The sequence below is a fragment of the Microtus oregoni genome, unplaced genomic scaffold (genome assembly GCF_018167655.1).
Source record: "Microtus oregoni isolate MIOR12 unplaced genomic scaffold, Mior012 000000F_ref0000247, whole genome shotgun sequence".
Classification (NCBI taxonomy): Eukaryota; Metazoa; Chordata; class Mammalia; order Rodentia; family Cricetidae; genus Microtus; species Microtus oregoni.
In genome coordinates, this window is record NW_024543059.1 from 64470278 (window position 1) to 65046993 (window position 576716).

Below are 576716 nucleotides of genomic sequence, written 5' to 3' on the forward strand. Positions count from 1 at the left end.
TGAGTAGGAAGCCAATGGGGAAAATGATTAGATCTAGAGGTGGACTTGAAATACATAAGGATCTGAAGGGCAAGGCATGATGATGACAGTAGGAAGCTTCAGAATGGCGTGAGACTGGCTTTTTCTGTGTGGGAATGAGACCCCTGTTTTTGCCTCAAAAGCACCATCATGGAAGCAGAAAGCCCTCTGCAAAGGGAGAAGCCAATGCTGCTCTTTCATTAAATGTGAGAGGAAGAGAGGGTGGGAGGCTTGTTTCTGAGGGCATCCAATTGAGACTGGAAAGAGAGAGGAAGAGAGATAGGACTGCTTGGGTCGGACAGTAAGAAAGGTTCATGACTTAGTAACCAGGGATCGAGAGGCCTCAGGTTTGTTTGGCATTTTGGTCTACTCCACTTATGCCAAGAGAGTATACCCCAACATTTGGGGTACAGATTAATTTAGTTTTATTCCCTCAATTTTACTTTCATGGTTCTTCAGAAATATGTAATATGTGAGCACTGGTATTTTTACCTGTACCTTGAGATAAAAATATTCCCTGGGGTCTCTTATTAAAAAATAAGGTGAATATATAAAGTACATAGCTGATCATGATTGGGGCATTGTAGCTGGACATCAATCCAGCCTCTTTTCTGACAGTTTTGGTGGATGTACAGCTAACAACAGTTCAGAGCCCAAGGAGGCTTGCTTTTTGGAACCCACCCTTCTGATCCTTAAACTGCTACATGTTGTGTTTCAAGCCAGGCACCTCACAGGACACAAAGGCAAGTATCAAAACTGGGCTGAGTAAAATGGGGTTATTTTTTTGTGGGTTACTTTATATGTGGCAGGTCTGGTTTCTCATCTGAAATGGCAGCAAAGTACAGAAGTCCCCTCATTCAGGAGAACTAACTGGGCTCTGCAATTCCTCCTCAAGCTTCTGATATTTACCCAGTCAGAGGATCTCGGGGGCTGAGAAAGATTCTTTACCTGCTACCTTACATTGACACTGAAGATGGATTCAGAGCCAGGTTAGTCTCAGGACTCTAATGACCTCATAGGCAGGGAATGAGGGCTCACAGGTTTGACTTGATAAACATTTGCATATTCTCCAAACTGTGGTGGCACTATCAGGGCAGCTTCCAGCTACTGAACCTCAAAGGAGGGACAGAGGGTGAACTATATTAAGGGACATGTGTTGTATTTTCCTGTGACTAACTGCTTTTATTTGCTTCTTAATCAAATTTTCATTCTTTTATCCTCAGACATCCCATTGAGTTTGTGCAAGGCCCCTTTATAGGTTTTCATTACTTCTTTATCCCTTGAACAAATACAACAGTTTGTCACCATTGTGTAGCTCCTGGAGGTTAACATTCTCTTCTCTAGCACAGTGGCTTACCTTTATCTGCTGGCCAGGAGAGGAGAAAAGGCCTAGGGGTAGATGGCAGTCAACCTATTGTACATCTCCAAATCAGTCTATCACTGAGGAATGAGCTGACTCTGCTCTTCCTCCTCAGAGGCTTAGCTCTTTTTCACCTCAAACCTGCAAACTTTCTACTTCCTCATTGGAATAACTGGGGTCCTGTGCTATATTCTGGGATTCACGATATCTCAGTGCTGGGCCATGTGGTTTGCCTTTACTTTCCTGTTATTATGATTATTTACAAACTCCACTCTCAAGCGGATCTTTGAGTATAGATCCTGACCATGTTTACAATCTGCTCCAGAAAATATTGATGCAGGTGCTGGAAGATGCTACCTGTATTAACTGCTCGCTGGCATCGGCTGCAAGCTTTCTCACATTCTCTGTTCAAGCTGCACTCAGACCGAGGAAACCAGAGTCTCTAAAGGTGGGTTGGAGGCATTGGCCCAGAGATTGCAATGTGTAATGGTACTGGAGAAGGGTCCTTTCTAGAACTTCACCTTGTCAAGGAGGAAGGTTATGACTCTCATTGAAACAGGAACCAATGTATTTCAACTTACTTAAAAAAATCCATGATAGTTCCCAACACGAAGTATTTCCATGTTACAAAGAATCAGAGCAGGCATTCCCATTGCTTATAAATATAATTTATTACCTGTTTAAAAATTCTTTCTTACATTTTGTACATGTTGGCTGACAGAATAAATGCAGGCAATTTACAAACCAAGGGGACTGCAGGAAAATGGGGTGAGGCAACCGGGGAGAGAAAAGAGGCACACCCAACGCTGGTATCCCTCACCTCCACCACACAGCAAGGCGATGAGCGGAATGCTGCAGAGCACTCCTCTGCCACCAGGGGTCATTAGAAAAGGAATTGCATAGAAGATACAGCAAGACAGAATTCTATAACAAAGAAGTGTTCCATATCTGAGAAGCCAAGGTTGTGTTGTTTTTGCTAAAAAAAAAGAAAAACAGACAAAGCATAAACTTTTAACCTGATACCTATGAAGTTGAGCTGGTTGAAAGAAGACAGTACAAGGGTGAACCAGCCTCTCTCTAGCAGAGAGCTGGGGATTGTTTTCTGATGAATATTGGTTCTCATCTTTAGAACAAAGAGGAAGGTTACTGGTTCCCTCCAGCTCAACATTAAGTTCAATACATACAACACTGTGATACCCAACACACACACAATGCACACACACACAGTGATGATATTCCCTGCAACTTGGCTAAACACATTGACTGGAGGTTGAGGGCATTGCTACCCAAAGTGGGTCTAGGAAAAAGTTAAAGAAGGCATAAAAGTCTTATGTTCAACTGGCTCCTCTTTCTTTTCCAAGATCTGAAGGAAAATATGAAAGTCCATCTGTATACAGTTACAGGTCCTATTAATGACAGCAGAAACACAAAACCGGCAAAGGCATTTTCTACTGGCTGTTGATTTCTTGTTTTGTATGCTGCTTTACAACTGGTTTAACATACAGCTCATCATGATGGTTTGATGTTGGCCGCTTCATAGTGCTGAGTGAAGATCAAAGGCCAAGAGCTCATCACCCTTAGGCTGCCGATCAGTACAACCAGCCCACGGTTCACAGTCACCAGGCTCCTTGGCATTAGCCCTTTGATATGGAAAGATGACACATGGTTTAGGCTAATGTAAAATGGCCCAACAGTACTGTTGCGGGCAATTTATGATTCTGCCATAGCACAAATTCTCAAATCATATATAAAAAGCTGGTGCACCATAGCATATAGCATGGCTGGTGGACAGTTGATTGTATTTCATACACTCCCTGGTTTTCCCTTGAACAACTAGTGGGTTGGGCCATGACTGTCCTGATATATGGCAAGGGTTTCCAGTTGAGGATTCTGGATGGTCTTGGGACAGATCCCTTTAGTATATATAGCTGAATATACTGAAGAATTGCAGGTAGTGTCTCATGGGGTTTGCCTGCTTTTATGTTTATGGTGTGTGTTTGTTTGTCCTGAGGATACTTCCCCAACACACTTTAGGCCTCTGACAGAAAATAATGTTGGCTGAAGGAGCCCATTACTATCCCACCACAGCTCAATAAAGAAAGCAGTCAAGCCCAATGAATGTTCTGAAGACTATGGCAATAAGTTTTCTAAACAAGGGCGATGGCCAATAAAACCAAAGGATCCATAGCTGCATTGTTAGTCTGAAGAGATACTCCACCCAGGCACATGCAGGCCATCTCCACTCTCACAAAGCAAGTGAGCCTCGTTGTCAGCTTTTTGGAAACAGTTATGACTTCATGTGGCTTATTTAGCCTATATCGACATGAACTTAACCAATTAATATTGGTTATGATCTGTATATTCCCCATAGTCCCAATTCCATCAAAAAAAATGCTGGGGAACTGTCAAGGTGATCAGTATAAGCAGAGGTGATACAAACACATCTCTCGGGGACAGAGAAACACCATTTCATTGCACAGAAGGGAAATTAGAAGGTTTTCAGTCAATGTCAGCTCAGTATGCTTTAAAAATATAAAAGCAATACAAAACCAAAGGAATAAGATAGTTGGTCCCACGAGGCACTCGGAAGGCAAAACCAGTTTTATTAATGAGATAATAATAAAAATAGTTTTCCTTTTGGATCTATAAAATAAGATGCTCATTGGCCGTTGTCATCTTTACAAATGACTGGTTTGAACAGTGATGTTCTAGAAGATTTTCCAAGCTTTTTAAAAAAGACGTCTCAAGCCTAATTCCACCCTCATCATGTTTCTGTAGTCCTCCTTTCTGCCACTGGCCTTGGATTTACACCGACATTGCCTTCTAAATGGATTGCTTGTCCAGAGCGATTGCTCAGGTCAAATTTGTGTTCATCTTGAAGACTTGGAACAAGTAAACCTTTTCTATTTTCATCACATACTTTCCAACATCCTTCTTGGGTTCTACATTGATTAGCCCCAGAGCATGGGCTGTGTGGAAGTATGGATTCAGGGACAAGACATTGTCCTTGTAAGTCCCCTTTATCCTGTGGAGGTATGAGTGGCCTGAGAGCACAGCTGCCAGGTCCTCAACAGAGCCATCCCAAGATGTAATACAATAGCCTGCCTGCTTTTCTCCGGAAGTGACGTGTCCAGATCCCATCCTCCAAATGTTCCCTTTTCAATTTATTTTAGAAAAAAAGTCTTTAAAACCATTGAATGTCTAGAATCTGGACTCTAGAAATCTAGCGAACCCTCAATGTGTAGTCATTGTGACTTTCCCTTAAAAAGTCTCTACTCTTTTACAGTGGAATGATTAAAAACTATAGAATCATAGCATATATGAAAATAGCTAATAATACAGTTTGGTTCTGGACCTGTCATCCCCCCCCCCCCCCCAAAGTATCCTTTCCTTAAAGAGATGAATTTGCTCAGGTGATGATGGATTCTTTGGATAGCAGAGGTAATGTGTCTGCTTTGAAGATGTGTGGCTGTGAGTTCCTTGACCCATGCTTGTCATCACCATGTACACGGCTATCAAGCTAATTGGAATTAATGTCATGAGTAGAAAAATATGAGAACATGATGCCTCTGATGTTAAATTCCTGATCTTAGAAGATCAGCATGATCTGAAGATCATTGTTCTTGACCAACAGCCACAATTTCCCTTTCTGTAGATACAACATTCTACAAGTACAAAGATTTTTAAAGCAGGTGCAATGGTAGATGCTTAAAAGAGAACCTATGAAAATAGTATCATGGATTTGAGGCTATCCTGAGATGCCTAGCGAGAATATATCTCAAAATATTAAATCAACAAAACTCCCAAGGAGATGCCATGTGTTTGAGTGTATGTAGTTGTGGGGCAGGGGCATCTCCTCAATGAATACAGTTTTATGCTTCTAAAAGTTACTATTTTGGAATTAAAAGATTTAAATATGCAAAGCTCAATGGGATTCATAAATAAAAAAGATAATGTTCAAAAACATAGATTTTGTATAAAGTTACAGGAAAGTAACTTAAGATGTGTATAAGCAAGTAGATGATGTACTATACTCATAAAATTTTGAAATGGGTAACTTAACTGAATTTGATATTGAATAAAGAAGTTAAACACTTGAAAGGAAAATTTCCCTGTGTCTATTTGTCACGAATCTTTTGCCAAACTCAAGAGGTACTTACTCTCTGTTAACTTTTAGCATGCTGTATATTAAACTGAGTAACTATGTTGTGGGCCACTAGATGGCACCATATACAAAAGATTAGTTTTTCTTCCCACATTCATAGAGCACAGCTTTCCTCAAGGCTGTGTGGAAGCTAGGCATGGCATAGAGGTCGTGATGATGTTCCTTCTGAGATGAACTGTGGCAGGTGAACCTTGTGTGCCGGAGAGCAGTGATCTGACAACCGTTACTTTCCTCCAAAGGAAAATTGTGTACATATTTGATATGGTATTTTCTAGTTTGGAAACTGTCATTCACATGATAGAAAGTAGTTGTATAACAAATGAGTCCCTCATTAAGAGATCACTCGTTCTCCCTATTCCTGTTGGGAGAGATAGAATAAAAAAGCAAGTATCTCCAGATGCTTGAACATGACGACCCTCAAAAGCTTCCACAGTGTCGCTCTGGTTGTATTTAATATTTCTGTTGGTGACTTAGCAGTTTTTAGGATAGATTAACCAGAATAGGAACACATTTTCTCCTATTTCTTACAAAGCTTTGAAGTTATACAAAATATCGAGAACACATCTCTAGGTTTTGATTTTTATAATGATTCCCAAATCCCAATACTGAAGAGGAATCTTCACATTTGTTTCAAGAGGCAGCAGTGCTCAGCTCTTTCTTCTTGCTTTTTAAGAGTATCTGTCTAAATTATTAAAAGTTAGAACCAACTCATTGTTATAGACATAAGTTGGTGAGCTTGTTTAGGAATAGAGTATTCCCCTTGGACCAGTATTTGTACATATGAATATTCTAACGGTTAAAGAATGAGGATAAAAAGCATGAATGAAGAGCCTCCACAACCGGATCCACAGTTCTTTAATGACCAAGACGGAAGAGTCAGAGAATATCAAGAAGTAACAGAAATAGGAGAGGAAATGGGCAAAATGATTTCTAACTGGAATCCATTCTGCATACTAAATACTTCCAGCCCCAAAGTACGCCACAGCCTTGTTTCAAAGGCTCTGTTTAAGGACATGGGTGCTCCCTGTTTGGCTAACTGTGACTGGGGCTGCTAAGTTTTCATTCTCCATCTACCGAATGAAGTTCATGATGGATCCAAGGAAAACTCGTAGTTTGTACAACTAACTTTTTGAGGATAAAAGAGCTAATTAAACTCTGTAAATACAACTGAATATTATTAAAGATTAATGATGGAAGAGAAACTGTACCAATTCCTTCAGCTGCATGGGTGCCTTGTAGAAATGGTCTTGAGATCCAGAGATCAATAAATAAGTGAAGTAGATTCACAACTATTTGGAAGGCTGGGTGTAGCCCTCCTCCCTCCAGAGGACAAGACAATGATAATAAAAGGATGCCATCTCTCAGTGAACAGCAACATGCAACCATGATACAAAGAACCAAATAAATGTATGCAGGTTGATGTAATCCCCTTTCAAGTCACTACTGTCGGAAGGATTCAATATATTTCAGCAAAAGGCTGGGGGGATGAATGGTCCAGTCCAGAGTTTCTAATAATCTTCAAACTGATGAACAAGACTGATGACATCACAATGGGAGTTTAGCATTCTGGAACCTTGAGATGATCAGATCTCACCCCATGGTTTACAGTTAAATAGTGAGCTACAGTGAGTTCTAATGTTTTCCCCAAGGTCACACAGTCGGACCGTGCCCAACTCCAGAATGATAATTGGTTTCCTGATTCCTAGTTCAGAAACTATTGCCCACAAACCACACTGTCTCTCAGATAATAGACAGCCACAAGATTAAATGAGCTTTACATAGAGAACCCTCCTCATGATAAGATTCAGAAGAGAAAGAATGCCTGAACAAGCTGCAAAAGCAGACAGCCAGTGAACATGTCAGTCTCTGTATCAAAGGTCAAGGAAGCAAAGCCTATTGAACTAAACTCGTGACCACGCCCACTTCTTTAAGCAAGAAAGGGAGACAGGTCTAGTCAATACCAAATACTAACAGTACTGCTAACTAAAACAAAAGAAAAACTTTTTACTAGAATATTTGTAATAATCAATAATAATATTTTTAAAAAACACTTGAAATTGCATATTACAAACACATGTGGTACAGATGTTTGTGTGGAGGAACATGATCACTCTCTTTCCTGCAATGCTACAGCTCTGTTCCCTAAGGAAACCAATTTGGTTACCTTATGGCATAAGGAATCTTAGTCATTTCTCCTTTTAGATTCTCCACTTCCCTGATACAAATGCCAACACTGGTCCGACAAGTTTCAGAAACAGAACACTGATGGGAGGGTTATCTGAGACACTTGGTGTACACCATTTGTAGCAAAAGTCTGTGATTTCTCTGTAAATTACTAATCTTAAATAGACTCAACAAACTGTCCACAGCTTCAACTTCAAATGATTGGAACAAAAATAGAACAAGCCATGGACAGTGTCTGCATCCCTGTCCAATTTGATGTAAACAACGTTTGTAGAAACTGGGTTTGTTAAGAAAGTTTATCCATACATCTGGATAGCAATAAAAAGCGTTTCCTAGGAAACTGTAAGATCCTGTACCATACAGCATACAGCCCAACGAAGAGAAAATTAGATTGACTTCGAAATTCAAGGTACAAATATACACAATTTTTCTTAACTCCCGTGGTGGTGCTGTCCGAATGAAGTGGGCGTGTACCTTGGTGGTTGTGTCTGTCCCCCACCTTTCCTGCTGTCATCTTGCCTGAAAAGTGCCTTGGTCCCATCTGGATTTCCTCCTCAGCTGTGGTTCCCCTGGACACAGACTCCCTGTGTGTAATTTTGTCCCTCAGTTCCAGTATGGCCGGTCAATACTGCCCTTCTGCCGCTAAGGACACTACTGTTTCGTGTCTTCCCATTTCTTCCAGGACAGCTGCCAGCATGCTCAGGTTTCCATCTGGGAAGTTTTGTGCTTCCCAAAGATCCAGGATCACACCAGTTGGGCTTGATTTGGTGGCAAAGTAATTCAAGTACCTGCAATGTGGAATGGGAGAATATGCTAAAGGATGTCATTTACAGGGCTGTGTACAGTATGGTTTCTCCTCTGCTTCTGGGCCAAACCTGTCTTTCTTGAAGTAAGTATTTCAGTCCCACTGTGGATTGTAGTGAACTCCACTAAATGATTGCTCTATACTTAATTAGATCAGCCCCAGACAGGGCACGTGCTGTTTAACTTTGTTAACCTCAGCTCTGAATAAGATAATTTAAGAGACAATGTGTCTGTGGGTTTTGTCCTAAACAGAAAATCAAGAGGCTTATGTTTTCCGTCCAGCTCAAGCTTTGATGATCTTTGACAGGTCATGCCACAGCTCTTGTTTGGAGGTGACAGCTACATTCTGCAAAGTAGATGTTCTTAGGGTCACTTCATAGCTTAATACAAGTGTTGTGTGAACATGTAAATTATTCAGCCCACATTATGAATTCTTTAACTGGTGATGAACGATAATTACTGAACAGACATGATACTTAGGAGTACTTAGCACATGAGCTAGACAAATAGATTATGATAAATGTTACATAACCTAGAACTTCTCTTGGAACTGTTGGGAAGCACATGGTTCAAGGTGTAAAGGAACTTAACGCATACTTTAAGAATGAAAATGTAAACAGATATGTAGTGGGGAGAAAAAGAAACGGAATGCTGTTTCCTATCTAACTGTTTTCAGGACTGGAGACCATTGCTAATAAAAGCATCAGGTCCAGAAGCCTGGATACACTCACCTGTCCAGGTTGAGTTTATGGGCCAGCATCCTCCAGTCATGGCCTCTTGTCTGGGGGGCATCCAGGCTGCTGCACAGCTTTTGCCGGATAGGGAGAGGGATGCTGAAAGCACTTGGTCCTGTGACAGTGGTGATGGTGCTTGCAGGGTCCAACAGAGGCAAATCGATGCCAGTAGGTTCCTGTAGGAACAGCACAACTTCACTTTCAGAAGACAAATGCAATCCCCATGGAATCAATCAACGTAATGCCTGACTCTCAGTAAACGGAGATAGAGACAGAGAATGAGTTCTGTTCTTTTCAGGGAGGATAGTTTCTTCCTGGCCTGGAAGTGGTGGGTTACTATTGGCAGTTGGGAAACAGAAATGGGGTAGCATTTGGAGGTAGTTTTGCATAACATGTTGTGTTCAGGGGTTATTGCTCAGGGCTAGGCAGGACAGAAGCTCTGGTGAGATTTCATGGTTTTTCCTCTAATGAGACTCTCCAGGAGAGAAGAAAGGGGGATGTCTGTGTTCCAGGTTTAGATGTTGGAAATGTTCAAAGGGGAAGTTATTTCTAAAAGAATAGATCTGAGATGAGGAAGAACTTCTGGAAACCATCTAACCCTAAAGGTATCTCTGGGTGAACGCTCAGCAAACTCCATCTAGCCCCGTGAAGGTGGCTCCCGTTGGTTCTTGCTTGATAAAATGAGACAAGGCTAAGAGATATCAAATTAAGACAAACTTTTAAAAAAGAAAATGGTAAACCAAGAATATTGCTTTTGGGCAAGCCACTAATGGTGTCCTCTAATTGCTGAACTTGCTTGCTTATTTTTTTTAATCCAATTTTAGTAGCGAAAACCATAAATTGTCTCTTAGGAGGGTTTCAGCTCATAAAACAGCACAAATGCAAAAAATCTTAATTTCATCAGCAAGAGAAACTTTAATCATTTTCTGATCATTTCTGCTGGTCTGAAAGCAAGAGGAAATGCTGCCTGGGAGCCATTAAAGCTGTAACAGGAAATCTCCTAAATCTGCTTTAAATGTCCGTCCCCCTCCTCCCTTTCTCCTCCCCTTCCCCTTTTAGAGCCGGTAACTCCTTGGTGTGCACATCTAGTTGCTGGAGGATACACTAACCCCAGAGGTCTGGCCATCAGGAAGTCTGTGATATCCGGCTAAGTGCTCAGCCTAGGGGTGAACACCACTGCTGTCCGAGCCCCCATGTCCTGCCTTGATTCTGATGTCTCTGTAGACTCGTCAGTGCTGGGGCTTTGAGGGACAGGTGGCATCTCAGCTGGCAGCCTCCTAAGTGTGGGCCACAGTGTGGTCTGCTGTTGGGGGGATCAGCAGCCAGTACTGATTTTTCAACTCCTATAATTCTTCTGGATAGGTCCTGTTAATGAGTTCGGGAACATTTTTTTTTTTAAATCACATAATATACACAATAGTGTTGGCTGTGATCAACATATCGGAGCTCAAAATCCATAGCTTGGCAAACAGATGCCACTGGCTCCTCTGTGTTAGCTTTGGCTCCATGGCTAGACTGTGGGCTGAAGCTCAAAAGCTTCCAGCACGATTAGAAAGTTCTGATGAGACTCACAACCTGCAGCTCTTTCCCCGCAGGCACAGTGCTCTGCCAAGAAGCATGAGTTCATCACTTCCAGGGCCACAGAGCTTCAGAAAGGCAAGCAGAGTGTCACTGGGGGCATGTAGCAATGCTTACTAGTGGATCCATGTTTGAGATGTTAGAATTCAAGCGTCGCAGCCCATATATTGGACACAGCAGTATGCATGGGTAAGTTAGAGGAGTACCACACTATTGTCCCAGCTTAGAGACCTCGCCCAGGTTCAAGTCCACTTACTTTATGGGAAATACAGTCATGACTGCTCTTTAGGCCTGGAAGGGAAATCTACCATCCCCTCAAGTACCTGATTATCCTTGGGTAACACGGAAGGTAAATGTCTGCATAGGGGCAAATTGGCTTATGTAGCACACTGCCTGACTCTTGTCTTCAGAGTCTCCTTATCATTGTTGCACACATTATCTTCCTACTGTTTGCCTGCTTGCCACGATGCACTCCAGTCCTGCTCTCCTCCTACAGTGCTCACTCCTGTGCCCTACTCTCCTCCACCCCTCTTCCTATTCCTTTACTGAGGGAAGTGTTTAATGTCCTTTAGCTCACATGAAGTTCCAATTTTCAAATTTTGCCCCCATGTATATGCATGTGTATGCGTCTTGTAGTTGGAGGTGGTCCTAGCTATCAATTTTTGCCCCATTTCCTGTGATTTTGGCTTCCTATCCAGAAAAATCAGCACCTTTACAAAGGTTTCAAGTTGTTTTCACTGTTTTCTTCCAGTAGTTTCAAGGTTTCAGGTCCAAACCCTTGGGTTTTGTTCCAATTTGGCTTGGTTTTTTGTAGAGGATGAGGAATGAGGAGGATTATGTCTCAGTCTTCCTCATGTGTTGGGTTTACCCAACACCATTTATTGAAGAGGCTGTTGTCAGCCCAGTGTGAATTTTTGGTGCCTCTGTTGAGAGGCATAAATTTACACCGAGATGCAATGAGTTTGACTGGTTTATGTGTCTGTGTGCTGACAGTGCATTGTTTGATCTTCTTTGACGTCACAGCATATAAAATCAGGGGCTGTGATGCCCCCAGTTTTGCTCTCTTCACTTAGCACTGCTTTAAGTACTTTAAATATTTATTTTTTAATCCTTATGAATTTTAGGGTGTGTTGAACCTGAAGGCTACTCTGGGTAGTATAGTCATTTTAAGAATGTTAATTTTTCTGATACATGGACATGGGAGTTTTGTTCATCTTGTATGTGTGTGTGTTGTTCATTATCTTTCATTAGTGTCCTGTGCTTTTCATTGTTGAAGGTTTTACTGCCTTCATTAAGTTTAACCCAATGTATATTTTCCTTCTGTGGCTAACATAAACCAAATTGTAGTCATGATTTCTCTCTGAAGTTCATCATCATCATTAATAAGCAATTGATTTTTGCGAGTTTTGTATCTGACTACTGAAATTAGCAATTATAATACTCTCTGGAGTCTGTTTTTCTGTGGATAAAATTGTACCACAAGTATAAGGGAGACTTTAAGTTTTCCTTTCCTCTTTGTTTGTCTTTTCCTCCTTTCCTCTTGCCAAATTGCTCTGGACAAACTTCTTGTATTATGCTGGTAAGAGATATAAGGGTAGATATCTATATATTTGCTCTGTCTTAGAAGAAATGCCTTCAGCTTTTCCCTAATCAGTATGATACAATTGTGGGTTTACCATACATAATCTTTTATGCTCAGGTATGCTCCTTCCATATATAACCTGTTCAAGGTTTTTTTTTTTCATATGCAGAGTTGTTGAATTGTGTTATGCCTTTCCTACATCAGAGATGTTTATATAATTTACATCCTTCATTCTATCCATATGATAGATGATGTATAGATTACACATACTAAATCATCCTTTCATCTCTGAGATGAAACCTCTTGATCAGAATTTTTGTGTCAGTTTTGTCATAGGTAATGGTCGACAGTTATGTGTATATCTTATTGTCTTAAATGGCAATTCTGGTGTCATAGAATCAGCTTATAAAAGTACCCTCTATTGAAAACTGTGGAATAGTTTGAGAAGTATTGGCATTAGTTTTTCTTTGATGTGGTATTAACTTCTGTATGCTGTGACTATCATTGGTTAATAAAGGAACTGCATTGGGCCTAGAGCAGAGCTATAGAGGACCAGAGCTAGACAGGGAAAACTAAACTGAATGCTGAAAGAGAAAAGGGCAGAGTCAGAAGCCAAGGAGCTGTGGCTGGAGACAGACATGCTGAAACTTGTTTGGTAGGCCACGGCCTTGTGGTGATGCACAGATTAATGGGGATGGGTTAAATTAAGATGTAGGAGTTAGCCAATAAGCTAGAGCTAATGGGCCAAGCAGTGATTTAATTAATACAATTTCCATGTGATTATTTCAGGTCTGAGCTGCCGAGCAGCTGGAAAATAACTAGCAGCCTTTTTTGACACTTCTTTGAAAGTTTACTCACTAGTTCTTATTAAGCAGTAAGGGATATGTACACCCCCTGCCTAGGGCTGCATGGAGCCCCAGAGGTGAAGGTGGAAATTGAACCCTAATTCCTCTTAAAGCAGGGGAACCCTACAATTCTGCTTCCCTCAGTCCATAATCTGATCCCATCCCAGACTGGATGGACTATGACTTCCTTTGGTCTCTTAAATTTCTCAGCAGGCAGAGTATTTTATTTGTTGTTTTGTAAACAGGTTCCCCTATGGTGCTGAACTCACACTGTGACTTGTACATTGAATTTACTCAACTACTGTTTGCTGAAGTAGAACGAAATGCTTTTTCCATGGTAGGGGGACAATGAAGCCCATTTCTGAGCTCTCCTATAGATTGGTGTGTTAATCTTCCTTCAAACTATGAATAAGGTCTTGATTCTTCCCATTGGTAAACCTTGAAGACTATAATGGCCATGGATCTAACGTAGCCATAGATCTCAGGATGCTCTCACATTCAACTCATTGTGTGGAGTAAGGAGCCAGCACTATTTTATGTAGACATTGCCATAACACCTAACCTGACTACTCTGCCTATGGCATTCTGTGTCTATGAAGCATGCTCTTTACTACTCTTATACTGAAAGTATACTTATATCAAACCTTTAAGGGAATCAGAAAAATACATGTACACATTTATGTCTAAATTCCATATAATAATGTCAGTTGCTATGAGTTTTTCCTTTACTTTCCAGGTAAAAGTAAAGATTATTCTCACAGAATGTTTATTACAATAATCTTTTGTGATATTGGTACCATCTGCTTTTGATGTTGTAATTCTCTTAGTTAAACATATGATTTTTCAGCATTAACAAAACATCTGTTCCAGGAAATCACACATATTCCACGCATCACACCTGTGCTTGACTACTGGACTGGATCTCCAGCTACACCCTTAGGTGGATGGCGATTTTCTTCATTTAGATGATGGCAGCCATGAAACCCCTTTACATCTTAAGATTATTTATTTATATTTAATGTAATCAAAGCCTACAGCAAAATCCCACGAGTTTCTTCCTTCTCTGTACCATCATTTCATTTTGGGCAATGTTGTCACCCCATCCGTGTCTAAAGAAACAAAAAGTGAAGTATCTTTCATAATTATTTTCATCTTGACATTCATTCACACCAGTATTTTAGGTTTTTGGGCATTTTCCTTCTTAAACCTTCTCTGCAGTTAGAGGCCTTCAAGGACTATCTGGTAAAGGGGTTATAGGAAGCTTCTGAGAAAACCATGGTGTGTGCTCTATACAGCCTAGTCTCTGTGGTGGGCAAAAAGTTCTGCCCCAGGCTCAAGAGGCCCAAAGTTTTATGCTTTTATAAATGACTGCTGGTGCATGACCTCATTAGTAGGTGGCTAGTGGGGAAAGGCAGCATATTCCTAAGAAGACAGATCTCTCTCGGGGTTATGATATTGGAAATAGGACCCCTTAGAACCTGTTCCCTTGCCTTGTGGTGGAAGGAGCAAGGCTCAGAGGAAGGTAACCACAGATGAAGCCTTTTCTCTATGTGTTACAGTTTGTGAACCATGCTGGACCTTGTCTCAGTTTCTGATGAGGACTTGGGTCACTGGACTCCCCAGAGCCCTTTATTCATCCATATTGCTCTACCATCAGTACCAGATCCCTACTCCCTCCTCCTAAAATCCAACCTGCATTCAAATGCAAACCACAATGGTGGAACTCAGTGACCCAGAAGGACAAGCTGTAGAGTGCCCCTTAATCCCCAACATCTTCTCCAGTCTGGTCTCTTCTTCCATCCTCAGTAACTTTGCTTGTCTGTCACACATGGGCAAATGCCTGGCGCGTGACTACAGGGCTGGCCTCTGAGCTGTCTGCCAAGTTGCAAAACCAATAATCTTTTCTCCGTGTTGGCACCAGAAACAAGTCCTTAAGTTGTGATCACACTTTGCAAAACTGCCCTTTCTGTGTGTGAGGAGCTAGCAGCTTGGTGGGGGAGAACTCGGAGCAGCTCTCATTTCTTTGTGGCTGCATCTGATCCACCTTTTCAGTGCACAGCAAATGTTCATGCTGAACAGAAAGCATGCATCAAAGGGCCAGACTCCTCACCCCCCTCCAAAATTCCACAGCCTTTGTTGTCACAGGAGCTGGGTGGTTATTGAACTTTGCAGACCTGCTGGGCCAGGAAAGTGAAAACACCCTCCGAAGCCAGCAGGGGTGGTGCTGTGTGCCTGGGAGATAGGGCTGTGCATCCAAAGGCCCGGCGGTTGCCATGGCACCCTGACACAGAGATCATTCCTTATGAATGTCACTGAGGTCTGTGACTAAAGTTGTTTATGAGTCAAAAGTCTCATGAAAGTACAGGAGCAGAGGATGACTGCACCTCACAGGCTGTGGGAAAGTAGATTGGAGCTTCAGTGAGCTCACATGCTTCCCCCCACCACCCCCGCCTCATTTGCTAAGGAAGATCATCTTTAAATAGGACATGTGGCGCAAGACAGGCTGAACAGACTGACATTGCAGTCATCACTATGCACAAGACAAAAAAGTATTTTAAATCATACACTGTTGGCTGTAGTTATCCTGGGCTTTGTGGCTCAGGCAGCAGCATGGAGCTGAGCTCCAAGGGGCCACGAGGGGCAGCTTTCTGACCATTTGGCTTATTCTTCATCCTTTGTTCCTCCAACATGAAGGCTTGCCGCTTTTCAAACCCTAGTCTTTGCATCCATGGGGACAGAGAAGGTCATGGGTACCTCCTCTTTCCTTACAGGGAGTTTTGAAATAACAGCAACTATTGTTACTGATGGAATATGAATGTATAAAAATGCCCAGCTGAGTGTGTGAAAATCAAAGCAGAGAAAGGCAAAAGTGACAGCAAGGAAGGATATGGATTTTCTTCAATTCCTGGAGTATCTTCTCCACCCTGAGAGAAAGGGCTTATCCTCTGATATTTGGAGATTGAGGTGAGAAAAAGAAAAGAGACCAAAAGCTCTCTCCTTTCAACATGGAGAAAATTGGGGGAGCATACACTGCTCTTTTCCTTCACCCCACCCAGTAGGACAGGACTAGGACAAAATCAGAAGTCCCTATGAAAGAAAGGAGGAGCAGTTGACAGATGCTTGTGGAAAGTGCCATGTGTATGCCACTAAAACCTTGCATTTGAAATTCAGACCCCATTGTCTCTTAGTGTTTTAAAAGGTGGTCCCACTATGTGACCATGGTTGACTTGCAACCAACTATTTAGGCCAAGCTGGCTTTGAATTGAAAGCAAATCTCAGGAGTGCTGGGGATTACAGGATTTTGCTGCCATGTCTTATTCTTAGACCTCTTTTTGTAAGTTATATGATGACTCTTAAATGGGTAGCATAAAAAAAAAACTTCGTTTTGGAAAGCAATTCCTCTCCCAGTTGCACTAAACACTTGGGAAGTCCTCCACATCACTTCCACAGAGAAAGTCTCCCCAAGCCCCTGCCCATGATTCCGAGAATGTCTTACCTCTGACACAGTGCAGTTGAGCTGGAAGATCTGCCCTTCTCCTTCCACCTGCCTCACACAGAGTTTGCAAACCAGCTCCACTGTGTTCAGGCTGAGTCTTTCCAGGGTAAAGGTGCAGTGGAGGTTTCTTTGTGAGCCACTCCAGATGTGGTAAAATGGAATTTCCTGGAAGATACGGGGGTGGTAACCACAAATAAGACATGCTGGAAGTTTCCATCAAACACTGCTTCTTCTTGGTATTCACCTAATCCGATCTCATGATTACTCCACATACAAATATGGCCTCACCTCTCTTCACATAAGAAAACACAGGTACAGAGAGGTTAAGTAACACCCAGTGTAGGACAGTGAGGAAGTGGATGTGTTGAGTCTGGAACCCATATAAGCAAGTTCTAGAATCAACAACTAACCAGGATGCCTGCCTCTCATTTAGAAAAATAGCCATTGTAGATGAGAGTTTTTAAAAGCCTAGAAAGTTCCTAAATTTTTAAAAAAGCTTAAAAAGTTCCTAAAATAAATCCTTCACACTCCATCTCTCATTAAAAGGAATCCCTGGTGTGACACACTGGAGCACAGCAAAGCTAGCCACAGGGTGCACTGCTGATTCCACATCTTTTCATGCCTCTAGCCTCCCTTTGCCCAGGGCAGGGGCAACTAAAGCTTGCTCCAGTTGGAAATCGGTCACCACAGAGAAGTCCTTGGCCTAAAAAGCACCAAGGCAATATTAGATACTCACTTGTAATCATCTGAACTTGAGCCAATCCTACTATACTCTTGTGACAGACAATTAAGCCAAGGAAGAGACTCATGAAAGAAGCCAGTGTGTAGACTGAGGTGCAAATCCCGAACCTGTGAGTGACAGCATGTCATTTCACTGACCTACTCTCACTCCCCAATCTCTGGCTCCTGCAGTGGGCAGGTGTTCTAGCGAGCAAGGTGGAAGGAAGCCAAATGTTCATTAGATAGGGTAACAGTGTCCCATTTCCTCTTATGTATGCATTTTTGGCTGTTCCTATTAATATAGTGAATGTTTACAACATTGAAAATAAGTGTACTAAAATTAAAATAACAGTAAAATTATTTTAAAAGAATACTTTAGAACCCATTCCTTTAAATGTGCTTATTGGGCATTTCTCAAGAATGCTGGAAACATACTGCTTTGGAGAAAGAAGTGTTGACATGGGAGTAATTCTAAAAAAGGAGATATCTTAAGACTATACATCTCAGCCATCTGCCCTAAATCTGTATCCATGCAGATAGTACCTTTTGGTAGCCTCACCTGATACTTAGCCAGCAATTTGCTCTTCCATAGGGAATGGGCAATATCATGAATCGACAGGCGCAGGTTGTGGATGCTGCCTTTAAAATGAAGAGCCTTGGGTTCTTCTAGGAGCTGTCCTCCCATCTGCCTCTCCAGCTGTAGAACTTCCTACAACACATCCCAAACCAAGGCATGTTATTGGTTGATCTGCCCAATTTCCATCAGACCTCTCAGTAAGTAAATATGTTCCTCCACCATGTCTTTTGGATAGCATACTGTACTTAGGCAAGGCCATGAATACAATCACCTGCAGATCTGAGACTTGCACTATGAAGTCATGGTCATCTTGCATGGGAGCAGGCCCCACTGATATGCAGCCTATGGAATTTGCACCACACTGCATGGGAGAAAACTAAGCAGGTTTTGTTTGTTTCTTTGTTTGTTTGCTGTTGGCAAGAATAAGAGACCGATATTGAAGATGGGAAGGCATGTTATACAAAAAAATAACAGAAATGCAAGTATACAGATAAAGCTTTTCATTGAAATTGAGGGAAAGGGCACACACACGTATATGTGTATACACACATATATATATAGTATATATATATGTTATATATGTCTTCTGTTACAGAAAAAAACATTTGGATACAGATAATAAATATTTTAAGCAACAGAATCTGAGCTAAACAGTTACCCAATTAAAGTTTAAAAGTTTAAAAAAGAGAATACCTCATCTCTCAAAAATTTTAGGGGAAGAAATCTACTCCATCCCTCAGTATAAAGATGTAAGAGGAAGACAAAATTTATACCCATTTCAATCCTTCAAGCTACTTAATGGGACTTAATGAAGCATTTCCAACTACAGCTGAAATTATTAAACAGCAGCACACCATAAGTTATCATTATCAATGCACAAAGCCAACCACTCTTGTGCTTCACTCCACTCATGCTACCAGAGTTTTGATGATTAGAATATCATGTAATTTATGACCTTTAAAAGTGGGGATCCAGGAAAATGAATATTTGTACATAACATAAAATAATGATATTTGTACATAAAGCAAAATATGGCTGTCTTCTTTGGTGATATTTCAGCAAATAAGAGGGATTTCAAGAATACAGGCATTCAGAATGCCATCTGCAAGCACTGGAGAACAACCAAGGTATGAAATACAGAGAACCACAGAGGACAAGTTGGATCCATGTTGCTAGATCCCCAGAGATGCATGTGCTTTGCCTTTGTCAAATGAATGCTGAACCACTGTCTGGCCATCTCATCACTGCTGAGCTCACCAACGTCCCGGGTAAGATGCAAACAATTCGATGAAACTGTGGCTTCCTGAGTTCTTAGCTTGCATCACCAACTCCCAAAAGGTCCTTTGAGGCATAGGAAATACCAGGATAATGGGAAACATGGTCTCAGATTGGGAGTCCTCTAATTAGTGTCTAATGGAAGCCATGAGGCAAGACCCCTCTGGCACAGAGAAGTGTGTGGTCCAGCTGTCTAACAGTATTGACCTACTTTCTTTCATGGCTGGGGATGAGTAGCTATTACTTTTTTTACAGGAGCTGAGCAGTCAGCTAGCCACCCTGACACTAAAGCCATGTTACTGTGCCCTGAGTCTACTGTGCTTACTACAACAGACCCCCGGATCCCCAGTAGGACATCTGGACCCAGTCAGCTCACAATTACACATATCTGCTCTCCCAGTATACCTTCCCTGACACTGTACACCCTATTCTCTGACAAGAATCCTTTGACAGTCTGTGGAATGGGGAAGAGATGTGATGGTTAATTGCAGTTGCTTCTGCTTCAGCAGGAACACATAATGAGCTTATGCTGATCATGTTCAGTGTCTAGTTAGCATAATAGAGAAAGCTGATGTTCCCAGTGAACCTGGCACCTGACAAATTCTAAAGCTAAAATGATGTTTGTTTATAAGCCATTAGAAGAAAAGAAACATAATTAGAAATCTTTGAGATTACAGTCATGCCAATCAATCAGTTCTAGCTTCTTTCCAGTATGCCCTAATTACCTCATCAAGACATCTAAAGAGCAATCGATAGTAATTATCTGATTACTATAGATCTTCATTACATCCAAATTATCTCCCTGGGATGTCTGAAAGAAGATGCATTGTATTCTGGGAGGTAATTGTACCCAACAATGTAGAATGCATACCCCATCCCTACAATCAACATAGAATGCCAGAAGACAGCACCTTATCACTATCAGTTTTCTTTGCAGGGTAGACCACCTAACAGAATCTTAGCCTGTTGGCCATGACCTTGAGTCAAGAAATCCAATGCCACATTTTGAATGCAAAGCCTGGTTGGAGTCAGCCCAAGAAAAAGGTTCAGTATTTTGTTTCTCAGAAGTCATGTAGGGCATTCTCCCTTGTGAGGAGTGGGTCTGTAGTGGCTTGGTGAAACCCTCACAAAGAGACAAAAATGAACAAAGTACCACTTAGTAGCAGTGGAACCAAAGACACATATCTGATATTATTTTGTTTTCCATCTCTCTGTCAACCAGGGGGCCCATAGTAAGCTTCTGTGCAGAGCTAGAATACAACCTCTTGCACAGTCCTATCAGTAAGTTTGTATTATCTACCAATCAAAAACTGTGCATGCTGTATTAATTTCTTTACAAATTATAAACCCATATTTATACATTGATATACCAATGTTATCAGGAAAAAGTTATAAGCTGAGATCACTAAACACAGAAGTACTAATATTATCGTTTGTTGGCCCATGAGGCAATTGGCCTGGGAAGTGTGAATTTGATATATCTACCTTAGAGATAGTTGGTATGAGCAACTGTCCTCACATCAAGATCTGAGTGAGAAATTAGCTCAGGAATAAATATCTCAGTAATAAACAGAATTTATATGTCAAATTTAACATATTTTTCCTCCAAAATAGTGATGAGATAGATCAGTGGTTCATGACCCTTTTGGGAGAGGGGTCAAACTACCCTTTCACAAGGGTCAGCTAAGACAATCAAAAACACAGATCTTTATATTGCAATTCACAACAGTAGCAAAATTACAGTTATGAATAACAATGAAAATAATTTTATGGTGGGGTCACCCCAGCATGAGGGAACAGTATTCAAGGGTATCAGCATTAGGAATGTTACCACTGGACTACTGTTACTATAGTTAGGATATTATGCTCAAAAAAAAAAATCTGGGAGACAAGAATGACAGCAGTGACTGGCATGGTGGCATACACATTTAATCCAAGTACTTTCAGGAGGCAGAAGCAGGCAAATCTCTGTGAGTTCAAGGCTAGCCTGGTAAGTTCCAGGATAGCTAGAACACACATCCAGACCCTGGAGAGATAGACAGACAAACAGAGAGAGAGACAGAGACAGTGACAGAGACAGAGAGAATGAACTAAAGCACTAAAGTACAAATAAAAGATATTTTAATAAGTAGAAGAACTCTTTGGCAACAAAAATCATGTCAATTCACTTATGAGGCAAAATGACTAGTCATGCTCAGTGGCTAGCCCCTGTGAGCTTTTGTGTCACAAGACTCAAGGGGTCAACCTGTAGGGTAGACTAACCAGACTTTGTTTTCATATTGTTAGTCACCAGTGCTCTGAGATACGCGTTCACCATTTCTACTTAAAAATACACTGTGACTTTTGCTTAACAAAGTTGGTTTTCTAGACTTTTTTCTGCATGAACTCATCCTGTTCTGTATATATGTGATGAGGATACCAGGATGAAGTAAAAGTACTAGACACGCTCCTCAATGAAACATGACTTTACAGCTAGACTTCTTAGAGATAGTCACCTAGCATCACGTGTGAGTTTTGTCAGGAAGGGTGTGACTTGGCCCACAGCTTCTGTTCTGTGTGGTATAGAGACAATGTGAACCTTCAACCAGGCTGAAATGAGTTCCATTCTAAAACAATGTCTTGACAGACTTTTTTTGTCATAAAGGGTAGGTTATTTCATACACCTTAATGGTGACTAAGAACCAAATATACTGAAGGTCAAAAGATTTAGGGAGATTTGACAAAATATCGTGACCTTGGAAAGAAATGTCATAATAAACTTTAGGATCATCTAGGATGTTTGTACTTAGAAATATAAAGGTCACTTTTCCTTTGTTGAGGTTGTCTTTCCTATTAGTGAATACTTTCACTTCCATAGCAGGTGAGAGTTCTGGGTGAACTTTCCAGATATCCTGATAAATTATCCCTGCCTCTTACCTTGAAAAGAATCTCAAGAGTGACTCCAGAGTGATTGACAACAGATCTTTATTCCATATTTCCATGAGAACATACATGTCTACACACACACACGAATCCTAGAGTGTGGTCACCAGGAACTGTTCCTGGGATCTGAGCAACTCATTGGTGTAGCAACTGCTTCCAGCAGAGATGTGAATGAGGACCGAATTGATTCTAGTAGCCTATGAAAGGCTGCAGCTAAGGCAGCTACAGGGGATTCCACTGTAGAAACAAGCAGCTTCCACAGTAAACAATTAAACCAGGGCATTATCCATGCCGAGCCATTAGCCTGGGCCACTTTAAAGGCATAATAAATCCAAGCTCTTTTAAAGGTCTATGTAGAAAAATAAAGCAGCTCTGGTCTGTGCTCGCTGCTCTCACAAGCTCCCAGAGAGTAAGAGAAAGAGGGAAGTGGAGGCGTACCTGAGAGTCCATGACTATTATGTTATTTCTCTACCACCAGAAATTCCCACTCTTGAGGATTGTTAAGTCATGCCAGATTTGCCACCCATGTGCTCCCTGCTCTCCTTTCCTCCTCCTGGTCCTTCCAAACATTGGCAAGCCTCCCTCCAGGGAAAGGCTCACAATTAGGCTTCCCGATTAAATTTTAGTTTCTTATAGTTGAGAGAACACTGAAGAGAGGGCAGGAAGGAGATAAAACCACCACTTTGCTTCACTTGTCTGGTTTCATTCTTGGTATTGTTTCTGGACTTAAAATTCTGTGTGTTCTATTCCCAGTAGAAACACAGAGACAGAATGGACTCCTTCTATTTCTGCCAAGGAGCTGGAATCAGTACCAGAGTCAGAAGCAGGCGGAGGGAGCTACTCTGAAGGCCCAAAGGAGTCCCAAAAATACAGAGGCCAAAGCAACCAGCCCTGCCCTCCAGAAGTTTGTGCTTGCCTTAGCTTATGGAACTAGGGGCCTTCATTTTTACTCTGTCCATGGTGCTGAGCCAGCAGGGTCGTGCTAGGGAATCCCCTCAACTCCAATATTGAGACCAACCTGGCAGGTGTTCAGCACGCCATGCACATTAAACCTCAGATCACCCTTCAGTGATTGTACTGTATGTACAAAGAGTCACATCTGCTGTCAGATGTAGTGAGACCAGCCCTGTTTTTATCCAGTCTTTATTCCTATGATGAAACCTGCCCTGGTCATTTGGGAATGGGAAGTTTCTCTCTGTCACTGTGGCTGTCACCGCTGCCCCAGTCACAGCAGTGTGCCTATACTCTACTATAGCAGGGGCCAAAAAGAACAGCCGTCCTCCTCTCCTGTTCCCTGCCAGCTCTCCAGCAGGCGACTCACTGTCCTGTGCCTGCTGTCTCCGCCTCTGGCCTTCAGGCCTTGGGCTGCTGAGCTGGGCAATGGAGAACAGCTGACTCACAGCTAGCCTTTTCCACCTGCTCAGGTCAATGTCACCTCATGCTGTGATTTTCCCTTCCTGTATTCACACTGGGGTGCTCTGCCCTGCCCCCAAGTCTGTCTGCCTGCCTTCATCCTTAATAATAATAAGGCTAAATGCCAGTGACCATGTGCAAATATTCCCCGTCAAGCCCCTTCGTTTCCTGGGCTCTGCCTGCTGTTCCAGCAGCTGCTGCTGCCACAGATGCTTGGGCCAAGCTGCCACTTTCAGCCTGCCTGGTCAAGGAAGTTTGCGATGATTTCAAAGCAGTGTGCCAAAGGGTCCTACTCAACAGAGTGCCCATGCCACTTGTCTTCCCTGGGCGTACTTCTAGTGAAAGTAGGATGTCTCAGATAGTATTATGGAGCAGGGACTTTTAGATCACTCTAGTACTTGTGAGTTCCTCTTGAACTTATGTTTAACCTTCAGCATGTATTATTCAAATTCCATCTGAGTATTCCATAAGCAATTACCATGATTTTAGGACAATACAAACTTACTGTCTTGTGCTGTATAGGCCATCAGCCCAAGACAGCACATACATATCTGCAGTTAAGGTTCATGAGGGCATCCTTTCCTTCTGGAGACTTTCAGAGAGGGGAAATTAAGCTCCTTCTCCTTTCCCAGCCTTTCCAGGCTGCTTACCTTGCTTATCCTCTCATGATTCCCTTCCTCTGTCTTCAAATCCAACAATGGAATATATGTCCTATCTTCCTTTCATGATTATAAGACATACTGACCACAGGTTAGAAACAGTCTTTACTTTACAAAACACTTGTCATTATTTTATTCCCGCTACATCAAGGGGGGGGGGGCTTTACATATCAGATCAAAGTCCCTGTGCTGTGGAAGATATTTTATCCATTGCCATGTTCAGAATAGCAATGTTTAGATATCTTCAAAGAATCTTTATTATACTTAGCAAAAGTTCTTTCCTCCTCTACGTGCCCTACAAAAGTAAATTCATCAAGTAGTCTGTTAGTAGTATAGGATAGGGCTAATACAAGTTTCATGAGAAGATGGTAACGAGAAGATACCATATAAAGATCCCTGTGACAACATCTGACCAGCTGAATTGCCACCCAAAAACTGTTCTGAAACTAGACTAACATTAAATTTAACGTCTTTGGTGATTTATCGCCTTCCAAATGTGGCAATAGTTTCAATGCCCTTGTAGTGATAATAGGATTCAGTCTTTATTTTGTGCCAGATTTAATAACTTTGTCCTTGAATCTTCCAGGGGTCCTGGAGGTAGACACAATCATTGGAACCTTTAGCACATTTTCTTGGTTTTATCTGGCAGATGAGTCATATGCATAGATACATTAGTGTCAGAAAAAAAGGACCCTGAGAGTCTAATACCCAGGTCAGGTTAGTTTTGAGGTCACCTGCTGCTTCCCTATAGGAAGCAGCAGATGGATAATAGTGGGGATGGCAACAGGTGGCAAGATGAAAATAAAGCCACCGATTGTGTGTAACAGGTTGCCTAGCAAGCACAGTGCGGGAGGTGCTACATCCTTAACAACCGAGATTCATCCAAACCATTTCATCATTTCATTTTCTCTACTTTTCAGTGTTTCACTCCTCTCTCTCTCTCTCTCTCTCTCTCTCTCTCTCTCTCTCTCTCTCTCTCTCGTTACCGTACTCTCCTGGAGCCTACATTAGGGTATTTGAGAACTAGATGAATCCAAGGAAGAGTTTTTTCTCTGTGCCCAGGCACCCCATAGGGAAACCAGATTGTGGTAATGTACATTATTTGGCCTGGATCACAAATACATCTGTCAGAAACTCGGTAAACATCACACACTATACAGAGCGAATGCAAACAACCCCTTTGGAGTTTTAGATGTCTGCATGTATTGAGAGACTTTATTATGAGAAGATGTCTCTGATAATGGAGCAGAAATTATGTAGTTCTGCATAGATGTATTTTTCTCTCTGGATGTTTTTTAAACTTACTCCAAACACAGCCTTGTTCTCTGTTAATTTCTTGTCTATTTACACTAGGATTTAAGTCTTTGCAAATAATGAAAAGAAAATATCAGTTTTATTACTTTAATCACCCAAGGAAGAGGAGAGAAAAAGAAACTCACTGATAATCCAAACACCATCTTTTCAATATGCTTGACCTCTCTATTTGAGTTTATTCCACACTATCCTCACAGTTTTCAGCATCTTTATCTCCTTGTGTAAACTCAGCCTCAGCTTTGCTCCCACTGGTCCTTCATGCCTGTGCACAGGGAGAAACCCTTCTGAAAAGCATATAAAAGATTCCTGCTGTCTCCCATCGGCCTTGACTTCTACCCCAGCAGTCACTGCTGGCATGCTGATTCTACATCAGTGCTTTCAAATTACTAAGTGCAGCTTTTAAGTTTAAGGTGACCATTTTTTTCTTCAGGGCTTAACAAAATCCAGGAAGATTGTTACAAAAATTGCCCAACTCAAAGAGGAAGGAGGAAAGATGACGAAATGCACTGGAGTTTCTTGAGCCCGGCTCATAGGGAGGACTCCTTTTCTTAATCTAGCCATACACATAATAATACAATGATATTTAAAAATATAACTTTTTAACATAGTTATAGGTGATAAAAAGCAATAATTAATATTATTTGTATATTCAGGACACCATCTTCCCTAATAACTTACAAGGACTATGTAGTAGTGTCTATTAAAAATGAATACTTCTCTGAATCTCCCCCACAGTCTCATGCTTCTGTTTTCCACAGTTCAGAAAGACTCCCTACATCCAGCTCTAACTTTATGAAAATGTCAAGCCCTTGCAGACACAACACTGAGCTCCCAGTGTTACTGGTAAGGAGTTAACTTAAAGCATAAGCCTCTAAGCAGACCTCCTCCTTCTGGGGCCCTGGTTTAGTGATAAGAGATTGTATCAAAGATATGCATAAAGGCATGGTTAATGGTGTATCCATGGAGAGGAGATCACTGTTAGGCATAAAGATGGCTGTGATGTGATCAGGAGCTTTGGGGAACATAGAAGAACATAGACAGTTCCAAACAATTGTCATGTGAAATACAATGCATCAGGAAGAGACCAATAAGAGGACAAGGGATGCAGGGCAGGCATCGTTTAAATTAGTTATTTAGGGATTGTAATGGGCCTCATTGGAAATGAGCCTGAACAAAAAGAAGAAAATCTGTCAATTTGTGGGCACAGTTCTCCATGGGAATTGGTGCAGCCAAGTACAACTGAATGTGGGACTATGTTTGAGATGATTTCTCTCTGGATATGGATAAATGCAGAAGAGGATTTTTGGATCAGGAAACCAGGGAAGGTTGAGGAAGCTTTTCTAAGAACAAGTGGCAGCTTCATTGTGGATGGAGATGGAAACTCATGAGGCTTTATCCATTACACTGGGAGACAGGTTCAGATTGGAGATCCTGCCAAAAATGAAGATTTGCAGAGAGCGAAGATGTGCACATCTGCATGGACGGATGAGTGAGTGATGGGAGTGGATAGAAAGACTAAAAAAAATATATCCAGAACAATTCTGGGAATAACATTGAGTTTGAGAGAATTTGGAGTAAAATAGGTTGAAAGTAAGATCATAAGACAGGTCCTGCTGGGGTTGGTCTGAACAATGGTCTACACTTAAGGAAATGCAGTGGGTAATAAACAGAATGAGAAAAATCCAGCCCGCAAGTATAGAGATGTCCCAGAGTAGCTATGTGTCCCAGTGTAAGAATGAGTAGAGTTTTGTTTTGTTTTTTCTTCTGTCTTGGGGTGAATTAAAAGAAGGGAGGTTCCCTACAGACATTGGAATGGATGAAGAGCTATCTGGAAGGCTCAGTAGTGGCAGAGATGAGTAGGAAAGCGATGCGAGAAAAGTGGATTTGGGGATGCAAGATGTTTGTTAGTAATGGAATCATTTCCACAAAAAGATGTGTGAATATGTTTAAGATAATAGTCCTTAAAACTGACTGAAAAACATGCAGGCAACATCAAGATATAACTCCAATAGCAGCCAATGTAGATGATAGCCTTTGTAGAAAAACCCTTGAACAAGTCTCCAAAACCCCCATGGATTTTTACATGCACTGTGATAAATGAATTACTAAATGAGGAAGAGATTGAGAAAGAAAAGGCAAGGAAGAGAGAAGGAAGGACTGGGGAGAATAAGTCTAAAGAGTTTGGAAATGCAAAAACTACAGGACTAGCAAAGAAATGGCAGACCAGCAATGAGAAATAGCAGGGGGTATGCCAAGAAGGAGGACCTTTAATACTAGAGGGCCCTTTTGAGCTAATCAGCCTCCAGGTTCCAATTCAAGTATGAGTAAGGCAGTGCAGACATGGCTGAACTAATTGTCTCTTCAGAGTGTTGGATAGACCATTTACTTATTACTAGGATTTTGGTATTCCTGCATTATTAAAAGGCCAAGAGGTGCAAGAATGTCTCATCCATTATTCACACTTCTTTCCAGCTAAGTGCTGGATCCCCAGATGCTGAGAATTTACAAATGTCTGTCTGGAAAGCATTGACCATGATATACACTGCACTTGGGTTGTTTTCACTCCTGAAAGCAATCTGCTGGTCTTTCTTTTCATTGACCGTTTCCATCCCTGTTCTATAATTAGCAAACTCCAATGTAGGTTTTGCAAAGTATTACATTTTTGCATAGATCTTTGTGTGTCTATCAGGAAGACAGTTCAGGAGATCCCGAGCAATGCTATGTCAGAATATAAATTATGTGCATAAAGCATTTCAGGTACCATTAATATCTTTGACTGTGCACTTCTTGCAGTAATATTTCAAGGAACTGTTCAGAAGATCCGCCTTAATCAGACCCCATGACTCTCCAACAAATACAGTTTTTCCTGAGAAGAATTTAAACCCAGCACAATTTGCATTCTGATAGCGCCTTAGAAACATCACACAAATCAGCAAGGAGCATAAAAGAAACAACCTGAAGCCTTACACAAAGCTATATTCACATCACTTAGTTCCACAACCAGAAAATTCAACAAATTGGATCATTAAGAATATATATAATGACCAACAAAGTCCCCCTTCTTCCTGCACACCTTGTTGGTCACATCTACCACAAGGACTGCACAGTTGGGTATGGCTGCTTACTTCTAACCAAGTACCTTACCATCATCTTTTGAGATTGCTTCCCAGAAGCCCTGACCCGTAACCTCCAGTTTTCACAATCATGAATTATTCTCTTGACAGAAATCACAGAGAAAAACACCTTGAAAGGCAGGAAATGTTCTTCCCTTGGCTTCCTTGGCTCTTTGCTTTCTCATTTTCTTCCTCAGCCACTCTGATTGTCTTTGGCTGCCCTTCCTGCTAGCACATCATGGCAGCCTTGATTTCTGTCTGGCTCTTTAGTCATTAGTTCCATAGATCAACTATAGCTAACTTCCCACACTTGAAGCTTGCTTCTCTATACCATTGTTGTGTGACCTAGAGCCACTTAAACTTCACTGAGCTTTGGAGTCCTCATCTGTCAAGTAGAAATAGTGAGACCTTATGGAGTTATTGTAAAGATTGAATGATTTAATAGAATATGTAGAGTTTTGCCTGGTAGATAGAAGTACTCAGTAATACTCATTATTTTTATTTTTCCACTGTTCTCGTTGGATATTTTCCTTTCTAACCTTGGTTGAAAATTATCAATGTGACATCATTGATGCCTGAATCTCTACATTGGGATCTGTTGTCTGTTTAGAAAATAAAACTCTACATAATTTTGGTGTACCATATGTTGTCAAAGAATGAGATAAATACTGAATAATCTGATAAATGTTGACTTTTGAGCATATTTTGAAGTTGATTTTATAGGATGGAATGGAATTCCAATGTAATAATAGATACCAAAAGCTAAGAAGGGTTAAAGGTGAGAGGGGGAGAAAGGTTGAGAGAGATAAAACCACATACATACATACATTTAATTGTTCATTGCATATTTTTTGATGACAGATTTATACCCCGAACTCAGTAGTCCATAAGAAAAAGCATTATTGCCTGCAAATTTTTGCATCATCCAAAATTAGTTGTTGATCATCCTAATCCACATAGTCAGAATTTTAAGAGATCATACCGCTGGAAGGTAACTTGATGATGAGGGCAGGAATCTTCTAAATGAAACAAATGCCATTACAGATGAGAGCTCACAGACCTTTCCAGCCATCATCTACTACATGAAGACAGAGCAAGAGAACAGTTGTCTGAAACCTTGAAGGAGTCCTTATCAAAACACAACCATGCTGACAAACTTACATTCGCCTTCCCACCTCCAGCACGGTGAGGAAAAATGTCTACGTTTAGGTCACCTAATCCATAGTATCCATCATAGTAGCCTGAATTGACAAAAGTAACAAAGTCCCTTACCCTAGGCTTTGCCATTGTCAGAGACAGAAGTTCTATTCTACTACATGAGTGGTAGTCACCATGCAACTTGCTCAGGAATTTGTATCCCTGCTTCCATTCTCTTACTCCTCTGGCACCACCAAAGCTCTGCCACAATTTCCTTAATAACTTGAGTTGTCCACTGAAGTCAGAGTCAAGGGTCTAATGCATATTTCCAATCACGTTCTGTTTAACACCATAGACTCCCTCTGTCAGCTAAGATCTATCTTCTTGGCTTACTGGCAAAATACATCTGCATAAAGGCGTCAATTGCTATTCACTTTTGTGTGCCTGCACCCTGTTCCCTGTATCTAAACATCTTGAATGTTTTTCCCTATCAGTGCTGCTTAAAACCTTACCTTTCATAATGACAGGTCTCAAATGTTAGCTCTTGTTCAGATTTCCTTCAAATACTATGTAGGTTGCCTCCCTGAGCTCTCACAGGATGTATCAGCTGTGACGTACATCAGGTTCTGGCTTATCTCCTCAGCCCTGGCATACTTTTTATCTTCCTCTTTCTAGATCATAACTTCTTCAAAGGCACTTATTATATCCCTTGAAGCTTCAAATGGGATAAAACGAATGGCAATAATCACACCAGGAATTAAGCACATTTATTCTGCAAAGCAGCAGCCTGTTGTCAAATGCTAACCCTCTCCCTCACAGCCCTCGTAAAAAGAATGGGAAAGCATATAAATGAAGTAGCACACAAGAGGAACATACAGCGTGAGCAATTATGCCAATTTCTTTTATAGGAAGAACGCAGCTGAGATAAACATGGAACCAAATTATTTACCATCCACGGCTTTCGTTGCCAAATTCGTCTACATTTTTCATTAAAAGAGCTCAAGTCAGGTAAACAAAAGTAGCCCTTGGGAGGAATCAGCACAGAGAAAACAGCTTATCTATCAGCATGGCCACTGAAATATATCTGTTTGTTGTAACTGCTTCCTCTGGGACCCATTGCTCGTATTCACACACCTGCCCAGAGTCATCTCCAGGTGTGTAAGGTTACTTCAAAACCTTAGCTTCTAGGTGAGGGTGAAGAGGACAGGTGAGGTGGGGAGACACTTACCTTTAGGGCATCCTGTGTGTCATCCAGGCAGTAAACTCTAATGCTGTACTCCAGGGAAGAACAGCAGAGGGGGCCAAAGATGGCCAGTTTCAGGCGCTTGGCTGCTGCTTTGGTGGTGGACTGCCCAACCAGGGCATAGGTGCTGAGGTTCTCTGTGAGGATGTGGCAAGCCTCTGCATCCAGCTGAATGTAACAGGGAGTTGTGAAGTTTTCCTCTCCCACCACCACCACATCCTGGGAATGAGAGGGAAGGGAACATGATTAAGCTCCCATGGACATGTGCAAGCCACTATGGATGGTGGTTGATAAAGCAGGAGTCTGCTCCTGAGTTCTGGTTTGTCTTTCTCAACTCTGTGGTACCTGTTTTCATCCTCCATCACCAGCACTCTTTCATTGTCTAGATACTGATGTGATTATTTGCATAAGTGTCCTGGTATCTACGTGAAAATCCAAAAGACAATAGCAAATTATCCCTTTGAGTTCAGTGTACTCAGGTTTACTAACTGCTTCTGAGATTTTGTTATTTTAATCTTTCAATATCTTATTTAATTGAAAAGTACAAAGTATTGAGGTGCCTCTATAGGATATCAACTTTTTGCAATAATCCAATTAAGACATTATATAACATCATTATACTTTCTCTTTTGAAACTCAGACTACAGTTAATTTTTCAGAATAGTATACTTTTCCCTTAGTAATGTCAGCTCTCAGGTTCTCCACAAGGGTAGCTTTAAGAAGCACTTACTGCCTTCTACATTCTTCTCTGCTGTTTTTCTCATGAAATCATTAAACAGTTCATTACTGTAGACTAAAAAAAAATACTTTACAAGAAATAAGTGGAAGTGGTGATTTTTGTAAAAAATAATTGCCAATTCAACCCTTTTTTTTGATTTATTCAAATGGCTTAAGTTATATACTAACAAAGAGAGAGGGTCAGGTCATTAAGCCAAGGATCAACATTTCACATGCTCCCGTGGCAGTGGGCGGGGTGGAAGGTGATAAGAAGTGCTGGGGACTGGGCAAGTAGAGTATGTGGCTGGGTTAAGAGTGCAGTGGCCTCTGAGCTTAGCCAATGGGATGGCAAGCCCAGGGCCATCTGAGTCATGATTTACCACAGACAAGTACACATTCTGATTTTATATATTCTCCCTACTTTAAAGTAATTCAGACTGAGAAGAAAATTTCATGAGTGGGAAATAAAATACGTGCATGAATGCAATTCAGTTTGGGAATAAGCCCCGCCTCCCGAGCTTTTTACTGTATCCCACTGCATCTGACTTATGGCAAGTGCCAATTACCAAAAAAAGTGAGAGAATAAAACTTAGTCTCTAGGTCTGGATAAAGACATGAATGGAACAGTCACCTCAGGTGACAGCTTCTTGGTTTGAACTTATGACATCATCTGAGATGTTATGAGCTGTATTTTAACAACATCAATGAGTTAATATTTCAAAGTGTATTTACAGGAATCTTACACTGATAAGAAAAGCAGCTCAAGGCCTCTAAGTTTATTCTAGGCTCCAGGACACTGGACAAAGAAGGACTTAGGAGGAATGACTCAGAAAGCCTGAAAGGTATGGCCAGCAGTGGGAACTATGGCCCAAGCCTGCTTTTTAAGGATTTATATGAGAATGTTCTTTGTACTATTCTGGACTCTTGAGTTCATTGCTCTATCATTGTTAGCATCATTCAACCCCAGAAATGGAAAAGGCATTAAGCAGAGTATCGTGCAAGTACCTAAGATAGGATTTTAGATATTTGTTTTGATAGTTTAAAGCTTAAATGAAATTAAAGTGAGGCCCACTTAAGTCTATTTAAAAGATAATCCCAAGCTCAACCCTAGACGCCAGGGGCTCTGATAAGGAATGATTCCCTTATATGGTCAATTGTAGTCAATGTTCATAGAAAGGAAAGATCTAGCTAATCCCAGAATATCGTGCTTCACTGCTAAATCAGTTTCCCTAAAATACTACAGCCTTAAACTTTCATGTGTATCTTTATAACTTTTTTTTGCTAAAAATACCAAAAGTAATTATATTGTAACTTCACATTTTGCATATGTAAATTTTATATAAATATACATTTATACTAACATTTACATATGTATTTGATAAAGATATTCTTGAGAGACAGATGCTAAGTGATCTAAGTTCTGATGATCCCCCACACCCTCCCCATCATGTGGTTCCTGTATTCCTAACAGCAAATTACCTGGGATGTCTGAGTATCCTTTTCCTGTGAGCTGATTTTGAACATCTTCCTTTTGCTCTTCAGTTAGAAGTTTCAGCCTTCTGTCTCTCGTTTTAAGTGTAAACCAAAAGGCTGTCATGCTTTACTTTAGAAATAAAGGTCTCCCAACATGCACCGATGATGGACATGGACAGCATGTGTCTCCCACAGATAATCACTTACCTCCCATTGTCCCTGCACTGCCTGGTTCTTGAGCTGGATCTTCCAGTCTTCAGTATTGGGGTCTGCACAGTGATGCAGAGTGAGGATGACAGGGCGGGTCAAAAGAGCTCCAGCAGGCCCACAGCTCACCACAGGGGTCAGTAGAGTCTGAGAGTCTTCCATGGGGGGCCTGCAGGGAGTGCAGAGAACCATACCTGTGACATTTCCATCGCATTACTGCCCTGTGAAGCCACTGAGATCTACAGTGGATAAACAGTTCAAATCACATCCTTATAACACTTGGGGGGGTGGGTGGGCAAGACAGAAATAAATGGAAGCCATGTTCTCTGTAGATTGGCTTTCATCTTGTAAGACTGGAGGTCTTTCTGACAGCAGGGCATTCGCCAGCATCTCTTTGATCCCAGTTCTCAGACATGAGGCTGCCTTGATAGTTTCCTCTGACTCTGTGCTTTGATACTTTAAGGATGGAATGAGAGAGAACAGGCTCCTTATGAAGTTACATAAGCAGCTTTTCTGATAACGCTCACCACTGGTCTCACAGTGTTTTAAATACTTTAGTGTTTTCAGGGCCTAACTTGAAAAATACTTCAAAAACTCGCTTCAGAATGAGGACACCCTAGAGCTAAACTTAGTCCAAATGACTTTCAGGCATAATTCAGGATAGTATAGCAGATTCATTCTTTCAAATGGGAGCAGAAAGAATATAAGATGGCATTTCTATAGCAAGTTAAAATGAGATCTCATCACTTATGTATTTCATATGCAAAAAATCTGGTCAAAAGGGACTCAAAGATACAAACTGTTTCTCTCTCCCTTCCTCTTTCCCTCCCTCCTTCCTTTTATAAACTCTTTCATTCTGTTTGATTTACATTACTAAACAACAAGCAAATGGACTAATTAGTCCAGGCTGCCAATTAGTGTGTGAGGAAGTCATTTCAATGTTCCTGAGGTTGCTCCTGTATCTCACAACTCGCAGTGACTGTTTTGCGATTAGACTAAAGGCATGTTTCCTAAGACTTCTCAAATTGGCTGGCAGAAGAGCATGGCTACAGGGGCCATGGGGCCCTGAAATTTTAGGAGGGTCTTCAAGCACCCCCTTCCCCAGAACAACGGCCTATGAAAACATGACTGACATGTGGTTCGTGCCTTAGACATATGCAAATTTATAATCCATGGTTACTAGATTATCATTCATTTGTTCTCAACTTACATTATAATCAATTAGAATGAACACAACCTGCCTTCTAGACAATTCTCTCCATATATCCTTGAGCTACTAACTAGCTCACTTTATATCATGTATTTGGACATTATTTTGATATGTTCTTCCTTATAGAACATTCTCAACTTTTCCAATGTTATCTAACAAGGAAAGATTCCACTTCTTTCCTTATGTTTCTTTCTTCAAGTTCATGAAGAAGTTTTCAGAGATTTGGTGTCTCATTATATTGGGCAGCCTGAAACTAACCTAAAACTTAAGTGTAGCTAATTTCTTTAACTGAGATTATATAGATATAGTCACACATCACAAATCATTGCATTGGATTATTCTCAGATTATTATCACATAAATATTAAGCTCTAGTTAAGAGGGGAGGATGGAGATAATATTATTAAAAATATCCTTCTGTAAAGTAGGTGATAAACACCACTATAAGCTAAGTTATTTGTTAAAGCTGAGCCCTCAAAGATTCTTAATGTAAGTGTTCTTAGGCTACATCAAGTCTATATAGTTTTGTGTTTGTTAGATGACTTTTGAACTTGTACATATTTATATTTTTATTTTGCTTTATTAGATTCAATATACAGTTCTTAATGCTATGTCATTTCTCCAAATATTGTTTATATCTCCCACACTCTCCTATCCATCATACAATGGATATGTTTGCTATTTTTGTGTTATTATCACTGGCAACATTGTAGCACAAGAATAAGACAAGGATAAGACCTTTCCAAGGTCACCACTTGAAGCTTTTTCTCTCATCAAACATCAATACCTTCGAGTTATTCAGCCCAACCAAATATAAATCCATTAAAATGTACATCTCAGTGACATCCTTCTGTCTTATTCATGTAGACATTTAAAAAGACATCTCAAATTCTTCCATAATTGCAGTGGCTACCTGAAATTGATTTGTCTCTTGTTGGTACCTCTAATTTATGTATTATTTATCACATCATCTAGAAGTTAGTAAATATCTATATCCTACCCTCACCTAATGCTAAATAAATAAACAGATAAATGAATGATGGCAGCTATTATTATTTTAACATTGTCAGAAGATAACTCTTCATATATTTATTATGATAATCGATGTGCTTAGCTGTTTTCAAGGATGCTTGTCTACAGTTGCCTTGGAAGATAAAGATGTCTAAATCTGCAGGAAATGACAGGTAGGACTGCCTCTCATCAAGAACAACTCATCTTCCCCTGTTTAGCGGTCCTTTACTAAACCTGTGTAGATATCACCTATCCTTCCTTGAAATACTCTGGGAACTTTAGCTCAGAACACTAACACAAAATTGATCATGGTCTAGAACATGCAATTGTGGTGACTGATGAAGTTTCTGACCTAAAAATTTGCGCCTTCTACCAGTACTGACACAACAATGACAGCTAACACTATAGCTCCTAAGCGAAGCCAAACATGAAAGCCTTCACAATTGCCAGTCATCACGATCTATAAAGCCTGCAGTTTGACTCTTCTTCTCAAGAATCTCTGACTCTCACTGCTTCCTCCTTCCCTTGAGGTTTACCAGGATCTCAAAGACTTCTGTCCTTTCCTTCTCTCCTCCCGTTTGAAAGGCTCAAATGAGCTTTTCTTACTTCCAGTGCTTTAATATCCTGCATAGCATGTTTCTGTTATTAAATCTATAGTAATCTATAGTTTTCTAGGCACCTGGGGGATATACTTATATTTAGAATCACAAGGTTTATGGCAGTCGCTTGAGACTTCAATACTATGCCCCCTACCACTTTGGTTTTCATTTTCTCGTAACATAGTTTGTCTCCTCTTTGTCTAATTTCCCCCCTTTACAACGTAGGTGAAACTTTGCTTTCATTTCGTCATGATTAATATTACACTATCTGCCTTTGGCAGTGACTTTATTGCTGCCTAATATCACTTTTCCTATGAGGAGAGGAATAAACCTGCAATGGTGAGGCTTTCCCGAGGCCTACACCTATCTTTTAGTTACAAGTGTACCTTGAAAGGTGAGCAGTAAAATTTACCAGGAGGGACCTCAAGTGGATCCATTTCAAGTGGCCATCATTGAAGAGCCGAGGTTTGAAAAAAATCTGTCAGCCTAGTCTCAGCAGCCTGTGCTTGGAGAAGGTAAGGAGGGGGCTTCCTCTCGCTGACCAGGAACATAAGGGAGAAGAGGAGAGCCCCTGCTGGGTTGAGCAACCGTCGTTTGGACACTGAACACACTGCTGGCATGCTCTATTGACGGGCACTGCTCTTGGGGGAGGGAAACCAAATGTGCAGTGGGGAGAGGAGGGGCTATGCATGTCAAAAGAATTTATTAACTCAGTGAGGTGCAAAAATGTAATGAATAGGAAAGTGATGAAGTCGAATTCATAATGGGATGAACAAAAAAGGAGTTAAGACTCTCATATGCTTCTGAGATGACGGAAGCAGTAGAAACAGAAGGCAGTGGCCAACTTATATGGAAGGGAAAACTTAGGTGAAAGTTAACTATATTAAACTAAAGGTCAGAAGTGTTTACATTTCTATAACCATACTTATATAAAGGGAAGGTATTGAAAAATATATGGAACTAAATAGTAGGAACTACATGTAGACCTCACCTATGACTTTGTAGAGAAGGGCTCCAATCTATTTATATCCTATGAGCCATCTGAGTTACTCAAGCAAACAGCCTGTACATCTTAACCGCAGATGACAGGGACATGCACACTGAACAAAAATGAGGCTCAGAAGCAGCAATTAAGTAGGACACCCAGCAAAATTCAATGATCAGAATTCATAAAGTGTTTCAAAAGCAAGCAAACAAAAATCTAACAAGGATCAAATCACATTAAGAACTGGACAGGTCTCCGTGCCCCTAGGACAAAGTTCATGAAGAGGAGAAGGTAGTTTTCTGGCACAGAAATTTGCTTTCAGCCTCCGTCGGCTGCCTGTCAGTGATAAGACTGCATTTACAGAACAGCATCATGGATAACTTTCACGTGAGCAAAGAATTAGCCGCCTAGGCACATTTGGAAGGTGAGGTGTTCTTGTGACCCTCTCCAGAGGAGGAATCCAGAGCTAACACACTTGCCTGAGGATCCAGGGCTAACGATTAGCACCATGAGATTGCACATGCAAATCATTTTGCTACTTTCACACCAGTGTGTATGGGGTTGCTTCCCACAAGTGTAGGGACTTTTGAAAAAGATCTGCCTCCATCAACCTCTGTGTGGACATAAGGTGCCCTCTGTGAATGCACGCCTTTCTGTTACTTCCTTTAGTGTGACAATCCCACCCGAGGCTCAGCTGCCTTCTAAAGCACACACCATCCCACATAATGGGCAAGTTGAAATATTTGCACTCCATGCTCCTGAGAGGGAATATCCAACTTGCTCTCATTCAAAAGCTCAATTGAGAAAACACACACACACACGTATGCATGTGCGGAAGCCACTCTGAAGGGCATGCCATTTTCCCAGACAGGAAGAGTCTATCTCTAGATTAAGTCAGAATGGCTAAACATTGTGCTCTGAGCTGAATCCTTATGGAATTATTTATCTGAGCATATACTCTGGGCCCTCACAATCTACTTCCCTTGAGGACTATTAAAACAAATAGTCTTTAAGCTCATTACTACTTTTATCTTAAGATCTTTGTGACTTAAAGTATATTCTTTATGAGGAAGCAGAGAGGAAGGAACCAGGCTCCACCTAGGAATATTGTTCATGTGGATCTTAAACCTTGGCGAAGTCTTTCTTTTCTTTTTTTTTTTTTAAATATTTATTTATTTATTATGTATACAATATTCTGTCTGTGTGTATGTCTGCAGGCCAGAAGAGGGCACTAGACCTCATTCCAGATGGTTGTGAGCCACCATGTGGTTGCCGGGAATTGAACTCAGGACCTTTGGAAGAGCAGGCAATGCTCTTAACCACTGAGCCATCTCTCCAGCCCCCGAAGTCTTTCTTTTCTTTTCTCCCCTTTTCTCCCTTCTCTTTTTGAGACAAAATCTTTCTGTAGACAGTGCTGGCCTTGAACTCTGGAATTTCCTGTCTCAGCCTTGCAAATGCTAGAGTTCTAGACATACCACTGCATCTGGCTACCTTTCCCCCTTGAAGCTATGAAATAGCCAATCCATTATCAACTCTCAGGAAGTATGCTTCATTGTGCCACTATTTGACATTCCTACTGCCCACCTGACTTTATACATCACTGTTGTTTCAAGGCCTCATTGCTATCGCACACCTTGGACTAGTTCTATAAGGGATTTTACCAATGGAAGAATGTTAAAGACCACCAATAACCTATAGCTAACAAACCCAATAGTTTTTAAAATGGTTCTCCCTTCTTATTTACATTTCAGCCACTGTCAATTACCTGCTTGATTTGGGAAACCTCTTTATCTATGGTTTTTAAAGTTCCCTTATATCATGGCTTATTTATCCTTACATATATATTCATGCTTTAGTTAAAAAAGTACTCAGTCTCCCCTGTGTCAGACACAAACGGTGTGCTCACCTTATCGCTTCATTACAAAATATCAAGAACTAGAATGTTTTCCACTACCCCCTACACCCCATTTCTTTTTACCTTGAAAATCCATCTCCTGCTAAGACTTCATTTCTGTATGTATGCCTTAGATCATATCCTGTTTACATCAGAGCACATTTCCTTCAGAAACCGAACTTCTCCCCTCTAGCCAGTGGCTGTTTCAGCCCTCCTTTGCTTACAATGCCCAGGCCTTGTGCCTTAAACACACCCTATGTATTTCTCTCCAACACCCTGGCCAGTTAAGAAGCACATTTTGCTCTGCAGTAACTTTCAGTCTTTTCTCCTCTGTCTTCGAGCCTGGCATACCCCATCCTCACCTCTCATCAGCCCAACCCAGACCAGAACCTTCATGAAGATGTACTGTTCCTTCTCTTCCGCACATCACATCACAAGTTACCACATCACTCTTTAAAAAGAAGTGCTAATCCCGTGTCCTTGAGCTGATCATAAACTTCCTGTCGCTCCCTACACTTTACAAATAGAAGCCTGTTCACTTTCACATTCAGGATCTATGAACGAATTGCTCCTTTTGGCTGGCTGATTGAAGGAACCACCAGGCCGGCATTGGATACAGAGAAAGGGGAAAACGTGACTTTCAGATCTCAAACCATTTTGTCCATAAGAATTGATTAATGATGATGCTTTGGTTACAATAAGATTTACTTACTTAAAAAAAAAAATTCCTTGATCGGGGGAGGGGGAGGGAAATGGGAAGCGGTTGCGGGGACAAGGCAGAAATCCTTAATAAATAAATAAATTTAAATAAATAAAAAAAAAAGAAAAAAAATTCCTTCTAGAAACAGGATGCAAGGGGCCACATTTCTATATAAGCCACACACATTGTATTCATGGGGGAATAGAAACTTTGTGTTCTCTCCAGAGCTCTAGGAAGTAGGAGAGGAAGATACCCCGGCCCTCGCAACGCCTCACCTTCTCTGGTCAGATGAGGCTTGTCCCATCCCTGGCCCATTTAGGCCACACATCTGCCAGTCTGTGCTTTGCAGAGGGCACATTCAGTAATGATAAGGCCCCATTTGTCACTTTCAGTCTGCCACATGTAATTAAGTTCACGCCTCCCTCTAGACAACTCACATCAGCAGATGACCAGCTGGGTACCATCCAGCTGGAAACACACCCAGTTCTGGATGCAATGAAAGGAGTCGGAGAAAAAGAAAAAGGGGAGAAAAATAATGCTCACAGTTCTTCCGCAAATGCCTTCAAGTGGCACTCATCTCCTGATTTCTTCACCCTGACTTCTCAGAAAAGTTTCCTCTGGGTTATGTGATGATGGGAAAGGTCTTCACTGAGCAAAGTGGACCCAAAGTGTAAGCTAATGAGAAGGCGGAGGGTGGTCTAAAGTGTACGCAGGAGGGATGTCATCTTGGAAAGCGAAGAGCTCTGGGGTCAGGATAACTTGGGTTGTACTTAGCCCTCCTCAATCACTAAGGAGACTTGACTTCCCAGGCATCAGTCTTCTCACCTTTAAAGTGGGGTTCATCACAATGTACAGGTTTTCTCTAAGACAGGAACATGTATAAATGCCTGAGGAATGACCATCAGAGGTCCTTAGTTTTGCTACACATTGGTTTTCACCATGCTGTTACAGGTCTGTGTCATATTAGAAAATCAGTGATGTGAAGTCTTCCCATTTATCTGACAGATAATCTCCTCGTGTTCTATCTTTGGTGCATGGTCTCTGGTAGGTATTTTCTTTCTGGGGTGTATGTATTCATGTATGGAGGCTAACAGTGGGCTTTTGGTGTCTACCTTGTTGTTCTGGGGCAGAATCTCTTACTGAAACTGAAGCTAGTCAGTCTGCTCAGATTGAATTGCTGGTAAGCCCTTGGGTTTTCCTGTTGCTACTTCACCAGTGCTAGGATTATGGGTGTGTGGCACCATGCCTATATGTGGGTGCTGGGTATCATCCTCTGGCCTTCTTGCTTTTCTTGGCAAACGCCTTACTTACACCCTGAGCCATTTCTCCACCCTACCTACTGTATGTTTTGTTTTGAGATCTTGAACTTTCTCCTCACCCACAACTTTCTTGATGCAAACTCAATTCAATGGAGCAATTCCCCCTTCATTACCTAAAGTCAAAGACAGTGGAATCTTAAAGAACTGGAGTTTAGCATTATCAATATTCTATTCCCTCATCTCCATCCAAAATATATAATCACTACTCTAAGTCGAAAATCCTGAAAGGATGGAATGGAAAAGCAGGGGAGAGTGGAAGAGGGCACACCATACTATGGCAGTAGCCGAATATGATGTGGGCTTTAGCTGCAGATAACAGTTACAGGGTGAATAAAGAAATCCGTGAACACTGCATGCCTTCTTTGTGGCAATAAGTCTAAGTCAGTTCTCAGGACTTTCAGAGGTGCCACCCAGAACATCAAAGGCCATGGGGGACAGCATCTGTCTAATGCTCACCTTGGCTTAGGACAAGAGAAAATAAAATGAAATAAATCTGTCTTAGATTTTGCTAATTGCTTTTCTTGCTCCCAAAGCAGGGAGCCCGAAGGATCTGCAGTAGGAATGAAAAAAAAAAAACATTTGATATAAGTAAATACAAAACTTTTAATGGTGGCTCAAATTTTAGGCAGGAATAATGTGCAATGATTTGAGTTGTTTTTTTTTTTTGTCTTTTGTTTTTTATTTGTTTTTCATTTTCTGGTCTGGCAGTTGTTTGTGGAGGTAGAAGGGCAGAAAGGATACTACCAGAGGGGGGAAATGTTCTGGGTCATACTGCTATAAATAACTGTGTCTCCACCCGGGTGCAGAACAAAGACGCTTTCCGTTACCAAAGCAGGGACTAAAAAGAGCTGGAGGAGGATGAGAGTGGGGAGGAGAGTGCAGGAAGATGATCACCTGGTCTGCATCTGTCACTCAGACTCCACTCAAAGCCACACCTAAGGATGCTTCTTCCTGGGACCAACAGCATCAATCCTTATACAACAAGCATCTCCATTTTCAAAACATCTTTTGTTTTAAGATCTCTATGTGTCTTTGAAAGCATTAATCACCCAGGCTTCTAGTGCACATCCTTCACACACACACGAACACACACACATATGCACACAAAGAATACCCTTTATGTGGGAATTACTCAAGAGAGACCACCTCTGCTAAACTAAAAACTGAATTTAGGACATCTGACCTGTTCGTATTTTTATTACTTAAAATAGCTACATGTTGATCAATATGACACAGTCAAAGTCAAACCTTTGGATTCGGTATGGTTTAAATCAACACTAGGCTCATTTTGAAAGGTCTAATTATAAAAGAAAGATGATGATTCCTAAGCTGGAGGAGAGTTAAGAACAGAAAGGGAAGAATGAGCATAGGGTTGTGCTAGGCTGAGGTGGGAGGGGCATATCAGGGGCTCTGCTAGGCTGAGGTGGGAGGGTCCTATCAGGGGCTGTGCTGAGAATGGGAATGTCAGAAGCTAAGGTGTATCCACTTTTGTGATCTTTATCTCTACTATGGCTAGATTCTTGACCCAGGTCAAAAGATGTCAGTATATCTATCTAAATCCATGCATCTCTTTGGACAATCTGTTAATCAAGTTTTTGTCCATATTTTTCTGCTAAAGAACTATGTGTCCACTTACAGAAAAGAACTCTAGCATTCTATCCACACTTACAATATGCAGTGCCTGAAGCTTCAACAAGAATGAGAAGTAAGATTGAATTTTTTATAGGTGTAGAGTCAAATGTATGTCACCTAAGGCAAAATATATTGAATCTATCATTTCTATTGTACAATTCTTCCCCAAGTGAAACATTGATAAAGTCAAATGCAACAGAAAAAAAATATTTACCTCATATTTTCTTTCCTGTGTACAGTTACATACATTTCGTAGACTCTCCCTTGGGGAATGGCCCCAGCGGGAATCAGCAAGCTTACTCCTGAATAGCAAAGGAAAAAAATATTTTATAAGACCTGTGAACCAAAGGAAACTTCTAGAACTCCTTTGCGATTTTGCATCCGTGTAGCACTAGTCTTTGCATTTTCCCTAAAACCATGCATAGGTCCAAAGCCGCCTTTCTGATCTTGCTTTTTACCATAACTCCCTCTGAACTGTTATGGGATTACTTAGGAGAGTGATGTCATTTTAAAAGTTCTTGTTTTATTTAAGGAATAGACAGATGGTTCCACTGTTATTTTTCTTGTAAATTGTAGAGAAACCAAAAACTGCTATTAAAATTTTAAACAGCTGCAATGATGCATTGTTTTTGATGTAAAAAAAAAAGTTCCCCATGAAATTCAGAGTCAGGGAAATGCTAACCTCAGCCATATCAGAAAACATTTTTTCCCCTGAAATATCTTATGAGCATCAGTGTTATTCCACAGCAGAGAAAGAGATGGGAAGAATTAACTTTATTATTTGCAAGTCTAGAAAATGATCAATGACATTTCACATAGCTGCAGTAAGTCAGAGAACTTCTCATTTGTTGATGATTGGCACCCATGAGAATGGTTATTCACATGAGCGGTGTGAGAACTATACCTTGGATGGTATTGAGACAATTTGAGTTGGTGTCAGGATCTCCTGGAGATCCTGGCTCCAAAAACTAGTGAAAATTTTTTTCTTTATCCAGTCTGAACAAGTTTTCAGATGATGTCTGCATTGGTGATCTGAGGTCTACCGTCTCATAACCCCAGTCCAGTAGTACAGGCCAGCACTACAGAGAGTGACTTGGCTGAAGATACTTGGTTTCATCTTTTCATTCCCATGAAATGCACATTAAGTGCTGTAAAAATGCATAGACTTTCTTTGTGAGGACACTGTCTGGCACCTTTATGATGTCAAGAAAGTGAGTCTCCTTGAGTAACAATGTAATGACTTGACATGAAGTAGAATGTGCCTAATGAGACACGGCAGCAAGAAACCTTGACTAAGAAGTTTTAAATCTCAAGGGTTAGGGGTACAGTTATTCAAATGTCTTGACAAAACCTTATCTGTAAAGGTGTTGAACCAGGGTGTTCTTGAGATGGAGAGGGCAGCTCTGGTGCTAGGGAAGTGGAACATGGTGTTAATGTAAGCATGGCATCTGGAGGGCATGAGACTGGAACGGGAAGGCTGTGTATGAGACAGCATAGACTCAGAATTTATTTTCCAATTAAATGATACAATGCATCTCATTTTTTGTTATGAGGATGAAAAATTATGAATACAAAGGTAAAGAATAGTTTGGAAACTGTACTTGAAAGAAATAATCCAAAGGTTATTTATAACATGCTAGCTTCTCCCCTTCCATTTAAGGAAGACTTTGTTATAATTCACATATTGGAAAGTGGTGGGTGAAGAGACAGGTAGAAAAAACAGAATTTAATGAGCATCATGGGAGAAAGCACTATCTTTTGGATAAATGTAATTTTTAAATAATATTTTTAATATTTAAGTAATATGTTTGACTGGGTATTTAATGGACTATTATAAACATGTTTTTTAAAGAGCATACAAATAGCATGGGAATTAATGAGGTTAAAAATTCTTATATAGCATGATATCAGTTATGTACAAATACAGGAAAAGGGAAAATGATATTCTGTCAAATAATTGTAACTTTATTACAGGGTCTTTTTAACAGGATAGGGTAAAATGTTATCAAGGCACTGAAGTGGGGAATGAAAAGGAAAAACCAAAGAAAGCTTCACATTCAAGCTAAAGAGTCCTGTGGTTTTGCACTTGCTCATATATCTGTATAAATGTATTATATATATTATATATCCCATGTATCTATTTGCTAGCAATACGTATATAACACATATATAAATAGAATAAAAGATATATCACATGTATAATATATATAGTATGCTATATACATATATAACACACATGTAATATATTACACAATTTTATATGAAATTAATACAATAGGTCAGTGAAGTTATTTGTGTTATTTTATTGAACATATTCACAAACTTGTCCAAAAAAGTGAAGCTGTGCTTTTAAAGTAGTCATTTGCTGTCTAACATCCTATAGTGCAAGTCCATCAGTATTACCAACTTTCAACATTGGTAGTCACTGACTTAAGTGCTCTGTGGAAGATGATTGTGTTTTGTATTCTTTAGACATTGCTAAACTATTTAACACATTTGAAATAAATAAAACTACAAAAGTACACTGGTTGAAGCTGAGATTGCCAACAATAAATTGTTGACTGGAATAAATACCTTACAGATATTTTCTGATTGAATGATGGAATGAATAATTAATACAAAGATTTTATGTTGTTATGCAATATTTCCAATCATTTAGAAAGTAATTTTCTCAAATATAGTTTCCTTGAGAAAACTGGCCCAAACCAACTCTTTGCATTTTCTAATAATAGTATGTTTTGAACTACAGGGACTCCAGTGAGTATTCCTGGGTTGATAAAACCTTCAAGGCAGTAGGTGCCAGTTCTTAACTACACCTCAGCAGAAAGTTCTTTCAAGAGGAACTGAATTTAAGAATTGCTTGGATGAAGACACATGGTTTTGTAGATTTTATATGAAGTAATGTTCGAGATCTACTGAATGGAAATTTGACTTAGACTACATCCAACATTTCAGGTTCAGTAAAAACACACAGAGATAAGATTTCAAGCTGCATCTTTGTCTTTTAAAATGTTAAGACTTACCTGAGTTAGGAATGATGAGGTGACCCCCAAGTGAGTTGAAGGTGCCAAACGCTGTGCAGGATGGGTCGGTCTGTCTTGCAAGACTCTGATTCTTCAGGTTAAGAGCCTCATTCTCTAGCAAGGATTGGGTCATCTGGGGCGACAGCTTGGATGTGAACTCAGAGAGGTCATCCTGAGGTGTGACGGCACCTGAGGTGTTATACACTTTGATTTTCAAGTTGGGCAGTGGGTCCAGAATTGGTGAATTCGTCATTGGTATTTTGTCTGAGACATCGTGCAGAGCGTAGACAGGTCCCCTGTACATGGCTGCAGCTGAGGTGAGGTCCGGGGGGACTGCCAGGAGATCTGAGTCAGAAAGAGAAAAGAAGTCCGTTTGCATTCTCTGTTCAGACTAAGCTAGATTGGTGAGAAACCACTTCACACCTTTAAGCCAAAGCAAAGCTGCTCTGCTAACAGTGCAGAAAGAGAAATCAAAGGTGCTGGGAAACAGGGCAAGTACAGCGTCAGTATCCATCTTGTTATTGTCCATTGATAGGTAGCCTTGCTTCTCTGATATGCTCCCTTGATGTTTAATCATGACACTTAGGGCATTTGGTCATTGCAACAGACTAGAAAGAACCATAAGGGCTACCACGTCACTATCTGGTAATGGTTTTGCTTACCTATGCTAACTTTGGATTCACATGTACATCACTGCATTAAAAAAAAGCATTATAAGAAAGGGAAAAGAGACAAGAAAAAAAATCAATGAATCAATGCAATAGTTCTTTCAAATAGAAGTTAAGAAGCAGGATAGAGGTACCTGTCAGACAAGCAAACCAGAAATGATCTCTGCATCTCATCAACTCTGATTTACTGTATCAATTTCATTCTTAAAATGAATAAAGCCAACCAAAATCTCTGCCTTTACTCAACTTACGTTCTACCTCGACGGAATGACAGAGATGCAACTGAATCTGAAACTACGCAGTCACTCTGCTCCCCAGGGGCATAACTCAGAGGGTGGGAAGCTCACTGACCTTGTCTGGCAGCCTTGATGTTCACAGGCTGAAAGCCTCCATTGAGTGCTGAGGAATCAATGATGTCAGACTCAAAGTCACGGTGGTTCTTCCGGTAAACGAACAGGGCCACTACCACAGTGATCGCCAGACAAACGGTGACAGCTATCACGATCCCAACGTACAGTGCCACATCATCTGAGTCAGGAGCAGCTGGAAAGAGAGAGTGAAACATCCGACCAACTGCTTCTAGAGACTTCCCACAGAACACATATGTGTTGCAGTAATTTTTTCAGACATTTATTGCCATTTTTTATGGGTTAATTTCAAGTCTATTTCAAAAGCTATATAAAATGGCTATGGTTTTTCAGTAGAAAATTATCACTGATTTCTTTTTCCTTCTCACTCTGCATCAATCCACGCACTAATCTATCTTGTAACTGGGCAGCATAACAGACTACTTACTGGCAGGCATTTAAAGAACCTGGAGCCCAAGCTATCCCAAACCACAGGAAATAAAATGTTTATTACTTCTTTCAGGTGAAAAAGTTTAGAAGGATTTTTGAATTTGCTTACAGTTTTTTTTTTTTAAAAAACCAACAAAACAAAACAACCAATAAACACTGTTAGAAACATCTGGTATGATTTTAATCTGTATGTCGATTGAACCAAGATGTTTTTCTAACTTCCACACCAGTCATAAAATTACTTCCTATATGTTTTTCTCTCTTCTGCTTAAATCAGTGCAAGAATGGATGGGAACTTTTTTTTTTAATTATTTATTTATTATGTATACAATATTCTGTCTGTGTGTATGCCTGCAGGCCAGAAGAGGGCACCAGACCCCATTACTGATGGTTGTGAGCCACCATGTGGTTGCTGGGAATTGAACTCAGGACCTTTGGAAGAGCAGGCAATGCTCTTAACCTCTGAGCCATCTCTCCAGCCCGGATGGGAACTTTTGAACTGGGCAATACAGCCAAAAAAGTGTAAGGTTAGAAACATGTGTTTTCAGAAGCCCAGATCTGGGGCAGAAGCTAATGTGAGTTCTACCTTATGATGCACAGTATTATCTCCCAAGACCCTGAGCTTCTCAGGGGCTCCTGCTAGAGCTTCCCACCTAAGCTTATTGTTATTGGAATCAACTATAGCTCTGTGAGGTGTTGAAGAGTAAAAGGTCTTGGTCAATGATCTGGCAGGTCAGCATGTGACCAACACAAGGTGCCATCCACAGGGGGCTGTTTCTAGGTAATGCAAAAGAGCGCATTCTTATAAATGCTGTCTATTGTTTTGGTCGCATGAAACATGCTTGGGTAGAACTGGAGGAGGTGACAGAAACTGATTATGAAAACAAAACATAAAAATAAATGAAAGTTTTATTTAATCAGTTTGACATTGTTAAGTCTTTTGTTTTAGATTCAGGAGAAATATTCAGCAAACCAAACAAACCTGCGGTCTCCTCATTGTAAAAGAGGTCATTTGTTGACGCTGTAGGTAGTCAAGAACAACTGAAAACTTCCTGGACATGCACATTTGGGTGTGGGGTGGAGAGGACTTTCAAATCTCTATGTTTTGTGTTCTAAAATTTGGGAAACCATTCCTCTCTCCTAAGACACAGAGCTACATGGTTTATGTGTGGAAATAACTCATCATTTTAATCTGCCAGGGGCTCCCAGCAATTACCAAGTGCTTGCGCCCCAGTGTCTTTACTCACACTGGCAGTTTATATGAATCTACTGTTGGAAAGGGTCCTCTTTCAAAGCTATCACCCTTCCCAGTATTTCAACTTTCCCCTCAATCAAGCCAGTATCAGCAGCACCCCTACAGCACCCCGATACTCTTCATTCTGTGAACACTGCTTTCAAAATGCTGACTCTACTTTGCCGTGGGGTTTTATTGGCGACCCTGCGGAAGAAATTTTAACTTGGACCAGAATAGTATAGCTAATCCTTAATGCTTGACTTTACTTATTCATGATTTATAGCACAACAGATCTGCATTTCCTCAACCTTTCCTTTTTAGTATTTGAACTCTGCCCTTTATGTATGCCAGCCAATTTCACGATATGTTTTCTCAGTGATGGGGACCTGTGCTGTCAATGGTAGACTGATAGCTTTTAAAGCTGGCAGCGACTTGAAATGACCCTTTCTTCTCTTCAGCATTGAAAATCTAATTTGCTTTTCATGTTAGAATACATTAGGCTCCTATTTCCTGTGTGCACATCTGTGAGCCAACGAAAGGCAAACTTGAACAGGGGCAATAATGTTAGAGGACTATTTCCCAGCATAAAACCCAAACATCAAACTTACAAGAAAATCCATATTCATTCTGGGTTCTGTGTTCAGTTGAAATGGGGTAAATGAATCCTTGAAAAGAAAAAAAAAACATACAAACGATGAAACAGAAATGGGAACAAAATCAAATTAATGAAGGAAAACAAAATAGGAAGTATGAAAAAATAGTTTAATTAAAGAAAAAAGGAAAAGAAACCTGTGGTCCTTTAAAATTCTGGTGGAGTATGGAATTATGATTTTGTGCCTCCTGTTTGCTCTGGAGCCTCACTAAGAATCAATAAGTAGGCAGATTGAATTTCAGAGGAAAAACTGGTCTTGACTCACTAAGTTTGGAGTGCTTAAAGTCTTTCTTTTATTGAGCATAAACTCTAATGGATCTAATTTATTTCAGACATCGAGGGTCATTAGCATAAGGAAAATCTTTTTTTCCTTATCCCTGCCATATGCCTTAATTCCCAGGACATGCCCAGACGAGTCTGAACTGTTTTCTTTTTCCTTTTCATTTAATCATAGCAGCTTGCTTTTGGTCTCACAGAACTAAAGCAGGTCTGTCGTCACTGGTCAGAGGCTAAGTACCCATTTCCCCAGCCGAGCAGTGCTCAGCAGAGCTCACCTCGCCATCTTAGATTCACTTTTTGGATTTTGGTCATTGCTTGTCCCTTTCATTTAATAGGAATCCAATCGAGACAGCCTGGGTACTGTATAGAGTGTCAATACAATGACAACTGGGTGTTTTATTTTTTCAAATCATTTGAAAACCAATTGGACTAAGAGATAATAAACTTACTTATTTTAGGTCTTTAGAGGGATGTTTTACATTGGCCAGATAATAACTAGTAACCTCGCCCCACTAAAAATGCAGAAGTAGTATGGTAAGGACCCTTTTTTTTCTTTTGAATGCATTCTGCATAGGGAACCAATGAGAACAGCAACGTCACACTAAAAATGTCAATGCAAAGTGGAGGGAAATAGGCACAAAATGGGTAACAATGAGGACATAAAGCTTTTCAATGAGAAAGCTATGGAAAGAACTGTAAGTCCAACTTATAACCGGCACCCAGTGTTTCCTAAGATTTAATATTCTGCAGCATATGAATTAATCAAATAACATAGCACCATTTGGATTTATCAAATGAAGATGAACATGAGCATGTGAATTAAACATTCCTAGTAATACTCAAGGGCAAAAAAGCTAGAGAGGACCCAGAAGAATCACAATTAATTAGTGCAAAGCAAAGGTCTGGGAGGCTTGAATGGTGAGGGCAACTCTCAATCAGGCTGCAGGTAGCTCTCCTGCAGCCAGCAGAGCGCTCACGTCTCATCCGCTATTTACCTCTTTGGGATTGAATTCCAGGGAAACACACAATGCTACCTTAATGAAAGTGAGGCTGGCCGGAGCACAGATAGGTTTGCTCTGAATTAATATTTAATGCTTTCTTTTAGAGCAATGATTGCAACCTCCTACTTGGTTTTATAAATATTATATTCCTTATTCCAGTTGTCGGAGTCCATGTATTAGCTTGGTTTTCATTTTTAAACATCTCTGTCTGGTAATAGCTGTTTTTCATGTGTAGTCTGTGAACTCAATAAAAGGACAACTGGGACAAATGGAGACTCTAGAAACCCAAGGACTTAGGGCAAACCTGGTTTATTGCTATGGATGCAGAGGTGAGCATGAAGCCCTTCTTTTGGAAGTAAGGATGCTATCCTCCACAGAGGATATGCTTATCAGAATGCTGATAAACTTATTTTTTTTTTTACATGCTACAAGACAAGGACGTGAGTGTAAACAGAAACTTGGAAATGTTCTGATGGCGACCTGAAAAATATCGGTAAACACCTATAGGGTCCTGCTTAGATATGTAGGAACCCCAAAACTCATGAAAAGAAAGCTGCAGCCCAGAGACAAATGACATGCTCTGAAGTATATCCTCCATAAAGCAGGTCCTGGTTTTCCCTGATGGTTTATATTCCCACTTCCCTCAGATTCTTGTTCTTGACAGGCAAAACAAAGATTAATTGAAATTTATAGTTCTTACTTTATTTTCTAATGTCCCATATTGATTTATATCTAGACCATTCAATAACTAAATTGGCATCATAGGCATTGATTATGAGACTTATATATAACTCTAGGCAAATGATTAATAAGTCATTCATTCATTCATTCATTCACTCAACCATTCATTCAGCAGGTACTCTTGAATTCTACTATATTCTGAATTCTAACACACTGGTGGGAGAGACTTTCCTACTGCCCAGAGTTTTCCTTCTGGCATATAAGAAGTAAATAAATGACACCATAAGCAAGATTAATTCACACTTTCAATATTTAAAATAAAAATTAGGCATACAGGCTGATGAAGCAGCCCAGTCATCAAAGGCTTGGTTATGACAGGCATGCCCCTGAGTTTCAGCCCCAGCACTGAACATGTACACAGCATCAGGAGTGGTGATGTACACTAGTAACCTCTGTACTTGGGAGGTAGAAGCAGGAAGATCAGAAGTTCAAAGGTATCATCAGCTACATAGAAAATTCAAGATCAGCCTGGGGTCCACGAGACCCATCTCAAACATTACTATCTTCCTTGTTGTCATCATCATAATCCCCATTTATAATATAGAAAGAAAATGTGGTCTGATTAGAGATATACACAACAGCAGATCATGTAGGATGGCTGGTCCACAAAGAAGTTTTTAATGTTATTACAAAGGAAATGAAAGCTATGCGTTTGAAACGTGAAACAAGTCACTTGGGATTTTCTATGTAGAAGGAACTGCAAAAGGAGCAGAGCCAAAATATTTCAGTTAACACTCAGTTGGGAGATAGCTTTTACTACATCAATATAGTTAGTGAAGTACTTGCATTTGAATTTGCTTATGGTAAAATAAAATAGTAAAAAACTAAATGTCTCACTCTCTATTATTTCTCACAGCTAATTAGGACCAGTCTAGGCAAACTGACAGTTTCCTACATGAAAAACCAAAATCAGACCAATATTAGGTATGCTCAATGCCCCAATAGTACTGTGTTATGGAGACATTGACAAAGAGTTGTTGAAGGCAACTCTAAAACCACTTCCATCTTTTCTAAACACTTTGCTGCAACCTAAGTAAAGTGCCACTTAGGAGGCCGGAATGACTGCTGCACCCTGTAAATGGGAGAACAGAGGAGCCTTTTCCAGAACTTGTTTTTATGCTTTTCCATCTGCCTCATTTCTCCTGAAACAACAGAGAACGTTTTCTTCAGTTAAGGAAGTGGCCCTGCTGAGTGTCGTCCTAGCAATAATGAAAAATAACAAGTCCAGCACAACACAGCACCAAGGGATTGTTTTGTCACTTGTGAACCTCGTTCATATTGGAGGGGTTTCACTTAACTTCTCTGATATATAAAGTGCAGCCAAATGAAAGAACACCAGGGATGCTGGACAACATAGTGAACTTGAGTTCCTGGTTTTGAATTCATCAGCCTGGTTGACTTCTGTTTGTCCAGCTCTCCCATTTCTTAAATGGTGAGATGCTGGACAAATGATATCTTCCCCCAAGTTTCAGTTTTCTGATCCACGTAGGATACTATAGATTGTTTTCATAGCTATGGAAGGGAGAAATTTGGTTTACACAATGCTTATAATCAATCAATAACAGACAAACAGTTACGGTGATATCATTATGAAGCACAGTGTTAAGCTACACTGATGTGCTGGGTTCTAAGGGAACATTGTTTTGTACCATGAGTGTGGCCTAGTTAATGAGTGACCTCAGAGAACTTGCCTACATTTCAGCTCTCTGTTTACTTCAGAGCCCAAGGAGCCCAAATTCCCTGAGACGCTATGGACAGTGTCCTCTTTTAAGTACTATATATTCTTAACTGTCCCTGTTGAAAGGGGTTTGTGCTTGGCCTTTGTGGCTTCTGGCAACCATACAGTGACATGCTTTAGGAGCAAGTTTCCAGAAGAAGAGCGAAAATTGATGCTGGCCTGATTTCTCAAATGAGAGTGCTCCATTTCTCAGTGAGGAATTTGAAAGGGGGCAGAGGCACTGGCTTTTGTTCTTTGGATTCTCACAATGTTTGGGGGCTTCTCTTGGCCTTTAGCAACTGAGGCCCAAGGACACTACATGCCCTGAAATTAGATGAACATTCATGGGAATAAAATGCACTCCATAAACTCAACACATAAGTCTCAGCACTCAGATTGGTATTTTCTCTGTCATAGGCAGGATGCAATAGCCTTAGTATCTGGGCCAGATGGAGCCAATTCTAGCAAAGGCTATAAGGGAGCTACCCTTCAATCTCTTAAAGAAATAGAACTTTGAATATTTAAAGAAATTTTACTTTTCAAAGATGAAGTTTTCCTAACCTGGAGCAGTAGAAAATGAAGGTTTTATTGTGAAGAAAAAAATATTAATACTATATGCATATGTGTGTGTGTAAGAGTTGGTGCTGAGGCACCACAGAACATGTGTGGAGGTTATGATATAATTTTCAGGAGAGAGTTCTTTTCTTCTCCCATATGATCTGGGTATTGGAGTCAGATTGTCAGCTGCTGGGCCATATTGTTGGCTCTCATCATGGAGAAAAGCTTTCTGGGAACTTCAAACAACTTAAAAACAAAGTTTTGAGCAGCTCTCTTGAGTGGTTAATGCAATGCCCCTTTGATTTCAAAAGCATCTTATGAGTGCTCATGACATTATTTCAAGAGATCACATTGTCTAAGCTTTTCCACTCAACGAGACTATGTGGAAAAGGCTAGAAAGGATAATTCCAATAGTATCCAAGTTTAGATTCAACCAAAGGAAATTTGATTTCAGCCATTCTTGTCAATCATGTTGATATTCAAATTTTGCCTTGTCTAACCCCAGGGTGTCCCATTCACATTTGTGTTGACTCTAGACTTGGACTGCTACTATCACTCTACCCATTTCCGGGTTGCTGGCCGAAAAGTGACATGAGACAGAAGTGACTCCTATTTTACTCACGGTCATCTATTAGTCTAGGGATGGGACTACCCGCATTTTCCAACTGATGTCCAACTGTTTTAAAAATCAAAGTCCATGTCCAACTATCTTGAAATGGAAAGAGACATTTCCTTGGTTTCATATCTCAATAGCAACACATCTTTTTGATCATGGCCAGTGCCTGGCATCTGTATGGTTACATGCCTGAATGTAGCCTGTTTGGTGGGGGTTTCATTTGGGCGTTATCAGGAGCAGTGCCAGAATCTCCACTTTCCCCAAACGTAGCAACTATTTTTTTTCTTATTTTTTTAAAAAAGGTTTGCTTTCAGAGAAGTATGAATATAAGCTGATAGAAAAAAATGATCTTAGCTTTATGATTAAAATAATTTAATGTTAACTACTTTTATTCTGTAATTAATATTTTCATACCAAAATTATTATAATAGATAATTCTGATTGCCAACTTGACAGGATTTAGAGTCACCAGGAAATAAACCTAAGGATATATCTGGGAGGGATACTTTAGGTAAAGGAAATTTAGCTAGGAAGACTCACTCTTAATGTGGGTAGCAGCATTCTACTCACACCCCAAAGTTATTGATTCATATACACAGACCAGTCTCCATTTCCCCACCCTGGGACTCTAGGCATGTACTACTGTGTGGGTGTTGAGGATCGGTGCCCAGGTTATCAGGCCGATATAGCACACTCCCAGCACCCCCAAAAAGAACAAATGAAATGATAAAGCAGTAAGAGCAGGCAAAAGAGCTTATGCAGTAAAGGAAGTAAAAAATGAGAAAGATTCGGTTTATATAGTGGCTTCTACATTGATCTGTGAGTCTCAGGTGGGTCAGTAGTTTCTAGTCAATGTTTCAATTTTTTTTACTTTGCATAATAGAACAATTATTAGTGATAGTCAAAAGACCCATCTATGAGGTTATTTTTCTATCTTTTGAGTATTAATTAAATTGAACTCAAGTAATTTTTGACTCCATTTAGCCATATCTGACATTGAGGCATACAGTTGGGAACAATTTAAGCTACAGTCTAACGGTATATCATTAGGTGAAAACAGAATAGAATTAAAATTAAAACTGAAATTTATTTAACTATAAAAAAAGATATGATAATTTTATGCCCTCTAAAATTTGAGAACTCCTGACCCAGACTTAGGAAATATTTAAAAGAAAAGCATGCACATAGATGCTGTGGGAATTACAGCTCTTTAAATTTGGAACCAAGCTAGGCAAAATGGAGACACTATGGTTTTATAAGGATTTTTGCTTGTCTTCATGGTTTACTTACTGTCGTCTTATATCGCAGTGTTCATATGCTCTTAACTTGCATATAAATAGACTTGAGGAAGCTGTAAGACCTTTAGAAAAGAAGACCAATCCTGTTCGGAGATGAAGGTGACACCAGGACTTGACAATTACACATCAAAATTCATCAGTTTACAAGTGTGTTAACTGTGTTCTTTGTAAGTTTGGGGTTCTTTCATTTGTGTTTTGTTTTGTTTTCTGTGTGTGATAGGGCCATTACTGTGCGGTGCATTCTGGTCTGGATAGCGTCAGTTCACGTCTGTTTTCTTGCCTTAACCACCTGTGTGCTGGGATTTTAGGCATGAGCCACCACACCTGGCTCAAACTAATGCTTTCAAATCACCAAATTTTAGTTAATTTCAGTTTTATTTATCTATTTGACATACACTCACCAAAAAAACTTGCTAAGACCTGGTTTTATTCAAGATCTGATCATAAGAAGAATCTGCTCCAGGTAGACCTGCCCCTTTCCTTGACCTGGCTGCCTGGTCTGCTTGCCGAGTGTTTGCAGACCAACCTAACATGCGGGGTATTCACATCTTGATCACATGTCTTCTAATGCAAACATTCTTGCTAAACCTCAAGAGTGACTCAAAAATCAACATGCCCAGGTTCTTTCTTTCCCCTTCCCAAGTCTGAGCTTATTTTATAAACCCATCAGAGCACTAACGATGTCAAAGGTCAACTTTGTTAAAAGCACACAAGGTTGTTTATTACCCTTACTCACTCTTCTGAGGGTTTATTATTGATGGGGTTTACAAAAATCCAAGTAAATGCATATGTAAAATTCAAGACGTTACAGGAAAAATAGGAAAGAGCATTTTCTTAGCATGAAGCCAGCCATCCGAGGTTGCTGTGGCTATCTGTTACTCCATCTTTTGGTGGATACTGACCGCACCAAGATGATTCATGGCCTTGTTTGTAACAGTCACCAAGCATACCTTCTAAAAACTGTTAACAGATGTATAACAACCTCACAGGGAAAGGGACTTATCTCAGGTCTCACAGTGGGTACAGCAGAAATGCTTTCAATTCATCTCAGTTCACAATCCAGCTTAAGCATCAGTTACCCAAGTGCTTTTATGATGGAGAATCCAAAACCATCAAAATTTTCAAAGAAGAATATAACATTATTAAGTTAGGGGTAATACTCATACATAATATCATACAAAGACCTTAGACAGAAAAAAGCAATAATGTGGAATCCTGAAAAGGTGACTTAACACTAAATAGTCGATCTGTTGACTTTTATGATTAAAAAAAAAAATCTACCTAACAGCCTTGCCCTAAACCCATTTTGCTCTGTTTGTTGGGACTGCCTAATAGTGACATCTTTCCTTATCCCCCTAGAGATGTCCCTCGTGGTGAAAGCTTTGTCTCCTCACACTGTCTCTTTGGGTTTGGTAGGTGTTCAGCAGGTTTCTGTGGTCCCACATTTTCAATCACATCCTTGCTTTCAGAAGCAGGAAAAGGTTTTACCAGAAAGGAGAAAGGCAGCCCACACTGATTATGCTGGATAATACCGAGCACTGTGCTGGGCAGGAAGTCCATGGACAGAATATTTATTTGCCATCTGGGACACTGCGCACATGGAGAACTATAGAAAACACAGCTACGGCATCAACTTTTAACTGCGGATAAAAGTGTTCAATGTCTAGCACTCAAAGCCACGCTTTCCTACCAAACTGCTGTGTTGACAAGAATTTTGCTGGATACTGACTGGCACCTTAGCAAGTGCCCACCGCAGGCAATGCTAATCACATTATTCTGAAGCTAGGGGAATGATAATTTGGTAGGTAAATGATTTCCCCCGTGTTATGAGCACCTGGGGTTGCAGGAGCCCTGGTAGGCAGTGTGTCCACACTGAAATTTACACGCAGAGAGTTCTGCAACTTCCTCTGGTGAGAAGTAATGCAAGAGCTGTGTGACAGGCAGATGTTTTAATGAGTAGGAAGTGCTAAATTTGCACAATGCATAATAGTTTCATTTCCCAGAGTCAGGGGGCTTACTGATGCACACACAATTCCAGGCAGTCCTTGTTTGGAAATTGCAACATCTAAGGTCTTCTATAGCATAAACTCTCTTTGGTTAGAAGTAATTCTAAGTTCACATTTGAACTCTATGTGATTGAAAGCTAAAATCCACAGGAATGTTTGCAGGAATGTACCAATTTAATTCATTATGGACCATTTAGTCTTTGAATAACTCTTTTCCAAAGGAAAAGTTACATGGATTAAACTATTATAAAACATTACTTGTTTTTAAAAATACAACATAAAGTCAGTTTATTTACTGGCTTAGCATTATTTAAAGACTTTTTAGGGGCTTTGCTATTCTCTCTCTCTCTCTCTCTCTCTCTCTCTCACTGTGTGTGTGTGTGTGTGTGTGTGTGTGTGTATCCTCTCTTTCTCTCTCTTGCTCTCTGTTATCAGATCATCTCATGCAATCCTATTTCAAAGCTATACTTTAAACACAGGCAGCAAATTCTGTCATATAATATTCGGGATAACAAAGAAACTGAAATATGCCCTACTAACATATCTCAGTTTCTTTGTTATCCTGAAAATAGTACAGTAGGCCCTACAACACTGTCTCCTGAATAGGTATTATTACTTAAAAACATGGAAATTTATTATGTGGCTTATTTTTTTCTCATATCAGAACAACAAGGCAAATGCTTTTCTTATTTTCAGTATTTAAAACAGTGTCTTTGTTATTTTGTTTGTTTTTGTTTGACGTAATCCATGTTGGTCAATGTATCAAAATGCTCCAGTGTTTGAAATGATTGTATTCTTTTAAAAAATTAACAGTGTGGCTACAAAATGTCCAATTTCTTTGGAGGTAATTTAGAGACTCTGATGCCTTCAAGTACCATTGCCAATGTATTTTAGTACACTCACACTAATTTCTCAAAATTTTAATTAGAAGGGAAAATATGTTGTGTATAAAATAGCAACTGATACTTTTGTTTTAGGGAATAAAGTTATGTCCTCTCTGTCTCTATCTCTCTGTCTCTATTTCTTTGTTCCTTTCTGTAAATTCTTTAAAAAACAAAAAAACCTCTTATGTGTGGATAGCCTAAATTTAGAGAAACTTTGGCAATATCTTAAATATTGGGATTCTGCTGTACAAATGTCATTTTACAGCATTGCACAATGAATCTGATACAGCATACATTCTAAAAATAAGGCTGTTTGCAAACTCTGGGTGATATGCGCATGACAGGCAACTAAGAAATAATGGAAAACTATAATTCAGTTCCAAATCCCCATGCCTTCGAAATACTTGATTTACTGGCTTTTAGTATCTCTCATCAACTTGGGTTTTCTACTAGATTTTCTGCTTGTATTTTATTGAATACTGTTATTAATGATCAAATTTGAATCAACATAACCAAGATCTTAAGATAAACCAGCAATATTCCTATATCTCAAATTCAGAGGGCCCACTGTCAGAGCATGCTGGGACACTATCCTCCCCTCTACATTTCATTTTGAACATGTCGTTTATAAATAGAAGCATAATGGAATGCCAAGTACAATGAATGTGCAGAACACGAGTCATATAGAAAAAATCCCTACTTATAATCTCATAAGCCCAGAGACAGAATAATTTTCAACAATAATTTCCTAAGCTTACTTTCATATAGTTATAGAAAAATGCACGTATAAATCCAAAAACGGCTTTTCTGGCTTTGGATCATGGAAATATTTTAGTGTGTGCATCATTATGTATTTTTTCTTTTATTTCTTTTTTCTATTTTGTTTTCAAGACAAGGTTTCTATTTGCATCCTTGGCTGTCCTGGAACTAGTTCTATAGACCATGCTTGCTTCCAGTTCATAAAGATCTGCCTGCCTCTGCCTCGCGAGAGCTGGGATTAAATGTGTGCACCCCATCCACCACCTTGTGATTATACATTTCTTAACCATTGGTTTTTAACAAATGTCATTATGATTATGAGTGCCCAGCCTTGGTGAGACTTGTATTTCAACTGCCTGGCCTCCAAGAAAGAACAAGGTGATAGATAGCCCGAGTGTGGGGAAGAGCATTGTCTTCTAGACTCAGCATGGTTGCTGTGCACATGCACAGCAGCTGTGGTGTTCCCTGAATAAGACCGACACACATTCAAACCAGTTCACACTCCCAGCATGAAGAAGGGTAGGCAGAGGCCCAAATCCTGGTTTAAGAGTTCTTGGCAGTTCATGGCTGCTGGGGAAGTTAAAGATACTTGAGAGATACTTTTCTTTTGTTTGTGGCTACTGGATTTTGCCACTTTGATCACAGTGAATGTTTGCACATACATGTATGAGTAGCATTAATTGGACTTGACAGCTTTATACACACACAGAGTTTGGAGTAAGGTGGTGAGAGAGGAGTTAGAGGAAGAATAAGATCAGGATATTTTGTATAGAGAAGAATTAGCCAAAGAATAAAAAAATGGGCTTTATAATAAAAACAATATAAACAATTAAAAATTTATAGCTACAGTTCACACGTACATATATATATATATGTAGTGCTTATATTAATTAATTGAAATCTATTAATTCAAATAGATTTGGTGGGTTAAAGCATAGTATAATTTTAAATTTTTTTCTAGAAATAATTATGAAGATTTTAATATTTACTAGTAAATCATAACTTTCTACTGCAAATGCATCAATATTTAACATAATTACCTATTCAAAATATTAAATACTTTTATAACTGACTCACAAAACCATGTGGATGTGTTTGTGTGTATATGTGTGTGTGTTACACATGTGTGTTCATGTGTGCTCTCTGTGAGAGCATTTGCAGAGCTCATAAATCAACAATGAACATTTTCCTCTGTTGTCAACTTTAATATCTGGGCCATCATATCTCACCAAGACCTCATTTGAAACCATCAGTAGCTTGGTAAACAATTGCAAATTACTTCAAATGGAAGCTAAACATTTTAGAACTATACAACCCAAGCAAATTAACTCTATAAATTAGAACTATGAATAAAACTATAATATGTACTGAGGCATAATGAGAAATGGAACTAAATAATGGTCAAAATTGATAGTCAAAGATTTTAATCAGCTACTTAAAATAGATATTGTAAGTTTCATGCCATTTTTAACCTTTTTCAGTATGATTTAAGTATTGAACTCATGAAAAGCATAAAACTGAATTTCTTTCTATAGGTTTAAAATTGCCATTGACAAGGTGAATTTAGTTCATTTACATGGCAGTTCTTGAAAAGTGTGTATTTCTTTGACATCTGGCTTATTGTTGGTATTTATCAAGGCCTTTCTTTTTTCCTTCTTTTCTACCTTCATTTTTTTTTACCTTGAGCTTTATATTCAAATTCATACATTTGTAGACAGTCTTACCATTATATCTGGATCACTTGAATCAATAAAATATAATGTGAAAAACATAACTATTTTCTTCCAGAATAATACATGGAATTTAAAAATCCTTCCTTAGTTCATAACTTGTTATGTCCCATGTTAGTATCATTTAGTTCCCCTTAATTTCAGGTTATCGTCTATTATTCTTTATTTGATAGCATCAATTCTCAGTGTCCATTTTGTTGTCACTCAGTGGGTTTTATGAGAAGCAAATGAATCCTTTGTCTTTTACTTGTCTCACAATCTCTTCCAATTTTTGCTTTCTTGATTAATGAATGTCAGACTTCCTTATGTTAATTTCTAATTCGCCTACTACTTTATACATAACATGCTTTTATTTCATCTAACTCTATTTGATCTGCAACCCAGGTTCCTAGTTTTTTTCTTCACCTTTATCTATAGCTGTATGTGTCTAATCTGCTTATTAATCTTGTATGGAATTTTAAATTTCAACCATCATGTTTAAAGTTTTTAACATTTTATTTGATTCCCCCAAATGTTCCCATTCTTGTAACAATATTCTATGCTTTCATTGTAAAATAGTTGTCTTTATACTTTCACTGACAACTGTCCCAAGTCCCTGTGAGTGGAATGCTAATTCTTTTTGTTTTGTTGTAGGCTGTCCTTACACTGGACTGTTCTCTTGGGAGATTTTTAAATTTCATGCAATTTTCAGGGGTGAGCATTTTTAATTTTTTTTTTTTTTTTTACAGATCAATGCACTAAGAAACTAAGATTGCAAAAGGGACCTGCTAGTGGTTTACTTTCTGCTGTGCTTCCTCAGAAGCTGCTCCAAGGATGCGAATTACATGTCTTTCTATCTTTTGCTCCCTGGAGTATATCTGAAGCTCCATACCACAGCTGGGTATAGCATTGTGGTTTTACTACAGATTTTACTTAAATGAATACCTCATTTTCCTTTCCCTGCTATGATTTTCTTGTGGTTTCTTTGGAACAGTTGGAAAAAAAAATCTTCTTGTTTTTCATGGTGGGTAGTAATGAATGAATTGCAGCTTTATTAAGTTCTTGCTCAAAGTCTCAGCCCAATTCTTTCACTAAGCCTCTGACCCTAGTACAAATCCTGACTCTTAAACACTCTAAGACCCAAATCATATCCACTTTGGCTCTGCCTATTCTGGTGTCTGCCACACAGCCAACTCTCCCTTTGCCTTGTAACTACCTTCCTGTTACTTGTAGATTCTATTCTCCTCTCCTGTCCTCTCCTCTCCTGTCCTCTCCTCTCCTGTCCTCTCCTCTCCTCTCCTCATCCTCCTTCTTTCTCTCCCTTCCCCTGCTCTCCCCTCCCCTCCTCATCCTGCTTCTACCCCCCCTTTCCCCCTCCTCTCTGTATAGTGATTTTCAAGTCTGTAACATTTTATCTAAATTGTCTACATATTTTGACACAAAGGTGCTCATATTATTGTTAGGTGGTAAAGCAATAAATTTCTCATAATTTTGTTGTTTTGAGAAAAATAATGAATAAATCTTGACAACAGCATTTTCTATTAATTTCACCTTTCATAGACCTTAAATGCCAATTTAACTTATTGAAAAATAATGAATATACTATGGTTTCTAGGAAACTCTTGAATCCTACTTAGATCTATCAGGAACTCTGAGCTTCTTTTACCCAGCAATATATCAACATTAATAACAGGATTAATTATATATAATTTTTAGTAGAATTATTTTATTTCATACTTGGTCTGATATTGAGTAGGACAGCTTTGTTTTAGGCAATATTATTGTATTGTTAGATAACACATTCAAGATATGAATTACCCCAAAGCAAAGGCATTTTAGAAGCAGATTCCTCATTGGCAATTGCAACTCTATGACTTTGTGTTCTAATCCATTTCTTTTTCTTATCATGGATATTGTCCCTCTTTCAAGCTTTATAGTTTTGTTGTTAAGAAGGCTTTTGTTTTCCAAGCAAAGGTAATATTATTTCTTTGTAAGACTTTGGCAGCAATACTTCTCCAGAAATTCCCAGCTTAGTGGGAAATAGAGACTATAAGCTCTAACTGTAAAACACTGTAATTATACAGCAAAGCAATCTCTCTGCTTTTGTTTTATCACCCAGGAAATCAATAGTGGTATAGGCTACAATTCTCTGCTAGATCTAGGACAGATGAGAAAGTTTATTGACTTAGTAGGAAATACTAGCATAAGAAATCACAGCAGCGGGAAAAGATGGCTTTTTACCTGAACGACTTCAATCCAAACTCCAAATAGTTTTTGTCCAATAAGAGACTTAATTTTTTTAAAAGTAAGGAAATGTGCAAATAAACAAACAAAAATCATCATCCATGTCTAAAACTATCTTAAAATCTAAGTACACTCACTACCAGCCATTACTGTTGGCAAATATTCAATCATGAGGTAATATTTCATTATGGTTGGGTGAGGTGAACAGATATAGAGGAACTGATAGCCATGAGGTCTTAGTTTGAAAGTCTTGTGTTTGACAAATGTCATAGTTTAGAAAGAATTCTGTAGAAGTTCGAGTGTCCTAGCATGTAGCAATACATTCCTTGTAAACTATCTTGCCAAGAATTTAAGTACATGGAGCAGAAACCAGTGATATTGTATCAATCAATGTTGTTATTATACTGAGATAGGGTGAAAGTACTAAAGAAAAACATGCCCCAAACTATCTCAATCATATCAATCAATTTGTTTCATACTAAAGAAAAATATAAAAGAAAAAAAAACATGACATATTCATGTTTTTTTACATTTGGTCCTCAATTAAAACTTGTTCCTGGGGATGAAACCTGTATCTCCAGACAGATGATTAAAAAACAGCTGTCCTCTCTTTATTTTCACATTTCTAGCAGAAACAGTGAGGTATATGGTAACTCTCCCCAGTCATCAGAAGCTTTAGGAATATGGCAACGCTTGACAACGCAATTGAGTGGTGCCTGGATTCTCATTCAATGTGAGAAACATTATTATATATTTGTACTTTAAGTAAGTTTTCTCTTTAAAGGTCCTTGTGTACATAGACTCTGAAGAGTAAGCAAAGTTTCATTTGTGTAGTGAAAACAAAGCACTTGTTCTTAAATGACAAACAAATAGTCCCCTGTGACTATGTCTCATTATATATTCAACATGCATGAGAAATGTCAACATTTGGCCACCATTAGTTTTGATTCACCATGGCACATTGTTTAATCCATTTGCCTGAACAATTCTATGCACTTTTTTTCACTGTCATGAATAGAGATGGTAAATTATGAACATCTAAGAGCTCTTCAGTAAATGGTTAGGAGTTTGCAAGTATTAAACGCAAGTCATCATTTCACTGACAAAATTTCATGCAAAGGGTATGAGAAATATAATATAGGTCATTTCATATACCATAACATCTGAGGCAACTTCTATGCTTATTAAATATTGTTTTATCATTAACACTTTCTTAAAATAGGCTAAATTATACCCATGATGTAATTTCTAATACAAACCTAGCACTTTCAAGAGGTTGGGAACATGTTCTTACAAAAGATTTATTATATATTTATCAAACTACCTGCAGAAATATTTATTGTCCTTGTATATTTTAAATTTCAAGGATGTTGACTCAGTACCAGGTATGAATTACAAATAAACAGCATTCTTGTTGGAAGACATCCTTTGATTCTATGATAAGTTTAAGGTAGTCCCATGTGCAAGGTAATACAACCGAGTTAACAGTTATTCGAGTTGAAAAGAATGACAGCCTGTCCATGGAAATGACTAAATTGTGTTTTTTTTTCTTGAGTTAAAGCAATACTATGTGCAACATTTGTTAACTAGACAATTATTATTCATTCTTGTTCCTGAGAGATTAGCTTTTCCCAATTTTGGAGAAAGCAGGGATAGAGTTGTATCATCACATTTTTCTTATTGTTCAGCATCCTCAATTAACCATATTCCTTCAAGCTATCCCCAAATCTTGGCCTTTTGGCCCCTTGGTACCTGTATTTCTTCAGTTTGACTTACCCTGCATGCACAGCCCATCGGTGCAGTTCTTGGATTGCAGAACCAGGCCATCGCAGTCCTTGCCCCCATTCTTGGGTGCGGGTGCTGTACACTCTCTCCTGCGCCAATGGGTGCATTCAGTCCCACAGGTTGACCATTTGCTCCATGATGTCCACCTGCCGTCCACTGCCATGAGGGAAGCCAGCATGAGATCAGAACAAGCCGTTACTTCATAAAGGGAAAAGAAGCACAACTCAATTCCCACAAAACAATAAGAATGGAAGAAGATAACCTAACGAGAAGCCTGGCACTCAGTTAAGCCTCTGGTGAATGAGTCATGCTATACCTGTGGGAGTTCTGGACATTTCCCCCCTCTAGTCAAGGGTCCAGCAAGACTTTCTGGAACACATCAAGAGCTACATAAGAATATTATCATATTTTCTCTTGATTCATTAAAGGTGAGGCTTTTGGATATTGTATGGAAGATCAGAGGGTTTCCTTTTTAATCAAAGATTCCTTCATTGAGAGTGTCACATAAACAATGAGAGAAAAAATGTATGAGAATTGGAAGCAAAGGAAGAGTAGCGGTCAAGTAACTCATTCATTCTCTTCTCTCTGCCTTCACCCCCTCCCATGTCTCTTGACTTCTATACTATTTATATTTTCTTTTTGTCATCAAGGTCACTTGATTTGGCTGAAACCTTTGCCATACATTTCTGTAAAGACAATACTATTTTTAGCTCATTTTATGATTTCATTCCATTATTTGATAGTGTACAATTCCTATTCATACTGAAATAAAATTTAAGTAAATCCCTCATTTTGGCAAAAATTGACCCAATTTCATACTTATTTTGGTAGATTATTATAAGAAAGTTCAGTGACAATGAGCTGGGATATCTCTGTCTTGAGAATATACTTTTGGTATCAATTTGAAAAACAGAGTAAACTTCCAAAGTTCAAAACAAATCCTCTTAAGCATATTAAAAGAAGGAGGATTAAAATGTTAAAATAAGTTTAAAAAGTGTTTGATTTTTTTACCTGATACATAAATGTTTATGATTACCTAGAATCCTACATAAAACAATGCCAAACATCATTTTTCGAACCTTTAAACTACTCAATTCTGAACAGTGGAAAAACAATATAAATTTTAGTAGCTTACAGTGTTTGGTAATTCTCTTATTACTGAGTAAATATACTACATAATGTGCATTGGGATATAAATATGCATATGTGCAAAATTAAGGAACACATTATTATTTCCATATACAGTTGTCTATACTTCAACTCCCAATTACCCTGAGCAATAAAATTTGATTTGCTGTAGCTCAACAATATGTGCCTATCACTTAAAGCACTAGCATATATGTATGTGTGTGTGTTTGTATATGTGGTGTGCATATGTGTGCTATGCGTGTGTGCAGTCACATTGTTCTTTCAACTCAAATTGAATGAACTCTGAAATATGAGTCATAATGTAGGTGAAATAAGGGACAATGTATGATATCAGATGAATTTCTACACTTACCTATAAGAAAAAATATGTTCGATAAATAAGAGCCCTCAAAGGTTCAGAACAGGGACACATTTTGATACTTGGAATCAATACTTGAAAATGTAATCTGTAGATTACATTTATCTCCCTGCCCACTTGTGAAAAATGTTCTATTAAAGGATGAGCAGTAAAAAACTGGGCAAAGCAAAGGGAATTAAGGCTGTGTATTCAAACACCCAACCAAAATTGATAACAGAATTTCTAATCATGGAGTATACTGAATTTATGGACTATTTCAAAACAGTTTCATCTTAACTTCTGGATATATTATATGAGTAGGCATTTTAGTATATTTGGAATTTATTTGGATTTGGGTAGCTATTAACTGGGATTTACCTGGAGTCAAGAGCTGGTGGAAATATGGATTACTACAAGATGCTGCCAAGTGGCCGAGGGATGCAATCTTGGTATAGGGGCCACTGCAAATAATTTATAAGACAGATGACCAAGAGGTACAGATAATAAAGAGGTGGCTATGCTGTATTTTCCAAATCCATTATCTCATGTGTCACGAACCTTAGCCTTTCTTTTAATTCATTCCAGATGTTTTATTTGCCCCTGCCTAGAAACTGACACTATGTATCAACTATTCCAGGATAAAATATTTTCTAAACTTCTGTTCCAATTAATTTTCATGTTTTGCTGGATGTCAAAGGTTGCTACTTCTAACTTTATGTGGTTTTCGATGTTGTTCAAATCATTTGAATTACAGAATGTACAATCTTGCCTCTAGCAGTATCACTGAGAAACACAGGATTATATTCATGGTTATTTGTTCTCTTAAAGCACTTTGCGTGGTTAGGTGATAAAGTTCCAGACTCTTTTGGAGGAACGTGTGACTTTTCAGCAAGGTAAATGCAGAATGGATTTAAATAATGTTTATCACACATAAGTTAAGATTAGGTCTTTGTCATCTGGTTCTAGTACACACATTTAGAATGGTGTGAATTATTTGGGAAGAGATAATTGCATATTTACCTGGGCACAACGTAGTACATGCTAATTTCTGCACACTCTGCCCCTCACAGAAGGCTCCGCCATTGAGTGGGGCTGGGTTGGTGCAGGTTCTCGTACGTTTCTGATATCCTCGTCCACAACGGCTGTTACACACAGACCATTCTGTCCAGGTAGACCAGCCACCGTTAACTGAATGAGACAAACCACAAAGGGTAGTTAAGCATGTGGGAATGAACAGTACACAAACTACACACAGAATACAGACAGACTGGAGTCATTCCCCATGTATCAATCAAAGGAACACGATTTCAATGCTACAGGAGGCCACAAATATCATTTCAGAGTTTTGTTGTATGGCTGAAGAATCTAAATTGAGATATAGGAAATTATTTTCCATGAGTTGCTTATTTATAAAAATAAATAAGACTATGTTCTCTTTTCCTTGACTAATATCCTTAAGGAAAAAAAATCCCCTTACCTAGTTAAACTCCAAATAATACTTTTGACAGTTTATCTCGCATAATAAATGTTTACATCCAGATGCCAAGGCTGTGAGCCAAAGCATGGAAACTAAATACAATCACTTGGAGTTCTTGAAAAACAAATGATTAATTATTTTTCATCAGCATCTTCAAACTTTATTCGGTTTCACAAACCCACATGTGAACCCAAATACAGAAAATCTTACAGCTTCCTACTTTTAAATAAATTGATAATCTGATTGAGCTAGCAATTGACTGGTGCATTGGAAATGGATACTCATCTTGTGAAGAAAAACTAACTATGATATGTTGTGGAGGGGTCATATATGTGATTACAAAACAAGAATTCCACACTACCCACACTATTTATTTCTGGACATGTGTCTCTTAGAAATATCATGATGTCTAAAAGAATAGTTCAATAATTTGTGTTTATCTAATGTTTTTAACAAATTTAAACATATATTATTTGCTGATAGTTAAATCACTGTGGGAAAAGTTGATTCATTTGCTTGCCGAGGTAAAAATGGTTAGCTACTGAAGCAACACAGACTTTATATATGCAAATGATTTTGCTCCAAATTATATTTTCTAAGAAATCTATTAATTTGAAAATAAACATGACTGTATTTACAGACATGAACAAAAGTATCTCCATAACAGATTTTTAAATTCAGTGATTATTAGAAGTACCTATGATGTTAAATATAGAAAAATGTTAAGTTGTATATTTTCAAGCCAATAAAATGATAACACAGAAGGTTATCTAATAAAAATGGATGTTAGCATTGTACATTAAATAAAAGTAACATGTGTAGCTCTTATCTTAAGGTACTACCTATGCATACAAAATATTAGTGATACCATATTGATTTAGAAAATACAGTCTGTAGATGGATAGGATCAAAGACAGCTTCTTTGGCCTTTTCTGTGTTTTTCAAATTTTCTCTAATGGATACGCATTTATAAGCCAAAAGAGACAGTAATGAAAAAGAGGACATAAAACAGATTCAGAGTAAGAATTGATGATTACATAGGTTTCTGGACTGACGAACCCAACTTATGTGCTTTGCACAACTCAATTTATGAAAGCCACAATGCTTTCATGTATGGTGCTTACTAACATGAGAGGCTGAGACTCTGAGTTACATATACAATTTCCATTCTGTTGACATCCTAATGTCTTGTTAAAAATCAGTAACTTTTAGACATTTTTTTTCAGATATTAGACACATCCTTTATTTTACAGAAAAAGAGAAAAGGACTCAAAAATATAGGTTAAAGAGCTGGATAGTTGCTGATCAAGGCCTAGCTGCTTCATCTTTGGTCCTGTGGCATCTGAGAATGTAAAAAGTTTAGTGGGGAAGTTGATTTGGGAACCCCTACCTGTCAACTGTCTGCACCAGCTTTTCATGGCTTCATAAATTGAGTTGTGCAAAGCACATAAGTTGGGTTCATCAGTCCACAGAAACCTATGTAATCATCAATTCTTATTCTGAATCTGTTTTATGTCCTCTTTTTAATTACTGTCTCTCTTGGCTTATAAATGCGTATCCATTAGAATACGCATTTTCTAAAAGTGTTTGTTTATTATGTGTGACCCTTCTTAATAACAAAGCTCTTTTTACATTTGCTGGTATTGAAATCATGCTATGCCTAGAAAGAGATTTGTATCTATATCAAATACCAATAGAACAGGTCTATTTATAGTATGCCTTCATTGGTTATTTGCAATTGGCACATACTATGATTGGGCCCAAATGCTTCTTTGCATTTTAAATGTTGTTAATCAAGTGTTTTAGGCAGTTTAGATTAAGATGAAAAGTACAAAACAATTTCGTGTGATTTAAAGAATACAATTGCTTACAATTCAACATAGCCATTATCTGGACCAGGAAATTAAACCCCAGAGTAATCAGAGGATTAAAAAACTTGAAATGCTTCTGTTCTGTAATTAAAATGGCAGTTTTAAACTATCTCTGTGTAGCTTCTGGAACATCATGATGATTCTGTTCTTGTGGCTCCTCATCTTGTCAGTAACATGGCCACACAATGGTATTGTTGGAGAGGGAACAAATTAATCTCTGTCTGTCAGACTCTCTCTATATATACATATATAAATATAGAGATATATTTCTTTATATATACATATGTGTAAAAATATATTTATCTATCTATCTATCATCTATCTATCTAAAGCATAGAGGTTTCTTTTTGGTTGATATGAGAAACTGATGTAAGATAGATCAATAGGTAAAAAAAACACATAGATACAACACATGTTTATTCATCATGGGCACATCATAAAGATGTAAAAAGCCACATGTGCCATGAGAATTAAACATATGTATGGAAGTGGATCCAAGAGTGGTAGGTTTTGAAAAGGTTACTAGGAGTTAACTGAGTAAGAGCTATGCAGAACCCTCCTGCTTTCCACTGTAATTCTTCTTAGAACTTCTCTTGGATCTAAGCTAAAGAGGAAATTTGGGGTGATCTCTTTTGATCTGTTCTTATTAAATTGCCTCCAAGTTAAGGAAATGGCCAAAGGCTGGAATGGTATATTCTTTGATTCCATATGTTATCTTAATCTTATCTCCTGTAGGACTCCCTGACATAATTGTCAGGATATGCCCAGTGAATGTACCCCCTTCATAGGCCATCTGAATCCAGGCATATGACTGACCACAGAAGTAGGGAGGGACAGTTACACTATTTTCTGGGCAGGGGTAAAGTTTGGGTTCCTTGTTCAAGAGGAAGCCTCATCTTAAATATTTGGTGTTTAGTTTTCTCTGTGATAATATGTCAATATAACTAACATTTTGAGAATTATGTAACTCTACAGCCTGAACTAATTGGGTACAAACCAGCTGAAAGTTTAGCTGGGGAATAACTCACCTTCTGAAATAGCTGGGGGATAATGGAGTGCCAACAGCATAGGGAGGTAATAGCATTGATGTCACACCAACGTGAAGGGTAGAACTATTTGACACTTAAAGAGAATCAATAGATTTAGAGATGAGCAGGGTGAGAGGGGCCAGAGAATGGCGTCTTCCATGTTGTGGGAATGACAGTCCCTTTATCCCAGTTGTCTTTGTTATGACTCTATAGTCCTTTGATGGAGGCAAGAAAGCAAGTTCAGAGGTGGGGGACAATGAGTCTGTTTGTGGAATATGTTTGTTTCATCTTTCCTGTGTTTTCTGTAATTGTAGACCTGAGTCTAGATTCAACGGAAGTATCATTGGTCTGTCTTGTGCTTTGTTCTGTCCCAAACTTAGTCAGGTCTTGTTGGTACTCGTCCTTTTTTGAGAAACAAAATGTTCAAGAGCAGCAGACTGTTCAGTAGGTTACCAAGGCTTACCACTTCACCACTCTTAATGATCCTTCTGGAAGTTAATAAACCTTACTGACCATGCACAAGGTCAAAAGGAACAGTAGAGGGAGTCTAAAAGAGACTGGTAGCTGGAGATTCTAAAACAAAATAATGTCATTAATGAGACACAGAATGGCTTGACACTGGCTTCACCATACCATGGAAGCTCACTTACCATACACGATGACAGTGGCTGTGGTGCTTTTCCTCTTGGCAACAATATTTTTGGCAACACAGGTATAATTTGCTGTATCTGAGAGCCGGGCCTGCTTGATGATCAGGTTGTGATCGATAGTAATATAAAAATTCCGATCTTCTTCAGGATCAATGATGTCTTCGTTCTTTAGCCACTCCACCTAAAGATACATGAGAAAAATTTGATAAGTCCTCAGTCTGGAGTTCTGCATGGCTGCCAGTCCTGACCTGGGTTCTGTAGTGTGTACAACATTGTTTCATGCTATGAACCACCATCGAGCATAAGAAAGTAACTTTCTGAGGTCATATTAAGTATCACTCACCTGCCAAACATGCTGATTCTGTCTGTACTACATTATTCTCAAATGTCAATGAACCAGTTGGGAAATACAGTGCTCAAATTGTTTTTACTTTGCCCTGCAGGCAGGATAGAGAATGAGCGCTGCCAAGCACAGAACCCAATCAAAAATAACAGGCAAAGCGTTTCAAACCTAACCCAAACCTTTTGCTATTTGATTTGTTTACTCTTGGCAACTTACCTGCTGCTGCCTTACAGGAAAGAATGTGAGGCCATAAAAAAGCTCAGAAGGCTTTTCAGACATCATGGAGCTCTAATAAAGCAACATTCAGATGATTTACCTGTAGCCTCTCTGTAACATATGGATTAAATTCCCCCGAAAATGCACAGACCTTAAAATGTAGTCAAACACATATTTGGAGATGCAGATGAGCCCAAAGATTTGGGTGAAGGGAAAGTTTCCCTACTAACCCCCAACACAATCCAAACAGTTTCTAAATCACCCTCAAATCTCTTTTTGAATAAGTACTTTCAGTATTCAAATCTTGGCTCTTAGTTTTCTTTTGGACAACCTGGTCTAAGATAGTGACCGACTATTCAACACTATCCACTCATTGTTTTGCTATGCAAATAATTCATTTAACAACAGTGGTGCTCTCTTTTCTGAATAAAAGAAGAGAAATATTCTCATGCAAACTGTCCTTCTGGAGGGTAAACTATTTTTTATCCTGGCAAGATTTGTTTCCCTGTGAACCAGTTTTTCCATAAAGGAAAACAACATTGATATTTACCACAGTTAAACTTCCCTCTTGTATTAGAGTGGATGTGGGCACAGGTAACCTTTAGTGGGAGGGAGTCAATACTGTTGCCATTTTCAAAACCTTAAAGAGCTTCTTCAACACTGTGAGAAGTCTAGAAATTAATCTCTAAATCTGTCCGTGAACTCCACACAGCACGGTTGTAAGTTACTTCTGGAAGGCAAGGGGCTATCCGTTATACTTCTCTAATCCACAGGCAAGAAGCCAGCATTAAGAGGGAAAAACAAAAACCAACAATACCCCTGAGAAACAGGAAGTAGATAGGGGTACAGATGAAAGTCACTATTTGTAATCATGTAAATTTGCAAGCAGTTAAACATTCTTGATATTTGCACTAATGGTAGGGAGAAAGGGAAAGGAATCCATTTAAAACTAGATTTTTAAATATGAATTTTGTTTTCAGACACAGACCACACAGGATGCCAGTGACTAGCTGCATTATATTTATATGTGTGTGTATGTAACGTAACAAAACAAACTATTGGAAATCTACTTGACAATACTAATTGTTGGCTTCATTATTTCTTGTTCTAGTTTTGCCCTTGAGTATCTGTCCTATGGTAAAGAAAGCATTCTTGCTCACTGAAGATGGGATTGCTGATTTTTGTACTCAGAATAAGTCTTGCCTCAAGAGTCCATTCTTCTTCTCCTCCTTGAATGATAGCGCTCAGATATAGGGATTCTCTTGTCCTTGGCTGTGTCTGTGAGTTTACATTTTCTCCTCAAACTTCCCTGTCTGTTACAATTCTGTGCATACACAGACCCATAAGTACTAGCTGAGTAAGTTCTGCGGTACAGTTCTCTGAGGTTCCCACATGGGATCATGTGGAATCTTGATTCTGAGATTATATTTGAATTTTCAATCTCCTTGTCTGTTTTTTTTTCCTACTTGCTCATGTTTTTCCTGCTCATTTTTCTTGGAGCACCTCCTTAAAGAATGATTCTATTCAGTCCTTAGGGACACAGCTTGCTTCTGGTTTCTCTATGTAGACTGATATTCTGTGTAACAACAGGGAAACTACCCTAATCACAATTGACATAAAGAGATCCAGGGGATATTACAAACCTTTGTTATTTTAAAAGTTTATTATATGGAAGAAAGAATTCTGTTTACACAGTTGACAGAGGGTTTTGAGAGTCTAATCTGATTGTTTGGTGTATAGGTTTTTTTTTTTTCATGCATTTAGCCACTTTTTATTCCATTGTCTCCACGACTGGTAAGGTATCTACGACCTGAGAAGCCCCTGTGTTGAAGTGAATGCCCCGGGTACTTGAGGTACTTCTCCTTTACTGACTGATTTGATCACAGAAGTTCTGTTTTGAGCAATTGCCCATATTGGCCTATATATCAGCCTTTTAAGGAATGGTGGGTATTGGAAAACAACACAGAAAAGAAGAGGGACACTCTGGTAAAGTCTCACACTGCCCCGCATTTCTGTACCCTTATGTGTTACACCCTCTACTCTAAGATCAGACCATCCTACGTAGACAGGTCACAGTTCTTCTGCTGTGGAACCAGGCATCAAAATCTTCCAGACTGCCATCTTATTGGAATGTTGACTTTTTCTGTTCCCCATCTAAAGTTCATGCCTCTTGTTATCAGTGTTTCCCCTGGAGTCTTAAGTGGAAGGTATTTGGTTTCCTAAGTGGAACGAACGAACCCCTGAACCTGTGTTTGGGTAAGTGCTTCTATTTTACACTGTTGTTCCAGATCAATTTCTCTCATCTATCTTGCTTTTAATATCAGGCCATCAGGTATCACCTGATACCTAAATTATTTTTGTAGTAATCTATAGGTATCCGGGCTATAGTCAGTTTATCCAGCACAATATCCAATTATATTAATTCTGATAAAGAGGTGACATCTGATTTCTTGCCCGCCCCCTCCCATTACTGGATCTACAGTGAACTAGTGTGTAGCCTTATGTCACCAGAAACCACTGGCCTTTCAGAGTTTGACTTTGACTCTTCCCATGGCCTTATATCTCAGAATGTAGGCTCCGATGCAGGGGCTTCCATGAGAACCAGTGCTCTTGGTGGCACTGGTACCACTTCATCTGTGTGAGTCAGCCTTTCCTGAAATGCCCTAATGCTCTATTATCCTCACCCAACTCATCCCCTTTTTCCGATAACACATTTTCAGTATTTCAGCTCTTGGTCAGCCTTTGAACCTTCAGCCACCATTTATTCCGATACCCACAACCTCCCTCCCTCTTTCTTTTATTTTCTTTATCTACTTTACATAAATTTTACTCATTCTGTTTCTCTAGAATATAAGCTGCATGGATTTTTGATCTAGTTTTTGGTTGCTATGTAGCCCAAGCTGGCCTTGAATACATGATCCTCTTGCATGCGTACTTTCAGTGTTATAATTAAAGGCATGGGCTACCATGCCAAGCTCTATTTTTTCTTTGTATCACTGCTGTCTCTTTCTCTTATCCGCTGGAACTGGTCTATTGTCAATACTTAGCCAGGATTTCCTTACATATGAATGAAAACAGGACATATTGTGGAGTGAAATCTGTTATTCGCACTTTTAGGTTCCTGTAAGTGTTTTATAGTCAGAATTAAGACTAAATACTTTTAGTGCGGACCAGACCCTTAAATATGATTTTAATTAAGTAGATTTAGCTATGGCTATTTTTCTGCTGGAGATTGAGAATTCAAATTCCCAGTGCCCTTGAGGATAGTTGTCTTACCTCTATGTGACCTTAGCAGAGGTACATGAAATGGAAGTTGAGATCCAGTTTCTCTGGGAGACTTTCAGTAACCTGTTGCTGTCTGAATCCATGTCTATCTTTCCTACAGTCAGTGAGTCTTTCTTCAAAAGTGGGATGTCTACGTAGTACGTATTAAAGCTGTGTAACTGCTAGAGAATTTTTAATAAAGGAGGGTGGTGATTGAGTAACTTCTATAAGCTTATCTAGGAATAAAATCTGTGGCAAAATAGCTTCCTAAGATGTTAGGCCTGTGGTTTAGTGGTAGAGTGCTTGTCTAGCATGAGTGACAGCCAGGGCTCAGTCTCTACAGTGGTAAAATTAAAAACAACAACAAGCAAGCAAACAAAGAGGGCGAGGTATGTGTTTGAGTTGGTAGTAGTGTGTACATAGCATGCACTAAGCCCTAGTTTTGATTTTCCTGCCAACACTAACTGAGTGTGGTGGCCCATAACTTCAAGAGAAGTCCTTAGATTGTGGAGCAGATGTTCAAAGTCATCTAAGGCTAGATGGGAAGTTCTTAGGCCCTGAGACACACAAAACTGTCTCATAGAGGAAAAGAAGATCAATCTGTGGTTTTAACTCATCTTAAATACCCTGAGTATAGACGGTGTAGGCACTGTATCAAGTTCTGGAAAACAGATAGGCAAGAGCCTGTTGATAGAGTTCTCTATAGAAGGGGAGGTGGTATATGCTCAATTATAATAGGTCTCATTTTAAGATGAAGGGAAGCCAAGGTGAAAAATATGGAGGAAGAACCTTGGTGTGTGGTGTTAACATCTTCACTTGCTTTTGGTGACGGGATTTCAATTACTGAGAGGCAAAGGACATTAGGATAATGGGGGTGGGTGAGGAAGAACACATGCTGGGATACAGGCTGCAGAACCTTAGTTGGTGGCATGTGGAAAGAAAACTATGAAATGAACTCTGCAGTTTCTGGTTTGGGGATCTGTGAGCAGAACAGTGTTATGGAAGATAGAAACAAAGTGAGGGCAAAAAGAGTGAGTTGTGGTTGGTCCAATCTCACGAAGAATTCATGCAGGAGAGCATGGTGCTAGTAACAGTTTAATTACTCAAAATTCCATTGTTTTTTTTTTTTTGTAAACAGTGAGTTTTGAAACACTTAAATCCTGATGGAGTTTTCTTGGGTCAGCTTTATCTTAACATTAAAGTAGAAGATATTGATTTTTAAAAAGATATTTACAGGGCAAGTGGGCTGAAATAATATTTAATTATTATTTTTGGCTTAGACATAATGTTACAGCAATCATAAAATCTTAAATGTACAGAAGAGAAAAATACACGAAAGTAGTTCTATTTATCATTTACAATGACTATCTGAGTCAGCAAGAGAAATCAATATGCAAGAGCTGTAACATCTAATTTTAAAAAGTATGTTTCATGTGCTAGCTCAAGAATCAGCAGTGCCAGAGAAAATGACTCCCCCATTTTGAAGTAATTCCTTGAATATATTATAAATAAAATTATTAAAAAAAACCCAGCAGCGTTCATTGTGCTAGATTTTTACCATATTGAATGGTAATTAATTATATTTTTCCCATGTTATTTATTCATAATGCAATCTTGGTTAGTCAAATATCAATACCTGCTCTGGCCTCTGATTCTTTTCATATTTTGGCTATTCCCACAATTTTTTTCTTTTATATTTCATCTCTTCCACTTGGCCAACTGTTTTATACAACAGGGAGCTCTTTCTGAGTTAGTAGTTATCTTTAACTGTGTATAAAACACTCAAGAAGACAGAAAAATAGGTTTAAGTTCAGAAAGCAATAAAAGGTTTCTGCCATAAACCATGACTTGGCATGGCTGCAATGACGCCCCCCACCCTTCAGGTTTTGTTCTTGGTTTCAGTAAGTGCAGCCTTTGCTGTCATCTAGAGACATATTTGATGTCATTTTCTCAAGGGTTTAAGGAGTGTGGAGTTTTATTAAAGGTGAATCAAATAGCTAGAAAGCAATAACAGAATGTTGTGTTTGCATGTTCTGCTGTTATGTTTGGTTTGCATCATTCACCGTGTAGCTGAGAATCTTATTTTAAAAGGCATTTCCTAAAGTCTCAAACACCAAGACCGAATTGATTGTCGGAGTTCAAAGCTAAACTTGGTCATTTAAGTCATATGTGTCTACTTTGGGTTGGTTTCACCACTATACAACTTTTGCTGCTTATATACAAGATGAGAATAACTTTAGGACACACTAAATTTATAAGGATTTGGGGGTTAAATACTCTATGCCTAACATGCAATGCATAGTTTAAAATTATCATTAGTATATATGTTTAATTAAGAGTACACTAACAGGTGTGAATGAGACAAAAGTAAAGAACTCAAAATATGAAATAAATAATGGGAATTTGAAATGCTCAAAACATGTTAGCTCCTGAGTTCTTTTATCCTTCAGTGAGATTTATCCTCTTTCAAGTCACCTCCATTCATTATATCTTAAATGATAATCTAACACTATGTACGTAAGCATTGACTTGGCAAATAGCTGTTTGGCATATATTAAAATACAGTATTAAATTAACTTGTACAAATGCTTTCTATTCTTCTTAGAAGATGCCATCATTGTATCACTTTCTAAAAGCATATGTAGAATGTATTTTTAATTGCAGATACTTTATCAATATTAAATCTGATGTTTCTTTCTACTTTGGTAATAAACATAGGAAACACAATAAACACTCATACATATACATATATATGCGTTATTCGTCATTGTATGTATTTCAAATTATTCCTCAACACTTGTTCTTTATGACATCACTCTCCTTACCCTATCTCCAATGGATGACACTTATCTCATGATCTCTATCACTTTAACTCAGACTTCAGGGATGAGATTTTCTTCAAGTCACTTCCAAATGAAAGATGGTTAAAAATATTTTCAATGGGTACATTAAAAAAAAGTCAAGCATCATCCCGTTTTGATCTATCCTAAGGAAACTGTCTCTTTGCACACACACACACACACACACACACACACACAGGAACTGAAATTCATAATGTTAGATCTAGACATGCTGTGGTTTGTGATATTCTTGCTCTGCAGCAAGTATGCTGAGTGAGAACGTGATACAGTTCTGCAAAGAAAAATCTTACATTGTGAATCCCGTTTCAACATTCAATCAAAGAACAGCAAACAAAATTACACTCTTACAGTTCTAGCTGAAAGCATCAGCAAATAGGGAAGAGAGAACATTTATCCAGAGAAATAACCTGAAGGTTTATGTACCACTCCAAAAGCCATCTGCAGTTCCAGGTTGCTAAGATTTTACCCCCAGAAACTGTAGCCACCGGTGATTCTTATTATTTTACTGCTTAGACCTTCTGAGCGTCTCCATCACCAGCAAGGCATCAATATCTCTATAGCTCTCCACTTAATCTGATGTGTCTTTCCTGTTCAACAGTCATGCATCAGCCTCTTTAATCTTATAAAAGTTACAATACTGTTGGTCCCCATCTATTCACTTGTTCACACAATCTTTAGATGGCAGCTCTCTGGAGTAATGTCCATCATTCTACTCAGATTTTCCCTTCATAGACAACCAGTGGTCCTAAATTCACTACAGAGGAAACTTATCTTATTCACCTTGCTATGGCAAGTAGCTGCCCTAGGTGTGCCTTGGAAAATACAGCCTCTTAAGTTTTACGTATTGCTAGGCAACCATTTCATGGTCCCATTTTATCCTCTCTCTCATTTACATCAGTGGTTCTGAACTTTGTGCTCCAGTATGGTACAGGAGTGTTTTTTATAGGATCTTTTTGCCTAGAGCCCTTTGAAAAGACTCTGATTTTACTGTTTTGAGGCAGGGCCCAGGTACCAGGACTCTCAAATCTCCACAGACACCCCACTGCAACTGTGCCTGAGACCTGAAGGCTCCTATGTACTGCATGACTATATACTTGCTTCACTGTGGCTGGTGATTTCCAAACCATCAGCAGCAGCCCTAGGTTTTGTTAAGTTATGTCTATATTTCCAATTCTTGATAATTCCATCTAGATGTTCAACAAATATAAAAAGCATAACAAATGCAGGATCAATCATAATCTCTCTTCACATTGATCTCTCTTTCAACTTGATAGCTGTTTATTTTAAAATAATTGACTCCGGAGTAGACTTCTACATTCTTTTTCCTTATTTAGCAAAATATATGCAAGTAGTAGCTATAAGCAGTTACATAAAATCCCTCACTATACTTTAAAAGACCCAGTGAAACAATTCAACACCTTGCAAATAAATTTTTCCAAGAAATTCTTTTGTCTAGATATCTGATTTGCTTAAGGAAATCAGTCAAATAAGGCCACATACAATTTGTACAACTCCAAGCAGCCAAATTTCAAAATGAAATTATTTTCTCATGAGGGGGAAAATGCAAGAATCAAACAGACTTGTCAGTAATCTTTACTTCTATAAAATGAAGGACTACTTAGAGGTTGCAGGAAGATTTATTAATATAGCAGAGTGAATGTATATGGAATCAGGAGCTAGTCAAGAGTCTTAATGGCTTTTGCTCTGGTGCTAAACTCAACTCAGAGGCTACATTCAAAATAGGGTATTTTAAGTGTTTCTGTTAAAAATTATGTATCTTTAGCTGGGTGGTGGTAGTGCATGCCTTTAATCCGAGCACTTGGGAAGCAGAGGCAAGTGGATCTCTCTAAGTTCAAGGCCAGCCTATTTTGCAAGAGCTAGTTTCAGGACAGGCTCTAAACCATTTCTCTAAAAACCAAAATAAATAAGTAAGTAAGTAAGTAAGTAAATAAATAAATAAATAAATAATGTATCTTTAAATTTTTTAATACCCTATCAGGAAAGTAAACATTTGGGAAGTATATGGCTTTTACTTTACCATTGTAAGAAATTCCATGAATACTGGCTTCCAGATCCTTACATTGGAGGTCAGTGAGATGGCTCAGTAGGTAAGGGAGTTTTTCTTCACACCCAGTGAATTAATCTCTGGGACCCACATGTTGGAAAAAGAGGATTGAGGACTGAAAATTGTCCTCAGATCTGCACCCACAGACTGCTCCTCTGCATGCCCCAAACAACATAAATAAATGCAACTTGAAACTCTTCTGTTCGTCATCTGTCCTGGGGATGGACATGTCCATTGTTCACAGCCACGATTTCTTGCAGTATTTGTCCAGAAGAGATGCTGCAGTTCTAGCCTCTGTGCATAAGGTTAAGTTCCCAGATCTTACTGTGGGAGGATCGTATTTTTAAGAATTTTCCTGATACTTTCATCACCCAGTTCAATTGATTGGCCATGGAATTCTCCAAACACTAATATGATTTTAATAATGAAGAAGAGTGATTCTCAACTTGATTATGCAATCCAAGATTAAGGCATAGTATCCCCATCGTGTGTTCCTAGCATAGATGTATAAAAACTGCCAACTTAAGTTGTATGGTCTGATTTGAGAAAAAACCTTTATGGTTTTTAGATGCATGGTTTTATAGTCTCACGGTTACTGGTATTTCATAAAAGTCAGTAGTTCTGGCTGTATTGTTAGAGGAAGCAAGGTTTTGTAGTAAACTACTGCTCAGTGGCCCATGCTTCTGTAAGTTTTAAGAGGGCACTCCACCATTTTATAACTTTCAAATTTTAAACATTGTCTTTTACCATCTCCCTAAATACTTTATACTTAATTATTTTTTCTTTTTTTATATACTTAATTTTTTAAAGTTATGCCATGGACAAAGACAGAAAAATCTATATGGTTCTCAATAACTTATCTTTTTACAGCTCATAATTTCTATAGGATAAATTATGATTGACAACTCCTTTGCCCACTTTCAGTCACCCCCCTCATTTTCCTAACCAAATATCACAATAGTTATAGTATCTAATACTGACCCCAAACTTCTATCTAATAATGTTCTTATAGCTGAGTGGGTTTAAATGGGGAGTTATTTAAGTAAGGTTTTCATTCAAACATTATTTCTAATAATGTTTCATGATTTTACGTTAAAACTTCTGCTACAAATATAACTATGTCATGTTTTACCACTAAATAATCAAACACAAATATTTGTGGGTTTAGCGAAAAAAAAATAGTGAGACAAGTAAAACCTCTTCCTTAGTTTTTTATTCTTCTCAATTCCCTGACCAAAAAGGTAATATGACAGCATGATTCACATAAAATATTATATGCTTTTTTTGATTTAAAGAATCATTGTAAGGAAAAATTAGAAAAGGACATCGCAGTTTTATTTTCTGACCAACTGCTGCTCCGCTCTGCATTTTCCCTGTCTCTGCCTAGGTAGGCAAGAATTATAGGTGGAATTATACCGATACTTGTCATTTTATGTGGGTTCTAGGGAACTGAACTCTGGTCCTCAAGCTTATGTGGCAAGCACTTTAACCACTGGACCATCACAGCATCCTCTTCCTGAAAACCTTAAAAAGGATTATCTAGAGGAATGTGAAGCAGTGCTGCCCCAGGGAAGGGTTTGCAGTGGTAGAACCAGTACTCAGTTCACAATCTGGGTCACTTGCTGGAGCTCACATGAATTCTAGCACCTTAGCATAGGCTGCACAATACAGAAACTGAGATTTTTGTTCTGTTTAATTCTAATGAGTGCATTTAAGTGTGTAGAACTTAAATTTTAAAGTATCAGCAACTGTAGCAATAAAAGTATGCAAAAAGTAAAATAATAATTACAGGAAAAAACCAAGTAGAATACTGTATTGAAGCCTCAATAATACAAACTCTAGGGTTGCACCTGATGAGATTTTTTAGATGATAAATTTACATAGTGTAACACTGTTGAATGCTGAATATATAAATATATAAACCATATTTACTAGGAAATATAAACTTTGAACTGTAAACAAATCCACAAGCTTTATATTAGTACAGTCTGTGACCATGTGAGAAGAAAATAAGTGGATTTCACAAGTCTTTTCTTTATACTTGCAGTGTCAAACCCAAGAATGGAGATATTGCTTATAGTACTAAATAACTTGGATAGAACTTCTTTCTCTACAGTGCTACAAAATGTGGACTGTGATTGCCAATAAAATTTGGAATGAAAATAACATTAATTTTCCACTAACCAGAAGTCTTTGAAGTTTACTCACATAGAAAGAGATAAACAGAGATTTTACCAAACTGGATTATCATGGTATCTTGTGATTATTCAAAATCCTTTCACTCAGATACCAAGGCTGAATTAGTATAATATTTTATTTCAATGAATCTAAATTGTTTTGAGAGTTTAAAATACCTCTATACAAAATGTATTTGTTTTGATATATTGGAGATAAGTAAGTATATAACATAACTACATTTTTACCAATGGGGAATGTAATTATTTGGAATGAAAAGATGACTTAAATTCTTTGTAGAGGCCCTTCTCATTTTTTGAAAGGTATTCAGAACCTCAATGGCCACTGGCACCTTGTATCCTTTTAACACAAAACTTGCTGACCCTGGGATTGATTAATCATATATGTCAATATAAGAAGCCAAGCACCTTATACTTTTCTATTTTCCTGACCTGTGAAAGACAGATGTGTTGTGTCTAATTATTCACTGATTGGTATCGGGAGAAACATTAACATAATTGGCACATTTGTCCTAATTAACCACAGAAACTGCCACATGTCAGCCAAGATGAAAAAGTGACTCCAGCAACCATTATGTAGAAAAATTCACATCTATCAGAAAGGTTATATTGTTAATAGCAAATTGGGGACCACTGTGCCAGAACACTGCACTAGAAAACACAACAGAACTCTGAAGCGTGTGTACATCAGTGAGAGTGGGGATTTGGTAGAGAATAGTATATAGGTACATTAATCAAACAAATGGGAAAAGCAATTATTGGGCAATTATAAAATGCACACTCAGCCAAGCTAAGCTTCTCAAAGGTGCATTTGATAGCCCCTGGGAGTCTGCCAAGTTTCACCGACTGGTTTACAAGTGACAAGTCTGAAGTATTATTATTATTATTATTATTATCGTTAATTTACTTGATAGCTTCACCTTAAAATAGGATAGATTTTAGAAAATATGAACAGATTTAAAAGTTATAGTAATCACAATGTATACGGAACCTGTTAAGTCAGTATTTAAGGATTAGGCATTGCTGACAGCTTTTCCAGATATTTCTCAGGGGAAGGCTTCAGTTTGAGATATACTTGCAGACTGGTCAAAATGCAGATGCCGATGAAGTGGTTGTGGATGGGGTAGGAGAGCCTACAATTCTACCTACGAAATTCTCAGATTGTGTCCACATGGAACCGCTATGCAGCACATGAGGAAGAAGGCCTTAACAATTCTAAAAGACATCTAGAGGGGACTAACATTCTGTATGGACCCCTTACGTTGTGTTGGCTCCACCTGCACACAGGTTGAAAGTTGCAGGATTCTCTTTTTATTTTTTTTTTGCTTGCTGCATTTGCAATATATATCTTCCTGTCCCTTTTGTATATCTCAAATAACCAATAAAGCATTTCAACTATCGTAGGTCACATTAGTTATGCAGTTATATGCTTCTTAGATCTGCAATAAAATAAACATTCATCTGCTTCTTTCTTGATGGCCATTATTCAATATTCTTTATGCCTTTTCATAGGGCTGTGAAAATAAAGGTGTTTTCTGTGTTCTCAGAAGTGTTAGTTTTCAAGCGAGCTGAAATTCTATCTTTAGGCAATTGTAAAAATAAAATGGGCAAAGAATTAAAAAAAAATTCCAATGGAAACTACAGTGACATTTTGCTCAGTTATTGTAACTTGTGCAGTACGAAAGAATTTGCCAAGAAAGGGAATTTGTTTTCCTCCCTTAATTGCACATATGTCTGGCTCATTGCTTTTGAGAGCTGAATGTACACAGACCATATTGTGGAGGCGAGCTAGTCTCCAATTCTGTAAACTTCTAAAGCTGAACTTAAAGCATGGAGAGATAAAAGCAAATGGACAAAAAACTTAAAGTAATAAAGTTTAATTGAGAAATAAAATTAAAAACGAGAAAAATGTCCCAAAGTAAATGACTATATAAGACACCACAACACAAGAGAACAAATAAGTCCTAAATTGCGTTCGAAAGGCTGAATTTTTGACAATAAAAGGGCTATAAATAGACAAACCCATTGATGAACTACTAATCTATTATTACTTTTTCTAAGAGTTTGACTTCTGAATAAGCATTTCCTATCCTTTCTTTTCTTTTCTTTTTTTTTAACCAATGGAAAGTATTCAAGACTGCGCTGTCTGACCATCATCAGGAAATGTAAACCTTCTGTTCTCTAGAGACGTTTTTTCCCCCATCCACACTGAGGTAAGTACAGACAGTAGGCATATGGAGTGTCTTTGAAATCCCAAAGCAAGGGAATGATCAAAGAATAGAAACTAACTTTTCATTTTCAACAAGGAAGGGTCTTTAAAATAAAAGGCCCCTCTGCCCTGTTATTATGAGTCTCTTCAGGGCTTGGCTCTTGACTGAAGCACCGATGGTATTTGATGTAGACAAAGACTTTATTGACAACTTGTTGTAGGTCATCTACAAGTAGCTCCTTTTAGTAGTTTTGCTGAAGGTAGACATGGAAGATTTCACCTTCTCAAGACAGAACAAGTAATTTACATATTTTCTTCATTTCAGAAAGTCATATTTAAATGGCATACTCAGAAAAATATATGTTCTGTGTTTTCCCACTTTTCTTCTTACCTTCTACTTTCACCTTAGGATAAGCAGCTATGCTCTTTTGTTTAGACATTGATGAGAGCCAATCATGGACCCTAGGTAATGTTTTTGCCCCTACTCGTATACTCTGAAAAGCTATTTTCCAAGTAGTAGTAAGACTGACCTTTTAAAGCCACATATCAGGTTGTGAAAATGTCTCATTTAAAATCCTTGGTGATGTCCCACACATGTAAAAGTGGTTTTGAGTGACTTATCATGACCAGAGTCCCTGAACTCTTTCCCTGACACCGAATATCTTCCTTTTGCTGACTCTCAGATGAGAGCCTCCTTCTTTTGAAAACATCAGCTCCTGAGGGGATTTGTGCCACTACCTCTGCTGCCTGGAGCTTTCTGATCCAATTCTTTTAAAGACTGGCTCCTTCCCTTCTCCTATACCTTAGTGCAAATTTATCTCTTCAGAGAAACTTTCCTTGAACCCTCTCAACCCCCTGTAACCACCTCAATCGACCTTGTGTTTTGTTTTCCTCTCTCACACAGCTGTCCTTGCCTTATTACCCATTTCGCTGTCGTTACCTGGAAATGCCTTCTTTCTGCCTTTTGCTTTCCCTCTTCAGAACAATCATGAGAATACTGGGTGCACAGTAAGTCTACAGAAAATAATTTTTGAATCAACAGATTGATGATAGAAGATAGAATATGCATTTTGCATCTATAGCCTCTAAGGAACCACTACGCATGTTCGAAAATTGAACCTGAAATCTGTAACTGGTAAGACAATGTCTTTTATAGTTTACACTTGTTATACAAGTTGATGTGTTGAATGTTAATTTTGTCATTAATTTAAATTTGCACAGACTTTGTGTTGAGCTTAGTGTATTAAGTATTAGACACAGATTAGGAGAAAAATACCATAAAGGTAACAGTAGAAAATGTCCTTGGACAATGCAAGGCTTAACTGACCAGTATGAAGATATAAGACTCTTGAAAACCTATATTCTAACTTTCCATGCTGTAATACACAACAGAGGAAAAAATTCCAACAAACATCAAAGATACTGGAGCAAGGTTCCCTGTCAAATGAGGACAACTCTCTGAGCCTCTCTTACCTGCAAAAAACGTGACACATTTCTTGGTAAACAATGCACGTGGCAGAAAATTCATTGCCATGAATTCTAAGGGGTGGCATGGCTTGTGAGGTATTCCTCAATGGCTGTATTAAGAAGCAATTAGACTGAAAGCCACCTGATGGTGCACATTTGGTAGCTCTTCTAGCTGCCAGTAGGTTTTGGTCTCGTCAGTATCTACTTATAACAACAACAAAAAAAAATCTGCTTCCTATTTATCATGACGAAACTTGGCAAAGCAATGTATTCTTTCACACCTCACCCCGTATTTTCCCACCACTAATTAGAGATGCAAATGTTGATAAATAAGAAGACAATTTTTGAGCTCAACTGGGTCAATAAGTTGAACACTGTGCCCCGTTCCTCCAATTAAACTCCTATGAGAAATAGCTCAATTATAATTAGGGAAGCAATTATCCCCTTGTTAAAGGTGAAACAAATCACAGGTTTTAGTGAAATTTTCTGTTTTGTCCCATCTACCATGCCAAAAAGCCTTGTATCCATTGATGGTTTGAAACAATGATCCCAGAAGGAATAAACTGATGAGATAAAGCATCTCAGGCTTGCTGTGTGATGGTAATATTTTCCAGGCATGAGTTGAAATGAGCAGAGAGGGATTAGTTTCATAGAGAGCTGCTATTATGCCTTGGGAAGAGCCCAGCACCCTGTCTATAGCATATTAATTTTCCTGCTTCTTTAGAGAGAGAAGAGAAAGACTTGTTATTGAAATGGAGTCAAATACCATCAGAAAGGGGAAGAAAGAATCATTTCTGGATTGATCCTAGCAACAGACTATGAAAATATCATGCAATATTACCCAACACTATTTCTGGTATTGGTTTTTCTTTCTTTCAGTTTGTTTATTTCATCATTTCAGTGAGACTATTATGAGTATCCCCTGTGATCTTTTGCTTTAAGTATCCAGATCCTGGTGAGTTCGAATCCTGCTCTGATGTTTCAGATTAAAGGATCACATCATCTCACAAGGAGTTCTGTAAGTGGGGTTATATCTTCATAGGTGAAACATATCATTCTTCTAGAAATTTCTATTTCCTGAAGGGTACCTCATCATTATATTCAATATGCCTTCTTTTTAAAAAAAAATAGGTTGTTTTTAACCTTGAGAATCTATTGTGATCTCTAATTTGCTGTCATTAGAGATAAAATAATTGCCCAAATTTATATTCCTTATCACTTTACAGTATAGTCAGAAGAGTAAATAGATAAATTTCCACACAATTATAAAATCATAGTATATAGGAACTGCCATTTATCCAGCCACACATTTACTCACACCAGGTGTTAAATGCTAAATCAGCTCTGAATATGTTGCCAAATAGCTGAGTGTCCCTTAGCCATTTATTCTCACTGACTTCTTAGCATTCATTGACAGTGAATTAGCACCTGATAATATTATGTCCAAAACAGTCCAAGATTCTTAGGACTCTGTGACTATGTTAAGGAAGCTGTGCAGTTATTACATATTTTTAAAACACCCCTAGTCACACAGGCAGATTGCTGAAAGAAAGAATGTAGAAAGGAGATTAGACGAAGAAATGTTTAGGTCTCGAGTTCTGAAATCCTGGTGTTTTGTTCCTGGGATTGAAACATCTTACTTATTTACCGATTTACGGATTAGTCCCAGAAGACACTCAAAGTCACTGTCCCCCGCCCCTGGTGGGTAAGTGTTGGCTGATCCTTTCTTTACTTGAGACTTACTTTATTTTCTCCTTGGATGGGAGAGAGAGAGAGAGAGAGAGAGAGAGAGAGAGAGAGAGAGAGATCGATCTATGAAAAGTAAGAGTAACCTCTGCTCAAATTTCCTCCTTGGGAGAAAATACAAGGGTTGTTGGATTGTTGGACCAGGAGGACCAGATGAAAGACAGTAACTAATGCTAGAGTGGAGCAAAGACAGCAGAACTCCATGACATTTGCCAGTACTATGGTTTGAATGTGAGATATTCCCTGTAGGCTCATGTGTTTGAGTACTTCCCCCCTCCCCCCGCTGACAGTTCTATTTTGCAATCTCATGGTACTTTTTGGAGGTGGAAGCTTGCTGGAGGAAGTGGGGCAGAAGTGTGGGCATTAGGGTTTGCTATTTGTAGGGGGGTGGATGGGCACTGGGGTTTGTAATACCCACTTGACTTCCTGTCCTTTTTTCTGACTGTAGCTGCAATGCGAATTACTGTCTCCTGCTTCTCCTGATGTGCCTTCGCCATTGTATTTGACTTTATTTCCTTAAATTGTGAGCCTAAAACAAACCCCTTTTCCTTGAAGTTCCTGCTAGTCAGGTATTTGGTTACAATAGTGAGACAAGTAATACAGCAGGTGATTTGATTAGCATTAGCAGAAGGCAAAGTCCTGTTTTAAATTATATTTTTCTGTAGCACTAATGGTCTTCAAGCAAACCAATGACTATAGAAAATAGAAGGTATCATAGAGATTCTCCAGCAAAAGTTCCTCCTCCATGTATCCCAGAGTGCTTAGCGTGAGCAAAGTTTAGTGACTATAATATTGAGTTCAATCTTCCAGGAGTTAATAACACAATATACTAATATAAATAATGGTTGATAGTTCTTTATGGCTTTAAATAGGTTTAAGTAGTTTTCATGCGCTGCTATTAAATATGACAAACACATAGAATATAAATAGTATTATCTTTCTTACAGGACTGAAAGATCTGGGTCAAAAGGGTTTAAATATTGTGCCTGAAGTGAGAGGGTAAACCATGATCATGCGAGGATTCAAACCAGGACTTTTGCAAGGAACTCAGTTGCTGTGCCATAGAACAGACTACAGGATGACCAAATGGAGGAAACCCACTGTTGTCACCTGAGCAACGACTATGACATTATATCCACAAATGCAGTGTGTTCATAAATGAGGCTAGACTCTTTTATAAAGATGGGTGGTTTGGAGAGCTAAAAGAAAATTTCGTCTTCCTAATAACCTGCAAAGAATGTGTCTTCCTTCATGAAGCTATCCACATGCGTGTAAAACAAAGATCACATGACTTGACCAGCCAAGTGATCACTGAACAATCACTGTCTGATTTTTTTTCTCAGAAGCGGTAAAGCACACAGGTCTCTAGGATGACCTCCTTAGGGCTCATCTAATGATCATAAAACACAGACATTTTACCTGCTGGTTTTATATTAAGATCAGCATCTTATTTTATGCCACATTTATGCCTTCCAAATCCTTAAACAAATAAATGAAAATAAAATACTGAATGCATTTTTTATCAGAACTAAAATGATCAAATAATCTTTTAGCTCCCAAGCTATCTTTCATCCCATTATTTTTACATTTTTTCTGTTGCTCTTGAGCACCCAGCTGCTGGAAAGTGTCATCTTAAGACAGCCATTGGCTTTCTGATCTTGGTGATTTTAATGGTGTTAAAAAGAATCTACACAGGAGTTTATTAGCCTGCTTTTAAGCATGTACATTTGATCTCTCTTCTGAATGGAAAAAATAGAAAGAAAAAGTAATATGTATTAAATATAGTTCTCTGAATGTCAAATGGGTATATGATTTTTGAGCTTGCTAAATGTTAATTAGACTCTTCCCCAGTGATGATACACATAACATTCATAGCCAATTAGTTTGAAGTCATGAATCTTCACTCCTTGACAAAGTGAACTACTTTGTTGAGATGTAAAAAAAAGAAAAGCAGGAGTAGCATGATTTCTCTGTAAGACTCTGCAAGAGTCAGTTTCTGAGGATCTTCTGCTTTTAAGTTGTCTTGAGTAGAAGCAAGGCTATGGGTGCCTATGCTGCTCATTGGGTGGTTAGAGGAGACAGCAAATTATGGATGTCCATTCTGATCTAAGGATGTTCAGAACTCACAGTGGCTTTTGGAGGTGGTTTGCCTTAAAACCCCAAGTAAGGCAACAGATGCACTATTGCATAACTAAAATGAAATGTTGGATAGAGAAGAGTGTCCTTCATTTCAGCCACACTAAATCAGCCTGTGTTTCGGGAAGCAGGATGTTGATTCAGTATTGTGTGATAGTGAGTGATAATCATGCAATTTCTGATATGATGCAGATGATTCCTGAGATGTCCATTATAAGGGAAAATAGTTCCCATTTTTTCAGAGTAAAAAGGAAATACATGAAAAGAAAATATGTGGTTTAGCAATTTAGGAACAGAAATATAAATATTATGGCAGGAAAATGGAGTCCTTTTTGTGTGTATTTTCAAATAATTTGTTTCCAGTATTAACTCAGAAGAACCAGATACTGTTTGCTATTGTGAGCCTGAATACCTCAGCTGATTCCTACTTTGTACGAACCTTCAAGACTGAAAAGCCATGAGAAATCCAACAATAAATGAATGATTTTTAATTAGTCTCTAAAAAGTTTCATATTGGTTTTTTATTTCTTGGAGAGGCAGAATTTCAGGATTTTATTGTATGAAAAATGAGTCAATGCATGTCCACTGAATCCATATTTATATCTGAATGGCAACTGGTATATGTCTTTTTTCACATATGCTATATAGAGTAAACTTTCAAATGACTTCATGAAGCTTTGAGGCTAGCAAGGACTCTTAACAAATAAACAAATGTTTTCAAATGAAAGTGTTTTGGATTTGTAGAACTCTACAGCAAATCATGTTACGTACTCTGAGGCAGTCTTCTATTAATCATGTGAAGGGAATTTTTTTTTTAGAGGTTGAAGGTATTTGTTAACATATATTAACTAAGACATAGTATTAGTTTCTTTCAACAGGATGCTATAACATTATGGTGAGTGTCCCCAGGGGAGCATGCATTTTCCTCTGGGTCATGCAAGGCAATTTCTCAAATACAGCCCCTTTCAAAGAGCAACACATTTCTGCTAATGAAAAGTCAAGCCAAATTAAAAAAAAAAACTTCACTATCCATCCATAGGCTTCATTTAAGGAGAACCAAAGGAATTCATAAGCTAATTGAAATAATACTGGATGGATGTGATCATGTCTATTACAGTGGATATGCTCTTCTGATCTCCATGATGACATAAAAACCAAAGAAACTTGCATGTGCAATGCAGGCTCATAAGACAGACGCATATCTTTTTTACACCATCTGAATCATACAAGTGATGGCACATTTAGTCATAGCATCTCTTTCTATACTTGCCAGATAAAGTAAAACACTATTTCTGATTGTTCTGAAAGAGAATGATAAAATTAAACCATGCTGCCTGTAGTTTTGTCCAGTGGGGCATTCTAATTGACTCCCAAGTCATTAATCAATTCCTAATCAATCTGTTTTGCCAGCAGCAGGCAGTTAGGACTCCATTACCAACCATTCATCATGCCATGCCCTAATTCACTGCACCATTAGCCATGGATTAGGCCTCTGTTAGAATAACTAAGTGCCAACTGCTAAATGCAATGCATTTTTGTTACCTCAGCCACTGGGATCCCTTCAGGTGGCCGACACTGGAGTAAGACTTCCTGTTCCAGAGACACTTCCTTTCCCAAGGGTTCCTGCTCAAATGTCTTCCGTAGATCTAGAAAGTTCAGGCAATAAAGTACATGTCAAAACTAAATAACATTAATCTTACCGAAAGTGTCAAAACTTTACCCAATTTATAATTTTACATCTTTATAGTTTATCCATTTGTTGATATTATACCAAAATCTGAGCAGTAATATTCTATGTGGAAGAAATTATGAAAGTTAAAGGCTTTTAACTGTACTGAATTTAAGCAACAATAAAAATATTCTGTAGATCATTTTATTAACTACTTAAATCCATTCATTATGCTTTATTATTTCTTGGTTACCTACTGTGATAGTCACATTTTTAATTTAAAGAACCATAATGTCTTGAATCTTAAAAAGACAGAGTTCCATATATATATATTTTTCTCTTACAATTGATGTTATTAAGGTTATAGTAACTTCAAGATATTTTTATTCATAAATCAAAAGTGAGCTTCTGCTGAAGTTAGAAAATGGGACCCTTTGAGGATCCATAAATATGGCATATGACTTCTGGAAATGTCTTTAAAACACAATGGAAAACAGAGTAGTTACTAAGAATAGCCTAGAAGGAATTTAATTTCTAATCATGTAGCCGTTTTCAATGAGAAGATTAAGTATTCATTTCTTCTCAAACATGCCAAGTACCTAATTATGTGCTTGTATGGTTAGAGCTATTATAGCAAGATGAAACAGCTTTGGAAAATACAGAGATGAAAATGTCAGAAACCATCCTATCATCTTACAGACATCACAGGTACGTACTGTTGGAGACATCTGTAACTAACACATCCTGGAATGAAATAAAATTTTTTTAATAGTTTGGCTTTATACTCTAAATAAATTTTGTCTACTTTTCTCAATATATTCAGGTCATTTCTTAAGAACCTCTCAAATTTTACTTTGTAAAGTACATCTCAATTCTCTACAATACAACAGTATCTTAAGTTTAATCAGTGGGTTTCAATAAAAAAATGAATGCTCTGTCCTTTTATCTATGTCCTTAAAAAATGTATAAGAATCTAGAAGAACCATTGTAGCCTACTAAATTACAGGGTGGAAATCTTAGACTTTAGACATGTGCTCTCGTACATTCCTTCTAGAAACTACTGTCCAGAAAAAGTCACTGAGGGAAAAATTTACTTATATATTTGTTATATTGCTGCATTTCTGGACAGAAGATATTCTTCTAAGATTCTGGTGGTTGTAAGAAAATGATGGCTGGATGTGAACTGAGGTAAGACAAGAGCCTCTCCAAAGGATGAGAGAAATGCTGTCAGAGGGGCATTCGTGAGAGGATTATCATGAAACTGAGTGTATTGTTGCGATGAATATTTAGGATTCAAATGATCATTATTACCTGAAAGATATCTCAACTATATTCTTGTTTTACAAATGAGTAATATGCTCATTAAGTTATCCATAATCTCACAGCAAAATAATGGGTACTGTATTGGGATGTGCTAACCTTTGCTTTTATATATCCTGCCACCACCACACACTTCTCCTAATTCTTTCTCATACATTTGTGCCCCCACAAGAATATAAACATATTCTCTTTGTTACAGTAACTACTTTTTTTTTTAATCTGTACTGAGGTGAGGGTTTTGGTAAGCATGGTTGCCAATGGGAAAAAAATAGTAGCTAATAACTTTTATAGGATAAAACATTCTCTATATGGTGTGTCTTATTTGCATAAAATGACTCTGAAGAGATTCCATCTCACCTGAACTAATAACTGATACTTAAAATTACATGCTTATGGTAAAATTTGAAGTTTAAGGTGAAGATGTGTCAGATACAGAGACAAGATTTAAATGATAAGCTGAGGCATGCTAATTAGTACCCTTTTTGCCCTGTAAGCAATGGCCAAAGCTCCAAGACCAAATATTTGAGATCATCTGCCATATTACCCTTACTATAACAGATGGATTAAAGGAGGAGTGAGGAGTCAGAGTTAAGAACCAGATTGTGTAGAGTGGTGGGGATAAATGGGTCACAGAGTTAGTGGATAGTTGACAACAGAAGAGGAGAGGAGAGAAATTCCTCAATGTATGTAGATTATAACTCCAGGAGATTTGGGTATTTGGAGAGCATTAGCAGGCAAGACTTGTTACATTTGGTGTTACTGCATTATATCAAAATGCAAAGTGTTGAGTTGGGCAAGAAAGTGAGGAAGATAACGTTCCCTTGTTGCATACTGAGTTTAGTCTTTCTACATGATGCTCAAATGGAATTATACAGAATGTCTAGGTTATAATCTACAGCCCTATTAAATTTAGGGACTTTGTCATTTCTTTGTGAAACTGTTCTTTATATAGCACTATGCTTATTGTCATCACATATCTCTACTTACTATATTCTAGGATTACCTTTCTCTGATGATATGTCAAAATAAGTGGATGTAAAAAAATGCCAAATGTTCACTGTGGAGACCATCTCCTTCCCTGAGAAACAATTACCGGGCTTGGCTGTCTCAGCAGTGGCTGACACACTGGAAATCAATGCTTCTGACAGGGGACAGAACACGGCCTAAAGAAAGCAGGGCAGAAATATTAAGCAGAAAGACTCCCAAGAAAAATGACACAGAGAGAATGGAGAGGTGGAAGGAAACCCAAAGAGGAAGGTGACAGAGCGACTACTGGAACTAAAATTTAAGGAGATGGTCGGAGGTCAGCAGCACAATGTGGCACAGTGATGAAGATCAGTCATTAGTTTGGGAGGTATGTGTACCTGGAGAAATGAGCATTCTGAGCCCCTACTGCATTGTTCATGATTATGGGACAGTGCATTTGAATGCAGGATGCTGTAGTTTCTGCTGGGATATAGTACAAAGTTTGACAACGTAGATTTCTGCCACATGAGTGCACATGACTCTGGTCATTGTTTCTTGATTGAAAAAAGCTTAGCGTAGGAAACCTAGTCCATAGATGTGTCTAAACTATCAGTAGATATTAAATAATTACTTTGTCATAATGGTTGGGTTTAGGTTCTTCATAAATCTCTAATTTCTAAGATAACATTACTTTAAGCCCACAAAATCTTCCAAATATTTTAAAATCTTGATATTTTGGTTTGATTAAGGAATATAAGATAATGCTATATTGTGGCTGTGTAAGAGGAGGTGAGCAACATCCTCTGTCATTCAGAGAAATGTGATAGAAGGTAGAGGATGGCTTGCAGACAGAGTGAACACAAGGGTGACAGAAAAATGGATACTTGTCAACAAAGAATTAGATGGAAAACATGGCTCAGAATAATATGGGATTTCATGTCAGGGGAAAAAAAGGTAAATTCTGTCTTTGGACAACCTTTAGTATTATATAAAATAACTAACAGATTATTTTATAAGGTTATCTTGATTTTGTTATCGGTTTTTACACATATAATCAACAAATCACATATATTTACATATATGATTTAGTTACTGAATCTACCAATTATAAGAAAATTTAGGGTTGTAATCATGAATTCAGAGACAAGTTGACTCCTGAACATAAATATTGGCTTATTAAATCAATGAACTGAAAACCAATTATCAGACATTAAATCAGACCTGCAATGACAGGGATATCAATTGATCATTTTCTGCTCAATCAAGGAATATCTTTTTGAACACATACATGTGTGCAAAGACTCATTTGTTATTTGTTCATGGCTTTCAAATAAAACTTTTGCACAATAGTGTGGTTACAAATTATCACAGTGTGGAAAAAAGCAATACTCAGACTTCTGCAAGCATTACTGAGGCTCGTTGAGAATTGTGGTTTTAGGTCTTGACTTTACCACTTGACTACATAACCCTTACCTAAGTTTGTTCAGCTGGAACAAAAGTGAATATTCTAAAACAGAGCTATTTTAGGTCCACAAAAGCTACAGGGACACCTATAAAATCCTCAATGTCACATTAGAATATAGCCAAGTACCCATGTAAACATTAACCCCACACCTCATCTTTTCCAATGACATTAGTAAATTTTATCACAGTATGTCAATGTTTGGCACTGTCACTATTACTCAAATGTGACTGATGCAAGACAAGGCATAGTTACAACTATGGGAGTCATTAATGATTGATGGGAACTTCACAAGGTGAAGTCCAAGGATTTCCAGCTGTGGCAGATAATATATACCTCTTCTATTCAGGGCGGCCCCTGAGAATCTGGTTCTGACAAACATGACAGGTTATAGGCAAACAACGAACATCGGAGAACCACAGATTGATGATCAACTGGTTGGTCTACCATGTATGCCCCAGTGCCGAATACCACAGTCATCATGGGAAGCAGAGGGTAATGAGGGAGTCATGGTCTTGAGTACTGGCTCTAATTAGTTTAAAAATGAGTTCTTGCTGCTGATTCCACAGCATTAGCAGAGCCCCTTTCCCTATTGGCTGGTGACTGACCATGTATAACACAAGCCTTGAATCATCCATGTCTATCAGGACTATAAATGTAACTCAAATAGCAGAAAACTAGGCAAAGATTCTTTTCCTTGAAACTTACCACTCACATGGGCCACTTTTGTCTTTCTCTAAATTTTAACAAATTTGAGTAGGAAAATGAAACAAAAGCACTCCTTTTCTCTTGCTGCCCAACTCTGTTACGTCTAACATAAAGGAATACTGTCTCTGAGGGCCACATCCCTAAATTTAATTGCGGTTAGTGGAACAGTATTTTGAGGGTTAAATCCAATAGTTGATAAACACTATGTGGCCTCTATAGGGCCTTTACAGACCTCTACAGGTTTCTACCGCAATTTAGATCAGTTTTCTACTGCAATTTTAGATCATTGCTATAATTAATTCAATGTTAAAAATTTTGAAAATTAATGTTTCCTATACTCTCCTTCCTGCTTTTCAGAAATCACTGAGACTTCCCCTATAGTTATCCTACTTATGTGTTTCAGAAGCAGAAACAAAAAACAGCCAATATATTTTTGGAGGTAGGTTATTTTGTAAAGATTCAGTTCTTAGTATTTTAATCAGAATCACATCATTTTAAATTTATGTTCTTTTATCTGCTTTTAGAAAGAAAGAATGCTAAGCAATAAATGTATAAGAAGGAAGATATTTTAATTAGATATAGACTATTAACACCAGAGTCAGGGAGATGAGTTTTAGATGGCTGGAAAGACAAGTTGTCATTCCTGTAACTCTTGATGACCACACACAATATAATTATCCCTACATTCTTTGCTGAAATAAAGTCATTCATTGTTCAAATGGCTACACACAGAAGCCTGAAGCTCTTCCACGCACAGCAGGAGACTGTCATGATCAATTATGATCTATACTTGTCCGTAGAGTAGGAATAGCAAATATTTGGTACCACTGCCTTCCCTTACAGCTCAGATTTCCATAACTAATCAATTATTCTTTTCCCTGTAATCACCATGTGTACTCAGTAGCCTTCTCTATCTACATAGGATGCCCACAAGTCAGACATAAATGGTAGTTTTATTCAGGTGATGCTTCTGTATCTCTACCCTGGAGTTTACTGCACAAAACTTCCTGACCTGAGGGGAGGAATAGTACCATTTTCTAAGAGATATAATATCACCAACCTGTTTGGATTCCATATACTTTTTCCTAGAAATGGCAGCTGAGCCTAGAACCTCATACGAACCAAGCAAGCAAAAACTCTCACTAGGCTATATCTCCAATACCCTTAAAATCTTTATATTTTGAGAAAGGGTGTCATTAACTTGCCCAGGTTGTCACTGAATGCCTTCTATCATTCAATTTACTCCACAACTTGGCAATTCTTCTGCTTCAGCCTTCCATCACCTGGGATCACAGATCTGCACCTCCAGACCTAGCTCCATGCTTATCTAACACCTGAAAGTGTTTCAGGTTCAAGTATACCTTCAAGCATGGTGCGTATTACACAGTAGCTCTACAGAAAATCTAGAGTTTAATTAAATGTCCCAAATAATCTGGCAGCTTCCTTTAGTGAAGGACGGGGGTGGGGGGATTTCTCTTTTGCTATAAAACTCCCAACTCTCATAGTCCAGTTGACTGACTTTATGTATTGTGTGTCTGAGATCTTGAGAGGTTAATTCACTTGTTCAAGCTATTCACTTGAGTGGTCTATACCACATATGGATTTGGGGCTGGGGGTGCATGTTGGTGTAGCCCCTCCATGTTGACACAAGCACATTACACATGTCTAGAGGGCAGAGATTTGAGATAGGTTTCATTTAGTCATCAGGAAGGAGCTGGCAGGGTAACAATTCTTCCAGATGTTTTTAATGAGTGGCCACAGTTTTGCCACTGATGCTGGTGGCTGTGAGCATATTTTGACTTGTGGCTACATCTCTTTTTGCTTTAGTGGTTGCATTGCTTCTGAATTTTCATCTAAGACCAACATCTTTTTCCCTTACTCCTTCTATATGATAATCTCTGATCTCTTGGTTCTTCATCATTAAAAATTTTTTCTTAGATGCCGTCTCTTAGATACCCATCTGTCTTGCCCCCTCAAGCTTCAAGTGTTCAGTATGACGGCCATAGCATTAACTCATTTAACTTTCACCAAGAAGTTGAACTTCAGACATTAGCTTACCTTTCTAACTAAGCTTGTTTCAACAAAACAGCTCTAGATTAACATACACCCTGAACTTCGTAGACATTTATATTTCAGTGATGGTCTGCCGACCACTTTCAATCATTTTGACAGACATCTGACCCCACACTAATTAAACACAGTAGCTCTGCTACTGTGTTACTTCTCAACTAATTCCTTTTACAAGTGCTATGGGCAGAGGCACTGAATACACTTTTGATTAAAGAAAATGTTTTACTGTATTTTCAAAGTGCTCCTTTGTCAAATAAAATAATTCCCCAGTCACATGAGACATTAATACTTGTGTTCTTAGAAGGAAAAAAAATGTACCTGTCCTCCATTGATGATGTAAGGGGCTAATCATGTTGTCACAGTAGAGTAGAATTTATGCTTAAACCTCAAAATTTGCCTGCTAACAGGAAATAACTGCTGAGAACCAAGCAACAGCATATTTGGAGAGAGTTTGATTCATCTTCAGAGCTTTGGGTACTCACTAAAAGTGAAAAATGCCTGACTTAATATCTTAGGGCCTGAAAAGTTCACCATGGCTTTCTCTCCCAGAGACAGATTATCAGATTTGTAGTGTTTACAAAAATCATAAAATATTTGTTTGGATGCACACCTTCCTAGACCTGGATGGAGGGGGGAGGTCCTTGGACTTCCCAGAGGGTGGGGAACCCTGATAGCTCTTTGGGCTGACAAAGGAGGGAGACTTTATTGGGGGAGGGGGAGGGAAATGGGAGGAGGTGGAAATTTTTAATTAAAAATAAATAAATAAATAAAAATATTATATTAAACTCGTATTACTTATAATTGAAAATTCAGGAAGACCAAATCAATGGCTCACATTGGCTATCATGGACTGGAAAGTCAATAATTGTTCAACTGACTGTAGCTGTGTGCACTGACATAGACTGCAGCCAGAAAGAAGACTTTGCTTTAGTTTCAGATCCATCAACAAGTAAAAGGGACACTCAGGCTAGTTTCCTAATGTTTCTACTCCTCCAGTTTGTTATCGACAAAATGTGGGTGACCACAGGCTTGTGTAATAGGATTCCTGGGGAATCAGAGTGGCTAGAACACAGACACAGTGTAAGGATTCAGTGATGTTGGTTACCAGCACAGTATTGTAAGAAGAATGAGGGAAGGTAATAGATTTTGACTCTGTTTTTTGTAACCTCATTTTGATGTTTCAGAGCTAAAGTTTTTGGCCCTTCTTAAAAACCGGACTCTCTGAACATGGCGAACAATGAGGGCTGATGAGAAGCCAAGGACAATGGCACGGGGTTCTGATCCTACTTAATGTACTGGCTTTGTGGGAGCCTAGCCAGTTTAGATGTTCACCTTCCTAGATATGGACGGAGGGGGGAGGACCTTGGACTTACCACAGGGCAGGGAACCCTGATTGCTCTTTGGACTGGAGAGGGAGGGGGAAAAGGGTGGGAGGAGGGGGGGAAGGGGGAGGGAAATGGGAGGCTGGGAGGAGGCGGAAACTTGTTTTTTTTCCTTTTCTCAATAAAAAATAAATAAATAAATAAAAAGAACTTCTGGAAGCATCACAATCCCTGACCAAAAAAAAAAAAGAAAAAAAAAAGAATTGAAAGAATTGACCATGAGAACTTCTCCAATATTACAATTCATACCTGAGGAGAGAGGTCAGGGCAGCATCTGAAAGCATATCAGCAAGAGGGCCTGCTGGCAATGCCTTTAATGTACCAGGGCCTGCTCTCCTTCATTGCACTGAGATCATTTAAACTGATGAATCTCAAGTGAATATAGTCCCCGAAGTAAAGTTGTAGCACCCCAGCCATTCTTTCTTATTTCTTGACTTTAGGGCATTTATAGGACAAATACATTTGTATTCAGATAGTCTTGCTGAAGGGTGCTTTAGGAAAAAATACTTTAGAGTTAGAAGTCCAAATGACATCCATTACAAAAAGGGGAAGAGAACAATAGCCATGCAAGCCACACTTTTATATTCATACTGCATCTTTAGTTTCAGAAAAAAATGATTAGATGTCATCTCAATATTTTCAAAGGTATGTCTTAGGGATAAATAATAAGAAATATGCCACCTTTATAGATGAGGAACCTGACATTCTGAAACGTTATGGTTTTCTTTGCTGAGTACAAGAAGAATGCAATGCTTGCAGTTAGTATGTTGGCAATTAAGCATTTAAGCCACAAACTTCTCTTTTCTTATATATAAAACACACTTTAATGTCAAATTTCACACGCTACCTAAAACAGGGATGGATGACTTTCCCCAGAATGTAACTATGAAACAGTTTTTTATCAGTTACTCGTCTACCTCCCATAATAAATGTGGCTTATAAATGCCCACGAGTTTGTGAGGTATCATGAAACTTGAGAGCTTTTGCCCAAAGACAAAAGCACACGTATTTAAGAAAATACATCAGCCGTGGGCACTAGCTTTTTATCTTACCATATAAACCACAGTGAACTGTTTACTGCTACATAACTATTGAATTCTAAATAAAACAAGGGTAAAGTTGTTAAAAAAATATCCCTCCCTTATATAACAATGTCTAAACTATGTAGTTAATCTCTTTGAAATCAAAATATGGACCCTGTCATTTATAACAGGACACTGGGAGCTCAAGGATTGCCTAAAGAACTAGACCCAAAACTAAGAACTGCACATTAGTGAATAAGCTATTTATTTTGGTATTGATAAATCTGCTGTATTCTGCCAAGACATTCAGTAGAAAGGTATTAAGTTCATGGTATGGCCCATGTCATTTAGAATGCCTAGTTAAAGACATACATTATTAGGCTAAATTGTTCAATAATTTTTTATGCTAAGTAGTACAAACAAATAGGATATTGGACTGTAACATGAAAGGGTCTAAGATATGATTTTTATGAACATACAAAGCAACATGACCACTTTAAGTGATATAAAGGTATTGCATGTACCTTTAAGTGAAGATATCTGAACACAGAACAGCTAATATATTCGCTCCTTTGTAACAGTGTTGAGACCTACCCTGTTCCAGCTATATTTTGTTCTAGATATATTTGGTTCATCATTAAACAATAAAACATCTTTATTTACATGGATTTGACTTTCTAAGAGAGTCGTGAGGGATAAAATATAAACTATGGGCATATAACACATGAAGAAATGTGTACTTGAAATCGCTAAGTGCTGGTGAAAATGAAGAGGAGAGGGCTTATGGGAACCTATGGGAAGCGCAGAGGCAATCATTTCCTAGAGATGTCCTTGAGTTCCTCAGAAAACAAACTTGTTTTACTAAGTGCACATAAAAATAATTACAGAATTGCCCCATCAATATGCCCAATATTTTCATTTATTTGTTATCTCCATTTTTTTACCACAGTCATATGCATAAAAGGAATTAGTTTTAGGCATTGGGGTTACAACACCAAAGCAAAAAAAAAATCCTTGATCTTTGGAGGGGGTGCATTCTTCTAGGGGAGATAAGCAGCATAAAAGTAAATAAAAACGAAGAAAATATAAAGACAAGTAAGTGCTTAAATGAATGACAGGGTTGGGCTCTGATGGCAACACAGTGTTGTCATCTCCTCTCTTATTTGTTCTCAGTGTATTGATTAAAGCATAAATTTGGGTCATGTAGAACTTTATACTCTCTGCTTTAAGATTTCTTTACATATAAAGTGTGAATAATAATCTCACTCATCACAGAGTCCTTGCAAGGACTGAACAGCCAATACATGCACAGTGAGTACTTCAGTAGTAACACTTCTATTAATACTATTATGGTCATTCTATAGATTATGTGTCCTGACTAGCCATGTGAAACTTTGGAGCATATGTCCTTAGGGGAATTTTAATTGAGAGGTTCTATAAAGTATGTACAGTACAGAACCCAAAGATTAGTATATTTCATTGATACGTGTTTCTATGCATTATATGGTTGAAAAGCTCTTGTACACATGAGATTAAACAAAATACATTACTAAACTTGATTTAGTTTGCTTATATATTTACTTTTGAGAGCATAGACACTAGTAGAGTTTAGGTGACTGCTATAGCTGACATCACATTTCAATCAGTGACAGGTATCCTAAAACAGTGCGTTAAATTCTACAGAATCACAAACATGAGCAAGGTTGGTGCAAACTTCCAGGAGGGTCAAAAGGCAATTCTGACAATGTGGAAAGGCCCCGTGAGCTGTGGGAAGAAGGCAGAAAGGTCACCTTGGTTCTCCTCTATTCTTTCCAACAACTGCCTGACACTACCCGTCTGTTTTCGGTAGCCCCTGTGGGACGACTGTGACTCAGAGGTTATGGCATGTGGCTGAAGAGGTATCCCAGTAATCTGTCCTGAATTTCTAGGAAGATGGATTCTCCTTGCACATACATCCTACTGTCCCAACATTTGTAGGAGAGCAGTTCGCCCGTGGCTCACGCTTCTATCTTCTGGCATGGGGAGGAATTATGGCCATTCATTGTGTGCATCAGGAGACAGTTTCAGCCTTCTGGATTGACAGTGGAGACAGACATCAAGGGATGAAGGAAGAAGAGAATTTTTCATTCTCAGAATTTGCTTAGCATGTGTAAGTTTTAAAACAAGTGAATAGAATTATTGGAATTGTGGAAGCTGGTAGAATGGGCACCTGCTTTCATTCACGGAGCACTTGATTTGTGTCCTGGCACTCTGCTACAAGCTTGCAAAATTTATTTCCTTTAATCTCAAGGTAATCCTATCATTGTCATGTCATAGTTCATGGTATTAAGGCGCAGAAAGGTTAAATAATGAGACCAATGTTTTACTTGTTGGTGATGGAACAAGGATTTGAACATAATACAGCCTGATCTGGAGGAAAGTGCCCTTAACTGTTGCTCTTTTCATATCGTTCCCTTCTTCCAAAATCACAACACAGAACAGCCACCATCACTACCACTGCTGTAGCATCTATGACAGCAAGAATATTGATCCTAAATCTTCCCTTGACAGCACTGCTCAACAGTTTGCTTGGATTCTCCTTTCCTCACTTATACTTTAAGGTTCTCCATTCTTTGAAATAGAAACATGTGGGAAACAAACACCCTCTCCTTAGGATGGTTGCTGGAGTATGTCCTTGGATGTTTCCTGAGGGCATGTCCCTCTGCAGGGGAAGTTATCCCCACTCGGGAAAACTGACACCTCTAGTATAAATGAAGGAGTTTTATCAGGGAAGGTATGTTTGCAACTAATTTGCTAAATATTTACTTTTAAGTTTCTTATTTTTCCTTTGTTCATATTGTATCAGTAGGTTTTTATTTGGTTGAGTTTAGATATGTGAACTGTTGGCCATAAACATTAATAGTTCATTCATTTCTCTTCGTACATTTCTGAAAACAGATTTTTTAATGAAAGAATGATGGAGGAGGATAGATATATTAAGGGTAGAGCTTACTGGTTACAGTGATTTACCCTTTGCTCTATGATGATGTTCCACTGTGACAAATATAAGCTGGAATTGCTGTTTATGTGATGAATATCCACCCAGTATCACAAATCAGAGGACATTTGAATTCAAAACTCATTTGGTGTGGGGAAGACTCTGAAATCCACAAGCATGCTGCATGAGGAAGGTCGACTTGGTAGGGGGCACCCTTGACAGAGAGAAAGTGAAGTCCTTTCTTTGAGTTTCATCATGTTGAATACTTATGTAAATAAATAGTCATGAATGAGATGGTATACTTTGGCCACATGTGTGAGTTCATTTAATTACAAAATTATTGGCAAACCACTCTTGAGAATTATCAAGAGAAGGAGAAGTTTCCAGAGAAGAGCTTGGCCTCTGATTGTTTTAAAATATTAAACTCTTTGAAAACAAGGAGTTAAAGAGTGAAGTTTAAATATTATAGCAAATAAAGATAGGTTTTACATATACATATCTAATTTTGATATAGAAAATAAAGGTAAGAATTTACGCATTTCTATATAAAATTGAAAACACGATCTTTTAAATAATCTGTGGACCTACAAAAGTTATTAGATGAGAACCCATTGTGTGGAACTCTGCAGCCTTTGGAATAATTTATTAATTAATTTAAACAGCTATCGATTAATTTGGTATCAAGTCTAGGCTGCAATTTTAAATATTTACTGTGCTTAGCACTTATGAGTATGTAGAGAAGTGGGGTAAAGGTTAATGTCCATCACACTTCTCTTTTCAGTGTAATTAATAGCTAATTTTTAATTAATTTAAATCTTATATGGAGATCATGGGGAAGTTCCATTGGAGTGTCTTTCAAGCCTGATCCCATCTGTAGGTGGTACTGGTGATGAAGCCCTCCTTCCTTTTTGTGAACTGGGTGACGAAGCTGTGCCATTCAGAGCCATAAGCTTGTGGGAGTAGGAAGTGAAGAGGGTATCCATATCCTTTGACTAGTCAATGTGGAGAAACAGAGGTCCCTTGTTTCCTTTGTCTCAAGGGCCATCCCAGCTCCAGGCCTTCCTGTGGATTGCCAATAGTGCAATTCTCCCCTCTGCCCAATCTGATTAATTCAATCCTCAACCTAATGTCTGTAAAAACCTTTGTATGTTGTTTCTAAGAGCTGTTGTTAATAGTTATCCTTTAAGAGTGTCTCATAGCAATTTAATGGGGAATACATTTAGGACATAAAACAAATCCCTATACAGAGAGGAATTTTCATCCTCAGGGTTTTCAGGACCTCCACACAGAGTTCTTCATCAGGAGTTCCAGTCAGTCACATCTACTAAACATATAGTATAGCCTAGGCATTGTTCTAAGCCCTGAAGACACAAGGTTATACAATATAGAATTCTTCACTGCAAGGCTCACATTATTGGGAAACAGAATACTGCAGCAAAGAAAGACAAACAAACCAACAAAGACAAAGTGAGCTAGAAAAAGAGAGAGGGCAAGGGTGAGACCTTGTCAAATGTTTCACATTTCGCAAATCAAAGTTTTCCACCTGTCCTTTCACACCCACATCCCGACACGCAACAGAAGCCTTTATTTTCATTTTTGAATTGGTGCAGAATCTCAGCCACTTCCCTGTTACCTTCTGTGCCAGCGCCACACAGCACAAGTAGAGGATGCCTACTTAGATTTGTCCTTCATCATTGCTTCTCTCTAGTGTGCAGTCAGTGATTCTGTGAACCAAGCGAGCTAGCAAGCGAGCGAGAGAGCAAGAGAGAGAGAGACAGAGACAGAGACAGAAACTACTTCTACTGAGATTCTGAATGTGTGTGGACTTCTACTGAGATTCTGAACCATACTAAACCCTCAATGTCCAACACCTACCAAGTCCTAACTTTTCACCTTCTCACTTTCACTGAATCCCAGGCCTTACTTTTCTCTTGTGCTCTGGGACTCTCAGTGTTTGTACTTGTCAGCTGCAGTTCTCTATACATAACTCCTTCCCTCCTGCTGCCAGGATGTGCAGGGAATAAGAGCTCAGTTTTAGAGCAGACATGACCTCCTTCTCCAAGCACATCATCTCTGCTGGCCCTGTTTCGTTTAGTTCACAGCACACATCACCTGTCCCTACCTGCTCATTATTTATTTTATCTTGAGTTTACCTTGTCTCACTAGGTTACTCCTAAAGTATAAAACTGTCCAAGGACAGAAAAAAAATCTTGATTAGATGTTTGCTGAAGAAATTAGCCTTTAAGAATCGTGAAGGTAAATACAGGCTGAAACAAAAAGGCATGAATTACAGTTGAAGGGCAAGGAAACTGAAATAGATCAGACTCAAATAACATTAGAGAGCCTAGTGATCAGAGTTGGCGGCTTTGGCAACAAAGACAGAACACAGCACGTAGTTGGTACACCTAAGGTGTGTCTCCCTGCCCAGTGCATATGCTGGATCACAACTTTCAGCAGCTTAGAATGTGACGGCATTTGGAAAACAAGGCCTTTAAAGAGGTGATTAATTTAAAATGAGGCTTCCTGGGTCACAATCCAAACTGGCTTGTGTCTCTTAAGAAAGAAAATATAGACACATAAAGAGACACTAGGGAAGGATCCCATGAGTCCTTTGAGGACTCATCAAGAAGGCAACTGTGTGAAAGTTATAGAGAGACCTCGAGGAGAAATCAAGCCTGCTGACACCTTGATCTTGAACCTCTAACCTTCAAAAGTAAACCAAAGGAAATTTCTGATTTTTATGCCACCTAGTCTCTGTTGTTTTGCTACAGAATTTCACATTTATCTGACAGTTGGGGAGTGAAGTGAGGCCTGCATTTTAGGAAAGCTGTGCTGATTGCATAAAGGACCGAAGTGGGGACAGAAGGAAGCTAGTTCACTGGGAGGCATCACCAATCTGGATCACGAGGGAGGGAGGCCAGAGGTGAGTGTGTTGACATCAGTCAGTACTGAAGAGGCGTTGTGACACATTAGTGTGACATTGACGTCTGCCACAAAATATAATTTGTAGGGATTAATAAATAAAGCTTGCCTGAAGTTCAGAGAGTAAAACAGCCCCACTTGTCAGCCTTACAGATCAGGCAGTGGTGACACATGTCTTTAATCCCAATAGCCACACTAGTTTTCCAAGAAACCGGACAGTAATGGTGAATGCCTTTAATCCCAGCCCCAGAGAAGAATATAAAATGGGAGGAGGCAGCTCTCAGTCTCAGTCTGAGATTTCTGGAGGCAGGATTGCCATTTCAGACTGAGGTAGAAATAAGTGTCAGTGGCTGGCTGTTTTAATTTTCTGACCTTCAGCTTGAACCCCAATATCTGTCTCTGATTTTTTTTATTAACCAGGCTACAATGATTTTGTAAAATGCAGTTTTACAAGTTCAGCAAATAAAACATGGATTGCAGTGTTTACATCATTCGTTAGAAAGCCCGTCAACATGGCAATGCAATATAGGCTCTATCAGCCTTCCACCCTATTCCAGACGGAAGGCTACATGTTGAGAAGGCCTCTGTGGAGGTAAGGACAAAAATATTCCGTACATTTCATTGATTATCCTTGTTTGAGAGGCATCTTTACCCTCTCTCTGAACTGCAATGTTTCAGAAATTAACATTTTGGGAGTGTGTTCCAATGCACTAGAACAGCTTCAGCATAAGTAGGGAACCCTGGCCTGGAAATTTCTAGTTCCCATAGAAACACTGTTCAATAATTAAACAAACAAGCAAAGAGATGAGAGACAGAATGAAAGACAACACTTGATTCTCCCATAGTCTGATGGCCACCAGATCTAAAACAACCGGAAACCTAATGAGTTCCTCAGTATTTTGAATGAAAAAAATTAAGGTGATTTCAGAGGAACAATGTTTCAAATGCAGAACTCTAGGGACAGTTTTGGAATGGGATGCTGACTAGAGTTCTTTGATGTCAGATCAAGCACTGTCTAAGCTTTAGACCATTCCCATCAATTCGGACCCAAGCATGTCCACATGCAATAACTCACAGGCAATGCGCACATACGCCTTCCGACTCTTCGTAGTGCCTGCTGAACTCCAGGCCACACACTGGCACCAGTAATCTTCCGGCCCAAACAGTTCCTCTACTTGCTGTCGTGAAATCTCAATGCTCACTTCCCTCACAATGAGTCCTGACAAGAGAAACAAAAGTTCAAGTCCATAACATATAAAACTTGTGCCCCGCCCAGGGATCCCACTTGAAGCCATAGATCACCACCCAAATATTGCCTCTCACCCATCATTTTCTAGGTGGGAGGATTCCAGTTACTGTACTTCATATATTTATTCTTTTGTTTGCTATTTCAAGTCTTTCAATATTCACCTGATGATGAAAGTGGAGTGAATCTATAACCCCACAAAATAGCATTTCCTCTTATCTAACCCAATAATATTCATCTCCTCCCCGGCTATATCTCTCTGTTAAAATACTAAAATGGTATCATAGTGCCTTTCATGTTTCCTCATGATTCTACTTTATTTATATAGGTTGTGGCTAAGATGCCCAGATATTGTCAACAGCTTTACACAATGGAGCCTTCCTAGTCTCTCAGTGGTGATCATTTAAAAACCACTTTAACATATGATAGCACATCATTTTTTTAAAAAAAATACATTATACTCTCAGTTAAACGAAAGAATACATGACTTTTAAAAGGTTTTTCTGTATAATGCTTTGGAAGCTCACATGTTTATCTGTAAAGGTAATGTGGTTGAAATCCCAAAGAAGTGTCTTCAGCTACAGTGTTGAAATAATTCCAAGTTTTGTACTTTGAGTAACAAAGATTACCATTTCAATGGTATTTATTTGAGATAGTAAGATGATTTCAGAGATTCATTCTGCAATGTCCTTTTGCACTGACCAGGAGAGATTAACTGAGTGATACATGTGGGCAACTGCCTCTTCACCTGGAGATTGAATGCACACATTTCCAGATAAAGTGTTCATTGAGAGCAATAGCACAACACCCACAGGGAGCAAAAAAAAAATTGCCCTGAGATAAGTATGGACACAGTAAGAATGATAGAATGAATTGCTTTTGTTTATTAACTTTATACCCATCAATTCAGTCATTGTTCAGTGATACTTTATCAAGTATCAATTATATTAAAAGTATTTTATTAGGCCCTTGTGGAATTCTAATTAATAAGTTAGTTGCCAACCTTAATGAACTATAGATATCCAATGATATATATATATACATATATATATATACATACATACATATACATACTTATAGTAAAGCAGGCTTGTGTTAACAATGGAACAATACCATTTTAATATATTTAATAATTATGCATTTATTAATGTACTTATTAATGATGTTGAATTCTGCAAACAAGTTGTAAAGAGATGAAAGTAAATGACAAAATCTCAGACTACTAATGGGATCACAAAGGAGTTACTTTGTTTACATTATGTGGTGAGAGGTACCCAACATTTAGGAAGCATCAATAAAGGTAATTATAAAATTGGCAATCAAAAAGAAGACCAAAGACTGGCCAGAGAGAGCAGATGTATGAAATGGATATAGAGACAAGAAAAGGGTCCAGTTTGGACATTTGTATTCTAATGGTCCTCAAAGTGGGACTCTCAGAATGGCATTCCTGGCATCACTTGAAAACCTGTGGGAAATGCAAATTCTCAGACCTTACTCAAGATTCATTCCTTAGAAATCATTCAAGAAGCTACCAGCCCACCTATGGGCCTTTAACAAGCCTGCCAAGTAATGGCCTTTGCGAAAGTGGGGAATTTTTGTCTTCAATGCTTAAGAATTTGGATTTCTTTCTGAAAGAATGGTATATCATTGAGGTATTTGACGCAGATGACTTAGGCAGAGGAGTATGGAATACATGCGTGGGATAGATAATATCTATACACTTGTATACATGTGTTTAGAGCTTAATAAGCTACAAAGTATCATGATGCTTAAAAATATTTTTATAATGGGTTTCAGAAATGGTATGGCTTCTGGAGACCTTGAAAGGGGGATCCCAAATAGTACCTAAGATGTATTCAAATAATTGCAGTGAAATCAGAGAAATTCATAGGCACCCAAAAGAGATAGGGACCTTACTATAGAGGGATGAAGTTCTATCAAAAACTGATGGAATTTGAGTCATAGGCCCTTATCTCCTCATAACTGAATTATACTAAAGTCGATCAAAGCATATCCAGGGCAGAACAAGGTCCTGACGAGACAACTCCATTGTCAAACATTTATACTGTAACATTATTTTAAAGTTTGAAGATTATTAATCCTCTTATATTTATTTAATAGTCAGTTTAAAAAGGTAATTTCTAGTAAATAACATAGTCCAACCCTTCATCCAGCTGTCAAAAAGACAGAAAGAACTGCACTCAGAAATGTCTAACAAATACAACATTTTTCATAGCAAGAATCTTAAGCAAAAACATTTCTATTTCCTGGATATTCCTTGGGTCCAGTTTTCCACCTTTGTTGCAGTTTTCTCGTTGACATTTAGACATCTTTGCTCTCAAAGAAAGAAAGTCTCCATTCTCGACCCCCACCTGCCTTTACTCCTTACCCTCTAATGTTTGGTGCTTTCAACTGCCTTCTTGCTCAAACTTGCCCCGTTTACGTAGAAGTCCAGTTACTGGAAAGAAAACTCTTCCTTTAAAGTTGCTGCAGGCAATCTACAGTCACCAAAGGACTGATAAACCTGCAGTGTGCATTTACTTTTCAGTAGAATGACTCTTTCTAAAATGCAGAACAGCTACGGATATTGAAACCACATATAAATATGTATTTTTTTTTTGTCCCGAGATAATAACCTCCGGTTTCATTCCCCTTCCATTTACTTGAAGTAATTACTGGCAACCTAATTAAATGATGGTGGAACTTCACTGGGTCCACTATATCCTTGAGACTGAACAGGTTTGTGAATGTTTCTACTAACCACAAATTCAAAGCCTTTAAGAAGCCACAGACCAACTCTCCTGCTACTGGAACTATTCACACTATGAATGTTCTGAATTATGTAGCCCAGGCTCCCTGTGGGCATTGGAATCCAGCACACACAGAGGGCTGTCTTCAGCTTTACAGATGCCCCATTCAGCAGCACATGAACTAATTACAATTGTGTACAGTTGCGTGGTCACATGGCCCACACTGTTTACATTCCGCTATTTGGTCAATGGCAGAATAGGAAAGGAGCGCAGCATGGAGTATTTAAATATTTAGAGCTCAGAATTCCCTGGAATCCTCTGGATTATTAAGGCTCTCAGCTACATAGCTATGCACAGTTTTTTCATTGCTGTAGGTAATTTTATTTTGTGACATTTTGCTCATCAAGCAAGAGCCTAGTGATTTCAGTAAAAAGTAAGTAATCTCTTTTCTCCTTGAAAGACGGATTTCAGATCTTCTTGAAGTCACGGGATGCAAGAAACAAGCCTTCTCGAAATCTGAAATACCATCAGCATTACTTCCAAGGAAGACTAGTTTGAAGAGCCTTGGGAACTTGAAATTGGTTTCAGGTTATTTAGCGGTTAGGGAGTGCTACAGAATTTATACAAATACAAATGAGTGGTTTCCATCACGTCTGATAACATCAAAGATTTCCCATCACTTTCTTTAATAGTGGCATCTCAAAGATGCAGGCTGTTTGAAGTTTGCAGTCATTTGTGTCTATAATAGGTTTCATTGTTCTTTGGGAACCAGAGTGCAAGGAATTTATTAGCTTGTTATACCAAGAACTCTTACAATGAGTATGAATGAGCACTTGATAACAAGGAGGTTAAAATGGATATGAAAATCCAGATAGAAGTTCAACTCTCTGATTGCATCCTTGTGAAACTACATAAATAAAACAATGAATATGTATATTACTATAATTTGATCATACATACATGTATAATTGATTTTTAAACACCCAGATTCCCATGGAGATCTAATATTTAGTCCTGTCAAATGACAATGCTTTAAAAGTTCACTAATGTCAGATATTTTGTTATGTTGTATAATTGAAAACACAGGTCAAACATCACCTAGCCTGAAGCTGTCAATTTATTATATGAAAGGTATTCTTTATAAATCAATTCTTAAAAGCTATATACCAAAGCACTAAATCATCCCAGAGAGCTATGGGTGGATCAATACACAACACAATTTAACAAATGTAACCCAACACAATAATTGACTCAAGGGCAGAAGTCATATCATCTCATTAAATACATATAAGGTCTTCGAAAAAAATTCAACACCCTTTCATGATAAAAGTCATGGACAGTCTAGGGATATATGGGACTTATATAAATATAATAAAAGTAATGTACAAAAATTACATAGCTAACATGATGTTAAATGGAGAAACATTCAAAACATTTCCACTAAAATTGGGACGAATATAAAGAATATTTAAAAAATATTCAATATCCATAACCATCAGAGAAATGAAATGTTTAAAATTTCATACTACCCTGTTGTAGAATTTTATTTTAACCAGGTAAAGATGTGTTTGCTGCAGAATATTACTTTAACAGTGTAAAGCTGTGTGACTTTTGTTTATGCTGCATTTGCTTAATTATGTAAAATGTGTTGTAGTTGTTTGACTTTGCCTGCCTAAGGGACATGATTGGTCTAATAAGAACCTGAATGTCCAATAGATAGTCAAGAGAGGAATATCTGATGCTGGCAGGCAGAGAAAATAAATAGAAGGAGAAATCTTGGAATGAAGGGAAGAATGAGAGAAGGAGAGGAGTCAAGGTACCTGCCGGGAGCAAGAAGTCGGGTAGACACTATCCATTCAGACAGAGAGAAGCAGTGAAAATAAGATGAACAGAAGTAAGAAAGGTAATAAGCCCAGAGGCAACAGGTAGATAGAGAAACAGGTTAAATTAAGTTAATAGAGCTAACAAGAATGTGCCTAAACTAGGCTGAGCATTGAAAACTAATATTAAGTCTCTGTGTCATGATTTTGGGAGCTGAAACATCTGTTACATTACCTTAGCCAGAATGGCAAAGACAAAAAAAAATAAACAAATGTTAGCATGAATGTGGGGAAAAGAGAATTTATTCTATTGTATCAGTGTTGATGCTGGAACAAGGCTGGTGCATCCACTATGCAAACCAGTGTGCAAGTGCCTCAAAAAGCTAGAATAGATTCAACACAATACAATCCAGCTATATCATTTCATTTCATTTTACTTTCCCAATGGACTCTATATCCTAGTAAAGGTATACTTTCTCATCCATTGTCATTGTTGCTCTATTCACAGTAGCCAGGAAACGGAAGCATCCTAGATAATTAGCCTATCAAGTAATAAGTGGATAACAAATGTACTACAAAGGAATATTGTGAGGCTATAAAAAGAAAGTTATAGAATTCATAGGTAAATGGATAGAGCTAAAAGTAATCATTCTGAGCAAGATAAACTGGATCTAGACCGATAAACACTCCTATGTGAATGCCAGACTTGAGTCTTTAGATATATGTGTTTGAACTGTGGTACCCTCAGAGGTTAGGAAATCAGTAATGGTCCATGAGGGAAATTCAAGGGAATGAGAGAATAGAATAAAGGGGGACAGGGAATAATAGAACAGAAAGAATTCAGAGGGGTAGGTAATGAAACGACAGTATAGTCAGAGTATAGGGAGATATAATGAACTCTTGAAATCTGTAAAAATGTTTAAAATGGAGCTACCATATAAAAAGGAGACAGTGTGTATCCCAGATACCATAGATTACCATATACAAAGTCACGTACCAAGTATGGGTTACGTCCTTTTGAGTTGTTGGACAGTGGGGACCCACAGATCTCTCCCCAAAACTATTGCCATTTTTCTTGCCTATCCTCCAGAACTTGATGATGGTACCCTATTACTGAAGACACCAGGTACCCTATTACTAAAGACACTATGTACTTGAGTCATAAAACACAAAGAAATCAAGCTAGTACCAACATGGAAGTGTCATCCTGATTGGCTATAAGACTAGAAGGTTCTATACACAGTACTAGGGAAGAAAGTTAAACAGTAGTCTCACCCACCTATGACCTCCACTGTCAGAGGTCATGGGAGTATACAGCGATAACAACTAGTGTTCAGATGTCAACCCACTAGGGAAAAGATTCCCTGATGGAAGAGAATCCCATTCAAGCAAGGCTTATGGGACCAGCGTCTCTGGAAACTAGTACTCCTGTCTGTATTTTCAGATGTACAAAAATAGCCATCATGTCTTCCTATACTTGCACTGTAGTGTGTAATCTCAGGTGATGTGAATATGTAATCTCATGGTGTCATTTCAACCTTATGTGCACATATATCTCTCTGTGTTCAGGAATATGACTTCTCATTAAACTTATAATTTTGATATATAGAAATATACTAGGATATACTAGATTTATTGTCCCATGAAGACCTGTAAGACACTTAAAAGCCTGCGTTTTTATTTAACTTAACTCAAACTAACATAGAAAACAATATCTTCCCAGTCTAAGACACACAATTAGCTCATTTTTATCTCAGAGTAAGTTCAAACTAGACTGAATATTGAATCAGAAGTTAAAATTTTACAGATATGCACAAAGACAAAGTCACAGACATTTAACCAAGATTAACACAAAGAAATCTAAGAGACTATGTCAATTCTTCACTTCCTAAAATCTGACTCATAAAGATCTGACTCTGCAGAGCTCTCTGTCGCTGGTCTCACCAGGTACTATGGCTCTGCCCTCCATTCACAATCATACACCAGAAATCTTGAAACCTTGCATTGCTATGGTAAATTATTCTGGCCCTAATCATTTACTCAAGTAATGTGTTATGACCTTCAGAGATAGCTTTGTAACTTTTTCTATTATTGCAAAAAGCCTTTTGTGTGTGTGTGTGTGTGTGTGTGTGTGTTTGTGTGTGTGTGTATGTGTGTGTGAGAGAGAGAGAGAGAGAGAGAGAGAGAGAGAGAGAGAGAGAGAGGGGGGGGGGTGTATATACACACACACACACACATATACATGTAAAACAGAGAAAGAATGTAGAAGAGAAGAATTAGAATTTAGAGAGAAATAGAAACTAGTAGGAATTAGAATCTATATATAAATGAAGATGTAGAGGTAGAATTAGAGCTTTAACAGAAAATAGAAGAAATGAAGAACATGATTTGAAGAGCACATGTGTGAATTTATTCCATACCCATCAAAAAGAAAACCTGAGTTCAGTCTCACTTTGTTGTGCACTTTTTGCTCAAACCCTGTGTCTAGCCCTGAGAGCTGGTCCACTCAAGCTACAATACTTTACAAGCTATGAGGAAATGAACACAGTAGTAAACTGTATTCTATTATTATCTTTATAATCATAGATCACTACATCGCTTAACTCTCTCTTTAGTGATGGAGTGATGGTTCATTTTGAAGTATCTGGCTTTTGATATAAAGACTCATAACTGGTCAATGTATAGTGAATAAAAGACTATGGTACATCTATACTACACCTTCTTATATCAATACACTGGGATCACATAGAAGAGCATGTAGAAAGATTGTAAAAGCTACAGGTAGTAGATATCAATAACGAAATGGTATTTGTTAGACGTAGCAGCACCACTTCATATATGAACATGTAGAGATTATGAGTACATATACAAGGCTTGCAGCAGATTTAGTCAATAAATATTCAAGCATTGGTGGGGGAAGAGGTCTCACAAGGCCGCACCATTAGCCGAAGAGCTCTTGACAAGTGATGGGTGCCAGGGGAGGAAGAGAGAGTTTTGTTTTATTTTTAGTGACACAGTTCTTGAGAGTCTAAAAATACTCTACTAGGCTGTCCTATATCCATTCATAAACAGGCAGCACTTAAGTGAAAGTCAGTGAGTTTTTTTTTTTTTTTTTTTTTTTTAAAGAGCACACTAAGTTTTCAGGGAAAGAAGATGTAGGGAGAAATTACAGGGGAATGAAAAGGAGAAAAATTTGATTCAAACACATATACATACATTGAATAATCAAATAAAAGTCACTAATTAAATTTACACACTTTCATAATATATTTTCTTAAATATTTTAGTTGTAATTGTGGTACATTCTGAGTGTTTCACTGAAGTCCATCCTAATCAAACAGTCTTTGGGGCTGTGTGTGCCTGAGCTATAGTTCTCATTTCTCATATATGACTTTATCTTTCCTATGGCAAAAAAAATGAGTTATGGGACATCATATCCCACAGGCTTGCTAATTTAGACTTCTTTACAGTTCCTTTAATGGGGAAAGAACTGTAGATCTCGGCCACATTTCATTCCAGGACATTCACAGGGAGGACATTAGATGGTGGGAAATGCGCATAGTTGCAGGTAGTGGTGCTTTGTATCTCATTAAAACACTTTATTGAATTAGTGCAGTCTCCTTCTTGGGCTCTCATTCAGATCCTAATCCCATTCGTCTTCACTAATTTGATCTGAAATATGAAACATGCCAGCTCTAAATATTTTAATGTAAATTAAATCACAGAACACCTTGTCATTCTTTAAAAGAATGTCATATGTTAAATATTGATATTTGTTCTAACAACCTCTACCTCTCACTATAATAAAGAAAATATGACAACTTGAAAGACAGAAATTTATAGTCAAGATGCCAGTTTATATTAGACAGAGTTACCTGATAATCTTTAAACTATAGCAGGGAAGGAGGATATTATAAACACAATTAACTATTTTGAGACATTTTTGTTAATTTTAATATAACACTCATTTTATAAGTAGGACTAATGTAAATAAAATTATTTTATACAATTGAGAATTGATATATAGTGGTATCAGTTTTAATATGACTGTAATTTTCTTATCTTTGAGATAAAGATGAATTTAAGATATGAACAGCTTAAAAATTGAGTCATGAATAAACAGAAAATCTGAGCATATCAAAGATGAGTGATGAGACTGAATCAGTAATAAACTGTCTCCCACAAAAGAAAACACAGGAAATAGTGGTTTCATTACTAAATTATGCCAAACATTTAAAGAATGAAATACAGTGCTTTTCAAAATCCTTCTAAACTTAAAGAAAAAGTCAATGACCTAGGTAAACAAATTAGGTACACAATTACAAGTCTACTTCGAGTTTACAGTAATAGAAAAAATATAGCCCAGGAAAGAATACAGATACATGAGCCAGAAGAAAAAAAAAAAAAGACAGAAACTAACCACACCTTCACAGCCAAATTGAGTTTCAACAAAATGCCAAAAACAGTGGTCAATGAACAATATTCATGATAGTAAAATTCTTAAGTGAAAAAGTATCAAGAATAGGCATGTATGTCTCATAGTATGTAGAAACCACATGCATATATTATCTCAGCATGAATTAAAGACTTAAAACCGTGGCTCTAACCTGTAGCACTGCAGAAAGTGTACAGCACTGGTTTGGGTGATGGTATTGCTACAAAAAGAGACACTCAAAGAAGAGCAAAAAAAGGAAACAAGTTTTCATCAAATGAAAAGCTTTGTTATCAGAGCTTAACATCCCAAACATAGAAAGAACTCAAATGACTACCAAGAAAAATTAATGTTATGGATTATTTGTTTAACTATGCAAATATGTGTTGCATTTGTTTAACCAAGTAAAGATGTATTTCTGGTTTATTTTGCCTACCTAAGTAAGGTACCCAATTGATCTAATGAAAAAATGAAATGGTAATAGAGAGGGAGACAGAACTTCCAGGCAGAGAGTGTAAGTACAAGGAGGAATATAGGCTTGGGAGGGGGAAAACAAGGCAAGATGGCAGAGAGATTTCAGGGTACAGTCAGTCAGACATGGAGGAAGCAGGAAAGTAGGAAATACACAATGAAAGAAATGTTAAAAGAGAGAAGGCAAAACACAGATGCAGAAAAACAGGATAAACTAAGTTAAGAGAGCTGGAGGTACATGCCTAAGCTAAGACTAAGCATTCATGATTAATAATAATTCTCTGTGTGTTTATTTGGAAGCTTGTTGGCAGCAACGAAAAATGCCAATTACAAAGTAATTTGGTTAAAAAATGAGCAAAGGACATAAACAGACATTTCTCAAATACAGACATAAAAGTACCAAATGTTTCTGTCCCACGTAGTCCCACAGCCATTTATTCCCAAAGAAACACACAGAGGCCTACACTAATTATAAACTGATTGGCATATTAGTTCAGGCTTTCTTATTAACTAATTCTTATACCTGATATTATCCCATATTTTTTCTGTGTTAGCCATGAAGCTTGGAGCCTTTTATTGGTGAGGCATTCTCATCTTGTGCCTTCTGTGTCTGGGTGATGACTGCAGACTGAGCCTTTACTCTTTCCAGAATTCTCCTATTCTGTTCACCCTGTCTATATTTCCTGCTGGGCTACTGGTCAATCAGCATTTTATTAAACAAGTACAAGAGATAAATCTTCACAGGGTACAAGACCATTGTCCCACAGCAACCAAATATATGAAAAGAAACTCAACTGCATATATGATGTTAAATGGAAAGCATATTAAAAATAAGAATTATCACTCATCAGGGTTAGAATTATTATTGTTTACAAAGAACAAAAGTGTTGACAAGTGTGTCCAATAAATAAAGTTCTTGACTTCATTGGTAGGACTCTAAATTATGACAGCCTTTCTGAGAAACAATGTGAATTTTTACCTAAAAATTAATAGCAGAACTAGAATTATCAATGTAATTCTCATGATATAACTATATATAACTACAGGCATTTCTTTGTTTCTCAACCTGTTCATGAATGCCCACACTGAAGGGATTAGTCATAAGCTCTGCCATTTAAAAGTCTGTAGGAGGAAATATGAGGAAAGATAATTAAAATTAAGGGCCATTTGCAGGGCACTTTAAAAACCTAATGCAGTAGAAGCTGCCAAAAATATATACAAATATGAAAGTGATCTAAGTAAAATTAAGAAATAATGGGGGAGTCCAATCAGCCATCTCAAATGAAACCTTTGTCATCAAATGAAACCTTCAGTGTAGATTGGATTATATCTAATTAAGTTGTTAGCCAAAAGGATCCCATGGGAATTGCCAAACAACCCAGGCTGTTGCCATACCATAGATTTCTCTCTACAAACTGACAGCAAGGCCCCGTTGCTGAAAACAACACCTACAAAACTGATTGAATATGGCGAAGTTGAGAAGATGCCTACGTAGAGACTTCATCCTCACCTACTAGTGTCTTTGGTACATGATGTTACTTTGCATGCTACAGAAGAGAAAGGTAAACATTGGCAAAAACTCTTTGATCTACAATGATGTTTTGCCTTCAGAATACGCTAGTGCAATGGTGGCATAAACTTGGGAGAGTAACCAACCAATATCCGATTTGACTTCAGGCCAACTTCATGAGATGGAACTCATACCCAACATACTCCTGGTGACCAAGAACCACAAATTACTATTCTAAAACGAAACAAATGCATCAATAAAATGACTCCTGATGACATTTACTCATAGATGAGTGCCATCATCAGCAAGCTTCCTCCTGTAGTAGATGGGAACAAATGCAGAGACCCACAGCTAGATCTTGTTCAGAGAATGAGAGGTCTTAGAACAGACTAAATAACAGGTCCATATCAAATCCCTCTTCTCAGAGCTCAGGAAACCCTGTGGAAGAGGATACAGAAAGAGTGTAAGAGCTAGAGGGGATAGAGGATTCCAGGAAAGCAAAGCAAGGCCCTCTAAGACAAAGTTCATAGACACTGAGACTGAGGCATCATGGACAGGGCCTGCATGGGTCTGCACCAGGTTTTTTGAATATATATATATTACACTTTCCAGGCTAGTGTTTTTATGGGATTCTTGAGTGTGTTAAGGATTGTGTCTCTGTTTCTTGTATCTTTCCTTGGGCCCCTTTCCTTCTGTTTGCTTTGTCCAATTCTGATGTGTTAGATTTTGTTTTATCTTATTTTATATTATATTATAAATAAAATAAAGTCTGTTTTCTAAAGAGAGACAGAAAGAGAATGGATCTAGATGGTAGGGGAGATGGGAAGAAACTTGAAAGAGTAGAGGAGGGGAAACCATAATCAGAATATATTATGTGACAAAATAATCTTTTTCAATATAAGGAACAAAAGTCTCTCGTGTGGATTTTACTATTCTCCAATTTATTTGAACTATAAAAACCTAATGGTTGCTTAACACAGGCACAGTCTGTCTTCTCATTATTGCTTACAATGTAGTTCTATGCATTACTCTCTATACTGATTTATTTAATAAGAGGGAATCATAGTTTATAAAATTCTGAAGCTCTTTCAAGAAAGTTATGGTAAACTAGATTTGAACAGAAATTGGAAAAAAAGAATTAGACCATATGGGATTATCACCGAAGCATGGTTTGAGTACAAAGAAATAGTGGGGATCAGAGATAATTCAGGAAGAATATCATGAAAGAGAAGAGCACAGATGATTTTAAAAAATGAAAATACACAGACCATTGGAGTAGCAGAGCTCACGGGTCCTGAGGATAGAAGTAACTGCTGACTGAGACAGACAATAGACTGAGTCACAGTGAGCCCTGAGTGGCAGTCTGCAATGTGTGCTGTGTAGAACAGGAAGACTGGAAATTATAAGTAGGTGAAATGATGGGAGATTAATCTATGTTTACTAGTAATTTGACTGGGCAGAGGATTTCAATAATTTTGAGTTTAGTTATAAAATGGTTTTAGATCTATGACCTTACATCAAGTCATTTATAAGAAGTGTTGAGAGCTGTTTTCTTTTTGTGTGTGACCTTGTGAGAACACTGATAAAGGAAAACAGACACAAGCACTAGGCATAATAATTTGCCCTGTTTGCTTTTCACTCTGCACTTCCTCCAAATGCCTTGGAATCAAGCAGTAACAGCAGTCACCCCAGAGTGATGGCACAAACAACAGTCCAGATTCCTTGTACTGTCTTGGGGGTGGCAGTTTTGTTTCTCTTAAAACCAGTATTGTTCCTATTCCTAATAAAATCTTTAAAAATGTAAAGTCTGAGTTTTAAACATTTTGGCCTATTTGGGACTTTTATTGCTGCAATGGAACAACTTTTTATCAACACAGGCTAAATATGGGTAGGAAAATTATTCTTGTTCAGTATTTGCACCTGCCTTTTTGTAAATTTTAAAGTTATTAAGTCTTGATTTCCCAACATAACATGAGATTTTTTTGTTTATTGATTTTAATCATGCTGGGTTGTAAGAAAAAGATGGCAATAGGATTAGAACTGGAGCTTGATATCTGGCATTACTATTAAGATTTCTGCTTTCGGCTAATTCCCCTAGGATTTTACCAATCCCATGGGCCTCACTCTTAAGACAGGCAGTATGTGGAAGTGTGTTCCACAGCATCTTCATTCCTTATGTCTGTATCCAACAACATATGGAAAGCAGGCCACTTAGCTATGGGATTGGAATTTCTAAGTAGGCTAGTTCTGAATAATTATGGACAAAATACACAAACTTCATGTTTAAATTAAGGTATGAATGGGTGAGTTACTCTTGCCTTCTAGAGTCTTTATTCACTTTTCTGCTGGACCGCAGGGAAAATACTCCCAGATTACATGTTCTATCAGGTACAGCATAATGACCAAAACATATTAAATGCTCATAGAAAAAGACAGATTAATGAAAAAAAGTTCTCCAAGGACATTATTACATATTGATATAAGAGATATACCATTATATTTTAGAAGATAGAAATGTTTAGTCATGATAGTAGTTTTATAACTTTAGTCTTCCCAGGAAGATGAAAAAAAAAAGTCCTGTAACTTAAACTTTGAATATAGTAGGCATTTATACCCAAATCAAGGGACAGCTTATTTCTCACACTGTATACAGCCTCCATCCTTTTATATAACAGATGAGAAGATACAGATTTAATATAAGGAAAATATTTTTTATCTTCCTTATAAAAAAAACTAAATAATACAATTATAACTCATCAAGTCCAACAAGGACAAGCTCAATCTGTAACAAGAACTTTCAAATTCCACTTTTTACAGTGAGTAAGAGATCACTGTATGTTCTGATATTTTCAAAATCATACTTTAGTCTGAAAGTCTTTTAATGATTCTGCATGGAAAGCTGATAAAAAACACCACCCCAAGTATAATGTACTACCTTATATTTTCTTTACTAATACCGCAAACATCTCTCTGCTGTTCTCATGACTCCATTGCATTTATTTCTGTCTTTCACACTTAGGTTTTGATAAACAAGTTTTAAGGTCAAAATACAGAAGATAATACTGATGCAGGTTTGTTGATAAAACTTATTATTTTTGAACTCCAACTATTTGCTAATTCTTTGTGGATTTAACACCATGCATTCTGATCCCACTCATCTTCCCGCCCCTCACTTCTGCCCTCTGCCCTTGCAATATCACCTGAAAACAAAATTTAAGAATAAAGTGGAGGGAAGGGTGGAGCCGAAGGAGGGGAGGGAGTGGGAATGGGGTAGCTATGATATAAGATGAAGGAAAGAGATATCTTGATTGAGGGAGCCATTATGGAGTTAGCAAGAAACCTGGCTTTAGAAAAATGCCCAAGAACCTATAGGGATGAACCCAGCTGAGACCCTAAGCAGTAGAGGAGAGGGTGTCTGAACTGACCTTACCCTTTAGTCATGCTGATGATTATCTTAAATATCACCATAGAACCTTCGTCCAACAACAGATGGGAACAGAGGCAATGACCCACATCAGAGCACTGGACTGAGCTCCCAAGATACAGTTGAAGAGTGGAGGGAGTGAGAGTATGAGTACGTCTGTTATTTCTCCTTCTGCAGTTGGTTACAAAAGATGCTTTATGAGATGATGACTGATATAGCATGTTGAAGCTACCCAGGTCATGCCCAACTAGGTAGTATAACATGACCCTCAAGTAGACCTCCTACTGTAGACTGTCATGGAAACAGGTGTTTGTTCTATTTGATTGAGCCATTTCCTATTGCTGAGATGTCTGAATGTCCTTTAAACTTTGTATATTATAAAGTCTTAAATAGTAAAGACAATAGAAATTTAACACATATCCTAATTAGTATATAGGGGTTCTCAATTAATTTCTAGGAGATGAATGAAGAAACAAAAATCACACAATGCTTTTGGAGCATGATTCAAAACTCAGCTCCAGATTATTAAACACTTCAAAAATTATATAATTTTAGGTCTTATCAAATATCTAAATGTTTAATTCCAATATACTTGAAATACTAAACAAATTGAGAACTCACTTGTCATATACACAATGCTATTTTCAAAATACTATGAACTGTATTCAAACTTCCTGTGTGAATACTGAGCTGTGAAACATTTTGTCAGTGTGTCCATTAGCATTCTTTTACAGCAAACCATTTTGATATTTTTGTAAAAGGTAAGTAAACTTATATTTGAAACAATATAAGAGTGATACCTGATATTGGATATTGTTTAAAACTTGTAATATCTTTATAGAAAATGGAAGAAATGGGTGGTTTCCCACTGTGGCTTCAATTCCCAGAGATGTTTGTGTAATTGCATGATATTGACAATGTAACAGAAAGCTTGAGTCATATGTTTGTTTATATCTTCAGGCAAACTTTTCTTCTCTACTCTTATATGTATGTGTATATGTATGTATGCATGCATGTATGTATATATATACATATGTATACAGACATACAAATATTTCTGTCAAATGATGCATTCATACTATAATAGCTAAACAATTTCTAGATGAAGAACATGAATGCAAACTATTTAATACATGTAGTTACAGTTGTAAGGTGTGGAATTATGATTAATGATTCTAACATCAAGAAGGATTATGGTGTTTTAGTAAAGAGAAATTACTGCATGGGAATAATCAGTCTGCAGGATATCGATAAACTGCTGGAAATATAGCTGGGATTCAGCATAAAGGGGACATATTACACAGTCAGTGTATTTGTGCACCTATCATCCCTGTGCACATTTATATGCATATGATTCATCTATTATTTTCTTTTTCTCTGTACGATAACATGTGCATACTTCATATCCTATTATATCCCTATTTAACTGCACTACTGCCAGATTCCACTTACTTATGCACCGTTGAAAAAAACATGGTTAATAAATGTCCTTGGAAATGTGCTTAGATATAAATAATATGCTTCTATCTCTAATTATAAGTGTACATCCAGCATACATGTTCACTCTCAGAATCCTAAAGAAAGACAGCTTCACTTAGTCTATGCATCCAGGGTGAGAAGAGAAGCAATTCCAGAGCAGGCTTGTGAGAGCCTCCTTTCTGACTCTGAAGGGAAATGCAGTACACAGCCAAAAGTTCATGGCCCTTTAACATTCTCTACTGCAAAGAAAATGCCAAACAATGGCAGGGATCAACATTCCTAGGCTGATTGCTCTACCTCTTAAACCCAAGGGCTTGTGTTGTGGGCTCATCCCCAAGGCAGGCAAATCATTGGGACTCTTAGGTTTCTAGCCCTCCCCTGCTGTCCTCTTAATGGCAAATTTGGAGCTTGCTATGGTCCTGCTGTTTGTCTCCAGCAAGGTGACATGAGGGGGAGACAGGGAGGAAAGCAGAGGTGAAAGTGCAGATCATGTACAAAGAAATGTGTGTGCCCATTGGAAAGAACACATAAGACTGCAACAGTGCCCAAGAATGTAGTTGTTGGATGTTATCCCCTTTATAATTTTCATGCTCCCATTACATTCCATAACCTCACAACTAAGATTTATAACCCTTGATCTATCTTAAGTAAATCCATCCTTGTTTGAAGTCTCCTGCTACTCAGCAGAGTTTCAAGTTTGTTGTGGAAATCTATCAGGTAGGTGAATTCTGAGAATTACCTTGAAGTATCATTCCTATTAAGACAGAAGGGACCTGGGCTCCAATAATGTTGGTGGATGCCTATTGCTTCAAATGTTACTGATGGATAATCTACTGCTTATAATGAAAAACACAAGTAAAGCAAAATTTAAAACAAGCAGAAGTAAAGTTGAGAAGGTAAAGGGGGGCTATACAAAGACTTGTCAAAGGTTTGTGTTTTAGATAAAGCTGTAGTTGGGACTTCACTGAGGACATCTCTGTACTTTTTATTTCTGGTTCAGAGGATTTACATGCTCTTTCTAATAATCTGGGCCTTCAGCTCTGGGTAATGTATCCCAGTCCCCAGCTTAGTGCTCATGCAAAATTGAAACGCTTTGGAGGCAGTTTAGTGGCTGCAGATGAATCTCAATGTGCAGGAAGAGACATACTGGCTATTTAGACTTGCTAGGAGAAGCTGAGGAGATCAGGGGGAAAATCTATTGAACTGGAACCATCTGGGAAGTCAACTGAGCAAGGCCACATCACAGTGTGTTTGCATTCCTATTTTGTTGCTAGCCATACACAAGGGTGCGTGTGTGTGTGTGTGTGTGTGTGTGTGTATGTGTGTGTGTGTGTGTGTGTATACAAACCTGGGCATGGTGTGCCTGTGTGTGAGCGCATATGGATGAGGGCAATAGGGAGTGAAGACTGATCTTTAACTGCACTGGAAATTCGATTTGGCTTTGGCAGCTACATGGGGGAAAATGTGATCATGCGAGTCTTCAGGTCTTGGTGAGGCCGAGACTGGAATAGGGCAGGGTTGGCACGGATGCTGTAGGCATGAGGAAAATGAGAGCTAAGTAGGGCCAGAATGAGCAGTTCGTTTCCTGCCTCTGGCTTAGAGTTCAGCACAGAAGATCATAGGAGCTTTGGGAATCTGATACCAAACACTAGAAGACTGTTGCCATCTGTTACAGCTGTACTTAGAAATCGAAAAAAAAAAAAAAAAAAAAAAAAAAAAAACAAAAACCAAAAAAAAACCCAGCGGAATAAGGCAGGCAGGTACTTTTATTTTGATGCTGCACATTTCCACTCACTGGGACCTTTGCTTGATACATACTCGGTAAATATGCTAAATGGTGTGCTCCCTCAAAAAGAAACATCTCTGCTGGGATCCCTAGGATCCCTGAGATCCATAGACTTTGGCATGTGACCTTTGCAAAAGTCATCCATAGGAGACTATTGCGACTATCTTGGGTTATCTTGGTGAACACAAAGTCCACAGCAAGCGTCCTCACACAAGACAGACACAGGGGAGAAGGGAAGGTAAAGATGGAGACAGAGACTGCACTGATGGGACCAGCAGCTCAGGGACGCTGAGCAACTTCTAGAAGCTGGAAGGGACAAGGAACACATGTTCCTCTGGAGTCATTGAGGGAGGAAGTGTGGATCTGCTAAGTTTCATGTTTCTATCCTGTGAGAAAGGAAACTTCAGTTGCTTGAATTCGCCACATATCTGTTAACTTCTGATAGTAGGTCTATTAAGCAAATATGGCATCTAGAGGGATGCCCCCATCTGTTTTCATATAGAAAGTAGCCAAAAAGGAAAAATCTGACATAGCAGAAACCGAGGACAAATTGTCTGCCCAAAAGTGGATCTTTTGGTCTCGCCAGTGCCCTCAGAATGGGTAAGGGGAGGCAATTTTTTAGTCTTTAACGTCATTGCTCACACAGGACACCACTGTGTAGGAACATCCAGACTGTAGCTATGAAAAGAAGCATGACATTCATCCCCTGCCATCCCTAGGCTCGCCCAGCTCAGCACATTGCCCTGGGTTTTTCCACATAGATTTTAATTCACTCCAAGTTGAGAACCTTCTTAAGAAGGCTGCTTGCTGTCCATCAGTCTCAGCATTTAATAAGCAGAGACAAGGGATATGGAATTGAAGAAAGCAGAGGCTGTCTCCCTCATAACTCTATGCAATACTTTTATGCTTTTCAAAAACATATTTTTTCTCACTGCAGGCAAACTCAAGCAAATGCTAGAACCTGTTTTTTTTTTCCTCTCATTTTGATTTTCACCTATTTAGTTCTTCTACACTGGCAAGTCTTTAATAGAATCTCCGCTATTTCTCTGATTTCAGTTCCAACACAAGTTTCCAGGCCATTCATGGTTTATACTATATCCTTGTTCACAGCTTTTGCTTTTACAATATAATGTCTCTTGTTTGCCATTTATTGAGCTAGGTTGTATGTCTGTTTCAATAGAGAATTTGAGACGAATAGGAAGAAACACAGACAGCAGGCATAGAAAAATTTTGATTCTATGTCCAATAGTATAATTAGTATGAAGGTTTGTGCCTAGGCTCAGTGCATCATGTTATACCGTGTTTAGTTGATATCCTTGGGAGGTCTTCTCTTTTCTGAAAGAAAATGGAGGAGCAGTAGATCTCAGAGAGATGGGTGGGGGGAAATGAGAGGGATAGATGGAGGGTAGGTTATGTTCAGAATGTATTGTATGAGAGGAATAAACAAGCAAGCAAGCAGGCAAACAAACAAACAAGTAAATATCATTAGGACATGGGTCAGGACATAGGTGTCTGAACTCATTCTGCCTGGTGACTGTCAAGAGCAGCAAGGGTTAATAGCACTGCCCTATTAGTGTCTTCTTGCCTTCGCTTTTGCTTGCTGGAAAATCTCTTCCAGAACATACTTTTATAATCAGGTTAAACCTTCAGTGAGATCAGGAGCGAACACAAGACTTTTAATATGAATTGTTTTTTCATTGCTCGCTATTATGCTCCCTGCAGACTGTTTGCTTTTTATGCCAACTACGCTGATACTTGGCAAATTGTAGCTCTCCTATTATACATGCTGCCTTTGTATTTGCAAATGTACTTTTCAGAGGATCTGGCACAAGAGGGCATTTGGACAGGCGTGGGGAAACTAGCTGGCTAAAAAATGACTCAGGATTGCTGGCAAGTTGGGGCAAAGATCAGGATATAGACCTAGTCAAGCCTTCCTCCTTCAGTCGTGGCAGTAACCAATGAGGGTGGAATTTTCTAACTAAAGCCATTTTCTATTCCCTCTTTCAAGGTTCCAGGATATCTCAGTATTTTGGAATGTCAGTATTTTGAACAAATTATTGAGAAAATTGTGAGTACTAGGAATTAATGAAATTAATAGAAACTTGGATGAATGAAAGCAATTCATCAAAAATAGCAATAGGTTCAGTCAACAAATACTTTTTCTATGTGTGTCCATACCTGTGATAATGTTTGTATATACCCAGGTAGACATGTATCTGGTTTTATTCTTTAGGTACTGTCCACCTTGTTTTTATAAGTCTGTCACTGACCTGAGCCTTTCCCATTAGGCTGAGGATCCCCAGGGATCAACCTGCTCTACCACTGCAGGGCTGGCATTACAAGCACATACTATCATGTATGGTGTTGCTTTACATGGCTCTTGTGGCTTGAACGCTTGTGTGGTAAGCAACTTATAGATGAAACCTTCTCTCCAGCCCCTAAAAAAAATGAATATTAGATTTGCAGATACGATTCTGTAAGCTTTAGCAAGCTGACTTCTTAAGGTGCAGTTATTTCTTCTGTAAGTGCCTTAAGCAGGATACTTTATCTGTTCTGTGCTCTTTCCCGTGGAAAGAAAGTACAAGAGACCCTCCTTAAAGCCTGATTTCACCTGAAGGTTAGATTGGAAAAAAAAATAAACTACAGCTTCTGACACTAGTATTATTTTCACTTTGAAGTGGGCATTTTTAAACTGGAAGGCACAGTGGATGCACGGTTACTGGGCAAATGGCAACATTGCCATAGCAACACAGTCTCTAATGTTGTTCTCAAAAGCCTTGTTTGGGTCTCAAGTAACCTAGATGAAGGATGTCCTTGGATATCTGTTTCTTATTGTAGCCTCCGGATGGGCATGAGGGGCAGGACTTTCTCTAGATTTAGGGATAACGCACAGACACACACACACACACACACACACACACACACACACGAATATGTATGCAGTTACATATTGACATATGTGCATATTTTATTAAATCACATTAATCAATGCTTTTGACTTAGAGAAAAGAGAAACACTGGATGATAAAAGTCCTTGTTCTTAATTCTAATTTAAGGACAATGTTTTTATTGCTATAGAAACTCTCAATGTATATAATTTTACAAAATTTTTGTTTTTTTTCTAATAAACCACCACTCTTTAAAACTGAACTGAAGCATATCATGGTTTCTTGCATTAACAATCACGTTGTAGCCATATTTGTTTAGCAAGTACATGCTATTATATTTTTCTATGTAACACACAATTTAGACAATAGAAATATTTTAGTTCTGCAAATTCTGCTATTGTTGGGATTTGCCAGTATATACAGAGAGCTTATAATGTTGAAAGCATCAAACTGATATTTTCAAATATTAGAATTACAAAAAGTGAACAAAAATAATCCCAGCGTGAAGCCTAAAAAAAATGACAGGCACCACTTTTGTTTGTAAATTTGGAAAACAATATGTGCAAAGGCCAGGTTTGTACGCAGCATAGGAGCGCAAGTCATCTGCCTAGCAGGGGCCCATCTGTGAGATCAAAGGGAAGTAAAGATCAGCAGCTCCAGTCCTGGAGCTCTGACTAAACTTTATCTTGTAATTGCAGCTGAGGTTATGTCAGCCAAGTTAACTTGTGTTGAAGACTGATTTCAATCAGTGTGAAACAAAGATTAATCAACTGTAAACAGTAACGGGCAAAGAGTAGTCAGAAGCATCTAATTCAGGATAACTGTTTTTTTTTTTCTCATGATTATCGCAATTATTCTCTTGTGAAATTAGCAGATTGACTCTGGGACAACCCTCTTCTACTACATGAATCCTTATCAATTTTCTAGTTTGATTTACCCAGCCCTTGGGCCAGCTTCATATTACAAAGAAAATAAAACCGTGTTAGTTTCTGGTACTGAAATGAGTACCTCTGAGAAGGAAGTCAAATGAATAATTGACTTATATTCCAAAATCATTTATTTTCATTGGCAGGCAACTGTATATATATACATAGATGTCTCTGTGCTTGCATAGGCAATATACCCATGACTCACATTTAAAAAGTCATAGAATGGGGTTGAAATACACTTTCCATTTTTATGCATCATGTACATAAAGTTAAACAAAACCCACATAGATTCATTTTAAAATGTTTGCTCTGCTAACTAGGGCAGAGTTTAAGACAATTATGGAGAATAACAAATAACATGACGTGTGTGCAGGATGTACAAAATAACTCGTAGCAGAAGACCGAGCTGTTTAATGTATTTGCCAAATCACCTATTCATGAAATAATATAGATAAATCCACCATCAGAACATTTGCCAAATTTCAGTGACCTAAATTTATCAGGTTATGTAGCTATACTCTCTCAAAACAGATGCTTATTGACCATTGCTTGTATTTTATGTCTTATGCTTCTAACTTCTAAAGAAAATCCTTTTGCAAATAATGAACCATAAAATCTCATTCTTATGTATCTTAAGAGACAGATTATAGATAGATAGATAGATAGATAGATAGATAGATGAAAGATACTTTTTTACTTTTCGAGACAGTGTTTCTCAGTAGCTATGGAGCCAGTCCTGGAAATTGCTCTGTGGACTAGGATGATCTCAAGCTATGTCTCTACCTCTCTAGTGTTGGGATTAAAGGTGCACACCAATACCACCTGGCAAAAGTATATAATTCTTACATAAATAAGATTTATGATAAATCATGTTTTGTACATCAAAATACTTGAATATTGATGCTCTCTTATAGATTAAGATATATTTCATGCAATTATGATACAGGAGCAAATATAAATGGAATAAGTACATGCAAGAGAAATGATGCATCTATGTAAACTCCCTGAATAACCTTCTTTAAGAAGGAGAAGGATTTTGACAGAGTCAGGAGGCAGGAAGCTGTTCTGAAGAATAAACCATTCACCTATATTTATTACCCTACATATCTAACACCAAGTAACCATAGATCTGAAACCATAAAAATCAAAGCTATTACTCTTGATTTCATGGAGCATCCTCCAGATGAAGAGGAAAGGAAAATTGGAAAAGTGCACAAGACAAGTATTGTCTTTCAAGCATTAAAAATTACTCAGAGGCCAGGCGATGGTGGCACACACCTTTATTCCCAGCACTCGGGAGGCAGAGGCAGGTGGATCTCTGGGAGTTCGAGGCCAGCCTGGTCTACAAGAGCTAGTTCCGGGACAGGCACCAAAAGCTACAGAGAAACCCTGTCTCAAAAAACCAAAAAAATAAAAATTACTCAGAGGATAGAATTTGACCAGACTAACTTTGTGAAGTTCCATGTGACATAGTAAGTCCAAGAAGTCAAAATAATAGAAAATCTTTTACACTCAATTTAATGATGAGCCTGAAGCATGCTAAAATATTCCTAAGCTGAAGAAAACAACTTCCACAGTTCCTCTAAGGTGAAGTCCTTATACTAAGACATAGATTTGGAAGTTAAGAGACCACATATAACCTATTACAATTCATACAACCCCACTCACTTCCCTTTGAAAACGTCACAGCGGCATTTTTCTGTCACCTCCCAGTGTGGCAGTAAGGAACATTTTGACTTTCACATGCTGAGATGCATATGCTATGGTCTATACAGACCACATCATATTCAAGTTCCTCTTAAAGAATGCGCTGAAACCCGATTTCCTCGGTAAAGAAATTAGAGTGGGGGAGAGGGCATGTAGGAGGTGGTTAGGCCAACTGTGTGGCTCTAAGGAAGGAGACTGCTGTCCTTAGAAATGACAACTTGGTTAGGTACCACCTGTGAGAAACCTGGCAATCAACACACATCCTGTCTTTCCATAATTTTATCTTGGACTTCTTAGATTTTAGTTCTGAGAAATAACTTTCAATTGTTATAAACTACACCAACTATGGTGTTTTGTTATAAAAGATCAAGCTGACTGAGATAACTTTATAATTTTCCCTGAGGAGGAATAGATTAGTATAGCACTTAAAAAATGCTCAACTGCACTGTTTATTTATTTATTTTACAAAATAGCATCTACTAAGGTAATTCCATGATCATCTATAGGAGAAAACACCAAGCTGTTCTATCACATAGAAGATGTGCTAGAAAGAATCTATTTTGTGTTTGGTGAGGAACTGGTGGGCTAGAAGTCTATAAAGTCTCTCCAGGAATATGTGATTTATGATGTAGACAAAAGAAAGGCATTCTAGATTTTAATTTTGTTTACATTTTTATTTTATTTACTGAGTGTGTATGCATTTGTCTATATGGATGCACACATGTGTATACATGATATGTGGGGACGCACATGTGGCAAAAGACACACTTGGAGGTCAAGGACTAAATTTGTAGTCATTTCTCTCCACACACTATTAGGAGGCCTAAAGGGACACAATGCATATAGCCAGTTTTTATGGTAAATACGTTTTCTCACCAAGCAATCTTGCTGGCCCACATTATAGACTTTTACAAAAGAGCAGTCAGTTGATGCTATGATTAAGATCTAGACTGACCAGAGATCGGACTGTTGAAGAGATAGGACAAGTCTGAAAATGTGTACACTGAAGTAACCTAATAGATGTTTATACACAGTGGGTAGAAGTAATAATTATAATAGCAGGCTTTCAGTCATGGAGAAGCTCCTTCTTCAGTTTTTCTCCTTAAATAAATGTCTGCATTGTCTTAAAAAGATGGAAGATTTTGAATAAGTAGAAGGGGGTTCAGAATTCCTGGATACAGAGGAAGAAAAATCGTTAGTTCAAGGTCAGTTAGGGATGTATGCTAAGTTCTAAGCTAGCATGGATTACTTAGAAAGCCCCCTTCTTAAAAATAAATAAATACAAAAACATGAACCAGAAGACTAATTTGGGGGAGAATGAAGTACTTGATGATCTTGTTGGTTGGTAAAGTAAGGAAGAAGCTAAAATTACTGGTTATGGTACTAGATGAAGAGCTGAAATGCATCAAGAAATAAGACCACAAGAAGAGAAAGAACTATTTAGGTTTTAGGTGGACCCAGTGTGTCCTCATGAGGCTGCAGGTGAGTTTTTGAATAGAAGCAAGCTACTTGAATGTATACCCAGGAAGATATTTTCTATATTAGCTTTCTTTATTCTTGTTAGTGCTCAGTGTTTCCTAATTGTCCAAAGAGATACCTTTGAAAATAACAATAAATCAAATCCCAAGCACAAATTAACACTATTATACTGAAGAATCACGAAGGACTGTTTGCAGAAGAGCAATGTAATGCAAGGAAAGCAGCTGGAAGCGTGAAGAGTATACAACAGCTGCCATTCAATGATGGTGCTAGGGACAGAACACAAAGAAAGTGTCATGAGCTGGAGGGAACCTCCTAGTTCCAGGCATGCTAAAATCACTGTTCCATTCAGCCAAGAGAAAAAGGAAGCCTGTGATGACATCCTGCTTTTGTTTCCTCCTCATTGTGCAATGTGGGGGAAATTAGCTTCTGAAAGGGAAGGCCCCAGATGAAAGGGAAGACACAAGATGAATTAATCCCACACTTACTCCGAGTAGGGTATTATAAGAGGTTCTTTATTTAATGGGAGACTCACAGATCGCAAGGGGAATAGGAATGGAATCCAGCACCTAGGTGAGAGAGCAGGGAGAGAGAGAGACAGACAGAGAGAGAGCGAGAAACAGAGAGAGAGAGAGAGAGAGAGAGAGAGAGAGAGAGAGAGAGAGACATACCCAACCTGGTCCAGTCTCTCAAAGGCCATTGGCTGAAGAAGGTTCCCCATCAAGTTGCTTTCTCCTATTGAGCCTCAGTTTTTCATAAAACTTTATTCATAAAAGAAACACCCCAGAAACCATATCATATAAGATTTATTGGATGGTCAAAGAGTATAAGACATACAACATGCCAGTGTAAGGTTCACAGCACCTTTTTTGTTGCTATGTTGATCTTATATTTTCAGCTAATTTGAGAATAAGTAAAGATGAAAGAAGAAAATATCAGAGATTATTAAAATTTAAAAGCAATGGTGGCTTTCTTAACTCCCTTGCTTCTTCATGGAAGAAAAACATTTGCTTTCACGTGGCAGATTTTGGTGCCATGGAAACAAGAGCTGAAAAGACTTCAAGTAAATAGAGAACACTCGGCTGAGCCCAAGCTCTTCTTTAAAATCCAATCATACAATTTTGATCAGACCAACATTTCTATGTTATTTGGGGACTGAGGAAATGGCTTAGTGGTTAAGCACACTTGATGCTTTTGCAGAGGGCCTGGCTTTGATTCTTGGCACCCATATGGCAGCTCACAGGTATTTGTAACTAATTCTAGAGGATCAGATCCTTTCTTCTGGTCCACACAGGGACTACATGCAGGTGGTGCCCATATATACATGTGGGAAAGCACTCATTCACACAAAATCAACACGAATATATATTTAAAAGTGATTTTTATGGGTATCTAGAAATATATTACTGTTATCACCAGGCTAAGAATTTCTGAATATTGAATACTAACTATAAACTACATTTGCCTTTCCTTTGGTTTCTTAGTCAAATGAAAAAAAATGTAACTTGGTTTCAATGATGAATAGCAAACAGCAAATATCGTGAGTGTATTTAATCAGCATACTTCATTTTGATCAATGATATGACTTTGCTAAGTGGGTGAAAATAATCATTTGCTTCACACTTTAGAGGATGAGGGACCACAGGATGACTTCAGAATTTAAGAGATATTTTGTCTGTTTGATGTTGTTTGAAACTGTGTCTTATGCTGTACCCTAGAGTGACCTTGAACTCACAAAGTATACCAGACTTGATTTGAACTCATTGAAATCTTGCCTCACTCTTCTGAATGCTGGATTACAGGGATAAGCCACGTCGGTGCTGTATTTTGGGTATAAGGCACTGAGTGCTGGATTGCGGGTGTAAGGTACTTAGTTAAATAGATGGAGAATGGATCATATGAGCAAGGGGGTGGGGTCAAAATAATGATTGGAAAAACCACAGAGACAGCTCATGGAAGCTCACAGAAGCTCATGAACTCTGGACTGACAGCTGGGGAACCTGCAAATGACCAAACTAGACCCTTTCAATGTGGGTGACAGTTATGTGGCTTGAAAATGGGGGAGGGGGCTGGCAGTGTTACCAGGACATATACTGGTTGTACGAAGTGGCTTTTGGGAGTCCATTCCCTATGATGGGATATATTGCTCAGTCTTGATACAAGGGGCGGGGGGGGAGACTTGATCCTGTCTCAACTTGGTATACCAGACTTTGTTGATTCCCCACTGAAGAGTGGATGGTGAGTGGAAGCAGGGGAGGTGGGAGGGCTGGAAAAGGGTAGGGAGGGGGAAGTGCAGCTAACACGTAAAATTAAAAATTAAAAAAGAGACTTCATAAAATGTTTATTAATTTTTCAATGTGAAGTGTCTTTGCTAGAGACTTTCTTAAATGCAATTAATTATTCTTAGTTACCAGGAAATATGATCAGTACTAAATATATTTGCATATGTTGTTCCAAGGAGATATCTATAAAAATGAATGTACTTGCATTGCCTTTAGTCTGTTTTAAAGATACTAAGAACATTTCCTTGTTTTTCAATGTATTTCAATACAGTATATTTTAATATTTCTTGCTATCAAAACCCACCATGGTTCCCTCAAAATAATATTAGATTGCTAAAGTTCAGAGCTGAGAACCCAAGTTGCAGATGATTCATATTTTTAATGGAAACACACAGGGAAAGAAAGAAAACCCACAGAGAATTCTATTCCCATTTCTCTCTTTGAGTTTTTGGTCTTGGAGTATAGCAAAGAACTCTAATATAAGAGACCAAGACATTTCAACACAGTTTGTCCAGAGTGAAGAGATTTATGACAGCAGGAAGGAGATACAATAAAGTGGCGTGGGCTGTTTAGACAGTTTCATTATTTATGATGAAAATGATATATTCACAGGGACTGAAAAAAGTCGAACAATAAAAGTCTCACCTCATCATCCCAGATTCTGAGCTGTCAACTTCTTGGTGTGCATTTATGCAGAAGATTTCCCTTTCTATAAAAAAAACATGTGTATCTTCTTTGTACAATGGCAATACCTACCACGGGAGTACTGTGTTCTGTGTTTTGGATTTTGTGTTCAATTTTATCTGAGAGAATTTTGCACAGCTTCACATGTGGAAAAACTTCACTTTAAAAAGACATTATAGTAATTCATTCTAAGAACGAACATAATCAAGGGCTCATGGTGGGCAGCTGGCAAACGGCAAATCTTTTTTTTTTTTTTTTTGCTGTGACATTCAGAATTTTACTGGTAGGAAGCCCCTAGACTCATTTACTTACAGGAAGGGTGTATGTATTTCAATATTCGTGCTATCTTCAAACGGCATTACTGGGGCATTCTAATTTGTGCCCCAGTAAAAAAGTCTTTAATCCATGTTTTGAACTAGATAACATCTCCTTAGATGAGTACTTATAATTAGCATATTTTCCTATAATTCAATGATCAAACACTGATCCATTTTTTGGGGGGTGCTGGTGCATTTTCTTAAATGTAATTTAAAGGATGTTTACATAGTAACTTAGTTATCTCTTTGACTTATATTCATCAATGTTAATAAAAGTTTTTAAAAATGCTCTCTTTGGCTCTGTTTGTGATATTTTAAAATTCAATTTCATAACGGTTTCCTATAAGGCATTTTGATTTTGTGTTTTAATTTAAAAGGCTCGGCTGTCCCATTACTGAAACCTAATAACCACGCAAAAATGGCCAAAATGATGATAGTGATGATGGTGGTGGTGATGGTGAAGTCAAGCTCTAAAGTCTAGAATTTATTCTAAATAATGAAATAGGACACATGTTTTGTATATGAATTTCTTTTCCTTCCAACCTCCTTCCTTATGATTCCAATGCCTGTATTAATCAACTAATATTTAACTTGTTAAAACAGTCATTATCACATTCAGATAGTTCTTAGGTATTTTAGTAGTTTATTTTACCAAATTAGAACTGTTAATCTGTGTTTTGTCTTCTGTGAATATCAAGTTCCTTTCAATGTTTTTTTATTTTATGTTTATAAAGATTCTTCAATTGTGCTTCTATTCCAGATTTCACCCAGCTTTTGTTAGAATTTATTCTATTTAAATCATGGTAATCTTACAGAATCACTTATAAATACTAGGTCCCTCAAAATATTTGTGACGTTTATTCAAGAACAACATATACACTTGTTTGTGTTTTGTTTACTCAAAAATTTTGAGATGAGTAGAATTTCAAATATTTTTTTTCTAAAAGGTCGGTGTGTAATTCAGTGGTGGAGCCCATGCTCACCATGCATGAGGTCTTGGGTCTATCTCCAGTATCACAAAACCAACCAACCAACAAACAAAAAACCCTTAACTTTATAACTATACAATATCTTTTTCGTTGATATTCTAAGTGACATGCCTAATTACATTTGAATTAGAATTGTTTATATGCATATAGAAAAAAATGAATTATAGTATTTTAACCAGCTAATTTTGTGACTTCTCAATCTTTGTAAGTTTTCTTTGAAATTGGCTGTATTCCACGTGTACAAAATTATGTCATATTTCATAAATGATGGTTTCATCTTTTTTTATAACTTTTATGCTACTTAATGATTTATGTTATCTAAAATACTTGTTAATACGTTAGAATGATTCACTCAGCTCCAGTTTCTATAATGATTCATTCAGTTCCCGTTTCTGTTTCTTTCTATATGTGCCTAGCATGGCAACATGCAGATGGCTGTTAACGTTCTTGCAATGTTTCTGTTAGAAATAAAAGTCAATAAATTATATTGCATCTGATTCTCTCTCTGATCTCAGGTACTGGAACTCACAAATCATTCCTTTATACTCACATATATATCCTGAATTTGAATGAAAATGTGTAATCAATTTTAGTTTGTTGTTACTTGAAAGGTAATTTTTATTGATATACATAAATTTAATTTTGTGTGTAGTACATAGAAAACCAATATTTATATAAGTGCCTCTCTCACTTTATTGCTCTCTCTCTTTGCTACTTAGTGAGAAGTTAACGGGAGTTCTGACTATCAGAGCATTATTTTTATTTATAATCTTCCTCTTTAATTACTAAAGACAGGGCTAAATACATTGTGATTCTCCTTTTTACATTTGTGATACCATGCACTCATCATTAAAATCCTTTGTATTTAAAATTTTTACAGATAAATGAGCTGAAGTCAATAAAATTTAGTTCACTTGGGATTTTTCAACATCTGGTAGAGGAATTTTCTCAGTAATTAGAGGGAAATGTGAGTCATTTTCCTGATGTAGTCTTGCACATGATTAGATATTGGTTGTTTCTATAGTCAGCAGCTTAAATTCAGTGACCATACTGATTAAATAATGACAAAAAGGTATATAGAGCTTCTGCTTGATTTCCCGACACCACTTACTATCTGTAAATCTATGTTCCACATGTTCCTTAGAGTAGCCTCCTCTCAGTCTGCTCAATAGCCTCGTCTCCATCCTAAATTACCATCTTTTCAAATGATATTATTTCTGGAGACATTAAAAAGAATACCTGTCATGTTCTGGTCCGTACTTTTTTTCAGATTAAGCCAACACTTAGGCACAACTAGGAATTATTTACAATTATGAAAATCTGAATCTCATATATATATATATATATATATATATATATATATATAGACACTTGTGAAAGATAAGATATAAAAGTCTTTTCCATTCGATCATTTAGTTTCCTTTATTTTGCAAATGTTGAATAATAAACATAACATCTATAATATATACCTTAAGATCACAATATCATAGATCTAGATTTGAACATTTAAAATGCTATTCTCACTACTGGAGATGAAAAACACTTAAGCCACAGAAGAATGGTATCTATCTTTCTAATTTAAGAGAAATATAAGAGATAACATTTATCTTGAAAATTACATTGATTGTTAATTTTCAAAGAATAAATTAAAATGTTACATGAAGTAATATCAAATTTATATGTGGATCAACATTGGGCAGTGATGTAAACAAGCACAACACATTCCCTACTCCTGGATTTCAGGATATTTATCTTTGACTAGCATTCAAGGGAAATTCAAAGTCATTATACATTAGGTCATTTAATATTAATTCACTCTATTGGTTCCCCATTTTGTATCTTACTGAATAGTCATGTATTCCAACAACACTAAAGCATTTATTCTTCATGGCTTGCTTTGCACTATATAGAATGAGAGCATTAATTATTAAATCTAACTCAAAGCTTTTGCCAAAGGATAACAACTGCATTTTCAGTGTTGCTAACTGAAGTAGAATTATGAAAAAAGCATATTGGAGTGAGTGAACCCTGTACCACAATCCCAAACTCACCGGAGGTTTCGTCTACTCTCTCATCTACGACGTGGTCCTTCTGGTGAACCCACTCACTGTTGCACTTGAAGTAGATCTGGGTGGCAGGGCTTGCTTTACAGTACAGGTTCACTGGCTTGTTCTTCACAATATAAGCTTCTTCAGGCTCAATGAGGAAGTGTGGCAATGGCTCAGGTGGGTCAGATGGAAAGGTTTCTGGTAGTTCATGAAAAAAGTCATCATCTGGTACAGGAATAGAAAGTGGAGAAGGTCAAAATATAGCAACTTGACTTTTAATTGCTATTTGTTTTTTAGAAAATGGTTAACATAAACTCAACCATGAGAAAAATAAGGCATGCTGTAAGAAGTAGTGAGCAAACTGGGAAATGAACCTTAGTGTCTGTCACCTACAGAAGCTATAATATTCACAATGCAATATGTATTTCCCAGGGTTACTATTAAGAATTGAAACAAGGGACTGAAGAAATGGATCAGTGATTAAAAGCAATTACTGCTCTTCCATAAGACATCGGTTCAATTCTCAGCATCCACATGGTAATTAATAACCTTCTGAAACTACAGTTCCTGAGAATCTGATGCCCTCTTCTGGCCTCTGATGCACACTCCATACATGGTGCACACACACACAAGGAAGCACAGCACCATCCAAAAATAAATAAATACCGAAACAAACAAAAAACACTTCTATTAGAGGTAGAAGGCTTGAAGCAAACTTTAAATCCTTTGTAAATATTTGAGAAAAAGCACTAAAATATTAATGGAAGTTCAGATTCAAATTGATCATTGCTTTCAAAACATGCATTTGACACATTCAGATGAAAATATTCACTGAGACTAAAATTGTTTACGCACTGGAAATGGGAATGAGTATCAAGGTGTGAGTACTGGTGTAGCTGTGGTAAAGTGTTATTTGGTAAAATTTTGAAATGTAGTTCATATATTTTATGGTATTATGTAACTACTAGAAAATAGCTTAACCTCCTCATAAACAAATCTCATTTTTATAGTTGAGAAAATTGTCAAATGTGTTACCCCACTCTGATCTTTCAATGTCACTGAATAAATCTCATCTAAAACCATTGGAGAGTTCTGTACTCTTTGAAGTCTTCTTGTATTTCTTAACTTGAATTCCACATGATTTTAAGCTTCAAAAGTCATATATGTTTGTTTAATAAAGCCCAGTAAGTATTTATAACAATATAAAACTCTTTCCATTATGTTATTTGTTATGCATGACAATTTTCTTTCTAGGAGGGGCAGAAAAGAACAAACTATAGTTAGTCCAGAAATATAAAAATATTGCATGTTAAAATTCATGGGTCAAAGGTGAAAAATGTTCTTCACAAAACCACTGAAGTACTCTGTGACGTAGGACACAGATGATATGATACTGGTATTTAGAGACTGGCTGCTCAGACATTACCTTGAAACTCAGTATATTATGCATTCAGTTGCTATCCCATTTTTGGGAGCTAGCCATTGGTGAAGTGGACATCTGTCCACTAAGAAATCTGGCCTGCGACTTTTTTCATCTAGGTCATGGAATAGCTTTCAAATAGTAATGACAACCAGTCATTGCCAATCTGTTTTGCAGTAAAAATTGGCTTTACTTGAATCACAGGCAAAAGTAGTTTTTGAAACTGCTTAGGCATAGACAATGCCTGAATTCTGGAAATGGCACCTGCTGTAGCTAGACATTCTTTCTTACTTCAGCTCCTTGATATACTTCCTTCCGGCAAAGCATCATTTCCAGTTTTTCCACTGTAGACAAACAAGGACACACACTGCCAGTTTACTAAAGAATAACCTTGTTTATATCAATTTCAGCTCTACTAGTCAATATGCAAGACCACTCAAGACCCATTAAATAAACAGAGCCAGAAAAGCGAAGGGACAAGGGACTGAACTATTGACAGATCCGTCTGCACAAATCTGTTGCCTTGAATGTCCTACCCATTCTTTCTGTCATTTTCCAGAGCACTTCCTTTTATATGTGAGGATGTACTAGGCTGGTAATCAATACAGCTCTACAGCATGCCACACACAAATTCTACTGAAGTATAGCTCTTGTTTCATTATTATTCATGAAAGCAAACAAGACCGTAACTCTATTTCACTTTCCTTTCGGATTGTGTTTGTTTACACATAAACGTGGAAGTGTAGCTAAAACTACACATTTACTCAAGTATGTAAAAGATAAAATATGTTTCAGCTGTTTTTTAAAGTGAAGCTTGGTACCTTAAAAGAATTGATGGCAAAGTACTAGCTTACTATATACATCTAATTTATTCAGTAATGTAGCATAAGTATTTGTATGTTCTTATCCCATAGAAAAATCGCTAAGATACTAAAAATCAGTTATATCACCTAGTCAAAAACATGCACCTGTTTAGTCTAATTATTTTAATGACTGAGAATATGGATAATATTGGAAGATTAGAAAAATCACATGTACATTTTCAAGCTAAAAGAAGCTCAATGAAATGCCAGCGGGAAAAGTGATAATTTAATGAATATCTAGAACACATGAACAAACTAATTGGACATTTCCTTAATTTTGTGTTTTACCATAATATAACCATTACAAGTGAAAGAAATTTGCCCATGTCTTTGCATAGTATTGATTTGTTAACACTTGAAATGAAATATAATAAGAAGTCATTTCCATCATTTGAAATAACATTTTCTTCATTTGATAAAACTTGTGTTTCTATTACATATAAATATCATTTCCACAGAATTCGTTTCGTAGTGTTCCTCTAGAGAGTTGACTTAACAAACAATAGTCTATAAGCTTTATGTTTCTTATGGTGTCCATATTGGAAATTCCAATTCATAGCCTAGATGAAATCACATTAAACATTTTTTCTTATTTCTAATACTCAGTGCAAGTATAGAAATGATAATTGGCTAAGAAAATCCAAGACTTTGAGTTAGTAGCTACATGGAGTGGGATAAATAGGATGAAAGAAACAGGCTGAGTGGTAAGTTTTGGTTTTATACTAACCAGTTTAAAGAAGCTGTTAATAATTTTGAAATATACAGCTAATCTTTAATACTAGAATGGAAGTAACCTGAAGATGAAGACTATATTGTGTTCATTTTAATTTTCATGTTTTGAAGGTTTTAAAAAAAACGTGTGTGTGTGTGTGTGTGTGTGTGTGTGTGTGTGTGTGTGTGCCTGCATGAGTTCATGTGCGCACATGTGTGTATGTCTCTATGGTAGCCAGAGGGTATCATAGCTCCTGAAACTGGAGTAACAGGCGGTTGTGTGAGGCCTAATGTAGGTTCCGGGAACACACAGAGGACCTGCTGTATAATTTGTGTGGCCCAATACAGAACCAAAAATATAAAGGATCCTAGTTAAAATATATGAAGATTTCTGAGAGAATGGCAGAAGAACATTAAATGAGGCCTTGGTCACTGAGGCATTACAGGTCAGATTCATCAAGAATCAAATCCTACCTACAGATGAAATAAAGTGGGCAATACCCACCCCCAGTCTGTACAGACATGACACCATTCCTAGTGGACTTTCATGCTGAAATTTATTGGAAATTTCACATAGTTTTAAAGTATATTGAGTATTTTCTAGAAGACAGGGAAGTTTTGACTGAGAAACCTAGGCTCTAGTAAGTTGCTTGCTGTTGATGTGTGCAATTTGTGTACATGTCTTTCCTGAGTAAGAGCATTCATGTGATAGAGAGGCCAATCATTCAGGAACAAAAGGCCAACTCTGCTCTGAGCTGATAGATTACTTACTGATATCACTTAGAGCCTTGCTGTTTTCCTATACAAACAAACCAGCTTGCAGCTACTATCAAGGTCAGATCATAAAATTTGAAGCTATAAAAGGATGACCCCAAATTTTCACCCACAGAGTGATCACTAATTCTATTTCCTCACTATTTCATAGCTAAAGATTTGGAGGTGATACCATGGTGACAATAGGAACAGCTTTGGACTTCAACTTACCGTGGACAATATGTTTAAATTATTCTAAATTATTACTTTTTATAAAATGTATACTTCAACTTGAAGTTCAATCCACCAATTTGTTGAAAATGACTTGAATAAAGAAATTAAAATATGGTCTTATGAGTAGTTTATTGATATTAACAAAGCAAAATTATTATGGTGATTTCACTTCTATGTAGTAAGATAAGCTAGCCCTGACTTTTTTGTGGATTTAGCATTATAATACATTTTATTTTCTAACATTTGACTTAATTTTCCTCTTTCTACCATTACTAAATAATTGTATCCCAGTGGCAGTGCTGGTTTTGTAAATCTTAGCATTTTTGCTTCTATTATTTCATAAGGCTTTGTCTTCTTCATTTATATACAGGAGGGGAAAGCTGTGCATCATGTATAATCTTTATAGACTTTCATTCTTCCTAATTCTTGACAGGAAAATATTATGCTATGATCATCAATCTTGGAAGCTTTAGGTTGCTGGTTTTATTGCTGTATCAAGGCCTAATTTTCATCAACTCAATACATAAGTTTCTACATTTCTGAATCACAAGACTTAAACTGTTATTGCTCATAGCATAAAATATAGGACCATTATCTCTTTGTCTGAGACTTGAAGCATATTCTTCAAAAATGGAATTGCTTCCAAAGAACTTGAGAGCAATTTAAAATGAATGACTGGAAAGCTAATTTTATCTGCATTTGGCCACCCATCCATCAGAGGGATAATGTATGATACATTATCAAAAAAGCAGCTGGAATTAACTGTTTGAATAAGACTCTAGGCTATTTTTAATATTTAGATTAAAATATCCTTTGGAAGACAAAGGCTATGGTCTACATATCAAAAAACATATCATTTGATTCATCCTTTAAATTCAAATAGTTGAATCAATAATGCATTGAGTCTATTACATATTTTGGATGTACTGAATATTTCTAACTTCAAAGGAAAAACTTTTTACTTTCAAAGAAATATTTTCCAACTACATTCTTCTATTACTAGACATGATTCAAAGTTAACATGCTATTTGACATTCAGCTACTTCTGAACAGAAGGGCTCTCTTATGCTCCAGGTAAATTCTCCTAATTTCTGCATTTCTTTCTATGAATACCTCTTGTTCTCACCTTCTCTCTTATGTAAGTTCTACTGTGCACTTGAACAAAAAAAAAATTTAAGTAACTCTTTTAGTCTCTTCTTCACAAAATTTACCAAGTATAAGTTTCTTTTGCTAAACACTTCACCTATGAAATTTGAATGAGGAGGGGTTGAAGAACGTGTATTTACATAGAATATCAAGAGAACAAATAGAGCCGGGCGGTGGTGGCGCACGCCTTTAATCCCAGCACTTGGGAGGCAGAGGCAGGCGGATCTCTGTGAGTTCGAGACCAGCCTGGTCTACAAGAGCTAGTTCCAGAACAGGCTCCAAAACCACAGAGAAACCCTGTCTCGAAAAAACAAAAAAACAACAACAAAAAAAGAGGACAAATAGACATCAGAATCTAAAGAATTTAAAATATATAATTCTGAATAAGCTTAGTTATTTGAAACCGCATTGTATACAGCAATATAAAAATTTGCATACACAAGTGTGAAGTATTGTTCTTTTAAAGCTCACACAATATATACAACATATGCATTTGAATTTATTTGCATGAGATTGAGCACAAGTAACCTTCAACTGAAGCACTACTCAATAGGTTTCTGAAATAACTAATCATGGGCATACTGTTTAGTTAATAAAAAAGATTCAGATTTGTATATGTTGAGCTAAGTAAATAAGGCAGAATTTTGGCTAATTTTTGTATGCTTTATCTGTCATCAGAAAGGAGGTGTTTGTATCCATGTAAGTGTGTGTATGTGTATGGAGGTGACTTTACTGTCAGGTCAAAGGATGAATAAGGAAAAGCTTTGTAGCTGATATTTGCTGACATTAGAGGTCATTACTTCTGGGAAAAATGTGTAAAGGTTGATGGGAAATGTCTGTCTTTTATTTGAAGTGTTTTCAGATTCATTAAAGTTGGTGCAAATAAATATTTGCTATGGCCTTCGAGCTTTTGTACAAATTAAGAGATAAACTGCATAACTATGTAAAAAAAATAGGGTCATCCTAGAATAATATGTTTGGATGTTTCATTAAGTTCACAAGTTTCAAAACCAACATCACTGACACCGTTAAAACTTACTTCACATCCCCACTGAACCCCATATTTGAAGACTATGGTATTCCCAAATATTTCACTTTGATTTACTTATTTCTAATCTCATTTCATTTTCTCTTAATTCTGCCTCAAATTTCTCCATCCCATGACCTCTGACTTTGAACTAACAGTTTGCGACTGTTTTTTTACTTTGTTCAAGAATTCATTATTTGATGATCATTTTCCATATGTACAGTTCTAGCTGTTGTGGCTGAAGCTATACTTTGTCTTAAAGTGACATTTTACTTACAGAAATTGAAATCATATGAAAGACGTTATTTTATGGTAATCTGAGTATATAATATTAGTATTTTATTAGTTTTGTTATGTAAAAACCATATGTATAATTAAGTAACAATCCATTAATACTTTACTTTCTCCTTTAAATGCTTGACTGTAGCTTATCAGAATGAATTGCTACATGATTATTGTCAACTCCAGTGAATTATTGGAAATGCCTACCATTTTCTTACTCCCTTCTAGTTATTAGTGCTACATGACCTACATTTTTATGGTGAACCATAGGAAGCTGAAAATAAATAAGAGCACAAATAAGACCTTTATAAAAATTGGGTCTGGAGAGATTGCTCAACAGTTAAGACTATTGGTTGCTCTTCGTAGGCGTCTAAGCAACCACATGGTGATATATACCCAGCTCTACCTCCTGTTCTACAGGATCCACTGTTCTCCTCCGACCTCTGCTGTTACCAAGCAACTCGCTGGTACAGACATGGATGAAGGCAAATACCCATGAACATAAAACAAATTAAAAATGAATGAATAAAGTGCTTAAATAGTTTAAAAATAATTTTATAAAACTCTATTAATCATTGAGAGATGATGGAGGAAGGTCATTGGCTAATAAAGAAACTGCCTTGGTCCATTTTGATAGGCCATCCCTTAGGTGGGTGGAGTAGGCAGAACAGCATTCCAGGCACTAATTCCTGTCAACTACGTGGCACATAAATTTCTCCTGTTTCCTCATAGTCCATCAGGTCAGGAGTCCCTCAATGGAAAAGATGGCTCTGTCACTCTCTCCTCTAAACACTGCTGCATTTGAGACCAAGCCAAAGCACAGGCATTTCATCAGATCCACACCAGAAAAGCAATACAGGACTATAAGAAGTGTGAATGTTCCAGGATTAAAGTAGAATTGCTACAGCTTCTGCCGGAATGTCCGAGTGTTCCACAGAACGTGGCTCCGCACTTGTTCAATATCCAGCTAATTTAGCGCCACTACTCCATATTGGAATTTGGGGATTCTGTATCCCGCAAAAAGAGTTTATAAGTTTGCTCTGACTTCCACATACCTCATGGCTTACAATCCACATTCAGAATTGATTCCCCAATGCCTGCTTCAATTCCATTAAAAAATTCATTTTAAATCTCAAATATAACCATCCCCAAGTTGCAAATTGCATAATGCTATTTAATGGGTCAATGATTTTACTGCATGTCAGAGCTACCATCTCCAAGGTTTTAAAACTTTCTCTCTATTGAAGTGAATTCATCTATAGCTGGCGACTTCAAGAACTACAAGAACATTATGTGTTATAAGGCAAAGTTTGATGTCATCTACAGCAATGTCAACATAAACAATGAATAACTCTTTAACTGCTATAGTTATATATGTGTCTTTACAACACCACAGACCAGGAAACTCAAATGCTTGTAACCTAGCTTCAAGAAATTTTAATAATATTCTCAAAACTCTGTGTGGGTATGTATCTGTGTGTGTGTGTGTGTGTGTGTGTGTGTGTCTGTGTGTGTATGTGTATGTGTGTGTGTGTGTGTGTGAGTGTGTGTGTGTGTGTGTGTGTGTACTTGCATGTATATATGGGTATGATGATACTATGTTTAGAAGGTTAATTGAAAATAGTAGAGGCAAATAGCACCAAATTGAAAATGTTATAATATTGGAAAATATTAAAGAAGTGGGGATCTGTGGTTAATAAGAGTACTCAGTGTATGTGATATAGTGGTTACTCTCGAAAGTAACACATTGAAATATGACTACATGATTTATTATGCATATTAAAAGATACGACACTGAAAATCCGAGATTTTCCGTACATATTGAAACTCTCCATACAGACTTTTTTTTATTCTTCTCTTATACATTTCACCCAGCCTGCAGTTCCTCTCCTTCTTCTCCCAGTCACTCCCTCACTTTAAGTAGTTATTCTTTCAATGTAGTAAAATGGCTTAATATAGAAAAAACAGTCAGCTTTAAGTCCACATGGCAGTTCATGAGCAAAGAAAACATCAAAACTTTAAAATAGACTACTACAGATTTGCCTCAAGTCAGAGATTGAAGGTTAACTCTTGACTTTTTCTTCTTTTTCACTTCCTACATAAACACTTTCAACTAGTGCTTCTCTGTGTGTGGCTTGTGTGATCGACAGACCTCACACTCTCTGTGTGTCTGATTCTATTGCAGTAATTTTTTTCCAGAATATTTCAAAGTCTCATAAGCAGTATCCTTTGCCTCGTCCAGTCTGGCTGTTACTCCTCAGTTTAAAGTACTGTGGTTCCTCATTTCCTGTCAGTATAGTATACAAAAGTCACGATAACCAATTGTTGGTTTATCATTCTACACATGATTCTTGCAGATAATTCATTTGGTAGTTGTATTTATGGTGTTTTAATTTTTAAAATTTATGTATCTTTTTGAGATTATAATATAATTACATCATTTACCCTTCCCGATCCTCCCTCCAAACACCAAAGACTGAATGAACCCTTGGCTCTTCTTCAAAATCGTCTTTTATTAATTAATTATTGCGTGTGTGTATTGAGTGTATTTAAGTGAACTCATCTATAGCTGGTGACTTCAACAATTACAAAGAACATTATGTGTTATAAGTCCTTAATAACTATTGTCTGTTAATGTTACTCCTCTTTCACTATTAAAATTACATTAAGGTATTTTTTTGAAAACAGAATTTTACAAAACTCCCATGCTTTGGTTACTGATTTACACAGTACACTCTCTGAATGCTTGGAGCCGTCATTTACAAGAAACTTGTTTACATTATAAACCTGTTGTGTCCCAACTACAATTCTGCAGTTTTAACATAAGTTCGCATTTCCAGAGCTGAAGACAAAGCAATGCTACACATGGCCTTGGTGATGTTTCTACAACACTCAATTTTCTACAGATGTTTCATAGTAAAAGCAAACATATCACAGCTGTTAGCAACAGCATTGCTATCCTGAGCTCCAGGTAGTTAGACTATAAATTTATATATTTGGACATTTTTAGACCACAGTGTTTCTGCAACTGGCACTGTAATAGAGGGAAGAGTTAATTCTGCAGATGAGCAAGATTGAGTGTGAAGCACACGCTGGTTGTGAACCTCTGCCTTTGCCTTGGATATGTGTGGATGGAACCAGGAGCATTCTTGTACTGAATGAAGCATAAAATGTACTGACGTGAAGGACAATATGCCCGAGAGACTGAAGAAGATGGAAAGGGTAAGCATCACCTCCAGCACACTGTTAATGTCTCTCAATGTCACCTCCCCTGTCACTGGAAATCAGAATGCTTGACACCCGGACACCAAATTAGTAAAGCTTCAAGCAGTGACACTTCCTTCTCCACATGAGGCCTGGATTCTCCTGGACACTTTGCTCTCAGGGTCCCTTCAGGCTCCTTGGCCTTTACTCCACCCCTTAACCTCCATAACTAATTAAATCTGCATAACTCTTTGGTGAAAATAGTTTCCTTCGAAGTTTTCATTTGGTGCTCCCCTCCGGGCAATTTATTGTCACTTTAGTTCAGCCTGCCCTCTTTACATGAAATTTAAAGAGGTGAACTATTTTTATAAGATTAAAAAAAAAAAAGAAAAAAAAAACAACCTTTGAAGACCTAAATCTACCTTGATGCTTCACATAAGAACTAGCATGTAAGACCTGACAAACACTTCAGTCACAAAATATTAACTTTAGAATTTATGGATAAACAAAAAGTTCTAAGAACTTTGATCTTATTTAGGGTAGTAATAATTTTGAGATTTATTTTCTGGCAGTAGTTTTATTTGGGATCTAATTAATATCAAGCAACCACACACACACACAAAAAAAACAAAAACAAAAACTAACTAATACAGCTGGGCTTATCTTCAGGAAGTTTGTTTAGGAAATCATATTAGATCTCGGAATTAAGCAGCACCATTAATGTTATTTTCTATTCAGAAAAAGACAAAAGTGGAGATAAAGAAAATACAGAATTAATTCTCAAAATATGGTCTCAATCATGGTTTTCTCCCTAGAAATAACATAAAATCTTCTAAAGTAGTCAAGTACTTTAGGCCTACTTTTACAACTTACAAGTAATCTTTCAAAATGATGTATTTATTTAATAATTTAACAAACAGGCATAGAGAGTCTTGCCTTGGTCACAGGTAACCAGGTAAGTATCCCTAGAATTCTCAGTCACTTGATGCCAAGTGAACTGTTTCTCAGCTTAGTAATTGATACATTGTATTCAGAACAGGCAAAGGTGGTGTTCTTACTTTTTGCTTTTGAGATACAGTCTCAGAGGCAAAGCCTCACCTATCCTGGAGCTCACCATGTAACACAGCCTGCTCTCAAATTCATGATGCTCCTGCTTCAGCCTCTTAAGTGCTGGGTTGACAAGCATGTACCATCGTGCTTGACAATAAGAAATGTTTCATTTTCAGCTACACTTTGAGATACAACTTTTAAAATACCATAGATGAATGAATACATAGGTATTAAGCATTTGTGTATTCCTCCAAGACAATTTCTACCTGTAACAGAGGAGCTAGGAAAGGAATCTAGATGTTTCTGGCTTGGTACACATGATTGAGTGACAGAGGACATTGCCTTTCATATCCTGGAAATGTATTTAAGAAGAAAATTCCCTGGTTATACACTGTTTAGCAATATTAACAGCACTACTAAACAAACATCCACAAAGCACTTACAAAATGCCAGGAACTCCATTATGGATTTTACATATATTCTTTCATTTATTTCCCATAGTAGCACCATGGGTAATATCATTATCTACATTCTAAACATGAAAATAGTGGCAGAGAAATGAATTAACTTGCTGTTATATATACAGCTAATAAACACCAGAAATAGCTCCTGACTATCAGTCAGTACAGAGGCTTGGAGGACTACCTGCTATGTCATCCACTCGGTGAAGTTGTCCATGAAAATACAAACAAATATTTATTAGTTATAGACAAACATGAGAACTATACCGCAAACTCCCACATATCTATGTTTCCTGGTCTCCTTAAAGATACCAGTAATTATTGTTATTATTGGTTTTTTATTTGTGTAATTTTCTAATTTTATGAACATTTTGCATACACTGCTTTTAATTGCCTATCAAAGTTGATTTGGGAGGTGGAGAGATAGTTCTGAAGCTGAGTGATTGCATCTCATTTACAGGAGCACAGTTCAGTTCCCAGCACCCATGTTGTATGGCCTACAGTATAGCCTGCAATGCCTGCTCTAGGGGATCCAACTCTCTCTTCTGGCCTTCTAGTGTACACACACACAATTTTATTTTAAAATAAAAATGTATTGTGCCTATTAAATGGAAGAATTAGCAAATCAAATCATGTTCACGATATAGAAAAAAAACAATATGACATTGTCTGGAATATGTCTAGCAACCCATAAATCATTTGCTGTTCCACAGAGTTATGCATTAACACTGGTAAAATTACCATCAAATAAATTCTAATAAACTGAGACAATGTGAAAAACAAAGGAAACTGGGGTAGAGGAGGATGATTTGTGGCATGACAGGGTCACTGAGGACCCAGCCCTGGCCTTTTGTGAGGTGGGAGGAGAACATGTTTGGACACTGTCCATTTTCCTTTTTCAAGTCTCTAAAAGGAAATAGGAGTTGATTACTTTGGCTAATACAGAAGAACTGGCTATTTGTGGGGTGGGAGATTTTCATATTAAGGGGGCATTCTATCAAAAAGGCACTCATGTCCAGAAAATAGACGTCTTTTCAGGAAAGCGTATCCTTCCTGCTTCCACTTCAGTAAACTCGAGGAGTGAAAACACATTTGTGAGTGCGGCAAGTTCATCGACATTAGCAGCATATCATTTCCCCAAAGTTTGAAAGAGCAACGGATTGATTTCAAGGTTCGCAGCGGGACAGGGCAAGCCAGCATGGCTCACATGTCTTTCGGAAACAATATAAATCCATAGAGCTATTTCAAGATCTCATGAAGAGGTGACAAATGGCTGGGTTTGGTTACACACTTCCTTCTGTGGGGATGATTTCATCCACTCCTTTTAAAGAAGTCAGACTGATTTGCTGTTTTCATGCTCTGTTTTTCTTCAAATCTAATTTAAATGAGCAGGTTGATTTCAGGGCAGGTCTCTTAACTCCCTCTCCTTCCGCTTGGGTTCATCTCAAGTTCTTGTGAAATCATTATCCTCTCTCTACCTTCAAGATGGACTGCCTCAAAACCAAATTACAAAGTAAACAAAATGAAGTTAGGCCTGTGTTCCTTGAGGATATGCTGCTTGTGCAGATGCGGGCACAGAATCACACAGATTCTGTGAAAATGTCTCCTCTGCTGCGTGGTCTTCCTGCACATCCTAAGCCTATGACTCGCTGAAGCACACAGAGCCCCTCAGGTCAGAGAGCCACTTGGCTCTCCCATAGAAAGAGCCACATCCAAATCAAAGCAGACAATCTCCTTTCAAAAGTTGGAAGTGTGAAAGAAGGATGGCAATAATAGGGATTTGCTTGTCTTGCAGATCACTCCCAGTCCTTCAGGAAGAGCAATGCCTATAAGATCTGTCAAGCAAACCAAGCTCCCTGTTCTTCATATATTGGAAAATCAACTAAATTATCACTGAGTCAAAGACTGTAAAAATACTCTCTTGGTGCTCACTATCAATTTATCTGTTTACCTCTGGTTCTTCCATATTCTCAGAGAATTATGATACATCCCTAATACGAGGCAGCAAATTCTATATCACCCATTACCTAACAAATTCATCTGCTAAGTGGGGATTAGGGGAAGAGTGCTTCTGCTTCTTTTTTTTTTTTTTTTTTTTTTTTTTTTTGGTTTTTCGAGACAGGGTTTCACTGTGGCTTTGGAGCCTGTCCTGTAACTAGCTCTGTAGACCAGGCTGGTCTCGAACTCACAGAGATCCGCCTGCCTCTGCCTCCCAAGTGCTGGGATTAAAGGCGTGCGCCACCATCGATTTTCCTATCGTCTGCTTCTTGTTTGTATTATAACCAGCGCTCCACTTTCTCGGTCCGTGTGGCTGAGATTTCCTATCACTCTCTCCCTGGTCTCACAGCATCCCAGTCTTCTGACCATAATTACTGGTTCAGGATGAGCACATGACTGAAGGCTGTGGCTCTACAATGAAATCTGGGATTCCAATAGAGTGGAAGAAGATGAACGCTGAGGGCTTGAGCTGTTAGAAGGAAATATGAAGGTTATTTTAAAGTGGGATGGAAAGAGCCAGTTTGCATGAAAGTTTTCAGAGTAGAGAAGTGTGGCAAGAGCGTGCACAGGCTGACATCTAGGTCACTAAATCTGACTGGGATTGGAGGCAACGTGGCCTCATTACTGAGTGTTTCTCTTGTATGAAATGACAATTTTGGTTTTCCTTTATCTTAAGCCTGCTTAACGCATACTCTCTTCATGTGTATGAAAAGTCCCTAATTATTAAAAGGGAACCGCTGAAGAGACAGTTAATAAGGATATTTTAAAGAAGTTCTTACTTCTAAATTCTATATATAATATTGTCATCACATTTATGAAGTCCCTGCAGAGGTAGTAATTAAGACATGTGCAAGATGGGACTCATTAATATTTATGTCATTATGGATGTGGAAGGGACCTACCTTGTAGCCACACACCTCACTGAGAGACTACTAGCAGCTTATGGATTTTGGGAGAGAGGTTTTCATTTTCTTCAATGGTATAACCACTTATAAAGTTTCCTAGATCTGATGAGTAAGAAACATATCTGGACAAGTAACTAATTAACCTCAGTGAGACCCACATACACACACATACACACATACACACACATACACACACATACACACACACATACACACACATACACACACATACACACACATACACACACACATACACACACACATACACACACATACACACATACACACACATACACACACACATACACACACACACATACACACATACACACACATACACACACATACACACACACATACACACACATACACACACACATACACACACACATACACACACATACACACATACACACACATACACACATACACACACATACACACACACATACACACATACACACACATACACACATACACACATACACACACATACACACACATACACACATACACACACATACACACACACACATACACACATACACACACATACACACACACATACACACACATACACACACATACACACACACATACACACTCACATACACACATACACACACACATACACACACATACACACACACATACACACACATACACACACATACACACACATACACACACATACACACATACACACACACATACACACACACATACACATACACACATACACACATACACACATACACACATATAAACACATACACACACATACACACATACACACACATACACACACATACACACACATACACACACATACACACATACACACACACATATACACACACACATACACACATACACACACACACATACACACATACACACACACACAGAGTTGAAAGTAAGAGGGAAACTTTAGAAGTGGAAGGGTAAGATTAAGCAGGGCCATGGAGCATTAAAATATCTAAATTTTATAACTGAAACAAATAAAACCATCAACAAACATAAGTAAACAGATTTAAGTGCAATGAGACAGTCAGGGAAGCCTAGCTTTTCTTCTCTGGTGGAGTGACACCCATAACTTCCTTTGATACCTGGGTACCTTGCCTTAAGTCTCAGTTGAGAAATCACATAATCTCTCCTTCAGAGGACAACACAGCTGCAGCCCTAAGCCTGGGTGCGCAGGCAGGAGCACCCATGCCAAACTTCCCTCTTCATGGAAATTACTCTAATCCAGCATTGTGCCATGCTAAATGGCTTGTTTAAAGACAAATTGATGTTATTTCCCCATTCCTATGATCCATCATGTTAAGATTGACCAAATGATAGCAAGCTTGAGATTATCATCTTGATAATTCCTGGCTCTGCTTGCTGTTGCCAACCTTCCCCTAAATACCCAAATTCCAGAGTCTGATGGGTTGGCTTTAATTGATATATCAAAACACACCCCTTCTTTCCTGGTGCAAGTACATGATTCTTCCATGAATTCCCCACGCCACACATATCTGGAGAAAGTGAAAAGAAGACCTCATTTTTAAACAGAAAATTGGTGTTGAATTCCTAGTGTTCCGAAGTATAGATATGTTGGAGAGCTATGTTTGTTTATAACATAGGGACATGTTTATAGAGACATGATTCAGAATGATTCTACAGATGACACCTTTTTATTTGTTTATTTGCTTTCTATAGTTTGAGTTGCTCATGGTCAATGTCATTCTAAAAATAGTAATTTCAGAAGTTAATTAGTCAGGATTTTAATTTGCACACCTTTCTGAGTAGCATGATGAAATCTCATAGTTGTTCACTCTGTCCATTCTTGGATATGAGTGATGCCTTTACCCGCCACATCTGTGAGTATATGCTACATGCCTCCTGATCACTTTGTATCCCTCTTGGTAATCAGGTTGACTTTGGTATGGCCTTGCTTGTTTTCAGTAGGAAGTACCAGTAGTCAAACCATGCTTTATGATGTCATTCACTTCACTCTGTCTCATCACATTGGTATTGCATTTTCTATTATACTGAGAAAAGGGGTGAGTCTATGGGCTATGACATTTTGAAAGATAATCCATAATCACATACATGAGTCTCTTTCTCTCCTAAGATGGGCATGCAGTTCTACAGCTGGTCCTGGAGAACATGCAGGCAATCTCAGTCATCCATAAAACAATCTCAAAAACTAACTGTTTCAAACATGTTTCTTTTTCTTAACTCCAATTTGGGACATGAATTTTTTAATATTTATTTATTATATATTCAATATTTTGTCTGTGTGTATGCCTGCAAGCCATAAGAGGGCACCAGACCCCATTACAGATGGTTGTGAGCCACCATGTTGTTGCTGGAAATTGAACTCAGGACCTTTGGAAGAGCAGGCAATGCTCTTAACCTCTGAGTCATCTCTCCAGCCCATGGGACATGATTCTTAATTTCTTCTCTCTATCCCTATATTTTCTCCTCCCCATCCTTTTCTTCCTGCTCTCCCTCATTCTCTCATATGATGTTTCTATCATCTGTGCTTATTCTGAAGACTCAATGAATCTCTGTATGGTATATGTTTACAACAGTGCCTGGCATGAAGTACAAACTGAATATCAAACATCATTCTCAATTCTTCCTCATAACTGCCTTTCTGACTTTACTGTCCCAAACTCTTCAATGACTTTTAATAGTCATTAAGATATTTGTATTTTAAAACATTTTCAAATCTTGTTTATCATCCCAGCATGGCATCACGACTACTTATAAAGCATGTTAATTGATGTATTTTTCAATTTTTTTCTAACAAGTAATACCTCACTGAATATTTTAAAGTCCCTTGAATATTTAACTTCATAATATTATTTCTAATGGCTAATACCTATTCAAATTATTCTTCTTTAATATATGTGAGGAAATGTAAATCAACCTGTCTTTTCAAACACAGGTCAACTTCTCATATATGTGAATTTAAATTTAGACATGCCCTAAATACGAATGTAGTTAAAGCTATTGAAGGAAAACAACATAAAGGGGACACAACACTAAGAAGAAGGTTGTCTGAATGACTGATCATCTCTCAAAGGTGAGCAAGGACCCTCATCTACAATGCAATATTATCCTTGTTATCCTGGGTTGAACTACCAGGTACCGAGTGATGTGTCCCCAGGATTTCTTCATTTTAAAGAATTTCCTGAAAAGCAATTTTCCCCATCTAAATTATAAGATATAGTAGAATGTATTTGATTCCTACACGTGCATTTGAAGAGAAATCAGATTTTTTTTTTCAGAGTATCCTGGAGCAAACGCACTAAAAATTCACTCTCTGGGTTGTCAGAATCTTGAAACTACTTGCCAAAGAGAAGGGACAAATATTATTTAGGATATGATATGAAAAAAAGGTAAATGTTAGCACCTATTCATAAGATACACATGAGCTGATAATGCTAATCAGCATGCGATTTATGTTTGATCCAAAATCTATTAAGTGATGAGTCACTAGATCCTTTATTCTAAACTTCTGCATAAATTCTGACTTTCCAGCACACCCAACAATAACAAAACAACAACTCAATCCCTATCTCTTTCCTGAGTTCCTCTAATCTATTTATTTTTTGTTGTTTTTGAGGCACGTCTACCTGCATAGCTCTAGCTATCCAGGACCTCACAGGTGTGTATCAAATTCATAGAGTTTCAGCCATCTTTGCCCTCTCAGTGTTGATATTAAAGTCATGCCTCACCGCCCTCAGCTGGATTCCTTTAATTCTTGATGTTGTCTCATATTCCAAAAATGTTCTATTTAAACAAAACATCAAAGAATAGCCTAAGAACATAGCCCATTGCAACATGTCAGATAAAGCTAGACCATGGTTGAGCATGTCACTCAGTGACAGTGAGAGGCTAAGCATTTACACAAATCCAGCCCTTGTTCTGTGGGCTACAGTGATCTGTTGAACATTGACCAAAAGAAGGGCTTATGTTGTGTGATATTTTGATTGAATTCTGACAATAACATTTGCTTTGAATCAGAGGGCAGAGCTACCCTCTGGCTGACTAATATCAACCATAAAGGTGCTGGACTGAGGGCCGATAGGAGACAGAGAGTAGTAAGGTATCAGGGACACATTCTTATTATGTATTTCTGTTCGCTGGGAAATGGCATTAAGCTTTGAAAGAAAAAATAATTACATTTTATAGAATGGATATAAGACATTTGATTGTAGACTATCAAATACTCACATGTGTTAATAAAATACCATATTACAAAGGACTGGTGAAGAAGTACTAAGATGTACTTTCCAGATTTGACCTGTTCTGACTGTGGTGTAACTCTGGGGTACATCACTGTTTTCACAACCATGGTGTCCTTACATGTAAATGTGGGTGAATATGCCCTGGTCTATCTGGTCTACCAGTAGAGATTCAACGAGATAGGTTTGTGAAGAGGTTATCTAAACCTCAAGTGACACATAGAATGAACCTTGCTATAAATCTGGCTTCTTTACATAAGAAAGAACTTATTTACTAAGTTGCTAGGTTTGACTTATTGAGATGACTTTTGAGGGTTTTAATCATGAAACACACTGCCTTTGAGATGATTTTGAACCTGGTTTACCCTTGCATTTTATGGGAGAAAAGGTCTTCCACTATCCCTGTACATCACTGAGCTCATACAACTTTGCCCACTAATCAGTTGCCAGACACTGATTATTAAATGATAATATCATCTTATCTGCTTTGTTCTGGTGTTAATACTTTTCACATAGATTAATTTAGATTACTCTGGTTTTGTTGTTTTAAACAAAAGACCAACCTATACTCCTTAGTTATAAGGAATACTTGGAAGTTTTTTCTAAAAAAATGGTTTCAAATTGTGTTAGAAATGGAATATAGATTGTAACTCTTGGAAGATATTTGTGTATGGTATTTCTTGGGAATGGCTAAAAAATCCCTCCGATGACAGATAGACATGTAGAATTAATAGGTTCTTTAACAGAAGCATTGCAGGCTGTGAAAGAAACCTAGACATTTTCTGAACAAGCCTTGGGTTTGCTGACAGCCTGCTAACATCAGTCTGAATATCCCTTTCATTATTTAAAAACATTTGCGTGTCTAAAATAACAGTAAATGTAGTTATCTGATGTTTGAAATTATAATATACCCTAAATGAGAGGTTCAGTTGAACACTGAAGTATTTAGGAGCAAACTCAGTAAGCTAGAAACTGTCTTCTTTTCCTGTGGCCCTGACATCTAAGTAAAAATAACTGTTATTTTTGTAGTGACATTTGAAAACCCATTAATTTAAAATACAACTAACAAGCTAGAGACATACTACTACAATTCAGGTTCCATTGTGATATTAGTAAGAATTATGAATCAATTTAAAATCTTAATAAAATTTGAAGAAAAAAAAACACACTAAGAACTAGAAATAAAAAAGCCAGAATAACTTTACACTGCCAGCTCTGGATGGGACTCAGTTCTTGTTCAGCAGGCATGATTCTATCCTGGAATCCACCCCAAGCACATAAACCACATAAACCAGGCACGGTGGTTCATGTCTATAGTGCTAGCTCTCCAGAGGTAGATATAAGAGGACAGAGAGTTCAAGGTCATTTTCGTCTGTATAGTAAGTCTGGACTATAGGAGAACTGTTTCTAAAAAAGAAAAGAAATAAAATAAAAGGAAAGGGAGGGGATGAGATAAGAGCAGAGAAAATTAGTCCCTGGCCACACCTAGCTGCTAAGTACTACAAAGGTAGGAAGTAAAAACTCAGAGATAAAAACCACATCTTTCAAAGACAGAATGTATTTTAATATTGAATGCATATTACTATACTATATAGACATATGTTTTTTATAATTACATTCCTAACTTTAAACTCTTTTGTTTGTATTTAATGCAGCTGCAAGGAAGTTTAAATTTTTGTACATGGTTAAGTTTCATGTGTGTTAGCGCTGCATGGAGAGACTCTCTGCGTCTGTCACAGAGTTGATCCAGCGAGCTGCCCTGACTGGATGTATGCTTTCAGCTACTCACATGTAGAACTCTTTTCCCCCAAGACATTCTAGGAAAAGGCTCTACATTCCCTGCCACAGTAGGGACATATGGCCTGATTTCCTGTGGCTGGCTATTGCAGGCAGAGTGAGGGTGCACTCCAGGGCCTCTGTGAAAAAGGAAGGGTTATCTGTGTTCATTTTCAGCTAATTGCTGTTTTGCTCTGTTAACCTTCTTTTGCTCACTGATGTTTGGCAGCTTGATTTGTGCCTTTCATTCTTTAGCAGCAGCAGAAGTAGCAAACTGCACCACCCATTGTGGGTGACTCCATGCAATTACTGCACAGTGTTTTATATTTTATCACAGTGAGACAAAGACCTTAAGAAAACCCAGTGAATGATTATATGAATAAAATAACCACCAGGTTGTACATAGACTATGTAATTCAAATGAACACGCAGAGCAAAATGGCCATTCATTTTCTTAATAGGCAAACAGTTTGGGAAGTTTATTTAAGCCTCTGTCATAGAATTGACTTTCAGGTTATCCTGGTTACCATGTTCTGACGGTCCCGAGATTGTTGTACAAGGAGAAAGGATATTGGGTTACTCCACCTTTCTTCTCCAATCCACCCAGAGAGGAGGAAAAAGATCAATCACATAGTGTATTGTGCTGAATTTTAGGTTTTGTGGTTCATGTCTGCATTCCTAGTACTTTGGAGGTAAAGGAAGGAAATTTTTGAATTTTAGGAAAGACTAGGCTATACAAAGTTCCAGGTTATACTAAGCTGTATTATGAGACACTGTTTCAAACTTCAAATAAAAGTAAGTAATAAAGATTATTTCATTTGGATTGCTTATACTTTCTGCACACACATACTGCAGAGGCATCTAGGATCATCAGTGCCAATGATTTACAAGGCATTGCAATCAGGTCCTTTGGACCTTCGCTGCATAAATTAGTCATACTGTGGTCTCAGCCCTCTATATTTGGTGCTGTTGACATTTCCTCAAAGCAAAGTGCCATGAAGACACTTGCTCATTTTCTTGAGGTGCCCATCACATGTCATGATCACAGTCCACATTTCCTGGCATCTACCAGGGACACTGGAAATTTGTTTCTAAACCACGGACGAACTGAGTTTGACTCTCAAAGGAATTCTTCCTGTGGCTTTGGAATTCTGGTCCAATAATGCTTGGTGCTGTGACGAGGATCTAGTTTCTCTGGTACATGGAACCTCTGTGGTTTATCCACATCTACAGGTTCATGAAGGGAGCCATTTACAATATTAAATAGTCAAACCTTGTTAAAAACACATCATTCAATAACAACATTTACAAACACGGACTTTCAACAGGAAACATGAAATTACAGTGTCCCACTGAATGTGTGCCTACCGGAGGGCCTTCCACTGCAGCCTCTTTGAAAGTGCCAGTAGGTTTGCCAGAAAGACCCAAATGGAAAGCAGCTGCTGGAACTCACCTTTCCTAAGGTTAATCTTGCTGACGACAAGAAGTTTATAGGTAGCTTATGTAAACTATGGCTTCAGCACCTCATGTACTATCTGTGTGTATTTCAAATGCTCACAACACATTCTCTTGTTTTAAGAAAAATTGTTTGCAGGCATATCACTAAAACAGTTAAGGAGAATAACTACATATGTCCTTTTTCTCTTAGAATTGTTTACCCAAGTTCTTTAGAATGTGAATCACAGAAGCGGGATATTCTAAGAGAAAGGATGTCCAAAGGAGTGGGTCTTGATGTGTTTGCTGCAAGGTTGGTTCCTTAATATTTATTTTATTTTATTAATATTTCTTCCTTCTGTAGGCACCGATTCCTTTCAGGACGTCATTTCCATAGATTTTAGGGGGTCAAGTACAAACTGCCATCTTGTTGAGCACTGTTACACAAACACAGAGGTACCTTTTTTCACTTCCACTGTCCACACAGAACGAAGGAAATATGCAAAGGAAAGCTGATATTTTAATGCACCTACCATGTGCAAGAAGTTGTATTTGCATAAGTTATTACCAATGAATTCGGAGACCTTTCCTTTATTGCTAAGCTTAAATACAGTCAATTAAGTCTAAACTTTTCCCCTTATTCAGTAAAGTTAGAAATCTAGGGATAAAATTTAATTAATTCCCCTCCTTCCCCCACCATAACCATTGTATTTTCAAGTCCTGTCATTTTTTATCTCTGAAACCCCATCCTCCTTCCAGGACCTCCTGTTTTCAATTGAATTCTCACAGCTTCCTCTGAGTTCTCTAGAATGAAACACCACCTAATACTTCTGTGTGTTATTTCAAATACAGCTTATTGTATTACCAACTTTCTTTAAAGTCTTTTTCTGCTTATTCTTTATCTGTATCATTAAAGTTATGTTTTACTTGTAGACAAAGTCCATTATAATATGACTGAAGTTCATCTTCTCTAAGTTTTCTAGTATCTTCCTAACTCACTTTGATCAAATATGACTTTATTTCTTGGCATTAATCTAATTGTTGACTCTAATTAACCTTTTAAAATTATGACCCTATATATATTCAGTTCTGTTTATTTTCTTAAATGAAGTTTGTTTCTTTGTCTTCCCCATTTACCCTTTGCACCCTCTGACAAGTCACTTTTTTTCTCTATTATGCATTGTCAATTTTAATTCACTACAATTTAGGCTCCACTAGTCCAGACCAGATTTTGGCGCTCAAAATACTTGCCATTGAAAATGATCAGTATTTTTCAAGGACTAGTAACTGTTCAATAAACATGTATTCAGTTAATTAACATACCCTTTGAATGAAGCTTTCCCTAGTATCTTCTGTGCACAGGCTTACCCATCCACTAGATGGGAAAATGCTAAGTATACTTTAATTCATAATCTGAACTCTACCTACGTTTTAAGGCTTGGATTTTCTTGGGTGTAATTGATCAAAACCCAATCTATATCTTCATCCTGTTTGACCTATTGTACCTTGAAGTAATACATGCTAAGCACAATGTATCTTCTCATCTCTCAAGCCCTGCACGTGATAGAACTTAAGGTATGCTCAATAAGTTGAATGCTTAAACAGAGTACTAAGATGGTGCAGAAACAATGGAAAATAAGAAATGAGTTTATTAAATCACCCCCAGACAACAGGAAGCAGTCTAGAGAACATGAAACTTACATTAACAATAGGTTAGGTAGGTGACTTCTGGTTATTTGGTAAATGTTTGCCATTTTTTGGAGAGATTTTTTGCAAGTTGTTACTGGTCATGGTAGGAAAAACAAAGCAAAACAAAACAAAAACCACAACTACACAAGAAGGTTGTTTCTAAAAAGAAAAGTGGGGATATAGAAATGATCGCATAAAAGGATATATTATTTGATGTGGGATTCCCCTCTGTATGCTATGAATATGTTTTATTACCATTGGTTACTGCAGAGGCTGTTTTGGCCAACGCTTAGTAGAATAAAACCAGGCAGGAAATTCAAACAGAGAGATAGATAGAAAGTAGGTGGAGACAGAGAGATGCCATGTAGCTGCCAAAGAAAATGCCAGCCACCAGCCAGAAATTTACTGGTAAACCACAGTTGCATGATGATACACAGATGAATAGAAATGGGTTAATTTAAGATGTAAGAGTTAGCTAGAAATATGTCTAAGCTATTGGTCAAACAGTGTTGTAATTAATATAGTTTTTGTGTTATTAAATGGGTCTGGGTGGCCAAAAAATTCACAAGCAGTCTCCTGTACAATTATTGAATTATTGAATCTAGTTTTAAAGCAAAAAACAACTGTTAATATCAAATATTTTACATTGGGGTGGATTTTTGTGTATTGATACAAATTTAAGTTTATTTTTATTTTAATATGCTGTATATGTTTCTACTCCTATTTATAGTATACCTATGCAGCTCATTTGAAACTGTAATATAAAGTTCTAGTTATTAAAGGTTATTATTACAAACTGTTTAGACTAGTTAAGAAATGTAGGTTAGTAGTTAGTCATCTATAACAATCAAACTTGTAGTCATGTTAGGTATGTTTTAAAGGTTAAGCAGATATATATTTTAAATAGATAAGTGATCTTCAAACATGTCAAAGACCTACAGAATGTGGCATTTAAGATGCTTTGTAACAATGAAACATGTCTGCTCCTGGCAAGCCAATCTACTTCAGTTGTTTATTTAAGAAAATGTTTAAGATCTAAAAGGATGTTTTTAGGATGGTAGTACAAGTTATAATAGTGGATTAGGTATAAAATGTTGGATCCTTCAAGATAGAGTAGAAAAGAGAGTAATATCTCCAAATTTTCCAAATGCAAATGCACTGGGCATTGCAAATATAATTCTTACCTGATAATTTTTCTATTGTATTTATTCACTCTGTTAGAATTATAACTTTCCCTTTTTATTTATACAAAAAAGGGAAATGTACTTATACACTCTGTGAAAATGTTTTGCTGTGTTTGGTGTAATAAAAAGCTAAACAGCCAATAGCTTTGCAGTAGAGAATAGGCAGGGCTTCTAGGCATAAAGAGACCTGGGAAGAAGAAAGGCAGATTCACCAGCAAGACGCACGGAAAGCAGGGTGTGCAGTATGAAGATAAGGCAGAATGTAGATTAAAAAATAGGGGTTAATTTAAGTTACAAGAGCTAGTTGAGAAAAAGCCTAAGCTAAGGTCAATCTTTCAATATTAATAATTAGTCTCCATGTCGTTATTTGTGAGCTGATGGCCTAAAGAAAAATCCAACTACACACTGTCTTTCATAGCTGAACTCAAAAGGCCTAACAAAAGCCACAGGGGTGGATTGCTTCAGGTCAGCTGTGAATTCTGTGCCTTGAGACACTGCCTACCATGCCAGATGTTAATTAGACAGTGACATAAACTATTGTTGGCATTAGAAAATAGGCAGACATTGATTTTCTTTTCAGTTTTTATTTATAAAAATGCTGCAGACGGAACAGATAAACTTACTCGACAATATTTATGACCAGTTTCCTCCTTTTAGTGGGAATACCTTTAAACATGGTATAAACTCTGTTCTCAGTGACCTCCCAGATATGCAGCTTCCCCCAGCTATATAACAAGTTCCTTCCTGTGATTTTTAGTAGCATTTTTCACTGATTAAGTCTCACCGGTAATGTCATAAAGTAGCAAAGAAAGCAAAAGATGAGGAAAGCCTTACTTCCTTGGGAAGACCTTAGAAATACACTGTGTATAAGGTAGACCCCCCTCACTGATCAACAACACCTGTGCTACCTATAGTTAAGGTAAAAAAATGAATTCAGGCCTTTAAGACCTTCTATGGAAGAGTGGAATCAGCTGTAATAAAATGTGATCTAAGATTTGGAAAAGACCCTAGCTTTTGATTAATTGAAAAAAATAAAGGAAGCTGGGCATGAGGCAACATACTTTGAGTGTTTCCAAGGCTGAGGCAAGAGAATCCTGAGTTGAAGGCTAGCCAGGACAACCTAGGCTGGCTTTGACCCCCAAATGTAGCACGATTAATAAAAACCCATAGACAGAAACTGGGGTTCAGAAAAGCAAAACAGTAGAGCTCTCTTTCCTCTACCTCAGTCCAAAATGGCAATCCTGTCTGCAGGAATCTCAGATTGAGACAGAGTGTAAGAACTGTTTCAGTTTTATAATTCTCTCTAGGGCTGATATTAGTGGCGTTCACTGCTACCACCCAGTTTCTACAGCAAACTCGTGTGGCTACTGGGATTAAAGGTGTGTGTCACTACTGCCTGGTCTCTAAGGCTGATCAATATGGCCGTTTTACTCTCTGAACTTCAGGAAAGTTTTATTTATTAAAACACACAAAAAATCACTATATTCAAACAATAAACAAATAAAACAAAACAAAAACCGTAAGGATGTGGCAGATTCAACTTTTCATACACAGTCATTCCCTACATTATTAACCCTTTAGTGCCTATTTGAATTTGGGTTTACTTAACCTCTCTATCTCCTGCATTCATGTGAGAAATGGGTAGAATTTTGAGACCTATTTAAAATTTAATAACCTATGTAAATTTAATGAGTCAATATGCACAAAACATTGAGAATCCAATGTGTGTGTGTGTTTGTGTGTGTGTGTGTGTGTGTGTGTGTATGCGCACTACACAAAATAACTTTACGCAGAAGGAGTAAGCTAAAGACTTCACAGCTTACAGCATAAAGAACAATAGAGAAGCTATAAATCAAATGGGTATTTAATTCAAATTTCCACCCAGTAAAACATCTGTTTCCTCACAAATCAACATTAAAATGCAATAACCCTTACTAGCCATCAGCAATTTATTTATGAAGACCATGTTCTGCATTTCTTAGTACATGACTGCTAGCTACATGTCTTCCAAGTTTTTGGATTGTAATTGCAAGTATCACAAGAGCCAGGGCAATTACACTGTTTTCTGCAAATTGCCTCTTCAGTGCAATGCCTCCTGAAACCATTTGCTAAAACAGGTAACAATACTATCACATAATTGTGTAAAGCCCAAGACACCCATGTCTGTTGTTTAATGCTAATTTCTTTGAGCTTCCTGCGAGGAATTGCTATTGACTACTTTCATTAGAAAACTATTGACCCTTCTCCAGTGGAGCATCCTGAGAAGAAATTTTCTAAATATGCCCATATTTCATTTTTGAATATCAAGGTGCAATAGGCATGCAGAAGGATATGGCTTATTTAATACAAAATTAAAATTTTATAGGCTACATTACCTAAAGTAAATTGCTTAATACATTGAGAAGAACAGCTGCTTTCTAAGGGTTTGGCATCCGTGTATTTGAGACCTAAATTAGGTGAACCCGCTGAAACACGTGCGGAAATACAGGTTACAGTGATATTTTCCTTCTATCTTATCCTTCCGACCTCCAACAATCAGGTAAGCAATTTGTAAACAGGCAAGAGCTATTGTACTAGGTGTAGATAATTGCAAAGGGGTTTCTTTTTTTCCTTTCAACTTCTCCTCATTCTTTCCCTCTCCTCCATCACTCTGCTCCTTCCCCTCCTTGGGTCTTTTAACTTAGCTCAAAGCATCCATGATCCTCCTGCCTAAACCTCCCAAATGCTGAGATTTCAAGTCTGTGCCACCACATTCAGCTTCAGTAATATCATACCTGCCCCCCTTTTACTTCCTCATTCTGAAAAACTGAGTAACAGGAAAAACAAAAACAAGCAACTAAACAAACAAAAAAAAAGATAAAAACAAAGAAAATTTCATAGGATATAACACAGATTTTCAGCTTCCATCTTATTTGGGTAATACAACATTGTTGTTTTGTTTCTAAATCAATATTTGTTTCACATTCAAAGTTATATCTGATTCATTCATAACAGATAAATAAAGCACCAACTATGGTGGTTTGTGAGCATAGAGGAGATTTTTTTTTTTTTTTGATTTTTCGAGACAGGGTTTCTCTGTAGCTTTTTGGTTTCTGTCCTGGAACTAGCTCTTGTAGACCAGGCTGGTCTCGAACTCACAGAGATCCACCTGCCTCTGCCTCCCGAGTGCTGGGATTAAAGGCGTGCGCCTCCACCGCCCAGCTAGAGGAGATATTTTTGTGCTGTACTTTGAATAAATATGTTTAAATTTTTTTAATAATGATCAGGGGGATACATATGTAACAGAAGAGTACTCCCTGGGTTTTTGAAAAACTAGTACAGGAAGTGGCTCCAGATGCCAGACCCAGGCAGCATATTCTGCCAGCCCATTGTTTACAAAGAATTAGGATCATGCTGTTTTCTTTGCATGGTCACATATACTTCAAATTCAATTGTTTTTTTAGTGTAAAACCACAGTGATCTCTCATCTCTCCTTGCCACCTTTCACTGCTATTTCTAACAGCCAGAGGGATTCTTTGTAAACACATGCCATCTGACAGCATGGAATGTTTTGGGCTCCTTTACCAGGATTTGACATTGTCTTCCCATACTCTTCCCCATCATTGTCACTTAGGCTCGCTGACTGGACTGGGGACCCTTCTCATGCCCTCCAAAGCATCTCTGTAAGAGTTGGTATACATCCACCCATCTAGGTCCCCTCCCTACTGTCACTTGTCTAAAGAATCCCTCCCTTCCTGACAGTTGTCTTGGTACTTATTTTTCTACTTCTCCTTGTGGTTTTTATTTTTGCCTAACTTTATTTATTTGTTAATAAAATTTTTATCTGGTTTGAATAAGAACAGAGGGTAGAAATGGGCTAGGTAGTTTTAGGGTAAAAGAGCCCCAAATGAAGTTTTTATTTTTGTTTTGACATTCCAAAAAGCTATAAATATCCTTAGGCCTGTTGGCAGCCTACTTCTTGACAGAGACCTGAGCTACCAGGAGCATTTAAACCAAAATATATTTTGTTCTGCTCTGGCCGGGGCAAGAAAGAAGGAGAGTCTGGATTCCTTATCTCTTTTCTCCCAAAAGGAGCCGAGGTATTCTGCTAACCCTTCTCAGAAAGTGACTGCAGTTATGAGGCGACTGGATACCTGGAATGGGGAAAGATGGTGTCTTTCAATGGTACTCCACTTCTAGGAGGTATCATGCGACACAGAACTCTGCTGTATTTCTTTAGCTTAAGTTCCCTACAATAAAATATTTTCTTCTCTTGTCTCACCCTCTCTGGTCAGTGAATATGATTCTTCACCTTTATTAGACAAGAATCAAGAAGAAGCTTAGGAAGACTTTGTCAGCCCCTGAGTTTATGGGAGCTAATCAGAGCTAAGTTCACCTAGAACTGACAAAGGATACATTGTTCACTAAGACATCCCAATGTCTCTGAATTGTTTCCTCCTCTCATGTCTTTAAAGTTTGTTTTCACCATTTTAAAATGTTAGTACTTACACAGTGACTGGCTTAAGACCTCATTCAACAAGCAGATACTGACAAAATAGTCTCTATTTGGCTAAACAGCTGTTGGAATATTGAATAGAGAATAGAGAATAAAAACCATAACATAGTAGTTTTTAATCAGTTGTAAACATGATACAATTGTTTAGATGGCAGTATCTAATGCTGTCAGGGAAGGTGAGACCTACATAAGCTATAGGAAGCCTCCAGTTATCATCGTAAGAATTAGGATGGAGCACTTCAGTAATATTATAAGCAAGTCAACTTCTCAATCCAGACTCGAGAAGCACATGCTCTAATGTTAAAAGGACAAGAAGGGGTTCTCAGAGCTGTAACCCTCCAAGATCAATTGTAAATGGATTTGTAAAAATAATTCAAGAAGCAAACAAATGATATTGTAATGAAATAGCATGACCATTCTTTAGGAAATGGGATAAAGGCACAAATGGATGCTTGCATGCCATATGGTTGAATATTTCAAGGCTACAAACAAAGCTAATAAACTGTTAGATAAAAGATTTGTTATCCTGCAGTCTTGGCAAATGTTCCTTACAGGGACTGCTTACAAGGGTAACTTCCAGACATCATTCTTCAGGCACTTGGAGTTGAGAAGAGATGGCTAGTTCTCTCTATATTCCCGCTTAATGATCATGCCTGCCCACAGCTCCATGGCTATTCCAGTGCAAAGTAGTTCTGCCCATCCCCCATCCTCCTGACAAACATAACTCTCTTTCTGCTCTATACTCCTTTGGATTTACAAACATAATGTACAGTAAGATTTATCATTGGGATAACACACAATGTGAAATGGTCCAATCAGGTCCAGTTAAGCAGAGATCTAAGAGTCCTAGTGTTTTACAACATAATCTGGAACAGGAAACAGGTGGAGGAGGCAAAGTCAGGGAACGATTAGAATGAGAACCTTCTAGAGCAGATGACCCAGGGCAGCCAGTCATCCAGCTTAGTCCTCAGTGTGGCACAATGTGATAATCAAATTCCTTCACAGGAAGAGACAAAGCAAAGAAGCTATGGAAACCAAATGCAATTGATTACAGAAAATGTAACAAAGTTATCAAAACATCACATTACTACTTTGCAATAGGTTAAAAATCTTGTGGTTGTTAAATTAGAATAATACAGTATGTTGGACTAAATATTCATCTTAAACAGAACTTCAATGAATGTGAAATAATGTAAAAAATAACATCGTAACATATACTTAAAGTACATACAGAGCCTAAGAAGCGGTATTTTACTAAACATAACTTTCCTTCATCTACCTGTGGCTTGTTCTACAGTAGAAACTCAATGTTCTCAATAAACATTTGTATAACTTAAATAACAAACTGAACTAAATATGATTTGAGAAAAAGACATCCAGAATACGTAAAGGTATCCCAATTCACCATAGAAATGCATCAAATAGGGTATGAAGGGCATAATTAAAGAATGCATATTAATATTCAAGTATAATTAGAAATAGAGATCCAGTATTAACCAGTATTAAAGTGCCTTCTCTAAGATTCTTGAGTATCACAGAAAGATATACTTTCATTGCATTCAGAATGACAAAATCAAAAGAAGGGATTATTTTTAAAGAGACGCCTTTAATAAATAGGTAGGCCAATATTTCTCCTGCAACAAATAATGAAATACAGCAAGGAAAACTGGTGTGCAAAGAACCTATGTCCTTAGGAAATCCTGAAAAACAAAACACCACATAGGTATCTTGAGATAGAAGTATTTCTTAACAATTAAAATTCTTAAATCACTAAAATTAATGTTATAAAGAATACAAATTACTTGTCGCAAAGTGAAAAGCAGTGCTTTTGGTGGGAAAGTTCTTCAGAAAGTATCTTTAAGTTTAGAAAAAAATAAGGATGCTCACTACTTAATACTTTGTGGAAGGTTTGTCTTATTCAAAGATACTTTAGAAATTCAGGATATAAGCTGTAGTTGAACATACACACACACATTATATATCTAATATATGTTAGATATAATAGATTTCTTTTAAATATTGCCCCTGGGTTATCTATTAATTAATTACATTCGTAGAGAGAACAATGTAAGTACCTGATGTGTGTGACTATAATTAGATGCATGCAAATATGTATATGCATGTATATGCACGTTTTGTTGTCAGTTCTGTAGTCTATATTGTTGAAATAAGGTAATTCATAGTTTCTAGTCTAAGAAACAAGTATTGTTCTAAAATGTCAACTCCTTCAAAATACTTTTTATATTGTATGTGAATAAGGAGCTACATTTATGGCATGTTGGTAAATCAATATTTAAGTAGGTTTCCGACAGGATCAACTGAGGACTAGCAATCAACTCAGATCTTAAGGAGTTACTTAAATTATTCTTAATTTTTTTCTAACTTATTTGGGAACGTCCTAAAATTTAAGTGATTCTGTAAAGTATTTTGTTATGAGTATATCGACTTTTGAGAGAGGTTCAGTTACCCCTCTACCCATTTTTCTTTGATTGATTGATAACATAACACAATTTTCACCATTAGTATTCATAATGTAGTCCATATTCACTCTACATTAGCAGACATCCACACAATTCAAATTTGAACCAAAGTTGGAGACAAAGCAGGAAAATATGGGTATCAAATGAAAATTTAAAAAAAAAACAAACAAGAAAAAACAAGTTTCTTCTTACTGTTGATGACAACAATGAGTCCCCTCTAGAGCCCAATGACAACTGTCCTTGCCTTGACCATGAAGTACTAACATCATTCAAGACTTGTAGGCATAAACTCTGAAGAATTCTTTAACTTTTGACATCACAGGTATAAGATAATCACTATTTGGTAATATTCAGGGAGCATAATGAGGGACTTGATTATATGTAGATTGTAATAACATTGAGGGAAAATAAAATAAAACAATGACAAAGAGAGCAGGTAAGCAGGCTTATTTGATGGTGGAGGTTGTATTTAATATTATTTTAAAAACACACCTTTCAGCTTTCTGCCTTATAATGAACTACAGCCAATTACTTTCCCTCAGCTCTGATAAAAAGAGCTGTCCAACTGTTCAACATTTGCTTTACTAATTGAATGATCAATTATTCAAATAAATAACTCTCCTATCAAGCTCCTGGAAAACCTTGATGTGTTTTCTAGCCGCCGCTACAGCAGAGTATAAAGCAAGAGAGACCAAATCCAGATAGAATTCTGAAACATTTACAGAAAATGCCTCTAATTGGAAGAAAATTTATAGCAACTGGTAATGCTCTGGCATCCCCGTGCCTTCTGATCTTGCTCAGAGACAGCTAATCTCACCTTCTCATAGTCTCTTTTGCTGATTAATTCATTGGCAAGTATCACTGTGTTCCTTAAGAACACGTATTTTGTTAGGTAATGGATTCTAATGATGAGTCTAAATGCACTCGTTCCTTGCTAGCAAACGCAAACCTCTCCTAAGTTATCTTAGCCCCAAGAGGACTTTGTGTAGAACGGGGGGTGAGGTGGCTGGGGAATTCTCAGCTGACAGATGGCAGATGTGTTCTGTATTCACACCCTACATTTAGATGGATTAATAGTAACTGGAGATCACACTATGGATCTGCTCTTTTAAAGACAAAATAAGACTGACTGCATGCATAAGCGGATACTGGCCATAGTGTTTGTAGGTAATATTCAGAAGGACTTCTCATCAGTAAATGACTTGTTTTGATCACACAAATACATATACCTCTAAGCAAGTAGAATGTACACTGTTGAGAGAAATCTCCTTTTAGATCCCCTTCCAGGAATTGTTTTCCCATACAGAATCAGGATGGAAATGTTTAAAATGACTTTCCTTCATGCCTTACCCTAGACAGCATCCTATATTCTTTGTATTTCTTTTATCTATGAATGCAAAAGTGTCTTAGTTAATAGACATTGAACACTTGGGAATTTATATAGAGACTGCCATAGTTTTTTTAGGCAGATCATATTCTTTCTATCAACAAATATGCTTTAAAAAATTTGGATTAATTTGCGTTGAATCATAACTAAATTGGAAGCATAACTGATTTTCAAAATAGCGACTAAAAATTAGATTCTTAGATATGTTATGATCTATTAATGGGAATACATTTGCTAAACTGGGCAGAATTTTATCTCAAATCTGATTAAAGAACTGATGAAAGCCTGTATAACCAGAGCTATTTCTGTAACATCCTAAGGCTATTTTAGCTGATGGTCATTTCAGAAGCCAAAATGATTCAAACATTTTGCATTTCAAAACTAATGCCGCTTATAGAAGACCTAGTTTGTAAGAGTGCATCATGACAAGGTTAACGAATGACTGCTAAACTAGATATATTGAATGGCTGGGGTACTAAGAGTACCTTCCAGATATTTGACATATCATATATTATCAATTGATATTTTGAATGAATAACTGCTGCCAGTTTTAAACAGTTCAAACTGCATTCAGTTATTCTTTCGTAGTCAATGTGAGAGTAGAACAATCGTGTCATTTTAAAATTTTGTTAAAATCAAAAAAAATTATCAGTTTTTAAAAGTTGGCATTGTGGGGCTGGAGAGATGGCCTAGTGGTTAAAAACACTGGCTGCTTTTCCAGAGGAGCAGGGTTTATTCCCGGAACCCACTTGGCAGCTCACAATTGTCTGTAAATTCAGTTCCAGGGCTTCTGCCACCCTCACACAGATACACATGCAGGGAGAACTCCAATGTACAGACAATTAAAAATAAATAAACTAAAAAAGTTGATACTGCTGTCTATTGATGATATAAACCATAATGTTTTAAGGCTTTTTAAGGCTGCTTCAGACTAGCTGACATACTAACATTGGTGACCTGAACCAGAGAAATAGTTGAGCTGCCTTTAGAAAGCTTGAAAACTCAACCAGTAGGTACTAGTATCGATATTTCAGCCAGAGTGTACTAATATTAATATTTTCTTTGAAGACTTATATAGGACAATCATTAGGCTCTTGTTTTAAATAGCATAACAATATTAACTCTTCTGTAATGAGGAGCTAAATATTCATCCTGAGGATTTTATTTGTTCTGATACATGTAATTTAAAGATTATTGGCATAAGAGGGGAGGATAACAGGGGCAGTGAGTAGACAGACAATAAAGCAATAGCTGATCAATAATAAATAGGCTACTAACCCCAGAGACTCTGGGCTTCCAAGTTCACTTAAGTCTCGATGTACTTTACATTTCAAATCATATCTCACAAAACAAGTGATAGGATTACACTCCTAAATCCATAAGCATTGATTTTTGTCTCAGTCGCAGATGCATGCTGTGCACTATTGGGGAATTTGCTAAAATGGGTTTTGAGCATTCAAGGACGATAGTGGAGCAGTCACTTTTTTATAAACCTGCTAAAGTCTCTGATAAGCAATTATCTAAGTTTTAGAAAACATAACATTAAGTTACGCACAAACGTCTCTGAGCATGCTCATCAAGTCTTCTCATGTCTCCCGTTTTCTCTCCACTGTTACAGAGGCCTCCATTCCCCATGGGGAAGATCCTGCTCTCTAAAAATCACAGCACACATGTGTGAGCTTTCAAATTGGATTTTAGGAACTATCCCCAGTGGACACTGGAAAGCTTGCCTTCCAGTTAGAGAAAGGAGCTTTGCTCAAATGGGCTATTATTTTCACTGATAGGTTGACCCTGTTCCTTGTGGAATTTTGGGTTTGTTTTCACATGATTTAGTTTCATAGGGCTATAGATCCAAACACAACAGTGAACAGAATGTTAAGGAATTGTTACTTCTGGGGCAAAATAAGGAGTTTCAGAGAGCAGAGGACCCAAGATAGGGAGGTAACATGCCAGGAACAGTCCTTTGTTAACCAAATCTACAGAATTGTCAGTGGGTCTGCAGATGTGATAAGAGTCATCAATCCTCACTGAGAGCCCCATGACTCATGAAGTAAGATGATTGCTATTATCAAAGCATTAGCTTCACTTCTCAGCTTCTCCTTCAGTAGAAGCTCTGGGGTCCTTCAAGGTCCGTGCTTTGAAAATTTGCTTTGCTTTTTCCTTTCCCTTTATGTGCTCTAGGTTAAAGTAATCTCTGTTTTGCCCATTTTGTTGCTCAGGATTTAGTTTTAGATCATCTGTTTTATATATAAACATATATATTTGTATATATAACATTTATATACCTGTTGTGTGTGTGTGTACCATTACACATATGTGGAAGCCAGAGGACAATTTATAGGAGTAAATTATCTCCTCTCAACATGTAGTTTCTAGGAGCAAATTTAGACTGTAAGACTTGATGTCAAGCGGCTTTACCCACTGACTTGTTTCATAGACCTTCATAGTTAGTTATTTAATGAATTTAAAATATACCTTGAAATCATTGTCTAAAATACTACAGAACAATTAAATTTATTTTGAAAAGGCAATCAAGTCAGTCTATAGTTTATGTCTTATTAACATGGCCAAAATTGAAAGAAATTAAGTAAGATATTGTTAAACCCCTTTAGTATACTTCTATAACATTATATGTTATTTTTCATTGTATCTAATGAACTTTACATTTAAGTGGATATTTTAAACACAAAATTCCCTGACAACTAATTACATTTCTTTCTCTGAATGCCTAATTTTCATATCTTTTCCCATATATGTGACAAAACTTTTGTGACCTTTTATGTAAAAATAAAGGCCAATAAAAATGAAAGAAATAGTCAATGTTAATTTCTAAGATTAAGCCATTAACTTCAGGCTTGCATGTAACTGAAGACATTGAGCTTGCTGAACTAACTTGACTTCTTATAATCTTAGCCAAGGAGTATATGACAAAGCATGCATGTGTATAAAGGTCAGCTGGTTAGTGACAGGAAATCCCTATATGAGAAAAGCTCGGTCTTCCCTTAAGGACAAGCACCCAGATGAAGTTAAGTAGTAACAGCTATTTCAGCTGAGATGTAGATGTATTTGTACATGTCACAAGTAGCATTGTGTGAGCATTTGACAAACATAGTTCTTTTACCACAACCATTTTTTTCTGACTTTCAGAACACATTCATATTTCATATGACCTGAAGCCTAATACATTTAAAATTCTTCATTAAGAAGAATTCAAAGTTACATATAAATAAAAATATAATTTAGATATATTGAATGTTTTATTTATAATGAGCAAATATATCATAAATGAAAAATCTGCATATTGACAGATGCCACCAAGATTAGGAAAGTAACTTTTTTCATCTTAATCCCTTGGCATCCTTCAATAAATATATTTTTTTCCTGAACTTGTTACTTATGCTTCACTAGTTTTCCAAGCAAACACAAACTTTATATTTAGTATGTACCGATCTGACTTACCACACTTCTCTAAGGTACAAACATAATTTGTCATTTAAGCTTTCAGTCCATTGTCTTTCCAGTCTTTTGACATATTTTCCAGTGTTGTTCCTCTTTGGGTAATCCGCTTTAATCACTGATACTTGGTTCTACTTCTGTTGCCAACCAATATGCTCTAGATATTAAGCATTCTCTGCTAGTCACCTTTGTTAGGTACATGGCCTAGTGGCCTAGCATGTATGATGGGAGGGATGGGACCACTGAGTGTTTGAATTTCTGGCTTTTCATCACAGTTAGTTAAAAAGTACAGTGGGGATCTCTCTCTCTCTTTTTCTCACTCTCTATCCATCCATGCTTATACCCCACACATATACACATATAGGAAAATTAAGTAAAGAATTTTCAGAACAGCTTCTCATTAGGGGTTAAAATTTCTTTAATAACGTTCCTTCCATACTTTCTCATCACTGCAAACATGTAGTAATAGAAATCACTGTAAAAAAAAAACCTTAGAAATTCATATTCCAAGAGTGTTCTTCCAATTTAGGAACATTAAAACATCTTTATTGACTTCCAGATCTTTTTACCTTTCAAGCACATCCTACCTGGAAACATGATGTTTATTTCAATCGAAGGTCTTTCTCTTTCTCATCGAAACCATGGACATCATTTTGCATGTTTTGATTACTTCTATTGTAAGAGAGAAAATTTAGAACTCTCTGGTGTAACTGTATGTACATCAATCATTTGTGAGCAGTTCTAATCAAGCTTATGAATCTATTAGTAGTACGATCACACCTGCCTTGACGTTATGGTGATCTATCACCTCATTTGTGTAAGTTCGTAGTATAGGACCCTCACACAGGGTAATGTACTATCTACCTACACACCCCTTTGGCAATAGGATAAATAGCTGTGCCATGTTTTAAAGTCTAAATTGATTTCCTTTTTAGCCACTGCTTTATCAATGCCTGGCTGAATGTGAAGGCAGAGTGAGCAACTTCCTCAGGGTGCCCTGCTTCTGATGGGTTAGCTGTCAAATGCACCATTGTCCAAATTACACTGCAACTGTAGAATTCCTGCTAAGAAACAATTTACTGCAGCATTGGGCCATCAATCTTGTGGGCTGTGTTAGTTTTGGGGTATCAAAATCTGATTAACTTACTGCAGATACACAGCAGTTCCTACTGTTGCTTTCCCTCGATTGCCATTCACCACACAGTTAGCAGGATCCAATAACAGATGCCCTGTACAAAAGCATATCTGGGAGAAATGGTGCACAGCGCTGCCTAGATGGATGTATGATCACAACCCAAAACAAGTCTGAAAATACCCAAGAAAAAGAGAGGAAGAAACTAAATTATCAATATTCAATCATATTTTACTTCTTACAACAAAGGTCATGTCATACACACACACACACAGAGTTTTAGTCAGCTATTATATCAAAAGTGGTCGGTCACCTGTTACAAAAAAATAACCCCTCTAAAATACATGTACATGGGTTCAATTTAATGCTTCTATTGAATACATACAGCAATGTAATGATGGAGAGATGAATCAGCATTTAAGAGCACACACTGCTCTTCCTGGAGGCTAGGGTTCAGTTCCCAACACCTGCATAGGGCAGCTCACAACCACCTGTAAATTTAGCTCTAGGGAATCTGACCCCCTGATCTATTAGAACCCCTCCACAAACATGTAAATACTCATTCACATCCTCCACCCCGCCTTCCATAATTAAAAATTCTAAAAGTGAATACTGTAAAATATCAGAATGTGGTGAACTAAAGAAATCTCTTTAATAATTAGAGATTATTCTTATTCTCCTTGAAACCACTTCCCACAAAAAGCATTCTTGAGTTTTGAATTTTGCATGTTAGAACTAATTATCATTGTAATGAATCTATACAACAATGTAATAATGCATCTGTTATCTACCTGTACATTGATATAAATACATAGGATAGTAAGTCAAGGAGACTTCTGTGGTAAGGCAATGCCAGGCTATTTACCTCTCATCCAGTGTGAGGCAGTCAATTGCTGAGCTTCATTAAATAATCACACTCAAAGACAGGACTGAGTATCAGATTCATTATTGTATTCATGATATTATTGATGCCTCTGTTTGACAATTTAATTGAAGCACAATAATGTTTTAGTATAAATGTCCCATTTCTATTTAGTGGAGAAATGAGTTTCTCATTATACCAGCTAATAGCCTTGCATGGCACCTTTCCCTCTGAATTTTCAGTAAGACTCTCTGCTTTCTGTTTCAACCAGAATTCTCTAATGTCTTTCATTTAAAAAGAAAGAAAACATGCTCCCAATGTTTTTTCAGCCCATTAAATTTTTTGTAAATAGCATCTCTTTCATCATAAATGAACATTTATTAAATCAGTATGAGTAAAATCTAATTCTACATATCCTATTATACAGAAATATATATAAACATACATATTTTATATGCATGTATATATTTAAATAAGACTTATATAAAAGATTTCTCAAGAGCAGTATTAAGCAGGCAATTAAGAGGACTAAACATTGTTCTAACATTAAGCCTATCTCTAACTGCTTCTTAAATTCTTATTCATTTGAGGAAGAATTCCATAGTAATGATTACTGGTAGGTCCTGTACTTGGTCTTGCTAAGACAAAGTACTTATAGTATCACAGGAAGAAAGTAAAATGATTAAAAATACAGGAATAATGTACAAAGTATTAAGCAAAAGGAACTGATAGGACTACAGGGGAGAGGTAGACAAGATAATGTTTAAACAGATTCGGCAAGTATTTCCTGCTTAGGCAGGAGTCCATGTGAAGGGAATGCTGTATACTTGTAATGTTGTAGAGCAAACATCGTGTGAATAAGTGTAGGTAATGGGTGGAGAGTTGGTGTGAACGTTTGAAAGGCCCCATATTGTTAAATTATTAAACCCTGTGCTGGGGTGAACTTCCTCCATCTGAGCTGCTGATCATGAAGAGGCATTGAGACATCCAGACATTCAGGTTGTTTTTGTTGCTCTTGGCTGCCCACTAGAACTGGATGGTAGGATTCTATTACAAAAGACAGCACATGCTTTGTTTCCCAGACACAAATATCGAGCTAGAGCTAAACCAAAAACTTCTTTTCTTTTCTTTTTTTTTTATTGATTTTATTGAGCTATACATTTTTCTCTGCTCAACTCCATCCCTCTCCGCCACCCCTTCTACTTTCTCCCATGGTCCCCATGCTCCCAATTTACTCAGATCTTGTCTTTTTCTACATCCCATGTAGATTAGATCCATGCATGTCTCTTTTAGGGTCCTCATTGTTGTCTAAGTTCTCTGGGCTTGCGAATTTTAAACTGGTTTTCTTTGCTTTATGTATAAAAACAACTTGTGAGAGAGTACATATGATGTTTGTCTTTTGGATCTAAGTTACCTCACTCAATATGATTTTTTTTGTTTTTTTTTTTTTAGTTTTTCGAGACAGGGTTTCTCTATAGCTTTGGAGCCTGTCCTGGAACGAGCTCTTGTAGACCAGGCTGGTCTCGAACTCACAGAGATCCGCCTACCTCGGCCTCCCGAGTGCTGGGATTAAAGGCGTGCACCACCACCGCCCTGCTCAATATGAAGTTTTCTAGATTGGAGTCACTCTAACCAAACAAGTGAAAGACTTGTATGACAAGAACTTTAAATCTTTGAAGAAAGAAATTGAAGAGGACACCATAAAATATTAAGATCTCCCATGCTCTTGGGTAGATAGAATTAACATAATAAAAACGACAATTTTACCCAAAGCAATCTACACATTCAATGCAATGCCCATCAAAATTCCAGCAAATTTTCACAGACCTCGAAAGAACAGTACTCAACTTCATATGGAAGGGCAAAAAAGGAAAAAAAAAAAAAAACAGGATAGCCAAAATAATCCTGTACAATAAAGGAACTTCTGGAGGCATCACAATCCCTGGCTTCAAACTCTACTACAGAGCTACAGTATTGAAAACAGCCTGGTATTGGCATAAAACCAGGCTGGGACCAATGGAACTGAATTGAAAACCCAGATATTAATCCACACACCTATAACAAGTGATTTTTGACAAAGAAGCAAAAAAATATAAAATTGGATAAAGAAAGCATATTCAACAAGAGGTGCTGGCATAACTGGATATCAACATGTAGAAGAATGAAAATAGACCCATATTTATCACCATGCACAAAACTCAAGTCCAAATGGATCAAAGACCCAACATAAAGAAAAGCACACTAAACCAAAAACGTTTTATCTGCAGATTAGCTCCTTAGTGCAAAAGATGCTATGCAGACTTCTGGGAGAAAAATGTTGTCAACTCATTTATATAGTTGTGGACGCTGCAAACTACACTGTCAGCCTCACAAGAAAAATATGTCCACTGGTGCATTGTGATTTGAATCAGGTCAAAAACCTGTGGGTAGGGAAGTCACAGACCCTAGTGGCAAACTACTACAGTTATTTTGTTTGTTTGTTTTGTTTTTTTAGTTTTTCGAGACAGGGTTTCTCTGTGGTTTTGGAGCCTGTCCCGGAACTAGCTCTTGTAGACCAGGCTGGTCTCGAACTCACAGAGATCCGCCTGCCTCTGCCTCCCAAGTGCTGGGATTAAAGGCGTGCGCCACCACCGCCCGGCCTACAGTTATTTTGATTAACGAATATGATTTTCTTACCAAATTTTCTTATCTAAATATTTATTTTTATGCTCAAATAATACTATTGCTTTTGTCTGTAGTCAGGGAAGTTTCTTTTTGCAGCAGGCAGCGAAATGCAGAGAATAAGTGAGTACTGAAAGTTCAAGTCAAAGTAGAACATCTAAAATTAAAGGGATATTGCAGAGGAGGCAGAAAGAATGTAAGCACCTGAGAGAGTGATGGGGTGGAATCTTGTCTTCCTGAACTGACATGACCATTTCACTATTAATTCTAAACATCTCTGATTACATGAGAGACATGCCCAAAATTGGGCCAATGAATATTTTGTCACAGAGGGTGGGACAGCTCACAATATCCCACCACTCTCTGATAATGTATAGGCAGTTAATAGCTGCTCGGCATGATAGATACATTTTCTACAGTGGTAGAGTTCACAATCAGTTGCCATGCTCCTATTAGCTATTCTAATCAAACTTATTGGGTCACCAAAAAGAAAGACAAAAGTAGAAGGATAATTAGTTGGGAAGGAAAAGGGATCAGTGGGAGTGGGATGGGGATAAGAAAGGATAATGGAAGTTGAACATGTTCAAAAAATATTACCCACACATATGAAAATGTCATAGTAATTATGACATTTTATTTTGTATAATTATTATGCATAATTAATATATGCTAATAAAAAAGAAATTTGAATGATCTCCTGGCAGGAGGTCATTAATTCTTTAAAGATTGAATGACAGTGAGAGGCTTCGGAAGCCTGTTACAAAATAGTAGCTTCAGAGCAGATGGAGAACAAAGTTCACATCATCTTTAAAGGCCAAGTTGAAAGACTCAGATCTGTGGTTGGAGCTGGGTACTGCGGGGGAGAGACTCGCTAAGAATACAGTTTGTACCTTGACAACCTAATGCTACAAAAAAATAGGTGGAGGATGTTAAGAACTGGGTAGAATTTAAAAGGGGGAGAAGAGACTTGAGTTACTCCATGCTGTGTTAATGTCCAGGCCTGATTTAGGAGTAACAATGGCAGAACTTCCAGAGTGAGATAAATGTCCAAAAAAAAAAAAAAAACCAAAAAAAAATGGTTCAGGAGGAGAAGAAAGGAGGATCACCATAAGATTGAGGCCATCCTGGAGGGCAAAACAAATTCTAAGCTGGTCTGAGCTACAGAGTCAGATCCTATCAAAACATTAAAAAAAAGTGTCACAGTGATGGACTCCCGGTACACAGTGTCTGTCCCACTGCTTGACATATTTGCAAATAAACAAAAGCAAACATGTGTAACTGTCCTGCTCATGATTTCTTCCATACATGTATGCAGATATGTGTGTATGTTTCTACAGTTATACTGTATTTCTTAGTAGCTATAATATCAGTATACTTGTATTTGTAAAAACAGAAAAAATGAGTCATGTTGTATTGTTCAATTTATTTTGTTTTTGAAAAAAGTTAGATTTTTATCCAAATTCATTTTTTTATTACTGAACAACTAAATTTAAATGGTTTTCAGTGATGCTTCATGAATGTCGAGAAGGAGGACTTTGATAGCTCAGGAATTATTTTACATTTCCACAACTTCAGACAGCAGACGCTTCCACAGCTACCAAGTAGGTGGTTGTCTTAGTTTAGAAAGTAAAAGCCAACCCTGCTTATAAATTTCCATGAATGGACTCTTACAAACCTTTCCAGCCGAAAACAGAAGGACTGTGTTTACTACTCAGAGTTTATCTTCAGAGCTTGTTCGTGGCTGAATCTCCAGTCCTCACCAGATGCTCATAGTAGGCAGATTATTTAGATATTCCCTCATTACCAAAAAATCCTTCTCTAAAAAATACAACTTCTTGCCTTAAATTTTGTTTGCTCTAGTATGTTTGGAATTACACTCTTTGGTCATATTTTAGTAATTGTCATTGCTTAGTAATAACTAACTAATAAACAACCCACTTAGGAAATAATTTTGTGTTTTCTGAGAGAGATAGGCTCAGATAGCTTCAAAAATGTCACAAAGACTGCAACCTGATTTTAGGTCAGAGAATTAAGAGTGAGTTAAGGTTCACACAAAGTTGAGCCATCACAAAGCTCAAGACTTCTCCAAATAACCCCTTCTTCTCTCCTTTCTACACAGTGTTTGTTAATGGAACCACTGGTACAGATGATACAAATTTGAAACTTGTGTTGACCCATTTCTGGCCAGCCATTATGACCTTCATGCTCTCTCCTGAGGTTTTATCATGTCGCTCCCATCTCTTTCCATTTTCTTCCGAACAGTAAGCTGTCTGCAGTTACCTTAGCTAAGGACTCCTGTCTCCTCATATTTTTCTGTCATGTCCCCTTTTCACTGTAGCACTCACTGGTCCTTTGATCTGGCCCTTCTGAGTATGCTCAGCTTACCTACAAGCTTTGGTCATTAATGACTTTCATTGTTTCCAGTTTCTGTCTCTGTTCTTTTAAAACTCTTTGTGTTCCTTTGGAAGTACAGTTTTTGTGTGTGGTCTCTTTAACAGGTATCAGAAAAAATTCTGCAGGGGTAGCGGCTTGCATCTGGAGTTGGAATGTCAACAGCAATGGTGGAAGACACCATGTCATCCTTGTGAAGGAAGCTGGTCTTACTGCTTAAGGACCTTGTCTTATGCCTCACTTGCTCTTAACAAGGGAAAACCTTTTTGTCTCTGTCTCAATGAGGATTTTTTTTATGTGAAAGAATGAAAATGTAAACCCATTTAAGATGTCAACAAAGATGAAGATTAATGCAATGTTCCGGGTATTTATTGCATCCCTATGTAATCCAAACTCCAGGCTTCTAGAAACTGCCCCTTTTTACTATCTATGTAAAGGAAATGTGAGGCTTAAAGACTAGTAATTTAGATTCTGGAAGAAAAATATACGCTTTGTCACTGGCAAATAATATGGAAAAACCTATGTAACTGGTTCCCTAGTGCTTCAATATAATATTTTTAAGAATAAACAGACATACCTCAAAATTAAACATATTGACATTTTTAATTCCAACAATCTCTTGCCCTCACTATACTTTCAGACTGTAAAAACGAGTGATTTGTTATTCCATCCATATTCAAAGGTTACAGCTAAACACTAAGGGATTTGAAAAATACTGCCTTATACAACAACAACTCCTCATGTTTCTAGCATTGCTATATTATCTATGAACATTTTTCTATCACCAACCCTGTCTAAGAACAAAGCGAGATGTTTTTCCATGTGATATTGTGCCTTAAACATCAATTAAGTATAGTTTTCTATGTTAGCTGGCAGATCCCCTTCTTAAAATATTTTCACTTATAATAACTTGATTATTTCAAGGAGCTTGTTGTTCAGTGTGAAATGTCTAAATGATAGGCTGCTCCCCAAAAGCATGGGGATGATTTTCACGCTGTTTTCAAGACAGTTAGGCAGATAAGTAAAACCCATAATAATTCTGTTGAAGAGATGGATCGTCCAACATTTCTTCCACAGGGATATTTTTCATATTCAGTCAGTAAGTATTTGCTTTAACACTGAAGACTATCTACCAAAAATGATCTATTTTTATGCAAACACTATAAACATTAAACCTGCCACATTAAAAATAATAACACAGAAAAGGATCCTGAGAAATAGGAATCCAGGATCATGAAGGATGATACAAATTAAAAAAAAACTACAAAGAGCAATAATCAGACAGCAAAAAAGGACAGTAATTTACCCATCTGACACAACATAAAACTCGCCAATGTACTTCATGATGTTTATATTTGCTATAATTTTTGGAACATAAAACCATACCTTGATTAAAAGTCTGATCTATTATTCATGGAATGATTTTAGAGAATTTGCTTTTAAATTTGTGTATCAAAACAGATGCAAACTAGTCATCTTTGAACAGGTGGGAAAATCAAAATCACACAGTAAATCTGACAAACAATCCAATTTGCTTCCTGAAAGATAATGTTCACTAACTGAAAACAGCCACCAAAGAAATTGGACATGGGCCTTTGGGCTGCCAAATTTCAGGGGTTTATGCTTTTGAGTTTTTCTTCACCATGGTTATAGCAACTGCTGCTTTTCTTTATCACCTTTGGAGATGGGTTCAAGACAAGATGCTTACATTGCTGCCTTGGTAGTCACCTACATATTTAGAGTGCTTCCTTTGTGCCACAGATATACATATTCTTATGTAATTAATCCCTGAAGAATCTTGTTTCTGTGAATGAGGGAGCTAAAGACTGTAAGGAAGGAATAACTGAGCAAATTCACACAATTAGAAAATCAAGCTAGCACGATGCAAACACAGCCAATCTGACTCCATAGTCAAGGTTTCGGTTTCCTTGCCATACACTCTTTGGATAACCACGGAACAATCTAATAGTAAAAGCAGTCAATAAGCATATATATTACACAGTGAATAGGTTCTAGAGTTAAGGGTCATTTTTCCCCCCTAAAAGTCTTTGCAAGGCAAAGGAAATATTGTTAATTAAAAAAAAAAACAAACAAACAAACAAAAAAAACAAAAGCACTTGTCCCTAACTATACTAGGCCAATCAAATGAAGTAAAGATGGGTATACTGCAAATATTTATAAATCAGGTCACATGATTATAGAGACCACAACCCACTCAAAGATGTTAGGAAGGGAATCTAGTCAATTCTTACACTAACAACCACAGTTTAGATGGTTTCTCAAGTCTTATCTTCCCCAACAAACCAGAGAGCACAGGATTTATGATTCAGTATAAAAAGAAAAAAAATATTTATGTGCCAGGAAATGTTTGTGGCAATATTTAGCTACTAAGCATTAGTCAAGGTAATAATACAAAAAGGTATGTCATTAGATATATTTTTATCTCTTTCACATAGAGAGGGCTCTCTTAAATTGATACCTTGACATGTCTTCTGAAAATCTGTGGTGTTATATGATAGTGACATACATCTCTGGAAATACTGTAACCTGATTGATATAACAGGTGAATTTAATTTTAAATTATCCTTTTTGATTTAATTTCTAAATTAAAAAATGATAATTCCTTGATAGAATAATTTTAAGTACATTTGGAACAAGTTGGATATGCAAATTTACTTTTCAAATGCAAATTTTATTAAATCAAATACAGATCATGTGCTTCCAATGAAGATTTAGCATATGAATTAATGATTATAAAATAACAAATTCAATTTCAAAAACACTGTTAAAAAGGAAATGTAAAATATTTCATTAATAGTTTTAAAATATTGATTACATGTTGAAACGACATTTCAGATACACTGAAATAAAATATTAGACTTAGCTGCCTTTTTTTATTTTTCAATGTACTCATAGGAAAGTTTTAAGGTACATACATAATGTAGTACCCATTCTAGTTTATTAGTCAGGACTCTTCTGGAATATAAGATTGTAAATGTAGTTCTTGTCCTAAAATACTCTGATAGTATTTCTCAAGAGCACTAAAATGTTGTTTCTTCTCCATCGCGATCTTCATTTGAGCTGTTACAGTACAAAAGTTTCATTCTGGTTTATTATAGAGGGGAGTCACAGAGAGAAACAACCTCAAAGTCAAACGGAAAACCATGAGAGTTTAGGGGTAATCTAACTCATTCCATTGTTCCAGATAGCACTGGTGGGTTAGAGTCAGTATTTGATAAAGTGCTTGGATTGAAAGTAGCAGGACAATGAATTTGAGGCACGGTCTATTTCCAACATGATCAGAATCAGTAGAGCTCTCTATGACTTCTACACAGAAACATCCCAGTTATGAAATCCTACAGCTTTTTCATTCAGGGCATAAAACATTTCAACTCTGTTTCTACACAACTCTAACAGTGCTTGTTACAATCTTTAGACTCTACTCTAAAGATAAAACATTATCAAATATCCACACATGAGCACACAGGTGAATGATTGGAGGTCTTGTTGTAACGAGCATCCTGAGAAGCAGTTTAGTTAGCATAAACTTCCTCTCCTTTCCTCTTGATTCCTAAATTGCGTTGAGGAGACTCACTACCAATTAAAGCTTCTTCTGTGTCAGAAGTCAGCACTCCTAGAAGGATTCTAACAAGTTAATACTTACCCAGTACTTTACATTTCCCATAGTGCTTTCACAGACTTAGTTCACAAGACCTTCTCGAGAGGCTTGGGAATCTTTCATAAAGCAAAAAGATTCAAAGAGGCTAAATGTACTCCAAAGCAACACATTTTTAGAAACTCAAGATCCTGGGTCTGCCACTAATCTAAATCATCTTCCAGTAAATTATGCTGATTGTCACTTTCTGGCAATCATAAAAATTATGCTGAGCTATTTTCACATATTAAATCATTTATAAGAGATGTGCTAGACAGTTAGATATTTATCATTATCTTCACAATATATCTTCCTTTTCTTCCCTTGTCAATAGTACCTACATTATACTCAAAGTCTTAAAATTATCAGCATATGTCATTAAATTTCTATATAAAATATTTCAGCAGGCATTGTTGTAACTACTTCAATAGTGACTAATCCCTTAATTGTTAAAACTGCCATTTTATACAAGCTAGGGAATGAATCACATTTTATATAAATCATATAGTGAGTCATGTTAACTTCATGAAAATAAAAACACCCTTAAAGTGGTCATCATAGTGGTTTTTAAATGTAGGTTGAAAAATAATTGAGTTTTTTTTTAAGCAGAAGTATATATCATTCTAAACATTATCTAATTTCCAAGGTTGTTTTCTTTCACCCAGGATCGTTCATTACTTTTAAATTAAAAAGTTATTTCTAACAATTTCTGTGAGTCAATAGGAAATAGCTAATCAATAATGTTTTTAAGGCCTAGAGAAATTCTTATAATTAACTGATTAGTCACTAATTAGATTTAAAATAGCACAAAATATGGGGCATAATTTAAACACTTGGGTGAATAATTATAAAAAGTGCTTGAATAATCTAATCCGCCTTTTAATCATATATCTACTATACAAATACAGTCATTGAAAAGTACCAAAAATTGTAAGAAATAAATTAAGAAATTTTAAATGACCATATGTTTTATAAACCAAGAAGTATATGTTATTTGCTTGAAATGTTTGAGGCTGTATTGAGTTGTGACTATTGAAAAGCAAAATTCTCTCAGGAGGATATAAATAGGATATATACATCTCATGGTCCCCCAGGGAAACTCCTTCAGATCAGAATGAGTGGTGTGAGACGTCCACATATGCACCCTTTAACCTGGAAATAAAAGAGAGAAGAAACACGAGGGGTTTCTACCCTCAAGGAAGCACAGTGCGTCATTGGCCATGATTTATTGTATGGCAAGTCTATTATGTGTCACCTCATGATACAATGCAAGGTGAGTCTGGGACAGATGGGAGAGTTTGATGGTTCAGGAAGAGTCTAAGACTCATGCCTGTTGACTGCAATTGTGCTCCCCCTTCCAGTACATTCAGAGTTATTATCTTACGGATGTCAAAGGACAAAAGAGCAAATGTTGAGGGAACAGAACTAAAATGAATTTTCTAAGATGGAATTGTCATAGTTTGGTCATAGCAGCTGATGGAAGAGTATTGTTGGAACAATCAAGGGGGAAATAGCAGGAATGCTTTTTAAATAATAAATTGACAAAGCTTCTAAGACACACCATGTGAGCTGGAGTAATAATCACACTAGATGCTCACTACATTTCAGCATTCTTCTGGGGGAAATTTCTAAGTTAAAGTGATTCCAATTATCACTGTGGTCTTGATAGGATTTTCCACTGAGTACCATTAACGTTTACAAATACTTAATTTTGTGTTTCTTCTAAATATTGAAAGCATATTTTTCTGTGGTTTAATTACTCATCCTATTTCTGAATTATGGACATAACGGTTTTATCAGTGTTATTGGTGAACACTTAGTATACTTTTATTTTCTCCCTGTGACCAGCTATTTGAGATTTAAAATATAAAATGGACACTTTTCAAATGTGTTCTGATTGCTAGCTAATGCAAACAGAAAAGTTTCTTAAAAACAGAATGTAAGCATTCATTTCTATATAATTTACTCGTTAAATTGTAAGTCTCACCTTTGGGCAACAACCCTAGAAGATAGTGTTGACCTTAACTAAGGGTGAAGTTGTGATGACAGCACTCTGAAGTGAAAGTGGCCCCTGGACAGGCTTCCTAAGACTTGAGAAGAAAGAAAAAGAAAAGAAAAGAAAAGAAAAGAAAGAACCGTGTAGTTCTCTCTCTCTCTCTCTCTCTCTCTCTCTCTCTCTCTCTCTCTCTCTCTCTCTGTGTGTGTGTGTGTGTGTGTGTGTGCGTGCGTGTGTAAAACTGGGTATATCCTATAAGAAAGTCTGCATTGAGTTACTTTTTAATTAGAGCTTTAGGTTAGCATGCAAAGTAATGGGTTTCATATAGCATATGTACTTGTCATTCATTTTGTACTTCTGCCAACAGTTACCCATTCCTTTCCTTCCATCTCTTTGTCCCTCTCCGCTTTTATAGTATTTGTATTCTACTTTCCTATCTTCTAATTCTCCCTTGCTTATTATCTCTTTCTTTCTTTACAGGATCCCTTTTCTAGTCTTACATGCAAACACAGGGTTACAATGAGTATAGTTGATGCCTGGTCTTCAGTTGTACTTTGAATAAACAGAATACCACATCAACATTATATAATATACCTTTACTGAATATGGCTACTCTATTTGATTTAAGAGTCAAACTTTGTGTCTGCTTTCTACCCAAGCCTTACCTCTACCTCTGAAGCATTGGGAACAATTTTTAAAAGCACCCCTAACCTCTCTGAAACAATATCGAAGGATGGTGATAGAGAAACTGGGGGAGGTAATATCAGATCTTCCATACACTATGAAGAAAGCATTTATCATCAGAAAACTATTCATGGTGGGATAAGGATGTACCTCTGCCCATTTTCATACCCAAAGGATGAAAACTACCAGAACGTGCATGTTTTAATTTCCCATCCAAGAGTACAAATGTCGCTTCTCTGGTTTCTGAAGAAAGACTAAGAACTGGGCTAGAAAAGTTCATTTTTGAGACTCGTATGTCATGACATCTGTTCTTATGTTGATCAGAAAGGGTGACAATAATTCATAATCATCCCTGTGACTTCTGCTATATTTTTTCTCATTTGTCATTATCTGGACTTATTCTTATCCTTGGTAGGTGTAATACCACTCTTTGCTTGAAAGAACAGTTTGGCACAAGAGAAAGACAGACGCAACTCATAAGCTTTGGAGGATTGATTACAGAGCAGAAATGGATGGAGGACCAATACTAACTAACTAACTAACTAACTAGCTCCCTCTCTTCTAAGCATTACACTGAAAACAATAGGCAGCAAAGATGGTTTCATTAAAAAATAACGAGGCCCTGCTCACTAGGGGATAAATTAGAGCACATGGAAACAGATTCCTCGATCATTGCTCAAATAGGTCAGCTAGAATTAATTCAAAGGGCCAAAGTTCAGTGAGAACTCCTCATTTCTCCTCAGCTCCCTTCTGCAGCTCCCTCACCTGTCCAGGATGGAAACAGTGTGGAGAAGCCCTCTGTGGTGGGTTGGTTATTTGGCCATGTTTTGTGTACATTAGAATGAAAGAGGGCCATGTCCTGTAGAGTCAAAGTGGAGCTTGGACAGTTGCCTAGACTGCAGCACAAAAGGACTGCTATTTGACTCAAAAGTTATCCACGTATGACTGTGGTCTTCTGTGGTCACCTCGATTGCTCAGCAGAGCTATTAATGTAGCTGGGTGGTCAAAGTGCTGGTCACCATCACAATGGAGCTATTTGTCTTTTGTACAGGCTCTAACACAGCGTGAGTAGCTTTGTACTCATATATAAACTTTCATTTTTTTAAAAAAATTACAAAGAACTCTTATACTTAGTTTGAGAGGCAATAGTCCCTGCCAGACTGCAGTTCTTCGTGTTCATCCTCAGGATGTGTCTGTTGGGACAACTTTCTCCCAGCAGGTTTTCTCTCTTCCTTTTCTATATCAAAACTACGGATCATGCTCCAGTGAAAAGGCCATTTTCATTTATGACTTAATAGTGGTGGTGGTTGTTGCTATAGTCCTGTCTTTCACTGTTATGAGCAGAGAATTTCCTACTGGATTGGGAACTTCCTGGGTGCAGAGCAATTTATTATTCCTTCTATATGAAAATGACCAAATCATTTCTGGGACTATGAGATAAATAGAAATGTGATTTTTTTTCCTGCCCCAAACCATCAAAAACCCAAATAAACATTAACCAAGGCCATTTAACCAAGCATAGCACTCTATGGACAGCAAAATTTATGCTGCTGTCTCCGAGTTGCCCTGAGGTACCCTGTGCCAGTGGGGCTCTCAGAGTGCACCAGTCTCCCTAAATTCATCTTTAAAAAACTACTCCTACTATTAGATGTGGTGGCAGGAGCCCTCAGAAATGTTTGGAGACATCACAGTATGCTCATAATGGTGTCTGTGTCTATAGCGATTTCAGAAGTTACAAGAGGCTAAGAAGTAAGGAAACCTTAAGTATCAGAAAAATAAGATTCAGTATTGATACTTGTCAATTGGCTATAAGATCTATAGTAATTTCTCCCTGAGCTCTGGTTTAAGGAAGTGATGGGGATACTTGATTGATACCTGATTGAAAGATCTGTGGAATATATGCTGACTCTGTGAGACTAGACAAAAGTGAAATGACTTGCATTTTCTTTTTTAAAAGTGAATATTTCTACTTTTGGTTGGTGCACTTTTTTTAAGGTTAGCAATAGTGGTTATAAGAAGGTGCCATGTGCTAGGTACTGCTTAAATACTTTATGTAACCATTGGGCTAATTTGGTTTATATTTAGCTAACCTAATATTTATAACTACTTTATGAAGTAGGTGCTAATGCCTTTTAGCCATGAAGGAATTAAAGACCTCAAAGCTTAGGAAATGGTCATTTTCAAAGATGTAGCCAAATGCTCAATTCCGAGAATGATTCTGGGTATCCAGCAGGGGCAGTAGGAGGTGGAAGGGGAAAGAGTCTTTATGTTTTGCTATGGGTTTTATCTGGTTTCCTAAAGGGTATAAGCTAGATTCTATTTACAGGTCTGAGAAATGCAAGTACTTTAAACAATGTGAGACAGTGTAACAAATCCCCAGGTTAATGGGCTGCTACATTCGCACTTGCACCAATCTGTTAGACTTTCTACTAAACAATTAGAAACACTTCTGATCTTGAGCTAAGATCTTCCCATCAATGACTTTTAAAGAGCAGCATTAGAGAAAAGTCAGAAAGAAATCACAGAGGCTCCTAAAGGATTCTTTTAGATTAAGCCCTCAGGCAAAAGTGTAGCTTGTTTTACATCCTTCCTAATTTCTCACTGCATAGTATATGCTAATAATTTTTAAGATATATACAAATTCCTTCTTTCAAAATAGAGAAAGTATTTTGATTGGAATGAACTGCAAACAGAAACTTGTACAATTTGTATGAATTTTGAATAGTCACGCATGCCCGGTAATGTTCTTAAAATCCTGTTCATTGGACAAATACACACATACAGAAAATATAATGCTTGGATTTGTACAGTTCTTCCAATTTTAACCTTCATTAAGTGAAGCGTATTTAAATTAGTATATAAACTAGACCATAGGAATGTTTTTAGTGAAGAATGCTGAGACAACGACCCAAAGAGTGTCTTAAGAACCTGGTCAAGTCTTAGCGCCGTGGCAGCATTCACCATCTACCTTCTGCTCCATCTTCATAATTCAATGTGTCCAATTCTACATCCATTCCTCAAAAGTGGCATCTTTATCGTACCCCTAGGATAGAACTTCACAATAAGACATAGCTAAATGTAGCTCTCCATTTCTCTCTGCTAGCCATGTTTTGTTGAATTCTATAACATGCCTCTTGACTCCCCAAAGGGAAGAAGTTTATATCACTAAACATATGCAAATTGAAACAAAGGATTCCACATTTACAATCAAGATCATTTATCTGTGCCATTAAATCACTGTGATAATCTAAAGAAACTAGCTCCTCAGAATACCAGGGAAGGTATTTCTTACTGGTGACAACTGGAATCAGCCTTTTCCTTGAACCAAAGTTAGTGATAATCAAGAGAATCTCTGCTCCCCAACCCCTGACCGTGACCCTAGCCTTGCCTCTTTTGGTGACCAGATATTGCTGTCTATCAGTTTAGTGAGGTGTAGTTCAATTCACTGGTCTTAACTCCAACTGCTTGCTCATCATAGATGCGTTCACTCTCACTCATTCAGCAATTGAGATTCCACTCAGCCCAAGGCCATGGGTAAAATCCTACCATAGAAGAGAATTCTCCATACTGACTATTGGTAGCATTCTTCACCACTGCTGGTTTCCTAACAAATCTTGCCTTTTAATTACTTGTTTTGACACAGTGACGAATACATACCTCCTGTTTCTTGTTTCTGCTTCAAATTACATATTTCCAGAAGACAATGGGGCATTGATTTTTAACCACAAGTAAACAAGGCATCTGGACTTTGTCTTTAATGAGATAAAGTTTAGTCTGTGCTTTCTCAGTGGGATGGGTTTGCTTTTAATTGGTAGCGAAAAAATTCAGTATATGTCCTTTGTCTGCCAGCGCTAAATTTTGTGTGAGACTAGGGTTCCTATAGAAAGCCTTTGGATAGAAACACTGTCTTAGAACTAATTAGAGAAAAACCACAGGACAAATGTTATTTATGACTGAAGAGGAAATTTGAAAATATTATTGTACTCCATAATTTCCCTGAATAACATTAAAGAAGTGCAGACGTGGTATTCCATATCTCTGCAGTGAAATCTTTCAAAATTCAGGCCAGTTTACTTTAAGGAGTCTATTTATATCACAGACATTTCATGAAATCTTAGACAAAATTGGGAGAACAAATATAAACAGAAGTACATTGCCTACAATGTTTATGTCCCTAAAATAAAAATGCAGTCATTATAAAATAAGAAAAAAAATTACAACGCCGAAAATATCATGCCCAAAGCAGCATTTTAAAATGCTATTGCAGACATGATTAAGTACCAATTACTTTAATTTGAGCAGGGTGTTCCCTAGGGACCACCTGGGAAATCTTTTCCACAACACCACCAAAAAGCATGATGGTCTTTTCACACAGGGATGTTTTCTAGGTAATAGGAGGGGCAGGCGGAGGGGGAGCCATTTTCTCTAGTTATTTTTTTTTATAAATAAATTAAGTCACATTCTTTCCTGGTTGAACCCCTTTAAAAAACTTCCCATTGAACTTAAGATTACTGTCACCTCCTCCTTGTCACCTGCAGCCCTTTCCTACGTTCTCATTTCCATCTAATCATAGGTGCGTCTTGTATTTATTCTGGTCACCTCCCAGTCGCTGTAACGGATTTGGCCTTGCCTGTCTCTGTGTATTACCACGGGCAGTTTACTTCCTTTTTTTTTTTTGAATAACTAGTAAGCATGGTTTGGGTGGGCAAAAGATGTTTCCAGAAGTAAGCATGCCCTTATCACCAAATTCAAAGTATTTTTCTCTAATTGGTCTCTAATTCAATTAGATTATTCTCATTCAGTTTTCTTTTAGAACTCTGCTCTCTTCTCAGTATTTCTTAGAACTAATTAAAAATTACATATAGGAATAGGATTTTTATCTGTCAATCAATTTATTCCTGGTCACAGATTGTATATTTCACAATTATAGGGATCATGCATCCATTGTTTAACCCAAGAGAGTACAGTCCTACATGTATTTTTTCTTTTTATTATTATTATTATTATTATTATTATTATTATTATTACAAATTTTCACCTCCTCCCCTCCTCCGTTTCCCCTCCCCCTCCCCCTACTCCTCCTCTTCCTCCCTCTCCAGTCTAAAGAGCAGTTAGGGTTCTCTGCCCTGTGGGAATTCCAAGGTCCTCCCTTCTCCATCCAGGTCTAGAAAGTTGAGGATCCAAACAGACTAGGCTCCCACAAAGCCAGTACATGGAGTAGAATCAAAACCCAGTGCCTTTGTCCTTGGCTTCTCAGTCAGCCCTCCATGTCAGCACGTGTATACATGTAGACTATGATGGACAAAGCTTTTGTGTACATGTCTGGGGTTGTTTAATGAGTTCCCCAAACCCCTCCTGGAATGCACAAAGACCTAACTTGCTCAAAAATAACCAGAGATGAAAAGGGTGATAACATGCCTTTCAAGGGAGTAGGTTACATCCTATGAAACTCTAGACTTTGCCGCCTTCTCTTGTTGACTTTGAAGGCATAAAAGTCATGTTATTTGAGTGGGAGATGGAAAGGAACTCTTAGCAGCATGTGGGACTGAGGACAGATATTGCCAAAAGCACATACCTGTAATACTTGTACTTTGGATATGGAGTGAGAAAGACCATGAGTTTGTGACCAGTCTAATTGGAAATATAACACAACACAGAGCAAAACAATAAAGGTGCTTCCTAGACCAGCAGTCAAATGGTGTTGAATTCTGCCAAGAACATGAGGTGGTCTCTAAATGGATCACCAGGCCGAACCTCTGGACAAAAAGCACCCCTAGCCAATACCTGGTGGAGCCTGTTGAGACCCTGAGCAGGAAGGCAGTGAGCCTGTCCGGACTATAGTTGTATACAAGCAGAGAGAGCACAAATGGCTGTTGCTCTCGGCTGCTAATTCTGTGGAAACTGTTGTACAGCAGCGGGTAGCGAACACGACTGCCAAACTGGTTCCCATCCAAAGCCAAGTTGTCAGGAAATGCCTTCTCTCTTCACAGTCTAATTTTATTTTCTGTTATTTTAAAAAACCAAGTTTTTGGATAGTAAGGCCTTTTCATTTTTGATTTTTTTTTCAGAGGTATTTTCTCACTGAAAGAAATACATTTTACTTCATGCTGGGTGTGGTTTTACATGCTTTTAAGGAGTCAGAGGCAGACAGGGAAAATAATAAATACATTTTACTTTGAGATACAATTTTTATATTAATTGTATATAATTGTATATTTTATATTATATAATTTTTCAACACAATTCTGATTTTATGACTTCAGGTTGTTGGTGACAGAGTGGCTACTGGGTGCATTATAGGGTACCTCAGCTAAGGTGAACTTCTATGGGAGTTGAAAGTATTAAGCAAAATGAGTAGTTTAATTAAATAGTATAGACTTGATGATATGTAGAAACATTTATATGTATATGATGTCTATGTATATGTATCTATATATGTACATATTAATGGACTTTTCATAATATTATTATTATTTTTCTACTGCCAATCTCAGAGAGGATGAGACCCTTGAAGGTGACTGGAGCAGAATAAATGGACCAAGGGCCTGAGACGTTATAGCTAGATATACAAAAGGAAAGATGTCTGATATATTACCCTCCCCTAAGAAGACTTGAAAATTTTTATTGTTCTGTATATTGATCAGATGCACTGTTGGCAAACAGCAGCTACTGATCATTAGTTGAGCCTGCAGATACATTGTGTGCAGTTGAGTATGTTAAAGTTACTTCCTGAGAGAGGTATGACATTTAAAGGAGCTGCCTGTGGTTATTGGTGGGGAGAACAGAGAAACATCCATTCTCTGCATCTGTGAGAGAACGTGCCTAGGTTGTACAGCATTATCCTGGCTCTTGTTTCTAAAGAGGTATCTTTTACAATTTTATTCATTTTGTGAACTGCAATGATCCACTAATTCTATCTTTATCTATTTCGACCAATATCTTCTTCAATTTTTAAAAGACTGTTTTCTAATTGATTCTATTAAGCAACCTAAAGATATCATCTTGCTTCCTTTCATGAGACTGGATGTTTAAAAGGCTATTGCCCTGTGTATAACATCCATTAGATGTGCATTTTCAGATTTTTGTAATCTGCCTGGGCCTGATATCCTGGCATGCTAGAAGTTATGACTTAAGAGGGGAATGTTCTGGACATGAACGACAAAGGCCTGGGTTTAAATCTGGGCTCTGTGATCAAGCCTGTTTTTCTCTGGAACTTGTTTTGTATAACTGGCAGAACGATTCTTCATTTGTTTCTTTAATTCTTGTGAAGAATTAAAGAACGGGCTAATGATTTTTCCTGTTTCTGATCGCACAAACAGTAGGACAAAATGAACAACAGTCTAGAAAGCCTTAGACTATAATAATAATACTGAAGTATCTCAGGGTGCTGTTTGGGGACGCACACACGCACAAAAAGGACGGACACACACACACACACACACACACACACAACTCACTAGCTATCCAATCCCTCCATCACTCTGCACAAGTGCTTCTGTGTCTTGATCGGATTCAGTACTTCTCCACACATTAGTTCCTGCCACCCTTGAGATTAATGTTCCCACTTAGCTAAATCTTCTCAACCCATTGGAAGTCCTAGTTTGTTGACAGCAATGTTTTAACAATCCTCTTAAGAGATTGCTCTATTTCTTTCGAAATTGGCAAACTACCTAAACAACTATAAATATTTTGTTCTGAGATGCTCAAGGTGGTCTGAGATTTTATTTGTTCTTCTTTGAATAAAATACATTTTTAAAAATATGCTGGACAGTATTTAGAATATATTTTAGACTTGAGCATAAATTATTTCTGTGTTCCAGGGGACTTCAAGAGCATATCAATCCTAGGGAGAGAGAAAGAGAGAGTCAGGCATGGGCAATAATTACTAAGTGGAATAAGACAGTGTGTATGGTAGGCATTAAAAATCTTGAAAAAGAGTAAAAGATCTGGGTACCAGTGAAAAGACTCAGCAGGCAGTGCTTGCCATAAAACCTCAGTTTGACCTCAAGAACCCACATAAATACACAAGGAGAAAAGCAACTCCACAAACTGTCTTATGACATCCATATGTTTGCAAGGCAGGAAGACCCATCATGTACACATGCATAAAATAATAAGTAAAATAATAAAATATAATATTTGGAAATATTTATATGTTTGGAAGGATGTGGCAAAAATATCTGAATAAGACTTTGAAATAAAATTGTAATGCCCAATAGTATTTTCAACAGAAAAGTCTTTGGGGGAGAGGTTCTTTTGCTCTTCGAGCAGATGAGGGAGGGGGAATTGATCGGGGGAGGGGGAGGGAAATGGGAAGCGGTTGTGGGGACGAGGCAGAAATCCTTAATAAATAAATAAATTTAAAAAAAAAAAAGAATAGAAACCTGAAAAAAAAAACAAATAAAGGAAGGAGAACAATTGAGGAAGCAGACCATGCAAAAAATTTTACAGTAGAGCAATTTTAAATGTGCTCTTTCATAAGTCAGGGTACTGAGAACTCAGCTGAGCTTCAGAGTCTGGATTCACACAATGAAATCAATTCAGTGTGGAGGTGGATGTGAATAGGACTCACATAATTTGACACACATTAGGGAGCTGCTGAAAGTTCCTGGGCAGGCAAGTCAATATACTCTATAAATATTCGCTAATTTTTATTATGCTTCCACTACTTTTCAAAAACTTGCTCTGCGATGCTCATAAAAGAAAATTAAATAAATTATAGCTGGGTGGTGGTGGTGCATGCCTTTATTTGTATTAGTGTGAGGGTGCCGGATCATCTGGACCTGAAGTTACAGATAGTTGTTAGCTGCATTGTGGGTGCTGGGAATTGAACCTGGGTCCTCTAGAAGAGCAGTCAGTGCTCTTAACCATTGGGCCATCTCTCCAACCCTGTCTAGAACCATCTTAAGAAAGAATCGCTTTGAAAACCATTCTACCTCTGTCATATTTGTTATGTATGTGCATATATATTTCTGAAGGTGGTGTCATACACAAAACATTCCTTAATTTAATATAATGTTCAATAGGCTGTGTTGCTACCAGGCTATTTATGCTTCAGTAACAGTGCAGTCATCTTGGGAAGTTTTCTGAATGTTATTTTTTGTATATTATTTTCTTCTTTAGTAAAAAGAAATCTTTTTAAAGATAAAAAAAATTTCTCCTTTTTGGGACACAGTGCAGCTATTTTAACCATAACTCTATATTATTGAAAGAAAATAATTTTCCCATTCAGATTCAGATGTAACCTTGCTCCTATATTTATGGATCACCTCTTCTTGGTCTATGGTGCATCTCTTTTAATTGTAAGTGCTTTCTTCTGTGGTTCTTTTTAATTTCTTATTCCAAAACCTTTGCTTTAGCTCCATCTTTTAAATCCACAGGAAATTCTAGCTCCTTGACAATAACCCTTGATATTTCTCCGATTCTTTCCAATTTGGCAAACTAATCTAAAATAACTTTAAAGCATTTCTTCTATGATCAAAAAAATACTGAATTTTTAGTGATTTTCTCTTTTACATGGTTGATAAACAGCTTTTCAAAATGCATTGTAAGGTACTTAAAATATATTTTGGACTTGATGAGTACAAATTATATCTGTGTTCCAGAAGATGTGAAGAAAGAACATTGGCATCTAAATTTAAGAAGTAGAATACAGGTATGTTATGTTTTTTGAATCATCTTTTAAAAATCTTTCCAGTAGAGAAATCAATGGGAGGATATTTCCGAAGGGCCATTGTGACTCACAGATGGATCGCTTTCCAGCAATAGAAAAGACCTTGGGGGAAGGAAACTACTTAGCCTCCTGTGTGGCAAGTACATTAGACAGTTATAACACAATAATTAAATTGATGAAGAGTCGATGAACTCCGATGGACTGCGGGGAGAGGGAAGCAGAGGGCACATAAACATTCTCTCATTTTTCTTAAAGAATCACTGTTATACCATCAGTGAGATAACAGACATTAATAATGCAAATGTGTGCAGTTCTTAAGCAATATACAATGTCTGCTAGAGTATCTTCTGGAAGGAGTCTGGCCATACCTCATATGTTACTTAAATGTAACAAAAGCAAGTACACACTTTCAGAGATAACTTTAAAAAGTTTACTAGATTTAAAAATATCATTTGTGTTATTAGCCTCCGGCATTGATGAAAATAAGTTCCTTGATTACTCAAGTACCCACCTGGCTGAACTTTGTTTTATTTATAAATGTACTGCATGCAAGTAATTTGGAATCTATGATAACCTAACCTCTTCCCAAAACCATAATAAATTGAGAAAAATGGTACTGTAAAAAAACATAAGTTAATGTGAAGACACAGTCCTTCCAGGTTCTATATGAAGGTCAAAAGAGCACAGTAGTTCTTGGCAGATATTATTGAACCATGTGATGATTGGGCATTATAAGTTTTATGGGATGCTGTTTTCTCAGTTACTAAATGAGCATTGGCAGGCATTATTACCTTTCATGATCTCATGGGGTATTATTAGCTCTGGCCAGAGCTACTGGGATTTTCTATCAACCCAGTGACCCTTAGTGGATTCAGTGACAGGTTACCATCAGGTGATTCATCAAAGTCATGATTACCTCATCACAGAATTTCTGATGTTTTTTCTCACTACAGTTACTATCATTCTTTTAATATTTTCTTGTTCCTTTATGGGCTTACTGAGCTTTATTTTCTACTAGAGAAAACTATTAGCATCATGGTGAGGTAGAAATGATAAAGGGCTAACCTTAGAAGGTTACCAAAATCATACAAAATATACAGAAAGATCACAAAACTATAGGTTCTTATCCACCCCCCCCCAGAGTCCTAAGACCCAATACTGAGTCTGTTGGTTAAAACATTATGAAGTTTCTTCCACACTAGCGCAGAAAGGAGACTACTGCTTTCATTTAAATGACTGAGAGAAGAAACAACCCACCTTTTGTCTAAAGCAAGTTGTAATTCCAATGTTTTTGAAACCCCAATAACTGGCATTTTGAATACATTTTGATGGGAAAAAGTAACGTCTTGTTTGCTTACTTTCTATGGTCAGTCCTCATCAATAAAGGATACTACAACTGCCTCATGTTCATTTGCAGAAACATGATTTCACCTGTTGTCAATGTGCCCATTGTATATCATGAGTTCTTGGAGACAGTGCTGTAAACCATTGATACTGTGGTGGGATTTTCAAAGTCTTTGCCATCAACTGAAAAGTTACTGTCTTATTTTATTAAGCCAGAACTTATCTTGCTTCTTTCAAATGATACCTAACAATTGCAATGTAGGTATGGCTTATATGAGATGCAACTAGGGCAGATATCATTCACAAAATCCAAATTTATCAGAATGTGGCAAAAAAAAAAGGCTACATAACAGAATAGGCCATAACCCTTGATTTTTTTTTTTGACTGTCAGTTTCTTAGGTTATCTCATTTCATAAACATTTATTCTTCACTAGTTATCCATATTAGTTTCTGAGCATAATTTATAACTTAAACAACTCAAATACCAAGAAAAAAAGTAAAATTAAAACATTAAGGTTTGTAAACAGTAGACTAAACATTTATAATTTTTCAAAAGCTGAGTAATTTCAAACTATATTTTTTAACAATTTAATTACTTTAGAAGATACCCATCCAAACGTGTATTTGCCTTTTAAGTATTAGATCTTAATTTAATTGTTAGAGTTGACAGTCACCACACATATAATATTAAATATGAAAAAAAGAGGATTTATAAAGGAGGTATAAAATTATATAATTTGTTGATTATATTTCAAGGGTCATATCAGGTTCCAGGAAAGAGGCAGAAAAGGTACAAATACATTAGAACAAAAGCAAGGGGGAGTAGACTAGACAAAATTGGTAAAATATATGAAAAATAGGAAAATAGGGCTATAAATTACTGAAGGTTTTACTAAAGCTAAGATTTTAGATAAGAAAACTCTTTCTAGAACTTCATGAGAATGAGAGCAAAATTTGACTGTATGAAAAGCACATTTGTGTGTGTGACAAATAAGAGCACTAAACTTTTACCTTCAATACTTATTCTATTTTTTAAATTTATTAAATAATTTTATTATTTTTTCCTTCATATCGCTAATAGCAGCCCAGGTTTAAGCATGTTAGAAAATCTGAAGAAATAAAACATCTTTTGGTTTACATAAAGCATATATAAAAATATCTATTCAGAAAACAAATATCTGATAATTACACTGCGCACCCATCTTTGAGAATGCCAAAAAACAAGTGCCAAAATGAACAACCTTTAACAAAATTATCTTGCCTCCTCATTCAGTCTGCAGGTATTTTATTATATCTTGGTGGGTTTTGTTTTTTGGCAATAGTCATTCTTTTTGAAGAAGACACTAAAGGGCTCTACCAACACTCTGAAAGGATAACATAAACTGGGACGTGTGGTGTTTCAAAAAGCACATGGCTAAGCAAAAACGCAACAAGCTTGTGGGTAACCAACAAGGTTGGAGCTAGAACATAAGGCTGAGCTCAGGCTAAAAGGGGATTGTCGCCAAAGAAAACTAGAAATCCGAGAGTCTTTGCCCATTCCCCAGGTCCCAGACTACAGTAGAAGCATTTGGAGTTGAAGAGAGCAGACACAATTGCAGAGGGTCAAATAATTACTTTAAAAAACATAAACAAATTACAAAAAAATTACTTCCTCTGATGAGATAACTCACCTGTGAATGATGGTTAGTAAGCAAAAAGTTGTAACTAATCCTGATTTAACCACAGGGTTCTATGTTACACTGAAGAACAGGGAAAGAGAACGTGAAAAGGGAAGGGAGTTAGACCAAAGCAAAGGTGCAATTTGTAATGGTTGAAGGTTAACTTTAGATGACCAAAAACATTAGTAATAACAAGGAAATAATGTGCTTTTTAATTAATAGGTAAAACAAAAGAAAATAACTGAGAGTTCAAAAGGTTGATTCGGGATTTAAACTGTAGTAACCAAGGAATGGCTCGGCCTTTAAATCTGTCACGTTTTGCTGCTATGATCAAATTGCATTATGCATTTAATTAATCTGTAAATAAAAGCCAATGTATCCACTTACTAATTTATTATTAAATACATTTATAACAAATTTGTGAGTGATACTTCATAGTCAGTATATAATACCAAATATAAAATCCAGCACAAACATTTCTTTGTCATAGATTTCTCCTATTCATCAAACTCGTTATGTGTTTTAATGAAGTCAAAGTCTTTGGGGGAACATCACAGAATGAAATGTTCCTTTACTACTGAGTGAAATCCCCAAATTTTGGCTATGAGACGTCAAGCAACCCCACGTATAGCCTCCCTTTTAGATTCAGTATCACATGGATGCTTCCAGCTTGTTTTAATTAATACTCCTGCTTCTGAAACCAGCCACTCTCAACTGAAGGCATTAAAATATACCATGAACTAACGAATCCTTCAGAATTGTCAATCTCTTTCATGAAAGCTTTCAATAGAGATCTTGCTTCCCTCTATAAAAAGTACTTGTTACCAAAAAGCAACAGAGATAATATTTAAAATATTCTAATTCGACACTGAGTTGTTTTGTAAGAAAAGAAATTGGGTTTGGCTATTTAACACCACAAAAATATTAATGTTTAGGGCACTGGTATATTTCTATTACAAGATATCATACCAATGTGGTGCTGAGATTGCATTATGTAAAAGAGGGCAGAGAATATATACAGGTACCTATACAAAGGATATAAAAAGAGAAAAAGAACACTTCTAATTTGTCAACTAAGAGGAGAAGCAGTCCTCTTCTCTGGCATTCTGCTAAGGGTCTTGCTCCAAAGTGGAGTCTCTCTAGAGCTCCGAGGGTTCAGGAGACGTTTTTGCACTTTGAGCATCTTTGAGACTAACACTCACACTATGTAGAGATACAGGCACAGGCTCATAGCTGATGTCACAGGTATTTGTTACGGCTCTAGTCTGAAAGACACAGGAGAGGTAGGTAGCATGGTAAATTAGTACTTTCCAAACAACTCAATTGTATCATAGCTTAACAGGATCCCTTATTTCAAATTACTATTACTATTTTATTTTTGTGAAGTTCTTCTTGGTAAAAACTTTTTTATCTACCAAACTAGTTGAACCCGAGACACTAATTACGAGGCTGACCTCACTACTGTCAGTAACAGATTCATGAGTATTGTCATGTTTATCTTGGTTAAGTTTTGGACAAACAAGGCTAACTAAGAATCCTCTCATTTCCCATTCAATTCATGACCTAGTATAAACAAAGATTCCACAATTTCTGAGTGTTCTTTCTATGTGGCGCAGCTTTCCAGAAAGGTAAGACAATTTTCTTACTTCAGTCTGCTGAGTAATGGACGTGAGCCATAACTCATGGCATCAGTGTTTTAATTTTTAACTCGAAAGCAAACACAACACTTTCTGCCCATAAGTAACAAGGCTATATTATATATATCCTATACAGATTTGTGATTTTAGTTTCCAAGTGGGTGCTGGTATTGCCATTGTAACGTTTTATGATTACATACACAATTGTTTTTGGTTTTGTATATTTTCAAATCAAGGAAAATGAAGAGAGTTTTTTGATGGAGGAATCTTGGTTATATGACATCATGGTCTTTGGAAAGCTGTCCTTGTCTAGCCAACAAAATGAAGCATGTCCCACCATTTCCTATTATTCTCTACCACAGGTTATGTAGTGTAGCACGATACCCAGAGATAGACATTGGGGTTCAACCTGAAATCCAGAAAAGAAAGCAGTTAAGCCACTAGAAAAGTCTAGTCTCTACCATGGCTAGGTGACTGCGGACTAAACAAACGCTTCTCTCTTCTTATTTTATACTTCCTCTACTGCTGAGATTAAGGGCATGACTCCCCAGTACTGGGATAAAAAGGTGTAAGACACCACAACCTGGATTGATTTCTTCATTGATCCTGTGTAGCCCAGAGTGACCTTGATTCACAGAGATCCAGTTGACTCTGTCTACCAAATTCTGGGATTAAAGGTGTGTGACACCACTGCCTGGCCTCTAGTGACATTCGTTTTGTCTCTGGTCTTCAGGCAAGATTTATTTATCAAAACACAAATCACTACAATTTAACTCTTCACAATAGCTAATAATATTTCAAACACCTATACTTTGGTTTCTTTGTGTGGGAGGGTCTTTCCTCATCTCTCACTTACCGGACAATATTGCTGTTTTGTTTCCTGCCTGCATATAAATTTTGTTTGGTTCAAGCTCTTTCAGGGTTTTGCCCTTTTAAAACTTAAGATCCCATTTGTAAGTGGCAGAATAATAATAGCAGTGGAGATGCTTGGAATTCTCAATGTACGATTAGTATAGTATCTTACCTATGTATTGTAGTCTTTTACCTACCCTTCAGCCTGTTAGGTGAAGATCACTGTCTCTCTTTGGCAGATACATTGATTTATTCTCTACATCATTGGTGCTCAACTTTCCCAATACTGCAACCCTTTAATACAGTTCCTCAAGTTGTAGTCCCCCCCCCCAGGTATAAAATTATTTCATTGCTCCTTTATAACTGTAATGGTGCTATTGTTATGAATCATAAGTATCTGATATGAAATCCCTGTGAAAGGGTTATTTGATCCCCAAAGGGGTCATGACCCACAATTTGAGAACCATTGGTCTAAGGTATTTTGTCTCTTTTTCTAGGCTGATGTACACTGGATTCACTGAACCATACACTCTACCATTTCAATTTCAGGGTCCTACCTACTAGGATATTGAATTAAAAGAGAAAAGAGAGAGAAAGAAGACCAACAGATTTCATCCAAGGACTACCTGTCTTTTTCTCTTTCTGAGCAATCATTAGAGCATCCTTTAGAGTTCAACAGATGCTTCAGCATTAACTCAATACCCTTCTATTTTTAAGCTCAGAGGAAGGAGGGGACAGAAGAGCAAGGACTACAGAGATGGTTACAAAGGAAGTCTGTGATGCTGAATCAACCTCAGAGCTGATGCACAGGGTGAAAGATGCTGCACCGCCCAGGGTGGAATGAAAGAGGCACTTTGTTAGCGATGGGGGAGAGTGTTAGGGGAAACAATGTTTAGCTAGAAGAAAGTCAAGCCTTAGGCAGAAATCAGGGCAATTATTGAGCAGATCTGGGGCATCGCCTTCCCTCTGAACAGGAGAGACTGTGGCCTTCTGCTTAGAGGCAAATGACAGCACTCAAATAAGTATCCCACCCTGGGTCAGCCCCCATCCCTCCAGCCAGTATACAAAAATCAAAGAGAGTTCGAGACTTTGCCTGGCTTCGCCTCGGGGTTGACAAATGTGCGATCAGCCCCTCCTCATCACCACCTGCTCCCTCCGGACCTTCTAATGGCTCTGAGGGCAGAAGCATAATGCAATTTGTCAGAAAGGGGACAAATGTGGCAATAACGATGTCCACCTAAAGCAAGTGAAGGCTTGCTTTAATTGTCTCTGCCAGTCCTCCTAGCAGGAGTTTAGCGGGAAAAGCTGACGATCCAAAAGAAATTATTTTCTTATCTTTTATTGAAAATTTCAAGGAAAACGCAAGCCCCAACCCCCTGGGAAAAGTGGGGAATCGCAGGGACAGGGAAGATGGATGTCTTCCAATGTCTTGGCACATCTAACTTTAAGATATTGACGATACTATCATAACTTTCTGCCCTAAATGTCTTTATTAGAGAAACAAGATTTATGTTTGGGGTCTAGGGGGCAAAAGAAACTTGGGTGTGTGTAACGGGTCCTCTGTCAGTCATTCAGTCTATTGGATTAGGGGCACACAGGGAAAAAACTCTAAGAAAGTTATCTTGTTTGGGTGACCACAATTCTGTTCCTTGAAATTTACTTTTATCCATTCCCTTGAGATTTCTGCTATGTTATATTACTTTCTTTTTTATCTTTTTTTTGGGGGGGGGGTTCTGATAGAAGTTGCTGCAGGAAATACTGGTTCTCTAGTTTCCTGGTTTTCAAAAATTAATGTGCACATATGTTTAGTATCAGGCCCTTCTGTATCGAACCATAGATCTGTACACTACAGGAAAAGTGCATGTATTTTAAATAATTCATGTGTCACAGTATGGACTTGGATTACGCTGGAGAAAATTAAGCATGCTAGGAATTCACAATTAAATTATATCCCTATCTCTTCTCTTTATTTGTACAATCCACAGAGTTGGCTAGGCAGTATCTGAGAAGACACACTTGCTTATTAACTTGGAGCTTTATGAGGGGTTTCAACAGGGGATCCTGGGCTAGTCATTATTTTTCCTCCCACTGGTGCCCTCCTGCTTGTGTGCAGCTTCTGCCTTCATTACCATTTCCTGGGAACTGCTCCAGGAGTCTCCTTTTTGGCCTCTCCTAGCTTCTTGCCTTTGCTCAGTTCCATCCTTTTTCTCCACAATGTGGGGTTTTGGTTTTGGTTAGTGTTCTAACACACAAGTCCTACCATGTCCTCACTCCACTTTAAATCTTACTTATTTCTTCAGATTTCACATTTCACAATGGACTTTGCGTCTGCAAAGGTTTCTTCAGCCTCATTTCTCTCCATTGCTCTTCTTCCCCATATTCTACATTCAGGTTAGAACTATTTGTCAGTAGTTCTGCAAGCATCACATCTATTGCTGTCTTTGTTTCTTCAGAAGCATTTTCTTCCCCCCTCTTTTTTTTTCCTTCTCAGTCCCCTTTATGAATTTCCAGTTGCTCCATCATCCTTGCACAGTGGACTTGCTTGCCTTTTTCTCTGTGCTTTAGAATATCAGTCCATTGAAGGACTTGACCTTCACTTTGTAGTTGTTCTTGCAAGTGTTGGGAACTATGCCTGGCACATATTAGGAAGCATGTAATAAAGGTTTGTTGGGTAAATTAGTACATTGTGTGTGTAGAATTGGAAGGAGTTGCATTTGGTAAAATTTGACAAAAAGTGAGAAGTGCTTCTCCCTCCAATTTTTTGATGCCTGAAAATCTACAATTCATGACTGATTCCATAAACGATTTAATTACCTTAGCCCATAAGATTATCAAAATATAAATAGTGCTAATAAGACCTAGTACTGTGAGTCTCTGGCGTCTGACCTCACCTTTGCCAGAGAGAACAGAGGATGTAAGTTTGCAAGAGAAGATGGGTAAGAAAGGGGAAGTGGCAAGACGGTGAGGGGAAAGAGGGTGAGAGATGTAGGAAGGAGGAAAATAAAAAAGTGTGATCAATCACTGTCTGTCATAGTCCCAGGTACCAGCTCCTACCTTTCATCTATGCCCAGAAACAGGGCAGCTCTAAACCATAAGAATCCCTTGGCACCCTCAGGTATGCCCATTTTTCTTCTTACACTCAATACCCCAGTCTCATATGTGAATGCTCCTCCTGTATTCCAGCCTCTGGGATATATATGTATACAGCCACTTTGACATTTGGCAGCTATTATTTGCTTTAATAATCCCCAGGCATATCTTGCACAGCTTTCTGGAGTAACCTCTCCTGCTTTGTTTCCAATACCTCTCATAACACCATGACTGCAACCCAAGCAGGCTTTCTCCGCCTCTCTGCAGAGACGGGAACATTGACCTACATTCCCTGATGTCTCTTCAGCCACCCTGCTTTAGGCTACCCAGCTGCCAGCATAGTCCCACAGAGGTCCTCTTTCCAGAATTGCCACTCATCAATGAGATCTGATCTAACATCTAATTATCCTGATTAGGGCACAGTTGTACAGAGGTCTTCATTACCTTTCCCTTCTTAAAAAATAATGCAATTCAGAACAATCAACTGAACTCATCTTCCCAATGCTAGAGATGAATGTCTAAAAGTTTGGCAAGTGTTTCTGAGCAGTCACACACTTCATTTTTGTGTCTTTTTATAACAATTCACCAAAAAGTGTTTTTTCCTGAAGAGTTGACAACCTTTTCACACAGCATATGTGAGTGTTTGTCCAATCGATGGGGAATCAGACAGCTACCTCAGTCCTTAGATTTTTCCCACTGTGATCCCCCTGCAACTATACAGGTATGAGTGAGCTCCCTGGATATCTGGAATACAAGATGCATGGTCTTCAATCTAGAAGTCCTTCCCTTCAAAGAAAAACTGTAACTGAATTCACACCCAGACTCAAAAGCAGACTAAAGTTCCTCTGCATTTTTCTCTTTCTTTAAGTGGAGGAAGCACACTAGACCAATAGCATCTTCTTTAGACTAACACCATCCCAAACAGCACACCATGTTCATTTACTAAACAGATCAAGATATTGGTCAAAGATTAAACAAACCAACAAAATATAACAAAAAATGAACCAAAATCCTGAACTCTATCTGTTCATTGTAATCTCAAGTTTCTTGTTTGGCTTCTTTCCTCCAACCCTCAGTCCAGGCCAGGTAGACAGGGAAAGTTTAGCCAAATGACGTAGATAAAATCAAGGAAGTTGGAGGATCATACTGGCAAAGATGCTGGGCCAAAAGCAGCTTCTATGCTCTACTCCTTCTCTTTGCTGTCTACCAGTTTCCAAAGACAGAGGATGAGCGGGCAATTCAACTGGTATTTCAATGGAGAGACTGGTGGTTTGAATTCTGTTAGGATATATTACTTGCATTTTTTTGGTCTTACCCAAATTTATTGGCACATGATACAGCAAATATGTGATAAGGAGAAAATAGTTAACATCTCAAGTATTTACACCCCAAACCTTCTTTATTTCATATGAATATACAGCTTACTCCTTTGTAGGTATATGGTTATAGACATTTTAGGATGCCAGGTTCCTCTAACCCTTACATTATATCCTAATCAAATGTACCTGACAAAGATACAGGTAAATCCCTTCTGTATAAGAATATTAATGCCTCTAACTTCATCCACATGACACAACTGGCCAGGCAGAAATGTATAACAAGAGTTCAAGGTAATTTATTCAGGTTCAATAAAATGTCTTTGAACTTAAACATATTTTCAAGAAGGTTATACAGTGCATTGGAGGAAAGAAAATGTTCCAGATAATTATACTGGAAAGATAAAGAAAAGAATTTTGGAGATTATTGTGACCTTTCTTTTACAAGAAAGAAATAAGAAAAAGTCCAAATCTTCAGTACAATAATATTTACTCACCATATTAAATTCATATAACCCTAATCCTCTCCCTTGATTATAAATCTGTCTGATCCCCAAGCTATCAGAGGATTTATCTTGTTGATACTTTACCTGAGCTGTCACAGGCCCTTTTAACTCTTTCAAAAGCGTGCAACAGCCATGGCTATAAAACTAAATAAGTAATTTTCTGAAATTCCAGGATTCCAGAGATTTCATTAGCTCTTCATTTCTGTCTCTTATCAAGTCTACATTTTTTCCACACCCTATGTTCTTTATTGACAAAGATTCTTTGCTGAGCCAAACTTTAGTCACGCCTTAGCATCTTCAGCTGGACCCATCTGTGCACTTCCTCAGGAAACCCAGGCTTAGCAGAGAGCCCTGCTGAGTCAGTTTCACCAGAATCTATCAGTCCTCACCCCCGGATTATTCCAGCTATCTGGGATATCTGGTCTGATCTCTCTTCCTCCCACATTCTCAGCAATGTCTTCTCATCCAAGTCACTCTACAGCACGAATCCTGCTGTTGGTTTAGCCAGAATATTGTTTATGTCTGTGGGTTCCTCTTAGTAATTTTCCACCCACCAGCCCTCACAACGCTCCTTCCTGTAAAAATGCCCATGTCTCCATGCTGAGTTGTAATGGAACGCACTCTTTTTCTCCCTACAAGAAAGAGCTTAGTGCCGTGTTCCCCAAAGTCTCATCACAGCTCTGAAAAAAGCCTCCCTAGAATTGTCACTGACCATTTTAACATTAGTTGTGATATTTTAATCTTACGAATTCCAATATATATTATAGGAATGATGTTCAAATACTCAGTTAAAGAAAAATCAAAGTTCATACCTTCTGGTCCTGAGTTTGACTTTCTAAAACATAATCTTGGAGGAAGCCACTGAAAACACACATCACTGGTATCTCCTCCTCAGCCCTACCTGAACTGTCTTAAAAAAACCAAGCAAACCAGGAAAGTAATCAAGTAGGTGCAAACTATAATGAACATGTTAATCAGTTGGTAGTGAATTTGCACTTACTGTTTTATTTATTTATTTTAGCCCTTGGCTAATATTCATAATAGCTGCTGAGCTGTAGTTTAAGTCTGATGGTTTTTGCTTATTCAGACAACCTTAGTTTAAAAATAAAATGTTATATATATGAAATTCATTTCTAAAACACCTTTGATAGACCGCCATGTTGTCTCATGATGTCAAATTAGAAATGGGATGGCATGGATTTACTGCTGGAGTTCCAAAAGTGTATGTGATAAAAGGCCAGCCCTAATGTGACCCATCATTCTACAAGAGACCTTTATATTAAAACTGCTTTCTCAGTTTTTTTTTTAAAAAACTACTCTAAAATAGTCCTCTTTTAACTCTTATTACAATTAAGAGATGTTTATGTCTCTTTATCTTCTATGACCAACTTCAAAACAAATAATATTATATAAAAAGATATATGGGCATATCAATAATAGGAATGCAAAAAGTAAGTGAGCATCTTAGAGAAAAAGTTTATTTGTGAAGTCCATGGGCCACAAAGGAGCAGGGAGTATAAAGGGTTAAAGTTGAAATAAGAAGCAACCCTTAGAAAGCTATCTAAGGAAACCAGGGAGGCCTTGCTGAGCATACACAAGCCAATTCAAACCAAAACAACCACCATGTGGTGGTTAATCTTGACTGTCAGCTTGCCTTGATTTAGAATCAGCAGAGAAACACAGCTCTGGGTTTATCTATGAGGGTGATTTGAGAGAGGTTTCATAGAAATGTGCAGAGCAACTCTTAACATCCTGAACATGGTGGCATTACTGATGGGCTGATGTTCTGCACTGCATAAGAAAGAGAAAGTCAAACAGCACCAACATTCATCATGCTGTGCTTCCTGAGAACTGCTGGCCCAGCACCAATGGCTGCTGTGCACTCTCGCAACGATGCTGTCCCCAAGATGGACCGATTCCCTTGAACTGTAAGCCCTTCCCCTCAAATCCTTCCTTAAGTTGTCTCTTGTGAGCTATTTTTGTAACAACAGACAGAAAAATAATTAATGGGCACTATACTCATGTTTAGAGCTGGAGACAAAGTTTGGTGGTCAAGCACTCACCTACCAATCATAAACTCTGGCTTAATCTCTGACATAACAAGAACAAAAAAAATAAAGTCCCTTTTTATCAGAGACCAGGGAACAATTGTTTGTTTAAGAAGTGGACTAGGTGTTTAGAAAGATTACTGGCTAAATATGGATATTTTACAATAGAAAGGCTATTGCAATGGTGATATGCAGTGTCAGTTACCTCAGGAAGTAAATTTAAGAAAAGTTTTCTCCCCAGTTCCCCCATGAATCATGGTTTTAAGAATTAAAGGAAGACACCAGGCAGCCTGTGTTGAAGCAGTGTTCAGTCATGGTAGAAGTCCTGGTATTATGAATGTTTTCTGCTGTCACACACAAGTATTACATTTCTTTTTTTCCTTTTGGCCAGGCAGTGGAAAGGGAGAAATGTGCAAAAGTTAAAAATAGTCACATCTTGATTCAATGTAAATTGGGAAGGTTTTGGCAAAGATGTATGTTCTTGTTCATTTGAGAATGCTTTATCAGGATGAAAAAGAAAACGTTCAGTCACTTCCCAAACTTGATAGTGTCGACATCAAAATGTTCACATGTCATATCCAAGTCACAAGGCAACTGAACAAAGTAACTTTCAGATTCAAATAGCCTGTGCTTTTTAGAAAAATAGCCATTTAATAGTGTGTGTGATTCAATGATGTTTGAAAGGACCATCACCTAGCAGGGTGTTGACCCCGCCACAGACTAAACATGGAATGAAGATATCAGAAGGGGCTGACTGGGGTAGCTTAGGCTTCCTCACCAGAAACTTAATGAGTGTCAAGTCTACCTTCACTTTCTTTTCTTAAAATAGCCTAGCAGAAGAGATTCTTCACATTCCTGCTACTGATTAACAAACTGAACCCCTAGAACTCTCCCCAAGTAAGTGCCACAAATACATTATAAACCCAAGTCCTTGTAATCCAAACCAAGCACCCTCACCCACTGTTAACCCCGAGCTCACTGACACTATATTTTTCTTTCCTCTTTCCCTGGCGTATTTTTCTTCAGACAGATCTGAGTGAACACCATTAGGGGCTGTGCAGTACCAAGTATTTCATCTCTATCAGCACACAGAAAATGACTTGCAAATGGAGATTTTTGCCCCAGTGGAAAATTAATCTTCTGACATAAATAGCACTGTGAGAACTGAGTGTGCATTCAGTTCCATCATTTGCTTTAAGTGTATCTCCCCGCCATGTGAAGCCCTTTAACCCACAATTTGTTATTTTCATTATCAATAAACCCCAGTGTTTGACATCTCCCACTTGTTGCATAGTGATTTTTGAATTTAGAGAGCAGAAAGAACCACACTCTTGATGACCATTTTCTAATTCTCTCTGAAAATGTTTCCTTGGGATGTTGTTCAGATTGATTAAAACTAATTAAGAGGAAAAAAGGAGGAAAGCATTTTTACTTCCTTACGCTAATTAGCTTCCTATAAAGTCTCTGTAATTGACATAACATTTCGGCGTTAGATTTTATCATTCATCTGATGATTATGTATAAAGTCGAGCAAAGTAGGTGGGAATGGGACTGACTGAGGGGACTAAGCAGGTGAATGAGGCACAGGCCAGGGCTTGTGCCTCAAGGACAAGGGGAGATATAGCTGTCATCTGTTGTGTTGTCATGACTACAACAATTCTTCTCTCTGTCTATCTCTGTTACCTAGCACATTCATAGCAATTAAATATGAGTACAGAGGGTCAAAGCAAAGGATGTTGAGGGCAGTGGGGGAAGAAGAGACTGCATATGCCAAGAGCTTTGTGACTTTTGCTCTTCTCAGACAGCAACCACAACCCATTATGGATAAGCATACACATGTTCCCAGTATAAATAATGAAGGTTTATTCATGAATTTAGCTAAATGCTTTATGAATCTGTATTTTTAACTTTGTCTCCTCAAGATAGTCCTATAATCTTCTGATAAACCTGGTATCTCATTTCCCTTGATCCGGGAGCATTTCCATCCTTCTCAAAACATTGCCAAATTCTGAGCTTTGGCAAGATGGACTTTTATCCTCATGTGGGGTCATTTCCTACAAAATGTTTCCACAAGTATAATTTGCCTTTCTATGCCTTTTTTCTTTATGTTTTCTCTTCTTCCACCAAGAAATGGATAGCCACTAGGTGCTCTGCCTTATAAACTCCAACAAAACCCAACAGCAATAATAACAAAAACCACTCAGTAAAACAAAGAATATTGTTGGTCTCACAGAGTAGTTAGAAACTTGATTATCACTGGCTTCTCCATATGGAGGCATGGCAGGTTAGAAATGAACAAGTAATCACTAGGGAATTGATTAGAATGGGCTGCTCCTGAGAAGACGCGGTCTTCACTGTAGGTGACTGATGGACTGATCGCTAATGACCCAACCCTCCAGCCCATGATTTTAGACTATTGTAGCTTGTTAGACTTAATCTTCTTGTCTTACATAACTTACTTTTCATAAATAACAGTATCCTGCTTTAAAATATCAGTCTATGCTTTTTGTGCAGAGTGTTCTGAATTTCAAAACCTGTTCATGTCTGACAGGAAACATCAGGACAAAAGTTTTCATTTTTAGTTGATGACAGATTTTTTTTTTAATTAAGAGCAGTTTCTCTTTCAGGCAAAGATTTTGAACAATCACAAAATTCAGAAAGAAATGATGAAAAGAAAACACAGTAGATGAAACCACGAGCCAAAATGAGCATTTGAGCTGAGATCCCACAGGTGGTGGGAATTGCTCACAGCAATCCCAAGCTTGTGTTTTACTTTAATAAGATGGATATCAGCACCATTTCCTGAGCCAGCACCAACTATGCACATCTCTCTGACACTTGGTCATTGATGTAAAGGAAAAGAGTTATCAAAAGCTTTCAGTCATTGTGCAGAAAAATGGTGATTTCAGCAGCAACCAAGAGTCTGACTTTCTCCAGGAGGAAGCTAGCAAGGCAGAGCACTCATGGTTCTTCAGTCAGTGGTCACTCTAGGTTCCTCCCAATTCCACTTCTCAACTGCTTGCCTCTGTTTGCTCTGCCACTCCGATCTCTTGGTGCACTGACTTTCTTTATCAATACATTTGGCTCATTTCTGAAGAAGTCAACCCACCATTTAAGACACAATTTCTTTACATTTTTTGCTCCTCGTCATATTCTTCCCACAGTCAGATATTAGGGATTGAGATAGTATAAACAAAACTTATGATTGCCGTGCTTGGGAATAACCTGGTTAGCATGCACCATGAGCGTGCACACCTGAGTTCAATCCTCAGAATCCATATGGAGAAAAAAAAGGAAAAGAAATATACAGGCATGACAACACTTATAATCCCAGTGTTGAGAGGGTGACTTCAACAGATCCCTAGAGACTGACTAGATTGCCAGTCTGCCTTACTTGCCAACCCCCAGCCAATGAGACAAACTGTCTCATGAAACAAGGTAAAGAAAACTGAGTAGGAATTCCCAAATTTGACTTCTGATATCTATATGCATGAGTCCATATGCCCATGTGAATCTCTCCACATACATGTCCAGGTATATATAGCCACTGTGTACACATACACACATGTACACACACACATACACATACATACATAGAGAGAGACAGAGACAGAAAGACAGAATATATAGCTCTCCATAGGTTGGTTAAAGTTGGTATCATAACATTACGTGATGAATGATTAATGGAGAAAGATTATAGCTCTTGTTCTCCATTTAATTTTTTTAATAAACTCTTCAACTCATGAGGTTTTAGACCAGAAATTAAGGTGACAATGTAGCCTTGTTATTAAACATACCTATATGGTGAAACTAGGGATTTTTTTAAGATGGGAAAGCCATTACAAACTGTCTTAACAACTGCCAGGAAACAGAGGTGTGCACAGTCTGCCTTTTTGTCTATAGCATGTTTAACAGCATGTTTAGTTTGTATTAAACTGCTTTACTGTGATAACACTTGATGATCTAGCTTGACTGTCCTTTTTGAACAAAGGTGGGTACTAAAAGAGACTGTTCCCTCCTACTCTGGGGAGAACACACTACAGTTCTCAGCAGCCTAATGTAACTGTCTGCTAGCAAAGGGTTTCTGGTAAATGCTATTTATTCCCACTCAATTAAAGTAAACAGATATTTATTGAGCGCCACTGTACGTAGACAGAGTGTTGCAGTAATGCAGTCTCCAGCCCAAAGATTGCAGACCATTGGAATTTACTATTTTCAAACTTAAGCACTCAGGTAATTCATCCTAGAGTGCTGTTAGTCTGGTTCCCTTTGAATATTTATAAAATTCCAATTATTTTGATACTATGTTGTAACAGAAAGTGCCCTAAACAAAAGACCTTTGCCATCTGCAACTAAACTTCTAAAATATAAGCTCAAAATAGCTCAAATGCCCTTATAGAAACAGAAGCTTGTTCACCAGAGCTGATATACAAAGAGGATTTGACGGCTACACAGCATTACCAAGACTGATGGATCTTGGGTGAAGCGAAGATGCTTGCTCTATTTCCTCCAAGGGGTCAGAACTATGAACACAGTAATCAGATCCCTTGTGTATTTGGTAAATGAATTTAGACTTTCTGTACATGTGGAAAAAAAGATGATCAGATCAACAGTGAGACTTATTGCAAATATTAATAATTTGTTTAAGCATCTCTCAGATAGGAAAAAAAAAACTCATTTAACAAGTACTGTGACAGCGTCTTAGTTTCCCCTTCTTATTCTTTTCCATTATTCTTCTCACTGAGATGTCTGATATAGACTCTAGGGACCCCTGGCCCATTTTGGACGCAATTTCATTGAGAATGTCAGATGTATTTGTGTCAATGGGGACACAGAACAACGGAATCAATATTTTCATAACTCTAAAGATTCAACAAATCTAATTTGTTCTAGCTGTTAGCAATTGCATAGTTTTATTTTTAAAGGGGGATTGATAAATATGTCAGTGAAACTTTATAAGTCTTTGTTTTATTGGTGTATATACTAAAATGTACAAAATATTTCCTTAAAGTGATAACCTGGTCTAAGTTCATGCATTTGTCCATTTTTAAATTAGATTCCCTTTTAACATTTACAGCAGATCATTACTTTCTCATTGTGAGAGACATCTATGGTAGAAAATGCTATCACAGAGGATAACATTGAAAGAATTGAGATGATTCAAAGGACAGAAAGGGAACATGGAAATAATTTAGGTTATATTTACAAAAAAAGCTTCCTTTGACAGTGAATAGAATTCTCTAGAACAAAAGCTAGCTTGATGGACTTCTATAAAACCATGTGATTAACTCTTCTAATTAGGATGCCTAAAATCAAGACCACCCTGGAATTAATTTCATTCTGTCACTTGCTATAACATTTAGAAACAACATCCTAAAATCCCAGTCCCTCCAATGCTCTCTCTTTCCACACCATCTAGGAAAAGAAGCAATGCTTCCTTGACACTGATTGAAAACATAAAAAGACCTCTCCTCTCATTTTCAGCTTAATCCCTGCATTTTCCAAATATATGAGGCTCCCTTCCATGTGAGTTTTCTGAATATTTTTCCCAGAATGCAGGTAAACACTTCTCTTTATTCTTGAGTACCATTTTTTAAACTTCAGAGGTCTTTTTTGCTTCATTTTTGTAGGATAGTAACAGAATCACAGGTCACACAGGTAGAGCTCAAGAGAGAAGAGATCCCCAATATGCCTGCCTTACCCTGTATATCACTTCCAACCTTCATTTCTAGATAATGAATCTAAAAATAAATTAAATTCAGCATCTTTGTTACAAATATAATTATATGCTTGCTGTTACTTAAGGTACTATTGTTGACTATAAAAAAAAAAACAATCAATTTCCTTGGTATGTTTCTAACTAGTCATCATTATTTGGTATTTGATCCAAAACTAAATCATTAACACCCCAAATTGTTTCACTCTGTATCTGGACCCTGAAACGTTAAATGTTAATACAGCTTTCATCAGACTCTGAAGGATAATCATGTTTGGCAAACAAATGTTTATGAATAATTTAAAATCACTGTTTTAGCTCCCCAAAGTGTCAGTGTGCTGTGTTTTCCAAAGGTCTCAGTCAGCTAATTATACTGCATGGAAGAGTCCTCACCGCGTCTCTATAATGGATTTTAAGACAAACTTTACTGAAACATTTCTTTTCCTTTGTTGTCTGGCACTTGGCTGCTTTCCTCTCTAATACGTGACTACCAAGGCAGGAGATCAAGTTGATAATGTCCTCTGGATCATAACAAGCTCATACATTTGCAGTGGTAAAAGAGCTGTGGTAACAGCTAGGGCCAACCGAGTGCATGTCAGATGTGCTGACTGGTCCCCAGACAGCAGGCAACATGCAAGAAAAAAGCGAAGTTCAAGACCTCACTGACGACAACAAGCTGCAGCAACAGCCTCCAAGCTGAGTGACACCAGGCCTGTAATGGAAACATTACTAGTTGAGGTAGGCACACATGAAATATTAATTTCCCGGATAGTCCGCATTTGCATAGAATACTGAGTTCATCTCCTTGGCTTGTTCTGGCCTCAATTAGCAATTCGATTGTCATACCTGAGATTTGGGGAAGAAAGGAAAAGAGAATATCTGTAGAAATTTTCCCTCTGGAAACAGCATCACCAGCGGTTCTTATCACTACCATCATTAATTTAATCAGAAACCTCAAGGCAGAAGGCTAGCGCAATCTGTTAAGAAAACATTTTCTAAAATGAGAATTCTTCCCATTTCAATTAGGGTCTCATTCTCTGTTTTTCTTGCAGAGTTGTTTTATTTCTCTGATCTCTCTCCCACCTCCCAGCTGATTAGATCTACAACCAAGGGCTGTGGTTCACTAAAGAATGCCTTCCTGAGAGCTGACAGTTTTGCAGCAACAAGCCTCTCCCACCACCTCCTTAACTGACTTTTTAAAATGACATCTCAATTAGTTCAGAGCCACTGTGCCAAAGACAAGTCCTCAGCTCTCTATGAGAAAATACTCCAGAGAGAATGGAGTTTGCTTCCCAGTGTGCATGTTAATGCACCACTCCCTTTAATTAGTTTTCTACGTGTGGTTGCCCCTGAATAATTGTGCTGTGTCTGTGTGTTTGCACTCGTGTGTGTGTGTGTGTGTGTGTGTGTGTGTGGTCAGGTGTGTTTCCTTTTCCAGATGCACAAAAAAGTGAAACAAAGAAAGATGAAGACTCTGGAGAAGGGCATGAAGTATAACAGTCTTTTAAAATGGAATCCGAGGGAGTGCTGTAGGAATACACAGAGTATACAATTATCAATAATCAGTTTCAAAATCTTAAATGTGCTGATTTTGAAACTCCAAGAGAGAAATTATTATTAAATATACATGTGGTGGTTGGGGGGGGGCTCTTTTCATATATCCCCCTCCAGAATCCCATAAAACACCTTCATTAATGCTGATTAGTCCTCTGAAGAGCTCCACTGGTAAAGTTCTCTGTGTGAAAGGATAGTAACTTCTCTAGAGAGTTTCTTGACTGGAAATCACGGAGTATCCTGAAAGGAATTTGCTTTGGAAATTGGAGAAGCAGGGAGTACACTTGGCCTCAGGCATGCTGGGCCATGCCTATAATCCCAGCACTCACTCAGGGGCTGAGACAGTAGAATTGGTGCAAAGTTGAGCCCAGCCCGGGCTGCACAGTGAATTCTAGGTTAATCTATGCAAAGTTGGGACCTCTTGATAATATAGACAGCATCAGTCTGAAGATATTTTCCAGAATACACAGTCCTTCTCAAACTTGCATTTTCTCACACCTTGTAGTGGATGTTTCTATAAAAGAGCCAAGTTGCCTGCTCTAAACTCAAGTTTTAATATAGCTATATTGTAAACATTTACACCATGAACCATGGAAGTACAAAGTCAAGGAATTGCATGCAATAGGTTTTATTCATGAACCACTACAAGATCTAAAATACACTGTCAATAAAATTCATTCACAAGGTAAAATAAAGTACTGTTTTCTACTCAAATCAACACATTTTAATAAATTTTAACTGACCGTCTATTTTGAAATTTAGAGTCAAACAACTCAAAATTATGTTTTAAAAAGAGTTAGGAGAAATGTCTCTCGAAATACAGAGCAGACTTTCAAAAGTATACAAAGTCTCAGGCTTATCAACAAAGCACAGAATCCACCTGTGTGAGCTGCTGCACATGCCGGTAAGGTTTCTGCATATGTCTGTCTTTGTACTAGTGTGATAAGAGTCAGGCATTTGAAACACCAAGTAAACATTCTCCAACACCTCAATATCTTGCAGTTAAGGATGAAAACACTAGAGAAAGAGGCATTTTAGCATAGTTGTGATTGCTTCTAGACTTAATAGAAATACACTTACAATTTAAGTAGGTAGATCCTAATCTCTCCATGAACATGAAACACAAATTAAAAAGGTTCAGTCTATATCCCAAAAGGCTGCTCCTTTTAAAAGGAAAAAAAAAATCCAGAGCTCTAATTTTTCTTCTTCTGATTTACATTTTCTTATATGGTATTAAAATGATAAGAAACCTATTGAGTGACTTTTGCTGCCATAAAGGTGTTTTAGGAGGCCACTTGTTGGTTCCTGGCTGCTCAGCCCCAAAATAATCACACAGAAACCATATTATTTAAATCATTGCTTGGCCCATTAGCTCTAGCTTCTTATTGGCTAACTCTTACATCTTAATTTAACCCATCGCCATATAGTCACTGTGGCTTACAGGCTAAAGTTCTGGCTTCTGTCTCAGGCTGGGCTACATGGCTTCTTACTGACTCCAATTTTCTCTCCCAGCATTCAGTTTAGTTTTTCTTCACCTACCTAATTCTGCCCTATCAACAGGCCAAGGCAGTTTCTTTATTCACCAGTGGTATTCACAGCATACAGAAGGGAATCCCACATTTTAAAGGCATTAAAATAGATAAATAACATGTAATAACCCCTAATACACACACACACATACACACATGCACTGCTCCTCCACAGGACATTACTACATACTGACTCCTCATATATTTCAAGAACTATGCCAGTGGCTTTACAACTACAGAAGCGCTCAGTGCTCTTGGCATCATCCCAAATACAATAAATTTTTGATTAAGCATGTTTTTTAGGCAATAGATCTTCAGATTCTTTGTTTTTCCTATAGATGTATAAACCAGAGAACAGAAATGTTCCCAAACCAGAAGAAACTGCAATCCAAACTCAGGCAATTTAAGCCAAGAAACTAGTTTGTTTCTATAGGATGACAACAATCTGTGTCAGGCTCCAAAGGTCGTAAGCCTGCAGCATTCATGCCCACTACAATGACTCCAGACCTCCAGTTTTACTTCTCAAAAATGTCCAATTTGGGTGTGACTGAGATGGATCAGCAGTTGATCTTTCAAAGGTCTAGTTTTTGGTTCCTGTGCTCCTATCAGGCAGGTTACAACCCTTTGTAACTCTGGCTCCAAAAAATCTGACACCCTCTTCTGGCTTCTGTAGAAACTTGCATGCACACACACACATAGATAAAGTCATTTAAAAAAAAATGTACAGCTTGAAGTTGTCACCATTCTTTGGCACAATTTTTTGCCACTATTTTTATTTCTGATGTTTCAAATTGTAAATTGCTATTCTGTGGTGATATTTGGTTTGCAATATAACAAATAAAGCTTTCATGAAGATCAGAGTGCAGAGCTAAGACACTAGAACTCAGGAGGCAGAGGGAGATGGACCTCTGCAAGTTCAAGGCCTCCCTGGGCTACAAAGGATTGATACAATCTAACAGAGAAACAGAGCGAGGGAGTGGTGGCTCACACCTTTAATCCTAGGACCTGAGAGTCACATGCCTTTCATACAAATACTAGGAAGGCAGAGACAGGAAGGATTTGGGTGGGCAGGGAGAGGAATCTAAGGTTGGAGGAGATGGGAGCTCAGGATTCAGTCTGAGGTTTCCTAGAGACAGGATCATGCCTATTTGATCTGATCATTCAGAGAGGTAAGAACACTAGCGGCTGGCTACCCTGCCTCTATGATCTTTCAGCTTTCACCCCCTAATATCTGACTCTGGGTTTTTACTTAATAAGACCAATTAGAAATTGTGCAACGTTGTTTTGTTTCCTGGCTCCTAGATGTTCAGTTTTGAAAGGATTATTTGAGGTCATCCATTCAGACTCCTCCTCTCTAATAAGGACTATACTATATGATAAAAAAAAAAAAACACAGCAATTTTTCTGCATGAATTGTTCCAACAAAAGAAATAGTTCAAAGGTCATCCATGAGACATTAAAAGTACAATTACTAGAAAATCTTTGCTAACTTTATCTACCCATAGACCTAAATATTTTACAACTATTCTTTATAAACTTTTCTATAAGCATGAGGGATTAGGAGTGACATGCCAACATTTGAAAAATACAGAAGCAACAACAACAACAACAAAAAAAACTATTTCTTTGCTTAAAGGATTTCTTCATTAAAATTAAACTTTAAAATTAAATTTTAGCTTAAAGATATGTTATTTTTTATTAATTTATCCATACCACTTTTATCATTGAATGTGGTTTCAAAAATTGTATGCTTCTTTGTACTTTAAATATGTAATAAGAATTTTAAGTAATTCAAGCATTTTGTGTGTCATGAATTTCAACATTTACATTAATTACTTAATTATTTAATATCATACATTTTGGCTCTGGAATGTGCTAAATATTTGCTTCTGCTACATGTTTTATGGTTTCCTCATTGTTTCTCTAACTATCTCTGTAGTACATTTGCTGTTTATACTGATGTATGGTATGCATACTATACATTTTCTAGACCCTTAGAAATGATGTTTTTCTATATAATTGGCCTTCTGGTGTTTGAAATGTGTTGTGGTTTTCATTATTGCCCACTAAAATCATTAGTTTTTAGCTTTGTCATTTAGTATGATTAGTTCTGTTAAAGACTTTTTGTTGTTGCTATGATGTTGCTTGTTTTTAGGGTTTAAAATTTTATCCTATCTATGCTCTCAAATATGTAGATTTTCCCTAGAAGTGTATACAACTTTTAAAATGTATAATTGAATCCCACTCATCCAAAGACAGAAAATTAGTATCCTACAAGTCCAACAAATATTAAATTGGTTGTTAGCCACCACATCATTACCTTGGTACTTATTCAATGTGTGCTTATCTAGATCTCCCAGATCCTTTTCACATGAATCACTTTAGTCATGTCAAAATTTCTGAAAATGTTGGCAAGTGATCTGCAAGCCTTTCATCTGCTGGCCAAGGTATATGCATTTGACTTACATGCTCTCGTCCAATGGTAGTTGAGTTTCTTTTTTAAATAAGATTATGCTATTATCCAAAATCGTAGAAAGGGCTCAATGGCTGCCTTTGATGGGAGTAAGTAGTCCAGAGCGCATGAACACTAGTGGCCCTGTTTGGGAAACCTTTCTGGTCAAAATTCAATCTCCCAAAGCCTTAGAGATATATATGATAGTCATACAGTGAGTGATGCCTTCCTTTAAAACACATCTACAGAATGATAATAGGAATTTCATGGAATCTCTTAGAGGATACTGAGAAATAAAACTACCCAGATTCTAAAAAGGGTTCAGGCACCAAAAGAGCTGTGCAAATCACTTTTCCCCCTTGCAAAGTCCTTTGTGATCTTCTTAAGCCCATCTATTCAGAGTAAAGGTCAAGTGGACAAACCCAGCAATTCTGTTTTCCCACAAAGCTGTTGCAGTTTTCTGTGTCCTGACAGCCATCAGAGGCGCCTATTATCTACCATTCTGTTTACAGCACCACCCAGATCCTTAACTGGAAAACCACTAAATGGTTCCTTCCTTTCATGAGCTGACTAGCAGCTCCTTGTAATGGCTTCATGTTATACATTTAAAAGCTTTTCCCCCTTGCTCTGTTTGTTTAAGGAGGGCAATGTGAGGAAGCAGAACCTACCCTAAACAAGCTTTTCACTACTCAGGAGACCAAATGCAAGCTAATTTGCTAATCAAGATCTCTTCCAGTTCATTAGGTAACACTGTAAAGGAGCATTTTGATGTCATGTCTGAAGCCTTTTCCATGTCTTAGAGTTTGATATTTACTTTCTGGAGCACTCTGCATCTTCACCTTAATTAACAGCATTTTTTTTTTAAAGCCAAACAACAGATCATTCAAGTTTGTTCTGGAATGTACCAGACCACCGGCTGGTCTTCAGGATGTGGAGATATATACGTACATAATTTTTGAAGGTAAAAGTTTTTTCTTGTTTCCTAACCCTTTTAGAATGCTAGCATTTTTCATGTTCAGGTCCTAATTAATAAAGTTCAAATGGAAAGAAATAAAATCGAGTCATTTAAAGCTGATAACTATTGGGCAGATCAAAAATTCAAAGCTCTTTCTTTCCAAGTTCAACGGAGTGAAAGAAAATGGGGGATAGCTTCTTCTAAGCAGGTTGTAAGCTAGCTTCTTAAAAGGTGTTCGCATGTTTACAAGAATCAGAACAGGGTCAAAGAAGTTTTCAAAATTCCAGTCAACATGTTACATTCAAGCTCAGCTTCCATTGGTCTGCAGATTATTTTCTCATTCTCCCTGATTTCAAAACATAGTCTCTTGACATTTCTTAACCAGCAATTCTTGACGAATATAACTTAATTCTTATTAAGCAAGAAATGAAGTACAGATAACTTACTGAAAACCGAATACCAAATGAGTTCTCAAGTCTTTTAAAAACAATAATCAAAACACATAACATTCTGAAAAGGCCACACTATGGAAACTGTATAAAGATTATCAGTTCATAGGATCAATCATGGAGGAATGGATGAAGAAACAAGATACGGTGGATTTCAAGAATGGCACCAACGGTGCATGTGATTCTACAGTAATGCCAACATAAAATGTATTTTTGTCAAAAACCATTGAAGGCATGCTACCAGAAGTATCTTAATAAAACTCTTTCCATGCTGGGCCACAACAATGTATCTGTATAACAAGCAAGGAGTGTACTGATTAGAGATATATGGTGACAGTCAGAAGTCATACATGCATGGGGGCAGAGGGTGACTCTGTAACCTTAATATGCTCTTCTTGATTGTGGTGCCATCCAAAACTTGCTCTTAAAAAAAAAAAAAGAGGTTAAAAAAGCTCCAGTTCTTCATAGTGACTTCACATGATTAATGGTTTGATAATGTTTAATGAGTATCCTAATTATTATTTTTCCGGGCATGTAGAAATATTAACTTACTTAAACTTAAAATACAAAGTATTCAAAATAATAATTAAAAAGTCTAGTTTAATTTCAATTTTCAAAATGGAAAAATACTTAAACATATATGATATAAAACATAAACACTACCACATAATGTCAGAAAAACTTTATATTTGCCATATGATATTGCCCTACCTCCATGCTGTTGTTATTTTCCTAATATTTATGATACAAAGTTAATGAGGAGAGTAATTAAGTAACAGTTATCTTCAGATAAAACAACTTTACTCATTCTCCTTTCTTCCATTTGTGGTCCATAAATAAAGCATGTCTTTTTCCTTGTCTTCTATACCCTTGCTCTTAAATGTATTCCTGTCTTGAATGGCCTCACCATAGCAGCTGACAAACTCTCGGCTGCTCCACAGGTAACTCTTCCATAGCCTCAGCATTGCTCTTCAATCTCAGCACTATCACACTGTAAATGTAGGATCTCCTCCTGTGACATTTCATGGCACCCCTTATTCATCCCCAACAACACTTTTCACTAGTGAAGAAAAGGTAGGTGTTTGCATCACACACACACACAGACACACACACACACACACACACACACACACACACACACACACACACCAACGCATTCCAAAAGTGTGTGAAAAGAAAGATTTCTGGGTCCCATGGGTGTCTCATTGAATAGAAATTTCCAGAAACAAGGTTGGAGAATCAACACTTGGAACCAACTTCCCAAGCAATGGAGATGTGTCCTAACTTCAAAACTGCTAAAGGGCGTAGAAATATATTCTACTAAAGGGTAAAACAGATTACAGCTACATTTGCATCTCTACAATATCAAGGGAATAAGAAGGAGGTCCCTTAAATGAGACTGCTTAGAATAGAATATAGCTTTTTTTATGTAGGTAGAACATCTGTGCCTTAAAAGTTAGAATTCTCAAGAATTCCTGTTCTCTAACCACAAATGTGAAATTGTAACTTACCTGTATCAACTGCATTCAAACCCATTCAAGGAGAAGTGTTGTGTGTGTGTGTGTGTGTGTGTGTGTGTGTGTGTGTGTTTGTTCAAGAATGTACCTTTAATAAGACATTTTAATTAACCCCAACTTAGCAGACAATGCTGAAACACAGGGGACGTAAGACATTTTGACCTATAGCCTCTTAGTAATAATTATGGTGATAAATGAGACTCCATTCCCGGTCTAGGAATACTTGCCACAGGCATGATTTCTGAACAACTCCCCTCATTTCTCAAAGCCCCATATTAAGTAATAATGATGCTAAGCACAAGAACAGAAAGAAAAAAAAAAGGAAGGGAACCAAAAAAAAAAACAGAATTAAGATAAAATGAAGAGAAACAAAACGACATAGCTCCAAACACACCCCTTTGCCCCCACAGAAAGAAAACAACAAAATTTCAATGAAGATAGTTTAGAAATTAGAATGCCTTCAAGGTCAGCTCTGTCAAAGTACTGATATTTCCTGAGCATTCCTGGTGCCGATTCTTAGGTTTAAATTAGCAACAGTGCTACCCTAACAGGAATCCTGACAGTTTTCATGGGCGCATACCACTCGCTCTCGTTATGAAAGTCGGCTTTCATAGCTCCTGCAGCACCATTGATCTGAGCACAGTTGCTAATGCCAACAATCATCTCATTATTTTCTCTGTAACCTAGAGAATAAAAATATGTTCTTCTGTAAAAAGGTTAAGACATATTTTTTTAAAGTCTCTTTTAAAAAAAAAGGAAATGTGGAATAACCCTATAGTTTTCTAAATGCTAAATTATTTCTCTATGTGAATCATAAACATTGATTTTGGCATTTTGCCTACACCAAGAAAATCAGGGCTTTGAAGGCAATGAGCAACTGACTTTACAGAGAGCCCGTTATAATCCCTCACCCCCTACCTTCTTAGAAAAGCGGAATTCACAGTGGTCGGTCAAAATTCTGTTTGGGGCTAGAATAGACCAAGAGCACTCAGAAGTTTCTAGAGCCAATTAAATACCCTTGATTTACTGATTTAATAAAGAAACTCTGTCTTCTGACCTAAAAGGGTCAATAAGAACAAACATCAACAAAAGGGAAATGTTTTCATTGAAAACACAGGGAGGTTTCTAATGTGCGTTTGTGATACACTCATTTATCGGTGGAATGTTCTGGCGGGAGGGTAACAATCCATGCAAGAAAAATCTTCACACTAGGCTGCTTGCATTTTTACTCAGAGAGGTTCGAATTTAAACTACCAAATGTACCAAGGCTTTTGGGCACACTTAATTCAACGAAACAGTGGTTCTTTCTTTCAAGTTATTATGGTGAAGTCCATACCTCAAAAAAAATTAATATGGAGATTTCTGATCAAACTAACAGACTCCAGTGTTCTCTTTCTTTCTGCTGTGTAGCAGGCTGGACAGCTGAGGGTTGAGGGTCTTGCCTAAGACATTGGTCCTTACTTTTGGATATTACTTAAAATAATATACCATCAAAAGAGCTAATAGTGAAATTATGTTAAAATGATCCGAAAACTTGATATGAGTTTTTTTATAGCTATCAGATATCTTTAGTTAAAAATAGTTATCAATTCCATAAAGTCATAGAAAAAAATACCAATTATAGTTTACTAAAGTAATCTTTCTTTTTGGTTAAAGAGATTTTGTGTTTCTTACATATCTTTCTTAATTTCATTTGAAGGCCTTTTGTCTTAATAAATGTTCCATCATTAACATCTTCAAACATACAGGTAGTCTGAAAGATGTTTACAGTAATCACCTGTATCTATTCTACCTAGATTTTATTAATGATGTTGCTGTAACAAGTACAGTTACAGCACATCTGTATATCTTTTCCTCTACCTAGTAATTTTATTTTAGATGTATTTCAAAGCAAGTTATATGCATTAAGGTATTTCCTTCTATACATTAAGCATACATATCAGTAATATTCACTATTTGTAGAGTAATTTATATAATATGCCTCATTAATACTGAGTTTAATTTCATGAACTGTTGACAATGACAATTGTGGTTTAATTCCACTACTTCTATCAGACATAATCAAGTTCTAGCTGACCCACAGCACCCATCCATGGATCATAGTAGCTCCCTCATTTCCAGTCACACAAGGAAGAAGCTAAACTATCGAATACTCCAAGATAAGCACTGAGTTCATTATTCCTACACTGGATGCACAGCTTCGACCTTTGTTTGTCTCTTTATCTCCTTTAAGGCTCTATTCATGACAGCCTTAACTGCCTGTCTAAAGAGAGTGCCTACTCAGTTACATCACTCCTATTATTAACACTTCAGATATACAGCTGTTTGTTTCAATTCAATGTCTATGTTGAAATTCCCACAATATAAAATACTTCTGTATAGTATGTTGTGCAATAAGTGCAATGATCACATATTCAATTACCCAACCCAGAGGAACCTAGAAAAAAAGAGTAGAAGAATATTCATGGAAAGAACTAGCCCTCTGGTGTGGGAAGTCCTTCTCTATATGTGTTGCTTTTGTTGGTTGATGAATAAAGAAATTGACTTTGGGCTGTTGATAGGGCAGAGTAGAACTAGGCGGGCAAGAGGGGAACTATACTAAATGCAGGGAGAAAGAAGGCAAAGTCAGGAGAAGCCATGTAGCCCTGCCAGAGACAGACGCTCAACTTTACTGGTAAGCCACAGTCACGTGGGAATACACAGATTAATAGAAATGGGTTAAATTCAGATGTAAGAGTTAGCCAATAAGAAGCTGGAGCTAATGGACCAAGCAGTATTTAATTAACACAGTTCCTGTGTGGTTATTTTGGGGCTGAGCAGCCAGGAACAAAGACGTGGCCTCCTACTACAGCCCTCTTTGGGCTCCTCTTTCCTAAACAGGACCATGTTATTCTATAATGTATCTGTATATTAACATGATTCTCCTCTGCAAAGTTTTGAGTTTCAGTGCTTATTTTTTTATTTATCTATTGGCACAAAAGGAAATGTGTTAAATATGGGAATATTTAAGAAAAGATACAGCATAAATATTTCTGTCTTCCTCACTCTACAAAAATGGGTACACATAAATATGGTACAGGTTGAACAGGATTTTAGAAATCCAACAGGGGCATCAAATGTCAATCATAGAGGAATGGAAAGTGGATCTTAGCCCTACTCTACTTCCTTTGTACACCGAATTCAGACCACCTTCTCTCTTATGCGTGAACTCCCTTCCACTTTTATCAGTATTGACTGTGGAGCACGTTTCCCTACATGGAGAAAGAGCTGGTAATAATAAGGTATCAGATGACTCTCACTTGGTTTGTAGCAAGTAAAATCCAGGAAAAGTTCAAAGCTATGACTATATTATCTTTCTCTCCATTGGTCTCCTTCTTGAATATCCCACAGTGCCTATGAAGTTTAAGCTCAAAGAATGTATTATGTTTCTACTCTGTGCAGTCCAGTTTAGCTCCAGAATATGAAAGCACTGCCCTGCAAGGCCGCAGAAGCACTGAAGTCTGTCAAAGTCCATCCCCACCAATATTTGTTAGCTTCTCTTGGAAAGCAGAAATGCATCACAGGGGATTTTTGTGCTCACCAAAAAGTGTGCAAGAGGAAATACATTAGGCTGAACACATTTTCGACATCTCACACCTACACACATTCTATACAGCCATTCTTTTGTTAGAGGCATAGAGTCCTGTGGTTGTTTGTACTGACTGCAGGGGAGAAGACTTTTCAGAGACTGAAGGTAAGAGATCAGAAAAAAGACATCTAAAGGTTTTGCCAAACACCGTGTGAATGGTAGCCATGTGGACAAAGAGGCTGAAATTGCTTCTATGTATCAGAGGATAGAAAAATAAAAATACTATCCTTTAACATCAGGATGTTAGTAATAATATTAAATGGCTCTGCCCTTTTCACAAAAGAACACAGTCATCATTATTGATTATAAAATTAAGGTGTCCATCTCTCAAATGTATAGTCAGCTTGCTTTAAATCTTTTAGAAATGTGAATTATTCTATCAAGAAATAATTTGAACATGACATGAACTTCCTGTTTTGCTTTGGGTTATTTATGGTTAGGAAGAATAAATGACCTCATCAGACTATATCCACCAAACTGAACTGTTTGTGGAAACACAAAGTACATGCTCAGGACATAATGAATGGGTAGTTGTAGTTTGCTATGCATTTTTACAAGCCTATTCATTCATAATTAGTATTACAGTTTCCTATTAGATTTCAGATAAATAATCCTCTACTTCTTTATTATTTCCTTCATTTTTGTATCTCTTTCAAAGACTCTCACTGATAAGTAATCATCAGGACACTTATATCATGAAGCATACAGTATTGTGGTTTTTCTTCTTTTCCAAACATTTATACATATAAAACTTTTTAACTATTTAACCGAGCTCTGTCTCACTCAATATTAGAACATATAATTCAAATTTAAAGTATTATTCCACAACTCCATTTTCTCCATAAAATTTGTGATTTTCACTTCATGATAGTGTAGTGATATGAATTTTGTGACATAAATGTTGTCTTATAGCAGAAGAGACTGTATTTTTTTTTTTGCTATTTGCTATGTGTGTGATTTTCCCAAGGTCTTCACTATAATTTACAAGTGTCTTATATAACAGACATAAGGTAATATAAGTTTAAGCATTTAAATATAAGCATTTTTATTTTAATAATTGCCCAAGGATTTCTATTTGAAGTGTTACTAGTGACAAATGGGAAGGGTGTTATAATTTCTCTAGTGGAAGCAGAAATCTAAAGAGCACATTGACCAAAACAAGCAGGACCAGATATGGTAAATAGAGTTATTGACTCTGTTCACTGTTGCCTAAAAAGACAACTCTCCAGTACATTATAGTACCCACAGTCTAGTATTTATTGGAAGTAAACATCACAACTTCTTTGGAAAAACTATAAAATATTCTTCAGCATGAGCAAAAGTGAAAGAATTCCACAATTAATGAACCAAAAACAACTGTAACGACAGTGCCTGTCCAAGTAAAGTATTATACTAAAAGATACACAGGGAAATTAATCACGGACCCTCTGTGGATGAAGGGTGTTGATTTTTGCTGCAGTGGTTTGAGGCAGCAGTCTTGCTAAAACTGCAGATATGACCCTATGAGAAGAACCCAAGGTTGTTTCCATTAAATATCTCTAGAAGGAACTCAGAACCAAAGTCAACACTTTCAAGCTACCATCAGTACCACTCTGTTTATATAGATGCTTCCTGGGATGTGTATACTATTACCACGGGGCTAGTGAATCTATAATGGATAGAAATACAGAATAAGCTTGAGAACTCTTATAGAAGTGTATCGGAGAGACTTTATTATGCAGTATTTTTTAGAGCACAAGCAAAAGAATTATTTTAGAAATAATATTTGACAGAATTTCATGGTTTATGCATTTTTTGGATCTGTTTTCTATGCTATGTATCAACAGATTTTCATAAGGCTTCGATGAGGGTGGGAAATATTGTTGAAGTGCTCATAAACTCTGAGTAAACCACTGTTGACATACTGTTGCATTTTTGCTTGCTTTTCTTTCTTGTAAAAGAGAAGAGGAAATTAATATAAAACAGCAGGTCTGCAACTTTCCCCAGGAAATAAAGAGAAAAATACCTGACAGAGCAAGTCCAAACCAATTAAGCAGAACAAAAACCATTTTACAGAGAAGAAAAGCATAGCTGAATATCAAATATAGGTCTAATATTGATGCAAATAAATTATGCAACTCTAATTGAGAGATTTACATAAGTGTATCATGTCATTTCTAATATAGTCATCATATTTTATTAAAAAGTTATTTAAATTCATATTTAGATGGCCCTGTATAGTTGAATTAGTGTTGTTACATTATTATAATCCTTTTTGTACAATCTAAGATTCTCAATAATTATAAAATTGAAAAGATTTTGAATTATTAAGAGGAATAGTTTTATTGATTAATGATTCATTAACCATAGTACCATATACATAAAAACTAAAAGCCATCCTATATTTATGACAAATGGAATGAAGGCCATGAAAGAGCAAGAGAAGACAGACTTTTATAAGGGAAGTTACTTGACATTTAGTAGAAGAGTTAGTCATTTATCATGTATCAGTATGATAGAGTAAGAGGTTATAGAATAAACTATTGAATATATGGATGAATATGACTTTCCCATATTTTGTAGAAGTAGATCACAAGGTCCAATGGAGACCAAACCATAGCTGGCCTTCTTTCCACCCTACACCTTTGAAAGACAGTTGAGTCAGCAGGACTCACTCATTGGGATAAAGGTCTATCACCTTGAAGAAACATCGGCCTTATGGGGCTCTAGTGGAAGAAAAGGCTCAACTAAGAATGATTTTTTTTTAATATTTCTGGAAAGTCAACAGAAGGATAGATGATGACATTCCAGAGTCCTTTTTAGAGCCCAGAATTTCAGAATGACAAGTTCTACATTACTGGCAGTGTACTGAGGTGGTAGAGATAAGGCAGAGCTGAAATCACATTCACACTTCAAAATTTAAGAATGATCCGGAGGAAATCCCTCCCTACATAGCCATGAAAAAAAGTATGGAAAGAACCTTTGCTCCCAGGGTTTATGGATGTTGGTACCATTCTACTGGATCAGAGCTCTGCAGAAGTCTATCAGCACAATAAAAAGAATTATTGTTGTTTTAATAAGATAGTCCACAAAAAAGATGGCGAGGAACCTGAACACAATTCTCTCACTTCAAGCAAAAGCAGCAGTGAAAATCAAACAGCTGTGGGAGCTGTAAGTCACATTTCTTCTCTACAAGTATTAAAGAAAAGCTCCCAGATAATTGTATCAACATTTCACAGTGAAGATTATGAAAATAAATTCCAGGGGCTGGACAAGGGAAAAGGTCCCCTCTAACTATGTGAAAACTAATTTCTTGATTATATTCTACAAATAAAATAAGTACAAAAGTACTTTAAGGACAATATTGTAAACCAGAAAATATGTTTCTGGTTAACGATAGGAACTATATGCCTTGTGAAATATATATTGATTCTTCACTAATAATGATAGAATTAAGCAGTGACCTTTCAAACATCATTAAAACACAGATATACTTCTGACTGAGGAATCTAAGCACATGTTATCTGAGAAGTTCTGGGGCATAAATTGGTTCTCATAGCTCAATTTGTTTAATAGTCTCTGTGATAGTTTTATCTTGACTATCAAATTGACTGGGTGGAGAATTACCTAGGAGATTAATAAACTGCAGACTGGGTATGTGAAGATGTTCTGGGGAAGACAAACTAAGGAAGACGTACCTATGTGAGCAGCACCATTCCTTATAACTGTGGGTCTGGATGGAATAAAAGGAGAGAACAGAAAAATCCCAGGAGGACAGAGGCACCTCCTCTCTGTCTTCTTCTGGTCACCATGCTATGAATTGCTGTCGCGTCTCTCATGAGCCTTCCAGACCACGGCTCATTAAGCTTGTCAACAGGAAGCAAAACAGTACATCTGCTGCTTTGATTAACTCATTTGTAAAATTTGAGAATAGCATTGATTCTCTCTGAAAATATTTACCTTTCCAGGTACATTCCCATTGTTCCTGTTATCCGTAAACAGTGAGCCTTCTCGGCAATCATCAGAGAGGTCCATTAGGAAGTTCTAGGCCATTTCTAATGCTAAGTGTCTTTCCTTCTCTTCAAGTATGCATGAGATGATATATGGCTACTTTCTTTTCATTGTTAAGTCTTCCAAAACTCTAACAGCAATACTCTATTTCTTTCAGCCCTGTTGTGTAGCAGGAAAAATTAGCCCCTTCATACATCATTCAAGTTCATAGGCCAAATTCAGCTTATTTCCCTTCGTTTACAGGCCTTAGCAATTAGTAGTCAATTGTGAACAGTCCTCTTCATCAAGGCTAGCCTCAACAAATTCAGATAAGCAATAAAAGAACCCAGGCTTTTAGAATGTAAAAGATTTATAGGGATGCCTGGCATGGACAATGAGAACAAGAGTTCAGAGGTCTCCTTAATCATACACAGGATAAAATATTAGAATCATTTAGCAAAGAAAAGAATGATACATTGCTTTCTCCCTCTTTTCATGATTTAAGAAAAAAGTCTACTTAAAGTAAGACAAGCACCCCTTTAGTTATTGGACATGGTGAGGATCTTGAATGAAGAGCTGATGTTTCTCACAGGTGAGAAATACTTTTCAAAATAAAGCTAAATTTTAATTGAGCTTTTCATGAATGGTGAAATATTTGGAATATACTTCCAAAGTCATATCACATATTTGCCCGTCGTTGTGTGGCTGAAAAATGATTGAAATCTTTTTGTACTTAAAATGACATTCATTAATATATGTTGTGTGAAAGGTTGGATCTAGATATCGACTATTTAAGTATTTGAGAGGAAAAAGTGTACTGAAAGTTAGAGGCTGATGTCAACTCAGATCTGTTTAAATGACAGACATTCCCGCTTAAACTAGGTAATTGGGTGGGGAGCTTAAACCCCCAAGCACTAAGAAATAGAATGCTGATCTTGTTCTTGAAATTCCCTGGTATCGTTCTTCCATCAGCAATTTTCAAGACGTTGGAAGCTTGGAAGGCCATCAAGGAAAAAGGCTTCAGACAAGACAAGTGATGAGCTCATTTAAGTAAAACTCATGTTTGCTTCCTACATGTTGTTTACTAGGAAACATTTCTGACTTGTGCTTAGTGACCATAAATTCTACCTGCAGTTGTTAGTTCAGTTTTCCATCTGGGGTTCTGCTGTTTCTATTTTTTCTATACGTCATGAAGCTACCTTGCTGTGTTCCTTCATAGAGATAGTAGCACCATAAAGAGGCATTCTGTTCCCTGAGAACAAAGATGCCAGATATAGGTGTATAACTACACTGTGAGTAAAGAAACCAGAATTTTCTCAGTAGGAAGAGACTTGTGTGTTTTGTTTCCCCAAGCTGCAGTATTAGACAGCAAATTAAATGGAAACATAGACACTCCAGGTTAGTCACATCTTCAAAACTACTGTGCTCAGGGAACATGAGCAAGTCAACAAAAACAGCCATTCTTCGTAATCTTTATTAGTAGTAATTTTGTAACAATTTTGTAAATGGTTTATATCATTTACCATGAAAACACATACTAGTTTCTTTTCAGTTCAATTGCCTTATAGTTATTTCGAATATTGGGATAATTTTTGTTCTTTGATTTTGAATTTTATTTAATTAAAAATATAAGCTATTTTAAAATTACATTTATTTATTGTATGCATGTTTATATTCATGTGGGACAGGAGTAGGTGTACACACACCATGGTTCATGTGTAGAAATTGGAGGACAATAGGTGAGAATCATTTCTTTCCTTTCATCTGGTGGGTTGCAGGGTCTGAACTCAGTTTACCATGCTTGGTGTCTGAACTATCTCACTGAGCCTCTTAATATTTTATATCTGAATTCACTTTGTGTATATTGATGATCTTCATAAAGGCATTTGTGGAGACCATTTTACTCCTGTCTGTACAATAAAAATTTAACAGTGTTGTGCACATAGATAATCTTAACTGCACAATTTTAAGGACATGTTTTGGATGGTAGAAATGTTGAAAGTTAAGAAGAGAAGAATAAAATACCTAAGACTTGACAGGGCACAAAACAATCCCTCTGCAGAGAGGAGAAGAGACTCCTGTTGCTCTTGAATAGCATTTGCCACATCATAATGGAATTTAAGAGGCTCTCAGTGAAATGGTAAAATGAAATCTTAAAATTGTGCATCAGAAAAATATAGATCCAGAATATTTTAAAATAAAACTCATAGTTTCTATCATTAAGTTAATTTTAAAGTATTAAAAAAATTTAATATTTCTCAAGGTTATTGATGATATATTTGTACTTTTATAAGTTTATTTGAGAAACCTAAAAGTATTTCACAAATATTAAGATTAAGCAATACTCAATTGATTTCAAAAGGAAAACAAAAACCAAAAAGTGTGCATTAGAAATAAAATCTTCTATATGTAATTAGCAGTTTGAATTTCTGATTTCTTAAATGGGTTCTGAAGGCATGAAAGCATTCTTCCACAGAGGTTGCTTCAACCCAGGGATGCATGAGATACTGGTTAAAGCCATGCAGTGGTGGCACATTCCTATAATCCCAACACTGAGGCAGAAGCAGGTGTATCTCTGTGAATTTGAGGTTAGTCTAGTCTACAAAACAAGTTTCAGAACAGTAGAGCTGTTATACAGAGAAACCCTGTCTTCAAAAACCAACAATCAAAAACAAAGCAACAACAAAAACAAAAAACCTAAAGAAAAGAAATAGGTTCAAACTTAATGTAAAAAATATAATTTTAGTTTAAAGCTGTCAGACTTCCATATTGCATCTGCATTCCATCTTCTTCCCAATAAGGAGTCTGGCTACATCGTTACCCTCCCTAATGGGAGCCAGTGATGGTGCTGCTAACTCAAGATCTGACAAGGAAAATCACTCTGATGGATGACTGAGTTTATTCCACTTCTTGAGAAAAAGCAGTATTCAAAAATAATGTTTCAAAAGATAACATTGAATTTATTTCACTTTTAATTCATAGTAAAGAAGCATATTAGGACTACTGAATGAAAAAAATAACTTGGAGTGTTTTATTTGACTATTGTGGTAATTGTTAATTAGTTTGGTCAGATATTACTTATTTAATGAAGGTTGTTAATTTCTCTTTATCTTAGCTAACAATCAATGTCTTCTAGATATTATTAAATAGGTGTAGTTTATATCATTTGATGCATAATCCACATGCATATTACCAATATATACATGTATATAACCATATATAACATAACTACATAATTTGTTCAACATAGCAAAAGGCAGATTTACTATTACTGCGTTAAAGCTGAATTAAACGAGCCACAAAGATGAAAGTCATTAAGATGGTACATTGGTTGAATGATATGGTCGGGGCTCAAACTCAGTCTGTATCGGGAGACTGCATTCTAAAGTAGTCTTTCAGAATAGGTGCCTAGCCTAGGTAGAGCTAAATAGTATAGTCAACTGCTGAGAATATCGAATCCTAGGGAGAAAGATCTGTATGTTAGCCAGCAGAGAGGAAAGAACGGCAAAACAGGCAGTAAAATAGATGATGGGGTTCCATCATCTTAGAGAACTGTTTTCTGACATGTGTGTTCTATATACAAGACACAGGAGCATGTGTCTCATGAACTTTTAGGGTTTCCTCCTACTTTCACAGTATAGCATGAGTGAAAAGAAATATAATTTGTTGGCTTGAAGGTCCGAGCCTTAATAATATATTATCTTCTGCTTCTGTTTTCATAGCTGGAAAATTTGGGTGAGGCGACATAACACCTGTCTCATGTAGAATCACTTAGTAATATATGCTAATGTCATCACTTATATGTTAAACTATATTAAACTATTTTAGTTTCCCTTGGCTAATTTTCTTAGAAAACACACACACACACGCACACACACACGATCACTCCTGTAAAAAGTGTATTCTTAATGGTTTCTTCCTGAATCATTAAGCATATTAGAAACTTAAGCTGTGATTATCTTAATTCACGGATATTATGATAAACAAATCATTCACACACACACACACACACACACACACACACACGCACGCACGCACATGCACACACAACTGCCTACATTCTAGTTCAGTGACCATGTAGAGATGGTAGTTGGAGATACAGTGAGATAGTAAATTGAAGTGGGAGTTTAGTGAGTTTGATCAGAGAAAGATCAGCTGATTAGAATAATGAACCCATATAAAATCTGCCAAATCATTTTAATGGAAAGACTAGCTAATGCAAATAAGTTTATCTGGGGCTCAATTTGTCTATTTCTTTTGGAGAAGACAGTAATTTCAACATGCAAGAGAATGGGAAGGGGCCAGGTCAAAGGACACAGAACCATGTTGGGACTTCTCAGAAGGATCAGGACATCCCCCTAGAGATAGTTGTTTTTATTCTTTTCCAAGCACAATTGGAAATAATTGGAGTGCAAAGAATCTATCAATTTTACTACTCACGGTGTTAGCTTGTGTACGAAACATAATATTTCTTCTGTATTTTAATTTTTAAGATTCCTTTGGTACCTGCTACTCTCAAATAGAGTTCAATATTATGAGATCAAAACAATTTTTCATCCCTTTCCCACCAAGGCCCTTAAGTGTCTAGGATCTTTGGAAACCTAATTAATAATGTCTTCACTTAGAACTTGCAGAAACTTTTATATTTAATAATGTGTTTCTTTGGCTAAATTACAGTGTTATATCTTTTCTTTTGAGTGTCTATTTTCTTTAAAGATATAAAATAAAAATTGATGTTTCTAGACTGACTTTTACCCACAGCAATAGTACAGAAAACCTTATCTGAGTTCTGCACTTGCTGTCTCTTTCTTTTATTTTATTGAATTTTAATTTTTGATTGATTTTTATTGAGCTCTACATTTTTCTCTGATCTGCTCCCTGCCTGTTCCCTCCTCTTCAACCCTCTCCCAAGGTCCCCATGCTCCCAACTTACTCAGGAGACCTTGTCTTTTTCTACTTCCCATGTAGACTAGATCTATGTATGTCTGAACTTTAATTTTTAAAACTAAGTAATGGCAGGATTTGTCTTGCAAGTTCTGGTCTAATTCACGGCATGGTTTTACTCACTAAAGATGGACTCAAGCTAAGTTTATACAAATATTAATTAAGCAATTAACTTCTTATACATAAGTTATCATTTCAATCCCTTGTCTCTCAGAGCCTAGAAGGGCACTGAAAGAGAGACTGACTTCCTCAGTCTTGGGTATGGAGCAGTCTTTGGAACAGTCCCGTTCTGTTCATACTGTAGTCTATGGAATTTCCTTCAAACACACAGAACTTTCTCCCTCTACAACATTGGGAATGGAACTGGATTTACCCCCTTTTAACAGTGGACTTGACAGTGAAAAGAGCATTGTCAGATGTCAATCTGCATCTTATTAGCCTCTCTTACTCATTGTGGAGCCTTGGGGGTTTATGGTGGGCCTTAGCATCCTATTTTTAAACTGAGGACTTGTTTGCCTGACAAATAGGCTGCTCAAATGCATTGCCTTTAAATTCTTTTAAGAAGTTCAATGATTAGCCAAGGGGCCATTCAATGCAGCATAGGTATAAAGATAATAGTGCTCAGAACTGCAACCGTGAATCAATAATTATTTCTTCCACCAACTCATGGTATCAAAATTCCTGTTGGAGTTGTGATATTCATGTGTCTGCCTTGGGGGTCATCAGCAATCTCAAAATCGAATAGTCTACTTCCATTAAAAACTAGTATCATATTGAAATACTTTTCAATTATATTTAGAAATGTACAGAGAAGCATATAAATAGCCATTCTGAGTAGATTTTTTTTTTCCTAATGGAGCCTTGCTTGCAAGGTTTAATTGTGTTGGAAGGAACTGAGCTGACAGCTGTGGAGGCAGAGCCTTGAGTGTGTCAGTCCGGAAGGAGAGGTGAATCCAATTAAAAAGATGACAAAGTCGTCACCTCACCCAACTTATTTTCGTTATTAGTTGCACTTTGCTTGTCTAAGCTTTGTAGAGGAGAGGGTAGAGAAGATTTCCATCTATCTAATACATATCCAATTCATGGGACCGCCTTGTAAATTAGTATATCGAGGGATTTTCTCTCACTTGCAACTGTATATTTCCATTCTCAGGTTTTTCTCCTCAACTTCATCTATCCCTTCTTCTATTTTAGATACATCAGTTGGGAAAATAAACCTTTCATTTTTTTCTTAAGTAAATCAGTGGGGGAAATGGGGAGGGGTGGAGCAGAGAACTGCTTAGACTTTTGTTTTCTTTTGGGGTGGATTTCAGCTAAGTCTTTTATCAGCACTCTGTGATAGCAGCAGGAATGTAGGCTTCTGTTTTGCTTTTTTTTTTTATAGTTCCTTGTGATAGACGCAGCAACAGCGAATATGCAAATTCAGTAAGATAAGGGTGCTCTCAGCAAGGCTGCTTCTCACCATCAAATCAGGCAGTTAATCTGTAAATATTTATTGGTTTAGCAATAATATGTCTAGTGTGAAGGGAGCTCTTCAGAGAAGAAGCACATACTTGACAATTTTGTTGTCAGTATGTACTTAAAATTACTGTGCATTAAACACACACACAGACACACACACACAGAGACACACACACACAGAGACACACACACACACACATACACACACACACACACACACCACCCCTGACAAATGAATTTTCTGAGCAGTGTGAGCTCAAGATACTGCCCTTGAGGAGATGGAAGAAGTGCTAAGTCAGTCAGGGAAGAACAGGTGATTCCTGTTACTATTGGAGCGAAAATCGGGCTGCGATGTCATGTTATTAGTAAGAAAATACCACCAAAAGTTTCTTAACAAGAATATTAAGACCCTGAAAGACAATAAAGAACCACCAAAGAAGATTTTCTTTTCTTCTTTAAATAATTAAAAAAATAAATTTAAATAAAAATATATGGATTAAATTTGTATTTCCATAAATACTTTTACACTTATTTATTTTTCTGCATGCGGGGGTGAGTATATATGATGGATATTCACATCTGAATGCTCCGCAGAGATAACTTGGATAAGCTGATCTTGTTCTTTCATGTGAGTTCCTAGGAACAAATTCAGGTGACTAGGCTCACTAACATTTATCCATCTTCCTGGCCCATGATGCATATCCTCTAAAAAATAATGCCTAAAATATGTGGGCCTTCATTCAGACACTATTTCTATGTAAACAATACTCCAATTGTCTACTTATTCTGATTTATTATGATACCAATAAATAGCAAGAAGAGAATAGCAGAAAGTCGCAAGAATAAAAACAGGGGCAAGTTATTAAGAAAGAGAGATAACAGCTCTATTAAATAGAAGATAATAATTCAAAAATAGTTGCCCAAATCCATTTAGGGAAAATTAGAACCCTGTGAGATTAACTCATTCTGAAGGATCACTTAGGGTCATATACAAATTCTTACACATAGTACTCAAAAGTCTCTTTGCACAATGATGACTGTAAAAAAAACATCTTGTATGATGTTAAATATATCAGAGAAACATAAAATGTTCTGTTAAATAATTTTTATTATATCATAATAATTTAGAGTTATTCTGTTAAGAAATCTACATTTTCAGTTTTTTTAAGTAAAATTATTTCAAGATACAACTTAAAACACCCATCATAAGACTGCAAAATTTACTCCTATTCTACCAGAAGTGAAAACTTACGTTCACACAAAAGCTTGTGCATAGTACTTATTTTGATTTTGTTTGTCATTTCCAAATGGATTTCAACTGGTGAACTGATAAGCCAACCACTGTATATCCATGCACGGGAAACTTGGGCACGAAAACCTACTGCCACAGGAAAACTATGGACCAACCTCAGGAATTTTAAGAGCAAGAAATCAGATGGGGAAAAGCTGCATCTGCAAAACTATTTTCGTATTGTATTTTAGGAATTAAGATGGCTACAGAAGAGAAGGAGGTAAGAGAAGTCAACAAATGGGAACCAGTGTAGGTACTGGCAGACAGGACAGAGGGTAAGGATGAGCAAATCGTTGTCATGAAGGTAAGCGCTGGAGGATATGAAAAGTTCAATGGCATGTATAGCTAGGTAGAGTAGATTTTAGAGGCTCCTTAATCACAGGTGCAGGGGCTCACTGCGATAATTGTTTTCTACCTTATTTGTTATCTATACATCCTTGGTACTTTTACAAGAGAATATGTGTCAACACCCATAATATTGCATAAAAAGGGGCAAAATTGACTATGTTAATTGTACTTAAAAGAAGCTCATTTTCTGGGGATAGGGCCTTAGGAATGTCTGTCTCTTGGTGGGGTGTGACTCTTAAACCATTGTGTGAGTTGGCTATCTTTATAGCTGCTGCCTGTTGCTTTTAACCATTTCTGTGTTATTCCCTCTACAGGACTCTGAAATGCTTGCCATTATCTGTGTTTAAAGTTCTTTCTATATTGATTCTGATGAAGCCTGATCAATAACATACCCTTTTGTTATATTTTTCTTCATAATATCTTGAGCCATTGGGACAAGATAAAATTGTATTATGCTTCTAATGTTATAGTTCATCCAGATATATGTATTCAAACTGAACCTAGGTGGCCCACTAATAGCTAGAAGATAGATATAGAATCTGATATTACAACAAAATGAAATTCTGTATCTTAGGCTGTTACAAAATGAGCATTTATTTTATTTAAATAGAGACTCTGAATACCAACCCCAATTTATTTAGTTTCAGAACTGCAGCTTCATCTTCAAATGCAGAGGAAGACACAGTAGCACTAATTCACAAACAAGGAGGCTCATGGGTGATAAATGAACTAACGTGCTCCATGATACATAGCCAGGCAATGTTAAAGTGAGGGGATTAAATGTTAAGCATACCTCATTCTAAATTAACAGAGGCATGCTGGGAGAGAATTAGGAAAAGAATCAGATAATAAAGACAATGTAATTGATGAGCACTTTGGGGAAGTAGAACCTCTTTCCCAGTGACCAGCTTTGGGCAGTTTTGAATAGTACGTTCACAGTGGGTTTGCAGAAAGAGAAAGCCCCATTTTTGCTGCCTATAATTTGTAGTTAAAGTTGAGATTTGTTAACTTTGTGAGTTATCAGTGAGGTGTAAGGGAAAGCTATTAGTTTCCTTTCTCAAACTTATTTCCAAAAGTATTAATAATTTGTGTTCTTCCTTGATTGTTGTCTACCTTATTCTTTTTAGGTATGTCTTTCAATCAGACCCCAGCACACCTAGCCTGATTAACCAACTTGCTCTGCATTTCTTCCTTCCAGATCCTATCATGAGCCCACCACACTCACCAGAGATTTTTGGCTTCCAAATTCCACTTCAGCAAGCATTGTAGCTACTGAGTTAACTCCCCATTCCTACCAATGTCTTACTCACTATCCTGCTGCTTAAAGGCAAAATGCTGATTCTGTCATGTCCTTCCCAAAACATTGCTTCATATCTTACAGTAAACCAAATGTAAGTCATCTGCCATGTATTTTCTAAGTTGTATATAGGAAACAGGTCATTGTATGCATGCATAATCTTGTTATTACATTTTAATATAAATAAAAGAACACCTTTGTTGATTGAACAGATATTACTGAGTTTCTATAATTTTCCAAGAACTGGATTAGGCTGAACATAAGAATGATGAGGTTCAGAGGTCCCAAAGACTAAAATAATAGAGAGTATATATAAAAGAGTCTAAAACTGTTTGACAGCATAGCCAATAAATCCCAAATGTGAAGCTTAAAGCTGTTAATACTGAGTTCATAAATAGAAGGACTGAGAAACTATGACAAATTTAAAATTTAAGTAGACATTAGCTTGCCACACCCCTAGCAGTGTGTTTGTAGACCTCCGAATTCTCTAAAGTCTCAGACCATCAAACTCTTGTTTCTTTGCCCTCGTCACCAGCAACTGAGGGACGTGACACATGGAATTGAATACATGGAGGCCTCCTTCAGAACGGCAGGCATTGCTGATATAAATGAGCTTTAAAATTCACTTCTACAATGTGTCGCTTTCCACCTCAGTGTAGCTAAGAGGTACTCATTTCCCCAAAAGAAACTCTGACACCAACAAGGGAGAGAGAACCCTTGCGTTTCAGGAAAAACTCACATCATTTACTCTTTCGTCCCTAAATGTTAAAAACCGTCAACAGTGATGTAGCAAATGTCACAGATGCTCATTCCTTGGAAAGCAGATAAATTAGACATTCTTCTAAAAAATTTACATTGTGGAAATACAGATAGATCTTAATATTTACTAAACTACAAACCATATGCGCCCCTTTATTATTAGGAAAGAATCCTATCTTACTTCTTCGGTTTTGTCTGAGACAAGATTGATGAAAAGTAATAAAATATAAAAATAACACCAGCTTTGGCAAAGAAACAGCTGCTAAATCGTTCAAGAAAAAATTCTTTGACAAACACTTCTTCAGTGCAATTATAAGCATTGTAATATGCCAGGGGGAGTGTTAAATGTTTAATTTCGGGATTTCAGAGGCTGAATTAGTTTTTTTTTTCCCCTTGCCCTATATACCCCAAATACTAAATATACAGGAATGCCTTCAGGATAAGAAAATTTACTGTGACTTTGGTAACTTCTGCAACAATATTTTAAGTTACCATCCATAAGAGAATATAAAGCAGAAAATTTTAAAAGGGAAACAACCAAAACTTTGGAAGCTAATCCTTTAAAGTGAGTCTTTGTAGTTTTAAAGATGAAACTCATTTTTAAAAGACTGTACACATGGTGCATGTTAAGAGAAAGATTCACCCTAAAACTTCACATTGCTGCTGATGACGACTTGTTTCTGTGTACCAGATTCTACACAGGCGCATTCATTCTCCTCTAACTCACTACCGAGATGCACTAACTAATACAAGGTGAATACGCTGTAGCACTTGCTGTGAAACCTTGCAGTCAACCCTTTACATACAACTTTCCAATGGTAAAAATAAATAAATAAGTAATAAAAAGCCTTCTGCATGCTTGATTTTCCCTAAAGAGCAGCATGAGATTTCCAATCCCTTGCGTGAACACATGAAATATTAAGAGCCAATTTTCCGCGGCACCTCTGTCACTTCCATTATCATTCTACACATCCAGAGGTGATAATGGACTCCACAAATTGCAGTCTTTCTCTGTCCCAGACCACTGAGAGTTTCACTGGGGCGGGGGGAGCAGCTCCACACAAAGGGTGGCCCAGATGTATGCTAATGGCACCGAGCAGCAAACTGTGGACATCACCACATGCAATAATGTGATGTGTTACCCAGAGGACAGACGAAACGAGAAGAAAATAATTTTCTCAGGAATTCAGTAAAATAAACAACAACTCATCCTTACTTACAGATGAAATATGTACCCACGTCTACATTTTCACAAGACCCTGGGCAGAGAAGAGAAGACAAGCTCCCAACTAACTCCCTACAAGGAATCAACTCTGCAAAACTGCTCAGAAAGGCCTCAGAATTCATTGAAATACAAAGTATTATGGACAAGGCTCTTATTTCCCATCACTTCCTAGAGATACCACACAGACCAGCCAACATGTGTAAAACTACCTTCCAAAAATGAAAGGAAAGAAAGGGAAAAAGATCTAGAGGAAGGCAATTTACCATCCACTGCTGAACTGCTGTCCACAGTCTCCGTGGCGACTTGTCTACTAGAAACAACCCGCACAATCAGAAAGAGAATGGATTAAACTGTGTTTTCACATGATTGCATTCCTTGCATCCCAGACAATAAGAATCACAATTAAGGGAAATTATGGGAGAGGAAGGAAGAGATTTGAAAGGAGGACACCTTTGCCATAGACATGTATCTAATTGGATGTAACCCTCTAACGGTGCCTGAGTGGTCACACAGTGAACCACGAGATTATCATAGATGTTCTGTGGCTAAGAATAGTGTCAGAACCTCTGCAGGAAGAAATAACACTATGGGAATGAAACGAACAAATTGGATTCCATCACCCAGGGAAACAAATGTTGGTTTATATATTAGACAATAAGCACATGTAACATTGCACCGCTTAATGCATAAAAAAAGATAAATGTTGGATAAGACAAAGTCAGGCCCATTTAAATTTCATAAGTATAATGTAGAACAAATTTATAATTACCAAACTAATTTTCATCAAGACCAGGAAATTAAATGGCAAGAATGGGAAAAAGAATGATCCAAGTAAAATGGTAGTAGTAACATCATTTTTTATTGATTATATTTTAGGATTAAGATATTTTCAATGATGGTGGGGGAGATGGAGATCTTAGGGGGTATGAAAAGGCAGAAAGTGGGAGTGCTCAGTATGTACTCTACACAAGAGTGAACCTGCTAAGGAACAGATTTAATTAATAATAAAATGATAACATCCTTTAGTCTTCCTTTCCACCTCCATTCTTTTGAGGAAACGTCAAGCCTTCAAACACAAAACACGGTCATGCTAAGCATTAGAGATGAAGGAAGATACATGCCTAGTGCTTACATCCATGATGGGAGCATGCACAGTCAAGGGATTATTACCATACGGTAGGATCATTGCTCTGGAAGAGGTACCAAAAGTCTGCATTTGTGACACGTTTACCACCTTCCAGGGATTGTTTTTAGGCTCCCATATCCTTTTCCTCCTCGTGACTTTCCCCAAGATCTAGAGTATTAGATCATTGCATTAAAATAGTGTGTAATTTATATATACAATTAAAACAACTGATACCCAGAATAAATCAATTAATAGAGACCATTAGGAGAGGGGGAACTGTAGAGTGATCACGATATTTCAAACTCAGGAATTTTCCTAAGGTGATGAAGTTTTGAGACTCAAGCAAGCTGCTGGTTGCTCATCCCTGCCTGTGCTCAAAATGGCCATGTACTGTGCATTTTAAAATGACTGCTCTATGTTATATGAGATTTGCCTCAAAGAAAAACAAGAAAGATCTTTGATATCTTGTGACAGTTTGAAATAGTGTTCCTGACATATTACAGAGACTTAGAGAATCAATAGGTCTCCTCTCTGATTGCATCTTACTGTCTAAATGCATGATTCTATCTGAGCAAAGAACATCAGAGAGAAACTGCATAGACAGTGCAAGGTTACTGTTTTTAAGTTTCTTTCTTAAGTGCACATGATTGTACAGTAACATAACGGAAGGTTCTTTATGACAGAGCATGTCAGAAGGGTATTCTCAAAAACTTTATTTTCTATGAATTTTTAATGATGCAAGTAATTTTTCAAGGTCACTGAGCGAGCACTCAGTTACTCAGACATGAAATTTGTTCACAGTTTCTTGGCAGCTTTGCAAGGAAACAAGCCAAGTGGGACATGTGGAGGAGGGGAAATGATACCTTTCAGAAGAATGTGGCGCACCGTGTAATTAGCTGGAGGTAGACTTGATTCACTCTTCAACCTGCCAAGCTGAAGCCTGTTCTTCACTAGGCATTCTTGAAGGCATGAGACATTAAAGTTAGTCACTTTATGGCTGCAACAGAAGTTAATACCATGTATTGTTAAACTGTTGATGCCTCTAAAACTCATTTCCCAGTGATCTGACCCTCACTATCCATCAAGATATCTTCAGAACACTTCTAAATTTGCAATTAGCTACGAAAGGAATATTAGCAAACATTCCCTTGTAGTGCTTGCATGCATTTAACTTAATTGTCCACAATTCAAGTGCAAATTTAAGAAGAAATAGCCACAATAAAAGAATTTTAGAAAGGCTCTCCTAAAGACAAAGCAATACTCAAGTTTTAGAGAAACAAAGGTGACCTTGATGGCAACCAATGAAATCACTTTAAATTCCTCAAATAAAAACTTGTTGACTTTATATAAAAAATGAGAAATATGCACTTGTCAATATTTGCAGTCTAGAATGAGAGTCTAAAATAATGCAAAATTGTGTTGCTATGTTAAAGTTTAACTATCAGAACCGTAACAGCGTCTGAAGAGTATGAAAAATGCATATATTCACAAAAATATGTCTTAACCAACAGTGGGAATACGGATCAAAAACACTATAACACCAAAACAGGGACCACAAAGGGCAAATTATTCTCACCCCTTGTTCAGCAGAGAATGAACTAAGGCTTGTGGATCGCACACAGTGAATTCCATCTTCAAAATTACTTTTAAACCAGAGAAAGAGGAAAGTCCTCCTATTGTTACCTTTGCTTCATTTGGTGTCCAACATTTGATGGTTGAAATCCTTGAAACATCATTCATAAATTACTTTGATTTTCTAGCAGCCTTCATTATCCAAGAACATCTGCCTACAGAATGAAATTGTTTTGCTCTTGCAGACCTTAATATTCTTGACTATAGATATTAGGCCTCATGGAATATTAATAACTTTGCATTCTTTACAAATTCTTTTAGCACTGATAACATTGTTTCTTATTTTAAATTATTATTTCCGTTGGACGTGGTAGAGCTTTTATGCAAAAGGAAGTGTCTAAAGTCACAAGTTTCAGAGAAACTAGAAGGGCAGTGATTAGTAAAACAAAAGACTGGTCTCTGGTGACCTGTGGGTAAAGGATGAGGAGTAAGAAGGGTAGAAAACATAGCCTTCTGTAATACTGAGTGTCTGCTTCTAAAGACACTTCCCATCTTAATCTTAACTGTTGCAATAAAATGGTTGTGAATATAAGACAATGCAGATAAACCATCAAGTATCTGACAGAAGTTATAATAAAAATCAGAAGATAAAATGCATTCAAATAAAACCACACAACATATGCTGGCAATTTCCCATAATTCTCTAGATCTAAAGAAGGCAAACAATTCGCGTAAAGACTGTAGACATTTCTGTAAAGATGGAGAACTTGGAGAAATTTAACTGCAGCACCAATAAAAAAGAGTATTTTGCTTTAGCAAATTCAATGGTCTCATCTTCATTTTTACTGACCGTCATTCAAATTTTTTCATGTATAGATACAAGAGATTAATTTGCTTCTGGTGCTCAAAATAAATGATTTTCAGATTTTATTTTCAAGTAACAGATAAGTGCCTGATTTAAAATATAAATTTCAGGATTCAAAGATAAAGTGAAAATTAAAAATACCATTTTGAGGAAAACTACAAATACTCAGAGACAAATCCAAAATGTGAACATTGTAAATGCCATATATGTGGACATTCTACACCAAGGTGCAAAATGAATGATTTTTAAAAACCCTCTAATTATATAGTATGTCACACTTAATGTGCAGAACATATTCACTGATGAAACTTCAACAAATGCTGGTAAAGTATTTTGTTTCTTACACAAATATGAAAAAGAGATGCATTTGTTTAGGAAATTAAAGCAAATAAAAATATTGAGAGTATTTTCAAAGACCATAACTAAACAAAAATGGCTGACATTTTAAATACATTGAGTAACTTGAGTAAAAAATTTCTTTTCGTGTCCATCATCAATGTTCCCCCCAATTTTATACATTTTAAATTCTTAATATATAACCTTAAATTAATTATGAATCAACTGGGATAATTTTTGATGAACAGATTAGAAGCTAATCTGAAATTGTCATTAATGTCTTTATCTATATGCTTATACAAAAATCATAAAATATTTGATAACATTGGTCATTATTATTTATTGAACTTGTTTTAAGTAGAATTGTGAAGCATTAAAAAATTCACCTATTTTCTACTGTTTATTTTTGAGAGATGTTATGCATACTGACAGCAAATAAATATTCCTTGAAAAGTGGAAAAGCATACGTTTTTTTTTATACAGCATATATACTTAGGATTTAAAAAATATATTTCATGAAAAACAAATATAAACAAGAATCCTGTCTATGCCTTCCATATCTAGCTGTGGTGATGATATAAAGTATTCCTATTTACTTTGTCACCTCCATACATCTGAGAAAAAAAGGACGAAACGATTTCCTCCAAATCCCCACAGGGGAATAGCACTTAGCAAGCAGGATTTTGGTTTAACCCCTTTCCTAATGCCTGCCTTCAATGCTGTTAGTATTTCAGCATCTGTAGCAGTAGTATCAAACTGATGTCTTTAAGTCTTGAAATCTGTGTCCTCTGTCACAGAATTATGAATGATAAAGACTGAGAACCAGAACTAATAATTAGAGGTTGTAGAGACACTGAAAGATTCGTTCATTGTCATTGAACAAGTTAGTCTTTAAAATTATTTCATTGTGATAATTTAATATATTAAATCTCACATGTATGGTGTATATATCATATATGTGGTTAAAATAGTATATAAAATAGATGTATAAAATTGTACTCTGGTATATTGACCCCTCCACTATCCTCCTGGACCCCATTCTACCTCTCACTTCCTCCTCCAAATACTGTCTTTTCTGCTGTCATATATTGTGTCTATGTGAGTATGTGTGCTATGTGTTTATTGCATGTGGTATGTGTGTAAATCTAGATTCTACATGAGAAAAATATATGCTATTTGGTATTTCCTTCCTAAGTGCTTTCTCCTGTTCTCCTGCCACCCTCTCTATATTGTTCCTCACTTTATACAGTCTCCGTTCTATTTTTGTGTCTCATACATATACATACATACACTCACTTAAACACTTAAAATTTGACTTTCTATATAAGAGAAAACATAGTATTTATGCATCTTGACCATTTTGTCTACTATAATGGTGCCCAATATCATGACTAACACAAACCCATTTTTCTGCAGAAAAGTTGACAGCATAGAATCAGGTCTTCAGTCCTAATGAATAAATAAATAAACCTTAATTATAATTCCCTTTTGGTGCTCTAAAAATGTCATGACACCTTTAATCCTGTGATCCAGAGTGCTGTAAGCATTCTGTCATTTTTCCATTTGCATCCCCTACACCTTCTTAGGAACTTTCCTGTGATGTTTTCATTCTATATCTAAACTATGATATAATAAAACAAAAAGCAACCCTGAATTCCATTTTAAATTGTCTTTGCTCAGGGGAAAAATAGTATAAAAGTCACAGTTTAAAACTTTAATTTTTCAGACCCATGAAATATTTCTAAATTAGACAAAATAAAGTAACTCTAGAATTCAAGTTCTTTCATAAGGTATTGTGTTGCTACCTTGTTCCTTTTTGCTATAAGAACTGACTAAATTAATAGGTCTCAAACTGTAGAAACTTATTCAGATTGATGATTTGTGATTCCTGTCAGTGAATAAACTTTCTAAAGCCCATTAAGCTTTCAGAAAACATTGACTCTAGATCTTATATTGTTGGTTTTGGTTCGATAATGATTATGTGTATGTAATTGACTGAGAATATCGCAAATGCATAGGTCACATTGTAAATGGGTGGACAAAAATGCAATAAATATATACAAATAGAGTGTGATTACAAGCTAGTTCAATAAAATTCATTTGATAAACTTCTTTCTAAGTTATAAATATTCTAACAACCCTGTGAAGGACTCTGCCCGTTTTTACTGAGGGTCATATAGCAAGAACCTGAGCAATCACTGTCATTGAACTTTTTCAAAAGTTAATGTAGGTCCTATGTGTTGTTTTAGGAGCTTGCGATGATTCTAGAATGGCTTTAAGAAATTCCACTAAAGGACTATAATCAAAACTAGCAGGGATTGCTTGTTATATAATTGTAATCATAATGAAACTTAATATTCTTCATATCAAATATGAAACATTTATCATCTATGCATGGGCTAGTCATAACACAAAATACAGCTGTTATAAGGTTAAAAACCTTAGCAATTATTTTTATTGGTAACAAATATCTTTCTTCGTGGTCAATAAGTCAAAATATTCATAGGTAGGTTTGTAATGCAGAATCTATTTGTTTCTTTTAAGAGTCGACTTTTCTTTAGATTGAATTCAGGAAAACTTTAAGAAAACACAAATACAATGAGTGACCAGAGGCTTCCCACTGAAACAGTTTGGAGGCTGGAGAGAAAGCTTAACTGTTAGGAACACAGATCTTTCTTGCAGAGGACCTAAGTTCTGTTCCATGCACTCAGGCTGAATGATTCTCAAATGCTTGAGCCTCCAGCTCCAGAGAATCTCACAGTCTCTCTAGACTCTAAGGCACGTTTACTCACATACTCATACCCATAACATTAACACATAATTTAAAACACCATAAAACATATCTAAAAATGCACACACGCTTTTAGTAATTGTGCTTTAAAGGCCTGTCCATAGCCAGGTGTAATGATTTCCTCATCAACCCCAGCACTTAGGAGACTGAGGCAGTGTCAACAACAGTAGCTAAAATGATGTTTGTGTGTTTGTGTTTCTTGTTAGTTTCTATCAAAGTACCTATACTATCTTCTTTGCTGTTCTTTAAGCAAACAATACAATACAATGACAACAACTCTTGAGTCTTTAGTTTGGTTAGTTCCCCTATGGCCATGCTGGTAAAGAGCCCAAACTGTGCCTTTTGGTTTCCTACCAAACCTTGCACCTGCCACTCAGAAGGATGTCAATCAGTGCTGACATATTGTCTTCGATGTTACTGGGTTTCAAGGTGGCTGATACGGTCAGGGTGTTTTATCAGCCAACCAAGTAAGTTATTTCAAATGCAGAAATTCAGTCAAATAAGCAAAATCATTTCATTGCTTCTTTTCACTGTCTTAGGTTTACCTTACGGCTTAGTTAATGGCAGTTGGAACTGTATACTGACATTTTATCTGTTTACATATACTGATAACCGATGTGATAAGGCATGAGGTTTTAGAGACACGTATATGCTAAAATACACAAAATAGAACCACATTAAAAAATAATCCTTGTTACTTTTTAAGTGTTATTGCATGGGGAAATTATTTCTTTGCTACTCAGCTACTTCCCCTTTCTAAAGTAAATGCCTGTGTCTGAAACATGTACGTGAGCACACATCATACTCAAGTGGACACAGAATAAATACGTGGTTATAAATGTGCACAGCAAACACTAAAACAAACAAACAAAAAAAAAACCTTCAAGCCAGCCACAGAACAATGACCCAAGCACAGTATGGATTTACTGATAAATTCCAGAAATGTTTACTTGAGTGGTAAACATGTCTGAGGTGCTATATTGGGTTTTAGGGATAAGATCATAAACAAGAACCATTCCTTGCTCAGAAAGGCCCTTATCAGCCTAAAAGCATCCCAGGAAGAAAACAGTCCAGTCAAACCAGACTATAAAACTGAACTGCCTCGGAGTAACTCCAAGTTCAAGGATACGTTCTTGGGAATGCAACAGAGAGGAGGTAATTTAGCCTCACGGGAGAGCCAGAGAAAACTGAGAGCAATGAAGGAGAGTTCACCTCTGTAACATCTCAGGGATTTCCTAAAATGAGAAGCAGCATAAAAATAAAAACTGCAGCCATCATTAGCATAAATTCAGAATTTCCATGGGAAATTTAAAACAATATATGAAGAAAAATTTGCCCTAGTATATTCCAAAAAACTGATGGATGGTCCTCTTCTTACTAATACTCAGAAAAGCATATTTAAGTGGTATTTGAGTTTACAGACTCTTTGATTAATGTAGACGGCAAACTACATAGGTCCAAGTCCTCACAACCACAGCAGTTAGGGGTCATGACAGGGTGACGGCCTTTTGGCTGCTCTGCTAGTCCTCAAAACTTTGAAGGTGACAGTGTCTTTGATCTGTCTGCCTTTTAAACAAGGGGACCTGGAAATATCACAGATGATCATTTGATCTGTTCCTGGTGGAGACAGTCATCCTCTGTTGCCCCCCAGAAGCATGCTGGGCTCTCTCCCACTGGCTAATCCCTGGCTTTCATGTTGGAGAAAAACCAGGCTTCCAGCCACCTAGAGAGCTAAAGAGAAGGCTGATGAATAGGCTTGTGTTCCTAGTGGCAGCCAGGACATAGGATCTAACTGCAGTGCTCACAGGGAGACCAATGGCCCCCCGAACTGGGGAACTGCTAACTATGAGTCCTTTTACCACAATGAAAACAAGATGGTTTCAGATGCCAGTAGAAAGCTGAGCGCAGAAAAGGATGCAGCTTAAGAAAATAACATGCTATCAGCAGGGAACATACAAGGAGGCAGAAGCAAAGGCCCACAGAACAAATGAGGAGGCTGGGGCCAGGACTCAAAACTGTATGAAAAAAGTAGAAAGTGGTGCCTGGAACAGAGACTGTGCCTGAAGACCTGGGGGCAAAAGCAAAGTCTTTCCAGTCAACATTGTAAGTGACCCGCTCCACTGCCATTGCTTAGCCCAATAAAGGGAGGAAGCAAATTTATCCAGAAAATGGCAAGATGTGATTACTCCCAGATATAGTAAACCCTCAAAACATCAGCAATCTTGATATATGGCTTACAGCAACAGTTAGATCCATTTAAAGTTTGGACATTAACTGAACCAACCTTTGGTTGACTCCTCATTTACAAACCTCCCTACTGGATCCCTTATACAAAAAGACAAGTCTAGCTGTGTGGGGGAAACTCAGGGAGAGGATAAGCAATGAGTTAATAACCAGCCAGCTTCCTTTTCCTAGCTTTATCAATGTTCATGGCTTTAAAAAAAAATACTACAATTCAGCTGGAACAGCAAAGCATTTCAATAAAACAATTGCCAATTCTTACTGCAATCCAGCCTTTTCTGCTAACCCAAGGTGAAATATAGGAAGACACATACATTTATATAAGCAGAAAGACTAGGGCTGTATAACCATAATGTATTTCATTGTGTAAAAAGTGCCACTGTTCCAATCACACCACAGAAAAATATGGAACAGATGGTTGTAGGAAAATATCATTTCAAATCTATTGGGGGGGAATATTGATACCGAACCATTACCTAAAGTTCATCTAAGAAAGTCCTCACTGGTTTACTTGAAGAAATATTTTTAGAGAAAAATAAGGAGGTTTGCTGGGAGGAGCAGCACCAACAGGCATTGTCGGCAGACGGCACAGCAATGAATTATTTCCGACAAAACTAAAATTGTTACTGCTTATTTTGTCATTTACGATTGATTCACGGGTTGCATTTGGCATTTTACTCTAAGCATTTGAGAGCCATTTCATCTTTCTTTAAGACACAAGGATTAGTCAAATAACTGAAGACAGCAAGTACCGAGCTTGGTATCATTAAGAGAAGTCTGATTAGAGAAGACTTCAAGCCACTAGAATTGTCTTTTGACAGTATCCTCAGTGGAACGTGAATGACCTTTGCAAGCAAAAAGAAACAAGAGAATCTAAAAATCATGTGATGTTAAGTCCATTAGCTTATGAACCTAGTCACGTTTGCTTATACATTATTGGCATTATTGTAATTAGAGTTACATTTTATCAATGATAAGTCAAAATGTCTTGGATGCATTTCTTAAAGTAAATGCACATCATTTGTAGCTGAAATGATTTGTGAAGATTATTAATCTCTTTAATGAATCACTGTCTTGCTTTCTTACCACGAGCATGAGGAATGTTTCTCTTGTGCCCACCTGAATCTTTGGTAGAGTTATCCCAGCCATCCCTTATCTAAGTTTAGAAAAAAAAATCAGAATTTTTTTCTTTAATTCTCAGACAAGTTTGCAGAATGGTCTTAGAATGATATTTTAATTTGGGGCGAAACCTTAAAAGCCCCAAATATTCAAATCAAACAGTACAATTGGGCCTTAAATAATGAAAAGGAAAATCTTTTGAAGCTTTTCACAGAGAGCTGATCTGGCTGGATGAGAGTCCCCAGCGACGGGGCGAGCCCTGAGCCTGCTGCCTCCCATCTTCTGGGTATCATAAAAGCCTTCTGGAGGCACGAAGTTCCAGATGAAAACTGTACGGGTCACTTGCAGGCTATGCTAAGTAAACAATAAAAAATTTAAAACAGCCACAAAGCTTAAAATCACTGCAGAAGGAAAATGAAGGAGTTTACTGTGAAGAGCCTCCCTCCTGCTCCATCCCCATCAGGGGGGTGCTCTCAAGCTCCATTGTGACCTGTACAGCCTATCTCCAATGCTGGAACAAGAGGTTTGATTGTAAAACCTGCCACATTGACACAGACAGGGGAGGGCATTACATTTCCAATGTTATATGAGGAAATTGAACACTCAGTAAAGTGTGATTTGGATCATTGTGTTACACAATATAATAGCGAAGGGGGGGGGTGGGTCACAGAATGTTCTGCTTCCCTTTATATATTCTTTCTTTCCACGTAAAAAAAGCCAGTCTTCTGATCAGACTCAGGGAGTCTTTAGGGTATATCTATACCATCATTTCGGGAAACAGGTAGGATGGGAGAAATGAATTAAAATTATTCACTAGTTTATTTTAGACTGAACCAGAATATATATTCTAGAAATTAGAAAACTAATGATGATAAATGTATGATATATCATATATGTGCTATTTATGCATATATAACATATACATATACATACATATGCACACATCTAACTCTACGATATAAAAAGATATACCTAGAGAAAGTGAGTAGGTATGGAATGAAAGAGGAAGGAAAGTAGGAAAGCATGCAGAACCCTCCTAATATTTATGTTCTCCGAGTGTAAATTGTTACAGAATCATTATTCTGTAGCAGGGGTTCCCACAGTTAAACAACACCTTCTAAATTAGGCATTGAAAAGTTACACAATTGTGTGAAAGCCAAACAAGACCTGTACCTGCTGAGTTGTTGGCATGAAATGTACTGTTTCAAGAATTGCCTCTAAGGAAATGTTAATATTTTAGAGAGGGAACTGGCAGGAGTGCTATCTCAGTGGAAAAACATTTTCACATGTACAGGACCTGGCTTTGATGCCCAGTATTAAAACAGCAGGGAAAGAATGAATGAGCAAATTTGCATGGATCAATTAATCAGTTAACTTTCGATTGCCTGCTGAAGAAAATGGGCATTGCCAGAAGAAATCTCAATATCTCAAAAAGAGATTGGGGTGTGCTTTTCTGAAGAGATTCTTCAATTTGAGTACCTCCAGTGTAGGTAAGGATAGTGGTGGATGATCTAGGTCACAGAAGGTCCAGGGAAATAAATTGCCATAGGTGATAGCAATAAAATATAAGTGCAGAGGGTACACAAAGGAAGGCTATTTTGTCATAGTTATTGAGCTGAGTTATAAACTTATCAAACTTTATTGTTAATGAACACTTATGACTAGAGTAAGAAAACAAACAACACTCCAATTTGATAAATATTTTAAGAAGGTGATGAAGAGCACACTTTTCCTGAAAATCCAAATTAACCTTATGGTCTGTTTGCTTAGCTCAGCAGAAACAACTAATTATTATTATTTTTCTTTTAACATTTCAAGGGCTTACCTCACTAAAAAAAGAAAGGGGCATGAAATATTTGATCTCTCTACAAGATAGATTAATGGTACTAAAAAAGTTCTAATTATGGTGAACGTCAAGAGAGTCATTTTAATATTTTATCCTTAACAGAGGAAAAATATCCAATGACAGAAGCCATTATGCAAGTGAAGTGAGCCTAAATCAGGAAATTTGAAAATACCCTTTCTAAATTTTTTAAATACAGGAAAATTGGCTGAAACTTGAAAAATTCCTTGTTTCTAAGGGAGGGGTGGAAGTAGCAAGCTGGTAATAAGGAGGCTGAAATTAAAAGTAGAAAAAAAAACTCTCCAATTCCTTGGAAATGTTGATTTTACTTGGAAATTGAATGGATTAGAATAATATAATAAATTATAAACATAGTAATGGCATGCACGGCTAAGATTTTATAGATGTAAATACATTAATACATAATTTTTAACAATTAGCTATGACTAGAAGGATAATAACACTTAGAAGATTATTAGGAACCATCAAGTATTTTGGGGAAGATGGTTCCTTAATAAGAGAATATACATGGCTGAGGAAAGTAGCCATTGGGCATAGTATTTCAGAGCAGAGCGGAAGCTTGCATGAAAACTCAAAGCCTGTGCAAGCACCTACACCCCACTGACAGCAGTGTGCCCTTCCGAACCAGGATGGGGGGGGGTCTGTCACCTTTACTGTTACTTTAATTTATAGCCGTTTTGTTTATTGGAAGAGTGGACTTCTTTGCTGACTCTTTGTTCTACTATATTTTTGTGCCAAAATATTTTCACACATGAATATTTATGTTTTATTTTAATACATTTAGGGGGTACTCATGGTAATTTTATTTGTAGATCTCAAGACAGTACTATGTGAAAACAACTGCCCTCCATTGTCAAAACATTTTACCATGGACTGGCAAGGTAGCTCAGTGGGAAAAATACCTGCTTCAATGAAGAAAGTAAGAGTCACATCCTTAATGTATTTAAAATACATTTTGAACTTTATTTTTAATTAATGTGTATGTATGGATATTTTGTCTGTATATGTGTCTATAGAGCACACATGACCATAAGAGGGCATTGGATCCCATGGAATTGGAATTACATACAGTTAGTCGTCATCAACCATGTGGGTGCTGGGAAGCCAACCAATGTTGGTCTTCTACAAGAGTACTCAGTGCTCTTAACCACTGAACAATCTCTTCAGCTTCAATTTTTCTTTCTTTTTTCCTTTCTTTTTCTTTCTTCCTTCCTTTCTATTCATTCATTCTTACTTTCTTCCTTTCCCTTCCTTCTGTCCTTCCTTTCTCTCTTTCTTTCCCTTCCTTCTGTCCTTCCATCCTTCCTTCCTTTCACTCTCTCTCCTTCCTTTTTTCCTTCTTTGTTTCTTTATTTCTCTTCCCTTCCCTTCTTTCTCTCTTTCCTTCTTTCCCTTCTTTCTTTATCATTCCCTCTCTTCTTTTCTTCCTTTCTTCTTTCCTTCCTTCCTTTCTTTCCTTCCTTCAATATGAACATTCTCTGAAATTTTGCTAAATGAAGACTAAACACAATGATAACAAAAACTTGAAAATATATTGTAGATTTTATTTGATACTCTTACCATGATAATTTTAAATGTATTAAAGAAAACATTTTTTTCTCTTTTAAACTGTTTATAACTCGGCTTAAATGTAAATTAATTTTATCAAATGAAAAAGAATATTTTTATTTCACATTTCCAACATTAATTTGACATTTTAAATTCCAAATCAAATTTTTCAAAATATTCTTATCAGAACTACGTTTCAATGTACCAAACTCTTCTACTTTTTGAATCTTTTTTGTCAAGAATCTTCAGGTCAAAAGATTATAAAAAAGTAGATGGTTTGCTCTCTTTCCTACTAAATAAGTTTTGGACCAATAATGAAAGCAAAGGACACGATTTTTTTAGGTAGTAGAACTGTCTCATTATTTTCCATATCTAAATATCATACATCTTTAAACCAACCATATAAAGATGGAAGAATGGGAGTCCAAAATGAATGGCTCATTTTATGCTTTGCAGCATCATTTCCCCATGCCAGCCTGTTCTCTCTGCAGAGCCCCATGGTACAGATACAATTCCACCTTTCAATCATTCATGTGGGTTAATGACACTGAGTAATAGCACATTAGTGAACTGCCATTCCAGACACCAGCCAGGCATGCCAAGATCAGCTGACAATTGTTTCAGATTCATTTTCCATGAACAGAAACACTGTTCAGGCTTATTAACTGGCAAATCTGCATAAGGCAGAGCAGAGAGACAGAGCCTCCATTAAAAGTAGCATCTATCTCATTAATGTAATTTACAAAAATATTTGGCCCATTCTATTGTTGTAAAAAAATCTTTTAAAAGATGTTACTACTCAACAAAGCGGTCGTTTATTTAAAACAAATTTTTATCTTGTCTCTTCTGATTCTTGAAATAAAAGAACTATATATTGATTAATGATAAAACTGTTACACTGATCTCTTATTATTTGTTGCCAGTGATGTAGAGCCTTTGGGTTTAAATCTTAATGTGTTCCTCACAGCCACTGAAAATTCATGGGTACTTCTATTATGTTTTGATGTTTTAAATGTTTGTCTCTTTATTATTGGCTTCAGCGCTTACCTTAAAACTTGGGATCTGATGTTATTGCACAGAAAATATCTGTTCAATGATTTTCAATATAGATATGTTTACTTAAAATTTCTAGCTCATACCAATCTAACATAACTTGGGATCTTGTTTAATCTTTTATATTTATGAATGGAAAGCTAAATTCTTATTGTATAGTTTGCTAATATTTTTGTCTTGTAGGCTTATTGCTTGTTTGTATTTTATGAACAACCTTATATTGCTTGCTCTTCTGCAGATAAGTCTTCCTACATTTATCCTTAGATTTGTTATTAACACAAATTTTACTTAAGAGTTCACAGTGGTTCAATGTACTTTCCTGTTCAGCTCTTACGAGTATAACTCATGTTAAATTAAAATGACCTGTTCTTAGGTGCTCATATTCAAGAATGCCATCAGATGATGAACTTCCACTAGAGATGGTCACATACAGAAAGATTGTCACAGGCTATGACCCCTGCTGAATTTACTTAGCAAACATTACAGTCTCCAGTTTCTGTGACAGTTCCTAAGTCTAATCCTCTGAATTGCAATCTTTTATACAGGGGAGACAGTAGCTGAAAATGGCTTAATTATGAGAGGGGCCAGAGGAGTCTCATAATGACATAATTTTAGAAGGGAAGTGTTTGTTGTATAATAGTTTCCATGTGAGGATCTGTTTTATTTCAAGGTCCCACTTCCTGAGGGACAGAACCCAAGGCTTTCAACTCTAGTAGGCTACAATGAGAAAGGGCATCTTGACTCTGCACTGACAGTAGGGGAACCAGTATAGGCCCTAACTAGACCCTCTTAATATGCAAAAGAGTTGTGGGACTGGAACTGTCTGTGGGGCCGCTGACAGTGGGATAAGGATTTATCCCTAGTGCTTGAATTGGCTTTTTGGAGCCCATTCTCTTTTAAAGGGATAACTTGCTCATCTAAATAAATAGTGTAAGGACCTTGTTCCTGTCCTTGATGTGCTAGACTTTGTTGTCTGCCCATGGGAAACCTTACCCTCTCTGAGAAGTGGATAGGGGGTGGGAAGGGAGAGGGAACTGGGATTGGTAAGTTAAAGGAGAAAAGATTGTTTTTTTTTTAAATAAATGAATAAAAAAGAAAGACAGAACGAAAGAAAGAAAGAAAGAAAGAAGAAAGAAAGAAAGAAAGAAAGGAAAGATCATCTTTCTTCAGACCTCATTTTCTTTGTTATGAAGTAGTCATATTTCACAGAATCAAATTCTTTTCCTATGTCACTTAACCTTCACTGGTGAATACTTTCTTCAGGGGCTCAAAACTCAAGAGTTTTCTTTCATTCGGGAGCCACTGATGCTACTATTTTTCACTAATCTTTTATATTCATAAACTTTGCCTGCATTTCTCAGTAGGTATTTGCCTTCTGTGATTTCACTACCACACAAACACGATTACTCAGACTGAGCTGACAGAGACAGATGTAAAGGACCTTGGCATTGCAATTGCTACTTTTGCTGATTAAAAATCATGGGCTAAAAATAGAAAAGTTTTCATGTGGACTAAACATCTAAAGATATTTCTTCTTTCTATTTCACAAACGATATAATGTAACAAAAATTAGTGTAGAATCTGTAGTCTATTAGGTATTTCTAATGATCTAGAGTTCATTTGATGTACACAGGGGTATTATATAAGCAGTCTACTAAGCCTTTTTATACAAATTTCTTACATAAAAACTTATGCCGGTTTCTATACCTTGGAAAATCCTAGAAACAATTCCACACACAAAGTAAAGTATCATCAACCATATGCATGACTGTGCACAACACACATGTACACATTGTTGTTATACACTATTATAACACTTTAAAAGGTAGGAACAGACAGATATAATAAAAATTCCTTAGAACTAGATAATATAGAAACAGATTTATAATACCTATTAAATGTAAAATAAAGAAATGGCTGAATATAAGTATTTAGACAGATTCACAGACCATAATGCAGACCACAGGAAATTTCACAAACTCTGCCTAATTGCCTATACACAAATATCCCGTCCAGCTCCTCCATCACTCTTGCCATAGCAAGCTTTCTTAGCTTCAACACCATATGCTGCTTCTCTGAAATGTGTACTTGTTGTTTGCTTTTTAATGCCTTGGAATTAAAAATATATTAATTTATCAATATCATAAGATAAATGTATGTTGATTCTCTTCCTTGGCTCTGCTTTATTCCATCTCTGAAAGCCACTTGAAGGTACCTCAGCTTCTTATCTTCAATGGAGTCTGCCATGCACTAAAAGCTGCAGTCCCTTGAGTGACCACAGACTTCTGCCTCGCACCCTGTTCTCTTTTAGACTGTCAGATTTCCAAGCTTTGTCGAAGAGGAAGTCATTGTTTAGCACTAAATGAAAAAGTTGACTGTATATCCTCTCTTCTTTATTCTGGATGATATGAATGTCTGGGAAGCCCCCCTACACCCTTATGATCAAAGGGAAAATATGGGGCCTCTGAAATCATTTTCTGCCTCACATTTACCTCAAGACTACAATTTACAAGGGGGGGGGGTAATAATATCACTCAATGTAGAGATATGTTTGAGAAACTCATGGTGGCTTGAAAACACAATGATGAATATTTAGCTGATAGGGTCTCATTTTGTTTTTAATACAAAGGTATAAATAATCACAGCAAATGAGAAGATATTTAAAAACATTTCACACAATTGGAGAAGATAAATCTGTTCTACTTTAAACTCACAAAATGGATGTAAAAGTTAGCTTTCTCACCTCAAAGCAAACAGCTTTCCATCAGAGAGGCCCTAGAACTTATGAGAGCATCACAGCAGCTTTCCCTATCTCTAGAAAATAAATGTTTTTAGAAAAATTTATTTCTTGCTAAAACCTCACTCAAAATATTACCAGTTCAGTCATTAACCATAAATAGGCAGTAAGGTCTCTAATTATAACCAGAAGGTCCCCATTAAAGTTCTCCAAGAAGGAAAACCATCTTTAAATGTTCTTGTAATTACACCAGACACATGTTAGCTCTTACCTTGGTTGCTGTATTCTATTAAGGAGCAGCTCTCATTCTTACTCAGATAAATAAGGACTTTTTACCCTAGACCATAAGAATCATAAATTATCAAGGCCTAATCTTTATTTTTAATTCAGATCCATCATGTGCTCATGGTCCATTTCTGGGTCCTCCAGATGAGACCATACATAGGGTCAGGCATTAGTCATGGTTTCTTCTGTATTTGATTCATAGTTTAATTTCCCAAAAAACAGTTCCATCTGAAAGTAGTTGGGCTCCAGTCTTTGTGACATTGTAAGAATGCTAGAGGCACACGGGGACTTTGCAGTCCCATAAGCAATGGAGCATGTTGGGTATGCCAGTGGGCTATCTTCTGTTCCCAGAAGGTGTTGGGATAAAATTGCACAAGTCACATAATCACAAAGCCTAGTGATAAAGAATTTCAGAACAAGGGTGTCTATTAGCTTCGACACAGTACACTTCCCTTCTAAATATAAAAGTAAGTCATATTTTGCTATAGCTTTCTAAAGTATCACAATATATTTATATGCCACTAAGAACCATATCACATAAAGTATTTATTTAAAAAGTAAATTCTTATATAAAATAAGAATTCTACAGGCAGAAAGCGAAATGTGTAAAAATGAGAAATATATGGACTTGAGGGCTGGATCAGAATTACAAATCCAGAAACCTTGCTAGCCCTGGGAATGCAGACCATTTTCTCACCTTCTCTGAGAGAGTCTCCCCACGCATGGACTGAGTAACCCTTCACCCATCATTTGTCATGAAGATGCAGTGACAGCTTAATGATCCTGTGCTTTCCGCATACTAACTTGTGCAAGAAGATAGAGATTCAACACAGCATGAAAGCTTCCTATCATTTAGAAATGAATCAGGGCCATAAAACTCTCACAGTTTTGTGTGTGTGTGTGTGTGTGTGTGTGTGTGTGTGTGTGTAGTCTTGAAAACAAGGTCTATGTATGTGTGTTTACACTCTTGAAACAAAGTCTAACAATATGTACTCTCTACCATTTGTTCTTCATAAAAGGTTCTAGGTCTTCTTCGAAAAAAAACACATCATATCAAATATATCAGTATGACTTTGAAGACAGGTACAAACTGACTTCTACTAGCAAAACCTCTAGCTTTTTTATATCAATGGTTATAAGGTATTGCAATAAGAATTATCCCATACTTCTTTTCCTCACAACATCTTTATTTTTATTCTTTTTTTTTTTTTTTTTTTTTTTTTTTGGTAGGGGTTAGGTTCAAGACAGTTTTTCACTGCTCAGTTCTGGCTTTTTTGGAACTCATTTGGTAGATTAGGCTGGTCTCAAACTCATAGAGATTCACCTGCTTCTGCTTCTGGAGTGCTGGGATGAAAGGTGTATACCACCGCTTGGCATGGTTCAGACAAGACATCTGTAGCTAGATGAAATTAAGGAACGCTTAAACTAACACAGGACTTTCAGCTGTGCCTAACTACCCTCTTTTCTCCTCATGTGAAGAAGTCATCCAGTTCATCTATCTGGATATTTATCTGGAATCTGATTATGACACCCCATGATACATACATATGCCTACACAGACACATGTATGATTAAGAGACTAAACACTGATTACAACTCAATGTAAGTATAGAGATATTATATCTAGAACAATCAATTACATTGTTATTATAACTGAGGAGGAGCGGATATGTATATTGTGAGGCTGAGATCACTCTAAAAAACTCTGTGGCAATTTTGTTTCCTGACTACCACAAGCACTGGATTTCTTTGTGGTCTTTCACTCAATGATGCTATTGTTCTCCTTAGGTCATATACATAGACCATACTTTGGAAATAGTATGTACTATGAAAGTTAAACTGTGAAATCAATATGAAATAGATGAGAAAAAATAAAACTTAAGGGAGGAAATAGGTTTGAGAAACTGAAGTTAATGAAGTGTTTTAAGCAATTCTCAGGACAGATAGGTAAATATTGCTAGATAGAGCTATTTTATTTCCTATAAGCAATGATATCAGGGTGTCATAGTCAGTAGTTTCCAGTACCAACATTCTCTTGAAAAGGTTTACTCTAGCTAACATTCTCTGATTAAGCTTGTTAAAAGTTCAATTGGTTAACAGAATGCCAGTCTTCCCCTCCCCCCCGCACACCTTCAAATGTCTTTTATATTTAAATTTTTCTGAATTTGGAATATTACTATTTTTATAAAGAGAAGAAATTATGTGATTGCCTATATAAACACAGATATCATTAGCTATTTTCGTATTTAAGAGCACTTATACATATGAGTGAACCTTCAGAGCAGGACTGCTGGGATTGAATTTTAGGCTGTAGTATTTAATGAGATTCTTTCTGTTCCAACTATGCAGACTTTCTCTGAAATGAATAAACATCACCACTTCATGCTCTAAAATACTTAGAACAGTGTGTAACATATATAGCAGCTGATCAATCAAGTTTGGCTATTATTGATGCTACCACCAGGTGTTTTAAACTCGGTCCTACTCTCTTTAGTGTACCAAATCTTCTCTGTATTCACAACCTTCTCTGCCTTTTAAGTTCTGATTTCTAAGTTTCTCTCACTGTCTCTTGCATTCTTCAGAGAAACACTTGGTTCTTCTAGGAACTCTTGCAAGTGAGTGGCCATTTCTGCATGCCTATCACTAACCTTCCTAGCTCACAGGACAAGGACAAGGGGCTGGTACTTTTCTTGTTTCTTATTACCTCTTTAAGATCATCTGTCACTCTCTCTTTTTAATTATTTGCACTACTTTATGTAATCAGCTAGTGAGGTCTTATACACTCTTCTACCTGTTTCAGTGATCCCAATCGCTTCCATGTTTTTCATGCCCCAGCCTTTATTTAGGAGTAATCATGCAGGATGCTAATGAGCCTCTTAACATCTAGTGAGCATTTCTAGTGAACATCCTTGCTCCAAGTTACACTACTTGCACTTCAGCCAGCAGAAATGCCTCTCTTCATTCAATCTGCATTATATTATTGTATTCCTTAATTTTGCTAATAGTAGACAAAATGAATTCTTATATTCCAAATGCAAAGCTGTACTCAGATGGCCTTCGGGAGCCGGGATAGTCACACCTACCTCATTCTTCTGCTGACTTGAATGCAGACCTGTGTGAACTTTTACCTTCCAAGCCATTCCTAAACCTCAACATTCTCTCACAGTGTCTTTATTGGTACACTTTTTGTCCTGTTTCTACTTTTAGCCTAAGAGTTATAACCAGTGTTTCTGTGGGCTTTGGGGTAATATATAAGATCGGACTATTAGATAGATTCCTGGATATGTGGTTACAGACTTTGCTAGAAGTAAGAAACATGTTCCCCAAATGGTATTAATGCAGAGTCAGGAGAAAAACCTTGCAGGATAAATTATAGCAAAAAGTAGAAGAATGTTTTGTCTTCTAAATGGGAACTATTTTCCTATCAGTTCCCTTGATGAACATTGAAAATACTGTGGAAGCTCTGAGTCTAACAACTTCAATACCTGGAGAAAATTACAAACGCTGAATGAACTGCCCTTAGCTGAGATTGAGATTCTCATGTTTAGAAAGAAGAGCTCTGCTTATGAGATACCTAAGAAGTCAATGTTTTTCGTCCAGAAAAAACAACCTTCTTCTGAAGAAAGTAATTCTCTTCATATGGCTGTAGTGATTAATTTTAAGTGCACAGACATTCAGCTAAACCTTATTCTTGGTGTGTGCAGATTACTCTAGATGAGGTTTTCATTTGAATCACTGAGTTGAATAAAGTTCACAACCTTTTGCAAAGTGTGGGGCTTCATCCAATTTGTTCAAGTTTTGAACAAAACAAAAGAGCTTCCTAAGAAAGAATTTTCTTCTTCCCAGAATATCTTTTAAATGAGATATTGGTCTTCTACTCTTAGACTTGGACTTGCTAGATATTGGCTCTCATGTTTCTTAGGCCTTCAAAACTTAAGACTATGTAGGTGGCTAACTGCAGATCCTGAGATTTCTGAGTTTCTAGACCCATAATTCCTAGTGTAAATATCCTGCACATCTCCTGCCTCCATATGTGTGTGTGTATCCATATAAATATACAGATATAGATATCCTTTTCAGAAATGTGATTAATATGGGAGGCTTCAAATTTATCTTCTACAATGCTTATTCTTTTACATTTTTGGCTTCAACTCACTAGTCCCTGTGTTCTCAAAAACAAGTAATAAGTGCTAGACAATGGTGTGTATGGATGATGGAATCTGATGAAGGCTTTTCTTAAGGACCACCTACTGATCGTTTTCTGCCATTGTACACAGCCTACTTATTATGCGTCAGATACAAAGAGGGTGGGAAACTCTTCAGATGACAACAAAGGACTTCACTGGAATAGCAGCAGGGAGTTTTAGCATTCCCATAAGGCGACTTTTATAAGCACCAGCCCATCACTACCATGTTTATGAGCCCTCCTGCTAGCATGCAATGGCTGTGCTCTGGTTCTGGCATATTAGAGCGTCCACCGGCAAGGAACTCAAGTGCTATTCAGGCATAATAAATCATTGCTCTCATGCTAGCAAATAACTCACACAGCCTCCCCCCTCTTTTTCCTTTGACAGTTCATCTCCTGTCAAGTGAAGGGAAAGGATATTAATGTTCTTTATTTTGCAACTTAAAGTCAAATCAGCAGTTTCATACTGTCTTTAACTCTTTATTTTACAAATATGCACTGTAACTCTACACCTAAAACATGGATATATTATTAAATGTGTGCACTCTTCTCTGTTTACCATGTAGTAGAACAACTGCCCACCAGAATTCACAAACACATTATTATTTCAGGTTTGTGGACCATGGTTTAGTACATAAAATGAAAAACCTGGTAACATTTCTCATTTCTAAAACTGGACAAAACCAAAGACAACTAAGCTAAGAACAGACTTATTTACCATTCTATGTTCTGTTCTCATTAATTCAATTTAATTCAAACCATGCTAAGCAGTCACCTTAAATCAGGTTTCTCAGAGCCCACAGCAGTTTCACTTGACACAATTTCTCACTAGGGTGGCTGCACCCCAGGCTTGGTTCTCGGCTCTTCCTTTTACTGTTTTCAACCCGATCTCATTTAATACTGGGTAAGACCTTAGATGGTTGATCTTAGTAAATCTTTCTGAAACAAGGAATGGAGTAGAAGAAGTTGGGATAGAAAAGATAATGATAGAGAAATAGCAAATGACAAGCTAACTATGTGGAGGCAACAACATTCCCAATACCATTACTGTGGGGTTCCATCCATTCATCCATCTCATCCTTCTATATTCGAAGACATCAAGCACCATTTTAGGCGCCTGGGTTTAAATGCTGAACTAAAGAGAGCGCTTACTCATTGTAGCTTACAGCTGGTAGGAATCCAACGCTAGTTAATTCAGGTGCAGAGGTTAGAACAAGTGCTAGAGAGAAGAGTCAAATGGGGTAATGAAGAAGGGCACATTTAAAAACAGAAATCAAGGCATTAGCCAACTGAGTGCGCAGATGTTTGCACTGTGCCTTTGAGTAGGGCATTAGTGTCTCCCCAGAGTATGGTTTGGTTTCACTTAATGACCTCACACAGAAGACTGGCAGATTCTGACACCCACGGATTTTAATGTGCTCTGTTGAGATGATCCTGCAGTAACAGGGAACTAGAGCTTTCAAACAGAAAGCAGAAGCGGTATCACCACTCAGTAGCGTTCAGTTCCCTTTTCTGCCTAGCTTTGAAGAGAGCTGTGGTCAATGGTCTAGAGATGGTCAATGAAATTTGAGTAACAACAATGCACTTCCCTGTGAAAGGAGTCTTCAAGGTTCTCGGTCCTCTAAAAATGCCAACAAAAAAACATACCCCTTTTAAGTGCTCTGCACTGTATGTGAGTTCCTGAATATCTGCTGCCAAGCGAGAAGTTGATAGCTTTCAGTACTTTTGTGGTAATAACTGAGCTGAAATTGTGCCTAAATTTAAATATCATAAGCTATTTACAAAACAAATATGTGCTACAGGAGAAAAATGTTGGGTGAGAATTTGTGCTATGCACTTTTAGTCATGGTTACATTTTAAAAAGAGTATTGATGCTTACAAAGTCATTGCTGTTCCTAATAAATTACTTTATAGGATTTCTCAGAACAAACTATATAGAGTCCTTCATATAAAACCATAGAATGTTAACAGATAAAATTTTAATAGAGCTCCCCTCACTCGAAGCAATTTGTGGAATATTTCCTTTTTGTTCTGTGCTTTTTATGTATGCATAGATTTTAAAATTAATGTTTCTATGAATGTTTACAATGTGGCCCTAAGTTATCAGAAGCCAGGCAAGGTAACATACCTTGGTATTTCCTGATCACCCTTAAAGGAGAAAGGAACAGTATCATTTTGGTTTAGGACTTGAATTGTCCTGTGATTAATTTTGCTATTGAGTGTCAACTGTGGCTTTAAGCGGACAAGATTTGGGATGGAGTTCTGTAAACTCTATCCATTCTTTCTCAGATCTTCACTTTGTAATTACTACCAAACAATGCCCATAGTTTACCCACTCATATAAATGTATCATCTTCCAGTAACTTTCCAGGAAAAAGGAAGAGCCTTGGAATAGTAAAGGGAATAGTTTTATCAATTTATGCTGAAAAATAACTATAAAAATACTTTATTCTGAAAAATATCAGATTACTCAAGGGGAGACCTTTTGCTGAAATGTTTTCACTTGATTCAATCAGGTTTGATTTTATTTTAAAAAATTATTAGAGCTATCATTTTACTTTTTGATGTATTCAAGTTCAAATGTCAGATATACATAAAATACAATAAAATTATATGCATCATAGAATTTTTTATTATATTAACCTTAAGGTAAAAAATGTTTCTGAAAGACCTTTGTATTCACCAAGACAAGATGAAAGTTTGACTATCCCCTTCTCCTATACTTCAGACAGTGACCAAGCATCATTGTCTGATATTTTATTCTCAAACTTAAAAACCATAGTCACTTGCAATTAACATACCTTCTCACCCCCAACATTCTAGGAGTCTAGCCATACTGTTCCCACACTGTGGTGTCTCACCTTAGCATGCCTGTTGCCATTGTCCTCTTCATAGTCCTGTTTCCTACATGAATAACACAATTGTCTCTCAAGTGTATGGGACTTTAATTTCTACTCCAGATCCCTTCCAGCCAATTTCCACACTATCCCCACTACAATTATTCCCAAATTCAAATCTATCCCTAGAGTTGTTCTTTCCATGTCTTAAAATATTTTGAATGCTTTGCTTCTTCCAGAAGATATCCTTGGCTTCATGATCTGACTGAGATTCTCTTCTACCCAATCCCTGGCACTGGAGTGTTATAGAGCTTATCAAAATGTACTATGGTGATTGATGCACCAATGTCATCTGAGAGAGGAAAGTATTTGTTCTGAGATACCTGGTAACTCATACACTATGTGCCCCACTATCAGACCAGCATGGACTTGTTGAACACATAAGGCACTGAATGCTAGGTTTGATTGGGTAACTGAGGCATAAGTGAGCCTCTCTAAATACATACTTTCCTTTCAATATAGGCTTATAAATCTCTAGTACATTTTTTAGTAGGAAAGATATAGTTATATAAATGGTAAATCTGTGGCATACTTTTAAATATTCATATATAAAATTGCCACCCAAAGTAAAACATTGCTTTTTCCTTAATTTATTTGACTTAAACAAAGAACCAGACTAGGTGGACTGGAAAGCCAGTTGACCATGCTCTCTATTGATTTAGTCTACTATAAGTATATATGTGCCAACAAAAACCTCTTTGTTTTAAGCAAAAAAACTATGGATGTGAGTTTTTAGAGATTTCTCCCATACCACATCCTAACCATTCCAAGTGGAATTTAAATTTGGGATCTAAATTAAAAGAAAGCATGCAAGTTTTATAAAGCATACTTTAGGGAAGGAAGTTACCTTGTTAACCTTATAGAAGTCATCAGTCTGTAAGAAGAACTATAGCTAATGGGATGTATACTTTATGACCATCAAGTTGTTAGTGGTTAACCCCTTCCTCTTGTGCTATGGTATTTCAGTTTTAGGGATTGTTTTTCATTTAAGCAAACTGTAGTTTGAAGGGGATTTTGGCAAATCCCCATCTCATTTTCTTCAACACTTTATTGATATTTTGTGTATTTCTACCGATAGCAACGACTTTTATCTGTTTTCTCCTTAGCAAACAAGCCCAATCCACAAAGCCGCCCAGCCTCCTACAGCAACTACAGTAAGGGCAGAGGACTTTTAAACACTCTTTGGCCTAAAAATGTTCTGGAAGCAACCAGTGAGTAAATAGGAAGAAATTTAATGTTGAATGTATTAATGAAGTGAGTTTGTTGAACAAAAAAGGACTTTGAAAATAAAGTGGTGGTCATGTGACATATTACTGCTACTGTTATTCATAGTAACAAGTGTGAATACAATGTTCTAAGGGAGATTTCTCATTAATTCAACTTTATAATGTAAAATTGGAAAAGACAAATGATAACAGTAATCCTAACCTTTTTGATTTTGTTTTAGTAGATTTTAGAAAAAAATCTTCTTCAACTTCATATATTCTAACTTCTAGTGTCTAAACATTTGATGCTTGTTCACAAGCATGCCTAATATGTTTTAAGAACTTTCATGTCTGTTTTTTAATATTGTGATTCTCAGCATTGAATACTGTAATTATATATGATTTAAAGAGAAAAACGCATGCTCAGGCACATTTTACCATTAACAACAGGAACTCATAGCACAAGTTAATGGCAGCACATGCCCCTTAGTGGTTAATATACCATTTACAAAAGCTTTTTGTTAACTATAGCAATATGCTGGGACTTCAGGACCATCTGGAAGTAATTTTATACCAAGTCTCAGGAGGAGAGCATGAGTTGTTAGCACAGGAACTTTCAAATATTTAGATAACTTTAGATAAAGATACTATTAGATGAATTGGGAGCTCACTCTCACAGAAGTGGAGATGGTCTTCAGCATCCAGAGCCATCCTCAAAAGAGATCAGTTAAAAAACAAAGCAAATTACTAAAAGCACCAACAACTCACAAGGATCTGATGGAACCCTGTGACTTAAAAGACATTGTTCTTTGTTATGGTAACTGGTCTTAGACACCATGAATGTGTGGGGATAATGATGTAATAAGATGAGAGAATGTGGAAAATTAAAATGAGTGAAAGAAGGGAAATAAGAAAATGAGAAATATACTTTTCAAGACCTAGAAAACTATGATAGGACCATTCAGTGCTAAAGTCTGTATGAAAATACAGCTCACTGCAAGCAGAAAAGTTAAAAGCTCACAGTCAAAAAAAAAAATGTACCTTTAAGGAACCGAGCAAGACAATGCAACTCAGATATTGTGAGTATGGAACAGAGTGTAATCTGAGATGTTGAGGGAAGCCAGAATATATGGGGCATGGAGATCGCAGAACTGTGCTGATTCTATTTCAAGTATGAAGGAGAAGTGCTGGATGAGGACTTGAAGAAGAGCCACTGACCTTGTGTGGATTTTAAGAGTCCATCTGGCATCTTTTTGTAAAATGTTGTGGAGGGTGAGTGGAATCAAGAAGAAATAGTGCTACAGTGCTGTGTTGGAAGTGTGGGTTTTACACTAGAGGGGATTAGAAGATACAGAGAAGTGTGTGTGGACAAATAGTACACAGATACAGCCTACACTGTGGAATTAGAGCTTCAGGTGATGCTGTTGCTCCAACACAGAAAAAAATAAAGGATGGACTACATGAGAGAAGATTTGGGGTGAAGGAGATCAATAATTATGAAAAGTAGTGTAGGAATTGTGTTCTAAGTGGACTGGTCAAATACAAATGAAATTTCAGAGGGAAGACCAGGGCTTATGTTAAGGATTTTAAACTTCATCTCATTGGACTAAATGATACTGCCTCAGAAGATCATCATAACAGGGCACTCTACCCAAACGCATATAAGAATTCATTAAAACGGGATGGGGTGGAGTCCACAGGCTGCCTCACTTGAGAAAGAGTAAGGAAGGGGGATTGAGAATAATAGCTTTGAGACACGAAAGGGAACCAGAGCATATCTTTATGGTTCTCAAACAAAGCACTGTAAGAGGATGGAAACAGCTGACTGTACTGAACTTGTTCCATTGGAACCTGACATCGCCGGTATATAGAAAATAGCTAAAAGGAAAATAAGGCATTAAATATGACTACTTATACTTTCTGAGTGTTTCAAGATATTTTCATCAATAAACCAAAATTTGATAATCTGAAGCTCAGATTTCATTGCAAATTTTTTAATATATACATTATACATAGTTTCTTCTTTAATTTATTCTAATATTAATCTTCATAAAATAATAACCATTTTCATTCTGACTAAGGTTGTGCATTTTCAGGGTAATCTTTGAGCTTCAAAAATGTCCTGGAAAAACAGCATGACTGCAAAATGCAGATGTCAAAGAAACAGTGTCACCCAGTGACTATCTAAAATCTTTTGCCTAAGGATAATTTTTGTTTCTACATATATCTACCCATTTAACCATAATGATAATGAGAACATCTGAAGATAAGGCACTTTCTCTGAAGTTTCTAATTAGCACAAAAATGATGAAGAGCAAATGCTTTATATTTGTATTATATAAAACATAATATGAATATAAAATGTTTTCATTTGAACAACCTTAAATTGTGTAACCATGCAATCTTCTTTCACTGGCCTAGGTCAAGCAAGGAAAATAAGTTCTTTGATTTTTATGTTATCTTTTATTTCTGCTAGATAAAAGAATCCTTTGATAGGGGCTAGATTTCCTTATTTGCCAACAGCTAACATATAGAATAAATTGAAAGGTAAAGAGAAACAGAAATCCCCCCCTTTTCAAAATAGAAAAAAAGTTAAACAATATTTTCCAGGCTTTGGAGACAGCAAAGTGTTGTCTGACAGAAGGGTGGCCTGCAGGAAGGTGTGGTAGAGGGAGGAGGTTGTGATTCCAATGTGGCAAAGCAGAGACAGGGGGACCTGTGTGCCAGCTATCATTGCCTACTAAGTGAGCTCCAGGCCTATAAGATACACTTTGAAAAAGTTGAAAGATGCCTGAGAAGGAGACTTGAGGTTGTTCTCTGGTGTCCTACTAGCACCAGAACACTAGCTCACAGACAGAGACAGATGTAGTTGGAGGCTGTTTGTTCGTTCATTCCTGGACATTCAGACCCAAAATAATCACACAGAAACTATATTATTTGTAATACTGTTTGGCCAATAAATTAAGTGTATTTCAAGTTAGGTCTTGTATCCTAAACTATCCCATCTCCATTACTCTGTGTATCACAACGAGGTTGTAGCCTATTGGCAAAGATTTGGTGGGCTCCAGTGGAGGTGTCTGTCTCCTGTGGCAACTACATGGCTTCTCCCTGACTCCACCTACACTCTCTCTACATCTCTGTTTGGATTTCCCACCTGATTTACTCAGTTAAGTCACTTGCCAAAAGCAGCTTTATTCATTAAACAATAAAAGCAATACATATACAGAAGAACTTCTCACAGACAGACAGACACACATATACATTCAACCTCCTTTTCCCCAGAGTAGAAACGTACACACGTACATACACATACAGGTCAACACAAAGGTGCAAACAATAATATTTTTTAGTGACTAGCTATCAAAGTAGACACATGTCAAGTATTTACATGTAACTAGGACAAAAATGAATACAGTAAATTATTTAATTGGCTAATAAACCAAGAATCAGAGACAAAAATGGAAAATCCCCAGTACTATCCTTGAATGCTACTTTAAAGATCCAAACAGAAAAAAATAAAAACAGGACACATTTTGAGAAAATAATTACATTCATATATTGATACAAAAGAGAAAAATTTAGAATAAGTAACACTATATGTTAGACACTGAGACAAAAATGTAATAATTTTCAATCCCTGTTAAATAAACAACTGTTTATTAATAGGTAATACAGCAATGCTACTTGATTTTCTAGGACAAATCATTAGATTTTCTCTGCAATTTTGGCATAAAGCAGACCCAATGGACAGGCACAAAGAACATGTACTCAAATCTATATTAATTCACTCATAAGTGAACTCATTTAAGCTTAGAAGTGCCAGTCTCTATGTATGTTTCCAGAGACTGGAAATCATGCATCTGATGTCATCTCCCAATTATAAAGAATCAAAATGAGATCTGCCCCAAATAAGAATTTTATTAGTGCATTTTCCAAGACAATCCCAAGACATCTACCTGTTTTACTCTCCAACAGAAATAGCTACTCAAATATTGATGTGTCTAAATACTATTAACAATACCATCATTGACTTTGTTTAGCTAACCTTTAGATGGCAAAATTGTTTAGCTCATAGCCAATAGATAAAATAGGTTAAAGAAGTAAACATGCAGTATATTATTACATATGTATTTGTACCACATATTATATAGACTATAACTAACAAAGTGTTAGCAATCCATAGGAAAAAATTATACATAGTGTGACTGGACCTACTCTAATAATATTTATCTAATTACTAGTAATCATATAAAATTTATCAGAAAGTTTGTGTGTGTGCACATATACATGTGTATATAAGAACTTATTATAAAAGAAAGAGTCAGAAGACAGAATCACTTTATAATATTTATGGAAACATTGCAATGAACTCACTAATTTGCACAATTACCATCTGGTGGTAAATTATTAAATACTTAGAAGTCATAAACAGAAATAATCCTAATATGGTAGCTTTATGTTCTCAAGAAGCAATGCAAATTTGGAGGCAGAAATTAGGTCTTCCAGGTTTAGCTGAGCTACTCCAATCAATAACTATCCTTGCATTGAGTAGGTCAGACCCTCCTCCTTCAGTAACTTAATTTTCTCTCAAACATGCTTTTATACTATTTATGGTTGATTTTACAAAAAATTACAGTAACACTTTTGCAGCACTTTGTTTTATAAATTTTTAAAGTGCCTTTTCTCTTCTCTGTCAAAATTTACCCATTCACTTAGCAGAAACCATCTAATTGCTAGGTTGTTCTCTGCCACCATTTGAAGGCTGAGGGACTAGCTTCCATTTGCTGTCCTGATAACCCTCTTACAAGTGGCTGACAAGTGGCTGCAAGGTTTGGTCTTGGTTACTTTGTGTGTTCATACTTGCAGTTGTGTGTAAGATTTAAAAAGATAATATTTAGTAATTCAGATACATTATTATTATTAAAGACAATTTCTACCTCACCTTCAAAGGAGATTAAGCTACTGCTGGAGAGTTCTGGGGAGGAGTTGACTTTTGTTCTTTAAAAAAAATGCTATTTTTTCTTAAAAATAATATCTCTAATGAGATCAGAGTAAATTCTTACAAATTCAATGTTTACCTTAAGAGAACAAACTTGTCGAGAATTTAGACACTATTTCAGACTTTTTTAAACCTCTTTTCCTAGGTGTTAATTATTTAAGTTGTCAAATAATTCCTAAGTGTTAATATTAGATATCTAGGTAATATATACATGTAGAATATAATACTTCTGTTAGGTTAGCATTTAAATCTGCTATAGCTTGTTACCAATCAACTCTCTTCAATTACAGAGTAGATCAAAATATCTGTTCAACACAGATCGAATGCTGGATATATATTTTAGAGAAACTAACATGTAACACTTCTGAGGACAATAACCAAACTTACATATAAACTTATTATAGCTAACCAAATGTATAATAAGGCAAAACAAGTCAAATTCCAAACCAGAATAAAGACAATATATTCAATAACAAGTTCAGGTAAATGTGAAGACACACTCCGGGGCTTCAGTCTGAGAGTATGTGGGATGGAAAATAGGAAGGCAGAAGTGACAGGAAATGAGGCAGAAACTGCTTTGGAGCTGGAGCGCATTTGACTTCTTCAGAAATTAGAAAGCAAACAACATACTCACAATGCAGAATTTATGGTTAGGTTAGTTACCAAAATTAGGGGTTAAGATTGGAAACTGTAGTCAGGATGCAAAATAAATAAATAAAAATAAATAAATGGACTTTTAAACACTGAATTTCAAACTAAGGTTTTACTGTACACTCTATCTTTTAAAGAGAATTTTTTCTGAATATTTTTTCCAACAAAACTCTTTTTATTCATTGGATTGAAATAATGCATAGTTAGCTTTATTAAAATTCAGTAACTTTCCTTAATATGGGAAAATAAACAATAGTACATATGGTAAAAATAAACACACTCTATGGTTCCCAATAAATCTTCCCTTTTAATTTTTAAATTGTGCTTAGGCATTCGTTTACAGCCATATACAATGAAGCAGAAGTTGTCTTGCTCTTAAAGGCACCCAGTAAATGGGTCAGGAATTTTAAAATGTTGACAAAAGCTTGCAGCAGACTCCCGCTTGACTCAGAAAGGTTTGGAAGTAATAACTACTTTGTTAGGTCAAAGTTAAAGATGTCTGCTTGATCAGCAATATTCCAACCTAAAGGCTAAGTATGTTATTAATAAACAATCAGCAGGCCAATGATAGATAGGAAATCTGCAGTACCAGTTCCAGTTATTATTAGATTTCAATTACAATGTCATTTTTCTTAGTTTTAAAAAATTGAATCTGCCAAGGATGCCAAATATATAGTACATTTCATGATTAAATCAAGACTCTGATATCAAAATGCAATAAGGAGATATTAAAACTGTAGGAGTTAGTTATCTTGACTCACTGTACTGTGCTTTAAAATGTGCACCAGATTGAAAAGGGCAATAAAGAAAACCACTCCTCTGATTCAGAAAGTGGAAAGGAAATATAACCGAATATAGCTGAGAATATTGCACAAACGTGAAGGGTGGTGCTACTTGACAGATGCAGGCATGAATAAAGTGCCTTTCAGCTTCTCTTGTTTTCTGAAGAACAATGCATTTATATCTTAGTGGCAATGTCCAGAGAGGGTATGCATATTATCATTCATACTCAATAGCATAACAATAGCAACAGCTTCTGATTCATTCAGTGATTTCAGGGTCTTTAAAAAGAATTGCTAAGGATAAAATCTCTGCACTCAACAGGAAGAAATTCATGGCCAGAACTGGAAAGCTAGCCAATTACTTATGGGTTGTGACATCACTGTACGGGTAACCTGCTCTGTCATTTTCTTAAACCAGTATAATCTCTAACTGTACTCTAAACATTTATCTTATAGCCACATCATCAAACAATCTCTTTCTGCTTTAGACGAATGCCATTACAGAAACTCACAACTGAATAAAACACAAGGACAACTGATTATGGAGGATCCAATTCAATGACAGCTCTATAGCACAAATTCTACCCTTTAAGACTCAGGAAACATCAGGGGAAAGGGAGAAGGAAGATTGTAAAAACCAAAGAACCAGAGCATTTTTGTGATATAGTGTCTTGTATAAATGGCAGAGAAGCTTCACCAACAAAATCTCAACAATGTGGATGTCCTAAAAAAGTCCATTGCAATGATCACAGTAGGCGACATACCTATATGGATCAGGGAAATATAGGAGATTCTTTATCTAGATGAAAGACTACAGAAAATTAATGGCTTCTGCGAGAGGGTGATTATTTCTTCTGCAGTGATATGTCCCCTGATAAATCATCCAAACATAAAGCTCAGCCCTAGGTAATATACATGAGCAGCAACGGATCAGGTTGCATGTGTACACACACATGCACACGCCCATATGGGTGTATATAACATGTGTATATACATGAATAATTGGAGAAGTCTTGAGTTTGATAAGGTGTAGGTGATGACATAGCAGGAGTGGGAAATTGGGAGAGGAAGGAGTAGAAATGATGTATACATACTATTCATGTATGAAAGTTACTCCAACTATTTTTAATTGGCAAAAGTTTGGAGTATTTGATATCAAAACAAAGAGAATCCAAGTTGCTTGGGATATTTTTAATTCCTTACCCTATGGTAGAATTGGCAATCTTCTACTGTCATTAGGAAAAAGCATTCCTGAAATGCACCTCAAAGTTACATCTGTATCCAAAGTCCTTTACTCAGTATGTAAAGTTCTCAATTTTTGAAAAGTTAAGTTTATGTGAGAAATAGCAAATCTAATGAAGGAAGGAGAGGAATCTTTAAGAGGCAACACTGAAATTGAAGCTTCCTATCAACCAAATCTAAAAGGAAAATTCTTATATAATGATATAATGTATTCATAGCCGAAGTGTGGGACCCACACAAGTGGGTCCTTGCTGGTGGAAATCTTCATTAATGTTGCTCTTTGCTATTTTCCTTTAGATTTATTTAGAAAAAGTTAATTGGGAAAAATGTGTTTTTATGATAAACTGGCCTTTTTTATATTAATATTTATAGCTACCAATCTAGAGACCATTTCAAAATGGGCTTTATATAGGATGCTTCTCCAAGTATAGTCAAATTAACAGTTGGATGCAGTAGTACATGTAAATCATGTAGGCATTTTTAATTATTTTTAGTAGAAAAAAGCTAGTCATTAATTTAGAAAGAGTGTATGAATTTTCCCCTTGTGTCTCATATCCATTTTCAATTTCCTTATTTCATTTCAGGTGTACATGATTTTTCTGTTTCTACATAATATTCAGTTTATTAACCTGAGTCGAATGAAGAATATCACATACCTTTCCCTGGGAAGAGTCCCAACTGTTGGGGGATCTTTGATACCATGTGAATCTTGAATTTGAATTTGAATTGATTAAATAAAATTAACCTTGAGTCACAAGACTGAGTTAGCAACTAGTTGACATAAAGTAATCAGGGAATTGGAGGGTATTCTAGAGAGATAAAGAGACAGAGAGACACAGGAAGTAGCAGGGAGGGATCTGGAGTGAAATGGCTTCTTCTTGTTTGGTAGAGTAGACACAGAGGTCTTCTTGGAGACGCCAGCAAGGAAAGAAGGTTAGCTACTTACGATCCAGTAACCCTCTGAGCTAGGAGGTTTGCATGCAAGCCCTTGAATCATGACCCTTATTCATAAATCGAACAATAGAGATTTACATAAAGCTACCTTTAGCAGCAGCAACAGAGTTGGTACCCGTTGGAACAGAATTCCCACCAGGTTACTACCTAAGAGGCAAATGAACTGCTCGGGAAGTAGGCCAGTAACTAACTGCAGGGTCACCAATGCTGACTGAAACAGTGGTAGATTAAGGCACAGAAACTGTGCAGTAGTTAAAGCAACACTCTATAAAATACAGTGTTCTTACTAACCATAACTATATTAGTCTAAGACAGATAAGTTATACTGAGTAGAGAGGTCAGGTCCTGTTTCTCTATAGAGGTTGCCCCATAATAGACAAAACTAGTGCTTTTTTGGCCAGAGGGAAGCTTTTGTCCATTTCAAAAATAAATTAAGCACTATTCCTTTAGGTATTGATGCTATTCCTTAAGAAAATAATGAAGTTAGTTGGAATTAAGCTTTATATAATAATAATCCATATTTTCCTGACATCATAATGATTACATTAATCCCATAGAGATGATCTCACTAGAAATTTCAAGCAATCAGAGTACAGACTGCATGAGACATGGGATAAAGTCCAGATTTTGACAGACTTTGACAGGAATATCATGTTCTCTTAGCAAAAGAACAATAAATATTAATGTCAATTTCCCTTCTAAATAGCCACACTTTATACTAAAAAGTTATCTGTGGTCCACTTTGGTCAGAGAAGCTTCTTTTTGTATTGTCAATGGTGATGCAGAGATTCCTGATTGTTCAAAGTGCGAAAACAAATGAGTGTCAAATGCAAGGCTATAAATGAGTTAATATAGCATCCTCTCCAGGATTCAGGGAACATCCTGAAAAGGGTATGAGAAGAATCTAAGGCACTTCGAAGAAAATGTTTAGAGACATAACACTGATTTCTGGGTATGACATGGCTGTTGACTCATGAACTCAAAGAAATTATGGCCACCTGCACAAGATCGCGATAAGATTAGACCTGTTAGCATCCTTCACAGAATAAGGAAGGGTTCATATTACCCACCTCTCCTTGAGGACATGATGCAGGCAACGGTAAACAGAGGAGGGAATAGTATTTCGTGCAGTTGAATAGCCACTGGTAAGCCCAAATTTCACTGGAGCAAACTCACTCATGCTTTTATAAAACACTCTGATAAAACTCATTGAGTCATACAAAAAAAAAAAGACATGATGTGGGATTCCCCTCTGTATGATGTGAATATATCTTATTACCATTGGTTAATAAAGAAGTTGCTTTGGCCTATACCAGGGCAGAATATACCAAGGCAAGATATCTAAGCAGAGATAGAGGAGGAAAGAAGGCAGAGACAGGGAGAGGCCAGGCAGTTGTAGCTGCTGAAGGATAATGAAGCTGGACCCTTACCAGTAGGCCACAGTCTTGCAGTGATATGCAGATTAATAGAAATGGGCTAATTTAAGATGTAAGAGCTAGCTAGAAATACACCTAAGCTACTGGCAAAACAGTTGTAATTAATATAGTTTTTGTGTAATTATTCAGTCCGGGTGGCCAGGAAACCAATGTGCAGTCTCCTTTTACAAAGATATAGAAGTAGAATGGGGGTATTGAAGGGATTGGCTAGCATTGAGAGGGCACAAGAAAGGGTAATGCGGGTGTTGAAGGAGCTGCAAGTTGCATTACTGCCACCCTGCTCCTAGCCACCTGGCTAGCTTATGCCCCGAAATAACAACACACAAATTGTATTCATTTAAACACTGCCTGGCCCATTTCAATTAATGTGTGTAGCACCGAGGTGTGCTTACCGGGAAGATTCTAGCCTACATCCATCCTGGGTCAGAGCTTCATCGTGTCTGCCCCAGAGAGCAGAGCTAAAGCCTAAGAGCTCACTTCCTCTTCCTCCCAGCACTGTGTTCTGTTTACTCCACCCACCTATGTTCTAACCTATCAGGCGAAGCAGTTTCTTTATTAACCAATGACCGTCCTCCATCATGTGGGGAATATTATTAAAATACATTATGTATATGTATTAAAATACCACATTATATATAATTAATATATGCTAATAAAATGTTTTTCAATTCAGGTTTTGTGACCAGAAAGCCAAAGACCCACTAATTTAAATAGGTGCTCATGTTCAAATACCCATTTAATGGCTGAATGGAAGATCTGGGTTTTAAAATCCCCTTTTTCTAATCCAGCACCAATGACCTTTTAGTGATCAACTCTCACATTTGTATCTTAATTAATATATTTTGTGTTAATCTATGTCAACCAGAATATTCAGATTTTAACTAATCTTATATTCATACAGAAAAATTAGAAATGGTTAGAAACAAAATTAATATAAATAGCAATACTTTCATTTAATATAACTGCATTTTGCCAAGGAATTTTTACATACATTATCCTATTTAGACTACACACAGAAGCAATTAATTAAAGTACTAGTTAGGCAATTATGTTTAATGACAAAAGTTATACACTGGAAAATTGAAAATCTGTTGACCAAAGGAACACACTGAAGAGAAACAGTATTAGCCATGCTAGACATAAGCTGCTTCTCATGTCTTCTCACTCAGCAGTTTGCACCAATCACCAAGTCATGCCGTGGACTGCTCAACTTAACTTTCACATGGTCTTCAATGGAGACAGTTATTGCACAAACAACAGCTAAGATTTAAATACAAGGGAAGCAAATATTCCCCCTTTAAAGCAGTTAATAGTAAATATTAGGGTCTGAGGATAAGAAGTTAAAAGTATTGAGAATATATTTGAAAGTGACCCAACTTAAACCTTTAGTTTTGTGTATCTCAAGGATTTACAAGGATAAATAATTTTAGGCCGTTTTTTAAAGACTATGGTGTGCCAATCCTTAGTCACTAATAATTTATTAAATAAAATTAATGTGTCAATAAAAGAAAAAGGATAACAAAATAACATTTATTTTTACATTTCAGTCTTTTAGTCCATTTTATTATGATCAATTTGTGCACTTCCAAGTAAGCATTTTGCACTGCATCCTACATAGTGTAGGTCTTATATGAGTGCTTGAAATAGTTATGGATAATCTATTCAGTACACAGATGCTACCTCATCATCATTTGAAGGTTGCCAGCTCCCAATTCCAAGCCCTGACTTTACATTTAAATGTCTTCAGATTTCTGCAATGCTCAGTCTCCTTATCCATGAAGATATAGCAAACTCTTTGATGTGTTTTAATCGCTAGAAACTATTATATATGATGTACCTCCTTCGGACATAAAACACAGGGAGGATTAAAAGCACCTGTTAGTCATAGTCCAACAATATTGCAGATTTAGATTATGAACTTTATGAAATAATACATCACAAATAATAATTATTTAAAGTTTAAACCAGAATTTCATCTAACATTCATAATGATCCTTGCTTTGCTTTTTTAATTTCCAGCTAGTTCTGATTTTTACTTGTTTGTTTGTTTTTTCTTTATCATTTTGACACAAATTAGAGTCACGGGAACTGCCTTTATCAGACTGGTCTATGGGCATGACTATGAGGCCATTTTCTTTAATGGTTGATGTTGGAGGGACTGGTTCACCTTCAGCAGTGTAACCACTTGGCATGTGGTTCTGGGTTACATAAGAAAACAAGAGCAAGCCAGTGAGCATCCTTCTTCGTGATTCCTACCGTTGTTCCTGCCTAAGTTCCTGCCCTGACTTCCCTCAGTGACAGACTGTGACAATGACAGGAAAGCCAGATAAACACTTTCTTTCCAAGTTGGTTTTGGCTTTGATGTTTACAACAACAGAAAGCTAAGTAGGGCATAGCTTCAAATAAAAAAATACATTGTGTTAATTATTCTGACAGGAGAAAAGATCATCCAGTAAACCATAGGTAAAGAATCCATAAAAAGATAACCTGAAAATATAGTGTGAGATGAAATCCATTAGCAGAAAAACACACTTCTTAATCATAAGCACTGTGGTAGTTTGAATGTAACTGGCCCCATAATCTCATGGGGAGTTGTACTATTAGAAAGTGTGGCTATGTTGGAATGGATAGGACCTTGTAGGAGGAATAATGTCTCTGTGTGGGTGGATTTTGAGGTTTTCTATGCTTAGAACACTGCCCAGCTTTCGGTTACTCTCAAGATGTAGAACTCTCAGCTCCAGCACCACATCTGCCTGCACACCAACATGCTCCCGATCATGGTAATCAACAGAACCTCTGGAACTGTAAGCTAGCACCCCAAATAAATGTTTTCATTTATAAGGATTGTTGTGGCCATTGTGTCTCTTCAAAGCAATAGAACTATGACAAGTACCAAAGACTATACGTAACCTTCCTCAAGCAGAAGTATGGGAGCAAACATCAGTCTATATAAATCCTGTAGATATAACTACAGGATTGTTTTCATTACTGATTATCTCCGCCTTGAACTTAGAGTCAATTTCCACAAATTCATAAAGAGAAATGCTGAAAATCTCTCCTACTACATTTCATTTATTTCAAAATATTTGTGGGATGATAACTATATTTTCTGGTAGCCTATGTAACATTATAACTGAGTTCAGATTTTTGCCTATAAAATATTATTTTTGAGTTGGTTTATTTATAATGACTTGTACAATTTCATGAGGGTTAAAAGGTTGGGTAAGACACACAGAACCATTACTTCAACTTCTGACTCCTTACTCTCCTTTGCTGTGGCTAATTTGTTGATTTAGACAAATAAAAATGTACTTGTCAGAGCTTGGGGAGCAAACACACGAAAAGGCTACAACATCCTCTTTAGGTAGAGTCTTTGGATAATGAAACCTCTTTGTTACCATGGAAATGGAGAAAAATAAAAGTTTATCAAGGATCCAGTAGGATGAAGGCACAGGGGAATATTTTAGGATATTCAGCTCTAAAGCATACTTTATATTCCAGGGCACATCTTATTTATTATTTCCAACTTTTAAAAAAAGCCATTATTTTCAGAGCCCAAGGTAAGAAGAATACAGTGTGTAGATAGAGAGAAATTGGCTTGATATTGTTAGGCAACTGGAGACCTGGTCTTGGCTCCCTTTAGGATAGTTTGAAGGCAAAAAGCCAGTCAATTGCTTTATCTGCTCTATCAATATTTTCCACAGGCTGTGGAGGAACATTGAAGTGATCCTTCATGCTACCAAGTTCTATTCTACTTCTGCATTAGTATCCTTGGTCTCTGTAGGAAATGAGATACACCTGTGAAAGACAGAGTTCAGTGTAGAGGTGCGGACATGATCGTCCTGGAAGTTGACTCCTGTTTGAGATAGAAGTTGTGGTGGAGGGACAGGCATGGTAGTTCCTGAGAGCTTTCTGCTGGGCATGTTTCAAGCAATTGGTCGTGAAGAAAGTTCCAACAAGCAGCTTTGAAGTACTGATTCACTTACTAACTGACATTGATCAAGCCTGAGAAACTAAACAGAAGATACTGGGCTCCTTAACCTCCACTCAGAAAACTTACCACAGGAAAGTAAGTCCCTGGCCTTGTCTAAAGGGAAGAGACAAAGAGAAAAAGGTGAGTATATGTTAAGGTGTAGTCAGAGCTAGTGTGTGAGTTTGTGTGTGTGTATTTGTGGGAGTTTGTGTGTGTATGTGTGTGTGTTTGTGTGTCTGTGTATCTGTATGTGTAGTGTGTCTCTGCTGTGTGTGTCTCTGTGTGTGCATCTGTGTGTGGTGTGTCTGTGTGTGTGCATCTGTGTGTGGTGTGTCTGTGTGTGTGCATCTGTGTGTGGTGTGTCTGTGTGTGATGTATCTCTGTGTGTGTGAATCTGTGTGTGCACTTAGAGAAGGTCAAGGTAACTGTACATAAAATAGGAACAAAGGGGTTTTTTCCACTGTAGGTGTTTAACAAGACAGGACTCTGTCACAAAGATAGAGCAGTTCAACCCAGGCCATTAATAGATCTGAATTTCAAGATACAGCAGATGAGAATGAATGACACAAAACTTTAAACACCTAAACCATTTTAGTGCTTGCTCAACACTTAATGATATAAAGGTATTATGACAACAGTTAACATGGTAACTTAGAAGTGGTAGAAGTCATGGAGACTTACTTTCTTTGGGAGAGGATATTCTTGAACACTCCACAGAAATGTGTTATATTTTTTGTAATCGAAAGTAAACTTAGTTTCCATTTTGGTTTTATTTTTGGCACTTTGTCATCCATGAGCAAACTTTGTGAAAGGCCCTCCAATTTCAAAAAAGTTTGGATTCCTTTGAGTCTTAATTTGCCCATTTAGTGTTCTCTGAGATAGCAACTTCCATAAAGACGGAGCCCAGGACTTTCTTTTCCTTATGATGGCCATGGTGTCAGAATAGAAGACCAGACCATGCCCAGGCCCTGAAAGTAAGCTGGTTGTCTAATAAAGTTCTGACTTTCAGTCATATTAATGCCATATCCCCTTTACTTTCTATAGATACCTCATCAGCCATGTGGGTTTCTCTTGATTTGGCATAGGATGAACGTGAGTGTCCTTTTCTGAGGTTTCTTAGCTGGATAAACAACAGCTTGCTCTTATTTTGATTAAGGAGAACCATTACATGTTCTTCCTCAAGCCATTAGTCTGCCAGGGACACACTTTAATTTATAAGCCCTATCAAAACTTACCCTTTAATGAAATGAATAGAAAATTAATACACTCAGGCAGAAAGATCTTTTAGCTAACACTTTTTACTACATTCTTCTTTGAAGTACCAGAGAACAATTTTCACTTACTGGTTATTTAAGGAGAAAAATATTCAGCTCCATTGGTAACACCTTGATTGGGTTTAGGAACAACTTCAGCATATTACTTCCTTTGTGTTAATCGTGTGCCAAGGTGGGAAGATAAATCCCCAGCCTCTGAACTTTAATGGCTACTCCAAATATTAGTTATCTGAGCATTTACAGAGGAATTCCAATCATAATGCTACTTCTTATGTGTTAGTAAATATTTTTCACAGTGACGTAATTTTCACCAGAGTCAAGACAACATAGCCACAAACACTGGAAGTTATGGGTCCTGACTTGGCCTTGAATTAGAGGTAAAAATCACTGTGGCTAGCTCAGTCCTTAGGAATTTCTCTCCAGTTAGGATCCTTAAATCTCTGATAATGCAATTATATTTTACTTTTTAATCCTAACTGTACAGCTATCACTCTAGTCTGTATGAACTAACACTAAGTCTAATAGAATGGCTCTGTCTCACTATGAGAATATGATTTTACAACTTTCATACAATCATTACATTTTTCTTGTTTATAATGACAAACAACTATAACCAGCACATTCCAATTACTATTTAGGTAGAACGTGAGTGGCTCAAAAGTGAAAACTGCAGTAGGATATACTTAGGGCTTTAATTGTCAGCAATAAGATTCAATAATTCTTAAAATGCTATAATTACATATTATTTTACTAAATAAGCAATTTGGAAAGAGTCTGCTTTCTGAGAAGGTCAAATATTTCTATTTGTGCATTTTGCTATCAATCAGCTTAACTCTTCATTTTTCAGAACAATGTTAATTTTCCAACTAACAATTGTTACGTTGATAAGTATAGAAATGTTGATCAATGTAGTAAAATTAATTATTTGGGTCTTGTTAATACTTATGTATTGATTAACTGATAAAATAATTTATAAATAAAATAGTTTTAAAAATAAGAAACTATTACTAGTACAAATATTCTCAAAGGGAATCAGAAAATCTGAGGAACAGAACAGGATCAAGAGTTCTTCGTTTACTATAGTTTCTCCTTCAGGATAAAGCTTTCAGATAGTTTGAATTCACAGTTGATAACACATTTGAAAATATCTTCAGTTAAAAATAAGAAACAATTACTAGTACAAATATTCTCAAAGGGAATCAGAAAATCTGAGGAACAGAACAGGATCAAGGGTTCTTCGTTTACTATAGTTTCTCCTTCAGAATAAAGCTTTCAGGTAGTTTGAATTCACAGTTGATACCACATTTGAAAATATCTTCAGAGTGATAATAATTTCTCCCACAGAAAGCACACAGACACACACACACACACACACACAGAGACACATATACACAGACAGACATACACACACACACACACACACACACTTGTGCGCACACACATACATACACACACACTGACCCCAAATCATCTTATATCTGAAAAGGAAATTTTCATTTCTCAAATGAAAGCTGCCACAGCAAAAGAATCATTTATATTCCTTAAATATTTTGTGGACAAATCAGGTCACTGAGATGTATAGTTGTGTTCTGTTGTTTTCAGAGTGAAATGCCATCATTGGAAGGAAGAATGTGATACCTTGGTAGTACATTTGTCCCTTCTGTTTACTAGCTTTGATCGAAGAACCAGATGGTCATTTCTACTTGATCTTCCAGTGATAAAGACATATTATAATTTCTCCTGTCTGGCTTGTTTATTGGAAATCATTTGACATAGTCCTGATCATCTTGTAAACACCAGAATAAAATCTTTAATAGAACTGTAAGAGAAATTATTCTCACACAAACATTTTTAGACAACTATAATAATTTTGGGGGCTAGAGTTCCATCAGAACAATCACATAGATAATGCTGAAAACAGCTTCACTTCGTATCTCAAAGTCTTCAGTGTGTGTGGGCTACCATTTCACTATAATCTTTAACACCAGCAAAGAAACACTTAGTTTCATTGTATAGAATATGTGCTAAAAATCACTTTCATAATTTTCTTTTAGGACAGATTAAACACTGTGGCTTATATTTTTCAATATTGTAGAGGTAATAACTGTTTCCAGAATCTTTAACATTTGTGCTCCACAAATGTTTTCTCACAAAGCATATTCAAGAGTTTCCAAAATACGTCTTGATTTTTTTCCCTGGCCTTAGGATATTTCAACTCTCTTTAGTAACAAATTACCTACTCATTTCTATTCACTAAATATCTTCAAAATCTGAACTTCTTATTCTGCAAAAATATTTTGTTCCAGTGTCTCCCAATTTCTTCTAAGTTTTAACTATAAAACAATGTATATGTTTCTGTTTCAACATTAATAAGTTGATGCTAAATTTTACTTTGGCTGTGATTTTAAGGCATACAGGAACATCCAACATAATTCTTCTAACAAAATCAGGAATTTCTTTTCTAATAAAAGTATTGGGATTTATCATTATATAAGTCTTCTAAAAATCACCAGTAACTAAAGACAAACAAGTTGAAAAATTTGGCAACTTGAAAGTTTTGCATATGTATTTATTGTATATGTGGGTGTACACACACACACACAGAGAAACTTGCAGTTGTGCACATAACACCATGCATGATAGGAGTGTGGAAGTGAAGAGGACAATCTATTGGAATTGGCTGTCAGGCTTGACAACAATTGCTTTTACCAACTCAACCACATGTTGCCCCAAACTTAGCTATTTAAAGAGAAGCTAAAACAATCAAGCACCAACATGACAAGATATTGTGTTATATTTCTATTCTTTTACTTGAAGAATATGCCAAGCCATCTGGGCAACTCAGTAGAAAATCTTCAATATCATATCCTTTCCTCCAAATTCTTTACTACTATCAACCATTTCAATTGCTCTACTTACCCCCCCCCCCAAAAAAAATATTATGTTATATTCAATGGAAAATTTCAGGAGTGTCCTCAGTGAAACAAACAAACAAAAAAAAATACAGGACCTGATGACATAATTTGTTCTCTTTCACTGCTGTCCCACATCAAACTTAGAGAAACTTCACATTTATGTCAATCACCACTACCTAATAACACTAAGACTCCCAAAGAATTGCTTACAGTTTTGCAATGTGCGATTTTATCTAAACTACATTTACATCACATAAAAAAAAAGCAAGACTTCTATTCTTGAAGTCTCAGTGTCATGGTCTGTGAAATAATGAACATTCAGTGACTGGCAGGAACAGAGCCCTTCCCCCTCCCTGGTCCTTAGAAAAGGTTTTCCATTTTCCCGCCTTTGAAAACCCTGGCTTTTCTACTGTTACTATTGGAAACATTTCTTTTTCTGAACAACATTATCCACCACTCAGTTTTAAATATGGTAGAAAAAGAAAGCAGATACTGTTAGCATTTCTTTAACTTCCTGTTTTCAAATTCACAGTAACCCATGTGGGACAACCATCATGACGCAAACCTGTCGTAACCATCCATATTTGTGATATAAATCACTTCTTTGTAACCTAACAAGTTAGCATCACTCTTTAAAGTCAGTTATAAAGATTTAAAATCAAGATCATTGTATCAAAAATTTAGAGTGTACTGATTTTATCTATTTTTTAAGGCAAGTCAGTATTTTAAAATTTTCAAGTCTGCAAACATAGTTGAACTATAGCTTAAAAAACAATGCCAACACATTATAACAAGGAGTAATAAAAGATTCATTTTGTGAAAATAAAATTAAGACTTTTGAATATGGTCTCAATGACTTTTAAATTTGTTATGTATTCACAGGTAAAAACATAAAATACATATACAATAAAATCCAATATGATGTTTAATTCATGTTCCTACTGTATGATATTTAAACAGGTTGAACATACCCACCTGTTCATATTGAATTTTTCTCTTTCAATTTTTAAAAAACATAACTATATTTTCCCCTTTTCTTTCTCTGATACCTGCCATGTACCTTTTCACTAAAGACTCTTTCATATTCATGCCTCTGGACTCCTTTAAATTTTTTTTTCCTTTTAAATTTTTAAAATTTATTTTACATATCAACCAGCTTTCCCTCTCATCTCCCCTTCCTACCTCCTTCCTATCTCCCCATAAATTCACTTCTTAGAAAGGGTAATGGTTTCCATAGGAAGTCAAGGAATCATGGCATACCAAGTTGAGGCAGGACCAAGATCCTCCCCGCTTCATTAATTCTTAAGTACATACATATGTGCATAGTCATATTAATCTTTAGTGACAACTTTGTGTTATATGAAACATTCAAATCAATTTTAAAATGTTGATGATATGATGACATTGAACAATATTCTGTTCTAGAATATCTTAAATAATCTATTATCATATGTTATAATTATTCAAAATATAATTAAACTACAATGCCAACATTTTCCCATTTCCTTTCTCCAATGCCTCTCATGTGACCCTTTACCTTGTTCCCTCTCAAATTCATGGCCTCAGGCGTCTTTTTCTTTAATTTCTTTCATCTATATCTCCAAGGCTGATTAACCTACATAGTCCTTATACTCTTTAAAATTTAAGCAAAAAATTCTTAATGTGACTGGAATCAGAGACCAAAATCAGCAAATACTTTAGAATTGTGATCCCTGCCTCAACTGATTAGCATAAATTGATTTTAATTATTCAGTATTGCAGAATAACTTTTCAATTAAGAACAGTAGCAAAGGACCAACTTACAACCCCCAAATTATAACCCCCTTCCCTTGCCCAGGTCAATAGAGCTCAGCAAACAAGAGATTGATTCAAAAGTCTCTGCCCAATTTCCTTCCACAGCCAGGTCTTTATGAGCGAGTAGTCATGGAAAAGATCCTAAAAAAATAAACTGTGGAAACATTTCAGCAACTTAATTGGGATTTTTCAAGGCTCTCAAAGCCTCCATTGTTGTAGCCCGCTCTCACCGAAGGTCATTATTCATCTTTAGGAATGGTGCTATTCAACCCCTTTGGCCATATATCTCAGGAATTTACTTCCTAATTACACTCTACCCCTTATAAACACTTTGTTTAGTCATTGGGTGGCATGATATTTAAGCAGGTAAAGCAAATTGGTCTGACCATGATTTTGTAAAGCTCTTACTTAACACTTTCCATATTTAGGTTATAGGAACACAATGCATTTTTGTTCTGGAAAGTGCCTCAATCTACTGATGAAGACACTGCCTTCAGTGCAGAAAAAAAATATGAGTATGTATAACCTTCCATAGATCAGTGAGACTGCTAGCTCTATTTTAAGTTCCAAAGGCATTTAAATGGCAAATGCCACAGTTTCTACCAGAAAGACTACTACAACACTTTTTTTTTTTTTTATTAATTTTGCCTCTGTCTCCGAACAAGTCCAGGAGTAGATAAAAGGAATCCATCACTGCAGAATTTCAAATGTGATGAGATCCTACAGTGATTTCTTTTTGTGAGTTGACAGGGTCTTAGATGTTATATGAAGAAATTAAAAGCAATTTTGGACGTAAAAGCACTAGGTGAATGCAATACGTTCAGGTCTAGAACAACATGTGAGGTATAATGTTATGACAGCTTTTAAAAATGATTACTGCTGTATATCATAATGTGTATTGTAGATACACATACCATGGATTGCATGCATTGGTCAGCAGATAACTACACAGAACTCATTCTCCTCTCTCTTCTTTGCATGATTTGGTGGGGGCCAAACTCAGAGAACTAGACTTGTACAGAAAGTAACTTTCTTGACTGAACATCTATTTGGCTTCAACTACAGAACTTTTATTTAGAATATTGTTTCTATGTAGTTCAGAATAATAGTTATCATAAATAACAGTTTTTGATTGATGCCCAAATACAGTATACTCTAATTAAAATATTACACCAACCCATGAACCTTATCTGACATTGTTGGGTGCTAGATGACAAGTAAACAATGATACTCAGCAGTCATTTACTGTGTGACATGCCTGTTTCAAAACTGCTATTTTGATGCAATATGTTGTAAAAATATATGACTTACATTTAAAACTTCAAGTATGGTGTATGAGATTAATTGATACAGAGGGACAGGACATCTAGCAGAATGACATGATGTTGCACGAGACAAATGTGAAATCTAGGGGAAACGTCAAACAGTAACAACTTAAGCAATCTGGACATGTTAAAAAGTTAAGCGTATTAAAAATACAAAATGCTTTCTTCCTTATAAGAGAATGAAAAATTCAAATTAGGTAGCGTTTTCTTATAGTTACTGTGTAATATAAAGGAAGTTAAGGATACTAAAGACTATATTGTAAACAATTGATATGAATAATAAACAAAACCACACTTGCATCTTGCATCCTAAGTTACTAAAAATTACTGCAAATTTATTGTGAGTTTAATAAGAGGTAGAACTGTCAGTATTTGGAAAACTTAAGGAACTTGTGGCCTTTTCCAGTTTTCAAGATTTTACTCCAGTAAATCTGAGAGTTGGTTTAAAAAGAAAGACTATAAAGAAATCAATTTAACTTCTAATGAAGTAATTTCCAGATAGAAAGGTGACCAACTATTCAAACATAACAGGAAAAAGAGTTAGCTAATGATGAACACAAGGCAATTAAAGTAGAGAAATGACAGCTGGAAACTGTGCAATGTCTGTCTGAGTTCTTTCTTATGACAGATAAGCAATCTAGCCCTTGACATGGTTTAACTACTACTTCTTCCTGATTTCTTTCCATTTGGTCTTGCTCAACACGGTTGGCTATTACTTAAAATGTATCTTTCTGTGTAGGGTTGATAACACTATCATTGCCTTTTTCTAAAGACTTCCTTTTCTGAAAGGAAGTAGTCTTTTCATCTACTTGTAACATTGAGCAGATCCCATGGCCTCAGCTGTTCCTATTTTATCCTTTGCCATAGAAACCTCACATCCTCTTTTGATGTCAGCTATCACATTGATGTTGAGGACACCAAGTCGCTATCTATATATAGCCTTTTCTTCCTTCCCCAATACAGTTACAAAATTCTGATAGGCTGAAATCATTTCCAACTTGAGACCATTAAAATTCAGACAAATCATCTTATCTGCAACTATATGTGCTTCTCAGTTTTGTCCACGTTATTATAATTTCTCTAGCTTCATGTTCAAAATGCCACCATCAGTTAAAACTGATACAGGGAACCCCACTTCCCTGGATCAATGTGAAATAATCAAATAAGTCAAGCTGAGGCTTAATGCATCTTTTCTAGAATCCCTAACTCATCCTTTAGTCATCATTCCTATTGCCCTCATATAATGACTTTAAAAATTTTTTGCAACTAGGGTCCATTTTTCAGATGGGTTCGAGATGATTCTCACTATATACCATTTTCTTTATGCAGTATGATTTGAGGAGACCAAGGGGTTTAAATATGTGCATGGCAGCACCATCATTCACTAGATGACCCAGTCTTAGACCTAATTATTTGACATGTGGTCTGTCCCCACCCTATATCACCAGGTTATGAAGCACTGTGAACAAATAACATGCAAGCATTTTATAGATGACAGCTGCCATCATTATTGTTTTTCTCATTTTCTTCATTTAGAAGTTAACAGCTTTCTATATGTGGTAGGTGACAAGACTAAAGTCTCTCATCATATCCCATGTTCTCTGCATAGTCTGGCTCCATGCAAACATTCATTCAATTAGCAGTTATTTGCTAACGTACGTACTCTCTGTTCCAGACAGAGATGGGGGGCGGTTTCAAAGCAACATTTGAAATTGTGCTTTCTATTTTTGGTGACTCATGATTTTCCTCTCTTCTTCAACCTGTTTTCCTTTCTCTCCATTTTGAAAATATTACTTATTTCAATGACTTACTCAGGTTTTATTTGTTCCCAAATAAGATAGAACAAATCAGCATTTTATGTCTCTAGAAGTTTCCAGAAAATAAATAAATAAAAGGACTCCTGAAATAAACTTTGCATGGAGTTTGCGTTATGCCATGTGGAGATAAACATTGCGCATTAATATTTAGTGGGATCTGCAATGCTCTAAAGACTTTTAAGCATAGTATCCCAAGTACCTTTGAAGCAGAGATATTTTATTTCTTTTTTGGAAGTCAATATAGGGCTAACAATAAATTTTTCAGAGTTGAAAAGACCAATGAAAAATCTTGAATCTTCTTTTAGTTTAAAATTTGTAGAAAAATTTGCTACATAACCCTACATTGCAAAAATAAATTCAAGTAAATCTCAAAAAATTCTTGGCACACAACCTTTTTTTGCTATCAGATATGAAGCTCAGAATGGTCTATGAATGAATTAACAAAATCTTAAAAATATTTACAGGACATGGATCCTGCTAAGCATTAGAGCATCGGTGTAACATGTAAGATGGGGTGAGATCCCCAGTACAGCCCAGAAGGAATATTTATTTAACCTCCCAGTTAACTAATGCAGCTGTATCAATGACAACTATAAACAGCCAGAGAAAAGATGTTTTAAGAGCATTTAAAAGTAAGTATAATGAAGTTATTATACTGTCTACTCTTACTTTTCAAAGTAAGCGTTATATCTGCACTACTAAGTAAAATAAGCCAAGCCCAGGACTGGTGAAGCTTTACTGTAAGTACATAGGTAGACTGATTTCTCTACCAGCCTATAATTCCTGCTACTCTGAACCCACTTCACTTTTCCGTTCCTGAATTCCAGGTTCTCTTTTTTAGGTAGAAAACGAAACCTCATCTTTACTCTAATTATGTATGTTTTAAGCGAAACCAAAGGGAGAAAAGGAAAGGCTGGCATAAAACAAATAAGAAAGACTTAATTAAAAAAATCTTGACTGACACCCAGTCAATTTGGGTGTCAGGTAACTTAAATAATGGAACCACTGCTGTTTGCGAGATTATTGAAAATGTAAGCACCCTGCTACCAATTCAATCAAAAAGTAGTTAGGACTATATAGACTGAAGAAAATTAGTAGATAATTAGTGAGTTGAGAAGAGAGCCTTTCTGGAAATATCTGTTTTATATTTGCCCATTTAATATAATTCCCATTAGATCAAACTCTCTGCTAGGATAGCAGGTCATTTTAATCAAAAAGACTATTTTATAATACCCAAACATGAATGATATGAATAGTAGAAAATAAAATTAAATATGATCCAGTGGCACCTGGATCTAAGTTGTCAGTTGATGTCTAAGTAAGAAAACATTCTAAATGAGGAACAAACTTATCTTTACTTTTATACATTATAATATTTTGAGGGAGATTTTTTTCACCTGTGAAATACTTGACTCATAGAAGAAAAAAATTTAAATTTCTATCCATATTTTATTAAATGTAGAAGATGGAAATGACCCTAAAATACAGTAATATTTTAAAGTATCAATGTCACATGAAATACTCACTTTGCTAAGGGTAAGAGTCTTATGTTGGTTTCCCAAATCTTCCTTGATAGATTTCACTTCATAATATTTTATTAGATATGTATTTATGAAAAGGGAGAAGCATTATTGTCCTTTTATTAATGCTTTTCTATAAATATTTTAGTATTATCAAGTAAATAGTTACCTTTCAGAAGCCAGGATTAAACTAGACCACTAGAGGGCAAAAAACACTGAGCTCAGTCATAAAATGTGAATGATTATAGCTCTGGAAAGCACTAGTTCTATTAAATACTCTTTCTTTCCTACCTTCCTTCCTCCTTCCCTCCCTCTCTCCCTCCCTTCCTTCCTTCCTCCCTCCCTCTCTCCCTCTCTTCCTTTTTCCCTCCCTCCTTCCATCCTTCCTTCCTTTCTTCCATCCTTCTTTTACTCTTTCATGCAAAACTCTTACATAATTGTAAACTGTGTGCCAGCACAATTATTATAAGTTTAAAGTCAAATATCCTTTTGTGAGCCTAGGTTCTCATTCTTATTTTATTATACATATAATTATTATAAACATATATTTGAAAATGTTTTAACATATTCCATCAAATATTTTTTTAAAAAATTTTACATTTTTAAAAAATTTACATTTAGTTATTATAAGTAGGATGTGCTGTAATGAAATCAGACATCCACTGTTGCCATACAAGCTGGAGATGGGCACCTTGGACTTTCTCAGACTCACCACCTGGGAGATACTTTGGTCATAAAAAATACTAACAAAAAATTGTAGGATGGAACCTTTGATAAAATATGCCCAGTAACATTGTCTAAAAAAAAAGTCTCAACCTTCTCCTAATGCAATTTCTACCTTTTTTTACTGGGTGGCCCCATATGCTTACACAGGCATGCAAGTGGCTGAGTTGTCAGAAACAATCAGCTTCTTTTTCAGGTCCCCATTACCCAAGCCCCGAGAAAGGGGTGAAGTGATTTCATAATTTCTGATCAATAGAAAAGGACACTGATACCCTAGGGATATTGATTGGGAAAGACAGAAAGAATAGCTGGGAAGCACTTTCAGTGATAGAGGAGTTAATGATTTTGTGATTTATCCAAGAGAAACGCCCTACAACCTTTGATAATTGCAAGGCAGAAAGAGGCGCTGCTGGCCCTGTCAAATTAGCAGGAGTCAAACCAAGCACCATAAAGAGGTCAACCATCCTTGTGCATTCTTTGTATGTGTGTGTGTGTCACTATGGTACTTGTTATCTAAGGACAGAATACTTTAAATCCTTTTTAACCTTAGGATCAAATGTACTTTTTTTTTACTTTACTATGTTTATAATATTTTAGATAGCCCAGGCTGGCTCTGCTGAATTATTAAGAAAAATTAAAACTTTCTTTTTTTAAGTTATGGAAAAAAGAAGCAAAACGCTAATATTCTAAGTACTCAACATAGTTAAAATACATACAGGGGAAGCAGTCTAGAAAGATATAAAAATTTATGAAGTTTCACCACTAAACAACAATCTTTGTCTGCGTAACAGAGGGCCTCTTATCCTAATATTTAAATGAATCTTTCCACTCAGAAGAAACCTGAAGATGTACTCTTCCTCTCCATGCAGAACTAAATTAGTGCTCAGGTACATCAACACACTAGAGGAACACACTTTTTGAAGTACCTCCTATTATGTGATGGAGAAAAACAAGAATTGAGAACCATACAATGGGGAAAATCTATTAAAGCAGAAATCTATGTCAATGACCACACAAGCAACCAGGTGGATGTCTTCATCGGAGAGCAGAAGGAAGGGCGATGGGACTTGTTTGTATAAGGAGACTCAAAGAAGGTTGTATGTGAAGATCTTATTATACTGGCAGGAGAATGAAGGCGAAGCAAAGAATACTTATTAGCCGAGGAAGGAAACACTGCACAGGCACTGGGCAGCAGCTGGCTTGAGAAATATGAGAAGGGAATATGGAGAAGAAGGCAGTGGCTAGAACAGGAAGGGCTCTCCTGCTGCCTCCAGGGAGCTGAACTCTCTTTGGTTAGTGTCAGGGGACTGACTACTGAAATGTCCAACCTCAAACTTCAGAAGCAAGTAAGTGAAAAATATGAAAAACTTTTCCGTTTCATGCATGAACACACACACAGATGAAGGTATAAAGAGAAGACTGCTGTCAGGCAATTACGCTTATTGACGGAGAACTTCTCAACCAAATAACAGGGAGACGTTTCCCGCATAGTTAGTGACTGTTTAATTCCCCTTTCAGCACATTGTACTCTGTGAAAAAGACAGTTTATAGTTCTAGGAATAGTTCATATGCAAAAAGAGTTGAGAACGTCAAATTTCATGCTTACAAACCTGTGCGAAACAAACCCCTCCTCACCAGTGTGCTTAACTGATATTTCTTCATACATACCGACATATCAACGTTTACCTTCTCTCACGGGTCAATGAGAATTAAAGATGTCTTACCTCAACTTATATTTGTCAAAGAACTGTGATCAGTTAAGTTTTCAATATTTTCATTCTAGGGTTATGGAGACAAGTACATTATTTGACACTACTTAGTAAAATTAATTTTTATTTGGTTTTTAAAAAGTGAAAATTAAAACTTCATTTTTAAGCAATAAGAGCATTTCCCAGAGGTGTTGATTTAATAATATCATCAATATTTTATGGACACAATAGCCTATGATGAATTAATACATTTATCATGCCTAAGTTATGTGTTGTATATGATTTATCCTTTGGCAAAGGTGTCCCTCTGGGAACAAAAGAAAATGAAAAAAGAAATCCACACTTCCAACCGTAAGCAGCTATTTGTTTCAGAGAGGTGAGCGGGGCAATCTCCACAAGTGGTTTGACAAATCTAGTTTCTGTCCTGATGTTAAATATGTAAATTACCCTGAGTGACCAAGGCTAAAAGCAAAGTGACAGTTGAGTGTGTCTGCCATTAACTGTGGATCACATCCCTGCATGTAATGCAATTATATGGCAGGAAACAACTAATGCAGGCTGCTCTGGTGGGAGAGGGGAGAAAATAATGAATTTTTCTTAATCTATTTACGTCTTGCAATAGGGGTATTAGCTCGATGGCGTTTCAGCATGCCAGGCACACTCTCGCTTGGTGTGCTAAGTGGTGCCTCCATTCATAACACGATAAGGCGGTAACGGTTAGGGAAACAAATATATTGTAATCCTGCTGAGTCAGAGGGCAATTTTCTCTCATCAGCTTCTCTTCTCTTACACCTGCCAATGATACAGACAAAAATCTACCAGACTCATGAAGCTTGGCTAGCATTAGTATGCATTAGCATTATTTCTTTTTCTCTCATGAGTAGAAAAATGCTGAAAATCTCATAGTAACCCATGAATTTTTTTTCACAAGTTCAAGCTTTACATATTATCAAGATACATGAACAGATTAAAGTTAACATTCTATAATGTTTTATTTCTATTTCTAAATGATAGATTGGTGACAGACAGAGAGATAGATGGATAGATAAATGGATAGATAGATAAGTAGATAGAGCTAAATATAAGACAGAAAGATGAGCAAGGTTGGAGGCTAAATAACTTCAGTGCAGCTTCACTTTTAAATTTACTCTGGAGTTTAAAAATTCAAACAAGTATATTTTTCTTGGATGCAGTAGATGGCTAACCCTCATGACAAGTCTCTTAATGTGTATTTAACTTGTTTGGACAGTCTGTTTTTAATTTTAGAACTGATAAGCTGCTTGCCTGACAATTTGGACTTTAAAGCACATCGCTTATAGAATGTGGGGCTCTATAAATACATGCTCTCTTGTCCTTTGGGCAGATGGTACACTTCAGAGTCAATGTCAAGTCTGTTAATTTGGGCACAGATAAACTGCCTGTTTCTGATCATGGATATCTGATACTCACCAGTTTCCTCCTTTCCAGTAATACAGCCCTCATTTTCCAAGGTCTTTTTCCCTGTAATGTGATTGTACAGGACCAGGGTTCAAAAATTATCAAAGGCATATAATAACCCAAGACTAAATCTATAACAGAAGAGCTTAATATGTTGAAGAATGACTCAAGTACGAAATGTATATATTTGTTTAAATATTTGTTTAGTTTTTATAATTAAATTCATGAAAGACTACGGGAAATCATATTTCTCAGTAGGTGCAATCATAAAACAAGCTGAGTCCTCTAAAAAAGTTGATGATTAGTCATAATACCTGAGTAATTTACATTACAAATTTTATAGGTCTGGCAAATCTCAGCAGTGGATGAGAATATTCTACATGGGTGATTCTTATGAAAATTCTGAAAGTCAAGTATTTTACTCTGCATAGTCTCTCTTGGCAACATCCAAAATTTTTTATTTATTTTAGTTACTGTTTCTATCTTTCAAGATAATTATTGTGATCAGAATTAAATAATGCTCTATGTAACTCTTCACTGTTTTAAATATATTTTATGTTATATAAGACTCCATATACAAAAATCAGTGCTCTGCACACAACAAATACTCAATATTTAGTAAACTGATGAATATTTTAGTAGTGATTTATTCCTTGTTATTTCTCCATTTCTATGTCATAGTATCTTAAGTATATCTACTATATATGTGTATTTTTTAAGACATACATATTAGATCAACATCAACTGCTTTATTTATATAACACGGTAATCCCCAATTCAAAACTTCTCCAAGAATTTCTTATCATTTAATATATGCCTCTGCTAACATACAGTCATGACATAATCGTTCCACAGCAGTCATGAAACATGCTCGTTTCACATGTCTTCAAAAAAATCATTACAAGAATCTTGGATTGAGGTGCAGCTTAGTCATGCCTCACTTTCAAACCTGACAGGTAATACTAGTGGAGACGAATCTGAGCAACCATGTTGTCTTAATGAAATCCCAACAATAAAATCCAAAATTCACAAAGCTTATATAGTAGACTTCCGTTTAAAACCAGGTTTTCTTGGGTAAGCCTGTTTTGTTGTTGTTGTTGTTTTGTTTTAGGCTGAATTCAATGGGTCATTGAAAGCATCTAATTTTTTTTATACACAGTAAAGAAGCAACTGTTAATCAAGAATAATCCAGTTAAATAGCTGGAATTATGATGGACAGTTAGCATTCAGAAGGCTTAGGATAGCAGTCTAATTGAGAACACCTACCTCTGCCAGCAAGAATTTTGTTAGAAATGGTGTATCTTGAAACAAAGACCAGTTTCCACCACCACCCCCACACCAACACAAAAATTATTTCTAGCAGTTCTTACTTTTAGAGATTACAGGTTTCTATTCTAGGGTTAATTGGTAGCTTTAGCCAAAGTGAAAGTTGGCAGACTCAAGATGGAGATGGACATAGATATCTCAGGAATATATGCTAATTTTGGCCAAATACTTCCATAACTGATTCATAGTGTATATGCATACCTGTATTGACACCATATGTGCCAAGATACATTTTATTAAATAGTATACTAACATTTATAAATTGTGCCTATATACTCAAGAAATACCTGATTGGTACATGCTTTTGAACGGGATTTCCCTCACAAAGTACTTGCTTTAATTCAATATAATGAAAATAATGTTTACTCATATTTTCAGAGTGGATCTTTAAAATAGGTTGATTGTGTTCAATTATTTCATTCGAATAAAGTAAATTATAGCCAGCCATAAATTATAGCACACACCTTTAATCCCAGCACTTTGGATGCAGAGTCAGGCAAATAGATCTCTGAGTTTTAAGTCAGCCTGGGCTATACAGAGAGTTCTAGAACAGCCAGGGTTACACAGGGAAATTCTGTCTCAAAATAAAGTAATTACAATAAAAACAAATACAACATTAGCATAAATTATCTTCAACTGACCTAACATAGTTCTTCACAAAAGTGTCTTAAGTATATACTCCTATTAAAGATTCTAAATGCAAAAAAAAAAAAAAATGGAAAGCCAGGCGGTGGTGGCGCATGCCTTTAATCCCAGCACTCGGGAGGCAGAGGCAGGCGGATCTCTGTGAGGTCGAGACCAGCCTGGTCTATAGAGCTAGTTCCACGACAGGCTCCAAAGCCACAGAGAAACCCTGTCTCGAAAAACCAAAAAAAAAAAAAAAAAGATTACTTTTTAATTTCAACCATCCTTGATTCCCTGAGATTCAGTTGGTAGATACACACATCCATGACCATCAGTCTCAGTGAGATGGCTAAGTTGCAGTTCAACTGATACTTTTGGACAGCGAAACTCAAATGCTTGTTTTCTGAGACATCCTGCTAGCTCCTGGTGAAAGCTCTTGGTGACCCTGAACGTCAGTGAACAGTTCTCCTCTGCAGGGCGTGCACAGGAGTCTTCCAAATAGAAGAGGTGATGGCTCTGCAGACTGTCCCCCTACATCCAAAGCTTCCCGAGTACGGCCCCCCAGTCTACCACTCTTGTCGCTGTGTTCATTAGCCTAGATAATCGCTGTCACATCAATGCTGGCATCTGGTGTTTATCTTCTCGCAGAGCCAAGCAACAGACGGCTACATTTCCACCACTCATTTTAAAATCTCTTCTTAGAATGACACTTCCCATGCCCTAAATGACTGACAGTTAGTGCCACACAGGGAGAACTAGATGAAAGAGAAGTAAAGGCTCCAAGGATGGAGGATTATAGGCAGCACCAAGCCATGAGAAGGCTCAGGAAGTTTCATGGCTCCATCACTCACACGTTTCTTTCCTGTTACGTGGAGGGATAACAACATCTATTTTACCTTTAACACAGGCTAATTGCAGAGGTTAAATAGCAAAAAATATTAACCTTGCTTTATAAATTATGAACCCCAAAAAACTACTAATAATCACAATTCTTATGAAAATGCTTAACTTGAATTCAAGTACAAGATCCTATTATTCCTGAAATAAACTCAGAGAACTCCACCAAATCAAATACTTACACCTTTGAAGTTTGCGTCTTCATTTTTTAAATTTCCTTATGTGTCTAAACCTGAGAATTAGATGATTTAAAAAGCCCAGTATTTAAAACTGCCTGTCTGTGAGACCTGGTGCCAAGTGCACACAGTCAAAAGCAAAAGAGGTTCTAACAGGTTTTTTTTTTATCATAAACACACATAATACCTAAGTTTGAAGCAATACAAAAATGAGACAAAAAAAAGAATAATCAGATTAAGAGCTCTTAAAAATATCAAGATAAGGCAATAATTCTAAGAATTAAACTAGCAGGCTAATATTCTTTCCAATTTTACATTGCAAAATATCTTTTTGTTATAAAAAGCCAGAGTTGGGGCACAGTTTTCAAAGAAAGTGTACCATCAAGAAGAGACATCTGGTCATTTTGGCAGAATCCTATTCTGTTAGGGGGTGCAAACGTGTTCCTTCTGAAACTGTGCCACTGATCACAAACTCCGCGTTTCAGCACTGTTTCCAAACATACTGTAAATTATGTTAAGTAACTCATTGAGTCTATGATTTAGTGGGTTTTTTTTTAAGCAGGAAGATAATGTTTGCTCCAGAAAGAATAAACCAGCAGACAAATCATGTTTATAAACTCTGCAAGCAACATGAGCGACTTTAAAACATCTGGGAGACGTTAGAGACTGCATTACTCTAATCGGGAATCATATTAGGGCAGAAGGTGTTTCTTCTTCTTTTCTTAATGAGGACTAAAGCCTGAGATAGTGAATGTGCTACTCAACATAACCCTGCAGTTCTTGTCCAGGAACTGATAAAGCCCCAGACAGAGAGGCTTGGCCTAGCCAAATGTCAGCATTGAACCAAGAATCCTTGTTAGTACTTGGCCAGCACATCACTGGTGATGGTGACTGAGTAACAAGACCCATTCTCTCACTCCAGATAAATCACAGGCTGCCCCACCCCCAATAATTACATTTAACAAGATCCTTCTCCCTTTCTTCTTGCCACAGTCTATTTATCCATGAATAGAAAACCAGAGTAGATAGAGGTCACTAAAGATAAAACTCCATATGCATCAGTGAGATTGAAAATCCAAAAACTTGGTGATGATGCTAGCAAACCCAGCCAAACTGCATTAACAAATTAGTTCAAATGTGCATTCTCTTAAAGAAAAACTGTTTGATTTGATTTAAAATCTACAGTTATGAAAGAAGGCCAATGAAACTGACTCTACCTTCAGTAGTTTTTCTTGAAAAAGACTTAGTCATCATTTAACATATCAGAGAAATTTTTTAGCTGTTTCATCATTGATAAGTATATTTTTATTTAATTTCTAGAAAGTAATCAAATAAGATTGACTTTGTGTGTGGCTTATGTTCAATGTATAATGAAATAATATCTTAATATTTACTAAAGAGGTTACTTTCCTAAGAGTCAGTACTTCATCAATAAGTTTGTTCAATATTTTTAAAAAAGATATAACCAAGTGTACTGACTTGGGTGTATTAATACTAGATGATTAAAGGCACTGAGTTAAAGTAATATTGCCCAAAGTCATATATGAAAGTGGGTAAGAATATGGGGAGGCGGGTCAGTCCTACCTTTGAAACCAAGCTTCCAAAGATCATTGTTTCAAGAATATCCCTTCATGGTTAAATCGATGAATGAAAGTGTTGCTTTAGGTCGTACACAGAAAAACAAGAAAAATATAAGAAGTCCTTGGACAATTTTTATGTGAGTCCTGCTGAACTATAATGGCTAACTGGATAAAAAATAATCCTAGTAATTAATATGAGACACTTCAGAAATGGGAATGGGTATTCGGATGTGAAAGCAAGGCTAGAAACTCCCAGAGGACTAAAAATCCATTTGTAGAGAGAAAACAGAGGGCTGCCTTCAGGCCATGCACCACCCTCATCATTTCAGTGTGATTAAATGATTTTCATCTTTTATAGACCATAAAATAGGCTAGATTATCTCATTATCAAACCATCGCCATTACTGCTGCCCAAGATCCCAAAATATTGGTTCTCTTACTTAGAAAACATCATCAGAAAAGAAAATTCTATCAAACATACACCTACCATGCTCCCACCTACCCAATCCCTGCCATTCAAAAAAAAAATCAAAACCAAAATCAAATTTCATCCTTTAAATGTTGATTTGAGTAATATGTTTCCAGGAATGTCTTGCATTAAAGTTAAATCAACCTACTTGTCTATCTACTTTCCATCCAAACTTTTCTATATCAATACAAGAGATGGAATTAATTGGATAGTGTTCATTAATTCCTTTTTAATTATCTTAAGTGCAAAAGGAAACAGAAAGCAGAAACTTCATGGATTTCCCATTTCTTCCCCTGTCTGTCCTCCTTACCATGAAACTTGGATTGCACAGAGAGCTTAAAGTATTTCTGTCTTGCATAAATGTAGATATCTATATCTTTCATAGGTATCGTTTTTTAAAAGGTCACAGTACGCGCTGACTTAATAGTGAAGGAGATCTACTCCCAGAAGAACAATTAACCCACACATCACCAATGTTGAAACCCTGGGAAATATCTAAAACCGTCTTAGGAGAAATGATAGGAATGATTCCTAGTGCTTCCAAAAAGCTGCATACATCAGAGTCTCTATTCAACCCCCAAACTCTTTGAGATAAATAAAAGATTGAAGTTTCAAAGCGTTAAGGTGACTTTCTCAGAGTCACAGAGTTCAGTGAGTCTGAACTTGACAGAAATTTCTAGGTCATTTTCTGGACCACATACCTTCCTCATACAGGATATGAAATATAGTTACAGGTACATCTTTGATTTATCATTGTTCCAAATTAATCTAATTAATTTTAGAGTGATGAAGTTGCTCAAAAGACTTAAACATAAGATTAAAGCTCAGCATTTAAAAACATATAAGCCATTGGCTCACTCTATTTCTTGACATGCTATCATTTACTGTGTGTGTCTCCAAAATTACAAAACAGTAAAAATGTTTTTTAATGTACTGAAAGCTTTTATCTGAATTCTGATATGAATGCTTTTATCCAAAGTTTTTACATTATTTCTTTGAATAAAGGATCAAAAATGGAGCATCAAACAGATTTATGAAGTTATCAAAAACTATTTTCTGGAAAGAACACTTTTAATTTTATTTTCTTAATTGTTAATTTTCGTACCTCTCATTCCTCTAAAGCCTTGTGAGGATTTTCCTATGCTAGCACTCCCCACAGAAGCACTGATGAAGACATCAGTTGGTAACACATTTTCAAAGATCATGTGATTTAAATAGGAAGCATTTGCTTTCCTAGTATTGGAGATTCTGAGATTCTGGGATTCTGAGATTCAGGGATAGTAAGGTTGGTTCTTGCTGAGGGCCTGCTTCCTGGGTATGCCCTACACGGTCTGTTTTTGTCACAAGAACCCTGTCTTCTATTTGTTTTTGGTTTTAGTCTAGGCTGCCCTAGGACTTACAACTATCTATCCTAAACTTTGACAGTGATGAAATTGCAGGCAAGCATCATATGCCTGACTCTTACTCTTTTTATAAACACATAAACAGTTAAGAATTCTACTTTCTGAGATGATAGAATGTTAACTTCATCTTCAATGTCCCACTCCCACAAGTCATTCCGTGGAGAATCAGTATGCCAACCTCTAACTCTGGGAGGAGACACGTATTTAGTTCCTAGTAAACACACAACGCAAAGAAAAGAAAAAAAATGTGAGGAAGGGTCATAAATTCTCATAATGTGTTCCATGCTACTCATTAAAATATCTGGCCTCTACAAATCAATCAGCATATTTTTACTGTCTTTATCCAATTTTATAGTTCAGGAAATACATGGCCAAATAAAATAAGAAAAAGTCACTCTAATTTTCTATTTAATATTGTCTTTCAATTGGCTCTTGACTTGATGAATGAGAAAACTGACAGTTACAAATTTTAAAATTTAACCTCATGAAATTCAAACTGAAAGTAAATCAAAAATATACAATCCCTCTTTGGAAAAAATTATCATATTTCTTCCAGTCATTTATCTCTGGATCAATTTTATTGTCAATACTAAGCAATAATCAATTTTCCAAGATGCTCCACAAATAATTATCTGAATGAACAACTGCATGTTAAAAATAGTCATTATGTATATTATGTAGCTTTTTAATATTTATACTTAATCTATTAAATTATATGTGCAAAACATTATAAAAGAAATTCTTGGTAGGTCATATATTGGCATGCTAAAAATGACCAGGACCTATAATCATCTTTTAAAATTTTTTTATGATTTATTTATATTATTTTTATGATTTATTTTATGTGCATTGGTGTGAAGGTGTCAGATCCCCTGGAACTGGATTTTCAGACAGTTGTGAGCTGCCATGTGGGGCTGGGAATTGAACCCGGGTCCTCTGGAAGAGCTTAACCACTGAGCCATTTCTCCAGCCCCCCTATAATCATCTTAATATGAAGTTCTAACATCTATTTCAACAAAATCAAAGCAAGCTTGATAAAAAACAGTAAGAGGTAAGGAGGAAAGAACAATGATACTATGTGCTAAGTGGAGATGGAGTCATGGAGATAAACCAGAGGTTCACTAAATATTACCAAGTTCATCCTTATGAAGGAACTAACTTGAAAATAATCCACCAGGAATATTGTCATTTGTTTATGCTCTATGGAGAAAAATGTTCTGTATTTTCAATTAGTCTTTAAATGTTCACTTCGGAATCAACTTCCAACATCACAAAGGGTTGTGTTATCACATTAACCTCTATACTCAGAGCTATCGCAGCCCCCTGCAGATTTACTGAAATCACTACCATATCTCTTTTTCTAGTATTAGTCACTTTTTATCTTTATCTGCTACTTTCAAAGAGAAAAGCACATATTCTGAAACATATCCTGACATAAATGCCAAGTTCCAAAGACCCCCAAAATCTTTTCTGGTTTCTGGCTTTGCTTAATCTTGGGCACCAGAGTGAAGCATAAGATAGGAAAGGCCTCTCACTGATAGGCCATTTTGTACAGCACAGTGCAGGCACGAGGCTCTGCTTACTTGGAGAGCTGGGTAGAGGGATTCTAAACAAGAGACTGAGGACCACCTCCACTGAGGAGGTGGAGGATCAAAGGACTGCCGAGGATCAGCTAACCACCAATGTAGTCAAGAGTTCAGGATTCAACCTCGTCTTCTGGGAACCCCCAAATATAAAGGGCTATGCACAGTCCTTATCCTGAAGAAGCCTATTAGGCAAGATTGCTCCTGATTTATCCAAAGTGATTCTTTTTACAGAAGGGATTGGGCACCTGTGAGCCTTTAGCAGCCAACATCACAGCAGCAGGATGCTGCGATCCCTGGGCCAGTAAAGAAGATCAGAACAAGGAAGAAACAGCCTCTGATGCAGCATCTCCTCTTGAGAAATCCCCCATTCCCTTCTTCTAGGCACAACTGATCATATCTGCATGTAGATGTAAGGGCAGAGAGAAACCTACAGGTAGATAGTGCATTTTGATAAAGGACTGAAGTGTAAATTGGTAACTGCAGGGGTAAAGCTTATGAATACACACACAGCTGTATTTTGGAGCAAGAGTTAAAATAACCATTGAAAAGTTTAAATTCAACAAGTTCTGCTAAAGTTAAAATGAAACTGTTGTATTTTAAAGAAGAATAAGATCACATACATTTTACAATTACAACTAAAATTTACAATTTCAACTAAAATGAACCAATATAAAAATCACATATGAACTTGGTCATCAGAGTTATAACTTCAAAACTTATAATAATTTAAGTTGTAATAAACCTCTAATGTATCAATCACCTACAAAGTTTCTAAGCCTGAATACACTGTCTATTAAAGGGATTATTTTCCAGAAATAAAATGAGAACATGCACGTAACTCTGCCAGGAGCCAACTAAATAAGCAGTTAGAATCATATTAATATAGAGCTGAGATTTTAAATTATAAAAATTATGGCACTCTCCCTTAAAGTAATTATAGTTTATATGCTTAGTCACAGAGCCAAATACCAAGCTTTGTACAAAGTTCTTCTTTACCTCTGGAGTATAGTGATACTTTGTACATTGTAGTGACCCAACCCATGTCTGAGATGCTGAATTTAAATGGACTTTGGCAACGCTCTTTATTCACCAGGAATTTTAATTCAAGGATCAATAGTGGAGCCAGCAGCAAGGCTAAAGGATATTAGTTGTGGGTTCGGACAAGATCCAGCAACCCTGACAAATTATTGTTTTCCTGGTAGAGCCTCAGTTTCTCCCTTTTTCATTTTTTCTTTTGATTGGAAAGATTAGACATGTAATGCAAAAATTATGCCTTGAGTGTTTTAAGTAATGGAGATCATTGTTACTGTGGATGCTGGGGAGAAGGGGGCATGCGCTGGAGACACAGAGGCTGCAGTTGAAGGCAGCTGGCAAATGTCCACTTGCACGCATGTTTTCTTTGGCCTGCCTTGCACAAGAAATTTTAAAGAAAAACAGACCTGGCATTTTTTTGGGGGTGGGGGTAGGATAATTAGAAGCTGCCACCTATTGGATCTAAACACCTCCAGGGCAGACTTAGAAAGTTTTATTTTAAACAGTACTTATGCTTTTTGATTTGTCACAGTCCCTAGTGGTTTCAATCAGCTTACACCCAGTCCACTTACTCATGCAATGTCAGTGGTCCCGGTAGGAATTGGAGCTTGTGACTGCTGGCTCTGTCAAGGGAAGCCTACGACTCAAAAGCCAGAAATGTAAACCTGGGTCTGGGGAAGTGGAAGGCGCTGTGCAGCTTGGTAGAAACCAGCTGGAGCTGGGTGACAAGGGGCTTGAGATGTAGTCCTGCATGTACATTAACACCTGTGTGAACTGAGGGCTCAAGGGGGTCTGATTCCTCATCTGCGAAATGTATGCTCTGGGTGGGTCAAGTTTCAGAGCACAGGGCAAGTCAGTTTCACATTTGGGTTTCAGTTTCTTATGTGTTCTTAAAAAAAAAAAAAAGATGCCAAATTAGTGGCTCACTGAAGCCTGGCGGATTTAGAGAAAGTCTTGTCTTGCATGGCCCTGTCAAAAAATGGAACATTGCACACGAAGCTGAAAGGAAGTTTGATACACACAAGGGCAGCATTTTCGAGAAGGGTCTCCCTTGTGATGCTGGCTTTGCGAATTATTTCTAACTGACAAAAGAGAACGAATTGTTTCCCACACGTTTATTTCATTCTTTTCCCCAAATGCCTGTGTATGCTCAGGGAGCTGACACAAATTAGATCTGCATTCAAATTCTTGAGCAACATTTCAATGTTAGCTTGTTTTTCCAGGATTTCTTCATGGCGTCTATGACTGTGAGTGTACTATAAGCTGTGAGCTTACTTTACAGTTGAGTCGTTTACTCAATTGCTGTTATTCATATACACTCCTCATCTAGAAATATTTAATCAAATGGTTTTTGCAAATCTCACAGCATACGGTAATGTGAAATTCATGCAATTCAAAATGTGTCACTAAAAATTTTAAGCAAAATAAATATTCTAAAAATCTATATGAATTTTTATATTCAATGTCCTGAAATGATTTCTAAATCATAGACTGAAACACCCTTAGACACTCATGCTTTAATAAGAGGCAAGTTGTGAAATGAATCATTAGGCAATTTTTTTTCATGTGAGAACATCCTGCCGTGTACCTGGTGTGAACATGGAATGACGGTGATGTTTTCAGGTGGTATCACCTATGTGGCCACCATAGTTCACACCCACTATGGTGAGTCAACAAAAATAATGAAATATTTACATGTCAAGCTATAAATATAAGTAATTCGGAAGTTCAAGAAGCTTGTTTCAAAGTCAACTTTTGGCCTAAAAGAGCACCATTATTTTACTCATTCCGTTAATTACGATATGTTTGTAAAGTAGAAATTAACTGAGAAAAGTAAATAACATCCAGAAAATTACTTCCAAGGCTCTCTGGTTTAGATTTTGCTATTAGTGAGAGGGGCTACCATTCTCAAATCAGAAGTCATCTGGAAACAGTTCCCCCCCACCCCCGTGTGTGTGTGTGTGTGTGTGTGTGTGTGTGTGTGTGTGTGTGTGTCAGCTAACATGAATGGAAGAAAAGAAGACAAAACAGCGTCCATGTTTCTATGTCTGTTTAGCAAGTTTTGCTTTCTACACTTTTTAAGAATCACTTGTAATCAGAAGAAGAGTGTTTTATTTCTTTCATTGAACAGTATAAAACTCAAATCTGCTAGATGAAAACTGAAAGATACACAGAGGAAGGCTTCTATTTATCGGCAAAGATAAAAAGGTATCCATTTTAAACATTGTCTTTCTGAAAGATGACAACTCTTCATATATGAATAAAATGTGTTTAATTAAAGAAAAACCACCATGAACCAGACCTAATTTCTTCCCTGTGGTTGAAAAGGCAATGCATGATCTCACTGTGTTCTTTATGGTGCACCCATTAAAAGGGAGTTGTCACCAGTAATTTTGCCTTTTATGCACAAGGTAACTCAATGTAGGTAATTAACTATGTGATCTCATAGTAAGGCATCTTGCTCTTAATAGACCTTACTGGTGGTAGTCTGACATGAAGTTTTATAATAAGAATGAAATTGATAAGAGAAATATTTTAAGATTGTTCATATGTTGTATAAATAAGCATACATGCACACTTTTGTCCTGCTCCCCAATAAGTTTAAGAGATTTTGCCAATGACAAAGGGTTTTAAAAAGGAAAAAAATCATCAGAAATATGTTAAAATAATTAAAGTGTAAGTAGAAATTGATAATGGAACAAATTCACTACTTATAATACTAAGTCTTTCTAGTTAGTAAATCAATGTATAATTAAAACAATCATTAAAATAATTATCAAACTATATCCCTATCATTTCATAATGAATTAATTCAAGTAAAAAATTAAATATGGCTCCAAAATAGTCCTCTCATTTTCTTTTTTTTTTAATTTTTTTTTATTGCGAAAAGAAGAAAAAAAAACATAAACAAAAAACAAGTTTCCACCTCCTCCCAGCCTCCCATTTCCCTTCCCCTCCTCCCACCCTTCTCCCCCTCCTCCCACCCTTCTCCCCCTCCTCCCACCCTTCTCCCCCTCCCCCCACTCCTCCCCCCCCTCCCTCTCCAGTCCTCTCATTTTCTAAAGTTAAAATAGCATTTTCATGATGTTGCTTTTGCTCTGTACTGTGTGAAACTTCCTTGCGGACTAGAAATGACCTAAATCTCTTATCAACATTACAAGCTTACAACAACAGAAGGATGACTGCTTTCTCTGATCTCTCATAAATACAAATAGCCAACAGTTTAATTTCAACTCGTAACATAACACCACAAAGACAATAATATGATGTAGCAAATGCCTTTAATACAAACACAGTCCTAACTTTTAGTGAAAATATCTTTAAGTGAAGATACTTATAATCAATCCTAGTGCACTGTGATGGAGAACATAGGTTCATATATTCAAATATTTGTTTCAGAGTTGATGGAACTGTTTGTGAATGACTAGGCCATGTGGCCTTGTGGAAGTGATGTGTCTCGCTGGAGGTGAACTGTGAAGATTATACCTCCATAGTTTGTATATAGAGATGCAAACTCTTAGCTACTACCATGCTGGCTAGACTGTTGCCATGATCCTCTCCAGGATTTTGGATTCAAGATTAGAGTTGTAAGCTACTCACAGCAGTAGAAAAATAACTAAGACATGGGGGTGGAGGAGATGGCTCAGAAGTGAGGGCACTTGATGCTCTTACGAAGAACAGGTGTTGACAAAGTTCATAGTTCCCATATGGTCGTCAGTTCCATGAATTCTAGCACTCTCTTCTGCACTCCATGGACTACTGAATGCCCACGATACACATATACTCATGTAGGTTAACACATACATACAAATAAGGTCTTTTATAAAAGCCAAACTTAAAATTTGAGAACATTTCATATACATGAATTTATCCTTATTGGCAAAGTTCATAAGAATAAGAGCTCTGAAACTGGTATTTTGAATGTCATATAACTTTGATTTTACATAAATATATATATATATAATCTATAATAATCTCAGTTCAAATAAGAATTTCAACTTCAAATACTATACAATTAATGATAAAATATTTAATATACATTAAGTTGTTATTAAAATCTATCACTTATAATTAAACATGAATATTTATTAATGTAGCAATTATTTTACAACAATAAAATAAATAAAATTAAAAAGCTAAAATATTTTAACATCTGATGTTATTTTATTCTTCATTCTTAATACATTGTATGTATTCAAAATAAATTAACTAATATTATCTATATAAAACATTTTGCTGAGACAGGGTCTCAGTCTATAACTGATACCAGTCTGGAACCACGATCTTTATACCTGCTTTTGTACCAGCTTGCTTACAACTTTTAAATACAAAAACATATAACTACAAATTAATATTTTCAGTTAGTATTACCAGACAAAATCAGCAAAGAAAAACGTCTGGTTATTGATTGGTAGGTAATCATAACTTTTTGCATTACTAGAGTAATTCTCAGCCTCCATTTGTTTTTTCCTTCCCAGATTTTTAATTGCAAGTCAATAGGGACACCAACATGAAACCAAAATTCAGGATTACTTCTGTAACTGCTGTTTCCATATGCTTTTAAAATTGCCTGTCTTTTGAAGGCTTTACTTTTATTTTTCAAATTTCGTGCCTATTTTTGTGTGCATGTGTGTCTGGGTGAGGGTTTGAGCACATGAGGGCAGTGACAGGCTGGACAGAAAGCCAGAGTTCCTGGAGCTTGAGGTACAGGTGGTTGTGGGCCAGTCGTGGGTGCTGGAAGCAAACTTAGTTCCTACACAAGAGTGCTCGGTCTTAACCACTGAGTCATCCTGCCAATCCCAGACTTCCTTTTTTTTTTTATAGTTAGTGTGCTAAGTGAAAGAACTGATTTCAATTAATAGCTACAGATTACATTTGAGAAAGTATGAGATGATAGGACTTGTTACTTTTGTGAAACTTGCAGAATTCCTGGATGAACATTCAAGAAGGAAAGATTATTTTGGCCCAAGATTTCAGTCAGTAGAACAGGGAAGACATGGTGGGGTAAGTCCGTGGACTTTGCCAAGAACACAAAGCAGTGGCTTCTTCACATGGCTGATGAATTGAAGTAAAAAGAGCAGGAGACAGGAACTAGGGTACATCTCATCTTAAAGACCTATCCTTATAGCCTATATCTACCTGAGAGACTCAGCCTTGTGAAGGTAACATCATCTTCAACACAGGGCCACAAGCTAGGTGCTAAATTCTCAGCATGGAGCTATAGGAGCATTCTACATTCAAAACTCAACAGTGACTTCATTATTCCACTAAAGTACCAAGTTCCAAGGCTAGAGAGAAGGCTCAGTGGAATAGAGGAATGGCTCATATGTAAAGATCATTTGCTTCTTTTGCAAAAGATGTGGGCTGTGTTGGCAGCACCCAAAATAAGACAATTCAAAACCCACCTGTAACTACAATTCCCAAGTCTAGTGCCCTCTTCTGGCCTCCATGGGTACTTGCACTTGCAAGCGGCCTTGTAACATGCACTCATGGTAGACATACAATGAGTAGGTACACATACATAATTAAAGTATAAAACATAAAATAAAGCTCTTTATTTTGCATTCAATCAATTGAGATATCTATAACACTAAGCTACCTCACACGAGGCTGACACTATCCCATGAACTCACTTTAGACACTTCACCCACATTTCCCCCACAGTTTTGTTTTTAACATTCACTTTTCTAAAACTGGAAAATGCCAGAGTCTTGGAATCATTAAATGGCATACTAGTCACTGTTTACTCTAGCAATACTAGAAAAAGGAAAGTTTAAAGGTGCTCCCCCCAAAAAAGGGGTTACAATGAAAACATCACAACAACAACGGCAAATACTGCATGGTTACACTGAAATGGAGCTATATCTTAAAGCTTATTTGGGAAACATTGGTCACAGTTAATCTTATGTTTTGAATTCAGACTGAAGATTCAAGGTTGTTGATAGAAACTCCCCTTGTCCTTTCAATTTAGTGTCCCATTAAAAAAATGTAGAAATTCTCACAACTGACTTCGAAGTAGTTCTACAGGTGGTTTATGTTTAACTCAATTTTCCCGCCAATGAAGATTCATATACTAGACTCCCTCCCCTCATATAACCTCTAAAGAGATGGAGAAATATCTGCATATCCATCCTCTCCAGGATTTACATCATTTTATAAACATTTGAGTACCAAGGAGACCATCACTCAAAATCCAAACAAGTAATTACAAAATGTAAAACTATATTTAAAAGGAGACAACCAACCTGACCCACTTGACACACTCAAACTCTGTTGCTGAGAATGTGCTCACGTCTGGACTAAGGGGCTCAGCTAAAGAGTATGTCATAAAACAGCTAAATTTGGGTTGGAGGCTCATTTTGCACTCTGAAATGGAATGTAGCCCCAGGAGAGTAAGCAGAAAGGGACTCGAGAAACCAGAGAGCAAGTTTCTGTAACTCCTCACTTCAACATAAATAATAAACCATTAAAAAGAGAAGCCTGGGGGTGCTCTAAAAACCAAAAGGGGAAGAAAATGGAAAGCGATGTACCTAGTGCACAGCAGAGCACAGCTCTAACAGGACCTTCCCAGGGGACTCTCCATGGTAAGTGAGAACAGTGCTGCTCTCGACTTTTACCTCAGCAGAAAGTTCCAGCAACAGACCAAATTCATCTATGTGTTTATATCTCCTGAACTATTTTTTTTATTATAGCTATGCCAACCTATCATTTTATGCCTTTACAGATGTTTCAGGAATCTTTTAAATCTCCCTAACAAGATTTTGAGTTTCTTAAAGACAAGTAATTCATGCTTAGCGAAAACAACCCAGTTGGTAAAGTTCGTGCCTAGAGAATACGAGGACCTGAGATCATCCCCAAGGAGCCACATAATAAAAACATGTGTGGTGGCACATGCCTGTCGTTCTCTATGTCTAGGTAGAAGCCAGGTGGATCCCTAGGGTTCAGTAGCCAGCCAGCCTAGCTGCCTATCTATTTTCAGGACTTTCAATATACCCTGCCTCAAAACTAATACAGGGTGGGTGGCTCCTGAAGAACCGCTCCTTGGATTTTTCCTCCAATCTCCACATGCATGTGCCCACATGTGTGCACACACATTCATACACATGAACACGCCCATATCACCCCCCCACACACACCTGTTTTGTTCTATTTCATTTTTCTCTATGGGACAAAAGTAATTTCAGCTATACTAGATTTCTTACTTTCTTCAGTAAGTAAATATAAACTGAATCATCAGGGTCTGAAAGACATACAAGAAGTTAAAAGACCAGGACACAGTGTGACCCCTCCATTGCTAAAATCCCAGTCACAACTTTATCCTTAGAGAAGTTTAAATTTCTGCTATCAAGTCCTCAGGCAGCCATTGAGCCACACGTTGAGAACTTTATTAACTACTGCTTTGATGTCAGGCATAGTCTAATTCATTCGACAACCTGAAGTAAAAGAAATTCAAGTAAGTGAAATATACAGATAAGTTATACATCATAGAGTTGTTATTTTCTCTCATTTTGTATCTCCCCTCTTTTAGATCATTCTTGAAACTCCCATATTTGGTATTTGCTTTGAACCAAACTGAGACCTTCAATAATGAAGATGCCTTTTTTTTTTTAGGTAGAGTTATCCTAAGCATAACTTTTGTCAGCTGTGGCAAGTTTATTTTAACTTAGCTACAGAGATCTTTCTCCTTTGCATTTTTGAGGGCTGGCTGGTCTGTTCTGGCAAATTTCCAGAATAAATTTTACATCTTCCTTTTAAGTAGGGCAAGAGCTTGACATAAAAGTACGGTGGGAGTTGAGGGTATGCCTGGCAAAGGCAGCGGAGCAAAGGACTGGCTCCCCCAGTTGCTTCCACAGTAGTAAACATAGAGTCTATATGAGGCAGCAAGACAAATATTCCCCTGAAGTAGATATTGGACGCATCTGAGCATGAATGGAGTTAAAGAGATTTATCATCACTATGCTTTTCTCTGGCATGAGGTCTCCTCTTTCCCTGCATTTCCCATGGCACAAACAACCAAAGTTTAACTTTATTTGGAGGGGGGAGGTGAGGTGAGCAAGGAAGGGGAGGAGAGAAAAGATAATAGGGGAGGTGAAAGGAAAAGAGAGAGAGAGAAAGGGAGGGAGGGAGGGAGAAAGAAAAAACTCCATATAAAATTTCACTTCACTTTATAATGGAGAGACATAAAAGACTTCAGAGTGCAGATTTTAGCAGATAGCCCGACAAGAAACAAACATGAAAACAACAACTCAAAGATAACACTGAGGCCATCACCATAGATTCTAGTTTGAAAGAGTGGACGATATTGCTGCATCAAAATAACCCCACTAAGTGAATTTCATTAATAGAAATTATTACCTAGATACATTTTTTTCTGTAAATTAATTACATGATTTGTTGTATATATTTTACCACTTGACTTATCCATTTAAAAGCCTCTAAGGATAATATTTTCCTCCCTTTTTAAAAGTAAAATGGATTATCACAGTAGACTGCTAACTGACAGGAGATTTAGGCTATATGATCAAGAAACCAAGAGTTGGTGTCTTTGAAGTCATGAAAATTACTCTGTAAAACGAAACTCATTTCCATTCAATTCTTTCAAATGACCCTTAATCACACAAAGATCAAAACATTTTAAAATCACAAATAAACATTTTAAAAACCAAAAAAGTTTTATGTTAAATCATTCCTTCTTTAAAATCAGCATTCATCTTGGCTTTAACTGCCTTCTCTTCAGAACACTTAGGTGTCTGGGAAGAGGTTAACTTCCATTAAAGGGTTTATTACATTTTTCTTTGTGTACAGAGAAGTATTATTTTAATACTGCTCTCAACTATTTTTTTTAACTTCAAATGTCTTTGAGTCTGACTGTCTTTGCTTAAGCAGTATTTGCTCTTTGACCATCTCTTTGGCATTCCATTCTGGGCACCTGATGTTGCTAATTACAGGTCTGTCTCCTTACCACTTCCTCTGCTCTATGGCAAGGCAAGCATCAGACTGCCTGATTACAAACAGCACTAGTTAAAGATCCCCACATAGATCTCCACAGTAATTATCCAGGGCAAGTTGGGGCTGTGTTTGCTGTAGTCTTAGAGGAGTTACTCCTTGTTAGAATTTTTTCACGACTAGCAGAGTCACATAATCCAATGCCTGTAAGAACTTTTGATTCATTCAATAATGCTTTGTAATATTATTTTACTGTATAATTTTCCAGTCTAAAAAATCAAAATATTTAATGTAAAAATAATAGGCCATAAATCCACAAAAAATTCTTCAGAAAATAGGAAAAGGATAGTGATTATTCATGATGCAAATGGATTGGTTATCTTGACTCTGGGCCAATAGGTCTCCACAGGACAGCTACATTTTAGCCTCACATTACATATATACTCTCACATCCTGCCAGAGAGAAAAATAACTATCCCCTAGAGCAATAAATGATGCATAAAAATTGGAAAGCTAGTTTTTATTATCAATATCAGCAAGTGAAGAACTGAGAAAAGTCTCTGGCAAATAATCAGGAATTTCTGATTTGTGAACCTCCACAGCTCCCTGTTCTGTTACAGCAGACTGACTGGGGCACTGAGTTCAGCTGTGTTCAAAGTTTTTGTACATCATTATTTAGAGCTTATTTGTGTCATATATCATAGAATCAAAATTCATCACTAAAGAGCCACGGACTCAACGTAGGATAGAAAATCCAATGGGAATGGATCTCTAAAGTGAGGAAAGCTGACCTTTTGGTTGATTTCTTAGTTTTTTGTGGCTGTGGTATAAATTCTGACATAGTCAACCTAAGGGAAGAAAAATTATTTTCACTCATGGTTTCCAAGGTTTCGGTCAACGGTCAGTTGGCCATGTTGCTATTTTGGGTTCTTTAACAAGGCAGCATAGAGTTGTTAGAAGCACAGGGGTGGGTCAGACCTGCTGGCCCATGATGACCAGGAAGAAAAGAGTACAGAAGAGAAAAAAGAATTCCCAGAACACATGGCCAGTAATCCAATAGGTTCTCTCTCTTTAAACACTTTGTCACTTTCCAATACGAACGCTGGATGGGGATTTGCCTTCAATATCTGGACACTAGAGATCCCCACTAAAATGATTGGTACCTAATGGATGGTGAAAACTCACTCTTCGGTCTGTCTGGGTTCTCAACCAGAGAGTCACAGTTACTTCACTTGATCGAGAAACTCTTAAATCAAGAGGCAAAGAGAGAAGCTAATTCTACCAAAATGAGTTGTCAAAAAGCCACACTCTTGTTATTTATGCAAAAACATGAATTTATTCAGTACCATTCAAAGAAGGATATTATATACTACCCTTGTGTCAAATCCTATGTTAAGTGCTAAAGACAACAGGGTGACTAGGGACCAAACACTCACCATACTGACATGTAGCTGGGAACTGAGGAAGAGAAGAGCAGTAAAGCTGGGTATGAGAAGTCATTTTACTGACCTAGTTAAACTGAAATGAACAGTGTGTGAAACCTGGAGGAGGGGAAATGAATGGCTGAGGAATGAAGGAGTAAGAGAGAAGAATAGCGTTAAGCCATTTGTGGCTTACTACAAAGCCTGGGGTAGGTAGGTATAGATAGGTGCTGTCCTACTGGGGCCATAGATGGTCTAGCCTGAAGCAAGTGCCTGCTGAGGGGAGATTATAACCCTGTAGTTAGAGAAAAGCTTGTAGGAGTTAAGTAAGACATAGAAGCACAAATTATCCTGCCAGCAATGTGAAGTTTATACAGGCAAGCGTTTGAAGAGAAAGGGCTCTGCATATGGTGCTACATTTACCCGACTCTACTCTGCAGGTCAGAGGGTAATGGTCAAGAAACATCTTTGCTACTCCACTTCAGTGAAATGGCTATATGTGACCATATTAAAGTAACATGCGTCTTTCCTAATACAACACCATTAAATATTTGAGTATATTTAAATTTTTGCTAGCATTCAATTATATGGGACTTTAAGAAATAATTTCTGGTTTCAATAACATAACTTTCTGAATGACTTCTCTACTCGTTCAGTAAAATAGCAAATCATCTATTCTAGGAACTATAGGTAATGCTTACATCAATTAAAAAATGAAGCAAAAACCTTTGGCAATTGCGTACTGACAGTCTGTAAACCATCTTAGTGTTTAAAACATCAACATTGAGAAGCTTGATTTTTTCCTTAAGGAGACGACACATGCTGGAAGGAATCAAAAGTACAGGCTCATCACTCAGGCACTGTGTTTTTTACTCCTGGAAATTCTCCAAGAAAACTACTACAAATTAAATGCTATATGTAGTGATAAACACCAGAAAAACAGGCTAATCAATCATCAAAAACATTCCAGATTGCTTCTGCTACATTCTTTCAACAGAATAAGATCTATAAAGATAAGAGTTTTTTTTTTAAATTATGTAGATGACACTCACTTCTGATTATATAGAGTCCCTATAACTTTCCCTTTTCAAAAAGTGGATGTTTCTTAAGACATCATTTAGGGGAGTGGGGAAGGACAAAGTAGGGTTAAAAAATAAACGACATTAAATCTTATGTTTGCATAAGACAAACTACAAAGAGATCTCTGCCCCTAAGGGAGAGTTCTGATGTGGTGAATGACAGGTCCTTGTTCACTATATTGTTTAATGTATCTATCACATTGTGGTTGCTAAAGGGTCTAGAACTGCAGTAGTTTTTGTTGTACTCTTTGGTTATGCACTTATCAAGTGGACATATTTTGAAAAAATATAAAACGAAAGAACAAAAGTATGAGTAATGTCACCGTGAACCATAAAATACAATACTGGATAGTCTTTGGAACTGGGAAACTCTCCTTTGTCCGTACTCTTCTCAAAATACAGTCATTATTCAACCAACCTACATTTCCCTTTTATAACTACACACTGGAAACGTTTTTGCGAACAGGACTATAATCTTTGCAAATATTCTTTCTCATTCTTACAGACCACAAGTTGTAGATGGATGCCTATGAGAAACTACAGAGCTCCATTGGCCTCTCCTTGAATCCATTTAAAATATTTAATTCAATGAAGTGCAGACCAGATCCAGTAATAACTAGATACCTCCTCCCACATACACATACACGCTATACATGCAGATACATTGAAGAGTTTGGGCAAGTAATTAATTTCTTCTCTCTTTTTGGCTTTTATCTTAATATATACCCTGAGCATATGAAAACCTCTGGCCTTGCTTGGAAATTTTAGTTTAATTAACTTTTGCTTTCATTTTAGAATCAGTAAATGCTTTGCAATGTTAAAACTTTTGACATAATGAAAAAGGTTAATTGTTTCAATTCCTTTAGAAAGAGTTTAAATATTAGCCAAAAAAATAGAGTCCAATAATTAATTTTTCTTAGTCTTTAACCTCCATTTAACAAACATTGCAATGCATCGTTTAAAAAGAATAAATGGGTGTTTTTCACCTAAAGTTATCAAATGCTAGTTAAGCTGAAATACATTCTAGATTCAGAATTTGCTATTAAAATAATGTCACTGGGGCTAGAGAGATAGCTGAATGGACAAGAGCACTTCTAATTCTTATGGAGGACTAGGGTTTGACTCCAAGGACCTACATGATGCACAAGTGACTGGCATGCCAGGTCTGGGGGCCATATACCCTCTTCTGGCTTCCAGAGGCACATACACATATACACAGCAAACACTTACATACATAAAGTAAAAAGAACTGTGTTCTTAAAATCTCACACTAAAGCAAATATTAATTTCCAAAGTACTTTAGTGTAAAATGTATCATAATTTGGTATAGCTTTTGACTTTTAAAATGCAACAATTTCTTTTAAAAATGTACCTTTAATAATAAAACATTTTTGTTGGCCCATAAGCCGTTCCTCCATTTGATATTAATCCCAACTGAATACAGTCCTCTCATTCTTGTAATAGAGTTTTAGCAATGCCAAATGAAAACAGTTACATAGTGTAGCCATTTATGATAAGAATAAAATAGCAACAGATATATCAAAGACCAAAGTGCACAAAGTGTTTGTCTAGTGCCAAGCCCTGTTCTCAGCTCTTCACTTTGCATAACCCCATTCCTCCCTGCAGTTCTACGACATCAATGCTACAATTATTTTTATTATTTTTATCTTTTGCTCCCAGTGTGAAGTGAAACTAAGATTTTTATACTTGTACATGAGGGCCTGACACAACGTTCAGCACACTTTACTCATTTTTGCCAAGGGACTCACAGACATAATGGCAGGATTTCTAGTACCAGTTGTCACAGGATACCCACTATTCATATATATGAATATTTAAATAAATTTTGTTATATTTTATATATTTTTTCAACTTGAAAATTATCACACCCAAACACTCAGATGCAGACTACATTCCCAAGTGTGCACAGCCATGTGAAGAGTACGATTTTAATTTCCTGGTAGTCAAGAAAAGAGTCAGAAGGAGGGAGAGAGAGAGAGAGAGAAGAGGGGAGAAATAAAGCCATCCACTTATGTGAATGTGGTCATGATAAATCTCAGAGTGGACATGGACTATTTTCAGAAAATCCTGACAAGCATAAATTAACACATTTAAGTGGGAATGTGTTTACTCCATTCTTTGAAAAATGTAGTCATACCAAGAGGAGTGCATTCTTTTCAAACTGCCCAAGACAGCAAGTCTATTACACAGCACGGAGTTATTTTACAAAAAAAAAAAAAAAAAAAAGTTCTAAGCTAATGTAATAACTGTCCAATTTCAATCAATCTATGACCATCTTGTTATATTTTCAACATAATTCAATTTCATAATACAAGTTTGTAGATGGGTACACATTTATTATGCAGCCAAATACAATGACATTCTCTTTTCATTTCACAATAGAATTAAATTTCAAGCACTACAAAAGAAAAAAAAAGTATGGAAATAGCCATTATAAAAGATGTTTTTAGTCTTTAAAAGTAGGTTGAAAATTAAAAATCAAAGTTCACTTGTTTGGAGTGAGACATGTTCCCATCTGTTATTAATGCCTGTGTTATGTACTGAAGACAAGTTTATTCACCAAGGCCTTCATATAACATATCAGTAAATGGGATTTTGGTTAGTAATTTAATTTCATAAACTCTGACCATGGAAGCTCACAATTCATTCAAAATGAACATTTACAGTGTCCTGGGATGTATTAAAAACAGTTAGTGACACTACAGAGAACTTCTTGATTTCATTAAGAAACGCTTGTTTGAGAATCTAGTCACACAAAAGGAAAAATCTCTGCTTTTGTTAAAGAGTAGGCTTTTTCTTTTTTGCTATCATTCTTTTCAAGAAATACAGGGACATGTTAGGCTTTTACTTTTTACCATGTGGAAAAAAATGCTCACTTAATTTCAAAGTAGAAATAAGTAAAAGTAGTTACATTTGGTTAGAGAACAGAACTCAGAACCCCAAAGGCAAGAAAATGTGATAAGAATTTCAGTGACGATTATGAAGATTCTCAGGAAGCTTGTGCACGTGTGATGGGGTCATGTGCTGACTTGGGCTCCGCCCTCCTGATTTATGCTGGGTTTTGCTAATGGCCTGATAATGGGGAAGGGGGAGGTGGTGTGCAGTCTCCTAGTGCTTTAGAGTGGTGTGAGCATGACAGCCGCTGATTAAGTACTGCCCAGGTTTCTGCTCACACCAGATGACTGAGCAGCCGTGTTCAGCACCACCATGGTGTCAAGCTTGCAGAACCCTGGCTTACAGTCTATTCTCAAGATGACTTACAAAATATTGCAGAGTCTATAATAATCGACTGTATCCAAGTTTTGTCTAAAATTTTCTAAAGGTGAGAAATATCTTTAAGGAATTCGGTAGGGGCCTGATATGAGCATTTCCACCATCACTTTCATTGCAGGCAGCACATACATATCGCATAGCTTCTAACATATTGCCCCAGAGATCATTTATAAACATTAGCATGTTAAATTACACCTGTGCTTTCGTGCAATCCTCTTCTAGACCCTCACTCGCCTCCCCACTTACACACATAAATGTTTGTGGAAGGACTTCCTGTGGTTTCAAAGTATATGGAAAAATAAACATTGTAGCTAATAGCAGAAAAAAAATCTCTTTAAGTGAACTTCTCAGGGCACCTTATGTGAATGCAGGTTCCAATGGAAACAACTCCTTTAGAATGTCAGCTTAAACTATTTCCAGATGATTTCTTTCAAAGCCTCCAGTTTAAAGACATCACTGCCACATATTATCTTCTTGTTCCAGAGACTGCTACTTTTGTTTCATCACAAATCTCTGCCTCTTTAGCAGCAGTCCTGCTACTACGATCAGATGGCATTTGTTTTACTTAATGTACATAGGTTTAGAAAGGAAATACAGAACTGCTATTACTGCATTCTATGAAAACATGCCAGCATACATTTAGCTGACACGGCATCAGCTGGTATTTAAACTGGGCTTAGCTAATGGACTTTTAATGTCAGCGGGGTTATGTGCAGTTACTGGCTATTAGCAGAAATGGTTCCTTCCTATAAAAATCACTTTTTCTCAAGTGTGTTGTTTGAACATTCCTTTCCCTAACTTAGTGACTGTCACTGAATGCTAAATAAACCCAAGGACTCTGGAGTCTGCTGTTATCTTTAAGATCCTCCTTTTCCTTTTAGATTTGCAATTCAGCATTAAACAGGCAACCTTTCGCATTAACTTTTAGACTTGTAATCACAAAACTTTGTGAGAAATAATATTTCCTTTGTCATTTTTCACAGAATCCTATGTGTTTTGCTATGAAAACCCCATGTCAACCATGAAGGACGTATGCATGATGGAGTGTTGAACATGGGCATCTGAATTCTAGAATTTGTGGACTTTTAAAATGCCAGTTCCAAATTGCCATATATATAACAGCCCAGCTGACCTTGCCTTCAGTGGGCCCATGTATAAGTTCACTTCGTGGTTGGCACTTCCAGAACAACCCTGACTCTTAGAGAAGTCAGAAAGATTCAGGACCCTGTGCAAGAGTTGTTCCCCCTGCCTGCTTGGAAATAGATATTCTACTGTTCATAGACATTCAACTGTAGTCAGTACATGAGAGCCCACCATAAGGCTGTGGGGGAAAACATCACAAGTTCTGCATCTGTTTGCCATAGGCCACAGAAAGTAGACCTCACATGGTATCGGGAAACAACTTGTTGCTAAAAGATGAGACAGGTATGTCTCTACACCACACAATAAAATGACTCAGCAATTTGCAAAGGCAACTTTCTGCAGAAAAGTAGGATGTATTTTTTATTAGGAAATTTGTGATGAAATCTGAGTTGCCAGTTTATAATCACCTTCAGAAATGAGCTCTATAAGTAAAAATAAAACATTTATTAGACAGGTTTGTTTTCCCTTTGAAAATAAATGTTTTCTTCTAAAATATCAAAGATACTACAGATACACAATGCACACTCACTGCTACACATACACTCAGATACACATATATGTTCATAGGAGATTATCAAACTGTATTTATCTACTCCGTATGATTTATTCATTTCATTAAAATCATCCTAGGAAAGCTACAGTTATTTAAGTCATTAAAAATTGCCTGCAAGTCTTTCATTTGACTTATAATAAATTCAGTAAAACAATCCCTCTTCTTTACAACTAGGACTTCATACCTACAGCTGAAAATTTTCCCAGCCATCTTTCTAGTTTTCTCAATCATGTGATTGCACGATAATGGTAACAATTTCACTGCAGCCTTTTTCATCATTTGTAGAGGAAGACATGTGTGTAGTGGTGGTATAAAAATAAAGATTTCACTCGGCATGGAGAGGCAGACAGTGATAATAACACTTTCAAAATGCAGTGTAATTCTATTAAGTCAGTTCCACTTAAGCAAATTCATATTTAGGGACAATTGTCCCTAAGAATTCCCATATAATTTGAGCATCATGCTATCGGGCTATCGGATTTCTTCCAAGCAGGTGAACCTTCAGAAACAACAGGGTATTGTTGCCAGTGGCAATGTTTAACAAGGTAGCTTCAGATTAAGTGATGCATTTCCAAAAAAAAAAAAAAATCACTGGTGGGTCTCAGATTAGCGCTCATCTAATTTCCAGTCAAGCACATCTTTAAGGTACATGAAAGATTCAGATACAACTTCTTAACACACACAGCCTTTGAAAACACTTTGGAAATCCTTTGTCAGTTGGAGAAAGACAACATGATTTATATGTAAGCTTTATATCATTAACTTCTTCAATATTATGAGGAGAAATCAGTCTTACTTAGGCCTCTAGTTCAGATTGAACTAATAACGAATCATAAAAAAACAAACAAACAAAAAGATTCCCCTCCACACCTGAAAGCAGTCACAGAGTTGAGTTTCTGTTTTCCAAGGTGAAGGCCCTGTGTGTGAAGAGGGGGCAAGTGTCAGCTTCCTTCAGACCTTGGGTTGAGTCCCTTAAGTCAACTTAAGTCACAGTCTCTCATCATTTTAGGGATCCAGAATGAAGAAGATTGCAAAGAAAAGGAGAGGGAACATAGTTGCTGTTTTATTTAGAGTGATACAGCATTACTACTTGCTAAACTTGAGACTTTCCACTGGGTGGCCACAATGTGGACATTTTGCAGTCTTTACTCGAAGGAGATACAATATATCACTTTTCTTTTGACCAACTGCCAAGGCCAGTACAATCTCAGAGTTATCAGAATTTACTCCTCCTTCTTATCTTCCAGTTTTTGTTTAGGTGATAATTTGGGGTTTGTTTGGCTTAGATTAGAGATAATAGAGATCTCAAAACCCACAAAATAGTTAACAGTCCTATGGTCACTATCATTTTTAGGTTCTGTCCAAATAAATTGACTGTCTGCTTAATTTCAAAGGAGTTAGTTTTTCAAAAGAACTCCTTCAGTTCATGGTATTTAAAAAAAAGATACCATAATTATTTAGAATATTTAAGTAAAGTACAAACTTGTTAACATATAGGAAGTAGAATGATAAAAAACTTCTTCCTTTAATTTTAATCTTATTTTTGAATTTTCTTTGCTAATGATTAGAAATATGTTGCATCCTACAGCCTAATACAATATATAAAACTTCTGTTTTCTGTGAGAATGTATCTTTTGAATTAATTTTACATAATTTTTCTCAAAGTTTTTACTTCAAAACTTTTATATTATTATCTTTTAATAATTTCATAATTTCTATACTCACCTTAGCTTTCACTAACTGTGAGAAACAAAGGCCAACAATTATGTTCCTGGATATATTTGGTTTAATAAGTGAACTTCAGAAACATTTTAATATATAAGCACCAACCTATTTTTTTATTTAAATTAAGCTTCCTATATAAGACTTTTCAATAGGGGAAAAAATAGAACACAATGAAATATATTTAAGTTTGAGTAGTCCACAATTAAATAATCAATTAAGACTTTTAGAAATTCTAGCACTCATCAATAAGCCTGTTAAATGTATTGAAGGAGTTTCTATTTAGCATCCATAGCTGGACATAAAGTATGTGCTCGTCTTCCAGGGCCTTTTTACTGCTCTCATAATTGCTGAGAAATGAAACTAGCCACAGAAGCTGCATGACACAATGATTAATGAAAGTAAAACCCCCTATTCTCACAACATTTTAAAATAAATAAGGCTTGTAACTCTGGAGTTAAATTTGATTAATCAATATCATATGTTAATAGGATTATGCTATCCCTCATATTTGAAATAAGAACTCCAGTAGGCATGTCAATACGATGAAGGTTCCCCTTGTTCCCGTTCTCTTCCATGGAAAAGTAAGACACGGTGTGTGGTTTCATTAGCAGAGGGTATTCCCCAAACATTGTAGTTTTCATATGTTATGCTTCGCTTTGCAACACAAAGCACTTTTGAGTTACTGTTCTCTGCTAATAAAAGGTATACTGATGTAAGGGCAAAATTCTGCAGGTTAGGCACTTTCAAAGTTGTAGCTGACTTTCTAGATTATAACTTCAGTTTAATTGATGTTACTGTACTTCCGCCCTGTGTAGAGAAGGTCTGTTTAAGTGCCTTAATTCTAGTACATTCTTTTGTGTATTTCAGAACTTCCCTGTATAATTCTGTGGGGGCAGTAGTGCTCAGAATGAGAGAAAGGCCACATTTCCAAGGCAAACCAACACTTTTAAATGAATGCTCAGAGGCACACATATTAAACTTTCATTAAAAAGTATTTTGGTGTATACAAACTGCTAGAGAGGATACACACATTGAGTACTTCTGATTCTGTGAGTTTACAGAGATATTTGCACAAAATAATTTGTATCAAAACTTTGTAAATTTTAAGACAAAATACGAGAGAAACTATAGGCTACATTAAAAAAAAATTACAAATAAGAATATGGCAACATTTCAAAATTACTCCTGAAAATGAACTTCAACCCAGTAGCACAAAACTGTCACTGAGTTTGTATTTAAAACATCCTGGAACTGACATTCTATATAAAAGTTCTCAGATTCATGGAGTCCTCCTTAACAAATACAAACAGCAATAAATACAAGTAAGCAGTAGAATAAAGGAATCCATGCAGGGGTCCCGGAAGTTGTTGATTAAGAGACTGAGAGGGAGATGGTAATTTAAATAGAGAGAGAGATAAAGAGGGAAGAGAGAACAGAGAGAAGATAAGGTATTTGAGGTTAAGTGCAGAACTTCACTATCAATAATTTAAAACAGAATGACAGTTTGTCAGGAGAAATGTGTTTGTCTTAACTATAAGTAAAGTAAACATAAAGGTCCCTTGAAATGTTTAGCTTTGTCTTCAAAGTTGGTCAGAGAGGGACATGAAAAGATATAGCAATGACTGTTTATTGTTTATGTTCACCACAATCACAAGAAATGAAATCTGAAAATTTAAATAGAGTTGAGTCAATTGAAATACTGGTACAGTTACCTCACTTTTTGCGGTTTTTTTTTTCTAAATTGGAAGCCAAGGAATTACAATACTTACTGAGAGCTACCTACTACTCTAGTTGGTTTACATTTATTAATTCAACCCAAGTATGACTACAGCATTTCTTTTCCCATCTTCCATGTGAGGAAACCAAGGCACTGAAAAGTTAAATAACCTAGGCATGGGCACGTAACTAGTAGAGGCTGGGAGAATTATGAGGCATTGCGCTAACAGGAAGAGCAGGCATACAGCATGAGCAATTCTTGGCTTGGACCTCCCACAAAGTCATAAACAAAAGACACTGACTTCAAGTAAATCGGGATGAAGCTACAGCAGCATGGCATAGCACTTGCCTGGCACAACGTGTACAGGGACCTAGATTCAATCCTCATTATCAAGAAGTGGGTGGATCTGAATATAAGTAATACTTTTGAAATACTTCAGGAAAATCCCACTTCCAAAATAGACATACTGGTGCACAACTGTTATTCCGGTAATGGGATCAGGTGGGGGCAGAGGTGTGTGGCTCATGAGTTACCAGCCAATGCAGAAGAGGGGAAGGATGAATGAGAGTATATGCCTGGACTGCCTCAACCCCCAAGTGTCCTCTCCCTACTACTGGCAACCAAATCATTACCATTAATCCTCTATGTATAAAAATGTTAGAATTGTCCCCACTATCACTCACCGAAGAAAGACGGCCTCGTTGACACAAGGAACATATCTGAACCCAGTGTTATGACTCAGAAATTTATATGCTATGCTGACAGGTCTGCCTTGAGGTTGAAGACAGTTTATTCAAGTCTAAGTCTCCAACAAGCAACACACAGTCTGGGACATAATACCAGTGGACCAGATTAGTTTGTTAGGAAACTAATACACTTCTGATACACACTCTATTCAAACAAGTGTGCAGAAAATGGAAATAGGTTTGACTTTAAGTGCCCTAGACACAAAGGTCAACTACATGTGATCTAGGCTGAAACCTCAAGACCGGAGTCTAGGCTCAACTTCTACCTCCAGCATCTTCCAGAAATGGCTACAATTCCCAGTGCTTCTGAGAGTGACTCCCTCTGCTGCTCCAGCAAAGCTATGACCTACATCAGAAACGTGCTATGTGCAGTTAAGGCCCAATGAAGCACATTCTCCCCCAATCATTCAAATAGGAGGGATACTGCACGCATCAGAGGACGGTTGGATTTGTCTCAACAATAACACTAAATAAGCCAAGAAAGTGAGGCTAGTACATCTCATGCCTCCATTATATCCTTAGGCGAGTTGTTTGCATATATTGGTATGAATTCTGATGATGATCTGTTCCCAAGGTGCAATGATAGACACTTTAAATGATCCTTCCCTGCCTAACTAGGATATTTATTATAATGTAATGATTTCTTTTCTTTGTTTTATTGACAGAGTCTGGCTTTGTTGTACAGAGTAGCTTTGAACTTATATTCCTCATGCCTCAACCTCCTTCAGTGGGAGTCTTATAGGAATATACCACCACACTCCTTGCTTTGTTTTTTAAAGTTGGTGCTTGGAAACTTTGTTCTCTGAAAACTTTTTATCACTAACTTAGAATGCACAGGATTACCTGCCGAACAAAAGCTAACTTGCCTATTTTCACTTATTATAGATCCCCAAAGAGAATGCATGAATTTGTCCTCCCAATTGAGCAGTACATGAGAGAATAATAATTAAATTCATCAGTAACACAGCAACATGCATAAAGTCCTGAAAGTATGATTTCCTTCTCTCCAAGAGAAGTGTGTTACTTGTTTTCTGAACACATTATAAATTAACGCAACGAGAATTATCTTTGACTTGTCCTCAGTAATTTTCTGGTCTGAATTTGAGGGTGTTAGCACACATAACACTAGTTGGTGGCAGATAAGAGAGGCATTATAATGTGTAAGGCTGGCATGATAGAAGACAATAATTCATGAACACATCCTCTCTCTCTCTCTCTCTCTCTCTCTCTCTCTCTCTCTCTCTCTTTGCTCTTCCTAGTAAAAATATTTCATTCTTGGAAGTCAGGAGCCCTGAAAATTCCCTGGAGTGAAGGTTTCCCAGCAATCTTCAATGAAACAATTAGAGCCCATGCAGAGAGAGGAACATTGTTGCCTACAGCTTAGAGAATTTCCCAAGGACCTATTTAAAATGACTGCTGTCTGTCTTTAAACCACAGTTGCAAAACTCATTCACTCACAAATGATACTCTCTCTGTTCTATCTGAAGCACTGTTCCCCCCCCCCCCCCTTTTCTAGGCTGTTTTCAACTAGATACATTTTTATTTTCAAAAGCTTCTCATTTTCACAGTACTGCTCCAACAGATTAAAACCCTTCACATTGTAAAGTACTTAATGAATGTCCCTGTTCTAATTGCATAGGTGCTTGCATTCATGAAAATAGTCCACTGGGGTCATTAAGGTATCAGAACAAGCAAATGGCACCTTGAGGCTATGTGTGGGAGCTCTAATGCAAAATAAAGAGAAAGGATACAGGAGAGGAGATGGGAGCCTGCCTCCCAGACCATCCTACAGTGAATGACTTGAGAAGAAAGTGTTAACAGCAGGTCAGTAGTAAACAGGCCTGGCTAATGAGTAGCAGCCACAGGGACAGTAGCTGATAGCAGATTTCTGTGCTTTACACTTCCTTTGATGTAGCACAGATAACACAGGAAGAGCTGGTGGTCTGGAACATGGAGGATAACAAAGATAAAAGTCGGAATCCTGCCTCTCAGACCATGGGATTTGAAGGAGAAATGTTATTCTCCCTGAACTAAAGTAAATGGAGAAAAACCACACCAAGAAACACACATACACCCTGCTGAACCTGCTTTTCTTTTGCTGTCTAAGATCAGAATTAATCCTCAGTCTTTGCCTTGTCTGGAGCAGACGAAGAAAAAGTGCAAGAGGCAAAGAGAATCCGGGGTTCCTTTTCTTTTAGGCTCTGCTCCCTCCTTTCAATATTAATCCACTTACAGTCCCCCATTTGATTATCTTTATCGATTCTTCTCCTACCCAGTCTTTTTAATTTGGCTGTTGTAAGCTCTCCGCAGGGATCCTGCCTCCTTTTGGCATCTTTGGGGACTTTAACTTGCCTGCTCCCAAACCATTTCTTACCCTGCTCCTCAACCCCAATGGCTTAGTTCTTTGTGCACCCAGCAATGACAAGGGTTTCCAGCAGGAGTCACATAGCTGCTGCCAGAACTGTTCCTCAGGTTGCTCACTTAGGCTTCCTAAGGTCCGCTTCTAGGCATTCCTGGCCAGTGTCCTGAGAACTTCTGATCAATTTCAAGAAATATGGGCTTTCCAACACAGAGTCCCTTGAAAATGGTTAGATGTGCTCTGGGAGTGTGCAGAGCTGACCCCCAAGAATGGGAGAGCCAGTCCAAAAAAGGAAGGAAGGATTTATGGGCACAGCCACTTAGTAATGTAGCAGGGAGGAAAAAAAAACCCACATTCTTCTTAAGTAGCTATCTCTGATTCACACTGCCTTGCTAATGATACCTCTTTTGGGAGCAAGCACCAGACTTGCCTGGCCTCCAGGCTGCCTTCTGCATTCATCACCCTCTTCCTGCACCAGGGCATTGAGATTTTAGGAGATGAAGTCTGCAGTGGGAAAAACCAGTCTAGGCACATCAGTGGAGGAGTCTGGGTTACGGCTTAGCCTCCCCATCTCTCTAAATTTATAAAAGAAGTGGAACAAACGAGACGTGTGTCTGTCTGTGTGTGTGTGTGTGTGTGTGTGTGTGTGTGTGTGTGTGTGTGTGTAGATAGGAAGGTCTCTGAACTGCTTCTCAATTGCTGCCTCTTTCAAAGCGATATCGCCTCCTGGCTATAGGCATAAAATAAATAAATACTTTGTTATTTGTTTAGTGGATGAAGGATTCGGGTGGGAACTGGGCTTGGATGAGATGCCATCGGTGACAGGCGATAAAACAGAAAGCTCCGCCTTTCTTTTACCCACTTTCCAGTCTGAACCGCTGGAAACTGCACCAACTCCTAAAACTCACTGAGCAAGAAGGGACGCCACCCCCCCACCCCACCCCCGCACACACCAAAAGATGACCCTTAGTCTAGGTGCCTCCCCTCTGCCTTTACACGTTTTCAACTCTGAATAAATGTCCTCTAACTCGGCTCTGCTCAGGATGTCACACGCTTACTTCAAGGCTTACATGCATTAAAACGCCAGTTATAAACTGGTTAGTAGTGCTCCGACTCCAGGGAGTTGTAGACTTGGCTTGAAACAACTAGAGTCTCCCACCATGGGTTGTGGGTATGAAGTTTTTCAAGGTTCGCCTGGCGGGAGTGGTACACGGAAAGGTTGCCAGTGGAGAGACAGTTACAACTGAACATCTCCATAACGCCCCACCAGCAGACTGAGGGCACCAACACCTATAGGTTCTAGACACGTTTCCTTAGCTGAGATGGGAGAAGATCCAGCAAGCCCAGCCACCGCACACCGCGGGAAGTCTCTGCACACCACGCATATCGGGGCGCATGTCTGGCACACCACACCGCCGCTATCCAGTGCCTTTGGAAACCTCCATGTGTACAGTATGCAACAACGTCCGCGTGTGGGGCTGAAAGTGCAAAAGACTCCAGAATCCCACAGGCACAGAGGCGGCGGCAGCGGCCACACTTTCATACCCCGGGTCCATCCTCATCTGGAGCTAATGCTGAAAACCTGGTTTCTTAACTAGTTCGGAAAGTGAAATTTAAAGTGGTTTCCACTGAGGGCAATCAGGCAGACGAGGAAGCTAGGATCACCGGGGAGACGGAGAGGCAGAAAAGAGGCAAGGCAGAAGCAAAGGGAGGTGACCGCCGCGCCTTGTGGACCCCCTTACCTTGAGCGGCCGAACCGGTGCCGCTGGCGCTGAGCAGGGCCAGGGCAGGTAACACAAGCATCTGCAGCAAGTATCCTAGTCCCAGTCCGCAGCGGGCCGCTGTCGCCCGTAGACCTTTCCTCATCGTTGGCAGAGGTGTGCGGGGAAGAGGAATGCCACCAAGAGACGCGCGAACAGCAGAGAGCCCCGCCGGGCAGGAGGCTGAATCCGGCCACCGCCAGGCAGTCCTGAGAAATAACAGCAGCCCGAGCGCCACACTCCACTTTCTCCAAGGGCAGGGGCCAAAGGGGGTGGAGAAGAGCCTCTGAGGAGGAGTTTGAAGGTCCCTCGTCCTCTGCGCCTAGCCACTGACGTCTCCCGCCTGCGAGTGCTCTGCCCCCACTCGGGAAAGGCAGGGAGGCGCAGCGCGGCCACCACGGCCGCTCCCGCAGTTCCACCGCCAGCGGAGCGGGCGCTGCTCTCGGGTCCCCGCGCCCGCGGGGATCGCACAGACGCCGTGGAGGGGAGGTGGCGAGAGTGGGAGGAGATGCGAGCGGGCGAGGCGCTCCTGGCTCCTATCCTCGCGCTCCTGTGCAGGAGATAGACGCCCCGGCTGCCGCCCGCCCACCGACGGTCCGGCGACAGTCGCCTCCTGGAGTGGGACGAGAGGGGGTCTTGGGAGGCGCTCGCAGAGGAAGAGTGGAGGGCGCGGCCCCACTCCGCGTGGGGGGAGGCGGAGGGAGGCGGAGGCGGGAGCGCGCTCGCCCGCCTTATGTAAGCGAGGATGGAGTGAGATCCACGCCTCGTGTGGAAGGTGGAGTCCTCTGGGTTCACTCGCTCACTCGCTCCAGCGCTGACAAGGGACACCTGGAAGCTGAGGCTACCACGGCCAGGGCAGCGCAGCCTCCTGCCGGGCGCCAGACTCCTGCTCCGCCAGCGCTGCAGGCGCGCCTCAGGCCACTTGGCCCCGTCCAGCGGAGCTCAGCCCACCGCCTGTCAGTGTCCCCGAGCCGGCCAAGCCTCAGCCAGACGCCCCAGGACTGCACTCGCGCTAGGATTTGGGGAGTTGCGCTTGATGAAGCCGGAGGCGGGCTGGAACTTATTCTCAGAGATGGGAAAGAAGGCAAGAAGCGTTTGCGGTGCCCCAGCCCACTATCTTTGGGTTGTCAGCGCCAGTCAGGCTGTTTTATGCTCTGCGAGCCTGTGACCTATTTGCAGTAGAACAAAAACTAAAAATCAATGGGAACTCCCTCGGTACTGCTTCCTTTGCTTGTTCATCTTGGTGACTGCTGATATTCAGCGTATAAAGAGCGCCGAGGCAATACTGAGAGAAACTCCCTGAAAACAGACAGAACAAAATTCTTAGATACTCAAATGATGTTGGAGCCTATGAATTAGCCTCCAAATTCCTAACAGCAGCGAGTGAGGACAAAATCTGCATCATTTCGGGAAGAATTGAGGCGGGGTGGAAGGGTTAGTTAGGTTGTAGATTCCCCATATAAGGGTGAAAGAGGAACGTAAAGATAAACGGGTACAATTAGACCAGTCTAAACAAAAGGAAGGCAAACGTATGAACGTACCAGTTATGCTCCACAAGATAGCATTGTGAGAGAAATCCGTTCCTAGGATTACTGCATTTTAAAATTAATACTTTATCATGTAATAGTTAAGATCACAGTGGAAAAGAACCACGTGTAAAAACACAGGCACACACACACACACACCACTGGAGGGAGTAGGGAGGAAGAAGGGGGAGAGAAGATAAGAATTTCAAGTCTAATTTGAACTATAGTCATAACTCTGTTCAGGTGAGCAGATCAGATAACCTTCTCGTGCCTTGATTTCCTTTTCTGGAATCTTCTCCTAGATTTTTGCTAATGCCTCATGATTTTGCCTACCTAGTTCCACTGAAACTTCTACCCATTATGTACGCTGTGGACGAATTTCATAGACTGGGAATGGTCACTCTTGGGAGAGACACTGACAAAATTAGCCCCTTTTTATTTCCATGGAGACTCTGCCTGCCAATTTAAAAACGCTTAATTTCCTTTAGCTTCTTCACGTGGCCACATCATGATATTTAGGTAAGAGGTCACATGCTGGTGCCAGATGGGCGGATCAGGCCACACTGATTTACCAGGTGCATGACATTAGCCACAAAGGCCAACCAAGTGTCTTTTCGTCTAACCTGTAAAATGGGTCTACTAAAAGGAGTGATATGCAGGGTTATGTGAAGTATGTGAAGCTTAAATGTGGGCAATGTACCTGGCATAAAGTCATTGTTGATTATTCTTTGATCTAGAACATCCTCAGCATTTCTTTCTCCTTCAGCCAGTTCTGTTCCACAATACTATCTCCAGTTAAGGTTGAGAGTAGGCTTGTATCTGTGTTTTCCAATTTGTAGTTATTGGCTCACACACTTATCTGGATACTACAAGTGTGTCTTTGGTGAGATGGCAATTTTAACTTTTATGTCACTAACCATTTGCATGATAATGGCTATGTGGAGAATTTACACACACACACACACACACAGAGAGAGAGAGAGAGAGAGAGAGAGAGAGAGAGAGAGAGAGAGAGGATGGCAGTGATAACCCATCACCATAATGAATAGTACCACCAGAAGGGACTATGATTAAACCTAGTGGTTTTCTTTTTCATTTCCACAAGAAGCATAAGAGCCTGAAGTCCATGAGAGAAATCTCTGTGGAACCTCAGTGTGTGTAAACAAGACCCCAAAGCATGTAAAATGTTAGATGTGGTGGTGTGTGCTTTTCATCCAGCACTCAGGAGGCAGAGGCAGAAGAATTTCTGTAAGTTTGAGGCCAGCCTGGTAAACACAGTGAGCTCTAGGGTAGCCAGGGCTATGCAGAAAGAACCTGTCTGAAACAATGATGAAGTCAAAAAGATATTCATTTATTCTTTAGACCCTTCCTTTTTAAGTCCCAAGTAGAACTTAACTCATTTGAAGCAAATGCCTTGCCTCGTGGGTCTTTTCATCCCTCATCTTTAGCACAAAGCCTGATCTCTAGTTGTTATTCAGTCAGGTTTGGTTGGCTGGAAGTTCACATGGGAAGAATCTTCAAAGTTTAGGGCAGGTGAGAAAGGTTAAAATGGTCACATCCTCTTGCTTGGGTCTTTGAAGCCCTCAGCAATCAATACCGCATGGAATTATTCCTTAAAAGCAACAATAAGCGATAGGGAAAGGAAAGTCGTTCAGTACTGAAATTCAGCCTAAAGAGGGCAGGAGAAGGGTTGGAGAAACAGCAGAGTCAGAGCACATGAACTGGGGCAGGGAAAGCCCGTGAGGAGAGCAGCTCTAGCATGCAGGCTGGCACACACTGCCTTTGGAGTGTCACTGACTGTCACAATTTTGTCTTCATGAAAACAACAGTGTTTCAGAGGCTGCTGAGTGCAGGCTCGCTAAATCCCTGCGATCTGGACTCAAATATCCCTGCCTACAGAGGATTCTGACTAATTTCTGGGAAATCGAAGCGAGTTAACACCTTCTATTCCATTCACCTGCTTGGATTTTCTAAGTAGTGCTTATTTTACATATCTGCCCACGTTTCTGAATGCTTATTTTATACATCTATATGTGTGTGTACATCTATAAATATGTGCAATATAAATACTTGCCAATAGAAAGTATGCATCTTAAGGGGAGGATATTTTTCCTATTATGTTCAACACGCTCTGCCCAGAATATAGAACACAGCCTAGCACAAAGTCAATAAATATTTCTTGGATATTGAGTAGAGAAGTGCGAGCCAGTGGATTTGAAAACTGAGCCAAGTTCTGAATAGCACCCTGTGCATTTTTAAATGATCCGTAGGCTTTTCTAGCTGTTGAATAAAAATCAAGTGTGAATAAAATTGAACCCAATGTGTATCTGAATGTGACCTTTCAGGTTTGGGATACCGCAGGTGTTTAAGGAACCAACATGAAATGCAGCTCATTTTTGAAAAAAAAAAAAAAAAAAAAGCTTCCTTTCAATCCATGTGCAAAGGCTTCCTATTTCTTGGCTCCCGTAAGTGGAGAATTAACTGTGGGATAATAAATCCCAGTGACAGGTGCTAATGGGAATTAAGCATGCAAATCCCTTGCATATCCCTCCAGAAATCTACACCAAGAAAAGTATGCTATTTAGCGTGTGGGCTGCTTAGTAATAATAGTATTTACTCTAAACCACTCTGGAAAAAAAGTTTCCAGTACAAGGCTTAAATAAAGTGAACTGAGCATATATTTTCATAACAGAAATAGTTTCTGTCATTTTTATCTCTGTCCTTGTATTTGATTCTTCACATTTTTGTACTTTTATGGAGGTCTAAAAATAATTTTTCTGCAGTGGGAGATATTATTAACTGGCTATACTGAAGCAGGATTTTACGGAATAAACAGGATGAGAGTAAGGAAAACTCTTCTTAAATAGGAATGGGGGATGGGCATGGAGCCCTCCTGTAATGTGACTGATAATCCTCAAGTAAGAGAGGCCAGATGGCCCAGAATCAGCTGATTCAATCCCCATTCTCATCTTCAGCCCAGAGAAAGAGACTGAGTCTCTCATAAACCTGTATACTCTAAATTTTTGTGCTTTTTGTTCATTTTATTAAACAAGACCCTTCACAAGTGAAAGCAACATGACTTAAGCTACCTCTTTAGAAAAATAATGATTTATTATTCTATCCAACTTCAAAGCTATGGGGGGAAAATGTCTATGCTCCTAATAGCTAACATTTATGGATTAATTGCTATGTTCAGGTGATGATTCTAAGTTCTTTGTTACCACCTTCTTAATTATCACGTTGAATATTGAATTACAAAGTACCACTATTGTCTTACTCCATTAGTAATGCTATAACAAAATACTAAAAATGGTAATATATGAAAAACACAAATGTACCTCCCTACTTCTGTGAAGGCAATTGGGAAATCTAAGATGGCATTGCTGGGAACTGTGAGTTTCTTCTTGCTGGGTCATCTAATGAATGGGTAAAGACATTGAGAGGTTTGAGAGAGCAGGAGAAGATGGGCCTCTCATCCTTTTATAAGGAACCCATTTCCACACAGACAGCCTACTTATGTGATAACTTAATGCATTCATGAGGACAGTATACCATGACTCAGTTACCTCCTGGAAGGCACCCATGACTCAGTACTACTGCAGTGGGGGATCAAGTGTCCAGCACATGCACTTTGAGGTCACAGGGAAACCTAGAGTTAATATTTTTATACAGAAGGAAACAGAGTGCCTAAGCAACACAGTTAATATTTCCTAATGCCACTCAGATTTCAGGGATCATATTCTAGTCCCAAGAACCTACATTTCACTAACAGCTTTGATTCTTATACCCGTATCCTAAACCTTGGTAAGCTCACTCCTATTTTAGCTTCCCATAGAGACTTGTGGTTGAGGTGCAAGGAGCTTTGGAAGTGCCAGATTTATAGTAATTTTATTATTGTTAATATCAGCATAAAAACAATCCTATTCTGGCCAACAAAATCCAGGAAACATGTACTTGTCTTAGCTGACCAAGGCAATCACTATGAGCACAGCATTGAAGTATATTGATCTGTGTAGCTTGTGTAAAGGGTTCATTTTTGGTAACTGAATACATGGGCTAAAAATGTGGAGAAGGGATTCTCCAAAGAAACATAAAAACAGGAAAGAAAAATTAATATAAAACAACTGCCAAGACAATGGAGGGAGGACCACCAGGATGGCAGGCCTGTGTTTTGTAGAGTGTATGGCATAACTTAAGGACCAGTTTGAAGTTTGTCTCATAACTCAAGAACCGTAGCAAAAGAAGCATTACTTAGGAAGAAAAGAACACTAGCTCCTTGTAGATTGGTTTTTCTTTTAACTGACAGGAAGAATTGGGTTCAAATTCAATTCAATTCAGAATACTATCATATTAACCCTTATTATAAGGAAGCTCATGTCTAGGACCCCTGAAGAAGAATAACATGGATAATAGTCACAATATACTAAAGGATGAAATCAATAGAAAATATAGAATAAAAAAAATTCTAAACAAAGATAACATGTGTTTATAGGGGATCTTAGAAAATGCCAATGAAGGAATAATAGAAAGATGACAACTAGAAATGAGGCATAGGCACTTGCGTAGGCAATGCTCATGGCTCCAACAATGAGGCTATTTATTGATGACAGCAAGAAGTCTGGGAGTGGGCAGTACACGGAGGCTCTGGGAACTCGATTCTGTGTTTCTAAATGACTTGGCTCTTGATACCCATAATGTGTGACCTTTGTTCTCACAGATGCTGATGGCTTTTACTCCTCTAGTCCTCACGTGTGCTTCCCTGTTGGAAGAAGAAACAGGTCTCCAGGGTTCAGGAACCTTAGATTCATTCTAAACAGCTTTTACAGAGACCAGAGCTGAAGCAGCTTCATTATCTTGTCCTGACAAACTGACCAGCGACTCCTTAAAATGTTACGGGTTGGGAATAATGTTGTGAATGCTGGCTGTAGCAGCTGTGTTTGGCAATGGAATGGAGGTACAAGAGGAAGGCACAGGGTGAAAAAAAATAGGACACTAGGAAATATTTGGAGATATGAAGACAGATAGGAAGTAGCTAGCTCTATTATTTGCTGAGCAAAAAGGATGTTTTTTTTTTTTAATTTAGTGAAGACACAAAGGGGTGGACAGAGTATCACCCTTATGTCTAGTAGGATATATTACTAGAAATTTTGGGATTTTATGAAGTGTACAGTCAGATTGCAGATCTGGTACTGTTTATGGAAATAAAGTAAGGAGACAAAAGCAATAATAACAGGGAAACCTAGGAAGGAAGAAGAAAAGGAAGAAATAGCAGACTGCAAAGGAAGGAATTAAAAAGGAAAAGATGGGGGCTGGAGAGATAGCTTCATGACTAAGAATACTTTCGACTCTTATAGAGGACCAGGGTTTAGTCCCCAGCAGCCGTATTAGGAGTCTCACAAATGTTCAAAACATAATACTTACAATGTATACATGTACAACAAATCAAAATAAATTTCAAAATTTACAAAAAGGTAAAAGGAAAAATGATAAAAATAAATGAATTGATAATAAAAAGTTGCTGTGATTCCTGCACATCAGTATTGTGTTGTAACTAGTATATGGAAAAACAATAAAAACTTCAAAAATATAATAAAAATAGAATATGCAGCTTAAAAGAATGTTTGTGGGAAATGGGGGCATTTCTTACTTTGCAGATTGAAGAAATGACATTTAATGGAATAAAGTGAAGCCTCTGGATCAATGAAAGTAGATTTTAGTCTCCATTAATCTATAACTATAGATTATCTATCTGCATGATAACCTCTGAGGAGTAAACATTTGACTATTAGACTTAGTCTCTCTTCTCCCTGTGTCACCTGATAGCTACTAACCAGATGGCTTTCCCACTTACAGGTCTGTAGGACCCTTCCCAGTCTCACTGGGTTACAACTGCACACAACTGCGGTGTTCCAAATATTTTTTTAACAATTCCCCGGTTATGTGTACTCAGTTACCTCACACAACTCCCAGAATGACCTAGATTGCAAAATGCATCAATTTACCATATTAAAAACACATTAAACAATTTCTCATTGTCTTATATTTGCTTTCCCAGAGTCCATCAGGAGGGAATCTTATTCTTACAAAGCTAGTTGCAGAACACACAGAGTAATCAGTGGCATCTCTTGTTTTTCATTCCCTTCCTTACTAATGGAATCACCAAGCCACACTCTGCAGGTAAGTTAAGTTTTTGGCCACTTGATACAAACTAGTGTTGCCTTGGAAGCAGGACCTTCAACTGATGCTTTTCCTCTATCCGATTGGCCCATTGGCATGTTTGTGTGTTGTGGAATGTTTGTGTACACTGTAATGATATGTCTCTGCCTGAGGTACCTTCTGATTGGTTTGATAAAGCGCCGAGTGGCCAATAGCTAGGCAGGAGAGACTAGTTGGGATTTCTGGGCAGAGAGAAACTGGGAGGAGGAATTTAGTAGCACAATTACATCAGCAGACTCACAGCAAGTCAGATGTGCCATACTAAGAAGAGGTAACTGAGCCACATGGCAGATATAGATTAAGAAATGGGTTAATTAAGTTAAGAGAGTTAGTCTGGAAAAAGCCTAAGCTGAGTCACACTTTCATAATCAATTAATAAGTCTCTGGGTCATTATTTGTGGGATAGTGGTCTAAAGACTGTTTGACAAGAAAGATTATATTTGTGGCTCATTTTCTTAATGATAAATGTGGGAAGCCCAGAACACTATATGCAGTGCCATCACTGGAACAGGTGATTCTGTGTTGTATCGAAAACAAACTGTTCACACACGTATACAGCATTACGAGGTCTTTACTTTGGTTCCTGCCTCTGGGTTCCTGTCTTCAGTTCCTGCTTTCAGATCATTTAATGATGGAGTATGACAGAATTGCAAGTCAAACAAACTAGTTCCTCCCTCTGATGGGGGAGGGTCATATATTGATCTGTCGATTTCATTGGTTAAGCAATAAAGAAATTGCTTGGCCCTCATAGGTTAAAACATAGGTGGGAGGAGTAAACAGAACAGAAGGCTGGGAGAAAGAAGCTGAGTCAGGGAGTCGCCATGATTCTCCCACTCCAGGCAGACGCAGGTTAAGATCATTTGTTTTTGGTCAGTATTTTATCATAGAAACCCAAATCAAATTAGAACACAACCATTTGCCTTTAAATCTGTGATTTCAGCAATTACAGTTGTGGGCTACTCACTTAGTCATGAGACTTAGTTTATTCAATGAAAGAGGGCAGGTGCTGCAGTGTGTCGTGGCTGTCATATCTAGCGCTGTTATCTATGTACTTTGTGCACTCTGTAGATAGCCTCCACAATATGGAATTTCCTTCTGTATGCTGTGAATATCATTGATTAATAAAGGAACTGCTTTGGGTCTATAGCAATGCTGTAGGGGAACAGAGGTAGGTGGGGAAAACTAAATGGATTCCCAGGAGAAAGAAGGAGGAGTTAGAGAGAAGCCACGTAGCCCTGTCAGAAACAGATGCCAGAACTTTAGTAGGTAAGTCACAGCCATGTGGTGATGCACAGATTAACAGAAATGGGTTAAATTAATATTTAAGAGTTAGTCAATAAGAAGCTAGAGCTAATGGGACAAGCAATGATTTAATTAATACAGTTTCTGTGTGATTTTTTTCGGCTCTTGGCAGCCAGGATTAATAAGTGGCCTCCCTCCAACACCACCAGATCCAGCTCTGGAGAAACATGGCAAGACTTGGGGTCTGGAGCCTGAGATTTGGTGTCTCCTACTGGGATCCTCAAAGATGAGATTAAACAAGCCAAAGCTATTTTAATGAAGTCCTAATACTTGTGATCAAGAATTTAGAATGTTTGCACTGTTCAGTCTTTGGATTTGGGGGTGATGCTTCATGAAGCCTGATACTGACAGTGTCTATTTTGCTCCTTGTGAGACACCATATACTCCACCAAACTCAAGAAAAACAAGGTGCTACTCCTCCCTGGAATAATCATGAGTAGGAAACAGGATCAACTGGCAGTGTGATTGGGAAACACAGTAAGACAGGCGTAGGTACATCATGACTAGAGGAGGACAGGGGTAAGGAACCCGCATCAGACTGATGAGCCAGCAATATTCAATGAGGGCTCAATAGACATGGATCTCAAAGAATAAATGCCATTATATTTGCTGAATTTTAAAATATGATATTCCAGGCTGAAAAAATAGCAGTACCCATGGAAAGACAAGATGGATAGAGCTTGAATGTCTGAAAACACACACTAATATTATATAGTAACTATTAGCATTGCTGCACACATTTTAAGCCTGGGAACTCAGGATTAGAAGAGTTAACTCACTTGCTTATTCTAAATTTGTGCCAGACTGAGATTCACTCTTGGATGTATCTCCATACAGGTGCACACTGTGAGTTTCTTCATGAAGCTTGAGGCGAAGCTTCACTCTTCAGTCTCTTGTACATGATGTGTACACTAGATAGCTATCAAAGGTTTTGTAAGATGAGGTGATATCATAACGGCATCACAGAAATGGGCAATATGAATTAAAGTTTTAGGAAAATAACAGAGTATACATAACAATTCTGCTCTAGTAATCCAGATGAGAAACAGCAACAGAGCACATGTCAGAAGAAATAAGCAGAAAATGAGCAAAGAGAACATGTTCAAGATGTCCAAATGAGATGGAGGCTGCTATTCCAGAATATAGGATGAAAAACACTGTATTATTAAATATTCAAAATGTAATTAAGAATAAGCTAGGTAACCCTGCTAAGCTACTTGCAGCAATAAATTACCCTCAACTTAATTAAAGACATTAAAGAATTAAAAATAGGATTTAAGGGGTGAAATGGACACATAGATTTTTAGTATTACTGGTTCATTGGGACTGAAATGCTGTATTCAAGAAATAAGGTAATGGCTCACAAGCACACATGTATTTTCTTTTCATAGTCCTTAACTATACCTGGCATTGAAGAGGTAACAAATAAATATTTTAAAAATAAAAAAGTAATTTCTAAAAACTTTTATGAGATGCAGCCTAAGTCATTTATATGTGTTTGGTGTCTTCAATTTAATTTCATCCTGAATTTATTTACACATTTTTGTTCGAAATGTGCTCTGCTTTATGTTACAGAAGTATGCCATAAATTACTGCTTGCAATTCAAAACAGACAACCCTGTTAATCACAAGTCATTATATGGAAAACAATGACATTATAGTACATATAACCCAATCAAAACACAATGTGATTAAATCAGACAAAAGAAAGTATTTGACCTTTGGGTTTATGACATAGATGAAGAAGGAAACACATTGTATGAGGATTTTTCATTTCATGCTATCACCAACATTTTCAACAAGAAATTTGTTCCATAATTTCTTTCTCTGGGTATGTACATTTGTGTGTGTGTGTGTGTGTGTGTGTGTGTGTGTGTGCAGGACCAGCTGTCACGTGCTTCTTGGGGTAGAGGACAACCTTTGCTCTCAATTCTTAGATACTTTTTTTTGTTTGAAATAGGACCTGTTAGTTGGCCTGGATTTTCACATTGTGTATCCAGCTGGTTGGATGCTAACTCCCAGAATCATCTTGTCTTCATCTCCCATCTTACAACACACAGGATGATACCAAGTCTTCTAACATGGATTCTGGTGATTTGAACTCCAGCCCTCATGATTCAAGCACTTTATTCATTAATCCATCTCTCCAGGCCCTATTCAAATATTAATTAGTTCCAATTAGAAATAGAAAGATTTTTTAAAATGTTTTTTTTAGGATAGATTTTTACACTAGTGTTACAGTAAAGTGTTTTGTCTGTGATAGACTGGCAGACATCACTAAAAGGAATGATGAATGTAAAGGGAATGAATTATTATGATTGAGAAAAGTAAATGAAAAATACAGAGATAGAAGTGAAAAAAATTCATATGAGAATGTACCAAAGTTCATTTCAAAAGATTTGTATAAGACAAAACTCAAAAGGAGATCTAATCCGTCATCGAGGAAGACTTGGTTTTGATTATTACCGACATAGCTCACAAGATGACCCTAGGGAGTAAAGGACAACCTGGTATTGTTGAACTTTATGATATGGATGCTGCTATAGATATGTACTATTCTTCCAATTATTTATATTGCACAAGTGATTTAAATCAGGATCTCAGACATTCCAGATCATTTGACAACAGTTAATAAATTTTATTTACTGAATAATCTTGTTTACTTTTTTCTTTTTTACAATTTCTTAGAATATAGTATTTGGATGTTTTATTCTTGAATATTTTATACAGTATTATTGTATAAAGGCAGACATATTCTGAGTATTATTAGCTCAGGCATTATGGAAATAAAAATTATAATTAAACAATCAACATTTTATATTCATACATATGCTTAGTGTTTTAGAGTAGTATTTTTACCATGTGCAGCAATGTTTAATAAAGTAAGAAATTCACTTAATTAAATTTAGTGTATAAGGCAAAAGTCAAGGAATAGCAATACAATAAAATACATTATTGATTAAACTCTGAAAAAATATATCCATACAAAATAAATGTCCAGTTTTTAAAACTGCAAGAATAATCCCTTATCCTTTGGTTTTACATGATCAGAACAGTCTTTCTGCTCATCTTGACATAGTTATCTTCCTGGGGAAGGAAAAGAAGGAAATGATGCATATTACTGGTTTGGCAAAAATAAACAGGACGAGATTTATATTTAGTTTCTGAATTCCAAGATTTTTTTCTATGCATCCAGTCTAACAGTAGGCTAAAGCTTCAGTCTCCCTAAGTAGAGACTTATATGCTGACTTAGAGGAACGCCTATACTTCCACATCTACGTGTCTCCAAGTATTCTTCCTTTGACCAGGCATGCAATTACGAAAAAGCAGAATATTGAAAGTACTAGTCACAGTAGGGGAAATGCCATAAATGAACAAGAAGAGTTAGAAGTGTTCCTTTGCCACATGTTGATGTGCCTCAACAGGATAAAAAAAAAGATTAAAACTAGAATATTTTCTTTATCCCGAACCTCTGAGAGTAATTTTGGATTAGAGAGACATGAAGATGCTGTGAACTCAGTCAGGCACAGCTGTGAATGCCACTGTAACTGCCATGATTCTCACAGTGGCAGAGACCAAGAATATGGGTGAGCATCTTATAAAGTAAGGCTAAGATGATGGAAGCAGAAGAAGAAACATCAACTACTAGTACATTCCCGTTGTCCTCAAGTCTCTTGCTTCTAACTGATGCTTTGCCTCTGGCTAACGCTGTGACCCTATAAAAATTTGGCATTATCATTTGCCCTCTTTGCTCACATGAAGGTTGATTCAGTGATGCCAATATTTTAGGAGAGTCTACTACTATGTTCTTATTTTGGTCAAAATGACCACTACAAATATTACCTTTCTTTTAGGGGAAAGTAAATGTGATTATGTATTAGGTATTAAAATACCATCATACTTCAACAAATAAATATTGATTGACAAAAGATAACTCAAAAGTCTTTTCTATATTTAGTGCTTTTGATATAAAATATATTTAGAGAGGGGCACCAAGGCCAGCTGGCCTAGGTCTGAAAAAGCATGGGATAAATCCGGACTAGCTGAACATAGCGGACAATGAGGAATACTGAGAATTCAAGGACAATTGCAGTGGGTTTTTGATCCTACTGCACGTACTGGCTTTGTGGGAGCCTAGGCAATTTGAATGCTCACCTTACGGGACCTGGATAGAGGTGGGCAGTCCTTGGGCTTCCCACAGGTCAGGGAACCCTGATTGCTCTTCGAGCAGATGAGGGGGGGGGACTTGATCGGGGGAGGGGGAGGGAAATGGGAAGCGGTTTGTGGGGACGAGGCAGAAATCCTTTATAAATAAATAAATAAATAAAAAATATATTTAGAGAATTTTTTTAGTTTTAGTTTCCTTAATAATTTGAAGTGTGCATCCACTCATAAAATATTTTAAGGGAGAGTACTCTACTATTATTTAGTGAAAGACTCAACATATTTCACAGTCAAAAATTGGCGAAAGCATGCTAGAGTGAAATGATTCAATTATCTGATGATAACATACGATGTGAGCAGCATGTGTACTTATGTTTGTACCTTATGTTCACAAGTTCATGATAACACTTTCAGCAAAGAAAGCCTAGAGGTTTGGTTGTGTGGAAAACAGAACAATATCTTTGAATTTTCATGATTTTTCATGAGAGGAGAAACAGCCAAGGGAAAGTAACATATATTCCCAGGATCGCAAGAAATGAGTCCTGTACATATAACAGGAATGTATACCAAAGCTGGTGTTGCCCAGCAACACATTCCAGTTGCCATAGCTGATTGGAGCAGGGGCTCTTAATTCTGCAAAGCTTTAGTGTAGCGAAAGTCGCCCAGAACCCAGCTAAATTTACAGAAAACTTCATTTCTGAAGATTTCTGACCTATATGAGTACTCACACTAGCAATATTTATCTCATTAGGACAAGGAGATAAGCATCCGAATGCTTCCCTCAGAAGATGTTACAGGGATAACCTTTTTGACAGGTCAGCATTCATTGGAAAGATTATGTCATTGATGTATATTTCACCTCCATCCCAGCCACGTATGTGAAAGGCTCATGTGCGGAATCCTGCCCTTTTGGAGATAAAAACACTCATTTGTAAGTGAGCAGATGGTATCCTAAAGTTCAGACACACACTTCAGGTAGATCTGCGGATGGGGGCTGGCTTGGCCTAGAAGATGTCTAGCGTCACTGGGGAATGCTTCCTGGGTAAAGCTGGTAGCCTCTCGCTTGCCTCGACTCTGTAGTGCTGATTTATGGCTTAACAATACATAAATATTATGGATGTGCTGATTTGGGCTACAGAGTAAAAAAACAAACTCTTTCCTCTAGAAGTTTGTATGATCATATTGTTTTACTTTCTATAACACGGTTTTTACGTCTGAACATACCAACACTATCTTAATTGGCTCATTTTAAACGTTTGATTAGTTCAAACACCTCATCACTTTCATTATGTGGTATCAACAAATGGCAGACCATACACAGTCAGTCAACTCTTATTTGGGATTGATTCCATGTACATACATATGTTATAACCATAATAAATCTCACATGCATTTTATAAACTGAGTAACCACATGCAGAAGTTTATTAGGGGAACATGTCACTCATGTTTCAAATACAGAGTCATCAAAATTAATAAAGACAAAATTTCCTTTGAAAATACTTTAAATATCTTATGAAGAACCGTGCATGTGCACACATTTTATAAATATACACCTGGAGAGATGACTGAGAACGTATGGGAGGTTGTTTATAGATTATATTATATGGGAACATTAAATTATTTGATATAACAGAGTTTAACATCAGTGAAATTTGATGCACATGAGGGCAGCTTGATTCCTGGAACCAATCTGCCACTTAAATTTCTTGTCTTAAAATTGGAAATGATCTAATGAAACAGAGTTGTTTGAAGAATCACTCTAAGGTTACCTCACACAGTACATGAAATATTCTAATGGCAAATTAAACAGGACTTTGTTTTCAAGTCTAGTTCTTCCTATTTTATGCCACATTTCCCTGAACTTTTTTTTTGGGGGGGGGTTATTCCTGTTTCTTCAGAAAATTCTTCTTTTTGTATCACTGCACTTTTTTCTCTGCACATTTATTAATTCAGTCTTCAGTGGCTGAAGAAAACCTTTTTCAAATTTGTTGACAACATAAGGAATGATAGAGCATTTTCCTGTCCGCCTTGACTATCTGAATTTCTGTAGTGGGTGCTCAAACACTGGCAGGTGTTAGTGCTCTGCATACCTGAGTGCTGGAGAAACCCTGAGCTGCAGAAGCCCTCCTCTTATGTTTGCAGCATCATCGCTTCTGCTGTTCCTTTTCTGGCCCTCGACACATAACACAATGCATGATGCTTAAAGGACAGCCAATGGATATGTATGAAATACAGAAAAGCATAAGTGATGGAGTGAGTATATGAGTCCTTGCTTCTCTCACTATGTAGGTCAAAGACCAAGTGTTCCCATGCCATTATTAGCCTCTTTCAATGAATGGCATACTTAACTTGTTAAGCTGTCTGTGAAGGATTTGGAAGCAGGAGACTCTCTACTAATGCTTTGGATTCCGGTCTCTTCTGTTTCTGTTGACATTCCCCTAGAAGAAAGATGAAAATACTGAGCTTTACCAAGTCCTTATAAATGATTTCCTCACTAGAAAGCAGAGTGTTTATTCAGGGGACCTTCTTAATACCACTCTTGATACTTTGCTCCATGCTTCAAGCCCCCAGATGCAGCTCCAGACTTCTTTTTCATGTTTTTTCATGTGATCCCTTTGATATCATTTTCCGGTTTGACATTCTGAGCTAATTGTGCACAGTAACCCCTTTATCTCAAATAGGTAAGGCAAAAAGTAGCTTTGAAATATCCCAAAAGATGAAGTATACAAACAGAAGGGAAGTGAACTTGATTGGAAATAATTGTCTTCTACTCACTTTGTAGACACCTTGTTTGACTTCATGCTCTTCTGGGTCCCTGGTGGTTTCGGTTCATGCAATTTTTGCTCCGATGGTGAATGGAGGTGCCTTATTCACTTGTTCCTATGAAATTTAAGTACGGAAGTTTGTATGCCAAATTCTTATCCTCCACCTGCATACAAATCTCTAACTGCAAAACTCTGTCTTCCAAAACCAATGGCCAGAGTGTGGATTACAACTATGCTTGATCTCCATCTGTTTTCTTGGGAATGTCTTCAAGTTACTGCAGCCCTTGGTAAATTCTGGATTTACTGTTTAACCTACCTTTCACTTCACATGGGCAAAAGAGTACTTGCCAATGCTTACTTATTATCGGTCTTTCTGTTAGACTACGATCTTGTTAAATCTCCCAGTTATTTCCTATGAAACAATTGTTGAAAACTCTAAGAAAGAGCAGTCACTTCTTCCTTTACACATTAGTTTGCATTCTGTGTGATCATTTGAAGAATAACTTCCATGGTTTGCATCCTTTGATGTTTGAACAGATTCTGCCAGAGTAGGAGCTTTCCAAAAATCTATAGCACTGCCTTTCTCGATAACAACTTATGTCTCGGTGAATTCTTCATAAACTGAAAATGTTGTAAGTCAAAAACACACTGCACATCACCTTCTGTGTAATGTAGCTCTTAGTCTAATCTAACTTAAATGTGCATGCTCAGAACTCTTGCCACTAGTCTCTTGAACAAAATTTCCTAACATAGCCCCTAAGTTCTGACTCTATCTTGTAGCTTATTAGATACTCTCCTGAAAACAAAAACTCTGAAGGCTGTTTAGGTAGTACATAGTTCCTATTGCATATATTGCATATGCATTACTTTTATATACTCAAAAAGTTAAACAATTAATTAAGACAGAACTATTTTGTTGAGTGAAGGCTAGAATGTTATGGGCTCCAGTTCACCACATTTAAAACTGAATAGCCTTGGTTTTTTTTTTTTACATGTGGAGAGTGCTAATTTGGGGATGTCCTTTCTTACACATATTAATGGTAATATTTCCACTTCTTTTGTGGTCTCAGTTCTTTAACTGGGAAGGATTCCCATCCCAGAAGAGTAAGTAATGTTAGCCAGAGTATTGACTTTCATTATTCTTATTTGTATAAATTCCCCAGATAAATCCTGAGGTAGAAGACTGCTAATATTTGTTCTTATAACTTAAAGATGAAAATTAAGATCCTTCTGAACAAGGTGAGAGATAAGAAGGAAGTGAAGAAAAAATAAATGCTTTTCTCCTCCATAAAGGGGAGTTTGTAAAAGCGCCACTGGAAAGAATTATTGTTGTAATAAAGATGCTTCAATTTTCCGAGTCCTTTGCATTCTCTATGCTGAGTTTTTTCCTCCAAGTCACTGAAAAGGTCTTTAATGATCGGGGGCTCCTACCCTCATGCCTACTCTCCATCACATTTCTCTGTCTTTTTTTCTTTTATTGTACTTACTCTTAGGTTGTGCCTCGGTCATTTTTCTACTGACTTCTCACTGCTTCTCATGTGATAGCAGTCACCTTGAATGACTAAATTAATGCCACATAAAAACCATCTGGGCAACAAGACCAAGCTATACCACTCTTGGGCATATACCCAAAATAACCTCAATCATACCATGAGAAAACTTACTCAACTATGTTCATAGCAGCATTATTCATAATAGCCTGAACCTGGATACAACCTAGATGCCCCTCAACTGAGGAATTGATAAAGAAAATGTGGTACATTTACACAATGGAATACTCAGCTTTTATAAAGAAGGACACTAGGAAATTTGAAGACAAATGAATGGAATTAGAAAAAAAAATCATCCTGAATGAGGTAACTGAGACCGAGAGATAAACATGGCATGTACAAACTCATATGTGGATACTGATTGTGAAATAGAGGATAGCCATGAGACTATCCACCGACCCAGAGAGGCTAGGTAGCAAGGAGGGTTCATGGGGTGCACACCCAGATCTCCCTGGGAAGAGGAAATAGAAGTGATTTTGTGAGTGGACCAAGGGCAGGTAAGGATAGGAACATGAACCATGAGATTGGGGTAGGGCCGTGGGGAGAGAACTGAAAGAGATTACTGGAAAGGGGGAGAGCATCTCAGGATCAGGTAAAAAGGGAATCTCTCAGGAATCTAAAAGGATGACCCCAACTTAGATTCCTAGCAATAGCAGATGCATAGCCTGAACTTCCTATCTCCTGTGACCAGACTAGTGCCTAGCCCAATTGTGGTCAGAGAGGCATCAACAATTTATAGAAACAGATGCAGAGACCCACAGTCAAACATTAAGCAGAGTTTGGGGAAATCAATAGAAGAGGAGGAGAAAGGATTGTGGGAGTCTGAGGGGTCAAGGACACAACAGGAAACTCACAGAATCAACTAACCTGATCTTACTGGGACCCAAAGACACTGAACTGACAACTAGGGAGCCTGCATGGGACTAACCTAGGCATGCTGCATATATGTTACAGTTATGTAGTTTGACCCTTTTGTGAAAGTCCTAACATTGGGAACAGGGGCTGTCTCTGACTCTTTTGTCTGAGGTTTTCTGTCCTGCCTGGTTCCCACAATCGTTAAGTCCCAAAGAAATAACACAGAAGTCTACATTAGTTATAAACTGATTAGCCCATTAGCTCAGGCTTCTTAATAACTCTTATAACTTATATTATTCTTGTCTATGTTAGCCACGTGGCTCGGTACCTTATTCAGTAAGGCAATCGGTTACATCTTACTCCTTCTGTGGCTAGGTCATGAGCACAGACTAGGATTTCCTTCTTCCCAAAATTCTCCTGTTCTCATTGACCCACCTCTATTTCCTGTCTGGTTTTCCAGCCTATACTTCTTGACTGGCTACTGGTCAATCAGCATTTATTTAAAATATAATTAACAGAATACAGATCATTGTCTCACACCATGACTCCTTTTTTTCTACTTTATTTTTTTGTTTTATTTTTTATTAAAAATTTCTGCCTCCTCCCCTCCTCCCTTTTCTCTCCCCCTCCCCACGTCCCACTCCCCTCCCCCTCCCTTTCCAATCCGAAGAGCAGCCAGGGTTCCCTGTCCTGTGGGCAGTCCAAGGTCCTCCAACTTCCATCCAGGTCTAGGAAGGTGAGCATCCAAACAGGCTAGGCTCCCACATAGCCAGGCACTGGGTTTTGATCCTATACCATGACTCTTTTAATGTTACCACTTAATACAAATTATTTTCATTAAATAGCATTTACTTTGTGAATATAGTTGTAAAATACCCCATTCAGAGATTTTTTTTAAGAGTGCAGTTTTAGTCTCAGAAATAATTATAAATACTAAGACTAGAAAAAGCATACTGATATTGTTATGACAAAGATCATTTTAGAAAGAAAGATGCTCTTAGGAAAATTGATACTCCCACAATAACTATATCAGTGGAATACATGTCTTAGAACATGTGCCTGTGATTTATGTGCTCATGTGAATGGAGTATTAAAGTATATCCATTAATCATCCATGCTGGAAGGATTAGAGAGAAGGGTCAGTGTTAGTGAACAATGGATGCTCTTTCCAGAGAACCAAGACTTGATTCTTAGCACTCACATAGTAGGTCAAGACTGTCTGCTACTTCAAGTCTATCTAATGCAATGCCTACTTCTAACCTCCTGAGGGCTAGGTATGCACATGGCGCACATACAAACATACAGACAACCACATAAAAAAAAAAACGCACCTTAAAAAAAAAACAGTGCTTAAAAAGTTATCCATACTGGAGTCTCTGCTTCAGTGAGTGATATTAAATATTTTAAATGCCATATTCCAATAAGCATGTACTACTGGTCTGGCTCATGAAAGGCAAATGTTCTAATTTTATAATTATTATACATGCAAAACATTCTGTTTCATTTGATAAAATTAGATGAAATTATTTCTTTTCTCATTTTTCTCTTTATTTTTTCCATAATCCAGAAGGTAAGACAGCTACTTATTTTTTTAAAAAAAGCCAGCCAACTGATGAGACATTTAAATATGTTCTATTATCAGTGTCCACATAAAGACAAAACAACTCCTTGAAGAAAAGACTAATACACTTGCTGTATACTTTTGTGATATCTGGTGAATCAGTGTAAATGGTAGAGGTGACAAAAAGCTGGAAAACTGGCAATGTTAAAGGATTTTCTCAAAGAGAATGTGGGGGAAACCTGCCATTTTCAGTTAGGAAGCTCTTATCAGCACGTGGCACATTCTCAGTCTTGTGATTGATTTGATATACATTATTCTTCCCTGATAACAAGTGTTGAATTTGCCCAACCAACTTTCTATCAAAGTTTCACCTATTCTTTTTGAACAGTTGATGCCTTGATCACCCCAAAGAAATATGGTCAATATAGAGTTGATTCTTCCATGAGGTTGAGTGTAGACACAGATGCTTAAATGTGACCTTATGCCACTAAAGGGAATAATTGGAATCAGTGTATGACTGAATCAAATTCAGTACTTAATGAATTTGAATCTCTAGTAACTGAGGAAATAGTTCATTCTGACTTGAACAACCAAGGGTTTGAACACTAAAAGGTGTTAGTAAGAACCCTTCCTCCGCAGTCCTGCCTCCACTTCAAACTGAGAATACCTCAGGTGAACCTGAAAAATTGATTGTGATACTGTAGCCACAGAGCGCTGGGAATAAATGTTGCTATCTCTTCCGTTAGTTTAAAAATGGATTGTTTAGCTACTAGAAAGTTGAACAACAGAAAAGGTCTTCTTGTTTCTATAAGTACCAACAAATAAGGTTGACGATTCTAAGAAGTCACACTTGAGTCTGATCCTTGTCCCTTCCTCATTTACCTTTTACAAAATCAGTCACTTGCTTCACAGGGTTGAGGGCTTACAACCCTTTAATGCTGTGCTGCAGCCATGCTTGATTGGTCCTGATGCAGAAGCCCTACTCTAAGCCAAAGGTGACAATTACAAATGTAGGTGACTATTGAGAGGAACTAAATAGGCTAATAACAATATCAAATCCATTTGCAAGTCAAATGGTATCTAATTCTTTGCTTTCAACAAAATTGAAGGAGTATCTAATTGATTTGCTCTTTGATGATAGGCCAAATGAAATGGAATTGATAGTAAACCCTATCTTATTCTGGCAATAAATAATATTCATTCTTGGCTATACAAATTAATGAAGGAAAAAATTGCATCCATCTCATCAAGAAATTTATTTCATATAAAATGTTGTTTTTATGTGTAATAATCATGACAAAATACATAATATATTCATGTTGTATTGCAACTAATCATGGTAATTATATGTCAGTAAGAAATTTTTAGCACACAAGAGCCATGTAATCAGAGGAATAATTTTTTAAAATTAAATGTCCATCTATATACATAGCACATTGCAGAAAAGTATGACATGGATAGAAAGAAAATGAAAGCAATAATTTAAGTAAAATTGTGTATATGGATTGGATTTGTAAGCTGGGGTAGAAAAGTCACAATCTTATATTTCTAACTGGTGAAGAGGTTTTCCCCATATTCTAGAGACACAGATAATGTAAATATAAAATTAATGTCATATTTAAATTCTACTATCTATATTTGTAAGTAATATATGATTTTTATTTTAAAATGTCAATAACTATGTTCAAATTTATATAATGTACAAGTACTTGAGTGTATGGAAAATTAAAAGGCAACTAAAATTTCTGTGAAAGATATTTAGATTCCAAAGTTTATTAAGATGGTGACAAAGCAAAAATTTGATGAACAGAGGGATAGATTTGATGTACTCATAGAATTCTTCCTAGCTACAATAACAGGAAATCTGTTCAACTCCTAAAATTTCTATCTGGAAATTAATATTAGTGAAATATACTGACTGGCTCAACTGATGCTTGGACCAGTTTTTATGTGACCAGCAAAATGGCTTATTTTTCTTAAATTGCACCACCTGAGAATATTTATTTTATTAAGAAATAATTGTTGTTCTAGTACTTGTACTTCTAACATGGAAAAATGATGCTATGACTATGACCTTGGATTTAATTATATGTAATGTCTGTGGAAAGTTAGTAACTGAACAAATGAATGAATGTGTTTATCTAAGCTTTTTCCAGTTGAAAAGTACGTGCACAGTGAACCTGAAAGTGGGAGGTATGGTCCTTTCTAGGGCAGAGCACACCAATTGGTTGCCTAGTACCAAATAGTCAGCTCTGAAAATGTATGTGCAAGCAACATTGCATGGGATCAACAGGTTATATTCGCAAATACATATGCATATACAAGTACATATATGTAAATAATAACAATTGATGAAAAGAGAGGCCACGAATTTTCATAAGAACAAGGAGAGTTATATGGAAGAGTTTAGAGGCAGAAGATGCAATTAAATAATCTCAAAAATAAAGAGAATAGGGAAAAAAAACTCATGCACATATGAAAATGTACAGTATATCAGGCATATGTATTTTACACATTATTTTTATTAAATTGCACAATGAAATACTTTCATTTTTAAATTAAAGTTCTTAGGTTAATGCATTGCATTGAGCAGACATTCAATTGATTTTGATAACAAAATACGTTTTAATTTTATGATTTGTGATTGTGTATTTTTTTTACTGATGTTTGCTTTTTCTGTATTTATCCATTTATTTTCTTGTAAAACTTTATAGAAGCCCTACTCTGTTATTAGATGATTTAGTAATACAATACTAAAATAAAATCTTTAAAAAATTTAAACTTCTTGCCTTTTAAAAATTGTTTTCCATTATTCCAATATAATATTTATAGCAATAATTGTTTAATGATATATTATGGTTTGTAATAAGTCAGATTCAGTAAGATTATATACCTAAAAACCTATTAAATTATCCTATAGTATTAGACTTCAGAACATTAGATACTATGGTTAAAAAATTGTTTATCTGGGTTGAAATTTGTAAGCAGATGAAAAAACACAGCTGCCCCTGATAATTGGTTATGATTTTGTTTTATGTGTTTAAAATACATTTTTAGATCTTTAGAGAGGAGTTTATTAGATGAGTGAAAATAACCATGCCAGGGTGGCTTGTGTCATTATCCTAATTAAAATAGACAAGGTTCTTAATTTGAAATTGTTTTCCAGAAAACAGATGCCTGTTCTGTCGATGACTCATGTTTTATAAAAAGAGAGCTGAGGCTAAAGTGGCAACCTGTGCATCTGTGTGGCACCAGCCTAGTTCAGTAGAACATAGTCACAGTTACACACTTCAGGATCTGTCCCAGAAATCTGATACATATTCACTGATAATGGCGGTATATTTCGCCAATGATCATGCATTCACCAGCAACCAATGCTTTCATTTTGGAGGCCTTGAGGACCTATAATCAAGTGAGGCAAAAGCTTGTATATGAATCAGGAGAGCCCAGTCTAGACAAGCCTAATGCTAGTTTTGGTTTGAAACTGTTTGAAAATAATGAACAAATGATAATAAGTAATAAAACCAACCGCACACAATGAGGAGCAAATTATACTAGCATCAAGGTTGTTGACATTATCTCCTAAATTCAAAACGTGTAGACTTGTGTGTATACACACCCACACAAAACACAACAGAGCACACTATGTGGTGTTTCCCACACACAGGTGTGCATGTGAGAGCACTGGGGACCACAGTCTCCAGAGAAACCCTTCCTGAAAACCACATCCTGAGCTGAAGACGCACGAAACCCATGCTATGGAAGCCATTGACGATTATCTCATCTGGAAAGAGTAGGGTTAGCAGAAACATTAAATATTTAAATAACTTTGGAATAATAAGAATGTTTGATTTTCTCTTGTTGCTCCAGAATTCAAAATTGATGGTGTACGTGAAATAAATACAGGTTTTTGTCTTATATAATAATTACTTTTAAGGTCTTGTTCTTTAATGATGGAATAAATAATGTTACAAGGTGTGAGGCTATCAATCATGAACCTACTTAAGGTAACTCTCTTTTAGAACATTCTAAGACATATTAAACTCTAGAATTCCTGCAATTCAAGGTTTTGCAGTAATCTTAAATTTCTTTAAAAATTTCAAAATCCAGCATTCGAATATAGGCTATGCAGTACCTCTCTCCTTACTTTTCATTTATGATGATAAGACAGTTTTAATTTTGAATCAATGGATACTTATGATGTAGTTACTATGTGCCAGGCTAATATTAAGCATTACTTGGTTAGACAGCCAAATTAAATATGACATCTGCTTGCAGATGGGAGACTAGCAGTGGCAGGTGTCACTCGATAGTCATTTAAACAAAAAAAAGGTGCTGCAAGCAGGAAGAAACAGTTTGCAGAAGGTACGTATATTGAAAGTATAAACATTTCTGTCTTCATTACCTTTTGCATCAGGCCTTACCTGACACACCACACACGTACTAAGGAGTTGCTTTGTGTTTACTTTTTATTTGGGCCTCAAATATCCTCAGGTACACCAATTTAATGTCCCGTAAATAAAAATCTGACCATATATGTTCTCTACCTAACAACCCTCAGTGCTCCCCATATCTCTAAAGAGAAAGACCAATGTTTTTAACATGTCCTGAGTGAGTTTTTATAGTGTGGTCCATTTCCATCTCCAAGGCTCTCTCAAGCCTTCCTCACCATTTTCCATGTTCTAGCTAGCTATGGCATTTATATACTATATTAAGTACTATAAGGTATTTAATACCAAGGCATTACTCGTGATCTTCTCTAATGGGCCCTTGGCATACACTGTTTGCTCTCCACAATAAACTATTGATCCCTTCTCTATTTGGGTGATTCCATAAAATAAAAGTTCAAACATTACCTGACTATTTGACAATAGTCCTTTTGAAGCATACTGCCCTGTAATCACAATTTACAGATAACTTGGTATGTTTCATGGTGTATACATTCACATGCACATTTTTGTATATAATATAATCAGTGTACATGTATATGTTGTATAAAACACCACAAGTATATCATATATTAGGTTTCCTGGAAGAATGTATATTAGTATTTTTTTGAAAACATTAATAGATTTGTTGCAATTTCATCTTGATAGCATGGAAATTAGATTTATGAATTTATGGGTAACAGTTATAAAGTGTATGTCTTTGAAAGCAAGTGGCTATTAATGAATTTCCCAGTTATTTATTTCAAAGAGTCTTATTCAGCATGTTTCATTCAGTGTAGAACTGGGAAGCTGTCTCCTGTAAATTAAAAAGCCTTTTCACTGTCCTGAGGAATTTATAGTCCACCTAGAGAGACAACATAAATGCAACAATATGAGGCAATATATCCACAAAGTAAAACAAAGATAGTAAAAAAAGTGAACATAAAAAAAGAAACAGAAAAACTTTTCCTCACCCCAATTATTTTCAATTCACTTCCTTATTCAGCAAGACCAAAACAGTACAGTCATGAGTTTATGTTTTACCTCTGGTAAAATTCACAAATTAGACTACAGCTTCTGGTATGAAGCAACAGTCCACTAGCGTGTTGTTTGACTTTAAAAGCACATAGAAACAACAACCAGAAATCTGCTAGAAACATCAGGGGGCAATAGGTGGGGTTGCCTTTCTTTTATGAATAGAAAGCCTCACCCTGAAGACTATATGCCTTAAGGATTAAAGAGGAGAGTTTCTCCCGAGTGACAAGGCTGGTACTGTGGGTGATGGTGTGCTGCCAGCTCTCTCAGAGATGGGACCCTATTAAACCAGCAGCAATAGCACAGCCTAGAATGAAAGAGAAGCTGTTGTAAGTTAAAAGACTTGGGACGAGAAAAATCAGAGGAGCACAGTCTGGTTATTCATTCTGAGAGTTCTGGTGGGTGCTACCACAGTACCAGCCTTGTCACTCGGGAGTACATGTTCCTTTTCCTTTATTGTAACTTCGAAGTGTAAATACAAGACATTGGAAGCTCATAAGCTTCATTCTAATCCCCCTTGCTCTACAGTTTAGGTTGTAAGGTCTCAGCTGTTTAGACTCATGTCTCTCTTCTTTTTATTTACATGCCATATCCGTTGTCTTTAAACCTTTACAGCACTGTTTCCACTGGTAGCTAATCCTGAAAGAAGCATCTATACAAATTAAAATCCTTACAAAAAAAAAAAAAAAGAGGAGAGTTTCTTCCTTGCTGCTCTATGAGATGGTCCAGAAGGCCAAGGCCAACCGTGGAACGTCTGACAGCTGAGTGGAGGTAGCAGTACCAGGCAGAAGTTCCCATCATAACTGCATCCCAGCCTGGCTGTGACCCGAGAGAGAATGTACGGCAAGATATGAAGGAAATCCCATGAGAAGAAAGATTTGGTGGTCAATGATCTGTAGAAAACTATGGACAGTAAAACTGGAGAACAAATTTCCATGTGTTTGGGTCTTTAGCAGCCTTGGAGACTTCAAATAACATTTCCCCAAATTGCTTTTAAGTCCTTCAAAGGTGTAATGCTTTTTTCTTGACTCACATGGTAGTTCAAAAATCTGTTAGCAATTGTATAACACCATAAAATGGATATGGAATGTATTTTTCTTCTGAAATGCCTCTTAATCTAATAAAATCTGTACCAAAGGTATATATGAATTTTAAAACTTACCATTTATTCACTGCTTGTGAGAAGGCTTTTGTTTGTACCCGGAAAATTCTTTATTTGGTTCAAGATGAAGCTGTTGGCCTACGGATTGCTTTCAGAGAGCACAGGCCAATTAGTTGAATTATTTAATGTTTCTTCGGGTTTGTTATTTATGCCAGATGCTTTGTATGTAGGGCATACAGTTTAAAAGGGTGCACTCTGTAATATTAAATAATATGAAAAATGAATGCTGAGAACTGAATTTAAATTTGAAAAACTGAACGGGCTGACAACTGACAAATGTCCCAATTAACATTACAGATATTTCAGCAACTTGAAAAATTAGGAACATACAAGAAAATTTTATTTGTATTAGAAACAAAGTTTTGAAGATTATGAAATCATTTTTTTTCTATTTGAGGAAAATGAGCTAGGGTTTTTTTTTCAATTGCTTATTTATTTATGGTGTTTTAAAGGAAAAGCAGAAATGTGTGATTAAGTAACTAATGATTGAAAAGTGTTGTTGAGAAGATTTTCTGTGAAATGGATAGTCAAAGTTATTTCTTTCATTTTTGTCCATTTTTCTCTCTGTGTGAATGTATGCCTATGTACATTTTTTGAAGGAGATGGGTATATATATGTGCATAGGTAGGTGGAGACCCAAATTTGATGTCAGGAATCATTCTCCATAGATTTTTACACCTTTGCCACCGAGGCAAGGTCACTTAGTCAACCTAGAGATTGTAGATATTGTCAATATTAGCACTTTAGCTAACTGGTTAGTTAGAATTAACTTCTAACTAGCTCCTCCTGAGCCATTGCTCCAGCCTCAGATAGTTATTCATTAGATTACTGTTCCCACGGAGTAAACTCCTTAAATACATGATGTCATTGTCGGGTTGATGACTACTGATTTAAACCCTGTGCATTTGTGGGCATAAAGACTCTTATACTATTAGTATAGTTTTGGTCATTGTCATTTGGACAGAGAGAAGAGGGCCAGGCACATGATACATTTTTATAGGGCACATTTCCAGGAACTCAGTCCCTATAACTAGACTCCACCTCCTAGTTTCTATAACCTCTCTATAATGCCATCAAATTGTGGCTCCATTGATCAATTGATCAGGGCCCTGTTATTATCCAATAACATCACAACTGTTTGGTCCATTGACTGGAAACCACACCTTCAGTACATGGGAGGCACCTTATACATGACATCTAACAGATGATTAAGAATTCCCTGGGGCCAATGAGATGGCTCAGCATGGAAAAGCACTTTCTGCTAAGCCTTTGAACCTTAGTCTGATCTCTGTGACAGACACTTGCGGAAAGAAAGAAACAACTCTTACAGATTGTTCTCTTACCTCCAAGTGCATGCCATGTCATCCATCCCCTTTAATAGATAGGTAGATAGAAACAATTTTTAACTATTAGGGTTGTTATTTTAACAAAACAATGAATGAATAGCAACATGACTTATGCAATGGATGCATTCAGATGGAATGTCTGTGATATTAAATTCAGGATAAAGAAACTAGTCATACCAAATTGATAGAATGAATGGATTTACAAGGTCACCCAAATACAAGCTTTATGAATTCTGTCTAATAATTTCCATTAGCTCTTTTGAAGGAAGAAAGTGATATGTTTAAATGAACTCTATAATGTAGTTAATATCATTATACGTCCTTAACCATAGGAATAAAGAGAAATAAAAATGAACTACTCTTCTTTTCATTCTTTGATTCAGAAAAATGTTCTTTAGTAGGAAAATGTATGTATAGAGGGTCAAAGCCCAGTGGTGATTGATCTGCTTCCAAACAGCATCCTTGTACAACTGATGGAGCTTTTTTGGTTTATTTCTTTTATTTTAAGTGTGTAAGTGTTTTGCCTGTATGTATGTATATGTGCCACATATGTGCCTCATGCTCATGGAAGTCATAAGTGGTAGAAGATCCCTAGAACTGATATTACAGATGATTTTAAGCAACCCCATAGGTTCTGGGAACCAAATATAGCTCCTTCAAACAAATATCTAAACACTGAGCCATCTTTTTAGCTGCATAATTGATGCTTTTAATCTTCTGATTTTATTATTAAGAGCTTATTTGTTGTCTTCTTCATCCACTTCTTCATTTTCCTTCATCCTTTTCTATCTGTTTCCTTCCTCCTTTAACTTTAGATAATCAAAACAGTTCAGGGATTGCTCTGCTCTGTGTCCTGGTCAGGTTTAAGGGCTCTAGGAGATAATATTCCATCAACAGACATTAATATTTATGCCAAGGAAAGTATAGGAATATAAACACGAAGGGGCCTATGAGATATCCCCATTACTTTTTAGATGGTGCTATTTCAAGATTTCTGTAGCACCCTGCCCTGCACAATAAGTGTCTCAGTTGATTTCATCACTTATTTATGCCTTCAGTGTTTTATAAGGTGTATCTAAACCTCCAAAACACCACAAACATCTCATATTAATATGTCTGGTGAAAAGATTTGACTCTGTTTGTCTCTGAGCTAGATGGCCCATCCGTTCATAAAAAAGAACCTTCTTCCTGACAATATTATCAGACATGGCAGGACGTGGCAGAACACTCCTGGTTCTCTGGAAGTATAGCACTTGAGAGCACACTGACCTTAAAGTTTGAGAGGATGAAGATCAATTCACTGTCACCAAGACCCTATTGGAGATTATACCTAAGTGGGGAAGTGTCACACTATCTGAAGGAACTCAAAGGTTGCCATGGTTAAATGATATTGGACTGTTGGGTGCCAAGAGTTTCGAATCAGATTCATCTGGAAAAATCAATATGGACACAAGACATTTATTGCCTTATTCCATTATACATCCATACCTCAAACATTTAACATGTTGTCAAGAATAATACTTTGAGCTCTTAAACCTTTACCAAATGTAAAAGCTGAGAGCCACAGAAAATTAAATCTTAGTGAACTAATACATCAAATTTATGATTCTTGTTCTTAGTTATTCCAATGAAGTTATAAATAGGAAAGGGAGAATATAAAGAACTATGTCCATTAACAGAAGTGTTTTTGAAGAAACATTGGAAATATTGATCAATTAAATAAAATGTCCACATTGGTTTAATAACAATGAAGATGAGAGTAAAAGACTTACAGAAGATGACTTTGGGGAACACATTGATTCAAAGCTGTTTAATTCTTTAGAGAATATATTGATTTGAAATAGCTCATTGTGCTCTTTGTGAAATAGGCTGCGCTACAGTGGCAAGGTTTAGGATACAAACGTAATGGGTCCAAGAGTGTCATGAACTGGAAGGCTGATGACATTGTCTAATACAAGATTACTTTGAATGAGTGCCTGAAGAGCATCAATTCATGAGAAAAAACTTCAAGCAAATGCTTGATCATTTTGGTTGTGTTAACCAATAAATTCATGCTTAAATAATACCAACACTGTTGAGAAAAAGAACAAAATGTACTAGAATAAATGTCTTCATCTGTTTAAATATACTCAAATAAATAATTTCCTGATTTAATAATGTCAAATTAGTATAAACAAAAATACAATCTACCCTAATTTATGGAAGATAGTTATTGGATATAATTAGCTATTTCTGCTTTATTGCTTTGTTGAAATACTTTGTTGCATAATTTTTCCCAATATTTTAGTTCAATTAATATTACATATACTCTTGTTAAATAAACAAAACTCAAGAATATTTTTATTATTTAATTTAGCTATATAATATTTGAAATTATGAAATAAAACTGGGTTGATGTGGGATTCCTCTCTCTATTTCATGAACACTGTTGGTTAATAGAGAATATGTCTCGGGCCTGGCAGGGCAGAATAGAAGTAGGCAGGGAAAACTAAACTGAATTCTGGAAGAAAGAATCATGTAGCCAAGCTGGAGACAGACACCAGACAGAAACTTGCCAGAAAGCCACAGCCACGTGGCAATACACAGATTAATAGAAATGGGTTGATTTAAGATATAAGCTAGTTTAAAAGATGCTTAAGCTAATGGCCAAACTGTATTACAAATAATATAATTTCTGAGTGATTATTTCAGGTCTAAATGGCCAGAAACAAATGAGTGACCTTGTATGACACTGTGTGGCCCCCACCTTCTATTGTTCTGATTTTAATTATTTAGTATTATTAAGCCATTACAACATCTAAGTTGCTTTAGTAAATTTAAATATATTTACCAAATACATGCATGCAAATATACATGTAAATCTTTAATAAAAATATATTCACTTTATCAGTTTCTTATTTTTAATTTTAAATTTAAATTTAATTTAATTTAAATTTTAAATTTTAAAAATTTAAAAAGAAATCACAAGAAAATAAGTGGATACCAGAATATCATTTTTTATTATTTCTACTTTTAATGTTATAAATAATATAGCTATCCAGGTGTTTAGGTTTTTAATTAATTCTATGACTTTGGATGAATAGTGGGCAGATGTTTGTGAATTCCAGGCCAGCCTGATCTACACAGTGAATTCTAGACCCTCAATTGCTAAACAACATGTTCTAGGCCTACCATGGCTTAATGGCGAGCTTCAGACCAGCCAGGCATACCTTGTTTCAAAATAAAATGAAACCATAAAGATCTGAGTAATTTGGGGGCAATATATATTCAGATTGATTTTCTACATCTTTTTCTTGTGTGTTTATATTAACTAAATAGATGTTTCCATTAAGCTTCTACAATAGTGAAAACTATTAAAATATTCTTTAACTATTCCAACAACAAGAAACAATATATTCCTACAAAGCCTAACCAAATGAAAAGATAGACTACAATATGATAAAAGGAGATAAAATGATATTAAAAAATTGAGAAAAACAGGGTTGCTGCAGTATACCAGGAGGAAAAAAAAGAAAAGGAAATTTCTCTTTAGGTATAATAAGCCTGTGCTTGTTCAGTCAAGCAGTATTAATATTTCGATAAGAACAAGATTTAATATGAAATCTTAGATGACCAGCAAGTTGTAGCAAGCATTATGCTTTTGTGAACTGCATATTACTTTTACTGAAGGTAATTTATTTTTCAATTTGGAGATGCTCAGGACACTTGCCAAAATGAAGATGCACAAACCAGGTCACCCAAGTCTACAGTAGCTTAGGGACCTAATTTCACACGGTGACAGAGAGCTAAGAAGTAACTTTACTAGTCATTGATATAAAACAAACTGAATTTGTCTTGGCCCATCACTTCTGGATGACAGTCCTTTAGCTAAAGAGTGGCCTTCATGACATCCATATCCATGCCCAGTTGCCTGAATGTGTGGAATCAGGCGATGTGGCTATCTTGGGTATCTTGTCATGTTATCCTTCCCCCGCCACGGTACAGAGAAACAATAAGATGAAATGTGGGTCTGGAATGTGAAGATGTTGATTTTATGTGACTAGGAAGTTTGTTTTCTAGTATTTTACTGCTTCCGTGACTCAACCTGTTAGAGCGAATTCAGTAAAGAGTGGTGTCATTCCAGGATATGCAGAAGTAAGTTTATATTTTCTTAGGCTCTCAGACCTCTTTGAATTCTCGTGACTTTTAATTTGTTGTTTGGATTTCCTTTCCTTTGTGTGACTCATCCTGAAAGCAAGGCTCTGTAAATTGTTTTATAGATAGCAGGGTAAGATCTATTGGTCTGAACTGTGAAATGGGTGTACTCACAGGAAGTCTATAAATAAATAAGATAAACACATGCATTGCAACTCTACAACTTGAAAAATACATGATGACTCATTAGGCTTCGTGTTTATTTTACACACTTGAGATCATGGCTAATGTATGCTAAACTGTATTTAGGAAACAGGAGAATGACAGAATACTAGGGAGTTTTACGTCAACTTGACACAGTCTAGAATCATCAGAGGAGGCAGTCTTAACTGAAAAAATGCCCCCATATAGTCAGGTTATAAGCAAGCCTACAGGACATTTTCTTAGTGATTGATGTAGGAGGGCCTAGACCATTACTGATCTGCTCCCCCTTGGTGTGTGGTTTTGGGCTCTCTAAGCAAGCAGGTTATGCAAACCATGAGGAGCAAGTCAGTAAGTATCACTCTTCCATAGCATCTGCCTCAGCTGCTGCTTCCAGGTTTCTGTCTTGCCTGAGTTCCTTCTCTCACTGCTTTTGATAATGAGTTGTTATTTGGAACTGTTAGCAAAATAAACCCTTTGCTCTCTACATTGCTTTGGTGATGGTGTTTCATGACAGCCATAGCAAACCCAACTAAGACACTGGCATATATGAAGAAGGCACAGTTTCTCAAATTAGCACACTTAGATATTCTGCATGGTAAAATTTATACTTCTCTGGGGTTTCTTACTTTTATGTTTTTATTTATCTTGAACAATAATCCACCTTTAACTCTCCCATGAAGTTCTTTTTGGTATTTGTGTGGACCTATCAGGCCACAATGGATCAAAGCCAGATATCAACAATAACAGAAAGTTTCCAAACTCCTGAAAACTATCTACTGAATAAAAAATAAGTCAAAATGGAGAAATTAAGGAATTTTTAAGATTAAGTTAAAATAAATAGACAGCATACCCAAGCTTATGAGACAAAATGAAATTGATGCAAAAAGGAAAGTTCATAGCACTAAGTGTCTACATAAAAGAAATTTGGATAGATCATATACTAGCAAGTAAGCACACCTGAAATTTCTAGAACAAAAAGAAATAATTGTACCCAAGAGGAGTATATGTCAAGAGATATTCAAACTGATGTCTGAAATCTATAAGATAGAAACATAGAGAACAATATAAAGACTGAATGAAGTAGAAATGATTCTTTGAGAAAATCAGCAAGTTAGACAAACACTTATCTAAACTAACTAAAAGTCAAAAAGAGAGACTGTCCAAATTAACAAAATCAGAAAGGTAGCATCAGACATTCAGGAAATTCAGACACTCATAAGGACACTTTAAAGACCTGTACTCCACCAAACTGGAACATCTAAAAGAAATGGTTAATTTTTTTTTGGTAAGTATACTTACCAAAGTAAAATTGAGATCAAATAAACAACTTAAATTGACCTATAACCCCTAGTGAAATAGAAGCAACCATTAAAAATTTCACAACCAAAAAACAAACAAAAAACCCCCAAAAACCCCCAAAAACCCTAAAAATAAAACAAACAAACCTAAAAATAAAAAGAAAGCCCCTGGCCAGATGGTTTTAGCACAGATTCTACCAGATTTTCAAAGAGGAGATAATACCAGCACGACCTCTGGCTCTTTCAGGAGCCCAAGCATTTGAATGGGGTTTGAGAGTGACGTGCTATGGCTTGCTTGGTAGCAACATGGACTGGCTGTGTGCATAGAGATAAAGCAATGTACATGGCTCTTAGAGGCAGCTAGCAGCTCTGTTATGCTGGACTGGGTGGGTCAAGCAGGCAGAACTGTATTTTCCCTATCAATGGCGCCACTTAAGTTCATAAGCATCTTATGAAGCACATCTGTTTAGAAAAATAATTACAGATATGCAATAAAGATAAATCCAGATGGAAAAAAATCTCTAAATGATTTACAGTGTTGGAAGATAATAAAATAAATATTAAAAAGTAATAGAGTAAGAAAAGCCAAATAAAGATGGAATATATAAAGAGAGTCTGGATTACATATTTAATTGTGTTTTCTTTGAAGCATATAGGAAAATACTTTTGATTATTCAAGACCAAGTATTTAATCCCGAAAAACTGCTGCAAAGATTTTGTACTAAGGCAGTGGAGATGTAAATGAAGAATATCTTAAAATGAATACAGTTAAACTGTAGAGTTCCATAGTTTCTAGTATCATCTATATAATTGATATCAGACTGGACTGGGCTTTCTCCTCTTAAGCTCTATGTCATTAGCAGTCACACCTTTCCTCCTTCAGATTGTACCCAGACAATCAAGGATCTGCATTTTGTAGGACATATTTTTATACATCACCATCTTTCCAAAATGCAATCTTGTGTACACAAGTAACTTTAATTTTACTGCATTTGTTTTCTGTTTGATCTATCAGCTACTAAGAGAAGTCTACTAAAAATCTCACTTTTTGATGATTGATTTATTTTTCAACTTTTCAGTCTATGTAACCAAAGACATACATGTTGGAATGTCTAGGTTCCTCGTACTTTGAAACTAAGGTTTTCTAATAGTGATCAATACTTCTTGTTGTTAAATTTACTTTGAAGTCTCTCTTAATTGATGTTAGTAAACCTATCACATGTAATATATTCAGTGACTAATGCTCACTGACATCTTATTTTCATATCATTATTTATTATTTGTTTCTTATAAATAGCATGCTAGATTACTATTTTTCAGATTTTGAAGCACACAATCTTCTTAAAGAATTTAAAGACAAAGTTTAATCATTTTTTACTGTATATGTAGGAACATGGCTTTACATGTATTTATATTTAATATTTTCTTATTATTTGTACTGTCAACATTGCTTGAAAATGTGTATTCATGAGGATTTTTCTGTAAGTAAATGGTTGTCACATAGGTCAGCAAAATGAGGAAGTCATATGAAACCTAAATGTCTTGTCACCCTACGATATGTGGGGATCCACTTGGACCAGGAAACAGAAGAGGGAAGTTCATGGATGATTAAATTCAGTTTTTAAACAGGTGCGTTTTGTGATGTCCCCCAAAATATAAGATTCTAAATTTTCAAGTCACTAAATGCAAACTCACACAAGTGACTCTTTGGTGAGCATCTAGGTGTTCACAAAGGAGGTACTCAATTTACTTGGTGAATCTCTGGGGAGATTGCACATACTCACGCAGGAGTTGCATGATTTGCGTGCTTGTTATGAAACTCTGAGCTGCTAAGACTAAGAAGCTGTCTTCCTACCTTTTCAGTTTGCCTCTGATCATATGAACCAATCTAATAAATCCCATCACAATTACATATATATTCCATTGGTTTATTCCTCTGGAGAACCTTGACTAATACAATATTCCATCTTTGTCCTGTATTGGTTCAGGGAGTTTAGTCAACATAATAAAAATGGTTCATTCTTTTATGTGGTTGAGAATATTTTATATCTTAGTGAAGCAGTCATCTAATCAAGAGAGAGCCAATAGTACTAGGTCAGTTAATTCATTTCCCAGTTTAATCTCATAATGGAAATCCTGAAACTAAATTCTTGACAAAATGAAAATAACATCATTCTACTACTTTCCTGTAGACTCTGTAAAAGTACAATAAAGAAACTTCATTGTGTAATAAACCTTTACAAGAAAAAATATTTGAGCAATAAGATCTGATAGAATGTTTTATTAATTAATAATCAACACATACTTATGCTCAACAGCAACTCTTCTATATTATTTCTCCAAATATCCTGTGGAAACCTACCTTGTATTAGATGGAACCAAACTTCCAGGAATCAAACTGGAAAACACACTCTTGAACAGACTTTCTAAAAGATTCCAAATCGCTTGATAAAAGGTCTATAATCACTATGTACTAAGTATTCTAGAGAACTAGGATTTACCTTTATTCCTCTTTGAGAAGAATATTTACCATTCCTGACTTTTTGATACCTGTAGGAGGGGATTATAATAATGCAGCATCCATTTCTCATTTGAATTTTTCTAGAAAAAAAGTTACTCTTTTGTAGTAGTTTACTAACAAAATGAACTGCATTTTGTAATTCTGTCCTAACAGCAATACACATTTAACTTGAGTTCCTGGATCCCATCTTCCACACTTTTATGGGCTGTGCAGTATGATTACTCTCATTTTTCAGAAGAGAAACAGAGCCAGAATGGAACTTTCATCTATCTAACTTCGTAAACACTATCTAATACTTTGACAGTACTCTTAGTCCTGATTTTCTAACCACTTCTGCAAGGTCTTCAGTGTCTCTTTTTAACTAAATTTACTTTCTTGTGTTAGTTACAAACATTTTCAAAAGCACATGCCTATGTTTTATTCATCTTTTGATCATGTCTACATTTGTCTTTCCAAACATTTTTTTTCTTTTTTTTTATTATTATTCTCCCATTTCCCTTCCCCTCCTCCCACCCTTCTCCCCCTCCTCCCACCCTTCTCCCCCTCCTCCCACCCTTCTCCCCCTCCTCCCACCCTTCTCCCCCTCCCCCCACTCCTCTCCCCCTCCCTCTCCAGTCCACATAGCAGTCCCGGTTCCCTGCCCTGTGTTAAGTCCCAGGTCCTCTCCGTCCATATCTAGGAAGGTGAACATCCAAACTGGCCAGGCTCCCACAAAGCCAGCACATTAAGTAGGATCAAAACCCCCTGCCATTGTCCTTGGTGTCTCACCAGCCCTCATTGTTCGCCATGTTCAGAGAGTCCGGTTTTATCCCATGCTTTTTCGGTCACAGTCCAGCTGGCCTTGGTGAGCTTCCAAACATTTTTTTTTATTGCCTCTTAAACATGTAATACAATCTCTTTGGTATCTTCTGTACTCCATGAAACTTTCTGCTAATCCGTTGGAATATGGTCACCTTGATGTCTTTGATCAATGAACTATTATGTGAGAATTTAAATTAATTTTTCCCACACACACCCTTTCTGGTTAGATATTGCTAAAATATTGAATATTTGAGTGCAGTGTCTTTTACATGTCTCTTGGAGAATAACAATTGGGCAATTATGAGCCCCTTATATTTGCCACTAACTGCTATTTACCCCTCCAATTTCTCTCTCTTTCATCTACGTGGAGCCATCCCAGTTCATGTTCTCCTCACTCATATGATCTTACCAGCCCTGGACTGATCTCCTGACAGTTATTCATTTTTGAATTCAGTCTATACACAACTTCCAGATGGAGATTTCCTAAAACATTCTCTAATCTTGTCTTTTCAAAATAAAGTAATAAACCCAAACACATTCAATAATAGCATCCCACTGCCTATTAAATTTAGGTCCACATTTTTGAATTAGCATTTACTGTACCTATGATAAGCCCTTGGTTGATATTGTCATTGTTCAAAATCTAGTCAATGTGTTATTTCTTGAGTATCCACTCTGCAGACAAAGCTAAGTCTCTTCTTTAAAGTACTTTATAACATTGCTATTTCTATTGCTTAAACATATTTCATTCATTTTCAAGTATATCACAGAATTGTCTAAATCTATTTCATTATTTTCCATATTGCCCAACATCACTTAAATATTTGGCAGGATTGCTCTATTTTCATAGGAGTTTATGAACATTTATGACATACAGTATAGTCAATCTGATTTGTCTCATGTGGACACATTTTATATTTTCTATTAAACTTCTGTGGAAAACCAACATTCAATATTGCTATAAATTTTGATGTGTGATTGTTTTACAAGTATGTGTTTTTTTTATGTGTATGCTGTGCCCACAAAAGCTAGAAGATGTATGACAGCAGGTCTCCTGGAATTAAAGTTATAGAGGGATTTGAGACACCATGTAGGTGGTGAGAATTGAACCCAGGTCCTCTGAAAGAATAGCAGGTAGTTTTAATTGATTAGCCATCTTTCCAGACCTGAAAACTAACTTTCAATAAGGTGCACTGTGGAGAGGACATAATGCCTACTAAAGTCCTGCATGAAAAAGAATAATCTTCATTTAGAGATATAGATTCATTCACACTTATATATATTTGTTATTGACTATTTTGTTGTTGTTTGGTTTTTCTGAGAAACAATGTGTCTATTTAGCTCTGTGATGGAGGAGGGTCATTTGTTTATGTGTTACTTTCATTGATTAATAAAGAATCTGCCTTGGCCTTTGATGGGACATCTGCTTAGATAGGTGGAGTAAACAGAACAGGATGCTGGGTAGAAGGTAGTGAGGCAGATGCTATAGCTCTCCTCTCCAAGATGGATGCACGTTAAGATCTTTCCTGGTAAGCCACCACCTCATGTTGCTACACAGATTACTAAATATGGGTTAAAGCAAGATGTGAGCATTAGCCAATAAGAGGCTGGAACTAATGGGCCAGGCAGTGTTTAAAAGAATACAGTTTCCATGTAATTATTTCGGGTAAAGCTAGCTGGGTGGTGGGACGCTGCCCGCAGCTCCTACTACAGCTCTGGCTGACTTGGAACTTGCTATGTAAGCTAGCCTTGCATTCATGGTTCTCTTGAGACTACAGTTACACACCACTACGCTATTTACTATTATTGAATTGCATTTTGTTTGGCTGGTTTGTGATTGGATTTTTCTGTGTTAACTAGGTTTTCCTGTAACTCCTGTGCTCAATTGATTCCTCTGCCTCATTCTTCTGAATATAAGTGTTTATAACTATACCTGTGTTTGAATTGTACTTTGACAAGATTGTGGTCAATTTTAATGTCAAGGCTGACTTTCCATATACTAAAGAAGTTATAATCCCCTGAGTCTTGCCATGTCATGTTGGCTTCTCTTTTGATTTTTTACGGTAAAGAGAATTTCACCCAGCAGGGTGAACTGGCATAAGAAATTTGCCCATTTGACTTTGTTCTAACTTTCTTGAGAACTTCTGAGGACTGACTTCTTGACCTTCTATATGATAGCTCTAAAATTCAATGAGAAAGATATTTACAGTTCTGTAAATATCACTTTGGCATTTTACATTTTGTAGGGGAAAAAAACTTTTACATTGAAGTTCATAGCAGATTTTGAGGTTCTTAAATGCCAACAAAAGATGTAGAAAAGAGACCTTTTCTGGAAAAAAGACCAACTTTTGAATTTGACATTGAGAAATTTGAAGAACTTTTAGGAGTTTCAGTGAAGAATAAAGATGTTATTTGATGGCAGGACATAGGACTGTCCTTCACTCATTGGCTCATGGGAGAAGACATGGTATATTAAAATAAGGGAGAAGGGTATGTGCTATGTTTTAGTTCCTTTATATGAAGTTTGTATGACCACATGCAATATTTGGATGAAGAGTATGCTACTCTTTCTCTATGTAGCTATTACATTGGTTGGAAAATGGCTATAAGAGATGAAGAAAAATTTCAGATAGCCAAACTAGTGTATACTTCATAATTTTTAATTCCCTATATATAGAGAGAGCAAGCAGGACTATGTTAGAAGGAAAGAAGTCACTAATACTATCACAATAAATGTGAATATATTAAATGTAATCAATAATTTATTTAATGAATTGTTAATTTGGGTTCTTTTAGAGAAACAGACATATAATATGTGTGAGTATGTGTTGTCCATTTTATTATGCAGGGGGCCTTTTAGACAACATGTAAAGTGTTTAAACGATATAATTGATTATAACATAGTAAAAGACCCACTTATAAAAACAATCAGCATGCCCTTACAAGGCTGCAGACTTGGATCTGACTAGAGTGGGGAGATAATGAAGGAAAAATAAGCATGCAGACATGCCAAAAAATTGGAGTTGAGCACATTCAGGTATCTGATGAAGAAACCCCAACACCCTAAGAGCTAATTGTTTCATTTTATAGAGTTGAACAAAAGTCAGCTCTGCGTTATCTAATGTAGCTGATCAAGGAGACATGTGCTAATGTAAGTAGGAGATGTCTTTGTAGGGGAACATGATGGAGGAAGGTCATTGGCTAATAAAGGAACTGCCCTGGCCCATTTTATTGGTTAGGACATAGGTAGGTGGAGTAAACAGATCAGAACGCTGGGAGGAAGAGGAAGTGAGGTCGGAGACTCCACAGCTCTCTCGGGAGCAGACGCCTCAGCAGAGACGCCATGCCCTGCTCCCTGGCAGACACACGTGATGAAGCTCGGACCCAGGATGGACTAGGCTAGAATCTTCCCGGTAAGACCGGTGCTCACCGATTATTAGAGATGGGTTGAAGATATTTATTTATAAATGCTGCTGGACTAATCCAACATAGATATTTTGATGCCTTAAATTTGAAATTTGGATCTAAGGACATGATACTTTGGAAAGGAGTTTCTTATTTTGTTTTTACAGAGGATGAGACGCTGTTCATTTCTTCTACTCCGATTTGGTATGATGGACCACGCCCTCCTGAAGGGTTGGTGTGAACACCTTCAGAAAATTGCTTCGCTCAACTGCCAACTGAGATGAAACTAGCACACAGGTTATACCATGAAAGACCTAATTAACGACGCCCCCATTCAGCAGGAAGCAGTTTGGAGAGAAAAAACTGCGCCCATGTTCCCAAATATGGTTTATAAACGTTCTTTTACATTTAAAGGGGGATATGATATAGATATGAATAATTTGCATTAGTATAGATTTTGCTTTATTGATAGAGATTTAAGGTCAATTTTGTTATATGTATAAGTGTTTCTGATTTTGATTAAGGTATTGTGATTGTGTAGTTCATTTAAACACGTACTGTATAATTAAGAAATATAGGTTGTTAATGGATAATCATCGATAATAGTAAAGCTTGTAGTCATGTTAGTTAGATTTTCTAGATATATAGAGATATATTTTAGATAGACATTCTTCATGTCTTTCTAAGAATAGGACTTTTCATGACAATGAGACACTCTGCTCCTGGCAGCACCAATCTACTTCAAGAGGAAGATGGGCATCGAAGAGGATGCTTATGGAGTTTGATAGCCATTTGGGCAAGAAACTGTTCTTACCTGGACTATTGCATAAACTGGACACAGAGAACCCACAGAGAAAGGACTACTGAACTTGCCTAAGGTGAGATGATCTTTTGGGGTTCCTGATTCATTTTGAAAGAGTCTGCGAGACATTCTGCAGGACACAACAGATAGTGACTGAACTGACTTTGAATTTTCCTGCTTTATGGAAATGTCTGCTGGATACCATGGGCCTGAAGGCTGAAGATGGATGCCCCAACGGTACAAAAGAACTTTGGGTGACTGTCCAGGCAGCGAGATGTCTTTGTCATTTCTAGAGTTTGAAGTTTCTTAGTTCTTGTTTACTTAGGTAATATTATATCTTTCTGGAGTCTTTGATGGAGTTAAGAATAGTTAGTTATAGTTATAGTTTTCCGTAGTTATGATAAAGATTATTGTAACTTTTACTTGATAACTGTTATATGTAATTTTGCTATGTTAAAGCCTTTTTTTTTTTGTTTAAACCGAAAAAGGGGAAATGATGGAGGAAGGTCATTGGCTAATAAAGGAACTGCCCTGGCCCATTTTATTGGTTAGGACATAGGTAGGTGGAGTAAACAGATCAGAACGCTGGGAGGAAGAGGAAGTGAGGTCGGAGACTCCACAGCTCTCTCGGGAGCAGACGCCTCAGCAGAGACGCCATGCCCTGCTCCCTGGCAGACACACGTGATGAAGCTCGGACCCAGGATGGACTAGGCTAGAATCTCCCCGGTAAGCACACCTTGGGGTGCTACACACAGATGATTAGGAATGGGCTAAATTAATATGTGAGAATTAGCCTAGAAGAGAATGGGCCAAGCAGTGATTAAAAGAATACAGTTTGTGTGTTGTTATTTCGGAGCATAAGCTAGCCATGTGGGCGGCCGGGTGTGGGGGACGCAGCCCTGCCGCCCCATACTACTACAGGAACAATTCTCAGGCCATAAATATCCAAGGATAGAAAGCTATAATGGACATTTTCTACATATACAATCAACATCCATGCTTGCCATTTCTCTGAGGTGTTTGTGATGGATCTGAAGCCTTTGAGTCCTTGGCATGTCAATACCCATGTCAACAGCTCACATTCATTCAAGCTTTATTCACTCTTGGCTTATACTACTCCCATGGTATTTTGTTAATTTATAACTTTAATATCATGGGCTGAAGAGGATGAACACACAAGAAAGCCCTGACTCATGAACAAAGTCAAAGTTCTAGGAAAGTTACCTTTGGAAGAAAACCAACTCTTACCGGCCCATGGTGTGATAAAGAAGTAGCCCATGGATAACTTGACATTCATTATCACCTGACCGACCATATCTTTATTGACCAAATCCTAAAGAAGATTTTGTTTGTACTTCCCACAGATCTCATCCTCATGAGACACAGAGATGAACAGAGAATGTTGAAGAACAGAGTATATGCTGAGAAAGTCAGCATGAATATTCAGACATTAATTAGGCACAAATAAGGAACATATTAGAATTAGATATTTGCTTAGAATTGCTTGAATAGAGCCATTCCTTTATGCATCATCCTAATCTTTACCTTGTGTTCACCCAAAAATGCACTTATAATCAGATGGGAAAAAGGAAATACAGAATGTTTATTTTCTTTCATGTTTTAAAATTTTAATTATTCTCTCACATTTGACATCCCAACCACAGTTTCCACTCCCTCCTCTCCTTCTAGTCCCTCACCTAACTCCTCCTTCTCCCCCAGATCAACATTTCCTCTGTTCACTTCCATAAAGAAAAAGAAAAGGAAAAAAAAAGATGCAGTCCTCCCAGGGATATCATCCAAACATATTATAACAAGATACCATAAAGACTTTGAACAAACCTTCATATAATGTTGGACATGGCGACCAAGCAGGAGAAAATGGGTCCTAAGTGCAGGCAAAAGAGCCAGGGACATCCATCCCAAATCCCATTGTTGGGAGTCCCACAAGAACACCAAGCGACACAACCATAAGGTGTATGCAGAGGAGCTAGCTCATACCTATATGGTATCCATGTTTGTCACTTTAGTTTCTGTGAGCCCTACTTACATAATTCTGTGGCCTGTGTTCTCATGATGTTCTTGAATCCTCTGACTTTTACAGTCCTTCTTCCCCCTCTTTTAGAATATTTCCCTGATTCTGCCTAGTTTTTGGCTATGTGTGTCTGCATCTGCTTCCTTCTATTGCTGAACGATGCCCCTCTGATGACAGTCTGGCTAGGAACCAATTTATGAATATAGCAGAATATCATTAGGAATCATGTCATTATATTTTTTTTTGTCTGTCATGTTTCTTTTTATTCTTAGATTCTCGGCTGTCCTGTATCTGGTTCCTGGCCCTGCAGGCAGTGTCCAGCTTGGGCTCTCTTTCCTGGCTTAAGCCACAAGTTGAACCAATCATAGGTTGGGCACTCTCACAAGTTTTGTGCTACCCTTGTCTGAGCACACTTTGCAGGCAGAACAGATTTTAGGTAGAAGGTTTTGTGGCTGGGTTGATGTGCCATTCCCACTGCTAGGAGCTTTGCCTTGTTATAAAAGATGGCCACTTTAGGATCCATATCTCCATTACTAGGAGGCTTCTTTAAGATCACTCTCTTCGATTCCAGGGAGTTTTCACTAAAGTAGGTTTCTACATTGCTTCCCAAATGCCCACCTCCTATTCCTATCATTTCTCCAAGTCTTCTCTCCTTCCATCTTTACTGACCTCCCACCTGATCCTTCTTGCTTCCACCCACACCTGTCACCAGTTCACCTGTAAATCGATTCTATTTCCCCTTCCCAGAAAGAGCCATGTGTTCTTCTTGAGCCTTCCTTGATACTTAACCTCTCTGGATTTGCGAATTATCCTTTACTTAATAGCCAATGTCCATTTGTAAGTGAGAATATACCATGTTTACCTCATTCAAGATGGTTTATCTAGTTCTATCCATTTGCCTGCTGGTTTCATGTTGTCAATGCTTTTAACAGCTACTCTTTTAACAGTAATACTCTGTTGTGTAAAAGTACCACATTTTATTACCCATCCTTCAGTTGAGGGACATATAGATTGCTTCCAGTTTTTGGCAATTATGAATAAAGCTGCAATTAATATGGTTTGGTAGAGCAAGTATCCTTGTGGTAGGATGGGGCATCCTTTGGGTATATGTTCAAGAGTGGGATAGTTGGGTCTTGAGAGAGATCAATCTCCAATTTTCTGAGGAGCCAGAATGGTTATACTAATTTGCATTCCCACCAATAATGGAGGACTGTTCCCTTCAGCAAGGATTGCCACTTGTGTTTTTGATCTTAGCCATTCTGACAGGTGTAAGAGAGAATCTCAAAGGAGTTTTGTTTTGCATTTCCCTAATGGCTAAGGATGTTGACCATGTCTTTAGGCATTTCTCAGAAATTCATGATATCTCTGCTGAGACCGATTTTATGTAGTATAGATTTTTAAAGTGTATCCTAATGATTCATGGGGTTTCCTTGGTATCTGTTATTCTGTCCTCATTATTGTTTCTGGGAGTGTGAATTTGGAAATTCACTCTGTGTCTTTTTTTGGATAAATGTTTGTCTATCTAGTTGATTTTCTCAAAGAACCTGCTCCTTCTTTCATTGCAACTTTGTTTTGTTCTCTATATTTCTATTTTATTGATTTTAGCCATAAGTTTGATTATTTTCTGCATCTACACTAGGCTGAGCTTGCTTCTTTTTCTTCTAGAGCTTTTAGATGTCCTGTTAAGTAGCTAGCATCAGATCTCTTCATTCAGGAGCTTGGTGCCATGAACCTTCCTCTCAGCACCACTTTCATTACATCACAGAAATCTGGGTATGCTGTGCATTCAGTTTCAATGAATTCTATGAAGTCGTTTATTTCTTTCTTTATTTCTTACTTGACCCAGCAGCTATTCAATAGAAAGCTGTTCAGCATCCATGAGTTTGTGGGCTTTCCGTTGTTTCTGTTATTGTTGATATTCAGTTTTAATCTTTGGTGGTCTGATAGAATGCAGGGGCAAAAACTTTATTTTAATTAAATATTTGAACTTTAATTAATTTTAGAAGTTGATAAAGTCTAAATTTCCAAGAATTCTTACATGAAATCTATATTGTCTTATTAATAGAAGTATTATACTTTATTTTCGAAAATGTGAAATGCTTCTTTTAAATTTATTGCCAGCTGTGTATCTTAACTACCGTTTTGCAGCTCAAATCATTTCTTGATTTTGCTACCATATTAGTCTGTTTTACAATCTGAAAATAACAAACCAAGAAACTTGAAATTTTGTGACAAATATTTAGATACTGAAAATTGGCTAAGATTTTCTTAAATTATTGTTTTAATATAGCCAGTCTCATTGGCATCATTTTGGGACCAAGTTATATGAATACCCTTTTCCTTTCACATAGAGATGGTTTCTATGGTAACTTTGTGTGTTTAAATGCCAACAGGTATGGTGCTTTACATTCTGACACATTCTGCTGCTATTAATATAGAAATTACACAACTGATGGTTAAACTTTTATCACAGTATAAGGCAGTTTCATTACTTAAGAAAAAATTCTAATGATTTGCTTTAGTTTGTTTCTTCAGTTTTTCTTCACTGTCTTGTCCAAGTAGGACAAGTACCGATCTAGAAACTCAATGGAACACCATAGGACACAGCACAATGACCTTTATAACCTACTGTGTAGACATTTTTCTTTCTGAGAAAGTGACTCCAGAAGTAGGTCCAGGGCATCTTGCTGAGGAATCTGATCTAATGTAAAAATATCCATCAGTTATCAATTTTCTTCCTGATTTGTGAAGAAATAAATCAGATGTTCTGTTCCTTGCATACCATATAAAAGTATATGGGATGGTTAATTTCACTTGATATATCTGAAAGTTTATTATTAAATAATCACATGTGGAGTATACTGATTTCAAAATTAAAAGTCTTAATAAGATAGGAGGTTTATTTGTTTGCTTATTTATTCTAGGCTGCTAGTAGTTAAATTGACATGGCTAACACAGTTTCCTCCTATTTCTCTTTCACTTCACAGGTTTTCATTCTCATAAATACTATTTATCCACTGATGTCCATAAGGCTTCCAATGTTCCAAATTAACTAGATCATTTGTGTTGAAAGAGGAGCTGCTTGTTGGTTCCCATCCACCCTACTAGATTTGACCCAAAATTATCACATAGAAACTGTATTAAGTAAATCACTCCTTGGCCCATTAGCTCTAGCTTCTTATTGGCTAAATCTTATATATTAATTTAAGCCATTTCTATTAATCTGTGTATTGCCACGTGGCAGTGGCTTACTGACAAAGTTTTGGCATGTCTGGCTCTGGCTGCTCCATGGCTTCTCTCTCACTCTGCCTTCTTCCATGTTGTTGTCCCTCATCTTGCCCCTTGGTGAGATGGTGTGGCGTCTATTTGCAGAGCATAGTGATCCGGATTTTCAATGTGAGCAATGAAAATAAAGAAAGGGCTCCAGTTTGCACTTAGGCTGTCCCTCAACGGCAGCCATTGTGCTTCCAAGTCACGGAGCTCAAAGTTTTCTCTCCTAGAAATCTTGTGTTTTCAAAATAAGGATAATCCCAAGTTATCTTCCAGGACAGTTCCGCAGTATACAGGGTCTCCTAGCCAGTTTTGAATGAAAATGCAACCTGATGATATATTTCACATAAAATCTCTATTTTCATTGAAAACTGTCTGAGATTGACTGAAGAAGAAAGGTTACGTAAATTAGAAATTTGCACCCAACTGCCACTTTTATCCAGATTTTTAAAACAAGCACTTTATATTTCTTGCCCTGCTAACAAAATCTAATTCTGTTATAGAATCTTAATAACATCTTGAAAATTTCTCCTGTCAGAAACAATTATGCAGCATTTCCTCCTTGTCCAAACATTTATTTGTCCTTCCCGAAGAACTCTCTAGATTAGTGAGAACTAATGCTGCCTTGATTGCAGGAGATTGCATTTCTGAAAATAGAATTATGTCTAGAACTTTCCTGCCATGGAAGTGAGCTAATCTAATTTCATGTGCTCTATTGCTTTTCTGGAAACTTTCTGAGACTTGGGGTGTATCATAGCCAGTCATCACTGCTTCTCGGGAAGTAACTATTTATACAATTGCGGCTATGTACATTAATCATGGCTTATACAATTTATATTTCTGGTTTTCCAAAGTTTTTGACCAGAAATTCAGCTTTGTGCCTACATCTAGCTAACCAAATTAAAAAAATCAGTCTGTTTCATCTCTTTTACTTACTTTTCTAATGAGATGATTTAGATTGTATTTTTTATAAAATCTTATAAATAAGAAAGTGTAGAAAGGTGTTCCTGTAATTTTTTTTATCCTTTTTTTTTCAGAACCAGGAATTGAATGCAAGTCCTTTTGGATGCTAGGGAAATGGTCTATCACGGAGCTATAAATCCAGCTCTGTTACCTATAATTTTGAACATGAACTTACTTTTATGAAGACAGAATGGCTTCAGTGATTGTAAAAATATATTTTTAAAAAGTTGTTCCCATGTGATAAACAGTTTCTAGTTGTGCCTAGATGTTCACTCTGCTCCTACTACATCTTGCTTTTGAATAATTCTCATCAAATGTCAGAACTATGTTGTTCATTTGCCCCATAACAAAGGCTTAAATTTTTATTGTTTTTCTCTTCTGGTACTGAGTAAGCATGTGACAGGTATTTAACGCATCAGGATTATTTCAAACATCCACTTTGTTTCCTTGCTTCTGGTTCAGGTACAGAAGCTTTTGCCATTTGATTTTCCCTATCAATTGTCTGTGATATCCAGTAGATGACTTCTCTGTCCCTGATTCACTCAGTTACATAATCAAGGTGTAGCAGAGGATCTTTATTAAGAATACTGTCAACTTGAGTGTTTTGCTCTTCTTCAACACTGCTTTCTTTCAATATCAAGTGAGAAATAAAAACCCATTTTATCAATATTTTAGGACTACAAGATTATATTTTCTTTTATATACTTTCTCCTCCAATAATAAGTTCTATTTATATTTGAAACATTTTAGTGGGTTAAGTCAAATGCCAAGTGTTTTCTCAGCACTTCAGGGCAGTGCCCTCTGAATTCCCAGTCAACTCATTCTCCCAATGTCAAGCAATACCAACTGAAATTTACCATTTATTTCACAGAAAATAGTCATGCAGTGAGAAGAGAAAACTATTTCTATTCCAGTCATCAGATTAATCATAAATTTATATTTATATATAGGTACCCGTGGGCTCTGCCTTCTATCTTGCTTCTGTAACTCCACTATCCTTGCTTCTATTGAAACATTGTACTTATCTACTTGATCCTATTTACTTTCATCTCTAGGGTGTTTTCTTCTCCAAGTAAGACATTGTTGTATGCATCACCAAATTACAATATTAAGAAATTATTTCCATTAGCTTAAAAACATAATGCATAATTTCCCATGGAACATAAATGACATACACAGAATAAATGAGAAATGATTATTGTCATTTTTCAGTCATTAACATTTTACTTCAGTCTGATCTGGTGGTGTAAGACTTTTCTCCCGGTACTTGAGAGGATGAAGTAAAAGTGAGTGAAAGGTCAAGGATACTTGTGGTTTGTAGAATGAATTCAGGACCAGCCAGTGTAACTTATTAAGATTCCTATTAAAATTCAAACTAAAAATGTGACTGGTGTGTAATGAGTGACAGAGAGTTTACTTGATATATATGAGGTCCTGTGTCTAACATTCAGTGTTGCCCAAAAATTGCTTAAGTCCCATGAATAAAAATCAAATACATTGCCAGGTGTGGGGCCATATGTCTGCATAGAGGAGAAGGAAGGAATTTAGGAGTTCAAGGCCATTCTCAGCAGCGTATTTACATGTTTAAGGTAAACCTGAGTTATGACAAATATTTTTTTCAAAAAAATGAGCAATATTGTTAACATGCTAACAATATTACTTAATGTCATCTTGCTACAATATATTCAAATTCTCATTGGAAGCCCTATTCTCTTATAAGATTTATTAAAAAGTGATGTAATTATACTATATTAATTTGTAACTAACATAAAATGAGAATATTTTTGTCATAGATAACTTTTTCCTAGATCTGTATAATAAAGAATAGAGTTTGAAGAAATATTTTCATTTCTAAAGAGGGTGAGAAATTAATTCTGAAGCTCAGATTAGCAATATAGCTCACATTTCCTTCCTTTCTTTCTTCCTTCCTTTTTAAATACTTTACAGCTCTTTATTATTTTCTCTCAATGTCTTCAGCACAGCATCCTTATCGATACAGTGAAAGGAGATAGTTCAAGAATTTTAATGTTCTGGTGTAATAAATGTTTCTTACATTTTCCTTTTATGAATGCTCAGTATCAAAATTAACTCTTTGTACACCTTTAGGTGGGTGTTCTTATTAAGCAGTTTTAAATATATCTTTGTGAGTGAGAGTGTATGCAAGCATGCCACAGTATATGTGTAGAGTGCAAAGTTTAACCTCAGGTATTGGTCCTTGATTTCCTTCCTTGGAGAGGGTCTTTTTATTGTTAACTGCTAGTTAGTCAGCCTTGCTGGCCCTTGAATTTCTCTTCCTATCTTCCATTCTGCTGCAGCAGCACAGGGATTACAAATACTGCCTTGTGTGGGTTCCTGTGAATCCAACTCTTGTCTTCACACTTGCACAGCAAGCACGTTGCACAATGACCCATTTTCTTAGCCCAACCCGCTGTTACTAATAAGTACAATCACTCAAGTCCAATCAGAGTTTATGATTACTCAAGTCAATGAAATTTTGTTCTGGTATAGTAGGCAAAGCAAGATTACCTAACAGAGTCAGAAAAATGGGCAAGTTTCAGTTGTGTGTCCTTTTAAAATACATTCTTCTTCCCTTATACTGACTGTTCAATTAGACATTGTATATGATGTCATTATTTATTTATTTTTGGCCACCACTGAGTAAAACTAACCTGTTTTGGGCTCTTCCCATTGGCATTTCATGACACCGTTATAAGTGCTTAATGTGGATTATGTAATTTAGCCCTCACAGCCATCCTTTTAATTTTGGTATAATTAATATCACAGATAAAGACCTTAAAGCTTATGACAGCTAATTAAAATGCCTGAAGCCTCTCAGTTGGTAAGTTGTGGAATGGAGTCCTTAAAGCCAGTCTGGCTGATAAAAAGCTCCAGACCCCATAATCATATCGAAGGACAAACTCCTCCAAAGCTGTGCAGAACCATAGAGAGTAAACTACTGTGTGAGTATCATGAGTGCTGTTTGTTTTTCTTCCTTGTTTTTATTAAAATCTGTGGTAGAATTAAATTTTGAAATCTTTATAAACCTGATAATTACCTCATTTTATACCCTGTAGCTCCCAAGTGACTGTCCCATATCTTGAAAGCTCAGATTGCTTCAAGCTAAGGATTACATAGGATAAATGAACAATTTGCCAAACGTTAGCCTTTTCAATATCTAAATTGAGTTTCAAATTCTAAAGAAAGATACTCATTTGAGCTAGGTTTCCTGATAAATCAGAGTCTAGGTTTTTAAGTTTCAGGTGGTTAGGCTCTTAGGCCTAGTGAAATGAAGTGTGTATTGTTAACAATGGTTTTTTGTTTGTTTGTTTGTTTTTGTTCTTTGATTGTTTTTTTTGTTTGTTTTTTGGCCCAAAGCAGTTCCTTTATTAATCAATGGTAATCACAGCATACAGAGGAAAATCCCACATCACCTCTCCTATTCTGTTTAAATAAAAAGGAAGGTTTCAACTTTAACATAGTAAAATTACATATAACAAAATATATCAAGCAAGAATTACAGTTACAATATTTAGATCTACTTTATTATTTGTTATAACTAATGAATCCTATAACTATAAATTCTTCAGCTCCATCAAAGATTCCGGAAGGATATAATATTACCTAAGTAAACAGGAGGTACGATGTAAGCAACTTCCAAAACACTAGAATTGACAGAGGCATCTCCATGCCTCAAGAGTCACCCAAAGTTCTGTACTGTTGGGCCATCCATCTTCAGCCTACCGGTCCATAGTATCTATCAGACTTTTTCACGAAGCAGGAAATTTCAAAGACAGTTCTGCCCGTATTGGCAGTTTGTCAGTAACTTTCTTCTGTGTCCTGCAGAATGTCGCACAGACTCTTTCATGAAGCAGGAACCCCAAAAAATCATTTCAACTTTAGGCAAGTTCAACAGTCATTTCTCTGTGGGTCCTGCATGTCCAGTTCATCAAGCAGTCCAGGCAAGAGCAGTTTCTTGCCCAAATGGCTAACCAACACCATAAGAAGTATCTTTGATGCCCATCTTCCTCTTGAATTAATTGGTGCTGCCAGGTGCAGATGTGTCTTACTATCATGAAAAGTCCTAAGTTCTTAAACAATTTAAATGCCGCATTCTGTAGTCTTCCTAGCAATGTGTTTAAATGGACAAACAAGGAATATAATCACCACTCACTAGAAATTAGAGCAGTCTGGTTAGAGAAAAAAATGAAATGTGAAACAACTAAGTTAGTGTTAGTGAAAAGGGCACTGTGAATTATCATTCTGCATCTGAAATCCTAGGAGGAGGAGGTGAGTGATCAAAACTGAGTAACCTTCTATGGATGGTGAGGGCAGGGAAAATATTTGCAAGGGTGTCCATCAGCAATGTAGAAGATTTTCACAGAAAAAAAGGTGTTTATGCAGTTAATATGCAGAGTATGTTTACCTCCAGTAGAGAATTAGAAGCCTTGATGTAACTTCAACTTTTTTACTGACTTTCGGTCAATGTGGAAGAACATCATATTTTTTTTGCGTTATCACAGAGTGTAAAATACACACACACAAAACTTTGATCCTGGAGTATGCTTGAGTTATTACAGATAAAGGAAGCAGGATATCCGAATGGAGTAACTACCTGATAACATGAAATAGAGAAATATCAGCTGCTCTGAAGGATATGACCCCAGCCTAGGTTTAGTGAAATGAAGGGTGTATGGAAACACGACTTCGGTATTTCTCATCTCTTTTGTTAATTACTTTTCTCATTGCCACGGACAGATATATCTGACAGAGATTTTTGATGAAGGAGAAATTTATTATGGGTTTCAATTTTAACGATTCTTTCTATCATGGGGGGGGTAGACATGGTAGAGTTGATGGCTGCAGAAATATGTGGCAGGGTCTCACATCTTGGTAGACCAGGAAGCTGCAAGTTTGCACCAAATCAGGGCTGAACGTAACTCATAAATCCTGGTCCCAGTGACCCAACTCTGTTAGGCATGCCTTCCATATCCAAACTTCCATAGCTTCCCCAAATATTTCCAAGACTGAGACAGAGTGTTCAATCTTGAATCTAGGGAGAAAATAGCAAAACCAAGCAATTACATCTTGCCGGCCTTTGTAACTTAACCTTCAGCAATGATGAGTTCAAGAATTTCAATTAATTTCCAGATAATACTATTTGCATATTATCACTCTCTCAAACTCTCCTCCTAGTAACTGTGTGCATTGTTTGGTTTTGATGACTGTATTGTTTGGTTTTGATTACTGCATTATTTTTGAGAATCCCCCTTTTGAGCTAATTCCAAATCAAGATCTTACATTGGAAGTTATCACATCAATTACTCAAAATCGTCCAGTTTCTAGTTATATATTATTTGTTCATTCCTTGTTCCCCTGATATCCTATAAGCTCCATAAATACATCTTTTATTTTTCTTGATCCATCACCATTTGCTAGCTAAATAATAAGCACTAGCATATTTTTCTTCTGGACCATTCAGTACTAAAGGGGATGACTTCCTAAACCCTTTCTCCTTGAGGTTCAGGAGTTCATGTGGAAGACGATGCAGAAAGACTGTAAGAGTTGTAGGTTGTAAATCACTCCAAGGAAATGGCACTATCCAGATACAACAGGACCGACATAAAATGAACTAAGAGACACTGTGACAGCATACACAAGACTGGCACAGGATCTCAGCACTGGGAAGAGGAAGAGGACATTAGGTCCACCCCTAAACAAGAAGCTATTTGTAATTGATACCTGTTGGGAAAGGGAAAGTCTGTTTTCATTAACAGAGTTCACTGAATTTATCAACCACAGTCAGGGCAGGTCCAATGCCCAAGACTAGTTGTCTAACTTATACAAACTCCATGTTTTTTTTTTCTGTATTCTTGTTGTTTTGTAGGATTTTTGTTTGGTTTTTAGCATTTTTATTAGTGATTTTTTATTGGTTATTTTTCTTGTTTGTATTGGTAATTGTTTTATATTTTGTAAGTTCTTTGTTAGAGACACAGATAGAGGGGAGAGAAGGAGCACAAAGTTGGGAGGTTAGGGAGGTGTGGAAGATATGGGAGGAGATAAGCAAGGATAGACCCAAATGCATAAAAATGTCTTTTTAAAATAAAAACTAAAAAAAAAAAAACCAATCATTCTTCATTGGTAGTTGGTTTAGTGAATAAAAAAAAATGAGGTCATAATCAGAATGCCGGAGTTAGGCTGTGGGCTAGGAAATCTGCCTAAAGGCTTACTAATGAAAACACTGAAAGTCAGAGTTGTTGCATTCAAGAATTCTATAAAAAATCAAATACAGAAGTTTAGTGCTTTTGTATTCTGGGTGCATGGTCTGGAGTATGACCTCTAGAACTTTCTCAGCATGACAGATTTTCATCCTATCTTCTTGTTTTACTTTATTTTTTCTTACTCTTCATAGTTCTTTGAGAATTCCATATAATACATTGGATCACACCGATATTCCCTTGATCCCACCACATCAGATCCATCTCTAAACATCCAACTTTTTGTTCTTTAAAAAAATTTTTAAGACTGAATAAGTACAACTTGTCCTGCCCTTATACTCTTTCATGGGTGGTCTTCTGCAGAAGGTGACCTAGATCTTAGTGAATTACACCCTCAAATGCCCACTCCTCTTTGCTATCAGTTGTCCACTACTTACCTAGGGAGCTTTGTGCCTACTTCCCATCTCCACGCTGGCATTTTGTCTGGCATTACTGAGGTGGGGAAGATCGTCTGTATGCCATCTCAACTGCTGCAAGTTCACATATGTGACTGGTTTATAGACCTTGTATTCTAGCCATCAACTGCCTATGGTTCTTACAGCCTTTCTGCTCCCTCTTCTACCGTGAACCCTGAGCCATGGGAGGAGAGGTGTGATACAGATATCGATGGTATTATAGGAGGTCCTTCTGTTTATGTGTTGTTTTCATTGGTTGAATAAAGAAACTGCCTTGGCCTTTGATAAGGAAGAACTTAGATAGGCATGAAAAAGAGAACTCAATACTGGGAGAAAGAGAACATAGGAGAGAGAGAGAGCCGCCATGGAGCTTCCAGGTCAGACATGCTGAATCTTTCCTAGTAAGCCACGACCTCATGGTGATACATGGATTAGAAATGGGTTAGACCAAGATGTGAGAGTTAGCCAATAAGAGGCTAGAGATAATGGGCCAGGCAGTAATTTAATTAATACAGTTTCTGAGTGATTATTTCAGTGTAAGCTAGCTTGACGGCGGGATGCTGCCTGTTCCTACTATTACATATCGAGTTTTGAGGTAAGCATTCCATAGTAGTTTATTCTCTGCACTTTGACTAGTCATGGGTCTCTGTATTACTCTCCATAGTCTCTAGAAAGAAGCTTCTCTGACAAGATTTGTCCTATTCACTAACATATGGATATAATGATGAATCATTAGGAGGAGGTTTAATACAGTACCCACTTAGTATGGTAATAATGTTAGGTTGTCCATAAGGCCTATGACCTGTCTAGCCGCAGGTTTGCGACCTAGGTATGAGTTCCAATTTGTTAATCAGGCATTAGAACCAATCAGAAAGTATTTATTTATTCCTATGATAGCACCACTATTGTATTAGTGGGTCTGTCTCTACAGATCAATCACCATAGCTGGCATAGTTCACAAGTAGAATATTGGTGATTTTCTTGTACTGTATATATTATCTTTTAACACTATAAAAGCTAACCAGTAGGAATGAAGCTTCCAGGTGAGTACCAAATTGATTTCTCCATGTTCTTTGACTCAAGTGTGTGGCTTATTCAGCAAAAGGGCATTACCATCAAGTTCTGGATGGAAACTAGTAGAATTGACAGAAGCCTAAAATTTCTGATAGTATCTGAGATTTCATTTGTCTATAATTCCAGAGATGCCTAGGCAAGTTTATAAAGCAGGTCTACAAACCAAAAGTTTACTGATGATAACCCATGTAGAAATTTGTTGTAAAAGAATTCTTTGCTGTATCTATAGTTTTTACTACATTTTTATTACTATGTTTGTTTATGCGAGTTCCAGAGAATAAGTTCAAGTCTTAGTCTTGATAGCAAGTGTGGTTACCTGCTGAGCCATTGCACTGGCCCTGACACACCTATTATCACTGACTTTGAAAGATGAAAGCAAATGCCATGCTGACTTGATGGATGTGCTTGTTTATTTTCACATGAATATTTGGCTGAGCATTTGATACCACATGATGTGTGTGGACCATCTTCAATATTTTTTTTGGACTAGAGGAATAACTTGGTTTTTAAGTCGTCAATTCTGAGAATGCTGATTCATTTACAGAACTATGTAGTAGAAAAATGGAAGAAGTAATTTTAACATCATTTTAGGAATTGTAGTAAATTCTGCCCTAATGCCAAGCCAAAATTCATTTAGTGATTCCTTTTCATGACTCAAATAACAATTTATAAAACCAAACATCCTAAAATAATAGAATCCAGAGGTATTCTAATCTGATTCTTATATACTGAGGAATTAAGGCAAGGAAATATTAAATGTCTCTTTTGTATAATTACTCATTACATTTCTAGAAAGGCAGAATACTTTGTTTGTACAGCAAAAAATGATAGAATTATACAATACACTATTGAATTTTACCTCATGTGTTTGTTTCAGGAAGCAGGCACTGTCTTTGCACCATGCAAAGGCAGGAGTACTACAAAGTATCCGAGCTGCCCATAGAGGGGGATGATGGAGAAGGGTCATCTGTCTATTGGTTAAGGTCATTTGTCTATCTGTTGCTTTCATTGGTTAATTAATAAAGAAACTGCTTGGCCTTTAATAGGACAGAAAATTAGGTAGGCAGAGTAGACAGAACAGAATGCTGGGAGAAAGAAGCCGAGTCAGGCAGTCGCCATGATTCTCCGATCCGAGATGGATGTAGACTACTAGGTAAGCCACACCTTGTGGTGTTACACAGATTATTAGAAATGAGTTAAATCAATGTGTAAGAGCTAGCCAATAAGAGGCTGGAACTAATGGGCCAGGCAGTGTTTAAAATAATAATTACACAGTTTCTGTGTAATTATTTCGGGGCATAAGCTAGCCAGTCAGGCGGCCAGGAGCTGGGGCGGCAGGGAAGCAGCCCACAGCTCCTTACAACAGAGGGAGACCTGGGCTGAAACGTAGGTCAGTCTGGCTAGAAACACCTTTGATTCATTAAGCATTTGGTTTGAGCTAACCATAGGTGGTTTTCATTCAGCTTGCAGGAAAGTGCCCTGTGCAGAAGCCCAGCTGCTAGGAAGCCTCCTCGGTGACCTGAAGGCTATTGTCCTGTTTCTTTAGAAGACTACTGTCTTCTAACTGATAAATTAAGACAGGCGCACAACTTCCCCCAACACATTTATTCCCAAGTAGAGAAATGAATTTTGAGACCAGAAGTATATCCTGCCATTGAGGAGATTTTTCACAATTTCCACCAGAAACTTGTCTTTCTCTTGTGTCAGTTAAATATGAAGTGTCCATATCTATCTCCAAAAGGGCTGGGAGCTGGCTTTTCAACTCCAAGTGAGGTTCTGTTATTGAGATAGGAAACTACAAATACCTGCCTGGAAATTTTCGAGTTTCTATATAGAGAGGCTGCAATGAAAATAGAGTGGCTGAAGGAAATACAGGCCTCTTTTGAAAAGGCTAAGACTCTTGCCCAGATTAGGGGAGCCCTGTTGTACTTTATGTTATGAGTTAGTAAAGTGAGCTTAGTTAGAATGCATAGCTCTACCCACACACTGTCTTCACCTCACCCTCATAGCATAAGACTCCTTTCTGCTCACCAAGGGCTTCTCATCCAACAAGTTCCATTTCTACTAAAACTTCAAGAGGAATTCTCTAAGACATGCTCAAAATGCTTAAGCAGTTCGTATGATGTAAATATTTAAAACAAATATATCAAAATATATAAACACTGACTCTCATCTTTCTCGTAAATCAGTCCAAACATATAAACATCTCAGTGGGGGCCACGAAAGGCCAGCTATCTTTGTTCAGATGTTATTTAGCATACCCCTAGATGCTGTGAAAATTGTTTGGGGAAATTTTCTTCCTTTCTGCTAAGTCTTTTGTCATTGTGTAATCTTTTAATTGTGGACATAATTCTACCAAAGTTAAATGTGTCCATTTAAAATTTCACCCATGTAAATGTGTTTTTCTCACTGAACGTAATTTTAAACTGTTAAAGACTCTGGCATGTCATATACTTACACCTTATTGTAATTAAGCAATATTCTCCTCTTATAAAATATCGTGTATAGTATGTAGAAACCATTATATCAGTTTTCTTGTATTTTTTTTTTAGTCATACTTAGGAATTTCTGTTTAACTTCTCATCCCACAGAGAAGCTGAAAATTATCAACCAAATAATGATCGATGATGGAGTATTTGCAGAAATAGACATTGAGGACATAGCATGTGATGTGCTTTAAAATTTCTGGTGATCACTTCTACAACCATTGAAGAGGAACAAATTTCACAGACATTAAACATCTTGTCTGAGGGCATAAAACCCTAAGGCAGAGCTAGAAGAACCAGATATGTGTTTGATTTTATGGGCCTAGAGGGTCAGCAATTGCATCAGCCTATATTCACTTGGAGGTCTATGGACACCTATGGATGCAAAACTGTGGCAAAGTGCCTATGAACATTCTGAAATTTTATACATTTGTTTAGGTAAACTATTCATAGTATTCATAAGATTCTTTCACATAATTTTAGTGATTACTAAAAGCCCAAGACCTAGAAAAATCAATAATCATGACAATAAGTAAGATAATTATTCATCTATTTGTTCATATATTATTTATACTTCCATCACAGCTCTGTCTTATGAGAACTGTCACAGTGTCATAGCTAGTATATCATAGGTGACAAGGCTTATAATCTGGAGCTAGTTGAACGAAGATGTCTTGGTTCTGATACTAACTGAATCTGTGTCTTGGGAAAACTTGGTTATACTTGATTATAATTTTTAAGTTTAGTTTTTCCCCCTAGTATCCAAAACAATGTTCGAGTTGGGGATAAAGTGTGGGAAAAGATGACCCCCACACCTTGACTAGTGTGTAGACACTAGAAATCTTTAAAACGAGAGTTCATTAAAACACCTTGATAGCCGTTGGCAGAGTGGATTTAGAGCAGTGACACTCAGCATGTCTCTGCAGTTCAGCGAAGTGAACTGGGCATATTACTCACCCCTGTGTTCTCAGCACTGTGGAGGGTTGCCAAAAACTTGAATCCTGTTTGTCTTATGTGGTGATTTCTAGCCCAATGTAGTCTAAACAGTGAGACCCTGTCTCAGAAACCCAACTCAATAGAATCAAACCAAGAACAAGAAATTAGGAAAAACTATTAATCCCGTCTGGTAGATTTACTAACAAGCACTCCTGTGAGAATTTTGAATATTTTGACTTTAAGAAATGCCCTCAAAGCTGTGTGTGCCTCAGAGAACATTTGACTATATTCAGAAGCACTTCAGGAGTTTGTATGTGGGCAGACACAGATGGCTGGGGCCATATGTGCCTGTGGACTTCAAGGGTAATCATGTACTAATAAACCATCTCAGATAATTTCTCCCATCCAAAACCTCCTACTCAGTGCATGCTCCTCCTTCAAACCCCAGCATCTAAGTCATTTCATACTGAGAGCTCTGAACTTTCCCCATAGGAAGATGAAATACAAAGATATGTGGGACACCTTTGTGAAAACAGCAAGTTGTTGAAGAAGCTGTTCTCACAAACAATGTTGATGAGCACAGAAAGTTCTAGAGCCTTTCATGTGCCAAGGTGGAGTTGTCATCTTACTTTTCAATATTAACAAAATATTTTCAACTTAAGTTTGTTTAGGAACATGGTTACTAAGAATTGGCTGGAAATATCTGAGTTGGCTATAATAAATAATATAAAAAAATAAGGAAGTATTTCCAGTGTTGGACAAGCCTGTGGCAGTTTCCTTCTTTAAGAAAGTTTTATGAGCTGTCTTGCTTCCCCATACTACTTCTATATATTTTGATCAGGCTGATGGCAGATATGAAAGATAAATTTTAAATGGTGTTTTATAATAGTTGGCCTTGATTCAGTTGAATTAAATGGGGAAAGTCAGGATGACATGAACGATTATCAGTGTTTGCTCAGCAGCATATAAAGGATGTTTCATCTATCTGAGTACAAATCCATACCATGTAGGGTATTCTGTCTCAATTTTATAGTCAACAACACTGGGTTGTCCTGACACATTTCAGTCTATCTTTGCTTTGCCATATGAAATTGGGCTTAACAAAGTCTATTGTTTTGTAGGAAGGAACCTTTCCATGCATCCTCTGCATCTGCCATCTTGTACACACCAGTGGATTTCAGCTGTAAATCCCTGTGACTATCTTTCTCAGTCTTCTAAAGGGTGAGTTAGACACCTCTAATCGTTAATTTCAAGAGGAGACTTGAACCATTTATCTACAACCGTCATCAGATGAATTGTTCCCCCCTCTGGGGTGAGATGAGTTTGCAGCTTCCTTTGTGAGCTTTTCCCTAAGTCCACAGCCCAGCTGAGCTACCAATAGAGTGTGGCAATTATCTTGACAATCTGTTCATCAGAATACTTGGAGTAAGTCCTTCCCTGTCTTCCTTCACCCCCAACTTACACTTCCTGGACACTTTCCAAAAAGTATTACACTCAATTCATTTTCTTCAGCCTGTCTCCTAGAAGGAACCCAATGTAAGATCACAAGAATAGGGAATTATTAAAGGATGCAGAAGCACTGTGGCTCACAGCACAGGTGATAATCTTTCGTTCACTCACCATTCACCCACTGACAACCTTCTGTGTGCTAAGGTAGATCACCACATAAGACATCTCAATGATGACCAATACTTTCCTCTCATTAAAGGGGAGATCTCAGTCAGTGAGACACTAAGACTTTTCAAAGATGTGAGCATTGACAAATTTTTGCTTGCTGTCTTACAAGCCAGTTCCAAGGGGACACAATGAAATCAAGATTTACAAATTCTTCATTTGCAAATGACAGAGGGTTAAAAGGCAGCACAACCAAGGACTGCCCTATTTATTTCATGGGGACAGGAACTCAATGCTCCTGGTAAGGGATTCATTAGTGACTTCTTTTACTGTGAGTTGCTTGAGTTTAAGGATGATAACTACAAGGTGTTATGTTCTCAATTCTTAGCGTTTTTAAAAAAAATCACAGCTTTGTTTAAAGTGGTGTGTAGGAAGGTTTCAGAAACACATTTTATTCCCATGCTTTGTTCTGTTCCCTCAGTTCCATCTGGTGTAAAGAAGAGCCTTCCTAATTGACACTAATGACTAGGAGACCTACCTCAAAGTACAAAGTTTACAGATTAGCAAAAATACTTAGAAAACTCAAGGGATCTTGATTTTTAAATATATTAAATATTTAATGTAATTTAGAAACTAATGTATTTAAAAACTAATATATTTTGTTGAGAACTAAGAAAAGAGTTTAAACATGTCATTAGAGCTTCATATTTTAATATATAAGATATTTTGTAGGAATTGACTCTGCTAATAGGAAGTCCTGAAGCACAATATTTTATGGGGGAAATTTAATTACACTCTTAAAAGAAAAATGCCCTCACAGTTTATGTGCTTTTCTGACCTCTACCAGTTCCCATTCTAAGGACTGAGACTAAGTAGAATCCTCCTCCAAGACTCCCAAAGGTTAGCTAGTGTCATCACTTATGTTACAGGAGACACACAGAAATTGTTTGTATATGTGTGTCTCTTTATGCTGTGCCCTATTGCTTTATAATAACACTGCTTATGTTAATGGAAATTTTGTAGTTTGTAAACTTGTTAAATGTCAGTTATTGCGGCTCTTAACGTTTATTATTCTCAGATCCCATTCGGTTGCTATTCTTGCTTTTTATCAGGCAACAAAAATCTCTTCCTCCCACACGACAGTGTAAACAGTTTAACACACATAACTCATGTATGCATGCAACTTCTTTAGGTCCAGCTGTGTATGCTTTCTACATGCTTCAGGAATTCAGTCAAGTGGGCAGTAAGGAAGAGAGGGAGAGGAGAGGAAATGAATGTGGGAGAGAGTCCGAGCATAAAGACTTTAGAGATTCTTTTTTACTAAGTTGAAGTCACAATATAAAATATGACATACAGTATTGCAATTTAAATGATTGTTAGCTTCTTTAACAGTAAGATGAAGTTAAGTATCATATTTTGGGCTTTGGAGATCATTGTTCTGGCCTATCTATCATTATCACCGTAGGAAACCAGAGATCAGTGTCTCTAACCTCACTGTGACACAGTGAAACGCCAGGAAGTGGAGTGTCTTTGGTAGAGTTAGTCAAGAGGTAACCCTATACACATTCCACATGAAGGAGGCCCTACACAACGCAATGGCTTTCAGATGCTGCCTTTGTTAAATCTTGAGACTAGAGCAGGAGATGCCAAAGATGTATAACTAACCACAAATCAGGTATGAAAAATAATGTTATGTGTTGATTTAAAACAGCAGGAAGTCATTGAAAACACTCACTACTTTTCAGAGTCTAGGTTTCCCCACTTAAGAGCTCTTTATGCACATTTAACTCTTTAAAATGATATATCCCTTTAGGCTAGGGTTGCAGCTAGAGGGTGGACTGCTTTCTCTAGCATGTGTAAGGCCTTGTTTTCAAAAGGGGTGGGTTATCCTTGAAACATAACATTGAAACAAACATAAAAGAGTTATGAAACTCACACCAGGCATGTTTGTGAGGGGCATGTTTGTGATTCAATTGACGTGAGGTATTGCACAAGCCAAGAAAGAAATTAGGTTGGAATGAAAATACCTGACACAATTGTATTTGTTTTACCATAGTGAAATTTTTGCAATCAAGCTCCCCTGACCTTTCTCCTGCTAACCTTTCCCCTGCTTATCTTTTCTGTGCCCATTTCCTTGTTCGGAGGAAGTCAGCCGAGACCAGTGTGGTCCTACAAGTACTATAGGCTTGGCTTTGCCTTTTCATTGTCATGTCTTTAGAATTGCCTCTGCTTTTATTTTCTACTGCTTTAAACACCACCAGCATTTTTAGGTCAAGATCCTGCTGTATTGAGATTGTGCTGAAGCTCGAAGTTTCAGGAGGATTTGGATGCTGAAATATTTGTAAGTGGTTCAGTCACTGAATGGATTATGCCTGTAATACCTAGAAACCAGCTGCTCTTTCAGGCAAATGTGTATGCTTCAATTTATTAAAATTTATCCAGAGAGGAAGGTTGGAAAAAATGTATCATTCATTTGTGTGATTCAGAGAAAAATACAAACAAAATGTAACCAAAAGCAATCATATCTTGAGCATTTATTGTATGCAGAGCTCTGAATCAGCGGAAAAAAATCAATGTGCATATTAACGAGTAGGCTTTATTTATTTATTTATTTATCCATTCATTTGTCTGTTTGTTTATTTTTGTGAAGACTATATCCACTTGATTGCATCATGCTTTAGTTGTTGTTGATTTCATGTTGTGTCTCCATACTGGAACAATCGCAAGAGTTGCTTTTATAAGCTCACATCAGACCATTTGTCAGCTGAGCCAAAGACAAACTAAGGTTTTACTGAAAACTATGAAGGCTTTACTTTAAAACTATGGTGGATGTGGATGGACCGCATGCCAATCAATAAAAAGAAATACGTATGAGCTCATGTGCGCGCACACACATACAAACACACACACACACACACACACACACACACACACACACACGTATAGTGAATGGGCGGGGGGAATTCTTATCTCATTTGTTAGAAAAATAGTCTCTGGTTAGTAAAGGATAGGAATGATGCTGAGCAGTGTGTTGATATTCTTGTCTGTCACTGCTGTTTTGAAAAAGCAGTCATTTCTGGGAACTTGAGAGCCACTTCTCAGCAGTCACCATAATGTTTACCCTCAGGGACTCAGCCCAACAACTTCAGCAACCAAATTGGCTTAAAGACATTTCATCTCCAAAGGTCTCTGTCATGTTCAAAAAGAGCAAATCATCCTTAATCTATGCTTTAAACTGAAAGTGAAAGACAGTAGATATTAACCTGAGGTCTCCACGCTAGTCACATCCCACAATCACATTCAAATGCCCTGCTGGAATGACAGCCTATAGCAGCAGGCTGGCACTTCTGATCTAAAATATTAATCATTCTCTTTGTAGACCTTCAAGATGGCTCACAAGTGACAAAACATTCTGAAAAGCACAGGGGATAATAAGCACATTCCATATGAGCTTTAGAAAATGATTTACGCAGTGTGGAAAATATTCAGGCTAGGAGAATGACTGTGTAATTACTATAGCATTAGAATCTTCTGCACTTATACAAGATGTAAGTCCTTCTGCCATTTCACCTCTGTAATGTGCAAACATTATCCCTGCTTCAAATGTAGCCATATTACCAGATACATTTCTGTTTGGTGTGAGTTGCCATATTAACACTTAGTAACATATACCTAAACTTTAAGGAAAAAGGGAATAAAAGAAAAAAAAACAGAGAACATACATTATTTCATCTCTGCTCATGAGTAATAAGTTTGGGTTCATCAAGTCTCAAGATTCTACTAATTCTGTTAAGCTCTATTGTTTATTCATTTTAATCAGTCATAAGTGCTTCACAAGGACTGTGTTTAAGATATGAGAACAGTGATTCTGAGGCACCATGGACAGAAAACTTAGTCAAGGCAGAGCATACCACACATGACCCCGAAATGTGATGCCCACTGAATGGTGTTTCACTTGCTGACCTCTGCAGCTGTTGGCACCAGGATATGATGATACCAAGCCTTGGCTCTTAATAATGAGGACATGGGGCTTAGCTGAGCTTTGGTGAAGTGGTTGTAAAGACAGAGCACCCTCATTCAAAAACAGAATGCTCCAGAGTCTGAAAGATTTGAGTACGTGCATTGCACCAAAATAAAAATTCAGAACCATAAAGTTTTGTTTCCTGAACAAACCCATTTAAAATGTTGTGTAGGATTGTTTTTGGATTGTGTTTATATAGTATATGTGAAACATATTAATTTTAAATTTAATTTGGATCCCATCTTGGGTCCCAAGATATCTTATCATGTTTATAAAGCTACTCCAAAATATGAAAAATTATAAAACTTGCAACAATTGGAGGTTTGATTATTTTGTATAATGGATACCTAATTTGTACTTAATAAATATCTCAATTTCTCTGAGATCATTTTGATCTCTCTATTAAAGTATATATTGTAACTCTACAAAGGTGATTTGAGAACTTCTTATGATGCTCTTGCCACAGTGTCTCTCTGACATGGGAACTCAGGACATTCTCCTTATTATTGTAATGATGCCACCTGAGTGTAGATTGGTACACCATGGTGGCAAAGCTGGTTATTTCAGGCAGTATCTATCACTTCCAGCAAAATAACTGCGACATGACAGGCAATTGGGAGACGAGATGTCTGCTCAAAACAGCCTATCCATTGTTTATGTGCTTCATGTATAGCTTCTCTCTGCTCCTCGTATGTCTTAGTTCCTTACAGCTGCATCATTTCAAGTTGCTCTTCTCTTTGTCAGGATACTAGCTCAACACCACCAAGATTTCTCTGTCTCTTGGGGTCAGCTTAGCAATGCACCTCACCATCACAAGCAGAGAGCTTCCTTCCAAGTGGAGTCCTGTTTGATATGCAGATTCTGTATGTCTTCTTTCAGGCCAAATCAAACAGTGCCTGATAGGTCTTACGTCTGTATATGTACAGGAGTCAGGTGGGTGGGAAGCGTGTCCTTCATACACCACAACTGTTGCATTCTATGGCAGCTTTCTGGCTATACTGAAGAAGATGTAGTCAAGGGCTCATCACATCCAACCCATGTCTTGATAGTATGTGCTCCTGTATCCATTAGCATGTTCCTGGACACTTGTCTTCTCTCTCCCTTTCTCCAGCTGCAGTACTAGGAAGAGAAGTTGTATATATTATTTCTTTAATAAAATTATAAACACAATAAAAATAAGCTAGAAACCTGCTAATAGTTCTGAATAGTTCCAATGAGAAAATCAGCAGACACCTTGCTTTCTACAGGATGTGAATAGGATTCATGCCTTTAGTATTAGCTTTCAGATCTTCTGTTACCTGCTGTTGAATCTCATTTATACCATGTCTACAACTACCTCATCCGCCTCAGTTTGCCAGTACTCATGCGCTGGTGCTTAATATATATATATATGTGTGTGTGTGTGTGTGTGTGTGTGTACATATATATATGTATACACACAATATATATACACACACACATATGTGCATATATATCATATAACCAAGTGTGGTTGATTTTACCATTACTATTTTTCCTGCCTGATGCTGATTACTACTTAACTAGTCCATTCTTTGTTATTAACTTTTGATTCTCCTACTAAATATCTCATCTTTTTCCTCTCTTGGGTTCCAGGAATCTTACAGTTGACCTACATTTCTTATTACAACAGATGTTAAACTCTCAAACAGAAGTTTAAAAATTGGGACCACTTGGACAAATCTAGCATGGATCGTGTTTTTCTGAATTCCCAGAACTACAATGGTTTTGCATTTTTTAAAAGTGGTTAAAATATAATATATGACAGGGATGGAACGTGGCCAATAAACCAAAAATATTTGCTTTATGGTTCTTTCTGGGAAACTATTGTTGGATCTTGTTTCAAAGAATATCTAGCTAGCTTCCATCCAGTCAGCACTTGGAGAATCACTTGTTATCAGTAGAAACAGTCTATTAAAATGACTACATAACCACATAATGGCCCCCTCTATCAAAACATCTCTTTCATTACTCCCTCTTCATTCCATTCCCAACATGACCACCCTGATCCCTCACATCCTCATCCCCACATCCCCTCTCTTCTATACCTCATTCCCCCAGTTTACACAGGACATCTCATTTATCTCCTCTTTGCAGGGAGATCCATGCATCACTTTTAGGTCCTCCTTGTTACCTAGTTTCTCTGGGACTGAGGATTGTAGCCAGGTTATCTTTTGCTTTATATCTAGTAACCACTTATGAGGGAGTAATATATTTTTGTTTCTGGATCTGGGTTACTCACTCAGGATGATTTTTTTCTAGTTCCATCCATTTACCTGCAAATTTCATGTTATCATTTTTTTTTCCTGTTGAGTTGTATAGAGGTAGAGGTACCACATTTTCTTTATCCATTCTTCAGCTGAGGGGCATCTAGTTTGCTTCTAGGTTCTAGTTATTGTGAATAATGTTTCCTTCCATAAACATAGTTGGGCAAGGTGCCAGGAGCCCACAAGGATGACCCCAGCTAAGACACCTAGCAACAGTGAAAAATGTCCCTGAACTGGTCTTCCCCTGTAATCAGATTGGTGACTACCCTAATTGTCATCATAGAGCCTTCATCTAGTCCCCGAGGGAAGCATGTGCAGAAATAAATCTACAGCTGAGCTCCAGGAGTCCAGTTGAAGATAGGGAAGAGGGATTATATGAGCAATGTGGTGGGGGAGGTACAAGACCATGATAGGGAAACCCACAGAGTCAGCTGACCTAAGCTTGTGGGAGCTCACTGGCTCTGGACAGACTTCTGTGGAGACAGCATGGGACCATCCTAGGCCCTCTGCATCTGTGTGACAGTTGTGTAGCTGGGTCTTCTGAGGGATACCTAGCAGTAGGACTAGAACTTGTCCCAGATACATGAGCTGTCTCTTTAGGACATATTCCCTATGGTGGGATGCCTTTCTCAGCCTTGATGCAGTAGGCAGAAGTTTGGTCCTGCCTCAACTTAATATGCCATGCTTTGTTAACTCCTGTGAATGGCCTTAACCCTTCTGAATGGAGAAGAAGGAGGAGTGGATGTGGGGGGTGTAGAGGGAAGTTGGAGGAGGGAATGGGTTGATAGGAGGGAGGGGAAACTGTGGCTGGTAAGTAAAATACACAACTAACTAACAACTAAGTATTTAAAGACGTCTACTAACCTCAGAGCGGGGCATTTACTTGATTTTTGATGAAATGAGCCCTCCTGTATCTGACTTACTTATCAGGAGCTTAAGCTTTTTAAGGTGACTTCTTGCATAAATGTTGGGACAATTTTTTCCTAGCTGTTTCAAATAGTAAGCAGGTATTCCTACATTTTTATCTTCTTTTATCTTGAGCAAAGTGGACAGTATCATTTGAGCTCAAGAATCCCACTCATGATTCCTTTATTTTCTGAATCTTAGATCCTGGGGTCAACTATTACCAACACTTTTAACGGTGGGGTATCTAAAAGTTCGTGCATGCAAGGAACAACACTCTGGTAAGTTGTAAATTACAGGCTGTAGGTGATAACTAGACCAAGGTGAAAATGGAAAGGGATGCCCATACCAATGAAATCAATTTGAAAAGACATCTATTGAAAATAGATATCTGTGTCTCCGGTTATCTTTAATTTAGGATTCCAAAAGTGGTTTCAGCTGTGAAATATAATAAACTATACTGACTCAGTAAATATCCGCTGACTATGTACTGCTTATCAAGATGTGGGAATCATGCCATTGACCCAGGACTTGTTACTATCAGAGATGAAATAATGAACAAAATGTTATTTTTACTTGGACTTATTCTTATTTTGATGAGGTCGAAATATATTATAAATTATATATCAGATGGTGGTGCATGCTCTGGAGGTAAATATCACTAAATAAAAGAAATAAGATAAGTTGAGTGAATGTGTTTCTCTAATGGACAAGAACTAACTGTATATTGAATGACATAATAAAAATAGAGCAGAGATAGTATGAAACTTAGTGTTAGGAACAACATTTCATGGAGAAGAAATATCACTTACATACAAGCATGTGTGGTGACCACCTGCATTTCCAGCACTCCAGAGATACAGACAGAAATTTCTGGAACAAGTTGGCTGGTCAGTTTATCTGGAAACAATGAATTCAAGTACAGTAAGAGACTCTCCCTTAAAAAATTATGTGGGGAGCTATTGAAGAGAATATTTGATGTCAGCTAACTATTTATACACACACACACACGCACATATGCGTATGAGCCAATATACATCAGCACCCACACACCAACATATCAATTTGCAAACATATGCACACTAAAGACACACAGTTTTCAAAATTTAAAAATTATAGCATCTGAAGCATTAACATTACTTGCAATGACAGCAAGGCCAGTACTAGAGGTAAGGAAAGAAGAACAGTAGAGAAACAAGCTCAGAATTTCCTCTGGGCATCAGATCTAAGAGATGCTTAGGATATTGTCTTTTATTATGAATGAAGTAGGGTAGCTAGAGACTTTGAGCATAGAATTGCAATTCTGTACCCCAAAATTACAGTTTACTTCTCTTTGTGTAGATGAGGATGGAGGACAGAAGGAAGCCCTGGCAATTCAGTTAGAGAAACATTTCAGAAACTTTGAAAATGGTAATGGTCAGGAACAAGGTAGTGATGACAATAGAATAATATGTAATTATTTAAAGAATGTAGTTGAGGCCTGGAGGGATGGCTCAGCCATTAAAGGCTAGGCTTACAACCAAAAATATAAGAATGTCATTGAATCTTGAAACTGCTACGTTGTGTTGTACTGCATTCTGTTGCATTATGTACAAAATAAGACAAAGGAAGAATAAAAGAGAATCTATAATTTGAATGAAACAATCAATTTAGTAGAGGAAAACGTGATAAAGAGGTGTAGATTTGGTGGAAATGAAGTAGAAACTGGCTGCAGGAGTTGGTAATTTTCATCTAACTGTTAGATAGCCCAGTAGAGACTTTATTGTGGCAGATAGGAATGCAAGTCAGAGGGAGGTTGAGGCTGCAGGTTGAGGCTTGGAGTTGTTATTTTATAACTTTGTAAAGGTGTAAGATGGAATAAGAGCCCCCAAGGAATTTTGAAAAAACAATGACTGAGACCAAAATTCCGTGTTGTAGAGGTAGACGATGTGGTAAGGCAAACAGGGAAGATTGAAATGAGCATCTAGAAAAGTTCAAGGACAGTTGAAGGAGAGATAGGGCTTAGAAACCAAGTGTAGAAGGTATGCTGAGGAAGACATGACCAATTTTGTTAAATGATGCTCATGCAGAGCCAAATAACCCCATTCGCTGATCAGTGACATTTTGGGGGACTTTAGTGGTGGTATATGTTCAAGCAGGAACATGGGAGACATTGCAGACCTAAGGATTCTTACAAATTATATTTTACAGAATACAATAAGTAGCAATAAAAGTAATTGAATGACTTGTAAATGTATAGCTTCAGGGGAAATAGTTTTCAAAGGCTTAAACTTTAATACATTTGTATGCTATTGGGGAAAAAATGATTGCTTCAAAGAGCAGTAGAGAAAGGTAATAGTGTCTGGAATGGTTTATTTGAATACTCAGCCACCTTCAGAAGGTTACAGGTATTGGCATTTGATAAGGTGGTGCAACGTACATCTTTCACAAAAGATGTAGAACTAGGATAAGAAATGTTGGAATCTTTATAGAGACTTCTATTTTCTCAGTAAAATGTGAATGGAAGACCAACATGTGACTGAGAAGCCAATGTGATTAGAAAACAACAAGGCTGGGAGCTGGGACCATATTAGGGATGAGACCAGTTATAGAAACTAATGAGACCATGCGCACGCAAAGATGTATAGACTACCAGAAGGTTAAATTTACTAAACATAAGACAATGGATTAGATTTCCTTCAAGAGTCAAGTTCCAGTTATGAGAAATCCAGGATGAGCTAGATGTGAGTTGGAAAATATGAACACTAATATGGCATCATAAAATAACATCTATGCCAATTTCAAAAAACCAAGTAGTCGGGCCATGGTGGTGCATGACCTTTAATTCCAGCACTTGTGAGTCAGAGGCAGATGGATCTCTGTGAGTTCGAGGCCAGCTTGGTCTACAAGAGCTAGTTCCAGGACAGGCTCCAAAGCTACAGAGAAACCCTATCTCGAAAACCAAAACCAAAAGCAAGCAAACAAACAAATAAACAAAAAAAGACTATGGGTAATTCATTAGATTTCAAATCTTGCTTTTTTTTTTTATAAATGAAACTACAAATTTCTTGCACCAGAATAATTGGGTGAAAGTATAATATCATAGTAGTCCTTTCATTAGCTCTCATTCTTCAATTGGGTTAACAGTCAATCTATTCAGAGTTAATTTAGGCATTTCCTTGGAACTCATGCCAATAATTTTCCAAGAGTCTCATAAAATTACAAAAGACACATCAAAGGGCAGCTAATTGTTATTCTTAATTATTTGATGATTGATAATTTTCTTAAGGCACGGGTGTCGAAATTTAATGAGTGCTTGACTTTATTTACAGTGTGTTGAGACATGTTTGTCATCATTTTGGCCTTTAATAAAGGATAGTGCTGGGAACTGAAATAGCATGCCATTGTAGATATTCTTTCAAACTGAATTTCCTGAGCAAGGGCGTATTCTTAAAAGCTAGTCTTTCTGCTCTGCGATGTATCAAACTTATATTCTTAAATGTCCTTTCTATTTCATTTACAATATTTATAAAGTGAAATTTTCCCCTTTGTATATTCCTAAGTGCTAGAGAAACCTTTATACTATGATAGCTCTAAAGATCAATCTTAACATTTAATAGATAGATTGCAAATACAAAAGGCTTAAACTCATCAAACCCTTGATATGGCATGTCCCTGTATTTTATAGCTTATCATTATATTTTCTCATTATCCACTATGAATGTTGTTCAAGGTTAAACCTTGCTAGTCTATAGTTTATATGCATCATATTGGCATTAAATTAGACAGGAAATATTGAAAGCTAGTAGTATTTAATACTCACTCAGAAAGAACCATTAGTTCATAAATGGCTTCCGTAGATGCCAAAACTAACAAAAGTTTCACATTCACAATGCTGCTTTATAAATCTGTTTGATGTTATCTGACAAACAACCATGTCTTGTGGAAAGAATGTGGAGCCTGATATACATCACAGTTGCTATTTAACAAGTCAGATAAACAGTTTCTTTTCACATTAAGGAAATAATATACTACAATATAAGTTTTCTACATCTCAGTTATGAAAAACCATTTGCAATCTTTTAAATCTTTGCAAATGTAAAAGAGACTCTTCTACTGTTTGCCTAGTCTATCTGTTTGCAAGATCTATCTTGATTTCTCTTCTCTAAACATACTTATTTACTTATTATATTAAGTAATAATATAATCATTATTATAATTATACTATGATAGCTCTAAAGATCAATCTTAACATTTAATAGATTGCAAATACAAAAGGCTTAAACTCATCAAACCCTTGATATGGCATGTCCCTATATTTTATAGCTTATCATTATATTTTCTCATTATCCACTATGAATGTTGTTCAAGGTTAAACCTTGCTAGTCTATAGTTTATATGCATCATATTGGTATTAAATTAGTGATGTGCATGTGGAGGTCTGAAGACAACCTGTGGATGTTGCCTTTTTTTTCTGAGTGTGGGTTCTCAGAACTGTAACCAGAGTTTCGGCCTCTTACAACATATGTCTACTAGTTGAGCCATCTAGATGACCCTTGCTTATCCTGTAAGTGTTTTTAGCTTCAGTTTGATTTCTTCTTTCTCACTACCATCATCTTAGTCATTATAGCGAACATCTTGATTTTAATAATTGCTTTTGTGATACTGCTTTTGTATTTTGTTACTCAATAATTAGTTGTTCTAATAACTATTTACAAAATTTATACTGTTCTAATAACTATTTACAAAATTTCAGTGACCATGTCCTTTGCTTTACAGAAGCTTCTCAGTTTAAGTAGGTCCCATTTATTCAATGTTGCCCTTAATGTCTGTGCTTCTGGGGTTATACATAGGAAGCGATCTCCTGTGCCCATCTGTTGTAGGGTATTTCCCACTTTCTCTTCTATCAGGTTCAGTGTGTTCGGGCTGATATTGAGGTCTTTAATCCATTTGGACTTGAGTTTTGTGCACGGTGAGAGATATGGGTCTATTTTCATTCTTCTACAGGTTGACATCCAGTTGTGCCAGCACCATTTGTTGAAGATGCTTTCTTTCTTCCATTGTATACTTTTAGCTCCTTTATCGAAAATGAGGTGTTCATAGGTTTGTGGGATAAAATCCGGGTCTTCTATACGATTCCATTGGTCGACTTCTCTGTTTTTATGCCAGTACCACACTGTTTTCATTACTGTAGCTCTGTAATAGAGTTTGAAGTCAGGGATGGTAATGCCTCCAGAAGATCCTTTATTGTATAGGATTGTTTTGGCTATCCTGGGTTTTTTGTTTTTCCATATAAAGTTGATTATTGTCTTCTCCAGATCTGTGAAGAATTTTGATGGGATCTTGATGGGGATTGTATTGAATCTATAAATTGCCTTTGGTAGAATTGCCATTTTTACTATGTTGATCCTCCCAATCCAAGAGCAAGGGAGGTCCATCCATTTTTTGGTATCCTCTTCAATTTCTTTCTTCAATGCCTTAAAGTTCTTTGGCCCAGGTGAGAATAAAGCAAACCAAACACCTTCCTTTGTAGATCTTAGTTCAGCAAAAGAGGGGTGTCAGTGAATATGCATATATCACATATTAAATGGTTCCCAATAGAAAGAAAACTAAGTGGGGTTCAATATGAAGGAAAACTGGGTTGGAAAACAGCAGAGCTAGAATTTTGAAGAAGATTTTTAGAAAAAGTCTCCTGACAAAAAGCATTAAAACTGAAACTGCTTATAGACTTATCGGGCATGACATACTTAGTAAATATCAGAAGTTGTTAATCTACAAGGCACTTTTATTACTATTTTTAAACAATTAAGCATAGACAGCTACCTGGGTGGTAAAATGGTACTGTCTGCTCCATGAATCATGCCTAAGAACAGAAAAATGTGTAAGCACAGTCTACACATTTTGGAGTGTGGAATCCAGTAGTAGAAACAGTAAAAACCCAACATTATTAAAGAGTTGCCTAAGATACAATGTTAATATTGGAGCCCAGATTCATTTTCCACCTCTTGCAACAGTTTGGAGAAATTGTTTAACACTACCAAACATCAGCATGTTCCTCTGTTACACTGGAGTTTCTGTTGGAATCTATAAGGCAAGTAGAATTAAGTTTTTGGGAAGACATAAGAGGTGAGAATTTAGATGAATTTATGTAGTTGTACCAGGGTTTATCTGATGCTAGAGACACAGTGTGTTTAGAGTGGTCATGTCATAGCACCCAGTCACCCAACAGCCAGAGTGTAGACGGAAGTTTCTGGGTTTTTATTAACCGTGCTACACCAGAGTCCAAAAATGAATATTACATGCTTCAAGTGGGTTTTTGTAGCTAATGGGGGGAGTTGAGAAGAGGGTTTAACAAAAGGGAGTTTAATGGGGAGAATGGGATGGTTAATTGCTTTCCTTATTCCTGAAAGGCAATATCTGCTTTGTAACCATTGGGTATCTAGGGTAGGAGGAAACTGCTTTGCTTCTGGTATCCACAAGTAGCTGACTGGCTTCTGATGTGTTCTTATCTTTCAATATGTTTAAATTAAGAGGCATGTTAAAATTGCATAGAAAGGCACACTTCCCATCAAATTCCTGTGGTTACTGCATTGCTAAGATGGCAAAGTGATGCAACGAAACTAGAGAAATTGCTTTAGCTGTATCTCAGCTTTTGCATCAGAAATATTGAAATGTGATCTCCAGGCAATGTGGTCTTTCACAGAATAGCAGCTTTTCCCCATCCTAGAATCTGTCAGCTTTTGAAGAGGAAGGAAGCTTTCATTTGAAAACAAAGGTCATATTAGAAATAAAATAGTACACGTGTGACTAACAGCATTCCTGAAGAAACCTTCATTTCAATTTCAAATCAGTAACGAACTCCACCAAAACACTTTTTTTGAACATGAAAAAATAAACTCTTCCTACACAGACAGTTGTGAAAGTTGTGAAATAAGACGTAAACTAGTTATTAACTTTCTTTTCAACTTTTGCTTATTCTAAAAGGTTCAGCAGGCCAGGGAGAGGTAAAATTTAACTAATAAATAACATTTAATTCAATTTGGTACTGCTTATAATCATTCCATATGGGATGAGATTAGTAATCATTGACCTCAACTATAATAACAATGTAGGGCCAGTGAGATGGGTAAAATCACTTGCCTGAGAAAAAGTCCTGAATTAGATTTCTGGATCTCACACTGTATGAAGAAAACCTGCTCCTGAAATCTGCCCTCTGACATCCACATGTGCCCCTGCACTCACACACAACATACATCACACATACATGTATACCCAGTAATAAACAATATAAAAAGAAAATAACAAATAATGAGTATGTAGAAACCAAACCTTTAGAAAACATTGAAATACTCCTGTGATGGTTTAAGAAAGTCTAAATGTCAGTGTTTAGCAAATACAGTCAAATTGTATTGAATCAGAGACCTGATCCACTGTTTACATTTCAATCATCGGGCAAGGTTCATAACACTTTAAATTTTTATATCCAGAATATTTATGTGTAAGGTTTGATGGTGATCTTTTATTTCTGATATAGTTTATACAACTGGTTTGGGAAAATACTTCTATAAAATACATTATACAAACTGAAGTTAGTAGATCACCTGGGAAATAAAAAGAAGTGTGTTATTGGAAATGGAGGTTATTGAAATTTCCAGTCTGAAAGTGACTTTGAATTAAGCTCTGTGGACGAAACTTGTAACTAAAGAAGAAGTACAAAGAAAGATTGTCATTTTGCAAGCTTCAAAGAATACTGTAATTAACAACTTTATAAATCAGCTCATTCTTTTTGTTTTTCATGATCATTGAGTGTTTGGCACTGTGTATGCATGGCTATCCTGGAAGGCTTTGACGGACATCATGGATTGTGTATGGGTAATATTTTTTTTTGGTTATAGCAGATCTACATATCTATCACATTCTAATAACAATTATGATATATTACCGTAGAATAATTTGACTTGTTGGAGGTGGTTTCCAGAGAGTGACAAATAAAATATATTTTCTGCATAAAAGTTCTGAACCAGAATGAGATAGAAAAAGTCACACAGAAATTTTGAATTCATACAATGGCTAGGAAGCTCATATATGAAGGCATGTGATCTTCATTTTCTTTTTCTTAAAATTTTTATTCTAAATTTTGTATTCATTTTACATACTAGCCCCAGTTTTCCCTCCCTCCCATCTCAGGTATCCACTATCCCCCCTTCCACACCCCATCTACTCCTCAGAAAGGGGCTATGTAGACAAAGACTACAATCAAAATTATTTTATTTTATTTTATTTATGGCAATGCTTTATTCAGGTATTGGCAATGAGGTAAAGTTCACTTCAAGAGCCTTCTTGATGAGCCTTCTTGATTGGCAATGAGGTAAAGTTCACATCAAGAGCCTTCTTGATGAAGTAATGGAAGGGTGATTGTCCATACCCCAATGGCACAAGTGTCAGGAGGGGAGAGAAAGGAGAAATATTCTTTCACCACTTTTTCATTATTTCCTTTGTCTTAGGTAGCTTTTAAAAAGCCCCAATCTTCCTTGCTCCGTGTGCTACCACCCATTGTTATGTATCTGAACAATGTATGAGAGTTGCCATTTATCTTTTTTTTTAAATTTTTTTTAGTTGTTGCAAAAAAACAATTTCTGCCTCCTCCCCATTTCCCATTTCCCTCCCAGTACTCACACACATCTTCCCCTTCCCCCACTCCCCTACCCCTCTCCCCCTCCCCCCACTCCATTCCCCCTCCCTCTCAAGAATGAAGAGCAGTCCTGATTCCCTGCCCTGCCATAAGTCCAAGATCCTCCCGCTTCTATCCAGGACCAGGAAGGTGAGCATCCAAACAGGCTAGGCTCCCACAAAGCCAGTTCATGAATTAGGATTGGAACCTAGTGCCATTGTCCTTGACTTCTCATCACCTCTTGGTCCTGACTTCCTTGCTCATGTTCTCCCTCATTCTGCTCCTCATTTGAATCTTAAGAGCTCAGTCTGGTGCTCCAATTTGGGTCTCTCTCTATCTCTATCCATCGCCAGATGAAGGTTCTAAGGTGATATGCAAGATATTCATCAGTATGGCTATCGGATAGGGTCATTTCATGTTCCCTCTCCTCAGTTGCTCAAGGTACTAGCTGGGGACATCTCCCTGGACACCTGCGAGCCCCTCTAGAGTCAAGTCTCTTGCCAACCCTAAGATGGCTCCCTTAATTAGGCTATATATTTCTCTGCTCTCGTTTCCACCCTTCCTTTATCCCAACCATTCCATTCCCCCAAGCTTCCCCAAATCAGTGTGGCGATTTCTCAGGAAATTTGGGATCAACCTACCCCAAGATCCAGTAATACCACTTTTGGGAATATACCCAAGAGATGCCCTATCATATGACAAAAGCATTTGTTCAACTATGTTCATAGCAGCATTATTTGTAATAGCCAGAGCCTGGAAACAACCTAGATGCCCTTCTATGGAAGAATGGATGAAGAAAGTGTGGAATATATACATATTAGAGTACTACTCAGCGGTACAAAGCAATGACTTCACGAATTTTGCATGCAAATGGATGGAAATAGAAAACACTATCCTGAGTGAGGTATCCCAGACCCAAAAAGATGAACATGGGATGTACTCACTCATATTTGGTTTCTAGCCATAAATAAAGGACATTGAGCATATAATTTGTGATCCTAGAGAAGCCAAATAAGAAGGTGAACCCAAAGAAAAACATATAATCATCTGCCTGGATATGGGAAGTAGACAAGATTGCAGGGCAAAACCTGGAAATTTGGGGGTGAGATGGCATTGGGGCTAAGGGGAAATGGGGTGAGAAACGAGAGTTGCCATTTATCTTAACTGGGTCATTTGAGTGCCCAAACATGACAGGCCAGAAGCTGAGAATGTTCTTGAAGTATCAGACTTACCCTCTTTCTTGAGCTGTTGCAATTACCCAGAACACATACTTCCTGTATCCTGCCAGAGTATCGGATACATAGCAGAGCAAAATCAGTCTAGGTGAGTCACCTGAGCCCTGCCTAGATAAGCTCACCGCTAAACAAGTGCAGCCAAGTTCAACAGTTCCATTTAGCAGCCATCCCAGAAGCACGGGTACTGAAAACAGGCATTTTGGTGAGCCAGTCAAGTTTTGCGAATCACCCCCCTCCCGCCCCGCAGCCTCCTTGCATCAATAGATAAACGGAACAGCCTCATTCCACGAGTCTCCCTCCTGTTCCCTATCTCTCTTTCCTTGAATGATTTTTCTCTCTTCCTTTCAAGATAAATCAAAATTTATTTATTACTTGCTGTGTGTCAGGCAGGATGCAAAGAGCTGGCAGTGCGAGGATAATAAGATACCGACACAATCACTTTATCCCTATGTAAGTCAAATTTCACTACCGCCTATGCTCTCCACGACTATCAAAGTCAATAGGCTATAAAACTAAGTGACTATCGGAAGCCAAGAGTAATTTGCTTAATTGTTGAATTTGAAGCCTTTAAGCATCCAACTGAAGGTAAATAATAGACAATACTTAGTCATTGCTTTCAATGTTAGCTCTGGCCTCATGTCTCCGAGCTGGGCATGGAGCCATACGGTAATCCATAGATTGTGGATGCCCAAAGTGCCACCAACAAAGCAGATAAAAGACACTGTACTTATAGAAATTGACAAGCATGTAATGAATATTGTTCTGAGACTTCTTAACATTCAACGACACAAATATCAATAATAAATTACAGTTTTAGTGGCCTTATAGTAAACATTAGGGAACATCTAAGCTTCATATTTTAATTTAAGAATTTCATTCTCAAAAATTTCAGGCATATTTAAAAATAAAGATCATAAAACCAGTCTTAATTTACTTATGATCAATTTCTGTTGTCTGTGAGATAGCTACTTCCTAAATTTAATTTTATAGCAGATTCTAGTTATCAAATAATTTAATCTGTAAATATTCAGCACTTCTATCATTAATCTTTCTGAGTATATAGAAGTATGTATCTATTTCTCATCTAGATGAACATTGTTGATATATCTAAAATTAAAGTCTATTTTATGAAAAATTTTTGATTTGATTATTATTACCCTATAAAATAACTTCTTGGAGCTGGCAAGATGGCCTAGCAAGTAAAGAATATTGCATGTAGGACTAGAGACCCAAGTTCCATTCCCAGACCATACACTGAGGCTCCAAACACCTGTGTTCTAAACTTGCTGACTACAACATATTTATCAGAAGACATTTCTCAAGGTATATTTGGCTGCCTTGTGACAAAGTTGGTGCAGGAATAAACAGATACATAATTATTCTTTTCAATATTATCCAGCATTCAAAACAATGAATAATAAGTTATCAATGACACTTTCCAAAGGTGGATGGTGAATTGTCTTCAATTTTCTTTCTTTTCAGCTATGGCTTTTTGCTTTTTCAGGAAATATTAAAGGTCCAAATAGTTGGTAATATTTGATATATTTAAACTCATTGCCTGATCATTATATTTAATTAATGCTGATGGCCTTTAATAGATTCTTTTTTTTAAAATCTGTTTGGCAGTGTGTTTCAGATTTCCCTTATTATCATTTACCAATCTAAAATAACTTTGCAATAAGCCCTTAGCTTTTCACATAGAGTATAATATTGATATTAGTGGGATCAGGAGAGACCGTTCATTTGTAACTTGTAGGCCTCTCAGCGGAAGATGTAAGACATGCATGAAATATGCGTAATGAGTCCATATAGGTTCTTCAATTTGCATGCAGTCCTCTCTAAATTGGAACTGATACATAACATTATTGCTTCCTTATCTGCATGTCCTCTCATCTATTGCTGAAAATCCAGATTCCCAATCAGAGCCATATGAACACTAATTTGCTCTATTATAAATAAAATATACATAGGACTGTTAAAGAGCAGTTCTGCTATGTAACCACCATCATTACACTCAAAAAGCTTTTGAAACATTTTTGTCAGTGTCTTTTGTACAGAGAGCACATAGACATGGGCATTCAGTTTTAATTTGTATGTACCTATTAGAACCAGTTATTCTCTTTGGCTATGCTAACCAATCACTAATTGGAATGTTAAAAAAAAAACAAAGCCGGAGCTTTTTATTTTAAAATGTCTATTATACAATTTCTATTTTAATTTTTATCATGAGATTATTTTCATTCAAATCAAATCCACATACACATAGTACCTGTATTCCAAATTATTTATGTATTCATTTTTTAACTTTATGGCCTCAAATATCTGTGTCTTGTGGTATCCATGACCATTTCCAGCATGACTAGTTACATAGCACAGATGCTATGATGTGTATTTTTGAGTTTAGGTCATGGTAACTTCAGCATTGGTTCTTCCTGTTGCCCTGGGATAAACTTCCACCCAGTGTGATGGATTTCTCAATACCTCATGAAAGGTTTATTCATCTTCTGAGTCTTCTCAAAGAATTAAATTAAACATTTACATCGCATATAAATATCTACCCCTACATCTGTGCCTGCCTAAACTTTCATCTCTCTCTACTACCCAGAAGCAGATGGATCTCCTTGATTTGGGACTGGCTTGCACTACAGAGTGAGTTAAAGGACAGCCAAGGCGATTACAGAGAGAAACCCTATCTCTAAATCAAAACAAAACAAACAACAAAAAAAATTCTAGAGCATCAACTGTGTTGAACATAATCCACGTCCCTCTCTGTATTTTAGTTGAAAGCAAAATGCTTGTAACTAACAGCTGGAGTCAGCAAATGAATCCAAAGCCTCTGATGAAAGAATTCATCTTAATAATTTGTCATGATCAAAAGTTATGTTTTGACCACCTCTACATGGATGTGTGGGTGAATTTTTAGAATTTGTCTTCACACACATTTCCCAAAGAATTGTGGGGGCTACAAATAAATAACACATGGCAGTTATTTTGTGCTACAAAGTAATTGTTTTTGGTTCTTTTTCTCACTTATTTCCCCCATGTCACCTAAGAGCAGATGCTAAATATGGTCTCAGAGGCATTCGCAGCAGGATTGGCTTTGTCTTCAGATCCACCCGATTTCTTAACCATCTTCCAAGTAGAGACAGGTTTGCTGCAGAACCATCACATGAATGTCAGTACTTTAGACAAGTTGTTTGTGTGTAGGGGGGTACCTCTGCTAGCAACAAAAGCTCAGAAACATCAAAGGGTTATGGATACTTCATTCATAGTTCTCATTTCAAGCCTTAGTATCCTGGCCAAAATTGGTAGGAATTGCTGCCTTCTGCATTTTCCCAAACCGTATACAATTGAATGTTAGGTTTTATCTTCATGTGGGTGGAGAATGTGACTACAAGTACAAGCGATTTAGTTCTTCTTCCTATCGACAGGACCTATCAGGGCGGCAGTTGGTAAATCGTTTTAAGTCTCCACTAAAGCATCACAAAATAGAATGTGAACGCATATTGAGGAAAATTGATAGGTAAAAGTCGTTGCTTCCACCGCCGTTTCTGTTGTTTAATAGAGGAATTAAAACATTAAAGATTTTTGTCAAGATTAGTGTCTAGAGCTACTTAACCAGTGGTTAACACCAGACACTCAGCAACAAAGAAGCCTGTACCCCGGGCTCTGGGGTGCCCGAGTCTCCCTCATTTTCATTCAGAATTTCCTTGCTTCACTGTGTTTTACTCCCCAGTAGAATCTTTCTTTTGAATGGCTTCTTTTCAAAGATGCCCAGAATGTCAGCTAGAGTTGGCTGGTTGCTGGAGCAGCAACAATCTTCAGAGCCCAGGCTGCCACATGATCGCCCTTTCAATGCTGGTTTCACCTGTTGACTGGAGTGTGTGTATCTACTTCACAGCTCTCATTTACCTCTGAACTTTGCAACACAGGGCTTCTGTGTTGGAGAACAGACACTTGTTGACTCACTCAGGACCACTGAAGGCACTTCTTTCCACAGCCTGCTATAGCATGTGGCTTTGATCACTACGCCATTTTCACAAGCAGGAGATATGCTGAAATTGATTTTGCAGCAGAAGTTGCCTGTGGGTATTTTTTTTAAACAGCCTTTTAATTTTCACATACCATTCAATTTACTCATTTAAAGTGCACAGTTTGATGGATTTTGGCATATGTACCGAGTTGTACAACAATATCACCATCAATTTGAGAATAAATTTCATCACCATTTTAAAGGAACCTAGTAGCAATCACACTAATTTAATTTTACACTTACCTCTGTCCCCACTCTTAGGTTCCTTATCAACCTCGTTAAATAATATCACTTTTTTTTTAGGGAACCAATTTTGTGATTTGTTTGTTTTTTTCCCAATTTCTTTTCTGTTTCATGGATTTATTCTCTTATTTTTCTGGATTCTAAGATTTTCGATCTGTTCTATACCTTACTATTTTAAATGTTCTGTTTTTATAGAGAATTTAGAGAGATTAAAAAGTTATTCGTAAACTCTTGTCATATTATTATGCCCCAGTTTAATATTACAATGAAATACTGTGAATTTCCTGCCGTTATTAGTAATATGTGCTTTCTTGAGAAAAACAATGCAATCTGATTATTTGTCATTTAAAAGTGTGCAGTATCTCTGCAACTAATTATTGCACCTTATGCCAGAAGGATGTGTTAAATTTGTCCAATTATCAACTTTTATCCACCTGAGATTGCTAAAATTAGAACCTACCTTTGTATACATGTTCTCTGTCTTACAATCTTATACAAGCTCTTCACAGACATTAAGCCTAGGGACTTTGATGCTTCAGACCAGTATTAAAAATTGATGAAAATAGTTTTAGCTAAATATTTTAGTTTTAAGGTAAATAAATGTACTTTATACACATTATCTCAGAAATTTATCACCACCATGGAAGTAGAGAATGACTCCTACATTAATAAAATCTGAAATCAGGATGGTTACTTTTTTGTCCATAGCCATGTGGAAAGTAACTGGTAGAATAAGTATTTAAACATGATCTGCTAAACTTTAAGGTTATTTTCTTCTGGTATAACCCTGCAGACTTAACTCAGGATTACTTAGGAAATATTTTAAAGATCATTACTATTCATGTATTTAGTAGGAGTAAACAGAATATTTGAGATGAACTTACTACATGAATATATCTATAGAGATAAATATAAGCATCTTTGTCAAACAAATATAAAAGCAATGGTTGTGAAGGGAGTAAAAGATTTCAAACACTGATCTCACAACAGGAGCATCCTTGGGGTCAAGGGCTTCTGTGATTATAGTCCTTTGTAATTACTATGATGTGATTGATGATTGAAAGGAGGGGTTGCGGGTTGCCAGATTTTGCCATATAAAATGGTTATACATCCTTGCAAAGATCAAATCATTAGTAATGACCTTTAAAATCTTCCAACAGACCCAAAACTTCCATGAACAATCAGGAGAAGAAACATAGAGCGATAGCGATGTGTGACTTCGTTATCGATATGATTGATTACAGAGTGACCTATGTGATGTGGCAGGGATCATGGGTGGAATGGCCTCAAGGGGAGAAGCCCTTTGTACAAGGAGATGAGCTGGAGAAGAGGGTACAGGACTGAAAACATAAATTATGGTTTGAAGTAGGAGGTGATAAATGACATCCTTCTGTTGGTGCTCAGTGGTAGCCAGAGGCTATCTGAGACCATTAGGAAACAACTGCATGGTAACAGGGTCTTTAAAAATACTCCAGTTGACATGCCCTTTATTGCTTTAGATGTAGCACGTTCACTTGCAAGTCCTCAAACTCATGCAGTTATCTACATATCACAGTTTAACCTTTGCATAGTCTGCTCGCCAGGACTACATATTGATCAGCTCCATAAAGGAAAAATGAGTAGAATCCTTTCATCCAAAACTCCTGGTACCAGGAAAGACAGTACTTAGATATGTGGATTTTTGAAAGAGTCACATGTATGTATTATTTCTGTACAGTAAATCTTGCAGAATTTTAACAAGACTAAGGAGAGAAAAATATCAAAACAACAATGAACTCTTCCTGCTGCAGATACTTCCCCCTAATGAGGTCATGACTGATTTTTGATTCCTGATTATGAAAATTTGTTGAATGTGTGAACTACTGATTGGTCCCTGGCATCCCTCATGCTCCTTGCCTCCGAGGCAGCACCCCTGGTTCCCAATCTACATCATCAGGACAGTTGTTCTTAGTTTTCTGCTTATGCCTCTTTCTGATACAAGAGGTATTTCTAGCCTGTTACATTAGCACACACTGAGAAACCTCTATCTGAATTCTAGACAAAAGCAAACTGGCACTCTTTCCTCTTTCCAGAGGCTCAAACAAAAATTCATAGGGTGACCTTCTACTCCACAGTCAGGACTCACTTTGCTTGAGATAACGAGGAAAAATTTCAGAGGAGATCTTCCCCCACAATTTCACCTGCCATCACCATCTTTTGTTCTGCTCCCTGCCACTTTTATTCCTTACATCTAACTCCTTAAATCCCATATGCCATCCTCCTGAATGTCATGCTAAAGATTTCAAGAATACATCAGCCATTAAATGAGGCACTAGTACCTTAGAAAATGAACTTTGGTTCCTTCTTTTCATTATTCTCTGTGAGGAAGAGTGGAGTGTCTTTTCGTTTGTGCTAGGTCAAGGTAAAATAGTATTCAGAATCTAACTGCTTAGGATTGGTTTTGGATTCATAAAAGGAAAGTTAATATCATACAAACACCGAGCCGTGGACTTTTCTTATGGTTTATGGTGATGTATCTTTATGTTGGGCATCTCCTATATCAGAGACCTAGAACGTGGGAAACACATCAGGGGCTCTGAACCACACTGGAATGTCTGGTGAGCTGTCTTCTTTATAGAATGATGGAGAAATAATTGTAGGATAGCACTAAATGTTAGCCCAGTAACAAATATGAAGGTATATGCTTAAACACACCTGTTCTGAAAAGACCTAATTTGGATACTTCAGAGAAACTCAATCAATAGCATAGTTATGCAGAAAGATATCTACTGAGAGATTACTAGAGACATTGGCTCATGCAATTAAGGCCACAAAAGTCCATCTAAATTCTGGAGAACCAAGAAACCAGTGATAGTCTATCTGAGTTCAAAGAGATAAGGGCAAGAAATTTAAGGGGAGAAATGGTGGCTAGCCCCACTCAAGAAAACAAAATTCCCCAGTTACTTTTATTTAGACCTTCAATGGCCGTTTACATTGGAAAAAGTGATGACTGAAAGTTTTTATGACTTGTTTTCTGAGTTCTTTGGATATTATAATGATGGATGAAGGTCTGATTTATTTTCTGAATTAGGATGAGGTTTTCCTATTTTCCGAGAACCATTTATTAAAGATGCTATCTTTCCTCTAGTGTATTTTTGCCTTACCTCCTTCAAATATAGAATACTTGTTGTTATAAGTACTCATGTTTTGGTACTCTGTTTTATTCCATTGATCTATTGATCTGTGTGTCTTTTCTTTTCTGTTTTTTTTTTTTTTTTTTTTTTTTTTGTCAGTACCATAGTAGAGCCTGATAACATATCTTTAAGTCTGGAATGTCAATCCTTCCAGTTTTCTCCCAGCCCCAACCTTCCTTTGGCTGTCCTTGGTCTTTTGGGTGTCATACTTTAAAGTCTAATCCTACCAGAAATGATATAACATGCATAATGTAGTATATGCTTACCAGTTATCTGAGTAGCTCTTGTGCATGTCAAGTTGAAACATAAAGTAGCACACAAATAGCAGTTATCAAATAAATTTTAGTAGAATTAAATTCAGATTTTCATAACAAATAATTTACATTCCAACCATCATGTATACTTATGCCAGCTGAAATAAATGTTACAGAAGGATTAATTGCCTCTCCCATTTTGGGAGAAGTATATATTATTTCTGGTACACACACTCTCTCTCTCTTTCTCCGTCCCTCTGTCCCTCTGTCCCTCAGCCCTCCCTCCATCCCTCCGTCCCTCCCTCCAGCCCTCTGTTGTGACTTGATACTAATGTTTACTTTTTCAATTCTACAATTGAATCAATATTAAAATATGAATATCACATTAAATAAGTGAGAATATGAATTAGATGATACCTGTCAAGTTCTTGATGCTCCATAGAGAAAGGAACGATCATCTTATAAATGGAAGCTCACATAGAAATGACTGAAGATGTAAAGATAAGAATCTCATCCATTTTCCTTTAATTGTTCCATAAAATTTTAAGTTTTATTTGTTTATTTATTTATTTATAATAAACTACTGATAGTTCTTTGAGTTATACACAGATTTAAATCTAAGGTAAAACCTTTATTATAAAAATGGGCAAATGTTTAATGGTGAATAAGACTGTGAATATTATATAAAATTATTCACATTTCAAGTTTTTATGTAATTAAAAGGTAAAGGCATTTGGTAAAAAATAAATACGGCTTCCAAGAATAAAAATTTTATTCTAACTTACTATTATATCTATAAAGGCCTCTTCTAAATGCTAGCTTCCTAATCAAAATTTAATTGGGAGGGTTGCCATATTTTTGAGACAAAATGATTGTTTTTGCTTTGCTTGTAGTTCTTCCTTTTGTGAGTCAATGCTACTGCTTAGCATCTGCTATAAGTGCTGAGTCCTCTGTTTATATGAATGCTAAATTAAATTCTGGAGCATGTGATGCTTTGGCAGAGGACCCCAGTTTCCTAGCTCCTATGTTAGGTAGTTCACATCTGGCCATAACTCCATTTCCATGGGGATCTAAAATCTGCTTCTGACCTCATACAAATAACCACACATAGATTAATTCACAGAGAGATAATTAAAAATAAAATGACTCTTTAAATGCAGTGTTAGTCAAGGATCTTTATTGAAACCAACAAAAATTTGCTCTGACCAACTCAAGAAGAAATATGATTTACTAAAAGATTTTAAGCGGGCTCACAGAATCTTTGGGTGGGTCAATGAATGAGGCTTGGAGGCTATGGACTTCTAAAAACCTGAAAAGCACAGCAGAATGAAGTTTTGGTGCCTGTCCTGGATGTTTTCACAAACATTGGATGCTCCTGTGGTAACCTTGATCTTTAGGGCTCTTAAAACCTAATTCTGATGATCTGATCATTAGCATAATCTTCATCATGAAATATTCAATTTCATGTTTATCTTCTGAATCAAAATGTGCTCTGATTGCATCCAATTTCAAAAGGGCTTTAGTGAACTGGTGCCTTTCAATTGTCCTTTGTTAATACAACTCTGCATTGTTAGCACAAGTCAATGCAATTACTGAACATGTGTAGATTTTTATCACATTTGCACTGTTTAGTATCAGAATCGTCTAGGGCTCTGACATCAATGTTGGCCCATTAGAATAAGAGCAAATTACATGTCTGAATACAAAGCAGATATTAATCTATTCTTGTCTGATTTCCAGAATGTATTTTGAAAAGGCACTTAATTTTATCTGCTGCTCTGAGTTCTCTGGACTTGATACTGGCTTAGGATTTTCCCCACATGTTTTCTTGGTTTCTGAAAGTCTACACACAGGTTTCACTACCATCATTTTACTCACGTGCATTACATTTACTATGTCTGAGAAGCTCTGCTTCATGAACTCAGAATACAGAAATGTGTGGAGCCAGCAAATGAACTGCCCAGGGTTATGCCCTGAATATAGACTCCTGAAATGGAGAACAAGTTATATGTGGCTATTTAGCTCATGAAATGCACCTAGTGCTACAAAAAATTTTCTTTAATATATTTATTTATTTAATACATTTGTCATTGTTATTTGCTGTCTTGTGGCTAATTTTTGAATAGCCCAGTTCTACAACGGAGACATTTATCTAAGACTGTCACTGTGATTACTTTCAGGTTCAGTAAATGAATGATGTTTTCCCCAATAACTGATGTTTCCCTCACTGCACATCTTTGGGAGAGATCAAGTTGTCTTTGTACATTTTAAAAACCTATGGCAGAGTTTCCTTTTTACTTGTTTTGCTTCCTCTTTCTTTGAGGAAATGCATCATATTACCTTGTGATCTTTTCTGTTGGTATAGGTTTAGATGCAAGCTCAATAACATGTGACATAGTGTACTGATTAGTTATATTTAAATTCACATTTGCTTACTAATGAAGGACTGCTGGATTATCATTCCCCAAGTACCCCTAAACTGGATATCCACTGCATACATTTTCACATTGATTGATTTATAACACTTAAGGATCAACATCTAAGGAAAATTTTTGAGATTCCTATTTGAAAGATTTAATGATAATGTTGCTAGAAGAATATGTAAAACCTAGACTCCAGACCAATAAAACAAATTATCCATTTCATTACTAAAATTGGAATTAAAGAGTTTGCAATTTAAATTTTTGTAGAAAGTCATAATTATTTTTATGTATTTTATCAATATTTTCTTACTAAAACTTATAATCTTCATTTAGATACAGACAAATAGTAATCTATGAAAAAACCAAAGCCTCCATGTTTCTATCTCTCTCTCTCTCTCTCTCTCTCTCTCTCTCTCTCTCTCTCACACACACACACACACAGAGACGTATATATACATATATATAATTATATGGAGAGATTATATAGAAAGAATATATATATATATATATATATATATATATATATATATATATTTCACTTCTAGGTTCTAGGATAACCACGTTGGTCTAGATGCCTGTTGCTGTCCTTATGTCATTTTTCAAGGTCCACTTTTGAGGTTTCTGGGAGGTTAGTATAACAGACAATACAAAATTCTTGCCAACACCTCATAAACAGAGCTGTGATAGCACGGAGACAAACAAAAAAGTGTGCCTCTTTCTTCCATCTGTCTATTTAGTATCACCTAAAGGCCTGCTGTGGCACAGAGCTGCCTGGCACGGAAAGTTATCTGGAAGAATCTAGGCAAATAGTCTTTGTGTTTGATAGTTCCTGAGGGACCCGAAATGAATAAAGTCTGAATAAAAGGGATTTGGTAAGAGTTTTTCCTAGAGGTACTTGGAGTTCCGAGCAAAGAACTGATTTGGGAAATGGCAAAAAAATAAAATTAAGAAATCCAAATAAATATATTTATAGAATTCTATAGAATTGTATTATAAAATGATGTTCAAATGGAATTAATCTTCTATCAACTTCCGGCAGGGTTCACCTTCTGATGCGCGCTCAATTTTTGGCATTCTGGTTTCAAGAACATTGCCTTCTTGCTACGATTTTCACTTGTCACCTGAGGATGCGTAAACACAGTGAATGAGTGAATTCTGCAGTTTACGAATTAAACCAATCTGATCCAATCCATGCTAAGGGAAATATCTGTAAGTTTTATTAACTCCTTTTATTCAATACTTCCAAATAAAGTCACAAAAGCATCCGATCTTCAACACGAATTTGAGGACAAGGATATGGAGCATTTATACAAGCCTTTGTGAATAATAAAATACACAGATACATCACTCACCAAAATGTTGTAAAACTCAAATACAACTTGCAAACATTGTCCACTGTCATTAAACATTTTATTTAGATTACTATGACTCTGTACAATGTAAAAGCTATGATAGTTATATTCTCTCAAACTTAAGGAGATGATAATAATATGTTATTCTTTGTTTATTACAGACACAACCATTATAGGCTTAGTCTATAGTAATAGACAACTGCATGGCTAAATTTGAATTCAGAAAGCTTCTGGGTGAAATTGTATACATTCTACAACACGAGAGTATGGAAAAATACTGTCTGGTAGAATCTTCAAAAATCTTAATTACACAGATTATCATGAAATCTAGAATTTCACTCTATTTCTCTGTAAGTTCCAAATTTATATAATGATATTCCAATAATTAGACAAGTTTCTATGACTTAAATTTCTCAAGAAGTTCTTGAGACACAATAGAGTCTCATTCTAATTTACATTTTGCTCATTATTTTTCAATAAATGAGGGATACAATGCAAGGGACAATATGTACTATTTGCCAGAGTTATTTTTCCTAAATTGAAGTAACCAATTTATTGCATATATTTAAAATCTGCAATATTTTACCATCACACACACACTTCAGTTATTACTGTTGTCAAATAATCTTTCCTGTGCTATTTTTTGTCAAATTATTGATATAAAACACTATGAGTTAACTATATTCCTCATATCATTCATTGGGTCCTTTGACTTGTTCATACAACAGAAGTACAACATCCTATCTTTTGACCTGTGTCTTTCCATTCATTTTATTTCCAAGACAGAGTTTATCTGTGTATTACTGTTTGTCCTGGAACTTTCACCATGCCTGGCAACTTCTCATTCTTTTTGTTTGTATTTACTATCTTTCCTACTCTATGTTTCTATGTAGTTTTTGAGTATACATATTACTGAGATAATGCAGATTTTTGTTGCTCCAATGTCTGACTTATTTAATGTGATAAAATGTACTCTGGTTTCACAGATATTGTAAATAATGAAAATATCAGCTTTAAAAGTTTAAAGTTATTCCATCATGTGTATGTGAGTATATATTTCAATATCTTTACCTTTATATATGTTCCTTAGCATGGAACTCACTACCCCTTTTTATAACAAAACCATTCTATAGTAAAATTTATTTTTATTTATTTTGTATGCATATTTATTATGGAATATACTTTGAACTAGAAAAGAATTTGGTGTTGAGTATAAACTGATGGACAGAGAAAACAGTTGTTCTAAGAGATCATGAATATGTATTTAGTAAAAGAAACAAAAAAGGAATTGTTCTTCAAATTCTAGAAACAATGGATTTATAGTTTTGTAAATAATGGCTGTTATAACTGTTAATTCTATGAAGAACTGATTTGCATTCTTCTGTAAGGTATGCTTGGGTAAATAAAGATAAATCATACAGTTTCTCCCCTCTCTTTTTAAATATTTTGCCTCAAAAAATATTGCTTTAACTTTTCATTCAGGTAGCTAAGTGATAATATTTTTAAAAAACTGTTATTGATTCTATGGGGATTTTACATCATGCATTCTGATCCCACTTATCTTCCCAACCCCTTACACATACTTTTGCCCTTGAAACCTGCCTTCACAAACAAAATCAAATTTGAAAGAAAAGCCAAGACCCAAACAAAACAAAAACAGAGAAGAGAGAGAGAGAGAGAGAGAGAGAGAGAGAGAGAGAGAGAGAAATATTGTCATGGAAGTTGTAGTAACCCTTTGTGTCACACAGTTTAGCCTTTAGCCCATCCATTTTACTTGCAAGTGTTCATTCCCATGAGTCATTCATTGGTCTGTCTGAGGACTCCGACTTCAGCTATTGAATTCAAGCATATTGACAGTTCTGTGTTTTCATAAAGATTTCATTTTCTCATTAAAAATTAGTCAGTGATATCACTGTCTAGGCTATAAAAATCACATAAAATAAATACCAGCTATGTTTTAAATTCACTTAGTGTCCTTACTAAAGTATATAGTTATATCAAATATATTTTTATTCATAATATTGTCTTATTTAGAAAAATATAAACATAGAAGAGCTCTATAGTATAATAGCTTAAAATTTTCTGGTAATGTAATTCATATTTTAGAATTACCATCTAAAATTGAAATGCCTGTCTTAACATGTTTTTGCTCTGTTCATGTCCACTTTGGCTGGGGGGACTGGTAGAAAATTACTCCCTCAAGGATACCTCCACCCTAATCTCTAGAATGTTTAAACGTATTATATCACATGGCAAAGGGAAATTAAAGTATCAGATGGAATTTCAATCGCAACTCATCTGATCATAAAACAGTGAAGTTTCCAGGTGTAATGACAGAAATTTCAAGTGTGAAAGAGATGAGTTCATTTATATTAAGAAAATCCTTGCTTAATAGCTTTGAAGACTGGTAAGGGTGGCTTCTGAAGATGAGAAATAAATAGAACTCCAATGCGCTTACATATCCAACCCAGCTCTAACGATAACATTAGTTCTTAGGCACTGCTCCCTATCATAGTCTTTGCCACCTGAATTCCTTACATTTTAACAAGTTACTTCTTCAAAGTCAGCAAGAGAATGAGCCTCTTCAGCCTGCCATGTCACTGTTGATACAATAAAACTCAATCTAGGGGGTGACTGTCCTTCCATATTTATGCGGTCTTTCCTCATTTAAAAGCAGTACACACAAAGATGAATGCATAAGGATTGAGAATCTACAACACTTCTGACGCTGTCCCATGTACATGAATGCACAACTGAACATGCACATGTGTATTTTAATTCTTTTGCTTGTAAAGTCAGCCTTCATTGATAATTGACTTCTTGAATTATTTTTTTATCATTTTAGTCATTTCTTTGCTTTCCGTAGCAGATCTCATTGGGTTCATTAAAGCAGCATAAAGAAGATAATCTGTCCATGCTCCAATTCTCATATGATGCTTGGTTGCACAGCCATCTTTCCCACATCACCGAATTATTGACACTAACATCTCAGCTGATTTATTTTTAATATTTATGTACAATATAAGACACTTTCACTTTATCTAAAATTTATACTCAAGTCTGTACTTTGGAGAAAGAAGAAACTGTAGTAGAAAAACCTTCTCTTCAGTCTGATGTAGCACTTTATGTCTTACGGAGTCAGGTGATTAATTACAGGCCCATACCCTTCCAAAAGAGACTGAACATTTATACAATGAGAAAAATTAAAACTACGGTTGTAAATCAAGTTATTCAGATTGTCCAGGGTGAAATACCCTTAACTATATAAAAGAACAGTTAAAATAGTAAAGATTACTTACAGGAAAATTGATTGGAAACATTTTGTTGATGATAAAATAAATGAATTATAGATTATACTTAAAAGAAAAGTTAAATAAATAAGTGATGTTGTTATGGATAAAGAGTTATGGAATATGATATATGTGTGTATGTGTGTGCAAAGTCATCAAGAGAAGTCAGTAAGCATGAAAGGTACATCTCCTTTCCCAGTGATTCAGATATAGGACCATAAGCACATAAGCAGAATCATTCACTAATTGGATTATTGAAACTAAAACATCTTCAATATTATGATATGAAGGTGATGCTTTATGTTTTGGGTGGAAAGTTAGACAGTTAACCATCATTTTCATATACATGTCACTGTTTCTCTATCAGTGCAAAAGCTTTTGAGGGGCAAGAATTTATCTGAAATTCTTTCATATATTTAACTACAAAAATGTATTGCATTATGACATTGGTTCCCAAGAAATCTAAGAATCTTCAAATCCTATTTTGATTAATAACTGAAGCACATATCACTGATCTTGTAAAAGAAAATCAAAATGAGAGAAAAGGAAAATGCAAGACTTTTGCAATCCCATTATTTCCCTTCAAAAGTCATGTTACACAAGAAACTGTCCCAACGTCTTTTTTTTTCTCTTACCAATGCAGTTGCCATATAGATGGAGCTTGTCTTGTGAGACATAATCACAAAGTATATTTATCCTTGTCTGTTCCTGTCTCTTTCCATTTATTCTGTTGACTAACTTTTAGTCCTAGTTCTTTACAAGAATGGAATTTAGGACAAGTCCCCAGGCTTGCCTAAATAACTTTGGATAAGGAAATCTCCAGTAAGTTATTAATATATTTATTCTATTGTAATATTCAACATTTTAACATTATTCAAAGCACTGGGTATTTTCCATTTCCCAGGCAGTTGTCTACTATAGAGTATGCTGTAGCACTAGGGGACAGGACCTCTATTTCCCAGGCAGTTGTCTACTATAGAGTATGCTGTAGCACTAGGGGACAGGACCTCTTTCTCCCTTTTCTCTACATTGCATGTTGTTCCCCTTTCATCTTTTCAATCAAAGCTTTCGATTTCTAAATAGAGTGGTGGATGGAGGAAAGAATGAAAAGAATTAGACATGTGTCATGCCATACAGAGTTGATAGGCAACTAAGCAAGACTCATGTGGGCTCACAGAGACTGAGGTGACAATCGTAGAACCTGCATAATTCTGAGTTAGATTTTCTGCAAGCATGTTACGGTTGTTAGCTTGATGTTTTGGTTTGACCCCTAATAGTGGAAATAGGGGTGTCTCTGACTATTTCGACTGCTCTTCAGACCCCATTCCTCCTACTGGGTTCTCTCGTCCAGCCTTGATGAGAGGATTTGTGCATAGTCTTAACTTGTCATGTGTCATGTTTGGTTTGCGTCCCTTGGAGATCTTCTCTTCTCTGAGAGAAAAATGGGGAGGGGGAGTAGGAGGAGTGGAGGGAGTTGGAGCTGCAGTTGGGGTATACTGTATGAGAGAAAAATAAATAACAATAAAATAATAATAAAACTTAGAGATGGCCTCTATTAATCTTAGTGGCTCAAACATAATAGACACGACTGTGAGAGATGTGTGGGGAGGTAGAAGGTGAACAAGGTCAAATCAACAATAATAATTTTTTTAACTAACCTTTCTTCTAGGTATATCCTCGAGGGTTCTTTGGAGTTTGCTCTACACTGCCCCTCTTCCTCAAGGTCTACTCACCACGTAGTTCCCTTGACCAGGTAAGGACCTCACCCTATTGCTTTCTATTTTTCCCTGTTCTATCCCCACATAATCCTGTATTCACTGTTGATGGAATTACACCACATCATCTTTTACTCAAGATCAACAGCTTTTCACCTGGAAATACTTCCACCCCCTCTTTCGAGATGATCTTGGGACAGAATGATACCAGGGAAGATTGACAATATGGCCTGGAGTCATTCTTCCCCAAGCACTCAAAAACATTTTGATCCAAATTCACTTCTGCACCATCTCCCAGTGATCCACAAGAAGAGCTCTTGATGGTCTTTGTCCTGTCTCTTTGAAGAAGCTGGAAATGTTTCACCATTTTGTCTTGAGGAAGAGGGTGAACTACTGCACACTAGCATACACCAACAACTCCATGCAAGGATCTTTTCTGCTTTCCTATTATGTGGATAAAAGGAACTAAAACAATTGTTTGACATGATCTCCGTTTGCGAAGTCTACATGATAATCTTACCTTTTATTTTGGAACATATTGCCTGCTTTCTTGATCCCTAGTAACACTCAAATAAATTTTCTTCTTCAATGTTTTATTAAATCACCTTATAAAAGTTACAAATACTTAGTATTTAATAGCATAGTTTTCTTTATAATTTTGTAATTCAATCATATAGCATTGTATTCAATTATTTAATTTTAAGGACTCTTTTTAGCCCATATTTTTGAAAACATTTTAAGAGCCTCATACTATTTAATGAAAAAAATATAGTGTCAACTATTTAATCATGTTATATAGGCATCCATGTAGATTTGGTTTGTATAATATGTCATACGTAATGAATATTCTTTGACCAATATTCTTCTCAAATGGGATGTAATAGGTTATGCTCGCATCAGTATTCCTAAATAGCATTTGGAGGAGACCCTTAATTTTGTCCTAGGCCCTTATACTTGGCCCAGCAGGTTAAACAAGTAGCAGACAGGTGAAGCTAGTATTTAGTTGGTAACAGATTGCCAATTGATTCAAATAAAGTGGCTGGACTGTGGCTGAGAAGTGGGCATTTTTGTCCCACTTTGGTTTCCTATGTAAAGCTTCTGACTAGGTAGCAGAAGTGCTGTCTGAAATTGTCCCCGTGCTAAGAGACAGCTAATTCTGGAGTCTATTTCACTTTTAGTCAAAAGTGTAAATGTTAAGCTTGGGTAAAGTTCTCTTTTTTATCAATACTGATTAACTAAGTCCACTTTTCATAATTCTAATCAGGCTTTTTTCTCAATTTAATAAGGAAAATAATTTGATTTGATCACTTACATTTGTAACTGTGTGGGTGCATGTTAAGCTGTACGGTGCCCTTCGTGGTTTCAGATGTAAACTCTACCTTTGTTGAATCCTTGTTGACTTTTTTCTTTTTTCTTGATTTTTATTGATTGCTCTACATTTTTCTCTGCTCCCCTGCCTGCCTCTCCCCTCCCGGCTTCAGCCCTCTCCCAAGGTCCCCATGCTCCCAATTTACTTAGGAGATCTTGTCTTTTTCTATTTCCCATGTAGATTAGATCTATGTAAGTCTTTCTTAGTGTCCTCATTGTTGTATTCTTGTTGACTTATAAGTGTGGTGTCAGATTGCTTTAGATGTTCTCTTGATAGTCTGCTTCTTCTCAAAGGATGATTGTGGTATGCCTGAGAGAAGACTGCTGTGCATTTATTCTGTTTGGGATTTATTCATATTCTTTAATACTTAAATTCATTCCTCTTGACAAATCTAGACTTTGCTTTATCAAATACTTTTTCATGCTGATACCCTTTCTCCTCTTCTTCCTGATACAGACTTTTGTGTCATCTGACACAAAGTTAAGGTGTTTTTTTTCCTGAAGATCTGTTAAATTTCAGTGTATTTTTCCCTTCTGTTCTCATTGGTGTTTTTGTTGAATTGTCTTCATAGTCATTTATGATCTTGTCTTTGCCCTCTCCCCTGCTATTGCACATCCCCACTGGGATATTTATCTTCTTTGTTTTGTATGATATAATTTTCAGTTGTTTCTTTCTTTTCCTTTCCTTCTATTTTTTAAATTTTATATGCTTCCTCTTATTTCAGAAGTGGTATAATTTTACATTGATATGTCTTTAGCTAGATCTGTGAAAGTCCTTGACAAGTAACTCTCTATATGTTAGGTGCCTAGTAATCATATTTTCTTAATCCAGCACACTTGTCCTACTTTTTGAGATGGAAGTGATTTTTAATCTATCCTAAGCACTTTTTAAAGTTATATTATGAGGCTGTGTATCCAATTTATACCTTTGATTTTAATGTTGCTCAGGATTAATATTTCAGTTCTGGACTCCTTTTTTGATTCCAGTGATAATGCAGTTTTCAGTCCTCTTGCTGCTGTTCTGCTGCTCATTCCTGTGATTTAGCCTGAGGCAACGGATCGCTTTTTCTATGCTCCAGTTTAACTCTCAATTCGCTTACCTGTTAAACATGATGAGTTTCTCTGTGGCATGCTCAGGTAACCAGGCATACAAAGATTTGAAGAATGACCTTTATGGGCTCATTCCACGAACTATTTTTTTTATGACGGGAGGAATGAAATCTCTAAATTTCTTTTGTCTGCACAGAGAAACATCCACTCTCCCCAGTGACCCATCAGTAACACTAGCATAGCTGGGGTTATTGAATGCCACCTGAGTTAGGCGGTTATGGAATGAAACTAAGTAAGGCTGTAAGGCAAGACTGTTCACTAAAGCACCTGGTAAAATAGAATGCTCCCATTTCTTCCCATTGGCAATGAAAGGTGGGCCTTCCATCTGGTCTCAGCTAATACCTAATACCTGGGGGTTTGCGAGAGAGGAAATGGCAGTGGTGTAATGTTAAAATCATTCTTTCCTGGGTGTCTTGGTAAGGAAAGAGGTTATTTTTTAGACCACTCTCATCCTAGTTCCGTGAGAGAAGAAAGTGGTCGGTTTTGGCTATAACTACTGACTTTGCCAGTGTCAAAGTTCTCCAGAGTCCACAATGTATGAGAAACAGAAGGATAATCCTGGTACCGTTCTAGTCATCAAACCCCAGCCTTTCTTCTGTTCATAAAATTCTTCAGACTTTGTCTCCTGTTCATGTCTAGAATTTTACTTAGCCATCGGGAAAGAACAAAGATAAACAGAGTTTATTTCCTTACGTCTGAACCTGAACCTCTTATCTCTTAAGCTACTTGTACCTTAATTGATGCTATTGGAGATAAGAAACTCAGTTGGAAACAATTCACAAATATATTAACATTCACAAATGTTATATCTTCATTCACTATACATAGTTGCATATTTTATTACAGAATCACAATTAACTCATAAACAGTTCCCTTCACAGTATAACTGCAGTTACCTACGTGATAACTGCCTTTCTGAGACAAAGAATGACTTGTTTTCATTTGTTTGGCTTGCCAATAATATGCTAAGAATTACTATTAAGATTAAGATTAAACTTGAAAGCAATCCGTTATACTATTTAATCTTTCAAATGCTTTAACAATTTGAAAGGAATGACACTGGAGGATTATTTGGGGATTATGTCATAAGAGGATCTAATTATATTTAGGCAAGTTATACTAGAGTTAAAGTTGCATATTGAGTGAATTCATTGGTTTATCAGAGAGTTTTGGCTTGATCCTCCAAACACTTTCATATTGATTTTTGCAGTTATTCGAGCCCATTAAAGATACATCAAAAAAGTACTTATATGTTTGATGACTTGTTGTGTGTATCTTGAGAAATTGGTCATGGAGTTATAAAAGAAGTACTAAGCTTTGCTTTGTGTATTTACAACAGATGGACATGCAATTATGCACGCTCATGAAATAGATTTCATATTCCAGTAGTTATGTTTTACTTGTAAACATAAAGCGTTAAAATTAGTTGTTATATATTGAAATGTTTCAGACAGCAATGTTACATTTTTTCATTTTTTTTGGTATCAATCCAGAATAAATATCAAAGCATGCTCAATAAGTTAAGACTTTTTACAGTTCCTTAGGTATCATAAGAAATGAATTGCTTAAATTTTGTTTGCATATAAAATTTTTAAAAAATATTATTTTAATTTTTATTGTTTACATATAGAGTTCTACTTCTAATGTATATATTTTGAATAAGAAATATTTTTAAATTAGTAAAATCAGTAAGAAAATTATAGGTGTAAGTTTGGAAGAGTTGGTGTAAGACTGTAGCCATTAACTTCTGTTCTCTACGCAGTTTCATGAAAAACATATGGACAATTTTTTGAGTTATTCTTAAAGTTGCAATAGAAGGACAATAGTGTATGAATATTTTTCATTAATAATTTGAGATGTGGCCCCTGATACATTATGACTTAGAAGTATATACTTTAAATATGAGAAATTATATTGAGAAATCTAATTTCTTAGAGGGGAGATAGATATATTTTCTCTACATGAAATATTCTTCAAAAGACTGATGAATATTTACAATTATCATGTGCAGAGGATGAGTGTCATAAATTAGTATCCATAGTAACAGTGGGAGTGACATACAAACCTAATCTATTGCTAGCATAGAAAGAATAATATGTGAAGTCCTCTGCCTTGTCTTCTCAGTATTTCACCAAGATCACTTATAGAGCCAATTTTATTGTCAATATTATTGTCAATAGAGCTATAGAGGAACAGAACTAGGTGGAGAAAACTAAATGGAATGCTGGGAGAAAGAAGGATGGATTCAGAGTGTAGCTATGAAGCTGCCTCCGGAGACGGATGTGGTGAAGCTTTGCTGGTAGGCCACGACCTCGTGGTGATGCACAGATTAATGGAGATGGGTTAAATTAAGATATAAGAATTAGCAAATAAGAAGCTAGAGCTAATAGGCCAAGCAGTGTTTTAATTAATATAGTTTATGTGTGATTATTTCGGGGCTAAGCAGCTGGGAACTCACTAGTGGCCTCTCTCCAACAAATTGGCATCCAATGTGGGGCATGAACCCATGACCATGAGATTAAGAGTATTATGCCCTACTAACTGAGCAAATAAAAAAGCAACTGAAATAATTTTAAAAAGAAGCCACATCCACGCAAACAAAAACTTATCAAGTTGTATTTAAATATATAAATACACATATGTATATAACAAATATAATTACAATTAATAAAGGACACAATTTAAGAGTGGGGAGGCATGAGAGGGATTTAAGGAAGGGTACCTGGGAAGTGTTGGAGAGGAAAAAGAATGAGAAATGAACATTAAAAAGAATAAATGTGCTATCACTTTTTTTCTAATTTCTGTATAATAGACTTCCTATTATTATGGGATACTAGTTATTTTATTTTATTTTTTTAAAATTCTTTCACAGTGTACCATTAAAGAATTTCACAGTTTGTGCTATGACTCAGTTTGTCCAAATAATTAAAGCTTAACAAAGTCGAGAAAGACAAAGTCAGGGGAAACTAATTCTAGTGAACAGCTTTCCTGTGTGTTAGAGGCAGAAGTTTATGCTCACACCATTCATGTGATCCATGTTTCTTCATAGTCAAGTCCATGTGCATGCTCCTCAGTAGACGAATATTGGAGCTCAATGGCAATGGAAGTTCTTTGTTCATAACGATAAGTCAGATATTTCTGTCTTTCTTTTCCTTTTCTCTTTTGTACCTATAGGTTCACATATATTATGTCTTCCAGTTTTGTGTTTTTATGGGACCGCTGTGTGTGTAAATGCTTATGCCTCTGAGTCTATGCACATTTCTGGTGGTTTTTCTTTGACTCCCTTTCTTACTTTATTTTGTCCTCTTCTGATTTGGTTTTGTTGTTGTTGTTTTATTTTATTTATTAATTTTATTTTATTATTATTCCTTGGATGCTTGTTTTATTTTCGAAGTAAAAGCAGAAAGGGCGCGGATCCAAATATGAGGAGAGGAGGGGAAATATTGAAGGGGTGTGTTTAAGACTATAGTATATGAAAAAAGTTAATTTTCAATTAGAAAAAAGTAACAAAGAAAAAGACGATATGAATTTCTGGGAAAGGACTGTATTCCAAGTGATAGAAAGACTTCATAAAAAATATTTGAAAGAAGAAAGTAACTCATAAGGAAACCAATTTAACAATGTAATATGAAATGATGTCTATAGGCTTAAATTTAGGACAAACAGAAGCAGGACCAATCTAGACCCTCAACGTCCTATTCCTAGGGAATCACATTCACTTGCCAAGCCCTACAACATTCCAAGCCAGCACCATTCACCACTGGCCTGGAAACAGGTGTTCTAACATGTGAGCCTGTGCGGGGTATTTCACACATGAACAGGAAAAAAAAATGGGGAAAATGGCCCAGGTTTGCCATAGAAATAATGAAGACCTTGGCAACACTCTCTCATTTTATGAAGCCAGTGCTCACAGCACACATAGGCTATTATCGACATAAAAGCATAGTGTTATTTTTTCCATTTCCTTTTTACTCTCTAAAGATGAGGAAGCAAAACATTTGAGACTCAAATATTATTTAGTTTCAGGAAAATTGTAGCTAGCAAATTCACAGGGCTTAATCCTAAATCTTTTGCTCCTGTATTTAGCATTCTTTAAGGACCAATAGAATTTCAAATGAATGAAAACCACAAAATTGAAGCATTCAGATGACGGGTACATAAAGGGGAACATGGGAGAGGAGTTAAGAACGGAGTTGTTTCATTTAGATCCATATCTACACAGAAGTGTGAGGCCGACAGTCAATGGACAGCTAGTGAGAGACTAGAGACAAAGGCAACAACACATTCTAAAAGAATAGCTCTGTTCTTTTCTATGTCAAAGAGCAGGATGTGAAAAAAGAGGAGACATCCAAATGCCCACTGTGCATGTTAAGAAACACCTGTCACGAGCAGGCATTCATCTGCTCTCAGAAAGTTTCTGCAGCAACCATGGCCACCTTCGTGGAACTCAGTACCAAGGCCAAGATGCCCATCGTGGGCCTGGGCACCTGGAAGTCTCCACCAGGCAAAGTCAAGGAAGCTGTGAAGGCCGCCATTGATGCTGGGTATCGCCACATTGACTGCGCCTATGCCTATCAGAATGAGAATGAAGTGGGGGAAGCCATCCAAGAGAAGATCAAGGAGAAGGCCGTGAAGCAGGAGGATCTCTTCATTGTCAGCAAGCTGTGGCCCACCTTCTTCGAGAAAAGCCTGGTGAAGAAATGCTTTCAAAAAACCCTCTCGGATCTGAAACTGGACTACCTGGACCTGTATCTAGTTCACTGGCCACAGGGATTCCAGGCTGGGAATGAGATTTTCCCCACAGATAAAAATGGCAAACTTCTCATGAGTAAATCCAAATTCTTGGATGCCTGGGAGGGCATGGAGGAACTGGTAGACCAGGGGCTGGTGAAAGCCCTGGGCATCTCCAACTTCAACCACTTGTAGATTGAGAGGCTCCTGAGCAAGCCTGGACTGAAACATAAGCCAGTGACCAATCAGATTGAGTGCCACCCATATCTCACCCAGGAGAAACTGATCCAGTACTGTCACTACAAGGGCATTGGCATCACAGCTTACAGTCCCCTGGGCTCGCTGGACAGACCTCATGCCAAGCCAGAAGACCCTGTAGTACTGGAGATTCCCAGGATTAAGGAGATTGCTGCAAAGCACAAGAAAACTGTGGCCCAGGTTCTGATTCGGTTCCATATCCAAAGGAATGTGGTGGTGATCCCCAAGTCTGTGACACCTTCCCGCATACGTGAGAACTTTGAGGTCTTTGACTTCCAGCTAAGTGATGAGGTGATGGCCACCATTCTCAGCTTCAACAGAAACTGGAGAGACTGTGGTGTGTTTGCCGCAATTAACGAAGAGGACTATCCTTTCCACGAGGAATACTGACGCTGATTCACTTGATGAGACTGCCTGGTGAATCCCATCTTCATGGTGTGAAAGTCCCTCCTGATACCTGCCTTAGCCAAAGTGTGTCTAATTCTGGTAACACTGAGAATACAAAGACAAAATAAAAAGTACATAATAGTAAAAAAAAAAAAGAAAAGAAAAGAAAAAAAAAGAAACACCTGTCACTTGGGGGCCAAGAATTTATACACGGACAAGTATTTTTTTCCATCAAAAAATTTATGGTTTCAAAATATTAGGCAAGCTGAAGAATTTTAAACATTTTGAATAAATGGTCGCCTTGATTCCAAAGTATTGAGACCTTCTCTTTCTCTTGGTTGCAGAGTCAGAGGTGGAACTTCCCATTGCTATAAAAGGAAGTTTTATTTTTATTTTTGTTCCTGTGACAAATTCAATTTACAGACAGAAAAGCCACTCTTGCTCTTGATCAGAAAATGTGAAAGCAATTTACCTTTGGTCAGTTGGTGTAGCCCTTGGCATCATAACCATATTGTTATAAATGTTTATAGCATTTTAGAGTTTCTAAAGAGGCATATTTATCTCTTAGGATATATAAATTTGTCTAGCTATTTATTTTTGATAACTTGGGGACCTAGTTATCCCTAAGCAAAATTTTATTTTATTTTTTAAATTTAGAGGGGAATGGGTGTAGCTGTTTGTCAGAGTTCTGAGTTTGAGGCCCATTTTTCTAAGTCTCTAACTCTCAGTGTACTGTTAAATATGGTCAATAATTAGTGCACTTAAACACGTGTGTGTTTGCATGTCTAAGCAGATTCTATGAGAGGGTACACTGAAGTAAAAACCAAGCCAATGAACTGTTTAATATGACCTAATGAGACTCAGATATGGAAGATTTTAGGAACTGTTTTGAAGTCCTTATTCTCAATAAGATGTAATTTTAAATATATTTATATATGTCTGTATATTACATATAATTGTATATAATTACTTTCTCATTTATAAATGATGTGCTTTGCGAGCATATATTTACATAGATCCTTATTAACTCTTTGGCACATTATTTTTTCTGAATAAACCTTAGGAAAATGTATCGTTTAAATTATTAAGAGTTTTTATTTTTCATGTTTGTGCTTTCAGATCAAAATACGGGCATGTGCATTTCTGTAAGTGACACGCAGAGTGCAATGTCGGCCATTATCTTGGTCCACACTGAAGTTTAATTTGCACTCCGTGCTTTGTACAAGTCAAATCTCTTTCACTCTTGCTCCTTTCGCAGATGCATGCAATCTATGCACCAGTCTAAAATTATGACTCCAAATAGTAAAATGCTATAAAACCCTTAATTGCAGAGGCATTAATGGGAACTTGTATGATCCTGGGAAACCGCTCACTGAATAATGCCTCTCCAGAGAGACTTGCTGACTACACACCTGCTTCCATAAATGAAAGCAGAGCCCGTGTTCATTTCATCCCTTCACCCTTAGAACTGCCTTGAGTTCTCACTCTTTTCATCATGATAGAGCTCTCTTATGAATGACAAGTTTATCCATGGGATAATAAAATGTGTTAAGATCATCATCTTGGCAGTGTTTTTGCTGATGTATTAATTCATTTCCTTTCACATGCTATATCACCAAGATGTCGACACGGATTTTATGAGAGGGTTCACTGAAGTGAAAACCAAGCCAATGAATCGTTTAATATGAACTAATGAAACCCAGATATAAAACGCTTTAGTAACTGTTTGGAAGCTCTAATTGTCAAAAGGATGTAAATTCTGAGCACTACTAAGTAAAGGGAAGGATTGTAATGAAGGAATTGAGATCATTTTGTGATAATTGCTTTAATTAAATAGTCTTGTAAACAATAATACATGGGATGGAGCCACTAAAACAGGAAGGGGACTAGTGCAAAAGATAATGTCTATGCAAGGGTGTGGCCACAGTGTTTTTCTTCACCCTGGTTTGGCAGAAATCCTTATTAGCATACCATGAACATTCATGCAAAACTAACTTTTGCAAATAAGGGATTACAAATGTATAAAACAATTCAACATTTAAGTGGGGGTTCCTTGGACTTCCCACAGGACAGAGAACACTGATTGCTTTTCGGTCTGGGGGGGGACTTAATTGGGGGAGGGGGAGGGAAATGGGAGGCGGTGGTGGGGAAGAGACAGAAATCTTTAATAATTAAATAAATTAAAAAAAAATTCAAAAAAAAAAAGAAAGAAAGAAATCTACCAAAGTATTTTTAACCCCAATTGGCTAAGGGCATCACAATGATGAACTTAAGAGTTTCCTGCTTGATTATTTTAATACACAAAGTGGGTTGATAGATATTACAGCTGAAATCACATCATATGGGTTGTTGTTTGTCTTTACAAAGTATTATTAAGCTGAGTATGTGGTGGCATGTTGTAGTAATAAAAGTGGCTGGGCTGCGTCCCCAGCACCCTGGCTGCCTGGCTAGCTTATGCCCGAAATAACAACACACAAACTGTATTCATTTAATCACTGCTTGGCCCATTTCTATCTAGCCTCTTCTAGGCTAATTCTCGCACCTGGACTAGCCCATTTCTTATCATCTGTGTAGCACCGGTCTTACCGGGAAGATTCTAGCCTATGTCCATCCTGGGTCGGAGCTTCCTTGTGTGCATCTTCCCGGGAGCAGGGAGCATGGCGTCTCTCTGAGGCATCTGCTCCCGAGAGGAGAGCTGTGGAGTCTGAGCTCACTTCCTCTTCTTCCCAGCGTTCTGTTCTGTTTACTCCTCCCACCTATCTTCTAACCAATGAGGGCCAAGCAGTTTCTTTTTATTTAACCAATGACCTTCCTCCATCAGTGGCACACATTTTTAATCCCATGTGTTGGAGACTGCAATCTTTGAGGAAAAAATTTGTTCCATTTTTAAATATTTTCTTGCAAAAATATTAGATTTCATAAGGAAAATGTCCTAATCCATTCAAATGTTCACATACACACAATATAGATATGATTTTGTGTTTTGTTATAAACCTACTCATTTATGCTATTCAACATAATGATATGTATATGCTTACATTATGACATACTTACCATAAACAAATTAGGTACATTCCTCATCTCATGCTGATATGGGATGTCCTCTGTATATGTGTTGCTTTTATTGAGTAATGAATAAAGCTGTTTTGGCCAATAGATTAGCAGAGTAAAGCCAGGTGGAAATACTGAACACAGATATACAGAGAGAGTAGGAAGCATCAAAGAGATATCATGTAGTTGCTAGAGGAGGAAGATGCCTGGGACCTTTTCAGTAAGCCAGAGTCTTGTGGCAATACACAGATGAATAGAAATGGGTTAATTTAAGATATAAGGGCTAGCTAGAAATAAGCCTGAGTCATGGGCTAAGTAAGCAGTGTTGTAACTAATTCAGTTTCTATGTGATTATTCAGGTCTGGGCAGCCAGGAAACGAATGAGCAGTTTCCATTTACTTCATGCTGTTACTTTTTCTTTTGTGGTGAGAAGAATTTGTCTTTCAGAAAATGCCAAATATGAATACTTACAATATTAGTGGTCGTCATGCTGTTCATTATGTATTTGGACCAGCTTTACCACTCCCAATCCTCTGGGAAACACCTTTCAAATGTGTTTCTCTTGGTTTGACTTTTACTGAGTCCACAAATAAATAAGATCATGCTGTGTGTGCCTTCTTTTTTCTGTCTTATTGTATTTACTTAGCATAGTGTCCATAGGTTCATTCACATTTTCATCAGTATAGACTTCCCTCCTTTATTAAGACTGAGTGATATTTTCTTCCTGTATACCACATTTTCTTTTTCTGTCCATTCACAAATTCACACTCCATTGTTTTCCTACCTTCAGAATGTACCTGGAAGTTCAGATAACTGTTTGAGATGTTAATTCCATTACTTTTGGATATATGCAAAACAGTGCAGTTATAGAATCATTTGGTAATACTATATTTAAAGTTTGAGGGCCTTCCATGCTGTTTCCATAGTGAATGATTGAATGCAATAATTTCATTCCCATAGCAGCACATAAAGGTTTCATATTCGCCAAGTCACCAGTGCTTTCTGGAATTCTCCTTTTTGACAAGAAGACACCCCAACAAGATGCTGTCAGGCAGGGTCCTCAGAGTCAAATAGTTGCCATTTTCATTAGATCAGCTCTGACTGCTTATGGGAAAGTCCATCACAATTGGGCCTGTGGACTCTTGACTTTCCCTCATGGAAAGAGGGGATGGGATAAGTCATGGAACCAACATCTCAGTATTCAACTACTCCGACCTCTCCTTTATGTTCAATTCTACCTTAAGTGGTCTCTGGATCATAAGGAGAAACTAGAATATATAGGCTGACAGAGATCCATTGAAAGGATATTCATCTACACAGTCATGGGGAAGATATTATTAGCTTTCCAGCTAGGCTGCTTTAGATTCAGCCACACTTTTGCTCTTAACTCTGTAAGGACTCCTGTAAACACAGTGTTTCACCTGGTGATCTTCAGTAGAATCAATCTTTGGTTTGTTGTTGAGACCTTAGGAGGAGGGGGTAAGATTTACTTAATGTCCCTGTATACCCATGGAATGAATAATTATGAAATGAGTCTAAGGTATGTCATTATGTCACTGATTCCCATATCAGGATGTTTAGTAAAGTTCAGATTATTTTCTGTAGCTCTAACTTATTTGTATGTTGATCTGATAAGTTGTTAAGATGTATTCTTTTTAATTATAGTGTTTATTATTTTATACTAAACTTTTTGAATTTCTAAAATATGTTTCGGATATTTACTTCTTACCAGGTATGTTTGGCAAATGTTTTCTCATATTCTATACATGTTACCTTTTCAATTTGCAGATTTTTATTTTTTTGTATGAAAAAACAGTTTACTTTGATGTGTGTCTCTTAGCCTGGTTTTGTTCATATTCTACTATTATTAATTTATGGACATCATTAATTCAAACAGGATAAAGAACTTTTTATTTATCTAAGTTGGTCTTGAAGCTATTTGTTGAATTTGTATAACATCAGGGATGAACCCAGAAGTGCAACTGGGAAAACTCCATGATCAGCTATCAAAACCTATTCCCATAGAACAATCTCAGTCTCCATAGGCTTAGAAGAAAGAGCCTCCATGGGACTGTCAGAAACAGAGCTTCACTCCTTTCCCTTAGCATAGTCGTTCTCAGCCTTCCTAATTCTGTGACCCTTTAATCCAGTTCCTTCTGTTGTGGTGACTCCCAAGCTTAAAAGTATTTTCATTGCTACTAAATAACTGTAATTTGCCAGTTATGAATCTTAATGTAATATCCAGATTTTCTGATGGTCTTGGAAGATCCCTGTGAAAGGGTCATTTGACACACAGGTTGAGAACCACTGCCTTAGCAAGTCCTGATAAGATTAGGAGTTCCTTGTTGCATCAGCTAACCATGACTGATTGAAGAACCTCAAATTAATAAGGGAAACATACGCCATTATAAGGAGAATCTATATAGTCTTCACATTTTTCATAATTTAAAAATCTGCTGTGTCTGACCTGATTACTACAACCAAAATTACCATCAAATTCCAAACTGCAAGGGCCCCTGGGGAGTACTGATTTGTGTTTTCTTGCCTATAAGTGTTAGAAAGTAGCTGATAGACTTGGTGATTACCACTGGATGAGAAGCGCCATGGCCCATGGAGCTGCCATTGAACTCCCACTTCTAAAATGCATTCAGGGAGCTACTGCAGAGAAAGAATGGTGACATAGAACACACATATCTAACTATTATCCTCCGGAACTAGAAACAATATCGTCTACTCTCTGACTCATGAAAGTGAAGAATGTTTTCTATTATTAATATAAAGGAGATCCAAATAGTTACCAGTTATTACTGGGAGAACAATTCAGCACCGCTGGAGAGTGGGCTCTCCTTGATTCATTCACTGCCCATGACCACATTTTCAATCTTTCATCTTTGTTGCATATAAATAAAGCTCTTCTAACAAAAATGGAATTAAATAATTCACTTAAAATAAGCATTGACTTATTGGTCCAGACATGGTGACATGTGCCTATAATTTCAGTACTGTGGAGGTTGATGTAGGAGGATCACAGCTAGTTCAAGGCCAGCCTGACTTCAGAGTGAGACTGAAAACAACAAACAGAAATAAGTAAATAACAAACAAAGAGAAATACAAAGCAACCCCTCTTCAAGTACAATTGGTTGGATGGGCATTTAACTCCATCATTGGGTCAGATTTTGAAAAAGTCTTTTTAGGGTATAACAGTGAGTCATTTAACTGCATTAACTGGAATCAGGTCTCTGAGGAAAACGCCTATGACCACTTTACATACATAAGGAAAAACCAAGTTTGCTTATTGCAGATAAGGTAGATTAGCCTTAAAATATTCTACATGTCAAAATGAAGAAATGTTGTAATTTACAAATTAAGGGTGCATATCAGAAAAAGTCTCATTATTCCACTTATTCCAGTAACACTTTGCTTCCCTTGTTATCAATATTCTTTTCTTTTGGCAGAGCCAGTATTTAGCACACTAAACAAGAATAGACTGTCTTTGTCATATTTAGAGACAATGGAACAATGTAATTTTAATTGATTTATCTCTGGTTTTATACTTTTTAATGGTCAGTGAAATGTTAACTAGGTTCCCAGTCAGGATATGAAATAAAAAGATAGATAAGTATTGCAAGATAAACTTGACTTTAAATATGCATTTTCTATATGAGTGAGTAGTGAGATTTTACTATTAATAACCATTTGTATTTTAGAAATAAGCTCTTGACATAAGGAAAGGATAAAAGGATAACTAAGAAAGACTTCTAACGTACATAAAACTATTTTGAAAGCCTTGTCTTGTGCATCATTATATCTAAGTAAGTGGAAAGCCATGCCTACCAACTTCATTGACTGGAAACCAAAATGCTAGTAAAATAGCAATGCATTTCTCAGGGCCTACCAGAGTAAGGTTGCGGAACTTAATGGAGACATGTTGTTTTCACTGTTATTGACTGTGTTTTTATACTGGTATCCAGGTTTCTAGCTTTGGGATGATTGTAAGTCTAAGTGTTGATATCTGGTCTTGTCTTTGTTCCATAAGTGTTGCATTCCTTGGATTCTGCCACCCTTTCTGGTACTCAGGAGAGTGTGATGGCTATGGCTGCCTGGTAGAAAATATTTCTGAGACCCTGTCTGATGTGGCCACTGAGCAGTTCACTTATAATGTGTTTCTTTTGGGAGCTAACACTTAGGGATAGAGATAGGCTAGGAGCAGGGCACTCAGGTGGGTGGAGTAGACAAAACAGAATGCTGGGAAGAAGGAAAGTGTGGAAGACTCCATGATTCTCCTGCCTGAGATGGACACTGGTTAGACTCATGCTGGTAAAGTCACAGTCAAGTGGCAATACACATTAATAGATATGGGTTAATCAAGTTGTGACAGTTAGCCAATACAAAGCTAAAAATAATGGGCCAGGCGGTAATCTAATTAATACAGTTTCCATGGTGTTATTTTGGGGGCTAAACTAGCCAGGCAGTGGGATGCAGCCCACGCTCCTCCTACTACAAATTTCACAGAAACCCACAAAAGTAGGCACATTATAATTTCTTTATCCAGGATGAGGAAATTGAAAAGAACCTTATTAGAGTAGATTCCCAATTTGAATGGGAAAGCTGCTGGTTATGCATCGTTATGCAACAAGCTGTGTTTTCTTTGTAGATCACCCATATGAGTGCATGACCCACTCTTCTGCACCTAGGCATCTTATTTGCAAGCAGTATACAAGAGCAGCACGTATCCAATTGAAACCATCCTTCTCCACCAATGCAAAGTACTTAGAAGGATAAAGATGTTTGCTCAGTTATATATGAAGCAGGACTCAGTAACTTCCAATTGTCGTCTAGTGCTAGGAGCAATAGGTAGCTCTCACTTAGGAACCTCTACTTATGGCATATCAAATTAGCTCAAATATTATTGCTTATCTCTTTCATACTCAGGTTTCAAAGATGGTAGTGTTCACATAAGCATTTTTTTCCTCCTAGCATATAAAAATGAAAGGTATAGAGCAAGCAGCTCTCTCTGCTCTACACAGGCTTTTGAGAAGCCCATTTTAGCCATAGAGAGACAATTGAAAACAGCCGAGGAGACATCATTTAGACTGAGTTACCACAAGCACCACTCAGCCTGTGTAGAACTACTCTCTGGAGAAAACTTCGCTACTTTACCTGTACTAAGTACTTAGTGCCTTTAAAAGAGGCACTGTGCACCGATTCAGACTGATGCGAAGTTATCATTGCAGCGCACTCAATCACACTTGCCAAACGGCAGTTTGAGGGGTGCTTTTTTTTTCCCCTTAGGTTTTTAGAGTGTCTTATTGCCCTATACAATTATGAGGGGCTTTATGCTAAACATTTTGTGTTAGAGACAAAAACTAATAGATGTGTTAAGTCCCTTGGCTTAAATACTATAGAACAGACACCACTATAACACATATTCCAAGTGTATTAAGTGTTCTACGGGGGAAACACAGATGGTTCTGTTTCCTCTCCTCTCCTCTCTTTCTTTATGTCTGACTGTCTGTACTCTTTCTCTCTCTCTTTCTTCTTCCATCTTCCACCTTTTCTTTCCATGGGACCTTGAAAGAACTCATTGTTGAGAATTAGATAGACTTGCTTAAATATTCTTATAGATTTTATGGGTCTAAAAATTTTAGGTATCTTCCTCAATCACTTTTGTCAGAAAAAAGTGCTTAGTTTTCAAAGAAAATAAAAGAAATTATCTTGTGATTTTGATTCTAGTTTCACAGCATTATAGTTATTTTTAATAATTTCTCTGGAAAACATTGGGATAGATTGAAAAACGTATGTTAAAGGAAACTTGTGAGTTAATTTTACATTGAGAAATTTTAATTAAAACAGAGACCATGGTTGTCTTTTTATGATTTTTATATTCTTTACACAAATATGGATTTCTCTCTTATATACAAGCACACCAACTCTATTAAAGTGTTATGTCTTTTCCTATCCCAGTAGCAAAAACATAAAAAATAACCATTATGAGATAGTCACTTGGAACAGATAACACAGTTTATCACAGTTCAGGGATAAAAATAATGCCAAAAATGAATGGAATTGAGAATAAAACATTTCATTATGGGAGGTTATTTTCTGACTTGTTATATTAGATACTTCATAATATATTGAGGTTAAAATGCACACTAAAAAAATAAAAACAACTTTTTTTTCTCCCTCAACTTCACATTTTTTCAGTCAGCCATTAAATTCAATGTATCCTATATATTTTAACAGTCTGATCTACATTTTTCTTCTTTGATGTCAGTATTTGGTCTCTCTTCCCCTTCCCTTTCCTTCTCTTTCATGCTTTCTCTCCCTCTCTATCCCTTTTAGGCTCTCCTCTTAACTCTTCTATACACTGTTATTATATCAGTTAAAAATTATAAAATATTAGCATTATTTTTTGACGTTAATTTCATCCTTTCCTTTGTACTGCATTATTGGTTCAACACTGTTAGTGCATGTTTGGGTGAGCCAGATCCAAAGTTGTGAACATGGGAGAGCTGCCCCATTTCTCATCTGTCTTGTGGTGGTATGGGTAGAAGGAACGATGCCTTCTCCCCACCCATGAAGGCCTGGGCAAGGTGGGAGAGCTGGCTTTGTGGTCATAAGAGTGGAAGAACTGTCCCTGGTTCCCATAAGCGGCAAAGTAGGGCCTGCATCTTGCCAGGGCAGCATAATAGAGCCAACCCTGTTAGCACAGGTGTAGGTGAGTCAGCCCCTGAATTGTTATTACAGAAGAGCTGTCCCCATTTCCAATTTGGCTGACCAATCCTACAGCTTCCCAGACCAGACCCAAAGTTATGTTTGGTCTACCCAAACATCCACCCCGTCTATTATCTGCTGGATTACTTGAAGGGACCTGACCCGCAGACCCTATGCTACAAGATCTCCACAGCACAGAGTGGCAGGAGGATGTCCAGAAAGAGTCCTATTGGGGGGCCGAACATCGAACCTGCAGTGGGGACCAAGGAACTGGAACTAGAACAATGACTCTGCAACAAATACTTGGAAGTAGTGATGTACAGTTGAAGGGGTATAAGGCATGACTTGTTTGGTTACACTGCAGCTTCCATGATGAGATTTTAAATTCCCTCCTCCCTTCTAAATTTTTTCTCTTTTGGGGGCTGGAGAGATGGCTTAGTGGTTAAGAGCATTGCCTGCTCTTCCAAAGGTCCTGAGTTCAATTCCCGGCAACCACATGGTGGCTCACAACCATCTGTAATGAGGTCTGGTGCCCTCTTCTGGCCTGCAGACATACACACAGACAGAATATTGTATACATAATAAATAAATAAGTTTAATTTTTTTTCTCTTTTTTATTCTTTTATTTTCTTCTTAAATTGTTTTTTTTTGGGGGGGGTGGATTACAATGGGGGAGGGTGAATGGGAAGGAATTGGACATTAATGGGATCAAGATACTTGATGTGAAAAATACACAGAATAAATAAATAAATTAAATTAAAATTTAAAATAAACAGTTTAGCATAGTAAATGGAATCTTCACGCTCTAGGCTAGGCCTTGCTCTGTTACAGCATGGATCCCTGCCCCTCTCTTGCAGTGCTCCAGGTAGTTCACACTGATGTCTGCTCCATAACTATACCAGGTTTCCTCCTCTTCCCACCTTTTCCCTCTTCATCCTTTCTTCCTTTCTCTCTCCCTCGTCTTGACTGTCTTTTTTTTTTCAGCCATATGTGAGAAAACAGTGTCATTTCTAGAAATAATGGGGCTGTTCTCAATCCTCTCCAGCTACACTGACACAAAGCTACACACTTGCTGTTCACTGAAGTGGTTCACACTTTACCCTGAAAGCAGTGTTTTCAAAATATTATTAGCAAAGTTATGGCACTCTGTTCTAAATTACCATATCCTTATGATATGGTAATGTATCAGTTCTGAAGCTTTTATAACTGTTTCCGTTGTTGATTTATTCTTCTGTCTCAAACAGCTTTGAACTTCTTCAGAGCAAGAATTAGTTTTGCAAATTTTATGACCCCTTTTTCTAATTCTGTATCTGTCACGTATTCTGGGGACAGTAAACATTTAAAAAGCATGACACATTTCATTTGACGATAAGGATAAAAGAAGTTTGTTCATATGATTAAAAGTCGAGAGCTTATGTCAGGATTTTCCGAAGAAATAGAATATCTTCTATTCATAACTAAGGATACTGATAACCATTAATGATAAACAATGTTCAAAAATTGCTTCTTCCATGAGCCAAACTACATTCCTTCTCCCTTGTGAAATCACATCGTATGGTCATGCATGTTCACTTGATGGAATGAAGCAAGGTTTCAATCCTAAAAGACCATTTGTACTGCTTAAGACATTGTAATATAGGCTGGAACAGTGCCTAGTAACCTGCTAGCAGCCCCCCACATGCATGAAGCATCAACAATGCCTGCTTTACACACTAGAAATAAGTTGTTCTTCTTATCTGTACTTTACACATGCTGATTTTTTTTTCCAAACATATCCAGAACACATTTGGGAACTATGTGCCATGGACCAGTCTAACCAGAACAGATTTTTTTGGTGCATGCAATAAGAAAAACTGTGTTGAAAGTGAGCATTTAAAGAAAAATCCCCTATATACCTCTTGTGTCTGTGCACAATTAAGTATGCTTATGATTAAAATCATATGCATTATGGGAAGTGACATGCAAGGTAGAGAACAGATTGTATAACTTGAAACCTGTGATTCAAAATAGAAGCCACCCAAATTATACCTTTTGTAATCAAACTCCTCTTTCTCCTGAACTCCATGAAAGGGAGCTCAAAATAACAGTGATGGCTTGGAGTACTCTGGCTCATGTGGTACACTGTCAATCTTGACAGTATATTTTTAAATATACCTTATATAAAGTTTCATTGCTATTTCTCGATATGTGTGAATCTGGTATTGGTGTCAAGGTCTGAACTAGATATTGCTATATTCTTGGTTTCTTATTCAAGGAATTGAAAATAAACCTCATACTGACTTATAAAAGAAACAAATAATATTTTTTTTGAATAGAAAACATCATTTTGAGTGAGGTAACCCAGACACAGAAAGACAATTATCATATGTACTCAGTCATAAGTGTTTTTTAAACATAAAGCAAAGAAAACCAGCCCACAAATCACAATCCCAGAGAACCTAGACAACAATGAGGACCCTAAGAGATATATACATTGATCTAATCTACATGGGTAGTAGAAAAAGACAAAATCTCTGAGTAAATTGAGAGCATTGGGACCTTGGAAGATGGTTGAAGGAGAGGGGAGAGGCAGGGAGGGGAGCAGAGAAAAATGAAGAGCTCAACAAAAATCAATAAATAAAACAGTATTTGAGCAAAGCTACAGTACAGTTTCTATAGGCATAGGCAGTTAATACTCACAGTAGATCACATAAAAGAGAGGTTTCTAGAGTTACAGGTTGTAGCCTTGGCTTTCCTTTAGCAAGGCCTAAGAGGAAAAGGGGGTAGTTACTAAGGGGGTAGTTTGACGGGGTTTCTATTTTGATTGCTAGCTCATACCATGTAATCCTTTCTTCACTTCATATTTTGCTTCCTAGATTGTACCTGATTTTAATTATGTGCATATCCAAATTTACAAAGGTATAATATGGTAAATAGGAGATTCTTATTAAGAGACTAACAGAGAACACAGTTTTGCCTTAATGCACACACACACCCAATTCCAGGTTGGTTCAAATAAGCCCTCTTTCCATTCTTCAACTTGGATACTTGGGAAACACACTTGAATATAAACTGTCAGAATTTTATTGTTATCAGAGTAAGTGTTCAAAGCTAGAAGTATGTGTAGCCCAGAGTAGGAGAGTTGAGGGGGTTCTGGGGTTGCTAAATGAGTTGTTTAAAGAGGAGTATATGTCTATTATATGCAGTTGAAGGAAGTAGGTTTCCAAGTTCATTATTACAATAGAGGGAATGCATAACCCCAAAAGCAAATTGTGTTCCAAGCTAAACTATATCTGATATTTGCCTGCCTCAAGCTTTATTTTAGTTCTTTGAAAAAGAAGCCAAAGTATCTTGTAAAACCTGGCCCAATAACAGGCAAATGTTGTAAAAGAGGTTGTAGCTGTCAAAGAGAAACAATCAGCTTTGTACTGCCAAAACTAACCAAATAGCACAAAGGCAAGTCCTCACTCATCAGAACCTTCAATTTATGAAACTGGGAACTCATTTGAAGAGAAAAAAGCCTGAGCTAAGAACACAGCTTTGGGGATTCCATGTTTCTTAAAAACAAATCCCCAGAGAAGTGTTTCTCCAGGGTCAGCGTGTAGAAACTGAAGCAGTTTTGGTCAAGGAGCCAGGATCCATCTTGAGTTGGCAGCATGACTTGCCAGCATCATCTTGCCACACTCTGTGTGGTTTTGTAAGCATAAAAAATGTAAGACTGAGGGAAACCATGGAGCCACTGCACCAGGGATTTAGAGAGGTAATGGGATCACACAGTGTATGGCAGCGTTGGATTCTCTGTAAGGGGTCCCTAGGAAGCCACTGCATGAAGCTGGGAAGGTGAAGCCTCCATTGCAAAGGAGACTCCAGGATGTTCAAGACACCAGAACTATGGGATGTCCATACAGGAGAACTGCTCTCCTCCCTGCCTCCCTCCCCCCCCCAAGTCTCTCCCAAGGTCCCCATGCTCCTAATTTACTCCGGAGCTCTTGTTTTTTTCTACTTCCCACGTATATTAGATCTATGTAAGTCTCTCTTAGTATCTTCATTGTTGTCTAAGTTCTCTGGGATTGTGGTTGGTACGCTGGTTTTCTTTCACATGTATTCACTCATAGATTGTTTTTAAACATCAAGTTTTTTAAGTAATGAATTTTTTCACAACAAGGAAATGTTACTAAGACAGTGAATAAGTGTGTTTGTAAGTGTTTTACTTTAATTTGGTAAGTGTTCAAATCTTAAGGCATCAGTCTGGAGTTAGATTTCAATATACAAATTTCCAGCAGGTTTAGGATATTGAGACAATAGTAATGAATTATTTCTGTGGACCAGGTGCACTTCTGCATTTTTAACTTTCTTGCCTTTTTTACTTTCTTCGATTTTCTGATGTGAGCAATGTTGCATAAGATATTGTTATGGTAGATAAAGAATTTAAGCCATGGATGGTAATTACGGCAAAAACAATGGGTGTAGGAGGGAAAATCATTATCTAGAGTGACTTTTTCAGCAAGAAACAATATAGTACCTTTTTCCATAGAAAAGATCTAATACAGCCAGCCTACTCAGACTGTGTTAAAACATTGAAGGGAGATGTGGTGGTGACTCACTGCCCTAAAGTCTTTAAAGTTTTCTTTTTTTTTTCCTTTAAAAAAGTTAAGTTTATGAATTCCTTTTTCACTTTTTTTTTTGCTTTTAAGATTGCAATTGCATCATTTCCCCTCCCTTTCCTCCTTCCAAAACCTTCCATATACCTACCTCTCTTACTCCCTTTCAAATTCATAGCCTCTTTTAAATTAATTGCTGCACATATATGTTGTATTAAGAGCAGCGGGGCTGCTACCCCAGCACCCCGGCCGCCTGGCTAGCTTATACCCTGAAATAATTACACAGACACTGTATTCTTTTAAACACTGCTTGGCCCTTTAGCTCTAGCCATTTTTGGCTAATTCTGATATCCCCATCAACCCATCTCTAATAATCTGTGAGCACCGGTCTTACCAGGAAGATTCTAGACTACGTCCATCCTGGGTCGGAGCTTCATCGCGTGTGCCTCAGAGAGCAGAGCTATCCCCGCGTCCACCCAGGAGAGGGGAGCATGGCGTCTCTGCTCCAGAGAGCAGAGGTGTCGAGTCTGAGCTCACTTCCTCTTCCTCCCAGCATTCTGTTCTGTTTACTCCTCCCACCTATGTTTTAACCTAAGAGGGCCAAGCAGTTTCTTTATTGCTTAACCAATGAAATCAACAGATTGATATATGACACTCCCACATCACTTCTCTTTTTTCTGTTTAAACAAATAAAGGAAGGCTTTAACTTTAACATAGCAAAATTACATATAACAAAAGAGTTATCAAGTAAAAATTACGGTTACAGTATTTATATCTATTTTATCTTTTATCATAACAATGGAAAACTATAACTATATCTATCTATTCTGCAACCCCATCAAAGACTCCAGAAGAATACAATATTACCTAAGCAAACAAAAAGTAAGCAACTTTTAAAACTCTAGAAATGACAGAGACATCTTGCTGCCTGTACAGTCACCCAAAGTTCCTCTGTACCGTTGGGGCATCCATCTTCGGCCTACAGGCCCATAGTTTCCAGCAGACATTTCCATGAAGTAGGAAATTTCAAACGCAGTCACTATCTGCTTGTCCTCAAGAATGTCTTGCAGACTCTTTCATGAATCAGGAACCCTGAAAGATCATCTCACCTTAGGCAAGTTCAGTAGTCCTCTATCTGCAGGTTCTCTGTGTCCAGTTTATGCAATAGTCCAGGCAAGAACAGTTTCTTGCCCAAATGGCTATCAAACTCCATAAGGATCCTCTTCGATGCCCATCTTCCTCTTGAAGTAGATTGGTGCTGCCAGGAGCAGAGTGTCTCATTTTCATGAAAAGTCCTAATTTATTAAAACATTAAATGCCATATTCTGCAGTCTTTGAAAGATATGAAGAATGTCTATCTAACTGAAATGTATCTCTATATATCTAGAAAATCTAACTAACATGACTACAAGCTTGACTATTACTGATCATTATCCATTAACCTATATTTCTTAATTATACATTACATTTTTTAATGAACTACACAATCACAATATCTTAATCAATAGCAGAAATATGCATATACATATAACAAAATTGACCTTAAATCTCTATCAATAAAGCAAAATCTATACTAATACAAATTATTCATATCTATATCATATCCCCCTTTAAATGTTAAAGAACGTTTATAAACCATATTTGGGAACATGGGCACAGTTTTTTCTCTCCAAACATGACTGCCATAGGCTCAAGCTTCTAAGCTGGTTGGTGAATCATATCGATGTTTTGGACCCTAGAAATCTGTGTCAATCAGAGACCATGTCCAGTTTCATATGAATTGCCTGCTTTTGTTTGTTTGTTTTAGAGACAGAATTTTATTAAGTATCCACTTATTGGCCTTGAATTAGTGATCACCCTGCTCCCATTGCCTGGGTGGTGGAACTGCAGTTATATACCACCACTCTTGCATGATCATTTCCTTTTCCTAGAACAAGAAGCTAGCAGAAGTGCAAAGAATCATAGGTCTCTTAGGAACAAATGACTGAAAAGACTGGCAGAGCAGAATTGTACATAGTCCACCCAAGCTTCATCCATTCAAAAGATTGTGTCCCTCTCAGATGGCTCACATGGGCATTTGCTGCAGGATTATTATTTCCTACTTGTATTCATGGTTAGACCTGTAAACATTTGACCTAGAATGTTTGCATTCCTGAAGAACTAGTTTAGGAGGCTTCATCTTTTTGATTCTAGCCAATAGTGTAGGTTTGCAAGTTAAGAGTATTCATGTTGCTTCTTTGACTCTGTAGTCCATTAGCATAACTAGACCCAGAATGCCTTTGGCAGTTGAGTGTCTGTAGTGGAGCCAATTATTTCTCACTTCTCGATTTCAACTACTTGTATTCTTACTTCATTTAACTTTCCCAATTTTGTGATTGCAGTCCTGCAGGTGTGTGTGTGTGTGTGTGTGTGTGTGTGTGTGTGTGTGTGTGTATGTGTGTCTGTATGGAGCTGAGATCTGGCCTATAGAAAAGAAACTTTTGGCACACCAGTCTACTCTCCTCAAACTTATGATAGTTTCTGTAACAAAGTGAGAGAAAGAGAAAGAGAAAGAGAAAGAGAGAGAGAGAGAGAGAGAGAGAGAGAGAGAGAATGTAGAAATGTAATACAAAGTAGCATCAGTTCACATAAATATTAGGGTTGAATCTTTGAATTTCCCACCATCCATCTAGAAAAATCAGCTGTGTGGTTCCATAGGCCTGTGTGACAGGAGGTCAATGGATGTAGATTCCATCAAGAGTATGTAAAGTGAAAAAAAAATATTTAAAGTTAGAAAGAAAGGAAATTCTAAAAACCAGTACCACAGAAGGTGATCTCATTTAGAAATTTTGGTCTTCACAGAAGTAACCAATTGAACTTGAAATGATGAGGATGGTCTTATCCAGTATAACTGACTCCCACCCAGGAAGGAAACTACGGAGAGAGATAGGGGAGGACCTCATGTAAATACAGAAGCAGAGATCAGGATGAAGTACATACCAGGTGAGAAACAGCAAAGATTTCTAGCAAATCCCCTTAAATTCAGAGGAATAAACAGAATATCCTTTTTCATAGTCTTAAAACCTTGACCTTGGTTTTTAGTTTTCAGGGCTATTAGATAATAACTTTTTATTGTTTAATCAGTAATAAAAATGAAAGCATCCCAAGAATGAATGGCTAACATCGTTTTCTCAGAGATGGAGTATGGCAATAATTGTGGTTCCATTAAAAAAGCCAATTGTAATGTACAAATTTTGTTTGGTTTCATTTCTGAGATTTTCTTATTTTAAAAGAGAGAAAAAAAGACAGAGACACAGAGAGTCAGAGAGAGGCCAGTTAAATCTGAGCTTGCTGTACAGATCTAGGAAGGCCATCACACCAGCCTGCTAGTCTAGCCCTGGGTGAGGGGGGCATGAACAGTAATTCCTGTATGACTCTTCGGTATAAAAAAGATTTGGTTTGCAAAAACTCTTGTGGTTGAAGACATTTGGGGTCTTCCATGAGCAGCACAGCCTTTGTTTCCCTGTCATACTCCTTGAGTGGCATGTCTTTGAACTCAATGAGGTGATACTCATCCAAATGTAAACCAGATTTTTCCTTTGCTAAAATAACCCAGTGCCTGGGTAATTCTGCAAGACACACTCTCGTGGTTTCATTTTAACTATTTAAATGATTGAAGAATTGATGGAAAATCTATGTTTTAGAGAAAATGAAGGAAATGTAAATAGTTTAAAGACAAAAGAAAACTCTCCTCATTTGGAGGTATATGTTGGAAAGCTGGGACAATAGATCAGCCTTAACATAGTAAGCCTTAATACAAAGAAGCATTTTGTTGTTTCTCAGGCGAAGTAATGACAGGAGACTAGGGATGAAAATGTTCTTCACTCTGTTGTGCACACACGACACAGAATGCAGCTGACAGTTGCTTGTCATCTTTAGTAGGTGGACTCCATGTTTGCCATGGGCTGGGAACTGTGTTCATCATCCCAGGTAGCTGGTCCAGGACAGTTACGAAGAACACTGCATATAAGATTTTCCACAAAGGCCAGAGTGGAATATCTTTATTTTACTCACTTTTCATTGGTTGAATTAGATATTTGTCTACTGACCTTCAAAGTAAGAATGCAAATGCATTGAAGTTTTGTATGCAGGCAGATCCTGGAGTAAGGCTGATCAACGCTATGTCACATGGAAGTGATCAAATAGCAGTATCCATTGCATCAAGTAAAAAGAATCTGAAAGATTGACTGAAATTCTCAGCTTATTAAGTCAATTCTCTATTTTCAGCAGTTTGGTTTCAGGCGAGTATAACAAAAAGGTGTTCATGTCTTCGGGATTAAAGGTGCTTTTAACGTGGTGATAGGCATTACTATAAAGTAAATAAATTAACCATGCACTTCAGGGATTATTACAATCCCATGTTTTATAACTGAATAATTTCCCTCAGGTTTTGCAAATAAAAATGCAATTAAGTCCTCTAGAAATAGAATTACAGATGGTTCAAATGAAAATGTATGGAGGTGGGGGAATCCAACATCTTGAGTCAGTCCTATAAATAAATATATATTCATCTTTACAGGCTCTTAAGTATGTATTTTCAGGCTTATCCTTTTTGGGATTAGCATATTTTTGATGTGCATGCACTCATAGGTTTGTAATAAGACATCTATAGGAAAAACAAATTTGATCTCAATCATTCTTTATAGCAATATATTAAATATTTAATTAGGTGTAATGAGGGTTGATTTTCAATATTTTACAGAAAAATGATGCTACTCAAACATAAGAAGAATCATTCACAATATGTCTTGGCAAACACTTTTCACTAGCTAGTCAGTGGGTATCCCATCTTTAAGTAGTGCATATTAATGCCTGTGAAATAATTATTTTCCATCAAGTAGTTATTAAGCATCTATCTTTATTGTTTGCACTAATTTCTTGGTTGGAGGGATGCAAGAGTTCATGAGGTAATTTACTGTCATTTCCTGAACCCATCCTAGACAATAATAGCCTACTGTTTGCATGGAGTTTGGGTGTATAGAACTTGAGCTGAACAAAAGTAAGAGAGTGGAGGAATGGTAACAGTGCTGTCCCTGCCTTGGGTTGAGCCCATTTGGCTGTACTCCCCTCTGCTCTCATTCTTTCCATCATCAGGGCAGAAATGTCCTTGTCAGAATGTTCCCCTTTAGTGTGTGTCTAGATTTCTCACTTCAGAGCAGCAACTAGTCCTCCAAAGCAAAAGCTTGGCTCTGTGTTTCTTTCTCATACAATTGGCAATTAAGTATCTCAGCAAACATGGGATGGGAAAGAAGTCAACTTCTTCAAAGTCTAGAATCCATGTTCATTCCCTGGATTGACACTTAGCTAGATACAAGGTGAAAATACTGGTTTCTAGACATCTTCATAAGCTTAAAGAACGAAGTTCTTAATTACTATGTGAGCCTAAGTGGTTAATTACACTTAAGTGAGGGGAAACATAAATCTCATCAGTTAATTGCTGATAGCTAGGAAATAAGGACCCAGATGCTGCACAAGCAAAGCTGACCTTGATTTTTTTAAAAGTATCAGTGTAGGATCTTGCTAATAAGAATGCTTTATTGTTTTACTGTAAATTCTTTGAAAGACAAAATATCAACTTGGCATCTGTTTAATTTTGATTTGGACAAGCTGTTAGAAAAGGAAGTAACATTTCCAGTGGATTGGGGGTATTAGAGATAGCTCATGCTGAATTCTCACAAGGAATACTGTAATGATATTATTATTATTATTATTATTATTAGTCTGGACCTATATGCATATTTTAAGGATGTTTGTTTTTATACAGAAAAAAAAAACCCTTGCGTGTAAGTGTATAGCTATTTAATCACCCAGACAATGTATTAGTATAGCAGAGACGTGACACGGATAACATAAAGTGCCCCCCACAATATTTCTGTCTTTTAGTTTTCTCATTAGAATTGGCAAACAACTGTTGTCACATGCTATAATTGGGCTATGATTATTCAGTTTTGTAGAGGAAGTGTTAAATTAAATAAAGATGAGCGTTTGTTTCATTCTTTATATTTATATTATAAAGAGTTAGATTTCATTGTTAGGCCCAAGGTAAATTCATTTCTGACACAGATATGAGGAGCATGTGCCACTATGTCTGTGTTAATTAAGTCACCCCTGACACTCTGTGTGCAAGGGATAAAGAGCATTTGACTTGAAATACAGAAGGAGTAGAATAGAGCATCTGGAGCCAGGGTTCTGACAGAGATGGTGACTTGTGCTGAATTGAGCTCTGACCAAAGTAACAGTCTCATGATCAAGGACCACTGCTCACTAGAGTAAGCCTGAAGGGAAGCTTCATTTGAGTCTCCCCCAGGAAACATTGTATTTATCTCCCTATAAACTATTATTTCTGCTTTCCAGTCTTTTAAGGAAAAACTGCAATAGAAATTGGAAGTATTTGCTGGAATTTTGTAAGTTTTTAAAAGGAATAAAAGCAGAAGAGAACAAAACTTCTAAAGGAAGTAACTTAAGTGAGCTCTTCTGAACAGGTTTAGTTATATTAAAAAAAAAAAAATAAGGAAAGAAATAAAAATTCTTCTTTTATAAAAAACAATTTAATACACACTTGAGCTGTTTCCCTGGAAATACTAATTTCAAGAAAAATATTCTTCCTTGAGTCATTAAATTTTAAATAATAAAATGAATTAAACAAAATGTATATATGTTTACATTGTAATGTATACATCACATACATATAACATTTTTACTTTATTTTTTCTGTCTTTTTTACTGATTTTTACTGAGTTCTACATATTTAATATTAAGTACTTCATTATGGTTTTATATGAACATTGTAACAGTAATGGCATAAATTACCAATAATTAATGTATTCCCTTAATGAAGGAAACTGTTCTCTGTGGTGTGTTTACCAATCATTTCTTCATTCTGTGTTTAAGACATGTCAACCACAGGTCTTGAAAGAAATATCCATGAAGAAGTTGACCATGGCTGACATATGTAGAGTCCTCTGGAGAAAGTCAACCTAACTTTTCTTCAGTTTGAAGCTGGTTGGACTGAAATGATTCATCCTTAACATAGTTCCTACCATCACTCTCATCATATTCACCAGGAGAGACTACGAGGCTGAGCACATTCAATTCCCTCATTATTTTGACCATTATATGTATCAAGATTTTTACTGTCATTGGTTTGTTTCAAAACGTGCCCTAAGTTTATTAGTTATGCTTTGCAATTTGGTAACAATATTCCCTTTATTATAAACAACCGGTACTCAAAACTGTGTGCCTGTTGTACTATTAAATTGATCTTCATTTTGGAAATCTTTCAGGTCCTGCACTTTAGAAGCCTATGCACTTCGGGGTTCTAAGGATGCCAGAATTAAATCTTATTCAGGCTTTGTTTCAACATAGCAAACATACAATTAAAAACATAGGCGTAGTTATCTGAATTGAATCAAACCTTGTCCTTGCACAGAAGTTCTACTACAAACATAATTCTGCAGTCAGACTTTTAGAGATCAAACTGGCTTATCTCTTCTGTTAAATTCAATTTATATTATCTCTTCTATCAGTCATGATTTCATTGGTTGCTCTGGGGGTGGTCCACAATACTTGCTTATGTTCTTTATATTAGCATTTTCCTCTATGTTTGTTTTACTAGCAAGGCTTTTTTTTTTCCTGTGGTTTTGAGCACCGCAGTTACGAGCCAAGGATGAAATTGTGGGGCACACTAAAATTTAGAGCAACCTCCTGGGAAATAGAAATAGGAGAGACTGCTGTAGAGTTCTATGATGTGGTTCTTTATGAATATGAAATAGAAATAGGAGAGACTGCTGTAGAGTTCTATGAAATGGTTCTTTACTCTTTCTCTTTTCTCAGATCTTTTTTTTTGGGGGGGGTTGTTCATTTGTTTTTTCTTTTGTTTATTTTTGTGGCAAGTGTTAGAATTTGTTCTATAGACAAGGCAAACCTCTAACTCACTGAGATCTGCCTGCCTCTGATTTCCAAGTGCTGGGATTAAAGGTATGTATGTATCATAACAACCCCTCTCTTTTCTCAATTCTTAAGTGCAGAACTATGTTGAAATTATGTTTACTTATTTGAACTAAATATTATCCTTACATGGTATTTTAAAAGGAATCGTGATAACTTTTAGATGCTATCTTTATTCATGATTAACTCTATCTCCCCATTCTTCCCATAAATTAGCCAAAGTTGTTAAGGATTTATTTTGTTGTTGCTTTGTTTTTTTAACAGAATTAAAATTTTTGGTCAACTTTTCTGTTCATTAATTCTCAGAAATGAGGTAATATATTTGAACATAATCACTAAATTGTTATGATTATTGTTAATAAGACAATAAAGTATATATTGTGACATTTTTGTATGATGTAGGTGAAATAAGTTGTAAATACTTTTGATAGCAATTAATAAATTGGTACAATCATTATACCGCCTTATAGCACTACTTGAATGTTGAGTGTTGTTATCGTAGAAGATGCTCAAAACCCCGAACTCATACTGAGGACTGTCCATGTAGCTCTAGGGCAGTTCGAGTCTGACACCATTTGACTGTATCTTTCTTGGAGGCTGGCTTCAGTTGAGGAAAAATGCAAAGCCAAATTTACTTCCTTTTGGAGGGAAAGCCTACATTCTAACAACTAATCAGGGATAAGCTTCAAGACCAGCTCTCCCATTCCAGTGTTGAGCAGTTCAGAAGGTCAATCGTAACCAGAGTCAGCTGAGATCTTTTAGACCCAGTTTAGCTTGTTTGAGTACCCATGTGTGACGATCTGGTGAGGCTATCCCTCGCATTCAGATCTGTGACTTGCTGGCTATTTTGTTCCAAGGCCCTTCACCTGAAAGCTCTGCACTATTTACTTCCTTGTTTTCTGTATAAAGATAAAATAGCTGGAATAATAACATAGAATCTAAAGAGATTTAATACGTTTACAGAACTCTTAAAAAGGGATGCTGAAATACATCTCTAAGAATGTCAAGAAAAGATTTCATAAATTTACACTGTGAGTCTCTGTAGAATTTTAGATATACCCTTAGATTTCTACCAATAGTTTGTGTGACATACAGCAATTTTTATTTATTAAAGGACTATGTTACTGTAAATCCAAATACTATTTTCTTGCTGTTCCTTACAAAGAAATCGTTTGCAGAGTATTCACCCAAATTACAGGTGAAATTTCACTTGTTTTCATATTACCTAATAAAAATTAAAACAATATACAAAATATTAAAATTCTTAACAGTAATCTGGGGATTGTCTAGAAAGAATATCAATAGTATCACACTATATATTAAGTCAATTAGCATCCAGAATTTGATTGTAAAATACCAATTTTTTCTACTTTATTACGATGTAATCCATCAAAACAAATCCATGAGATAGTTAAGAAAGTTTTCTTGAGACAGTTTATAGGAAACACAGAGATTATTCATTATATTTGATAACTTCTGATTTGTAATTTTGTTAAAGTTTTTCTGTAGACTTCTCACTCTGATCAACCCTCATGTTTTAGGTTTTATTTTTTTCTTTTCTGTTCTAAGCTGCCTTGTAAAGGATGTGTGTTTCTGTCTCCCGTGGTTTCTGTTTCTCAGCGAGAAGCTAATGAGGCTGGTTGGAAGGGCATAGCTCCATTTTCTTTTTGTTCTAAGTGGGTATTCTCCTCAGAAGCTCCAGCTTTTACTTTTACTGCTACAGTTTGGGTCAAGCATCATGGCTTATCTCCTAGAGCAAGCAGAGGAAACTGCCTTGTGGTGATAGTTTCTTTTTCTTGTTTTTGTTTCTTTGTTTTGTTTTTGTGAGTCAGTGTTGGGTCGAATAACCACCCCTGACATGGAGCACATAGCATATATCAACATGGCCTCAAATTTGCAGCAATTCTAATGCTTTTTCCTCCAGAGTCTTAGGATTACAGGAAGGAGCCACCATGCTCAATACCTTTAATTGTTTTTTTTTGTTGTTGTTGTTGTTGTTGTTGGTTTTTTTTTGTGCTTTTTGCTTTTCCTCACTGTCCTCCTTGGGAACCCAGCTGTTTTTGTTTGTTTGTTGGCTTTATTTTTATTTTTTTGGTACTATGTGGTAAAGTCCCTAGTTGATTCTGATTAAGTGTGTAGGATGGGTTATGGTCATACCTGAAAATCCATAGGTAGTTTAAGAATATTTCTGCTATTGCAATATCATAACATAATCTCTGACAAAGTCCAATGGATCTTTTGACATCTAAGAAAAGAAGATTCTCAAAATGATCTACAGTTTGTGAAAAGGAAATACAGGTTAAGGGTGGTGTGAAACTTGCTTGTGATCACATATTGCAATGTTCTGAATGCCACTCCTGAAGTTTAGAATAATTGTATTTGACTTTGTGGGTGTATTAGCTATTTTCTGTTGCTATGCTAAAACACACAAGGCTGCCTATTTGGGACTAGAATTTCAGAAGGTCCAACATGGCAGGAAGCAAGACAGCAAGCAACAGGCATGCCTGCTGGAACAGAATGCTGAAAGTTAGTAAGTACAAGACAGAGAGAGAAAACTGAAAGTAGGGCTGGTTTTTAATCTCTCAAAACACTATTTCTTCCTCAAGGCTACCTCTTCTACACCTCTCCACAGCACCACCAACTGAGGACAAAGCGTTCAAGAGCCAGAATCTATGGAGGACATTTTTCATTCAGCTCACTATAGCGGGCAATGGTGATGATAACTTCAGGAAGGTACGATCTCAGGGATGGAATCCTTTGATAAGAAAGACAGAAGAATGCTAATATGCTCCCTACCTCTCTCCATCTGACAAAGGCCACTTTAGGATACAGCAGGCCTTCCTCATCAGATGCTGAGCACATGCCAGAACAGTGACCTTGGACTCCCAACCTTAAGAATCATAAGTCTAAAAATTATGTTCTTTACATTCCCATGATTCATGTGTTGTTGAGAAAACAAAAGAAAACTTACTAAAACACTTAAATAATTTACAGCTTCTTTTAGGACAGCAGGCTCTGAATGAGAAATCCTAGATAAGTATCTTGACTCAAATCTTAAAATCTAGACCCCAAAACAGCCAACCAACCAAACAAACAAACAAAACCAGCCACCTCCCAATAAACAAAGCAGCCAATCCTGTGTTTAATTTCCTTGTGGCACAGGGATTTTTAACAACATATACCTCTAAATTGGGGGAGATGCTATTAAATAAATCAATAGATATTCAGTTTCTAGCATGTGTTATATCTTTAGTTACTGCAAGCTATTAGTAGTATTAGTAACTATGTAGCTTCAGCATTTTTTAATTATTTGAAGTCAGAATAAAATGTTAATTTCTTAGATTTATAACCTATTGCTTGACATGAAAAGCAGCATTTACAAATATGTGCCGGAACATGATAGAGGATGATAATTTCTAACTTAGTTAAAAATAAACTCATCTATTCCCTATTATTAGATCAGTTTAGAAAAGACAGATTTCTTTTGTGGAATATTCAGGAAGGCTATAGCAGCCTAAGGCATGAAATTATAGCCAGCCGCCACCCAGCAATTAAAAAGGCCAGAGCTGACCAGCTCTTTATTAAACATTAATCTTTGGCTTCCTCTGAATGCACCAGTGGGTTCAAGTTCTGGATATGTATGACTCATGCAAGCTCTGTGTACTATGAAGCTGGTTTATAGGGGAGAATTAGTCTCCATTGCATTGAGTCTGGCATAAGGTTCTTCTTACAATTTGAAAACTGGCAGGTTAATGCATATTTAGGTGGAGGTTGCTAACCTTTGTTACCATCACCTCAGTGATAGGACCATCATGTTTACTCTCCAGAAAACAGTTAAGAATAGCAAGACCATCTTCTATTAATAATTTGCTTATGAAATTAGTGGCATTGTTTATTTTTACTTCTGTGTAGCTACAATAAAGTCCACAACAGCTTTTTCTCACAAAAAATTCCATGGCTCCCATTGAATACTAATGGTGGCCTGGTGGATATCCTGGAGGCCCGTGGCAACAGGTGTAGTCTGCAGCAGTCCAAACCTGCTAATAATTATAGTTCTGATAGTTGTTGCTTATAAAACTATGAGATAAAGACTGCTTCACTCCATATCTCATCTTGTACAATCTCAGTGCAAATGTAAAATGGGCCCTGCTGTCATTACCATCATCTCAGGAAAGAAAATGGGATCAGACCTATGTATTACCAAATCCTAGATTCTTGGACACTGCATGATCTACTATACTCTGACTGGCTTAGAGTTTTGTTTATTATCATGTAATAGAGATTCAGGAATTAGGTGTTGCAGTTAGTACTCAGCCAGCAATCATCCTTGTAAAATTGATGTGATCCATTCTGATGCCTAGCAACTGAAATGTTCAATGATTAGGGTACGACCGTCTCATTCATTACTTTCTGCTTCTAGAACTTCTCTTTAAGCACACTCGTGTTGTTCAAATGGAGCCATGCTTCGCGTTTCCTGCAGTGTTAGGACATGATGGAATATATTTCTTAAGCAAAGACTACACAATAATTCTCTCTCCATGCATGAACTAAACACATCAAAGGTGCAGATAGAATCGAAATGAAAGGATCATCTGAGTAGAAAAGCTGGTGGTGAGCAAAACTCCAGCTCCAGTAAATGAGTGGCTGATCCAACAGCCCTTCTCTTTGAAGTTTCGATCTAAAGGATAAAAACACAAAGAAGCCAAGCAGGAGGAAGATACTTGCTTCAGTGTAAGCAAAACTAAATCTAAGTTAGCTAATTTCCTCCTTTTAAAATACTTCAAGGTCAAAAAAAAAAATTTGGGATGGAGATGCAGTTAATGAACAGGACTAACTCTTTGGGTGCTGATGTGAAAATAAAGAAAAATCCATTCTAAAGAGAGGTTAATATCAAAGGGAATGTCTCTGGGTTCATGCCTGACACCAATGCCATGAGGTGCTGTGATCAGTAGCACATCTCACGGCACACTGATTTGCCAGCAGATATACAGAGAAATGCTTAGAATTACTTAGAATTTGCCTCGTTTAAAATCACAAATCTGTCCCATGTGAAGAATATTAAAAACACTCACTTGGAAAGATTTACCAACATCATACATATAAATGGAATTCAGTTTACCAGACTGTGATATATTTGGGGTAGGTAAAAACTTACAAATCCCGTGGTGTTTACAAAAGCCAAGGGTAAATACTTGTAAATAGTCCCTTTATTAGTCTAGTATTATTTACTGAGCACTGCGGTTGGAAATGCAAGGACATTACCACAGGAAATACCCCTACAAGTTTGAAGAAGGCATAGCAGCTTTCCAACAACACAGAGGTAAGTTGCAACATCAGGCAGAGAGGAAAGCAGGAAATGATATAGGGAATATTCAACCATTCAGAGACCCAGCCATACTAAAGGCATCTGGAAAGTCAGTTCAAAATGACAAATCTTAAGTGAATACTAGACAGGTGTGTGTGTTGGCAAGGGTTTGAAAATTTGACTTTTTCAAAAACAAACATTTGAAGATTCAAGGAGCAGAATTTCACCATCTGTTTTGAACGAGCCATGGAGTTGGTGGAGTTTCTTGTGTATCCATAGCAAGGAAGGTCCAAAGAGCAGGGAAATATTTTTACAGACTATTGCAGTAATCCACAGCCCCTGTTCCTCAGTCTGCCTACTATAATACAGATCTAACTCCAAACTCTTTCTTGGCAAGGTTGCCAAAGATCTTTAGTTTATCAAATTGCCAATTCTCAACCGGAATCTCAGAAGCATTTGAGAAAGAAGACCACCCACCCACTCTAAAACACTGATTCTTCTTGCCCCAAAGACAGCCACTTGACATGCATTTTTCACAGTCTTTCCTAGGCTGGTTTTCTAGATCCTCCAGAACCGTGCTCCATTGTCTTGCCTGTAGATCCCTTTATCTCAATATAGTAACTCCAAATTATCATCCCTATGGAAGGTTCCTGCATAACCACAGCTATTGCCTGTTTCCTTTTGCTTGAAACCGATGAGCTCAATTAATTATCAATACTTCTGCTTTGATATCTACTGATAATCTCTTATGTTTCATATTTTTGAAGGGGCTTCTTTGGTGTAAATATGCACTTTTTAAAAAAAATTCATTTGTAAAAGTATGCTTTTAATTAAAATAGAATCACATCCCTTTCCTTCCTGCCTTTTCTCCCTCCAAGCACTCTCAGAAAATCTGTACTTCTTATCCATCTTCAGTAATGAATAAAACTCCAACAAAGCTCTCCTTAAACTACACATACAGTTTCAAACCTCTACCAATCATGAGCTGCTAGCATCACTTCCTGCCTAGGCAATAATAAACCTTCAAAGTGACACTCCTGCCTCTACTTTTGCTCCATATTAAGATGCTTCTTTAGTTATTCTAAATGATCTTTAGGGACACAAATCATAAAATGCTACTGTCTTTCTCAAAGTCCTCCAGAGTCTGTCATGTTTAAAATAAAAGCCAAAGTCCCTGCCAAGGACTCTGTCCTATATCTCTCTTAGCAGTATACCCATCCTGAGAATTTTTGTATGCTGCCTCAACCACAGTGGTACTCTTATTGTTCAACATAATTTTTTTGTTTTCCCAGACCTTGACATCTGTGGTTATCTTTAGATGCCTTGCTTTATTTCCAGCCATCAGAATGTCTCCATGTTTCTTTGTTTCTGACCTCTCATCAAATAAAATTTGCTTGTAGAATCTGTTTTAACAACCTTATGCCTTGCCACTAGTTAAAATCTAATCAGGTAAATTTTTCTTCTTTGAGTATTATCTCTTTTCTCTGTAAAAAATAAGCTCTCTAGGAACCAGCACTTCATCTTGTTCAATTTTTTTACTCCCTGTTCTTAGAACCCCCTAGCGTACAGAATTTAAACAAAGGATATTTGTTAAAACTGAATGGATGTTTTGTGTGTTAAATGTTGGAGTCTCAACAATGGCATTGTGAATTAAGGAGAAGAGAAAAGAGTCAGTCTGTGTTGTGATATTAATGTCTCTTGTACTACTGTTATATCATACACATTAACATGATAACTTGAAAACTAGACAACCTGAAAAAACACATATTACATCAAAATGATATTTCAAAGAACAAAATCATTAATCTGCCCAAAAATAATGGGATATTATCAGCAGACTTAAATTAAAAAGTCTTAAATGTAAAAATCCATACAGAGGCTTCAGAGCTAAAAGGTAGCGACGCATGCAGAACTGAGTGCTACAGGATTTCTGGACATGAGGACTGAAATAAAAGTATATACATGTTGGAAAACTAAAATTAGTAATAAGAGGGGAGACTAAACCAGGGAAATTGGGAGACAAGTAGTAACCTTAAAAATTGTGCTATCTAAGTTTATTCTCACTCTTGAAAACCACATAAGATTACTGGGATTATTCTTGAATACTAAAGAAAAGCTTGAGGACATTAAAGAGTTGGAGTGGATTCATTATTGTTCTGAGAGCCAGCTCTAACTACTGTGGCTGGAATGGAACAGATAATTCCTTTCAATTCTTCTTTAGAACATTGAGCAAATGTTGCTTAGAGTCAGCCAACTGGATTTTTTTTTCATGAATTTGAAGCCTAAACAATAATGGGTATTCATGAAGATATTAGAGGAATCAAGGGACCTTGACTACAATGAGTACAAGAACCAAAGAAATAATACCAACTGGTGACCAATGGGGTTGCATGAACCTAAGACACTTTTCATTGCAGAAATATAACTTAGTAAAGATATAACCAACAGAATCGGAGAAATTTTTTCTTAACTATCCAATTGCAAGTGTATGTATCTCAAACTGTATGAAGAACCTTAAATATTAATACCAAAAACCCAAAAAGCTCGATCTACTGAAATCAACAGTTAGTTTTCAAAAGATGAAATTTCGGTTCTCAGTAAATATATTGACTTCGTAATATATACTAAGTGTTTAACATCTTTAGCTATTAGGGAACGACAAACTAAAACTACATTGAGATTTCATTGTTTCCTTAGTCAGAATAGCTATCATTAAAAATAAAAAAATATAACAAATTTTGGCAAGGATGTAAAAAAGGGAACCTTTATACACTAATAGTGAAAATGAAATGTGTTCTTTCAGCTATGGGAATCAGCATGTGATTACTCAAAACACTGAAACTTTTAGTGCTCTACTCTTGTGTACACATACAAAGGTCTCAGAGGGCACTCTACAGAGACACTTCCACATCCATGTTTATTGCAACATTATACATAGTAGTCATGCTATGAAATGAGTGTATGTATCTATCAACAGATTCCTGAAGAACATACAGAATTTCATTCCTAAATATTGCAAGGAAATCATCCCACTAACAGAAAAATTTATGTAAATGGAGATTTTTTTTTGACTGAAACAATCTAGTCTCAAGAGGACAAGTATTACATGTTTTCTCTCATTTTGAACCCTGTATTCTTGATAAATACATAAAACCATATATATGTCATATACAACTTTATGTCAGAAGGGAAACTGCTGGTGGACAGAAGAGGACTCGCAAGTGAAGGGAAAAGATGGAAGACATGATTATGCTTGAGACATGATACACTTCAAAAACTTTTCTGTGATAAATGCATCATTGCAAATGCTGAGTGTGTACCAACAAAAAGAATGAGAAATAACACAAGGATATCTACAATATCTAATGATCGGAAGAGAGCCATCCAAGGATTTAAATTCCCAGGAAACCTGATAGTGAAGATGCTAAAGAGTATGCTTGTAATTTCAAAAACTGAACTTCCTCAGGTATAGAACACTGTTTCATTGCATCTTCTGTGGCAGACACATATTTAGCAGTGTCTTGTGGTTTAGATGGATGTAGATAGGGTATTCAGTATGATGTTTGTGTCTAACACAAACTTAATTTTTTTAAGCCAATCAAGGTATTTGAAAAATTATCACTTTTAAAACTTCTGATACAGAAATGAAATGTTTTGCTCCCTCAGGAAAGCAAATGATGCATTTTTAAGGTGCATAAGTAGTTGTCTCATGATCTAATGCTTCACTAATAACTCTCAGAAAAAGTAAAGTATTTTTAAATGTAATTTTTGTTAGGGTTTGGCTTGTTAAAGGTAACTTAAACATAAGGTAAATTTCAAGAGGCCCTTAAATACAATTAATCTTCAACTGATATTGTCGAAAGGAATGAATACATGATGTTCAATGTTCTTTGTAATAATATGTTCTATTTAATCACTATGCTACTGAAACACAGAATTTTCATTAAAAATTTATATATTAGTTAACATTATTCTCATTTCTGTTTTTATAGCAGGTATAAAAAATAACAGTTTCAAATTATTTAGCATATTTTCAGAAAGATAAACATAACAGATGAGTATATTATCTTTAATATTATAATCTGCTGTATACTATCTAACTGAACATGGTATTGTTATATATTTTCAATATTTATTATTTATTATTAATTTAATGGTTTGTCATTATTTGGTAAAAGTAGAGTGATCTGGTACTTTTTGTATCTTGGGAACTCTGCAAAATCGTGACATTTTGTTCTGTTTGAACATTTTGTTTGTTAATTGTGGCTAAATCATTTTAGCTTAGCAGTTCATAACAAGCTTAAAAGAGACTGACATTTAAAAAGACAGAGAACATTGAGAACTAAAATTCTAGAAGTAATGAAATCTGAAATTGCATTTCAGTTGTCGAAAGTGAAGGCAGACATAGCGTTTTCTTACAAAAGGTGGTTTGCAGGAAGCAGTTTTCTCCTGAATAGACCAACTGCATTCACAATTTAGCAATCAGTTACTGTGCAATTGCTTCTGACTATTATTTGAACTTCAAGAACTCTGATCTCAGGATTTTACTTAGTACGAAGTATGAATCACCCAGGATGGCTGCAAAACAGGCCCTCTGTGCTTAATAACAATTCCGTTTGCATTAAAGAAACATTCCTCAAGGCAGCCTTCATGACCGGTCCAGCCATGACCTTAAGAAATGACAAGATTCCTCATAAAATGCTCGATCTGGGAAAGCTTCAACATTTGTAAGGAAGATCATTAACCAAACGACTGATACCGTTTACAACAATAAAACTTGCTAGGCACTGGTGAACCAGGCGGTAAGTTTGATAGTGGAACATGCTACACATAATTAAATATGGATCCTTCCTAATCAATACAGAGGGCATAATTACTTTTCTCAAGGTTAGTTAGGCAGGGTTGTTTGAAGGGAGAGAGAGCAAGTGAAAGGAATCAAGAAGACAAACTGGAGAGTCATGCATTTTGGCAGTAGAGAGGTTATTAGGAGCTTTGGAACACTGGACTTTGATTTTATCAGCAGTCCCAGTGGAGACTGATTAGACACTGTCAGGAAGGCTCAGGAGAACTGATGGATGCATCCAAGTGCTGCTCCCCACTTCGCTAAGTTACTCAATAACAGCTGTCAGATTTACATTTCTTTGAACAAAACGCCTTACATACCTCGGAAACTATCAATGATGAATTAACAGGTATTCTAACATAGAGAGAACAAAAGCAAAAACAATTCAACTATTGACTGTTAAAAGAGAAACAAGGAAAAAGGTAAATACATAAGTGTGTATGTTTACAAATGTGTCCTCCCTAGTTGGGACCCCTTTGAGAAGGGAGAAATGAAGAGAAAAGAAGGTAACTTCGTTAGACCTGGCCATTTATGCACCACGAGGAAGGAGAGAGACAACACTTAAGGGTTTCAAAGACTTTAATAACTCACCACATTAGTGGGTCACTGTTGGATCAGAGCTGCAGGACAAGGACTTGGGATCCTTGTTTCTCCCAACAGCCCTGAGCAGGGGCAGAAGTGCTATTTATAAGGTCAAAAAGACACAAACGTTACAGCTAAAAATTTCTACTAATCAGGATTTAGATATAAGAGGCTTCCTTGAATGTTTCATCATTGTCAATTGATATACAATGCAAGCTTTTCAGTTCAACCAATCAGGTTCATTTGTTCTTTTCTGTTGTTACGAACAGCTATAACATTTCCAGACAACTAAAGAAGAATTGATGTGGGAGTGTCATATATCAATCTGTTGATTTCATTGGTTAAGTGATAAACAAACTACTTGGGCTCATAGTTTAGAACATAGGTGGGTGGATTAAACAGAACAGAATGCTGGGAGGAAGAGGAAGTGAGATAAGACGCCTCAGAGAGAGAGGCCATGCTCCCATCTCCAGGGCAGACACAAGAGTTCTGCTCTCTGAGACACACGCGATGAAGCTCAGACCCAGGATGGATGTAGGCTAGATTCTTCCCGGTAAGCGCACCTTGGGATGCTACACACCTTAGTAGAAATGGGCTAGTCCAGGTGCGAGAATTAGCTTAGAAGAGGCTAGATAGAAATGGGCCAGGCAGTGTTTAAAAGAATACAGTGTCCGTGTAATTATTTCGGGGTATAAGCTAGCCAGGCGGCCGGGGTGCTGGGGACGCAGCCCCGCCACTCCTACTACAACAAAGAATAACAAGTATTTTGATATTTGGGGAGGAGGTTGGTCAGCCATTGAAAGTTCTCAGCTCCCCGAGTGCTTGGGAACCTGAATTTTATTTCACCCTACAGTTAAAATGGTGTCTGAATTCAACATGGCAGTACTTAGACCAATGTGCCTTTGCTTGCTCACCTCAACATTAAATCCATGAGCTGGTAGCTGTTCTCAGTAATGCCTATAAAAATTATTTGTTTGCTACCCTACCTTTCCTCCCCCATTCCAAAATATTAACCGAGTGATTTCTCAGAGACGAGCATGCTCACTTTCCTCCCTTTCCTTCTTCATTCCTAAATATTACTGAAAGCTTTCGGGGAGACAAACGTATGTTGTATTAGATAACTAATGGCTATTCTCGGTTGTCAACTTGACTACACCAGTAATTAACTAAAATCTAAAAATGGAGGACACACACCTCTGAGGTCATTTTCTTAATTTGGAATGGGTAAATCTACATTGAATTTGGATCTTTGAGGTAGGCAGATACACCTTTAATCTGGGCTACACCTTCCGCTAGAGGCCCATATAAAAACATAGAAAAGGAAAACTTTTGTTCTTTGCCTGCTTGCCTTCATCTTTCTAGCTAGTCGTTTCTTCCCTAAATAGCTTTATTCTATTTAGATCTGGAGGTCAAAGGTCAGTAAATATGTTAAATGTATTTTCATGACAAAAGTTAAGAAATTGACTCCCAAGAAAATACAAGTTTATACTACGAGGTTGTATTGCTCACAGGATACATATGTAAAAAGATACATTTCGAAGTATTTTATTTTTTGTTCATCCCTTTCAATACTGCTTCACTGAACTCTTTTAAGCTAAATCACCTGAGCAAAAATGTTTATTTGAGTGAGAAATCTGAACTAGGCATTTGCAAGGTAGTGTGATATTGTAACGTTAGAAATATATTAGGTCTTTGCTTGCAGTTGCTGGTTGATTTAGGATGTCCTGGGTAGGGAGAACTCAGTGGATCTTTTAGTTTAATATTTGGTCTCTGAAATCTGTGACTGACAGCATGCTCCTAGTCCCTTAGCATTTCTTTAGGGCCAACAACATTTTCTGTTATGGTTTGGCAAAACTTGAGAAATCTTGAGAAGTGATTAATAGCCCACAATGTTCAGAGTCTTGGGAACTCCTTTCTTCATCCACTGTCTTCTGGTAAAAGAAATGTAGTTTAAAACTGAATTATCATGTGTGTTGATGTAAAAAGGAGTCCATATAGATTCCCAAAAAGGGGTCCAGAAAGCATTTATGTTACTCGGAACACGAAGTGTTTGACAAGCAGGGTGTTAGGAAAGGTCATGAGAGATCCGTGTCCTTGCCCTGACACTTTATTATATGCCTCCTTCCTCTGTATACTTTGCAATCTGCTATAAAAGTTGGAAGTACTGTTCCTCCAATTTTTGTGAGCAACTCTACTGAGTTTGTAAAACATGAAGAGGAGGTCATGAGAACTTATTGCTTATTGGTCAGAAACACAGGTCACAAACTGAAGGTCTGAGGTACTTATAGGATTGACCTGATAAACTGTAAGAACTAACTCTATTTAGATATTCACCGTTCTGCAACTGGATAGGATTGAAGGAAACATGCCTTTGGTACAGAAAAATTTTATCAGGATTTGCATATTTTGGGAACGAACAATGCTCTAATTTGTACTGTGAAAAGAGGAAGAATAGCCTGGTGTTGTATCTTAACTCTTACAATAGTAGTGAATGCTTTTTGATTGGTAATTAGAACAACTACCACTTACTGAATTTATACTCTTCACTGGAAATACTGCTGGACATTTCAATTTATTTTGTATTATTCCCGCAAAACTTTTAAAGAGTTTTACAGATGAGAGAGCAAGAAACTGAAAGATGTTCTTTGATTTAGACAAAAACAGTTAGAAATTTGTACCTAGATCCATGTGCAACAATATCCCACCACCCATAAGATAAAAAACTATATTTATTGTTATTAATTTTGAGGTGAGCAATATAAATAAAAAACACCTTTCTCTTCTGCATGACACACATGGCATTTATACAAGAAAATTTAATTCCGTTATTTCTCTAAGCTCACAATTCTTCAGATTATCATATATGACACTACATGGACAATTCCTAAGCTTTAATATAGTTTAATTCCATAGACATGACCACATCTGAAAACAGCATAAGAGCTATGTTGTTCCTTAGCCATTAGTCATTTCCTTGGGGGAACAAATACCATGTTATCAGTGCAGATTAAGACCAAATTCTGCAGTTTCTACAGATGCCGGAGCATTGAGGGTCACCAGGGCTTGGACACGAGAATGTTAAGTCTTTGAAGAAAATTTGACTTTGCATCTAACAGAGGTTGTATGTTAAATTATGTTCTGAAAGATATAAATGACACCCATGCCAACAACTGCAAATATAATGTGTTCTGACTTTACTTGTCCACTATTCTGAAACTAATCAGAGGTCCCATTCATTGTGTGACTACGGTTGCTTTACATCTAAATTTTTATTTTTCATTTTTTTACAACCTTACCTCTTCATGGTTTTAAAGGAACTGCATTTCTATGGCGGTTTCTTTAATCACGTAGCTGAAGTTGAAACTATTTTGTTTCTTAGGATTTTTTTTTATAAAGTGTGTGCTACACTGTTATTTTCTTTTAATATAGCAGATACAGACTTTGCAGAGTCATGTCGATTCATATTGAGGTCAAGTGACTCATTCAAAGTGAAGGAACAACTTGAACTGAATCAAGAAGATTCCAGGAATTAAGGAAGTATTTGATAAACAAAAAAATGGTGACTTATGAAAAGACTAAAACTGAAGAACAATTTGAGCAATAAAATCAAGCAGAATATTAGATTATAACTTAATACAGAAATAACTCCTTTCCAAAATGTCTAGAGTACTGTAAAAGCTCAAACAAATATGCAAATGAAAGAAGAGATGCATGCTTCATAGAGCAAATTTTCAAATAGTTTATTTAGTATGAGATATGCGTCTCTCCAAGAAATGGAAGCTGCTACTCCATTCCTCCTTGTCCTTCATGGTATGGTATGGACTATACTTGATTCCCAAGACCCAAGGATGAAAATTAGTTTCACAACAAAAGCATGACTTTAATCGTGTAAGACATTGTTCTGACCAGAAAGATGACCAAGATTAGTGGTGGGAATAAAATTTTGTCCTTGATGTGATGTGTATGAATAGTACTTCACCTCTGCACACTTTTTCAAAAATACCTATAATTATAGTTGAGAATAAGAAAATCATTGAAGGGCTGGATGGTGGTGGCACACACCTCTAATCTCAGAGGCAGGTGGATCCCTGTGAGTGTGAGGCCAGCCTGGTCTACAGAGTGAGTGCTGGGGACTGGCTCTATAGCTACTGAGAAAACCTGTCTTGAACCCCCACTCCAAAAAAACAAAACAAATTTTAAAAAAGAAAGAAAAAGAAAATCATTGAACAAACTCAAGTTGAGAATATTCCATAAAGTATTCAACAGTGTACTATAAATAACAGCATAAGAAATTGGCAATAAGGATAGCTAGAAAGACCTATTTGAAAGTTCTTTGTACAATCATCATAATATTTTTATGAAACTGAAATTATTCAAAAGGAAAAAGTTGAGAGAAACAAGAAAAAGTCATTATGAATACTAAAGTAGGATTGTATGTTCACAGACATTTTAAAATATCAGATGTGCTTTCTGTTATTTGTGAGTGTTGTTTGATTGTATTTTAGAGAAGGATGGTTGATTCTTTTACATAGCACTGAAGGCATTTGCAAGTTTTCATTGCTCAGTAGACTCAGAAGAGATGGTTGCTTACAGTATAAAGCAACTTAGAGAGCACCAGGTCTTTATCTTATATAGCATAAACTCTAAATATATATTTCTCCATTCATTAAGCAGGATTATGCTATTTCTCAATTCGTTGCAGTTTCCCCTAGCTTAAGTAGATCAGTACAACTGAGAGCCCTTTAAAAATCAAAAATATTTTAATCATTGATAAACGTATCAGTAAGGATCAATAAATAGTGCAGACTAGTCAACTGATATACTAAGTCATTCAGTGAAATTATTTCTCGGTTTATCCTGGAGGAAATTTGAGAAAAGTCCATTTCACCACAGTGATTGGAGACTATGTTCGGGAACACATGAATGGATTTGATATGAAAGAAAACTGAGTTGATCAATGGTATCAACATTCTTAAAGACATCCTAGCCAGAAGATGAAGGAAAGGGTATCTGAGAAGAATAATTTGTCGGTGCTGCCCCAGGAGTCCCCATGAACGCCTTAGGCTATCATCAGACCTTAGCCTGATGTCATTAACTATTAGGTTTATTCAACTAATGAACTCTCCTTGCTCTGATTAATTTTATTTCCCATGTAGATTCTTTTTAGTGAAAGCAGCACACTCTCGGGTCACTTTGCTTGTTATAGTTCTCATGGCACCTTTGAAAATTTGCATTCTAGTTCCCTCACTGGATTCTTGGGGATTCGAGTAACCTACTTTTCTTATTTGCGAAATACTGCGAAATCTTATTACCTACTTTACACAGTAGTCTTGAAATTAGAATTGTTGATAAATTCAAGTGTGGAGCACAGTCGAATGTTGCACAGAGCACACATTCATTCTCAAACGTGTTATTACTGAGAATTGTTATTGTGGCTGCCGCTGCAGAGTCTCTGTGTCTCTACTGTGATGTTAAACTAGTCTGACAAAAGCAAACTCCTTCACCAGAAAATGATGTGCATCAATGTTTCAGTTAGCCTCCTCCTTTGACAGAAGGCGTCTCTGCCTGACTCTCCTACTGGTCAGTTTTTTTTTTCTCCTGATACTTTTGTCTCCAATTTCTCATTTCATCCTCAGCACCTGAAGCTGTCGTAATCCAAACACTCAGGACAGCTCGCTAGTAATGAGTAGATGCGCCACATTATAAGCATCTCTCAATTCATCATTGAAATGACACACTTCTAAACTGGACTGTAAAAGTTATTTAACCAGCAGGTTTAACAGCTGTGATAAATGGTGTGTGTGATTTAAATTTGAGTACAATGGCATTTAATTGAAAAATTGGCTCTACATGGAAGTCGCACTGCAAAGATGAAGATGACACTGAAAGACTGCCAAGGGTGCCAAAATCTGAAGAAAAGAACCACTTAGGTTATTGTTTTATGCGGTAGGCAGTGTTTGATAAAGCAAGGTTCTAGAAAATACGTTTTAAGATTATCTTCATCAGAATCGTCCAACTGTCAGTTAAATTGTTTGTCCCTTAGCTCAGACGACTTATGTTGAATCTCACAATTCCCACAAGAGAATTCAGGAGTTCACAGACTTAGCAAGGATCATGGGTAATTCCAATACCCACTGTGATGTGGTCTTTCTTTATAAATCAAGAGTATGTGTTGTTACCAAGGTGTCCACAGACTTTATTCACATTGCTCATGAGTATCTAAATCTAGAATTAAAATGTATTTGGAGAAAAAATAAGGTGGTATGGTGTAAGGCTCAATTGCTATGCCTTTTAAATTAACATTTATAGTAAATCTTTTTATAGTACATTGTATGAACTAAACATTGTACTCTGCATTTTAAATAAATGGGGTTTTAATTATATAATCCTGTAGATATGAAAGTTTATTCACTTTGCATGAAAATAAGTATGCCACTGGGTCTCTGCTCTGTTCCTAGGGTCACAGCAATTCAACTAAGACCCATATCAGTTTTTCACTTGTAATCTTTCTGTTTGAAGTTATTTTTCCTTCAGAAAAGATTGCATTCAATACATATCAGAATTAATCTCCAACAAGCTTAATCTGATTGATAAGTAGTTTTATCTGATTAATTTTCCCAGGTATGCACACAGTAGAAGATTTGTTCATTTTTTGTTCAAAAGTTGTAGTCCTTGAACTATTTCTAAGAATCTTGGTGCATATTTTTTTGAGTTTCCTACAAATAGTTGGTCTAATAAAAATGTGTTGGGTTTGTTTATTTACAATAAAATGTTTGCCGTAATTCCAAGAAAATAGAACCTATCCGAAGAGGAAGTTACTGGATATAGTCATTAAGAGAATTTTCTTATGACCCCACCAAAGAGTAGATATGTCAAGGAAAACTGAACTAAATCATTAACAATGTGACCTGGAATATTATCTATGAGATTTCTCAGCTTCTGCTTGAATACTTATGAAGTGGGTTGATCAAAAGCAATAACATTTTCAAAGCCCGTGTGTGTCACTATACAAAGAATAAAAGCTAACACAATACACAAAAGATAACTGAAAGTACTGAACCATTCCTAGGAGAATGGACACGCCTGGAGTGCCAGGTCACAGCACAAAGCCCTTCCTGTCCAGAACAGAGCATCTCAACTCCTATGAACACTCAAACCGGTTGACAGTTGCAGGGCTAGGACAGACTGAGGGGCCACTGGCAGTGGTACCAGGACTTATCCCTATTGCCTGTGCTGGCTTTTTGGGAGCCTATTCTCTTTGGATGGATACCTTGCTCAGCCTAGATATAGTAGGGAGGGCCTTGGATCTTTCCCAAAGCAATGTGCCTTACCCCTTCTGAGGAGTGGACGTGGGGTGGGGAGGGTAGTTAAATGGAAGGAATGGGAGGAGGGAGAGAGCAAGAACTTGGATTGGTATGTATAATGGAAAAAGATAGTTTGTTTTCTTTTTGATAAAATTAAAAAGAAAAAAAATACTTTAAGAAAACCACTGAAACCTTTATATCACAAAGAAAAAGAGATACAAGCCAATTAATGGTAAGCCTAAAATGGCTGGTAGTGTCAAGATTCTGAATTGTAAAATAATACATTATTATTAACCACGGCTGAATAAATTTTGACTACTTAAAGAAGACAGAGAGCATGTCCTTGGATGCAGATAGACTTCTATTTCCTGTGTTGATTTCTTATTTGACCCCAATTTTGCCCCTACCTTTATTTATAATCAATAAAATTTGTTTCTACTTTTTAATATTCTTGCATAAATTATTTCTCATTAATATTTATATTTTCACCCAAAAAGAGCGAAGTGTTATTTACTCAGATGAAAGAAACAACTAGAGATTGTTAAACCCTGAATAAAAAAAATGTTTATTAGAATATTTTACTGTGATTTCTCATAAATAGAATAGTTAAGGGCAATGGGTGGTGAATTCCTTGTGGGTGGTGAATGACCCTTTTACAGTGGTTGAGTAAGACCACCAGAAAACACAGCTGTTCACATTACAATTCATAACAGCAACAAAATTACAAGTTATGAAATAGCAATAAAATAATTTTTTGGTTGGGGGTCACCGAAACATGATAAACTTTTTTAAAAGGTCACAGCAGTAGGAAGAACTACTGGTTCAGGGGGAAAGAGATGTAAATTTTTTCCTGATTAAACATTGTTTTCAGACCCCTACCGAATGTGTTTAATTTTGATGATTTTGGTTTTACAAATTAAGATTAGAAGAAAGAAAAATATTTCCAGGATATTAAACTTGTGTTACTCATATGGAATCATAATGTCTAAAACACAAGTCTGAGAACATAATCATTAATATTTAGCATACTATTTAAAGTTATTGCAAATTATATAAGTAAAATGGCTGCTTTACTTTAGCTATGTTTACACAGTTGTTAGCATGATGCCAAGTACTATGAGCAATTTTAATTTTGCAAGTTACTTTTTAAACAATAGACCTTTTATATTTGAGAATTAGCATTTATACATCTATATGAGTTCTCTATTTTAGAAGGACTGCTTTTGAGTTAAAATCACTGTAAATGATTTTCCACATTTGCCATTAGCCTTTAAATGTTTTAATAACTTTGAATATAAATGTATATTTTACATATTTAAATTTTGTATTAGGAAAAAATTTCAAGTGTAAGAATATAATATCTATTAGGACATGAGCTTCCATTTTTGTATGATCCTCTATTTCTAGCACCTAATATGTGTGCTTAGCACCTAGAAAATGCTAGGTAACCTTTTTTTTTTTTTCTGATCCATCTCTCCAGCCCTTGGCTGGACATTCTTATTTATTTATTTATTTATTTATTTATTTATTATTAAAGATTTCTGTCTCTTCCCCGCCACCGCCTCCCATTTCCCTCCTCCTCCCCCAATCAAGTCCCCCTCCCTTGAAATCCCAAAGAGCAATCAGGCACTGGACAGAAATCTCAAGGTCCAAATCAGGAGCAGAAGGAGAGAGAGCATGAGCAAGGAACTCAGGACCGTGAGGGGTACACCCACACACTGAGACAATGGGGATGTTCTATCGGGAACTCACCAAGACCAGCTGGTCTAGATATGAAAAAGCCTGGGATAAAACCGGACTCGCTGAACATAGCGGACAATGAGGACTACTGAGAAGTCAAGAACAATGGCAATGGGTTTCTGATCCTACTGCACATACTGGCTTTGTGGGAGCCTAGGCAGTTTGGATGCTAGGTAACATTTTAAGTGAATGTCTACTCATAAGTATAAAACATTTGTTAATTAATAGCTCTGAATAAAATAGTTAAACTATTAATTGCTTTAGATAATTCTTTTCTAAATCTTTGCTTTTAGACATCGTTAATTATAAGCAGTTTGATATAAATTGTTGCATTACTTAAGAGGTTTTTTCATACGTTTCTGTAGATATGAATTTAGTACTAAGAAAGAAAAAGAACTGACCACTTCAGAGGTCGCAGACTTATGCCAGAACCTTCAGAAGTCTCTGGTTCTTGCCTACTCATCTCAGGTTCCCGCCTACTCCCTCAGAGGTTACTCCCTTGTGGAATTCACCTTCTCAGGCCCGCCCCAGCCTAGGTTGTTGGCTCAGACCTGTTTCCATGAATGTCCCTGGTCTGGACCCAGTCCGATAGAGGTCCCTGGCTTGGGCCCAGTCTTGCAAAGGTATCTGGCTCCAGTCTACTCCCTCCGAGGTCCCAATCTCAAACCTGGACCAGCAGAGGTCCTGGCTAAATTGTACCACAAGGACATGAGCTCAAATATGTTCATTGCAGCACTGTTTGTCATAGCCAGAACCTGGAAACAACCAAAATGCCTATTACCTGAAGAATGGATGAGGAAAATATGGTATATTTACACAATGGAGTACTACACAGCAAAATAATAATAATAATAATAATAATAATAATAATAATAATGACATCTTGAAATTTGCAGGCAAATGGATGAATCTAGGAAACATCATATTGAGGGAGGTAACCCAGACTCAGAAAGACAAATATTATATGTACTCACTCATAAGTGGCTTTTAGATATAAAGCAAAGAAACCCAGCCTACAATTCACAATCCCAGAGAACCTAGACAACAATGAGGGTCTTAGGAGACGTACATGGATCTAATCTACATGGGAAGTAGAAAAAGACAAGATCTCCTGAGTAAATTTGGAGCATGGGGACCTTGGGAGAGGGCAGAAGGGGAGGGGAGAGAAAGAAGAGAAAAATGTATAGCTCAATAAAATCAATTTTTTAAAAGTGTGGGAAGACAGTACTCAAATCTCAACTTTCAAATTAGGTAATGATTTCTAGCAATAAGATGTCTTTGATCAATTTTCTAAAAGCGAACTTACTGCTTGAATTGCTTCTACTCCAAGTCTTTATCTTTATCCAAATTCATTTTTGTAGTTTTTGGCTGTCTCCTCTGCTACAGAAATTTCTGTGACATATCAGTCATATTTTTCAGAGTTTGGTAGTCCTGGCAAACTTAGGCAGAAAGGAAATTTGTTAGATGTACAGCATTGTCACATGGAATAACCAGACACAGGAGGGATGAACACTCTATGGTAGTAAAAGTCAACATTGTAACACTGAAATTATGGTCAGAATAATGTACCCAAATGATGTCATTCATATGCTATGAAGTAGATGCTATTTCTTTTTTTGTTTCTGTGAAGGAAAAGATTCAGAACTGGTATTACAGTTAGACAAGAAACATCCCATGCAACACTCCATGCTTCCCTTTGATCTTTCGAAAACAGAAGAAAAATTCTCCTAAGCTCATTCTAGCTTCATGTGACACTGTGATATACAATGTAACTATGACTCAATAATCTATGCAGGTGCTACTGAAATTGACAAAAACATCGTCAAATATTACACAGATATAAAAAATTAAAAAAAACTTTTTGTTACTATATGGAAGAAAAACAACTATTGTATTAAAATCATATTAATATTATAATAAGTAAAATTGAAGATATCTAGAATGAATATGTAGGCATCATATACTATATAGACTGTGAGAGATCATATTAATTGACTTAATTGATGTGAGAAGACTCAATCTGAAAGTGGACATCAATGCTCTCTGGTTTTGTGCCCAAGACTGTAAGAGGAAAGCAGGCTAATTGAATACTCACTACACACAAGTTTATTTCTCTCTATTCTCCACTATGAATATGCTATGATTAGTTACTACCTTAAGCTTCCATCACTGTGACTTCACCACAGTGATGGACTGCGATGTGGAGCTGTGAGTTAAAATAGATGTTCTCTCCCCTAAGTTACTGTGTGTAAAGACATTAACAACAGAAATGTAGATGGGACCTGAACACTCTGTTATGCAGTGTATATCAACTGACAACATATAGGGTTTCTCAAGTAACTTATTTACATAGCCTAGGGCTAGATTTAACTAGATTTAAACTTACATGTGATGGGATCTAGTCTCAAATACTATGTTATGTTTTATTTCTAATGTCTCTATCTTTACACGCCAGTTTCTAAAGAGTTAGATTTTTCCCATTTAAAAAAAAAGTCCACTAGAAAGTCATTTCCCCTCATGCTGAGAAAATTCTTTCTTCATGATTCTCCATGAATTTGAATATTTACAGTTGGGAATATCAAAGGACTCAATGAGGAAGAGTGAGGTGGAAGTTAAAGAACAAAGAATCCAGGGGTACCTTTATAGGTTTCTAGAAATAGTGATTTTAATGGCTTTTGACAAAACTGGATGGCAAATTATCTTCAAAGATTACCAATGAAAACTTACTAGTCTTCTATGCTTATATGGTTTAATTGATGTTAAATATTTTACTATGAAACTTGGAGAATATCTAAATGAAGAGCCACGAAGACTTTCTTCTCTCAAAACAACAAACTCTTCCATCTCCTTTGAGAAATTTGGCAAATTCACTCTGTTTTGCTATTCCCTGTGTATATTCAACTGCAGAAAAGCCCAGAAACAATAGAACACAGGGACAGTGGGTTGAAACACCCATGACAATGAGCCAAAATGAATCTTCTTGTTTTGTTTTCATTGAATGTTTTGTCACAGTCATGGAGAGGTGGTCGCTACCGAAAACTGATGCTGAATAGTGGGATCACAGCTGTAATATATCTGAGAATGAAGTCCTGAAGCGTTTGAAAGAAGCAACCTTCCAACAGCTTTAGAGAAAGGGAGTAGGAAAGTTCACAATGGTGTACATCTTAATGATGTCACCTGACATGAACTCTGATTACCAGAATGCCAATTGAAATGCAGAGAATATATTGTCCATGGAATTTCAACTGAAAAAGATCACTTTGGGCATCCATCTAGTGGCCATGGTGCTATGTTTGGCCAAACAAACATTTTAAACCTTGTCAGGGGAATCTGTGGGCTTAATTTAGTTACTAATCTGGAGTAAGTAATTTTCACACAGCCTGAGCCTGGCTCATTCTAGCAGAGTTACAGTAAAAGTCAGAAATCGAAAGCCGAGTCGTGGCATCTGAAAAAAGTGTGGTCAGCAAGAGATTATATTTCAAGTTGGAGCTAGGGCTGATTGCTAAAGAAACTAATACTATTTGAAGGCAATTGAGAGCTCTACATCAAGACAGCAAGAAGGGTGTTGATAAAGCCTGTAAACATTGGGAAGACCCCATTCCTGTCTCTGGCTCAAGTAAAAGAGAGCAGAATCTTTTGCCAACTTTGTTTTAAAAGGAAAGTTTTGGCATACTGAAATGCCCAGGAACATCCAGACAGCCAGAATCTGCCGCAGCTATGATTCCTGAGGGACAAGATACAGTCAGAAACAGTTTATTTGCCATTAGACTATGTAAATGTTCACAGAGTATTTGCTTTATAAGAATGTAGAATTTCAAGAACCCCAGTATCCTAAAGCTTACACACAGATATCTAAGGAAAGTCTGTAACATCATACTGAATGGTAGTGACATGGACAAAAAGTGACTAATATAAATACCAAAATGTATATGATACACAAGACTCACAGTTTTAGTTATAGAAACAGAGAAGGGGATAGTAAAAGTTTCAACTTAACCAGCATTTGAAAGAGTAACCATCTGAGATATAGAATCGTTATATAGTTCTGTACAAAGCAAACATTAAGGGGATGTATTAGTGAAGATTTCAATGCCATAAGCCTATAACAACTAGGAATAATACCACAATAAAAATAGGGGTTTCCACATATGTTCACATACACAATTTTCACTAAAATCTGATGTTTATTTTTAAGACAATTGTTCTTTAATGTAGGTTAAGTTTAACTATATCAACACCTAAGCATTGTGCATATTTACTGAGAACATGTGATATGTGTGTTGTTTCAATACATCACATTATATTACGGTTATGTATTGTAATGTAATTAAATGAAGTTAAGTATATCAGTCTACTGAAATATTTAACATTTAATTATGGGGAAATCTTTCAGTGTTTTGAAATCTACAATATATAACCATTATGATAACTTGATAACAAATATTTGAGTCACTGAAGCAATATCTGAACTTTGTTGTTTTGGGAGATCTTTAAGATATGAAATTTTAAGAGTTACAGATTTCATTCTAATACACTGTTCTCTTTGTTCTTTCATTTCGGTGTTCTCAGGGCTTGTGTGAGAAAGAACTTTGCATCCACATCTCCTACATGTAAACCCAAGTTCTATTGCTTTAATAGTCCTTGCATCTTGGAAAAGAGGGGAGATTTTGGGCTAAAAATTCCACCATCACTGCATCTATCCATTTTGATGAGTTCTGAGTCTCTGTATTTGCTATCATCCACTGAAAAGGAAGCATCTATGATAAGGGCTAAGGGCTTTAATTGCAGTAACCTAGGGTTATCAAGACAGCTACACCTATTCTAAAACAGGGTATAAAACCTATTTTATTTGACTATCTCCATCTCAATGAAGCCCTCATTACAGGAAGAAATTAATATTTACATGATATTAGAAAAATATAAGAAATTTAAAAGTGGAAGATCCAAATTATGACTATATAGTTATCCCATATATTGAGAAGTCTAAGGATTAGAGAAAACAGTAAGGAAGAAGCTGATGTTGTGCAGTGTTTCTCAAATTCTAGGCAATGACTTTTATGACTAACGAGGAACATCACTGTTGTGGTACCTGAGTGAAATCCTAAAAGCAAGCGATGCTTACAGATCAGTAACACAGTTGCATCACATTGATTTTATTTCATGTCCATCCTGGCACCAAGCACACACCTATTCTTTTGCAAGGAAAGGCTTACTATACTGTATCATATCAGTGGAAGAACTTCACAGCATAATAGCAGTGGACTACATTTTGAACTTCACAAAACGATCTTAATTTCCCTCTGTGATTTGTGATTTACATGTTTATCGTCTCACCTAGGTTTGTAAGAAACATTGCGATCTTAAGCTCAGTGTTTGACATTCTACCAAAAAGTTCATTTGAGTGTGGTGTGTGTGTGCATGTGCCTCTGTGTGTGCGTATTTGTGTGTTGACATAACTTTTGAGTAACATCAGTGATAATTCAATTATGGAGGGTATTTTGACTTTGTATTTGCTCTTTAATCTTGAAGCCCAGAGCTCTTAGTACATTATAATAATAATCATTTTGGTAATGACTGTGGTCATTAATGATATTCCTCTGATAGTAGAATGTCTCATCAGTGAGAGTTAATATTCATCCATCTGATTTTATTTCACAACAAGATTATTGAAGTTCTTATGAACCATGATACATGTTAAGCAGAGTAAGTAGAACAAAGGAGGAAGTGAATGGGTTGGAGAGAATAAACATGAAGAAGAAGGCAAAGGATTTTGTAAAGAAACTTATATGAAAATATATATGTTGTATTGTATTTATTAACATATACAAAATGATTGTTAGATTTCAAGTTACACTAAAAACACAAATCTTGAAATATAAAATATTTATTATTTCTTTCAAGAAGACAGCCATTTTCCCTCTAAAAAATTGGATCACCTCAATATATATTATCTAATTGTTTGATTTTCAAGTGGGGTATAGCCTTAGCTACTTAGCTTTCTGCTTTAAACTGGCATTTTTCCTTGGCTACTTTCTAAGGACTTTAAAAGGGTTCCTATATACTATTTAGTACATATACTTCATGTCCATTACTGACCTTGTTGTGTACTAGTGAGGACTTAGTTGAACCAATCAATATCCACAGAAAGTAGTAACAATGAGTGGAGGAAAATAACAGTTCTCCATTTTGACGCTTCTCTGAACTCACCTGAACTTTGCTGGCAACTATGTCATTCAGGCAGTATAAGAAATATCAAGATTAATAAAAGAATGCTGGGTTTAATACTTACAAGTACAAAAGTTTTTGATATATGATAACTGGTTATATATGACTACATGTAAACAAAAAATTAATAAAAGCAGTTGTAATATATTTAGTCCATGTTCTATTGCTATTCCTTGGTTCTTGGGACATTCAATGGTATCCTAAATCATCATGTTATTCTCTACCTCAACACTCCAATCATAATGCCCGTTCTGAACCCCAAGGATTATGTATCATTGTCTTTGCTTTGTTCTTGTTATTGTTTCCTTGTTTTTTCAAAACATGGTTTTTCTGGGTATCTGTGTCTGTCCATGAACTCACTCTATTGACTAGGCTGGCCTTGAACCACCACCTGCCTCTGTCTCACAAGTGCTGGGATTAAAGGCATGTGCTACCACCACCTGGCCTATCTCTGCTTTTTGAATCCCCATGAGTTCCCATTTGCTGAGCATATCTATTGTCTAACTAAAGTATTCAATACTCTATTGATTATTACATGCAATGTTCTCAACATCTTTTTGAGGTCAGTCACATAAGCTGGTTGTTTAAATGGTCAAATGTCTGAGATTCCTAATAGCAGAGTCATTCTAGAGCTAGGATTAAAACTAAAATCTACCTGTCTTAAGGTTTTGGCTGAGCTGAATCAATGTTCACCAAAATCTAATCTCTGAAACCTCATTTTAACTAAAGTTTCAGAAGAGCATAAAGGTTGACTGTTTTTATTGTGGCAGGAAGAATACAAAAAAAAAAAGCTTTTATTCAGTAGACATAGTGGAACACATCTGGCAAAAGACCATAAAGAAAAAAGTGTCCTCTATTTCTTTCTCTTGTCATTGCCACTGTTTGCAATGTAGTTATGGTGAAGGGTGCAACCATAATCAATTTGGACCTTGAAATTAAAGTTGAGTGTTCAGGGAAGCAGAAGTCAAGGACAGATTCTGAACACTGTCCTGAATGTCCCATGTCCCCCCAACGTCCTGTAAACAGTGGACTGCCTACACAAAATTATATTAAAAGTAGTTCTTAATTGAGAATTATAAATATCACATGTTTTGGTCAAATCTAGCATCCCATTCCCCCCAATCTAGCTTGTTCCATCACACTCTGTCTCTTGCCCTTCCAACTTCATGATTTTTTTTTCTAAAACGCACAGAGAACTGGATACCTTTGACAATACCAGAGAATTCTATGAACAATATTGGAAGGAAAAGTCATCACCTATTGTACCCAATAATGAACCTTCACAGATTTTTGAACAGTGAATTTTTGATCATTTTGGAATGGTCTAACCTTTATCCTGACCAACACATGTATCCATATTGTAAAACTTATTTCGGAATAGAAGAGCAGGCAGTGGTCACCTTTGGGAGTCTACAGAGATAATCTGAGACTTGTTTAGTGGTTTTACTTAAGGAGAACAGAGGGGACAACAAATATGCAAAATTTCCCAAATAATGTCTTGTCAGGAGAAGTGAGAGATTAGAACATAAAGCATCCAGAATGAGTTTCATATAAGAAATAAGTAGCACTTGATATAGAATATAGAGAGGTTGTGTATGAGATCCCTGGAAGCAGAGGAAGCATTTAGAAATAGGATCATGCAATAGGACTAGAAGCAAAAACTCAGACAATTGTCTTAAAAACGTTTTTTTTTTCAGAATCTGATGTATTGTTTCTTGCTTTCTCACAAATGCAGCTTATTTGTATCAAATTTACATTTAAATACTTTTTTGCAAATGTTCTAATTGTTTCTCATTTTCTTTAATACCTTAACAACAGGGCAGGTTTTTTTTTTTTTTTTTTTTTTAGAAACTCACTCTATAGTGTCCATTAGTTGGTTGTCTTTAAAATGCAATTTTCTTGCACTTAAATTGATTGTATTTGGGCAAGATTTACTATTGAATAAAAAATGAGAAGGAAGAGGACATGACTACTTCTAAAGTATTTGGAAAATTTTATTCTAGATTCAAGGGAGAAAGCAGGCAGAGAGAAGAGTTGAGGCTGATAGGGCTGGCCAACTAAACCAACCATGAGAGGAGAGAGGGTCAGGGAGAGCAAAAGAGGAACTGCGGACCAAGAAAGGCCACTGTGTGGCTACTTTATATAGGGATCAGATTGGAGGAAGGGAAGTGGGAGACCTGCCCTTGGGAGGGAGGGATTTATGGGTGCAGGGTGAGAAGTAAGAAGTGCTGGATGGAGCTGCTGTTATGGAGTGATACTTGCTTCCTTGAGACTTAACAATTATCATTTTAAACTTTTTCTTTTTTGTATTGGGAGGGAATTCCAGTGAGTACTGAAAGTTTACCAGCATTTAATTTCCAACTGCTTAAAATACCCCTGACCCCAAAAGGTAGGAGTAAGACAAAAGACTGCATTAACATGATGCAATGAAATGAACATACCAGTTGAAGGTTGCAAGCTACAAAATCCATAGTTAAACGTAGTTAAACATCCATAGTTGCTAGAACGAAACAAGTCATGCTCACACACTAGATCAAAACATTCTGTAGGCAAACCACTCTCTGGGTGGAACCCCAAGTTATCTCCATAAAGGGAGCTGGAACTTAGTTGGATCCTTACACTCTTGTCTGAGGTAGGAACAATCTACTCCTCTATTCCTGGAGTACAAGGTCTGGCTATTAGCCACACCTGTTGACAATAACCTTGGGAGAGCAGAATTCTGTGAATTTCTTCTAGGTGGGACCTTAGTTTGAGGTAAAAGCAGGATAACCTTAAAGGAACTAGAAGTTAGTTCCAATTCTCTGACCGTTGGTCACCGTGAAAATAGGCTTACATTTCTGGGCCTCCACATTTGTTAATCACGTGCTGAAGAACTGACTAAAAGCAAAAATAAAAGTCCCCTGCTTGTCCACCTTTGCTCTTATCTTATTTTCTTGAATCTAAGAGTGGACATTGACAAAGGTAAGGCTTTTGTCTCAGGCTGTCACGTAGATGAGAAGGACCCTGTAGAAGGACATTGTGTTTTTGAAGATTTTTTTTTGATTTTCTGATTTTTTTTATATATTTTTTATTGAAAAAATTTCTGCCTCCTCCCCGCCTCCCATTTCCCTCCCCCTTCCCCACTCCTCTCTCCCTCCCCCCACTCCTCTCCCCATCCCTCTCCAGTCCAAAGAGCAGTCAGGGTTCCCTGCCCTGTGGGAAGTCCAAGGTCCTCCCCACTCCATCCAGGTCTAGGAAGGTGAGCATCCAAACAGGCTAGGCTCCCACAAATCCAGTGCATGCAGTAGGATCAAAACCCAGTGCCATTGTCCTTGGCTTCTCATCAGCCCTCATTGTTTGCCATGTTCAGAGAGTCCGGTTTTATCCCATGCTCTTTCATTCCCAGTCCAGCTGGCCGTGGTGAGCTCCCAATAGATCAGCCCCACTGTCTCAGTGGGTGGGTGCAACCTTCTCGGTCCTGACTTCCTTGCTCATGTTCTCCCTCCTTCTGCTCCTCATTTGGACCTTGGGAGCTCAGTCCGATGCTCCAGTGTGGGTCTCTGTCTCCATCTCCCTCCATCGCCAGATGAAGGTTCTCACTGATGGCTCTTCTGGCACCCTATCATTTTAAACTTTAACTAGGAAGAGTTGGAAACATGGCAATCTCATTAGCGTCAATTATAGCTGTTAAGGATCATAACATGAATTATATGCTACGGTGTTTTTGTGTCTACTGCAGATCTGATATAGTAGCAATCCTTTCAAGTGTATGTGTATGGTTTTTTGTATGTGTGCATGTATATGTTTGTGTATGTCTTCAGAATCTAATAGATGCCTGATTCTAAATTCTTTGAGAGCTGTATTATGACTAGGAAGTCCTAGAGAGGAAACAAGTAAAAAATTATTTATCAAAATGACTAAAGATCATAGTGGGAGGTGTGGGTAGATTTGCTGTCCTTTAGTTTTATTGTATCCTGTTATGCAGTGTTTGGTTGATATCACTGGGAGGTCTGCTGTTTTCTGAAGGTAAATGGAGAAGCAGTGGATCTGGAAGACAGGGGACATGAGGTGGGGGATGGGGGGAAGAAAATCAGAGGAGGCTGTGGTCTGAATGGATTAAATGAGAGAATAAAAAAGAGTAAAAACAAAAAATAAAGATTTATTTTTATAGTTATTGAGAATCTTCACAATGTAATCTTATTTTTCAATGTTTTGGTATTTTAAGTTACATATTTTATCCTCAGAATAAATCATGCACGAAATGCTAACAATTCTCAATGGATTTCATTCTCTAATAATCCTAATTGGAAAATTAATTATTATTGGAAATAATATCATTTAGAACAGTGATTCTCAACCTTCCCAATGCTGTGTCCCTCTACTACAGCTACTCATGTTGTACTGATTCCCAAACATAAAATTATTTTGGTTCCTTCTTCAGAACTGTGATTTTGCTGCTGTTATTAATTGTAATGTAAATATCTGTGTTTTCTGATGGTCTTAGGCAGCCCCTTTGAAAACACGTTTGACCCCCAAGGAATCATGAACCACTAGTCCAGAGAGAAAATACGGTCAAATTCATGAGTCAGTTAAAATCCTACTGTCTTCATGCTTGTTTTCTTTGTATTTTCATTCACAGCTCTTTAGAAGAAATCAGTTCCAAAAAGTCTTTCAAAATCTTTCCAACTCCTTCAGAACAGTATCCAGTCTGGGAAAACAAATGCTGGGTGCAGTCCAGCTGAAAGGGTTTCTTTCTGATGTAGGGTCAGTGAATCCTACACTGTGCAGTGAAATATTGCATTTTCCAATAATGTGTGCATATTTTAGGTATCATTCCATTTCCTATTCTTCCAGCATGACCTAGATTCTCCTCTTTTGCTAAGTAGACCTTTTGATATGTAGTGCCGCAGTCAACTAGGGAAGATCTTAGTAATCTCTTCCTCAAACAACAACAAACAGCCGAGATACTGCAGCAGGACTTCCACAGTTGATGTTAAAATGCCACATGGCTCCCAGCAGCCTTTGTTTCGCTTTCTCATACCTACAGGACACTCTAACCCAGGTCACAGGAAGAGAGCACAGGTAGCACTCATCACTGAAATCACCTAGTAAGCCTGGTCCCAGAGCCAACATCATCTGGCACGCAAGTGAATGAAAATATTTGCATTTTGTCAGTGCCTAGACCGTCAACCAATGGGGCACATTGAGTTCTGAAAACCCTCTTACCTTAACAATGAAATCATAAGTGATAATAACTAATTATTAATGTATGAAACTGTAATTTTAATGTTGTAAGTTCTAACGGCAAAGAATACACAAACACACACACACACACACACACACACACACACACACAGTAACTGGGCATCTGTGATTTCCCACCATGGCAGTCAGTATATTTTAATTTATCCAACGGATGTGGAATTCAGTGACAACTCTCTTCTAGGCACTCCCAAACAATAAATTGTTTTCTTTTTCTTTTTTTCAGTCTCAATTTCTTGAAAAATGAAGCCAATGTGAAATGGAGCTATTTTTTCATTAAATTATTTCTAACACAAGTAAAGATTATGATTTGCAAATTAATTTGAAAAGCTGCTATTATTATCAAAAATACAGTGTATCCTTTTTGGCTAAATGTGAGACATTCTATTTTTAACATATTATTTTAAATACAGAAATGTCATGAACCACATGTCTAACCATATATAAAGTCTCTCAGAAAACCGAACCGGGTAAAGAAAGTGCTATTTCACTAATAAGTTTTAAAAATTTGTTCCCATAATATAGCTGTGCATGTTTAATTTGGGGATGAATTAAGTCTTGTTGTGGGTGCCAGATGGACAGAAGGGGTAAGTGTGACTCTGTTTTTAGGCTGTGAGCAGATGCTGCATTGGGGGTGTGAATCTTTCTCCCCCACACCATGCTGACTCTCAACATCCCATGCAACTGTTCTACTGTGGGGAATTTCCCCACTGTGGGATGTCCACTGGGCCTTCCAAGAATAGGTATTTATTTTTGCATTTAAAGACTTCTGATCTCCTATAACTTGAAGTTGGGAACCCAAGACACTTTTACACATACCTGTACACTCAATAGCAATATCCTTTATATGTATTTCCTACACCAAGCTATTACAAGAAATTTGAATTGAAGGATTTTGTGTCTCTCAGATCCACTGATGACCTCATTTTCCTTACCAGAGGGAATGAAACCTGGTGTGTTCTGTTTTTCTAATGAGGCATATTTTAATCTCACTGAATATTAGAGCATTTCAAAAAATGAAGGATACATCTTCTATGTGATAGTGCCACAATATGTCCAAAAAGGGTGTAGGTAACTAATATTTTTTTTTTTTTTTAATTTATTTATTTATTAAGGATTTCTGCCTCGTCCCCACAACCGCTTCCCATTTCCCTCCCCCTCCCCCGATCAATTCCCCCTCCCTCATCTGCTCGAAGAGCATTCAGGGTTCCCTGTCCTGTGGGAAGCCCAAGGACTGCCCACCTCTATCCAGGTCTCGTAAGGTGAGCATCCAAACTGCCTAGGCTCCCACAAAGCCAGTACGTGCAGTAGGATCAAAAACCCACTGCAATTGTTCTTGAATTCTCAGTATTCCTCATTGTCCGCTATGTTCAGCTAGTCCGGATTTATCCCATGTTTTTTCAGACCTAGGCCAGCTGGCCTTGGTGAGATCCCAATAGAACATCCCCATTGTCTTAGTGTGTGGGTGCACCCCTCGTGGTCCTGAGTTCCTTGCTCGTGCTCCGTCTCCTTCTGCTCCTGATTTGGACCTTGAGATTTCTGTCCGGTGCTCCCGTGTGGGTCTCTGTCTCTGTCTCCTTTCATCGCCTGATGAAGGTTAATATTCCTGAGGATGCCTATGTGTTTGTCTTTGGATTCACCTTCTTATTTAGCTTCTCAGGAACATGAATTATAAGCTCAATGTCCTTTATTTATGGCTAGAAACCAAATATGAGTGAGTACATCCCATGTTCCTCTTTTTGGGTCTGGCTTACCTCACTCAGGATAGTGTTTTCTATTTCCATCCATTTGTATGCAAAATTCAAGAAGTCCTTGTTTTTTACTGCTGAGTAATACTCTAATATGTATATATTCCATACTTTCTTCATCCATTCTTCCGTTGAAGGGCATCTAGGTTGTTTCCAGGTTCTGGCTATTACAAACAATGCTGCCATGAACATAGTTGAGCATATACTTTTGTTGTATGATAGGGCCTCTCTTGGGTATATTCCCAAGAATATTTTAGCTTCAAATTTAAAATTGCCGCGTTTTTGGTTTATAAGCAGAGACATATATCATTGACATAGTATAGGGACTCCTTAAATAAATTTATGTATTTAAATCAAACTGGGTTTTGGGAAAGAGAAGAAGGCACACTAAAGAAAAAATTTTTGGGGAAATTTAGGCAGATACACACAGAACAAAGAAACTAGACTCCTATGTCTCACCTTGCATAGACTTCAATTTAGTCAAGGAATTGCAAATTCTCACCCTTTCTTAGTACTCAACACAAACCTGAAGGAAATGTTTAAAGACACTAGTCTGGGAGAAGTGTTATAGATATGATTCTAAAAGTTACCCAACACATTTACTGGATATTTTGTTTTAGGAAATTTTTTTTTTAGATTTGACATTTTCTTCCACTGATGATTTATTTCCTCTACTATATCTTCAACACCTGACATTCCTTCTTCCATCTCTTGTATTCTGTTGGTGATACTTGCCTCTGTAGTCTTTGTTTGCTTACCCAGGTTTTCATTTCCAGAATTCCTCAAGTTGATGTTTTCTTTCTTGCTTCTGTTTCCCATTTCAGCTTTTGAACAGTTTTGTTTATTTCCGTGAACAGTTTGTTTGTTTTTTCTTCATTTTCTTGCCATTATTTAAGAGATGTATTGATTTCTTCCATTTTTTTTTTGTTTGTCTTCTCTTCAATTTCTTTGATGGGATTTTTTTTCACTTCCTTTTTACTGACCTCTATCATCTTTAAGTAGTTATTTTAAAGGAGGTTTTCTTGTGCTTAAGCTGCATTGGAATATTCAGGTCTTGCTGCCTTAGAATAGTTTGGTTCTGGTGGGGAAATATCACCCTTTTGTTATTGACTGTCTTCTTGCCCTGAAGTTTAGTCAGCTGGATTTGGGATGATTGTAGGACCAGGGTGGATTCCTTTGTTTGTCATCCTCAGACGGGCATTGTTGTCCTTGGTTTCTGTTTCCTCTCTGGTCTTCTGGCCTATGTGGCCAACAGTTCTGTAATTAGTGTGTCTTCAGGTCCAGTGGGTGTCTTTGCTGAGTTTTTTGGGGAGCTTCAGGTCTCTAGGTCTGCCCTGACCTTGAGTAAAGCCAGAGTTGTCTTCTGGGGTACCTAGTACCAGCCTGGCTTCCTGGTAGAGCTGCTGAGTATGTTCTTCTGGCTGGCATGGAGGTATAGCAGGAGAAATGTCTTCTCATGTTTTAGAGCAAGTAGGATAATTGTGATTAATACTAACTAATTTTGTATTTCAAAAGAACTAATAGAGAATATTGTCAGCCTTCCTATCAAAAAGAAATTATTAATCTCAGTAGTGACTGATATGCCTATTACTCGGATCTAATCCTTACACATTGCATATATGCACTGAAATATCATGCTGTACTGTGGGTATATCATCACTGTGTGTCCAGAAAATGATAATATGTTTTAGAAACAAAGCCTTCTTAGTGTTTGTAAAGATACATTTGTATTTGTACTCTGTTTACTAGGCCTCTGTAGATGATATCTTTAGTGTCTAGTTGGTATCCTACTTCTCATCTCATGGTTTCATCAGGCAATACTGGTCCATCTATGTATTGTTTCCCGTGCGGATGTGATGAGACACATGATCTCAGTCCTCAACCAATGACCTGTAAGAGACGAGAAACAATTGTTCTCTTTGCTGCCTCTCTGCAGAGCTTCTTTCTGACCATATGAGGTTTTCCAGTCTCCCTGGAGGAGTAAACTGTGGTAGCATTCAATTTTGAGCTGGAGGATAAAGTGGCTCTTTATAGGTATTTCCCTTCTTTCATGCCAATCATTCTATCCTCAAATAATATAATTGTCTTGAATTATGGGCTTCATAACTTCTCTTAGAAGAAAATTTAGAAATCAGACATGTCACAACATTCCGTTCCCTTTCATGTGTTCATTTTTTTCTATTTCCTTTTAAGGCTGCACATCTTGTTCTAGTAAATGCTTTTTCTGACCAAAGAACCTCTTAATATTTATTATATTCTTTTAAAATTGCAGACAAGAGCGAACCAGACAACAGTCAAGACATGGAACAAGAAGTGCTTCCTAAGGCCTGGCCCCTGACTGAGGAGTTGTTGATGGCTGCTTTGCTGTAAGACTGTGGCTCCTGGTAGGTCAATTACACTCCAGTGAATGACCCCATGCTCATATGAGCAGCACAACCTAGAAAGGATGGGTCCTTAAATATATTTTAAGCAAAGACATAAAGTTGAACAAGTAGGGAAGTCAGTTAGAATTAAGGAGAAAAATATTGGATGGATACAATCTTAGTAAATTGTATGAAATACATTGTGTTCTCAAATAATTGATACAGTGTTGTGGAAATTCATTCAACCAACAGCCTTTTTGGGAACTGGCCCATTAGGGCATGGTCTGAGGTAATATGTGTGAACTGCTAGTTTTCTTGGCTGGTGGTCTGAGTTTCTGTATGCAATTCCTAGTAGACAAAGGACTGCGGTGGCTTTCTTATGGTGAGTATTCCCCCAAGTAAACAGTTGTTATCCTTTATTCCAGGCTCTTGTGAACTTTCTTAATTACGTCTACAATACAAATATTTATTAAAATTTTAAATAAGATATTATTTTATTTACTGGTGTTTTGAGGCTTACATTTTTCTACTACACTTCTTTTTCTGGATGTGTATTATGTGTGCATGTGTATGTATGTGTATATGTATATATATATAGTTTGATTCTCCTTTTGCAACATGTTGCCCACCATCATCGTCAATTTCTTTGCAATAAGGACCCTTCTTTGAGTTTGCTTTCATTTGTTAATCAGAGTTAAGATAATTTTCTTATTGTTTTTCCAGTCTGGCTGCCACAGTCTTGAGAGATGTTCTCGCCTGAAAAATGACAGAACAGAATGGGATGAAAAATAAATAAAATCTTTCTAGCTTAGTCCTTTCTGCTGCCCAGACTAGTGCTCTGTGGGAATGAAAGTTTGTCTTTTCCTCCCCAACAGCAGACCCATGTTCTTGCTAATTGTTTGTTTTGGGAGCATGATGGGGATTCTCATGTAAACTAATTACTGTTATCACTTCACTCCCCAGAACTCACTGTTTCTTAGAGGTTTTTCTAGCTGAACCCCATAGGAGTTATTGGCATGAAATATAATAGAAGTGTTGCAGTGCCTTGCTGTAGAATTCATTAAAAAATAAAAGTAATAGTAAAGGTTTTGTTCTGCATTTTTTTTTGAAGTCTAGCTGTCTCCTATGGGTGACATAGACAAGAGAAATTAAGCTATCTTTACTATGGGTTCATGGAAAAGAGATAATAAAAGGTACATTAATAATAAAAACATATATATTTACTTAATAAGTTTTATCTGACAGAGATGCCTATAAGAATGAAGATCTCCCAAATGGGGAAAAATACAATTTTATGTTTGTGTTTGATAAGGAGCAATCACACAGAGTTATGACTCAAGAATATCAGCTAAGAATCAAGGGAACTTAACAAGGCCAGGTTTTTCAGATTCTTCTCTGTGTTATTTATTCCTTTCATAGGTATATGAAGAGATCTATATAAAATGAGAGTATGTGATCTTAGAACATCAGATAATCATTCTCTTCACTGTGTTATGGGCAAGTGAGGACAAATGGAAAATAGCAAGGGTGTATTCTTTCTCTGCTCTTTCTGTGGAAAGGATCTGAAATCTTTGATCTAGACTACCATGAGAAAACCATAGTGCCCAATAAAAGATATTCAAGAGCAGGCTTTTAGGAAGTGATTAAGAGCTACAATCTCATTTGCTGATTAAGCCAGTGATGCATTTGCAATTTAATGTGCTATTGGGAGGTTTCAAAATTTAGCAGACTGGAAAATCTTGAAAGCAGAGGTTCCTGTGAAATGTTTCCTTAGAGATTCTGTCCTCCCTTCCTCTCTGTCTTTGCTTCCTGGCCTCCATAAGGTAAGCATATTTTCCCTGTCCATATCTTCCATTCCTTGTCTTACTTCACTTAATTCCCAAACACGAGGAAAGTGATGTCGAACTGAAATCTCTAAAACAATGCAAAAAGAATATAAGCTTTACATTTTCTTTGAATATTTTGTCATAGCAATGGAAATCTGGCTCTCACAGATATTTTCTCAAACACAAAGGTGCTATATTTTGGAAAAACAATTTCATGAATGTCATCATTAGTCAGTTCTATTGTTTGGAAATCAGAGTTTCCTCAAGGAAGTCAACAGAGGTCTGTTGCCTAGGGATACAATTTAAATGTTGAACTATATCTTATCTTTAAAAGAAGAAATATCAATAATTCCAATAACATTCATATTAATTCACATTGCTTATGTTGTTAGAAATAACACGCTTGGAATTTATGGAAAATTATGATACCCAATTCAATTTTGAGTAGTAATAAATAGTATTAATAGACTTTCTTATAAATGCTAGTTTTCTATTTTAATTCATGTGAATTTGATCTAAATAAAAATTGGGGGAAAATTGTAAAGATATAAGAAATTAAGCTTAAATCTTTATTGAATAAAATATCTAAGCATTTTTCTTAGTAAATATTTAGTAATTCTTTAAAGAATAAATGATGCTAAATATATATGACATATTTGCTTCTTGCATAAACTGCAACTTATACTACTTGTTGAAACCAATAACTATAAATTAATATAATTATCCATACTTCATTATACCATCTTTAGTTTGGAGAAAGAAAAAGAATATCATTAAAATAAACCCAGTAACACTTCTTATGTCAAGACATTTAAAAGTTCTTCACCATTTGACTAAAATTAATACTTTAAATTATGAGATGATGATTAACGAAAAGCTCTTTAAGGAGTCCTTTTTTGGGGGCACATCTTTTTTTTTGAGAAAAGGAGAAAAAAAAACAAGTTTCCACCTCCTCCCAGCCTCCCATTTCCCTCCCCCTCCTCCCCCCCTACGCCCCCTCCTCCCACCCTTCTCCCCCTCCCCCCACTCCTTTCCCCCTCCCTCTCCAGTCCAAGGAGCAGTCAGGGTTTTCTGCCCTGTGGTAAGACCTAGGACCTCCCACCTCCGTCCATATCTAGGAAGGTGAACATCCAAACTGGCTGGGCTCCCACAAAGCCATCACATTACGTAGGATCAAACCCCCGTGCCATTGTCCTTTGCGTCTCATCAGCCCTCATAGTTCCAGCTGGACTGTGACTGAAAAAGCATGGGATAAAACTGGACTCTCTGAACATGGGGGGCACATCTTTTCTGATATTCCTGGAACTTGGTTTAAATACAAAAATTCTTGTTGCTCCTCAGAAATTTTTAAGTAGCACTAGTTGTACAGTGGGTGCTACGTGTCCTTGGAATCTACAATTGAACATGCACAAGAGAAATCATGTGACTTGGAAAGCTGAAGTTGGAATAGCTGTCATATGGGAAGTGAAATACCAATAAAACCACTGACTGACCTACTCCTGATATAAGTGGTGAGAATTGCTAATCACAGAGATGCCAGAAAGCTTGTGGTTGCCCAGTCTCTTCATATCGGGACCAATGAAGACAGTTGGGATCATTAAAACGGAGTCTAAAATAAGAATTTGTTAATGGGAGCTGCCAAGGAAACACTGCTAGCATGTTATATTAAATGATGGAGTGTCTGAGTACATCAGAGGCGCCACAGGCTGTGTTCATAATCTAACTAGTACTTAGAGGGACCCACTTGCTATTGTTGTATGAGATGTTTAGTGAAGCATGTTTTGTATTTCATCATTTCCCCCCATCTTCCATTTTGGCCTTTGATCCTCATTCCGTTCTGTGTAATTTTGCTTCTTTTTCATTTAAATTGGCTAGCAAAGAGGAAGCCATTACAACACACTGTGTAGCTGTCAATCAGTAGACTCAGAAAGCCTGCAAATGATAATGGTTGTTTCAGCAGAGCAGCTTGTTGGAGTATCTGCATGGCAGAGATGTCAGCATATTGTTTCCAGGACTGTCTTCCACATGCAAAGAGTAACAGAGCATGTCCCTGCTTCCTTTATTCTCCTCAGGAGAGCAACCAAGTAGCATAATCAATTCTTCCAGCCTCTGTATTCCACCTGATGCTTATTTAATGCATTGCTTTGGGACTCATCCATATTTCCTCTTTAAAATATGTCTTCTACTACTTCTATATCTTTAAAGGAGAGAATGTTATCTTAATGGAGGGTCATGGATCATAATATTTGTCTATTTGCAGCATTCACTAACAAATGCAAAGTTGCCATAATTTCTGAAAGCTTGTCAGTATTTACAAAGTACAACCTTCTCTGTCTCGGGAGCTTAGGGAATTGGGAGCATGAAGATGGTTTTGATGCAGTAACTTTCCTGGTCACTGACATATATTATTGCACCTAAGAGAGATCAAGTGAAAGCTTTACATCTTTTATTCTATGAATATCAAAATCGTGAAAGTATGATTCTGGTATTTTGTAGATAAAAATAACTCTCTGTACTGCTTAGAGAATTCAAACACAAAAAAAATTTCAATGTTTTACAAGTTATCAGAAGTTGCTTATCTTTCTTAAGTCACTTAATTAGCAAGAACAGGATAGCACTTTTGGACTTAGAAGACTTATTAAGAAAACGTAGGCATTTTCTGTATATTGCTACTTTATAGCACTCAATATCAGTCACCCAGAGGAATTCCATGACTTGGTCAGTGCTTCCTTTGCAGTGACATTTGCTCAATATACTTTTCCATGGCAATAATTGAAAAAAGTCAAAATGGTGTGAAGAAGTAAATGTCATATCCCCACAAAGCAATATAAATGGAATTCATAAAGGCTCAGTGACTCACGAGACAGGTTAATTAAAGCCACTAGGTGGCAAGTAGAAGTTAGCGCAAAATTTGCTTGACTCTGTATTTTTGCAACTGCATCAGACGGAATCCTTTATTATAATATCTACCTGAGGCTGTGCTAGTATTAATCTGCTATTGTTATCTCAGACTACTTAATATACTTCCCATTTCTAGAAAGGAATGCTTTGTGGGATAGTTTTTAATATATTCAGTGAAGTCTTATAAAAATTAATGCAACATATTGCCACAGATGTCACTCTTTCTGTATCAGGAATTCCATGTACGCCCCATGGCCGAAAAGAAGATGGAAAGCCACAATTGACAATCCATAGACTGCAGTTACAATCCTGTAATCTCGTCATGGAAACGCACTGAGGAATCATGGGTCCTAGTGGCAAAAGAGTACAGTTGATTTTCCTCTCCGCTGGATGTGCTTCTCTACTTTTGCTTTTCTGCTGACCTTTTCAAAACCTTTCCTGATTTTAACTCACTGTCATTTTTAAATTTTTCCTCTTCTGTGATCTGACTACTGTATTGATCATTCTATTGCATTTTTTTCTTTGAAATCATTGATCACTTCCTTGTAAACATATATAATCTCGCTAGTTTCACTTGGTCTGTAGTGTCATTCTGATATATGAAGGGTGGTGAGGTCTGTTCTTTCTAGGAACAGGTCCGTATTCATTTCTTCTTCAGGACATTCGGTCAGCCTTCAATATGTAGTGCTCAGGATTTACTGTGAGTTGGGACCATTGCTTTGAGAGAACACTGGCGCTGAAGAATAATGCAAGATCTGTGTTTATGTTGTCATGGATGTATATTTTCCTCTATGACAATCATATTCCCACGTATTTATTTGCTGAATAAGTATAGAGCACCCTTGTGTGTCATAAGATTCAGTTCTATAGACACAGTGATAAACAGTTCAAAATGAAGGGACTCTTGAGGATGCACACATATACTTAGTTACTCACTCAGAAGTGGACTTATTAAAAAATGTTATATATCAAAAGCTAGTTTACATATGGCAAAGTATAGTGAAGAAGAGAAAAATGACCAGTTTTCTTGGTATTTGCATTCTGGTAGCGAAAATTGGTAATAAAACAAAAATCTTAGTGTTATAAATGTCATTGAGATAATTAAATCATATTCAAATTAGGAGGACATGGATGATATATGTATATATGCATGTTATATAAGCTCTCTCTATGTGTGTATGTGTATATCTAAGCAAAATATATATATATATATATATATGTAGAATATGTGTGTGTGTGTGTGTGTGTGAGAGAGAGAGAGAGAGAGAGAGAGAGAGAGAGAGAGAGAGAGAAACAGACAGACAGAGAGAGGGAGAGACAAAGTGTGGATATTAGGGATGCATGGATAAATGGGGTCTTTTTTGAAAAGGTCTTTATAGAAGCATGGGAGTGAAAAATGTAGGTGTATCTGTGGGGAGGTTGTGCACAACAGGAGGGAGCAAAGCACACAGTGTTGGGCTAAGACTTTATTCTCTGTGTTTTAGGTCAGGGAGCTCAAGACAGTAAAGGAATAGTATTATTATAATTTTAAAATGTGGTTTATTTTTGGTCTCTCAAGTAACAGTTTGTATTCTATTTCAAATGTAAGAGATATTCATAAGAGAATTTTAAAGATTCTTTTAAATTTGTAGGTAGATTGTGGGGAAAGAGGGTGTAGGAAAGGATGCAGAGATTAGAAATTAGAACAATACTAACACTAACTATCCTAAGGGAAATGAGATGAAGGTGGCTTAGTTGAGGCACTATCTATCGAAGGTATAAGAAGACATATTCTGGATATACTTAAAAGATAGATATTTCACAATTTACATTAATGATGGTTATGTAAGAACTTTAGAACACAGTTCACAGTTTTCTCACAAGGAAAGTAGGAAATGACACAGAACACCTGGTTTACTTGGTCTACTTGTAAAGTGATAAAGACTGGGAATAAGTAGATTTGGGATGGGAAATCAAGAAGTTAAATTTGCTCATATTGAACCTGTGAGAGATGCTACATATCTCCGCGTAAATATCAAATGGGTTGGTGGATCCAGTGATCAGAAACTCAGGAAGAAATTGAGTGCTAAATATCTGCACTTCAGATGTGTCCTTCCTAAGCCTTCCTAGACTTCTGAGAGAGTGAATGTTGATAAATAGAAGCCCACAGTGAATCTCAGGCAGCGCTGACAGGAAGAGCAACAACATAAATTAAGATATTTAAGTAAGTTTAAATTCTCTAATGCATGTTGAGAATGGAGGGATCACCTCTCTGTGTCTAATGGAGTGGGGTAGCTAAAGAAAAGATGTCTTGAACATTGACCATTAGATTTGGAAACCAGAATATATAAAGAGCATGTGTTTTTGGCAATTTCTTATCCCTGCCCTCAAGACAATGACTTACTGTTTAACTCCAGTGAAGCTTTGTAAATCAGATCCAGCTGCTATTGTGCTGTGCCCTGTTCGTTCTTGCACAGAATTCATCAGTGCTCTAGATAGTGGTTGGACGGCTGGCCTCCATCACAGAGCATCTAGGAAACGTGCCCTGCTGATAAGAACACAACTATAGCAACATATTAATCTTATATTCTTTAAGCTACCAAAATTTGGGGGTTCTTTTAATCTTCCATGACAAGTGTTTTAAAACTGCCTTTAAGAAGCACAATTTTTACTGTTTTATGTAGGAGTTGGGGATAAATCTATGGGGCCAATTAAACAAGAGACAAAGTGCCTTGTGCAAAGCCTCCTGTTTTTATATGATTTTGTGAGCTCATCACTAAAGAAATGTATTTAGATACAGAAGTTTATTGTAATTTCTCAAGCGCCACCCCCAGACATATATCTTTGAAGAAGTAGAAGCGGGAGCTACCTTCTAATAGTAATCAAGTTTGTTTGAGATAGGCCCAAAGGATAGCTATGAAATATTTGTTGTTGCAAAAACAGAAATGATGAGATCCTAAATATATTTGAATTGCAGAGTAGGTAACTTTAGGCTGGGGGATTTTAAGTGCCTGGTGGTTGATAGCAAAAGTGTTGGTTCTGTGGGATCCTTATTCCAAAGTTTGAGAGTCTGATAAGGAAGTGCGTGTGTTTTGGGGAATACTAAGCACACTTGGAAGAAAGAAGTATTGGGAAAAGGACACACACTGCATTTTCCACTTATAAATTTTCACCACAAGACAAGAATCAGTAGCAGAAAGATGGGTCTGTATGTCTAGAAGACATTGGTATCTAACTGAAGATAGATATGTATCATCCTAGATTCAGAGAGCTTAAGGGACAACTCAATGGAAAACCTGTAAGATGCTTTGAAAACATATTACTCACTGAAGCGTATACTTTCACAAAGCAGCATAGCCATAGCATTGCAGTGTCCTGGTAAACCAATACCACTCCTCTTCTGTTTTCTTCCTCTACCCCTTTGACCATGTCAGGTTAAACTGTCTTGTGGAGGAGGAAGTTTATGGTGGCAGAAAGCAATCCTGAAGAGAATGAAAAGCAACCAATAGTGCTCTCACTCTCTTCAGAATTGTTATGTAGATGGGGCATGCTATGTTGTTATGTATGTGCAGGTATGTCTGTGGCACTGTTTATCACATTATCTGAATCTGCTGTGATGGTGGAGTGTGGTTACAATTCAGCTATGTTCTACCGGCCAGATGGAATTTGTTTGGTTGATTTTATAATACCTCAGAAAATGTTGTACTCCTTTCTAATTTTCACAGAGAAAACATATTGGCTAATAGAGATTACAGAGAGAGGAATAATGGTGACATAGAGTCAAGTTTTTGATTCATATAATAAAATGAACATCATATTTCCAAATCGAGACTGTCCCTGACTTCCCAGGACTGTGGTGTGATTCATAAATAGGCTATAAAGCTTGTAAAGACTCTGGAGTTAAAGTGAATAATTGCATTTATGGATGTATTTATTAATTATTGTACAAGACAAAATAAAATGTGATGTGATTACTATTTATACATTATGCTTCTTCAAAGTACTTACATGTAACTACCAAGAGAAAGAATACAAGATGGAGGAGGGGGGCATGAGAGAGCATAACTGGGCAAGACAGATCCTTTGCCTTATGCATTCTTCTCAATTTCTTCACCAGCCCCACCAAGAAGGCCTTTAATAAGAGTCACTTATCAAGTTGATGCAATGCTGTTGGAGGCAGGCGATCAATATGAATCAAGAAGAAACTTCTTTTGTTGCAGGTTTTGAGGATGCTTTGTTTTCTTCTTGTCCCGTTAGTTTGATATATTAGTATTCTTACATTTTTTTCTCAATCTGGAGAATATAAGCATTCATTATTACTGTATCCGGACGTAGCCATGAATTTATCACATTGCCTTGATCTCAAGACACTGCAGCAAGATGGAATTATGACACAGAGATCAGAACTGAGAAGGAGCCAAAGATATAGGAAGGAAGACTGAGGGAGGAATTGCTTCTAGGCACCCATTCAAGCTGGATTCAGTCCAGAATGGAAGTTGACCATTTGGGATCACCAACTAATTACTTTGGTTTTTCCTTTAGATTCTGAAATTGGCTGTGATCACTGAGTGCTAAGACTGCTATTTATAATAATGGACAGTAACTACTAATTGTACAAGGACACTCTGAAATAGTTATAAATGTAGAGTCTAGATAGAAAAATATAGATGCAAACATTGATGACATAGATAAAATTAAATATTTGCATGGTACCTACTCACATCTATTTTTTAATATCTTAAATAATATATAAACAGGCATTTTCTTCCATTATGCTTACTACCAAGTTGATAAACATGTTTCCCTAGGAAAAGTAAGAAAACGTAAAAGGAATTTTGCTTGTAATGTAGGATACAATAAATTAAATTGATTAATCAGCTTCTCTTGACTCATGTTAATTTACCAAAGCAAATTCATCAGTTGTAAATAGAATATCTTAAATCCAGAAATAGTGTGAAATAAGTACCAACAGATGGGTAAACTCTCATTAGTGGGAGATAGAGCCATAGCTAGGGATGCATGTGAGTTAATGAAGGAGAACTTAACACACTAAAGGGAAAGATTAGGTGTGACTCAATTTTTAAGTTAGAACTGACAAAAAAAAAGTGTAATTGCAACTATCTAAGACTACTAGATCCACCAATCAAGTCTTGGGATGGAGCTAAGACTTTTGTGAGAAGATTCTACTAGTAAGCAACACTATTTCTCATGCTTAAAAGTTGGATAGAAAATATCAACTTCTTTCCCTAGAAATTCTCATCCTACTAGAAGCATACCCGGAGTTACTGATGGTGATACAACATGGAGTCCCTACAGACATGTGATAAAATACAAATTTGCTTAGAAAATAGATCACCATACTGGGGAAAAAAGGGGTGAGAGAGAAAGAGAGAAATGATAGAGATGAGATGGATGGAGTTGATATTTCACCTAGGACAACTCCTCCTTGTTGAAACAACTGGATAAGTTGAGTGTATCAAAGAAAGCTCTGCTAGGTTTGGTCAGTTTGTTCTCTTAAGACTGATTGTCATGTTCAATAACACTTTGATTTCCTAATGAGATGTCATTATTATTTATTTTCCCCTTCCTGAAAATTGAAGCCAAAGGTAGGGGTTTGAAAAGCTTGAAAGAAGGAAAATTTTCATTATCTAATCTTAATCATTTCTAAGAAAGATGAGAAGATGTAGATACACCAAAAGTGAACAGAGGAAGAGCTGGAAGAATCCAAGGACATATTTTCCGTACTTTATACTTCAACTCCCAGACTACAAGTCCTAAAGCCTAGTTCATAACACTGAACTATAAAATGCACTTGGACAAGAAAAAACTTATTTTTCTTTTTCCTAGCAAGCCCAGCTTCCCAGTATTTAATTCCAGTTTTGAAAATAATTCTGAATGGAGAGAACGACTCTCCATGGCATTCCTCATTTTATCTAGAAGTCAACTGAAATAGCAGATCTTTCCTTCATCACTTGAAATTGAGCTTCAAAAAGAGAAAAGACAAAATGGAAGAGAGCTTTGCCCTTCATCTTTCATTGAGAAGCTTGGGGAAGCTCTGCAATCAAAATCAGCTGAGAGCTTGATGAAGGCCAGGAATTCTAAAGCCAGTCATGAATGTGTCAGACATAACCTTGTGTTCCTGGTTATGTTTCTACATAGTAAAATACAGTAAGTTGATATTTTCACTTTTTTCCTTCTGCTCATACAATTTGTTTAGTCCTTTTAAAACATTGAGCAAAAATATAACAACAGATCAAGAAGAAGAAGAACAATTTTGTCATACTTGGATATCTAACATATGAGAAAAATATGCCGGTAAGCTTGGAAAATATGTTCCTAAGTTTAAATATTTAACCTAAATGCCAATGTAATTGTAACCATCTCAAGTTTGGTCCTACAATTCTTTTTATGGGATGTACAATGAAAACAGTGATCTAAACAATGAAAGTAAAATGGAACCCTGCAATTATATAGTCCAATTTCTTTCATGTTCTAGGAGAATGAGGAAATGCATATTTAATCAAAGTTTCAAGTGTCATGAAGACTCATCCTACCACAAATATAGGAGGTAATAGATCATATTAAAGATGTAAACCATGTTTAATACTGGACATTTTGTACAAATATGGATTACACATCAATTAAATATATCTGTTTCCACAGTAATCATCAATGACTGTATTCCACCCACAACATTTTTAAAGCATTGTATGAGGGAAAACTCTTGCCTTCAGCCAGGACATAACATCTTGATTTAGCTGTTATAAGCTTCTTGGTAAATGAACCAACTAAATCCACAGTGTTGACTATTTGAGATTATGAACCCTACCTGTAAAATAAACTACAAAAGGAATTTGAATCTCTTTACAAACCACTGACTCCTGAGAAAAAAGTATGTCTAAAAGTTTAACACTTTAAATCATGAACTATGTTTTTTTTCTGAGCAACAAGCCTTGTGAGTTTAAGTGTTGGATAACCAAGAATATAACTACTTAAAAAAATTCTAGTGAATTTTTAGACTCATTAGCTGACATTCAGTTTGATATTCTTAAATTTTTAATTATAAATAAATTAGATATGTCATCATTGATTATCTGCAAAGTAGTCTGATTAAGTCATAGGCAGTTTATAGTTAATATTAATGCTTATTTTTTATCAGAAAATAGGGTAAATGGTTTTTAAATTGTAATATGTATATTATAAATAAATAAACCATGAATATTTAAATTTAAAGAGGCAATATAACCAACCATATGCTGGATATCATTAACAAGAATAATGACAAAAAGAAAAACCATGATTATTTTGATAAATGAAATTAGCATTTTATACCACAATATATTTTTATATTTTAATAAAACAAAAGTGATACCATATACATAAATATATATACTGTTAAATACTAGAACTTTTTGCCTTGAAATGATTCAGATTGGGATTGGGAATATTGCCCAGTGATAGACAGTTTGCATGGCGTGTGTGAGGTCCTAAGTTCAATTCCTAATGACATAAAATACATCTGGATTGTATTACAGCTTTCATTAACTGGTTATTGATATATATGTGACACCTGATATTCCGTGTACTAAAACAAATGCTTCAAAAACAATTATCTCACATTTAAAGGATTTATCTGTGAATTCAATATTCTGACCAAAAATATAATGAAATAAAATAAAGCTTCTGCCTACCTGTCTGACCACAGTGTTGTGACTCCTTTCTTCCCTAGCAAAATCTTCTTTGGTTTATAGAGTTTTGATTCTTGTTTCCTTTCATGCTTATCATATTTTATGCTTCTCTTCAGGATATATTTTTCTTTTCATGTTGTTTTGCAACTAATGACCCTAGAGTTCCAGTGTTTTACTTTTCTTCTTTTCCATATCACACCTTTTCAATATTATATCTCACCTTCCTTAAAGTACCAGTACTTGTGCTGCTGAACTCATGTCTACAGATCCAGCTCATAGTTTTCGACGGAGGCATGTTACCTCCAACACAGTCAAACTGTTTCATAGCATTTCATACTTAACATGTCTGAAACCATACCTCTAGATTTATTGATCTTATATTCTAAAAGATATCTTCCACTGTCCTTTGATATTTCTGGGTGAATATTCTAGAAATGTCCACTTTGGGCTTCATGACCCACATCAATTATCCAAGCATTTCTCAGCAAGTTTGCACGTTTGAAGACCATCATCAGTGTACTTGGGTTTCCATGCTCTTTGCCATAAAGCCATAACTGAAGTATTTGTGATGCTTTTGCTGCCATGTTGAATATTCTTCTTACTATTCTTCATCATCAAAATTTTGTATTTCTAAATAATAGTAAGCAACAACAACCCTGGTAAATGCCAATAATATCATACTACTTCTTTGATGCTTATGTCATGTGGGTTACCCCAATTCTATAAACTAGTTCTTGATTTATGAGTTTATGATCAAATATCCTCATATGTAATGCACAATGGAACATTAAATTCCTGTCACCGTTTTTTCTAACTACACTTCTATGTGGAATTAAATATTGTAGTCCCATATACACTGATTTGAGTATTTGCACAAGCATGCATGTGTGCATGCATGCACACACACACACCACACGCACACAAACACTTTACAGAATATATAATGACTAGATAAATATAACTGTTTCTTCCATTTCTTCAGAATCAACCCAAAACCATAGAGAAGATACTCATTGACACCCCATTGGTTTGCACAGTCTTAAGGCTTTTTGTACATTAAGAATTAGCAAAATGCTTTTTAATTACATCTAACTTTCTACAACAAAGTTCTACTTCACATAGCTCTTGGCCATATAGAAAGAACTCAGATTAAAACCTCTAATGAGTAGCAAATGTGGGAAGAACTTAGAAAAAAATCCAGTCGTATTTAAAACACAGGTCAAGGCTAAGTTGGATTTTATTTTTTATTATAGAAATGTGCCAAATTAAAAAAAATGTTTTGCTTTCCTTTAAATTCAGAAAACTTAACTTTACAGCATATTTTCAAGACAGATCTGTAATTACTGTACTTCTTTTGCAACTGGCATTGATTTACTTGTTATATCTAAAGTTCATTATAAAGAATAATTTACATATCTTAAAGTTTTTATTGCCTCTCTTTTCAAATTTTCTATGGGTCCAGCTTATTTAAATTAAAACCAAAGACTTTGTATACTATACTGCCAACATGAGTCAGTTGTGTTGATTCTCTGATTGCATCTCCTTCCTCATAATGACCTCTTAATAAATATCATTGAATGAATACAATGTTGATTTTACTGTATTTTCTTTGATTTTTCCCATTTTTCTTCTGTTGAAAATACGTTTCTTTTTCATGAAATATATTCTGATTACAGTTTCCCTTCATCCAACTCTTGCAGAACATCCCCACCTCCCCTTGCTATCCAAATTATACCCTTTAGTTCTCTTTTTCTTTAGAAAACAAATAGTCATCTAAAATAATAGTAAAATAAGATAAAAAATAAACAAAGAAACTGAAATAGGACAAAATAAAAAGTACATGAGAAAAAGTGGTAAAGAACAATTATAAAAAACATATAGATGGAGACACACATATACAAACACACACAGAGAAATCCAGTAAAAACACTAAACCAGAAACCATATCATATATGCAAAAGATGTCTAAGTGGTGAGTGGAGGTGAAGAAACATTACAAGACAAAGTACCTTTGAAAATGCCATTGAAATAATTTTGGGATTGCGATCTACTGTTGCGCACAGAGCGTGCCTTTAAAAGTGATTTGCAGGGTTGCCATGGTGGTACATATCTTTAGTTTCAGCACTTGTGCGGCAAAGGCAGGAGGATCTCTGAGTTAGAGGACAGGCAGGCTTAAATAGAGAGTTCTACAAAAGCAGAGAGCTCCATAAAGAGACCCTGTCTCACCACTCCACTCCCCCAAGAGAAGAGTGGTATATAAATCCCGAGAGTCTCCTTTGGAGAAAACTAACTTTCTTTCCACTTATGATGGTTATCAGTCAAGGGTAGCTTCTGGGTTAGGGATGAGGGCTTGTGTCTATTTCCCTCTGAGCGCTGGGACCCAGAGCAGCCTCTGTGAATGCTGCTACACTCTCTGAGTTCATGTTTGTGCTGTTGTGTGTAGAAGGTTTTGTTTTTTTGGTGTCCCTGTTATGCTCTGACTCTCACAATCTTTCCACCACTATCTCCTCTTCTTCCTCTTTCTTCTCTTTCTCTACAGGAGCCCTTAAGGGGAGTAATTTGAGGGAGACATTCCATTTAAGAAAACATTCCCAAGGTCCCTCATTCTCTGCATGTTCCCCCTCCATGTTGTGAGTCTGATTATCCTGTATTTTCAACATTTCCCCAAAGGCAATGTATAAATTTGAACATTTTCAAGTGCTTCTCAGACAAAACAATAATTGCTCATATTCTGTATCTCATTTGTCAGCATGTAGGCTGGTTAGATTATTATCAACTTCTCACAAAACAAAGTCACCTAAAGGTGGAGAATTTCAATTGATTAATTACCCTCTATTAGCTTGATTTGTGGGTATGTCTGGGGACATTTTCTTGATTAATGATTGATGTGAGAAGGTCCAACATACTCTTTGGTAATGCCATCTCTGGGAAGTTGGTACTTGGTTGTGTAAGGAAACAGGTTGATCAAGCCTCAGAGAGCAAGTCAGTAAGTAGTGTTCTTCCATGGTCTCTGCTTCACTTCCCGCCTAGCTTCCCGTGATGACGCACTCTAACCTGGAAGTCAAATAAACCCTCTTCTCCCCTTGTTCCTTTTCATCAGTGTTTTTAAAAAAGTAAACTACGTCAGCAGTTTTAAGGCATCTGTTTAATAGATATTTTCTTTCCCACCTAAAAGCATTCTCAAAACGGGCTGGAGAGGTTGCTTGGCAGTTGCAAGTATTTTCTACTCTTGCAGAGGACTTCGGTTCACCTGATGTAGTTGCTGCAACTCTAATTCCCACGCATCTGACAGCTTTCTCTGGTCTCTACAGGCACCTGTGAGAACATGGTGCATATAGAGATATGTAGGCCTAGACACATACACCTAAAATGAAATAAATAAATCTTAAAAACTCAAGAAAAACTCCAAAATATGTGCTGTGTATTTTCCACGTACTCTATAATTCCACTAGAGGAAGCATATGGTGAAAATTAAAATATTTTAACTTAAGCTTAGACTCCAAATTTACTGTATAATTACATGTTTGGCTTCCTAGATTCCAATATAATGAATACTGAAGGTCACAGCAAGTATTTATTTAAAAATATCTTTGTACACTTTGGGAAATTCTTTATTGTAGCTAATCAGCAGAAGGATGAATTCAGAAACTCCAAATGGAATATTACAGAGTATTAGAATGAATTTAGTTAAATGGAGGGAAAGAAATTAACCTTGAGCTTGCTTTGGTACACCACATATATTGAAATTATAGTCCCTTCATTGAACATAATGACTTCATTCTACAAGCAGCATTAAGTAGGACTTCACTGTACATATTGAATGAAGGCGTATATCGTTACCTGGTTAATCACTATCTCTTGTATGGAAATAAAATAGACTTCCCATTTCCACTAATTGTAATACATGAATAAATAGACAATGCCCAGTCTGTTTCTCCATGTTCCTTCTGGAGCAGTTACAAGTTCTTTGTGCTCACCCACCCTGTTTGGAAAGTACCAAAGTTCTTTTATGAAAAGGGCCTGTCCTCGGGGGAGGAAATGTGGAAGAGAGCAATTAAAATAAGTGTTTATTACTTTACTATTTGTTAATTAACTGAACACCTTCATCAGCAAATCTTTAAGCTTTCTTTCTTCAAGTTTTAAAGACTAAGCAATGAGAGAATGGGGCATGAGCTGTATGTGTGGCATGGAACAATTGGATTTATTTTCATCGTATATGCAGTTACGGGGTGTGGAAATCAATAGGGAGTGAAGGCATGGGTAATTAAAAGATGCTATGTTTTCAATTTTTATGAAACACTTATATTCTACTTAGAAAGAAAAAGATCCTCCCAAAACAACAATAAAAAAATAACACTCCACTCCCCCAACACACACCACATCACATCACGTCACGTGATTTACAAAGTTGCTCAGATTTTTGTCTAGATTTACCATCAGACCATAAGCTTACCTCGGTGAGAATTACATGAAAAATTCACTTACTTTTACCAAATTTTATGTGCTGTTTCCTGTATTAAATTACTTGATAGTTTACTGATGCCAACTGTGCCATTAGCCTTGTCTGCTAACACACAGCCCACTAAATGTCCTCTAGGTGCAAGTGTCTGGTAAGCGAGAATTTTAGTACACTGTGCACTTCCTTGTCTCTCATTCTTCAAACACAGTACTTTCATGACTGGAAACAGTTGTTGTTTCCTCTCTAAACTAATATAATTTTTTTTAACATTTCAAATTTCAGAGAGAGTCTGAGAAGTTTTTTGGGTTATCTGGGACCTTTTAACAAGTGAAGGAGCTGCTACTGCTAGGAAAATACTTAAGAACTCTTAAGAGTACTCTTTTTATTTGCTGGTGTTTTTATATCATGTATGGGAGACACATTCCAAGACTCTCCAAATGTTCAACATACCAGAATATATTATTACAGCACATACATTCTTATAATGAAATTTAATTTGTTAATTACACATAAGAGACTAACAACTACAAAGATTAAAATAAAGAGAATGATATATTACCTTAAAGTTTCTTGAATTTGTGAATTATTTATAGAAATTTTCTCTTGGGAACTATACCAGAGTTGAGTGTAGAAAACAAAACCAATGACAACAGGAGAATATCTCCTATGAATGGGGGAGAGAACACTACAGCATTCCATGCTCAGTGGGGAGGGATGCTCAAACAATCCAGAACATGAGGTTAATATTTTGCTTTCAAGTGTTTTCTCCCAGAAAATGAAAGTAATATATGAAGGAACACCAGGTACTAGAAAATCCTGTCTATGGAGAATGCTGCCCAATGTGAGATATTGCATAATAGGAAGCATTGACTTTGACAAATACTTCCTACTAATAGACTAGATCAAGGTCTCTCTAAAGTACAGTTAGCTTCTGAAGTCTATTTTATTATAGCTTTAAAGAAATAATTGTATTGGCTACTATTAGGGCAAATAAAAACAGTAGGGAAATGGGTCTTTATTCCTGCTGCTTCTTTGCATGTACAATGACTTCAAACATTGGGGTATCTCCAAGCTCTCTCTTCTTTCCCTCATTTTGCTCCACGGGAAAATCATTTGATTTGTAAATTTGGAAAACCTGGGTAGTTTATTCATGCAGGGAAATTTCCTTAAGGGAAACTTTCTGTCATTTCTCAGATCACAGTGTGTCTACTTACCAAACAGGGAGCGTAAGCTACTGGAGCATTAGTCTCCTCCACTAAACTACACTATCTACTGTTAACAAGTGTGAAGTTGGAGAGAGAGTTGTGTGGAGAAAATTCTTGTCCTGAAAGTACAAGAATTGGAGGCTTCTGATGCATTGGGAGTTGATTTTTTTTTTGGCGGGGGCGGGGGGTTAGGTGATAAATATGGGTCTGACTTCATTCTTCTACATGTCAAAGTTTTCTGAAAACCATTTGTTGAAGATGCTTTCTCTTTCCACCATGTATTTTTTTGCATATTAATCAGGTATCAGGTGGTGGTTTCCATTACATGAACCTTTATAAGGTTGGATATTCTATTCTGTTCCATTAATTTATTAACAAGTGAATTATTGCTAATATCTTTATTAATAATATTATAAATTCTATTTTCATATCATTACCATACTGTTTTTACTTCTACGGTGATATAGCTTAAAGCCTTGTGTGATAATTCTTCAAGGAGTGTTCTTTTGGCTTAGAATAATTTTTCTTGTTCGGGGTGTTTTATGGTCATATACACTTTCAAATTTTTTTAATTCCTCTAAATATGTCATGGAAATTTTGAAGAGGATTTCATTCAGTTTGTAAAAATATTTTTAGTAGTATGATCATTTTCACACTTGTAATTTTACTGATCTATGAATATGAGAGGTCTTTCCATCTTCTAGTGTCTTTTTAATCTCTTTCACTGTAGAAATTTTTACTGTAGAAGTCTTTTACCTCCTAGTTGTTTTTATTCAGTAGGATAGCATAGAAGACCCGAATATGAGTGAATATAAGCCATCTAGTATTTGACAAAGATCACAAAATGCACTCTGGGGATATTTTCTTGAGCGAAAAACAAACCTTTAACTCCCAGAAGGCCTCCCAGTCCAAAGAGAAATAAATAGGAGGCTATGCAAGCTATTTCCCTCATACAGAGTAAATAGGTTTCAAAGGCAGGTTAGCAATGTTAAACTTGTGAGTACTATGGAGAAAGTACCAATGGGAAAATGTGTTTTCAAGTAGGTTTTCTTTTGCTGCTATTTGTGTGTGTGTGTGTGTGTGTGTGTGTGTGTGCGCGCGCGCGCGTGCTTCTCGCTTTAATGAAATAATGATTAATACATTTGTAAACCTTATTACTAACAGTGAGATTTTGCTTAGAAAAAAAAAAAGAGACATGGTACTAGGACAGTTCATATCACATCTTTCTAGAACATTTCCCAACTTGGCTTTTGTTCAAGTCTGTGTTTCAGACTTTTTGTTTCTACAGCATTTTGTAGTATCTGGGGTTATACATCCTGTTAGATCATGGGCATGTCCCTTCAGTTTACTGGCAATCAAAGAAGCCAGATCCCGCAGTGTGAAGAAATCAGACTATGCCTCTCCTTAGCTTTCTGCATGGAAGGACTAGTTGAGACGCCCTTCTATGCATTTTTTTTTACAGGTACTATTTATAGACTCACCTAGCACCAAGCTCCCTGTGCTCATTATCACATGCGTAATTGCAGACTAAATCACATGGTAATGAAACTGACCACCATTTCCTGGCACATATAGCTCTCCCTTACTTTGTTCATGGTATTCCTCTGAAAGCCATCTTACTGATTCCATCCAATCATCTTGTTTGCTCTCACTTTAAGCTACCTTTAAGTTAGCTCTCTTAATGAAGGTTGTCTGCTGAACTCTAAGGGAAAACATCTCCTTTATGGAATGAAAAGCTCCAAGAATGAGCCATTCTCACAGAAGTTGTGGAAAGACCAATCATGCTAATTTTGATATGTTGTACTATTCCTTTCAGATATTCTCACATCTTATCAGAAGGATAATTATGCACTAGATCCTTCCCAAGACCGACCCGTGGCTCCTTCTTCTATACATAGCATATGCTTAATTTCATCCTCTCGGCCTTTTTTTTTATTCTCTCTTTATTGGTAATTAGTTCCTATAATTGAATATATTTCTAATTCTTTCCTACTCTCTAGCTTTTATTTAGTTTACCATTCATTTTACCCTAATTAAAATAAAATTTATTTGGTCAAATCTTTTTTTCATTGTTGTTTCTAGGCTTTATATCAACCTTATTTTTCCACTTCCTGACTACATTTTCTTGTAGAACTTATTTCTCTAATTGATATTTGGACAGGGCAACCTGGTAATCTCAGCTCTTGGAAGACTGACTGAGACATGACAATTATGTATTAGTGTCAGGGTTAGTTAGTGTCTTACTTAGGATTTTTATTGCTGCAATCAAACACTTAACAAAAGCAATGTGGAGGGGAAGGACTTTGTTTCCTTAACAGTTCCATAAAAACAGTTAATCATCAAAAGCAGGGAGGGCAGTCATGGATGCACCCAGGTAGGAACTGATTGAGAAGAATGCTGTTTACTGGCTAACTCCCATAGGTTGTCCACCCTGCTTTCTTATTAAATCCAGGATCTCTAGCCCAGGGATGACGCCACCCACAATGGGAAGAGTCTTCTTCCCCCATCAACTTTAATTAAGAAAATGCCTTAAACCCAGATTTTATGGAGGCATTTTCTTTATACATACATATATCTCCAAAGCTCCATACATCTTAAACAACTGAAATAAAGTTTTAATGACACTGAAGTTTATTTGGCATTATAGCAACTTAAATGTAAAAATATTTTCTTCACTAATTTTTGCCTATATGGTGGATCATTCGCTTAAGTACTATGATTCATCATCTGTATCTCCTTCCTTATATGTTATTCATTTTTCATATTAAAATTTCCATACATGTAAACAGAGTATATGTGTGTGTGTGTGAATATGTGTGTGTGTGTGTGTGTGTGTGTGTACTTAATAGATGTCGCTAACATGTTTGGACAGAATCAGATTTGATTGCATATTTTGATAAATATTGAACTAAATTTGACTAATCATAGTAGGGTAAATACAGATTCATGTTTTTAAAATATTTGTAGAAATGATTATGATCTTTCTGCAAATACATTAAAATATTTTGAATGACACATAATTGTTTTGATTCATTATATAACAAAAGGCTAAAGACTTAACCTGTACATATACATGTATACACACTGCTTATGTGTATGGATTTTTTATATGACAAAATGTATGCCATCAGGAAGAAAATAGAGATGCTGTCATAGTAATGGAACAAATGACCAATTATTTTAGCAAAAGAGAATTTTTTTGTTCATTTTATAGCGTGCTATAATTTTCTCAACTTCTTTCTCCAGAATTCCTACAAAGTGTTACTTTTTTAAAAAAATGATTATCAAAACAAAACATGACCACAAAACTGAAACCAACCCACTAAACAACCAATCAAACAAACATCAATGTCCCCCAACACCCAACATACCTAAAATGTCTTATTACCTACAATTTGATATACTCATGCATCTCTCTTCTACATGATTTTAGACAGCTGTCACTAAGAGTTTTAGGTTTCTTCTGTAGGTTCACATTTACCAAAATTGCCAAACTACTTTTTAAATCAAGCATAAGAGAAATCCTTTTCTATATTTTTAATGATTGTTTTAGATATAAACTTCTAATGTTCTCTGTGCTCATTTTATAATTAACATTTGGACTAATTTAAGGAATTATCACTGTCATATTTTCTAGGTGTACCCTTTAGAAGGATAATGTTTCCAAGTATTAATTTTCTTTTTCTGGTTCCACATAAAAAATTCACAGAACTCACCACCCACACTAAGAAATGAGTCACCACTAAGAAAACAAAACAAAAACCAAGAACAATGAGACAGGAGCAGCATGAGGTCCAATTTCCTGCAGTAGAGAACAGACCTCAGTGAGGTGCACAGGAGGAACTAGAGGGAGGAAGGAGAGTGGAACAGGTGGGAGGGAGAGAAAGGAGTTCTGCAACTGCCTGGACCTCTTAATTAGTCTTCTAGATCTTAAGTCAACCATTAAAAAAAAAAAAACCAGTTAAAATGTATTTATTTTAAAACAATCTTTTCTCATTTTACAAGCCAATCCTAGTTCCCACTCCCTCCCCTCCTCCAGTTCCCTGTATCTTCCCAGAATCCACTCCTCATAGAAGATAAGTTTTCCATGGGAGTCAAAAAATCCATCATGTCACTTTGGTGCAAGACCAAGGCCATCCCCATTATACCTAGGCTGAGCCAGGTATCCCACCAAGAGAATCAGTTCAAAAATGTCTGTTCAAATGCTAGGGGTAAATTCTGGTCCCACTACTGCTGGTCCCACAGACTACTCCTGCCATACAACTGTCACCCACATTCAGAGAGTCTAGTTTGATCCTATATATGTTACCCCACTATCAGTCTGGAGTCACTGAGGTCCTACTAGCTCAGGTCAGTTGTTTCTGTGAGAATCCCCATTCTGGTCCTGACCCTTTTGTTCATATTATCACTCTTCCACTCTGTATGCTGTGAATACCATTGGTAAATAAAGGACTACTTTGAGTCTACAGCAGACAGGGAAGAAAGAGCTAGGTGGGGAATGGGGAGAATGAAATGAATGCTGGGAGAAAGAAAGGCAGAGTCGGAGAGAAGTCATGTAGCCCTGCTGGAAACAGGCACTGCATCTTTACCTTGTAAGCCACAGCCATATGGGAATACACAGATTAGTAGAAATGGGTTAAATTAATATGTAAGAGCTAGTCAATAGGAAGCTAGAGCTAATGGGCCTAACAGTGATTTAATTAATACAGTTTCTGTGTGATTATTTCAGGGCTAAGTAGCCAGGAACCAACAAGTGACCTGGAACCAACAAGCAGCCTTCATCCAACACCTCCCTCTCTTTGACTGAACGTTGCACGCACACAGATATACACACACAACCAAACTGACACATTAAGGTTTTAAAGAATTATGTGATGTGAATGTTAGTGGCTACTAAAAAGATGTTTGAGGTGGGGGTATGCTGGGAGAAATGGAGGGAGAGGGATCTGTAATTAGGTTGTATTGTATAGGAGAATCTATTTTCACAAAAAGAAAAAGGATAAAATTTAAACAAATTAAAAAGAGGCTTGATAAATTTTTACACCTTAACTCTAAATGTAATATACAAATCAAAATTGGAACATTTTCTATATGAAATATTTTTTTTTCAATCTCAGACCTAAGTTTATAATTGTTACTGAAACATTAGATGGTTTGGAGATAGATGTGGATTAGAATTTTATTCTATATCTTGATGGCTTTCGTCTCTGGAAATAAACACATATAGATTATAAATTTTCTTGTCATCAAAAATAAGTAACATGGTCTTATCTATGTGATAGAAATGCTATGACATATAACTAAAAATCTGATAGCAAGATGTTTAGCAAATGCCTGGAGCCCAGTAAGAAGTCAATGTATAATTATATATCAAAACTATTATCAGTCATCATCCAATCTGAGAAAAAAAGTTTTCAGTGCTAGGGTATTTATCAAGAAAATCACATAATGTCAATGTGTAAAATTCTTTAAGATAAGAGGTGCACATTCTTATATGGAAGAGGTAAATACATTAAAGGTGGGATCTTTACTAATTTGTATTTGATATAATCAAAATTAGATTTCAGAATTATTTGTTATCTAACAATATAAAATGTAATAATTACATAAAATATATCATATATACACTATGAAATCTTAGTCTATCAAAAGAAATGTAATGAGAAAGGGTTTAGTCTGATAAACTTTATATAATTATATAATGTTTAATAACCAAAATGAAGAGTGATTGGATAAGAATTAACTGCCAGATTTTAGACCTTAGAAGCCTGGGAAAATAAAAGGAGAGTTTATGAAAACACAGATGTAAAAATAGTTCTATAAATACATGAAACAACAATCCATAAGGATAAATGATATTTACTACCCCGTGTTAAATTTCAAATCCGGGAAAATAGCTGAGGTGCCTCTTTAAATTATCAAAGCAGACTAGGTCACTAGGTTCATATAGCATCCCTCAGTCCCTACCTATCCGTTACAGGGTATGGGTGGCATGCCCAGGCCTCTACCCTGAACTCTCCCGCCCAGGGTCTTGGCTGCCCCTACCCCAAAGTCTCTTTTCTGTAAAATCCATATATTTTGCTTAGGCACCCTTTTGTACCTTTCGCTTCCTGACTGCTGAACCTAGTTCCCTCTCTCCTTTTCCCTCTTCTCCTCCCCATCTGACCAACTCAGTCTGCCACTGTGGACTCTCCCCTGTGTCCCTGTCTCTGCCCCTGGCTATGCTTTCCCTGTTGTCTACAATAACCTTTCTCCTCCACCATACTTGAATGCAGTCGTGTCCTTCCCTTTCCTTTTTATTTTTTTCATTCACTTCCTACACAGAAGAAGAAAGACATGAACAGATAAAATAAAATTGTAATACTACCTCTTCTTATCATGCAATTTCTGATATCTCAAATACAATATCACACACACAAAAAGCAACGAGTAGCTATTCACAATATCTGATCACATGATGATACAAGTAAAAAGCTAAATGAGAGTGGTACAGTAAAGACTTTAAGTGTTTTGGTGAAGTCCTTGGCAACTAATTTTAAAATATTGATGATTTCCTAATGCAAGGAGAGCTTGACACTTAAGCTCTATAGCAGCATAAATCTACAGTCACAGGGAAATGCTAGACTTATGAAGTAAAAATATAGTGGAGATAGTTTGCAGTGGCTAAAATGATCCTTTAGGTAATTTTTGTGATTTTCTAAAGGTTTATTAAATAATAATAAGAAAAAAATCTCAAGAAATTATTAATATTCAAAATGTAACTTTAATCACAGCAGAAGGTAAAAATGAAAAGAAAAATAAAACTGAACAGCTGGCAAATTTCATTGTTCTGTGATTTTTGTCTTTGTTTCCTAATGTTGACAGGATATTTCAAAATATACTATAGTCAAGGATACAGTGAATTAATATATCTCTGATGATGACAAGAAATCTAAAAAGTTATTTTTTTTAAAAAAAATAAGGACAGAAACCATTCCTTTTAGAAGTTTTTAGATTTAAATGGGTACAAAGTTTAAAATACATCTTTATGAGAAGCTAATGTTCAAAATAGAACTGCCATCTCCCTGCTGGTAGAAACTAAAGCAATAATGCATTCGAGTCCTGGTGGGTAATTGTTTAAGTTGGCAAGATGAGAACACATATATCATTAAGCTTTAGATCCACATTTACTTTGGGGCCCTGGTTCACATATTAGGAAATGATGTATGCCTGTAAGTGTTATAAGACTCAAAACATTTCTTTGTGATTTTGAGTCGGGGTAAGGATATATTCATGGAGAGCCAGTTATGCTATGAGGCGGAGAGTTTCAGAGACTGATCATACTATAGTTGTCATTAAATCCAGCCAAGTCCTTGATGTGAGAAATTTCAGTTCATTGTTGATGACACAGATTGCAGAAACATATGGAAGCAATTAGAGGAAAGTAAATGGAGACAGTGGGTGCAGGCAACATATTTGTGGAGCCTGACTAGATAAAAGCAATAATATAAGCTGAAATCTAAAAGAGGCAGCAAGGTCTCTGGTATCTACTTACGGATAAAGAAATTTGAGCATGAAAGCAATCCAAAGAAGACAAAATCGATGATCCTCTGGTGGGGATGTGGGCATGTGGAGCACCATTATGATAAATTAGAAGGTTATATTACAAAGGCCAGAGTTAGATTTCCAGATAAGATTCCTCCTCTGCTGAGATGGGCAGGAAGTTCTGTCTGAAGAAAAAATTTAACAGGAAACAAGCGGCTGTGTCTGGGAAACGAGGTCTCTGTGTGCAGGTAGGAAGCACGGGGTCCTTCTTAGGAGCAATGAAGGCCCTGAGGACATGCCCAGTGCTTACTGATTTGCTAGCCTCTATGGGTTTCTCTTACCATCTCTTGGAGAAAATGCAATCCATTCTGACAGATGTTAATTTTTTTATCAGGGAGTAAGGGAGGAAGAGGGCTATGTAGGATTACAAATAGCATATTGATTACAAGGGATCACAACATGTGGTATTCAGAGATCAAGTGGATGGAAAGAGCCTGCCCAGCCTGTGATAGTTTTTGCTCAGCAATACCTGATGATGTGGCTTACTCAATAGGCGCCTTCTGATCAGTGCCTCTCATATCTGAGCTGAAAAATCCTTCAGTACTTACTTGTATTTACTAACATGGGTAATATCTTCTGAACTTTGAATTTAGCATTGCCTTTGTGGTTCCCCTTTGATGTCAATTTAGGTTCACAGTGCTGGATACAATTCACCTAGCTGAACGCAGTGAGTTCATGGAGCAGAAAGATGCTCACATAAGAAAGGCTGCATAAAGCATCTATCTACTGACTGAATTGTCATAGGTCACTTAAAGAAACAGCATATTCATGAAGGATTGTGTAATTACAAGATTCAGGTTTTCATATTTCCCACCGTGTTTTCAACTCTGCTGAATTATTAAATTAAAGGAGACAATGCAATTTTACAAAATTTGTTTTCTAGTTTGTGTGTTGTCCTTAGTACTTTATTTTTAATTTGCTCATCTTTGATTCTCGTATAGACAAACTGTCATTGTAACCAGTGCCTGGGATGCAGTCCTTATATTGCCTCCATAATAGCTGTTCATGTGTCCTTTCCTCCGTCATTCAGTGTTGATCGGTCTCTTTTTTCTCTAGGCCATGCCACAGAAGCTAGGAGATATCATAGCCTTACTTCTTCACATGAACTGGAAAAGAAAAAGGGTTGCTGTTTGTCTTTCACTACACTTCTAGTGTTTAACAATAGGAGGGGACACAGAGAAGGCATTTCAGGAAGATGGGATAAGAATAGACATTTTGTTTTCCTCAAATACGTTTGTAATTTCTTTCTCTCATCTACTCTCCATAGCCCTTAGTTCCCTTACATGGGAATCAGGAACAAGACAGACTGACTTTCTGAACTCAGAGAATCAAATAAGCAGATATGATTATCTGTTTCTTTAGCAAATAGATGTGAGTTTCATGACTGGACAACATTTACAGCTGTACCTTAATTCTTAAATTAATGCCCATAATAATATGTTTATCTGTTTCTCTAACAAATAGATGTAAGTTTCATGACTGGACAGCATTTACAACTGTATCTTAATTCTCAATGAACATAATAAACTTATCATAGGATTTTTATTGATGCAAAGAGACACCAAAACCACAGCCACTCTTATAAAAGTAAAACATTTAGTTGGGGTTGATGTTCTTACAGTTTCAGGGGTTCAGTCCTTTATTGTTATGTCAGAAAACATGGTAGCATGAAGACTGATGTAGTGCTCAGCTGAGAGTGTTACATCTTCAAGGCAGCAGGAAATCCACTGACCGACACACTAAGTGAAGTCTGAGTAAAAGACTTCAAAGCCGGCCCCCACCGTGACATGCTTCCTCCAATAAGTTCACACCAACTCCAACAATGCCACACCTTTTAATAGGGCCGTACCCTTTGAGGGTCATTTTTCTTTCAAACCACAACAAACTCAAAAGTTTATAATCATTGTTTAAAACCAGTAAGATTAAATACTTGTATTTCTGTACACTTTCATGGATATTCCCTGTAAATCAGTAAGTATAGATTTTTACCAGAATCTCAGTTTGGAATATGATGGATTACACCTCACTCCATCTTAGGCATAGTGTAGGGAAAAGGAAAGCAAAGATGCAGTTCACATTAGAAGGTAAGGTGATGTACACAGTTTATCTTCTCCTTGTTCGATCTCTCTTCAGAGCTGATCTAACTGGTCAAGTGTTTGTCTCAAAGTTACTTCTAGGGGGCAGCAGTGTCCTCAAATTTTTCCAATAATTCTTCCTATTTAACTTTCCTGAGTTCTCTTAAGTCTTCTTCAAAGAAGCAAACTTTAAGCATAAACATTAATAAATCATGCTTTTGGGGGGGCACAGTAACATTAGAAAGTAATGTCCTACTCAGAGCTATTATAAGTAGAAGAATGGTAGAGAACATTTAAAAAGTTAGTGTATTCATACAGATTAGATGAGACAAATAAATCATAAAAGACTGGTTACACACACAAATAAGCTCTCACTTCACCATTTACTATATGGAGTTCATGCTTTACTTTCCAATTTAATATACAGTTACTAAATTCAGCATTCTAAGCATAAATAATTTTTTAGAAAATAAAAACCTGAAATGTGGCATTTTAAATATGTAAGAGTCAAAAACTTTTAGAGGAGGTAAAAATAGACTTATCTCTAACCTGAAGTTTTTCATGATTACCTTGATTTTCAAGAACCTTTACTTTATTGGTGAATTTTAATTTGAATAAAGATTGTGGATTTACAAAATAACTCCAAAACAAATCAGAAGTCAGTTTAAAATTCTTGACTCTTTTATGAATTTGCTACTAATGGAGATGCTAAACGTGAATATTGTGGCAGCCAATTATAAACATGAAATTGTATTTCTTATCTCACTTTGACATATTGAATTACAGGTCCCAAACTCTACCATTTGAAGACTCTGTAGAAAAAAGTCACATCACTCTGGTCATTGGGAGGATAATAATGTTCGCTTACTTAGTTGCTTCAAAAGTTAATCCACACTATTGTTTTTTCTTCTACTGTCATCATCTGGTAGAATGAGGATTCTTCCCCTTTCCTTTCTCTTAATGACAATTTCTCCTCATTTGTGAGTTAATGGCATTGCAGAAATATAGTTGAGCTAAGTAGAAAATGAAAATGTTGTTCAGATCCCTCAATGTTCTAAAATAGCCTCACTTTTGTAACACTGAAAAAGGGCCTTGCTTAATTGTCACTATTTTGTAAAATATATGATTCTGATATTTTCCTTCTTCTCCAAGGGAGATAAAATAATAGAACAAATGGGAGAAATTGTCTTTGAGTTATATATAACTTCTCATTTGCGCACTGAGTTCTTACTCATCGCTTTTGATTGCCAAACATCAGAGCCATGAAAAAGTATATTGCCACTAATTATAAAGATGAGAATCTGATATTATTTATCAAGAACATATTCACTTTTTAACAGCTTTTTTCAATTAACATTTGGTGAAAAAGTGTAATTATTACTAGAGAAATGTAAGCACTCATACTGTTCTTTTCTCCTAAACCCTTATCTGTTGCTGTAAGTATTTCACTGGCTGTTGATGCAAGCAGAATCACGCTTTTAAGACAACAGAAATGCCTTTGTAAAATCATCCACTGGTCATGAAAGGATGCTGTCACCAAGGCATGAGTGACTGTGACCACAATCACTGCCTTCTCTTGTCTTGGCATTTTTGTTAATTAAGCAAAATATCTGCCAGTGTCCTTATAAAAGTATTCATCTGCTTTCCTTTAATTTGAAGTGGATTAAAAGTAAGATTCAGCATTAATTAAACACATAGAGTTTATGGAGATTTTAATTGCAAAAGCACTTCAGAAGGGAACATGCAAAAGGCTTCTTAGTTCTATTTCACAAAGAAGATGGTATTAAACAATGACAAGACAAAAAGAACCCCCTTAGGAACATGCCACCACCGGCCTGTAGTGCATGACTAATTTGCATGGAGTCTAGCTGGGAACATGTAAGAAGTCGGCTGAAGATCAACAACTGCCCCAAGCAGTTTTTAACTGTTATATTGATGTCTAGAATTTTCAATTTGTCTTTGAAAATATGCATGAGTTTGAGGAAAGAGTAATAAAAATCTGAAAACTTGTCACTGAGATCAACCAATTCAATTAATATCCTTGCACATTGCATTCTGCACACAAGATTCCAGCTGTCCATCTTTAAGTTGAATTTGGGACAGAAAGACTAGCCCATGTCTAAGGGGTTTCTGGAAGTTTCACATTTTGTGACTAATTATCCTAACCAGATCATGGTGCAAAACGGGGCCATCTTGCATGTTCTCCTCTGGCATGATTCTGGTTCAGCCTTGTCACACTGAGGGAGCTTTAAGGGAAGCTCTATCTTTGCAGCCAGGCTACATATGACAAGATTAAATTGGCACACTTTCACTGTATAGCTCTTGAGTTCCTGGCAGCACAAGCCTGGTGGATCCCTCTGAGAGAAGTCTCAGCTGTCACTCAGTGACCCATTAACACTACTGTTCCATCCTGCAGTGTCAGTTTTTTCATTCTTATGAATATAATGCTCCCAGGGGATTGAAGATATCTTCAGGAATGAGAGAGAACAGTCGATTTGGGCTAACTATCAAAGACAGAGCAAACAACACAGCCAGAGCACAAATTCCAACAGACGAATTCTAAACACAGTAAAAAAAAGTCTATTATGATGGTAACATAACAGTTTAAACTAGCATGTTGTTCCATGGCATATACTTTTTTTTTACATCTATTTATTTATTTTACATCACAACCATAGTTTCCCTTTACTTCTCTCCTTCCAGTGCCTCCCCAACTTTCTCTTTACACCCCTCCATCCATTCCTCCTCCATTTATATTGATAAAAAAGGCAGGCCTTCCATAGACATCAACAAAATATTGCACATCAAGTTGTAGTAAGAGTAAACACCTCCCCATGTATTGAGAATGAGCAACGCAATCCTGTATGAGGAATAGGTCCCTAAGAGCCAGTCAAAGCATTTGGGACAAGACCTGCTCCCATTCCTAGGAGTTCCACAAGTAGATCAAGCTACACATCTGTTACATAGATGTAGAGGTCCTAGGTTGGTCCCATGAAGGCTCCCTGGCTATTGGTTCAGACTCTGTTAGTTCCTATGGACCCAGGTTAGTTGTTTTTGTGGGTTTTCTTGACTTCTTTGGTTCCTAAAATTCTGCCTTCCACTCTTCAGGCAGATTCTCTGAGCTCAGCCTAATGTTCCTCTGTGGGTCTTTGCACGTTTGTACAAGTTGCTAGGTGAAATCTCTCTGATGACTACTGGGCTTGTCACCAAACTATGAGTATAGCAGAATATCAGTAGGCATCCTTACACTGACATTTATTTTCTTTAATCATGTCTGGTTCTAATCTGTTCTCTAGGTTGCCCAGCATCTGGGTCCTGGCACTCCAGGCAGTGTCCGGTGTGGGTTTACTCTCCTGGCATGGGTCTAAGCATGAATCATGGACACATCATTGGAAGTTACATTTTATGGTTAAAATAATATGGGACTTTGGCTCCTCTAGGGCTGGTGAAATGGCTTATTAGGAAAAAAACCTGCTGTCCAGAGGTCAGTCTTCAGAACCCAAGTAATAGTGGAAGGAGAGAACTGGCCCTACAACTTTGTAAGCCAGGGCACAGTGAAACCATCAAACTAGACTGATCCACAGCTGAGAAGAAAGGTTCACCGGGAATCAAACTACCGAGGCCATATCTGAGGGTTAGGGGGATGGGAGAGCAAACAGAATTAACCTGGAGGATGGAACTCTTTGTGATGGAGGAAGGTCATTGGCTAATAAAGGAACTGCCCTGGCCCATTTTATTGGTTAGGACATAGGTAGGTGGAGTAAACAGATCAGAACACTGGGAGGAAGAGGAAGTGAGGTCAGAGACTCCACAGCTCTCTCGGGAGCAGAAGCCAGAGAGAGCCACCTCAGAGAGAGACGCCATGCTCCTGGCTCCTGGGCAGACGCATGCTATGAAGCTCCGACCCAGGATGGACTAGGCTAGAATCTTCCCGGTAAGACCGGTTCTCACAGATTATTAGAGATGGGTTGATCGGGATAACAGGATTAGCCAGTAAGGGCTAGGGCTAAAGGGCCAAGCAGTGATTAAAAGAATACAGTGTCTGTGTAATTATTTTGGGCATAAGCTAGCCGGGCAGGCGGCCGGGGGTGCTGAGAACGCAGCCCTGCCGCCCCTATTACTACAGTTGGCGCCCAGACGTGTGGACAACTAAACCCATTTAAAAAACCTGAGAAGGCTTAAAAATAAGGGAAAGAGAGTTTAACACAGATTTTTGCTGTTTGTTGGTGGCGTGCTGTAGAGAGATTTCCTGATTCGGCAACAGTAGCAGAAAAAAACGCTGTGTCATTTTAAAGCGCGACTTCCTGGGGCTGTGCCGCCATTGTGATCTCTGTCTGGCTCCTGCGGGAGACAGAGCTTTTGAATAGAGCATTTGGAGTAAAGGGCTATGATTTGTTTGATGGCAACTAGATTCGCTGTGTTCTTGGGTCTGCTCTGCTTGTTAGAGGCAAGCAAGCGCCTCATCTAAGAGAGGCTTCCTGACTCAGCTTTAGCTGCAAAACCCTGCAGCTCATTAAGAGTTCCTGCCACGAAACACTTAAATGGTGTTGACGAAAAGCTGAACACATGCTTTTCGGTTTTCAGCCGTAGCAGGAAAAAAGCTGCGCCATTTAAAAATGCCAGCTTTCTGGGCCATCCTGCCAGGGCAAACTCTGACTGTTTGAGGCAGGAGGGCCGGCTACCCAGAGAGAGGACTTGAGTGTTGTCTGTTGTAGCTCACTTGCTGGCAGGGACCTTGAAATGCCATACAGTTGTTGCAGTAAACATGGCTACAGCCTGTATATCCGCCATGAGGCTGGAAAGCTAAGGAATGGACTGGATCTAGCTGGCAAAGCCACGCCTTTAATCCTACTGATATTGCTTGGTAAATTAAAGACTCGTGTGGTCAGAAAAAGAGAGATATACAGTAAAGAGAGATTCAAAAACAAAGAAAATTTCTAAATGGTTTGAAGTGTGTTAAAAATATATGCAGACTAAAAGTTGAAGTTCGTAAAGTAAAAAACAAAAAAAGGAAGAGAGTTGTTGTGTGTGGTAGCACACGCCTTTAATCCCAGTGCCTAGAAGGCAGAGGCAAACAGATCTCTGTGAGTTCAAGGTGGAGTAGCTTACACCTTTAATCCCGAATGCCTGGGAGGCAGAGACAGGAGGATCTCTGAGAGTTCAAAGACAGTCTGGTTTACAGAGTTATATCAGGTCAAAGATACAGAGAACCTGTCTCAAAAAGCAAAGAGTTAAAATTAAAAATAAACAAAATAGTGGTTAAAACAAAGCTGTACAAAGATGGAAAATAGACAGAGAATTTTGATACTGTATGCTATTATGCTCTCTTTGAATTATTTAAATGCTGAGGAAGGAGCAACAGATGCTAAAAGATATTTATTTATAAATGCTGCTGAACTAATCCAACATACATATTGTAAAAATGCCTTGACTTTAAAATTTGGATCTAAGGACATGATACTTTGGAAAGGAGTTTCTTATTTTGTTTTCACAGAGGATGAGACCCTGTTCGTTTCTTCTATTCCGATTTGGTATGATGGACCACGCCCTCCTGAAGGATTGTTGTGAACATCTTCAGAAAATTGCTTCGCTCAACTGCCAACTGAGATGAAACTAACACACAGGTTATACCATGAAAGACCTAATTAACGACGCCCCCATTCAGCAGGAAACAGTTTGGAGAGATATAACTGCGCCCATATTCCCAAATATTGTTTATAAATGTTCTTTTACATTTAAAGGGGGATATGATAGAGATATGAATAATTTACATTGATATGGATTTTGTTTTAGTGATTTAAGGTCAATTTTGTTATATGTATATGTGTTTCTGATCTTGATTAAGGAACTGTGATTGTGTAGTTCATTTAAAAATGTAATGTATAATTAGAAATATAGATTGTTAATAGATAATGATAATAGTCAAGATTGTAGTCATGTTAGTTAAGATTTTCTAGATGTACATAGATATGTTTTAGATAGGTTTTCTTCATATTTTTCAAAGATTATAAAATATGGCATTTTAAATGTTTTAATAACTGAGGACTTTTCATGACAATGAGACACTCTGCTCCTGGCAGCACCAATCTACTTCAAGAGGAAGATGGGCATCGAAGAGGCTCGTTATGGAGTTTTGATAGCCATTTGGGCAAGAAACTGCTCTTGCCTGGACTATTCCATAAACTGGAAACAGAGAACCCGCAGAGAGAGGACTACTGAACTTGCCTAAGGTGAGATGATCTTTCGGGGTTCCTGATTCATTTTGAAAGAGTCTGCGAGACATTCTGCAGGACACAACAGATAGTAACTGAACTGACTTTGAATTTTCCTGCTTTATGGAAATGTCTGCTGGATACCATGGGCCTGAAGGCTGAAGATGGATGCCCCAATGGTACAAAAGAACTTTGGGTGACTGTCCAGGCAGCGAGATGTCTTTGTCATTTCTAGAGTTTGAAGTTTCTTAGTTCTTGTTTACTTAGGTAATATTATATCTTTCTGGAGTCTTTGATGGAGTTAAGAATAGTTAGTTATAGTTATAGTTTTCCTTAGTTATGATAAAGATTATTGTAACTTTTACTTGATAACTGTTTTGTTATATGTAATTTTGCTATGCTAAAGCCTTTTTTTTTGTTTAAACCGAAAAAGGGGAAATGATGGAGGAAGGTCATTGGCTAATAAAGGAACTGCCCTGGCCCATTTTATTGGTTAGGACATAGGTAGGTGGAGTAAACAGATCAGAACGCTGGGAGGAAGAGGAAGTGAGGTCAGAGACTCCACAGCTCTCTCGGGAGCAGACGCCAGAGAGAGCCACCTCAGAGAGAGACGCCATGCTCCTGGCTCCTGGGCAGAAGCATGCTATGAAGCTCCGACCCAGGATGGACTAGGCTAGAATCTTCCCGGTAAGACCGGTTCTCACAGATTATTAGAGATGGGTTGATCGGGATAACAGGTTTAGCCAGTAAGGGCTAGGGCTAAAGGGCCAAGCAGTGATTAAAAGAATACAGTGTCTGTGTAATTATTTTGGGCATAAGCTAGCCGGGCAGGCGGCCGGGGGTGCTGAGAACGCAGCCCTGCCGCCCCTATTACTACATCTTTGAGCTGATATAGGCTGAGCAGAATTACTAAGAAATAGGTGCCTTTGCCAAAGGTAGTTGACCTTTGGGAAAAACAAGGGTGGTTCCTTGTAAATAGAAACCATCACCTCAGAAATCTGCTTTTTGTAAACAACAAATCACCTTAGGTTTCTGTGCCTCCAGACAAATTCTTTCTGTTTAGAACTCCGTCCCTTGCACTGCCATTATGAAGGCAAATATTTTGGAACTAACACAGCTGTCCTGCCACCTTCACACATGAGCTGTGGCACATCCCTACCTTCTTAAAATCACACACACACACACACACACACACACACACACACACACACACGGAGGGGGGAGAAATGGTTTTATATTCCCTACTAAGATAGGTTAAATTTAGATGTATTCCAAGCAAACTATATAAGCAAATATCTTTGTAAACCTGTTAGAGATATCTTTAAGAATAGGAAAAACCATGCTCACCTTAGTCACAACAAAAGGTGGCCAGGCAGACCAGATTCCAAAGTCCTCCCACTTCTATCCAGGTTCAGGAAGGTGAGCATCCAAACAGGTTAGGCTCCCACAAAGCCAGTTCATGTATTAGGATCGAAACCTAGTACCATTTTCCGCCGTGTTCAGAAAGTCCGGTTTCATCCCATGCTTATTCAGTCCCAGTCCCACTGGCCTTGGTGAGCTCCCAATAGATCAATTCCACTGTCACAGTGGGTGGGTGCACCCCTCGTGGTCCTGACTTCCTTGCTCATGTTCTCCCTCCTTCTGCTCTTCATTCTGTAGAGGTAGGGGAAATGGAGTGGGGGGAGGGGGAGGAGAGTGAGGGAGGGGGCGATGTGTGGGAGGAGGGGGAGGGAAATGGGAAACGGGGAGGAGGCAGAATTTTTTTTCAACAACTAAAAAAAAAATTAAACAACAACAACAAAAATCCAGGCAGAATTCAGAACTATCACAATGGTAAAGAGCCTGACGTTCTGCATACTTTCTAATGGAATCAACTCTGTGTTCACTGCCCATAGAAGACAAAGGTTTAATATCCTTCTTCAGGCTGAGGTTTGGGAACCTCAAAATTGTGACAGAAGTCTAAAAAGTGCCATTTTTCTCAAGAACATTAACTTGTAAACAGTTTAGGGGCAGAGTTATTTCGAAAAGTTAGCATTTAAATAGTGTAAACTATACATAATTTGCAACTTCATTTTTTTCATTAAAATAAAAGTAGTATAGAATAGAGTAGGCTTACCAAATGTATTTTAAAGATCCAAAACAGGAACAGAAAAATAGGAGCAGGAAGAAACACTTTAACCTCTCTCCTAGGACCTTTAAAAAACAATCACAAAAAAAAAATCATCATTTAAAACCTTTTATATTATTAGAAAGAAAATAGACTGTCAGTGCACCACGAACAAGTGGCAGGCCATGATCAGGCTGGATATGAGTGATGAGTACTTGTGTACTCAATGTATATGGAAATACTTTTCAATAAATATATGAAGATGGTGTTAAATTTTTCTTTCCTTTAAAAACATAAAGTTAAGCCAAACAGTGGTGGCGCACGCCTTTATTCTGAGCACTTGTGAGGCAGAGGCAGGCAAATCTGTAAGCTCGAGGCCAGCCAACCAACTTACTGGTCTACAAAAAAAAAGTGAATTTTAAGATAGCTAGGACTGTAATACCGAGAATCACAGTCTCAAAAAATAAAACAAACAAAAGACAAAACGAAACACAAAGTTAGAAGAATGATGTCATTTGGCATTTTCTTTTCTGTCTCTCCCTCTGTCCTGTCCTCTACCCATCCCCTTCCTTCCTCCGGACTCTGTCTTGCCCACCTTCACCTTCCTTCCACCTTCTGAATTCCCTTCCTTGTTTATGGGATGGGGAAGGGGAGGGTCATTTCCCAGAGAGGCATCAAGTTGGCTGAGGATAAGACTAGAGTCTGGATCCTGCAAGCTTCCTTGTCTAGTGTCTGCGATCACATGAATTTATGCCCCAGATACTGTCCCAGTTTAGGGGTGCTAAGACTGAACCCGAGGTCTCTAGTACACTAGTCAGGATTCTTAGTGGGTTGTACAGAGAACAGACAGCTGCTGTGGGGGTGAGAATGGTGGTGTTAACCACCACGAACATGTCTGAAATCTCCATTTTTAGGTTGGAAGGCACCGAGGACCCGCCCCCGTGGGCGGGGCCTCTAGTTTGCTGTCGCAGGAGCTGTAATTGGGTCGTGCTATTCTTGCGTCAGAGAAGCTGGGCCGCCATCTTCGAAGCCACGGAGTGGTCGTTGGAGTCGCTACCGTTTGGGCCTCGCATTTCTCCATGAGGAAGATGCTGGCCGCTGTGGTGTCCCACGTGTTTTCGGGAGCGACCCAGAAGCCAGCCATGAGAGGGCTGCTGGCGTCCCTGAACTTCTCCAACGACGCCACCTGCGACATTAAGAAATGCGACCTGTACCGGCTGGAAGAGGGCCCTCCGACCTCCACCGTGCTCACCCGAGAGGAGGCCCTCAAGTACTACCGGAACATGCAGGTGATTCGGCGCATGGAGCTGAAGTCTGACCAGATGTACAAGCAGAAGTTCATTCGTGGTTTCTGTCACCTGTGTGACGGGCAAGAAGCCTGCTGTGTGGGGCTGGAAGCAGGGATCAATCCCACAGATCACATTATCACGTCCTACCGGGCTCATGGCTTGTGCTACACACGGGGGCTGTCGGTCAAATCCATTCTCGCCGAGCTGACTGGACGCCGAGGAGGCTGTGCCAAGGGCAAAGGAGGCTCGATGCACATGTACGGCAAGCACTTCTACGGAGGCAATGGCATTGTTGGGGCACAGGTACCCCTGGGAGCCGGTGTCGCTTTTGCCTGTAAATACTTGGGAAATGGTCAGGTCTGCCTGGCTCTGTATGGCGATGGTGCGGCTAACCAGGGGCAGGTGGCCGAAGCTTACAATATATCGGCCTTGTGGAAATTACCTTGTGTCTTCATCTGTGAGAATAACCTATACGGAATGGGGACGGCCATTGAGAGAGCAGCAGCCAGCACTGATTATCACAAGAGAGGCAATTTTATCCCTGGACTGAGGGTGAATGGGATGGATATCCTCTCTGTCCGTGAGGCGACCAAGTTTGCGGCTGATCACTGTAGATCTGGAAAGGGGCCCATTTTGATGGAACTGCAGACCTACCGTTATCATGGACACAGTATGAGTGACCCAGGGGTCAGTTACCGTTCACGAGAAGAAGTTCACAACATGCGAAGCAAGAGTGATCCTATTATGCTTCTCCGAGAGAGAATGATAAACAACAACCTCAGCAACGTTGAAGAGTTGAAGGAAATTGATGCAGATGTGAGAAAAGAAGTTGAGGAAGCAGCCCAGTTTGCTATAACTGATCCAGAACCAACTTTGGACGAATTAGCTCATCACCTCTACTACCACAATCCACCATTTGAAGTACGTGGTACAAATAAATGGATCAAGTATATGTCTGTCAGTTAGACAGAGATTACTCATAGATATGTAATGAATTCTTCAGCGAAAAATTTACGTTGAACTTTAGGAAACTTCTCAGTTTTGTTAAGGAGAAATAAATAAAATATTAAAGACAAAGGTCTTGTAAACCTTCATAAAGATAGATTAATAGCTTATTAAGGGGATTAGAAAATAAGCATTTGTTTTAAAGGGATGTTCCATTTTATATTGTAACTTTAAAACACACTATATCATAAATAATATGAATGACTTTTAGAATATTTTAAAATTATAGTCTCAATTTATAAATCTAAAATAGGAAAATCATTAACTTCCCCAATTTTTCGTAATTGTTTGATTTCACTTTAGTCATGAAATAAATACTGTTCTTTAAAGAAATAGACTTGATTCTTGCTTCCTTTGCCATGACTTTGTGTAAAGTTATATCCCGAGTTAGGAGAATGAATTTAAGCCACCTGGGACCTCTTCTGCTAAGCCACTTGGAACAACTGATATACATTAACCAGTAATGGACACACTGCTTTTTCATAGAAAGCATGCATATGTGATATTGTTCTGATTTCCCAGAAAAAATTAATAGGGCAAAGACAGGGAAGAAAAGGAGGATGTTTTGTTTTTGTTTTCATAGCATTTTATTTATAGCATTTGTAGTGTACTAACTAGGAAAATGTAAACAAAATCTTAGACTTTTATTTGTGTTAATATTCATGCTAATGTTATATTTGCTTTACAATCATTGATGCTACACGTGTTCTAGATTTGAAAAAGCTGTGGTGAATTCTCCAACAACCACCATTACCCCTCAAAGCTGAGAAAGTTTGCAGGTTCTGCTTTTATGAATAATGCTGTGAACATAGTTGATCAAGAATCCTTGTGGTGAGATCATGCATCCTTTGTGTATATGCCTAAAATTGGTGTAGCTGGGTCTTGAGGTGGACTGATTCCCCATTTTCTAAGAAATAGCCATACAGCTTTCCGAACTGCCTGTATAAGTTTGCACTCCCACAAGCTGTGGAGGAGTGTCTTAAAGTAAGATTAGGATAACCATCCTACAATCCACAGCGCCAGAGTGGCTAGACAAGAAGGCGGGCCCATAGAGGGTTGCATGGGTTTCCCAGAGAAAGTATTAGAAAAAAATTCCTGGATAAACTGGGAAAGGAGGCAGGGTGGGGTTTAGGAGGGATGGAAGGATGGGAACTAGAGGGAGCAGGTTGGGCGGGCTGGGTGCAAAAAAAAAAAAAAGAATAAAAATGAAAAAGCTGAGGAAGTAAAATCAAAGAGATTACTTTAATGCACTTAATTCAACTCTGCTTTCCATTCAAAGGTAGCTCTAAAGTATATATTGCCAAGTTGCTGCTGTTGACTGATCTCTTCTAAATCATCTAAGTATATACATATTAAAATTTACTGAGGAAAAACCTGACAAATCACAGAGACTCAGTTATTTATAGTTCATTACCTTATCAGTTAGTTTACCAAAAAATGGTGAAAACACCACTCCTTGGTTATATTTAACTAGACCTTAAATCCCCTCAAACTTGATGTCTGGTATGTGCTATTCTGTGACAGATTTAATTGAAACCAGAAATGAAATTTAATGGTTTCAGAACCAGTTTCTGGAGCATACAAAAGCCTTTTATTTCACAGCATCTGCTCATATAAATAGAAATGTGGGTTTCTTTTCTGTCACTGTAACACTTTGACAAAAGCAACTTGAAGGGGACAAGGTCCATCTTAGCCCACAGTTCCAGTAATAGTTCATGTTAGCAGGGAAGTTGAGTTGATGCGGAGGGCTCATGAGATCTGCTCACTTTGCATTCATAGTCTGAAACCTGCAGAAGGCTTTCTAGTGCTCAGCTCTTTCTTCATTTGTCAACAGTCCAGGATCCCTTGTCTAGAAATGGTGCCACCAACAATGTGTATGTGTGTGTGGGGGGGGGGGTGTCCCATCTCAGTTAACATAATTTCTCACAGGCATGTGCAGAAGCCCATCTCTCATGATTCTAGATCCTGTTACATTGGCAATGCTAATATAAGAATCTGGTTCCCAAGAAATACAATGGAGAACCAAAAGCCCAGGGGCTTCTCTATTAACCCTTGAACACAAAGATAAAGGCACAGAGTCTATTCTTCTGCAAATAAGATAACCTCAAAATTGCAAGTTTACAGAGATAAATGTGTGTATTATTTCCTTTGCTTTTATTTATATGGGGGAGGGTACATGTCACAGTATGCCATGTCAGAGACAAGGTGGAGGAGTTTATTTCATCATGTTTGTTTCTGGAAATCAAGCTAGGTAGCAAGAACCTTTATCTGTTGAGTCATCTTACTGTCTCAAGGTGGTGTTTATAAATGAGTGATATTACTACCTCATATAATTTGGTCACAATACTGTAGCTATTCAGAGATACTAGAACCAGTTCTCTATAGTTAGAAAAAAATTTTGCATAAAAATCTTCCAAGTTAATAGTTTTTGAATAACAGTATATTTCATTGTAATCCTCTAGTATTTATATATGTTTGCAAGCCTGTAAAATTATACAAACAGCATATAAAATAATTTTAAAAGTTTTTTTTTACATAATGGATTCTTTATGGTCAGCAAAAAGTAAGATGTAAGTATTTTATTGATAAGGAAGTCATAAATAGTTAAGATATATGGGTACTGAATTTCAGACAAATTTTCAAATCCTACTGTGTTAGAAAAATAAAGTATTTCCCATTTATAGTGGAAGTCTCATTAGGCAGGAGTTTCATTATTAGAAGATATTCAGAATTTGTATACCTTCAGGGATGATAACCTTACTGTTGGTTGTTATATAATTCTGTGATTATCCATTAAAAAAATTCCACCTTAACTGATAAGGTCAAGTTTTATCCGTTAACTAATCCTAGCAATCATGATATGCTTTAAAACCAAGGATGAGCAGGAATCTAGAAGTTTGTTTCTATTTCCTGTCTAAACTACTATTCTCTTAGTTTTATTTACATATTATAGGATATAATGATCCATGTTAGGAATAATAATAGTTTCATTCCTTTAGCATGAGCTAAAAGAAAAGAATTTTAGTCTGCATGATATTCTAGGAAGGTGGGTTGTGTATGCTTGCAGGTACAAACTGAGAAGTTAAGGTGTATAACAGGACTACTGATATGAGAACTTACTGAGAACAAGTGGATATCTGCTTGCCTGGTGTACAAGTAACAAGCCACATGTTCAACAAAAGTTAATGATAATTTCTGTGAGTTATCCTTCATGCATGATTTGCATATCATAAATTGATCCTTCTAAGAATATACAATGCAGCAGTTTTCGTGTATCTATGTAGTTATACAATCAACACTTATCTGATTCCAGGACATATTAGTCATAACAAAGAAAAAATGAATATCCATTTTTATTTTTGGTTGTGATCCTAGGCTTTAATGGCTGAGCCATCTTTCCAGCCTGAATATCCATTTTCAATCATTCTCATTTCCCCAGAAAACAATCTGTTTTCTGTTTTCTGCTATTTCTGTTCTCGGTATTTTATATAAATTGCCCTTTCCAGCATCCTGTGCCTTCTGCTTTCACTTATCATCATGGTTTCAAGTTTAATTCATGCTATAGCCCCATAACTGCATTAGACTATTTTCATGTATAAATAATAAACAAAATTATTCTGTTTTATCCATTAGATTGTAGAACATTCATTCCTGCTTTGTATATTATGAATAGTAAAGGATCATGTATTGTAAAAGTTCACACCTTTCTTTTAAATATATATGTTCAAATAAATCAACTTCAAGATAATGTTGAAGCACTTTAAAATGAGTATATTCATGTATAATATATATATATATATATATATATGTTACCTACTTGAATATACTTGAATAAAATATATTTATTACTTATTTGAGAATTTCATTTTATGGATGCTGATCATACCTCAGCTCTTCTTGATTCATCTCAGGTCAACATTGTACTCTGTCCTTCTTATTTAGGTATTTTTTCAAATAATCTATCAACTACAACTTTTGCTGTCTATATACTTCTAGACACGGTGGTCAGCCTACAAGGAGACATTGTTAATTCCACTGGATAAGAATAAGATTTCTACCATGATTTTTGACCCAAATTTAAAGCAAACTTTATTAAATTACTGGTCAAGACAATGAACAATAGCTGGCTTCATACCCGAGATTCCTAGAGTATGGCTACACATTACATTAGTCAGGGTCTTAAAGGCAAAGTCCAAAGGCTATGTACTTTCTGCTTTCATCTAGTCAGGGACAAGCAAATGACCTGCCTTACTTCTTGCCTCCTCACCTCCTACTCACATCCTGTGCAGTTGTAGCAACTAAGCTTGATCACAGAAGGGAAACACAAAGATTATCTTACACAAATAACAGCCCCCAACATACCAGCAAGTTATTTGTCCTTAGGAAAGTGGGGCTTACAGGGCAGAGACATTTTTGTCTCTTAAGAACAGTAATTTAAAATTCCAATGTAACTTTAGTCATCACAACACTCCTAAAGACCACTTTCTCTCACCTGAAAACTATCAGCTATCCACAGCTCCTCAATTAGAGGTAAGACCTAATGAACCACATCTCATTTCATGCTGGAGTGTTCAGTGGTTTGATTTTATGAAAGTGTTCTACATGTTATCAGAGCTGCTATGAGCTCATGAGGGTATTGATTCTGTCCTGTAGAGGAAACACTGTGTGTGTGTGTGTGTGTGTTAGAGTTTATGTATCCCAAAATAAACTAATTTTAATTTTATTTTTATTTTTATTTATTTATTTATTTATTTTTTATTTTTTTATTTTTTTTGGTTTTTCGAGACAGGGTTTCTCTGTGGCTTTGGAGCCTGTCCTGGAAAATTTTAAACACTGTTAATTTTTTTAAAGTTCCACAATTTATACCATGTTATTGATCATACCATGGGATATTTATATATAATCCTGTGCTTTGACTCTTCCTTACATTTTTCCATAAGTCTGTTACCTTTGTGATTTTTACTATGTTTTCTTTCAGTGCAGTAAGCAAGTATAACAACAGAAAATTTCACCTAATTCCTTAGCTATAGAGAGTCTGAAGCTCTACCGATATCTCAGAAGGCTTGTAATGACTGTCCCACCTGGTTCCACAGCCATTCAGCCCAAAGAAATACACAGAGGTCTACTATATTAATTATAAACTGGTTGGCTTTTAGCTAAGACTTCTTATAACTCTTATAACTTATATTAGCAAATAATTCTTGTCTGTGTTAGCCATGTGCCTTGGTACCTTTCATCAGCAAGGCATTCTTTTCTTTCTTCCTCTGTGTCTGGGTGACAACTGCAGACTGAGCTTTCCTCTTCTCAGAATTCTCCAGTTCTCATTGCCCACCTCTACTTCCTGCCTGGTCACCCTGCCTATACTTCCTGCCTGGCTACTGGACAATCAGCACTTTATTCAACAAGTACAATAAACAAATCTTTACAGGGTAAAATAATTGTCCCACTGCAGGCTTGTAGAAACTTGAACTATTGTTCAGGAACATACAATAATAGTAGTGACCAAAGTTCGCTACTATTCTATCTGTGTATAACATCTGAAGCATCGATTTTTAGATACATCAACTCTATTTTAGATCTATTAGAATAGTTCTAGTGCAAAAATTGATGCTTCAAATGTTATACACAGTGTCTCCCTTGTTATATGTGATTATTTATCACACTTCTATTTTTATAAAAACAAAGTTAAAGCATAAAAATGCTCAAGATGTCACATTTTTAAATGGCAGAGTTGAAATCCATATGGAAAAACGATATTTTGAAAATTAGTTTTTGTATTGCAATATATTCTCCCCCTCCCTCTAATTCTCAAGTGTGCAATAGGTGAAAAGTAGACATTAATTAATAAATAAATAAAATTAAACTAGAGCTTTGGATTTTTTAATTAGTCAATTAATTAAAATTGGGAAAAACAGAATAAGGTAGATTAAAGATAGCTCTACAAGTTCCACTAAAATCAGGAATAATACAAGGTTTTCAACTCTTTTCATATCTATTCAATATAATACTTGAAGTTTCAGCTTGAGCCATAACATGGCTAAAGAAGATCAAAGGTGACTGGATACAATAATAACTAAAAACAAAAATCAGTAGCCTTCATATACATAAATTATAAATAGGCAGAGAAAGAAATCAAGAAAATAACATCCCTCATAATTGCCACAAATAATATAAAATATCTTGAAGTGACTCAAATCAAGCAAATGAAAGACATGTATGACAAGAACTATAAGTCCAGAAATAAGAGAAGATATCAGAAGATGCAAAAATCTCCCATGTTTATGGGTCAGTAGGATTAACCTAGTAAAAATGGCCATCTTATCAAAGGCAAGCCACAGATTCAATGAAATCCACATCAATATCACAACACAATTCTTTACAGAACTTGAAAGAACAGTACTCAACTTTACATAAAAAACAAAGGATCCAGAATAGCTAAAACAATTCTGTACAATAAAAGAACTTCTGGAGGTATCACTATACCTGATTTTAAGCTTTACTACAGAACTGTTGTAATGAAACTGCATGATTTTGATATAAAAACAGAAAGATGGATATTAGAATTGAATCAAAGACTCAAATCTAAGTCCACACACTTATGGACACCTAATTTTTATCAAAGAAACCAGAATTATACAATGGAAAAAAAAAACGGTTCTGGTCTTAAAAACAAAACATCATAAAATCCAAAGGCAAATGCCTGCAACTAGAAAAAATATTCCCGAGTGAGGTAACCAGACCCAAAAACACAAAAATTACATATTATATACAAATAAACAATAGCTATGAAGAAAAGATTAACATGTTACAATTCACAGACCTGGTGCAATGGGAACTCCCAGAAATCTAAGACTCCAAGAAATAGGGAAACAGTCTTACTGGCCATTCCATGCATCACACTTTCAGTGGAGGAATTAAGACACCAACCCAACCATATAACCTCTTTGACCTACAATTTGCCCTTCCTATAAGATATGCTGGGATAAGGATGGTGCTGAAATTGTGGAAGTGGCCAACCACTGAGTGCTCCAGCCTGAGACCCATGCTATGAGTGGGAGCCCACTCCTGACACTGCCTAGAGTGCCAGGACCCAGAGAATGGGTAGCCCAGAGACAAAGGATAGAGCCAAACAGGATTGGAAAAACAAAAGTCAATGTAAGTATGGACTTCTTTGATTGTTTGGTGCCTTTTGGGACGCAATTCCTCATACTGTGTTGCCTTATCCAGCCTTAATAGGAGGGGAAACACCTAGTGTTACTGCAATTTGATATGCCATGTTTGGTTGAAATGCATGGGAGGTCTGCCCCTTTCTGAATACAAATGGAAGAGAAGTTGAAGGAAAGGGTGGGGAGGAGTGAGAAAAGAGAAGGGAGTGGGAATTGTGGTCAGGCTTTAAAAAATAATAAAATCATTTAAAAAGATAAATGCAGAACTTGACCCATTGTTCAAGTAAGAAGTAGAATCTCTGTTTGTCCCTCCTTGAATCAGTATTTATTTATAATTTCAGAAACCCAAGAAAGATAGCAAACGGTGGCATGCAGTTTGGGGGGATGTGAGATACAAGAAGCTTGTGCTTCATATTTTAGGAAATATTTTATATGTTGTGATTCTCTTCGAAGCTCAAATCACTAGGTCTGGAGTTAGACTTACTATTCTAAGCAAAGAAGAGAGCTAGGCCTCTAAATTATCAGTTCCAGCCTAGGCTATTATCAGATGTTCTGATCGTGGTTGCTGTGGATTTTGCCTGGGTTGAAGTTTATTTCTTCTACTATCCTTGAGAGTAAAACACAAGCCACACATTTCCTGAACTAAAATCATCAGTAAACTGGGGTGAAAGTGAGCATAAGCAGTCAGGAAACGTTTGAGTGAGTTAAAATCAGAGCAGCAGTTTGGGCAGGTTTGTCCTTGGAGATCTGCGAACATCTTAAATGGAATGCTCTATTCCTGGATCCTAAGCACTGATCAAATGCCTGCTAATAAATATAATTGCAGGAAGGCAGATCTTCATGTTTACCATTTACCTAGAAAAGGGAAATGGAGGCCTGGCAATGGGAAGCCTTGCTTTTGGGTTTAAAAACTTTACTAAAGCCCTTGGCTTTGATAAGCTGCTCATGAAAAGATGGCCGAGCAATTACTGTGTAATGCTGTGGCTTGTAGCAGTAAAAGTCTGATATGAACAGAAGTTAGAAATACACTGCACAGACAAAGGCAGGCATGCCAATTGAACAAGTAACAACCAAAGCAGTCTAACCCAAGGCATGTGAAAGACTATACCAGTCTTAAGGTTTGTGATGCAAGAGTAGCAAGAAGGGGCAAACAGATCTCTAAGCATATGACAACCTAGGAACAAAAGACAGTTGTTCATTAACAGAGACCAACAATTAGACAATGTTCAGAGAATGAAAAACTTTGGAACGATCATGGCTTAAACAAACTCCTCCCCTCTGGATCTGAGAACTAAACAGAAGAGGAAGCATAATGATTCTGTGTGCCAGAGGGAGTAGATGACACCAAGAAAACAGTGTCTTCTAGATACAACACTACTGACACACATATAAACTTACAGTCACAGAGACTTTACTGCATGTACAAGATTTGAACAGGTTTAAGCCAGATGAAATCTGAGTGCTAAGAGTAGGAAGTAGACATGCACTTTCTCCTCTCACTGGGAAGTTATCTGTCTCTACTCAGCACCTGCTTGCAAAGGAAAAATCAGTTTCCTCGAACGGACTCTCACTGGATGTTTTAACCACACTTAAGGGGCGGACCCATGACCAGCACATGGGTACATGACCAGTACATGGCCAGCACAAAAAGAACTCAGTAGTATTTCTGTAGGTTATTTGTCTAATATTGCTATATGTGTGTGTGTGTGTGTATTATATTTCCCCAAATTGTGTTTTTACAATGATGTTTTATGTGTTCTTATGTTTGTTTCTTTTGCCTTTTCATTTTTATTTTGTTTGTTTTTGTTTGCCTATTTGTTTTCTTTTTTTTTTTAAAGAGAGAAAGGAGGTATGAAGTTGGACGGGTGGAAAGCTGCGGTAAATATTGGAGGGGTTGAGAGAAGGGAAACCATGATTAGAATATACGGTATAAAAATTATATTCAGGAAAAAAGACTATAAACATCAACAAAAACCAAAAGGAAAATAGAGTGATGGAAAGAGAGGGAGAGAAAAGGACAATTGTTCAGTATGTTTGTCCAACATTTCTGACTGATTTTAGATTATCTGGAACACAATGCTAAGCTTCATGTTTTACATTAAAATAAGGTAAAGCATAGATCATGATAAGTGCTAGGAAATATTTTTGCAGTCTCAGAGACTGATCTTGTCATGAAACCCATATTACTTTCTTTAGATTAAAAGTTCGGTATAGAATCAAAGGCAGAATTTAGGATTCTGAGGAAATGTTCTCAGGTTGAGAGTTCACAGGTTCTATGATAAGTCTATCCAAGTACAACAGAAACACAACAGCCAAATAGTCATGAATAAAGAACACAACAAACAATCTAGAATGACATTCAGAACTAAGCCAGATCGATATCCCTTAGCAAAAGAAAGAAAGAAAGAGAAATAAAGAAAAAAATAAAGAAGAAAGAAAAAGACAACAAAAAAAATTAAATTATAGAACAAGAAGGTAAGTTGAATAAGTGGTTTCAAATAAGGGACAAGAGAACCAAAGGTGCAGCGGACATTAGGTGTCCTTTGTATTATCACAGACACCAATACTTTTTGCATGAAGTCAAATGGTACCACCTTATATCGTTGTTGTTCCTTTAAACAATGAAGCTTCACTAGTTTTTAGGTCCCACCTATGGAAGTAGAGTATGGACTCTAATATCACTTAAATATCAGTATATACCATCACCTTTGCAGCCAATAAAGATGACTTCTTGAGAATTGACCTCACCTTGTGTATCTCCACTTATTCCTCTGTAAGAATGTTAACACAAATGGGTATTATAAAACTTAAGTGAAGAAATTAAGTAACTTGTAGCTTAGTATAATTAATTAATTGAAATTTCTGGTTTATTTTTTATAGAGCTTATTATCGAGAAAAAAAGAACAAAATTTGAAAGAAAACACATAATCTTAATCTACAAGTAGTAAAATAAAATTCTTATCTTGCATGTAGATAGATCAGTAAAATTGTGTTCTTATCAGATAAAAATAAAAATATTATATATAATTTATTTTCCCAAATTCAGCAATCATTTTACCTTAGGCTTCGCTGGAAATTAAAGTCAGCAAAGAAGAGTTTAGATAGACAATATTTGGGTAGCAAAACAACATGCAGGAAAAATAATTTCCCTTAATTTGCACCCAAATTTTATTTAGCACTATGATTGCTCAATCTTCTGTTTATCATATCACATAGATATTGTATATATATACTAATTGGACAGAGGTAGGGGATATACATTTTATTCTAATATTGGAAACCATAGATAATCTAATACTAGTAATGTCTTCAAGATTTGCTTCCCTCTTCCTATTGAAGATTCCTTTAATGCAATGCTCTCAAATACTTAAAAAAAAAAAGCTGGATCAAACTTGAAAGGAAAATCAAAGTCTCTATTCAATCAGTATTGTAATTTTTCCCATTGAATAAATTCCTGTCTATGTGATTCATGATACTGATATGTAGAGTATGCAGTGCACAGAGCAAATATAGAGGCCTCTGCATGGGCATTGGAGGAGGGAAGATGGAAATTTCTTCGGTGGGGTTACACACAGAAAAGAATACAATCAAATTAGGAAACACTGAAGAGTAACAAAGAGTGCTTGTACAATACTTTGCTTTTGACAGGCCAATAAATACTTAAGCTGAATAATTTACCCAAAGAAAAAGAACATTCAAGCCTCATGACCTTTTGAACAATGAGCAGGAGTTCAATTATACACAAATGTTCTATTAAACGTCAGCTTTCTGGGCAGAAGTGTTATTTAAACTGTCTTATTTTAGAATTATTAAAGGGAGAGAATTGTGATTGTATAGTTACTGTGCTGGACTGTACTCAGTAACTTTATTTTCAAAACCAAGGATGACATGAAGTATCACTCTGTCACAAAAAGAAAGGAAAATGGAGGAAACAGTTATTACAATTATTTTTCGGGAGCATAAGAGCTATTAGCTTTCAGTAGCACACTTGATCTGAATGTGACTATAGCCATGCTGTAACTTCAGAATGAATATAATTTGCTTCCATTAGAGACTGAAGGAAACATGTTAAAGGGGCTCAGAGAGTTCTCCCCATGGTAACCCACATAATCTGCATTGTTGCCTAAAGAGTAACTCATCAATCCCTTGTGCATAAGCAGCTTCTCTCCATGGCCTCTGTATCAGCTCCAGCCTCCAAGTTACTGCCCTGATTGAATTCCTGTCCTGACATCCTTCAGTGATGAACAACACAGAAGTATAAGTCAAGGAAACCATTTTCTCCCCAACTTGCCTTTTGGTCATGGGCAGTAAGAGAAACTCTAACTAACTCTAACAAGTTTGTGAACACAGTGACAGATGATAGAGATTTATAAGAAGGCTGAGTTTATGGTGCTCTCAGTTGCTTCAGTTTTTGGTCATGTGGTTCTTTTACTTTGAATCTGTGCTGACACCCTATACCCTAATGGAGAAGCTGATCACCTTTGTCCATCATCAAAGAGACTGGGAGAAGAAAAGTCCCAGCTTCTGTTCAAAGGCATGTTTCCAATGACCCAACTTCCTCTGTTCTCCTAAAGTTTCTATCACCTTTATGGCATATGCTGACAGTTAGATATTTAACGTTTTCAGTAATACACCCTCTTCCATCTCCCGTGAAAAATGCCTATGGAAAGTGGCATTATTTTTGCCATTAGTTGAGGGAAGACTGTGAACTCAGTTTTGCTGTAATTATCATATTTTCCATGATTTAAATTTTCCTCCAATAACCACCTGTCATTTCTTCAATATTGTTCTTCGTCCTTCATGTGCTTTCTTTTATCTTTCTTCATTGCTGAAGGCAGAATTAAGAGTTCTACAGAATCAAACTCTGAGGTATAAAAGAATAGGCAATTCACTATTTTAATAATTTTTACATAGTTATGCTCTGAAAAACAAAAGCAAAACAATTCCCCCTGCCCTTACCCCAATAAAATCCACTTGAGCTTCGACCTGAGCATAAAGAATTAATAAAGAACTAAAGTCAACTAGACCTGAGGTCAGACCTAGCAGAGCCTGTGTTGTGGATTCTTGTGTGACAATTTCTTCTCTAAGGCCCTGTGTAAAATGATAGTATCATGCTTTCCTTAGAACACTGCTGTGCGGATTGGAAGTGACACAAATAAAACCCCTTACACTTGACACATACGAAAGACCTCAAATGCTGGCTCCATCTTTCCATTCCTTCCCCCATTTTTGACATACCCTAAAATCTGATAAAGCCTTTTTTTTTTCTCTCATGTATCTTTCTCATTGGAAGCATTTTTACCTTAACTTTTTCAAATGGCATTTAGTTTGTGAATCAATTGTCATAAATTCTTCATGGTTTTCTATTTAATTGATGCCCCAAATCCACTATACATTGCAGTTATTTTGTTACACAGGCCATCAGTAAAAAAAATAATAATAACACTAGGTCTAAAAAATTTTTCATACGTGTTACATAGGTAATATGTTAGCAGCATTCTTTACTTATTATTATCCACACTTATTATCTATTTACATCGCACCATTTCCCACTAATTTAGAGTTTCATTTTGTCAAAGCTTAGTATGAGACATTATACTTACAATAGCAATCTGACTAGTGTGAAATCTTTCAAATTCTCATCAAGCTATGAGCCTAATCTACATTAGTTACATTAGGAGGAAACTTGACTTATATACACCAGGATTTACATGTGCATAAAACATTCATTTGACCATAAATTTTTTGTTTTTATTCACATAAATATTTTATCTCAATCTTAAAAATTATTAAGGAGTAATTGGCAACATTCTCTTAAGTTAACGGAGCAGCCATGCAGATAGTCAAAGTGTTAACATTATTCATAACGTTTCTATTGTAAACAGCATCAAACAACTTATTATTCACTGCATGGGTTTGAAAAGACCATTGGAGCCTCAAAATCGATGACATGTTGCCCTCTATCCAATGCTGCTCTTTGGCAAGAGAGAAGGGGCCTGCTCTTCAAACACAGCATGCTATTTTTTAATTCACACTTAAATTTCCACTTGAGGAGGCAAGTGAAAACAAAGGGGTCCTCCCTGAGATGCACCCTGGGAATAAGTGTCCTCCCAACTTTAGCAATTATCTCAAAAGAGCCTTTCTCCCACTCCCCTTTTCCATCTGAATAGGGCTTGCTTATTAGGGCCTTGTTATTCTACTGTCCTATTTGCATAATTTGCAGATGTCAACTTAGTGGCTTTATTCTCTCCCATAGAATAATAGTCTTTGTTGAGTAAATTGTTCTGTCTTTACAGCTGTAATTAACGATACACTATACAAAATTGTAAAATGAAACAACTCTGTATTTTGATAGGTAGCTTTTCCATTTTGAGGGGTATAATCAGACTCATGATTCAAAACTGCCTCTCCTTTTTTTTTTGCAAATTAACTTATGTGTATGACTTTGAATCAGTGTCTGTTCTTAAGAAATATTCATTGAAACATCAACTATATTCAGGATAAATGAACAGCTGTTATTGTCATTTGGTTCATTATGTACAGTTTCTAAAGTCATGCTACTATAAACAGGAAGTATATCATTATTTAGTTCCTGTTTGACAATAAAATTTAAAGTTGCTCTGTTACTTAGCCATGATATCTTAATAATTTCATGGCTATGTAGGTGATTTTTTTTGTTTATTTGCTAGTTTTTCTGTAGAGAATTACATGTAGTTTTATATAATCTTCAAATGTTAAATGTTTTTCTATCATTAATCATTTTTGTCATATTATTTGGCAGAAATTCCCAGAAGTTATTTTTCTGAAAAGGAATATTTTGGACTATTGGACTACATGATACATATTTGCATATTTTTATCACACAGGGCATGAAAGACATTCAAATCTGATTGCATTAGATAGATCTAATATACTTTCAGGAGACCATTTCTGATATTCATCTGTATTAGTATTTTAGGAAACAAAGGATTGGAAGTCCAATAACATGTAGTGATATTTGATTTGGAAATATTTTGTTCAATATGACCTTTCTACAGAATTATTACATTTCAAATTTTCTCTGCTTTTTCAATTTGAAGTGAATTTGTTGTAGATTTGTTTCCTCAGTGGGTGACGACTAGTTTTTGAATTACATCAAGTCCAAGTAAACTGCAGTGCTTTTGTTTTGATGTATGAAAACTACGCATGAGTATTCTTGAAAGTATAATTCTATATTGACAACTTTTTGTCATAGTGTGAATTTTCAAAAACTTAGCTAAATAGCAGTGACCACAATTTTTTAACATCGGACCAATTTTATTGGATGAGTATTACATGAACCTCAATTCATTATTAAAAACAACTGTTTGTGAATATATCTGCAAAATAGAATCTTTATAAATATATACAATCATTAACATGGGTCATTGTCTTTACAAGCTGCAAACATTTGCAAGAGGAAAGCAGAATCAAGCAGAGCCATGGTGGTTGCACTGTCTGTTCCTATGTCAATTTAATGGAGGACAAGTCATGTTGAAGTCTATGTTTATACAATACCATTTTACTGCTATTGAAGCATACTAGAGTAACTTAACAAAAAAATCTTGATTTCTATCCTGTTACTTGCCAGTTTGATTTTAATGGCCTTTAAGAGCTGAGAACTATATATCCAATAGCCTTCTGGATGATGTATAGTGGTTGAACAAGGGTGTTTGACAGATTGTAAATTGAAATGAGGAGGAAATGTATTTTTAGTGACCATGTAATTTAAACTATGTACTGGCCATAACTATATCTAATCTCTGCTCTATTCAGTTTAACAGCAAACGAACCAAAGTTAAGAATAGTAAGTGTGCTATGAGAGCTAAACATAGTACACTTTCTCGTTACCCTCAGAACCAAACACACTGAAAGTATTTCATAAATAAAAAGTAAATTAAAAAAACATACAGTTTTTCTTTAAAAAAAGAAAAAAAAATGAGTATGTAAGTCACAATCAATGAAAAATCACATTAGGTAAACTAGTTTTAGTTTGTTTTTTTTCAGTTTGTCTTTTCCTAAAGAGTCTAAAGAGCAACTGTGGACAGATTTTTCTTTTTACTTGTGAAGATGCATATTATTCAAAAACACAAGAGAAAAGTGTAGTAATAAGAGTGGTGGGGCTGCGTCCACAGCACCCCGGCCGCCTGCTCGGCTAGCTTATGCCCCGAAATAACAACACACAAAATGTATTCATTTAAAAACTGCTTGGCCCTTTAAGCTCTAGCCCTTACTGGCTAATTCTGATATCCCGATCAACCCATCTCTAATAATCTGTGAGAACTGGTCTTACCGGGAAGATTCTAGCCTAGTCCATCCTGGGTCGGAGCTTCATGGCGTGTGTCTACCCGGGAGCGGGGCATGGTGTCTCTCTCAGGCGTCTGCTCCCGAGAGGAGAGCTGTGGAGTCTGAGCTCACTTCCTCTTCCTCCCAGTGTTTTGTTCTGTTTACTCCTCCCACCTATCTTCTAACCAATAAGGGCCAAGCAGTTTCTTTTTATTTAACCAATGACCTTCCTCCATCAGAAAAGCACAGAAAGAGGAAAGTTGATTTTCTTTTACGGAACTGCCTTTGCTATGTAATAGTGCCGTAGACGATTTGGCAAATAACAGAGCTGGAAACTCAATTTGCCTTTTTAGAAACAAGAGATTTGAATGCTTCTTCCATTTTCTGTAATTGTCCTGGGGTTGAATGATATTGAGTTGGATTAGAAGTTCCTTGGAGTATTATAAATGAACAATCAACAAATACGTAAGTATGGGAGAATAGATACATATTTCATGGAGAAATTTTCTATGAACCTTCCCTAGGACTCATTCTTAAGGGTGTTGAATTACAAGTATGTGTGATCTGTGAAATGGCTTATTCTTATTTATTTATTTATTGACAGAGACACAGGTCATCCTTGATGCCAAAATGCCCCAAGAATGCCCCCTTTATTGTGTCCAGGGGCAGCTTATGTAGGGATAGCCACGCCCCAGCCAAACACACCAGAAACCACTCTCCTGCCATCAGAAACTCCTGAAGGTCTCCTGCTCAGAGCAGCTGTAGGCACTCACATCAGGGGAAAACAAGTTGTTTACAAGAAATTCAGGATCTGGGGGTTCACACCTTCCAACACACTTGTTGCCTTCTACTGGCTATTGTGAGTAGTGCTGAACTGAACACAGGGGTTTCAATGTCTCTATGACTTCATTTCTCATGGAAGCATGCCAAGTAGTGAGGTGATTTTTAAAGTGTGTGGCGTGAGATTTTGAATCCGTTCCATTAAAGAAGAGAAGTTGACAAACTCCATCTAAGCCAATACCAAAGTCAACAATGACAAATCACTTTGATATTATCAATCTTTGAGATGTTACAAAAGCACTGCTGTATTCACCATCGCAAAACATTTACCTGTAATCTGTGAAGAAATCATCATACAAATTCCCATGGGAGGGATGTTAAATCTCTTGTCTCACTACCATTCCTCGAACTATAAAGGTCATTCAAAATACGAGCGTCTGAAAACTGGAAAGAGGAGTTTATTAAGATAAATATTATTGTAACTTGGACCAGATCCTGGAACAGAAGAAAAACATTAAATAGAAATTAAAGAGATGTGAGAAACATGTGGAAATGGTAACACTTAAATATCCATTTAGTAATTGTAATTGTAATCATGTTCTCATTAGATACCAAGAGAAGAAGAGACCAATTGGAGACAGGAGCTCTATTATGTTTGCAATTTCTCTGTAAATATAAAACTGTTCAAAATAAGCTTTAAGGTGTCATTTAGTAAAAGAGCATATTCCTACATCAAATAGGCTTTTTCATAGGACTTTAAATATAAAATTGTATTTTTAGTACTTAATCATGAATCAAGTACTCAATTAACCCAAATATTTATTCATGTCACTTTATGACACATAGAGTGTTCACTGTCTAGGATAGGGAAAGTGTCATAAATATATAAGGCTAAAATGTTGGAAAATCAAGTGTCAACTAATTAGACTTTTAAGACATTAAAGTGTTATACACAATTATTATACTATTTTATATTTTATAAAAAATATATTTTATATATTTATAGGGTTAATTAAAACTTTGTGTATCATTTTATCAATGTCTTATATTCTCTCTGTAGTTCAGAAAAAACTTAGCTGATTTTGTCATAATGGTAAGACTAAATATTCTTTGATCTAATTGACTCAGACTAATGTGATTCAGTACTTAATTTTTGTTTCCAATTACTCAGGCACACACTAGTATGCCTTTGAGTAAACCAAATATTAAACAGCAATCAAAATATTTCAGTTAAATTTATTTATTAAACAATATAAAATGCTACTGTTTGAACCATAGCATCAATAGTGATGAGCCTGCTTTTCCTTATTAAATACAGGTTTAATTTTCTTAATTACACTGGCCTACTTACAGCTCCACCATAGAGGATCCATGCAGCTACATTAATAAATACCTCCAGGCACCCAATCCTAGCTAATATGCACTCAGATGATGACTTTTCTGAAGAGAGCACTTTATTTCTATCAGAATTTTATGTTGATTACGTTGTATATGGAAACTTTCAAAGTAAATTATTATGGTATTTTGAAAATATTGTCAGGGAAATGGTGAAATGAAATTAACATGCAAAATCCGAACAAATTGGAGTCCAACAGTGAGTAGCATTGGTATTGACAGGCAACTTATCAGTGATTAGGCCTTGAGCACAGAGGAGCATTGGGCATGGGGACTTAGGCTGATTTGAAAGAAATAACTATAGGTTGTTAATCAAATGGCTTGTAAAAGCATTTATCATTTTTGTCTTAATAAAAAGGTAAAATTCTATCTGCAGATTCAGGTCAAGATGGGTGATATCGCTGGGTCATTTGTTCTGAATACATATTTTGATAATGGAAATTATGTGAGTTCCAGCCTCTCCTTTCCAGTCATGGTCTTGGAGGAGACCACAGTGGCCTGACATTTACAGTCCTTCAATGGCAATTACAGCACAGCTAATATATCAATTTAATTAAATTCCTATAGTGACTCATGACATAAAATATCAGAATAAGTTCACTTGTACAGAAATAGACAAAAGATCAATGCAGCAGGCAGAGACAAAATGAATTAATGAAGCACTGCCATCACTTGGAAGGACTATGTGAATAATTAGGTTTCTCTTTTCTTTCACTTTTTAAACATAAACTTTGTGTTTTAGACATCACTCATAGAATCTAAACGACGGGGAGCTTGGACATGTATAAAGATGCCTAAGGTAATTATTAAAGAAGATAAAAACGGTTTCTTTCATGCTGTTGAGAAATTAAAGACATGTTTGATTAAATAAATAGAAATGCAATTTGTCCACCGATTTCACTTAGCATCATTTGAGTTTGGCAGTTTCAGTTGTTTTGCCATTAATTGTTCAAAGTCCATTAATAAATTGATGCCACTGAGTCCTTGTCATGAACTGCCTATCAAAGAACGTGCATATTGACAAGAGAAGCAGTTATGACGGAGGAATTGATAAGTTCTCTCATTTTTTTTTTCTCCACAACTTTAAAACTGGTCATGGAGTTCCTCAGAAATCCCGAAGGTAAGCTGCAGGCCTTTCTGCTAGCAAAGGCAGCCTGGGTCCAAGTTGTTTTGTAAAGATGGCAAGGGAATGTCTTTCCCTTGGTCATCTGTGCTGATGAATGGCTACCTTGAATGCACTGGAGATTCAGTCACTCTGCTTTTATGTCTGTGTCACTGTTCTTTAAACAAATTTGTGATGTTGTGGTTTTCTCCTTATGGCTCCAATCATCTTCATCTGTATTAAGACTGATACTAATTATGTTTTATTGAGATATCTTCCAATGAAACTATAAGTCTGTGGCAGCAAAATAATTTGTAGCTTACATTTGGGTTTAATAAATGAGACTTTTTGTGAGCTCGTGTAAAATAAGGCTGTTTGAGAGTTTGTGTGTGCACATGAGTGTGTGTGTGCATGCACACATACACAGATTTTCATTTTAAATTAGTTCTGAAATCAACAAGCTAATTAAAAGTGATAAAATTTTCTGCATAGATTATACTTTATTGCATTACCAAAAAATACTTGAACCACTCAAACCTTCACAAACAACTTGAAGAATTCTATTGGGAATGCTAATGTGCACTCCTAAAGGATACTTTAAAAGAAGCAGAAGGTAGATGAAGCAAGTGTGTAAATAAAATAGAGTTTCACTTCTCTCTTACAACCAAATTACTTCCTAATTCAAATTATGATCAATCAACCATAACACAAAAATCAAAATTTCAGTGGTTTATTCGAGAGAAATTTGTTTCACTTTGACACAATATTGGCAAACTACTAAAGTAAACTTTTCAGAGCATCAGAGCACGCCCTTCACTTTCATTAATAAAATATGAGTGAATTTAAGTAGCTGGACGCTGGCCAATCACAGCAGCTTACATTCAGTTGATCACAGCTGATAGGTCCTTGTTCAAATAAAGCAAACACCAAATTGTAACCAATCGATCCCCTTGTGTATTTCACCTCCCTTTAAGGTCCATAAATGTTGTCCCCTTGTACTAAAGAGCAAAGACCTAGGACTCCTTTCATGTTAAGAGGGCCACCTGATTCAAAGATCATTATTTGTTCGATTATGGTATTCAATTTCTCTTTTGTTGCATGTGTGTGTATGAACACATTTGCTTTTGTGCATTTGTGTATAAATGCACATGAATATGTGTGTATGCCAATGTGTGGATGCCAGAATTTAACACTGTGTGTCTTCCTCAACCGTTATCTTGAGACTCAGCCTCTCACAAAATCTGGAGTTCACTGATTCATATAGACTCTCTCAAAAGAAATACTCAGGGATCCTCCCTGTGTCCATGTTACCTGTCTTAAAAATACAAGCCTGATTTTTATATGATAAGAATATTTTCTTTTTCCCATTGTTTCACTTGGCAGTTTTTTTTCTTTTAGGAACTCAAATTCCATCTATGCCCTGCCATGTATGTTTAACGTGCAGTTTCTGCCTTGTTTTGGAAAACATCTATTCCAGAGATTACATACACATTCTAGGCATCACAGAACTGATGCGTGTATCATTATTCCATCAAATTTAGGGTCTTGCACATGGTAGCTGAAGATACTGACACATTCTCATATCCAGAGAGTCTAAAAGATTAATTATAATGCATCACTTGAAATCAAATTATTTTCTCATATTAATTTACAATAACATGTATTTGTGTGTTTTAATTTAAATGGACTTTTCTTCCAGGAAAAGATAACTTTGAAAATAAGCTAATATGAGTAACTGAGATGCAAAATATGTTTACATGTTGTATTAAAAAATATGAAAATGTTCCCATTTGTTAATGTCATTACAGAAGAATCTTAAAATATTGAGAGGCTGTCAAGTTTTTGGTAATGAAAATAATATTCTAAGTTATCTTGAAAGCCTAAATTTAATCTTTGTCAACAAAGAGTGTCAGTTGTTTTCCTGAAGCAAAATGATCGCTGTATAATTTAGACTAAAATACTTCCCAGTATCTAAATCTGATAATGATTGTCTACCATTGGTTCTTCCTGGTAAAATTAATGCCTTATGAAGTAATGGCCAGTTTATATAATATCATTTAAAAAAATTTTAAGTGAAGACTGGACATGGGGGTGTAACTCAATTCTTCCCAGCACTCAAGAATAAGAGTAAGTGGCGCTCTGACTCTACATGGTGAGTTACAGTCAAACGGGGAATACACAGCGAGACCCTGTCTCAAAAACAAGCAAACAAACAAGCAAACAAGTACCACCATCATCGACAAGAAATCTGCCTAATATGTATCCCATATTGCATCACATAAAATACTATAATATGTACTACAAAGTCATATTTTAATAAAGTTAATATTTTTAAAAATTTATTTTCATTTTTTGTCTGGTTGGTTTGCCTAACTGTATGTCTGTATAGCATATACATTTAGTATCTGTGCGGGCTGGAAGAAGGTGTCAGAGCCCCTAGGATTGCAGTTACAAATTGTTGTTAGCCAAAATTTGGGTGTTGTGAAATGAACATGGGTTCTCTGCAAGAGTAGCAAGTACTCTTAACAGCCTAGACTCCTCTCTAGCTCTGAATTAATACACTGTAGGCTTCATATAATATAGATTGAAACTCTGTTCATATTTGTGCACACAAATGTGTGCATGATAAAAACAAACTAAAATGATTATAACCCAAATTTTAGCTAACAACAATTTGTAACTGCAATCCTAGGGGCTCTGACACCTTCTTCCAGCCCACACAGATACTAAATGTATACACTATACAGACATATTAGGCATATTAGGCTGCTGCCACAGCCTTTATTACTAATAAGGAGATGTTCCTGCTACTATCTATACTTTGGGTCATACAATGCTGATATTTATACAGAGAAAACATTAAATTTTGCTTTGAGTGTCAAAAGCTTTTTAACATCACAAATACCTGGGAAAGATCTTGAATCACTTAAGGAGCCCTAGAATCATAGTTAGAATAAGGGGTATGTATATTTAAAGTATTTTAGAATGTGAACCAAGACCTCCCTTATAATCTCTCCCCTTTTAGGTTAGCTTTAGGTTATGAAGGTCCTATACTTCATATACTTTCCCTTGTGAGTTCCACAAAATATCACCAGCAAGCACCATCACCATATCCTTCAGTTCAGCTTCAGAGATCCAATTCCTACATTAGTCAAACCCTAAGCAACTCAAAGTCTCACATGAGATACACACTCAAGGAAAGAAGCCCATCTGTCAAGTTAACAGACCAAAACCACAAACAATATGAAAGGCCAAGCCACTTGACTTGTCTGTCCACCTAAAACCCAAACCTAGATGACTCTCAGGATACCGACTTTAGAGCAGTGGTTCTCAGCCTTCCTAACACTGTCACCCTTTAATACAGTTCCTCATTTTATGGTAATCCCCCCACCATAAAATTGTTTCATTGCTACTTTATAACTGTAATTTTGCTACTGTAATGAATTATAGTGTAAATATCTCTATTTCTGATGGTTAGGTGATCCCTGTGAAAGGGTCTTTCAATCCTCAAATGGGTCATGACCTACAGGTTGAGAATCACTGCTTTAAAGGACCAATCATAAACTTCAAAAAACTCAAGGACTTGAAAGAACATACACTAATGAACAGTTCAAGGAACTTAAAGAGGTTTATAATGAGCACCTGAGTAATACAAAACAAAACATAAACATTTAATAAAATCAAATGATTAAGAATAACTCTACATTTGAAAACTGGATTCTGTAGAGATAGAAATATTGAAAAGAACTCAAGCTCACATGTAGATGGAATTGAAAATATCAATAAATTAACTACAAATATCAGGGGAAAGTCTTAAAAGTTGAATGGATTGAGTAAATGATAAAACTTTAGGGCTTAAAGACACAGAAAAACTGAATGACTCAATAAAATAATAGGACAAAATCAAAAAATAACATTTTGTAGACTTAGCAGGTTGTTATTTATTTAGGAATATATACTAATAAACATATATTTATCTGTATATATTCTGTGTATGTGTATATGTAACATATATAATTATACACAGTATGTATGCAGAACTATACATGCATTGAATGTACATATATACAATAACAATACAAAAACATGAATTTGAAAGAAAACAAAGAATTACATATATGTGAAGATTTGAGGGATGAAAGGGAAGTAATAATGATATAATAATATTTTAACCTCAAAAAGTAAAAAAAAATATGAAAATACATGAGAGAAACATGATGGAACTTTGAGACACAATTTAAGAAATTAAATATGTGAATTATATTAATAGATAAAGTAGAATCCCAGGTTATGGATCTTTATCAGAATGAAAAAAAATACTTCCTCACATTAAGAATTCTATAGCCCTCTTTTATTTGACAAAGATGCCAGAAACACACTGAAGAAAACACAGCATCTTAAATAAGTATTGCTAGTGAAATTGGATAGGCATATGCAGAAGAATGAAGTTAGACACAAATCTATCACTCTGTAAAAACATCTTCTTTAAATGGATTAAAGACCTCAAGGTAACCCTGATACTCTCAAGACAGCACAAGCAGTACCCTGCATGACTGTATTTGTTCAGTAATTAGAGCCAACAACTGGAAAACGAAACTTCATAAAACCAAAATTTTTGACAAAAAGTAAACAATGAACAATATAAAAATTAAGCTCACAGAATTGAAGACAAGTTTTGCCAACTCCATATTGAATAGGTGATTAATATCTAGAATACAAGAAAAACTCTAAAAACAAGCAAGAAACCAAGAGTTGATTTTAAAAAAAATAGACTATCGATTTTGACAAAGGGCTCCCCAAAGAAATAAAAATGGCCAAAAAGCACCATAAATGTATTAGAAAAAGGAAATTTAAACGACTTTAAGACTTTTAGCTTATCCCCCATTGGAGTGCCCAAGATCAGGAAAACAACTGACAACAAAATGAAGCGATTGCAAACAGGTGCAGCCATTCTGCAAATATTTGTAAAGAATGTTCAAAAGCCTGAAAGTGCATCTCCATGACCAAGCTATTCCACTCCAAAGGACTTAATGTATCCTACCACAAAGATGTTCACTGACTTGTATATTTCTTCTCTATTCACAATCCCTAAGAAATGAAGCCAACCTAATTGTCCTTCTGTTGATGAATGATTAATGAAAATGTAGTACACTTATACAATGAGATTCTGTTTAACTGCAGTGAGAAACTCAACCACAAAACTTGCAGGAAAATGAATGGATCTAGAAAATATTATACTGAGTGTGGTAATTTGGACACAGAAAGATAAACACAAAATGTTTTTTCTTTTTGTAAGTCAGAGACCCTGAGTGTTAGGGAAGCAAAAGCTCCAGAGAGTTGAATAGTAGGGTGCAGGTTCTAAGGAGGTACTGGTTAATTTCAAGACCTCTCTAAGACCCTGCAGCTGGGAGCTCCTCCTGCTCCTCCAGCCAATAGCCGCTGAGATACCAGCGACTGGGGCGTGGTCTCCCTCTCTTTAAAAAAAGCAGCAGCAGCCATCCTTCAGCTCTCTTGCTTCCAGCTACTAGACTCCTTTCCTGATCACGCAGAGGGCTGTTGTCTGGGACAGTGATCTGTAAGTTTTTTCCCTTTAAATAAACCAAACTGGTGTGGGATTGTTTCTTATTTACGCCTTCAAGACCCTTCCTTCCTACTGCTTACATTATCATTACAGACATTTTCAACATGGTATTTCTGTTCTTCACAAACTCCTGAGACACAAACATAGAAGGGATTATCATACGATGAGCAAAGCAGTATTTTCATGCAGCCCAGAAGCTAAGTTGAACTGGAAATCATCCACACAGCTAAGGTGAGGCCTGTCTGTTCTGAATGGAACACTGAGGCTCATCACAGTAGCTTTGATACTCCGTACTGCACTCAAATTAAAAAAAAAAAAAATGATTCACTGAAGCTAAAAAGTCTTTCATTGTACAGGGTTCTTTCTTTTTGTCCCTTATGGTCTTTAACTCAACTCAATCAAACTGTCAAAGAGCTATATCCCATCACATGGATGATGAGGTAAGAATTTCGGTTGGTTCATTTCTGAAAACAAAGGTCTATGGGAATTAAAACTTCACTATTCAGCATTTAGCAACATATGAACAGAAAAACAACCAGAGTTTTCTTGCAAGAAATTGTTCACTAGAAACATCAAGCCCAGATGGACTTTCTCCTTCAGTTAATTTTGCTATTATTGAGACCAGTGTCAACCTTTCTGAGGTCCTCTCTCTTTAGTAATATGTTGGTTGACATTATTTGATAAACTGAACTAATGGATAACAAGACTATATTATGCTGAATCAGACTTTTAGAGATTCTTTACTCAGTTACTTCATTTTATTCAAACACATGGATTTTTTTATTTTGCTCCTCCAAGTTTTTAGATAGTTTTTCTTTTTTTAAAGGACTTTTTTCTCCCAAAAAGTATTATTGAGCTACAATTCATATAATAAAAATAGCCAATTTGGCATATATGTTTCACTGATTTCTAATATATTCAGAATTGTGCAATGTTATCATTGGAATTTAATTTTAATGCAGAAAAGTAAATTCTTTAATGACGAGCTTCTACTTGTATTCCCACCTCTCCTTCAAACATCATCCCTATAATAACTAATTTTCTCCCTGTGTCCATGACTTTGCTTTTTGTCAATATTCCACCTATATAGCATGCCCAAATAAGTGATTTTCCACAACTTAACTGTTTCAACTGAGATATGTTCAAGGTCTACACTTTTTGTAGAATGCATTAGTATTTGAGTTTTCAGTGATGAATATTTTTCTTTAGCACTCTGATAAATATATCTCCCCAATGAATATCATTTTACTGTTTTCTATACTATTAGCCATCTCTCAATATATAGGCCATTTTCAACTTTACCCACTACGAACAATATTAGCACCCGCATTCTTGCACTAATTTTAGGGCAAAGATATGTTTTAATAGAGGTGTGGGATTTCAGCATCGTATGTAGCTTCTTGGTGAAGCTCTTGAGGAATTGTCCATCTACTTCCAAAAATAATGTGGCATGTACCCTCCGCATCAACAGCCTATTCAAGTTCCATTTCTCTATAATACTTTCCAGTGTCTGTGACTATACTCATTCTGGTAGATGTGTCAGGACATCTTTTGATTTTGATTTTAAACAGCGGATAGTTGGGAGTTTTTCAAGCGTTATATAAATATTGTGTGTCTTGAAAGAATGTTTAAGGTTTTTTTTTTTGTTTTCATTTTTCAGTTGAATTATCTTTTTCTTCCAAATGAGCTGTTAATAATTCCTCGAGGCCTGGCAGTGGTGGCGCACGCCTTTAATCCCAGCACTCGGGAGGCAGAGGCAGTCGGATCTCTGTGAGTTCGGGGCCAGCCTGGTCTACAAGAGCTAGTTCCAGGACAGGAACCAAAAAAGCTATGGAGAAACCCTGTCTCAAAAAAAAAAAAATCCTCAAAAATTCTGATATAGGCTTCTTTATAGGTTTCTTGTCAGATATTATTTGCAGATACCCTCATCCATTCTATAGATTATTTACTCTTTTTTTTTTCTGGTGGTCTCCTTTAACGTTCTGAGGATGCTAGTTTTTGATTGACTGCTTGTTCCTGTGTATGCAGTAAAGCATATGTTCAGTGGTCTACATGCAGATATCTGTACTTGTATAGAGGCTGGAGGTCAGTGTTGGGTGTTGCTTCTCCAGAGCAGTCCACCTCTGTTTTGGAAACATGGTCTCACCTTGGCCTGAAGTTTACTATGTAGGCAGGGTTTGCTTTCTCCTTGGGAAAGATCTCATAGTCTTATAATGCATAGCAAATATTTTACCAATTGAACAATCTTCTCAGCCCCATTTTTTTTTATTTCCATGAAGTTCAATTTCTTTTTTCCTTTTCTTGTCCCTTAGTTTGCTTTTGCTATTATATTCAATAATTATTTACTTTAAGGGAGTTCTGGAAAAATTTACTTCTGTTTTATTTTTCCTGAGGAATTCTATAAATTTAGCTTTTATATTAACATTTATGAGAAATTTTATTTTATTTACTTCTGTATGGTATATGATAGTATCCAAACAAGTCTACAAAGTATATAAGCATTTCTTCTACAATAATTAGTTTGAAAGAACATTTCTTATAATGACTGGTATTTTAAAGATTTATGGGCATCCTTGTCTTTATATTTCACATGATGCTATTTTTCTAAACATCTTTAAAGTAAATAACTTATTTGTTTAGAATCTGGGTATGCCTCCAACCTGAAATTTCTAAGGAATATTTTCTGCTTTCACACATATAGGCAGAATAATTTCCTGTTTCACTAAATGTTTCATAATTTTTATTACAAATTGTTTATTTTCTCTAATATATTTTAGGTATGTTGATATATAAAACTATTACTCTTCAATTATGGTGTGACTGAACTTTCATTATAATTACTGTTGTTCTTGTGTTTCATGCTTCTGCTTGTCTTGGATTGATTTTTCAGCTTTTGTTGGTGGTGGTGATGACGATGTAAGTTATGTGTGTTTATATAAGTTTATATATACTATGTCTGTGCAGGTGCTTACAGATATCAGATGGTGTTGAACTCGCTGAAAATGGAACTAGATGGGGAATGTAAGCTACTTTATGTGTTGCTGGGAACCAGGATCTTTCCCAAGAGCAATAAAAGTACTCTTCATTACAAAATCATCTTTCCAGTCCTAAGAATTTAGATATTGTATTTCGAGAACTGTGTTGCACAGAGCTTGTTAGATTTGCTTTTCTGTTCTTTCATCCCCTTGTTCACCTAATCATGTAGCATCTATATAGATATAGATACATATATACATATATACATCTATATAGATATAGATACAGATGCGTGTGTTTTATTAGAGTTTTGGTTTTTAGACCTTGATTTTCTAATGGTCACCTCAGCAATGGCATAATTTAGTGCTCAATAAATGATTCATCAGGTTTCCTTAATGTCTATTTTGTTTATTTACCAGCATCTCTGAAGATTTCTGTAAAAAATGTCTAAACTTCTAAGAGTTTCAGAAATATCTTTACTTGTTACCTTTTCTTTTATTGGCTACAAAGTTAACAAGATTATCAGCTATTGATGTCTCCTTTCCTTGTGTTTTTTAGTTTAGACTCAATTTTTTAGGTAACTTAGGAAGCTAGAGATATAAAAGTTTCCTGTAGCCATCTGGTTCTACAGGATTTATTTTTCATATTCTTTTAATATTTTAAAATTCCAGTCCAACTTGAGACTTGGGTGGCTGAGAAGCTGCTATATGATTTCTGTTGCCCTGATGGTAGTCCTGGGAGTGGAATGGGGTGAGCATGGAGATCCTTTCTGTACGACTGAGTTAAATTCTAAATCAAATGAAATTGTTAAAACATGCTGGCAATGCAGACTTTACAGGGAGTTGTGTAACACCAGGCAACACACTGGCAATGACAGTGCTTAGTAAATCTCTAGAAGAACTTAAGCTTCTCCTGCCACAAACAGGCTGTTTGTTTTTGTTGCCCTATTGCAGACCTGGAAAAGTACAAGGAACTAAACTGGCTTCAAGAAAAATATCCTCGAATGATTGCTCTTCGAGCTGATGAAGGAGGGGGACTTGATCTGGGGAGGGGGAGGGAAATGGGAGGCGGTGGTGGGGAGGAGGCAGAAATCTTTAATAAATAAATAAATAAATAAAAGCAAAAAAAAAAAAGAAAAATATCCTGAATAGTTTTGTTTACAGATGTTCTGTAAGCACTATTAAAAAGATGATATATACTTTGTCTGTTAACTTTTGCTAATTTTTACCGTTTTAAGATGTAGCTGTTTGTCCATATTCTTATATTTCTTTTCTTGAAGGTCAAGTTTGAAGTGATCTTCAGTCTGTCATTCCAGACGTTGTGCTGTAATTGCCCATATACTTTCTTCTCTCTTACTTCCTTTCTCATTGTCCATTCCTCATTTTCTTTAAATCTGAATGTTGAAGTAAAATTTATAAGCTTCTGTTGTAGGAGACCATTTGTTTCTTCCCAGCTGCCCAGACTCAAAATAATTGCTCAGAAACTATATTATTTAAATCACTGCTTACCCAATCACTTTAGCGTATTGCTAGTTAACTCTTAAATCTCTGCTTAACCCATTTCTAATCATCTGTGTATTTCTGTGTGGCTGTGGCTAACTGGCAAGGTTCCAGCTGCCGTCTGTCTCTGGCAGGGCTACATGGCGTGTGTCAACTCTGCCTTCTTTCTCCCAGCATTTGGTTTAGTTCCCCTCCCCATACAAGCTACTTTGCCCTATCACAGGCCAATGCAGATTCCTTATTCATTAACCAATGGTATGTGCAGCATACAGAGGGTAATCCCACATCAAACTTCAAAACATGGTAAGTATAAGTTTTACTTCAAAATTGGATCTTCAGTCTCTGTGCTCTTCCTCGGGGACCACTAGGAGTTCTTCCACTCTCAGTTTTCCTTAGTTGCCTGTTGTTCTTTGTCTATGGTTGAAGATATGTAGCTCTCCTCATTCATTTTAGCATATCTATTGTTATTGTGCTTGTTTGGTTCATGTTTAGGCAGTCATAGGGGTGAGACTTTATGGCTATAACTTCTGACAGTGCAAACAGATTCTTATAACAAGCTACTGGATTCTCTGACTCTTAAAACCTTTCTACCCTTTCTTCTGCAAGTATCCTTGAGCCTTAGTTATGGGAGTTGTTTTGTACATGTATCCATTGATTGAGATTCTTATCTTTGCATTTTGATTGACTGTGGTTTTCTGCAATGTTCTTTATTGTAATGAGACATTTTCTTCACGACGGGTTAATACTACACTTATCTATGGCTATAAGGGCAAATATTTAAAACGTAGTTGGGGAATATGCTCATTTAAAAAAGTGATATTGAAGATTCTCCAAGAAGATCCATGACTTTCCAAGCCGTGGGTATTTGGCTATGTATGTTTCTAGTACCAGGCATGATTTCCCTCTTATAATTCTCTAAAGTCCAATTAGAGTTTTTATTACTTCCAAGATATTGTCTCATTTTTTGTCTGTTTTTGTTTGGTTTTGTTGGAAATGATATTTGGACTGGTTGTGGTGATATACGCCTTTAATCCTAGGACTCTAGAGTAAGAGTCAAGTGGATCGCTGTGAGTCAAGATTGACCTTGTCTACATAGCAAGTTCCAGGCTAGTGAGTGCTACACAGTGAGACCCTCTTGTGCAAAAGATGCATTTGTCATTATGATTTCATTTATAAAGTTGACTTCATGTATTTTATATAAATATATTATCATTTGAGTTCTATTATTTTTAACATTTAATAACTATTGCTTTTCTCTATATTTTTGTCATTTAATTGCTACTGACTTCTATAATTAGTTTTCAGAAAAGATCAAATTCTATGGAAATATTCCCTTACTAGTCTTTGCAATTCTGAATTCCAGATGGAATAAGAACTACATCTATTAAATTTTAACAAATACATTTATATAAATTCCTATACATATGATAGGATGATTCAATTTTATTGAATTAAATTTAGGGCAATAAATTTACATTATATGTTTTATTTACATTATACCGTTTGCATAAAATCAGTCAGTGAATCATAGCTGGAGAACACATCTTCAATTAATTATGCAGCAATAAAGTCCTCAATATGCATTATCATTTACAATTGTAATTTGCTACATGATACAGATGAGATGTAGCAATGAGGAACATAATTGCCTTTTTAATGCTGTGGTAGGTATGCTATGGTCATTAATTATCAACTTAACTAATCATTATTGGTGGCAATTAATCTTTGCTCTAATAATTATTGCTGATGAATATACATGTTTTGCCCCCATTACCTTTCCCATTGCACGAAGATGATGTATGCAATTACTAAGCTACACATTGCCTAAAACAGAGCTCGATTATTTCATATGGTAAAGCTTTTCTGTGAGCACAGAAAAATTTTCATTAAGCTAAAAAAAGAAAAGGATTTAATTTAATGATCTTTTTGAGATGGTCAGGTTGTCCTGTCATCTGGTCTGATATGGGTTGTTTTTTTTTTTTAATTTATCATTCAGTATTGAGAAAACCTTTCTTCCTTAAAAACGAAGTTGTTAATAACTGATGATGGAAGTTACAAAATATTCCAACACTAGATCAGAATTGAGTATTATAATGAAGGCGTAAATCACAAACAATCCACACCAGTTTGGAATTATGATTAATAGGGTGGTATTTATTTAAAGGGGAAAAAACTTACAGATCACTGTCCCAGACAACAGCCCTCTTTGCAATCAGGAAGGAGTCTAGTCGCAGGAAGTGGAGCAGGAAGCAAAGAGAGCGGGAGGAGGGAAGTGGCTGCTTTTTTAAAGAGAGAGACCACTCCCCAATGGGCTGGTATCTCAGCGGCTTTTGGCTGAAGGAGCAGAAGGACCTCCTGCAATAGTATAGTAAAGATATTTATTTAGGGGTAGATTCACAGATCACAATCCTCTGCATAAATGAAGAATAGGAAATTAATCCAGCAGCCGGAAGAGAGAGTCAGTTTGTGCTTTATGTTGGCATTTAAAGTATAAGAGGCTATGCCTAAGTTGGCTGCTATCTTAAAGGCTATTGATTGAAGGAGTTCCTACAGCTCTGCCTCCTTTTGTTTAAATAATAGGTTTCTAAGCCTAATACAAAGCTATATATAATAAGAACAAATATCAAGTATAAAAATTAAGGGCCTGGAGAGGGGGCTCAGAGGTTAAGAGCACTGGCTGCTCTTCCAGAGGTCCTGATGTCAATTCCCAGCAACCACATGGTGGCTCACAACCATCTGTACTGAGATCTGGTGCCCTCCTCTGGCGTGCAGGCATACATTGAGGCAGAATGTTGTATACATAATAAATAAATAAATCTTTAAAAAACATTAAAATTACAACCAGCATAAACAATAGCAAGCAAAAAACAAAGCTAAATGTTTCAATAATCATCCTACCCTAATGAGTCTGAGTCTTATATTAGAAATAGCTTTGCCAAGTCATAAAAGAAAAGTAATTATGACAATCTAGTCTTCAACCCCGTCAAAGACCTAAGAAGGAAAATAATATTACTTGAGTAAACAGAAAGTAAAATTGAACAACTTCCAAAATGTGCAATAAATGACAGAGACAACTGATTGCCTGGGCAATCATCCAAATTCTCATTTGCAACATTGGAGCAACCAGCTTTGGCTAAGGTCTAGAGTAAGTGACAGATCATTTTCAGAGGTAGGAAAATTTTCAAAACCACCTTAACTTGTCGAGGCAAGATTTTGCAGTCTTTTTTCTTGTATCCTGCTTGCCCGGTTAGGATACTGTACATTTTGTCAGTGATTCAGGCATGGGCAGTTCATTGCCCAAAGGCCAGTTTTGCCAAGAAGAAAACAAGCTCCAAGTGGAGTGTATTTGGTGCTTAATATTCTCCCAGGAATAGATCAGTGCTGCCAGGAGCAATTGTGTCTCATGTCAACAGAACCCTAAGTTATTTAAATGCCATGTTCTACAGCTCTTTGAAGTGGTTGGAGATTACCTATCTATGTAGAAACAATCTCTATGTAGCTAAAGAACAAAACTAAGTCACAATGTCAAATAAATGAATGTATCAGAAAAACCATATAAGCATTGCAGAATACCACAATATAAGCAAAATATAATGCCATTCACAATATAAGCAAAAAGGTTTTTAATTTCCTGGATGGTAATATTGTCTGCCATTATAAAACTTTCAGGTTTATTGATTTATTTATTAATCAAATAGTTACCTTTGTTATGAGATTTCAGTAGTCTGTTGTAAGTGTCCTCTTTATTGGCTGGCAGGTGTTGCAGTTGTAGCCGCATGACGGTGATGGAGGTGCGTATAGCACAAATAGTCCTGTGCCGCTTTGGTGATGCGCGCTGGTGCCTGGTTAAATGCTGACAAATTGACAAATATGCTTTGCTCTTTGCTTAAGAGCAGTTGAATCAGTTCCGTACACAAAGAGAGGTGTTTTGCTTTTTTTGTTTGTTTGTTTTGTTTTTTTCTGATCAAGGAGCCCAGAGCTCATGAATAGGGATCACAAACCAGAAGCTGCAGAAGTGCTTCACAAGTTGTCAAGTGGCAGGGCAAGCAGCAGGGCTGGGAAGCATGCGCACCTGGGAAATTTCCAAGTTGCCGTGCTGAGCTACGCCATGACCACAATAGATGAAATCAGCTATGTAGGCAGTGGTGGGAGTTCTTCTGGGCTGTGTACCTTTGGGACCTTTAAGCCAGTCTACCTTGTAGGTGTGGAGTTGAGATTCACATTGGGTGCCATAGATGATGAAAGTTACAAAATGATCCTACACTAGCTCAGAATTTGATATAATAAAGGGTTATTTATTTAGGGACAGACTCACAGATTGCAGTCCTCTGGATGAACAGGAACAGGAACCGAATACAGCAGCCGGAAAAGAGAGCCAGCACATGCTTTATGTTGGCATTTATAGTATAAGAGCCTATGCCCAAGATGGGCTGATATCTTAAAGGCTACTGGCTGAAAGAGTTCCTACAGCAAATAACCATGCTTCAAGGTATGGGTGAATATAATATTGGCATTGAGCAAACTGAAGAAAAACAAAGGTATAAAATGATGACTCTCAAAATTCCTCAAAGTGTAAACATGCTTACTACTGTGCAATTATAGCTAACTGATGACTTAATTCTTTGAAATCCATAAAAAAAAGGATGGAGAGATTCCATTCTACAAATTGTCCTCTGAAAGGTAATGCAAATGTTGAGAAATGAATAGATATATTCATTTTTTTCTCTCTCTTCTCTCTCTCTCTCTCTCTCTCTCACACACACACACACACACAAACATACACACCACATTATAAAAAGATACTAAAGTTTTAAAATGTCAACATGGTAATTTCTTCTTTTCATGTCATCATGTTGTAAGAAAGGTAGATTTTACAATTTTTACCTCCCCAGCATAAGAACATTATCAGGTTACTGAAAATGTTCAATAAAATCTTCCTCATGAAGAATTAAAGAGTGAAGTGGGATAAATGTTTGGTAAAAGTGAGAAGTTACTATAATATAACCAACTAACTTTCATACAAATAATTTATCTTGTATCATGGATCATTGAAACACCGTCGGAGAATTGCACTGGTACCAACAAAAAGAGCCTCTAACATGGAACTCAAGATATTTGCAGGATTGTTGTGGTAGTTATCAAGTAGAATTTGAATCATCTTAAAGACTTAACTGGACTTCTAAACTTTTGTCATAGGATTTTGGTCATCAATCTAAATAATGTTTCAAGAAGATTAAGAATGGGGAAATTATTTTTTTATAGTTGACAGAGGGCTGGAAAATGATTCAGCAGTTAAGAGCACTGTCTGCTCTTCCAAAGGTCTTGAGTTCAGTTCCCAGCAACCACATGTTGGCTCACAACCACCTGTAAAGAGATCTGGTGCCCTCTTGAGGAGGAGACCTTGTCATTCATTCTCATCAACTTAGACGATGAAACCCAATATAGACAAGTTCAACAGAACTGCCATATATGGGCTGCCCATGCATGCTTCAGCATTACCAGGGCATAAATTTCATTCATTTTCAAGTAGCTGTTACACATTATTTTAATTATTTTTATCAGATATATACAATTTCAAATACTACAGAAAAATAAAATTATACAATAAGACAATTATAAATTCAATTACAGCAATAGTAAAGATAAATTTGGTTAACAATAAAAAAATAATTCCTCTCTAATTATCTGTGAGTAAAACCTACTGGAGTTCCATTTTTTTTTCTTTTCTGACATATTTGCTTTCAGTCAAATTGACATTCCTTTTTTTTTTTTTTTTTACCGTGAAGAACTGTATGAGGAGAAAAAGGCTTCAGACCTAGTCACCTTAGATGTTTAGGTCACCCTAGAAATTATGCAAATAAGAATTTTACCATGTTTTATTGGTATTGGTGGTTTATTTATTTTAATTCTATGTACATGTAATATACCAACCACTTATTCCAATTTGGGTATCCTTTACCACTTGATCGAGGATGACTTCTTGGATTATGCTAATTTATAGTAGCGACAATATTAAAACTTTCTATTCTTTCCCCTTTCAGCTTCACTTTCTTCCTTTATCACAACTGAACAAAAGCTCATGACTTAGCAAGTGCTAAAGATTTATCTATTTATTAAATTTTACTCACAAGGATAAAACTCTTGAAATATTACAGCTCATTTCCAAGAATGTCCTTGGGATGGAAAGCAGATCTATCCTTTGTCACATTGCATTTGCAGACCATGTAGGTCACTGTCATAAAGCAGCCACCGGAAAAGTTAAATGAAGCTACATTATGCAACAGACTTTTGCATTTTTAGAGACATATACATTTATATAATACATGACTATAAATTGTGATGTTAGGGCTAAGGATTTTGTAGAGTGATGACTAAAGTTCTTAAGTTAAATTATTGTTTGGAGACGACAGTATTGTTATTATGGTGGTGGTGGTGGGGTGGCGGTGTGTGTGAATGTTTGGAGAAATAACAGAATTTTCATGTCTACTGATGAACCAATTTACTTTATTATGATTAAGTGTTGAAGTATATATCAATACCCATCTTCTTTGTATGGCGTCTATTGTGAATGTAGTTGAATAAAGCTAAGAATTTAACTGGAATGATGATGCAGGGGAAACTGAGATCTCCTCTTAGGGTCTTAGTTGCATTAATAAAGTAATTTAAGAATGTACTCAAATGAACATAAGCAAGATTTTAGTAGAATTTAAAAGAAAAATCTTAGGACAGTTAAATTGTAAAATCAGATATTGTCAAGAAAAGAATGTAGGAAAGAAAGGAAAAAGCCATGCCATTTATGTTGGCATGGAGGGCAGATACCTGGCTAACAATCATACATGTGGTAGGAAGGGAAGATTTAGATAAAGAGTAAGGAAGCATAAAATGTAGGGAATGCCTAACATTTTAAGGAAAACTTGGTTAGAAAAAAAGCAAGAAAGAAAAAAAAAGAAAAAGTAGTGATTTCATGAGTAATTCAAAACAGGCAGACTTATGGCTGTGGCCCTTAAACTACTGTACTATGAGTAGGGATTCTGGGAAATAACAGTGTAGTATCTCATTAACGAAGAGTTATTTTGTCCATCACTTAGCAAGTCTTAATATGAGTCCTCTTCTCTAAGGGTAGTTTTTAGGCAGTGTAGTTGAACTATCTCAACTGGATGTCCTTGACCAGTCTTTACCCAAGCCAGAGATTCCATTCCCTAACAGGGGCGGGGGGGAGGGGGTTCTTGTTCTGTTTGTTTGTTCTTTTATTTTTTTATGCTTTAGTGTTATAGGTAAGGTCATTTGGCTTCAAAATACAGAATATTAGTAAATCTTAGAATTATGATAGGACAAGACAGGATTTGCATTGAAGTTCCATTATTTGATATTTTTATTCATAACTCTCTCTGTAAAAGTGAGGTAACAGTACTGTAAATGTTAATGTGTGATTGTATTTAGCATAAATAAATACAAGGCATTAAATCTTTTATAAGAATGTCTCAATTATAGTATTCCTTCAATGAGAATTTATGCTTATGTATGATGCTTATATATTTCTTTTTTGTTTTTACATTTAGGTTTGGCTACTTACCTAAAGGCAAAGTTATGTGAACATAGTTTCCAGGACTATATTATTATTCGCCTGAATGGGTCACATTTTAGATACATTGGTACTTTCATGGTTTCTTTCTTTACAGGGTAGATTCAATCTTCAATTCACATTGAACATGCCTCTTTTTCCAGTTGTTACAGTGGTAACAGAAGTAAGAATTTTGCCTTCATAGAAGATACAATTTAGTGAAAGCAGTAGATCAGAAAGCCAACATCTGTCTTGTTATACGTTAATAATCCTGTGAAGAAGAGAACATGTGGTCATGAAAACTAAAGTTGATAGTAGAGACATTATTTTTAGCAATAACAATGAGGGGTCAGACAGATGGTTCAATGGTTTAAGAACACTTTCTACTGTCACAAAGGAACTACATTCAGTTTTCACCACCCACATCAAGGAGCAAGTAAGACCTGTAACTCTAATTCCAGGGGATTCAGCACCCTCTCTTGCTTTTGTGGACATCTACATAACCATGGTCCACATAGATTTATTTAGGCCTACACACATATACATAGTATAATAAACAAAATGAATGTTTAAAATATTAATAATTAAGGATAAATAGGAAACATCCTATAAATAAAAATGATAAAAGGGAAATATTATACACATGTGAACCAGAATGGCAGAAACTTTAATGCAAAACAAACTTTGTCTGTTTAAGAGATTTACACTATATTTTTGTTTTGATCAAGAAAGCAGAGTAGATTTGAAATGTACAAGAAGTGATGCTGGATAAGTACAGAAAACAAATTCATAAGTAGGCTTATAGAACATTTTGAATAACTTAATTTTTGTTAGAGGAAAGGGAAGTCACTGAGGAATATCAATAGCATAAGGGATAATGTTTCCTTCTTAGAAAGAATTCAGAACTAAGGAAATTGATGGACCAAGGTCAAGACTGATACCAAGAAGAGAATAAAAGAGGTTATCATAGTAATTTAAGTAGAGAAAGCATGAATTTGTGGACCAAGATGATGACAGAAAGAATAGGCATAGCAAAAAGATTTGATGTCGAGACTGCATTAACAGAATTGGTAATCACATGAATACTTACCATGCTCCACTTATGTACTCCGTACGTGTTTTGCTTATGTGGAAGACATTTAGCACCCACAAAACCATACTCAATTAGGTGCTACCCGGACATTTACAGTGTTTACACCTCGACCTTACCACTGCATGGAAGAGCTGGGTTTTAAACCCAAATTTCTAGTTCTGGAGATCAAAATATGCAGCATTAAGCTACTCTGCAAATCCAAACTCAACCACTAAAATGGATTTTGCAGTTGTCTTTCCAGAACTGTGTCAGGCGCACTAAATTAATCCAGATTTGTCTCAGAAGAAGTATGAAATCATACCATTATATTATGTCCTTTATGTTGTGATTTAACTCCAATCATGGTGTTCAAAAAGTTGGCCAACTTATTTCCAGGGTTGAATTGTAGTTACCAGGAAGGAGTAAAAATTGGGCTTCCAACCCTGGTGAGTCAAGTCTTACTCAAATTTTAATGTCATTTAATATTAATATTCATGTAAGTACTATACTTAATACATAATACCAATCATGAGAACATTTGGGTTTCCATCTATAATTTCCTATACCAAAATTTGAGGCAGTATTTTATTCTTTTTATATTATTGTTCCTGTAGCATTGTCTCTAGAATTTATGTTTTTATTTCAAACTTCTTGATGACCTGATCTTGTGTTTGTCACTTAGGGCTGCAGTTTTCTGTTGGTGCATCCAAACAAGGCTTGAGGACACTTACTGGTTTTGGGGATTTTCATTAAAACGAAACTGAGAAGATTCACGTAAAGTAGCAAGGAAAGATAAAATGGATATGAATAGGATATGTTCTTACATTTGAAAAGGTATTTGGGTATAGAAATGTTACCATTGACAAGAACAATTATGGGAGTCTTTGAGGCTGTTGGAGATGTTATAAATGCTTCTTTAACATGGACACAAATTAGGAACAAAAAAATTACCAGCCTGACTTGGAAAGAGATAGTTCTAATGAGCAACTCCCTTGGATAATGCCTATAAGTTATATAAAAGTAAGTAGAATTATTAAATCAATCTTTAATAATACTTATTAGGAACATAATACATTGAAGTCACCTTTCCACTGCAGTGAATTTGTGTATTTATGACCTATTATTGAATTCTAATTAGGAAGCATTGAATAACATCAAACTGTGACTATTTCAAATATTTGCTACATAGTTTATTAAGGCTTTCATACTTCTAATAATATTGGTTTATTGACATTTCTTGAGATTATCTGTCTAAATCTGCAATCATACTTGATGTCAGTCATATATTAGAAAAATAATAAGCAATTGTAATGTTTTAGGGGAATCACTTTCATTCATGTGCATGGTTCTGAATAGTACATTTTAGAGAAAAGCAGGATTGCTAATAAATTTATCTGCTCATATACATTTTCAATGGAAAACTAAGTCAAATTGTTAAGTACTAAAGATGGTCACACTATGTAAGTCCATAGCAATCAAAAAATACCAGCTCAGCCAGGCGGTGGTGGCACATGTCCTTAATCCCAGCATTGGGGATATAGAGCCAGGTGGATCTCTGTGAGCTCGAGGTCCACCTGGTCTACAAGAACTAGTTCCAAGACAGGCTCTAAAGCTACAGAGAAACCCTTTATCTAAAAACCAGAAAAATATCCGTTCATACACACTTCCAACAAATGGCTCAAATACAAGTTGCTTAGTATTAAAGTTAGTAAAACTGTGTGACTTTAGCTATCAATACACACACACACACACACACACACACACACACACACACACACATATAATTGGGGAGATACCTCTATATGTGTATCTCAGTTCTGAATCATCTCTCTTGCTGGTATACAGTAAGCATTTCACCTGAAATCTCTTCAGCATGGACGTTAATATATTTAGATTGTCAAACAGATTTTGTAGGTTTCCTTCCTTATGGTATCTAGAGCTGAAAGGATTTTAATCTGTACATTTGTTCTGAGAAAATCTACTTTATTCTTACAATTGCTTAGGATTAGTCTACCGGCAGCCATGGAAGCCCTCAAGGAGTCATTTACTTCTGCAGTTTAGTGTGCGGAACAAATTAGTACTTCCCAAAATAATACCAATTAAACCAATGTAAAAAGTTAGTGTCTATGCTCATCTCTTGAGACTAGTTACGACATCCCTCTGTAGGGCTGCCACTCAAGAACAATGCTTTTCACTTGGCATAGTTGTGAGACTTTTATTCTGTGCAGCTAATGATTCTTTTGCTAGATGTCTTCTGCTATCAAAACTTTTTAAGACTTCCCTTTTTTATTGTGTGACAGTTTCACATATTTTATATTCACTTTTAGTCATTTTATTCTCTATAAGCATCCCTTTATTCCTCTCTCTCTCCCACTGTAATGCTTCCTCCCAACAAAAGTCTCTCTTTTGTATCTTCTTTCTTGTATGTGATTCAATTGCCTAAATATGGGTGGGAAGTTACTTAGGGGTGCAAGAACAATTTACCAGTGACTATACCAATGACAAAAATGACAAACCTCTCTCCTAAAAACTGTTAATTACTACTAGTCCTACTACATGTATTTGTGCTTATGCTACTGGATGCATGCTTGTAGACATACCATACATATGTCTTATTTTATAATAAGTACAAATTAGGTTTTGAAGTGCTCCCAAAAGATCGCTTATATATTAATATTTCATACATAATGTTTGTATACACAGTTCAAACACCACATGTGATATAGAGAAAAGTAATGTAGTAACTTGTTAATCATTCCACACTTTCAAATTAAAGAAATGACATTGTGATTTAACTATTGGAGGATACAAGAGTTCATTTTATATGTGGAAAAATCAGTCAAGTTGATTAGGATATCTGACTGCTACAAAAGAAATAAGGGATTCAGGTTTTCAAATCAGTACTTGTGGTTACAGAAGCATTGACTGAATGTGGCTTTCTTCAGTGCAAGTCGGTAATGAATGCAAATGCTATGCCAGCCTACTTTTGACATTCTTTATTCCATTATATACATCAAATTCAAAGTCAATTTTCTTCTGCCATAGTGTTCCTTTGAATCTTTCTTTTAGTAGGACTCTGCTAGTAATACTTTCCCTTAGTTTATCTTTTGAAAAGTCTGTATTTTGCTTTAGTGCTTGAAACGTTTTTGCTGGGTATAAAATTCTAATTGCTTCTTTTTGTGCTTTACAGATATTTTATACAGAATTCTATCATGCAGTAATTATTATCCCTTCTCTTTGTATGATTGATGTTCTTTCAATCTCTCACTCATCTAAGAATTTCTCTGTATTCTCACTAACAGGATTTAAAGGAAGAGCCTAATTTTCCATATCTTGCTAATGGTAGCTTGAGAGTCTTAGACCTCTTTCTCTTTTCTAGTATGAGGAAATTTCTGACAACTACTCTTTGAACAGATCTTATATTGTTTCAGTATAATTTCCTTCAATGATCAAGGTGATGCTATCTTATTTATATTTAGACTTTTTGTTCCTGTGTACATCATTTTGGTAATTTTTTTATGCTGTATTTATACTGTCTGATTTTTTCCTTCAGAGGATAATTTACAGTTAATTTCATCCAGCGATACTTTCTTGTCATTTATATTTTTCATCCCTACAAGTTCCATCTGGCATTTGTTTTATCTTCCAGCTTTCTTTCCTCATTATGTTTGTTTTCCTTTTTACCCACTGAACATATTGAGCATACTTATTATAGTTATATTAACATCCAAGCTTAGTAATTTAATCATCACTGTCATTTCTGGATATGTTTTTATTAGTAGAGCATTCTCTGGCTTGTGGCTCACATTTACATCTGGTCATGGAGAAATGAAAGTCTTTTATAATTAGCACTGATTACCCGTGAAATAGAGAGTATATGTTGGGTTTAAGAAATGAATTATTAGACTGAAGGAATTAACAGCATCAAAGCTGTTAATCCTGCTCCATTTAAAATTATGTAAAATGAAATCACAATACAGTAGAGAAAAATCCAGAAAAATAAAGGCATACTAAAATACAAAGATAGAATCCAAAGTACAAAATCTAAATGCTGAAAGGGTACAAGAAACCAAAAAATACCTTTAAATATATAAAATGAAATGTATGAATAACTTATTTACAAAATGTCACCAAATTAAAACTACATAAAACACATCCTAGTAAGTATGGCAAGATGCAATTTAATTAGTGTTTTAATTAAAAATACTGTTACTCTATGTCTATGTGTGTTTGTCTGTCTGTATATATGTCCACCACATTCAAGATTGGTGCCTACAATCTCTGTTAGAGAGCATCCAAAAACCAGACCTGGGTAATATGTGCATGGTCCAGAAACCGGAGGAGCGGTATAAAGTGGTGCTGCAGGTGAACGTGAAAGAGCTCTCCAAGCTGTCCCAGGAACAAACCCTAGAGGCCCTGCGTGCCTCCACGGAGTCCCTAGTGATCCAGGTGCTGAGATGCAGCTCCCATATGCAGGAGATGGGGGACAGAAAGTTCCTGCCATGACCTTCAGCTGATCGACAGTAGCATTCAGATCGACATCACCTTCGAGCATATCATGGCACTGAGCAAGCTGCACCCACCCACTCTACCCATCCATGGGCATCTTGAAGCCATATGCACCCTCTGCTCCCCGCCCCCGTCAGTCACGAGTATTATGACCAGGCAGAGTTCATGGAGGGCTGCCCGCTGGAAGCAGAGCGAATGGACCAGCTATAGTACGAGGAGGTAGAGCTCTGTAAAAACAGTTACCACACAGATGATGATGAGGATCTGGCCATCTATGTTGGAGAGATAAATTCCAAAAACATTGCAGCCAAAGACAGCTGGATCCGTGAGGGAGTCTGAATCATACAGATTAATAGAATGGATGTCCAGAACCCGAGAGGAAGCAGTGGCCATCCTGAGCCAGGAGGAGAACACCATCTCCCTGCTGATGGCCTGGCCTGAGAGCCAGCTAGCAAAGCGGTGGGAAGACAGTGATAGAAATGACTTCCTGTATCCGCGCAAAATAAATGCAATGCAGATATCAAAGAATATTTACCACTTTAATGATAAACTTACAGAACCAAAGTTCCAGCGTAGTACAGGAGGTAGGGCGGGAAAAAAGGGCCGAGCCGCTGAGCCGCGGGCCCATTTATTGGCAGGCATACGTCCGAGGCAAACCCCGCCCCCTAAAGGGGCTGTCTTAACCCTACAACTTCCTAGATGACTTTGGGTCTGAGAATGAAGGGGGCCTTCATGTCTGGAAGCTGAAGTCACCCCTTGTCCAGCAGACAGAAAATGATGAGAAGGGTGCTACTGATGAGGACCCAGTCTTGAGTTACAGCCAGGAGCTGGACAGCGGGGTGGGCCAGACTGATGAGAATACACACAATGAAGAGACCTGTGAACATGACCTGCTGGGGGTAAGCACCCCGCCCCCCCCCCCCCAGCATCACCAACACCCCTAGAAAGCCTGCGCAGGTTTGTCCTGCAAGGGGATGTCCTGCAGAGCAGGGATTTCCACTTCAGCATGAACTCTGCTGGCTGACGGGGCAGGGACTGGGAGGGGCTGACCTGCCTAGGCTCACTGATGAGGATTATGAATGCTACCTTGAACTGCTGGAGATCAAGTTCCACCTGGAGAATGGCAACCAGCTAGATTCTTCTTCGGGGCCTGCAGTGGCAACAGTTCCCTGAATGTCAACCGCAATGAGAGGCTAGGCCATGAGATGGCCATTCTGGAGGAGGAGCTTCGGCACCTAGACTTCAATTGAAGCAACATTTTGCCGGCACAGAAGAGAGCAAAGTTATTCTTTGATATTCACAAGAATGCTGTTCTGCCATCTTTCATGCCCATGAGCGCTCTCTCTGTCTCTGTCTCTGTCTCTGTCTCTCTCTCTCTCTCTCTCTCTCTCTCTCTCTCTCTCACACACACACACAGTAACACAATAAACAAACACAATATATGTAATAAAATTGAACATTAAGAAATATTTCTTGATAGATATGTGTGTATGCGTAGTAGTGGGAATTGTGTGGAACTGACGATTAAAGGAATTTAAAATTTTTAACTTCATATTTCACAGAATATGTGATAAAAGGAGAAAAAGGTGGAGAACATGAAAATAAGAAAATGAATAATAATGGGTCCAGAATTTATACCAGACTTTTCATGAATACTGAAAAATAACAATGAAAAAGAATGGAAAGAATGCAATAAATAACGATAAGGAAATATATCTCTTAACAGAAAAAAATCATAGAATTAAAAACAGTAGTATTAGTAGACTATTTCAAAAGAAATATTCCAGAATTTGGAAGGATTAATCACAGCTAAACTTATAAGTAAGCATTATAATTAATTAAGAAAATAAATACTAAACACTTAAAAATTATTTTAATCGTACTTAATATTTTCTAACTACTAAGAAATTTACACACTTATCAATAATTTAATTATTGTCCTGTATAAATCTTCATTGTAATATAAGATCTATAAAGTTTTTATTTATTTATATACTAGTTTCACACAGTACTTATAGTTTTCTTTAAAACATGGTGATTAAAGCTTTTCATAAATTCATTTTTTCAAATGTTTACTTTCTCTGTGTGAGTGTATGTGTGTCTGTGTGTGTGTGTGTGTGTGTGTGTGAGAGAGAGAGAGAGAGAGAGAGAGAGAGAGAGAGAGAATGTGTGTGTGTGTGTATGTGTGTGTGATGGGGAAAGAAGAGAAAGTGTGTGTATGTGTGTGTAGGTGCAAGTATGTGGGGAATAAAAAATGGTAAACTATGTGGAATACAAAAAAATGAAAGGAAAAATTAGTTGATAAAGCATGGAGTTAGGCTAGCTCTTTTCAGTCACGTGACTTAAACATTGGCGTAATGGTACATGTTTAACGGTATAGCATCAAAATGGTATTAAAAGCCAGAGTAGTGACCTGATTCACATACAAAGCTGACAACATAGAAACAGGATCCAGAAGAATAACCTAGGAGTAGGAGCAGTTGTACCAAACCAGGTGAAGGACAGTGTCTGCTCGAAACAGTGTGATGGAGCAGGTACTTTCACTTATCAAATATCTACCTGTGTATCAGTTGGTAATTCTTTTCTTCCTTCCTTTCTTCCATACTTTCCTTCCTCCCTTCTTTCCATGTCCTCTTGTTCCCTTTCTGTTTTCTTCCTTTTCTTCTGCCCCTATTTCCTGTTTCCCTCTTTGACTCTTCTGTGTCTTTCTTGTCCATAGCATTGCTGTAATGGCGGAATGGAAGTCTTCTAGGAAATACTCCAGGTATTAACAACGCTACTCACTGCTGCAGACAATTGCCCTGACAACAGTCAGGGATTGACTTCATCCCATCTTTGCTGTTGGAGGATACATTTTGAGTTTTGAGTGGGAGGTGCCCCTCTTTGCAATTTACCATTTATAATCCATCATGTGTGCTTCAGTGGCAAGAAATGTCTGTATTTGTTGCGTGTTCAATGAATTGTAAAAAAGTGCTGACCTAAGATGCATGGCCAACATTCTGAAAAAAACATTTGATGTAACTATCCTAAAGTGTTTTCTAATAATAGCTTTCAGGCTGAGATGGCATTGGAAACATACTGAAATTCTTCACAACCTGTAGAGACTTTGAGGTTTGTATCCTAGGAAATAGTTGCTTTTTAGTTCCAAATTTGAGAATAAGTAATTGATTGTTGAAAGGAAGCGAAAAGCTAATCTGCTGACTTCCCTGAAAGAAGCAGCACAGGCTAGTAAACAGAAGTATGTGCTGCATGAATGCTAGGAAACGGGAGCCTGTGCAGCATGTAGGCTGGAAACAGAGATCCGTGCTGCACTTGTGCTAGCAAACAGAAGTCTGTGCTGCATCCAGGCTAGGAAACAGGAGCTTGTGCTGCTTGCATGCTAGAAAACAGAAGCCAATGCAGCACTCAGGCTTGTAAACAGGAATCTGTGTTGCTCATCTTAAAATAGCTTTTTTTCCAGAGGAAAATGGAGGCCTTGCTGGCCCACTTTCTTCAAACATGTTACAGGAAGACGTAGGATCTTGTTTGCCATTGGATTTGTAAGTTAAACACGCCAAGCACTTGGTTTGTATGGCCTTTGAGGGAATAACACACTTGCAGTGTGTATTTGACCCACCCATGTAAGATCAACGTGTCAGTGGTGTGGCTAACAGATCTGGAGGGAAGCACAGAATTCCTGCTATTTGTAGCACTACCTGCCACAGCTTATTGTGGTTAAGTTTTCGGTTGGGTTATGTGTAAAATATCCCCCCTCTGAAAAAAGATTACTGCATCAATTGCGTTGGATATTAGCAGTAAGGAAGGTCTGTTGGCATGGCAGTACTAACATAGAAGACAGAAATCACACCTGTTGGAGACACTTGCCACATGTAAGTCACATTTACGTAAGGCTCTAATAGTAACCAGATCAGGAAATGTTGTTTTCTAAGTTACCTGGATGTGAGTGAGTAATGGTTCTGATAGTTTTAGGCTCAGACCTCTTCTCAAAGGAGTTATTTTAAATGTATGTCTAACTATCCCAAATTTTAGATTAGTCACTCAAATTGCTCTAAAAATAATACTTCCAGAACTAAATGGAGTTTTGAACTCTGAGAAAAGACACTTTATGTGCCTTAGCTTTAATGCCAGACTGCTCTTATCATTTCTTGTTCTCCAAAGTGATCCACATTTAGAGAAAAAATATCTTTGTCATCATAGCTCTGAATGCCTCATGTTGATTTTGTCTAGCAGTTATTATCTCTGACTCAGAGGAAGAGGATTCAATATCCATTTCCAGATGTGGGCCTTGATGTGTCCAAGTCAATTGCTTTCAAATGCATTTGATGCTTTTCTTAGTAAGTCAGCAGCTGGAACTCTGTGACATTTTCAACTCAAGTGTGATCATATGCTTGAAGTTGTGTCTTGCTAAATCATCATCAGAGAAGATTCCCACTATAAGGAATTAGAACAAATAGAGATGCAAAACTAGACAAAATGAAGAGTGAGAGAACTTGAAACACTCAGTCCTCAATAGGATATCTTAAATCTCTTACCTCAGAGCACAGGGAACTTGGCACAAGAGAAGGCAGAGAGATTGCAAGATCCCATGGGATTGGAAGGCACCATCAAAACAGACTCACTACTTGCAACAGTGATGTAGGATTCTTCTTTATATGTTGTGAATACCATTGGTGAAAGAAGAAACTGCCTTGGCTTGTTGATAAGGCAGAACTTACGTAGGCAGGGAAAACTAAACTGAATGCTGCGAGGAGTCAGAGAGAAGCCTTATAGCCCCAATGGAGCAAGATTATTGATCAGCAATAGATGGCAAACAGAATAACCTTGATATTTTTGGAAGTTTTTTTTTTTAATCTCATAATGCTTTTCCTTGGCATACTGTAATTTCCTGTACCGGTTTTTGGCTTCTGTATCACAGTTCTTGATTTTATACCATTATGGGATTTATATGTGTCTCTGCTTGTATGGCTGTTTCTTGTGCTTTTTCTTTGGGTCTTTTCTGTTTGTCATATTCTACTCAGGTATGTCTGTTTCATTTTATGTTATTATTACTATTATTTAGATGTTTGTTTTCTAAGAAAAAAGAGCAACAAAGTGTGTGGCTTTGGGTAAATAGGGAAGTGGGAGTATCTGGCAGGACTTGAGGAAGGAGAAAATGAATCAAAACACATTGCATGAAAAAAATATTTTCAACAAAAGGAAAAATAAAATTAAATACTTGTTTCATATTTCAAAACTGAAGAAACTTTCCCTCTTCTGTAAACTAACAAGGAGATATTGACACATATCTAGTACAATAATCTTGCAAACATGAGGACAGATAACTTGAAGTCAAAGATGACTCAGAGGACAAAGAAGAGAATCTCTGGCTCTCTGATCCTGATACGATAGAAGACAGCCCATTTTTATATGTTCAGCTCCTGGGTATAATTAATGCCATTGTCTCTTTGTTGGTTTAAATCAGAAGGGCCCCATAAGCTCCTAGGCTTGAATACTTTGTTTCCATTGGTCAAACTATCTGGAAAGACTTGGAAAGTATGGCCTTGTTAAAGGTATGTCACAGGGGTAGGATTTGAGATTTCAGATCTGG

General features: G+C 36.9%; 3 protein-coding genes and 1 pseudogene across 4 annotated transcripts; 3 read left to right on the forward strand and 1 right to left on the reverse strand.

The window, feature by feature from the left end:
• Positions 1–2037: 2037 nt before the first annotated feature.
• Positions 2038–331971, reverse strand: Unc5c (unc-5 netrin receptor C). The gene is made up of 16 exons (XM_041653981.1): positions 331603–331971; positions 138613–138834; positions 107444–107587; positions 91413–91516; positions 71369–71549; positions 67363–67530; positions 64848–65012; positions 46928–47119; positions 45909–46253; positions 43100–43187; positions 33537–33705; positions 31125–31358; positions 18046–18195; positions 16767–16931; positions 9263–9441; positions 2038–8515 (listed from the first exon to the last, which is right to left on the reverse strand). Exons 1-16 carry the CDS (start codon positions 331724–331726, stop codon positions 8350–8352), a joined length of 2796 nt encoding a protein of 931 aa, XP_041509915.1. The 5' UTR covers positions 331727–331971; the 3' UTR covers positions 2038–8349.
• Positions 331972–432207: 100236 nt separating this feature from the next.
• LOC121450442 (aldo-keto reductase family 1 member B7-like) lies at positions 432208–433299 on the forward strand. Its single transcript, XM_041655327.1, has one exon. The coding sequence runs from the start codon at positions 432225–432227 to the stop codon at positions 432720–432722; it is 498 nt and encodes a 165-aa protein (XP_041511261.1). The 5' UTR covers positions 432208–432224; the 3' UTR covers positions 432723–433299.
• A 94670-nt stretch (positions 433300–527969) lies between these two features.
• On the forward strand, positions 527970–529145 carry Pdha2 (pyruvate dehydrogenase E1 subunit alpha 2). Of its 2 annotated transcripts, XM_041660499.1 has the most exons (2): positions 527970–528482; positions 528576–529145. In XM_041660499.1, the coding sequence occupies exons 1-2, from the start codon at positions 527970–527972 to the stop codon at positions 529143–529145; spliced, it is 1083 nt and encodes a 360-aa protein (XP_041516433.1). The 2 variants fall into 2 exon arrangements, with proteins under 2 accessions (XP_041516433.1, XP_041516425.1); XM_041660491.1 differs by having other exon boundaries at positions 527970–529145.
• Positions 529146–561763: 32618 nt separating this feature from the next.
• Positions 561764–572379, forward strand: LOC121465788 (annotated as a pseudogene).
• Positions 572380–576716: the final 4337 nt, after the last annotated feature.

Bases quoted from the DNA above. Each gene is read 5' to 3' on its own strand.
- Unc5c (XM_041653981.1), bottom strand. From the start codon at position 331,726: ATGAGGAAAGGTCTACGGGCGACAGCGGCCCGCTGCGGACTGGGACTA. The intron at 67,531-71,368 runs GTAAGTGAGCTT...TGTCTCATTCAG, and splicing joins AGCCACTGTCATCGTGTATG to TTAACGGTGGCTGGTCTACC. The intron at 33,706-43,099 runs GTAAATATTTTT...CACTCCCTGCAG, and splicing joins CACAGGAAAGAAAATATGAG to GCCCCCCATGGAAGACTCTC.
- Pdha2 (XM_041660491.1), top strand. From the start codon at position 527,970: ATGAGGAAGATGCTGGCCGCTGTGGTGTCCCACGTGTTTTCGGGAGCG.
- LOC121450442 (XM_041655327.1), top strand. From the start codon at position 432,225: ATGGCCACCTTCGTGGAACTCAGTACCAAGGCCAAGATGCCCATCGTG.